Source organism: Cavia porcellus, unplaced genomic scaffold (genome assembly GCF_034190915.1).
Source record: "Cavia porcellus strain 051 isolate PalLab524CR breed Dunkin Hartley unplaced genomic scaffold, mCavPor4.1 scaffold_21, whole genome shotgun sequence".
NCBI lineage: Eukaryota > Metazoa > Chordata > Mammalia > Rodentia > Caviidae > Cavia > Cavia porcellus.
This window is the reverse complement of record NW_026947504.1, coordinates 19,279,728-19,856,443: the sequence shown is the minus strand read 5'-3', so window position 1 is coordinate 19,856,443 and position 576,716 is coordinate 19,279,728. Positions and strand designations below refer to the sequence as shown.

The window sequence follows — 576,716 nt, the reverse complement described above, 5'->3', positions numbered from 1 at the left end:
GGGATTTGGTAAGAATGCGATCATTGGCAACCTTCATTAGATCAGGCTTGTTGAACTGAAGAAGGCAGAAAGTGTGTTGTAGTGAGTAAATTTTTTGAAGAAGTATTTTTTTTTCTATATGAAGTAGAAAAATGGGTTGATGCGTATAAGAGAAGAAATGAGTTAATTTTATTAACTTCTCACTTAAAAACAAAAACAAAAAAAAGGGTCTCTATGAGAAAGATCCAGTAGCAGGAAATTGTCAGTGTAGGAGAGGCATCAACATAATTCTGAATAGAAGCCCCAAGGGATGAAGGCTTCAGACTTCAGGTGGAGCCTGTGATAAGAACAAGCATAGAAATGCTAAATGCTGTTCCTAATTTCACTTAAAGAATGAGAAATAAAACTGCACATACCAAGGGAGATGGGCTTATCTGCAACATGGCCTCTCAGGCTCATTTGCAGTAGGGTTGACAACAACATTGTGACAAAAAATTTCAACAGGGTCACAACTAAACCTAGAGAAATGAAAGCCAGACAAAGTGTGGTAGGTGAAAGTATCATTCCACTGTCTAAGGCTGTATAATTTCAAGATCATAAGATAAATTTTAGAGACCATGAGAATTCAGAGTTTGGGAAAGAGTATATAAATTTCCCTTCCAGGAGTTTGTGTATTGAAAAATGAACCAGATTTAGTCTTGCACAGAAACATTCTGACAAGATACACGGTAATTCTGAAGTTCAAAATATAATGAATCACAAACATCTTTCTATCCTCAAACGATGGTCATGGAGAAGTGAATGTACTAAAATAGAAATGTCTCTGAAAGTATATTCTTTGGAAAGAAAATAAAACTGAGCTAGGAATACCACAGCAAACCAAAATTATGGGTGCCTTGAAATCTAAACTATTCTAAAATATGAGAACAGCAGATATTTAAAATAGTATACAAATTATATGTAACAAAAAGAAAATGTAGTTAGACAAATAACTCATTCCTTGTCATATTTCACAGTGACTTATCTACATGTTTTTACCCACATTCTCTGCTTGCTATTTTCAATAGAATAAATGTCCCTGTTCGGTCCCTTGGATTTCATTCTTTTCCTCCTTCAGTTGTCCTCTCTTCCAATGCACCAAGACCCTGCCCTTTCCTTCTGGCTAATCCTCACGAACATTGAAATGGAATCTAATACTTCTCGAGTTTCCTGCCTTTAAGACACTCTTTTAAACCCAAATCCTTCTAATCTAAAGAATTGGTTGACTCAGTTCTCATTAGCAATTGGCTCATTAAATTCAATAAGATAGGGCTTGCATTCCGTCTATTCCACTGGATCTGCTCTTATCAAAGTTACCTTTATGCTCATAGTTTCCATTATACTTGGCATTTTAGTAGCATTTAATACAATCTCTTCTTTTTTCCTGTAGTTTGGACCTAAATTTTATGTTTTTGTAGGGCTAACGTTATTGGGACAATTTAATTTGTCTCAATTTAATACTAAGATGTTTTTCTTACATCCCATTATTGCAGTGCCCAACATTTTTCCTGCCTCAATGAATGTCAGTCCTTATGAATCACATTTCTACTTTCATCTCTTTTATTCAACCTTAACTCTGTCATTGGCCCTATTTTCCACTAGCTAGTATCTTCCTTTTGGGAATTTCACCAGTTCTTACATTTACCATATCTTCATTGTGTGGGAGGTCTTTATATATTGAATCTTCTACGAGATTGCACTCTAATATATGCAACTATCACCTACTTTTGATGCCTAAAAAGCATCACAAACTTGATGCAGTCAAAATGAAACTCACTATTTTCAATCACATGTTTCTTTCCAATCACTAATGACACCAGGGGATTGCCCAATAGTTAAGCTAGAAGTCAATGTGAATTTCTGCCTTTTCCTGATCTACAACATCTAATTTATACAAAGGTTTTTCTTGCAATTGTCTTTATTAAAATGGTGCATTCATTTATCCCTTCCATTTATAGTACTAATTTTCTGGAGCAGGATTCTTTAACTTTGGCACAACTGATATTTTGGATGAAATCATTTTTCATTCTTGAGTTTTTAGCACTATCCCTGGCCTTAAATAGTACATACCAGAAGCCCTCTGGTTCCTAATTATGACCACGCAAAATGTTTCCAAGCAATGCAAATATCCTTATATCAAAGGTTACCCCAGGCCAAGAGCCCCTACCCTACAATGATACGCCATCTAGTCTTACCTGTAAAAATTGACCAAGTCAATCTCCTTTCTATTTTGACCTCTAAAGAATAGCAAGACACATCTTTTAAAATGATAAATTAGGCTATGTTGTTTTATTGATTAAATCATCTCATTCAGAGTAACACTAAATTTTTAGATACCTTTAAAAGTCTTATTGGATATGGCTGTACTCATCTCATTGGTCATACCTCATGCAATTCAGTGTTTCAGTACAACTACAGCATTCCTTAACCACATTGTGCTTGTTATTAAGACCGTCTATTTGTTCTTCCCTCTCTGGAGAGCTTTTTCTTACCACTTCAATCTTGGTTTGAAATGTTCCCTTCTGAAGAAAGTAAATTATAGATCATCTGTTTAAACAATCCGGAAACCTTTATCTCTCTCATCTGGGGTCTGTGATATTTTTTTGCTTAGGTTTATCATTAACTTCAGTTATCTCATTTATTTGTTTTTATGTCTACCCAACCCAGGTGACTGTAAACTCCTTAAAAGAAAGAAGATTACCCTTTTAGTTCACCATAGAATCTTTAGCTTGCATATTTATTGATTGGGTAAATAGGTGAAAAACTTCAAGTATTTCTTTTTCATATCAATGAAAGTTTGAATAACATGATAGGTGATAGTCACAGCTGAACAGACAAAAAATCAAGAGTAAGAGCTTCAAATGTCATAATAACATAACAATAAATATCCTTGCAATGATTTTTGCTATATAATCTTTACTAGATATTTAATAAGGTCTTTCCTGGTTCTAAAATGTACTTGGCAGCTTTTTAATCACTTGAGTACACTGTACTGCATCTATATATAAAATTCCATCTTAACACTTTCTTTTCTTTGAAGAATGTTGTCAGAATTCCCCATGGAGAAGGATGAGCAAGCTGCTTCTATATTTGATTTTCTTTTGTGTCTCATTACAGCTTCAGAAAATACAAATGGAGTCAACAATCTTGTTTGGAGTTTGGTGGGTAAATCTAGTAATCCTTTAATAACAGATATCCCAGGATTAATTTACAATGTAGACAAAAAAGTCACTTACAATAGTTGGCTAAATATAACTTTGATTTTTTGATGTTGCTAGTTTGAAGACATATTCTATATAACAACTCTTCAACAAATATTGGCAGTGTCAGTTTTCCAGAGGTTGTGACAAGCAGTGAAAAAAATGAACATATCTCTGTGTTTGTAATATGCACCAATGATGAAATATCTAAGAAAAATGAAACAAGAAATAGATATAGATTGTAATTATAATATTTGGTATTTTAGGTAATGCCCAGTTAAGGAACATTTGATTTGAGGAATGGATTTGAACATACAACTAAATTATATGAGTAAGTAAAAAAGTTTTGCAGCTATCTTGGAGAAGAGTATTTTCAGGCAGAAAGAATGACAGGTGCTAAAGACATGGAAGAAGAAGGCTCATGGATCCTTGAATACCAAGTGACTAAAAATTAGGATCAGAAACATACAAATTGGATTGAACTTTTAGGGTAAAAATTTATGCACATTAAAATTCACAGATCTTAGTTTAATACTCTTATTTCGTATGAATTCACTGTGTGTGAAGATATAGATAACTACTTAGAAGAAAACAAGAGATGTTATGGTAGCCACTGTAGATATGTTGTCTTGCTTTGGAATCTGGGTCACTTACATTGTTTTCTTCTGAGCTGCTTTGTTCTGTTTAGTCATGTTTAGTTTTACCCTCTTTAAAATAAATTAAAAAATCCACAGATCTTAAGTATACAACTGTAATGTATAATATTTCTATCACAAAAACTCTCATTAACCTCTTCCAAGCATTTTAGCCACCCCATAGATGACAATTTTTTGTGCTTTTCATCATCAGTTTGCTTTTGTCTGTCTAGATCCTTATATAAATGAAATCTTACAATACTTATTACTTTGTGCCTTACATTTTTTGATGTATCCATGTGGTTGTATATGTAAGATATTCATTCTTTTGTATTTCTACTAATTACTTCACTAGCTGGATGTATTATTGTGTATGATATTAGAGTTATTTTCAGTTTCCAAATACTGCCAATTTATATGCATGTGTATTTATATGTAAGTCTTTTTGTGGGCATGTATCCAATTTTGTTTTTTTCAGTTCGTAGGATTGAGATTTTATTAAAACAATAGATGATATTTAACCATCTAAGTGTTATCATATCAATTTGTCCAAAATGATTATGTCATTTTATATACCCACTATACTTTATAAAATGTTAGTTCCATATTGTCATTGTCTTTTATTTTAGAAGCCATGGCAACACTTAGGTAAGGTTTTTTTTGTAGACCTAATTTGCATTTCCCTGACTGGTACAGATGTTAGGCACTTTCTCAGGTGCTTGTTGAACATTTTTGTGTCTTTTATAATGTGTCTGTTTGAGTCTTTCATCCTATTTTAGTTGCATTGTTTGTCTTATTATTGATTAATAGTATGGTTTATATACCCTAGTTGTCTTTCTGGTGATACAGTGTTGCTTATGTGGTGGTTTTTCTTGGTAAGCACCACCACACAGTATAAAAATGGTTTTACTTGGTGCTTGTTCTCATGTATATGTTTACATCTCTATTTCAGGTTACATTTGTTACAATTTATTAATCTTTTCCCTGTCAAATTTGTTTCTGTGCATGAATTTGGATATTCCTGAGCTTAGTTCAGACAACTTTCTCTCCACACAAAAGAATTTGTCAGGTTAATGCAAAAAGAGAGGACTAGCTCACCTATTTTTGTCTTTTCCAGTATTATACCAACGTACTGAACCAGTCCATTTGTGAGCCAAGCTCACACATTTTGCCATCGACGGCTGGTAAAGTATTCCCACATTAACTTGAAAGAGAGGCACTGGTCACAGACCACATGTTTTGTCCTGTGTTTTGGTGCCTGATGCCAGATGGACCACTTTGGTCTTCCTACTGAATTTTTCCGAGCTGGACTGACTTTATTATCTTGGTAGGTGTGACAGAAATCAGCCCTGGAGGGCTGCTGCCATCTACACAGTCACTTAACGACTACCAAAATGCTATAAATTTTCTTTTTCTAAAGATGACAGGGACATGTTCTTGGATGTCTGCACTGTAACTCTTCGATGAGTATTTGCCATAAATCTAACGGCATCTTTCTGTATCACTGATTTTCTCACAGGATATGTCAAATGATAAAGTCCACTAGCTGTTAGGTCTACAGCAAAGCTCTATGTGTTTCTCTGGGTCCCACTTAAAGTAACAGCATTTTATGACTCGCAGAGTGGCTCACGGCATTATTCTCATTTGTGGTATATACTCCCTCTATGATCCAAACTGCTGTTGGAAATACTGTGCTTTCTTGTTCATGGTGTGAAGCGCAAAAATTGTGACTGTAAAAAGTCACAATTTGTCCTATACTTTGGAAGAAATGTTTCAGAATGCTTTCTGACACTGGCCTCTAAAATTATACTGATACTTTGGTTCTATGAAATTTCTTTGAGATTATCTTTTCTCTCTGAGGCACTTGTGTCTTACCAAGGACTTCCATGAATAGTCACTTCTTGTTCATCTTGTCTAGTTAGAATGCTGTTGACACAGTGGGCAAGTGTGATATTATGCAGGATGTCTAGATAGTTTATGTTTTTTCAAGAAAGACAGTTAACATAGGCTCTGGGTAAAAGTGTATATTTATGGCTGTTTAGAAGCAGCCCTAGAAGTGCTTTATTTAGACTATCTGACAAGTGCCTTACAAGGATGTTAAAGCCCTTGGTTCTTGATGGAGTGTCTCCTAAATGATAAACTTTTGTTCCACATCTTTGATCATACACATTCAGAATCCATTACCATAAGTAATCTTTCAGCTTCTGCTGGTATGTTCTGATTAGATTGTAGAGTTTCTTTGTGATACAGTCCCTTTCCTTATTTATTATGCCCAGCGTATCTATGGACAGGTCTTGTGGTCAATTAACCCTATCCATGCATAGGTACCAGGAAAGATGGCAGGTAAAGATTAAGAGGGGGCTAATATCTTTCTGGGGAAAAACATCTATATTGTTTTTAAGAAATGAGGAAATGCCAGTCACTAACTCTAAAGAAGGTTTCATAGTCTGATTCTCAATCGAGGTCCAGAGTATGGAGGAGCAAATATGCATTCTTGAAGAGTTCACCCTTCTTTAGAAATCTGCTGCTCTTATTAGTAAAGCCTAATCATGCTTCTCAGCTTTCTCATCTTCTCGCTGAAAGAAGTGACTCCTGCTGTTGCAAAAAAAACAAAAACAAACAAACAAACAAAAAAAAGCCCTCTAATTTCCAAGCTTAGCTTTTAATTACCAATTGTCTTTTTCTAAAATGCAAGTCAAGCCCCTTAATTGTCACTCAATTCCCTTCCCTCTTTCTCTCTTTCTTCTTCGCACACCTTCCTTCTTCTCTTTGTCTTTGTTGTTCACCTGAGGTACTGGAGATTGAATTGAGGTCTTTCATCCCAAGGTACGTTTCCCAATATTTCTTATTTTGAGACAGAGGCTAAGAACCTAATTTGCCTAGGTTTGGCTCAGACTTGTGGTTCTTCTGCCTTGACCTTCCAGAGTGCTGGGATTATATTATTACCAAGCCTGACCACTTTTCTCCTTATAATTCATACTTCACCCACATTTTGCTGTGTTGGATACAGCTACAACATCCCTGCCCACTAATATAAATCCCAGGTTACTGTGTTAGCACTTGCTAAGGCCATTTGTGCACCACAGGTATTGGTAGTGAGGTAAGTATTCTTTATCCTTAGTGGGTGATCTCACTCTGAAATCCCATCCCCTGGGCTTTTGTGTGTGTCATTCATGACACCAACATCACAGGATTGTTCTCCTGGAAAGCAGATTCTGAGCTAAGAATTAGCATGCTGAGCCATGTGTGGGCTGCTGTTGGAATGGTAATGGCCAGACCCCAGTCCCTTCCAGCGCATGGGCTGATAAACAAGAAATACCAACCAACCCTTTCCTTTCCCAACACACCATAAGTGTCTAGCTTATTTGGAGAAACACAGGCTGTGATGATAGCTACCACAGTGAAATGCAATTGGATGCCTGTGGTGCTTTAGTGTTACACTACAATAACACTGCAGTTCTAGGGCCAGTGGTCTGATCACAGGTTTAGAGGATGTCACTATACAGTGTGTCATCTAGGGGGGATCTCCTGAGGGATGTAGCCATTGTTGATTCTCCGTAGTCTTGTTTTGGAAACCCTACATCACTTTCATTGTTTTATTGGGTTGGGTTTTATCTTTTTTGTTTTGTTTGATTATGTTAAACCCAATGGAAGGAGCAGCTATTTCGAGGATAACAGGATATATTATGATAGCAATTTTGGATTTACCATTGGCTTGATTTGAAATCCTTTATTGTATTCTTCGTTTTGTTTTTATTGTTTCTATTTTATTCTGTTCTGTTTGATTTTTGCTATGTCTGAAGGTATCTGCAGCTACTTTGAAGACAACAAAAGGCATTATTGTTGATTTTGTAATGTTTTAAAGTCCTGTATCTCTTACACAGGTTTGTTTTGATTGGTTTTATTGTTTTATCCTTTATAAAATAATTTTTTTTAAAAATTAAAAAAGAATATGCATGATAAACATTTCATGAGAAGTGCTATTTTTTTTTTTTTTTTTGCCATTATGTCTTTAAATACTCCCGCTGTGCTCTGTCTTTCTTTTCCCTCTTGAACTCCAATCAAACATAGGTTAGATTTTTTGGGAGTCTTATAAGTTATTAAGTCTGGCTTCATATTTTCACTCTGTTCTTCACATTACACAATTTCCCTTACTCTGTTTACAATTTCACACATTGTTTTTCTGCAACTTGTGTGGTCCTGTCTTAAGATATATTTGGTTATTGTTGTCATTTCTGTTATGTAGATATTCTGTCTGCTGTCTCATGAACATCCTTTTCTTTAATTTTTTAAACTATATGTACAATAAATTCTTTTAAAATTCTGTTGTCTTAATTTTAACATGTGGATTTCCTGAGGTTTGTTCTATAAAGTACAGAATTTGGATGAGAGCTGTGACACAGTCTAAAATTATGCTTTTAAAGTGCCACTTTGTAATATGGTAAATTGCAGAAGTCAATGTAGATGGAGTAAATGAAGGAAACAGGGGTACAAAAGTCATAGTGGACACCATTTATGACAAGTAGTCATCAAATGAAGGTCTCAGTTGCAGCGCTGGTGTGGATGACAGGAATTGGTCTTGCTCATAAGACTGGAGGTGGGACAGAAGAAGGAGAAAATTAACATAAAGTTTTGGATATCTTTCTCAGTGCTTAAAATGAGATTGCCATTGGCTTAAAAGTTAACAGCAGAGATTTTTCACGAAAGAAGTAAAACTTCAAGTTTCATTTGGTCATGTTGAATGTGAGATATGAACTATCCAAGAAAAGACACTGAAAAAACAATTAAGTCTGGAGCTCAGAGCTGAGATCAATATAAAAGATACCTAGATGCTATTTAAAGCCAGGGGTTCTGAGGACTGTTGTTGCACTTAAGTATTTACAAGTTCAGCGAATGAGGAAAACATATGGAGTGAGTGTGGAAATTATAGAAAGAAAAATATGATACAGTAATATCCAAGAGATGAAATAGAGATTGTGGCTCAGAGTAAAAGAAATGATCAGTTTGGCAGAAGTCCTTGTTCACAAGAAAGAGTCAGAATTGAGTCTTTATTTTGCAAATCCACTGAGATTTTTGGATTTGTTTTTGCAGTATATTACCATACTAATCTATAGTGTATAATCTAATTTCTTGAATTGCTTGGAATTTAAATTCTACAAGCAAGTACTTAAATTTTAATTAGCAAACTCCAGTCTTCTCTGAGTTCATTTTGAGCATTTTATCCATTAAAAAGAATTTATTAACCAAGATAGTTTTATTTCATTTGATATTGGAATAACTCCTGCACAGCTTCCCTCCTAAAACATTTACAAAAATTCCTCCAATTACTACTGTAACAGACTCTGAAGAAGTCTAGTTTGTAAGTAAAATGAATACTACTGTTCCTGAGACATTGTTGGCTTTCAGTAAATATTAACGTGCCCATTGAATATCTATTTTATTAGTGCAACATTAATAAAGAGATTGCACCACTAGGCAGCCAATCTCAAGTAGCATAGTTGATATGAAATGATTCCTTACTGCAAGTCAAAAATTTATGCATTAAAAATAAAAATCTAAGTGGAAGTATGTTGGTTGAAGTCCACTATAGAAGATTGTAGAGATGCAAATGTAGTTGTTGAGTTCTTAAACCCGAGTTAATCTCTAATCTACAATGTTATATTCTAGAAGGCTGCGGTTGGGTGAACGTTTTTATTACTGAGAGCCAACAATGTCTCAGGCAGTGTGTCACTGTACTACTAGAAAAGTTCCCTTTTGTAATCAGTCAGTCTCCAGTTGGCACCCTTGTTTTATTAGCACACATTAGCTCATGTGCACATTTACTTATCTTTGTAATACAGTAATATTTGCGAAACTATCAGTTCAGGCAATAGTTACAAATGGTATCTCTCAAAGGTTGATGAGAATCTGGATATTTCTGCTACCTTAGGTACAAATGAGACCAGAGGAAGGATGGTTTCAGCATTATTTTCAACGCAGTGTGGTTCTTCACTGACCCCCACCCCAATACTTTGGACTGTCAGGACTGTGAAGGAGTTGGTCACACAACACCTAGTGAGGTCAGAGATCAGCGATGCGCTGCAACATCTTATAAATGCACCTGAAAGCCCCATCAAAGAACTATCAGTTCTGAAAGTCAACAGCTAGTTGACTACTTTATAATCAGACTTTATATGTATACTCATGAGCCTACTCTAGGACCCGAAGCTAAACAAAACTTTGTTCAAGTCTGCTTTTTAAAACCCAGTTAGACTGCCTCATACAGTAATGTGCGTCACAGGGTGGTTTTCTTTTGTGGCATCACTTACACTCACTACAGAACCGATATTCTCTGTTTGAAAAGAAGTTCAGAGTTTTTGCTCTTGAGCCTTCTTAGATTGTGCATTTCCCTAGCCTGCTTGCAGAAATCAGCCTGAGTCCAAGTGAGACCAAGACCTCAGGTCTTTATCGGGGATACCCACTGAGGCCTGTCCCGGGTCCCCCAGGGCGCTGCAGGCCCCCTCTCCTCCCTCAGCTGTGCTCCGCGCCTGGCGACGTGAAGCCCCGGTGCAGGCCTACGGGGATGCAGGACCCCGGCCGACCCGGCACCGTCCAAGTTCCCCGGAGGCGGCAGGCCCGGGAGCGGAGCGACACGGAGCCCGCGGGCAGGGACCGCGCGGGCGGGCCGTCGGGAACCAGGCGCGAGCGGCCGGACTGGCGGCGCAGGCGCGCTCCCCTCCGCGCGGCCCGCCCCGCGGGGTCCGCCTCCGCCGGGGCGGGGAGAGCCCGCCCGCCGCTCCTCCGCCTCCGCCCTCCGCCCCGAGCCGGCGGCCGCCTCAGACGCGCGGGAACATGGCGGCGGCGGAGCCCTCGGCCGCGGCGCTGCCGGGCGGCGTGGGCGCGGGCTCGGGGGCGCCGTCGGGCGCGGTGCCGGTGCTCTTCTGCTTCTCCGTGTTCGCGCGGCCCTCGTCGGTGCCGCACGGCGCGGGCTACGAGCTGCTCATCCAGAAGTTCCTCAGCCTGTACGGCGACCAGATCGACCGGCACCGCAAATTCGTCGTGCAGCTCTTCGCCGAGGAGTGGGGCCAGTACGTGGACCTGCCCAAGGGCTTCGCGGTGAGCGAGCGCTGCAAGGTGCGCCTGGTGCCGCTGCAGATCCAGGTGGGTGCCGCCGGCCCGCGCCGCTCCTCAGGTGCCCGCGCCCGGCCGTCCGGGGCGCCCGCCGCCCGCCGCCGTCTCCGCGGGGCGTGGCCCCCGCTGCCTGTCCGCGTCGCTGTGCAGCGTGACGGCGGCTCCGTGAGTGCCGAGAACCGGGGACGCGAGCTGGCCCGCTTCGCAGGTCTGGGTCTCCGGAGCGAAGGTCTCGGGGACGGACCGTTTCCGTGTCCTCCTCGCAGCTGCCCGCGCCTGCTGGTGGTCGCCTGCCGGCCGCCTACCCTGAGACAGCCGCTTGATCCAGAGCCGCAGTATGCTGTTAAATACCCAGCTAACGCCAGCGCATGAATTCTTAGTCTTTAGGCTGAGAAAGTTATATCCTTAAGGATGATTATCTTGCTGTTTTTAAAAGACATACTCCAGGACTATACAGGTCAATCTCTACTCCTCCTTTTCAGATCAGAGAATTCACTGATGGATTTCTGTTTTTGAAAAGTAACAATCTAAAGTATGATTTAGGTATTACACCATTCACGATTGTTTTTTCATAAACTGAAAAACTACTTTTTTTTTGGAAAGCAAAACGGAAATATGGAATTAGGGATTCGGAGGGATTTTAATATTCAATTTCCTGGGGATTATTCCTTAGTTATTTTCACCTGTAGTCAGCAACTGAAACCACCAGGTGTTTGTGCCCAAACACCAGGCCAGAGGCTTCCAAAGCAGGCACTTTGACCTAGATAAAGTTCTTACGATTAGAAGAGAAAGTCTGAAATTCGTGTCCACCCCTCAGAGTCTTGAAATAACATGATCTGATACCCTAGAATTTGTCTGGCTGCCCAGATGGAGAACCTTGGTTCTTGGGTGTTTAAGATTCTTCATTTTTATGTCAAGAGTTCGGACTAATTCGTCCCTTTCACCCTCATTGTCAGTCTGTTCAGGTTATGGTTGCTTAAACCTCCAAGATGTTGGATGTATTTTTGACATATCCATCTGTAAAGGTGATAATCCAAGTATTGAAGAGGCCTGCGGTTAAACTGAGAATGTGGAATTCTTTGTGAAACATCCCGTTATCCTTGGCAAGGAGGATAGATTTCTCAGGGAAGACGAAGTTACACTAAACCAGTCCATACTGTGGCATTTTTATTATTTTGAAAATGTCAAGGCCTCAGTGTAGCCTGACAGCTTTTAAATTAAATATTCTGGAAAAGAATAATGTAACTGAATCTGCCCAAGGTTCCCATACTTACTCAAAAAGGCACTATGTGAGTCAGGTCACTTGTGGCTTTGTGTAGAGTCATGTTTTGTAATGATGTATAACAAAAATAATTAGAAAAATAGCATTACCCTGTTTTATCTGTTACTGATTGTAACTTTTATTACTAGTCTTGAAGAATTCTAACACATCAGTTGTGTGTATATTTTTAGAGTACTTCAAATACTTTTACATTATTTTGATAATTGTAATAGTTTGATTTCTTCAGCCAGGTGCACCTCCTGGCATTGAAGTAGGTGATAGGAAGGAAGATTATATTTAGATACATATATCATATGTCATGTATATCATTTTAAATTTTATTAGTACATGTTTTCAGTACATAATGATTATGTTTATTGTGGGGAGAGAGAAAAGACACTTTTTGTGGTTACTATACTGTATTTTAGGGAACTCATCTGGATTATTCTGGTGACATAGACATTTTATGGCTAGAGACTGGAGTTCATTGCACAAACATATCAGTGGTGTCTCTAAGTGTGTGGCCCGGGGGATGCAAACTTGGATTCAAATCTTCCTTAGGTAGTATCTAACTCATTTTGTAGAAGAGCTGAATGCACAAAATGGGAGGTTACAGGATTGCTTAAGTTTATGTGGCTATGTTCAGTAGCACTTCATTACAGTACAGAGGTTCTCAACACCTGCGCAGCACAGATTCCTGTTTTGTTTAAGGAGATGCTGAGCAGTCTGGAAAACAGGCCACCAACCTGAGCTTTTGTTTGTTCATCCGTCTTGATTCTGCTCATTGGTGTTTGAAATAAATGCCTGTCATATATAGGCTTGGGGTGGCCCACCCATGACTACTGGGTGGGGAGTCTCCTTCTCTAAGGCAGGGGCAGAAAGCTTTGTGTGGTCTCTTGTGTAAATAGTATGAGTTATTACTTCTCCCAGTGAAGGCCCTGGAGCTCCTGGGGCTGACTCACATATTCCAGAAAGTATTCTGAATTTACAGGGGGCTTCTCTTGTCTTTATGCTTGTTGTGTAACCTTGTGACACAGTGGTTTCTTTTACCACTGTGCCCCTGTGGTAGGCTGTGGTTATGTGGGGACTATTCTTTAAAACCTCTATGGGCAGGACCAAGCCATGGTCACTTTTTAGTGTCTCCTTTCTTAAATATTCTATCAAAGTGACTGAGTTTCTGGTGACAGCTCAGTAGCTCATGTTTTGTTAATGATTTATCTTTCTGCATCTTTGTCAAATGCTTGGAGTTTGATGAGTTTAGAGACACAGGGAAAATGTGAAGAACAAAATTCCAGAGTAGGGATTTATGTTATGATTTGCACCTTTTGATTTTTCAGAAAGTATTTTCCAGATTTTAATGAATGGAAATATTTAACCCTGAAAATTCATTTAAATTAGATTTCATTCTGCCTAGTGGATCATTGTTTTTAGATTCGTTCAAGGAGAATGGAGCCCAAGTAGAAGACAGGAGGCTTCAGACATTGTAAGAAGGACTCCAGTGAGGAGGTTATGCTTCTGTGCATTGGTGGGAAGACTTCGCAGCTTTGTGTGAACAGGAGATAAGGGCTTCCCTGAGAAGGTTATTGCCACCTGTTCCTGAGATGGCTCATTGAATCCATCATTCATGTTCTTGGCTTTTTTTGGCTTTGGTTTTTGTGTTTGTTTCCATCATTCATGTTCTTGGGCTTTTTTTTTTTTTTTTCTTTGTTTGTACTCTAAAACAAAGTGTAAATCAGCATAAGCATTTTATAGGTAGAAAAAAACAGTATTTATGGTGGGCAAGGAGGAAGGGGAGGGTTTGGAAAGGAGAGGGAAAGCCATCTGCTCTGCCTTTGGCTCACTAGTTTGAAGAAGGAATGTTTTGATTATAGAACTCTTGCAGGAGGAGCCTAGCAGAAAGCACAGGTAGAAAAGCTGATGCTCAGAAGTTACAGTGCAGAGACAGGAAAGAGGTCTTCTTGGGGCACAGAAGTGCTGTCAGGGCTTTGAGAGAGACACCTGGATCCTGAGGCTGTCCTGTGGTATCCAGCCCACTGGTGTGATGCATGGGTGTTTGTGGTGGGTGTCATTTGAAAGAGTGAATTTTGGGGAAGAATGCCCAAAACAGTATATACTTTTTCTTCTTATGAATATCTTAAGTTTATCTATAAATAAACTGTCTTTGAGAGTGGGAAGTGTCACTTGATTTGGATTTTTTTCATTTAGTTAGCCAAGGGGAATTATAATGTAGATGTAAATGTCACCATGTTCCTTGCTCCTACCCTGTTCACCTTTACCCCAGCTGGAGGCACAGACCTGAAAACACTTCAGTCCTCAGCTCCAAGGTGGATGCAGATAGCTAGCTTTCCTTTAGAAGTCAGAAAGCTCATGCTTAAGTTAGAGATGTTATGCTGGTGATATCAATGTTCACAGTAGGTGAACATGCTGTTTTGAAGCCTACAAGGCCACGTATCTGTTTTGCCAGATTCAAATCATGCAGTGATAAATCTTTGAGAATATCTGGAAATCCAGCTTGTAAATCACTTTCTTAATTGTGTAGACTGTTAGCATAAATTATGCAGTATTTCTAAACATATATGTGTATACAGCTTTAAATAATACTATAGGGACCTAGATAGTAAATATTTAATATCAGCAAAGAGTATGTTTTTAAGCATTTATTTAGCTGTAGAGTGTAGTATCTCATTAGATATCATAACAGCTTGATGCATTTATTGATTTCTTACACGAAACCCATTCAACCCTTGACAAACCACTGTGAGGTAGAGAATATTTTTCTTGCAGTGTTGTAGATAATGAAACTGCTCAGAGATGTTAATGATTTATCTAAGTAACGTAATAGAAGTGAAATTGAAATTTGGACTCAGATTCTAGTACCTTGCACAGGTCTGTGCTGTGCAGAGAATCCTTATGGCCTGGAGAAACAGTGCTGATTTAAATGTGTTGACTTTGGAGCAAGGTCTTCTTGTTGTTGTGGTAATCAGATTTGAAACCTCTGGGAATAAAGTACTGATACATTGGTTTTTCCATGAAACTCTACTCAAGCACCTCATGCTGATTTTGTGTCTTTAATAGATTACTGTTTTTTAAAAATCATGTTTAAAAGTTCAGACTTGAATCATTAAGCATGTACAGACTAGTCACTATAACAATTTGTTAGGGGGCTATAATAGTGTATGACAAACTGAATGGTATAAACAACAAACTTGCCCACCGTTCTAGGGGATGGAGTGAGTCTAAGATCAGAGCATCAGCAGTGTGGTTCTCAGGTGAGGAGGGATCTGTTATGGTTTCTCTTAGCTTCAGGACGTTTGCTGGCAGTCTGTGTGTTCCTTCTCTTCCAGAGTCCTTGCCCCAGTCTCTGCCTGCATAGTCCCAGGGCATTCTTGGTGTGTGAGTGAGTAGCTGTCACGGTGCATTCCCTTGTGATAAGAACACTAGTCCTACTGGATTAGGTAAATCCACCGTATTTCGGTATGACTTTTATCTGAACTAATGATGCCCTATAATGAAGCTATTTCCAACTAAGGTAGTTTTTCTGAGTTTCTGGAGGTGAGGACTTCAGCATTAGCATTTTGGAAGATATGGTGCAACATATGGTACCATGCATCACTCTTGGAGGGACTAGACCTGGTGCATAGTGTATTACTGCACTAGGCCAGATGCCTTACAGCATCTGTCCTAAGGATCCACGAGGACTGAGCAAGGCTGAGGCAGATACCTTGATGGTGTAGCAGTCACTGTTGGAAAGTGGTCAAAGTAAGTACGGTGGTAAAGAAGGGTAAATACTGTTGTGATAATAGTGATGTGAGGTTTGGGTATGAAACGTCTGTTGAATAGGAAATCAGAGATCAGATTCCATCTATGACAGTTCTTAAGAAAGTAGACAAATCCTAGCACTTGGGAGGCTGAAACAGGAGGATCACTGCAAGTTTGAGGACCTTCTGTGCTACATAATGAGTTCAGGGCCAGTCTGAACTGGACAGCAAGATTATCCTTAAATTCAGTCTCTTGAATCTTTGGTTGAAGAAACTATTGGCTCTGATTATCTTTTTATATTTAAATTTGTCTTTATATTTTAGCCATTTACATGTTGTTTTTGTATGTGTGGGAATATATGTTATATATATAAAATGAAGGTATATATGCATTTTTTATATCTGATTTCTTTCCTTGAATGTGCATGGATTTGCAGTTTCTACACTTTTACTTGTGACAGTAGATGTTTGAATCCATTTTATTTTACTATGGCAGGATTAATTATCCTATAACTGCAATATGTGAATGTTTGACTGCTGGTAATATTTTTAGTTAACTGAAAAATGTGTTTTGAAGAGAATTCATGAATCAAAAGTAAGCAATCTATGAATTACACAGTGATATTATTGTAACAATAGCACGATAGAATTCATATGAATTTATGGCTGGGGGCAGAGAGGAATGGTTGGAATTTTTTGTGTTTTTTTGGTAGCCAGAAAATCTTTCTGGTTTGTAAACTATAGAGACTTATTTATGTGGTAACACTTTTTCTCCAATGACTATGTCATAGGATGGCTGTTATTTTTATTTTAAATAAGCTGTTTATTTTAGAATACTTCTAGATTTGTAGTAAAGTGGTAATAATACAGAGTTTTTGTGTTCCTGTCTATACATTCCTCCATCGTCAGCATCTTATGTGTTGTAATACATTTGTGATTTTGTAGTTGTAATACATTTGTGATTTAAACACCACTCTTAATTTGGATATCACCAGCTTTTCCCTAATGTCCTTTTCTGTTTCAGGATCCAGGCTGGCATATTAGTTATATTTAATTCTCTTGTCTCTTTTGGCTTCTATAGGCTGTGACACTTCCTTTGACTTTGCATTGTTTTTAATGACCTCAACTGTTTTGAGGATGCTGGTCAGGTGTTTTAGTAGAATGTCCTTCAGTTTTGGTCTCTGTTGATCCTCTCACAAGCAGATTGTGGGATATTTGAAAGGGAGTTTGTGAAGGTCATTCTCATCATATCCTACTAAGGGTGCATTTTATCAGCATGACATCGGTAATTACATTAATCATGATCACCCAGCTGAAGTGTGCTTGTCAGCTTTCTCCTGTGTTTCAGGTGGAATTATTCTCCTTCCTTTCTGCCTTGCTCTTAAGGTGATTACTAAAATGCAGCTGTATTTAAGGGAATGTGAGAGTATCTACGTAAAACAGGATGTTTTTGATTCACAAAATTATAATTGGTCATATTTGCATAAAGCCTTGCCTTGCCACTGTATTCTTAATGGATTCCGTCTTTGTTTACTGAGAACTCAGACTGGAAAGGTTTTGTAAGAGGTGAAGACTTAAGGACTATGTTCTCTGACCTCTTCAAACTGGATGTAATATTCTGTGATGTGCATTTGGTGTGGTCACTTGTGTGGAACAGGTAATTTCACACCTAAAATGAGGGATAGAGAAGTGCCGAGTAACAGAAACCATTTGAGATCACAACTCTCTATTTAGGAATTTTGGCGAAGGTAGGGTTACTCCTTTACATTTGCCAAATTAAAAATATTTGGGCCCTTTTATATTGCAGCCCTTCTGAAATACTCATAATGAATGAATGTGCTAAAATAGTGTGTTCCTAACCAGCAACTTCCTTAACCAGAGGCCGGGGCTTTGAAACTGGGTTCAATCAGCTTTACTTATATTTGGAATCTTTGCTTTGCCAGCTGTTATTTCTTAGTGCTGTCAGTTTTCCTGCCTTTAGCACTTCCCTTTCTGATTTGATGTCTGTAACCTTCTGGGAGTTTAAAATCCAGAACCACCCACTTGTTAGCTGTGTATTCAGCATCAGGCTATATAGCCTGAGATGGATCTGAGAGTTGTTTTTTGTTCCAAGCAAGTGTAAGCAATAAAAATACTAGAGAATTACCACTAACCCATTTATGTTACTTCCCAGGGCTTTTATTTTGCATACTTGCTGGAAGCAGAATGGTAGGATTGGCTATTTTATTTCTTCAATTTCAAACAGGCTTATTGCAAGCAATCTGCTTGATCTGCTGGGCTGTAATTGCATTGGGGATGACTAGGAACCCACCGTTCAGGTTTATAAAAATGTTGATTTGGATCTTTTTGAGCGGAGATTTAATGTTTCTTGGGAATTTAAAGTGCAGAGCCATAAGTAGTGATTGTTTTTTTTTTTTTTTTTTTTTTTTTAAACAGGAACATAAAAACACAAAAATTGGCCTTGTTGACAGTGCTTCCACATACACATCATACTCACTGCCTTTGAAAACAACCAGAATGGAAATATCATTCTTGCATTAAAAAATGAAACAATAAATCAGCTAGAATTAGAATAGGTATTTAAAGATACTTGGCTGTTTATTTTAATCATTATTAATAAAGCCGAAAACCCATATGCACAGTATTAGAATGGTCACAGCACATCATGAATTTTTCTTTATAGTAGATGCAGTTAATCTGTACACATACTAAAGATCGGTGTCAGCAGGAGATTAAAATGCCAGAGTCCACAGACCAGGCCTTAGAAACACTAAGGGACACACCAACTAGAACAGCCTAGCACTACAGGTGAAAGATGTGTTTTAATGGTTCATTTAATTCATGTAGGAATTTTTCCATAAGGGAGAGACACTAAAGCTAATCCAGGACTGTGCTGGTGGTAAAGTCCCCCCACCATGCAATTGGGACCAAACTGTGCCGGGAAGTAACTAGTAATTGTTGTGGTTAGTTTTAGGGGATGCAAATCAAGGTCATTAGGAGGCAGTTTTATGTGTGGTGTCTAGTGAGAACCTTATTAGTTCATTCAGGAACAGAACACATTCTTTGCAGAACTTTCTGTAATTTGCAAGATAGAAAGTAAAGCACAATGAACGTCTTAAGAATCTAGGGAGATTAAATTCTTGTATTTAACATAGGTCTTTGCTTTTTTGCTAGGTCCTTTTCGGGCCCCAATAGTTAGAGTAGACTCACTGCAGCAACAAGTGTGCACCTTGGAAATCTAATACCGAATCTTTGTCGTAATTCATTGATTTTCCTTGCATAAGAATGCAGATGTCAAATGTGGGTTTGTTCCTCTACATCATTTTGTTTTCTCTTCTAAACTCAAAATTATTTCTGAGACAAGCTTTATATGTCTATCTTGACAGCAGGAATTTTACTTCTAAGCAACACTATCAACAAATTTAAGTTATATTGAAAACTTTTCTGGTTATAAAAGTAATAAAAATATATTTTTAAATAACATTCAGCTCATGGGTTCAGCATTTGGAAAATACTAGAAAAGTATCAGGTATCAATAATAGCTTAAATTATAAACCTATTTGTTAACATTTTTATATATTTTCTTTTCAAATTTTTAAATTATTAAGATGTCATTGAACATCATTCTCTGTAAAATTTACAGTGAGCATTTCTCTTTAGATGGAACAATTTCTTTGCAAACAATATAGATACATTTTTAATTAGTTGAGCAATATTTTACAATGTCATTGAGTTTAAATTTATTAAACCATTTCTGTATTGTTAGTATTTAGTTGGTTACTAACTTTTACTATTAAATACAATTCAGAGAACATCTTTGTGGGTAATTTTTTTTTACAATTCATACAACTTTTTTTAGATAATTATTTTAGAAATTTATGTACTGGTTAAAAACAATACGAGCATTTTCATTCCTTTTTTACCTCTTCTGGAAATGAATGTCATTGTATTACTAGCACTAAATCATTTCTTTTTCTTTTTCCCTCAGCTCACTACCCTGGGAAATCTTACACCATCAAGCACTGTGTTTTTCTGCTGTGATATGCAGGAGAGGTTCAGACCAGCGATCAAATACTTTGGGGATATTATAAGTGTGGGGCAGAGACTGGTACGTTTATCTATTTATTCCAATTTGCTGAAACATGATATATATTCATCTCTACTCTCATATGTATGCTGCTGATTCTTTACTATTTTTTTCAGTTGCAAGGGGCCCGCATTTTAGGAATTCCAGTTATCGTAACAGAACAGTACCCTAAAGGTCTTGGAAGCACTGTTCAAGAAATTGATTTAACAGGTGTAAAACTGGTACTTCCAAAGAGCAAGTTTTCTATGGTATTACCAGAAGTAGAAGCAGCATTGGCAGAGATTCCTGGAGTCAGGAGTGTTGTGTTATTTGGAGTAGAAGTAAGTATTTATTGTTATGCTTTGAACACAATATTACTTGTGGAAATTTTGGTGTTTTCAGAATGCTATGTTGTTTATAGAATGCAATGTAGTAGTAATCATAGTAGAAAATAGACACTATTGATTAAGTGTTCACTATTTTTGTGACGCTGTTCTGTATACTTTGTTGCTATTGGCTCATTATATTCACAACAATCCTATGAGCTCAGTACTCTTAATACCTCCATATTATGGATGTGACAACTAAAATACAAAGGTAGTATACAACTTGCCCAAGTTAGGACAGGTAGGAAAGGACAAGGCTGGACCTGACTGATTTTTAGAGTATGATTTTTAATCTTGTGAAGTCATTTAATTATTTGTAAACCATTTTCACCAAAGGCATTATTTTTATTTTCTGTGTTGCAGGATTTAATTTTACCTGTACTTTGTGAAAACCTTAAGAGGCCTTGGAGTTGTTTTTTAGATGTGAATCATGTAGATTACATTTTAAAAGAAAAAATACTCATAAGTTCTGTTTTTTGGGGGACTGGAAATTGAACTCAGGACCTCGCATTTGCCATGCGGCCATTGTGCCTCTGAGCTATATCCATGGCCACTCTTAGATTCTTAATGATGATTGCAGTTGTTTTGTTCCTACCTTTTAAACCAGTAATAAACTAAAAATTTAAAAATAATGAACAGAGCTATTATGAAAATGAAATCAGGATAATTTAATTTTATATGGTTATGAGCTTTTGATAGTAGGCGTTATAGCAGTAGTTTTTAATTGTGAAAAGATGTGCTCTTACTAAGCAATATACATTAAATATTTATATTATTTTGGTTCAATAATGATACTATAGAAGAAGGCTGTTTGTATAAATGTCATACCAAATGCTATTACTGACCTCTGCATAGTTTTCTTCTTCATAATTAGACCTGATACATTAAGTTCTCGTTGAACTGTCCTTTCTTGCTAATGTTAATGCTAATACTAAGTTTTATGAAGTATCAGTTGATAATTTTCCAAAGCTCTTTTGTCATGAGAGAATATAGTTGACATGCCATTATTAAAATCTGCTTTGGTTGGTTGTATAATTTAGGTAGTATTGAACTGTGGTTTTACTCTAGTTTCTGCTTGTGTGTTGTCACAAGTTAGTATTTACAGAGATGGGATCTGTATAAAATAGTTACAGGGATGTACACTAAAGTATCCACAATTCCAGATTTTTGCAGATGAATAATTGCAAGCCTGAGATACCAATAGATGTTCAAGATGATGTAACTATTTAAAGGCAAAATTGGATGTGGAGTAACATTGTTATAATGCTCTTTTTGCTTTATCCTATTTTTTTGCGCATTTATAAAATACTGTTTTTGCCATGTTTTTACATCCTTTTTTTGTCTTTGTCATAAATTATTTTGACATAAACGGTGGCCTACCTTTGCTACCTGATGTCTTGTAACGATTCAGTCTTCCTACTTCTTTCTCACTCCACAGTGTTGAACCCTTTTTATGGATACAGAAACAAACCTGAATCAGGTGGTCCCATAACTAAGGGGCAGTAGTCATCTCTAAGAAGGTCATTCAGAGCATACAGATAAAAATGTTTTAAAAATTCTCACAGAACTCTAAGAACATATTTAAAGGTCCCCAGTATGAGAAACATAGATAGAATAAAATTGTTGATTTTATAAATAAATAAACCAAAGCCAGGGATGCTGATTTAAGTACAGGCAGCCGAGCTAATTAGAGGCAAAATAGTTGTGGGCCGAAGTCACTAGATGTAATCTCTGCTTTATCATATTGCTGTATATTTATTGGGTACTTTCAGTTGACCGTTTATTTATGAATGCATTTTTACTTTCCCATTAGACTCATGTATGCATCCAGCAAACTGCACTGGAGCTGGTTGGTCGAGGAATTGAGGTTCATATTGTTGCTGATGCCACCTCATCAAGAAGCATGATGGACAGGATGTTTGCTCTTGAGGTAACTGTCCTGCTGGACTCCAAACAATTAGGAGTATTTTTAATTATAATGACAGATTGCTCTCTTAAATTTAAGCTTGGTCTGACAATATCAGACTCATTAGTTTCTGGAGACTTACTGTGTGCCTGCCCACCTTTCAGTTCTTAGCACATATCATGCATTTTGTTTTCTCCTTTGAGGTAGGTTTTTAAAAGATTTTCTCAGGCAGTCTAACCTGAAACGTTTAGAGATTTGCAAAGTGGAAACTCACTTGGGTTTAACTCAGTTCAGCCAAAGCTAGGTTAGAATGGATTTACAACTGGTTCAACCTGATGATAGATTTCATCAGACTTGAATGTTGGAATTAGGAAATGTGTGCCTCCCTGTGTGTGCCATTTACCTACAGTGTTTCATCACTCTTCAGCACTAGAGAGGCATGATATTCCAGGCAGTCAGGAAATCACTGATTATTAGCATTACCTAATGGTAATATTAATGTATGCATTATCGTCAAAACTTTCATAATCTTGGGAAACTTTTACTCAAAAATGTCATGTCTCTTTCATATGTATTTCTGATCCAGTAATAATTTTAGAGTCATATTCATGTGGATTTATATTTATATGCATGTGGATCCAATTGCAGAATTAAATATTTTTACTAAGAAAGAAGTATAGTGGAGTTTTGTTTTGTGGTCCTCCAGTGTTCTCTGCCCAAACTAGCATATGAACTGTTTTCCCTATAGGATTGCTGAATCATTCCTGTAGCCTGAAGTGATCTCCAGGTACTAAGGTAGAGCAGATGAGGAAAGGCAAGATCAGGAAATCCATTCAGTAAAGGCATGGGGAAGGGCTGATGGCTTTAACTGATCATTCCAGTTTGGAGCCCTGCTGGCCTACCCTTTCTCTGTAATTTCCTGAGGTAGTAAGTTTTATATTGAGATAACAAGTGGAAACTAGTTTATTTTCTCAAACTATTTCCAAGACCTTGGGGGCTGTTGGATTTGCTGATATCATTACTAAGTGTGGCTTCTTTCAGTGTCACCAGGGATCTGTAAGCCTTTCTAATGGCCATGAGGTAATCAGCTTTCACTTTTCAAATTTGCTTAATAACCTCAGTTTGCATACCTCACTGTGGGACCCTCTTGCCTCACGGAGCTGCTCTTTTTATTTGTGAATAGCCTTTATTTTGATACAGAGGGCCAGACCTTGCAGCACCACTAAAGAAGTAAACAGCTGAGGACAAAGAAGTAGCTCTCTCCTGCCTACAAAGACATCACAAGGACTTGATTCCTGCCTTAGGCTTCTTAGTCCTATCTTTGTTGTGACATTTATCACAGGAAGTTTTGACTGTTAGCAGTTCCATCTGCCCACAAGACTCACACTAAAAACATAGTCCACTAATTACCATCCATAGCTCACTTTTTGACAGGCCATCTGGTGGGAGTCTAGGAGTCCAAACAATGGGGTGTAGCAAGTCTGTGAATGCAGGAGTGGTGGGGGTTCATGCACATGTGTCCTTGAACAAACTACATGATGTACCTCAGAGTTCTCATTAGTGAAGTAGAAATAATAATGGCAACTACATCACAGGATTGTTTGGAGGATTAAATGAGATAAAGTGTTCCTGGCAGTCTGTAGAGTTATGTGACACAGTATATACTAAAATGCTGGCTGCTGCTTTTTAAAATACTAGTGTTACTTGTTACTGTCTTACTGTTTTTTGTTTTGTTTGTGTTGGTACTGGGAATGGAACTCGGGGCCTTGTGCTTGCCAGGCAGGTGCTGTGCCACTGATCTACATCCCTGGGCTTTGGTGTTGCTTTAGTGAGGTTAGTCTCCCCTAAAATATAAACATATTACATCTAAGACCCAGAAGGGACCAGTCCTGAGCCGTGCTGAGAAAGGAGGGAGAGAATCCCTTGTCAGGATGACTGGGAAGAGCTTGCTTGGGTTAAAGTACTGACTTTGAAAGGCAGAAATGAGAATTAGAATTAGAGATCAGGTCAAGTGGTGACAGAAACACTTGCCAGACTAAATATTTCCTTTCAGTCTTGTCTTCATAATGAAAGTAGTATTGTTTTAATTTACCCTAAGTACTTTGGAGAACTGTGAAATGTTATTCTTTTCTTTTTTTCTATAACTAGGAAGGCTAAAACAGCAATGTGGATAGCTCTCCTTCTTTATTCCTTCAGAATGTCACTATTTAAGATAATTCCTGACACTATCCGTATTACCAATGATTATACTCATAAGGCTTATAGTTAGCAAGTATCAAGGTCTGTAGCATAGGTATTATTCAGTAATTGTGTCAGACATTGTTTCTTTCAATTAGTGATTGTACAGTAACTGCAGAATAAGATCTGATAAAGCCCACTCTTAAACTTGATGTACTTATGAGTAGTTTTTGATGTTGCTCAGAAACTTAATTCCCCTCCCCATCTCATGGCTTTGTGTTCTTGTGTTTTTAGGTATATCATTCAGAAACTTTTCCTTTGACCTAGTGGGCTGGTTTTGCAGGTAAAAGAGAGATTTTCTGGACCCTAATGCACGTGGACCCCTGTACGTTAAACAACCAGAGCTTTAATTATTTCCTCTTTTACCACCCAGAGAGAAAGTGGGCTTGGGTCCAGTATTGTCAGATGGAGGGCAGGAACATGCCAAAAATACTCCTGCTGCTTAGGTGCCCTCTCAGGTTGGGGCAGGGCAGGCACTAGGCCAGTGTCTACCAGCCTGACGTAAACACTTTGTATTTTGGTGTACCATACCTTGTCTAAACAGAGGTTCTTGGCTAGACTGTTGTTTTAAAAGCCCATTCATATTGACTACATTCACTTTTGAAGCTAAGTACTGTTACATAGGTGACCATCTTCCCAAATGATTCTCTGTGATGTGAGTGTCCTACGCTGCCCATGCTATCATCACCAGACTGTCAGCGTCACTGAGGATTGTGCGTGGGAAGGGCCGGGCTCTGGTTGATAGGATGGTAGAAAAAGTTGCTCATTACAGACAGTCTTTTTTCTGAGTCAACAGAATTCTTCCTTAGGCCTGAGTAGTTTCTCTTTGTGCCTCATTCAAGGCCTTGAAAGATGAGAGGGAACTGACATTGGTTGGCATATGAGGTATGTAAAGTACTCCATAGATATCGAATGCCTGTGACTCAGCCTCAGACTGAATCATCAAGAGTTCCTTGGTAACACCAGTAGGGAAGGTGGTTGAAGCTGGGTAAGAGTTGGGCTGAAAAGGAGCAGACTTTCAGGGCTCTCTGCAGCAGTAGACTGCACTTGTGTCTCTGCTTTTCTGTCTGAAGCAAGCACAGGCTGTTTTGATGTTTGAGCTAACGATAAACTGACAAGGGCAAAGGAGTACGAGATAGGACTTTCCAGAAGTCTTAAGAAAATTCATGCTGGAGTTTGACCTTAGGAAGGGCACTAACACTCCTATTCCTTTTCTTGCAAGTCCTGGTCAGCTGCTCTGCCCCCTTTTCTGTTTTCATTTCTTGCAAGTCCTGGTCAGCTGCTCTGTCCCCTTTTCTGTACTGCTGTTGAGGGCCACGCTTGCTTTCTAAGAGCCTTCTGGCCTTTACTCCCTTCTGCCTTAAGGAGGGGTCGCATGAAGGAGAGGTGGGGTCTGCGGATGCAGAAGCATCTGGAGGAAGGTTTGCTTCCTCCACAGGGGTGCTCAGCTGTTCAGATGCTTGCTCCTTTGTGAGGAGAGACTCCTTTGGGTCTGTCTCCGATTTGCCTGGGAATTGTCTCTACTGCCACTTACATGTTTCTTGCAGTGGATGCTTGGGGTGAATGTTTCGCCAGAGATTCCAAGAAAGATTCAGAGAATGAGTCTTCGCTGTGAAATTCATTTCTCTGCTTCTTCCTCCCCTCCCTCTTTTCCTTTTTGATTTTTTGTTTTGCTGTCCTCCATCCCTGTGCTCCCCTTTTCCTCCTTTTTCTTCTCCCTGTTCCCTTCCATAAGATTCCGTAAGTTACTCTGATTCTGCTGGAGCAGTTTGGCAAGGACACTTTTTGCCTGTAAGGAAAACTACACAACTTCAAATACGATGCTCTTGTTTAGTGACTCTAAAGAGTCTGTGATGGCAGTAGAGATGACGGTGCTGGGGTGCATTCTTAAACCTCAGCAGAGAGGCTTCTCTTCTCTTGCCAATCATTTTTAGCCAAAGATGCTCTTATTTATGGAAAGAACTCTCATCTTATATGTCAGATTTCAAGGACAGAAAAAATAAAGGATCTTCATTTTATTGGTGGTAGTCATTTTAATACAATTAAATTTTTTCTTTCTATGAAATTGAATAATTACTTTTCTTTTTTTTTTTAGTTCTGGGGATTGAATCCAGGGCTTCACAACATGCCTTTCTTTTATTCTAATCCATGAGAATAGTTGCAGTGAGTTTGTGGTATGGCTGGTATGGTATGGTCACTAATACTGAGAATAGTTGCAGTGAGTTTGTGGTATGGCTGGTTTCAGAGTCTCTCCCCATCCCTGCAACTGATGGCATGACTCTGGACCATGTTTGTGGTAGCAGACACTAATTATTGTGCCACAGCACACTTTTTTTTTTTTTTTTGTACCAGGAATTGAACTCACAACCTCGTGCTTGCCAGGCAGGCACTTGTACTGCTGAGCTAAATCCCTGGCCCCCACACACTTTTGCTGCTGTGAAATCGTTCATTCTCATGCTCACTTCTTGATTGCCTTTGTTTGTCTTTTCTTTTAAAGCGCCTCGCTCGAACTGGGATCATAGTTACCACGAGCGAAGCTGTTCTGCTACAGCTGGTGGCTGACAAAGACCATCCAAAATTCAAGGAAATTCAGAATCTAATCAAGGCGAGTGCTCCAGAGTCAGGTCTGCTCTCCAAAGTATAGGACACATGAAAGGCTGGTGTCCTACCTACCATCAGAGTGACAGAACTGTATGCCCACACAAATTCTTATCTCTACTAGAATAAAAATGTCAAGTCAAAAATGGCTCCTTTTTTTACAGCTCTTAGTAACACTTAATGAGCTAGATCATTTGGGTACCAGCATTTAGTTACTAATGTCCAAGGCTTCAGGTGCTGCTTACTTCTGTTTTCCTGATGTGTTCTTATTTATTAAAAATTAAAACAGTGGAGGTGCCTGTTTTGTCTGTATGGTACACACTGAGCAGAAGGGGTCCTAAACTGTGTGCCCCGATAATGGTTTGCTGTTTTGTTATGTAAGATGTGTTATTTTAATGGATTCAGTGCTTTACAGGTTGATGCAGTAGGATTATTATGGGTGAATTTAAACAGAGGACTGCACTTACGTTATCTACTTGTCTTATAGTGTTGTTGACTTTACTTATTGAGTGAGTTTTATTGATCTAACCTGACCAAATTATGTGGAATAATTATGTGTCCTTCTAGTTTGAGCTGATTTTCTTACGCTGGTCCACTAATTCTCAGTTAATGTTTTCTTTTTTTAGCCGAATCTCTTCCCTAGAGAGACTCATTGAATCCTTGCTTATTTTAACTTTGTAAACAGACAGAATGATTTGCAGTGCCACATAATTGGTAGAGGGTCATTTTAACATCATTAAAATAGGACGTTAGCTGAATATCTTTACAGCCATTGTGAGTACATTTCTAGTATGCACAGATTTAGCAAAAAAGGTAAAACCTAAATAAAATATAGTTTTAAAATGTTAATATTGTTTCATATTTTGTTCACCTAATGTCAAAATATTATAAAGCAAAAGGCATCTGTAATGATTTAGTAGTACTAACATTGTGATTATTATTATTACCTTTCAATAAATTTATTTTCATTAAATACTTGGGATGTTTTGAAACTACGTTTCTTTTTAATAGTCTGTGAAATGTGGAAACATTGTCTTTTCTATTAAAGTAATTAAAAAGCTGCTTATGTGAATGAAATTATTTTGTCCCCCACAAGATGGCTCTATGAGTATTTTTCTAGAGAGTCTAATATTAATTCAAAAGTAATAAAATTTTGACATTTATAATATTTCAACTCATGGGAATTTTCAAAGAAAAATTATTTGCAGATGGATTTTACTGAAGGCCCTATATTAAGAGCAGAACTGTGTGTGTGTGTGTGTGTGTGTGTGTGTGTGTGTGTGTGTGTGTGTTTCTTGGTCAGTATTAACAGCTACAACTTAGTGTTCTTATTGTTGTGTTTAAATATTTTTTGCAGATATTTGTGAATAAAAAAAGAAAGATTTCTTATTTTAAAATAGTTTTTAATAAATTTAATGTAGAGTTTCTCAAACTTTAATGTTGGTTCACATTATCTGGGGATCTTGTTAAAATGCTTATTTTTGTATTTTTTTTATGTTTCAAAAAAAAAAAAAAAAGGCACTCGCCACCAGTTTGGCTCAGGAGGAACCGCACTTGGAGCAGCAGGGCACTCAGGCCTTCATGTCTCAATGAAGTATCACAACAGTGCAGCCTCGTCACCGCTGAAATTGTTTCCTTGATGCTGAGTTAGTTTCCTTTGGCTGCCATAGTAAATTACCACAAACTTCATGTCTTACAACAACAGACTGTACTAGCTTACAGTTCTATAGCTTAGCAATCACACATGGGTCTCACTGGGCTGAAATCAAGCCTCGTATTGGAAAGCAAGGCTGTGTTCTTTTCGGAGCCTGTGGGGAAATTTTCTTTCTTTTTGTACCATACTTCTGGATTTCACATATTTTGGCTTGTGCAGTTCTTTTCCTTCATCATGTAGGGCAACAGAAGTAGGTCTGCTCCTTTGTTTGTCCTGTTTGACTCAGTTCTCCCCTTTACTTTTCTCACTCTCAGTGATTTAAGGTTCACTGAGGAGCAGTTTATTCCATCTGCAAATGTGATTCCCTTTGGCCATGTTACATACAGAGTCCAGGGAGCAGGAGGTGTAGGTATCTGTGTGTAGGCTGTGTGATTCAGTGTTTTATTTCATTCATCCCATTCCTATTCCCATCTTTTTCTAGGTTATAAATTCCTTGAAGGCAGGGCCTATGGATTACCTATGCTTACCTGGAAATACTTTGTGCCTACTCAGTTTTAAGCATCATCTTCTATGCCGGGATTAAAACAATGCCCCTGAAAATTTAGAATGTGATACAAAATCGGACATATCATAAACTTGCAGTAATGTTCCTGAACATTAATATATTAAAAGTTAAAAATAACTTAAGAACTCTGTTTTTTTTTTTTTTAATTTGGTAGATCATGCCAAGGTGGTAAGACTTTCTTATTATAGGAAAATAGAATTTATTTTAATAGCATCTATAACTTTTAGGATAGTGACATTTTTAATTGAATTTGAGAACATAAGCAAAGGAGTGAGTCCAGTGTGTGTAATTACAAGGGAGATTACGGAAAGAACCATAAGGCTTCAGTTACTGAAATGTTAATACATCTGTAGAAACTCAATCTGAAATTAATTGGTAACTTACTCCAGATAACCTCTTACATTCTCTAAGATACCACATTTCCCTACTTAAAGGGAATGTTTTCCCCTTTTAAAAATTGATATTTGGATAAAATGAGTTTAGAACTCAGTAGAATTATGAATATCATACAGTCAAAGGTGGTTTTTGGTTCTAAAATTTCAGTCGCGTTTTATTTTACAGATACAGCTAATGACGTTCTGAGAGATCAGTGGCTTCCAAAGTCACACAGCCACCTGAAATCATCTCTGTCCTATGTTTTTTTAAATGGCTAGTGCTAAAAATTATGAGAAGGAAAAATACAAATGTGCAGAAAAGGATGCAGTTTACATTTTGTATAACATTAGGCTGTTGATGAGCAAAGCTGTTATGATATGATCATGGCTTTTCCTGACATATCTTCAATCTAGTCTTATTCTTGCATTGTTTTCTCTAAAGCATGTTTTCCTCCCTGGGGGAATGACAGATGATACGCAAGTAGTCATCATGTTTTCTCAACTGCTAATCAATTTTCCCACATCATTAAATTGATTACTGTTCCCTTGATCTACAAAGATTTTTATAGAATGTTTATATATTAAGGTATTACTGTTACTGTTTAAACTTTAATTTAAAATTGACCAGCTGATTTTAGTGAACCATATAAATTTCTTAGATATGATTGTGATGAATTTAAACCCAAATTATAAATAAAGACTAAAATGAAAGAATAATAGAAAGTCGGGAGGTAGATCTTTCTCAAATGGGAAAGGGGGTCAGGAGATGGAGAAGGGAGGGGATGAGAAAGGATTTAAGATGTGTTACGTACATGTACCAACTCCACGCAAGGAATTATTTATGCACCAATAAAAATACTATGCAAATGGAGCTGATTCTCTAGTATTCTTATGTCCATGTTGCTTTTTATTACCTTTTAACCAATTCCTTAGTTTTATTTTCTGTCCCTGAATTGCAGATCATAACTTGCCAAGAATACTTACTTTTGAACACACCAGAGCTTGAATTTGCTGAGAATAGATCTTAAGTTTTCTTACTACTAACAAAAGTAATTATGTGAGAGGATGGGTGTATTAATTAGCTCTGTGGTGATAATTATTTCACAATATATTTACAATATATTGAATATATTCAATTTTCATTATATCTTAAAGCTGGAGAAAGGATTCCATTTATATGCTTATTTTATGACTTGGAGTGTGTAAATAAATTAGTTACTATTATTGAGTAGATTATAGCCTGATTGGCTTGCTATATGAAACTATTGAAATGGCCTGCCGGGTTCCCACAGCCCCGCAATATGCACACCTGCTCTTACGGAATTAAGCATTGATCTTGGTTCCTGGATACAGCAATAAGAAGTTTTCACTGACATAATTCAAGTCTCAAAGGAATGGGGAAACTGTAGTCCTGAGCTTTTAAAAGGGATTGGGCTTTTCCTAGAGAAGTATAAGAGGATTGTACGTGTGGGGGATGTTGCAGACTTTGGAGATGGAGAGTCTATGAATGATATCACCCTCTATGAATGATATCACCTCTCTGACAACAGCTAGGGAGGAAATGAACTTGTGCCTACCCTGGTAACTACTTAGTAAGCAACCTGAAGAAGCTTAGAAACAGATTCTTGCTCAGAGCCTTCAGGTATCACCAAAGTCCGGCTGATAACCTTGATTTCCACCTCATAGGACCTAAACAGAGAATCAAATGCATCTTGGACTTACAACCCAACAAACTGAGGTAATAAGTTTGTGTTTTAAACAGTTAACTCTTTTAAATTTGCTAGTAGAATGCTAGCATGTGATATGTTTCTTGGCTTCTTAAAAAATGTGGTGGGCATTTCACTTGGAGAGAGCTGCCTTTTTAAAAAAAAATTTTGAGAGCTATTTATTAAGTGTGGATTTTTTTTTCTTTTGGTTGTTGCAGAAAATAGTCAATTTAGACCAGACCTGTCATCCAAAGCTTTATTTCTTAATATAATTATTCATTGCACAGTATATTTTACGGCTCAACTGTAAAAGTCAGCTGGGTTCAGAGAGGTTCATTGTTCTCACAGCTGCTTGGTAAATCATCCTCCCACTTCAATGCAAATGCAAGAAATGAGAGGTGATGGGTCCCCGAACCAGTACTTTATACATAAGCTTTCATTGTTGGTGTATCGAATACATTTAGCTTTGAGCTGGAGCTCTGGAAAACGCAAATTGTGCTTTTACGATACTGTCTTTGGAAGCCCTCAATAAAAATATGAAGTACTTTATAAATCTACATATTTCCAAAAAATGGAGATCCTAGAAAGAATACCTGAAACACATAAAGAAAAGCAAATATAAATTTGTTAGTCACTATTGAAATTTTAGCATCTCTTTGGTTGTCTTATTAATATAAAAAAATAAGTGCTTTATCTTTTTGTAGACTTCAACAAAACTTGGGTAGCCTGTGTATTATAGTGTCAGTATTGGAAACAGCAATTTATTCCTGCAGGTAGATGTTGGCTTCAATAAAATATGTTATAACAGATGCATGCATGTATGTGTGTGTATGTATGTGTTTGTGTGTACATACAGAAATTCTCTTGTGTTCAAATAAAATTTTAAAAAGTTGCGGTTGATAAACAGAATTGGGAAGAAGACAAGAAAAATGGGAGAGTTCATGTCATCTTGGACAAGAAACCTGTAGTTATTTGATGGGCTATGTAACTAAAAGCCCGAAGGTGACACACTTGGCTTTGTTCTTAGTAGCTTTACATGGGGAAAAATATTCAAGATAAAGAAATTAAGTCTAAGGTCCATTATAGTTCTACTTTCTATGTATCAAAATACTAAATGCAATAAAATTAATGTTAATTTTTTTACTGAGATTTTAATTAGATATTTACTGTATGATGGGTACCTTATTGTTTTGTATCTCAGTAATCCTCACATGCCTATAATAGCACTAAGAACCAGAGTAACTTGCCTAAGGTCTTCCAGTTGGTTGGAAGTAGGGTGAAATTTTTACTCCAACTTTTAACCAGAAATTTAATATCCCTCCAAGCATAACAGATGGCACATACACATCCCTTACTTTTTTTAATATGTTTTTGCTTTAGCATACTAGTAGCCAATAATTGTGTGACTCTCAGTACTTTTCTCTGAGGGATACAGGAGCAATGTCTTTACCCACTTGGTACAACAAAAGGCAAGGTGTGCATGTGTGCAAAAATAACCCAGGATTTAAACTCACATTATCCTCTATGGAACAGTTGCTGTTTACCTGAGCACGAAAGAGGGCCCAGCAGACCCACACCACCCCAGGTTTGTTAAAGGTTTTTTTTTTTTTTTTTTCCCTCCCCTGGTGGAAGTAACCAAATTAAGTACAATGGCACATGAAAAACAGATTTGCAAGTTTTGGAGGAGGTCAAAAGTGCATCACTTGATTACTCATGCATGGATGATGATGCTCCATTACAGTAAAATATATACTCATAACAGAAGAGTGTTGTGGATGGATGATGATGATGATAACAATGATTTTGATGTTCCCCATGTTAGTCAAAGTTCCTGTGACAGTTAAATGAATCAACAATCAACTTACACAGACAGGGGACTCAGACTTCCTTGATTCAGATGGTCAAGAGAACAATAATGTGAGTATATATTTGACTAGGTGAAATGTTGCAGAATGGCCATGCAACCAAATGGATTGTTTCAGTGTTAGAATCAGGTCTGAAAATATGGTTAAGATTTTGGCAGAGAAAGATATTTGAAAGATAGCCAGAACTGCCATTCAGTGTTGGCAATTGTAACAGAAGAAATGGTACAAGATGCTATGAAATATACAAAGGCTGAAGTGTAAGTAAAATGTTCTGTATACACTGATAGCCGTATTCAAAAATGTGTTTATTAGGACACCACACTAGCTGAACTGAAAGCATCCATAGGTCTGTTGTACTTAGCAGGGATTTCTCATGGTGATCATGGGAATGTAAAGGACTTAGGGATAATTGATGGGTCAAAATATAGCATAAAAATGTATGCCCTTTTAGATCCAAAGACATACTTTCAATTTATGCATTTGTTCTGGAACTGTCAGCCTTTAGGTGCCTATTCATATAGTAATAAATCAAATGATGTTGTGAACAGACTTGCTCCCCTCTCCCAAACTAATCATAATGTGACATCTAACAATTGATTTACCATTTTCTGATTGGTGTTGCATTTGCTAACAGAGCATAAATTGACAAGCACAAGAACTATACAGAGGAACAAAGCAGAAATTCCAAATGAAATGTTCCAATTTCAAACCAGTTGTATAGTGCAATCTGTGGATTTCAGCAAGACTTACTTTGGCCTTGTATATGGCAAAGAAAAGCAAATTGGTACTGCTGATGTCAACATTGCACCATGATGGGAATATTGATAGGGAAACCTTGGTAAAGTAGAAGCCTGAGAAGGAAACCTCCCAAAAGCAAAGCCAAAGTTCATGTCAATGAGTTACATATCAAAAAATGATCTCACTCAAAACACAAAGCATTGTCCAGTGGTTGTGAATCATGGATACTAAATGTGTAGCATAGTTTGATAGTTTACAAAGAAAATGACAAGTGCAAAAGTACCACGGAGAAATTTTCTTAGAAATTTGGGACTGGAACTCATAAAAAAAAAAAAAAAAAAAAAAAAAAAAATCATTCACAGTAAAGGAAAAACTTCACCAAAAAATGAGAATTGTAGGAGCCAGTTTATGAGATTTGTACCAGACTGGGGATCAAACAAGGATGAAAAAGAGATGCAGAATTGAGTTAAGGTATGGGGAAGCAGGAGGCTCTTGTCTTCCTTTAACAAGGAGCCTTGAGCATTTGGCTTACCTTGCTTTTATTCAGTCAGACACGGCAACAAGCAATTAGACTAACGCAAGATTTATCTGCATCCTATCATCCACAATATATGTCCTGATAAACAATCAGATCTCAGCTATGCTGACTTTTCCCTAGAGCCTGCGACATGTCCTCATGCTTTCACACTGCCTTTGTCTTTAGCACTCACAGAGGAGGCCAATTAAACACAAACCTCCCTATGTGGTCTCCCACACTGGTGAGGTGACAGGTGAACAGGCAGCTGCAGCATCTCAGACCTACCACAACAACAGGAAAAACAGAAAGATGTCAATTGTGCTCTACAAGAAAGGACAGGAAAAAAAAAAACCTATATAAGGAATCCTTGTATAGGGGACATGCAATTTTCATGTGTGAAGACTGCGTTGGGTATAAAAATTGAAGCAAAGATTATTTTTGTTGTAGAGTTCTATTGGTGTTTTCATTGCAATTCATGTAGGTTTTTACTTCTGATATTTCTTAAGTTTTGTAAGCAGCTAAAAAATGATGTAAAAATGTGCATGTTTATTGTAAATACTCATGGTACATTTGACATTTTATCAACAACTTATGACCCTGCTAAGTGCACATTGTATAACACAGAGGAATAAAAGTAGAAGAGGAAGACAAACGGGAAGAAGAGAGTGACAAGCATGGCCTGCCACACAGGAAAAGAAAACTAAGCCCATGTGTAAGAGAGACATGTGCATAGGACATGCAGGTGTCCTGTGCGAAGACTGCCTTGGGTGTGACAGTAGAAGCAAAGATCCTTTCTGTAGTAGAGTTGTTTTTGTAGAGTATCACTGGCATTTTCAATGTAGTTCATATAGGAATTTATTTCTGATGTTGTCTTATAAGTTTTGTAAGTAAGTAGTGTACAACTGGTATGAAATGTTGATGCTTATTCTAAACATGCAATACATACTCAGAATATTTTTGGGGGTACTGGAGATTGAATTCACAACTTCATGCTTGCTAGTGTATTCAGAATTTAACACTATTTTATTGATATTTTATGTTCCCGTTAACTACACATTGCATAGTACAATAAGAACCTTCTGACAAAACAGCAAGACTAGCTATATGTCAAGTATATTCTACAAAAAGGCCAGTAAAGCAAAAGACATGCGTCAGTGTAAGTGACACATATGTAATGGGATGTGCTATTGTAGTGGGTAAAGACTGCCTTAGGTGTGATAATTGAAGTAAAGATTATTTTTTGTACTATTGGGTGTTTTTATTATAGTTCATATAGGACTTTGTTTCTGTTATTCTTTTTCAGACTCTGTACACCAAAAACCAGTTAAAGTTAAACATTTGAGGTTTTTAAACAAATATTATTAAAAATGAAATACTTTATTTTTGTGATTTTTTTCCTGTCAAGCACCCATTGTTTAATGTAATAAAAAATTATACAATTAAAATTAATATTTCATAAATAGAAATACTCTAAATAATAAATGTGTGTGTTACACTTGCATGGTCATGCGGTGAAATGACAAAAAGTGGGTCCAAGGGCTTAAGAAATGTACCAGCAAAGTGAAAATGCCATCCGCCAAAAATTGTTATTCAGATTTAGTACAGTTAATCAAAATATCATTGGCATACCTCACAGAACTAGAAAAAAATCCTGAAATTCATTTGGAACCAGAAGGACCTAGAAGAGCAAAAACAATTCTTAGCAACAAAGGCAAGGCAGTGGGTATCACAATTACTGACTTGAAATTATACTACAAAGGTACTGTGATAAAAACAGCAGGATACTGGCAAAAACAAAACAAACAAAAAAACAACAAGGATCAATGGGATAGAGGAGAAGATGCAGAAACAACTCTAAACATACTTAGTCACTTAGTCACCTTATCTTTGACAAAGAGGCCAAACACGTTCACTGGAAGATAGATAGCCTCTTCAGTAAGCAGTGCTAGGAAAACTGGCTTTCCACATCCTGAATACTCAAATTAGACTCACATATCTCACCATGCAGTAAACTAAAATCAAAAGGATAAAAGATGTAAATATTAAAACAAATCTGCTGGAGGAGACAATAAGCAAAGACATTTGTATAGGCAAAGTCTTTATGAACAAAACCACAATTACTGGTCCTTCAAGTGATGCAAATTAAAACAACATTGAGATTCTATCCCACTCCTAAAAGGTTGATTATTGTTGATAAATCAAAGAGTAACATGCTGGAGGGGCTGTAGAGAAAAAGGAACCCTTTTCCACCTTTGGTGGGAGTGTAGATTGGTGCAATCATTGTGGAAATCAATGTGGATATTTATCAAAAACTAGAATTTGATGTCCCACTTGACTCAGTTATTCCCTTTATGGGTATCTGGCTGGGAGAATTAAAAACATCATATCACAACCATATATGCATACACACTTTATAGTAGTACAGTTTGTAATAACTAAATCTTGGGAACAACACAAACATCCATCAGTTGAGGAATGGATTTGGAAAAGATGTGGATTTTTTTATATAATGGAGCACTATTCAGTCATGAAGGAAAAACCTGGGACATTTCTAGATAAATGAATGGATTTCAAGATGACTTTTAAATGAAATAAATTTGACATACATTTAAATATCACATTGTCTCCCTGGTGTAAGAATCTGAAAGAATCTGAAATAAGGGCCAAAGTACACAAGAGATATTGTGAACTTGGAAGAAATTGTTTAAAAGGAAAAAGGAACTTAGGAAGGGAATAGGAAAAGGAAGGAAGAAAAAAGGAAAAAAATGATTAAAAGGATAAAATGGAAGGAAATAAAGTTTGTAAATAGGAAGGAAAAAGGTATAGAAAGGGGAAGGAACTGGGGAAAAAGGAGTATCAAAATATATATGGGTATGATTTCCTGTGTGAATATGATCTATCTATATCTGTCTGTCTGTCTGTCTGTCTGTCTGTCTGTCTGTCTATCTGTCTGTCTGTCTATCTATCTATCTATCTAATTTATCTAAATTGTACCAAAAAACTTAAAGATAAAAAGTGTCCCTGTCCACATTGAAGAGGACCATTTCCCTGTCGACATCCTGTACAGCAAGCACGTTGCCAGGCACGACAAAAACCTAGAATGAACCAGGATGCAGGAAGCGCATGTGACTATTCAAAAGCTTTTTAATCCCGAGTGTTTTCCTGGTATAGTCAGACACCCTCTTTGATATGTTCTGAATAGCTTAATGCTTTTCATGACAATTTTTTACATTAAATCATTTCTTTAGAAAACTTGGTTAGAAATCATTTGCACTAAATGCAACTTCCTTTTTTAAAAAAAAATATTTTCCTCTAAGTCTATTAAATTGATTTAAACTTCCATTTTAAAATGCAATTTTGGGGCTAGGGATTTAGCTCCATGGCTTAAGTGCCTGCCTGGCAAGCATGAGATTATGAGTTTGATCTCTGGTGCAAAAAAAAAAAAAAGGCAATTTTCTGAGCCAGAGACACTTTTTTCACCTTCCCCAACATTTGTATTCATATCTTTTGGTGATAAATGGAATCTTATTTTATCCATGGTGAATGCTCATTGACTTTAACAAATTACTTCCTGCATATTTCATCTTTATAATTCTTTACTTATCTAAAACTAAAAATCTTTAACTCCTCTGAATTTGTAAGTATATTAGCTTTAAAGTGGGTGAAATATAAATTCTTCCGTGACCTCTATGATTATAACCAAAATTATCATAAGAATTTATTCAAATTACAACAGTGGTCTGGGGTTTGGCGCAGTGTAAGTGCCTTTCTGGCAAGTGCGAAGTTGTGTTTAATCTCCAATACAAAATACTAATAAATAAATAAAAATAAGTTAAAATTACAAGTAATGGAAACCTATCCTGTAGCTCTTCTCTTCTGATGCTGAATGAGTTCATGTAATCTGAGTAGTTAATAATCAAATTAGTTGCCAAATAATATGCTCAACATGAATTTTAAGCTAACAGACAGTGTCAGGTCTAGGATTTGATTTTAATCTTCTAACAAGCTAAAAAGCCTATTACTGTTTCATAGATCCTGGCAGTAAGCCTCAAATTCCTGGATCCGAAACAAAAGATTATTACTGTTTTGCAAGCAGCATAAGCATCAGCACTTTGTACTAATTTCCTTTGCCCTGCATCCCACAAGGATGGTGGAGTAGATACACACTATGTGTGTCAGGTTTACACTGAGATTTTTTAGTAAATAGCAAGTCTGGTGTTTACTCAAACGGAATTGTCATCTCATTTCTCATAATTACCAACATGGTGAACTATTCTGTAAAATGCCTAGGTATGTTCATAATCTTAAAGTTTTGGCATAGCCAGCTAGACAAGCAGCAGCACAGACACCTCAGGGCCCTGTCTCCCATAGACAGGTACACATACTGTAGTGCAGAGAGCAGCAGGGATTTGGGCCAATTAGCACAAACACTGATTGTCCAGAAGTATTAAATGGATTCTTTGGAGAGAAAATGACTCATGATTGTTCAATCAAAGGTACCCTTTATAATTTAAACAGGAGTATATTTCAGGTAATACAAACACGAATGTAAATGCATTACAAGGGAATGCAACCTTATTTCCAGTGATTTTGATAGTGATAAACAAAAATCCAATGATTAAAAAAGGCAAAATGTTATGAAAAATTTTTAAGTTGCCACTTTTTTGGAAGGGATGGATTGAGGCACATAGTTATTTTGGCTGCATAGTTTGAGACTTTTTTGTATGAGTTAATGAAAAGTTTATTGGTTTTTTGAAGCATAGTATATAGATTTTTGTTTTGTTGAAATAATTTCTGCAAAAATATAAATTTACAAAAAATATAAATTTGCTAAATTTTCTGCTTAGGTCTCTTTTTTCTGGTTGACACAGCTCAAAATAAATATAGAATATCTTAACATTTGAAAATGTACACTAAAAGGCCTAATAAAGAAATAAATGGAAAATACTTGGAAAGTGTTAAATGATTTCAATCTACACTCTACTGTAAAATTGCAAAGCATAGTTAGCAGGCAGACAAGCCTGCTATCACTGTTGATAATTAAGATTTGGTTCTACACACATATACTTTGTTTCGAGGGGTTTATTTTTATAAACATGATCCAACAACACAAGATGTATGCTCACTAATAGTCCAATGCCATGGGTTGTGAATGATGTTAACATAAAAGAAATACAGTGTAAACAAATCTTAGCTCTCAAGAATTCTTGGGAATTACTATCTTTGAACCTCTTTATTTATTCTGTCTGTAGGGATTCGTACATCACATACAAAATAAAAGCCCCTGTACTACGGACAGCCTGAAGAAAAGAATTACTGGTTCTGAGGGTCTTAGTCTCATGACAGAGATGAAGCAAAGACCACATACAGTAGTCAGGCAGACATGAGGTACTAGCTGTAACTGGGGAGTGACAAGTGACAAGCTCTTTCCAATAGGGTTAAAGCTCTGTTAGCTTTTCATTACTGTAATGATACCTTAGATTATCAGTTTTAAAAGAGAAAACATTTACTTTGGCTCAGAGTTTTAGAGGTTTCAGGCCACACACAGACACTGGCGCAAACGTTCTGGGCCTGTGGTAAGGCAGTGCCTCCTGGTGGGAGCGTGTGATGGAGCAAATACTTCATGATCAGAATGACAGAGGGGAAAGTGGAGGGAGGGAAAGGAGAGGAAGAGAGAGTTCTCACTGACCACATTTCCCTAATGACCCCAGACTCCCGCTGGGCCTCCCTTTAAAACTTCCACACCTCCCAGTGGTGCCCTGCTAATGAACAAGCCTGTGACTACCGTGACTTTAGGGAACACTGCAGATCCATGCTACTGCAGGCTTTTAAAGGCCAACATTTTAAAATTTGTGTAGTTTGGTTCATTAGTTGAATGTATAAAATATATAGGAAATTTTATTACAAGTTTATAGTCTGTTGAAAAAGCCCAGCTCCCAAGCCTATGTGAGAGGCATAATATGTGTAATAACAGTTGCTAGAAACTTAGCAGTGCTTCATTATAAACCAGGCCCTTTGGTAAGTGTTTTCTCCATATTAGTCTCCTAATCTATCAAATAGTCCCAGGATACCCTCACACATTCTGGTCCAGTACCCGGAATATACTGGATTGAAGTCGCAATTTATGGACTCTTCAGGCTTTACTGCTGGCTCTGTGGTGGTGAATATTCCTGAATGTCATTTGTGAAGGACAACTTCTTAATGTAAAGTCTAAAACTTTGGTTGAGGATAATTGTTTATGCGCAGATACTTTTGATTAATGGCAGCTATGCTGGGGAGCTGCCAGGTGATCCTCAGTCAAAGTGCAGTAGGTGTTATGACCCAGAGCTCTCAAACTCAGTTGCCCACAGGGCAAAAAAGTAGTATAAATAAATGGAATAAAACAGGTAGTGCCAGGTACAGGACAAAGTTCACAAATCTGAAAAACGAGGCTCTGGTCAGCTCTGTTCACTACCACAGCAAAATGCAGAACCAAAGCAAATCTAGAAAAAGTAAAAACCCTTACTTCTGAGTGTTGGTCTTAGGCCATGAGCCCTGTGTATGGACTGATCCATCAGCTGCAATGCTCCTGTTCTAACTTTTTCTCATTTGCAGTTAGTCAGTTAGTTTTTTCAGTATCTAAGGCAGTGGCTCAAGTTTTGCTGCCTGTTAAAATCACCTAAAATCTATTACCCAGACCAGGCCCTGTAACAATGAAGCCAGAATCTCTGTGCATAGGGCCCAGATATTGTTTTTTTTTAGCTTGCTGGTTATATCTATTCCCTCACCCCAGTACTACTGAGAAAAAAAAATCTGTCCTTTAACAGAAGCAGCCCAGGTGAGTCCTATTCAGCTTATAGCTTGGGGAACATTGCCTAAGGATTTTCATGTGACCTGAGAGCCTCACATTCAAACCTTAGGACTGTGACCCTTAACCAGTCCCATACCTTAGACTCACTATGGAGTTTAAAGATGTGTTCACAACTAAACCTGACACAGGACATTCTGATTTAATTGATTTGCTTTTCATGTGCAGATAATTTTTTAGCTGGCATTTTCTGGAGTTAATGTGTAAAAGAACGGCCACAAAGTGACACTAGTATACCACCAGGATTGAGTAACAACTTTTTACCTCAGTTCAGTTTTCCTCACTCTGTAATTATATGAATTTATCTCCACCTAATAAATGTTTTGACTGTGGAGTCCTCTGATCACCACTTATGATTTGAGAAAAATCTCACGATTTGGGAGAATTTCGCTTGTTGCCAAAATTACCTTAGAGATTTTTTTTCTTGATTGTTCTAATGAACTATTCAGCTAGCACTGTTGAAGATGACTTCAGAGTTAAGCTGCTGTTTTTAAAACTGGCTATGCTTCTCTCTAGTTTTCATGCTCTCTGCACAAAAAATCATCTGGAAAGTTTTTCAAAACACAGGTTAAGATGCCCAAATGCCTATATTTACTACATTGTCAGAGATAGAGAGATAATTCTGATAAGGTAGAGGATACAGCCATAACTCCAGTCTTCTAAAAATGGACCAATAGTATGCTACAGGCATAATATGCTACATGGCTGAGTCAACAAGGTATCTTCCCCAAGGGATCGTACAGGCCACTAGATAAATCAAATTATATAAATTGGTCTTATAAACTGCAGTTTGTTCATCTGTGATTACACTCGTGTACTGCAGGGAGTGCACTATTACATTCTCAGCGCTGTGCTGGTTTTCAATACTTTGAAGCTGATCTGATAGGGCAGAGCTTTTCTGTGTCAGACACACAAGCTCAGGTATCACATTGTTTCTCTTACATATGATCAAACATATAACTGAAGAGAAAAAAAATAGATAATATAAGGCAGGGAGATAGAGCTTTTGCAAATAGAGAGAGGGTCAAGAGATGGGGGAGTATTCAGATGTATTATCTACATGTACCAACTCCCTGTGATAAAGTAACCATTTTGCATTGCAAACACGTACTAATAAAAATTTTAAAAGTTACTAAGCAAAACTAAATCATGCATCTCAAGTACCTTCACTTCTCTTCAACTTCTAGACAAATAATGGCAGGTTATTTTTTAATGTTGCATGCTTTTCTATAACACAAATGAGACAAAAAATTAATTACCTTGCCTTTGAAAATGAGGTGCCTTACAATCAAGAATCAGATGTATTCCTTCTCCAATAAGCCAAATGATTTTAACTTTTGTGAAGTTTAACCTCGTGGATTTTTAAATTCTCATTCTTTTTACTGGACCACAACGAACTTCACTTTTTCAGCGCTGTGAAGCGTGCTGGAAAGCTAACTCATGTGCATGAGCCTGAAGGCAGACATACCTGAAGGTTCATTCTAAGGTTCTTTGGTCAAAGTGGCCAGCAAGTCATATGTATTACTCAGATTTACAGATCCATTCATCTGTGTCATGCTAACACAGTTCTCAACCCTTTCCATCTTGAAAGAAGTGTAAAATGATAACATCTCTAGGGTACATTGGAAAAATTAGATGAAGCTATTCCAGGAAAGGAAGCACTCTTCAATTTTGGATACCCAGACACCCAACTTCTCAGAACTCTTGGTCTGGAACCCCCCACCCCCCACATGCTGCTCCTTCTGGGAATATTTTAGGAATAATTTTAGGAATACTGCATTATCATTTGTTCAGTTTTTACATTTCAGAAATCATGTAAGATCTTTGTTATTAACTATTTTAATTGTATCTATGGGATGCAGTAGGAAATTTGACACTGAATTTGTTTCATTATTATTTTCTTGAAACATTTTCATTGGCAGAGTCTTCAGTCTTCACGCTTGTTGAGTTTACATCCCAGGTTTTCTTTTATAAAGATGGATTAGATAACAGAAATTATTTGGAGAAAATGAGAATACCAGATTTCCAGTCACAGCATAATTTCCAATAGTCTGTTTGGAAAATGTATTAATAATGGATTCTTATGTCTGTTTTCCTCCTGATTTTCTCTTTTTTTTTTATTGCTTGTAGAAAGGCATATATCTTTCATGTTCCTTGTATAAAGCTTAGGTGGGGAGATATATTGTGAAATCATGAATGCTTAGTTGGAAATTTAAGAAATTTTCCAGCAAAATGTAACTTATAAAGTCACCTCATCCAATTTCCTTTGCAGACAAGATACAGAGGTACAGACTTCACCTTCTCAGTTTGTGGTCTTTTCAGTTTGCTTCGGTGTCTGGTCGACCAGGCATCCTCAAAGCTTTTCAGATTCTTCTAAAAATTTTAGGGTGACATTGTTTAATAACTGATGCTGTCAGGCCTGTCAGCTCAAATATAAAAAAGCTAGACCAATGCAGAAAAATGAGAACTCGTTTCTTGTCATTTATAAAAATTCACATTTATTAATCAGCCAAATAAGTATTTTTAAATTAATATGCCTTCTATTTTTAGCTAACAAGAACAATGTGCTACTAGATACAAAAACTGTAGGAGATTTTGAACTATTCATTCTGTATGACTGCATACATTTAATGAACATTTATATATAGCGTCTATTCTGTACTGTGGATACATACAGCGAAGTCTGAATAAAGAATGCGCAGTGTAAGGGGGGGAGGCACCAAAAACACATGAGCAAGCAGTGAAATTCCATTTCTCTGCTGAAAGTTTTGTTATCACACCTCACAGCGGGTATTTAGTCATGCCCTCAATTTTCCTGTATTATAAATAACTAGTCAGAATCTGAGAAAAATGATTGCTTAGAGCTAACTTTTTTCTTTCTTTCATGCTCCCCCCCATTAATTCTCTCAACTTCAATTTTTCATGTTTTCAACATGACAGATGAATTCTTGTGTTGCAAATAATAAGCAAAGTTCTTACCTTAGGGCATTCTTTAGGGAAATTCTAATACAGTCATAAATTCAAGACTAAAAGTTACATGGGGCTGGGGATTTAGCTCAGCGGGATAAGCATCTTCTGGTAAGTGTAAGGTCGTGAGTTCGATCCCACTACCAAAAAATAAAACAAATAAAATGCAACTCTGTTTTGTTATGTCACATTTGGTTCTATTCTCTTAAAAAAAAAAAAGGTAGTAAGAACTGTGAGAGTAATAAAACCCAAAATGTGTAAATGTTATTATAAAAAAGAGAGGAAAAGAAAGTGCTCTAAAGGATACAACTGCATGTATATTTAAGCGTATAAGATAGATAACCATATTACTGAGTTTTTGTTGGATCACCAAACAGAACTGTTTGCAGTCTCACTGTTTGAATGTCCACTTTGTATGCTTTAATTTTGTAACTTGAACAACTGTTTCTAAGATGACAATATGTAATCTATTAACTAGTGATTTCCTACTGTTTATTTTTTTGACATTCTGTATTACTTGGACCCTTTTTCTGTTTTTTCTCTTTCTCCTTAAATAAAATAAATAAGATTAAAAGTTATAAATTTTGCAAATAACCAATGATACCATATGTAATACAACTTTGTTTTGTAGTCAAAAACATTTAGTGAAATGAAAGTGAATTAATTTTTTAGTTCTAACATGTTAGAATATTTTTAAATGGAGTTAAAGACCATGGCTATAGGAAAAACTACAAAAATTAATTTTTTAATAAAATAAAGATTAAAATTATTTTTTTCTCATCTGAATACTTACATAGATCTGTTTCAGATTATTAAGAACAAAGACAAATCCTCTATGTACAATTTAGGAGTAGTATTTAGAGAGAAGCCTGTATATTTCCTTTATATACAAACTAGTTCATATTCATTAATTTATCTAAATATTACAGTCAAAAAGGTTATTATTTCATTTTTTCTTCTTTTTATTTGGAAAAATATTGTGTACTTTGGTGGCATAACATGTTCTTTTGACATATTAATATTGTGGAATGGTTAAATTAAGATAACCGATGTAGGTGTTATTGCGCATATTTGCCTGGAGAGAACATTAAACTTCACTCTTAGCAATTTTTAAGAGTATAAAGTATTATTATTTACTATAGTCATCACACCATTCAATGGAACACTTGAGTTTTTCACCCTGTTTAACTGTATCCACTTGCCCCAATTTCCCATATCCCCACCTGCCAATCATCCCAAGAGTTGCAATCAGCATTGTACTCTTTACTACTATGAGTTTGATTCTTTTGTATTTCACACATAAGTGAGAACACACAGCATTTGTCTTCCTGTACCTTATTTCACTTAATATAATTGTTTCTCAGGTATCTTCATATTATCCCAAATGACAGGCTTTTCTGATATTTTTGGTGTGTGTGTGTGTGTGTGTATGTATCCCTGTGTATCATATTTTCTTCATTCATTTATTAATTGGTGAATACTTAAAGTTGATACCATATCTTGGCTGTTGAGTAGTGCTGTTATAAATGTGAGGTGCAGATAGTCCTTCAAAGCACTGATTTCATTTCTTTTGGATATATATATATATATATATATATACATATATATATATATATATATACACACACAGTAGTGTGATTTCTGGATCATATACTAGTTTTAATTTTAATGTTTTGAGCAAATTCTATACTGTTTCCACAATGGTTGAATTAGTTACGTGCTAGTGTCAAGAGGTCCCTTTTTACTACTCTTAAGTGTATTATAAACACTTCTTACCTCTAATATTTTTTTATATTCTAACAGGTATAAGATGGTATTGCATTGTGGCTTGCCTCCTAATTAGTGATGCTGACCAATTTTCATACAGTTGTTGGCAACTGTATGTCTTCTTTTCAAAAACGCCAATTCAGGTTGTTTCTTGCTGTTGAGTTTTTCGGGTTTCCTGTGTATGTTGGACATATGCTTTGTCAGACGGGCATTTGGCAGATATTTTCTCCCACTCTGTCAGTGTCTTCCTTGTATTGACTGTTTCCCTTTCTTTTCAGAAGATTTTCAGTCGGATGTGGTCTGCTTTGTCTGTTTTCGCTTTTGTTCCCTATACTTTGGAAGTTTTATCCCAAAACATCATTTTCCAGACCAGAGTTACAGAGATTTTTTTTTTTTTGTAGTTTTAAAGTTTCAGGTCTTGTATTTGAGCTTTTACTAATTTTGAGTTTATTTGTGTACAATAGTGAAAATGAGGGCTGACTACCACTCTTCTATGAGTGAATGTCCATTTTCACAACACGATTTATTGAAAAGGCTACTTCTTTTTCACTATACTAATTAGACCTGGTTGCTAGGTCATTTTAAAAGCAAAAAGGATCCTTTTTTGTTAGCGTTCCTTAGAAACAGATGACAACTGAATTCAGTTACATTCTTACAATAGTCGATTTTACTGTCTCTCTTAAAATGAATACAGGAGTAAGCTGATAAATTCAAAGATGAACAACTTTTACTTATAGCTATTAAAATCTCTCAAGATGCCACACTCAAGTTAATTGAGCAAATAAACTGGACATACACTTACACTTCATTCAGATTTGAGAGTAGGTTGAGAATATCAACCAGCAAGGTAGGTATTAAAAAGGTAGCTACTAAAACTAAACAATTATCATTTTTAAGTTTATCCAATCTTAAGAGAATGATATACTGAATCATTAGAAAGTTAAGAGACAAAGTAGGAAACATATTCAAAATATTCACACTTACAACTTGTATTTCTTACATGAAATATACCAGCCCACCCAATCATCAGTTATATTTGATTGACGGTTAATTTCTCATAAAAACTCTTTCAGAATTTTAAGCATCTGTTCACAATTTATTTAATATCATAAGTCAAATCATCAGATATCCCAAGATAAGGACAGTGTCAACAAAGAGAACTTTAATTTAAACAAATGATGTCATATAATACGTATAGATACACATTTCTGTACTTTCAGCTGACCTCACAGTTTAAAAAAAAACTCTAAGAAAAACAAGAACTGGTCATAAAACATAATCCTACAAGGAATAAATGCTTGTAATTTTAAAGACAAACATCAAGTGGGGACAGTTCTGTAGCATTTAACTTAAAACAACACATCCTTTTTATGTAAAGATGTGATTTCATTTTCCTTGAAGATATGCACAGTAGTGGAGTGGCTGTATCACGTAGTAATTCTACTTTTAGGCTTCTGAGAGCCCTCCATAATGGATTTATTAATTTACATTTACATTTACATTAGCAGTGTATTCTGCTTGTTAACGCTCACTAGATGATTTGATTGCGTGTTTTCTTCCACTGAGTAGGGTGGTCTATTTGCTCTGTTAACTTTTCTTTGCGCAGAAGTTTCTTGGTTTCGCTTCTCTTGCTCATGCCTTTGAGTATCTTAGTGATTCTTCTAATAGATTTATAGATACAGTTCTTACATTTTGGTGTTTGGTCTGTTTTGAGTTGAGTTTTATACGGTAAAAAGAATTCTAGTCTCATTTTCCTGCATATGTTTTTCTAGAATTATTTATTGAAGCAGCAATTATTTCTTCAGTGTATATTCTTGGAATCTTTGTGAAAAATCAGTTTGTGAGTATATAATTTAATTTCCCTTTGTTCTGTACTCTCCAGTTTATTGTATTAGGTTATATGTTGGATTTTATACCAATGCTGCAATGTGTTGGTAATACACATAATTTTAATATCAGTGGTATATTTTATAATCATGTTGTGATAACCCCAAATTTGTTTTCTTTTGCTTAGGTTTGCTATTCAGGGTCTTGTATGCTTCTATATGAATTTTACGATTTTTTTTTCTCCCTGAAGAATATCATTGACATTTTGTTAGAGACTGCACTGATATGAACTACTTAAAAGTTGCTTAATATAAGCATTTTAATAATAAGTATTTCAATCCATAAACATAGGTTGTCTTTGTTTTTTTGTGTCCTATCAATTTTCTTTAGTTTGGGTTTATAATTTTTATTCATCCTTGGTTATATTTATTTCTAAATATTTTATTGTAGATGTTGTGACTAAGTTACTATTTTTATTTATTTTTAGTGGGCTTATTATCAGCATACAAAATGCTATGAATTTTTATATATTAATCCCTGACCCCATGCTGGGAACTGAGCCATCAACTTTGTGATGTACTACTGAGTTATGTTACTAGATGCTTTTTAAAATGTGGAGACAGAGTCTTGCTAAATCGCACAAACAAGAGTTTGAAATGACAGTCCAGTCAGCCTCAGCTTCCCAAGCAGCTGAGATTACAGGCTTAATCCATTATACCCAGTTATGTGTTGATTTTTTTTCTTTTTTTTTTGACTGGGAATCAAACTCAGGACCTTGTGCCTGTCAGGCAGGCACTAATATCACTGACCTATATCCCTGGCCTACATGTTGATTTTTGTATGGTTTCAATTTTCTTAATTTATTTATCATTTCTGAGTATTTTTTCTCATAGAGTCTAGGTTTTACTGTGTATAAACTCAAGTCCTCTACAAACAAGACAATTTGATTTTTTTTTTTACAACTCAGATACCTTTTATTTCTTTCTCTTGACTAATTGCTTTACATTCAATAATGTGTTGAATATCAGTGACAAAAGTGGACATCTTGGTCTTGCTCCTCAAATTACAGGAAATATTTTTGGCATTTCCCCATTCACTATGATGTAAGCTGGGCTGTGTATTTGCCATATGTAGCATTTATTATGTTGAGTTATGTTCATTTTATACCTTAGTTATTGAGGGTTTGTAATCACTTGGACTAATGTTTTTCTGCATCTATTAAGGTTATCATATAGTTTCTTTTTTCTGTAGATAAGATATATTTAATGACTTGCGTACATTAAACTATCCTTGAAACTCTAGGATAAATCCTACTTGATCATGGAGTATAGAGAATGATCAAAAGTATGGTTATTGCTAACCTTAAAAATTAGAACAGGGCACGTAGAACACATTATTCTGTCTTTTTTGCCACTTTCTGAAATATTTGTTTTTTAAATTTTATTTTTAAAGAGGGTAAAATTAAACATAACAAAAAGAACAAAGCAGATCGTAAGGTAACAATGTAACAGACACAGATTTTAAGAGTGATTGCTCTAGATTTGTGAGGTATGCTAGTGGCATTTTGATTGGAATTGCATTAAATCTGCATAACAATTTTGGGAGAGTGGCCACTTTCACAATGTTTGTTCTTCCTATCCATGAACAAGGGATGTCTTTCCATATTCTGAGGTCCTCTTCAATTTTTTTCAGGGTATTATAATTTTCCCTGAATAGATGTTTTGCTTCTTTTGTTAGATTAATCCCTAATTATTTTATCTTGTTAGATGATATTGTAAAGGGTGTGGCTTCTCTTATTTCTCTCTCAGCGGTTTTGTTATTAGTGTAAAGGAATACTATTGATTTTTGAGTGTTTACTTTGTATCCAGCTACATTACTGTATTTATAATACCTAGGAGTCTTTCAATGGAGTTTTGGGAGTCTTCTATGTAGAGTATCGTGTCATCTGCAAATAATGATAATTTAACTTCTTCTTTTACTATCTTACTCTTTTTATTTCTTTCTCTTGTCTAATTGCCCTGGTTAGTATTTCCAGTACTACATTTAATGCAAATGCTGATAATGGATATCCCTGTCTTGTGCCTGATTTTGGTTTAAAGGCTTTCAGGTTTTGGCCATTTACTATCATGCTGACTGTTGGTTTGTCATATATATATATATATATATATATATATATATATATATATATTATCATATTGAGGTAAAAACCATCTATTTCTTTCTTTGTAAGTTTTTTTTATCATGAATAAGTTTTGGACCTTATCAAAAACATTTTCTACATCTATAGAAATGATTGTGTAGTTCTTACTTTTGGCTCTATTGGCATGGTGGATTATATTTATTGATTTGTGTATTTTGAACCATCCCTGAATTCCTGGGATGAATCCCACTTGGTCATGGTGTATAATTTTCTTCATGATTTGCTGCATTCTATTTGCCAAATTTTTTTGAGAATTTTTGTGTGTATGTTCATTAGGGAGATTGCCTGGTAGTTCTCTTTTTTGGTTGGGTCTTTCTCAGGTTTTGGTATTAGAGTAAAGTTTGCTTCCAGGAATGAGTTAGGGAGAATTGTTTGCCTTTCAATTTCATTGAAGAGTTTTAGGATTGTCAGCATTAAATCTTCTTTGAACTTCTTGTAGAATTCCCAGTGAGTCCATTTGGATCTGGGCTTTTCATTATTATTAGGGATTGTTACATTTTGAATTTCAGTAATTAAAATTGGGTTATCGAGCAGTTTTACATCTTGTTTACCCAGGTTAGTACTTTATATGTTCCTAGTAATCTATCCATTTCTTCTGTGTTACCAAACCTATGATTGTAGAGGTTTTCAAAATAGGTATTGATGATCTTCTGTATTTCTATAGGGTCTGTAGTGATTTCACACTTTTCATTCCTTATTGCATGAAACTGAATTTTTCCTTTCCTTTTTTAAAGTAAGGTTGGCTAGGGATTTATCAATTTTATTTATTCATTCAATGAACAAACTCTTTGATTGATTCATTGATTCTTTGGATTGTTTTCTTAGTCTATATTGCATTGATTTCTGCTCTGCCCTTTATATTTTCCTCTCTTCTTTTGGCTTTGGGCTTGGCTTGCTCTTCTTTTTTTAGATGTTTGAGGTGCAGCATCAGCTTGTTTATTTGTGTTAATTCTGTTTTCCTGATGTGGGAGTTCACCACAATATATGTTTCTCTGAGGAGTGCTTTCATTGCTTCCCACAGCTTCTGGTAAGATGTATTTGTATTTTTGTTTGGCTGAAAATATTGTTTAATTTCATCGGTGATCCACTGTTTGCTTGAGTGTATTATTCAATTTATATGTATTTGTGTGGTTTTTGCAATTTCTTTTGTCATTAATTTCTAGTTTCATGGTGCTATGATCTGACAACTTTCATGGGATAATTTCAGTTCTTTTGCAGTTATTTAAGCATGTTCTGTGGCTACTATATGGTCTATTGTAGAGAACATTCCGTGTGCTGAGAAGAATGCATATCCTGATGTTGTTGGATGGAACACTCAGTATACATCTACTAAGTCCATTTGTTCACAGGTGCGATTGTGTTCTGTTATTTCTTTGCTGATTTTCTATCTAGTTGATGTGTTCCTTTGTATCAATGGTATGTTAAGGTCTGTTATAATTGTGTTATTGCTCATTTGATATTTTATTTCTGTTATTATTTGTTTTGTATAGCTGAATGCTCCCAAATTTGGTGCATATTTATTTAAGATTTTTATCTCTTCTTCTTGAATTTTTTCCCTAGCTAATATGTAGTGGCCTTTTTATCTCTTGGATTATTCTTGGTTTGAAATTCATTGTCTGCAAACAGATTAGCTACCCCGACTTTTTTGGGGGGCGATTGTGTTGCATGGAGTAATTTTTTCTATCCTTTGACTTTCAGTCTATGAGCTTCTTTTTGGGTTAAATGGGTTTCTTGTACACAGCATATGGTTGGATGTTGTTTCTTGATCCTATGTGCAAGTCTGTTTCTTTTAATTGGTGAATTGAGGCCATTTACATTTATGGTTATAACTGATGTATATTGGTTTACTTCTGATATGTTATCTTTCCGCTGCTGATTCTTTACTCCTCCACTCTGTTTAATTGTTTATCTTGCTTAGTGTTTTTTTTTTTTTTTTTTTTTTTTTTTTACCTAAGGTCATCTGGAATGCCTTTCTGTATTGTTTGCATGGTTGTTTTGGTGGTCATGAAGTTCTTCAGCTATTCTTTGTCACGGAAGTATCTTATTTCTGTATCTATTTTGAAGGACAGTTTTTCAGGGTACATTAGTCATTTTCCTTTAGGAAGTCATTTTCCTTTAGGATCTGAAATATTTCACCCAATGTTTCTTGACTTCATTGTTTATGTTGAGAAATTCTGTGATTCTGATAGGCTTTCCTATATAGGTGATGTATTAGTCAGGGTTTTACTAGAGAGAACAGATATAACACGAGATATACTGATATAAAAGAAGCAAGATTGGCTTACAATGGTCAGCCACAGAGTCCAATGAGGAAGCATGCTGGGGGTGTCTACACATTGGAGGTTGCAGGATTCAACCCAAGGTCTGGAGTTCACCCTAGTGTCTTGTGCAAGTCCACATCAGCAGGCTGATGGTTCTGTGGCAGAAGCCTGAAGGCTCTACAGTGAAAGGCTGAAGAGTCTTGTGCCTGAAGAGTCTACACCGGAAGCCAGGAGACAAGCTCCAAACCAAAGGCAAAGACTGGAGCTTCTTCCAAGAATGGAAAGCATTCATCCTTCTTCCTTCCCTTTTATACCTCCAGGTGATGAGCCACCCTAGGGTAGGTCTTCTTCTACATCCTTGGGTGTAGAGTTACTAAACCCAATTAGTTAAGCTTCTAAATGTCTCAAGTTGATACAATCAATCAACCACTATAGGTGATTTGTCTTTTCTCTCTTACAGCTTTTAATATTCTGTTCTTATGTCAGGGTCTTGATTATAATACGTCTGGATATAGTTTTATTTTGGTTATGGTTATTTGGAGTTCTATAGGCTTCACTGATCATCACGTCAGTTTGCATTCTCAGATTTGGGAAATTTTCAGCTATTACTTCTGTAAATAGCCTCTTGATATCATTTGTGTTGTCAGCTTCCTTTTTGTTTATACCTATCAATCTTATTTTGTTTTTATTTGCATCATCTTGCAGTTGTTGGATTGTTATTTCCTGGTTCCTTGTTATTTTTAAAAGATCTTTCCTTTCCTGTTCACTAGCTCAATCTTGTCTACGAGACCTTAAAGTCTATCTTCACTTTTGTTGAGGCAGTTCTGCCAACTTTTGATGGAATTTTTGATTTCCTGCATATCTTTTTGAATCTGCTTCGTGCAATCTGTTTGTTTCTTACATTGTTCAGAGTTTGTATATTTTTGCATTATTCCTCTAATTTTTAAACTATATCTTCTTTAGATGTGTTCAGCATTTCTTTCATTACATTTATTATTTCCTCTTTTACCTGGGAGACTATTTCTGATGTTAGTTCTTTTATAGCTTCTGAGTTGTTCTTCAGTTGTTATCATTTCAGTAATTTTAGGTGTATGGCCTATATTTTCTTCTATGTCCATGTCTCCTAGGCTTGCTTGGGATGGGCTGGAAGTTTGAGATTGCCTGTTTTTTTTTTTTTTGTCATTTTTCTATATTTTCAGGTTTCTAGTGATGTTTCAATGCTTTCCCTGTGTGCTTGGAATCACCACTTTTGTCTCGTGGGGAAGACCACAGGCAATTGCTAGCCACTTGGAGTTTGCTGGGCATGGGTGAGTTAGGCCTGTGGGGACTTCTGTGTGTCTTCTTATGATTTGAGACATAGGGTATGGTCTTCCCACCTGGGAGTGGTGTTCCAAGGCTTCCTTATGTTCTGGGACTCAACCTGCACATGCTCTGGGACTGGGACTGAATTCAGGCCTCTGCCTGCTGCTTGGAGTTTGCTGGGAATGGCCCAGTTAGACCTGCTTCAACATTCCATACATCCTCTGGTGATTTCAGATGTAGGGCATGTTCTTACTGCCTGGGAGAAAGGTTCCAAGGCTTCCCTGCGTGCTGGGTTTCCACCCAAGCATGCTTAGGGCCCAGGGCTGAATTCAGGCCCCTGTCAGGTCTTCTGAAACATTTCTGAAAGTTCTTTTTTGTGAATGTCTTTAGTTGTGGTATTATGGCTGCCCCAAGGTCCTAAATTGCCTTAAGAGTTCTGTCTTTAATGGTCATTTTTACTCAGGGGAAGTGCCAAAACTCACACAGTGCCAGACTGGGTGAGTGAGGTAGATAGGACATAGTGTGATATTTTTACAGGACTGCCTTTCTGTTGTGTGGTGTTTGGCTGTAGTGTTTACTGTATTTTTGATCACGGTGGAGATATTCAGGAAGTGTTTAGCAAAGATGGTGGATAGATAAGAGCAGAATACAGAGGCTCCCTGAGACAGACAACTCAAGATACTGAGAAAACATTGTGGGGAGGCCCAGAGAGAGGGAGATGGATCCTCTCAACCCAGGAAGAAACTAAAGGGTAAAAAAAAAAAAAAAAAAAAAACCATCAAACATGCTTTCCAGGGCCACTATTGGAACAGCTAAGATTTAGTGCTTTCACTGCAGTGCCTGAACTCGCACAGCCACAACTCATTGAGAAGCCCAAATTCCTGCTGCTTGGACTCCCTGGAGCTGCAGTTGCACTGAAGTGCAGTCACACTAAAGTCAGAGGTCAGTGAGCCCAATGGAGAATGGAACCAGCAAGGGACCTGTGTTGACCTGTGGTGAGTGCTGGGAATAAGACCTTTCCACAGGAAAGGGGTGACCAACTGGATGACATTTTGGAATTGGGCAGGACTGGAAGGAACAGGAAAGCAGTGACTTCAGTCACTTGTTCCTTTCCCAGATGAGATTGGTAGGGTATGCTTGCCCTGGGTCATGCCCCTGAGACCCAATAAGTTGTTCCAAACCAATTTTCTATACGTGGTGCACACTAACACAGTGAAGGCCTCAGCAGGCTGACTGACCCAGAGGGGAGGGGTCAGCATACACTGCCCCTGTATGCACCTCCATAGCACACTGGAGTGGGCAGAAATACCTAGCCAGCGTGCTTCTATAAACCTGTGTGGAAGAAACCAAAAACATGACAAAAGGAAGAAAAAAGAAAAAGTCCCCAACCCCCACACCTGAGAACATTGATCCAGGAGAGGTAAATATAAAAGAGACTGAGAGCAGCAAACATGCAATATCAGACAAGGCATCAGTGGACATAAAGAGATATCTTCAGGACCTCATAGACGAGCTCAAAAGTGAAATATTTAACCAAATAAGGCAAGATATAAGTAGATTAATAAAAGAAATGCTAAGCACCTCTCAAGAAGACACAGACAGAAGAATGGAAGAATGCAAAAAAAGGAGAGAAACATTTGATGAAGAGTATAAAGAAAACATAAAATACATGAAGCAGGCTCAAATAGATTACCAGGAAATAAAAAACTCCATTGAAAGCTGGCAAAACTGCTGGAAAGAAACTAAATACAGACTATCAAAACTTAAAGACAGGTTTGCAGTGTGTGATCATGAAAGGAAAAAATTTCTTAAAAATAAGGAAACAGGCAGTAACAATACAAAGGCTAGAAGACGATAAGAGGATCTATAACTTAAGAATAAAGAATGAATGAAGAAGCAGGGGTACAAACAAAGGAACTACACGGGTTATTCACAGAAACAATTAAGGAAAACTTTCCAAGCATAAGAAAAGGAAATGATATTCAGATGTGTGACGCACACAGAACTCCAGCCACCTACAAGCAAAACAAAGTCACACCCAGACATATAATAATCAAGAGCTCAGAAGTACAACAAAAGAACAGAATATTAAAGGCCATCAGAGAAAAGAAACAGATCACCTATAAAAGAAAACCCATCAAAATCACTGCAGATTTCTCAACACAGGTCATCAAATCAAGAAGAGCTTGGAGCAAAGTATTCCAAGCCCTGAAAGAAAATAACCTCCAGCCCAGATTGATGTACCCTAAAAAACTGTCTCTAGAAATTAATGGAGAAACAAGATGCTTCCAAGAGGAACTGGGGGAATTTGTAACCACCAATCCAACCCTACAGAAAATACTGAAGGACATTCTGGAGAGAGAGAGAGAGCGAGAGAGAGAGAGAGAGAGAGAGAGAGAGAGAGAGAGAGAGAAAGAGAGAGAGAGAAAGTACCAGGATTTCAGAAACAGTGGCAGAGAGGCTTCAGTGAATGCAGCAGAAGGTGGAATGAGGGAGAAAACCTGACAACTAATGGCAGTTAAAGAGCACGACAGAAATGAGGCAGAGAAGGTTGGCTATAATCTCTAATATAGATGGCCTTGATACACTAAAAGAAAAAAAAAGAAGAAAAGAGAGAAACACAGGCACAGTAAATCAGGAGGTAGGGTCCACTGAAACGCCCTTTATAGGAAAAATATTAACCTGAAAAAGGGTTTACAGACTGAAAATCAGATATGAGAAAACAATGCTCTATGTGACATGGATCCAGAGAGTTATAGGGGCAACTCAACCAACACCTGCAGATAGGTTGGAAAGCAGGCTTTGATAGGTAAAGGAAAATAACTAGAGATCAAGTCCAGGAGGGAGAAAGTTCAGAACCACTTAGGTAAATAGTAGGTTGCCCCACACAATCTAAAACCTGAGGGAGGTGGTGAGACCCAAAAATGCACAGTACACACTGAGGGAGTGAAAGGAACAGTCTTAAAAAGAAGGCAGAGGATATTGTTAATAGTGTACCAAGATTTAAAACACACATTACTTACACCACTCTGCTTAGATAGATTATATTCTGTCCCAGTTTGTGTACTTGTACTAGATCTGAGGGCACAGACAGCTATCCCAAAAGTAACAGGATACAGTACAGTAATCATCTTTAGTATCCTATTAACTTAATCTGTAGCCCCGAATAATTTATACTGCTTTATATGACTGATCTTAGTTAAATCTGGTTGATTACGGTTTGATATCAACAGATTTTATTCAAAACTGTTATGATAGTATCAAGTCTGAGAGTATAGGCAACTACACTGAAGATGACAACATTCACTACAATACCCATTCTGGTTTGATTATTACCTGTTTTTGAAGTTTTACAGTATCTACAAAGTTTTGTTTTTATTAATATTGTTATATACTGCTATTATACTGAAATTATACTATGTCTGAGGATATAAATAATTCTATTGAAGATAACACGAGACAACACAGTAACCATTGTAGAACACTTTGTACAGTTGTTTTATGTGACTTTTTTATTTCATGTGTTTATAGGAATATGTTTTGTTTTGTCTTGCTTTATTTTGTTTCTCCCTCTAATATAGAAAGGATAGAAATACATGTTGAGACTCATGCATGTGTAGAACCTATAAACAGTTTACGAGAACTGATCTTATACTGCTTGATGTAATGAACAAATACTTTGAAGAAAAAGAGACACTACAGTACCCAGTGCTGACTCCGTAGTGTCATGATGTGAAATCCAGTAATACTATTATTCTTTGTTCAGAGTGATTTTAGCCTGTTTTAGTTTGTTTAATCTTAACGTAAATGAAGATATAGATAACTGCATGTATGTTTAAGTGTATAGAGTTGATACCATTTTATTACGTTTTTGTGGATAGTTTAACAGAACTGTTTGCAGTCTTGCTGTTTGAGTCTCCATTTTGTATGCTTCTCTTTTGTAATGTGAACAACTATTTGTAAGAGGACAATATGTAATCATCAACGAGTGATTTCTTACTGTTTTTTTTTTGAAAGTATGCATTGTTTCTACCTTTTTTCTGTTTTGTTTAGTCTTTCTTTAAATAAAAATTTTTAAAAAGGCATTCAGGAAAAAGGATTCTGGAAAAGGATTTCCAGAACTATAATAGAAATTGGAAAGTATGATGACATTAGTATGTTCATAGTTGAGGGGGATAATTCAAAGAGGATTGAAAGCCATGTGTTTCATTGTAATCAATTTAAAAAAAAATAAACATTCACAGTGTATTTTGATTGGAAACAGAATTAGTTTGATGTACTGTTGGATTTAGTTTGCTAGTTTGTCTGTCTGATTTGTTGTTTTTTAAGATTTTCTGCACCTATGTCCATCAGGGATACTAGCCTCTAGAATTTTTTTTTTGTCATTATTGTGTTCTTGTCTGATATAACAATAATGCTGCCTTCACAGAATCAATTTTATAGTTTCTTCCTTTCTAGTTTCTTCGAATAACTTAAAAAGAATTAGTATCAGTTCTTAAATCTTTTTTCCTGAATTCAACAGTGAAGCCATTGGGTCCTGGATTTTGCTTTGGTGAACAAATTAGTTATGGCTTCAATCTTGTTATTCATTATTGGCCTGTTTTGATTTTTCTGTTTCTTCTTGATTCAATCTTGGTAGCTTGTATGTGGTCAGGTATTTTGTATTTTAAGTTTTCCCATTTTCAGAGTATAATTTATATTAACTTTTTATGAGAGTTGCTGAACTAATCCTTTTATCATGATATACTGAACTCCTTTATCTGCTTTGTAAATTACGATTCCATACCTTGTGTAGCTTTTCTGTAAGTCAGATGTCAGGATTTGTAGGTTTGAGTTTGATCTGAACAGAACATGAAGAATTCAGATATGGTTTTTGGGGTTGATAGGGCCCCTTCCCTCTTGCTTCCTTTAGCTGGTCCATAATCATTCATTTTCTAATCATAATGTACTTTATCTAACTTTGCCATTTACTTAAATTTAGAACACTCTTTCCTTTTCTGTCTCAAGCACTTCTTGAAGAACTCTACAAAACTGACATGGACCTCTGAGGTTTAATTATTTTTATTATTTCCTTCTCTGCATGTCTGCACAAAAAGGCCTAAACTACCTTTTTGTTTTCTTGGGGTTTCATTTAGTCACCCTGCCTATATTGAGCAGCAAAGTTTATGTTCCTCAGCCTTCTGCCAGCTGTCTTCATGAGAGTCGCCTCTGTACTTAACGCTTTTGTCATTTTTAATGTCTATTACTTTTAAACTGGTAACAGTGAGAAGAAATAATGTTGTTAAAGGTATATGCTGTGTTTTTGGACACTTACGTGTTAAACCTGAACGATCATTGCTAATAAGAATCACCTGGAAAGTTTAATTTTATGAAGCAGAATTTGGTCTGAGGACAGGCTAAACCTGTGTTTGTTTATCAAGTTTTCTCAAATGATTCATGTTGCAGTGACCAGGTTTTAAAAAACACTAAATGTAAGTACTTTTTGATGCTGGAACTTAAATTTTGCTAGGATTTGGAAAGTTAAAATCCTGTTCTCAAACTGATGTCCAAAGAAGCTTTTCCTCTTCCCTTGCTTTCAGATGCATGTTACAGTTCTGTAGCAGGTTTCTAAGCTCTGTGCACCATGATGTACTGAGCTTTTCTTGCAGGTCTGTTTACAGAGCTTTGGAATCCTTTTGAATTCTCCTTTCTTTCCTGTCTAATTCAGACAGAGTGGAAATGACTGGGGCATCTCTAGCAGCTGTTTTCTTTGCAGCTCTTTCAGTGTAGTCTTTGTTTCTCAAAAGTGAGCAGCTTCTTCTCAAGGAGAAACTATTTCAGGCTGTAAACAGATTTCAGACACCTTGCTTGACAAATATTAAATGATGCTTTATGCCTAAAAGTATCTTCAAACTGCGAACAGCATGGCAAAACATACTTTTTGTTTCCCAAGTAGCCAAACAAATTTTCCTTACACTCAGTATCACATTGAAAATATAAAAATTAAAAATTCTCATAGAATTTAGGGATCCCTAAATAAGACTGTAATTCCCTATGGATCCTGAGATGCAAGTATGAAGTACATTTTAAGTACACTTAAATGATGATATCACAAACATCTTTATGATAGAACCCCGGATAAAACCACAATATTTTTTTTACACTGTCTTCTACTTCCTGATTCTGCTCTATCAAGGAAAGTATCCATTCCTATGTTCTGTTGGCCAGGTCCTATGGGAGCTCTCTTCTGCTTGCAATCTGTTCTCAAGCCTATTTGTCTTACCTTCTAACAACAGCTTATAATCAGAAGTGGGTGCTTTACTGTTTACTGGGAGCTTTTCATTTTGGGAATGGAAGAGATTGCTCTGTTAAAAAGGGATGTCAGATATTATTAAGAGCTCACAAAACATTTGTGAGAGATCGATGGTTCTACTATTTTTCCTGTGAAAATAAAACTGACTTTTAACATTGCTTTCTTAACATTTTGGTGATTATTGAAAGTTATAAAAAATCCTGATCATAAGCATTAAAACTGGTCTCTAAATATATGTTATATTTATTTTTGCTCTACACATTCTCAAAGCACACTAACCACATGAATGAGATTTACGTGAGTAGGTAATATATGTATATTCTCATATTTCTTATAGATTGCTATAAAATTGGAGATTACTTCCAAATAATCAGTTTTACATGAACTAAATAGTTAAAGACTTTGTATAGGTTTTATCACTGGCAGCATAGGTCAGTGAAGATGTGTCACATTGAAAAATGTGCCATAATAAAAGAGCACTAGCTGTACTGGTTGATGAGACACCAGAGATTTACTCTATAAATCCATCAGAGATCGGTGCCCTCCAGTGTTCCCAGTGAGTTTTACTCCTTGACTAGCTTTGCTTTTGTTTTATTCTGAAGGTTTCTTTTGGTAAGGGACCAAGAATGCAGATAATTTAAGTTTTAGAAATAAATGTTTTAAATTCAGAGTTTAACATATTTCTTGGAATATAATAACCTGCCTGGGTATCTGTTGATTCATTGAACAAGTGTTAGGTATCAACTAGCTAGGTACAATAACCAAATCAAAAGTACATTGGACTAAATCTTCCTACTAACAGGTTATCTAAGACCACTACAGTCATTTAACCCAGCGTCACACTTATCAAATAATAAATTTGCCCAACTTACAATTATTCAGCCAGAACACTTCCAAGTTGATTGATGAATATATATTACTGATATATCCCCTTTGTGTAGATATAGAATCTGAGGCACAAGGTGATCAGATAACTTCTCACGAGTGATTAGGAAAAAATTATGTCATTAAGTTTCATCTCAGCTCTTAATTGAATGTGTTGTTTTTATGATAGTAATGATATTTTAGTGTGAAATACAGCACTAATACTTTTCAACCCACATTGTATCTCATAGATAACTCTAGGTGCATAGAATTTAATAAGATCTTCACTTAACAGACGTTAATATTGAGGGACATATGCTTTGTAGGATGTTAGCACTTTCTTCTTTGCTCTTTATGGGGTCATCTCATATTGAATGAGGAATGCTTCTAGACTTGTAACCTAGACCATTGCTATATTGGGAAATGTTTGCATTTCCCTTATAATTTTTTGAAAATAAGATTAACTTCCATCTGGTTTTGAAATTTGGAGAGAATTGTTTAGTAAAAACTATCTAAACAAATATATATATATATATACATATATATGTATATATAAATAAATATATATATATGTAAATATAATTCCTAGCAGTTAAGAATATTATCATTTTGGAAATTTTAAATTCTGACGTTTTAAAGTTGATGAGTAAAACCATGAATCACTGTTTGTGGATGAACAGTTGAATGGTTGACACCATATTTAGAAAGTATAGATTACTTGAAAGTATGAAAAGGAAAAAAAATCCAAAATATAGAGAAAATTTGGCTGTCCAAAGCATTCAGATTAGTCAGCTCTTAAAGTGAGGCTAATTCTTTGAGGGAATATTTTTTTCTCCTCCTCCCAAAGATACCATGAGAATGCAGGTCTTAGTGGGGAAATAAAAGTCTAAAAGTAGTTAGATAACTCAAGAAGGGCATCCATTGCATACACCCTTTAAAATATTAAAGATGAGACAGACTTGAAATTGTTTTATAACAATGTGTAGTAATTTAGTTTACATGACAAGTAGTGTTTTTTGTATTTTGATGCTCACACACATGCATGAAACGAGACTACACTTTGACTTTCATGATGAAGTATATTCCACTAAATCCTAACTAAAGAAAGGGAGAGTATTGGGTCAATTCCTCTCATTTTTTCTACTAGGGAAATAAAGGTTCAGGGAGGTGAGGTGGCTTGTCTCATACAAATGTCACTTCAGCATCAGCTCTGGGTCTCTGGCTCCTCTTATGGGCTTCTATACTACTAAAATAAACTATACTTTTTCTTAAGGTAATCAGGAAACAAAGTACACATGTCTGGAATGATTTCACAATGGACAGGGGCAAGATGGACAAAACTGAATTTTTTGCCAAAGATCACATAAGTACAATCAACTGGGATGTAGATGTCATTTATTGCTTTTAGAGGTGAGCTCTAAGAGAAACCCCCAAAATGGTATTTTCAAACTAAATGGTTAGTTATCCAGCTTTAAAAACAGCAAGTGTGACATAGTATTTTAGGACAAATTTAGGAAAAGTGTACAAAAATATTTTTCTGGATTTTAAATGGCACAAAATAGGCTTACAGAAATTTGGGACAGATTTTGGTGGTTCATTTACACAAGGAAGTAGAGTACAGAAGGCAAAAAGGAATTTTTATGATGCTAAGAATAGTTTTTCTGATAATCTGCTGCAATGTTTGATCACACACAAATTGTGAGGATTTTTAAACCTGTAATGTCATGGGTTAACATTTAAAACTATTTGATTCATTAAGTCAGGTTATATTTGACTCAAGCATTCTTTTAATCATATGTGTGTGTGTGTGTGTGTGTGTGTGTGTGTGTGTGCGCGCGCGCACAAGTCCATGCAAAGCAGGAATCACAGTCTCATACTAAACTGCGTTTTCAGCACCGTTCTGTCAGTCTTATGCTTTAAGATCACTTGTGTTTCCCTCATGTCTTTAAGTCACGTACATGAACTATACTGATAATTTTTTGATCTCTGCTGAAACCTTTTCATGTCCTTCTTTTCTGTCTCTAATCATTCTCAGGTTGTCACTTACAATGTATTTGCTTATTTATTCCATAGGTATTTATTGCATGGCTACTACCTAGGAAGCATCGTATTTTATGCAGGAAGTACAAAAGTAAACCAAGTAATTCCTGGTGTCAGTTCAAAATTCAAATGAATGAATATACATGAGGTTGTTGCTGTGACTACTTGACCATGTGGTTTAGAAGTCTTTTGAATTGACTTGTGGGAGAAGTTTGAAAAGATTTAGGGATATCAGCTAGAAGAACTCTAGAATGTTGTAAGGCAAATTTGATGGGGGATTTTGGTTAGAGCTCAGGCTATAGCACTAGAAGTGCATATGGCAAAGCTCAGGAGGCTTCAGTTGGGAAGAGGGACTCTGCTGGCAGTTATACTACAGCTTATGTGCCTTATGCTCCAGCGAAAGAAAATGTCTGCATTTCTCTTGTACCCTGAGGCTGTGGAAAACCATGATTAAGGGTGGTAGACTAATCAATCAAACAGAGGAAATTTTAATGCAGTTCAAATTTGAAAATGTAGCATGGGTACTACTGGCAACTTTTAGCCATATCTACCCTGTGAAATAGAACCAAAAAGCAGAGTTGAATAATTTGATTTTTTCACCTGGTGATCAGAAAGTCTGTAAAGTTGGGGCCCAGGAGAGATTGGCTGCTGAAAGGTTAGCATTAAAAGGAACCGAAGTACTGTGTTTTAGGAAGGATCCATTGACATAGCTCAAAAATAATCCATACCTCACCCATCCTAGGGTGCAAAGCTGTAAGTTTTCATTTGAGAAGATAGCCTCAGGGTAACCTGCTTAAGAAGAACTGCTTGGGTAATTTGCCCTCTAGGATTCTATTCACTGTTCTTGGTTATCGAGGTTCTTGGAAATCTCTGCAGCCATGATACAAGGAAGCTCAACTACTGTTTAAACTAGAGGCACACCTTGGCATCAGACATGTGGTGCTGGTTTTATTGGCATGCAAAATACAAATATGAGATCAGGGAATCTTCTACCCATATTTCAGTGGAAGGCCTAGCAAGGTATGCACATGCCCCTGAAAGAACAGTGTGTGAAGCTGTGAGAGTGAAACCAACAGAGAAATACCAACCCCAGGCCCTTGAAAGAGCCAGGAACATGGACTGTCTGTGGAAAGCTGCTGGCCAGGCGTGAAGTTCCTCCAAGGGAGAAGCCATATGGGCTGCCACCTGCAATGTCGTACTGGTGGGGCCATTTGGAGTTCATATCTTATTTTCATAACTTACCCCAGGAGCTGGACACAGAATACAGGACCTTACATTTTCCCTGCTGTTTTGATACCATTCTGTTCAACCCCTATTACTCATTTTTGTAATGGAAACATTACCCTGAGCATTGTATGGTGACAGTGTTTAACAATTTCTTTTTTTTTCACAGTATCTCACAGCTAAGAGTTTGCCTAGAATCTCAGAGAAAATTTGGATTTGGACTTGTCAGCAATGTTCAAAGTGTTAAGATTTGACAACTCTTGGAGATGGAATAAATGCATTTTATGTAAAGTTATACGTATTACCTTTTTGGAGTCCTGGGGTAGAAGGCTGTGATATCTGGAATGTCCCCCAAAGCTTCACACACTCAGAGGTGGGCTTTGTAGATGACTGCATTTTGGGGATATAACTGACTTGATTGGGAGGTGGGGCCTGAACAGAGACTTCAGGCATAATCCAAAGGATGTTTCTCCCTGGAGACTCTTATCTTCTCTTGTTTTTGGATACCACAAAATCAGCAGCCTTCTTTCACCAGTCTCTTCCATCTTGTAATTGCTACCTTGGAGGCAGCAAACTATAGAATGAAAATGGTAGCTTCTCTAGATTTTGGATGTCCGGTATTATGTTTCAGTCAGGAGAAAGGGAATATGACAGCCTCTAAAAGATAAAAGACTTTTTTGCTTAATTTATTATATCACAATATAAGTTATTTGCAAATATTATAGAAAATTAATACAAATATATAAGATAGATAGCTTTACATTTGTGTTGGTGACAATATTGCTTCTATGCTTGATCTATGAATTGAGCCTAAATGTAGAAAAGTAATACAAACATTCATATTATTCTATATATACATATATGCACGCATGTACATATATATGGCAAAATTTAATTGTCTTACGATGTGTATATACTAAACATCCAAGTCAAATGAATTATTTTCCTAAAATAATTGTTAAAAGATTAGGGTTCTACAATTTGTTTTAGGTTTAGTTTTTAGTAAATAATTTTTAAAGTATCATCTGGTTTTTGTTATCTTTTAGAAAATAAATCTCTTCTAAGATTTATTAAACTTCTAAACCTGATACAGCATTTAATTATTTCTATTTATAGACTAAAGGCATTCACTCTTTATTTGAAATCAAATTGTTAGAATGCACTGATTGTGATTCTAATTTCTAATCACTGTTTGTGATTCTAATTTGTAATTCTAATTAGAATTTTGTGATTCTAATTCTATTTGAATTCTAGGCCCAATGAGCAGCCACCAGTTTTTGGATGCAAAATATCCTATGATCTCTCTGGGAGGATTGTTACCATTTTTAAACGGTTCTTGTTTCTGAAGTATATGTTTAACAAATCACTTTTATTTGTTTATCTTACTTTTTTCTTTGCCTGTAGGTGTCTTTGAATGACTAGTAATCAAAGGTTACTTGTTCATATTTCAGAATTTTAAAACGAGTTGTTTAAGCCAGGCAGTCAGTATGGATTTCTGGTGTTGTGTAAGTACCTTTCCTTATAGGACCCTCCTGAGTGCAAAGCCTATCTGAGAATTCTCTCTCTGGGTAAGCCTTGTTGATTGACAAGTATTCTTTTGGGTCAGAGACAGACTGCTATGTTGTAAATGAGATGTTTTCTCAAATCCATAGTGAGGGTTAATTCTGGATATCCACACCCATACAAGAAATATAGTTCTCTCTAGACACCTTTTCAAAGGTTTTCAGGAGCATGTGTTACATGATGGGAAGAGGGAAGTAAGGTGTGTGGTGTGTTGTATACGAGTGTATTAGTTCTTTAGACAGACATTAAATGCGTCTATTTTATTCCATTCATTACTGTACTCTATGCCTACATACTCTGTCCTTAGATCATTCTGGGGTTCTAATGGGGAGTCTTATTTTCACCTCTGTTTAGCTTCCCTTACTTTTTCATCAGCAGATTTACATACATTTTTCAGACTCCTAGAAAATTGTTAAAATCTCCAGTTTCTTTACATACAATTCTCTCAGTTATTATCAATTTATTCAGATATTATCTAATTAATGAGGAAAAGAATCAAGAGCATTTTGCTGTTTTAAGCTGGTATCAGGGTGCTACTTTTGAGTAATAACTTTCCACTGCCAATCCTAGGCTAGCTTTTTAGCATTCTGCCTCTATAATTCTTTTTCTGTTAAACTCACCTGTGATCAATGGTCTTAAACACCTGTATTCTTATTGTTAGCATTAACAGAACTGGATTCTTGGTTTCAACTTTGGCACTGAGATGTGATGCACTGCTGAGGAGAGGTTACTTAAAATTTGTGCTTGAGCCAGCGACAATCAAGATTACTACTATTGTCTACTTTATGGAGTAATTGGAGAGCAATATCATGAATTTTGACTGCCATAGCAGTTTTAAAAGTCTTCTGATGTTAAAATAACTCTCTCCTTCATAAAAACCCTAAGCAGACACAGAAGAATGCCAGCAGGCAGAGGTAAAAGAGGACCTTCCAATGTTCCATCAACACATCTTGAAAATTCTTCATCATTCTCACTGGCAAGTGATTCCTGACCAACATCCAGGAGGCTAGCCTAATGGCCAGCAAGGAAGAAAAGCTTTAATATAGCTTTCTAAAACTTGCCTTTTGGTATAATTTCATCCTCATTGTTGATTTCACTGTGATTTTGTTTTCATTATTCTATTGACTAAATGAGAACCTGATGAATAACTGCATAATCAGATCTTCATGAAGCAGAGGGATGAATATTCTGGGCTCTCTCAGGCCATTGGGATATATTTTTTTCCTTCCATTTGGTTGACAGAAGAAAGGAGACTCTAACTTGCTGCTGTATTTTTACATATATGACACATACAGAGAAAAATAAAAGATTTGTATTACAAATATCTCAGATTTTTATTAGTGATTTTCTTTAAATGTTTATGGACAAATGATTAAAGAAAAGGTACAAACTTTAAATGTTCCTTTATGTGCTTCCAAGGCTTGGATTAAATGAATGAGTCATTTCCATCTAGGCCTGCATTCTGTCTCTGGAAAGGACACCAAAGGATTATTGTGGGAGGGCTTGGTTATTTCTCTTTCTATTCATCTCAGGAAATTAAAGAGCCAAAACACGCTGACTCTTAATATTCCATGAAGATACCAGCAAGATATGTATATTTAAATTTTTCATATTTAAAATTTTTCAGCATGAATTTAAGAAAAGACTAAGTTTTATATGTCATTTATTTTTTATTAAATAGTTCTCTTTTTAAGCAGTGCACAAAGCACACACTGGTGCTCTGTAAGTGGAAATTTCTTTTCCTTCTGCTGGTCTTCTTCATGATTGAATATCTCAGTACATTAGAAAGCCCTGATCATCAATTTGTTTCCACACAGATTTTTTAATTGGGTGAAAGCTAATTTTTATTTGTTCTCATTTTTCTAATTGGTCATCTATTCATTGGTTGTGCTTTGTATGATTTTCTTTATCAGACTTACTATACAGTAGTCATATCGGTTTCAAACTAAAGCTGAACATATTTTTGAAATCACAATAAGATGATTCACTCTGGATTTTTTCCTAGCACATTTTCTGAGCAATGCCAAGCATAATGGGACTTTTGTGTCCACTGTGGTTTTTTGGATTTAGGCATCAGGAAACATGACCTTTAGCCCACTGTCCTGGATCCTGACTGATAATGGTTCAGTGGTTGAATTCCCTTCCCTTTAAATATGTATTACTATTCTGGTCTTCCCCAGAATGCTTACGTCCCTATGAACTTTGGTGTATTTCTTTTCTTGCCTTCATCAACTTGATATTTCAGGGTCCAAAAGTGTTTATGATGCTACCTGCAGCCTGAACATCCCAGACACTGATGCCAAGGTGGCACCACTCCCTGCTGCTTCCCCGTGTGTTCTCTTAACACTGTGCTTTTACGTTTTTATTTTATTTTTTAAAATTTACCCTTGCACCAGTTATTCACAACAAAAATACCAGCTATTCTGCTCTTTGAATTTATAAGAGCCATTATGGATTGAGTGTTTTTGCTGAATTTGGAGAACACATTACCACCCATGCCTCCCCACATGACCTTGCTCCATAAAGTTCTGTTCACCTGATTTAATAAATCACAGTATGTCTTGGTAGGTTATGTTTACCAAAACTGTGTGAATTATTCATTTGTGAATGAGAAGATAGGCCTAAAAACTGATGAGAGTAGAAGTAGAAAATCCCCTACCCGTGTTAATTAGGGAAGAAAGTGCTCACCACTTATTTTGTTATGACTCAGGCAAATCTAGGAACCGTGGATTGCCACACTTACATCTCCTGACATGAGGCAAAGAAGAAAGACTTGTTGTCTTTTATCTGGATGATCTGTGTCCTCATAAACCTCATCTATTCATTCTGATCCCCTGGAATATACTTACACAAAATCAAAGCATACCTAATTTAAATTTGAATGCTGTAACTGCATTGTAAGTCTACTTTCAGAAGTTTAATGTTTAACCAGGATTATTTATCTATGTATCTTTTGAATTTTGTCTTTATGCAAAGCATTTTAAGTTTAGAAAGAGTAGTGCACACACTTTTGGAATGAAGTATTCTACCACAATTGCTATGTTTCACAATGATCTAAGTAATACTCTTAGGCCAAAAGAGCCATAAGTACCTCATGTGGTTTTATAAACAGTGCTTTAGTGTTGAATATTGTTAGACCTTATATTTTACACATGCATTAATTGGCATTTGGTTTACTTTGCACAAGATAAATACAATCCAGCTTTTAAAAGTGAACTTGAGTATGCTGACTGAGATCTCTCTCTCTCTCTCTCTCTCTCTCTCTCTCTCCTTTCATTTTCTTTTAGCCTTCTTTCGGGTCTTGATGTGTAGTTCAAGCTGGCCTGGAACTCACTATGTAAGCCTGGCTGATCTCAACTTTGTGGCAATGCTCTTGCTTTAGCCTTCCAAGTGCTGGGTTACAGGGATGCACCATTATGCCTGGCTTGATTGAAAACTTCTTCAGGTAAGGCTACATAAACAACAAATTTTATTTAATCAGTATGTATTTAATGTCTGCTTTGAGCAAAGCCTTATGGTGGCTGAGTTATAATGATAATTATTTTCTTTGATCTTAACCTGTTTAATCTGTAGTAGAACAGAAAAATTCTACAGAGCTGTACATTTCCCTAGAAGCAGTGAAACAGGTGCTGGTATTGCAGTGGTAGGCTCCTTAAATGCAGAGTCTGGACTTGAACTAGACTTGGGTCCCTTGTTAAAAGCAGCCATCTTCGGCTTGGGAAAGTCACATTTGTCTTGCATTCTGTCACCAAACCTACTTCTATTCTTGTTTCTATCTTTAGTTTCTTGCCTTGTACAATTAATAATAAAAAACTAATTTTATACCTCAGAAATTCTTTGTTAAACTGGACACAAGATGTGGAAGATAAGATGGATCTTAAAAGTTCTGCACTTTGAGCCAAGCCAATGAATGCTAACTTAGCTAGTCCACCAAGAGCACATCATAATACTTTTTAAAGACTTGTTGAAATAAACATGGAAGTAATTAAATTAAAATCCGTTATTTTGGGAAACAGTTTAGATTTCTAATGAGTGCACAAGTTGAGCTCACATCCATTTGCTGTGAAGTGAAAATGAGATGATGAACATGGGCAAGTTCTTGTGAACAAAATCTTGGTGGTGATGATCTTTTGCTGAAGGTGCAAAAGAAGATAAAACCAATTAAATAAGTTTGAAGACGTTATACCATTTTTGCTTAGCTGTCAACCTGATTGGCTTGGGAACTATACAGAAGGATTGGAAGGGTATGGGTGTGTCTGAGTGGGTCACTGAGTTTGTGATTTGGAATCTGTATCTGATCTCTCTGTTTTCTTGCTCTGGTTCTCAACTGGAATGAACTAAGCATTTTTGTTCTGCCATGCTCTACCCCCATGATGTTTCTGCCTGGGAAGCAGCGGGCCATGGAACAAATACACTGAAACCATGAGACAAATTAAACCGGACCTCAATTAAATTGTTGGGAATCAAGTGTTGTGTCACAGAGATAGGAAATCTGACTAAGATACCAAGGGTGGGAAATCCCAGCACAGGAAAAAGAAGGAGGCCAAATGTTTATGTGGTTATTTGTGATGTTACATTTCTAGCCTTTGTGTAATATGTCTTACCTGTATCATAACTTTTACTGCTTCAAATGTTTCCATTATTGAATGTCAAAGCATTTTAATGAGATTTTATGGACAGGAGTTAATGTTTTTATGTTTGCTCAAACTTTAAAAAAACCTCATTGGTACTGAAGCTACTCTGAAGCCATCTGGCTACTTTGGACTTGGAAAGCTATGAAGGCTGATGTCGGATTTATCTGCCCTTCGCGAACACATGGACATCTGATGATCAGATGCCTTCTGTATATCATTACCATCAGAGTAGTCACTTAGAGTCATAAGACATCAACAAAATAAACTCTCTCTTACAAAGAAGAAAAAAACCCAGATTGTGGCACAAATCTTTGTGTTCAGTGAACTGAGGTAAACCAGTAATATAAATGAAGTAATTATCATGTATATTAAAATATTTTTGAAACAATGAAATGTGTAATTTGGGGAACCATCTGAGTCCCTACTTCTTATTTGTCCATCTTCCATTCTGTTTCCCATTTGCATATATGCATATATGTATATTTTGAGTTTTTCATGTGATATTTAAGCTTGGGTGTCTGACTTATTTCACTTAATACTACGTTCTCATGTTGTATCCATTTACTTACGAGTTCCTTGTTTGTCTTTCTTTATGAAAGAGTAGAACTACATCGTGTATAAATACCACATTTTCCTTATCCATTCATCTGTTAATGGGCATACATACTGTTTTCAAGATCTAGCTATTAAAAATTGTGCTACTGTAAACATGGGTATGCATATATCCCTGTAATATTAAATTTTAACTCTTTGGGGAAAATACCTAAAGAAGGATAGCTGGGTCAAATAGAATTTATGTTTATAATTTTTTGAGAACTCACCACACTGATTTCCATAGTGGTTGTTCAAGTTTAGATTTCCATTAACAATGTAGAAGAGTTCGTTTTTACCCAGATCTTCACCATCATTTGTTAGTATTAGATTTTTAAAATAATAGCCATTTTTTTCTGGTAAGGTGACATCTCAAAGTGGCTTTCATTTGTATTTTTCCAATGGCTAGGGATGTCGACTGGTTTTCAATGTAATTATTAAACATTTGTACTTTTTTATTTTAAAGAGGAGAAAACAAAATAAAACAAAACAATTCAAGAAAAATAAGAAACAAAAGAGAAAAATAAACAATAACAAAAAACCCAAAACAGTAACAGCCCAATCCTTTATCTATGTGCCATTTGCAGACTACAGGGGAGAGAACAAGGATTTGCTAAGAAGCAAGCCCTCTCTGTGAACCAGTGCCACTCATGGGCTACCACTGGCAAGGTGACAGCCATGCCCCAGCCCCTTCTGGCACATGGATGGGCAAAGAAGAAGAGCCATAAGCCCCCACCTGTAAGCGATCTGCTGATCTGGAGAAACACAGGCTGCAATGGTAGCTATTGAGGTGAAGTGCAATGTGATGCTTGTGGTGTTTTGGTGTTTCACTGACCTTGTAGGGCCAGTGGTCTTTCTATTCAGAGTATAACAGTACACAAAATGACATTTAGGGAGTTCTCCTTCTGAAGGTGGTTGGCATTATAATTCTCTGTTATCTCATTTTGGGAGTCCTGTATCATTTTCATTGTTTTGTTGGGTTAGGTTTCATTTTGTTTGATTTTGTTATATCCGTTGGCATGAGCAGCTATTTCAAAGATAGTAAGATATATTATGGTAGCTATTTTGGATTTACTATTGTCTTGATTTGAAGTCTTTTATCACATTCATTGTTTTATTTTTATTGGCTCTGTTCTATTTTTACTATGCCAGGAGGTACCTGCAGCTATTTTGAAGCAAGAGGCATTATGGTAATTATTGTTGATTTTATATTGTTTTGAAGTCCTTTACCACCTACACTAATTTGTTTTCATTGGTTGTATTGCTTTATTTTCCTTGGTTTTAGCCTCTTAAAATGAAAAAAAAAATATTGTACTGCTGTAAACATGGTGCACATATATCACCGTGGTATGATGTTTTCAGTTCTTCAGGAAATATACCCAGGACTGATAGCTGGGTCACATGGAATCCACAATTACAGATTTTTGAGGAAGTTCCACGCTGCTTTCCACAGTGGTCGCACCCGTCTAAACTCCTAACCACAGTGCAGAAGAGTTTCTTTTTTCCCACTACCGCCTCCTCAACATTTCTTATTGGTTGTTTTCTCGGTCTTGATCATTCTTTCTGGTGTGAGATGAAATCTCAGCAGTCCTTTAACCTATATTTCTCTAATGACCGATAATACTGAACATTTTTCATGTATTTATTTGCCATTTGCATTTCTTCAGCTGAGAACTGTGTATTCATCTCAGATGCCCAATATTTGATCGGGTCTTTGAATTCTGGGGCCCTGATTTTTTAACTCACTGTATTTTCTACATAGAAGTCTTTTTTCTGAGGTATAGTTGACTAAGATTTTTTCCCAATTTGTGGGTTGTCTTTTCACTCTGTTGGAGATTTCTTTTGACAAGCAAAAGGTTTAATAAGATGAGATATCAGTTATTGATTCTGGGAACAATTTCCCACGCAGTTTGATTTTTGTTCATTAATTCTGTGCCTACCCATATATCTTAATGGTTTCTACTTACTTTGTCTTCTAGAAGATTTAGTATTTCTGTTTTAATATTTAGATCTTTGATCCATTTTGACTTTAGTGCATGGGCCTAGTTTTAGCTTTTCACATATGTAAACCTAGTTTTTGCAGCACCACTTATTAAAGAAGCATTCTTCCACTGAACATGTTTGGCCCCTTTGTCAAAAATAAGGTGACCAAATTTGTTTGTAGTTGTGGTTGTATCATTCAATCTATTCCTTTGATCGTCAGGTCTGTTTTTATTCCAGGACCATGCTGATTTTATTACAGTAGCTTTGTAGTATAACTTCAGGTCAGAAATTATGATGCCTCTTGCCTTACCTTTGTTGCTTTTGCTTTTCTACATCTCTTCTGGTTCCAGATGAATTGTGTAGATGATTTCTCTAGATCTGTAAGGTATACTAATGGTGTATTGATTAAATCTGTATAATAGTATTGTGAGGACAATTTTTGCAGTGTTTATTTTTCCTACCCACTAACAAGGTGTCTTTCCATTTTCTGAGATCTCCTTTAATTTCCTTTTTAACAGTCCTGTAATATTCCATGTATAGATCTATTCCTTTGTTAGATTGATTCCTAAATGTCTCATTTTTTAGGTTGCTATTGTGAAGTGTTTGGTTTCTCTTATTTCTTTCCCAGTGAGCTTATTGTTTGTATATAGGAATGCTATTGATTTTTGAGTGTTGACTTTATATATCCAGCTACATTACTGAATTTGGTTATTACATCTAGAAGTCTTTCAATGGAGTTTTGGGTGTTTTCTGAGTAGACTATCATGTCATCTACAAATAGTAATAACTTAACTTCTTCCTTTCCTAGCATTAATTCTTTTATTTCTTTCTCTTGTCTAATTGCTCCAGCTAATATTTCCAGCACTATATTGAATAAAAGTGGTGACAGTGGAAGCTTTATTTTTTTCCTGATTTTAGGTTGAAAGCTTTCAGTTTTTGTACATTTAACAAGATGTTGGCTGTTGGTTTGCAATAGATGGATTTTATCATATTGAGGTAAAGACCATCTTTTCCAGTATTGCATAGGATTCTTATCATGAATGAGTGTTGGACTTTAACAAAAGTTTTTCTGTATGTATTGAGATGATAATGTGATTCTTCTCTTTGACTCTATTGATATGGCATATTATGTTTATTGATTTGCATATATTGAACCATCCCTTTATTCCTGGGATGAATTCCACTTGGTTGTGGTGTATAATCTTCTTGATGATTTGCTGCAATCTTTTTGCCAGTATTTGATTGAAGATTTTTGCATCTATGTTCATTAGGAAGATTGGCTGTAGTTTTCTCTCTGGTTGAGATTTCCTTTGATGATGGTATTAGGGTAATACGTGCTTCCAGGAAGGAGTTAGGGAGAATTGCTTCCCTTTCAATTTGACTGAAGAGTTTGAGGAGTGCTGGCATTAAGTCCCCCTTGAATTTCTTGAGGAATTCAGCTGTGACTCCATGAGGATCTGCACTTTTCTTTGTTGGTAAGATTATAACTGCATTTTCAATTTCATTAACTGAAACTGGGTTATTTACCAGTTTTCCATATTCTTATTCCAGCTCTGATAATTCATATGTTTGTAATAATCTGTCCATTTTTTCTGTACTATCAAATCTATGAGCATAAAAGATTTTGAAGTAGGTATTGATGATTTTCTGTATTTCCACAGGGTCTGTAGTGATTTCACTTTTTTCATTCCTTATTGCATGAATTTGAGTTTTTTTCCTTCTTTTAGTAAGGTTGGCTAGTGGTTTATCTGTTTTATTTATTCTTTCAAAGAACCAACTCTTTGATTTGTTAACTCTTTGTATTGTTCTTTTAGTCTCAATTGTTCTAATTTCTGTTCTGATTTTTATAATTTTCTTCCTTTTTTGGCTTTGAGCTTGACTTTATCTTCTTTTTCTAGATGTTTGAAGTTTAGCAGCAGGTTATTTATTTGTGTTCATTTTGTTTCACATTTGTGGTTATTCACTGTAGTAAATTTCCCCTGAGGACTGCTTTCATTGCATCCCACAGATTCTGGTAAGTTGTCTTTGCATTTTTATTTGTGTATAGATATTATTTAACTTCTTCTTCAATTTCCTCTGTGACCCATTTTTCAGAGTGTATTATTTAATTTCAATGTGTTTATGGAGTTTTTGTCGTTTCTTTGGTCATTAACTTTTAGTTTCGTAGCACTTTGATCAGACAATATACATGGAATAATTTCAATTCTTTTGCATTTACTTAAGTATGTTCCATTGTCTAGTGTATGGTCTATTTTAGAGAATGTCTGTGTGAAAGTGAAAAGAATGTATATTCTGATGTTATTGGGTGGAACACTCTATACACATGTACTAAGTCCATTTGTTCACAAATTTGGCTCAATTCTACTATTTCATTGCAGGTTTTGGTCTAGTGAACCTGACTCTTTGTGTCAATGGAGTGTTAAAGTCTTCCATTATAATTGAGTTATTGATTATTTGATTTTTCAGTTTTATTAATATTCATTTTATATAGCTGCATACTCCCATTTTTGATGCATATATATTTAAGATTATTATCTTTCTCTTGAAATTTTCTCCTGACCAATATGTAATGATCTTCTTTATCTCTTTTTTCATCATTCTTGAAGTTATATTGTCTTTAAAATGAATAGTTACCCCTGCTTTGAGTTCCTGTTGCATGAAGTATTGTTTTCCATCCTTTGACTTTCAGCCTATGAGTTTCCTTTTGGTTTAGATGGGTTTTTTGTAGACCTCATATGGTTGGATGTTGTTTCTTGATCTATTCTGCCAGTCTGTTTCTTTTAATTGGCAAGTTGAGGCCATTTACATTAATGGTTATAGGTGATATGTATTGGCTTATTTTGTTATGTTATCTTTCTGCTGTTGATTCTTTACCTTTCCCTTTGTTTATTTGTTTTCCTTGCTTGGTTTTTTTTTTTCTATTGGTATTCTTGAAGTCATGATTATTTTCGTGTCTGTCTAGAATATTTTTCAGTATACTTTGCAGGATTGATTTGGTGGTCATGAAGTTCTTCAGCGATTCTTTGTTGTGGGAGTATCTTACTTTGCATCAATTTTGAAGGAAAGTTTTGCAGGGTACATCAATCTGGGTTGGAAGCCATTTTCCTTTAGCATCTGAAATGCTTCACTCCATGGTCTTCTTGACTTGATTGTTTGCATTGAGAAGTCTACTGCAATTCTAATGGGCTTTCCTTTATGAATCTGTTTCATGCATTCTAATTCTTTCTTGTATTTTTCATTCAAGGTTTCCATCATTTTGCAGTGCTCTATTTTTTTAAGCTATGTCTTCTTTAGATGTGTTCAGCATTTCTTTCATGACATTTATCATTTCTTGTTTTACCTAGGAAATTATTTCTGATTTGATTTCCTTTACAGCTTCATGAAGTTGTTTCTTTACATCAGTTCCTATCATTTCAGAAGTTTCAAGTGTGTGAATTACACTTTCTTATTCTTTATGTCTTCCAGGCTGGCTGTTTGAGATTGCATTTTATTCTTTCATTTTGTCATTTTCCTGTATTTCCATATGGCAACCCAATGGAAAGTGTCAGTTGTTTCCTGGGTTGAGAGTGGTTGTCTGTATTGGAGGGGTTTCCAAAGCTGAGTGGCAGGCCTTATCAGTTCATGAGTGGCATTTGGAGACTCACTGAATAGATGGAGTATGCTGGGAAGACCTTCAGCATGCCCCACATGGCATGCCAAGGCTCCCTGCCTGGTTGGTGTCATTCCCAGGAAGGGAAGGGCCCTACCTGGTCCTGAGTGGTCATAAAGTCTGCAAATCTAGATGGAGTACACTGTGCAGGCCTTCAGCTCATGCCACATGACACTTCATGCTTTGCAACTGTGTGGGGTCACTAGGCAGGGCCCCACAAGTACCCAAGTGGCACACAAGGCTCCATGGCTGCATGAGATTTCTGAGCAGGACCCTCCCAGATCCCAAGCAGTGCACTAAGGCTCCCCAGCTGCATGGAGTTGCTGAGCACATCCCTTCCAGGTTTTGCGTGGGCACCATGGCTGCCCAGCTAGGTGGAGTATACTGTGCAGACCTTGAGCTCAAGCTATGCATTGCACTGAAGCTATCTGGCTGCTTTAGGCTAAGAGGAACATTTGTACATCTTCTGAGAAGTATGTATTTGATTTCGGTACCCGTTTTTATTGTTTTTTATTTTGGAGAGCCTTTTTTTTTTTTTTTTTTTTTTTTTTTTACTTCCTTATGTATTCTAGATGCAAGTCCTCTGACCAAGGAAGAACTGGAATAATTCTTTTTCCATTTTGTAGGTTGTCTCTTTAGTATTTTGGTTGTGTCTTTTGATGTGCAGAATATTTTTTTTTAATTTTAAGAGGACAAAATTAAACAACAAAACAGAACAAAGCAGATCAGAAGAAAACAAGATAAGTGACACAGATTACAAAGCAAGACAAAGGAAATCTATAGTGGCTACAATAATATTTCTTGTTTTCTTCTATATATTTGTCCATATCTTCACATACAATGAATTCACACAAAGCAAAATAGTATTAACCTGGTAAGAACAGAGTAATGAAGGTATTACAGGCCTTCAAAACCAGACAATAGGAAAATCAACAATGACTGCCACAATGTTCCTTGTTCTCTTCAAAATAGCTGTCCATACCTTCATGTATGTTGAAATTAAACAATACAAAACAGATTGAAACCACTCTGAACAAAGAATAGAAGCATTACTGGATTTCACAGCATGATGATATGGAATCATCAATGGATACCATAATGTCTCTTTTTCTTCACAGTGGCTGTTCATTTCATCATGTGCAACACAATCAATTCTCATGAACTGTTTAGGAGAAGTTTTACACAGATATAAACCTCTACATGTATATCTATCCTCTCTATATTAGATGGAAAAACAAAACAAAACACATTACTAGAAAAACAGGAAACAAAAAACAAATAAATAACAATAACAAAGAGCCCGAAACAATGATGATATAGGCCTTCAAAACAAGCGGGTAGGAACATAACTAAGGTTGTTATTTTACATAATACCCTTTAAGAGTTCCTTGGATCACCAGACACAATCATGCAAAATTGTTCCAATCCTATGAATGTTAACTGTTTTGTTCCAAAAATTATAGAATTTGTGGCAGAATCGTCTTAGCTATCCTAAGTGTGTTTATGTAAATTTAAATATATTTTCTTTTCTCTTTCTTTTTCTTTGTCCTTCTTTTCCCTGAGATATTATTTTTATCTCCTTTGAGTCGATTCTTATCCTTTCACAGTATTTATTGAAGATTTTTTATCTTATGTACTCTTACCAATTCTGTCTTGGTTACTTTTTACTCATCACTGAGACAAAATACCTGAAGCCCAGAGTTGGGAAAGGAAAGGTTTATTTCTTACAGTTTTTGGAGGTTTCAGTCCATATTCAGTTGGCTCCAAGGCAGAATGGCATGGCTGGGCACAGTTCGTGGTGGCTGCAAACAGCAAGGCAAAAACTGGCAAGAGAGAGTGAGACACACCTTCTTCCTGCCATTACATAACATCCTGGCTCCGTCCATAGGCCAGTGTAGCACTCACACTTTCAATCCAAAGCCCAGACAATGAACCAATCACAAATGCATAATGCAAATGCATGTGACCTGGGGGCCACTGACATAAATCATGACAGTTTCTCACATTAGGAAGACATTATGATGTTTACACATGTAAGTTTGATTTATTTCACTTATGAGTATGGTCTCAAGTTGCATCCATTTTCTTATAAATATCTCAATGTGATCATTCTTTATAGCTGAGTAGTATTCCATTGTATAAAAATATCACAACTTTTGATCCATTCCTCAGTTGATGAGTGCTTAGGTTCTTTACAAGGTCTGGCTATCACAAATTGTGCTGCTATAAACATGGGTACACATATATCACTGTAATAAGATATTTCCAGTTCTTCTGGGAATATGCTCAGAAGTGGAATAGCTTGATCAAATGGAACTTCTAATCCCAGCTTTTTGAGGAACCTCCAGACTGACCTCCACAATGGCTGCACCAGTCTACATTCCCACCAACAGTGCAGAAGAGTTCCTTTTTCCCCACAGCCTCTCCAGCATTTGTTGTTGGTAGTTTTTTTGATCCCGGCCATTCTTTCTGGAGTGATGCGGAATCTCATTGTGGTTTTAATTTGCATTTCTCTAATGACTAGTAATGATGAACACTTTTTCATGTATTTATTTGACATTTGTATTTTTTCCTCAATAATTGTGTATGTATCTCTGATGCTCATTTTGGGTTTGGTCTTTCAATTTATGGGGTCTTTTAAAAAATTCTTTATATGTTCTAGACAGAAATGCTTTGTTTGAGGCACAGTTGACTAAGATTTTTTTCAAAATTCATGGGTTTCCTTTTTATTCAGTTGGAGATTTCTTTCAACATACAAAAACTTTTAATAAGATGTGATCCCAGTTATTGATTCTGGGAAGTATTTTGCATGTGGTTTGATTTTTGTTCATGAATTCTCTATCTAGCCTTATGTTCAAGATCTCTACCTACTTTGTCTTCCAGCAGATTTAGTGTTTCTATTTTAATATTTAGATCTTTAATTAATTTTGGCTTTAGTTTAGTACATGGTGATAGGCATGGGTCTAGTTTTAGTTTTTGGCATATGGAGAGCCAATTTTTCCAGCATCAATTATTGAAGGGACTATCTTTCTTTCAGTGAATGTATTTGACCCCTTTATCAAAGATAAGGCAACTTAGGAGTAGTTGCAGTTATATCTTCTAATCTATTCCATTGATCTTCAGATGTGTTTTCATTCCAGTACCATGCTGATTTTATGACAGTAGCTTTGTAGTGTAGCTTCAGGTCAGGGATTGTGATGCTTCCTGCTTTGTGTTTGTTGCTCAGAACTGCCTTTGCTATTCTAGGTCTTTTCTGGTTCCAGATGAATTTTACGAATGATTTCTCTAGATCTGTGAGGTACGCTAATGGTATTTTCATTGGAATTGCATTAAATCTGTATAACAATTTTGGAAGAATGGTCATTTTCACAATATTTGTCCTTTCAATTCATGAACAAGGAATGTCTTTCCATTTTCTGTGGTCCTCTTTGATTTCTTTTTTCAGGGTTTTAGAATTTTCCCTGAATAGATCTTCACTTCTTTTGTTAGATTGATTCCTAAGTATTTCATTTTTTTTGGATGCTATTGTGAAGTGTGTGCCTTAGTGTATGTCTCTCTCAGTGAGTTTGCTGTTAGTGTATAGTAATGCTACTGATTTTTGAGTGTTGACTTGTATCCAGCTACATTACTAAATTTAGTTATTATACCTAGAAGTCTTTCAGTGGAGTTTTGGGGTCGTCTTTTTAGAGTATCATGTCACCTGCAAATTATGATAATTTAACTTCTTTTTTTCTATTCTTATTCCTTATTCCTTTTATTCCTCTCTCTTGTCTAATTGCTCTGGCTAGTAGTTCCAGCACTATTTTGAATAGGAGTGGTCATAATGGACATCTTTACCTTGTTCCTAATTTTAGAGGAAAGGCTTTCAGTTTTTGCCCATTTAATATGATGCTGGCTGTTGGCTTGTCATAGATGGCTTTTATCATACTGAGGTAAAGACCATCTATTCCAAATTTCTGTAACATTCTTATCATGAATGAGTATTAGATCTTATCAAAATCTCTTTCTGCATCTGTAGAAATGATCATGTGATTCTTATTTTAGCTCTATTGATATGGTGGATTACACTTAATGATTTGCATATGTTGAAACAACCCTGCATTCCTGGGATGAATCCCAATTGGTTGTGGTGTATAATTTTCTTGATGATTTGCTGCATTCTGTTTGCCAATATTTTATTGAGAATGTTTGCATCTATGTTTATTAGGGAGATTGTCCTGTACTCTGGTTTTGGTATTAGAGTAATACTTGTTTCAGGAATAAGTTAGGAAAAATTTCTTCCTTTTGAATTTCATTAAAGAGTTTGAGGAGTGTTTGAGAGTATTGAGGAGTGTTAAGTCTTCTTTGAATTTCTTGTAGAATTTTGCAGTGAATCCTTCTGGACATGGACTTTTCTTTGTTGATAAGTTTTAAATACATTTTCAATTTCATTAATTGAAATTAGGTTATTCAGCAGTTTTACATTTCTTTGACCAAGCTTTGGTAAGTCATATGTTTCTAGGAATCTGTCCAATTCTTTTGTGTTATCAAGCCTATGGGAGTAGAAGTTTTCATTCCAAATAGGTAATTTCATCCTTTTCATTGCTTATTGCATGAATGTGAGGTTTTTTTTTCTTTTTAAAATAAGGTTGGTTATGGGCTTATCCATTTTATTTATTCTTTCAAAGAATCAACACTTTGTTTTATTAATTCTTTGGATTATTTTCTTAGTCTCTCTTGCATTGATTTCTTCTCTGGTCTTTGTAATTTCCTCCCTTCTTTTGGCTTTGGGATTGATCTTCCCTTCTTTTTCTGGATGTTTGAGCTGTAGCATCAGGTTGTTTGTGTTTGTTCTATTTTCCTGATATGGGAATTCACTGCAATGCATTTTCCTCTGAGGATTGCTTTCATTGCATCCCACAGGTTCTGGTAAGTTGTTTTGTATGTTCATTTGCTTGTAGATATTGTTTAATTTCTTCTTTAATTTCACCTATGACCCACTGATTGCTCACAAATGTATTATTCAATTTCCATGCGTTTGTGTGGTTTTTGCAATTTCTTTTATCATTAATTTCTAGTTTTATGACACTATGATCTGATAACATGCTTGGGATAATTTCAGTTCCTTTGCGTTTACTTAAGCGTGTTCTGTGGGCTAGTATATGGTCTATTTTAGTGAACATTCCATATGCTGAGAAGAATGTATATTCTCATATTTTTGTGTAGAACACTTTTTGTATATGTCTATCAAGTCCATTTGTTCACAGGCGTGATTGAGTTCTGTTATTTCTTTGCTGATTTTTCTGTCTAGTTAATCTGTCCCTTTGTGTCAATGGTATATATTAAGGTTTCCTGTTATAATTGTGTTATTGCTCATTTGATTTTTAATTTCTGTTAATATTTGTTTTGTATAGCTGATTACTTTTCAATTTGGTGCATAGATATTTAAAATTGTAATGTCTTTCTCTTGAAGTTTTACCCTAACTAAGTAGTGACTTTATCTCTTTTGATAATTTTTGGTTTGAAGTTTGCATTGTTTGCAAAATGAATAGCTACCCCTGCTTTTTGGGAGGTTCCTCTTTCATGAAATATTGTTTTCCACACTTTAACTTTCAGTCCATGAGTTTCCTTCTGGGTTAGATGGATTTCCTATGTATAGCATACGGTTGATGTTGATTTATGATCCATTCTGCCAGGTTGTTTCTTTTAACTGGTGAATTGAAGCCATTTAAATTAAATTATAACTGACATATGTTGGTTTATTTTTGACATGTTATCTTTATACTGTTGTTTCTTAACCTTTCCAGTCTGTTTAATTGTTTGAATTGCTTAGTGTTTTTTTCCTATGTCTATCTAGAATTTCTTTCATATTCTTTGCAGTGTTGGTTTGGTGGTCATGAAGTTTTTCAGCTGTTCTTTGTTATGGAAGTATCTTATTTCTGCATCCGTTTTGAAGGACAGTTTTTCAGGATACATCACTCTGGGTTGGAAGTTGTTTTCCTTTAAGATCTGAAATACTTCATTCCATGGTCTTCTTGACTTCATTTTTTGTGTTGAGAAGAGTGCTGTGATTCTGATAGACTTTCCGTAATAGGTGATCTGTCTTTTCTCTTTAACAGTGTCTAATAGTCTGTTCTTATGTTGGCTGTTCTTATGTTCTTATGTTGGGGTGTTGATTATTGTATGTCTAGATATAGTTTTATTTTGGTTATGGTTATTTTGAATTCTATATGCTTCACTGAACTCAGTGTCACTTTGCATTCTCATGTTTGGGAAATTTTCAGCTATTACTTCTGTAAATAGCCTCTTGATATCATTCGTGTTGTCATCTTCCTTTTCATTTATACCTATCAATCTTATTTTGTTTTTGTTTGCATCATCTTGCAGTTGTTGAATTGTTATTTCCTGGTTCCTTGTTATTTTTAAAAGATGTTTCCTTTCCTGCTCACTAGCTGAAATCTTGGCTTCTAGGTCTTAAAGTCTACCTTCACTTTTGTTGAGGCAGATCTGCCAACTTTTGATGGAGTTTTTGATTCCCTGTATATCTCTTTGAATCTGTTTCATGCATTCTGTTTGTTTCTTTTTTAAAATTTTATTTAAAGAAAGACTAAAAAAAACTAGGAAACAGGTAGAAATAGTATATACTTTCAAGGAAAAAAAATAAACAGTAAGAAGTCACTAGTTGATGGTTACAGATTGTCCTCCTACATATAGTTAGTCAAGATACTAAAATGAAGCATATAAAGTGAGGATTCAAACAGTGAGACTGCAAACAGTTCTGTTCAACTATCCAACAAAGACTTAGTAATATGGTTATCAGTCCTATACACTTAAACATACATGCAGTTATCCAGATCTTCATGTTGAGATATCCATATCTTTATGTTGAGATTAAACAAACCAATGCAGGCTAAAAGTCACTCTGAACAAAGAGTAATAGTATTGCTGGGTTTCACATTATGACACTCCAGGATCAGCACTGGGTACTCTAGTGTCTCTTTTTCTTCAAAGTATCTGTTCATTTCATCGTGTGTCATAAGATCAGTTCTCATAAACTGTTTATAGATTCTACATATGCATGAGTCTTAACATGTATTTCTGTCCTTTCTATATTAGAGGGAGAAACAAAACAAAGCAAGACAAAACAAAACTTATTCCTATAAACACATGAAACTTAAAAGACATATAAGACCTTTGTATGAAGAATTCTACCATAGTTCCTGTGTTGTCTCTTGTTATCTTCAATAGAATTGACTATATGCTCAGACATAGTATAATTGAATACATTAGTACATAAGAGTATTAACAAACACATAACTTTTTATACACTATAAAACTTCAAAAACAGGAAGTTATCAAACCAGAATGTGTAATGTAGAGTCTTGTCATCTTCAGTGTAGTTGCCTATACTCTCAAACTTGATACTATCAATCATATCAGTTTTGAATAAAATCTGTGGATACTATCAGCAATCAAACAAACCAGATTTAACTAAGATCAGTCATGATAAAACAATATAAGTCATACCGGGCTCCAGATTAAGATAATAGGAAATTAAAGATAATTACTGTGCTGTATCCTGATGTTTTTGGGATTGCTGTCTGTGCCTTCAAATCTAATGCAAGTAGACCATCTGGAACAGAATAAAATCTATAAAAAGAGAATAAAATCTATCTAAGATAGGAGTGGGAGTAATGTGGGTTTTAGATCCTGATACACTATTAACAATATCTTCTGCCATCTTTTTTAAGATTCTCCCTCCCCTTTCACTTCCCCAGGGTACACTGTGCATTTTTGGGTCTGACCAAGACCCTTGGTTTTAAATTGGGAGGGTGGCAACCTGCTATTTATCTAAGTGATTCCAAACCTTTGATCTCCTGGACTTGATCTCCAATTGTATTCCTTTATCTGTCTTTCTTTTAAAGCCTGTCTTTCCAACCTATCCGCAAATACTGGTCTAGTTGCCCCAATTACTCTCTGGTTCTCTGTCACATAGACATTGTTTTCTCATATTTGATATTCAGTCCATGTACTCTTTTTCATGTTAATTATATTCCCTATAAATAGCGTCTTGTTGGACCCTGACTCCTGATCTACTCCATGTGTGGTTCTTTTTTTTAAATTTAGTGTATCAAAGCCATCTAGATTAGAGTTTATAAACAATCTTCTCTGCCTCATTTCTGTTATGCTCTTATTTTGCCATCAGTTGTCTGCTTACCTTCTTCATTTTGTTTTCTGCTCCATTCACCGAGGCCTCTCTGCCACTGTTCCTGGAATCCCAGGGCTTTTCTCTCTCTCTAGAATGCCCTGAAGTATTCTCTGTAGATTGGATTGGTGGTTACAAATTGCCAAGTTCCTCTTTGTCTTGGAAGCATCTTGTTTCTCCATTAATTTCTAGAGACAGTTTAACAGCATATATCAATCTGAGTTGGAGGTTATTTTCTTTCAGGGCTTATAAGATTTCACTCCAGGCTCTTCTTGACTTGATGGTTGTGTCAAGAAGTCTGCCATTATTCTGATGGGCCTTCCTTTATAGGTGATCTGTTTCTTGTCTGTAACAACTTTTAATATTCTGTTCTTACATTGAATTTCTAGAATCTTGATTATTATATGCCTGGGTATAGCTCTGTTTCGGTTGTAGGTGGCTGGAGTTCTGAACGCCTCACATATCAGAATACTATTTCCTTTTCCTATGTTTGGGAAGTTTTCCTTAATTATTTCTGTGAATAGCCTTTGTAGTTCCTTTGTTTGTACCCCAGCTTCTTCATTCACATTCTTTAGTCTCAAGTTATAGATCCTCTTGTTATCTTCTAGCCTTTATATTGTTACTGCATGTTTCCTTGTTATTTTTAAAAAGTTTTCCCTTTCATAACCCCACATTACAAAATTGCCCTCTGGTTTGGGCATCCTTATTTTCTTTCAAGCAGATTTGCCATCTTTCAGTAGAGTTTTTAATTTCCTGGTGATCTCTTTGAATCTGCTTCATGTATTCTATGTTTTTTTTATATTCTTCACCAAATGGTTCTCTCCTTTGTTTGAGTTCCTCCCTTCTTCCATCTTTGTCTGCTTGAGAGGTGCTTAGCATATCTTTTATTAATCTTCTTATATCTTGCATTACTTGGCTAAATATTTCACTTTTGAACTTGTCTATGAGGCCTGAAGATATCTCTTTATGTCCACTGGTGCCATGTCTGATACTGCATCTTTGCTGTTCTCATTCTCCTTTGTATTTACCTGTCCTGGAACAATGTTCTCAGGTTTGGGACATGGGGACTTTTTGTTGTTGTTTCCTCTTCCCATCTTTTTTGTTTCTTCCAGGAGGCCCCAGTTTCTTTCTTTGTTGGTTACAATTCTTCTGCAGCATGCTGGCTAGATGACCCTTCACACTGCAGTGTGCTAGTGAGTTGCATACAGCACCAGTGTATACTGGTCTCTCCCCTTTGGATCAGTCAAGCTGCTTTGGCCTGCACTGTATTACTGTGTACCACCTGCCTTCTAGGTCAGTCAAACTTCTTAGTCTTCACTGTGTTAGTGTGCGCTACCACCATAGGGAATTTATTTCAGATAACGTATTGGGTCTCAGCCAGGTTGTGTGAACCAGGCCTACCTCACTCCACCAATCCTGTTTGGGAAGGGAACCACTGACTGAAGTCACTGCTGCCCCTTGTACTTGCTAGTCCTCCCTGGTCCCAGAATGTCATATGCCGGATGCCCCCCTTCTGCGCAGTGGCTCCACTCCTGTCACTCACCACAGGTTGATGCAGGCTCCCTGCCAGCTCAGCTCTCCATTCAGTTGGCTGACCCCTGACCTTAGTGTGACACAGCCTCCAGTGAGTTGAAGTGGTGGGACCTGGAACGGCTCAGCAAGTCGCCTGCTGCAATGGGAGCACTGAACCTTTAGCTGTTCCAATAATAGCACTGGGACTGTATGTTTGTTTGGTTCTTCTCACCTTAGTTTCTTCTTGGGATGAGAGAATTCATCTCCCTCGTTCGGGGCTCCCCATGCTGTATTATGTTGAATTCTAAGTTGACTATGTCAGGGAGCCTCTGTAACCAGCTGTTATCTTTTGCTCCCTTCTTCTTCTTTTTGTTTCTTATACTGTTCATTTAAGTTTTCCATCTTTTTGCATTGTTCCTCTAATTTTTAAACTATGTCTTCTTTAGATGTGCTCATCATTTCTTTCATTACTTTTATCATTTCTTCTTTTACTTGGGAAATTTTTTCTGATCTGAGTTTTTTTGTAGCTTCCTGGAGTTGTTTCTTTACATTAGTTGCTATCATTTCAGTAGTTTCAGGTGTATGGCTTACATTTTCTTCTATGACAGTGTCTCCTAAGCTTGCTTGGTATGGGCTGGAGGTTTGAGATTGCATTTTGCTCTTTCATTTTGTCATTTTCCTATATTCTCTTAGGGCAGCTAATGGCAAGGGCTCAGTTGTTTCTTAGGTTGAGAATATCTATCCCTATTGCCAGGAATTTTCCTAGTTGACTGGAGGTTCAACACACTTACCAGGTGGCTCCCAGTCATTTGGGATCACCAGGTGGACCCTTATGAGTCTCAGAGTGACATGCCAAAGCTTTCTCATAAGATGGAAATCATTGCTCACACTTACATCCTCTGGTGATATGAGATGCTGCACAGGGTCTTACTGGGCTTGGAGCGATGCACCCAAGTTTCTCTGTGGAGTGGAAGTCACTGTGCAAACTTTTGGCTCAGGAGGAGGAATGCAGGCACCTGTGGGCCACTTGGGGTTCACTCTTGGCAGGGCCCAAATAGGCCCAGAGGGACTTCCAGTGCATCCTCCGGTGATGTGAGACAGTGAGTGGTGCCTTACTGGGTTCAGAGTAATGCATCAAAGCTTCCCTGTGGGCTGGAAATTGCTGTGTGCACTTTTGGCTTGTGAGGCAGAATGCAGGCAGATGCAGACCACTGTGTAGAAGCTTATAAGCTTATATGATTTTATTTATTGATTGTGTGTGTGTGTATGTGTGTGTGTGTGTGATTGTTTTATTCAAAAGTCTTTGCCAATGCCTATGTCTTCAAGAGTTGTACCTACTTTATGTTCCCGCAGATTGTTTCAACAGTTAAATACTTGATCTATTTTTATTTTAATTTAGTGCACAGTGAGCTAAATGGGTGTAGACTCAACCCTCTACATCTGAATATCCAATTTTCTCAGCACTACTTATTAGACTATCTTTTCTTCAATATATGTTTTGTCAAAATCAAATAGCTGTATGTCCCTGGGTTTTTTTTCTCACTTTTTCTATTGTGTTTCATTGCTCCAGCTGCCTGTTTTTTGTGCCAGTACCATGGTGTTTTAATCACTATAGCTTTATACATAGCAGGATTGTGGTGGATTATTATGCCACATGTTTTGCTTTTGTTACCACAATTGCTTTTGTTTTTCTGGGTCCCTTTTTGTTGCACATAAATTTTAGGAATGTTTTCTCTAGATATGTAAGAAATACCACTGGTATTTATGTTGGGATTGTTTGAAATCTTCATGTCATTTTTGGGAATATAGCAATTTTGATTATATTCATTCTATCTAGGAACAAGAAATATTTTTCAATTTTCTGATGTCTTCCTTAATTTCCTTTTTACAAGAGACATAATTTTCATTGTAGAGGTCTTTTACTTCCTCATGTAGTTTAATTTATAGTTTTTTATGCTACCACTAACGGTATTTTTCTACTTCCTTTTTAAGAAGTTTATTGTCACTGTACAGGAATGTCATAGAGCTCTTTGTTTATTTCACATCTTGCCACATTGCTGAATTTGATTATTGATTCTGGAAGTCTTTTGATGGAGTTTTTTTTTTTTTTTTTTTTTTTTTTTTTTTTTTTTTTTTTTTGCAGGGTAATTTTATAAGTAAAGGATACTTTCATCTGCAAACAGTGATATTCTATCTTCATCCTTTCTTTTGTGTGTTAGTTTTATTTTTTCTCTTATCTGATTGCTCTGAATAATGTTTTAAATACCATGTTGAACAGAAGTGGTGACAATGGACATCTTTGTCTTGCTCTGGATTTCAGAGAGAAAATTCAGTTTTCCCTATTTAATATGTGTTGGTATTATGTTAGCCATAAATGACTTTAACAGATTGTTAAGATCTTTTTATGCCTATTTTCTTCAGGTTTTTTTTAAAGATTACTGATGGATGTTATCAAAGGTGTTTTCTGTATCCACTAAGATGATCAGATGACTTTTGTCCTTGCTTCTGGGTAAGTGATGAATTGCATTTATTGATTTGCATATGTTAAGCCATCTTTGCATCTCTGAGATGAAGCCTACTTGGTCATGTTTTGTGATCTTTTTGATTATTTGTACCATTCTGTTTGACAGTACCTTGTTAAGGATTTTTGTATTAATGTGCTCTTGAGAAATTGACCTGTAGTTCTCTTTTTGGTTGGATCCTTTTCTGGTTTAAGAATCAACTTCTGAGAACGATTTTGGAAGTATTCCTTCCTTCTAAAGTTCATGAAAGAGTTTGTTGTATTAATGTGCACTTGAGAAATTGACCTGTAGTTCTCTTTTTGGTTCGATCTTTTTCTGGTTTAAGAATTAACTTCTGGGAATGATTTTGGAAGCATTCTTTCCTTTTACAGTTCGTGAAAGAGTTTGAGTTAGTCCCTGACGTTCTTGTAGAATTTGATCTTGAATCCATTAGGTCCTGGTCTTTTCGTAGTGAGTAGTATTTTGATTACTGCTTAAATTTTATTGCCTGTTAGTGTATTGTTCAAGATTTTTAAGTCTTCTTTGCTTGGGTCTGATATTTCCTATGTACCTAGGAATCTCTCCTTTTCTCCTGAGTTTTCTAATGTTTTGGCATATATGTTTGTGAAATAATAACTAATAATTTTTGGGATTTTATGGTGCTGTTTGTGATTTTGCTCTTCTTATTTCCAGTCACACTGATCTGTGCTTTTCTTATCAGTAAGATTGTCAGCCAAATATTTGAGAGAAGCCTTATATAAGTCTTTGGAGGATTTTCTCCGTCTAAACCTACCTTTTTTCTACTTCACTTCAAAAAACAGTAGATACCATTATCTTTTTCTTAGGTTATTTCACTTTCCATAATTCAGTGAAATTAGCTAATTACCTATGTTATCCTTTTCTATAATGTCATAGAAATGCCTGCAAGCAAGACGTTCTGATGGTTTTATTTCTTAATTTATCTTCCTTTTCTGGGAAAAAATAATACTATTTTTGTATAATATCTAACATCAATTGTTTCTTGTGTTTTACTGGCTTTCTAGGTCTGAAAAATTAGGAGTTACTGTCACATTCACTGAAAAAAGAATTTTTCATGTTAGTTTTTATAATTTTCATTTATCAGCTTGTTCTCTATTTATTTTTCATTAAAACCACCATTTCTTTTAATTATCTAAAAATACATTTTTTCAGTTTTTTGAGCATATTCATAACAAACAAGTTTGTTTATAAACTTACCCTGGCATTTCAGGATTGTTTTCCATTGATTGTTTTCTGTATATATAACAATATCTTTTAATGAATAACATTTTTCACATTTAGTACTTATTGTCAAAATGTAACATACACTCTGGATTTTTTTCTCCTTTAACATACACTGAGTTATTTCTTGTGCAATTGAGGTTCTGTTCAGAAAGTCCTTGACTATCATATGAGTTTTGTCTTCCAGTAGGATTTTTTGTTTTAATATTTAATTCTTTAATACATTTTAATATTATGTTAGCATGTGGTGAGTGATACAGATACAGATTCAGTCTTCTGAAAGTGAATAACCAGTTTTTCCAGCACCATTTGGCAAGGAGGTTATCTTTCCTTCAGTGTATGCTTTTGGTCCTTTTTTCAAAGATCAAATAGCTGAATGCTCCTGAGGTTGTTTCTGTACCCTGTATTTATTTCATTGATTCATATGTCTGCTTTTAAGTATTATGCTGTTTCTATCATTATAGAACTGTAACGTAACTTGTAATTTTACATTGTGATGCTGCTTGTTTTGCTATATTGCCCAGAATTGCTCTTGCTATTTTAGGTCTCTTGTGATTCTATATGAATTTTAAGGTTGTTTTCTGTATTTCAATGAGGAATGCTATTCAATGAGGAATGTTGCTATTTTGATTGAGATTGCATTAATTTATATTTCAGTTTTGGAAGTATGGTGATTTTGCCAATATTGGTCCTGTCTATTCAAATGAAGTGGATGTCTTCCTATCTTCTGATATCAGTTTTTTTTAAATTTCTTTTTTCAGAGAAATGTATTTTTGTCACAGACATCTTTTGTTTCCTTGGTTAAGTAAATTACTAGGTATTTAATTTTTCTTGAATCTATTGAAAATGGTATTGTTTTCTTAGTTTTCCCCTGCAGGGTACATTATTGGTGTATAGAAGTACTATTAATATTTGTGTTGTGTAACCTGCTACAGTGTTGAATTTGGTTGTTAGTTCTTTTTTTCTTTGGGATGGAATTTTTTGCATCATTGATGTAGAGGATAGTGTCTTCTGCAAATAATGATAATTTGACTCCTTTTTTCCCTGTACATTAGGTACCCTTTGTATTTCTTTCTCTTGTTTTGTTACTAACATTTTGAGAACTATATTAAACAAGAGTGGCAATAGTGAATATGCTTGTTTTGTTTCTCATTTTAGAGGGCAAGTTTTCAATTTTTCGTCATTTAATATGATGTTAGTCAGTGGTTTGTCATAATGGCTTTTATCAGACTGAGATAAGTTCTTTCTCTACCTGTTTTGTTCAGTTTTTAAAAATTATGAATGGCTTTTGAATTTTGTCAAAGGCTTTTTCTCTGTATGGTGATCATAGTGCATTGAAACTAAAAATCAATCACAACAGAAACCACAGAAATTTCACAAGCATCTGGAAGTGAAATAACATAATCCTGAGCACTTAATGGTTCACAGAAGAAATCCAAGAAGAATTTAAACAATGTCTAGACTTAAAGACAATGTTGGTAAAACATACCAGTACCTTTGGGATACAATAAAAGCAGCACCAAAAGGGAAGGCTATTTCTGTGAATGCTCACATTGGAAAACTTAATGATTCATCTCAAGATCCTGAAGAATAAGAATAGTCCATGCCAAAAATCTAATACGGGAAAAGAAATACTGAAAATCAGGTTGAAAATTAACAAAATTGAATTTAAATTAATACAAGGAACCAATGAGTCCAAAAATTGGTTCTTTGAAAGAATAACAAAATAGAAAATTCTTTTGTCAAATTTAGCAAAAGAAGGGAAGAAAAAACAAAAATCAAGGCAATTAGAAACAAAAAGGCAAAATCACAAGGGATACCACCAAAATCCAGAATATCACTAGTAACTACTGTAATAACTGTGCTCCAACAGATTGGAGAATCTGAATAAATGGATGAATTCTTAGATATATATGAACTACCAAAATTGAACCAAGAAAACTTTGAAACTCTGAAAAATTTAATAAAAGGCTATAAAATTGAAGCAGTAATAAAAATTCTATCAGCTAAAAAACTCCAAGGACTTGATGGATTCTCTGTTGCACTCTATCACCTTTGGGTAGGCCATCACAGCAATAGTCCTAAAACTCCTTAATAAAATTAAAAGGGAAGGAGTACTTCCTAATTCCTGGATGCTAGTGTTACTCTGATTTCAAACTAAACAAGGAACCAACTGAAAAAGAAAACTACAGGCATATCTTTTGATAAATATAAATGTAAAACTCCTCAACAGGATACTAGCAAACAGAATGCAGCAATCATTAAAAGGATCATACACCATGATCAAGTAGGCTTTATCCCAGAGATCCAAGATTTGTGCAATATAAGCAAGTCGATAAATGTAATATACTACATAAAAAGTGACATCCAAAAATTCCTGAAATAGGTGATGATTCAATCTTTATGAAATTCACAGCTTTGATGATGATTTGCATGATATCCACATTTCAAGCTTTTATGCATGAATTCACTTGATGTATAATACAGTAATGTTTTTTCAGACATGAATTGATAACAGCGATCTCATTGTTTTAAGTTCTTTTTTTCCAACCATCACTGAGGCACCATCAATAGCCGTATCTAACACACTGACAAACATTAAATTGCTTTAATGTAATTTTTACTGCTTTACAGAAATCAAGAGGTTCAGTTGTGTCTTTCAATGGTATTAAAGAAGTGGTTTCTTAAGTGATATTGTTTTCGTTATCACTACCTCTATAAAAGATGACCAATTAAACCATTATCTATAACATTACTTTCATTTATTACCAAAACATACTATTTAAAATTAAAGAAGCAGGAAAATATATGGAGAAGTGTTTACTTTCCAAATATTTATTTGTATATTTTCCTATGTCTTCAATTCACCTGCCCGCAGTATGGTGAGACAGACTGATTTTGGAAAGATCTGCTTTTGTTTATGAGGACAGATTGTATCTTTCACATTTTCCATGCTTTGCTTGCCTAATAAACTTACCATCAGTAAATGGTTTTGATTTTTCTGCAATTGCATTTTCTACCACATAACTAGCATTTATAGGAGTTTGAGTTACATCTTTAAAAGAGTTTTTACTTGAGATCGTAGCTTTATTATTTTGTCTTTGTGAAACATTTCTAATAAGTTTACAATATGTTTTTATATATAATGTCTTCTCAAATTGAACTCTCTGAAAACTAACCTCATTTTCCTACAAATTAAACACGACATTATTTGTCACCACAACATTTTATTCATTTGTGTGTTTCTCACTGAACAATTCCTTTATCTATAATTTTTCTTTTTTGGTGTTCTGTTTACTTTTGCAGTGATAGTGAAGTCATTCATTAATACTAATAAATATGCAACCCTTTTTTTCTAGTATTAGTGATAGTGTGTGTATAATTATAACGCTATCAAGAGCAAATAAGGCTCCTATTTTGATAGATTTTGTACTTCCTATATCAAAACTGCTAAATCTATGTTAACAATTATATTGTAACACATTGAATTACTTTATGAGATAATAGAAGTTGGAAATAAAAAATTAAAAAGGAAAATTTCTATGTCTGTAGTAATAAAATGAAGTATTTGTCTTCAGAGGTATGCACACATGTAGGTGATTGGCCATTGACATGATATACTCACTGAGTCACACAAGTATGTGTACTGTCTTAAGCTCACAAATTTCAATTTGGCTTCATACGAGAGAGAGTTAGAATTGCACCACCCCACCCCAGCATACACATAGCGTTCCTCTGTCACTTATGCAGTCTATGCTCAAGCACTGAATAATGAAGTCATGAAAAATACTATTAAAAGTCGCACTATAATGTTAAAGGTTTAAAGACGTTTATTGTGGTGAGAGGAGGGGAGCACATTGCTAGCTGTGCAGGGTTCTCAAACAGACTTCAGGCCATGAGTTGGTGCTCTTTGGCCACAGTAAGAGCCTGTACAACCGGTAGGCCTTAATTTAATGGTGCTTTATTTGTTCTCTTAGAAAGAACCTCTTTTTATTTCCAGAATGTCTTCTAAATTTGGCTTTCATTTTTTTTTTTCTGAAATGTGTATGAGGTTTAGGACTTCCCTGAAGTTCATTTAAGATTTAGTTCTAGAGTTCTACATAAATTTTGCAATTGGTCGATCATAAAACCAAAGATGGAAAAGTGCTCTTGAAGTTAATACTCAACCAGTAGATATTTTAGATTCCTATTTATTTGTAGTCATAGTACATCATATGAAAAGTTTAGTTAAAAAATCAATTTTCTGACTCAACCTTGCAGTGAACAGATACGCAGATCAAACTCTATTCCTTCTTTATATATACTAATAATGTTACTATATTGAGGTTAACTAGTTACAATTTCCTCAGCAATATGTTGGATATAATCAGATACTAAACTACTTTTGACAGATAGCTAGTGAGGGTCCCTTTTAGGAACCCTGCCTTTAATATCATTGAATTGTATTGTATCCTCTTCATCTTCACTACCACTCCCTCTGTCCAGGGTTTTATAATTATTTGCTGCATGTACTGTCACTGGTCTTCTAGCTTCTGATCCAGAAACTCAATATTTCATTCTTCCATTGCAGCTACATAGAATGTGAAAGCGTTTTAAAAATGCAAATCTCATCATGTGGAGTATTAAATTCTATTCTCTGTTAATTATGTGATAATTATTTACAGATGCAGAAGTGAAGAAGAGAAGAAAAAGAATTATCTTTGAAGTAAAAATAAAAATCTGAACAGATTGCGTATTCACTTTTTTCTGAACCATCCAGTCCTGCGTTTGCAGACAACTCTTTACAAGCATTTCATGTTCCTTGACATAGTAAATTTTTCCACATTTCCTATTCCACTTCATACCATCTTGGGCCAATTTTGTTTTCTCAAATTTTTGCATATTGCATTTGTTCTTTTCCAATTAACATTTTCCCGGATATTTTATCTGGCTTTGTACTTTCTTTTATCTGGGACACTGTTTTTGGAATTATTCTTCTTTTCTAATTGCATCCAAGTAACTCTCTGAATGCATCTTTCTACTACAGACAGGATAGTTTTCTAGAACTAGGTTCCCTCATAGTCCAAAACTACAAAATTATTTTTCTGTATAATATGGTAGAAAGCAAAAAGAAATTAAAACACAACCAACTAGATTATGGGACATATTTTTCCCTTTAACCTTCAACATTTCTTAGGTGAATATTTATGGTTCAGTCAACATGAGAAGTTTGCCGGCTTTGTTTTCCATAACAAAGAAGCAAGACTGTTTCTGTTTCTAGAGTATTTACTGTCTTGGAGGACACGGACCCACACTAGTGAGAGAAGTTCTGTGATTAGGACATATAGAGTAACATTAAAGATCCCAGTGGAAACATCCACCTCAGTCCACCAGAGGAAGTCTCTTGGATGAATATCGGAAGAGTAAGTAGGGAGTGACAAGAAAGGAGTTGGGGTGGTGTGGGGAAATGTGTTCAGGAAATCAAATGGATCCTTAAGGATCTAGGAGGAAGGGACTCTACACCATTCTCATGGACTGGAGCTGTGGAGAGGACCAGCAGGGAAGCTAAGTGGTCTACTCCCTACTGGGCCTTTTGAGTCAAATGGAAGAGTTTGGATTTTATCCTAATTCCAAAACTCTAATGTGCATTCAGATGAACTGAAAATCTCTCTACAATGCAGATGAGAGTCTAAATCAAAAGGCTTGGAATGGAACTTGGCATACTGTATTTCTGATAAGCTGGATGTCGCTGACACTGCACATGCAGGCGCAATTGTTTAGGTAGCATGCGCTCATCTCCACTGGCTTTGATTTCTAAGTAGACAGATTTCTAGTAGATTACACATGGTTGCCACTGGGGATAGGGCAAGGCAGGAGAATTTTTTTTGGTTAGAAAAATGTCCAATTTATCTCTTCTTGGGAAGTTACCAGTTCTGACTGTGTTATTCTATTATAGCTCACATTCTATCTACATTCGAAGTTATCTGTGAATAAATACAATAGTTTCCAATAGTATGACCTGTGAAAGGATGAGGAGGAAACTTTTAATGATAGAAGAAAACATGCCTGTGCATAAAATTCTTTCAATATTAACTGGCCAAGTCAAGTCTTGTTCAGTTCCTTCAGACCCAAGTAACCCATTCCTGTCCGATCTGCCCATTTACCACCTTGGAGGTATAGCTTGCTATGTAAAACTAGGTGCTGGGAAGCCAGAGATCAAAGGATGAGGGGTAGATTCACAAGACTCTGTTCTTATGTCCTTTATTTTACTGACAGCAGGTGATTTCTCTCACCGAGAGAGTCTCATATGCTGCGTTGGCAGCACAGTTTTATAAGTTAATGACGGGATACAGAGCAAGTCTGTAAGGCAACTAATGGCTTCATTTCCTTTTCTGCAGGTCAGCTTGTTCTCAACTACTCTCTATTCCCCTCTGACAGTGCTCATTTACATGCCCAATAATTTCCAAGTAAAGATAATATTTCTTTGATTTTTCTCCTAATAATTGTGGGGAAATGGACTGCAACATCTGGAGGTTGTTAACTACTGGAATTACAGCCAACAGTCCTTAGAGTTCCTTCTGGTTGTTATTTTTTCTGCTCTGACTAGGTGAGACTCAAAATGGGCAAAGCATTTTGACAAAATATCTACCTTAAAGGCACTTTTAATTCTTACTTGCCTGATTTTCTCCTTTATTGTCAATGGGAAAAGGCACGTTTTTCTTTTCATTAACTTATAAAACTATGGAAATTCAGTTATCATTTAGGACTTTGTCTTCCATCAATCAATTTTATGACAACTCAAAAAAATTAATTCTGTTTGGGAAGAAGTGTTTCCACAGAGGGAGGTTCTTAGATGATAACAGCTCACTACATTTCAGTGAATTCCCTTGTGTTTCTCTCCTGAAGACGTGGGTTGTCAAGGAGTTCCTTTACTTGATCTAATGGACAAACCTGGCATGTTTAAAACAAAACCCCTTGTGCTCACTTGGGCAGCACACAGAGTAAGACAAAAACCCCAGAAATCTACATTTTTAAGTTATCTTTCTACCAGTACAATTTTTATGTTTCATATACATTTGAGTATTATTGACATATAGTATGGGCAGGCATTAAATTTGCTATCATAGGGTATATTTAAAAATTAGTAAAATTAAGCACATTCTAGAATGTACACAAAGATCTCAAGATCAGAAATAATTGTCTATACACTTAACCATTGCAAGACTCATTGGCTGCTTAATTAAGATGTGCCTAGGAAGATGTAAGAGAGACAACAAGAACAATTGGAAAATATAGTAGGTGAATATAGTTATAATGATAAGTTTAACTAATTATTCATTTACTTATTTGTTTTTTGTTGTTGCTGTTGCTATATTAGCACGTTATTATGTGAATTATTGGAAAACTTACCAGCAGGTGGTAGCACTGTTTTGCAAATATACCTTCGTATCATAAAGGAAGCCACTGAGATTGAGTTATTGTCCACGAAAACTGTAACTTCCAAAGTCAGAACATTGGATTGGAATAAAGATTTACTCCTGTTCTCAAATGCATTGCATGTATGCCCCATCATTTTGGAGAATTGTTTAATCTCATAGTACTTAAACATTACTGTAAGTAAAACTGGGATAATAATTTCCTCAGCTTGTAATCATTAGAAGGTACAAAGAAAAAAATGGTTGTGGGAACAGTTTTAGGAAGGGTGGAGTGCTATGTTAAGTGTAAACTATCATTGTCAGCTCTCTTTTTGTTTATTTCTTGTTACCCAGACATACATTTCAAGATATGCTCCCATTAAGAACCATGGTGATCAACCTCTTGGACCTTAAAAGAATGCCACTGGTAAATGCCAAATGGTTTCCCAATGCCTGTGTCTTTACTTTTTGATCAGTGTTTAATTGTTTCCTTCCATTCCCTGTGAGATGCCCAAACTCCATATTTGATAAATCTGATGAAAAGTAGTTCCAGGCCTGAATTATTTTTTTATAGGGCCTTGTGCAACCTGTTATGATTTTAGGCTTTGGAGTCAAAATGACCTGGGAGAAAAGAATACCACTCAGAATAGCTAATTTGATTTTTTTGGTTCTTGATCAATCTATGTTTTAGGATTGTTATAATGTAAAGGTCAGTGCATAGTAAATGCTTAAGTAGGGAAAAGAAAAAAAGTTTCTTTAGGTATAGAAGAAATATAGAAAAGGCAGTTGTTTTAAGGCATTAAATGTTGGACTCTGAAGATTGATCAATGATAGCAGTGTTATGGTTTAATTCTGCAATATCCCCTTAAAGACTTATATATTGAAGGACTGATCTCCAGTGCAGTAATGTTCATAGGTGGGGCTTTGGGGGAAATAATTGGACCATAAAAGCTCTGAATATATCAAAATCCATTGGTTGATTCATAATTTAATGACATTATTGAAAGGTGACAAAAACATTTGGATGTGGGGTCCAGTGGAAGTAGATCACTGGGGGGGGGGCGGCCCTTGGAAGGCTACATTTTCCCCCATCCCTTTTCTTATTTGCTGTCTTTGTTTCTTGACTTCCATAAGGAGAGCAACTTGCTTTACCATCCCCTCCCAACCACGATCTATGCCTCACCATAGTACCAGAAACAACAGAGCTGAGGAACCATGGACTGAAGCCACTGAAACTGTGAGCCAAAATAAATCCTTCCTCTATAAAGTTGATTTATGTCAGTCATTTTATCAGAGCAGTAGAAAGCTGAACAGTAGGAACACAAGGATGAGATGAGATGCATACAGAAGGAAATCTTATTGCAAAGACTTTTAAAAAAGTTGTTATAGTAGTCATGTGGATGTATTTTAGAACAGAGAATGGAGACATGAAAAGGAAAGTCATTTCAAGAATACAGACACCAGATGATGTAAGCTTAGGTTTGGATAAGAAGTTTGGAAAGATTTGATTAGAGGCTGGATATCAAAGAAGAGAGAAAGGATTAAAAAGTTATTCCAATGGCATGAACCAGGAGGACAAAGGAGATAGTAGCATTTTTGGCAAAAAATAAGATATTTTTATGTGTCTGAGGAAGCAAATATGTTTATCCTTATGGAAAAGCTCTACCAAAAAGATAAAAAGCACCAAGCAGAAGGGTCCAAGATCAAGGCAGGTATTTTTATTGGGAATAATCCACTGCCTTTCAAAGTATTCATTAAAACCAGATGCTACCAGGGGATGAAGGTCGGGGAAATTAGGAAAAAGAACTCATATAAATACACCCCAGGAAATGATATCTTTGGGGCCAGTAGAACAGTTGAGATCGTGATAAATGTACAAGTTTCACAGCAAGCCAAATGCAATTTATGTGAAATTGAATGAACAACTTCCTCTTTCTCTGCCTGGTTTTTACCAGGTCCTTGAAGTCCCATCCTCCTTTATCAAAGGTTGGGGAGTTCAATTGAATGTTATTTCCTGATGCTAACATATAACTCATTTAGCATCTGAGTGAGACATATGCAGTAGTGTCAAAAGCAGGTACCTCAAAGTCTATTAAATCAGGCATGCCGTACAAAGAGGATAGACTGTCTCTCCAGAACAAGTTGATCAACAATATAAAATGCAAAATTATGGAACAATAAAATCTTTCATAGAACCTCTCAGGAGACTTTTGAGATCCTAGTTGCACAAATAAGTTAGGCAACAAGTTTTGACACTGGAACAGTGTGCCATACTTATCTGCGTTAGGTGCTAACCATATTATGTTGATACCTTTTCAAATGCAGTTAAATGCTAAAGTCTTTAAAAACAATAAAAACTTTATTTTTAAAATAGCATCATTGTATCCTGGTTAGTGTTTACTTATTACCAAATTTTCCAAGTATATTCATCACAGTGAATACTCAGAATCATAATTAGATGACTCCAAAAGTTTCCTTATGTCTCTGTCATCAGTCTTCTCTGCTTACTTCTGGCCCATGATAACTGCTCTTTTGTTTTCTATCACTATAGTTATAATGGGTAGAGTCTTCTGCAAATACTTTAATTTCTTCTCCTTCATTGTAGGAGTTCTTCATCTCTTTTATCCTATTGTTCTATCTAGAACAATATTGAATGAAAGTTATGAAAAGAGAATGTGTGTTTGTGTTTCTTTATATATTAAAGAAAAATTTTCAGCTTCTTTTCCATTCAGTATCATGTCAGCTCTTGACTAACACTGAAATACAGTTCTTGTTTTATCTTAGATTCTATTCACATGGATGTTATTATTTCACACTGTTCAATTTCTGTCTATTTGTATCTTCATATTTGTAGTGAGTTTCGTGTAGGTAACATATGTGAGTCCTTATTTTTATAGCCACCATGTCATTCTGCCTTATCATTAAAGGTTTTAATCTATACTTAATATAAATATTGACAGGTAAGATGTTAATGCCATTTTGTTTCTTGTTTTCTAATTTTTGTAGTATTTTTAATGTCAAATTATGGTCTTTTTAAGGTCAAGTGCTTTTCCTCTAGTAGTGTGTTTTGATTCTTCTCTCTCTCTCTCTCTCTCTCTCTCTCTCTCTCTCTCTCTCTCTCTCCCTCTCTGTGTAACTACTACAGATTTTTTCCTTTGTAGTTACCATATGGTTTACAAAGCTGAGCCAAACTTCTTGTGATTATAGTAAGCTATTTTGAAATGATACCAGTTAAACATTGATTGTAAAGATAGCAGGAAACAAAGAAACTGATGATAAAATATGTTTCCATTTGTATTTACAATTTGGAGCATTCTAAATTTCTCTATATAGCTACTTTGATCAGATTTATAGATCTTCTTTTCAAATGTAGTAAATCTTTAAAATTATATAAAACAGTTAAGTATGTTACCTTTTCATTTTCATTCAGATAAAAATACTGTCTGATTTCTCTTTTGATCTTTAGACACTATGCATCTCTGATGTATGGATTATTTAGAAATATAACATACTCTACAGTTTTCAAATTATATTACTCATCAAAAATTCTCCCACTTTAGGTAAAATTAAAAGATTTTCACCACTACAATCTCCTTTGACGCCCACTTACTAAGAGATTCCTGACACCCGTTTGTGATAAATCTTGACTCTTACCCCAATTCTCTTCATTCTGTTTCTATGAAGTTGCTTTTTCTGGATTTTTCATTTCATTGTAAGATCCTGAGGAGTATCATTCATTATTACTTTGAGCCATAAAATCTGCCTGTGAAATGAAAATTGTGTACAGTCCACATTTTCATAGAGAAACAACTCAAAAGATAATATGAAAATATCAGAAGTAACTCCAAAGAAAAATAAGATAAATGTGTCACTAAGATTAAGACGCTCATGTTCCATGTTAAAAATCCAACAACATGATACATAAAAGGGAATAACAAGAGAAAGAAAAATAACTGAAAACTGGACTGACCCTCAGTTTTTCCTTGGTAGTGGTAGGTGAACCTGACCTGGCTTCACGTAGTCTACGATGTTCTTAGATCAAATGTTATAGTTTCACAAGCTATCTAGTATTAGGGGGTCTCTCTCTTACACAGTGTAGCAAGACTTCTCTGTAGACATGTTCCTAAATAGATTTCTAAAAAGTGCCCTGGTATACCCTTCTCAGAGTTAGTATGAGAGACCAGTAATGGCTCAAAACCACAGGTTATCTTTGTTCTAGTTTCACAGATGAATTATTAAGATGCAATCAGAGACTGTCTTCTCATGAGATAATTAAGTCAGACAAGGACTATTTCCTTGAACCATCTCCTGAATAACCATACATAAGAACAAATTTCTAACATTTTGTTATTGAGACACTTCAAGTTTTCTAACAGTACTCTCACTCCTGCAAAAAGTTATTAAATCCAACTTTGTTCTACTATTGTTGAGTTCCTTATGTCATTGGCTGACAGGTGTTAATACTTGCAATGGAAATATAATTGGTAAAGATATATCAGTTACCATAACTGGTAAAGACATGCCAGTTAAATATTAAAATGCTAGTGTTATTGTAAAAATTTTGACTCCTGAAGAAACACTATTTTTTCAATATAGAAAAATAACAAAGTTTAAAATCTGTATTAAAGATTTAAATCTTACTAATCTATAGGTCCCCAAAATATAGTCTTAAAATATAGTCTGGAATACTCTTGCTTCAGATTAGCAGTTAGACTTTCTGGTGGAGACCACTGCAGGGAATCTGTGTCAGATCTCTGAAAAATGTACTCAGCAGTGCCATAATACTGTGAAAATAGCTTTAGACACTACAACAAATGGGCATAGCCTTAATCAAGACAATTTTATTTACAGAGACCAAAATTGGAATTTTGATGTGTTATAAAAATTCTTTGAATAGTTTTTAACAGTTGGAAATATGAAAACCAGATGGAGGAACTGTACCCATGTGTGACGTTCACCCCCAACCAACTATGCACCTGTGGATTTCACCCCCCAAACTCTAAGTCTACTGTTTTGTTTCCTTTTAGCACCCAGTAATGGAGACACCAAGTAACCAGACTGAGAGTAGACAAGGACAAGGTCCATGCCCCAGGAGAGAATGTAAACCTTGGAGACTCAGTAGGTTCAGAGAGCAATAACAGATCTGGCCCATAGCACTATTCCCAAGAAGAAACCGTGGCTACTGCAAACTATAGAAACAGTGCAGAGTTTTGCTCGGAAAGTGATTCTCTCATGACAAGGTAGAGTTGGAGAAGAAACCCAGCGCAGTGCCTGCCATGTTGCCAGTCAGTGTCTCACTGGGTTTCCTCTTGGGAAGGAGTTAAGACTGAGCCACAGAACAGCTCCACTTAGGGCTTTCAGTGTTACACTTCCCGAATGACTACATGAGAGACAGGTAAGACAGGATGTGGGCTGGAAATTGAACCCTGAGAGTTTAAGCTCTGGTCAGGAAGGACAGAAGCCCTGCCATCCACGAGAAGAAGCTAGGTCCAGAAAATGTAATTTTCAGAGGAGGTTGAATCTGAAAGCATTGGCATTAAGTCCAATGGTCTGCTTGAACTCCTGCCCCACAGCCCACACTGAACAGAGACCAGAGGGCTCATTGCTTTTTCTACCTACCAATATGAATATGGACATGCTTTGGCTTGAATATTTGCCACAGTACAGGGCCTACAAACACAGGGGCCCCACCTCACAGTCCCACATGCGATATAGCTAGGCGGATAAAATTGTAACTTGTTGTTTTCCAGGACTGCAGACCCTGGAAAGAAATCACTCATTCAAAAACAAGTCTTTTTTTTTTTTTTTTTTCCTTTTTAAAGATTCATTTATTTTTTTCTTTCCTTCATGGATTTTGAGTTGGTTTTTTTTTTCTCTTCTCTTATTTTTAATTGTTTTCCCTTCTTATTTTTCTTTATTTTAGTCTCTATTTTTTCTTTTTTCTTTTATGCATATGTTCTTTTCTATTAATTGTTATCCAATGATATTAATTCTCACTTTACTCTCATCATCCATCAGTTAGTATTTCAGATTTCATTTTTCTCATTCTTCAGTTCCCAACTCCATCTTAACTTGTATAAACATTATACTTTATAAAGATCTAGATAGTTAACTCTATTATTTTTGTTCGACACTTCTATCAATTAATAGACATAAAGTTGTTTAGTATTTACTTTTTTTTTTTTCACCAGGAATAGAACTCAGGACCTTGTGCTTGCGAGGAAGGCACCATGCTGTTGAGTTATGCCCCTGGAACCAGTAAGTATTTTCTGTAGGTCAATATTGCTTTGGCTTAGTGCTCACATTATAATTATAAATCTTTCTTTTATGCTTAAGTGTAGTACATTAGTGATCCTTAAGGCATCAAAAATCCAGTTGGTTTTTGATGTTATTATTATTGCTGACTTTTTAACTATAATTAAGATGACATGGCATCCGCCTCCCCATGTGTCTGGAGAACTGTGGATATCTCAGCAAGCAAGGGAGCATCGCAGGTTCCAGAGGCCCCGCGGCCTGCGGTAAGTGCTCAGTGCACTCTGCCCAAAGCCCAGACTGTTTGGGACCCTCCAGGCTTCCGGGTGCAGTGAAGTGGATAAGTGGGTTGGAGGCATCTACATCTGCCTCCCCTTTCCAGCTGCGCTTGGAGAACTGTGGAGCTTCCAACAAGCAGGTGGGGGCACAGTGTCCCTGAAGCCCAGCTTATCTGGAACTATGGAGTTCTAAACAGGCAGAAGAGGGCCATTGGTTCTACAGGCCCAGTGGCTTGGGGTAACAGGGTGCCAGAGTCTCAGGAGCTGCAAACATAGAAGGGGATTTCCAACAGACGCTGAGGAAGCTTTCAAATAACACTTGAAACAAAGAAATATAGGAAAACAACAAAACTAAAGACCAAAATACAACTTCTAACCTCTAGCCCATCTCAAGAAACCCTAGGAGGAATGTATATAGAAGAAAATATATGCCATTCACCTCAAATATCGGACAAAATAGCTACTGAAATTAACAGGCAACTCCAGGAAGCTTTAAAGAAATTCAAACTCGAAATAATCTCCCAGGTAAAAGAAGAAATGATAAAAGAAATGAAAGAGATTCTGAATATATCTAAAGAAAACACAGTTAAAAAATTAGAGGAACTAAACAAAAAGAATCTCTAAATGAGCAATATAAGAAACAAACAGAATACATAATGCAGATGCACAGAGATATACAGGAAATAAAAAACTCCACTGAAAGTTGTAAAAACCGCCTCAATGAAAGTGAAGATAGAATTTCAGAGCTTGAAGACAGGATTGCAGCTAGTGAACAGGAAAGGAAAGATCTTTTAAAAATAAGAAGGAATCAGGAAACAACAATTCAACAATTGCAAGATGATGCAAAAAAATAACATAAGAATGATAGGGATTAATGAAAGAGAAGGAGACAACATAAAGGACGTCAAGAGGATATTTAGAGAAGTAATAGCTGAAAATTTCCAAGCATGACATCAGAAACCGACATCAGGATCAGCGAAGCATATAGAACACCAAATAGTCATAACCAAAATAAAACTACACCCAGACATATAATAATCACCATCCCAGAAATCCAACACAAGAATAGATTATTAAAAGATGTCAGAGAGAAAAGACAGATCACTTATAAAGGAAAACCTATCAGAATCACAGCAGACTTCTCAGCACAAACAATAAAGTCAAGAAGAGTGTCTTAGTTACTTTATGCTTGTCGCTGAGACAAAATACCTGATGCCCAAGTTGGGAAAGGAAAAGTTTATTTCTTACAGTTTTTGGAGGTTTCAGTCCACACTCAGTTGGCTCCAAGACAGGCAGGCATGGCTGGGCTGCAGTTCATGGTGGCCACCAACAGCAAACTCGAACCAGCAAAGAGAAAAACACACCTTTTTCCTGCCATTACATAACATCCTGGCTCCACCCCTATGTGGGTGGAGCACTGACACAATCAACCCAAGCACTAGACAATGAACCAATAACAAATGCACAATTCAAACTCATGAGGGCTGGGGGACACAGACATAAACCATGACAAAGCATGGAGTGAAGTATTCCAGATCCTAAAGCAAAATGATTTCCAACCTAGACTGATGTATCCTGCAAAACTATCATTCAAAATTGATGGTGAAATATGATACTTCCATGACAAAGAACAGCTGAAGAACTTCATGAACACCAAACCAACCCTGCAAAAAATATTGAAAGACAGTTTAGATACACAAAGGAAAAAACCACTAAGCAAAGCAGATAATTAAACAGAACAGAAAGATAAAGATGCAACAGCAGAGAGATAACATGTCAACAATAAAACAGCATTTAACAGTAAGAACCATTAATGTAAATGGTCTCAATGCACCAATCAAAAGAAACAGAGTAGCAGAATGGATCAAGAAACAAAATCCAACCATATGCTGTTTACAGGAAACCCATCTAACCCCGAAGGATGAAAGTCAAAGGATGGAAAACAATACTTCATGCAGCAGGAATCCAAATAAAAGCAGGAGTAGCCATTCTGTTTGCAGACAATGTGAACTTTAAATCAACAATGACCATAAAGAACAAAGAAGGTCACTACATACTCGTTAGGGGAAAACTCCAAGAGGAAGAGATAACTATCTTAAATATATATGCACCAAACTCCAGAGCACCCAGTTATATAAAACAACTATTAACAGAAATGAAAACTCAAATTATCAGTAACACAATTGTAACAGGAGAACTTAATACGCCATTGACACCAAGGGACAGATCAACCAGACAGAAAATGAGCAAAGAAATAACAGAACTGAATCACACCTGCGAACAAATGGATTTGATAGACATAGACAGAATGTTCCACCCAACAACATCAGAATACACATTCTTCTCAGCAGTACATGGATCATTCTCTAAAATAGACCATATATTAGCTCAGAGAACATATTTAAACAAATGCAAAAGAGTTGAAATCATCCCTTGCATGTTATCGGATCATAGCGCACTGAAATTAGAAATTAATGATAAAAGATACTGCAAAAATCCCACACACACACATGGAAACTGAGTAACACACTCTTGAGTAGTCAGTGGGTCACAGAAGAAATTAAACAATACCTAAAAGAAAATGAAAATGCAGATACAACTTACCGGAATTTGTGGTTTGCAATGAAAGCCATCCTCAGAGGAAAATTTATTGCACTGAGTTCCCATATCGGGAAAACAGATTGAATACAAATAAATAACTTGATGCTACACCTCAAACAGCTAGAAAAAGAAGAGCAAGTCAAGCCTAAAGCCAAAAGAAGAGAGGAAATTATAAAAATCAGAGCAGAAATCAATGCAATAGAGACTAAGAAAACAATCCAAAGAATCAACGAATCAAAGAGTTGGTTCTTTGAAAGAATAAATAAAATTGATAAGCCCCTAGCCAACCTTGTTAAAAAAAGAGAAGAAAAAGCTCAAATTCATGCAATAAGAAATGAAAAAGGTGAAATCACTTCAGACCCAATAGAAATACAGAAGATCATCAACACCTATTTTGATAGGTGTTGATAACACAGAAGAAATAGACAGATTCTTAGAAACATATGAAGTACCAAAGCTAGATTAAGAGGATGTAAAACTGTTGAATAACCCAATCTCTGTTAATGAAATTGAAAATATAATTAAGTCCTTACCTACAAAGAAGAGCCCAGGCCCAGATGGATTCACTGCAGAATTCTACAAGAAATACAAAGAAGACCTAATGCTGACACTCCTCAAACTATTCAATGAAATTGAAAGGGAAGCAATCCTTCCTAAGTAATTTCTGGAAGCAAATATTACTCTAGTACCAAAACCTGAGAAAGACCTAACTAAAAAAGAGAACTATAGACCGATCTCCCTAATGAACACAGATGCAAAAATCCTCAATAAAATATTGGCAAATAGGATGCAGCAAATCATCAAGAAGATTATACACCATGACCACGTGGGATTCATCCCAGAAATGCAAGGATAGTTCAACATACATAAATCAATCAATGTAATCCACCATAACAATAAAGCCAAAAGTAAGAATCACATGATCATTTCTATAGATGCAGAAAAAGCCTTCGATAAGGTCCAACATTCATTCATGATAAGAACTTTACAGAAAGTTGGAATAGATGATCTTTACCTCAAAATAATAAAGGCCATTTATGACAAACCAACAGCCAGCATCATACTAAATGGCCAAAAATCGAAAGCATTTACTTTAAAATCAGGCACAACACAGGATGTCCTTTATCACTACTCCTATTTAATATAGTACTGGAAGTACTAGCCAGAGCAATTAGGCAAGAGAGAAATAAAAGGGGTATAGATAGGAAAAGGAGAAATTAAATTATCATTGTTTGCAGATGACATGATACTCTGTCTAGAAGACCCCCTAAACTCCATTGAAAGACTCTTAGATACAATAAATAAATTCAGTAATGTGGCTGGATACAAAATCAATACTCAGAAATCAATAGCATTCCTACACACGAACAACAAAATCACAGAGAGGGAAATAAGAGAAACTACACTCTTCACATTAGCAAGCAAAAAAATGAAATATTTAGGAATTACTCTTACGAAAGAAGTGAAAGACCTATACAAGGAAAATTATAATACACTGAAAAAGAAATAGAAGATGATCTCAGAAAATGGAAAGACATCCCTTGCTCATGGATAAGAAGAACAAACATTGTGAAAATGGCCATTCTCCCAAAACTGTTATACAGATTCAATGCAATCCCAATAAAAATATCATCAACATACCTTACAGATCTAGAGAAATCACTCCTAAAATTCATCTGGAACCAGAAGAGACCTAGAATAGCAAAGGAAATTCTAAGCAAAAAAGTCAAGGCAGGAGGCATCACAATCCCTGACTTGAAGTTATACTACAAAGCAACAGTAGTAAAATCAACATGGTATGGGAATCAAAACAGAGCCGAAGATCTATGGAGTAGATTAGAATACAACTACAAACACACTCAACCAACTTATCTTTGATAAAGGAGCCAAGCAGGTTCACTGGAAGAACGACAATCTCTTTAATAAATGGTGCTGGAAAAACTGGCTGTCCATTTGCTGAAAACTAAAGCTAGACCCATGTCTATCACCATGTACTAAACTAAAATCTAAATGGGTCAAAGATCTGAATATTAAAACAGAAACACTAAATCTATTGGAAGACAAATTGGGTAGAAACCTTGAAGACATAGGAGTAGGTAGAGAATTCATGAACAGGACTCAAACCGCATGGGAAATACTTCCCAGAATCAATAACTGGGACCACTTCTTATTAAAAAGTTTCTGCATGTCAAAAGAAATCTCCAGCATAGTGAAAAGAAAACCCACAAACTGGGAAAAAATTTTAGTGAACTCTCTCTCAGACAAGGGACTCTTGTCTAAAACATTTAAAGAATTAAAAAAACTCAGATCCCCAAAATTCAAAGATCCAGTCCAAAACTGGGCATCTGAGATGAATATGCACTTCTCAGATGAAGAAATACAAATGTCAAATAAATACATAAAAAAATGTTCATCATCATTGGTCATTAGAGAAATGCAAATTAAAACCACACTGAGATACCATCTCACTCCTGAAAGAATGGCCAGCATCAAGAAAACCAACAACAACAAATGCTGGAGAGGCTGTGGGGAAAAAGGAACTCTCCTACACTGTTGGTGGGAGTATAGACTGGTACAACCTTTGTGGAGGTCAGTCTGGATATTTCTCAAAATGCTGGGATTGGAAGTTCCATTTATTCCAGCTATTCCACTTCTAGGCATATTCCCAGAAGAACTGAAAGCATAATACCACAGTGATATATGTGCACCTATGTTTATAGCAGCACAATTTGTAATCTCCAGATCTTGGAAACAACCCAAATGTCCATCAACTGAGGAATGGATAAAAAAGTTGTGGTATTTCTATACAATGGAGTATTACTCAGCTACAAAGAAGGATCACATTGAGATATTTATCAATAAATGGGCGCAGCTTGAGACTGTACTCATAAGTGAAATAAATCAATCTCGCATGTGTGAATACTGAATAGTTTCCCTAATGTAAGTAATGATTCAAACATATAAAAATATGTGGTAATCATGATTCCCCATTAATGTGGCCTTGAAGCCTTATAAAGTTTTCACTTATTAATTGGAAAGGCTTTATTCTGGGCTTCTTGATATGGAAATATTTGAAGTTATAGTATATGAAATTTTATACAAATATTTCAAGGAAAAAGACACTATGGTAACTACTATTAAGTCGGGTTACTTGGTGGTGAAGCACTAGGTTGCTGAAACAGTCATGCTTTGACCTGCATTGTTATATTGTTATGTCCTCTTTTTATCTCAATCTCTCCCTTATTCATTAAAAAAATTATTTAGTTAATTTTTATGGTTTTTTTAATTAAGGGGAAAAATTTAAAAAATTGGCAGGATATATAATAGTAACTTTTTTTGATTTCTTATTAACTTGTTTTGGAGTCTTGTAATACTCCCACGATCTTGTTTTGACTGATTAGACTCTGTTCCATTCTGTATGATCGTATCAAGTTTGGGGTATAGGCAACTACTTTGAAGGCAATAAGATTCACTAAGATGCGCATTCTGGTTTGACTATTGTCTCCTTTGGAAGTCCTGTAATGTTTACAATGCTTAAGTTTTATTGGTCTTGTTCTCTACTGTTTTGTTCAACTTTATAATACCTAATGAGATAGACAATTCTTTTTAAGGAAACAAGAGGCATTATGGTAACCATTGTTGATAACCTTGTACTCTGTTTTTACATCATGTGCTATGTCTATCTGTGGTTTTGACTGACAGCTTTGTTTTGCCATATTTGACTTTATTCTCTCCCCCCCCCAAAAAAGTAATAAGAACTAAGGAACAATAAAACCCAAAATGTGTAAATTGTGTTGTAAAAAAGAGAAGGAAAAAAAGTGCTCTAAATGATACAACAGCAAGTGTGTTTAGGCGTTTTAAATGGCTGATCATATTAATGTTTTTGGTTGAATCATTGAACACAACTGTTTGCAGTCTCACTGTTTGAATGTCCACTTTGTATGCTTTGATACTGTGACTTGAGCAGTTATCTCTAGGATGATAATATGTAATCTATTAACTGGTGATTTCTTACTGTTTTTTTTTTTTTTTTTGTAGTTCTGTATTACTTGTACCCTTACACTGCTTTGCTTTGTTTTGTTTTTTTCTCTTTTTCCTTTTAAATAAAATTTTTAAAAAATGACATAGTTGTTGCTACTGTTTGGTTTTGACTCTATGTTACTACCTTGATTACCTTGATGTTTTTTAACAATATAGTGGTCCATTTCCAAAGAACTAGGTACAGAGTCATATAAACTGCACACTCCCCTCCCCATGGATGCAGGTAGTGGTATTCTGCCACAGACGCAAAGGATTATAGTTAACCATCCTCTGAGTGCATCACTGAACAGGATACAAAAATTAAGCAGATCTACATATTATCAACAAAGTCTTCCACTGTAATCAACCCCCAACTCTCAGAACAAGAAACAAACAAACAAATAGAAACATGAGAAGACAGGCAACACAGTGCCTCTAAAAGCTCCCAACTCCCCCAAAGCTGACCCATGGGGGATCAAAACCACACAGCTAGTTATTCAGATGGAAAAAGAAGATTAAAAAACCAGCAGGTCAACAAGGTGCTTAAATAAGATGTAACTAAATAGTGGACCTAGTTAGTGAGCAAAATATTCAATGAGTCTACAGAAGGCCCTAAGAAAAAACTAGCTGAGCTAAACAAAATGATACAAAACATGAATGTTGAGGGTAAAAAGAATTAGAGTACATGAAAATGTTCCAGCAGAAATTTAGTAGATAAAAAATTGTATTGAAAGTAGATATAGCAGAACAGACCAGCCTAAGGACAGAGTATCAGAACTAAACAGGGTACTGCTTGTGAACAAATATTGAGAGACATCTTAAAAAGCTACAAAAGAACATGAAAAGTGGGTCCGATAGTTGCTAGATGATATGAAGAAAACTAAGATAATTTGGAATTAGAGAAAAATAATCAGTGGACAGCACATGTTTTAAAAATTGGCCTGAAGAAATCACAGTAGAAAACTTTTCAAATACAAAAAAAAAATGTGTTGTGATTGTTTACTAAGTGTGTATTGAGTAAAAACCCACAACTAAATCAGATCAGCATAGTTTTGGATATGGTTGAAGGTATTTGCTGAAGGCAGAAGACCCACCCTGGGAATGAGTGACAGCAACCAACAAGATTGCCACCTGTTTGGAATAATCATGAAACCAGGAAGGAAGTCTCGCTTCTGTTTCTGTGGAGGAGCTCGAGTCTTTATCTTCATCTTGGATGTCACCTTGGATGTCATCTTTCAGTGCAGCCTCTTCAGCCTTTAGCAGACTCTTCAGCCTTTCATCACAGACACTTGCTTCCTGTTACAGACCTGCACAGGATACTACAGTGAGCTCCAGGCCTTCGCCAGGATCCATGAGACCTCCAGCATGCACAGACAGCCCTATTTTTCCCCACAGCTGACTCTGGTTGGCCATTGTAAGCCCATATTATAAATTCTTATGTATTTATCTGTTTCTCTATGAAGCACTGACTAGTACAGATTTTGGTACCAAGGATAACTTGAAAGAAATAAAATCATAAAGCTGAAATTCTTTAATGGCTTTAGTGGCTCCTGGAGTTGGTTTTCTAATTTGATGAGACCTAAAGATGCAATGGTTGCTCTGGACATTCTGGGGAATACTAATAATCCTTGGCATGAACTGCTTAAAGTAGTCTGCGTTGCAGATCCATTTGATTATCCTAATTCACCACTTGTGAGATGTAAGGAATTTAGTGACTCCAAATATGATACTTTTTAATATTTTTGGCAGATCAGGAAATATAATGATGCTGGCTGAATACTCTTTACATCTCTGGACAAATTAGTGAAGGAAAATAATGAGTTTAAATCATTCCTGAGAGATCTTCCAATGGTGAGTATAAATTAATAAAGGAAAAAAAGGAGCTCAAAGATTCAAATTCCCAACTCCAGACAAACACAAAGAATTTAAACTTTCTAAGTACATCCTGAAAGAGAATCTCCTCTACTTTAGCTACAGGGCTAAGACTTGAGGAATTCAAACACAGGCCTTTAAAATTCAACTGACTGAAATACAGTGTTAAATTTAGTGCTTAGTCTCAAAGAACACCTGAAGTAAACATGAGGGCACTGATGGGAAAATAATGAGATACTATACACTGAGATGGAGATGTTTGGGATGATCCTGATGAGGTTGGAGATACCAAGTTACTAGACTCTAATGAGATTATGTTGCCAGAGGAAGAGGTTTTCCCATTTACAGTGGTGGAGGCATCCTCTCCTCCACTCCCTGTGGTGTTGGCCTGTCCTGGTATACCTGAAGAAACATGTCTGGCACTGATTAATCATGACAACACTGACATTCCTTGGGACTCATATCACCACCGACTTTTGCCTCTAGATCCATATATCGAGGCTCAAACTGCAAAAGGCTCCTCAGGATAAAGGTGCATAGTGTGACCCATGAGGAGATCTGCTATTCTCCTAAAATGCTTGGGTTTTCTGACTCCTGGAAAATTAGTAAATGAGAAAAGGCAATACACTGTCACTACTCTTGTTCAACACAGTACTTGAAGGTTAGCCAGAGAAATTAGAGAAGATAAATAAACTGAAGGGATAAGTTTAGGAAGGAAAGGAATCAGATTATCACTGTGGCTCTTGCAGAACACATGGTTCTCTACTAGATACCTGGCCAAGATCTCCAACTGCTGGCATGAGGGTACAGTGAAGGATGAAGAAAAAACAAAAACAAATTTAGTAGTCATAAAAGGGGCGGCTGGGATGCCTCAGTTTGGAAAGAGACAATGACACTCCAAGCTAGCCACCTTTTATTAAGGGCACATGGTAATCATAGGGAACATTAGTTGACTTAGAGGTAGCAGTGATCTTGTGCTGACATAATCTTTCCTGGAGTGTCACAGCATCAAGGACCATTAAGGTCTCCAGTAAGGCCTTTATTCCCTAGTTTCAATGTTAAAACTGTGATCCCCAACCGTCCTCTACATATAACATCCAAAAAATTCCACCAAAAGTCCCATAGAATTAAAAACTAAATTTATAAATTTTTCAGGATATAAAATCAACACAGCCTTCCTCTACACCAACAATCAACTCTCTGATAAAGAAATTAGGAAACCAAGAACATACAATAGCACCAACAACAATTAAACACTTACAAATTAGTCTAACCAAGGAAATGAATGACTTCTACAATGGAAACTACAGTACTCTAAATTAGGAGGTCATAGAAGACATCAGCAAATGGAAGATATCCCCTGTTCTTAGATAGGCAGAAACAATATTGCCAAGTGGCCAAAAATGATATACAGATGTAATGCAATCCCAATCAAAATATCAACAGCATTCCTCACAGTACTATATATTTAAAAAGCCTATGTTAAAATTATATGAAAACACAACAGACCCAGAATAGCAAAAGCAATCCTAGCAAAGCAAAAGTGATGAAAGAGGCTCCCTGAATCTAGATTTCAAATAGCAAAACTATGTTGATAAAAGCAACATGATACTGGAACAAAAATATGTAAACGAATGGAGTACAATGGAAGACAAAAAGACACCCAAGTACATTGTCATGTAACCTTCTTTTGTTTTTTTCTGTTCTTTTTTTTTTTAGGGGGAAGTGGTTTGAGATAGGATCTCCCTATGTAGTTCAGGCTGATTTTGAACTCATGGCAATCCTACTCAGCCTCCCAAGTGCTAGGATTATAAGACATCTAATCTTTGACAAAGAAATCAAAAGTATACAGTGGAGGAAAAATATCCTATTTACCCAATGATCTTGGGAAAACTGGGTATATGCACTCAGAATATTGAATGTATACCTGTATTTACCAACAATTCACCAAATAGAAATCAAAATGGATCAAAAACATACATATTGAATATGTTGTATAGTAGAAGATAAAATAGGTAAAACTTTTGAAGATACACGCATATGGAAATACTTTTTGGGCTCAGCTCCAAGTGGCACAAGGACTAGCATTAAAAGTCATCAGTTGAAATTATATCCAGTTGCTGGCATGGTGGCACATGCCTCTAATCCCAGGACTAGGGAGGCAGGACAATCACTGAGTTTGAGGCCAATCTGGGCAACAGAGTGAGTTCAAGGCCAATATAGTTCACAAAAAATATAAAGTCTGCTTAGCAAGGGAAGGAAGATTGAAGAGTCCACCTAAAGAGTTAAAAAAAAAGTTTGCTAGCTCTTCCTCTGATAGATCAATCTAGAATTTACAAATAATTTTTAAAAATTGGACTCCTCAAAGTTACAGACACAATCAAAATAAAATTAGTAGATGTTTCTCAGAAGAAGTACAAGCAGATAATAAACACATGAGAAAATGCTCAACATTTCTGACCACTAGCAGGTACAGGAAGAGGGGGATGCCAGTCTTACTCCATAAAGAATGGCTACCATTGTGAAATCGAATGCTGCTGAGGCTGTGGAAGAAGTGGAACCCTACTACACTGTCAGTGAGAGTATAAACCAACATGAACACTATGGAAATCAGCATGGGGATTCCTCTAAAAATGTAAACTAGAAATTTCATCCAAGTTAATCCTTTTCAGGCTATCTTCAAGAAAGGTTTAAGTACTACATAGCACAATGATACTTGCACACTGATGTTTATAACAGTACAACTCAGAATGGTTGAATCTTTGAAATGGCCTAGATGTCCTTTATAACACATAAATGCATAAAGAAAAGCTCCACGGACTAGGAAGATCTTGGATTGATAGGTAGCAGGGTAGAGAGCCTCTCTGAGAAAAACAACTCAGGTGCTAGAATTTAACACCATGGAGGAGACCAGATGATAGGAGAGGGATTCTCACAATCCAGGAAGAAACTGAGGAAAAAGAAAAGAAAGAAAAGAAACAAAGGAAGGAAGGAAAAAATGTGGATAAAAGGTTGGATCTAGATGCACTCTCACTGGAGCCAGTCCTGCACTGTGCTTGGTGTGCCTTGGAGTCAGATGACTCATAGTTGCACTGAAGTCCCAGTAGCACCGAGATTGGGGGTTGGTGAGCCCAGGGCCCTTGGCAGGAGGAAGCAGCACAAAGCAGAGCATAACCAACATGCAGGGCTGCATTAACCTGTGGTGAGTGCTAGGAATTGGGCCGTGCAGAGGGGGTGACCAGCTGGATGACATATTGGAGTTGGGCAAAAAGGGCCTGAACCTAGAACCAGAGTGGCATCAGTCAGTTACCCCTGGCCCAAAGAGGACTGGTGGGATCTTCTTGGAGTGGGTCATGCTCCTGGTCAGGACCCAATAGCTAGGGATGAAACTGTCCTGAACCTGTGATGTCTGCATGGCACAGACTAATGTGCTGAAGCTACTCACTGGTTGACTGACTGAGAGGAGAGGGGCCAGTCCACATTGTCCCTGAGTGCACCTCACAGATCAATAGGAAACTGGAAAGAGAAGCAATCCCCTAGCCAGCATGCTTCAGAAAAACTGTAAGCAATACAGAAAGGCCCTGAGACCTCTACCATACACCTGTCTGAAAGAAACCAGAAACATGACAAGAGAAAGAAACAAGAGAAAGCCTCCAGCCACTGACCCAGGGAAAATAAGTCCAGGAGGGGTAAATACAGAAAAGGACAGCAAATGTGCAATATCGGACATAGCATCAGTGGACATAAAGAAATACTTTTGGGACCTCATAGACGAACTTAAAACTGAAATTCTAATTCAAGTGAGGTAAGATATAAAAAGATTAATAAAAGGCATGGTAAGTACTTCTCAAGAATACACAGATGGAAGAATGGAGGAACCCAGAAAAAGAAGAGAAACCTTTGATGAAGAATATAAATAAAATCTAGAATACATGAAACAGATCCAAAGAGATTACCAGAAAATTAAAAACTCCATTGAAAGCTGGCAAAATCCCTTGACAGATACTAAAGTTAGACTTTCAAAGCTTGAAGATAGATTTGCAATGTGTGATCATGAAAGGAAAGATCTCTTAAAAATAACAAGATACCAGAAGGTAACAATACAAAGGTTAGAAGATGACAAGAGTATCTATAACTTCAGAATGAAAAACATGAGCAAAAAAGCAAAAGTAAACACAAGTGAAATATAAAGGCTACTCACAGAAATGATTAAGGAAAACTTCCCAAGCATAGCAAAAGGAAATGATATCCAGATAAATGAGGCATATAGAACTCCAGCCAGCTACAACCAAAACAGATCTACACCCATAATTATAATAATCAAAATCTCAGAAATTCATCACAAGAACAGAGTATCAAAAGCTGTCAGAGAAAAGAAACAGATCACTTATGCAGAAAACCCATAAAAATCATGACAGACTTCTCAACACAAACTATCAAATCAAGAAGAGCTTGGAGTGAAGTATTCCAAGCCCTGAAAAAAAATAACCTCCAACCCAAATTGATGTACCCTGAAAAACTGTCTCTCAAAACTAATGGAGAAACAAGATGTTTCCATGACAAAGAGGAACTGTGAGAGTTTGTGACCACCAATCCAACACTACAAAAAATACTGAAGAGAGAGAGAAAAAAAAATCATCAGGATTCCAGCAGCAGTGGCAGAGGGACCTCAATGAACAGGGAAGGAGAAAAGTAGACAACCAACAGCAGAAAAATAGCATAGCAGAGATGAGGCAGAGAAGACTGGCTATAATCTCTAATATATATGGTCTTGATACACTAACCAAAAGAAATTCAGGCAGGGTAGATCAAGAGATAGGGACCATTGAAATGCTCTGAAAAGGAAATATAATCTACATGAAAGAGGGTTAATGAACCGAAAGTTAAAGGTAAGAAAACAATGCTGTATGCCACAGGGAACCAGGGAGAAATAGGTACAACTCGTCTAGCAACTGCTGATAGGTTAGAAAGTCATGACACTTTTGTGCAGTGGAGAGCTACTCATCTTTATAGTTTCCTTATGGAAGGAAAACCTTGAGGCTTTAGTAGGTAAAGGAATACCGCTCAAGATCAAGCTCAGGGGTAAAAAGGTTCAGAACCACTTAAGTAGATAATGGGGTGCCCCCTAAACAAAAAACTAAAGCAGTTAGTGGGACCCAAAGTGTACAAATCACCCTAAGAAGTGAAAGGGGAGAATTGTCTAAAAAGTAAGGCAGAGATATTGTTAATAGTGTATCAGGATTTAAAAGCCACATTAGTCTTAAGGCTCTGTTTAGTTTGATTTTATTCTGTTCCCATCTGTCTACTCATACTAGATCTGAGCGCATAGATAGCTATTCCAAAAATAGCAGGATATACTATGATAACTATCCTTAATTTCCTATTAACTTAACCCAAAGCCTTGTATTACTTACACTGTCTTACTATGATTGATCTTATTTGAATCTGTTTTGGTAGATCGCTGTTTTGTCTTGACTGATTTTATTTGATTTTGGTATGCTTGATAGTATCAAGTCTGAGAGCAGAGGCAACTACTCTGAAGATGACAAGATGCAATAGGAAACCCATTCTGGTTTGACAATTAGCTGCTTTTGAAATTGTATAATGTCTCCAATGTTTTGTTTTTATTAATATTGCTATGTTCAATTTTATTATGCCTGATGATATAGACAATTATATTGAGAATAACAAGAGACATCATAGTAACTACTGTAGATTACCTAGTATTGTGATTTTTAAATTTTTTTTTGTTTTGAAGAGATTAAGTTAAAAGAGGACATAACAAAGCAGATCCAAATAGAACAATTTAAGCAGCACAGTATTTCACCACAAGACAGCCTGATATATCGGTAGCTATCATAATATCTCTTTCCTTGAAATAGTTGTGCATACTTTCATACACAATAGTATCAAACATAACAAAATAATAAATCATTAAAGAGAATGAAAGTATTACAGGGCATTCAGAACCAAATAACAGAAAATGAACAATGATTATTCTACTTTCTCATCCATAAAAATTTGTTTATACTACCACAAATAATAAAATCCAATAAGATACAACATGATAGAACCAATGGAAACAGAACAAAAGTATGGTAGGACTTCAAAACAAGATGATATCAGCACTGGCTATTATAATGTCTTGTTTTCTTCAAAATGGCTGTTAATACCATCACAGATAATAAAATCAAACAACCCAGGATAAAACCATTCCAATGAATGAATGGAAACATTATAAGGCTTCAAAGCACTGTAATGAGGAATCATGATTACCATAAACTTTTATGTACTCTTACCATTTCTTACACTAGGGAGACTACATGGTATTTATACATGTGAGTTTGATTTATTTCGCTTATGAGTATGGTCTCAAGTTGCATTCATTTATTTATAAATAGCTCAGTGTGATCATTCTTTATAGCTGAGTAGAAATCCATTGTATAAAAATACCACAACTTTTTTTATCCATTCCTCAGTTGTTGGAAACTTAGGTTGTTTCCAAGAGCCCTGTGATTTTATGTCTTTTTTGTTTCATGTTTTTCTAGGAATTTGTGTTGTCTTGTTTTTATTTGTTTTTCCCTGTAATACAGAAAGGATACGTATACATGTAGAGATTCACACATGTGTAGAACTTCTAAACAGTTTACAAGAATAGGTTCTATAAGGTATGATGTAATGAACAGTTAATTTGAAGAAAATGAGACACTAAGATATCCAGTGCTAATTCAATAGCACCATGATATAAAATCTAGCAATACTATTATTCTCTGTCCAAAGTATTAGTCTGTTTTCTTTTGTTTAATTTCAATGTACGTAAAATTATGGACAGCTATTTTGAAGAGAACGAGAAACATTATGGCAGCCATTATTGGCTTCCCTATTGTCTAGTCTTGAAGACTTAAAATGCCATGTTGAATTTTTCTTTTAATTCTTTATATGTTTTAGATAAAAGTGATTTGAGGGACAGTTCCCTAAGATTTTTTTCCCAGTTTGTGGGTTTTCTTTTCACTATGCTGGAGATTTCTTTTGACATGCAGAAACTTTTTAATAAGAGGTGATCCCAGTTGTTGATTCTGGGAAGTATTTCTGGTGCGGTTTAAGTCCTGTTCATGAATTCCCTACCTATCCCTATGTCTTCAAGGTTTTTACCAAATTTGTCTTCCAATAGATTTAGTGTTTCTGTTTTAATATTCATATCTTTGATCCATTTAGATTTTAATTTAGTACATGGTGATAAGCATGGGTCTAGTTTTAGTTTTCAGCATGTAGAGAGCCAATTTTTCCAAAACCATTTATTAAAGAGACTATCCTTCTTCCAGTGAACATGTTTGGCCCCTTTTTCAAAAATAAGGTGGTTGAGTGTGTTTGTAGTTGTGGTTGTATTTTCTAATCTATTCCATTGATCTTTGGCTCTATTTTTATTCCAGTATCATGTTGATTTTACTACAGGTGCTTTGTAGTATAATTTCAAGTTAGAGATTGTGATGCCTCCTGCCTTTCCTTTGCTGCTTAGAAATATCTGCTATTCTAGGTCTCTCTGGTTCCAGATGAATTTTAGGAGTGATGTCTCTAGGTCAATGAGGATATTGATGGTATTTTTATTGGGATTGCATTGAATTTGTACAACAGTTTTGGGAGAATGGCCATTTTCACAGTATTTATTTTTCCTGTCCATAAGCATGGGATGTCTTTCCATTTTCTGAGATCCTCTTCAATTTCTTTTTTCAGTTTATTATAATTTTCCTTATATAGGTCTTTCACTTCTTTCATGAGAATAACTCCTAAATATTTCATTGTTTGGGTTGCTAGTGTGAAGTGTGTGACTTCTCTTATTTCTCTCTGTGATTTTGTTGTTAGTGTATAGGAATGCTATTGATTTTTGAGTATTGATTTTTTGTAGCCAGCTACATTGCTGAATTTATTTATTATATCTAGGAGTCTTTCAATGGAGTTTTGGGGACTTAAAATGCTTTCATCATCCTGTTCTGATCAGTTTAGTACTATTTTGTTCAATATGAATTCACTGTATGTAAAGATATGGGCAACTAGTTGGAAGAAAACAAGAGACAAGATGATAGACAGTGAAGATCTGCAGTGATCTTGCTTTGAAATCCATGTTTCTTATATTGTTTTCTTATGATCTGTTTTGTTCTTTTTGATTATGTTTAATTTTACCCTCTTTAAATTAAAAAAAGAAAATATCATATTTATACAACATAAATTAGTACTATGACATAAACATAACCATGAGTCATTGTTAGGAAAATGGAAAGCACATTGAGATCATAATATTAAGTGAAAGAAGTCAGACACGTATGTCCCACATGGTTTCTCTTGTAAGTGAATGCTAAGCAACAAATAAAGAGAAAAATAAAAGACAGATAATAGGAAGTAGGGATACAGTTCTTTTCCAAATGGAAAGGTGATCAAAACGGAAGAAGGAGAGAGGAAAGGAAGAATAGGAGATGAAAAAATAATTGAGACATGTTACGGGCATGTACCAACAGCCCACCAAGAGTGGATCTATTTGTCAGGCCAACATGTACTAATGAATAGTAAAAATCTCACAGAAGTACAAGCAGAAATTTTAGACACATTTTTAGTTTACAAATTTCACAAAAATAGGTGACAACCTGAATTTGAACTGTGTGTCTCGTTTGTGGCATCTTCTCCCGATAATAAATGGCTCATTCTCTCACACGTTCTGAAATGCCACTGGCTTAGTAACAACCCTCTTAAATATCATTTAATGAGTACTTTTTCATAACAATTTCTTTGTTTTCTGTTCTTCCATAATATCATAATTCTAAGAAAGAACTGAGAAAAGCAGAGATGGGAATTTGTGTACATTTGTGATTTTGGAGCCCTGAGCTGAGATTTTGTGTACCTACGTACACAGATGTAGGAATAGTTATGTATATATATATAGTCTGCAGAGAAATAGACAGTGGTACCTCAGCTTGCAAACTTAATTTGATTTGAGGAAAGACGGTGGTATTTGTATTTGTGCTTGTGTTGTGTGGGGAAGATGGCTGTACTGTCTCCCTCAATACAAAGTTTGCGGATGGAAGCAAAATTTAGCAGATTTGTGAGCTGCATTGTTTGCAAATAGAAGCATTTGTGAACTAGAAAATATATTTTAAAAATAATTTTAAAGAGATAAATAGCTATAACTATGCATCTGAAACTGTACATCTACAAGAATATAGGCTAAATACACTTTTGAAAATCTTCAACGAAGTGAATCTCATTTATAGCATGGTTTGTATGAGAATAAATCCAAGTGTTAGACTGTTTGTATTCAAGGAACTATTTAAAATACAGCCCCTCCCTAAATTGCCTGTGGTCTTCTTTCTCAGAGAACAAGATTTGGCTACGAGAAAAACATTTTCTCCTACTTGGAGCTTAGTGTATTTATTGAGCCAACTAACTAATAAAAGAGAGAACAGGGAAACCTGAGTTTTAAGATGGCGAAGAGAATGATACCTGGTCACCTTCAGACACAGGACTGTAATGAATTTGAAGATTGTACCATTTATATTTTCTTTTATCCTTACTTCCACTAAGGCAATTCCTTGTTCCTTTTATGGAGTACTTGACCAGGCTCAGCAGAATGATCCCACACAAGGCAGCTGACTGAAGTTTCACAGGCAATCCATCCCCTCCTTTTTTCTACTTCTGAGGTATGATTTTTCCCTGCTAACTGCCAGTTCCTGAGGCCTGGGAAAGTGTTCCGTGTCAGTACATGTCTGTGGTCCCTAGAAATGTGTTATATTTGGGTAACACATTTCTCTAACTCTAGCTCATACATAGTAGCTCTGTTTAATATATATGTGAATGTGAAGATAAATTTCCATTTTTATAGGTGTTTCTCATTAATCAGCAAACACAGACCATTTTCTAATTTTTTAACATTATTTTCAATTCCTTGTAATGTTTCTTTCTGATATTAAAGTGGTAAATAAATACTTGTATTTTAGAAAAACAGTGTTCTTATCATGTCAGTTGCTTTTAGAAAAATATTAAAATGATAAAAATACATAAATTATTCTTGTTGGGTTGCATCCTATTGGCACAGATAATACAATAAAGAGCTGGTCATTTAAGAGGACAGAGATATCCACTCACCTCCAGGCTTGCACTGTCTTTGTGGCTTTGGATCTACTTGGAAATAGTTGTAGCTTTTTGTTGATTTTCAGTCTCTGTCCATCAACGGTCTGCACATTAAGTGAAAGGCATTGTTACCAGGTGGCTCAGTGGTATCCCTTCACATACGCTTTCTCTTTTGGCAAGTGAATAAAATGAAGTTGTAGATTTGGAAATTTTGCCCAGTCCTCATATTTATATAGGTGCTCATACTCAAAAGAAACTTTTTAAAGCTAATTCTGTTCCTTTCTTCCTATATAAAATCTAAAGTCACCTCTCCTATATGACCATGTCTTTCAGTCAGCCCCATGCCAGCCTCCACTGTCTTTAAACATGATCTCTCTCCCCAGCTCATTCATTGTTGAAATGGGCTGCTCTTCCTCAAGGGCACTCCAAGTAGCTTCCCCTTAAATGTCCAAGTTAAAAACCTCACTCACAGCGGGCTGTATAAAGAGTTGGTTTAAGCAAAAGTGCATCATAGGAGAGTTCTTGAGTTACAGCAAGGCAAGGGGTCTTTCACTTATTTATTTTCTTTCTTTGAAAAGCACTTACAGAAACAAAATAGTTATTTTAAAATTGCCTAAAAATTCAAGGAGAAAAACAAACCTGAATGCAGGAGGTGGGAAGAAGAATTGTCGCCTCTCCACAAACATTTCTGTCTTAACATTCAATATATGTTAGCTTATGCAGCCATAGAGATTTATGCATGTGAATAAGTAAATGCCTTATGATAGGGAAATTATTCTGGAAAACAAGCATTCTCATAATTTAAAAAGGGAGTCAGAAACTTTAAATTCAGAGTCAGAGATTTACGGATTCTTCCACCTTTGAAGATGGAGGGGCCAGCGCAAGCGAAGGATGCAAGTGAGCTCTGAAATTAAAAATTCTAAGAAAAGAGATTTTCTTCAGAGAAACCAGAAAGAAATGCAGCTCTGCTGATATCTTAATTTTATCTCAATAAGACCTGTGCTATAGTGTCTCATTAGCGTGAGAAGCTGAAAAAAACAACACATGCATGTGTGTATGCATATAAAAAACAGCTGACAATTATAAAAACAGATCTGTGCTAGACTTCCGATATTTAGAAATGTAGAATAATAAATTTGTGCCTTATAAGCCACTGAGTTTATGGTAATCTGTTACAGCAACAATTTAGGATTTACTAGTAAGACATGATCACGGTGTAAATATTTTAATTCTACCAATGGCATAAGAGGTACTTGCCACATAACATCGTATGTGCCTGCATTATGTTGTGGCATGAATATATATGTGAGTGCAGATGTTAGTATGTGTGTCAGACATTATAATATTAGTAAAATCTCTGTTTTGAGATATCTCATATGACAATGACTTATCTTGTTGTCATACTGTCTTCTAGCCAGCAAAAATAAATAAAACACTGTAATGTAGAATTCTGCTGCCTGGCTTCAAAGGTCTAAACCAGGTATCTTATTAAATTCTGCTAGAAGCAACTGTTGCAATGTGTTGCAATCCACACTTCCTATGTGGATCAAATTCAGAAACAGTTTATGTAATTTCATGGCCCAAAATTTACTTCTGTAGCTTTTACTCTGCAAGGGTTAACTAACAGCATAAAAATTAAGAAGCTCGGTAATTGTAAAGCTTAATTTTCTAAAGTTTTTTTTTATCATCGAATTCTGACCATTGAATTACTATTTAATTAAAACTTATATAATCTGCTACAAAAATGTATATGTTAGTCAACCCAAGACTGTTATTTATGCTTTCCTTGTTTTCTTTTGTTGTCTTTTCAAGTCATTGATTAGTAAAACATTACTAAAATTTGTATTCGGTAATATTGGGGAATGACAATTTTCTAAGATTTTGGTAGCTATTGAATGCTTTGTGAAATGTAATACTGCTGAGATAACTGTAATATCACCATTAAGTTAATGGCATAATACTGATAATGATAGGACTTAATAGTTTAATTATTATTTATAGTTGTTTTTAGAAATAACTTCTTGTCTTTAAAATGACATTTGTTCATTTTACAATTTATGAAAGAGTAAAAAAAGAGCCAACAAGTTATTTCAAATACGTCTGTTGTGTGTACTTACCTATATACACATATAATATTACATATACATGTTACATATGTATACACATACTTACACATATATGTATATATACATGTATACATATACACATATACATATAATATAGGTAGAAATATAAAATAGAAAAATAAGAGTGGGATTATACATGATATGTTTAATTTTTTATTTTTAACATATATAGTAGTATACATTTGAGGTATATAAGGCTTATATTCATTTTAGGAAGCAGGTACATGTACTTACCATATTTTAATTTTATTTCTTTCCTTTCTCTTCCCTTCTCTCTTATATCTCCAAATCCCATTTGAAAAAGCTTCCTGATTCCTGTTGTGCAACTTTTGTTTGTTTTATTTATGCAAATAATGTTAATTTTGACTTGTTTCTTTCCTAAACTTATCCCTTCTATTTCCTTCTCTTGTATGACTGCTCTGGCTAATGTTTTCCGTACTATATTGAACAGAAATGTTTGCAACTGACAGTGGTCTCAAAATATTTTGTATTACACTCCCCCACTTCTTGTGTGGATGCAGGAAGATTCTTAAAGGAAGAACTTTACAGCTTTTCCTTGGCATATCTGAATCACCATGATCATTACTCTTTCCCGGTGGGGCCACTACTGGTTGAAATCAGAGTTCCTTGGCTACAACATTGTGGACCTGATTGCTGAATCTGCAGGTATTATATTCAGTGTTAGTAAACTGGAAGGAGGCTCAGTTCTCATCCTGAGCAGGAAGCAGTGGCACAGGGGGAGAGTTCAGAATGCAACTCAGAGTGCAATATAAAACTCATGCATGGATTGTTTTTAAACTTTTCATCTAATATTTTCAGACTTCAGATCACCATGGGTAACTGGAACCATGGAGAATGAAACTGCAGGTTGTGCAGGGTTCTACTGTGCATGCTCACGTTAGAAATTATACAAAGGTGTGAAAGGGAATTCTTTTCCTATGCATCTACCATTTAGGAATTCCTCTGTTTGAATGTTGTTTCCTTTCATCCTATTTTATTAGACTTTATACTTAAAATTACAGCGAATGTATAATTTTATAACCTGGGCTCTTTTTTTCCTCTCTTAAAAATGCATAATAAATAGATAGTGAGTTATGATACAGAATTTTCCACTTTGGACATTTACTAGTTTGGGCAAACTGACTGACTTTTCTAAAGACAGTCTATCTTTAAAAGTGGAGTAGTAATTTCTACCCCCTAAGATAGAATCTAGGTTAGAAATCTGAAGACAAAGTGACATCATGCATGTAAAGTGCTTAATATATTACTGGCACGGCAATTGAGCAGTTATTGTCTCCGTAAGTATTTTCCCAAGTGAATCTTCAAAAACATACATTTTAATGTTCTCACTACTAAACACTGAATGTTTTGAGTATTTTGTTACTATAACTAATAGCTTATATAAAACATCAACTTGTTTAAAATTTTATCTTCATCTTGTTCTTTTGACTTGTAGTTACACATCAGATATTTTGAACATTATTGTTAAGGTTTTTTTTTGGTGGGGGGGTTGCTTTGTTTTTGTCTTTGTCTTTGGCCATAGTTGGGATTGAACTCAGGGCTTTTTCACTGAGGTATATCCCTTTTCCCTCTTTTTTACCCTTTTCTTTTTTTTCCTCTGAGGCAGTGATTTTGCTAAGCTGGCTTTGCTTGGTTCAAACTTTCAATCCTGCTGATTCAGACTTCTAAAGTGCTGATAGACTTCCACATCTTAAAGTTTTCAATAAGGTATTACTCTATTATCATTAGCAAGAAAATACAGTATATATTTACAACTCTTCTTTTTCTAAAGCCAATTATTTTCTAGATTTTTGGGTCATCATGTATCTTTTTTCTTTTTTCTTAATTTATCTGACTGATATCAGCTACTCTAATAACTACTCCCTTGTGACTGATTTTTTGATTTCTAGGAGCTCTGGCTTATTCTTTGTATTATATTTCCATGTGATTCATAAGAGGTATATTTGATCTTTTATCAAAAATTGTACAAGGGGAAATATCTATGCTAAGTCACTTTCAACCTGTTAAACTGTGGTTTGGGGGCACATGTTTAAAAACTTATTTTTGGAAAGTATTGAATGCTTTTTGAAAATCTTTAATATGTATATGTGTATATATATATATATATTATATATATATATACTTCATATATTTCTCATATATGTACATGTGCATATATATTTTTTTGCAGTGCCAAAACAGTCTGTTAATTTTTGTTCCAGTAACAACCACTTCAGCATTTCAATTATGGCTTAAATATAATTAGCTATTTATTCATAGTTTTCATGTATGATATTTAGTGCAGCAATACAGTGTTTAAGAAAACTTCACAGTCTTTTGCAGGATAATGTCTACAATACTTGTAAGTGAAATCCAATGTCAAAACATCAAAGAAAAGTTGCTTAGATATCTTTGCTTCACTTCTAGGTAAAACAGATCAGCTCAGGAGGTGTAGTTATCGTAGGAGTACATTGATACATAGGAACTAATTAGTTGTTTAGTAAGGATAAATTTTATAGCAGCTTATATGAGCTACGTCAGAAGAATGGAAATTATTAATAGGCGTAGACATTGTCTTCCCAAAGCTTTTAGTCCGTAAGTGCGAGGTTGGACAACATACAAAGAATGAGAAAGAAGGTTATTAGATAGTATGTGAGGTATCTAGGGAGAAGTCCTAATGAACTTGCATAGTATGATGGGTCCAAGTTACAAAGGCAAAAACTTTTCCGTAAAATATGACATTCTGAGCTTGCACATTTTTAGAGAATTATTTACTGATAAGATCACAAATAGAAACCTTGGTATTTTCATTAGTTGATATTAGATTTGAGTTTTGATCTTTTAGGAATAATTTCTTCTCACAGATGCTATCTACTGAATAAAAATTTCAGTGATTGAGAGAAACGTGGGAAGAGGGGAGACAGAATGAAATAATACGGGTGGTAGAACACGACCTACATATCATAGCAGAGTGATGTGTTTTGGAATCTGTGCAGGTATTTGTTCCAGGAAACACCCTTTTAGGAAACAAGATTAAAATCAATCAGATCATGCATGCAGTTAGAAAACAAACTTAAGCTTAGAATTTGGAAAAGACTGACAATTTAATGATAGGAAAGAATGTGACTTTTTCCTACAGAAAAGTCAGTAGAAGCCAAAAAAAAAAAAAAATCAAAGTGACAATGTTTTGGCATTTTATTCATTTTCAACAAAATAAGAGTCTCAGCAAGTTTCAAGTCATGAATGATGAGAATGGGGATGAGCATTTGCATAAACTGCTCCAGAACTTTTGCAGCAAAACACTAAGTGTGGTCAAGTTTTGTGCTTCATTTTTGGCATATTCACATTTTACACTACAGTATGGCCCCACTTTCCACAGTTTCAGTTTTCTGAGATCAAACACGACCTGAGAATATTAAATGGTAGAGTTCAGAAATAAATAACTTAGGCATTCTAAAGTGAGGGTGCCATTCTGAGTGTGTAATGAAATAGCTTGCCATCCCACTCTGTCTTGCTCAAGATGTGAATCTTGCTTGCTGATCATATTTATGCTGTATATATTCCCCACCCCTCGTTCAATGATAATGAGTTTAAGAACATTTTTCTTATAATATTATGTCATACGTACAGAGTGACAACTTCTTTCTTTTCAATTTACATGCATTTGTGTATTTCTTTTCCATTTCTCTTAGTAGGATTCCCAGAACTGTTTATTGGTGAAGAGAGTTGACATCTTTGTCTTGCCTTGTATGTTAAAGGAAAGGACTTAAGTATTTCCCCATTGAGGGTTATGTTAGCTCTGGGTTTTTCATATATCATGTTTATTGGATTGACATACATTCATTTGATAGGTAACTTGTTGAAAGCCTTTAACATGAAAAGATTTATTTTTGAAACGCTTTTTCTGCATTCATTTTAATGATCAGATCTCTTTCGTCCTTCATTCAAATAATGCTGTGCATTGCATTTATTGATTTGTGTGTGCTGAACCATGTTTGTATCTTTTATATGATCAGGGTGAGTCATCTATTTAACATGGTACTGAATTTCATTTGCTAATATTTTATGGGGAATTTTCACATCTGTGTTTATCAGGGATATTGGACTGTGGTTTAATAGTGCCCTTGTCTGACTTTGGAATCAGGGCAATGCTGTCCTTAAAAATAAGTTTGGAATTATTCTTTCCTATTCATTTTTTAGAGCATTTCGAGAAAATCTGTTTTTAATTCTTTAAATGTTTTTTAGAATGCAGCAGTGTAACCAGCAGGTTTAGAGATTTTCTTTGATGAGAGACTTAGCTACTTAATCAATTGCCTTCCTCATTATCAATGTTTTCAGGCTTCCTACTTCTGCATAATTAAATGCTGGAAAGTTTTATATGTCAAGAAACGCATTCATTTTTTTCTATGCTATTACATTTGTTGGTATATTTTTGAAATTTATTTTACTGTTCTGAAAATTTATTAACACTAAAGTTTATTGATATATAAGGATATACTACAGTCATTTTGTTAATTTTTCTCATTGTTTTAATGATTTATTGTTTTCAACAGAATCTTTGCACTGTCTCTTTTAAAATTTATGTATTTATTCATTCATTTTGAGGCAGTGTCTCCTTAAGTGGCCAAGACAGGGCCTTCTGCAGCCTTCCAGAGTTCTTCTCTTTGTGTCTTCCTTCATAGTTAAGTGATTTTCTTTAGCAGTATATTTTTATACTTTGCTTTTCACTTGTCATGTAAGTAGTATACTTTTGCTTCATCATTATCATGAGGCTTACAACAGTACATTATAGTTAAAGAAGGTTATTATGAATGGATAAAAGCTTACTTTAGAGCACACATATGCAAACACTTTACCTCCACTCCCCATTTGAATTTTTAAATGCATAGACTTAACAAATTATTGTAAAAATTATTTTAGTGCTTTTGATTTTTTAAAGATATAAATGATTCACACACAATTCAGTACTAGTGTATTCTGAATTTGTCTGTATACCTATTTTACTTCTGAATTGAAAGGTTCAGATACTTTTACATTATTTTTCAAGCATTCTATTCTTGTAACTTAAAGAAATCTCTTTACTATTTCTTATAAAACAGGTCTGATTTAGCTCTTGGAGCTTTTGTATATCTAGAACAATCTTTACCTATGGTTCATTCCTGAAAGAGAACTTTACTTATGCCATTCTTGATTCGAAGTTCTTTGTTTATCTGTTTGAACATGTTGTAGTACTCTCCAGGATTATAATATTTCTGCTAAGAAATCCAGTGGTAACATATTCAAAGTCCCTTGTATGTGATTTGCTTTTTTTTTTTCTGGTTGTTTCTTTTGGAATCTTCTCTTTACCTTTAACTTTTAACAGTTGAATACAATTTTTTCTGTAGTAATCTTATTTGGATTGAATCTGTCTGGAGGGGTTTCACCTCCTTGTATCTGGATATTTACATAATTTTCGATTTGAAAAGTTTTTCTGATATTACTTCTTTCTATCTTTTTATCTTTTTGTCCTTTGACACATTTATGATTTGATCTTTTGATGCTCTCGTATATATTTCATTAGCTATTTTTTGTTTTGTTTTGTTTGGCTTATTTTTTCTTTGAGTTTACAGATTTTTATTCTGCTTGCTTAATCCTGCTGTTGATTTTCTTTTTGGGATTTTTATTTTATCACCTCTATTTTCAGAACCAAAGTTTTGAAACTGCTATTTCTTTACTCTCTCTACTAAATATCAAATATGGTCATTTATTGCTTTTCCCTCATTGTTTAACCATTTCGCAGTATTTTCTTGAAATTTGATGAAATTCCATAGAACAATTACGTACAACTCTTTTTTCAGACAATTCACGAATCCCCTACTTTTTTTTATTGTTACTCACTGGCCCTTTATTCTGTCTCTTTGGTGATTATGATGTTTCACTGATTGTCTTTCACATTCTTGCAAAGTTTTTGTGTTTCTATACTTGAGACAATACGCATTTATTCTAGTTTTCACAGACTGACTTTATCTGAAAAGTGTGTCATCAGTCACACCTTCTCAAGATTCTGAAAGTGCTTTCTGGTATTGTTACAAAGCCTCACGCCTTGTCCTAGTTTATGTTGGTGGTCCCCAAGCCTCATGAGTTTGCATTGTGCATTTGTGATTGGTTCATTGTCTAGCTCTTAGACTGATGGTGTCAGTGCTACACCCACCTAAAGGTAGAGCCAGCATACAATGTAATGCCTGAAAGAAGGCATGTTTCTCTCTCTTCCTGGTTTCCACCTTGCTGTTTGCAGCTGCCATGAACTGCAGCCCCGCCATGCCACCCTGCCTTGGAGCCAACTGAGTATGGACTGAAACCTCCAAAAACTGTATGAAATAAACCTTTCCTTTCTCAACTTTGAGCATCAGATATTTTGTCTCAGTGCCGAGTAAAAATTAACTAACACAGAACTTAAAGGTTAACATGACACTGGGTTGTGCTTGAAGTTTAGGGTTACTGAAAGTGGTACAGTGCTTAGGAAAGCCGGAACCGGAAGGCCATTGAGGCCTGCCTGCTATTTATGTCCATCTGGATTCTTGGGTTATCAGATTCAATCCAGTTGTGATGCAAAGAGACAGTTCATTTTGTAGGCCTGAAACTGGAGATTTTGGGGATCCTGCTGTCATTATAATGATTTTTCCCCTCACTTTGTGGGATCTGGCCTGGAGTCTATGGCTGTGAGTGCATGTCTAATGATGGGTTACTGTGGCATGCTTGGTGTTTGATTCCAATGCAAAGTCTTGTACTAAATTTACTCTCTCCCCTGTACGCAAATGGACTTTCTCTCCTTACTGTGCTGCCTGGGGCGAGGGAAAAGATGACTTAGTAACATGAAATTGTCTTTTTTCCCTTCTTCAATGCATCTTTTCTTATTGTGCTACAAGCTGGCACTGTGACATCTCATCTGGCTTCCTTATCTCTTGTGAGGGCATCTTTTCAGGTGGATAATTTTTAAAATTGATGCTTCCACATGAGGTCTCTGGATGCAGAGTTCTTTTCCACCGTTGTGCTTTACTCCCTACTCTTTTTGGATTTTAAATTCCTGAGCTAGATAAACATGTTAGTATATGCTTTGTAATTTCTCCAAGCTCTAGTAATCTCTTAACTTTCATCATTTTATTTGTTAAAATTATACTATATATCTTCATGATATATTTTATGTATGTTTTACTCATGGGAAATGAGGGTGGGGTTGGAGCTGTGAAAATCTGGATAAAGAAACTAGGGAAATAAAGGACAGAACCACTGACATGCTTAACACCTTCACTCTTTTGAGAATGGTCAGTCAAATTTTTAGACAAAGTGAGTAGAATGTGTATAAGTAGTAAACAGCAGATATAAAAAGTGAAAAAAATATTGTGGTTTTCTTTCTGATAAGCAAAAAGAAGAATAAACACTTTGGGTATGCCTTAGACATTGTGCTAAAGTTCTTTAAATCCTTAAGAAAATAACAAAAAAGATTTTTAAAAAAATCCTTTTAAACATTTTGAAAGGTAGATGTTTTCAACTCAGTAGTTGTGAGAGGGAAAACCAAAGTTTAGCAAAGGTAATGTAACAGGGAGAATCTGAACCAAATTTAAAAGTGACCCGTAAAATTACCAAGCCAAAATTGCTCCCACTCTAGTACGTCACACAGATTTGATTCACTGACACAGTACAGTACCTTACTGAGAGGAACATCAACATATTTGAAAAGCTGGGTGATAGCTTTTGTCTGCAATATGGGATCAACTCCAGGGGATTCATAGGCTTCCTTGGATAAAGAGAATGATGATCTTCAAAAGTTGCAGAAGCCAGATGGTGATACTTAGCTGCCTCTGCAAAGCTCTGCATAATTGTTTTAAGATGTTTTCATCCACTGACATCTGAAGATGACTAATAGGTCTTGGTATTCAAATGGTGAGAGAGATAAATGACTAATTTGGGTGTGATTTCACTTGTATGAAAATACATGTATTATCAAAAGTTGGCAAGCAGACGGCTGATGTCAGGCTTTGCAATGGAAAACTCACAGTTCCTTCAGTTTCAAGATCAAAGCCACTTCACTGACCCAGAACCCATGGATTGAAGACCCCTTTGAGAAAATATTGGACACTGTAAATACATATAATAGGCATTTCTCTGATCCATTTGCAAGGAAATGTATAACCAATTACCACATTAACTGCTGGATTAAGTTGAACATCCACACTGAAGATTCTTGGATATTATTTGTGATACTGTGTGTTGCCAGGAAATCTGAAATATCACCTTGGTTTTCCTGTAAGAGAGAAAGCTATAGAGATGTTAAATGGAGTTTTGGCAAGTTATTTCCACAGTGGTTCCAGCAGGCATCAGGGTTTCAGTTTCAATGTGTAGATAGGGATATAGGGATTTTCTCTGTCTCTCTCTGTCTCTCTCTGTGTCTCTCTCTCTGTATCTCTCTGTCTCTCTCTCTTTCTCTCTCTCTGTCACTCTCTCTGTCTCCCTCTGTCTCTCTTTCTTTCTCTATCTCTCTCTGTCTCTCTCTCTTTCTCTTTCTCTCTGTCACTCACTCTCTGTCTCCCTCTGTCTCTCTTTCTCTCTCTCTGGCTCTCTTTGCCTCTCTCAATACTCTAAAGAATATCAGGGGAGTTAACTATCTTGATGGTATCTTGTTAACTGAACCCGGTGAGAAGATGGAAAATACAGCCACATTATAAAGATACTAGAAAATCACACAGGATAAGTAATAAACATCATAAAAAATTGTCAGATCAGTGAAATCTGTGGCAAAGCAGTTTGGTCTTGCTATTTATGAATAACAAAATGACAGAAGGTACTGCATTTTGAAATATGTAACATGTGACACTTAATGAGTATGTTAAAAGATGACCAATATAGAATAGTCCCAGATTAAAGAGACAGTTTGTTACTGTTTTATATCCTAGCAAATCTGCTGGTGCTAGAGGTTTCCATGGTGTTAGGTGATACTTTGTGATATCTATGGATAGAGAAAATTGATTACTAAACAGTAAAATAAAGTGAAGCCCATTATGAGTGGTTGCCTCAGGTTACTGTAAATGCGTTGGAGCAGGGTATTTTTGCTTCTTTTAAATCAACATTTTTTAGTCAAAATAATAAGTACGCAAACTGTTTTATAAACTTTATAAAGAAAAATATTCTACTGTGAGTTGGTGCCATGCGCAGGCTAACTCGGGGAGAGCCTGACACCAGCCCTCTGCTATGAGTTGGTGCTGTTGGTGGGCTGCAGGGGAGGAGAGCAAGAAATCAACAAGAAGCTAAGACTTCCTGTGAGTCAGTGCTATGTGTGGGCTGCCTGGAAAAGAACCAGAAGCCAGCCCTTTCTGGCATGTGAGCAGGGAGACGAGATGAGACAATGTTCCTCCCTTCCTTCCTTCTAAAAGTGACCAACTGATCTGGAGAAACACAGGCTGTGATGATAGCTAATGAGGTAAAATATAACTTAAAGCTTGTAGTGTTTAGCATTTCACTGACTTTGCAGGCCTAAGGCTGGTAGTTTGATCATTTATTTAGAGAATAACAATATTCAATGTAGTATATCTCCTTCTGAAGAGGGTGGCTATTGTTAAATCTTCTATTATCTTGTTTTGAAATTTCTGTATAATTCTTATTATTTTGTCTGAGATGCCAGGGATTTAGCTCAGTGGCTCAAGTGCTTGCCTGGTAAACATGAGGTCATGAGTTTGATCCTTGGTACAAAAAAAAAAATACCACTTGTTATTTTGTTTGGTTGGGCTTTATTCTGTTTTATCTTGTTTGATTTTGTTGTATCTGATGGCATGGGCAGCTATTTCAAAGATAAGATATATTGTGGTCATGATATTGGATTTACTATTATCTTGTTTTGTTTTTATTGGTTTTATTCTGTGTATTCTGTTTGATTTTATTACATCTGAAGATATGGGGAGCTATTTTGAAGACAATAAGAGGCAATATGGTAACTGTTTTTGATTTCCTATTACTTTGTTTTGAAATCCTATGTCACTTATACTGTCTTATTTTGGTTAGCTTTATTCTGTCTTATTTTGCTTGATTTTATTCTCTCAAAAATAAAATTAAAAAAGAAAATATTTTCAACTCTGAGTTGTTTGCATTTGTATTTAACTGAATTTATTTACTTATTTATTTCATGTTTGTCTGTTTTTAGCTGAATTTATATAAATTACCTGTATACCCTACTACCTTTGGATAGTATCTGAGACTTTTATTTTTAAATTATTTTTATTTTAAAGAGTTTAAAACAAAACAGAACAAAGCAGATCAGACGTAACCAATATAAGTGACACAGATTTCAAAGCAAGACAACAGGAAATCTACAGTGACTACCATAATGTCTCCTGTTTTCTTCTAAATAGTTGTCCATATCTTCATACACAATGAATTCATACAAAACCAAATAGTATAAAACTGATCAGAACACAGTAATGAAGGCATTCCAGGCCTTCAAAATGAGACAATAAGAAAATCAACAATGGCTATTGTAATGTCTCTTGTTCTCGTCAAAATAGCTGTCCATACCTTCATGTATGTTGAAATTAAACAATACAGAACAGATTAAAACCACTCTGAACAAAGAATAAAAATGTTACTAGATTTCAAAGTATGATGATACAGAATCAGCAACAGGTACCATAATTTCTGTTTTTTCTTCAAAGTAGCTGATCATTTCATCACACATAATATAATTGATTCTTGTAAACTCTTAGGAAAAGTTCTAGGCATCTGAGACTTTTCTTTGAAGTAAAAATTTAGTTCTTAATGCCTTTCTCATAGTATTCTAGATACAAGTGTATCATAACCTACAGTTAAGTTAGTACAGTACTCTATCTTTACATATTTATGGAAATATTGTTCTCTGTAGATTAAAGAAATGTGCTACACCTAAATGTCATTAGTTTTACAACTTCTAAATAATATTTTAATGACTGCATTCTTCATGTTTAGTACTTCCTTTTTTCCCCAAATACTCTCACAGTACTCAGTCATTTATCTAACTGCAGGAACACCTTTTTAAAATATCAGTTTTAATTTCTGTCTAGTATGATTCACTCTTAAAACATTCCTACATCTTCCTGCTCCAAACTCCTCCTGTTGGTTTCCTTTTGTCACAGGCAGCTGAGTTAGTTAGAAATACTATAGGCCTGGAGACAGGGCTGGGTTCCTGAAGGAGCCAGTATAGAAGCCCAGATACCTTTCAACTATGGGGGAGGCAGGTACCTCCCGCTGTGGGCCAAGTCTCAAGGCAAAAGACCAAACAAATACAACCATATCCTAAGGACTTATATCCTAAATAGTTCCCTATCACCCTGAGGAAGTCAGGAGTCACCCTCTCAACCCCCTAGGAAAGTATCACTGTTCTCTAAGAATGCCTTAGGGAAGTATCACTGGTCTCTAAGAATGCTCCCTTTCTACTGACTCGCTTCCCCATTTGTCCCTAATGTAACCAATTTTATCTGAACTATTAATCTTATTGGCTAACCATAGTTCTGTCCCACCTTATGTCTATCTGCCTTGTGAGTTCCCAGTTTTCTCCACTTTAAACCCATCTCACCCCAAGATTTTACTATATAAAAGTCCCTAGAAAAGACATAGTCTTAGCAACCCTCTGAGGACCCCTTCTGCTCTCTCAGAAAGAAGCTTTCTCTCAAAAAATATATTCTACTCTTAACCTCCATTGTTCCTAAAGTTCGTTCTTCAACTTTAGAGAGCATAGTCTCAGACCAGACATAAGTAGGTCGAAAGTTTCATTCCCCTATATCACTTTTATCCTGGGATTCTTTTCTTTCTTATTTTTCAGGACATGGTATAAGATCATAACTAATTTTTAATAATTTAAATATGTAACTTTGAAAACCAAAGAGATGGAACGGATTTGTATAATTTGTAGATCTATGATTTCCTTTCTTTTGGTTCTACCTCTTTTATTTAAAAACATTTCCTGGCAAATGTTGTACCCTAACCAAAGAGCACTGCCATCCTGTTCTGTACTCGCCATTGCCCTAGTTACCTGCCCTAATTACCCTGTTAACTCCCTTAGCAAAACAACTGTTTCCTGTAACTGACCACCCTGGAGCAACTGATCACCACGTTGTGATTTAACCAAAATACTGCCATACTGTTCTGAAGGCATCATCGCTCTGGTAACCTGTTTGTTGTGTTAACCTTTGTTCCCCTCTTTGAGGAATGCTTGTTCCCAGAAATAGATGACAGAAAGCAACCAACACCCTGTTTTAACCCTTGCCCCCATAACAAAAGACAGATGTTCCTGGAATTAGCTGACCACAAGCTTCAAATTCCCATAAAGGAGGAACTTGCTGACCACCAACTGTGAAACTTCCCATAAAAACTCTGTCCTCAAGCAAAAAGGGAACAAAGGTCTTGTTCCCTTCCCACCCCTTACTTTGCTGTTTTTTCCTTTATAAGCCTGACAAAAATCTAGCCCAGTTACACAGCTTTGCAAACTCCATTGCACTATGTTGCTGGGTACCAGCTTAAATAGAGTGCTTCTTTTCCTTTAAAGATGTCTTGACACATTTTTTGGACAACATCTTGGGGTCTTGTTTTGGAGGTACAACAGTAAATATTTTAAGAAAGAGTTCCCAGAAGATAATGGTTTTGAATCTTTGCATCATTGAAAAATATAATTCTGTTTCTTTCGTGAGTGAGAATTTGGATGTATGTAGTGTTTTGGGCTTTGAACTCTGCATTGTTTCTAACATCCAGTGTTTGATTCTCATTCCTCTTCATGGATGTCTATCTCCTTTTCTTCAGCTCTGAGAGATTTAGAGATCTTTATCACTTATATGATGTAATTGCATATTTTTCAATGCAAGGTACTTTGTAGTTATTCAAAATTTTGGAGCTCAGGCTTTTATTTCAGATAAAAATTTTATGTTTCTTTAGAGTTTGTGGGGGAAGCTTTTTAGTTTCATCTTTTCCTCTTTGTGCATGGACCTACTGATTCAAATGGTCATCTATCTACTGGTCCAGAAGAAATTATTCTATGTAAGAAAGTATAAAGCCCACGTGCAAGAACAAGCAGTGATTAGAGATTGGCAGTGAGTCCTGGCTACTGGGGGACTTTCCAGGTGCCACTTACTCCTTTACTTGTAGAGCTGCATGTATTTAGGTTTTATAAAAAGTCTACATTCTGATTGAGCTAATTTAGTTCAGATTTTTGTCATAAATCTAAATTGAGTCTCTAATGCCAGAGTGTACTGTTTTTGAAATGTAAAGCAGTATTCACTGATTTGAGCTGTTTGGTGCCCAGCAATGTATGATTGGATGAAACTTCTTTTTCTTAAATATTTTATATTATTGGTTTTTTTATTAGTACATTTTTGTGGTACATTTCTTGTGGGAAATGAATACATGTACACAATACATCTTAAGTTCTGTTTCCCTCTGCTTTCCCTTCTCTGTCTCCCACTCCCACCCATCTCTTCATCCTTTTATTTCTTTCCTTTTCTGGTTCATGTTTGTAGTACACAACATTTGTGGGAGACAACCTGAACGACTCCCCTTGAATGCAGAAAAATTGCTGCAACTTTGATTATATTGAGACATTTCCTTATACTGATATGTGGAGAACTGACTATGGTATTTCTTTCTCTTCAGTTGGCTCTAAGCATGTGCAAATAAGGCTAGCTGAGGTAGTCTCTAAAGTCATCAGACAGTCTTCTGTTTCCTTGCATAGTGCTCTATCTAAAATATATAAGCACAAGGAGATAGTAGAACCAGTTGGCTCCAGGAATGTCAACTGGGTATGGAACTCTAGGTAAGGAGGCTATGACTCCTCAGGTCACAAAAGTTTACATATCAGAAACTGAAGAAACAGCCTCCAAAAAGAATTCAGTTGCTACCTTAATTGAATTACGCAAATTGATCCTTCTGCATATCCTTATCTTGCATTTTGAAGAGATGCTTTTCTGACTACCTGGCTAGCCAACTCAAGTTACTCACATAATTCCTGCCATCCTCACTGTCACTCATCCTAAAAGCACCCCCTTCTTCCTAGGATAATAAATACTGGGAGAGACCTAGGATCAGGGCCTTTGTCCACACATCCTCATGGGGATTGGATTTAGGACTCTTTGGCTGCCCTTAACTTGGAATATGTCTTGCTGGGATTCTAATATCTCAATGGGATTACAAATATAAATTTTGGATTGTGACGAAGACTGGAAAAGGGATTACAATGCTTGGAGGACTGTACTCAATATTTGGGTACAATAACATTTACATTCCTTATCAGAGCTGGTATATGTGCACAACACATCCTGACCCCTTTCTTCATCCCCTAACTTTTCCTTTTCCCCACTCTCTCCATCTCTCCTTTGATCTATACGAGAAACACATTTAAGCCTCTCTCAAATAAAACCCTCACAGACTGAAAACCGAAGGATGGAAATAATATTCTGTGTAGTGGGAAGCTGATTAAGCTTCTTTGGTTCTTTCCTTTCTGATTGTATTATGTGTACAACTGACACATAACTGTCAGTTTGATTGGATCAGAGGGTGCACAGATATTTACTTACATGATCATTCTAGGTCTATCTGTGGTGACACCTCTGTGCAGAATCAGCAGACTTAGTAAATTGTCTTCCCCAGTGCAGTGACGGTCACCCCTTTTCGTTGGGGCTGTAAGGAGGATGTAAAAGAGGATGCAAGGAGATAGTCACCTTATTTTTTTTTTAACCTTCCTGTCCATCTGCTTGTGCTGGAATGCATCACTGTTTTCTTGACCTTTGACTGAAATGTACACTATTAGCTCCTGTGCTTCTCAGACTTACCTGGTTCATTAACAGTGTTCCTGCATCTCCTGCCTGAAAGAGACAGATCATGGGACCTCTCGGACTCTTACTGTTCTAAACCAATTTTTAGATTAAATCTCCATGTGTGTTATGGCTATAAATGTATGCATGTGTATCTACTGGCTTTGATTCTCTGAGGAGCCTGATTAATACACCAACCATGCCATGATAATGATTGAGAAGCTGTTCTTTGCCCAATGAGTGAGCAAGACCTTCAAGAAAAGAACAGGCCATAACTTTAAAGCAGATTTGTGGGTATTTATTTCATAACAAAACAGTGAGATCTATATTTTCAGAGCTTTTAAAGATAAGATACAGATATTTGGACATGTTTTTTATATTCCTACCCAAAGACTAAAAAGTAGATTTAATCAGAATTCTTCTAAATGTAAAGATTCATGCACATGCTTGAAAAAAAGCTTATGATAAATATATTGTTAAACTTTTACTAAATGAAATATGAAACAAAAATGTGCAAGTGTTGAAATTACTGTATGAACTCCCATATTGAATTATGATTTTATATTTTTATAGTCCTTTGCTAGTTTAAACAACAAATGCCTTCATTGTGTATATGATACTAAGAGTTAAGCTTCAGAATTACATTTGTTAACCAGTAAATTATTTAGTTAAATGATGGACGTATTAGAAAAAGTCAACAGTTCTTTAGATGATTAATTTGCTAAATTTTTTCAGATTTCCAACATTTATTATACAAGAAAATTCCATAAGCTACTGTTGCCAGAGGTGAAGTAGCATAGTGGGGTATGGTGTATTTTAATAGCTCCTTGAAGAAATAATGCTTGAAAATTTCAGACAAGAAAAATACCAAGTATTTCCAGATTGGCATCACTATGAATGGAGATATCATTTAGGGATTATCCACAACTCAAATAACAGCAAGTCCCTTTGTTTTATGATTGACAAAATCTTAAAACCCATGTGAATCATGATTAGTCTGTTCCAAAAGCAGAGGAGATGGGGAGCGACCAAGAAGAAAAATTACTCTTGTGAATATTTTAAATCTTTTTCAGCATGTGCACTATTGAGTCTAAAATAAACATTTCAAGTTTCATTTTTCATACTTAGACTTTAGTGGCACAGCATTGATCATTTAATGTCATAGTTTTTCTGCAACATCAGTTGAGGAGGGATTTAGTTCAGGAATGTGCTGAGCTAGCAGAGTTGGTAGGCATAATGAATGGTGTGAAACATACCTTCACTGTATGCTTTCCATCTGTGGCGTGTTTTTGGAAAGGAAGGTGACTGGTTATCAGGGCCAAGTGAATACAAAACGTTTTAAGACATTGTGTGAATAGAGAAAAACCTTTAAGTCAGAGAATGAATTAGATTATATTAGAATGCAGTTAGTGTGTTTTAATGTCATTTGTAGGAACATTTAACCTTGGCCAAGGCAGTAAGAACATAAATTCTACCTTCCTTTCTCTAGGTTTCCATAAATTTTGGTGCCTTATTAAATTCATTCAGATTTGAAAAGCAGATTTCATATCTTCATGACGGGTGGAAATTTTATCAGTATCTTAAAATATAGCGTGGAAAAATCTTTGATGTGTATTTCTCTGATATAATGATTCTTTTTTTTTGATGATTTCTTTCATGAAAAAAAAACCACTCTGACAATCTTAAACTTATTTTGTACTGTCCCTTTCTAGGGTTTCTTTTTCCTTTGTTGATTATTGAAATAATTAAATAATTTTTTCAAGTTTTTCCATACTGTCAGTTTGAAAACTTTACATTTTGCCTCTCTTCTGTCTTAAACTATCTCAAGATCTAATCAGCTTTTACAGTTCCCATTCGCACAATACAAGGAGATTAAAAAGGTGCTGCTTTCATTCATTACATATTCAAGAGTTCAGTTTATATAATTGTTTTGTTTTTAAAAATTCTATGAGATATCAACAGTATTATTTTTATCAACATTTTCTAGTTTTTAATTTTCATGAAATATAATTTATATATTGTTATTTATGATTACTGAAATTTACATTGCAAGTATTTTTTTTCCTAGTCTGGTAGTCACTTTATTTTCTTACAGTGACTTTTTTTTTTTCAAATATGGCAAAACAAAGCTGTCAGTCAAAACCAAGGATAGACATAGCACATGATGTAAAACAGAGTACAAGGTTATTAACAATGTCTCTTGTTTCCTTAAAAAGAATTGTCTATCTCATTAGATAGTATAAAGTTGAACAAAACAGTAGAGTCTTACAGTGACTTTTAAAGAAAAAAAAATTACTCATGATTCATGCTTTCTGTATCTTATATTTTTAAAAAGGCAAGTTTTCAAAAATCTTTTTTCTGTGTTTTCCTTTAGCTTTATGTATAAGTTTATGCTAAATAGATGATACACATAATGATAATTGTTTAGTAAGATGTGAGCTAAGTGTTAAGATTTGTTATTTTTTCTTGAGGAAGATATCCAGTTATTTATTGAAATATTTTCCCAAGCACATTGAATTATGTTGAACACAGAATAGAAAATAAATTATATATGCAGACACATTTCTAAATTTATTTTGTTTAATTATTCTTTATAGCTGTTCTTATACAAACAATTTTATATATTATAGTAATATTATAGACATTGACATTAAATAAGACTTACAAATTCGTTCTTTTAAAACTTTGTTTAGGAGGGGCTGGAGGTTTAGCTCAGCGGCATAAGTGCCTGCCTTGCAAGCAGGCAGTCCTGAATTCGATCCCCGGTACCGATAAAAAGGAAAAAGACGAAAAAAAAAAAAAAACCAAAAAACAACTTTGTTTAGGCTATTTTGCATTTTTAATTTAAGAATCAACATTTTATATTAATAAACCTAATGGAACTTTGGGATTTTTTTCTAAATTTATTGATCAAATAGAAGCAAAATTGCAATTAGCAATAGTCAAGCTTCTAAGCTAAACATGTTATACTTCTCAAATTATTTAGTTTGTCCTTCCGATCTCCATAATGCATATGAATTATATTGCGTGTCTTGAATACTACTTTGTTAAATTTACCTCATATATCTTATATAGTTTTAGTAATATAAAAGTGGACATTTCAAAATTTTAATGAATGTATTTTAACTTTATATTTAGGTCTATTTTGTACACGATGTGAGGTAAGGTTCAAAATCTGTATAAATGTACGCTCATTTACTGGGATTTCTAGGGATATCATGTTCCTATATTTTCATCCCCTCAGCACTGCCGTGAGTAATGTAGTTACATATTAAGTCGAAATCAAGTAATACTTGTGTTCTAATGTTATCTTTTTAGTATTATTTTTTATATTATAGTTTCTTTGACTTTCCTATCAATTTTGTACTAACCTTGTCAATATTTAAAAAAATCCCTCAGATTTTGATTGATATGTTTTGAATCTAAATCAAGAAGAATAAATATTTTACCAATAATGTTTTCTAATAAATATGGTGCATCTCTTCTTTTGATTTTATCTTCATGTATGTGTATATAATCAATTTATGTCTAAGTATTGATGTGTTTTGAAATAGTAATATCATTTGATATTGAAATAGTAATATCATTTTCAACTTTAAGCATTTCACGATTGGTATTTAGTACCTTATTCATTCACTTAGCTATTTGTTCTTGTATCCTTAAACTGCTAAACTCGATTATTACTACCAATAACATTTCTATACATATTTTGAGATTTTCTACCTAGTCAATCGCATAATCTGTGAAGAGATAGTTTTGAGTTTTGCTTTCCTAAACTCTAACCCTAAACTCTATGCTTTTGCTTTTCCCTGCAAAGCAGTGACTTTGAAGGAAAAACATGAAAGAGAACATCCTTGCTTATGTGTCACATTATGTGAAAAAGCGTTTACTCTTTCACCAGTCAGCATGCTGACTATAAACCTTTTGTAGCTGTTCTTTATCATGTTAAGGACGTTTCCTTCTGTATTAGTTGATTTATGCAATGAAAGATATTGAACATGAAAAATGTTTTCTGCGTCTTTGAGACAAACATGTAATTTTTCTTCTTTACTTTGATGATATAATGAATTCCACTGACTGAATTTGGTGTGCCAAATCAGACCTAATCCCAGGAAACACCCCACTTGATAATACAATGCTACATTTTGTGTTTGAGTGGGTTAGATTTGCTAATATTTTGTGTTAGGATCTACTGAGTTCAAGTGCTCTTAACAGATATTCTTTTACTGTGTCCATTGCTTTTTATATTTAAAATTTTTGAAAATGTTTCTAATTCCTTAAAGAGCTTAATGATTGAAATAATTTATCAGCAAAAAACTCTGGATCTTAATGTTTCTCTGGAAGTATTTTGACTATAAATTATATTTCTTTGATTGATATGCAGCTACTTGGAGAATTTATTTCTTCTTAAGTAAACATTAAAATCCTGAACTTTTAAAATATTTTGTTATATGCTTAAATTTATAGGCAAACGTATAAACAATATTGTCATCTTTTTAATTTCTTAGAAGCTACAAAAGATACCTCATCTCATATTTCTGGTATTAATATTCTCTCTCCTCTCTGTCTCTCTGTCTTCCTAGTTACTTTTCTTCTAATTCTCTCTTGTATCTATCAAGAAGTTTATCAATTTTAATGATGTCTGTTGAAATTTTTATTGGCTCCTTCTAGTATTATTTGATAATGATTTTCTCTTATTCTACTTGCTCTGAACTTAATTTTCTAGGCTCATAAGATCAAAGTTAAAATCATCTGAGAGCTTTTTCTTTTCAAATATAAACGTTTAATATCATCAATTTTAAACAGTTTAACTGGATCATATAAAATTGGCAATTTCATTTTCCTGTAATTGAAAGTGGTTTCTAATTTTGTTACTCTCTTTTTGAAATTTGACTTAGTAAATTTCTAGTTGTATATAATTTAATGGCATTATATCCTTTTGTTTTTCCTTTTTCTTTTTTTAGACCAGGGATCAAACTGAGGACCGTGCACTTGCCAGGCAGGTGCTTACGCTGCTGAGCTAAATTCCCAGCCCCCTGGCATTATAATCATTAAACACAAATTCTGTGAGAAGTGATCAAAACACATGGTGAATATGTAGTTTAAGCTACATATTACAGTAAAAGGGAATTGCTATTAATTTCTCTCCAAATTTCTCTAACTTTAAACATGTTTACTCATTTTTCTTGTCACTTTCTGAAGCAGCTCTGAAGATCTTTCGTGTCTTTAGTTGTATCATCATGGCTGTCTTGATACCTAGAAACCATTCAAATTGTTTAGCTTTCACGTTGATTTTGACTTTGGGGAAGACCCAAAATTTGTATGATATCAGAGCTGGTGAATAAGTTGAATGAAGATATACCATAACATTGTTACAAGACTGCCTTTCCATTGGAAGACACTCTTAGCAGAAAAACAACTTTGGGGATGTCTTAGAAATAATGAAGATTAAACTTTCATCTCACACTCTTTAGAGGCATGTGCACATACAAGATATGCACTGTATTGTTGTTTGGTGGATTGTTCATATCACGGGTTTCCAGCCTGTGGGTGATTGACAGATATTTGTCTGTGGCAAATAGGAATGTTGGGCAAGTAGACAGACAAGCAATTGATGCTTCATCTGTATTTACAGCTGCTCCCCTTCACTGGCATTACTGTCTGAGCCCCACCTCCTGTCACATCAGCCTGGTATTAGGTTTTCATAGGAGCTCATACCCTACACTGTGTATAGAAAGGATGTAAGCCGAACACTTTGAATCACACGCACTCCTCTCTCCACTCGGTGGAAAGATTGTCTTCCACAACACGAATGGCTGGTGCCAAAAAGGTTGGACCACCAATTTAAGTGTCATCATATCAGTCTGTGTAATCCATACTTTAAGGAAACAGAGATTAAATTTGGCTCATGGTGTCAGAATATTCCATATTGAGTGGCTCCAAGGTGGAAAAATCATGGCAGGAAGGGAATGTAATTTGTTTAATCCGTGTGATCTGGAAGTAGAGCAGAGGAACAGCTTCAGAAAAGAAAGGGACCAGGGAACATACACAGTACCCAACACCATTCCTCTACAATGCACCTAGGCAGACATAAAAAATGTTCCTTGCCAATATTCTAGGTGTTTCTTAATTAAATCAAATTAACATCAAGTTGAACAGTCATAGTCACATAGTGAATGTGGTTAATAGCATTTTACTGGATTTTTGTGTACATAGCTAGTTGCTCTTGGTGATTAGTGAGGCAGGAATGTTAAATTTCCTAGTATAATTGTAGATCTTTCTATTTCTGTTTTTAGGTCTATTAGATTTTTCTTCACGTATTTTGAAAGTGTTAGTTTTGTGGATGGAGTTTTAGGTTTCTATGACTTTCGATAGATAAACATTTTATCACTATATATTTCTGTGAGTTCCTTGAATTCCTTAGTATTTATTCCAAAGTTTACTTCTCTTATAAAAATATTACCAGTTCACGTTTGTTCTGGTTAATATTTACACCATATTTTTTACATACAAGCTTTGCAATTATTGATGTGTTTGAAAGACATCATCTTTCTTGGTGATTTCTATTTGTTTTGCCATTTCTCTTCTTTTTCTCTGCCTAAGTTTTATTAGTCGAGCTTTTGTTTCTACATTATCACCACAATTCTTATTTATACATCTTCTCTACTCTATAAAGTGAGTTTCAGAGAATTTGCAATATACATCTTTAAGTACAACATTCATTCATTCATTTATTTACTTATTTTCTATCTAATTTACGCAGAAATTTCTCAGGGAGAATTTATCAATGGCTCTAATTTTCTTTTTCTCAATAGACAAAATGGATATGAACAAAAATAACCTGAAGATATTACTGTCTTCATTATGCAACAAAAGGTAAAGGTTTCAATTGTATTACTCCGCCCTTTCTCCTACCCATCCAAATGTTTACATCTCTTAATAGCCAGTGTTATGTTACATGTGCATGTGTGGAAATCTCAGAATGCCCTTCTTTGGAGGTTTAGCATTTTTTTTTAAGCTGGCTTAGTCTGTGCAAGATAGTCTGTCTGATTCTTGTCTTAATTCTGCTTTCCCTAGGAATACAGAGGATACTTGCCCTTTTAGGATTGTTAGTTTGTAGGGTTGGCCCTTGTTATACTTGTTAGAGAAAGGTCAGTGAGTTTTAGGAATATTCACCATGATTACAAGAGCACTACTGGCCCAGAAAACCACAATCTAATTTTGAATAATATAAAACTTGGCGATGGCATATTTCAAAATATCCTGACATCTTCTGTATTTGATTTCCTCATTGCTAATTTGAATGCCCTTTACCTCCTTCTCTTTCCCAATTTGTCTGAGTGGTTATTGTCATGCTCCCTCAGTGCTGTGACAAAATATTGAACTCCTGTAATTGAAAGGAAAAAGAGGTTTAATTTAACTTACAGATTTTAGAAAGTTCAGTCTGTAGCCGGCTGGATCCAAGGCAGGAAGGAGATGGTGAAAAGCTGCTGCTGATGTCCTGTCATGTCAGTCAGGAAGCAGGCGGAGGGCAGAGAAGCAGGGTCTTCTCAAGAACTACCAGCATGCTCAGCTGTGGATTCCTGAGTGTATTAAATAACTGACGAATGCCGTGCCCCAGGATCAAATCACTTTCTAAAAGCCCATCTCTAGACGCATGAATATTTTGGGGACATTTTAGATCTAAACCATAGCAAATATGTTGAGGAAAAATGGCGGAACTGTTTCTCTTCTTCAGTCCAAATTTTGGAGAGAAAGCACCCAGCTTTTCATCATTTTGTATGTTAGCAGCTGGCTTTTTATAAACAGCCTTTATTATGCTTAACTACTTCTTCTATACCAAATCGTTCACCATGTTTACCGTGAAGGAATGTTGAATTTTGCCAATTTTTTGGTGATGATCATAAGATTATGGTCCTTCATTGTGATGATGTAGTGTATCATATTTACTGATTCAGGTATACTGAGCTACCCTTGTTTTTCTCCAGTGAATTCCATTTGGTCATGGTGACTAATCTTTTTAATATGCTGCTAGTATTTTGTTGAGGATTTTTGCAGCTGTGTTCACCAAGTATTTTGATTTATAGTTTTCTGTGAGTGCTCTGAAAACATCAATTTCATAGAATGTGTTTGAAAGGATTAGTCTTCTATTTTTCGAGTAATTGGAAGATAATTGGATTACTTCTCCTTTAAATGTTTGTTATAACTCAGTGGTAAAGTCATCTGATTCTGAGCTTTTCCCCATCTCCCTGATAGGAGATTGTGTATTACTGATTCAATTCTTTCACTTGCTATTGGTTGGTTTGAGTATTTGTTATATGCCTTAATTTTGCAGTCTTGCTGGACTATGTGTCCAGAAATTTCTCCATTTCTTCTAAGTTATTAAATTTGTTGGTGTTAACTTATTCATTGTAATCTCTAATGATTTTTTTATTCTGTGGGATCAGTTGTATCACTTTTTATCCCTGAGTTTAATTCTCTTTTTTATGAGTTTATCTACTTTATTGATTTTCCCTTTAAGAACCAGCTTTTTGTTTTGTTGATCATTTATATTTTAAAATTTCCATTTCATTCATGTCTTATCTTTTTCCTTCTGTTACTTTTGGGTTTGAATTGTTTTTGTGTCATTTTTTTTTTTTGTTTTCTTTTTTTTGTGTGTGTGTGGGGGTACCAGGGATGGAACTCACCACGTGACATTTGCCAAGCAGGCATTGGTGCCACTGAACTACACTCCTGGCCCTATTTTTGTTTCTTGAGATACTTCAAAATTTTATTTGAGATCTTTGCTTTTTTTTTTTTTTTTTAACAAACTTCCCTCTTAGGTTTCCCCTGTATCTCATGTTGAGTTCCTGTTTTCGTTTCAAGAATTAGAAAAACATTTTCATTGTTTCCTTGTTCTACTCATTGCTCAACAGTGTTATTTAATTTTAATGTATTTGCATATTTTCAATGCTTTCTAAATTGTCTTTGTTACAGAAACTAAAGTTTTTTGATTATGAAGATCCTTGACATACTTTTAATTTTTTTTCTTTTTTGGTCCCGGGGATTGAACTCACGACCTTGTGCTTGCCAGGCAGGCATTTGTGCCACTGAGCTAAGTCCCCCAACACATGATTTTAATTTTAAAAACTCTTTTGAGACTTGGTTTTGGTGTAGTTTATGGCGTATGTGGAAGAATGCTCCATGTGCTGATGAGGAAGATGAGTGGTCATCAGTCATTATATGAAATACTCTCTCAATGTCTATTAGGTCTATTTGGTCTATTCTATGATGAAATTAACTCTGCTTTTTTATTTGTTGATTTTCTGTCAAAATAATCTGTTGATTAGCAGAGTAGGATATGAAAGCTTCAATTATTATTGTACTAGAGTTTATCTGTTCTTTTAAGTCTAATGATAATTCTTCTTTTATATTTTTGTTACCTCCAATATTGGGAGGGAGAGAGAGAGAGAGAGAGAGAGAGAGAGAGAGAGACAGAGAGAGAGAGAGAGAGAGAGAGAGAGAATTGCAGTTAGCCCAATACTCAATAACAAAACTGGAATTCCCTTACATGTTATAAATATATATTTCTCAGTATGGCGTTATTATTGTAGTATTTTTTTTTTGTGCAGAATCCTTACATTTTCCTGTGATCAAATATATCACTTTTCTCTTTATGGAATGTGAATTTTCTCATATATATATAAGAAATATCTATATTCATATATATAATTCACATATATATTCATATATATATATAATTGTTATTTCCTCTTATTAAATTGACCAAAAAGTTTTAAAACTTAAAAAGTTGAAACAAAATTACCATCATCTGTAATGTGACACTATTCCTAAAAACCTCAAATTCGATGGAAAAATTTTATAAGCAAAAAATTGAGAATAATCTGTCTGGTTACCTAATCAATATTTTCTGATCTGTTAATTATAACCAAGTAGATTGTAAAATAGTTAAAATCATTTTAAAAAATTTCACTTAGAATAAAACAGTTTTATTCTGTGATTGATGTAAATAAAAGTCGCTCTACCAAAACAGACATTGTAAAATAATTTTACACATATGTAGAAATTTAATATATAGTGAAGGTCATATTAAAATTTAATACATACCGGTGATGGTAACTTTGAAAAACTCTCAAACTGCCTCAGATGTTCTACTGATCACACAGCATAGGCGTACACCTTGACTTCTGTCCGATCACAAATTTAAAAGTTCAAAAACAACAAAAGACTGCTACTTGAAAAATATGCTCAATATAATAATATCAGAATAGGAAAGAACTGGATGAGAAAATTCACATTTCATAAAGAGAAAAGTGATATATTTGATCACATGAGAATGTAAGGATTCTGCACAATAAAAATACTAAAATAACAATTGCCTCCCGAGAAATACATTTATAACACGTAAGGAAATTCGTGTCTTTATTTAGAGTACTGGGCTAACTGCATTTCCCATCTTCCCCATGTTCTCATCTATGGGCGCCCTGGGACACTGTTAGCAATGGCGTCACTGTAGGAAGCAGGCTGTGAATGGCCTGGGATGGGTGAGCAATCGCTCCTTTTGCAGAATTTCTGCAGCTGCAACCTAGAGCAAGTGGGGCTTGTTAGCCTCCCGTTCCATCAGGGTCTGTTTTTAAAGCAGTCTTCCATAGCGCGTCTCTTCGCTGCACAGGGAGGGAGCACACCCGCGGGAAGAGCAGCAGGAGTCCAGGCCAGGTGGATTCCCAGGAGTCACATGCAGCATTGCAGAAACCTGGTTTGCGTTCTTTCCTGCGTACATGCACAAGGGTGAAATGTGGCCAAAAAACAAACCAAAACAAACCCAAAAAAGGTTTTATATAAATTTGAAGGATTGGTTCAATATGTCCAAATTAAAACTGTAGGTAATAAGAAACCACTGTTTCTTAATTGTCTGGGATTTACTAGGCTTCTAAATCCCAATTGTACAATTAAAGAAATTCAAAGGCTCTTAAGTGTATGAAAAATAGGTGTTAATGTCATTCATGATTTTCAAAATGATAATTTAAACCAAAATTCTCATGCTATTTCACCCATTAGATTCTTAGATTTGCAAAGATGGAATGTGGGTGGGCGCACTTGTAACAAAACAGTCCAACTTTGGTGATGGATTTAACGCTTTGAACTTCTTTAAAGGACTGTTTCGTGCTGTCTACCCACACAAACATGTTTTGATCAGCGATTCAGTATCTGTAAATCTACCCTATTGATTTGTTCAGACACATATACACATATTTTCATACAAAGAATTTCTATATTATTTTCATACCAAAGAGCAAAAACAAAGTCAGTCATGTGAATTTATTAACTAGTTAAATAAGTGATAGGATATCCAACCAATATAATGTTATATAGTCTTTAAAAGGAAGGCAGATATTTTATGTGCTAAAGAGAAATGTTTCAAATATAGTTTCAGTAAAAGTTGACCAGATCTAAAATAGTTACTGTGCGCATATGTGTGTGTAAATACATTTTAAAAATTATGTTTTTCATTCATTTAGTGACTTATTTTTAGCCACAATGCTAAAGAAAGGACCAAAGGTCTTGAGACATTCACTCAGGTCAGTAGCCTCATGCACCTTTCGTTCTGTACACATAGTGGCCTGTATCTGTGTAGTTAACCTGAGATCTAACTATTTGCCTTAAACCTGTTTACTGTCTCTTAGTCTCTTGGTAGGTGAAGAGGAGTCCTGTTCCGTCCACATAGGCCCTTGGACCTGTTTTGTCTAACTCAGGCAAAGTTGACTGCAATTCTGTATTTTCCTAACGTTTTATATGTAATTCATGGATCTTTCTGTTGAAAGATAAGTTCTATTTTTCTCACTCTCTTTTGCTGTATGAGTTGCTTTCTCAAATTGCTTCTTGGAAATGCGTCAAAGGGTTCCACCCTCTAGAATGAATATCTCTACTTTTTGTTCTACCTGTGCTGTCAAACATGCTACTGTCAGAGATTACAGAGAACGGTAATATTGTCACTCTGACTAAAATGTCTCCTTTATTATGGTAATTGTTGGGGCAAGTATTATTAGTTTTGCACATGCCTGACTAGAATGATTTATGAGTGAAATATTTAATTTTTGGAGCACTTGACATTTTTGACCTCTCATCCATCAACTCTTTGGAATTACTTTGGTTGGTAAATTGAAATACAGTTTAATTCCCCTGCAAATATTTCCAGTTTTCTTTTGTCACAGGAAAGTACTGTTCTGAGTTTGCCCCGGAGAGTTATCTGAGAAGTAAACAGATCATTTTCAGAAGCAAGTGTGAGCAGGGCAGCATCAGAAGTGTGTGAAGAACAATATTCCTCTATAAGTGCTCTGTTCTCATTATATTTTTACAAAATAACTTTTTATTTCTTGTGTATATTTTACTTGTGGTCTTGATGGCAGTTTTGCCAAAACCTTCTAGAATTATCTTCCCTAGAAGAGAAATAAATTTGTATGAAAAAATACAATTTCAAACATTGCTGCTGTCATAAATACATCATTAATATACATGGATATAGGATAATAAATTCCCATAAATCTCATAAGTTGTTTTGCTTTCTTTTCAGTAAGGTAATCAAAAGCATTTCAAAATTTCTGTTTACAATGAAAATAAACAGTGTAAATACATCTACAAATATACATTTAAACGTACATTTTTCTTTTTACATAAAGCTGTTGATGAACATATAGACATCTTCTAAGATATAGCTATTATGAATTGTGTTGCTATAAATATAGTTACAGATGTATCACTGTTAGATGATGTTTTCGACGCATTAGGGAAGATGCCTAAAAGGGAACAGGAGAGTCACATGAATATTCTATTTTTAGTTTTTGGGGAATCTCCATATTGATATTCATACTGATTGTACTAGTTTTTATTTTCACCATCGATTTGGCTCGGTTCCTTTTTACCAAGCAGCCTTGCCAGCATTTGTTTTAATCTGATTTCTTGAGGGATAGACAATCTTTCTGGAGTGAGGGGGAATCTCAATATTGTTTTAATTTGTATTTTTTGATGGCCAGCCATGCTGAACAATTTTCAAATATTTATTGGTCATTCATACTTTTTCTTCTGAGAAATTTCTATCCATTTTAATCCCCAATTTTTTGGTTAGGTCTTTTATTTTTGGGAAATCTAACTATTTTGGGATCCATTATATATTGTACATTTTAGTCCTCTGTCAAAAAATGGCTGGCAAAAGGTTTTTCCATTTTGTGGGCAGTCTCATCCTATGTGAGCTTGTTTCTGCTATTCAGAAGTTTTTAATTTGATATGATCCCATTTGCTGATCTTGATGTTATTTTTGTGCCAGTGGGGTTCTGTTTAGAAGTTCTTGCCTATGCCTATGTCTTCAAGAGTTGTAATTACTTTTGTCTTCCAGCAGATTGTTTCCATTTGGACACTCTTAATTACTATTATCTTGCAACAGATTGTTTCTATTTCAATACTTTCTCCTTGCTTGAACAAATACCCAACATCCATACGTTAGAGGTAGGAAGTGTTTTGGCTCTCAGTTTGTAGAGCTTTTAGTTCCTAGACAGCTGGATCCAAGTTGAACTCTTCATGCCAAGTCAGGCAGAAAGCAGAGAGGAGTCAAGGGTTAAGGGGTATATTTCAGGTCAAAGATCAGATAGCTGAATATGCCTGGGGTTATTGCTTCCTGCTCTATTCTCTTCCATCAATAAGTATGCCCGTTTTGGTACTAGTACCATACTGTTTATATCACTAAAGCTTTGTAATATAATTTGAAGTCTGGGATTGTGATGCCTCCTGTTTTGCCCTAGTTACCCAGAATTGCATATACTATCCTGAGTCTCTTCTGTATATATTCTTACTGAAAGATAATCCTGTCTATATCATTAAGATTAAGTCTAATCACATCTCTAATGTTTGAACCAGTATTCCCTTTATAATTATTTCTCCTTTTCCTCTTAGTCTTTGAGAAATATATCCTAATGACAGTAAGTGACATAGTGCAGTCACTCTGGGATATATTTGCTGTGTGCCTCCTGTGTCCCAGTCACTATTCAATGTATTTGTTGTACTGCAAAAAATGAGCGAAAGACTCTGCCTCCAGGAATCTTTCAGTCTAAAATTATTAATCATAGTGTTCTACATACACAAGATTTAAGATTTTCCTCTTAATGAAATAAACAATAAGCTATCTTTAAAAATAAACTCCTAAAATATCACTGTTAAACATTTCTTTAATGTTTTACCCCATTATCTCTTACATGTAGTTCTTAGAAAATATCTTCCTAACTCTAAATGTAAAATTAACATATTCTAAAACAGGAGCGTTGATAGTTCATGACTTCTATAGAAAATTCTTAACCTGGGAAGCGTATTAAAATATATTTTGTGATGTAGTACATCTGAGTGAGGCTGCAGATTTTTTTGTATTCTTAGCAAGGCCCCAGGTAATGCTGATGCTCCAGAATCACAAACCATTCTGAGCACTGAGTGTCTATACAACATCACAAGGTGCAGGCATGCGCTAGGGTTCCCGTGACTCTTTAAGCTCTCTTTAAGCTTGATCATTAATGTTCTTCTTTGAAGTAAAAATTATCAAGCATTACTCACTCAGACCTGTACTAAGTACTTGTAGTGTGCCTGCTGCATAGCAAGGGTCAGTTTTTAAAAATCTCTAACTTAAGGATTATGTCCAGTTATTTCAACATTTTACACATTTAAAGTATAGCAATTAGGAAATTAGATAGCACAGTAGTCAAGGGAATAGAATTTAGAATCAGAAAACCCCTTATTATTGATGTGGCGTTAAGGAGGCCAGTTAATTTCTAAACCTTCTCTTTATCTGTAAAATGAGTATGACTAATCACTTTAAAATGATGTCTTTATGAAGATTAAATAAGATGATGCATCTTTCAGTGAGATGATGCATCTTTCTCTTTCTTCCCTTGATCTCTCTTCTGGCCCATACTATATATTTGAGAAATATTAGTTCTCTCATTACAGTAGTGTATTATGGCTGTAGAAAATTAAAAATATAGGGACAACTTTTATCCTACCCCTGGACAAGATATAATCTGCTTTGGAGATAAGATTTTTATGCCAAAAACTAAATGAACTTGGAAATATTGGGGAAAAAAGATTGGTAAGGAAGAACAAATAATGTGGAGCTTATATCTCAGGAAGAAGGGACTAATTTCATTTTGAGATCTTGATAGTTCAGTATGCACCAACCTGCATTCTACATATAATTCATTTAGTCCTCACCAAAAGCCGTTTGCCTGTAGCTAGAAAGAAGTCGAGCTAGATGTCAAATTCATCCTGACTTCAGAGCCCACCTGTTAATCACTGTATACCCTTCCGATATAAAAAGAAATACATATGCGAGTATTCACAGAACTGGGTCTTAGTACCAGATAGATGAACAACAAAATGGGAAAAGGTGATGACTGGAAAAAGACAATTGTCACAGTTTTTATCTAGACATGTCCCCAGGGCCTAATATGCTAATAAAAGGGGCTTCTTTGGGGGAGAAATTTAGATCATGGGCATTACTCATGGATGAACAATGAGTGGGTTAGCTCACTGTTTGGTTTAGAGGACATGTGCTCTTGGGAGAGGCAGACTGGCTGGAGGAGGTGGGTCACTGGGGGCATGGTCTGGGAAAATGTATCCTTCTCTTTCTTCCTCTGATCTGTTTCTTGCTACCATGTTATGAGGTTCCTCCTCTGCCATATATTTTGGCGGTGCTTCTTAGCCTTGAAGCCAGCTGACTATGGATTGAAACCTCTACAAATGGTTAGCCAAAATAAACCTCTCATTCTTTGGCATGTGAGTGTTGGGTATTTTGTCCCAGAGAGAAGTAACTAAGACAACCATAAAAGCTCTGATAACAGTTTCCCTAAGGACATGAACTATCCTCTGCCATATCTTAGAGAGATAACATTCATGAATCAGAACATAATGTCTAAGTCATGCTTTCCAGGAAAATATTATTTATTCATATTATATTTGGGGACAGAATATTTCCATTATCTAGTCTTCCAATATTACCATGGTTATTGCTTTCATTTTCCAAAGGAGAAAAATTAAATTTCTAACTCTATCCTTTTCTTGGTCTTAATTCCCAAGTTTAAATAATTTACAATAGAATTTTTAACATGACCACTAGATTAGCCTTATTTCTTTAAGCAGAGTCTTGTCTTTCTTGTACTTCTCTTTCCCTTCTTCTTTGTTTTCCATTGATTACAAAACGTGTTGATTCTATCACAGAAAACCTCTTGCATCTGGTAGGGGTGACGTACTCTGTACCTCGCATTTTAGGGCTTTCAGAAGATTCAGCTTCTGATTCCATCATACGTCCTCTTTAGGTGCCTTATTGGTCATCAAACATACTTTTTCCTTCACTGTTGATTGTGCCTACTCAGATTGAAATTTAACTTCATACCCTTTTCTTTATTTTCAAAACCCAAGTTAAATGAATCAGGAGAAGGAAGAAATATAGCTTAATTATTTTCCCCTTATGAGATCCAAGAAAAGCAAAAATCATCTTTTATCATGTCTGAAGTACTTTTCATGATTCTGTATCATTCTCATAAAAAGAAAAGAGAACACATAATATACTAAATCATGATTAACCAAAAGAACCAAAGTTTGGGCTCCCACCAAAATTAAATAAGCAGACTTTGCCTTATCTTTTCCACTGAGAGATTAAACACTCAGGCCAGAATACATGGCAAGCCATCTATGTAGGACTCTGAAAAGTAAATGAGGCCTCAAAACCAATTTGAAATTAAACCGCATGCTTTAAAAAAAAAAAGTAACTAGATTTCAACTATTCTTTAAAATGTTTATGTGCAACATGTCAACTTAAATGTTGTACATACCAACAGAGTAGCATGTAATATTTTAGTCCATCCATGTATACAGTGTACAAGGTGAGATCATTATATGTGGATAATGATTAAATCAAAATAAATATTTTGCAATAAAACCACGTTGCTATTAATCCTCCTCAGAATACGTGCTTTTATTTCTAAGATGCCTATCCCATCATGCTTGTCACTTTCTGAAGCAATTCTGGAAGTTCTCTTTCTTATTTTTATAAGATATGATCAAAAAATATGGTGAATGTTGCTGCCAAGTGCCATAATGATGGGAAGGCAAACTCAGAAAAACTATGGCATATCCTCAAACTCCTCATATACTCACTAGGCCTGGCACCTTGTGGCTTCTGAGCATTCCTCAAAGTGAGAAAGACCATATCTATGCTGGGCATGACAGTGTACCTCTGTAATTCTAGCACTCAGGAGGCTGAGGCAGGAGGATCACCTCAAGTCTGAAGTCAGTTTGAGCTACATAGGGAGTTCAAGGCCATCCTGGACTATGTAGCAAGACCCTGCCTCAAACAAAATAAGACAACACAACCACGAAAGATAAGCAGATTGAAGAATTCAAGCCATCAGAAATAACCGTAGCGACATGACTAAAGACACTCATGAAAGAGGACTTCTAGAGCTTTTCAGAAAGTGACAGGGGTGATAGGGAAAGTGTTCAAATCTAGGGAGGCTATTTTAAGGGTGATAAATGACAGCATGCCTTGTACTGTCATAATATACTTTTGAAACTTAAAATATTCTTAACTTACTCTTACCTCAATAAGTTTAAGTTCAACTTATCTTTTTCTTCAAATATTTATCATTTATTTATGGTAAAATCTTTCCAAATCATTTTCTCTAGGCTTTTGAAACAGAGTATTACTACATATCCTCAACATACTGAACAACAGCAAAAGCTGACCGCCTGCTGCTCTCCCCTCTCCATGGTTCAAGGTGCTCCAACATGCCTTTCTCAGCCCCTATAAGATCAACATTTTAGGTCTCCTCTATGAGTGAGATCATATGGTAATTGATTTTATTTGCCTGGGTTATTTCATTAAACATTTATATCCAGTTCTATCCATGTTGTCAAAACAACAGGATTTTGTCACTTTTATGAGTAAATGAATTTTCTATCCAGTTGTGTACAGTGAACCAGATTTCCTTTATCAATTTATCAGATGGTAGATACTGAGGTTGTTTTTTCTTCCTTGGCTATTACAATCTGTGTTGTAATAAATACGGACATGCAGATATTGCTTCAATATTCTAGTTTCATTTTCTTTGGTTATACACCAAAAAGTGATACTCCTGGTTTCTATTGGACTTCCATGTTTAATATTTTGAGACTCTTCAATAACATTTTCATAATAGGTATACAAATATATAATGTGCAATGATTTCTTCTTCTCTACATTTTTGGTAGTCCTTACATAATATACTTGTAAATAATACATGATCAAAGAAACAACATTAACAGACACTTTACAGTATATTGGACCAAATAAATATAAAAGTTATAAAAATTTGTGGATGCAAGGAGAGCAGTGCTCTGAAGGGAATTTATAACACTGGATGCATAATTTTATAAAATCTAAAATCAGCAACCTAAGCTTTTGCATAAGGAAACTAGAAAAATGAGAAAACATCAAATCCAAAGTAAACAAAAGAAAGAAAATAAAAACTGGAACCGAGAAAAATCACACAAATAAAAACAGCTTCTTCAAGATATCAATACAAAACTAAGTATCACACAAACTACATAGGAAAAAATGAAAGAGACATATATATATATATATATATATATATATACTAATGTATATAATACGTATGTATATAAATATTAAAAATGAGAGAAAGTACATTTTTAAAGATCCAGTAATTATTAGAGTAACAAAGGTATGTTGTGAATACTTATTTGTTCTCAAATCTGAATACTTGATGAAATCAACCAATAGCCTGCAAGACACAATCTATCCTAAATCATACAAGAAATGGACAATCTGTATAAAACTCACCCTGTATTTACCAGAAAAACCAAATCAATAATAATCTTTCAAAATCCAGAATATCTGGCATAGGTAATATTCACTAGTGACTTATGTCAAACATTTATTAAAGAAATTATAGACATTAAAAAATAATCAACCTGACTCGATGCACAAGTCTGGGTCTGTATTTGAAAATGAATTAAGAGAATTCAGCGCATCAACAAGCTGAAGAATGACATTTCATATAAATAGATACAGGACATTTTGTCAAAATCTGTTTATGATTAAAAATTCTCAGTAAAAAATATTCCAAAACGTAATAACATAGCTAAAGGTGAAAAACTTAAAACTTTTTTTCCTACTGGGAACAGGAACAAAGAAAAGATATTCTGTCTCACTCTCTGGATTCAGTACCACACTGCTAGTCCTAAAAGATTCCATGAGGCAAGCAAAGGAAATAAAATATATACTGGCTGGAAAGGAAGAAAGAAAACTTGGCTTTGTTTGCAAATGATGTGATCATCTATAAAGATAATGTGAAATAATCATCAAGTACAACAAAATCTCTTAATGATTATAAAAAGCTTTCTGGTTACAAAGCTCACTATAAAATTTACTCCCTTTCCTATATATCAGCAATGAATAAGAAGAATTTGAAGTTAAAAACATTACCATTTCTAGGAATGAAATATCTAGGGATAAATCAAACAAAATACATTAAAGTGCTGTATAAAAAACTACAAAACTCTGATGAAAAACATCAAAGCACTAAATAAACTGCGGCATAGTTTATATTCATAGAAAGAAAAACTCACTATTGTAATAATATTAGTTCTTCCCAAAGTGACCTATAGATCAGCACAGTTCCTATCAAAATTTCTGATAAATTATTTATGGATTATTGCATTCTGACTCTAAAGTTTATATGGTGAAGCAAAATACCCAGAATAGATGATCCTACATCAAAAAAAAAAAAAAAAAAAAAAAAAAGAGAGAAACAGAGCTGATATAGTAATAATACCCAATTTAGAATTTACTATAAGACTACAATAGCTTACTCTTAAGAAACATTCATAATTTTACTACATTAAAAGTGAAAATGAGCAGTAAAGCACAGACATAAAAGTGAAAAAATATATTGAAAAATGTGAATAAATTTGAATTCAAATTTCTCTTGTAGAAACATTTTCAAGTACGGATGAAGAAAATTTAAGGACTGTGTTAAACCTCATTTTTGAATTAAATGTACGTGTAAATTTTGCTTTTTAGTATTCTTTATATGGAATGTGAAATTAAGGAGATAAACTTTTAAAAATAAAAAATAATGAGAACACTAGGCCTTTGTATTACATCCATGCAAATTAATGATAAGTAATAAATAGCAGCAGACTTAGCTCACCAAGTTGTTTTAAAGATGATTTATGTCAGAAACAAAATTCTCAATGCTATTTAAAGAATTTCATTTTATAAAAAGATGTCAACCTTCTGATTACTTTAAAGTCCATTTCAGCAAAGTGTCAAAACATAAACCAAAGAGTGTAAAAGTGTATTCTCATTTCTTTTAAAAATGTATAAATGAAACAAAGTTTTTAATAACATGATAATAATAAATGCATTTTAGAAAACAATTTAAAGAATAATATGCTGTCAAAATGCAGCTCACTTTAAAAATGCTAGCTATTCCTATATAAGAACATAAATTAATATATGCGACTTATTGAAAAAGGGAGGATAAAATATTTTATTGTCACATTAATGACCTGTAGAGAAATTTGATTAGGCATTTCACAGTTCCATACAAGAAATATTAAATAGAAATATTTATTCTTTGACCTTTATAATTATATAGAAACTACCAAAATTAACAAAGCAAATATTGAACAAAAATATTTCGTATTATGATTAAGAATAGAACAAAGATGATCACTAACACTATCATTACTCAAATTTACTTTTAGAGCATATTCTACACCTAGGAAAATGTCAAAGTGCATAAAATTGAAAGAAATAAATATTTTCACTTATTAGCAGGTGACTGCATAGTTGAACAGTTTAGTAGAATAATTTGACCACTGGTATATAAATACAAAGAAAGTTCAGTAAGATATTTTATAAAATTGATTTCAAACTTCAACGTGTGTCTTTTATTTTTATTTTTATTTATTTATTTTTTTTGGTCTTTTTCATTTTTATCGGTACTGGGGGTCGAACTCACGACTGCCTGCTTGCAAGGCAGGTGCTTATGCTGCTGAGCTAAATCTCCAGCCCCTAACGTGTGTGTTTTAGACATACAGGTTTAGAGATAAAATGATACAATTTACAACTAAACATTAAAGTGCAAATACAGCTAATATGAATTGTGCGGAATTTGTGGAAACAATAACATGAAGTCTTAACGACAATACAATACTGTTGGATTAATGGAAAGACCATGTATCAGGGTATGAGCAGAGACTAGCCCAGTCTGTCCTAATATGCCAGCCCTTGATGATGTTATTTTTATTGCTTTATTTCGCTGCCTCTAATTTCTACTTATTTAAATGTTACCTCTCCTTTTAGCAAATTGTTACTGGCAAGTTTTAAAGGTGAGGCCTTCAAATGAATTTGTGAATTTTGTTGACTAAATACTCTGCATGAAAGCTAATTAGAGACTTAGTCAACCACTCTATCTAACTGTGGAACACACTATAAGCATGTTTTGCTGTTCCAAGGTATTTAGAGAAACCTCAACTGTGAGGAACCAAGATACAAATAAATTAAAAGTTAAATGAAAGAAATACGAAAGAGACAGAAAAGTCTTTTTGCAAGCGAGAAGACGACCAATAGATGGGGGAGGAGGAAGGAGAGGAGAGTTAAGACGTATTGTGCAATGCAATCATTATGTACATTGAAGTAAAAATGAAAAGCCTAAAGACAGTGAGGTGAAATTTAGCCAATCCGTTGGGAGACAGGAGGACTCATGAGTGATGTGAGAATGTATTTAATAAACAAGTGGAGACAATAGGAAGCAAAACCACTATTTTAGCATGTGCATTTATTTCTTGTTTGAAGGATTGTATTTTCAGCTTAAAGTAAATGTTGTTGGATACAAATGTGACATTTATAATATTCTTATTTATCAAATTTTCATGCTTTGGGGGAATTCAGCGTAACTCCTTTAAAAGTAGTTTTGTTGACCTTTTTACTTCGTATTAATTATGAATAAACCTCTACATTTCTTTCAGAATTTTATTTTTGAGGAATATTTCCTTGGCTAAGATTTGCTTTCTTATCTGTAAGAATCTGTGATGAACTATAAACCGAATAACACATTCTTTTTAATGAAAATTACTAATATTTGTTAAGTACTTATGATATGTCTGTCATTCAAGCATTGTATTAAATGTTGAATATATAAATGTAGATGTATGTGTGTATTACACCTGCATGTGTATTCTCTGTATAGACATATTGATAGATGTGAAGGGCAGGGAATTTTATTGAATTGTATATGCTATCTGATATCATTTATTTAACAGCTAAGCAATATGAATAGAGGGTTTTATAACCTGGGTAACAAACATATTAAACCACAGAACTAGAAGGAGGGTTATAAGTTAGCCAATTTAATGACAAACATAAAGATTTAGTCACAATACATAGTTTCTACATGTTACAGATGTATGTTTCTGTTAAGTATTTTTATTACAGTACAATGTAGTTATATTTACCTACCATTACATTACCAAATATAAATGTGAATATACCTGTATACTTTAAATTGTCATACTAATGATATATGGATAAGATGCTTTTCTTTTTTTAATTTTTCTAATGTAACTGGCATAATTTCTGAGGCAAGGGAAAAATTCCATTTAGAGCTTCCTTTCTTTTATGTGGAATACCTTAAAATACTTAAAATACAATACTTAATGCAGATAAGCTTCATAAATTTTATAACGCATTTTTATGGGCACAAAGGAAAAAACAAAAGAGTGTGAGAACACTGGGTTTTTGTGGATTCCACCGAGCAAGAGGACAGCGGAAGGGGAACATCTTTGCGTACATCTGTCTCTAACGTGCTGCATCTGGCTGTCTCACAGACTCATTCTAATGTTGTATATTTATACCTCTGGCATGTGAGATTGGCTCATTAGCTTGGTTTCTCAGTGATCTAACCTATCTACATTATCCAAAGCTTTCTAGATTTTGCATAAGCTACTAAATTACCATTCATAACTCTCAGAAGCATCAAAAAAGTTTAAAATTACTATATATTAAGAATAACTTGCTCCCAAACTGACTTATAGTGGTTAATTTTTAAAAAATACTAAAAAAGAAATAATTCATGAAGATGGAGTTAGGTAAATTGAAATTAAGTTCAGTGAAATAAAGCAACAGATGTACATCTAATCAAACATGAGAATAAGTTGTATATGTATAGACCGCTAAATAAAAATTTAACAGTACATTGCCTAGGGATTCATATTTGGAACACCTATAACAATGGAATGTGATCTTTCAAATTCTTGTTTCTTGAAATTTTCAAGGGTAACATATATGAATTTAATGCAAAAATTTAAAAAAAATCAGTCTTCAAAATAACTGGGTTAAAAATCGAGAGTGGACATTTATATGCATATAGCATTCTCCAAAAGGCAAAACTACCAAAAACTTCCTAACTGTCATGAAAACTTTTGCACCTAAAATACCTTTAAAATTCATAAGGCAAAATATGATTAGAATTTCAAGCAGAATTAGAGAAATTATCAATCTTTGCTGGAAATACAATGCATTTATTTTAGAAAAGAAACAGAGTAGACAATAAAATAAATATGGAGCCAAAGCTTAGGACAACAAAGTTTAAAAGTTTAATTCAAAGTCAAATCCTAAAGCTGAAAAATGTGTTTATCAGAAGAAGACATACTCTACCAAATTTAGAAAACTACTGAAAAAGATATTTTTAGCCGGAATAATAAAAAAGAAAGAATTCATGAACATAAAACTGAGTGCCTTGGAATGAGCAATGAATCAGGGAAATTTAAAGAAAATTCCTCAACACTGGATAAAGAATGCATAAAGAAAATATGTTTTTTATATAAAATGGAATACCACTCTGCTACAAAGAAGGATAAAGCTGAGCATTTTTAGGTAAATAAATGTACCTTGAGACCATATTTTAGATGAATTAAATCAGACATGCATACTTAAAAATTGCATTGTTTTTGTGTGAGAAACTTAAAAGATAAAAAAGGACTAAAATGGATGATAGATATTAAGAAGTAGGTAGAAAGTGTTCAGACGAGAAGGAGAAAAAGGCAGGGAGGAAGGAAAAGGGGAGAAAGGAATGTAAAAGGAAAAAGTGGGAACAAAGCTTTTTTAAACAAGAAGAGGACAAGGGGTTGAAAGAAGGATAGAGGAACGGGAAAGAAAAGATGAATCAAAATATATTACGTATTATGTATTCTCTATGATGGGTATGATCATTATGTATATCAAAAGTGTACCAATAAAATTAATTTTTAAAAATTAAACAACACTGAGAGGAAGTTACTCATTGTCTGATTAAAAATTTATGATATCTAATGTTAAGTATAAGGAATCAAATACTTGCAAACACTATTAGGAACTTATAAATTTTCTTACCAAACATTTTTTATTTTGGTACTGGGGATCAAACTCATGACCTAGTGCTTGCCAGGCAGGCACTTAGGACGCTGAGCAAAATTTCTGGCCTCTACTAAACATTTTGCCACATTCATATTTTTAAAACTTTATCCTCTGTAAATTGTCAAACCTTTGTAAAAAAATTTGATATCCAGAATATTTATTGCAACTTTATGTAAATGTAAAAATATATAACTAAAACATGCTGATTGGGAGATTACTTAAAACAGTAGTGTCATAGTGAAAGGATAATGACATAGAACTTCAGGAACTGGCATGAAAAATGCTTGGTATTGAATGCCAGGTGAATACAATGAGATTAATACAAAAGGCACTGAATTTATGACTAAATAAAACTTCTGTCTACATACGTAAGTCTGTATACAACATACAGCCATATACATATCGGTGCCCATAATGTAAAAAGATGAAGGGATATTTTTTGCTTCAGAGTTTTATGTTGAGAGGGAAATGGTAATATCATGAGAATAAAAAAAGGAATTTTACTGGCATTTAATGTAAAACCTATATGTTCCTTTAATTTTATAAGAATATCTAAATTCTGTTTTAAGAAAAAGACTTGTACCAAGCACAGTGAACACAGCATTGAGTCATCCAATAATCCCTCCTTTTAAACTTTGCCCTTTAAAAATTCTTTATCTTATTAAAGGAGGTTTTATAAGTACAGATATTCTACAAATGTGCAGGAGAAAAGAGAACATCTGGTTCCTCTTATTTTTGGAAAATAGTTGCATCATTTTCTTAATCATTTAGTTATCTGCTTTCCAGAAGATTTGACTGGGACTTATCATGCTGTGTTAACATGATCCTTAATGTCTTCAGAAGTCTTTAACTTGCCATATATTCAGAAACGTCTTATAATTAATAAAGAGTAGCAACAAAATTAGACAGCAACAAGAAAACCTTGGAAATTCTTTGTCACACAGAATATGTCTTTTGAAATATCTCCATGTTTGTCAATGTGGCTATGTTTTTTATCTTTCTCTTCCTAAAATTTTATTTGTTAGAAGACATTTGTAGGTTTTCACCTGAACTCTCTAAGTGAAATTTGAAACTCTATTTGCATGATTTATATACACTATTTTACATACATTTCATAGGAGTTATTTTTTTCCTGAATAAGGGAAGTTAAACGACAACAAAATAAATTTTTTCAATGCAAATATTTTTCTTTGAATAATGAATAATAGAGTGCATTACATAGGGTAACATACAGTTAAAGATGTTTTTAAAAGGTCTTACATCTATTCATTAAAAATGTGCTAATAACTTCCACTTGTAGTTACAATGGAGTAGTTTGCTACAGATCAACAAATACATACATGCATACACACATTTATACATATTCTACATATATATGCTAGTTGGGTTTTAAACTAAAGCATAGTTGGCAACAAGAACTTGAAAGACCTGTATCTCAAAATGATTATAATCAAAGAGAACTACTTCGCTTTTAACCACTTATGTCAATTGGATATGCAAGGTAAGAGATCACAAATAAATTCCTGGCCGAGAGGCAGAAAAAGCAGGAGGAGAGCCTCAGGCAGTCTTACGGACTGGAGAGATGACACATGAGGTTCACATCTGCCAAAGCCCACAAGGCTTGAGGGCCAACATCTTGGAAAGAAATGTGGAACAGAAAAGAATGCTCTCTAGTTTTGGCTTCTCCCTCAGGGAAGAGGCCAAATTTTTAAACTACACAATAAAAGGCTTAGATATTAAGCAGAAAGCCCATGAGAAACAAAAGGGATATTTTTAATGTTTTTACTCAGTGCTAAGGATGGAAAATCTAGGATTTAGAAGCAAACTTAAAGTTTTCCTTTTTGCTAATGCAGTACACTCTTCCCCGGAAATCCTGACCAGCAGTATCCTAGAATCAGAGGAACAGAGCTGCTGATCCATTAAAACCCAAACACAGTCAACGCAATCTATGATTGAATTTAGTTGATCTCCCATGATCCCATTAATTATTGAAGGTTAAGTAAACTGTCTTCCAAGGAAATAACATTAGAGCCACTACATTTTGTTACAATCAAAAATACCTGAAATACCTGAAGAATAGACCAAGAAAATATAAAAAAGAGAAAACAACAAATCAAATGAGCCAATTTAGCTTTTTATCAAATACAATAGAATAAGGAAACATCTGTCAGTTCAAGCCCCGTTCCATCCCTTCTTCCCCCCGCCAAAAAAAAAAAATCAGCTATAAACTGTAGATGAAATAACTTTAAAATTCTTTGAAAAGACCGAAGACAGACTAATGTTTGAAACTCATGAGTGACTTTAGACAAATAGAAAGAAAAAAATAATAATGAATTTCTAATTTTTGTAGCTTTTAGTCCAGGGACTGTTCTAGTTTGTACCAATGGAATGACTAAAATTTCTGTAGAAAACTAATAGTATGTTATCTAAAAAACCAGAGAACAGGACGTGGGAATGCCAAAAAAGAAGGAAAGATCAAAAACCGGTGTGCAAATTTTGCCCAAATGTGTCTGATACCTGACGGCACAGGCAAGGCTCAAAAAACCCAGTCAAAAATGAGAGGATGGTTGCTACATAAATCAAATCAACTTCGTTGCCTTGTAAAGCAAAATTTGTCTATATGGAAGAATAATCTTCTAAGTATAAATAAAATAGTATTCAAAATAAAATGAAAAATTACTGAAACTACAAGAAATAATACAATGTAAAGAGAAAAGCAAATCAACAGACAGAATTTCAGATGATCCACGTCAATCTGTATATGTAACAATTTTATTTCCATATAGTAGCAAGAAATATAAAATTCAAATCCTTGAGGATACAATGTTATTTTAAAATCATGCATTTAACAAGAAATTTAAATAAATGAAAGGACAGTCTCTAGTCTGAGACTTCCACAATATTTCTTAGAGAAAGCCTAAAAGATAAGTATAAGTGAGATACAGCCTGCCCATGTAGTAGAAGCCTGGATATTGTAAAATGTTGATTCTGACTAGACAGAAGTATATATTCAGTGACATTAAACTGGAACAGCAATGTTTTTGAGTGGATGTTACAATTTACAAACAGTTTCTAAAACTGATGTCAAGCCTGTACAACGAAATTAATTTGGTACTTGAAGAAGGAGGAAGATTATGAAGAAGAAAAGAAACAACCACAATTAAGCCAGAGGTCTTAATGTCAAGAATTAGTCTAAGGATATAATAATAAAATGGATAGCTGGTCTCACAAGAAAGAAATATACAATATGGGACTTCATAGGGAACAGGTGGGTGGAACAGGAAACAGAAACATGGTGCCCAAGATGTGGGCCTGGATGAGGAATGAGGAAATGAATTGTGGGCATCTGTTAACAAGTCAGGAGGCCATTTTTATGGGACAGTTTGGAAAAATAAATAGAATAAAAGAAGCTTTTCTCCTTTACTGTGACTTCTGGAAATTTTAACAGACCATTTATAAAAGGATGTAAAAATATAAAACAGGCAAATAGCATATCACATGATTATTTAAAATCATCTTAACCTAGTAGACCTCCAAGAGTTCCCAAAACGTGCTTTGAAAAAAATGCTGTAAGGATCACCTGAAAAAGAAGGTCAAACAAATGGAAGTTGACTTTATTTAATTTAACAATAGAAATACATTATTCTCACTAGGAAAATAAGATTTTATTATACATAAAGGTTTTTTTTGTTTATATTCATATTGATGTAGGGGAAAAAAACTCCCAACCTACTATATGTCCAGTACTAATTTGTGCTCTCTAAAATCAAAGAATGAAGTTTAGGAACAATGGAGGTTAAGAGCAGAATATATTCATTTAGAGAAAGAAAGCTTCTGTGTGAGAGAGAGACAGAAGGGGTCATGAGTGGGTTGCCAAAGACTGTCTTTTCTAGGGACTTTTATAGAGTAAAAGCAGAAAGTGAAGCAGTTCTAAGGTGGAGAAAACATGGGAACTCACGAGGTGAGCATGAGTTGATTGAGAACTATGGCCAACCAATGAGATTAATTGCTCGGGTAAAACTGATTAATTCAGGGACAAATGGGGAAGCGAGTCACATAGCAAGGAAACAAGCATAAAGAGCAGTGACTCTTTCAGTAGGGAGTTGAGTTAGTGACTCCCGGCTTCCTCAGGGTGCTAGAGACCTATTTAGAATATCAATCCCCGATATTTATCCTTAGGAAGTATGGGGGTGCATTTATCTTTGGTGTTGATGTCTGGTCACAGGGAAGGTGTCTGTCTCCCCAACAATGCAACATATCTGAACTTCTGCACTGGCTCTTTTGAGGGCCCAGCCTTGCCTGACTGCCTATAATTTTTTTTATCTAACTCAGTTGCTTGTAACAATATGATGAAATGTATGCATGAATACAGTAAGAAAAATAGTAGCATGCTATTTGGAAAAAAAAAAAAAAAACAAAATTCATGTCTTTACCTTACAGACGTGGTGATACATGGAGCAGAAGAGACTTTAGCTGTGAAAACCCACAGCTGACTTGCTAAACTTTCCTAGTAAAGTATTTTAAGAAAAAGTATTTTCTACTCAGGAATTCAGTTTGAGAGAATGAGCTACAAGGCTTGAGAAGGAACCAGATCCCTCTAAAAGTAAAGCAAAAGAATTTTGTGAAGAAAGAGTGGAGATTTGCATTAAAGAATTAAGCAAGGAATCTACTTCTGTTTAGAGCCACAATGAGAAAAACAAAAGGTACTAAGGAGGAATTTCCCACTAGAAGTTCTTTTACTAAAGGTTAACTTTTATGTTTTAAGCTACCTGTAGAGTTAGATTTTGCATAGTTTTAAAATAACCTTTTACACATGTTGCAGAACTTTCTAGATATTTCCAATCTTTCAATCAAAAGAAAGTTTTAATATACAAAGGCCAAAATTTGGGTTGAAAATGAAAAAGTCCCATCTTTACATTTCTTCTCCTGAACTGAGGTGGGGGTGGGCACAAGCAACCTTGGGACAAGGGGAGAGGACACCCCCCTCAGTGTAAACTCTGTCTAACGTGTTCAGTGGGCAGCTAGGACTGGGTGGCTTGGACCTACGCACAGAGCTATCCAAGGGCTCTCTAGAATGTTGGTCCATGAGCGCATGGAGAGCCCTCTGGGGTTTAAAGTTTATTTCATTTGTATTTTCCTTGAAATGTAGCTTCCTTGTGCTTTCTTGAGTCAACTGTTTTCAAAGGGCTGTATCTTGAGACTATAATTTTAAGAGAAATAAATTAAACACACAAACTTAAGTGCAGCATGGTTTCTCTTATGTGAGAAACCCAAAATATAAATAAAGAGCAAAATAAAAGACTGATAATAGGAAGCAGAGTGATCTTTCCTAAAAATAGAAGGAGATCAGGAGATGGAGAGAGTGGTGAGTTAGGATGTGAAAAGGAGAGAGGATTGTAGCTCAGCAGTTTAAGCACCTGCCTACCAAGCATAAGGTCATGCCTTCTATCCCTGGTACCAAAAAAGAAAAAAAAAAAAAAGATTTAAAGTGTGTTATCTACATGCACCAACTCCCCACGAGTAATGTAAACATTATACAGTGCAAACACATACCCAAAATTGGAAGGTGGTCAAGACATGGTGGAGGGAAGGAAAAAGGGACGAAAAAAGAAATTAAGACTTATTTTGTGCTTGCCCCAATTGCTTTCAGGAATATAAGCATTGGATACTACAAACATGAGCTAATAAGAAATAATAAAGAAACTTTTAAAAAGTAACTTACTTTGACTCATCTTTGCAGTTACAAACCATTGTCAAAATTTGACCTTCAATTTATTGCATATCTGTGACACGGTATTTTAATTAAATCCATGAAAATATAGTCAGAGAGATGTAGCAGTTGCTAGAAAAGAAAGAAACAGCTCATGGAATAGAGAAAAATTCAGAAAATAATTTGATCACTACTCTCTGGCCAAGTACATGTGATAGAAATAAAAAGATAGAAGTTATATAAATTATGCTGTGTGATTACAGTTCTGGACAGACAAAAGATCTGAATGGTTACACTGATGTAGCAGATATATGTTACTTCCTGACAAAGGGTGTTATTTAGCAGGAATTAAATTTCTTATAATTAAGTGGTTATATACTATAGATCATATATAAAAGTGTATTTGTATCTTTATATTAATTACATTAAATTAATTGCATCATATGTATGTGATGAAATTAATGTAATTAAATATTAGCATATGTATTTCTTTACTAGGGCTAAATAGTACCCTTTGTCAGGAAATAAAATACCTATACTACATCAGGTAGCCATTCAGGTCTTGTCTGTCCAAAATTGTAATGGTAAGTCCAGCTCCATCTGGAACAGGTAATATGTCCATGTCTGTCTAATGGATTTAGTGATAACAATATTTTGTAGAAGATATTTACATTTTTCTAAAGATAGAGGGTTCTTTACATACACCAATAAGATGGTTCATTGGCTTGCTGTTTTAGGAGGCATAAAATTTACCCATTCTCCTGTGTTGGAATTTTAAATTGCTTTCCATATTACTGTTAAACTCTTTTTCACAGACATTATTTCATAAAGCCTTTTATTTCTGCTATGAGATGATATAGGGCTAACTGGTAAAAGATTTTTCTTCCCAGTATTGCATTTCAAGAGGTATGCACAGCAATGGACTCTTAATATCCTTAATACTTAGTAGTTTAATGAGGCAAGACCATTCAAGACTTCAAATCCTTTTTGAACTGATACACAGTCAAAATGAAAATAATCAAGGACACATAGGTGTCAGTAAAATAACACATAATGAAACCATTATTATATAATAGCATATTCATTTTCCAATATTAATATTCTTCAAATCACAGCACTTAGTGATGACATTCACTATAACTTCTATTTTGAAAATGTCACAGTAATTTCTAAAGATCCCTCGCTGTACATTGAGAGCAAAAATAAGTAAGAGCACAAAGAAACAAAAAATAAATAAGCAGAGCAACTATAAATAGTATTAATAACAAAATTTTAATGCGTTATTAAAATAATAAAATGCAAAGTATACTAAGATAATATCCTGTCAATGAAATATATTAAGATAGTATCCTGTAAACTGGGATAAATCCTGGATTTGTTTTACTACTTTGGAGATGATATATGTGTACATATAGGTAATCTCTTTCTTATTCTCCCAACAAGACTTGTATGTATTCTGGGAATTTAGCTCAGCAGCATAAGCCTGCCTGGAAAATGCGAGGTTATAAGTTTGATCCCTGGTACAAAAAAAGAAAAAAAAATAAAGAATTGTATGTACACTCACTAGTTCCTAAATTTCACATAAATTTCCTTCTTTTTTAGGGTCTCAGATGGCAGAAAGACCGCATTAATTATCTTAATTCCTTACTTTCTCTGTACTCTGTCCTGTAAATCACTAGCTTCTCTCAAAGAGATATAGTTCACTGTCTTCTAAATCTTGGTTTCCTCTTACCTTTCTTTTGAGAAATAAAGTAAAAATCATAGTGCTGTGGGTCCCAAAACTAGCCCTATGTGACATCATTTGTTTTCCTATGACTCTCCTTTTGTACTTTGTCACCAAGACCATTACAGCTTGATTGAGCTACCTGGGGGAAAATGTATTGAGCAAACCCAAGTATTTTCTGTCACAGCAAGACAGCCCAAATGAAATCAGTGAATAAGACTGATCTCCATTAGATGAGAGAGTCTATCTTTCTATAGATTATTTGATCTTGTTATAGATGTCACCTACAGGTATTAGCTATTTGGAATTTTATGTTTACATTGTTGGATCATGTTTCATTAATGTTAAATACACTTTTAAATGTCAGCATATTCTCTGTTGAGTACAAGCCTATCTATCAGGCAAATCTCTCATGTATTTACATATTATCTAGGCTCTTTAAGTTTGGTTTGCTGATTCCTTTGAAATTTACATTATATTTTCTTAATGTAAATTCTTAATTTCTTCTAGTAAATATATTAGTTTTCACCTTATACATTTCAAATATGTTATATTAAGGACATAGTTTCATGACTGCTACTATTATTGACAGCTTAAACACAATCGTATCTCAGTGCAGGTTCAGTTGTGGACCACCACAGGAAAGTGAGTATCACAAGGCAAGTAACACACATTTCGGTTTCTCAGTGCATATAAGAGTTATATTTAAAACTTACAGGCCCATCATATGGAAATAACTCCGTCTCTAGCACTAAAAATAAAAAAATATATACTAACAATATACTGTATTTTATAAAATATGGCAGAATAATATAAAATATAATTTTAAAACAGTGTAGGTTGTTAGAATGTAAACTAGTACAACCAATATGGAAGTCAGTATTAAAAATAAAAATTCCATTTGCACCAGCTACATCTCTTTGGATATTTTCCTAAAAGAGTTGAAGATATTCTATAATGACGCATGCATACCCATGCTTATAGCAGCACAATTCATAATAGGTGAACTGTGTAAATAATCTATCTATCCATCAACTAATGCATGGATAAAAATAATAATCATACATATAGAGATAGATAGATATAGATATATATATTTCAACTATAAAGGAGGATACATTTGACTCACTGGCAAGAAAATACATGGGTGTTAAACCATGTTAAGTGACATAGAAGGTTAAATATTATACAGTTTCTTTATATGAGAACCCAAACTATAAATAAATTAAAGAGTAGAATAAAAGAGAGATGGTAAGAAACAAGGAATCAGAGTTTGGAGATAAGAATTGGTATCCAGGGAAAGGAGGAGAGGGAAAAATAGGGAGAGGGAAAGGGATAAAAAACATGAAAATATGTATGTATATATACTGCAATTTGTGTACAACAAACATATACCAAAAAAAAGCAAGCTGCATACCTCAATTTAGAAACATGCTTTTGAAAGTCTTTTAATTTTTAAATTTACTTCTTACTGGTTATACATAAACATAAAAATTATGTTGAATTAATGAGGTCTCATGTTGTTACAAAAAAGTATGCAGTGTATAATGTTTAAATCAGGATAAAAACATCTTCAGGAACATTTGCCTTTTACTTTTGTCCATTTTTATTAAATTTATTGATAAAATTTATATATATATAACAAAAACATTTATTATAGGGAATTTGTAACTGTGCATGATAATATATCTTGATTCTTCTTTTTTCCCATTTCCCCCCATTCAACTCCTCTTCTTCTACTTATTTATAAGGCTTTGTTTCCATTTTATCCTTCATTTCTCATTTTTATTTTCCTTTCCTTTCTCCCACTCCCTCCTCTTCTTGTGGGTTTTAAAAACAAGCAGCACATCATTTTATCAGTATCCAAAAGCTTTATTAAAGCACATCATAACTATGTCTTTGTCTCTAACCATAATTTAGTATTCATTGATTTTTTTCCACTTTGCTCTTCTCAGTCTCTGGTGATCGCCATCATTCTAATCACAACTATGAAGTTAACAATTTTAGATTTTATGTGCAGTAATATTTATCTTTCTGTGCCTGGATATTTCACTTACTATAAGAATTCCAAAGTCCATTGATGTTGCCACAAATTTCATTCAAATTTCATTCATGCCATGGCATTTCATTCATTGTATGGCTGGAAAGCATTGCATTGTGAATACAGTATGACCAACATTTTCTTTACCCATTCATCAGTTGCTGGGTGCATAGGTTACTCGTATTTCTTATCTGCAGTGAATAACGTTATAACTAAGATGGGCTTGAAGATATCACTTTGAGAGGCTGCTTCAAAATATATGTACATATATCAATAAAACTTCTTTCAAAAAGGGAAAAGGATATAGGAAGGGATAAAGAGAAAAGGCAAAAAATACAAGTCAGTTATACCATTAACTGATTCACAAAGTTTGTGTGATCCTTCATGTCATTGACAAGGGAGGTTTGTGCTAATATTTATTGGAGAAATTGTAATGCCCATATCTTATACTCTGAATAACTCCTTTAAAGATAACAATATGCAGTGTATTAGCTATTGTTATTCTCCTATTATTTTGTTGTGAAATTTTGTTCTATTTTTATTCATAAAATAAAAAATTAAAAATTCTTTCAAAACTGGACTCAGTTCTCTCAAATCATTCCAGCACATTATCAATTTATTTTTTGTAATACTTTAAATATCATGTCATTTAAGTAAGGGTCATAGCATCTTCTTCAAGTAGATCTTATCTCAAGAAACTATTTGACCCTCTATAAGATACAGCTCCTCAGGGACTTCTAGGAAGTTGGTGACAGAGAATGAATCTTTTTAAGATTTAGTGGCCAGACACTGGAGTATAGTAACAAGAGGAAGAAAAGAAGGAGGTAAGTGAATCCCCAGGCCTAAAAATGATTTGAAGCAAATATCTCACAGGGAGAAACTCTGAAGAACAAGGTAATGTCTGAGTGTAGTGGAACATGTCTGTAAGCCCAGCACTCAGTAAGATGAGGCAGTAGGATTGCTCAGAGTTTGAGTCAGGTAATAAATATCTCCTTGAGCTCAAACTCAATGCATGGGGCAACTCAAATCTGCAGACACAGAGTGACTGCTGGCTACCCCAGAGGCCTCTACAGAGAGCCTCACCAGTACAAGGGTTCAGTGGACACAGAGGACCAAAATGGCTAATGAGTGGTATGGGTTCAGAAGTGCTGTGAGACAGGGTGTTGGCCAGAAACCATTTTGGAGAGGGCCAGTTTAGCCTGGGACTCAGAATCACTGCTATCTCCATCGAGTGGCCCCGGCTGAGTCTAGTATGTGTGTTGCTATGATTTGTTTTTATTTCTTCCTTCTTTCTTTGACTCCTGTCTTCTGTACCAGTCTCGCAAAGTTTGTGTGATCCTTCATGTCCTCCAGCCTTGGTTCTAATCTCATCCTCATCTTCTATTTCTTTATTTTTCACCCTAAGTCATTTAAATTTTCCATCTGAGGGTAAAATTGTTATATTGAGGGCTTATTTACTGTGTATGATTTTTAAATATATTGTTAAATAATCACAAATCCAGTTCATATGGTTAAACATGGCATATTAATAGCTGTCTCAGTTTGTCATTTTCTAGGCTGTGTTTGATGCTTTTGTTGTTGCTGATTGTACCACTTTAGCCAAAGCGACTAAATGGTTCTAATAAGCCATTCTTCCTGGTATTCCAAGATTGAGATTGCAAGGGGCTGGAGATTTAGCTCAGCAGAATAAGTGCCTGCCTTGCAAGCAGGCAGTCATGAGTTCGATTGCTGGTACTGATAAAAAAAAAAAAAAAAAAAGATTAAGATTGCATAAGGTTCATAGAAAATACTGTTGGCCAGTGCCAAAGAACCAGGGGCTGGGCTAGGCAGGCAGCAACTTCTCATTTCCAAGAAATTGAAGAAATAAGATTTCCCAATAGACCCAAAACCCAAAATCTACCTGTCCTGGAAAATATCTCCAAGAAGTAGTCATTTCCTACAGGTTCTAAATACTAGCAATAAAATGACTCACCATAGGCAATTTACAAACATCAACCCTGGAATTAAACTAAACAACAACAACAAAAGAAAATGAGAAGACCCTTAAACAAGATGCATCCCAGATGTCTAACTCACCAAAGGCAAACCCAGGGGGCAATGAGGTAGGACAATCCAAAAGACACCCACCTGGCCTCTCATAAGTATAAAGAAACCATACAATATTTAATCTTCTATGTCACTTAACATTATGGTTTAACACCCATGCAATTTTTTTTGCCAGTGAGTCAAATTTATCCTCCTTTACAGATGAAATATCTATCTATCCATATATATATGATTATTATTTTTATCCATTCATCAGTTGATGGATATCTAGGCTATTTATATACTTCACCTATTGTGTAATAGCACAAGTAACAAGGTAAATGAACAAGGATCCAGGAAAAGATCAAATCAGAAATCATTTTTCAGATAACTACAGAGATGGTGATCATAATGAAAGACATGCCTAGTGACTGTAGCAGTAGGCACAGATAAAAAAATAGAGGAGCTTAAAAAAATGATGGAATTCGTGAAGGCCCAACATAGGAAAGAAATGGAATTTATAAAACAGGTTCAGATATTCAGGAGATTAAATTTTCATTGACTATGTACAGCAGGATGAGGCAATGTAAGGACAGAATCTCAGATATGGAAGACAGCATTGTGTTTAGTGATCATTAGAAGAAAGATTTCATAAAGGGATCATGAGAAATGAGTCCAGCAGCTGCTAGATGATGTAAAGAATAGTAATATGAAATTGACCAGAGTCAATTTAAAAAATAAGAGATAGCACAAATGACATTTAAAAAAATAACACATTCACAGATGTCATGGCAGAAAACTTCCCTGGTTCAAAAAAAAAAAAAAAAAAAAAAGAATTTGACATACAGATAAATGAGACAATAATATGGAACTCCAATTTGCGATGATCAAAAAAGCTACATCAAGACATATAATAGTCAAGATTCCAGAACTTCAACAAAGCAATAGAATATCAAAAGCTGTTAGAGAAAAAGAAGTATATCACCTATACAGGAAAGCCAATCAGAAAAACAACAGACTTCTCAATACAAACTCTCAAGGCAAGAAATGTTGGAGTGCAGTGCATCAAACTGTAAGAGAGTAACCTCTAACCCAGACTGATGTACAACATAAAACTATCTTTCAAAATTGATGGAAAATAAGATACTTCCATGACATAGAACACCCGAGGAAATTCATTAACACCAAATCAACACTGCACAATGTTCTGAAGGACATTCTAGAGACAGAAAACAGGGATTACAGCCCAAATGGAATGAATCCATTAGGCAAGGCACACAAGTAAACAGAGCAGAATTAAAAAGGAGTCAGCAATGGGAAAATAATGTGACAATGATAAATCAGTGTCAGTTATAATCATCAATGTTAATGATTTCAGTTTATCAATTAAAAAGAAATGAACTGACAGAACAGATCAAGCAGCAAAATATGCTGCTTTCAAGAAACACATTGAGCTCAAAAAGAAATTCATTAACTGAAAGTCAAAGGATGAAAAACAACACTCCATGTGACAGTATAGATTTGAAGTCAAGATTGATTAAGAGAGACAAATAAGGTCACAACATCCTTCTAAAGGGAATAGCCAAGAGGAAGAGAAACAATTGTAAATATATATGCTACAAATACCAATCGACCTAAATATATAAAATGGACATGAAAAATCAAATAAGCACTAAGACTGCTGTATTGGTAGATGTCAATACTACACTGTCACAAATAGGTCAAAGAGACAGAAATTGACAATGTGATGTTAAAACTGAACCATACTTTTGAACAAATAAATTTAAGTTATCTACAGGGTTCTACACTACAACATCAGAATACACATTATTCTCAGATACACATGGAATATTTTCTAGAGCAGACCACATAATAGCTCATAGAGCATACTTAAGTAAATGCAAAGGAACTGAAATCATCCCATGCAGATTACCAGACCATGATGCAACAAAATTGGAAAACAATGGCGAAAAAACCATAAGAACTTTGTAAATACATGGAAATTCAATAATATCTTCCTGAACAACAGTGGGTCACATATAATATTAAAGAAAAAATTAGATAGTTTCTACTATTAAATGATAATTTCAGTACAGCATACTGGAACTCATGGGACACAATGAAAGCAGTCCTATGAGGGAAACTGACAGCAGTGAACACTCATATCAGGAAAAGAGAGTGAGCGCAAATAAACAACTTTATTTTTTTTACAGATAGAAAAATACGAGACAGAACAAAGCCCATCAAGATGGTGCAGTGAAACTGGTGCAGAACTTCAGAGCAGGATACCAGGATAACAATAATAGGTAGCATGGTATATCTTGTTATCATCAAAATATTTGTCCATTCAGTCAGGTGCAGAAAAATCAAACCAAAAACAAAACACTATAAAAACTATCAAAATAGAATATTGAACAGAGCAAAACAATCAGAACAAAGCAAAACAGTGAAAACAATATTTGCCCTCAAAGACCAGAAAATCCCCCATATTTGCATAATGCATCCTCCCAAGAGATGCTCAGACCTTTGGTCCCAGGTCAGCCAAACAATGCAAGCATTTAGTTGCATTATATACCTTAGTTGCTATCAATTCTGGCTGACCTCAAAACTATCCAGTTGTAAACTGGGGTCAAGGGGTGGGAGACCACACTGGACATTTGATTCTCAGCCCTCACCAGAGGGTTTGTGAGAGATGCTGACTTGTTCTCTCCCTGGTGCTCCTGCAGCTCACTCATGCTGCAACACTTACTTTTGAAACTCACGTTTCTAGGAAAAAGAAGAGCACGTTAAGCCTACAGTTCATATGAGGACGGAAATTACAAAGATCAGAGCAGAGATCAATGTAATGGAGACTAAAACAAAAACAAAGAACTCCTGAATTGAAGAATTGGTTCTTTGAAAGATTAAATAAGATAGACAAACCCTCAGATAATCGTATCAAAAACAAGGAGAGACTAAAATCCTTTCACTTAGGAATGAAAAGGATGAAATCATGCAGAAATCCAAAAAATCATCCATACTTACTTCAAAGACTTGCAATCTAATGAAGTAGAAGAAATGGACAGATTCCTAGACATGAATTGCCAAAGCTGAATCAAGAAGATATAAAAATTCTAAATAAACCAACATCAATCAATGAAATTGAAGATGTAACTAAAACCTTACCAACAAATAAAAGCCCAGGCCCTGATGAATTCAATGCTGAAGTCTACAAGAAATTTAGAGAAGACCTAGCACCACTACTTCTCAAATTTTTGAATGAAAATGAAAAGGAAGGACTATTCTCAATTTCATTCCTGAAATCAAGCAATACCTTGATATTAAAACCAGAGAAAGACACAACTGACAAAGAGTTTCACAGGCCAGTCTTCCTAATGAATAGAACATAAGATATAAAATACGAAGGGAAATGAATAGTTACAAAGATAGCAGAAGTAATGCAAAGAGTTGTATGATCCCTCATACCAGAGTAATTGACAAATTAGATGCAGGAGATATTTTTGTAGGTAGCTATGCAGTGCCAAAATTGACACGAAGAAAACTCAAATAGATCAAAGAGTGTGAAAGCTTTACACTGTTCATGGAAAGCCTTTCCAAGATAAGCCCAGTCACATGTGATCTTACAGTTCAATTTTAGTGAAATTTGTACTGATACATAACACTTTTTAAAGGTGTTGCTGAATGTAAAGATTGATGAGATACTCTAGTGTATCTGAAACCTAAACTCAATGAATCACAAAAATGATACCATAATTCATTTCAGATATAATCAAGGAAATAAAATGCTATGCAAAATGCAGTTCATTTTCAATAACTAACACACCATAGACAAAGGTTGAGTGGAGTTAAAGATATTACAAAATCATAAATTTTATCAATGTTACCATACTAACAAAGTAGTCACACAATGCTTATATATATATATATATATATATATATATATATAATTATTTCTATGAATTTTGCATTCAGAGGTTTATTAAAGCAACTGCTTAGTATGTTACTGTACTATAAATTGCATTCATTGCTTTTCTAGAGTCAAAACATCTCAATCTTTCCTAGAAAAAAGTTCCAATTTGGCTATATAAACCGTAAATATACCACAACATCCAGTGTCCTTACATTTTATTTGTATTTTTTCCATCTGTGCTTCTTAATAAGACAAGCTCATAACATTATACTCCTTTATTGTCTCATACAGTTTGGGTATCAAAAATACAGGAGCGTCATTCATTCATTTCTTAATTGTATATTCCATAGAAGAGGTATATTACTAGTTATGAATTTTTGACTAGCAAAAAATGCCCAAATTTATATGGCCATGCTGGTATATATTGACTAAGTATTAAAACTGCTATAAAGAACATTTCTAGCACAGAAATATATATATTTCTCCTGTATAATTCATTTTCTTAATAAAAATATACATTTTTCCATAACACATTTCTTTTTTAAGAAGAAGAATGAATAAAATGGTACTGATAGCAGAATCCAAGTTAGTCAAATTTGAGGTACTGAAAAAAATAGCATACAGATTCTTACAAGTTTCCCCTACTCTCTGGGTAGTCACTGTAGTCTGTAGATATGCTATGGAACTGATTAATTTATGAACATTCTTACTTTATCACACACACCCCCAGAAACTATTCTATTTCTCTGCTCTTTTCAGAGTACAATTCGTTGCATAAATTTTCATGGCAATTATTTCCAATTCTCTTCATATGCTTTATCTTGACTTTTTCACATTTACTAATTCTTCAGAAATTCTGTGATGAAGATCAGCATGGCTGGTGTTTCATTTTCTTCCTGTGTAGCAGAATTTCACATAATCATTTTGAAAATTTATTTTTCTTTAAAATTTGTGGGACACTTTGCTGATTCTCTTTAGACTTGCTATTGCAGGTAATTTTCAGGGTCATATGTTGATTTTTCCTCTTCTTGAAATGTAAGCCTCAGGTGACTTTAGGATCTCTCGGAATTTGTAAACACTTTCTTATATACTCACTTGCTGAACTTACCCACAACAACCTTAAGTTTCCCAATTTTATTCTACGTCAAAACTTTCTTGTGAACTAATGATCATGTCTACTTGGATGTTAAATAAGCATTTTAAATGTGATATCCACAAAACTGAAATTTCAGCCACACCATGCATTACTGACATCTTTGATGAGTAGGTTCCACTGGTAATCTTTCCTACAAAAGTAACATGACCTTTCCAGTTGATCATATCATGAATATTTTAAGACATTTTTGGAAGAGATAACTACCCCCTGTTATCAGTCTTATTTTTATAGAATATTCTCTACTTACATTTTGAGTGATTATTTGTCTTTCAAGCTCAAAACCACATTTCATTTATGTGCAGCCATGTGACTAGGCTTTCTCCAATGAACTATGAATAAAAGTGAAGTATGCCACTTCAACTCACACTCTTAAAATTGTTTTGTCTCTATGTTTTCTCTGCCCTTTCTCAAGTTGAAGATTGGCTTCAGTTCTTGAGAGCTTCCTAATATTTCTGATCTATTTGTATGGATGCCCTCCTCCCAGGCTGACCCTTGGGCGACCTCATTGAATGGTACATACCAACACTCTCGATTATTTGCTTCATTTATGCTGTTCTATTTTTTGTCTCATGGTGACATAAGTTTAGTTACCTTCCAACTAATACCTCATACTTGGCTCATCTCTTTCCAGGCCTTTTTGGCTTTGCCTATGTAATATATCTAGAATAGTCCTTCCCAACCAGAGTTGATATTTTTTCCTCTACAGAGACATTTGGAAATGTTTGGAGACATTTTTTGTTGTCCCAAATGAGAGAAAAGGTGATTACTATTGCCATCTGATTAGTAAAGATTAAGACTGCTGCTAAATACTGTATCGTCCAGATAGAACTTTCCACAATAAAACTATCCCAAGGCATAGATAGTGCCAAGGCTGAATACCCTGCTCTAGAATTTAATCACATTTCAGCAACTTTTACTACCTCGCACAGCCACCTGCTCTCATCTGAACTGTTGCTCTCTATCATCCTGCCCTGATTTACTATTCCTATTATTGCCTCCTTACAATCTGCATTTTCCACAACTGCCAGGGATCCCTAACAAATCATCTGTCCTCTCAAAAATCATCTAATGGGCTGGGGAGTTCTTGCCTTGCATGCACAAGCCCCTAGTTAGATCCCCAGCACCACACACACACACACACACACACGCACACACACACACACGCACACACACACACACACACAAATCATCTAATAGGCTCTCATTCAGAATAAAAGCTCAAGGATAGACAGTCCTTAAAACCATTCTGTCTTTTAAGATCCAGTTCCTTCACCCTACATTTCACTGCATCTCAAATATATTACCTCCTCAGACTTTAAGAGAATCTTCAGATGCATTCTTTCGAGATTTTACCCTAGCTAATTTATTTCCCTCTAGACTAGTCTTACTACAGAAATCTTACTGCGTTTAGATCAATGAAAAATATTATTTTAAACTTTTTAAATTAAAATTTATTGGTACAATTAGGTATATGTAATCACCACATTCATTTGAAGCATTTGCATCTGTAAATGACATAATTTATTCCTTCTTTTTTCCACAGTTCTTATCCTCTTTCTTCAAACTCCCTTTCAAATCACAAAGCTTGGTTTTCCTTTTGTCATTTTTTCTCATTTTTTCCTTCCTTATCCTCCTCTCTATTTTTTCCTTTTGAACAATTTCTTCCTATTTTACAATAGCTACTGTATGTTTATATTCATATTTACATTTTGAGTTTCTCACATCAGAGAAATGTTGTGATATTTACATGTGTATCTAATTTAGTTCACTTATGGTTATGGTCTCAAGGTGCATCCATTTAGATATAAATGTCTCAGTTTTATCTTTCTTTATGGCTGAGTAATACTCAATTATATAAAAATATCTTTTCTACCCATTCATTGATTGATGGCCATCTAGGTTGTTTCTATGATCTACTATTACAAATTGTGGGTGCACATATATCTCGATGGTGTGATATTTTTAATTCTTCTAGGAAGATACCCAGAAGGGAACTAGCTGGGTAAAATGGGACCACTAATTTAACTAATATTTTGAGGAATCTCCACACTGATTTCCTCAGGAGTTGTACCAGTCTACACTCCCACCAATAGTGGAGAAGGGTTCCTTTTTCCCAACAGCTTCTCCAACATTTGTTATTAGTTGTTTTCTTGATAAAAGCCCTTTTGTATGAAAATTTTCTTGAGTGTGGTATTTAAAGTTTAGTCCTATTTATTTCATATAATACACTTACTTCATCCTTCTGAACTGATTTTTCCACAGTATTTATCACCTCCTGCCACAGTACATATTTTACAATATTATTGCAGATTTTCTATTCCCTAGAACTCAAAATTTATTTCCATAAAGAAAATATTTTTTAGTTTTGATCACTGATATAGTCTCAGGCCTTAGAATGTTACTAGGTACATAGTACGTACTCAGTAAATAAATATTTAGGTAATGATTGAATGCATGAACTAACCAGGAACATGATTTTGGGTGTCTTATTGTCATACACTGAGTAGTTTGGCATCTGCTCAGAGATGCACCTCATGCACTCCTTCTCCTAGGGGTTGACAAATTGCACTCTACTGTTTAGACTTTTTTTCTGGCTTACAGGGTTTCAATTTTAGTTTTGGTTCTAAAATAGAGCTTTTAAATGTTAAGGATTTTTAGGATAGACTTTCCTTCCAACTTTATTATAGGCTCACACTGGGTTTATGATGTTTCCCTTCAGCTCCCTGAGGCTGTGTGATCTAAGGCTTTCTGTGTGTAACCTGCAGAATGTTTCTTTCCCCTTAAGACCACCCAGGTCCTGCGGTGGCTTTTTATGCTTTCATGCCATGCCCACCATAAGCATCGTCAATTTTGTGCATACACTGCTTGGACACTTCAGTAGACAAAAAGAGGTCTTTTAGGAGGAAAAAGTGCTAAACATTTGGTCATTTATACTTTTTCTAACCATTTTTCTTCCTATTCAGCCCCTCTAGTATGCCCCACATTACATGAAAAAAAAAAATCACCAGAAATACTCGACAAACTATATCATCTCACAGTGTTTCAACAAGATTGTTTTGGCATTGTATATTTTATTTGGCTTCCAGATGATTTTAAAGGTACACTTAAAATAATTGGACAAATACAAATTTTAGTTTGTGGCTTTTCCCTTTCAAAGGTATGAAACGGTCCGTATAAATCAATAAAATAAGAGGTTTTATGACAATCTAGTATTGCCCACCTTACAAATGCCCAATGTAGAAGGCGTCTATTTGACTACCTTAATGCAGGAACATTCAGTAAAGAGTGACATCCTCTGTATCCTAAGGATTTTATCTTCTTTACTATTAAAATAACATAAGTGTATGTTTTGTGGTGATACTGTCAAGAAATTATGAGAATACATTTAAAAACAGAAATATTAGCATGTTTTCAAAGACATATTGTCAATGAAAGTCAACTAAAAACTTTCAAATATCAGGATTTGCTGAAATAAATATTTATGTTTGGTCTATATACTTGGTGCAGATTTATATAGAAAAGCAAATTAGAATCTATGTATAATTTAAGAAACATTTGGCTCAAATTACTTGGGATCAATCTAATGTTGTAGCTTTTATTCCAAAGTATGTGCTTTTGGATTTTATGAAGTAATTTTATAGTTTTGATGTAACAAAAAAAGACTTTGCTTTAAATGACATGATTAAAAAGACTTTGTGATCTGCTATTCATCACTCTGCAACTGCTGGCTTTTTATTTGTTTTTGACATTGTAAGAAACATGATACTCTTCTATTGTTTAGTGAAAAGAGCCACTCTTGATTTCTTTTGCCTTTGAGTGAAATTCAGAATCTATGAGAACTTAAACAAATAAGAGGTAGAAATAAGTATCAAAAAATATGTTGTCATAAATAAAAAGAATCTCCAAGATAATCACTGGTGTCTATATTTCTTGTCTGTTTTAGGAACAAGGTTAGCTAGGATTAAGAAAAATAAATTTCAGTTTTGCAAAGGGAGTGATTTAATACTTCCTAGAGAAAGATGTAAATTTTTTATGGCTCATTTGCTATAGGTTCATTAAAAAGTATTTACTATGTAAAAATTATTTTAGCTTTTCATTTATTACCCTGCAAAAATTTAATTTTTTGTCCTCTTTTTCCTAATGAATATCTGGTTAGTCATTGCAATTTATTTCTAAATTGTGTTAACATTGGGTGCTTTGTAAAGAAAAAGAGCAGGTTTCTTAATTTTGCTGTGACTATTTTGCTTTCAGCACTCAGTTTGCTAATATTTAAATATTGTAAAAATCATGTTTGGTTTTTTGTGAACTTTAGTATATTCGTATTTGTGGGAATATACTTATTAATGGAAAAATCTCTAGCTGCTCTCCCAAAATGCTCTATGATTTAGGAGAAAGGTTGTTGTCTCAGCTGTAATTTGTGATAGAAGAATCTCATTAATTATTGTCTAGGACAAGGAGAAGGAGAGTTGGAGCAAGAGAACTTTTCAGAAACACTATTTCATTCTGAAGTGAGCAACCTTCAAAATCTAAGTAGGGCTATGGAAATGTGAACATTTGTGTGATTCATTATTAAAATGATATGAACTGTGTTATTGAAATACAGTAATGTGCTTGCATTTTCTGCTATTTTTTGAATGTGTGCCTTCTTTTATTCAGTCAAAGACATCCACTGCTTTAAGAGCATTTGTATTTTTTGCCATAAAGCAAACACAGAGTCAGGCTCAAATTTTGATTTCCCAAATGATCTTTGAATCATAGCTATTAACTATTCTTGAAAACAAATTTTTATTGTGAAGAAAAGGAATTTCTAAACTCAAATATATTTGTATTAAATAAAAATCCCTTGAGGAATCTGAGAACACGGCTTAAAAATAAATCAGAGTCTAGTGAAAACAGAAGATTATTTCATAGGAAAAGTCTACCTTAGAGAAGAATAAAATAAAGGAGCTAGAAAAATTTAGAGAAGTAGATGACATGCACAAGTATTGTGAAAGAATCTCAGGAAGACTCTAAGAACAGGCAACGACACTGCACAAGGAGACGAGTCAAAATAGGAAGAAGAAGTCTTGTAAGGCTTATTTTCTGCTTGTCTCTTGGGCAACTGAGTCTCAGCTCTTCTGGGAATGCTTAGAGTTCGTGTACAGTGTCTTTCACCCTGACTGAGAGCAGCAGGGAGCTGGCACAGTGATCCATCTACTCCCATTTGTACTGGTTGAAGGTTTTTGCTGGGGCCAGGTCACTGGCCCTCCCGCAGGCTGAGTAACATCTGTTAGCCCTCACGTATCTTCAGACCATCACCAGCAGTCAAGGGAGGCCAGAGTAAGAGGCTCACAAGTTCAAGTTCAGTCTAAGCAACTCAGCAAGACTCTGTCTCAAACAAAAACAGATATATTATATACATGAATAATAAAAAAGGAAAGAAAAAATGCTATAGATGTAGCTCAATATGGGGGTCCTGGATTTAATCCAACCCATCTCTCCCCAACCCTATTAAAAATTTGAAAATGTGTATGTATGAGAAAGAGGCATTTTAAATTAGCCTGGTGAAAACTGGAGAGTGGCATACCAAGGGGACGGTTGAGACTAAAAACAATGAAAGGAAGAGTGTTGAGTGCCCAAGATAACAAAGAAAAAATCAGCAGACTAGATGTGCCCGGTTAGAGAAGCCTGTTCCAAAATGAGGACAAAGAGACTGCTAGGGAACAGTTATATCAGGCTTCGCTGACGTGTTTAAGATTTAGGTTATATCTAACGTGCAACACAAAGGTACTGTAGGATTTCCAGCAGGAAAAGTTACTCAATTTTAAGATTACTCTGGCTGTGTTATGGTTAATAAGTTACAAATAAAGGAAAAAGTATGAATAAGGGGAAAAGGAGCAAAAGTGGGTATTTCACAGTCCAGTATGTGGATGATTGAATTTGAATTAGAGTCAAGATTGGGAAAAGTGGATAATTTTAAATATACTTTGCAAAAAAGATGGTTATATTTTTAATGAAGTCAATAGTAATGAGTGTAATTTTATGATTGTATGAATGGAATAATAGACATGTCACTTATTTGAATAGAAAAGATTGTGAAGATAAAAAAGGTGTTGGGGGAAAGATCTAGAAATTAGATTTACAGAACTCAAACCTGGAATGTCTCTGAAACGTGAGAGAAAGTTTGGTAGTGAGACATAATACTTTGCTAGAGAAAGTAACTTGAGACGTTAGCGAGCATTTTCTACAAAGCTTTACGGGATGTCAGGAACTACTATTCATTCCCTGATACAGTGAATTCACAAGAGAAAAAGAGTCCGAAGATTTTATACACAATACCAAAAATAAAAAGACAATTTCACATTTACATTCTTTATTTAGTAGATAGAAAGCTCACTGCGTTAGAATGTTTTTCCAGAACTTGATGCCTTGAAATTAGTCTGGGCTTTGTAGAGCAAGAGTAATTATGATTACACTGTTTGCAAGTTTTGATTTAGCACTTAGTTTACTCAAGGGAAATTGAGCATTGCTTCATCACAGAGCTGGTACAATGTACACGTCTCCCTTTCCCATTTGGCAGCCACTCATGGTCTCTTCTCCTTCCTCCCGCAGGGCTGATTCTGCCTTCACTCTCGTCCTGCTGGTCACCATGCCTTACCACAAAGAAAATTCTAGCAGTGGACACCATGCTCAAAACCACTTCTCTGTACAGAGAAAAGATAGGAAGAATTTATACAAAAAAGTAACTTTTTTTGACTCATTGTTTTTCACTTATATTTAAATTCTATATTATAAATATTTAACTGACTTTAAGCATGTTTATGATTCATCTGTCCACGGGTAATCGTGGGAAGAGAAAACAAACAGACAAACTTCCCGTCTATTTCTTAACATTTGGCAAGTCACTCTACATCTGAGTGTTTGTTTCCTGATTTAGCAAATTAGGAATATTTGCCTAACATGAAGAAACAAATTCCACTTTGAAGAAATCTAAAATCATATCAGTTTTTTAAAAAGTAATACTGTATTAAGTAGAAATCTGTGGATCAATTATAAGAGAGTATATTTGTATCTAGCACCTACCGTGTAACCCGGTCCAGATTTGGCTCATAATAAATAGAGTACATATGGAAAGAATGGTGATAGAAAACTAAAATCAGTAATATAATCATTTTATGCTTTAATAAAAGCAGGATTACTCATATAAAGTATTTGCATATATGCTATATATGCTCTATAGTATGTGTGTGTACATGTACACTTTATGCTTGGAGATACTAGGAAAAATCAAATAAAAAATAACAAATGATTGATTTAAGTTGTGCTTAAAAAGACTTAAGGAAAGCTACTGCAATGCTATTTTTACTCTATTTTTGTCTCTGTCTCTTAGGACAGCAGCGAACGGTAAATAAAAGAAACTGATTATCTCAGGGCATCTTTACTGCAGGTGTCCGCTCTGAAGTAAAGCTATGAATGTGATTATCCTGTCTTTACGATTTTGTTTTATTTTGTTTTAATTTTTGTTGGCTTGGTCGCACAGTTCCCCCATGTGGCCCGTTTAATTTAGAATTCAAACATAAGAGCTTTCTGATGGTGTTTTAATGAACAAAGATGGAACCGAACACAGATGAAAGCAAAAAAAGACCTAAAACAGAAAACTTCAAAGCACATTCTATAAAAAGATTGCAACCCGGCAACTGTATCATAGACAGGGAATTGATTTTTGGTTAAACTGGAACGTGAAAGACATCACAAGAGTCAGTATTTTTATCTTCTCAGAAGTCTATGCCTTCTGGCTCCTGTGTGTCTATTAACTGGTAATTCTAATCTTTGAAAGTCCATTTTATCCCCCTTTTAAGGAAGATTTCTGTGATCTGTAGCCAAGGAGGGCTGGAAAGAACTCAAGGTTGTTAGCACGTTTATCATGAGGTACCTTGAGCTGGAGGACAGATTGTAGACTGATTTCATTCTTAGGAGGATGGGAAGGGGTGGAGCAGAGGACGGAATGAGAGAGAAAAGAGAGCTGGCTGCTTCACGAAGCTGTTTTCTCTTTAGGAAACAAAGCAGTCTTGTACTTCATATAAAGAGATCACAAAATACCAATGGTCAGGTAAACTGAGTGACATTGGCTTTTTGTTTTGTTTCTCAGTGTCATTCGTGCCAACTCAGAAAGCTGTTTCTGTACATTATAACAGAGATGAACAGAAACAGAACTGAGGGACTGGGAATTAAGGAAGTCACCCACTTAACAATATATATTTGGTTAGATCCATACCTTTAATGCATAATCAGATATATATATATATATATATATATATATATATATATATGAATATACACAGAGAGATATTTACAGAGTTAGACATGTAATTAGAATTTGTATCAAAAGCAAAAGCAAGCCTTTGATGTGTTCTGAGGACTTGGACTGTGAACTGAAAATGTAGTTAAGGACTTGCTAATATAAAATACCGGTTCATAATTCTAATTAGAGGTGTATAAAAAAGCTCATGCTTTCTGCATTAATATTGGTTTGAAAAATATAAAATCAAAACCAAAAGGGGAATTGCTGTTGGTGGCATACCATGGAAATAATATTTACTTTAATAATCATAAACTTTGATGTTTGTAAATTTTTGAGTTGTAGATTAAGAATAAATTGTACTAGAATGATTGCTTCTCTCCTTACTGAAGATTTGCGTTTTTAGGAGGTTTATAGTAGGAGTTCGGTGCAGTTATATTGATTGCTGGGAAGTCAAGGCTGTGCTGCTTTTGCTACCCACGCCCTAGAACAGACAATAGCTAATGCATGTGATCTGCTATCAAATAATAAAATCAGAAGCCACTAGCAGAAAAAAAAATGAAGAGCCTTTTCATTTTGCATATGGTGACCAAAATATACAGAAGTATTGTTAATCCTTTGGCGCTGCCTTGCTATCTAAGACCTGGTTTCTTTCCACCTGTGTTATCTAGGGACTGACTACTTCAGGGGATCCAAGACGGCATTCAGCAGCTCCCCGTGCCATTCACTTCTGCACATTAACAGAAGGATGAATATCAGCTTTTCAGCATTCGCAGCAAGCCCTTGGCATACTTTCTACTGGGTTGGCTTACGTTACATGCTCAACCTTAATCCACTCACTAGTGATATGAATTTTACTGATAGTCTTAGATAAGGTTACAAAGTAGGGTAAAGTCAGCTTCCTGTGAATCTCTAAAAAGAAACTGGAGATTGCTAGGACGAAAATGAAAGAAGTAAAAAATGCCAGAAGCAAAGCAGTATTTGCTATAAATAACTCTGGCATAACTATTATTATTTAGGATTTTGCTATGTAAACAGTGCCTTCAGTACATTTTGATGCAGGGAGTACTATTTTATCAATTAGAGAGAGGAGGAAATCTTGATAAGGCCTCCTAAAAAGCTGTATAATTTTTGGAGAAAGGAAATATGTGACAATTTGGAGATGAGAATAAAAATTATATTTTGAAAGTCATTTTAGTAGTGACTTTCAATTGCTACATCCACATAAATGTCATTAAATATATGAATGCAAAGACAACGATGACAACAATTCGTAGGCTGACAATTAAAAAAGCAGAATTTAAATTTTCTGTTAGAAAAATCTGTTTTGGCTTATTTTTGATCAAAGTGAAGCAGAAACCATGTTTTTCAAATCAACACAAGTTAGAAGTATTTATGATACCACTTAACTGGCCAAAGTTAAAATTGTATAAGCTACAACAATGAGAGAATAATGAATATTACAAAAATATTGGAAAATACCAAAATGAGAAAGTTTCTGCTAGCTGTCAACATGTATATTCACCATACTAAAGCTGAGAGAAATCACTTATACTTACAGAATGAGTTCTCTTGATGGTAAAAGCTCTATTAGTTAAACTTCTAAATACTTAGAGACCACTAGCCAAGGCGCACGTACTCACTTGAAAAGACTTCACACTGATATCATATTAAAAAGTAATGCTTTACTTATTTAGATCAAGAACTGTTTTCTCTTCATACGCAAGAAACTTTCCATATCAAACTTACATTATTTTTTAAAAAACTGTAAATCAAAATTACTGAACTTTGTGTGAAGTTGAATGGAAGAAATACAAACTTAGATTCTTATATAAAATTTTCATAAAAAAAGTAAAACCATCACATAGCCAGTCATAGTTATGTTGTTACTATATTAAGTGTCTGTTAGATTAGTCCCCAAAGTGATTTCACATAAGTGTGTGTGTGTGTGTGTGTGTGTGTGTGTGTGCTCTATTAACAGTCTTTTGGCCATGACGAACAATTAAAATATATTTTGCAGCCCCTGTGCTAGACTTCTCATAAAGATAGTTATTCCTGTGACACATTTTATAAATAAGGAAGTGAAGCTCATAAATGTAACAGTGTTTTGCAATAAAGTGATAATGAAAGGCTGGAACTCAGAGTATGATTTTAGGGCAGTGTGTTCCCTCTTCCCACTCTTCTTCCATTTTTTTTCCCTTCTCCCTCCTCCTAAGCACCTCGCTTTACCCCAAAACTTTTGAACACATACACAATTAAAATTACTTTATAGTAAACATTTGCATAGCACTTGTTAACACTGTACTGTATTTGCCTCATGTCTGTGTATATATCTGTGTATGTTTACAAAACACTTGAATTTGGGGCCTCATGATTTCATCCCACTATACTCCATTAAGCATTTCCTAAGCCTAGAATTCCCTTACACGCCTTTAATGCCATTAGCCACAGGGAAAAAAAATCAGTAATTACACAATATTATGTGTTATTCAGCCCACACTCAAATCCTCACTCTTTCCCTGTAAGTGAATTTTATGCCTAGCTTGATCAAACCAGGATCGCATTACAGTTAATGGCTTGCATCTAGCTATTATTGGAAAATGTACTTAAGCTAGTACACAGAACTGTCATGGGGCTTTCTCAGAGTGTTTTTAAGAGAATTCACAGAGGTGCACTTCTAACATATCTCAGAATACAGACCTCTACTGTAATAAAACATGTCTAGATACTAGCCACGATTGAAGTAGTTCCTAGTTTATTCAAAACTTTAGGCAAAGTAATTGATCTCTCAAAGATATATTTTTCATTTCTACAAGTAGTTATTTTAATATTAACTACTTGTGGGTAGCTGTGATAATTGAAGGGTGTACCATAGGCATAGTGCTTGGTAGAATGGCTCAGGACGTGTAGATATAGAAGAGCCTTTGAATAAAGTATGAGGATCTGAGAGGAAAACTTTAAAGCCAACATTTGGCAAGCTTAATTTTCATAAATAAGCAACTAAGATGGAACTACAAGAAAATTGCTTCAAATGCGAGGAAAAAAAATAAGAGAAAAACAATCCTTTAAATTCTCAATATGATGACCCAGAGGAATTAAGGCAACTCCGAGAATCAGGCTTAGCAAAGTATCTTTATTAGCATTTTATTAAGCAGGAGCATTTCTCCATCATCTAAATAGCAACCAAAAGAGGCATCTTTTTAACCTGTAAAAAAAGGAGAATCTTATGGTAAATGGATCACAATAGCAAGTTCAAGCGAAGCCTGTAAAACGTATGAATCATGTGGCTACATCGACATAAGAGTTTAATTTGTCTTCTTTTACTGTTGAATATTTGTAACATGTAAGCCAACACTGTGAGCAGTAAACCTGATAATCATGTGAATATTTTGCAAACATTTAAAAACATATATAGATAGTTTGATTTGTCAATGAAAATAAAACTGATATATACCTGATCTGTAGAAAATAGTTTTTTTTTTCTTTTTAAATTAAAAGTCCATAGTCAAACCACTATTTTAGCTATCCACAAAATAAGCTCAATTGATTATTCTGTAACCAAATTTTAATTGATACTTTAGGTTGGAAACAAATTCAAAAGTTAGTTCCTATGAAGATATAAACAAAACATATGATAGTCGAATATAATCTTCATAGCTATATTGGCTCCATTAAAAAGAATCACCTAGTATGATAAGCTTCTAAAACTCTTTCACCTAAAATAAAACATAACCCAACACTGAAATATTTCAAATGTATAATTTGCAAACATAAAACTACTAAATAGCAAACTTTTCCGGATTAATGTGAGTGTTGTTCAAGCACCACAGTTAACTGTTTTTGGAGACCCCACTCTGTCACCAGACTTGTTACATCTAGATCTGTCATAGACACTAGCAAGCTTTTTCCCCAGACTGTGCCAGGACTCCAAAGTTCTTTTTCTCCTACTCACTGTTCTTGCCAAGTCAAGGGAGGATTTCACAATGAAGGCTGTACAAGACACATTTTTCTATTTCATCAGCAATAAATGAATAACTTAATTAATTAATATACCTATCATGGTGATGAGGCAGAGGTGCTACAAATCAGGAAGGGGACCAAATGAGTGTAACTACACAGCTAGCGCACTTATAATTTACATTGGAGATGTGGGTCTTCTAAAACTTTGTTACACAGAATCTGTATAAAATTATGTTTTCGTTTATTTATGCTTGAAACGTTATACATCCTTAACAAAAGGCAGAGTGGTATTTGCTGTCATTGTTATTACTGTTTTTACCCATTAAAGTACACTCTTCAGAATTTTGGTCATATTTCACTAATCTATAGCTATAAATTTATATGTGTCTACAATAAGACCAGCCCAGAATAAATAGTTAGGAACGAATTCCTGCTCAATAAAATATAAAGAGTAGCCCAGAAATATGAAAATATCTTCCTTTTATATTTTAAAACTTCGAAGATTTTGAGGGACAAATAATGTGTGGCCTGTATCTAGATGTCTCTCCAAAGCCTCATGCGGTCATAGACGGGAATTTTTGGAGGTAGCTCAATGTGGGGTGTGTGGTGCTCACATCAAGGATGCAATACTTGTGCGAAGGGTATGAGTGCTACCTGTTCTTGGGGTGCTTAAAATATTAAGGACAGAAAGAGGGTCCTCTCTTGTGTCTCGTCACCTGTTGCTTGCTGCTGTGCCTTCTTACTGCCATGAACCATTTCTCCTCTGCCGTGCCCCCTGCCTTGGAGCCGGTCAGCTGTGCATGGAAACCTCTGCACGCTGAGATAAAGAAACCATTGCTCCTTTAACTTTGGGTGTCACCTATTTTGCTTCAGCAATGAGAAAAATAGCTAAGAAACATGATAACAATTGTAAAATAATAGATTACAAAATAACCAGAAAATAAGACAAGAAATTACAGATCCTTAAAAGGAATATATATTTAGTTAAAATTCAAAAGTGAAAAATGTTCTATTACTGGTCACAAATAATTTGTGAATTTGAAGACATATTTAACAGGAAACTGGAAAACTGAACAGAAGGAAAGTTAAAAGAACAATTTAAACCTAGATGCCAGACTGAAAGTCTCCAAACATTTGGAATAGAAGTTCTAAAAGTAGGGAAGTATTTAGACACAGGAATGTTTAAAAAAATGTACAGAATAAATCGCACTTTAATCTTGAATGAAGTCAAAGTTAGAAATCTGTAGGGTAACCCTCAAAATAGATTTTTAAGTATTTTGCTGTTTTTGATATTTCTTTGATAATATGCTCTTATAATTGAATAAATTACTGAAAATTGATTGAATTTGATTTGATTTAAGATTTTTCAGAATTACGTCTTACATGAAATTTTGATGAGTTTTAATGTTTTTACTTCACAGGTTATAAAAAGTAGGCATTTTTGTGTTTTATAATTAGAAATTTTAATTTATTTAGAAATGACAGGTAACCTGTTTTTAGCATGATGCTTGGAAATACACAGAGTGAAATGACCAAATCGAATTACCCCACACAGTTATTGTTTCTGTGATATGAACATTTAGGATGAATAACTTATGGTTAAATGTAATCCTCATGCCTTGAAATAAATCTCATAAATTTATTCTTCCTCTAGAAGTGAGATCTGTCATAATTCGATTGACACACCCTGTTCTCCTTCCTTCTGCTCTGCTGATGACCACACTCCTCCCTAGTTTTATTAAATGAACTTTTGAGGATTCTTCTCTAAGTGAGAACATTTTGTGTTTTGCTGTCTGTGCCTGGCTTATTTCACATCACAGTGTGTTCCTCAGGCTCATCCATGTTCACACAAATAGCAGTATTTTAGCCTTCTCTTGTTAAGGGATGAAGCCTATCTGTCGTATAAGCAATCGTGTTTTCTTGTTCACTGATGGTCACTTTGGTTGACTCCCTGTCTTGGCTATTACAAATAGTACTGTAATAAACATAGGAATGCAGATAGCTCTTTAGTATTATATTGCTTTTTTTAGAATATACAGGAGATAATGGAACAATACATTAAATCTTTAAATTGTTAAAAATTTATTACTGGAAAAGACATGCTGCCAAGAAAGATGGGGTAAGTTATTAGAAGCAAGGGGGAGTGTTTTAAGGTGGATTAATAGCAGTATGTCTTTCTTCTGCATGTAGATATTTAGTCTTCATATCTCTATTGAAAAGACCATTCTTTCTTCTTTGTAAGTATAGATACCATTGTAAAAACTCAGATGGCTTGAAGGGTATAGACTTGCTTCTGGGCACTCTACTCTGTCCAGTTGGTCTGTGTCTGTTTTTGAGCCAATACTATGTTGTTTTGCTGCAGGAGCTCGGAACTGTATTTTTGAAATCAGGCAGTGTCAATCCTTCACCATTGTGTTGTGTGCTCTAACACTGCTGTGGTATTTTAATCTCCTGTGGTTACAAAAGCATTTAAGGATGTTTTTCGACTTCTGTGAGGACTATTATTGGCATTTGGATAATCATTACATTGCATCTGTAGATCTGTTTGGATAATATGAACATGTTCATATCCCTGCAAAAAATTACCACAGAGAATCTACATTTATTTGTGTTCTCTTTAGCTTCTTTCACCAGTGTTTTATGGCTTTTATTCAGTCTTAAACTTCCCTGGTTAATTTTATGTTTAAACATTTTAATTTTGGTTGCTGTTATAAAATTAATTATAGATTTCTTTTTCAGGTAGTCAGGTATTAGTGGAAATAAGTGCTTCCTACTCTGCAATTTTACTAAATTATCTGTTCGTATTAGTGTCCTTTTTGGTAGAATCTGCAGGGTTTTTTTAATATGTAATATTGTATCATCTGCAAATAGGAACAATGTAATTTTCTTTCCAGTGGAGGTATCTTTCCTTTCTCCTTTCTAATTGCTTTTAGGAGAACACATACAGTACTCTGCTGGATAGAAGTGATGAGAATGGGCCTTGTTTTCCTGTTCTTTGTGTTAGAAGAAAAGCTTTTAACTTTTGTCCTCTGAATGTGATTTTAGATCTGGCACTTATTGTGTTGAGGTACATAATTTCTATGCCTAACTTTTGAGGTTATTTTCATAAAAAGATTTGTTGAGGTTGTTTCCATAAAAAGATTTTGAATTTTGTCAAATTTTGCTGTATATGTTTTCTTTCTTTTGTTAATGTGTTGTATCACATTGTAATTTCTGGTGAACTATCCTTTCATCTCATGGAGAAATGTCACTAGGTCATAGTTAATAATCTTTTAATATGCTATTGAGTTTAACTTGCAAAAATTTTGTTGAGAATTTTACATGCATTTTCATCAAGAATACAAATTGTATTTTGGAGTTTGGGTCCTACCTGCCATTGAGGATGGCTGTGATTCTTTTGCGGGGAGCTCTGGTCTTTACCTTGAGTGTTACTTCTTGGCTCCAGTACAGATCTCTCAGCCTGCTGGCACAGATCCTCATCACACTGGCGCAGATGTTCTAGCTTCCACCACTAATCTTTGGGCCTTCCCAGTGCAGATCCTTGCATGAGACATTGCTGTGGCCTCCAGTTGGACTTTTGGAGGACATGGGCTCTAGAACTTCAGCTGCACTTGTGCAGGACACTTCCATGGAATCCAGGCCCGCAGTTAGATTCTTTGGGCCTTTAGTTTGTGGACAGATAATTCTCACTCTTCGCATTTAGCATTTTGGGTAAATATTACAAACAATTGTATAAATTATGTGTCCTGTATTAAATCTTTTCCTTTGTGAAGCCTGACAAAACACTGGGCAATTGTGACCCTCTGGAGGAGTTTGGACACATTCCATCCTCTCTTGGCAGAGTTTGAGAAAAACTTGTGTTCATTCATTTTAAATGTCTGGTAGTATCTGCAAGTGCAGCCATCAGATCCTGAACTTGACTTTGATAAAAGAATCTTTATCAGTCTTCTTACTTATTTTTGGTTTTCTCAGATTTTCTAGGCCTTCATAATTCAAACTGATAAGTCATATGTCTATGCATTTGTATTTCTTCTTGGCTAGACAGTAAAGAATTTCTATACTAGTACCTTATAATTACTTGTATGTATGTTGTATCGCTTCTGTATTTCAAAGGTTTGATACCATTATCTCTTGGAATACACTTTTACCCTTTTATCTCTCCTTACTCTTTTGAACTCCAGTGCCTCAAAGTTTCCATTTGTAATGTTTTCTCATAAATTCTACAAGTTTTGCTTTTTTTCTCCCCTGTGTATTTTTGAGTAACTGATCTTTAAATTCACAAATCTGATCTTTGAATTCACAGACTCTCTTGCTTGATCAATTCTGAATTGATGCTTTCTGTTGATGTCTTTTCTATTGTGTTTGTTGCATTTGCAATGCTAAAATGTTTGCATTGTATTGTTTCCACTCAAATTTTTTAATCTCATAATGTATTATCTTCTCATTTTACAGAATTATGTCTTTTATTTTTTGAAAGGTTAAAATTTCCTTTAATTAGCCATAGAGTTAGAAATTTGAGACATGAACTTAAAGTCTGTATGGAAGACACACATTCCCCTCTTTTCTGTCTATCCCCCCGTCCTCCCTTCCTTTCTCAGTCCTCCCTTAATTCCTCCATTCCTTATTTCCTACCCATAGTCTTCAGGATGCTCAGCCAACGTTCTGCCACTATGTTAAATCCTCAGCAGTGCACGCTGAACTTTACAAGAAACCAATTAACTTGCACAGTTTTACAGTTTGGGATTGTGCCAGGGGGTATAAATCTTCATTAAAAACTGATATTGCCAGACTTAAAATTGTTATGGGCATATACCACATTTTGTGCATTTTTTGCTTATAATTTTCATTAACTTGATAATTAATTCTGAGAATCTTCACATACTTATTTTCTATTTATAGATTTTCTTAAAATGTCTAATCAAATATTTGGTTTATTTTTTCTTACTACTGAGTAATTAGCTCTTTGTACCTTTATCTACTTCATCCTCTGTGGGATATGCTTTGTAAGCATTATGGTCATTCCTTATACAGCACCTTTTGAGGAGCAAAATGTTCTATCAACACATCAAATTTGTTACTATTTTTCTTTTAAAGATTGTGCTTTTCATGTTTTTTCTGGGGAAAGTTTAACTCCTAATCATAGAGATTGCTCTAGTTTTCTTCTGGATTATATATAGCCTTTTTTCATACAAGTAAACCTATTATTATGCATTATAGGTTAATTTTTTATACAATGTCAATTGCAGGCTTAATTTTGGGCGACAATATTCAATTTTTTCCAGCAATATTTGTTGAAATGAGTATCATTTGTCCCATTAATTTGCCTTAGAAATTTTGTCAAAAATCAAATGCACAGATCTATTTCTAAACTCTGTTTTGTTATGAATGATGTCTACACCAAAATTTTTTATTAAAGTAGCTTTATAGCCATACAACAAATGTATTAAAGTAAGTCTCTCAACATTAATTTTTCAGAAATTTTTGGCTTCTAGATTCTTTGTATTAGCATAGAAATTTTAGATACAGCCGGGCAATTGTAACAAAATCTGCTAGAATTGTGCTAAACATGTACACTTGTATCTTTTTAGAATCTTTCAGAATCTTGATTTCTCTTCTTTATTTTGATTAATTTTATTGGTACCCTTTGATATACATAATAATTACATTTATCATAAGAAATTTGTACCTGTACATAATATATCTTGATTCTTCTTTTCCTGCAATCCCCTCCCTTATAGTCAATCCCTGTTTCTCTCCTTATGTACAAAAGTTTGTTTCCATTTTTCTTCTATTTTTTTCTTTCCTTTCTCCCTCCATACTTGTTCTCCTTCCCATTTGAACATTTTCTTTATACTAATAATACATCAAAAATAGAAGCGTGATTGCAGGGTTAGCAGTAGTACTTTCTCTCCTGTGTTGTTTCAAGGTGTGGAAGACTTTACTTACAAGCACATAAGCACACGTGTCCGCAGACATTGTTATAGCACATTTGCCCTCACTTACTGTTTTCCTGTTGCTGAAGTCTGTCCAATGTCTGTTTCAGGTTGTTTGGCCCGCCTTTTTATCCAGAATGCAGCATACATGAATAACATTCTTCTATGTTTACTTAAAAGTAAATGAAACATAAGACTGTCACTAGCAGAGACTTAAAAGTTCTAAGAATGTACTCCTAAAAACTAAGAAATATGAGTAATGCAAAATACTTTTTCTATATGAAATTGTAGTTTAGAAGAGAAAAAAATTTTAGATTAAAAATTACTAGATTATAGAAACTGTTAGGTCTGGGAGAAGGGGAAAGAGAGGAGAAGTCCGTGGGAGGAATGGAGCGGAGTGGACGGCCGTAAAAGTAGTGGTCAGCGGTGGCTTTATTCCGGGAATGCGGGGAGGGGGCCCCCGTCGCCGACCCTGGGCATCTCTGTACCCGGGGCCAGTGGTGTCTCCGGGAACACGGGGAGTGGAGACTGGCGTGCTGGAGTCTGGCGAGCTCTCTCTCTCTGGCAAACTCTCTCTGGCGAACTCTCTCTGGCGAACTCTCCCGGACACGTGGCGTGGGGGATCTAAATAGCTTAAGCTTAGGGCAGTGCCCCAAAGGCCATTAGGGATGTATAGATATCTCATTGGCGCACAGGTCCTTAAGGATGGGGATATAGAATTACAATCAAGTCCATAGGGGGCAGGGTGGGGGAGGAGTTTAGCTGCAGCCTTTTCTGGTTACAGTGTTTCATCTGGGCCGGCAACTCTTTCAGAAACACTATACCAAGAAATTTAGTAGTAATTCTAAATTAATTTTAGATCATTTGTTTAGCTAGCTTTTCATACAAATTTTTAAAAATACCTCAGAGTAGCAATCTAAAATTTGCAAATTAACTGAACAAGTTAAGTGTATCAATACTCCATAGTATTAGAATGCAATATTGTACATTTCTTAAATTACCTCTTAGTTATAACAACTTTTTGGTGGAGTATTTAGCTTTTTTAAAATAAAGTCTTCTTGAAGTGTAAATAATTTGATGTTTTTTCTCCTTACGATGTTCTTTCTTTTGCCTAATAGCTCTTACTAAGACTTCTAGTAACACATTAGACAAGAATAGTAAAGACAACAGCTTTGTCTTTTACCAGATCATGGAGGAAATTCAGAAAGTGCAGTATGATAAGGGCTGTGTGCTTTTCCATATATCTTTTTGAGATATGCTTCTTTTGTACCTAGTTTGTTGAGTGATCTTGAATCTTATTGAATACATTTTTTGCATCTATTAACGTCATAGTTGTTCTTCTGTAGATTTGTTATATCCTTTGATTTGCGTACATCCATTGATTTGAATATATTTGTGAAGACATTTGTAACAAATTTGTACTTTGTTAAAATAACCTTTGCATCCTTTGTATGAATTCCATTTACTCATGATACATGATCTTCACAGACACTGTTGAATTCAGCTTACTAGTATTTTCTTGACAAATTTAGCGTTTATGCTCACCCAGGATATTGGACTATGGATTTGTTGTTAGTGTTGGTGCTTTATCCTTGCCTGGTATTGGTAATGCAAAAAATGTGTACAATCTGAAATCTGAAATGGAAGAAAGTATGACAAATTTCTTTTACAAGACCAGCATTTCAGATTTCTAGGCTATTTTACAAAGGATTAGAATTTATTCTTTTTGTTAATTTCTAGTCAAAATTCAGAGGTAAAGCCATATAGATATTGGACTTATCTTTGATAAGAGATTTAATTACTGGTCCAGTACTTTTTAATTCAGTTTTATGGTATACTTTTGATATACATAATGATCATATTCATCCTAGGGGATGGGTACCTATACATAATAAATTTTTTTCTTTTTCTTCATTTTCTTGTGCTCCCTTCAATCCCTCTTCCCTCCTTCTTTGCAAAGCTTGGTTCCTTTTTAACCTCTATTCTCTTTTTTACTTTTTTCCTCCTTCCCTTCCAATTTCTCCATTCCTTGTTGCCTTTGACATTTGAACATTTTCTTCCTACTAGCTAATATCTATCTTCCATTGTGATCTTTACTTACCCTTTTAGTTCCTCACTCAAGAGAAATAATGAGGTATGTAAATATCTGTGTCCAATTTATTTCACTTAAAAGTATGGTCCCAAGGTTCATCCATTTACTGCAAAATACCTCAGTTTTATCCTTCTTTATGGCAGAATAGTACTCCATTGTGTATAAAAACCAAATTTTTTAAATCTAGTGATTCCCTGATGGGCACCTGGGCTGTTTCAAAGGTTATAATATTATTAATTGTTTTGATTTCTGGTTTTCTTCCTTATATCCTGAGAAATTGACTGTCAATAATCATTTATGCAATTTTTTAGAATTTTGTGTTCCACGTAAATGTTCAGGGCGGCTTCACATGATTCATTGTATTCTGTGGTCTCAATTGTAATGTCTGCTTTTTCATATCTGGTTTTATCCTTTTTGGTTTTTATTGGTTGCTCTAGTTAAAAATTCATCAATTTGGTTTATCTTTTTGAAAAGAACTTTGTTTCACTGATCTTTTATAATTTTTAACCTTTGATTTCATTTCTTCTTTCTGGTTTTGTGCTTTCTTCCTCGTACTAATTGTGCATTGTTTTATTCTTGCTTTCCTAAACCCTTGAGCTTCATTGTTGTATCATATGGATTCTTTTTTAATCCATTCATTTACTGTTATAAACTTCACTTTTCACTCCACATTTGCTGAATCCAACAGATTTTAGTATGTTTTCTTATCATTTTTGATTGTTTCAAGGAGGTTTTGGATTTCTTTTGCAATTATGCCTTGCTAATTCAGGAGCATATTGTGCAATTTCTATGTATTTGTATAGTTTATATTATTCTTATGGATTTCCAGTTTTATTCTATTGTAGTGTGAGATGATGACACACATTTAATTAATTTTTAAATTTTAAAGCTTAATTAGTAGACTAACATAATCTGTCCTAGAGAATGGTCCATGTACACATGAGAAAATGGACATCTGAGATGTTGAAAGAAATGTTCTGTTCTGTTAGATTCATCTGCTCCATAATATGGCTCATCTGTGGCTCTGCTGTTGGAGCTGTTGGCTTTCCACCTCAGTGGTCTGTCCATGGATGAGAGTAGTGTGCCTTCTGCTGCATAGAAGTCTAACTTCATGTCAAGTAATATTTGCTTTATATATTTGACCAGTTCACTGTGTGCCTATAATGACAGTTGTTACATCTTCTTGTTGAGTTAGTACTTCTGTCAATAAATGATTTCTTGATCTATTTCTACAGTATTTGGCTCAAATTGTGTTTCTTTTTTATGGGTGTAGCTGCTCCTGCTTAGAGTGGATGCCCATTTGCATGGCGTATCTTTTTCCAGTCCTTTTCCTTGTGAAAATCTTTACTAATAAAATAAATCCCTTGTAAAAGGTATGTATGTGATCATTTTGGGGGATCTATTTGGTCAATCTATGTTTTTGATTGGTGAGTTTAATCCATTTACATTCAGGTGACTATTAATATCTATGCACATATTACCATTGTGCTGTTTTCTGATTATTTTAAATGTAACTTGTTCCTTTTTACTCTTCCCCTTATAGTATGTGTTTCATTCACTTCAGTTCTGATCTTTGTGATTTCTTTGCTTCTACTTTTTTGGGGTTTGGTTTGTTCTAGTTTTTCCATTATTTGACATTCAACATCAGGTTATATATTTGAGATTTTTTTCTGATGTAAGCTCACAGGTATAGATTTCCCTTTTCAAGATGCTTTCATGTGCCCATAGAATTAGACATGTAATTCCACTATGTTTACATCTAAAAATTTTTAAACCACCTCCTAACTTTTTGAATGATGCAGTGATTATTCAGAAATGTATTACTAAATCTCTATGTGGTTGTGTATCTTTGTGATTTGTTTTGCTGTTGCTTTCTGGTTTCAGTTCATTGGACCTGGCAGAAGAGACAAGATTATTTCTTTAAAAAATAGATCTATTTAATTTTATACCCTAAAATGTGGTCCTTTTTTTTAAGTTCCATGAGCTGCTAAAATAAATGTGCAGTTTTCTATTGTTGGATGTTACCTCCTATCATATTTGTTAAGTGCATTCGATTTATAGATATTTCTCATTTAATGACCTACTACTGAATGACTGTTTGAACTTAATGACTGAAGTGTACTTATAAGACTTTCAAACCATTTTTTGTACGATTCTGTGTATCTTATTTATAAAGCCTCAGTGTCTTTTTTTGTGCACTATACCTTATTTATATAGTACAGGAATTTTTGCTGATTGTACTGTAGAGTACCATACTATAGTTTTATGTTCCTTTATATTTTATAGTACAGCATGTAAGAATTACACAAATAAAAGTAGACATCAAGTTAGTTTCCTTTGACTATTTCTTTGCTTTGAACATTGTAATTTATAGATGGTACAAAAATTCTTCATTAAGTAAACAATTTGACCTACTCATAAGATCAGAACTTGGCTGTTGAACAAGAATATAGTATTTTTTCCTTACTTCTTTTAATATTCATTTGTTTATCCGAGCACATGCCAATTCTACTACGATATGTAACAGGCATGTATCTAGACATGCCTTTGTATTCTAAATGCCCCTGGTAACTAGACATTCAACCGTTTCTCAAATATAAGAAATAATTTCTGCTATAATTTCAGTGAATAAGTGTTCTATGTCATTGGTTTTTTCACCACCTTGAAATCAATTAGTTTTAAGTCAATTGAAAAATAGGTATCTAAAATGAGTAGACACTTCTAAGATGAAGTAGGAAAATAAATAAATACATGAAAAATCAAATAGCACTAAGAAACAGTCATTAAAATAAACAACAGAACAAAACAAGGTAAAATAATACCGATGGAAAAGAAAGAAAGAAACACACAGAAAGGTAAACAAAAACCCCGAGGCAAATATTCCTCTTGTGAGGTCCTTGTAATTATAATGACTATTATTTTCCCAGGACTCCTACTGCTGTGCATCAGCCTCTCTCCAAGTAGACAAAACCACCTAGAGCAGCCTGTAGTTTGAACGCTGCCCCTTCGTGATCACACATATCGTCAGATAAAAAGTCGTCAGACTCACCTCCAGGATCTCAGTACTTTTGTACCTGGACATGAGGGCCCAGGAAGGATATGCATTGCTTTCCATGCCTCTTAGGCCTCTGTTCTGGAAATTGGAAGCCTGTGCTCTGGGAGCCGTGCACTGCTACATAGACTGTGGAAGTCTCTTAGCAGTTTATGGCCGCCGCACTGAGATGAGAAGCCCATTCAGCTTTCCACCAGTCCCCGCAGGGGCGCTCTCAGTTCCCGAAGCCCCTCTCCCTGCCACACTTCACATGGCTGCGCTCTTCCGTCACAGTGTGCAGACTTCCCTCTTTGATGGGGGCATCACTTCCCTCCAGCTGGGTTTTATGTTGCTTGGTAACAAACATCCCATATCATTTCAGGCCCCAAATCTAGTTTCCTGGGGCCCAGACACTGGTTGTTTCCTCCCTTGTGATTCTCGTTATCCTAGGTAACAGTCATTTATTTATTTATTTAAAAAGATAAGGACTCACTACTCCTAGAGATTTTCGTCCCAACTGTTCTGAAAGCCTTAATGTTACAACACAAGAATGATTTTTAAAAAAGGATAAAAGATGCCTCTAAAGTTCACAACTCTCAAATATCCTTAGGTCCAAGCCCATTCTTAAGGAACACACCTTTTTCTTCCCTAGAGAGAAGTGGGTGCTATGCGGAGGTTTTTGATCTCCCACATAGCCTGTCTAGGTGAAGGAAACTTCATAAGATTGCTCTCCATCACGACACTGAATGAATCCACTGGGAAACGCTGAGAATTTCCCTTCCCACGCCCAGTCACTGGGCATAACTCAGGTCATCCTGTGCGGGCTGTGTCTCTGTCCAGTAGCAGAGTCTGCATTCTCAGGAGTATGATGAGATTTTCCTCTAACTCTACTGAAAGGGAAATTGTGTTCAGTGTTGGCATCCACTGCTGTCAATCCACATTATTATTCTATATGTCAGTATTTCTGGGGCTCACCTTGGCAGTGCCTTACCCAGGTTACATTTCCGCAATTTCCTATTGTCCCCATCTTCCCCTTGTAGCCGTGTAACTAGTGAATCGGATGAATATTCCAGAGTGTCTTAGGTGTTGCTTGTGTACAGTCTACCAGGAGAGGTCTCTCCTTCAACTTTCCCTTTATACTTTACTGCCTTCATGTTTTGAAAATCAAATTTAGTCTCAGTTGCTTTTTTCTATTTTCAATTAAACCATTATTCTGCATATGCAAAAATGTAAGTCCATATCATACTATGCTTTTTAATAAAATGCATACCTTTTTAAATGAAAGATGGCCTAAAATATACCTGATAAACATTCCATCCAAAATTTTATAGTATTCTCAGTTATTGCTTCATCCATAGGAAAAGTGAGGTCCAGAGGCAAATGTGTACTCCCTGCAGGTCAGGACCAATGGATGCCACTTGTAACATCAGCTATTTTCTCTAAGAAGTTTTACACATCTTTATTTTCTTTGGATATTCTGCACGTGTTTCACCACATTCACAGTTTTATGATATGATAAATGAGTGTCTAATAATTTATTGTACAGAATGCTCCATAGCTTGAGCACCCCCCATCTCCATAGTTGCCACTTCTAAGGTCAAAAGGGGGCATTTATTTTTTATCCCAATCTCCTTCTAAGCCAGTAACTGGTTTTATGTTGAGTGACTTCATGGCCCACTTTCTTCCTTGGAAATCCTATAAAATTTCCATAACTGCATTGTTTGCATAGGTATACAATCTTAATTTTTTAATCCTCCAGGACACATTTGTCTGATCGTATGGTAAGACAGTTGATTATTTGCTGTGAGTCTATGAAAATGAAAGCTATTTTCCCAGGAAAACAATATAATTCTTCTTGTCCTGCTAGGTACATTGACCTCATTTCTGTCCATTCTACAACTTGAACATGAATTAACAACTAAGGTTGCTCTCAAATGCAAGAAATAATATGTTTCCAAACTGAGCTGCACCTCTGAATTTGGAAAATTCCATGACATAATTGGGAGGTTCACTTTAGTTTAGGAGATGAAACTGGGTTTAAGAGCTCCTCATTCGGGGATTGTATAATTAGTACCCAAAGGTGGAGAGCAGTGTGCTCATGAATACCTTGATCTTACCTTGCTTGAACCTCCACATACATATCCAAGCCACACCCAAAGCGTATTATCATTCATATCATTTTAATTTAATCAATGAGCTCTACTGAGTGGTTTCGGCCCAGTAGAATATATTTCTGACATTATTCATAATATAACGGGTATTTCAGTACTCAGAGTTATTTACAGTTCTCCAGTGAAGGGAGATCTCTCCATCAGAGCCCAGAAATTGGCTATCACTTTTCCTCAGTGGGATATCTTTAGCTACAGTGTCAGGTATTTTGCAAGTCATATATTACAGAAGTCCCTACAGGGAGACAGAGTTAATTCTTTTTCCAGAGACTTCAAGTTGCAATGAGTTGACAAAGCAGACACTGGCTGCCCTTCACGAATTATTGTCACAAAAATTAAGAATGTTTTTAGTATCAGTAATGGAAAACATGGAATGTAAGTAGCAGGAAGAGCTATGTTTTTAAATTATCGTTCAAGTAAGTAAGGAAACATCTATGAAATTTACAACATGGTGTGAAAATGTGACTTTATGAACACATTTACAAGATAGTGTTACAATTCAATCATTAATAAACACCTTTTGATATATATTTGATCTTTCATTAAAACAAGTATGTTTTTACCTGATATAAGACAAGTAACAACCATCTTTCATACAAGAAAGGTTTCTCACCATCCGTCCATTGTGGAAAAATACAGAAGTCTCAATATTCATTTTATCTTTCTCCAGGGATCTTTACTTCCATCTATAATTTAGTCTCTGTCTCATCAAAAGATTCACTAATGCAAGCAAACAATTACATTAATCATTACTATTTTACTATAAAATAATTAAAAAGGAAGAAAAATCTGGCTATTACATATTATATATGTGTGTGTGATATTAGTGTATATCGGTAGTAGATTAAGCTCAGAGATTATTCACTAGGAAAAGTCATCATATTTCCCTTCCTAAATTTTTTCTTTAATAGAAAAAAAAACCCTCATAAATTTTGGAAATTTCAATACTAGTATCAAATTTAACACAATTTTAAAATAATGTAATACTTGATAAGGACTTAATTTTCTCTAAATAAGTAGTTTGTATCCTTTCTAAAATAATCTTCCTATGGCTCTATCATTTGGGCATTGTAATGTCTTTATTATTAAATCTTGATAATGATTTTTTCACCAGCAGCAAATCTCAGCTTCTAGCATCATAAAAAATATTTTAAAACATTAAAATTGTGTATAAATGATCGTTGTATGAAATAATATGAGTATTTTTTTCAAATCTTATTAACAATCTTTCAAAAATTCAGTCTTTAAGGAAATTACTATTGTTATTCATGATAGCTACAGCAGGCTGTGAAGGAGATATTTTAAAAATATTTGTGTTCTGACCACAGATTTTGGAGGAAGTCCACACTTTCTTTTTAAAACTCTAGGAATGCCTGTATGAGAATTTTTTAAAAAAAATATGGTCATCTGGGAAAAATCAGCCCTGGCCCTACACAGAAGAGGGAGAAGTGAAACTAGGTCACTTGACTAATAGCTTTAAGGGTAACCTGTATTATTTTCTCCTTTTTTTATAGCAAGAAGCAATAAGAAATAACAACTGAAAAAGTGCTTAATAAATAAAACAAGTGAAATCTATTTATTTAGCTCTTAAAGTTAATACAAACATGGACTAAACTGTTACCACTCTTTTTCTATTTTTTAATCTAGTATGCACAGTACAATTTGAGATGGAAACAGTACAAATCTGTTAAAGTGATTGGACTCCTGTAATGTCATCAACACAGTGTATGATAGATTGTTTAGTGATTTCCGCAGGTGGGTCATGCTGTATCATTAATCACTTAGGTGGATGGTTTTACGTTTCAAATTTAATACCAACATGTACATATTTCTTCTGGGTGTGGTGGTGCATCCCTGCAATCACAACTGAGGCGAAAACATTGTAGGTTCAAGGACAGCCTTACAACTTAGTGAGAAATTATCTGAAAATAAAAAAAAATTGCATACATATACAAATAAACAGAAATGGCCGGGGATGTATTACCACCAGAACAAAACCTCAAACTTATCTTTCTTCTGAAATCATTTCAACAGTTTAGCTAAATTTCTCACTCCATTTGGTAAACATATACTCTGTAGAGAGGCACAGAAAAACAATTAGTATAAAAGGAAAACATTTAATTAAAATCATCATTCTATCTAGTGTGCTCTTAGGAAGATATTTTAACAATGAATTTCTAGAAAAGACAAAAGAATACAACAGCAATATTTGCATCCAAAGAATTTTGTTTAAAAATTTATACTATTGTCAGTTTGTAAAATGAGACTTAAAAGTACCTATGCCTAAACTCTGAGAAGCTTTCTGTTTAAAACAAAATAATTCTCTTAAATCCAACTATTATTTATTGGAAACAATCTTTTCCTTTTCTCTTTGGCTTCGTTCTTAATACCCTGAGTCTTCTCAGAGAGAATGTAAGTCACATGTTAGCAAATAGTCTCAGGAGGGACAATTTCTAGCCATTGTAATCGACAAATTTATTTCAAAACATCCACACCTGCTGATTTGTTATATTTAAACACTTTCACTACAGATCACTCATATTTTATATATTTTTATTTAAGGGAAATCAAGTAATAAGTAGATCAGAAACAAGGCATATCAAATGTTTTACTCAAATCCTGTGTCATTAATGACTAAAGAACATGATTTTCACTTATTTTAACAGTAACAATGTAAGTTCTAACTATACACAAGAACTATGGTTCTCATACATCTTTAAAAAGCTGACTATGAAGAGAAACTCTGGTTGCATCTAAATTTAATGTCAAATATTTTCAAGTTTAGAGTAGCTGCGAACTACTACTCTGTGGACTGCTGCAGAGGAGCAAAGCCTGAATCCAAGGGACTTGCTTCTTCCGGCCTTGCAGGCAGCGATGATGACAGTGAAGTTGACAAAATTTAAAGAGGAAAAAGCAATTTGCTCCAGAAAATCCTGTAAAGAAGCAAAAGACTGAGTCGAGGGCTGGGTGGTGATCTAAGCAGGGCAGCTGCAGCAGGGATGATAACACGCCACCCAACTTCCCTTCACAGGGTGCCGTACCCTACAGTTTTCACTGTCACCCAGTGGTGCCGTGGGCTGAGGACCAGCCCTTGCTCCTGACGGAGTAGGGGTCTATACGTAAAGTTTCTGAACCGTGAAAGCTAAGGTGCTTCCATACCACCTCTAGTCAATGAGGTTGTAGGCTCAATAATAAAGTGTAGACTAAACTAAAGAGCAAACACTAGAGAGACATGTTTAAAGAATGGAAAGAAAAACATGTAGCACCGACATTAGGCTGTGCATTCCAGTAGAATACATTAGTTCATAGAATTAGATCAACTGAGCTTCTGAGTAATTGTCACTCGAACAACCTATCCTGTAAACGAACAGTGAGCTAAACTGGCGGGTTCAGAAATGTCACAATAAATAATCTAAAATGCTTAATTTTAACAGGAAATCATAAGACATTTACATGTTTATATATATATATATATATATATATATATATATGCACATAGGTTTATAGATAAACTAGAGGAAACTATACATAAAGTTTTTAGAAAAATGCCTCATCAAATATTATTAATAAAGATAGAATTTAATATGCTTAAAAGAAATGGAAATTTTTAAAAGAGAAATAGAAACTTCACTGGACAGAGTCAGTATATACACATTTTAAAAGAATTTATTGGTGACTTTTCTAATGGCTGTAATTCTTTCAACTAAATCACTTAAAGATAGTTATAGAACTCTGGACACAATTGTTCAAAACTTTACAATTAAATTTTTAAAAATAGTATTTGTATAGCATGCTATTTAAATTTCTAATATTTTATATATTTTCATTCTTAAATGTTTATGTTCATATTAGCTACTTAAAAACATGCAAAGATTGAAGAATTTATTTGCAATTAATTAGAATCTGTTTTTAGAAAGAATTAAACATTTTTCTCAAAATATTTTCAAGAAGGTAGATAAATATAATTGCATTGTTTATGAAACATTGAAAATCTGTCTTAAAATCACTTTTATATAACATTATAATAATATACACACTAAATTCTGTTGTATTTTAGTTATTGAATACTATGCATCGGAGTAGAAAAAGTTCTCAAATTAATAACCCAAACCTACACTACAAGAAACTCAAAAGAGACAGAGACAGAAAATGATATCAAGTAAAGCAGAAATAATAAAAATTATAATGGATATGAATTAAATAAGAAAAAGTAAAAGTAAAATAAGATTAAATAAAGACAAAGTTGGTCTTTTAAGAAAACATCAATGAAATTAGCAAGTTTTCAGAAAGCCATACCAAGCAAAGAAGGGATAGCCAAGCATGGTGGCTCACGCTTGTAATCCCAGCACTCAGGAGGCTGAAGCAGGAGAATCATTGCAAGTTTGAGACCAGCTTGGTCTACAAAGTGAGCTCAATGCCATCCCGAACTGCATATTGGGACCCTGTCTCAAAAACACACACATAAAAACCGAAAACATAAACAAAGAAAGAAAAAAGAATAAAAAGAAGCAATATTATTAATCACAAGAATAAGAGAAAACACTTTACTATTGAGCCTACTGAAATTCAATGATTATTGTATGCCAATAAGTTAGACACTTGAATAAAATATTCCAATTTCTAGAAAGTCATATGTTATCAGCAATGACTCAAGACAAAAAAATTCAAATAGAAAAAAAAAAAAGAATGAATTTGAAAATTAAAAATCCTCATAAGGAAAAGCCAAGATTCAGATGCCTTCACTGGCCAGATCTTTCAGAACATGCAGAGAGAAAATGCCTAAACAGATAAAGTGTGTCTGTGAGGCATGACTTGGAGAAGAAGTATGCATAATTATGATCATCTCCAATATGATCTAGGGTTGGAACAGAGAACAGGACTCACATTGGACAGGAAGAGCTGAGAAGCTGGTGCAGGTTACTGATACAGTGAGCTCTGCAAAGCTGCAAAGTTTCCAGGCAGTAGGAAGTGCAGGCCCAGGAGAGGAGGATGCGCACTTAGTTTTGTGTACACTGAGTACGAAGTTTTCTGGGACAATTAAGGGGAAAAAAATAATGCAATGTAGTGTCAGCAGTGTCCACTGTCATGCCCTGAACAGAGACATTGCATTGGGGCTGGAGATTCAGCTCAGCGGCATAAGCACCTGCCTTGCAAGCAGGCGGTCGTGAATTCAATCCCTGGTACCGATTAAAAAAAAAAAAAAAAAAAAAAAAAAAACCAGAGATATTGCATTTTATGAATGATCTAAGAAGGAAAAGAGAAGTGAGAAGCATTCTCATTGCATGGGCTTCTTTTCTTTTCCAGAGCCCTTTCTCCAGACTTACCCTTACCTCTCACTAAGAGGGTCCGGGTCATATCCCTACTACAACTACTGCCCATAGGGCCAAGGTAACTGGCCTGAACTCTGCAGCTAGATAACTGTTGTCCAAGTAAAAGCAGGATTCCATTGGCAAGAAAAAAGGGCAGTTCTGTGAACAAAAAAAGAAAACAGAGAAGAAAATAAAAAGAATAACTTTAGTGTACTTTCATTCAGATCAAAAGGAATATATTCAACTTCCTGTGTTCTGGTAGCAATAAAACACGAAAAGCCACAGTACCGGCACTTAAAGAGCTCACAGCCTTTTCATGCATTTGGATCAGCAAAACAATCAGAGTTTATTATGACTAAAGTATTAGTAAAGTAATAATGGCATGGTGATTGATTGTAATGAGGAAAGCATAATATAATTGCAAGGAAAAAAACTACTAATTATTTAATTCAGCTGTATGTCAGCTTAAAAGTATATGTTGAGTTCATTCATTGAGTAAAAAAAAGTTATAACACAGACATGATATCTGGCTGCCTAAGACAATTGATAGCTTAACTGTTAGCTATCATGACACAATATCTTTCATCAGGTATTAATGCATATGATTAACAGCAATTAATTGAAAAATCTTGGCCTCTGCAAAACCATATAACTGACCCTCTCTTTCAATTGAAGCATAGACATTCTCTTTTATATTCTTTTTATATACAAGTATTTTAAATATAATTATTTTTTGGATAAGATAATTGGAATTAATCTTACTGGACTTTGGTCACATGGAGTGAAGCTGTCCGTCAAATGTCTCATTGCTTTTACATTTCCACTAGAATACTTAATAAAGATAGTTTTTCAGTGAGAGAAGGTTTCATTATTATAGGTGAAGGAAAAAATAAAATAATCTTGAAAATTTCTGCATTAAAAAAATTCCCATTTAAGGGCTATTTTCAAAAACTAGCATTATATTAATTGGGGAAGCTGTTTGTAATGCCAGTTACATCAAGACTGCATGTTTATTCTTAGTGTATAATATTTGCCACACTTTCAAATTTCCGTGAAAAAGTTCTTCAGCAGAAGAAAGGTTGAAATCTAGTTAGAAGTGGGTTGATCAGAGGAATTTATTTAAGGAAGATTAGCCATCCACACAGAAAACAAAGAGCAAATTTTTAATTCCTTCTTAGTTTAAGAAGGAATTTCGAGCAGGCTTGTCAGACAACTGAGAGAAGCAAAGGGAAATGTAATCTGAATCACTTTCTCTTCTTTCTGGAGGCGTTCAAAAGATATGTGTGTTCTAGGGCAAGAGACTTAGGCAGCGATTCAAGCAAGGAAGCAGAAACATTAACTATTACGCTTTGATCTGATCTCAAAATTTTAAAATATTTCTTTGTATTAAAAACTTTCAAGTAGCATCACTGAAATTTTTCTGTTTTGCAAGCGACTATATTCAATGTTATATTATATTATGCTACTGTGCGTTAGCATGCATGCATAAAGGTATATTGGAAGGTAGAGCTTATTAATTTTCTATGTTTGCGGTTTTATGTAATTTTTTCAAAAATTCATACATTTTATGTTAAAATATAACATTTAACTTGCAATTTTCAAATAATTTTGTAATAGCTCAGTTACATAGTAATAAAGTAATATAAATAGCCTTTTAGAAAGACTAACTAGGAACTGTCATGCAAGATTCATTGACAGAAGCATCTTTTCCTTGGAAAGAAATAATACTTGGTTACATTTGAATAAAAATATAGTAATTGTAAAAACTTCCATGAAGTTACCTACTACAGAAATAAAATCTATAAAATTTTGAGGAAATAGGGCAGCGAGTATGTTGTCAGTGATTTTAATAAAATGATTAAAAAATAACAGTATTCAAATAAAAGAAACATTTTATTCATTGTTGTAGAAATTGAATTAGCATAGCTAGCACAGAAAACAGTACATAAATCCCTTAAGAGTCTAAAAATAGAACCCTCATGTAATCCTGTAATTCTATTTAGGGAAATATTTAACGGCAACATTATTCACAAGAGCAAGAAATGGAAACCACACACATATCCACTGAAGATGATTGTGTGATGAAAAGGTACAAGCTCACAGTTTCAGATTAGGAGAAAAAGTTTTGAGACATACTGCACAGCACGGTGATTATCCTCAATAGTAATGTATCACACATTACAAAATAACTGAGTAAATTTTAAATGCCTTACAGTGAATAAAGTGGTAGCAATGTTACATTTAATAATTATATATTTTTTCCATAAAGCTATATACTTATGTATCAATAAAAATAACTTAAATGATAAAACTGAAAACCCGTTACGGAAGAAAAAGAGAAACACCATTCATTTAGTTAAAATATGAAGATATAATCCACTAGATAATGTTCTCAATTTTGTTTTAGAGTTTTGATTTGGCAGGGCCTTATTCATACTGGTCAAAGATTTTTACAATTGATGCACAGTAAATCCCCATCCATTTCCTTTCATCATTTCATGCAGGACTGAGTTGCCAAAGGTGGTCTTAAGTTTGAGGTGCTCCTACTTTAGCCTCCTGAGTAACGGATTAAAGCATGCACCACCACATCCAGTGACAATGTTAAGTGAGGCAGAAACTACACATTACACTATAAAGAAAAAGGAAGTGCCAACTTGATCTTTCTTAAAAGTATCAAGTACAAATATTTTCATTGGTGAACTGAATCGAACTTCTAAGAAACAGAGAGAACTACTCTTTGGAAAGTAGAGAGAAAGAAAATCAAAAAGAATTCAATTTTCCCAAATTAATCTACTAATGTAATCTGATTCTAACAAAAATTCTCATGTTTATAGAGCTGCCCCAGGACCCATTAAAACTTGGCAGAAGTAACACAAAACAGGGAAATCCACAGTGTAGCCTCATTTACCAATAAAAATGAAAACTCTCTAAACTGTGTCAAAAATATAGAATCTCAGGCATGTGAAAAAAATAATTCTCTGAAAACAATTATATAAATTTAAAATGTAAAGAAGTCTCAATATCAGGAAAATTATTCATAAAATCACAATAAGTCATATTTCAATTATTTAAATTACTGAAATAGCTTTGCACAGGCAAAATCAACTACCCCAGATAAAGCATTTCAGGAAACAAAAATAAGAAAAATTCCTATTTCCATTTATAAATATGTGGTGGCATAAAATTTTTATATGAAATATAAATACAGAAAATACATATTTGTAGACACAATATCACTTCTCTCTATGTGTGGTATAAAGATAAATTCTGATTTTCATTTTCAGCAAAGTCAGAAAACAAAAATAAAGTGCCCTATCACTAATTTTATCTTGTTTTGTATTATGAGGTATGCAATTAAAATTTATCTTAGTCATACAATTTTCCTAGTCAATGCATTTGGCGGGAAAAGGAGACCTCATAACATGGATAGTCAGGGGGAAAAAAGGCCATCGTAATTGCTAAAGGTGTTTATTTTGCAAAGATGTAATTTGAAAAAATAATGACTCTGGGATATGAAGATAGACTGCATAGTACTTGGGAAATCTTTCCTTAGAGGCATGTTTATCTCACCTGCATCTGCAGGTTGGGTGAGGCCATAATTGTCACCGAGTGGCACTGCTGTCAGTATCCTGATCATACAGGTAGGGTCAGCATAGTCAGTGTAAATAGTGGTGGCAAACAGTGGCATGTGTGCTGCGGGGATCGTTTGTATCACTGAAAGCTCGAAAGTTATCCATCACTGGTGTAGAATAATCAGTGCTTCTTTAATAGGTGATTGTCAGATTGATTATGTAAAGAGCTACCATATTTCAAAGCTGTGGTTGCATACACCAGGTCCCATTATTTCTCCCAGCCCTCATGTTTTCCCAGAATGAAACTTGGAGTACCAATGATGTGAAAAGGGGAGGAGACACTAAAACACCCAATTTTCATGGATACCATTTTTTCAACATATATATATATATATATATATATATGTTATATATATATAACACATATATGTATATATTTGTTCTCTTACTCAAAAGAGATAACACAAGAACACACTTACTTTATCTAGCTCAGAATCCAACATTTCTTGGTATGGCATACTCTTAGACTTAACATTATTATAGGTTCTTTTGGTACTGAGATTTTAAAACTCAAAGACGAGTCATCTGCTCCTCCTCTCCCACTACAATGTATATCTGTATATGCATGTTCCAGTGAGTATGGTAAACAGAAGTCAATAGAATAAAACCCTTATTCAGAAAAGGAAAGCATTAGAAACACACAGCACTCTCTGATACCTATCAAACAAACTCTACCTGGCAGAAACTATGGACTGCTTGTCTTTCAAGGAGTAAATTTGCCATACAGATCTTAGCTTTTTAGCACAGTAGGAATTTCCTTCTTTTTTAAATCCCTGGTTTTGTTCTGTTCATAAGATCTTTCTTGAACCTGAAATGTTCACTAAAAACTACACCTTCTTTTGAGCTTCTTGTCTTTTAATGCTCTCTTGTGCATGCTTCAGAATGTGGGGTTTTCTTTATGGGCCAGACTGTAGCATGAATTGTCAGACAAGATCAAGGATTTTTTGCAATATGATTCTTTCAAATCAAAACCAAAAATCTGGCAGCTTCCTATATATTTTTAGTCAGCTTCATATGAAATAAACCATGGCCAGCATCTAACATGGTCAGAAATGTAAGAGCTTCATTGAAATATAATTCACTGTAATTCATCCATTTGAAGTATACAATGTGTTTTAGCATATTTACAGTTATGCAAATATATATATATATATATATATATATATATATATATATACCTTCTGTGACCCAAAAGACATAGGATATTGTTCATGGAAAGTTCACAGAATAATACAACTAATGGACAATATGGAGTTAGTATATCATTCAACAAAGGATTGTTCAAAACAATACTTGACAGATTGTATTTGTCTCATGGACAATGATTTTCTCATCCCAGATACATACACTCTAGCCTTTGTCTAAGTGGTGGTGCTTTGTGCAGTTTCTTAATGGTAGTAGCTATAAGTTTTAGACGGGTAACATTCAGAGGCTCAGAGGTGACGCGACCTGCTCTTCCATAAGAAGAGCAAAGATAATAAGTATCTAGGTGCATTTGGAGGTAACTGTGAGAGAACACTGAAAATCAGCAAAAGAAAGGGGGAACCTTGTAAGACTCAGAGAGATGGAAAAATGGCATCTAAAGAGAAACAAAATTGCTTCTTTGCCTGGGGAACAGGGTCTGGCTTCCTGTCTGAAGAGTGAGGCAGGCAGAGGCAGAGAACCCCGCCCCAGCCCAGGAACTCTTTTCTTTGCCTGGGGGCCAGTCTCCGGCTCCCTGTTGGGAAGAGTTGGTCCAGCAGAGGCACAGTACTTTTCTTCACCTGGGGGCCAGGATCCAGCTTCCTGTTGGGTGGAGTGGGTCCAGAGGAGGCAAGGAGCCCCATCCCAGCCTGGCGGAGCTCTCTTCTTCGCCTGAGACCAGGCCCGGACTTCCTGTCGAGATCACTGAGTAAGGAAGAGGCAGGGAATTCCATTCCAGCCTGGCTGATCTCTCTCATTCTCTTGGAATAACACCTGAAGCTCGAAAATATAGGAAAATGACAAAACGAAAGACCAAAATGCAGTCTCAAACATCCAGCCCATCCCAAGAAAGCCTAGGAGCCATGGACATAGAAAAAAATACATGCCACATAACTGAAATACCTGAAATAATAGTAGCTGAAATAAAGAAGCAACTCTGGGAAGCCTTAAAGGAATTCAAACTAGAAATAATCTCTCAGGTAAAAGAAGAAATGGTAAAAGAAATGAAGGAGATGCTGAACATATCTAAAGAAGACCCAGTTAAAAAATTGGAGGAGGGCCTGGGGATTTCGCTCAGTGGCATAAGCGCCTGCCTTGCAAGCAAGCAGTCCTGAGTTCGAGCCCCGGTACTGGTAAAAAGGAAAAAGCCAAAAAAAAAAAAAAAAAAATTGGAGGAGATAAACAAAAAGATAGAATCCTTGAACAACATAAGAAACAAACAGAATATGTAAAGCAGATACAAAGAGATATACAGGAAATCAAAAACTTCATCAAAAGCTGTAAAAACTGCCTCAATGAATGTAAAGATAGAATTTCATACCTCGAAGACAAGATTGCAGCCAGTGAACAGGAAAGGAAAGACCTTGTAAAAATAACAAGCAATCAGGAAATAACAATTCAACACCTGAAAGATGACGCAAAAAGGAACAACAAAAGGTTAACAGGCATAATTGAGAAAGAAGGGAACAACATAAAGGATGTCAAGAGGATATTTAGAGAAGTAATAGCTGAAAATTTCACAAACATGAGATTGGAAACTGATATCAAGATCAATGAAGGATATAGAACTCCAAATAGCTATAACCAAAATAAAACTACACCCAGACACATAATAATGGCCATCCAAGAAATTGAACAAAAGGACAGAATATTAAAACTGTAAGGGAGAAAAGAAAGATCACCTATAAAGGAAAACCTATCGGAATCATAGCAGACTTCTCAGCACAAACAATAAAGTCAAGAAGAGCATGGAGTAAAGTATTTCACATCCTAAAGGAAAATGATTTCCAACCTAGGCTGATGTACCATGTAAAACTGTCCTTCAAAATTGATGGAGAAATAAGATACTTCCATGACAAAGAACAGCTGAAAAACTACATGATCACCAAGCCAACCCTGCAAAGAATAATGAAAGACAGCCTAGATACATTTAGGGAAAAAAAAAAACACTAAACAAAGCAGACAATTAAACAGAACTGAAAGATAAAGATGCAACAGCAGAAAGATAACATGTCAACAATAAACCAATATATAACAGTTATAGCCATGAATGTAAATGGTCTCAATGCACCAATTAAAAGAAACAGACTGGCAGAATGGATCAAGAAACAAAATCCAACAATTTTTTGTCTACAAGAAACCCATCTAACCCAAAAGGATACCCCTAGACTGAAAGTCAAAGGATGGAAAACAATACTCCATGCAACAGGAACCAAAAAAAAAAAAAAACAAAAAAAAGTGGGGGTGGCTATTCTGTTTGCAGGCAATGTGAACATCAAGCCAATAATAATCAGAAGAAATAATGAAGGTCACTACATACTGGTTAGGGGAAAACTCCAAGAGGAAGAGATAACTATCTTGAATATATATGCACCAAATTCCAGAGCACCCAGTTATATAAAGCAAGTACTAACAGAAATGAAAAACCAAGTTAATAGTGACACAATTCTAACAGGAGATCTTAACACACCATTGACACCAATGGACAGATCAACCAGACAGAAAATCAGCAAAGAAATAAAAGAACTGAATCGCACCTGTGAACAAATAGGCTTAATAGACATATACAGGGTAGATCCACCCAACAACAACAGAATATACATTCTTCTCAGCAGTGCATGGATCGTTTTCTAAAACTGACCATATTCACATAACATATTCACAAAACATATCTAAATAAATGCAAGTTGAAATCATTCCTTGCATGCTTTCGGACCATAGCGCTATGAAATTAGAAATTAATGATAAAAGATACTACAAAATTCCCACAAACACATGGAAACTGAATAACACATTCTTGAGTAATCAGTGGGTCACAGAAGAAATTAAACACTACCTACAAGAAAAGGAAAACACAAATACAACTTACCGGAATCTGTGGGATGCAATGAAAGCCATCCTCAGAGGAAAATTTATTGCACTGAGTTGCCACATCAGGAAAACAGAACTAATACAAATAAATAACCTGATGCTACACCTCAAACAGCCAGAAAAAGAAGAGCAAGTCAAGCCCAAAGCCAAAAGAAGAAAGGAAATTATAAAAATCAGAGCAAAAATCAGTGCAATAGAGACTAAGAAAACAATCCGAAGAATGAATCAAAGAGCTGGTTCTTTGAAAGAATAAATAAAATTGATAAGCCCCTAGCCAACTTTATTTAAAAAAGGGAAGAAAAAGCTCAAATTCATGCAATAAGGAATGAAAGAGGAGAAATCACTGCAGACCCTATAGAAATACAGAAAATCATCAACACCTATTTCAAAAACCTCTACTCTCGAAGGTTTGATAACACAGAGGAAATGGACAGATACCTAGAAGAATACCAAGTACCAAAGCTAAGGTCATGAAGATGTAAAACTACTGAATAACCCCATTTCTATTAATGAAAGTGAAAATGTAATTAAATCCTTACCTACAAAGAAGAGCCCAGGCCCAGATGGATTCACTGCAGAATTCTACAAGAAATACAAAGAAGACCTAATGCCGACACTCCTCAGAGTCTTCAATGAAATTGAAAGGGAAGCAATCCTTCCTAAATCGTTCCTAGAAGGAAATGTTATGCTAGTACCAAAACCTGAAAAGGACCCAACTGAAAAAGAGAATTACAGACCAATCTACCTAATGAACACAGATACAAAAATCCTCAATAAAATATTGGCAAATAGGATGCAGCAAATCATCAAGAAGATCATACACCATGACCAAGTGGGATTCATCCCAGTCATGCAGGGATGGTTCAATATACGTAAATAAATAAATGTAATACACCGTATCAATAGAGCCAAAAGTAAGAACCACATGATCATTTCTATAGATGCAGAAAAAGCTTTAGACGAGGTCCAAAATTCATTCATGATAAGAACCTTGCAGAAAATTGGAATAGATGGTCTGTACCTCAGTATAATAAAGGCTGTCTATGACAAACCAACAGCCAATATCATACTAAATGGCCGAAAATTGAAGGCCTTTACTTTAAAATAAGGCACAAGACAAGGTTGTCCCTTATCACCGCACCTATTTAATATAGTGCTGGAAATACTAGCCAGAGCAATTAGACAAGAGAGAGAAATAAAAGGTGTAAAGATATGAAAAGAAGAAGTTAAGCTATCATTATTTGCAGATGACATGATACTCTATATAGAAGATCCCCAAAACTCCATTGAAAGACTGCTAGATATAATAAATAAATTCAGTAATGTAGCTGGACATAAAATCAATACTCAAAAATCAATAGCATTCCTATACACTAACAACAAATTCACACAGAGAGAAATAAGAGAAGCTACACCCTTCACACTAGCAACCAAAAAAATGAAATATCAAGGAATTACTCTCGCAAAACAAATGAAAAACCTGTACAAGGAAAATTATAATACACTGAAAAATGAAATTGAAGATGATCTCAGAAAATGGAAAGACATCCCTTGCTCATGGATAGGAAGAATAAATATTGTGAAAATGGCCATTCTCCCAAAACTGTTATACAGATTCAATGCAATACCGATAAAAATACCATCAATATACTTCATAGAACTCAACAAATCACTCCTAAAATTCATGTGGAGCGAGAAGAGACCTAGAATAGCAAGGAGAGTTCTAAGCAGCAAAGGAAAGGCAGGAGGTATCACAATCCTTGACTTGAAGTTATACTACAAAGCAACAGTAGTAAAATCAACATGGTACTGGAACCAAAACAGAGCTAAAGATCAGTGGAATAGATTAGAAGATACAACCACAACTACAAACACACTCAACCAGCTTATCTTCAATAAAGGTGACAAACATGTTCACTGGGAGAACGACAGTTTCTTTAATAAATGGTGCTGGAAAAACTGGCTCTCCATATGCCAAAAACTAAAACTAGACCCACGCCTATCACCATGTACTAAATTAAAATCTAAATGGATCAAAGATCTGAATATTAAGAAACACTAAATCTATTGGAAGACAAATTGGGTAAAAACCTTGAAGATATATGAGTAGGTAGAGAATTCATGAACAGGACTCAAATCGCACGGGATATACTTCCCAGAATCAACAACTGGGATCACCTCTTACTAAAAAGTTTCTGCACATCAAAAGAAATCTACAGCACAGTGAAAAGAAAACCCACAAACTGGGAAAAAATCTTAGTGAGCTGCCCCTCAGACAAAGGACTTCTGTCTAAAACATATAAAGAATTTAAAAAAATCAGACCCCCAAAATTCAAAGACGCAATCCAAAAGTGGGCATCTGAGATGAATAAACAATTTTCTGATGAAGAAATTCAAATGGCAAATAAATATATGAAAAATGTTCATCATCATTAGCCATTAGAGATATGCAAATTAAAACCACACTGAGATTTCATCTCACTCCTGAAAGAATGGCCAGGATCAAGAAAACCAACAACAACAAATACTGGAGAAGCTGTGGGGAAAAAGGTACTCTCCTTCACTGTTGGTGGGAGTGTAGACTAGTGCAATCATTGTGGAGGTCAGTCTGGAGACTTCTCAGAAAACTGGGACTGAAAGCCCCATTTGACCCAGCTATACCACTTCTAGGCATATTTCCAGAAAAACTGAAAGCATCATACCACAGTGATATATGTGCACCCATGTTTATAGCAGCACAATTTGTAATAGCCAGATCTTGGAAACAACCTAAGTGTCCATCAACTGAAGAATGGATAAAAAAGTTGTATTTTTATACAATGGAGTACTACTCAGCTATAAATAATGATCACATTGAGTCATTTATAAATAAATGGACGCAGCTTGAGACCGTACTCACAATCAAACTCACATGTATAAATATCAAATAGTTCCCCTAGTGTAAGAAATGATAAGAATACATAAAAGTATGTGGTAATCATGATTCCCAATCGTATTGGTTTGAAGGCATATAATGTTTTCACTTATTAACCACAATGGTTTTAACCTGGGTTGTTCGATTTTAGTATCTATGATAGTACAAATAGCTATTTTGAAGAGAACAACACAACATACAAGCTAGTGCTGATTTAATATCATCTTGTTTTGAAATCCCATCAAGCTGTGGTACATCTGTTTCCACTGGTTTTAACATTTCACTATATGCTATAGTATAAACAAAATTCTTTATAGGCAAAGAGATAATAGAGAAAACATTGTTCGTTTTCTATTAGCTGGTTCTAAATACCCTGTAATCCTTGCATTCTCTTGAATGGCTTCACACTGTCTTGATATGCTTGATGTTATAGCATATGAAGTTACACTCAAATAATTCGAGGAAAGAGGCACTATGGCAACTACTATTATGTTAGATTATCTGGTGGTGAAACACAATGATGCTTGAATGGTTTGGTTCTGCCCTGCGTTGTTCTGTTACAATGTCCTCTCTTATCTCAATATCCCCCCCTTTTTAAAAATTAATTTATTTTCTCTCACTTTTTAATTAAGGGAAAACTAAAGATAGTGGGACATATTATAGTAACTTTTTTGTTGTCCTATTAACCTGATTTGAACCCCAGTATTGCTCTCCCCATCTTGTTCTTTCTGATTATTCTATATTCTATTTTGTTTGATAGTATCAAGTTTGAGCATATAGGCAACCACTTTGAAGGCAATAAGATATACTATGATGCCCATTATGGTTTGACTATTATCCTTTTTTTTTTTTTTTGAAGTCCTGTAAGGTCTCCAGTGTAGGTTTTATTGGTCTTGTTCTGTACTGTTTTGATCAATTCTATTATACCTGATGATATAGGCAACTCAATTTAAAAATAGCTAGAGGCACAATGGTAACCACTTTTGATCACCTGGTATTCTATTTTTGCATCATGTGCTATGCCCACCCTTCTGTTCTAATTGACTCTGTTTTGCTTAGTCACATTTGGTTTTATTCTCTTCAAAAGAAAGTAATAAGAACCGTGGGAGTAATAAAACTCAAAAAGTCTAATTGTTATTGTAAAAAAGAGAGGAAAGGAAGGTGGACTAAGGGATATAACCACAGGTATGTTCGAGTGTGTAGGATGGAAAACCATATTACTGAGCTTTTGTTGGATCATTGAACAGAACTGTCTCCAATTTCACTGTATGAATGTCCACTTTATATGCTTTAATTTTGTAATTTGGACAACTGTTCCTGGGAAGGTAATATGTAACCTATTACCTGGTGATTTCTTACTGTATATTTTTTTTCTTGAAATACTGTATTATTTGTACCCTTTTACTGCTTTGCTTTTTAAGTCCTTTCTTTTTTCTCTTTAAATAAAAAAAAGAGAGAGAAACAAAATTCCCCACCATCTGCATTCCCACAGTTGATGTTAACTCCTCTTTGTCAGGTGAAGGATGAAAAAGAGGATTTTCAAAAAGTATCAGCATGGATGCTGGAAATCCAAGATATAGGACAATTCCACACTCCTAAAAAGCTTACAGCCCAGTCAGATAAGTAATCTGAAATATGTGTGGTAGCTTTGCTTGGCAAGTGGGTTTCATATCCTCCCCCAGCAAACACCAAGAGTGCTGTAGCCAATGAAAATTGAGCTAGTATCAGACTGGTTTATGAGACAGAAACTTCAGAACGTTCCTCCTGTTTGGGGGTTGGAGGTATCTGCCTCATAAATCCAAGTGAACCCAGCAGAGGACCTATGACTTTAGCCTACTGAGTATCCTGCATGGGAAGGGTTGGGTGCTGAGGCATGGAAAGGATCAGAGAATGTCACCCTAGAGAACAGGGAGAGCAGGGCTCTTCTCTTGTGAGACCCAGAGCCTAACAATCCAAATGCAGACTCGTGTCAGTGTCATGACTGAAGGCAGATACCCACTTGGTTCTCACTACCCCTCTTCCCTACGGTCAGCTACCGTCAGGGTAAGGAGGTAACACAGGCACTCTTGGCGATTCTGGAACTACAAAGAGAAGCAGAGAAAGTCTTTAGGAACTTCGGGTATGTTGCGGTATCAAAGGATACATGTTACAGCTGGAGGAAAGTCCAAGATCCAGCCATTGTTCTGCCACGTGGACACCCAGGCCAAAGAGGACCATGAAGAACAGTGTTTAGCACTAGCCAAATTCCACTCTTGAACATGCACTGCACTAGCAGAGAACATTACAGTTCCTCCTACCACCCATCTATAAAGCTACTAAGTTGATAAACCCTTGCATCTTGCATCATCATGCTCAGCTGTCCCAAGTGTACAACAGTGTGTGTTGTGGTTTCTGTCATAGCCTCTCCCTCTGTACCACTGACTGGCTAGAGGACAAGGGTTGCAGACCCTTCATCATTGCTGGAGCGGTCAGTGCTGGAGTCTTTGACAGTAGCAGAATCTAGCATCAATAGCACTTGAAGAAACCATGTGTGCTCAATAGGACTCACCTCTTCTCACATTTAGTGAGTAGCCACACAGTACACTATCTATCACCACTACACTGCCCCACACTTGCCTGAGTCACTAAAGTGTCCTCCTGCTTGCATAGCCCACAGAGATAGTGTGTCTCCCCAACCTAGCCACAGTATGGCTTTTGTCTGAACTCAAAGAAAAGAAGCAATAGGTGCCCACATGAACATGAAGCCAACATTGAATAGAAAACTGGCACCAGAAGCCAAGTCTCCAAGAAAAGTGTATTAAGAATGCTAATGCAGGCCAGTAATATAGCTCAGCATAAGAAGCACCCCTCCCAGGCAAGCACAAGGTTCTGATTTCAATCCCCAGTACCAAAAAACAAAAACAAAAACAAACAAAACTGAGCCATAAAAATGGCAGAGATCAGAGATCATTCATCTACCAGATGAAGCACAAAACTATATACCTATATGGAAAATAACATGATTTCTCCAAAAGAACATAACAACTTTCTAGCAACAGATTCTAAAGGAATGAATATAGATGAAACACCTGACAAAGAATCTAAAAGAATGATTATTTCAAAATCTAAATGATATCCAGAGAATGCAGATGGACAGTTAAAGACAATGCAGAATATGGATGATAAATCAGAAAAAAGATTTTGAAAAAATGCTGAACAGAATCTGTGAATGGTGGGCTCAGTAAGCTATATAGAAAAAGTAGTTGAAGCCTGGAATGATGGTATACACCTGTAATCCTAGCACTTGGAGACAGAGCCAAGAGGATTGCTATGAGTCTGAGGCCAGCCTGGGGTACACAGTGAGTTCAAGGCCAACCTGAACTACACAGTGAGACTCTGTTTCAAAAAAAATTTCAGGTGAAGACCTCATGAATTGGCTAAAGAAAAAAATCTGAATTTAAAGATGACTTCTGAAATATCCCAGTAAGACAAGAAGGAAAAGAAATGAGAAAAAAAATGTACATAAACAGGAAAAGAAAAACAGAAATAGTAAACTACAGGAAAACATGAGAAGATTTGAAGAGATTTTTGAATACTCTTTGGACACCATTAAAAAATAAATATTGAAAAATTTGATGTAGAAATTGTATTCAACAAAATGATATTAGAAAATGAAATTATGGGAAGGCATGGAGAGATTGGTGTACCTTGACAGAGTTTACCAGAAAGTATCTCCACCATGACACATTATGGTCTGTCAAAAGTAATCGCCAAAGAGAAATTCCTAAAATCTGCAAAATAAAAGTGACAGGTCACATTGAAGGGCATCCCCATTGGACTAGCAGCAGATGCGCTAGCAGAAATCCTATAAGCAAAGAGGAAACGGAATGATGTGTTCCACATCTTGAAAGAAAAATGACAGCTTACCAAAAATACTATTCCCAGGAAAGCTATCCTTCAGAAATGAAAGAAAAATAAAGTCCTTCCAAGAGAAGCAACGTTTGAGGGAATTCGGGAATTCGTAACTGCTAGACCAACCTTACAAAGACTGCTTACACTCAAAAAAAAAAAAAAAAAAAGATAAGTATCATAGTGGGAGCATATCCACTAATAGAGAATACATACAAAATAGAAAAATAAAAAGCAAACATTATTAATAGAGTAAGTTATTAAATCACAAAGATGAACAGTGAGAGAGAAAGATAAAGAGTATTCCAAACAACTTCAAGAAAAACAACAAAACGACAGAAGTAAGTCCTTACCTAGAAATAATAATGTTGAATATAAATGGATTAAATTTACCAGTTAAAAGATAGTGTATAAAAAAACATGGTATCCAAATTTATGCTGCTTGAAGGACAATCTCTTGAATAGTAAAAATACACAGAAATTGAAAAAAAGAGGATCGAAAGTGGTGTTCCAAGCAAATGGAAACCTAAAATTAGCAAATGGAGTAGTTATTCTTATGTCTGGCAAAATAGAGTTTTTTTATTTAAAAAAGAGAAAAATCAGAAAAGAAAAACAAAAAGCAAAAGGCACAAACAGCAATAGCAAACTCAAAATAATAACACTATACGTTTTCAAAACAGAATGAAAGAAATTGAACAGTGGTTGTTGTATTGCATATTGTTCTCTTTTTTTCAAAGAAAGGAAAGAGCATTAAAGAAAACAGAAAAAAAAGTAAAACAATCCTGAGTACAAAAAATTATCATCATAGAATCGCTAGTTGATACATTACTCATTGTCATCTTAAAAACTAGTTTCCAAAGTCACAAAATCAAAGCATAAATAGTAGCTAGACACTCAGACATTGACAGTGCAAATCCTTCTGTTTAATGTTCAAACAGAAGGTCAGTAATATGGTCATCTATCTTATGCACTATACATACCATTTTACTCTTTAGAGCACTTTCCTTCCCTTTTGATTTCACAATATCTATTATACTTTTTGGATCCCATTATTCTGTCAATTTTTATTATTTTTACACTAGAGAAATAATGTGATATTTACTCATGTGAGTCTTCTTTATTTCACTAATCAAGATATTTTCAAGTTGCCTCCATTTATTTATAAAGTCCTCAAGATCATCGCTTTTTATAGCTGGGTAGTAGTCCATTGTATAAAAATACTACATTTTTTCATCCACTGTGCAGCGGATGGCATTTTGGTTGTTTCAAAGATTTAGCTATCACAAATTGTGCTGCTATGAACATGGGTGCTCATACATCTCTGTGAGATGACATTTTCAATTTTTCTGGGAAAATACCCAAGAGGGGAATAACTGATTTGGAATGGAACTTCCAATCCTAGTTTTTTGAGGAATCTCCATACTGCTTTCCACAGTGGTTGCACCAGTCTACACTCCCATCAACAGAGGAGAAGTGTTCCTTTTTCCCGCATCCTCACTGACATTTGTTATCAGTTGATTTCTTGATGGCAGCCATTCTATCTGGGCTGAGATGAAATCTCAACGCTGTTTTAATTTGCATTTCTCTAATGACCAGTGAGGTGAACATTCCTCCATGTATTTATTTGACAGTTGTATATCTTCATCTGAGAAGTGTGTATTTGTCTCAGATGCCCATTTTTGGAGAGGGTCTTTGAATTTGGAGGGCTTGATGTTTTTCAGTTCTTTATATGCTCTGGATATAAGTCCTTTCTGAGGGATTGTTGGCTAAAATTCTTTCCCAACATGTGGGTTTTCTTTTCATTTTGTTGATGATTTCTTTTGAAGTGCAAAAAATTTTAGTAATATGAGATCTCAGTTGTTGATACTTTGAAGTATTTCCTGTACGGTTTGTGTTTTATTCATGAATTCTCTTCTTACCCCTATGTCTCCAAGGTTTTTACCTACTTTGTCTTCCAGTAGTTTAGTGTTTCTGTTAGATCCTTGATCCATGTTTAGATCCTTGATCCATTTTGACTTTAGTTTAATGTATGGTGATAGGCATGAGTCTAGTTTCAGTCTTCAGCATGTGGAAAGCCAATTTTTCCAACACCATTTATTAAAGTGGCTATCTTTTTTCCAGTGAACACATATAGCCCTTTGTCAAATATAAGGTGGCTGAGTGTCTTTGTATTAGTATTTGCAACTTCTAGGCTGTTTCATTGATTCTCAGGTCTATTTCTTTGCCAGTGCCATACTGATTTTATTACTGTGGCTTTGTAGTATAGTTTCAAGTCAGAAATTGAGATGCCTCCTGTCTTCCTTTGTTGCCCAAAATTGGCTTTGCTATTCCAGGTTTCTTCTGTTTCCAGATGAATTTTAGGAATATTATTTCTAGATCTGTAAGGTATGTTGATTGTATTTTGACTGGGATTGCACTGAATCTATATAATAGTTTTGGGAGTATGGCCATTTTAAAAAAAATTTTTTATTTAAGGAGAAAAAAAAACAGAAAATGTGTACAAGTTATAACAAATTTCAAAAAAAAATAGGAAATCACTAGTTAATAGATTACATGTTGTCATCTTAGAAATAGTTGTTCAAGTTACAAAATTAAAGCACTTCAGTGGACATTCAAACAGTGAGACTGCAAACAGTTCTGTTCATTGATCCAAAAAAACCCTCAGTAATATGGTTATCTATCTTATTATGCTTAAATATCCATGCAGTTATATCCTTTAGAGCACTTTCTTTTCCTCTATTTTTTACAAGGACAATTACACATTTTGGGTTTTATTACTCCCACAGTTCTTATTACTTTTTTTTGAAGAGAATAAAACCAAATGTGCCATAACAAAACAGAATCAGTCAAATCAAAAGGATAGACATAGTACATAATGTAAAAACAGAATACAAGGTGATCACCAGTGGTTACCATAATGGCTCTTGCTATATTAAAAAAAATTGCCTATATCATCAGTTATGATAAAATTGAACAAAACAGTAAAAAACAAAACTAATAAAACCAAAACATTGGAGACATTGCAGGACTTTAAAAGAAGATAATAGTTAAACCAGAATAGGCTTTATAGTGAATCTTATTGTCTTCACAGTTGTTGCCTATACTCCCAAACTTGGTACTATCAAGCAAAACAGAATAGAGGAAAATCAGTCAAAACAAGATGGTGAGAGCAATACAGGGTTTTAAATCAAGTTAATAGGAAATCAAAGTTGGTTACTATAACATATCCTGCTATTTTTATTTGTTTTTTTCTTAAATAAAAAAATAAAAAATAAATAATAAATAATAAAAAAGGAGATTGAGATAAAAGAGGACATAACAACAAAACAGCATAGGCCAGAACATAACCATTTAAACAAAATAGTGTTTTATCACTACATATCCCGACATAAAAGTAGTTACCATAGTGTCTCTTTCCTTGAAATCTTTGAATATAACTTTGTATACTAGCATCAAACATATCAAGACAATGTGCAACCATTCAAGAAAATGACAGTATTACAGGGTATTTAGAACCAACTAACAGAAAATGAACAATGGTTTCTGTATAATTTCTTGTCTATAAAAGTTTTTGTTTATATTATCACATATAATAAAATCCAATAAGATACAATATGTTAAGACTGGTAGAGACAGAAGAACAAAAGCTTGATGGGACTTCAAAACAAGATGATATTAAACCGCACTAGCTATTATTATGTCTTATTTTCCCCAAAATAGCTGTTCACACCATCCAACCTTCTCTGCCTCATTTCTGTTCAGCTCTTTTTCTGTCATTAGTTCTCAGTTTGTCTTCATTTCACTTTCTGCTCCATTCATTGTGGCCTCTCTGCCACTGTTTCTGGAATCTTGGTATTTTTCTCTTTTAGAATGTCCTGCAGTATTCTCTGTAGAGTTGAATTGGTGGTTGCAAATTCCCCTGTTCCTCTTTATCCTGGAAGCACCATGTTTCTCCATTAATTTCTAGGGACAGTTGTTGCAGGATATATCAATCTTGGCTTGAGGTTATTGTCTTTCAAAGCTTAAATTATTTCAGCCCATGCTCTTTGTGATTTGATGGTTTGTGCTGAGAAGTCTGCTGTAATTCTGATGGGTGTTCCCTTGTAAGTGATCTGTTTCTTGTCTCTGACACCTTTAGTATTCTGTTCTTATATTGGATTTCTGGAATTTTATATGCCTGGGTGTAGTTCTGTTTGGGTTGTAGGTGGCTGGGGTCCTGTATGCCTCATACATCTGAGTATCTTTACCTTTTCCCATTTTAGGGAAGTTCTCCTTGATTATTCTGTGAATAGTCTTTGCAGTTCATTTGTTTGTATCCCTGCTTCTTCCTTTACATTCTTAATTCTTAAGTTATAGATCCTCTTATCATCTTCAACCTTTGTATTGTTACTGCTTGTTTCCTTGTTATTTTAAAGAAGTTTTTCCTTTCATGCTCCCACATTACAAATCTGTCCTCCAGTTCAGATAATCTATCCTTAGTTTCTTTCAAGCTGTTATGCCAGCTTTCAATAGAGTTTTTAGTTTCCTGGTTCCTCTTTGAACCTACATTTTCTCTATTTTCTCCATCAAACAATTCTCTCCTTTTTTTTTTCTGTTCTTCCATTCCACCATCTGTTTTTTCTTGAGAGGTGCTTAGCGTTTCTTTAACTATTCTACTTATATCTTGCTTTACTTGGTTAAATACTTCATTTTTGAACTCATCTATGAGGTCCTGGAGATATCACTTTATGTCTATTGGTGCCATGTCTGATATTGCATGTTTTCTGTCCTCATTCTCCTTTGCATTTACCTTTCCTGGATCAGTGTTCTCAGGATTGGGGACTGAGGACCCTTTATTGTTGCTCCCTCTTCCCATACTTTTTGTTCCTTCCATACAAGCGTATTTAGGAGGCCCAGTTTCTTTCTTTGTCAGTTACAGTTTATTTGAATTGCACCAGCTAGGTGTTCCTGACCACTGCAGTGTATTAGGGAGACAAAGACCTGGGAAGCCTATGCTGGGCCCACGCCTCCAGGTCAGTCAACCTGCTGAAGGCTTCACTGCATTAGAGTGCACTGCCAGGCTCAGGGATCTGATTTGTGCTGGCCTACTGGGTCTTAGTCTGTGGCGTCACCCAGATCAAGTGCTCCCCACCAATCCCACTTGAGAGGGGAATGTGTGACTGAAGTCACTACAGCATCCTGTTCTGACTAGTCTATCCATTCCCAGAATGTCCTCTGTTGGAGCCTCCTACTCTATGGAAGGGTCCCTGTTCCTCTCACTCACTGCAGGTTTATGCAGGGCTCCCTACCAGCTCTGCTCTCAATTCAGTTCGCCGATTCCTACTCTCAGAGCTTTCATGTCTCTATCCCTGCCATGCTGATTCAGATGTAGCAGTGGTAGCAGGAAATTCAAGCTGCAGTTTCCAGAGGCACAGGTTCTAGCTTCAGCACTGAGACTTTAGCTGTTCCATTCATAGCACCGGGATTGCATTTCCAGTTGGTTTCTCTCAGCTTAGTTCATTCCTTGGTTGGCATGGTATATCTCTCCCTGCTTACATCTCCCCACACCACACCATTCCTGGAATCTAAGCTGGCTATCTCAAAGAGCCTCTGTAGCTGCTGTTATCTATCCACCATGTTTCCCAGAAGTAGCAATTTGGTTTTAAAAGGGAAAATCTAAGTTAATCTCAGAGCAGTCAGTTCCTGGAGGCAGGCCCTAGGTCCAAATGCCACAGCCCTGCTACATGCCACATAAATGCCTGTGTCACCAGGACAAGATCCTGGGGGATCCTGACCCAGGATGGGCTTGATCACTGTACCCTCTGCCATCTAGAGGGTCAAGCTTGCAGAATCAGAGGCTCAGAAGCATCAGAAAGAATGCAGGGCTCTGCACTGTAGCATCTCTGCCAAGGGGCCCTAAGGGTGGTAGTCCTGCTCTTCTATGCCCATGTTTTCTCATCCCCATGTAATTTTGCTGAACATATCAGGTGCTTCCAGAGTTTTCCTGTAATATTGACATAATTTTCTTTAGCTATTTGGTGTTTCTAATTATTTCCTTAGGATATACATCAAGTGCTCCTGGGTTGTACTGAAGCAAATACTCAAATTCAGTGAATGCTCAACCCTCACCAGTCATGGTCAGGGGTGAGGAGAGGCCTGCCTGACCCTGGAACTGCTGTATCCCGGATTTCCAGATTCCAAGATTTCTACTAATGAAAACTGTAGATGCCATGCCATTAGCAGTTTCCCATAGAGTTTCAATCACAGGTGAGACAAGATAAAATATTGAAATTTGTGGTGAGGATTTCATACTTCTCATAAGATGTTGGATAGCAAGCAGCACCAAATCAATTTCTCCAAGATTTACAATCCAGCCAGATGGTCAGCCACAGAGTCTGATGAGGAAGCCTGCAGAGGATGTCTACACACTGGAGGCCAAAGGATTCAATCCAAGATCTGGAGTTCACCCTAGTGTCTTGTGCAAGTCCACACCAGCAGCTGATGGTTCTGTGACAGAAGGCCAAAAGCTCTACCATGAAAGACTGAAGAGTCTATGCCAGAAAGCTGAAGAGTCTACTCTGGAAGCTGAGCATGGCCATTTTCACAGTGTTGGTTCCAACCAAGAGCAAGGAACATCCTTCCATTTTCTAATATCCTCTTCAACCTCCTTTTTTAGCATAGCATAATTTTCACAATATAGATCTTTTACATTCTTGGTTAGGTTGATTCCTAAGTAGCTGATATTTTTGGATGCTGTGTGAAAGGTGATATTTCCAATTTCTCTCTCAGTGAATTTTTTGTTTGTGTTCAGCAATGATATTGATTTTTGAGTGTTGACTTTGTATCCACCTATACTACTGAATTTGTTTATTACCTCTAGTAGTCTTTTAAATGAGTTTTTGGGGTCTTCTACATAGAGTATCATGTTATCTGCAAATAATGATAATTTAACTTCCTTTCCTATTTTTATCCCTTTTATTTATCCCACTTTCTGATTGCTCTGGCTAATATTTCTAGAACTGTATTGAATAAGAGTGGTGCTAGTGGACATCCTTGTTTTGTTCCTGATTTTAGGGTGAAAGCTTTCCGTTTTTGTCCATTTAGTATAATGTTAGCTTTTGGATTGTTATAAATGGTCTTTATAAGATTGAGGTACATACTGTCTATTCTGAGTTTCTGTAGGGTTTTTATCATGAACATGTGTTGGACTTTATCAAAAGCTTTTTCTGTGTCTATTGATATGATTTTTATTGTGGCTCTGTTGGTGGTGTATTACATTTATTGTTTTGCATATGTTGAACCATCCCTGCATTCCTGGGATAAATCCCACTTGGTCATGGTGTATAATCGTCTTGATGGTTTGCTGCATTCTAATCTGGCAAAATAGACTTCAAGAAAGAAGCATAAGTAAACACAAAGAATGTCACTGTATAATGTCATTACTAATTTAACAAGAATATATGCTAATTGTCAATTACTGGAACCTCAAATTGGAGCTCTGAGTTCTATGAAACATCCATTACTAACCCAAAATGGGGCCACAGATTCCAATACAATATTAGTTGGAGATTTCAACATTCATACTTTCATCTATGGTCAATTTGTCTGAACATAGCAGTAATAAAAAATCATAGTTATACTATGGATCAAATGAACTTAACAGATTTGCAGAATATTCCACTCAATAACTGCAGAGCATAAGTTATTTTCATTAGTGTATGAAACTTTCTCTAGAGTAGACCATATATTAAGCAATAAGACAAGTTTAGAAAAATTGAAATCATATTCTGTATTTCTCCTTAACACAGTGGAATAAAATTAGATGTGAAAAATGGAAATTTTAGAAATTTTCCAAATAATTAGAGACTAAACAACACTCTTTGGAACAAACATATCTACCAAGGATTTAGGTTGGTTGGATACCATAAATCCTTTGCAAGAACAGCTTGGTTGATGTATCAGTGACAGTACTGCTTCTCTCATACCCTTTAAATTCTTTTTTTTAGCGGGGGTGGGGGGGATACAAGGAATGAAACCCAGAATCTTGCTTCTGCCAGGCTGGTGCTTGTGCCTCTGAGTTAAATCCCAGTTCTTCTGTTCAGTAGATTACCTTTATGATAGTTACTTCCTTTGTACCTTCAAGGCTATCTAGACTTTCCTTAACTTTTACAATATTTTAAATTCTTTTCAAATTGGGAATTTGCATTGTTTTCAAAGTGTCTCCTTGTTCTGACACTTAGGTGCATATTTTCAGTCTGTTTTGAAATGAACTTTCTTTCCTTAGCCAGTTAACAAATTCTAATGAAGGCAATGAGCTTTGTTATTTGGTACTTTTTGTCCTTCATTATGGGATTACATCCTGAAGTAAAATAAAATCTGTATTAAAATAGCCAGAATAGTTTTTTTTTCCTACCCTAAGCATGAGCCATCAGCAAGTAAAGTCAATCCTGAATTGTCTCAGTGAGTTCTTAGTAAGGTACAAGGGATGGACTTATAAGGCAGATACTAAAATATTTTTGCTTATTTCTTTGTTTTTTCTTCCAACAGAAGTAGAGTTGATTCTTTCGTTAGAAATTGTGATAGTATAAGTAGGATTTTTGGCCAATAAGGAGTCTACGACCTTGCAGAGATTCTAAGGTTATGTCTGATTTATCCACAAAGTAAAAGTCTTGGTCCAAATTAACTGTGACTAGATTATGAACAGGAAAGACTTCTTGAATTTAAAACAAAAACCAACAACAACAACAAAAAAACATTTTCTTAGGATCTCTTTAACTGGCAATTCTGTCTTACAATAAATGTCTCCTGATTAAGATATTTGGGATGGCATCACAGAAAAGAAATGCATTTTAAGTTACAAAACAATAAATATTTAATAAGCAGTGAATCTTTTAGTCTCTTGGAAGTCAGTACATTATAGTTGAATGCTCCCAATATACTAATGATAGGGTTTAAAAATCACAGACTCCTGAAATGTAAAACTATAGATATCTTTTAAAAATATATAGATATATCCTCTCTATATGTAAGAACTACCCTGAGAATTTTGAACCAGAAATGATATATTTTATTTCACCCCAAAACAATTTTATAGAATGCTTTGATGGTGGGAGAAAGTGGCTTATACAGAATTAAAACCCTGACAAATATTTAATGAAAGCTGAATCCTACAGGATAAATGATTTTCAGTTGAAATTATTGTTCTAAAATAAGACTATTCCTGTAACTCCTTAATTTAAAATGGTCTTCCATTTTTGCACTTTTACTGAATAATTTCCAAGCACATAATATGAATTACATAGCCACTATAGTTCAGTAATATAGTCAAGTATTTATCTGATGGAATTATACACCAATCACATACGGAGATTCCTGTGAAGTCATGACCATGCAACATCTACCATACCTGTTGCCACTAAAGACTATTAGCACTTCAAGAATACTTACCATAATGAAATAATCTCAGGCAAATTCAGCTACCTGTTCTTTGAAAATAAGGGTCAAAAATATAGGCTGGAGGAAAGGTAGTCACTAACAAATGGTGCTAGGAAAACTGGCTTGTCACATGCAGAAGATTTAATCTAGACACAGACCTCTCACCAAGTACTAAATTAAAACCAAAATGTATCAACAGTGTGAATGTTAAAAGAGTTTAATCTACTGGAAGAGAAAATAGATAAAACTGTTGAAGATATAATAGGGAAAGACTTTCTGGACATAACCTCAACTGCATAAGAAATAACATCAAGAATCAACACATTGGATCATACTAAATTAAAAAGATTCTGGACAGCAAAGGAAACAAACAACACAGTGAAGATACAACCTGCAGTATGGGAAAAAATTTTTGTTAGCTATATCTGGAACACATAATTAAGATATTGAATGCATAATTAACTTAAGGCTTCCCTAAAATAAAAGACCCACCAAAAAACCAAGCATATGATTTAAGTAGATACTTCTTAGGAAAAGTGTAAATGGCCAACACGTACATGGAAAAACATTCAACATCTCTAGCCATTAGAGAAATGTAAAATTTCACCTTATAGCAGAAAGAATGGCTACTACAAAAAGTCAATAGCAAAGAAGGTTGGAAAAACGAAGTCTTCTACATTGTTGGTGTGACTACAAACTAGTACAACTGTGGAAAGCATTATGGAGGTCCCCACCAAAAAATCCTAAAACTAGCCATTCCATTTGACTCAGATAGTCTCTTTTAGATATCTTCCAAAAAGGGTTAAAGACATCATATTACAGTGACACATATACACCCATGTGTATAAGAGTATAATTCAAAATGTCTAAATCTTGGATGGGGCCTATATGCTCATCAATAGAAAAAGAGATAAAATATGACATTTAGACACAGTGGACTAACACTGTGCCATAAAGAAAGATTATTTTTAAGAAAATAGTTGTACCTTGAGGTCATAATGTTAAATGAAATAAGGCACACGTGCTTACATACTGCATAGCTCCTCTCATATGAGAAACCCAAAATAAAAACAAAAAACAAAATAAAAGATATATAATAGGAAATAAAGGAATGATTTTTTTTCAAATAGGAAGGGAACCAAGAAGTAAGAGAAGTACGAGGGATTTAGCTCGGCAGCATAAGCAAGAAGTCTAATACAATTTCTAGCATTCATTTCCCTTAAAGATAAATGGATATTTGTGTTTCCTCTTTCTTTTCCACAATCAGAATAAAAAACAGGAGCAGAAGCATGACATTATCTACATCTACTAATATACAAATGGATCTATGAGAGAAAAAGAAAGAGATTAAACACTCCATGTATTTTCTATATACTATTCAAACACTAACAGATCTTGGTAATAACAATTGTTATAAAATATTATCTTCCAAGTTTGAAATGGATCCAATCAAAGAAATAAAGGAATCCTTAAAGAAAGCCTTTCTCTTGGGATTGATGCTGGAAAGTGTCAAAGCAATGAGCGAAGTAAAATTGTGCCCCACCCCCAGGCTGACGTGTTCCAGATTAGCTCTGTCATGGTTTAATTATGATGGATGATGATCGGGCCTCATCTTTGACTGTTTTCTCTGATTTTCTTTTTCTGACAGTTCTGTCTTAAACCCAATGTGAAATGAAGCATAAGAAAATCTGCCATTTTAACTCACTTTTTTAAAAAGAAGTCAGCCAAAATCATAAATCAGCTTATATTTATTTAGCTTTAAAAAGGAAAACAATGACATTTGAAATTAATCAAGTTTAAAAACAACACTTGAGCCTTTCAGATTTATGTTTAATTAGAAGCCATCATTCCCTCATAGTGACTAAGAAGCTTTAGATGTGAAAGCAGACAAAACTCAAACCTTTGGGGAGCAAGCCCAAGCACAGAAGTACGGGATGTGGGGTGAAGGCCAGCCAACACACACATGCACATAAAACTCCATATACACAAAAATGTTGGGCAGAAAGGTACTTAGTGCTCCAAATATAGACAGTGTACTTATTGTCAAAATATGGCCTTATGTTATTTGCATTTTCTTATATTTTCCAATATAATGAACACAAGTGTCTTTTGAAATAAGAAGATATGATTGTTAATTGTATGATTAAAATGATATGCATGGCACTTTTAGATTTCCAATTCTTCTTAAAATAATTTCAACCTATTGTTTTTATGCTCAGTGGACAAAAACAATTATCTTATTTTGGAAAATAGAAGATGATAAAAAGGTGATATGTTATTCTGAGCTTACATTAATAAAGATCTCACATTCTCTCTCTCTTTCTCTCCCTTTCTTTATCTCTCTCTCATGATACTATGTCCACTCTCTTCTACAGCTTAGAACAATGTTGCTCAAATTCAGTACAAAAATGAATCCTTTAAAGACCTTTCCAGATTATACTTTTGACTTAACAGGGCAGGCAGGCCTGTGAATCTCCATTTGTTTATTCATTTTTTATTTTAAAAAGAACAAAACAAAAACAAGCAAACAACAAAAAAATTCAAACAATAGCAATCTAGGATTTCAACCATAATGTTTTAAAAGCTCTGTTTTAATTCATCACTGCTGAATGTAATTTCCAGGCCTCAGGAAACACACTTCAAATAGAACCCCCATGGTCCCATTCACCCCTCAGTCTTCAATTCACACTTACTATTATGTTTTGTACTATAAGATTTTTTCTCCTTTTCAAATTCTCCAAAATAAACCATATATTATCTCATAAAACATCCTTAAGTAAATGCAAAGGTACTGAAATTATCCCATGCATAATATCTGACCATAGTGCACTGAAATTGGAAATTAATGGCAAAAGAAATGGCAAAACCTTCATAAATACATGGAAATTCCATAATAATATTCTGAACAAGCAGTAAGCTACATGTGACATTAAAGAAAAAATAAAGCAATACCTACAATTCAACAAAAATGCAGAAACAGGATACTATAATCTGTGGAATGCAATGAAGGTGGTCTTAAGAGGGAACTATATAGCAATAAATTGTCATATCAAGGAAACAGAACAAGCACAAATAAACAACCTAATGCTTCATCTCAAGCTTCTAAAGAAAAAAAAAGCAAGTTAAACCCAAATCTCAAAGAAGAGAGGAAATTGTAAAGATTAGAGCAGAAATCAATGCAATTGAAACTAAAAAAAAAAAAAAAAAAAAAAAAAAAAAAAAAAAAAAAAAGAATTAATGAATCAAAAGGCTGGTTTTTTTGAGAGAATAAAGAAAATTGACAAACCTCTAGCTAACCTTATCAAGAAAAAGAAAGAAAAACCCCAAATCCACACCATAAGGACTGAAAAGAGGGAAATTACTACAGATCCCATGGAAATTCAAAAGATCATGTATACCTACTTTGAAAATCTCTACTCACATAGAGTGGAAAACACAGAGGAAATGGACAGATTTCTAGAAACATATGAACTACCAAAGCTCAACCAAGAAGATATATCAATTTTGAATAACCTAATGCCAGCTATTGAAATTGAAAATGTAATTAAAAACTTACCAAAAAAGAAAAGCCCAGGTCCTGATGAACTCATGGTTGTGTTCTACAAGAAATTCAGAGAAGATTTGATGCCAATACCCCTTAAAATCTTCAATGAAATTGAAAAGGAAGCAATCCTCCCTAAATCACTCCTGGAGACATTGGGTATTACCCTAATACCAAAACCAGAGAAAGACCTAACCAAACAGGAGAACAGTAGGCCAGTCTCACTAATGAACATTGATTCAAAGATTCTCAATAAAATACTGGCAAATTATCAAGAAGATTATTGATCACGACCAAGTGGGATTCATTTCAGGAATGCAGGAATGGTTAATCATATGCAAATAAATATAATACATACAGAGCCAAAACTAAAACCAAATAGTCATTTCAATATATGCAGAAAAAGCTTTTGATAAAGTCCAACACATGTTCATGATATAAACCCTACAGAAACTTGGAATACACAGTGTCTACCTCAATTTGTAAAGGCCATTTATGACAAACCAACAGTCAACATTATACTAAATGGACAAACACTGAAAGCTTTCACTCTAAAATCAGGAACAAGACAAAGATATCCACTATCACCACTCCTATTCAATATAGTTCTGGAAGTACTAGCCAGGGCAATCAGACAAGAGAGAGAAATAAAAGGAATAAAGATAGGAAAGGAAGAAGTTAAATTATCACTATTACAGATGACATGATACTCTATATAGAAGACCCAAAAAACTCCATTAAAAGACTATTAGAGGTAATAATCAAATTCAGCAGTGTAGCTGGATACAAAGTCAACACTCAAAAATAAATAGCATTCCTGTACACAAACAAAAATATCACCAAGAGAGTAATTATCTCTTGAAAGGAATATCGCCTTTCAAAATTGCATCTAAAATAATGGAATACTTAGGAATCAACCTAACTAAGAGTATAAAAGACCTATATGCTGGAAATTACTCTATACTAAAAAAAGGAGATTGAAGAGAATATTAGAAAATGGAATATTCTTTGCTCTTGCTAGGAAGAACCAAAATTGTGAAAATGGCCATACTCCCAAAACTGTTATACAGATTTCATGTAATCATAATCAAAACACCATTAACATACCTTACAGATCTAGAGAAAACACTCCTAAAATTCATTTGGAAACAGAAGAAAACTAGAATAACAAAGACAATTCTGGGCAACAAATGCAAGACAGGAGGCATCCCAATTCCTGTTTTGAAACTATACTACAAAGCCATGGTGATAAAACCAGCATGGTACTGGCAAAGAAATAGACCTGAAGATCAATGGAATAGACTAGAAGATACAAACAGAACTACAAAGACACTTAGCCACCTGATAGTTGACAATGGGCCTAAACATGTTCACTGGAAGAAGGATAGCCTCTTTAATAAATGATGTTGGAAAAATTGGCTCTCCACACGCCGAAGACTGAAACTAGACACATGCCTATCACCATGCACAAAACTGAAGTCTAAATGGATCAAAGATCTAAATGGATTGAAAATCTAAATACAAATATCTGGAAATCCTAAATCTATTGGATGATAAGGTAGGTAGAAGTCTTGGAGACATAGGGGTAGGCAGAGAATTCATAAACCCAAAGCAAACTGCACAGGAAACACTTCAAAGAATCAACAACTGGAGTATCATTTTATGGAAAAGTATCTGCGCTTCAAAAGAAATCACCAGCAGAGTGAAAAGAAAACCCACAGTATGGGAAAGAATTGTAGCATCAACCCCTCAAACAAAGGACTTATATCCAGAATACATAAAGCATTGAAAAATACAAGCCCCCCCCCAATTCAAAGACCTGCTCCAAAAATGAGCATCTGAGATGAACACACAGTTCTCAGATGCAGATACACAAATGGCAAATAAATACATGAAGAAATGTTCACCATCACTGGTCATTCGAGAAATGCAAATTAAAACAGCATTGGGATTTTATCTCACTCTGTAAAGAATGGCTGCCATCAACAAATCAACTGATAACAAATGTTGGCAAGGCTGTGGGAAAAAAGGAACACTCCTGCACTGTTTTTGGGAGTATAGACTGGTACAGCAACTATGGGAATCAGTATGGAGATCTCTCAGAAGACTAGGATTGGAAGTTCCATTCAATCTAGCTATTCCCCTACTGGGTATTTTCCCATAAAAACTGAAACGGTCATATTATGGTGATATATCTGTATCCACGTTCATAGAAGTACAATTTATAATTGCTAAATCTTAGAAACAACCAAAATGCCTATCAACTACAGAGTGGATGAAAAAGATGTGGTACTTTTATACAATGGAATATTACTCAGCTATAAAAAGGATGATCTTGAGGCCTTCATAGATAAATGGAGACAACTTAGGCTATCCTCATTAGTAAAATAAATAAGAATCATATTTATAAATATCTCATTGTGTCTCTAGTGTAAAAAATTAAAAGAAATGTAGAAGTAATAAAACCCAAAAAGTGTAATTGCTATTGTGAAAAGGAGAAGAAAAGAAAGTGCTCTAAAGGATCATAACTGCATGTATGTTTACGTGCATAGGATTGATAATCACATTACTAAGTTTTTGTTGGATTGCTGAACTGAACTGTTTGCAGTCTCACTGTTTGAATGTCTATTTTTATGCTTTAATTTTGTAACTTGAACAACTATTTCTAAGAGGACAATATGTAATTTACTAACTAGTGATTTCTTACTGCTTATCTTTTTTGAAATCCTGTATTATTTCTACCGTTTTTACTGTTTTGCTTTTTTTCTTTAAATAAAATTTTAAAAAAAGAATTTGTTTCTAAAAAAAAAAAATATGAGGAGGGAGACACACATTGCTCCTTCTCCTTTCATGCAAAGTGCCCAACTCAATAAAATAATAAATTAGAAATACAACTCACTTCCTGGAAAAAGACAATGGTGTGCAAACTTGATTACTTTGACTTAGATATTGTTTTTTTTTCTTTAACCCTCCTCTAAGAATATGCACACATGTTAAGATATATGTCTTATAATACCTACATAACTTAATTAAGAATTAAGATTTGTTATGTACATGCACCAATTCTCATATACTGAAAAGTATCCTAATAATTTTTTTTAAATTACAAAAAAGATTTTTCTCCTTTATAAACTGCTGTACATAATTAGTGGTTTATTTATAGTTCATTTATAGTTTTCCAATATACCTCTTATTTACAAGTATCTCTAGGGTTGTCCCTTATTTTCTTTTACTTGATATGATGATATGCTTGTAAAAAATAATTATTCAAATGTATTATAGATTTTGTTTGTTGGACTTTTCTATTTTCATTTTGGTGTGCATCATAATTTTCTACATAACAAAAATAAAATTCATTTAAAATAAGTTTTTATATGATCTATTATCATTTTTATTCAAACATTTTCAGTTGCCCATTTTTTTTCCAGCTTTCCAAATGTTCAAAGAACAGAAACAAAACAGTATAGATTTAATTTGCTGCTAATATACATTAAGGACTATTGCATACATTTTTTCCCTATGCAAGCAAAAAGCAATTTCTATGTAATCATTTTTGAAAGGTTTTGGCCCAGACAGGACACTGTAGCCAGGAAAGCCACAACCGGAAGCAGGAAGCCCCATCTTGCCCTGCCCCTAGGAAGTTACCTGTGACGCCATCTTCCCGCCCCTGGGAATTTACATATGGCGCCAAACCTAGGACCAATGGGCTACCTGTGTATCCGTAATACCCGCCTTAGGTTCCACCCCAAACCGAGGTTATTTACAGGCCCCCACGCCACGTGTCCGACGGAGAGATCACCGGACGCCAGCGGTGTGGGTGCCGGTCATCTCTCTCCATGTTCTCAGAATAAAGGCCGCTTTTTATTTTATATTTCTCATCTTTTGTTAATATTTTTCATCTTTTGGAAATAACTCTATCAATTTTAGTATCATACTTACGTTATATTTCCTTACAATTATTCATCTTGGGATTTCAATTAATTAATTAATTAAATTGATTAATAATTTCAATTAATTAATATCTGTTACCAGAATCTGTTTCCTCAAGACTTGTTTAAAAATGATTCCAAAAGAGTTGTAGAAACTGAGTAGTTTCTTTGGAAAGAAATGTACTTTTTTGTTACCACTATCATAGAGAGAAGCATTTTTATAGATTGTGTTAAATTGGTACCTATCACAGCCCGAGTAAAAAGTTTCACATCCATATTTAAGCAATAAACACAAGCCAACTTTAACTTGACCTTGAGTAAAGATCTTAGAAAATCTCCAGTTTCAAGAGAGTCTGAAGATGTCTTTAAAGTGAGTAATGAAGAAAGTTGCATGAGGTTCACAAAGTACTTTTCATGACCTCTGATTTCTGTTAGAAGGATGTTTACACATTTATTCATTCAGGGAGCTTTTCAGGGGGATGCTTTTCTTTTGTTTGTATAAATCCAGGGACTCACAAATACTAGGCAAGAGCTCCATCCCTTGAGCTGTGTTCCCAGCCCTGATGAACGTGTATTAAGTTGTCACTATCTTTCAGATACTTTGCAAATTGTTAAAGGTACACAAGAACTCAAAAAATATACATCCTGGCTTGCTAGAGATTGTATAGGTATGGTGAAAATTCCTTAATCAAATGATTTTATTAATTCACATAGAATTACCTCTCTGAAAGGTGTTTTGAAGGAAATAATCACTGGTTTTGGGAATCAATTGATTTTGGGAATCAAATGATTTTGTCTGAAAGTACAGAAAAGTTTCTTGGATGACATTATCTTCTGGAAGCTAAGCAAAAAACTTGGGAACAGAGGAATAATGCCACAAAGATAAATGACTAACACTGTGTAATGGAGGATGATAATATTTCAAATAAATAAAGTTCAGTCAAGGTGAATGGAATTAAGAGAAGTGTAATATATTACTGAAGGTGTCCACTATTAGGGAAGTTAGGTCATTAACAAGCAGTGGGAAATTTGGAGAAGGTAATTAGCATCATATGAAGTCACTTATTTACGTATAAATCAAGATGACTGACTACATCCAACAATTAATTAGAAAATATTACAGTGAAAAATTGCATTCAAAGTTGAGGAAGAAAAAAATTCAATTCCCACAGTTCACAGGTATTTTTATACACTAGTATTATTTTTATTCTTTAATTCAAAAAAGAAATTTGCATAACCTCTTGTTTATAGGATAAAATTTTCAAATGTTACTATTCCTTTTTAGAGAGTTGTATCTAAGAAAAAAGTATTTGTTTAATTTGGCAATTCCACACTTTATGAATCTGTGTGCACAAAAGCATAGAAGATCACTGTGCGGGTAAACCAAGGTATCTTTAGTAAAAATTAATAAAACATGTATGAAGTTTCCCCAAAACTATTATCTTGCAGAGACTTTTTGTTCTAAAGTCATTTTACCCCTGAAAAACAAAGGAGTGTACTTTCTAGTGTAATAGCTTCCAATGAGTTCTGAGCAAAGTTTTGCATATTTGTGAATAGATTTGGTTAGGGACTCTGAATTCCAAGGTTCTTGGGATTTTTTTGGTCACTGAAATAGTGTGCAAGATATAAGACTTATATACTTATTGCATCCATCTCTTTACTACTATTTTGTTGTGTTGAAGAGCCTGATCATTCAAAAAGAAGCTTAGTTACCCACCATTAGAGAGGTTTTAGAAAGAACTGTACTCTGGGTCCTGAAGGGCAAGTTTTAAACCTAAGGAATTTTGTCCTTTCTCTTAAATGTGTTTGCTTCATTAGTTTTCAGGAGAAAGTGCCCTAAGGAAGACAGAGAACAGAAAGACTTGAAAACCTCTAACGTTCTTCTTAAAGACTTCCTTTTCATAGAATCGTTCATCAATTTCAACAGTAACAGAAAGTAATGGAAACGTGACCCGAATGAGCAGCTGAAAGTTAACTAGTAATTTAAAACTCCATTGAAGTTATTCATCAGATAGGGGGACGGCTTGACCCACTTGTTATAAATATTTAAATGTTCTGACTATTTTTATCACAATAAAAGCATGTTTTCCTAAAGCAACAGTGGTGATTATAATGTGAATCACATGTTAAAGAACTTAGTCTTCAATAGGTAGAAGATTCCTGACAGGAACTTGTAATAATGAATTTAAGCGAATCTATTCACAAATATGCAAAACTTTGCTCAGAACTCATTGGAAGCTATTACACTAGAAAGTACACTCCTTTGTTTTTCAGGGATAAAATGACTTTAGAACAAAAAAGTCTCTGCAAGATAATTTTTTAAGGGATTCTCAACTATGTGCTGTTCGCTCTCAGCACTGACTTTGCTTCCAGCTTTCTAATTATGCCTGTATGTCCTTTACTCCTGCATTATATACCTGCTCATATTCATCTTCTTCCAACCTGCGAACTACCCGTGCTCTGTGCCTTATAGAACTTCTAAATAGGAGAAAAATCCATTGCTTCAAAATTGAATATAGGAATCTTTTAAAATACAATCAGATTAAGAATCAACGTATCTCCAGAAAAATCATACACAATTAAGTGTTTACTCTATAAATATTATGAAGTTACTTAGCATTTTGGACTTTTTAAAATAACTAGACTGATACTCAGTAACTATGGAGTTATCACAAAATATAGCTTGTGATTTTGCTAAGAAAAATCTATTTTTCAATGGCTTTGCTAGAGCTTTATGACTCTAATGGAGCAAGGATGGTGGAACGTAAATAGAAAGCAATCATGATGCCAGGCGTGGTGGCTGTAATTACAACACTTTGGAGGAGGATCACAAGGCAGGAGGATCGACCCAAGTTCAAGGCCAGCCTGAATGACATAGCGAGATTCTGTCTCACAAAACAGCAAAAAAAGAAGTGATGATATATAGTATCTTAGCCATAGGTTGAAGATTGTTATGTCAAATGTTCTCATACAAATCTTATACACTGATTATCCATAAAATAAAATGAAGACAAAATAGTAAACATCCTGTATGCTACACTGGGAAAGAGTTGTTTCAAACTGATTTGTAACAAACAAACACATTTAGAGCCATCATCAGTGATACTTTTTTAATTGGGAAGGTGGTATTCTGGAACATAAACAAACTGAGAACCTTCTACACACAAAAGATATCCATGAGGAACAGAGTTTTCCTAGAGAGGCCTGAATAGTAGTGATATAGCTGCTTACTACAAAAATTGAGAAGGGTCAGCACAGAAAACAAAATATAAAATTTTTTGAAATGGAAAATGGCCAGACACAGAAGCAAAATGCAGTCTCTGACCTACAGTCCACTCAGAACAAGTCCAGGAGACACTGAAGGAGAAAAATATCAGACATACACCTGAAACTTCTGAACTCTAACATCCAAAATAAAGAAACAAATTCTTGAGGCTATGGGGGAAATTAGATCAGAAATAGTCTCTCAGTTCAATAAAGAAATGAAAACCATAAGAAAGGAATTTTTCAGCAAATCTAGAATAGAGACAGATTGTTTAAAAAGTAGATCATAGAAAAATTACAGAAACCTTCACTGAACAATATGGGAAAGAAATAAGATGCATGAAATAGATTCCATGAGATATCAAGGCAATTAAAAATTACACTAACACTGACAAAACTGCTTGAACAAAACTGAAGATAGACTTTTAGACTATAAAGACAGGATCATGGTTAGTGATCATGAAAGGAAAGATCTCATAAAAATTATATGAGATCAGGAAATTTAACAGCAGCAAGATGATCCTACCTTCCCAGTTAAGTTAGAGTGGAATGTTGGTGTCTGTTTGGCTGAGTCTGCAGTCTTTGGGTGTTGGGTTGTGGGGAGTTTACTATCCCAGAACTTCTCCCTATTGCTACAGAATGAACAACAGTCTGGCTATAACAGATATGACATGCTAACTAGTTAAAGTAGCATAATTAGTAATAGCATCAAGTGTAGCTTAGAAATTGACAAGCCATGGTAACTGTTAATTTTATATCTTAAATCATAGGAGCAAAAACTACAGTTAAATAAAGAAAATGATCATAAATTAGAAGATTGTATGCAAAGTGTTTCCTTTGGTAGAGTGCTTTTACCCTGTGGTGGGGAAATTTTAAAATGATACTGTGTAAAACAAAAATAGCTGAAAGGAAAGTAGAAGAAAGGGTAGAGGACCAAAGATGGTGGCATTTCCCTGGTGGTGGCCTGGTCCCACTGACACAGCGGGCGCCAGCCACCTGCACTCTTCCCAGGCCAGATGCTAGGTCCTGCAATGTAGCGGGGAGGAGTCAGTCACCTGGATTCCAACATCTGGGCCAGTTGCCAGGTCCTGGATTCTTTCTAATAAAACTTTTTTGGCCTTCTTTTCCAGTAATTATATGGCTATGTTTTTCAGATAAGACATATTTAAAACATATCATGGCCAGGAATATGGCTTAGCAGTACAGCACCTGCCTGGAAAGCTCAAGGTCCTGAGTTCAATTCCAAGGACCAAAATTCAAACAAACAAACAAAAATGCATATTAGTAAAACTTGGATGATTCTTAAACATGGGAATAAAGTAAAATAAATTGCAATTATTGAATCACAATTTTAAACAAATATTGACATTTCAGATAATTATCACCTAAAATACATAGGTATGTGTATGTCCACATGCTTGTATATGTGGATATATATACATACAAAAGTTTGTATAGATGAGTATATACTGTGCTCTGAGTTTATTTATAACACATGGAAGAGAAACTAGGTTTTTTGATGGGTTTTAGGTAATGAGTCCTTGTCATGTAGAACTTTTTCTCTTTTTAAAGGCCAAATGCTCATTACCTTCTTTTGTCCACATTTTTAAAAAAAACAGTGATAAAAGTCAACTTAAATATGTCTCTAAGTAAATATTAAATTTATTTTATAGTCAAGCTGATATTTCTATAAAATAAATTAATTCCAAATGATAAAATAATTGAATAAAAAGCAAAGATTTGTATAATGTGGAAAACAACATCTTTCCTGATTTTTGTTGTATTTCTAAGTTGAAGGCTTAGGTACTTAGGATTTTCAACCACTGTACCAGCAGTACCCTAACCTACTGCTATAACCCATTGTCACTCAAGTTTCAATTTTTATAATCTAACCTTTCATATCCAGGTTATCACAAAGTGTCCTTTGAGTCAGCTTATGGAAATGGGTATTTTGTGCTCTGCAGAGCATTGTCTGAGCTCACGATATTTATCACAGGCCTTTTCATATCATTATCATTTATATACCTCCACCCTCCACATTGCTCTTGGGGTCTCCAGTGTTCCTTTCCCTATTGTTAAGGTTCTATCCTTCTACCATCCAAAGTGAGGGCAGTCTGATTTCAGTTGCTGTATTATCTCCTTTCCAAATATCACCAACCCACATGTAGATCTCTTGTCAAGAGGGTACAGGACCAAGAGGAACAAAGCATTCTTACAAAAACCCTCAGAGAGCCCATATTAGCTCATTTTTCCAAAGAGGTAAGCCATAATTAACAGCTTGGTAAACTGCTCTCAACTAAGTGATTACTAACCATGCAATAGAGGATGGTATCTATCCAACAAGGCCGTTTAGAGAATCAAATCGGACGTAATTGGAGTGTTTCGGATGGGCTGCCATGCAGCAATTGTACCAATCAGGCTGAGTCTAGGATTGCTATTAAATGATACAAAGCATTGTATTTGAGAAGAAGCAGGTCTGAAGCCTGAATCTTCCAAGTCTAAATAATCCTCTACTGCTTCCTTTTCATTACCTACGAACCTACCAAAAGTAGCGAACTCTTCCATAAGAACAGTTGCATTAAATGACCAAACTGCTTTATGCCCAGTAGAAAGTGAGAAATGCAGAATCAGAAGTCTTTCTATTTTTCTTGCATGTTTAAAGGGCCTATTTTAATCCTCAGGATACCCATGAATGGTGGAGAATAATGGGAAATTTAGCTCATAGCTTGGCTTCCAGGCTGCTCCTGAACTGCCTTGGCAGTAAATCATGTGTCATTTTAAGACTTCAGAATGCCCAAGAAAGCCAAAAATATGACAAAAAAATTAGTTTCCAGGGTCTCAATAGCATGCCTGCTGTTAGACAGGGACAGTCGTGCTGTCACATGGTATCAACACCAAAACAGAGTCAACAGTGGTGAGATCAGGGAAACATTCACCCAGAAAACTTCTACAAAATCCTGGGTTTCTTTGCCCATATTGGCTGTGAATTTACCTTTTCTCCTGGGGTACCTCGGTATCTCTATTGATACTTCATTATATTCGATCATAATTCATTTAATTATCATTTTTCATATTGTCACGGTGCAATGATGTGATTTGATGTTTTAAACCAGTTTGTCTTGTAAGAATTTTAGGGAGGGAGAAAAATCCTACATATCTGGGCAATTATACTACTGGCAAATCATAACAAGTGTGTAGTTATTTTTCTAGTGAGGTTGAGTATGATAAAGTATATAATCTTTGCTGATTTATCTGCTTACTGCAAGTAACAATATCAGTATCAAAATTATATATTAAACATTTTGTGAAACAATTTTCATATAATTTCACTCATCTTCTAAAAAAACTTGAAAGATGTGAGATCTACTTTTACTAATGAAAATATGTGTTTTATCCACTGCTCTGCATTCTCAAAGCAGCAAAACTGACAAGAAACTGGAGTCTTTGATCTTGAAATCTGGTGCCTGTCCAGAGCTGTCATTAAGGCTTTCCTCTAAGAAGGAAAGAATGACTAAGATCTTCTGTTCCCATGTGCAGATCTTGCTATGTAACTTGTAAATGTTCACACAAAAAATTTGGAGACGTTTGATACTTAATTACAAGATTGGGTCAACTAATATAATGCACTGGACCCTGAAATTCTCATTAGATACTTTGGATGTTGGAGATTATTGTGTGCATCCATGGATGCAGAAGGTTGATTTGTCCCAGACTGTCACCTCCCCAAACCTGCCCCCAATTACCTGGATGATGTATTAGTGGAACAGACAATGCTACTAAAGACTTCTTTCATCTGAGTATAAAGACGAAAACAAACCAGTAAATTCTGCCTGCATTGTTCCATAGCTCTTTGTTTTATCTTCCAAAGGTTTGATGTTTGATAATGAATAAATTAGGATAAAATATGAATGCAGCCTCTGTAAGAACCCAGCGGGAAACATTGGCTGTTGAGCCAGATCTCAATCAGCAAAAGAAAGAGGTTCATTTGGCATCAAGAACAGGCCTGGGAAGTCTGCTTATTTACAGGAAAATCCAAGATGAGAAAGGAAATGTGTGTGCAGGGTGTTTATGTGTGTGTGCGGGAAATAATAAATGCACTTAGACAAGTTTCGGTTTTGGGGAAACACCACAAGTTGTGTATATACCACTTTAAACGATTGTCTTCTATTTATTCTTTTAAAATATTTACTAAGTAATTCATTATTTCTATATTATTGGTTAAATCAGTGTTTTGAATGCTCATTTTACCATTTCAAGGCTGAATCTTTGGAAACTCTTATACAGCTGTAAAACGCCCACATTGCTGGCATAAATGTTGCTCATCCTTATAGAGACAACTTGAAAAATAAAGGAAAACAAAAGATTACATCAAAACTGGCTTTCTATGGATTTATATGTGTAGTTTCAGAACTCAGTGTTAACACTGATGTTCTTTTATTGTCAAATTTATGTCTGCTTCTCTCTTCCTGGCCCCCACGTGTGCTTCCTTCCTTACAAGTTGCCACATCTCCTTATTCTGAGGACAATGCGGCAAGGGACTGAACAGCTCGAGCTAACGCCGGCACCTGTGATGAGGAGCATGGGTACCTAAGCGGCGTGGGTCTCATGCTGTTGTGAGTCTCACCACATCTGGCCTGTCAAGAGAGCTGTCACATGAAGCTAACAGCTGCCAGCTTTTGCCCCATCAGTCAGCTTGAGGACAAATGCTGGCCTTTTTCTGAAGTCCTCACCTCCCCAGGACATGATGAGAAGAGAGATGGGGGCTTTCCTACATCTTCAGCTCTAAATATAAAGGAAGGCTGAACTGCCCTGGAGGGAAAGTGTTTTCCTGGCACTTTCCCTCTGCTAACGTGCATCTCGGCCAATCCCAACTCAGATTCTGGGCCTCTGTGAGATGAGTCTTGAGAAAAGTTTATCAAACAGATGGACAGCCCCTGCCTTCTGTCTGTGTGCCTGCTGTCTATTCCTTTTCTGGGCTGGTTTAAACTCTTAAAATTGCAGAGCACAAAACCCAGTTTCTACAGAAAGTCCAGCTGTTATCTTGAGAGAGATTTAGTGGGGCAAAGGTATTTTTCCAAATCATCTATCACAAGGGAGAGTTTCATGCAATACCTGAGTATAACAAAAAGTACACATCTCAGTACCTTGCACCTTGAGGCTGCCCTTTTAGTCTTGCAGTACTGAAGAACGGGGTGCTAAGTCTCTTTTTCAAAAATGTAATCTGGAAACAAACAAACAAACAAACAAAAACCGTGATCTGACAAATGGCCTGAGTCCATGTAGGATCAACTCATTCCTAACTAGGGAAAATACATGTAACAGGTTCATCATCTTGTAAGATTGTTGAAATCATAGTTTTTCTTATTTTTTAATTTATTTTTTAAATCATGTTATCTCTTTCTCAATATCTTTCTAATAAAGGAGGGTAGAGAAATGAGAAAAAGTAAGTTATTTTGTATACAGGTGCAAATTTCCTGTGTTGCATGTGATCATTATGTATACCTAAAATGTACAGATAAGCTTAACTTGAAATATGTGAAGGTAAGTCAGTTAATTTCTGCAACAGACCAACTGAATGATATTATGGAAAAGAAATTGAAGTTTTCTATTCCTTTGAAAGAAATTTTAGGCTTATGAATTCAGCTTTTTTAAGGAGTACAAGGTATTATACAAGATATTCAGCTATGATACATGTATATGAATTCAGATGTATTAAATTAATTTTCTATTTTTATTTAACTATAATTGACATTCATTATATTCACTTAGAGTTTTTCTTAGGCTTCTTTCTTTTCATTTATTTCATATTTATGAATATCAAAGCTGAGATTTTTATTTGTTAATTAGAAACACAAACTTCTGGTGTTAGGATGGTCTGGGACAAGCTTGTGTAATTGGTTAAGTTCTTACATTACTACTGCATAAAAAATGACTTTCAATCTGTAAAGCTAGAGGAGGAGAGAAAGGAAAAGAAGGGGGAGGAAATAGAGAAGAACACATGTAGAAGTGTGTTTTGGTAATGAATGACCAGTTGCAGTTCTTGTTAATTTCACTAGGTGGCATGTAGCTGATTTGAACAAATTTGAAATTACAAAGGATTCAAGAAAGTTATGATTTTTTTAAAAAGCAGCTGTGTCTTGGAGTTGTCTGAATTTATTTCTTTGTCTTATTTGGGTAGCTCAATACTCAGACACCTGATTCTTGTATTAAGAATCAAATTCTATAATGTATGGAAGTGTTAGTATCTGGTGCATAGTTAGTATTCAATATGTATTAATTTATTTTATGTGATCATTTTAAAAATCATGCTTTTTGTTGTTTATATTGCTATTTAATGCTCAATATTATTATTAAGGAAGGTCAAGAATTTCTAGCATTTTAAAATATTTCCAAAGGATTTATAAAGTTGTTAAAATATAAAAATATAACACTATATGGAACTGGGGATATAGTTCAATGGCACAGCTCCTGCAGGTCATGAGTTCAATCCCTGGTATGGGGTATATATATATATATATATATATATATATATATATGACTTTATAAATATATATAACTATAGAAAGCAATTTTTTTTAGATTTCCTGTAATCATTTATAAACTTCTGACAAATGTTTTATGAATAATTGTCACTGTAGAAATTCCACAAAGGATTTGTAAATATGCCTACCAAGTTCCCCCAACAGGCATTGAATTCATTTCAAAAACCTACAAATACAATCATATATAGTATCCTCACAGCCTTACACATGTTTTTGTGATCGGCAGCATATTTCCTTTATATTTAAAATTTAATGGATTACCAAAATGCACTACTAAATATAAAAGAGCTTCATTGCTTACTATAAATTCACACTTTCTTCCTTTATGAAATACATGGCTTATATAAAAGAAAGCTTTCTAATGAGCATGACTTTAATAAAGTAGTTTCTAGTACATTAGAAAAGAGAGGTGAATGGGATAGTACAGTAACATTTTAGGGAGTTGATGGCATATGCATAGCCTGACAATGCAAAACATAACCAGTGAGTAAAAGTATATATCATTCACTTTTACTTTTTAAAAAAGTTCTGAAAATAATGACAAACAACTAGGTCCAAAATTGCTCTTGTATTATTTCATATAATGTATATTATTTCATATCTTCTTTTAATGTATGTTATTTTGCTCTAATAAGCCATCTAGGTATACAAGAAGCTGAGCATGCATTGAAGATGACTCCTTAGAAGAAATCTGTTTCACTTTTAAAAATTATGCAATATAGACAGAGTGTAACAGAAATGAAAAACAACCTTGCATCTTTGGGGAAAGAAAACATTAATTCACTGTTTATTTTGTGGCAATATTATTTAAATCCTGACAATAACACCACAAAAATCCCCTATTGCATATTATCTGTAAGCTTTCCCAAAATCCCTCATCTAACAAAAAGAATCAGATAGCAGTTAATGAATGATCATGTTTTTCCTGTGACAAATGCTTCTCATTTACAGATTTGTTGGGTGATCAATTAGAAATTCAATAAATTTTTATAAAACATATTTCTAGTATTTGTTGATCAAAGCTTTAACAGAATAAATAAATTAGATGTTTTGCTCATAAGTTATATAATCATAAGGGATGTGTTTGATAACAAATTTAAAATGAGTAGAGGATTAGAATTTTGAAGAGGCAAAATAATACTTGAACAATGAAAGAATAATTTAAAATGTTGATAGTGCTTCTCCCCCTAGTAGATCAGATAATTTGAACAAAAACTCTTACACAGAAATTAGAAAACCTGGGAGAAATGATCATGTATACTGAAAACACTAAACACTGAAAAGATAGTCTTGGGTTTAATGCCACTCAAGTAAGCTGTGTGGTTGCCATTTCCTGAAAGTATTTGCTTTTTCTGAACTAGGGATTCCAGAAGCCCAGAAGAGAAGTAGATACGTTTACTGTATAACATAAATATGGACAGGGAAATTAGAGCTGACCAAACTTCAAAAGGGGAGGAATTGGAGAGTTGACTCAGTTACTTTGGGCATACAAAGGCCATCCTAGGTAATAGCTCTGTTTATACATAGTTCTGTTGTGTCTTAAATGTGGAGCATCCTCCAAGCCCTTGCATTTAGGTCTTAATCTGCAATGCAGCAATGTTCAGATGTGGGTCCTACAGGAGTGACTGGATCATGAGTGTGGTAAATTTATCTATGGATTAATTTATTAATCAGTCTGTACCTGAATGTGCTATTAGGTGGTAAGGGCCCACTTATAACATGTAAGTCACTGAGGGTGTGGCTTTGATGTGCATACTTTTTATTAGATTATTTCTTCTGCTTTTTTTACTTCCTCTCTCCCTGCTGCCTGCCTGCCTTGGGAAGGGCAGTTTCCTTCATTATCCCTTCCACCATGACAGCCCTGGTTTAGAATCGGCTGCTGACCATGAACGGAAACCTCTGAAACCGTGAGCAACAACAATAACAAAAGCAAAAACATTTCCTATTCTCAATTGGAAACATCAAGTATTTGGTCCCAACCGCAGAATGGTGCCTTACACCAGGTCCTGCCAGAGACAGCAGCTCACAGTCAGCAAATCTCAGTCCTTCAAGCAGTACTGAGGCCAGCTCACATTTCTAGTCTTCTACACAGCTAGCAAAAGAAAAAATAAAACAAAAAAACTTTACAAGATAGCATGTTTTCTTCCACATTGTCTCTCTAAAAATGTTCAAACAACATATTCAAATATTTCAAACATAGGAACAGATAACACAGCATAGCTAAAAATGAGCAGGAACAATATAGCATAGAAACAGACCTACAAAGGCTCTATTTACAACAAATTTTGATACAATTCTACTAATTATATATGAAGTGCTCAAAGCAGGATTAAAATTTTCAGAGAAAAGTTACAAACAGAAAATAAGCAAATAAGCAAAAAAAGCTAAAGAGTAAATAATTAAAATAACTATAATGAAGGATTCACTGGATTAAGTGCAAACTAAAAATAATGAATTTTGTTAATACACAGACACAAGTGTAAAGAAGAAAAAAATAAGAACTATGGCGAGCACAGGAGGGATGTTCAGCATAAATATATTTATATCCCTAAAACGTATTTGAAGAGATAATGGACAGAAGCTTTGCAAAACTGATGAAAGTTATGGTACCATTTTTTTAAAGCAAATAAGATAACAACCAATGTAAAATATAAGAGAAAAGCTATATGTAATAGTATCAGTAACTTCTAGAAACTAAAACAAGAAAGAAAATTTTAAAGCAACCAGAAGGTAAAAACCATACTTTGGGCAGAGGCCCCGTCCTTTGTCTGGAGGAGGAAGGGTCCCGGGTTCCGGGGGCACCTCGGCCCGTACCCAGCAGCGCCTGGCCGTCGGTGAGCGGAGGAGGAGCTGCGCGGACCCGGAGCCGCCTGCAGAGGCCCCGTCCTTTGTCTGGAGGAGGAGGGGTCCCGGGTTCCTGGGGCACCTCGGCCCGTACCCAGCCGCGCCTGGCCTTCGGTGAGCGGAGGAGGAGCTGCGTGGACCCGGAGCCGCCTGCAGAGGCCCCGTCCTTTGTCTGGAGGAGGAGGGGTCCCGGGTTCCTGGGGCACCTCGGCCCGTACCCAGCCGCGCCTGGCCGTCGGTGTGCGGAGGAGGAGCTGCGCGGACCCGGAGCCGCCTGCAGAGGCCCCTTCCTTTGTCTGGAGGAGGAGGGGTCCCGGGTTCCTGGGGCACCTCGGCCCGTACCCAGCAGCGCCTGGCCGTCGGTGTGCGGAGGAGGAGCTGCGCGGACCCGGAGCCGCCTGCAGAGGCCCCGTCCTTTGTCTGGAGGAGGAGGGGTCCCGGGTTCCTGGGGCACCTCGGCCCGTACCCAGCCGCGCCTGGCCGTCGGTGTGCGGAGGAGGAGCTGCGCGGACCCGGAGCCGCCTGCAGAGGCCCCTTCCTTTGTCTGGAGGAGGAGGGGTCCCGGGTTCCTGAGGCACCTCGGCCTGAGCCCAGCCGCGCATAGCCATCTGCGTGCAGAGGAGGAGCGGGGTAGATCCGGAGTGCCCGCAGGAGGCCCTTCCTTTGTCTGGAGGTTTGTGGATATCTCTGCCAGCAGGGAGGGATCACAGGCTCCTGAGGCACTGCGGTCTGTGGTGAGTACCCTAACCCGGCTGCGATCCAAGAGCTGTGGATCTACCAAGGGGCAGGTGGGTGCACAGTGTCCCTGAGGCCCAGCTTGTCTGGAACCGCGGAGTTCTGATCAAGCAGAGAAGGGCCATTGGTTCTGCAGGCCCAATGGCCTGGGGTAGAGGGGTGCCAGAGTCTCAGTAGCTGCAAACATAGAAGGGGATTTTCAACAGATCCTGAGGAGGCTTTCAAATAACACTTGAAACACAGAAATATAGGAAAATGACAAAACGAAAGACCAAATTACAACCTCAAACCTCCAGCCCAACTCAGGAAACCCTAGGAGAAGTGTATTTAGAAGAAAATATATCCCATCCTCCTCATATATTAGACACAATAGCTACTGAAGTTGACAAGCAACTCCAGGAAGCTTTAAAGAAATTCAAACTCGAAATAATTTCTCAGATAAAAGAAGAAATGATAAAAGAAATGAAAGAGATTCTAAATATATCTAAAGAAAACACAGATAAAAAATTGGAGGAATTAAACAAAAAGATAGAATCCCTAGACGAGCAATATAAGAAACAAACAGAATACATAATGCAGATGCACAGAGATATACAGGAAATAAAAAACTCCACTGAAAGTTGTAAAAACCGCCTTAATGAAAGTGAAGACAGAATTTCAGACCTTGAAGACAGGATTGCAGCAAGTGAACAGGAAAGGAAAGATCTTTTAAAAATAACAAGGAATCAGGAAATAACAATTCAACAACTGCAAGATGATGCAAAGAAGAATAACATAAGAATGATAGGGATTAATGAAAAAGAAGGAGACAACATAAAGGATATCAAGAGGATATTTAGAGAAGCAATAGCTGAAAACTTCCCAAGCATGAGATCAGAAACTGACATCAGGATCAGTGAAGCATATAGAACTCCAAATAGTCATAACCAAAATAAAACTACACCCAGACATATAATAATCACCATCCCAGAAATCCAACACAAGAATAGATTATTAAAAGCTGTCAGAGAGAAAAGACAGATCACTTATAAAGGAAAACCTATCAGAATCACAGCAGACTTCTCAGCACAAACAATAAAGTCAAGAAGAGCATGGAGTGAAGTATTCCAGATCCTAAAGCAAAATGATTTCCAACCTAGACTGATATATCCTGCAACACTATCATTTAAAATAGATGGTGAAATACGAAACTTCCATGACAAAGAACAGCTGAAGAACTTCATGAACACCAAACCAACCCTGCAAAAAATATTGAAAGACAGTTTAGATACACAAAGGAAAAAACCACTAAGCAAAGCAAATAATTAAACAGAACAGAAAGATAAAGATGCAACAGCAGAGAGATAAGAATCCTACAATTAAACAACATTTAACAGTAATAACCATTAATGTAAATGGTCTCAATGCACCAATCAAAAGAAACAGACTAGCAGAATGGATCAAGAAACAAAATCCAACCATATGCTGTTTACAGGAAACCCATCTAACCCAGAAGGATACTCACAGACTGAAAGTCAAAGGATGGAAAACAATTCTTCATGCAGCAGGAATCCAAAAAAAGGCAGGAGTAGCCATTCTGTTTGCAGACAACGTGAACTTTAAACCAACAATGACCATAAAGGACAAAGAAGGTCACTACATACTCGTAAGGGGAAAACTCCAAGAGGAAGAGATAACTATCTTAAATATATACGCACCAAACTCCAGAGCGCCCAGTTATATAAAACAATTATTAACAGAAATGAAAACTCAAATTATCAGTAACACAATTGTAACGGGAGACCTTAATACGCCATTGACACCAAGGGACAGATCGACCAGACAGAAAATGAGTAAAGAAATAACAGAACTGAATCATACCTGTGAACAAATGGGTTTGATAGACATATACAGAATGTTCCACCCAACAACATCAGAATACACATTCTTCTCAGCAGTACATGGATCATTTTCTAAAATAGACCATATATTAGCTCATAAAACATATTTAAACAAGTGCAAAAGAGCTGAAATCATCCCTTGCATGTTATCGGATCACAGCGCTCTGAAATTAGAAATTAATGATAAAAGATACCGCAAAAATCCCACAAACACATGGAAACTGAATAACACACTCTTGAGTAATCAGTGGGTCACAGAAGAAATTAAAGAAGAAATCAAACAATACCTAAAAGAAAATGAAAATGCAGATACAACTTACCGGAATCTGTGGGATACAATGAAAGCCGTTCTGAGAGGAAAATTTATTGCACTGAGTTCCCACATCAGGAAAACAGAACGAATACAAATAAATAACTTGATGCTACACCTCAAACAGCTAGAAAAGGAAGAGCAAGTCAAGCCCAAAGCCAAAAGAAGAGAGGAAATTATAAAAATCAGAGCAGAAATCAATGCAATAGAGACTAAGAAAACAATCCAAAGGATCAACAAATCAAAGAGTTGGTTCTTTGAAAGAATAAATAAAATCGATAAGCCCCTAGCCAACCTTATTAAAAAAAGGGAAGAAAAAGCTCAAATTCATGCAATAAGAAATGAAAAAGGAGAAGTCACTACAGACCCAATAGAAATACAGAAGATCATCAACACCTATTTTGAAAACCTCTACTCTCAAAAGTTTGATAACACAGAAGAAATAGACAGTTTCTTAGAAGCATATGAAGTGCCAAAGCTAGATCAAGAGGATGTAAAACTGTTGAATAACCCAATCTCGGTTACTGAAATTGAAAATGTAATTAAGTCCTTACCCACCAAGAAGAGCCCAGGCCCAGATGGATTCACTGCAGAATTCTACAAGAAATACAAAGAAGACCTAATGCCGACACTCCTCAAACTATTCAATGAAATTGAAAGGGAAGCAATCCTGCCTAAGTCATTCCTGGAAGCAAATATCACTCTAGTACCAAAACCTGAGAAAGACCCAACTAAAAAAGAGAACTATAGACCGATCTCCCTAATGAACACAGATGCAAAAATCCTCAATAAAATATTGGCAAATAGGATCCAGCAAATCATCAAGAAGATTATACACCATGACCAAGTGGGATTCATCCCAGGAATGCAAGGATGGTTCAACATACGCAAATCAATAAATGTAATTCACCATATCAATAAAGCCAAAAATAAGAATCACATGATCATTTCTATAGATGCAGAAAAAGCCTTCGATAAGGTCCAACATTTATTCATGATAAAAACTCTACAGAAAATTGGAATAGATGGTCTTTACCTCAATATAATAAAGGCCATTTATGACAAACCAACAGCCAGCATCATACTAAATGGCCAAAAATTGAAAGCCTTTACTTTAAAATCAGGCACAAGACAAGGATGTCCTTTATCACCACTCCTATTTAATATAGTACTGGAAGTACTAGCCAGAGCAATTAGGCAAGAAAGAGAAATAAAAGGGGTAAAGATAGGAAAAGAAGAAGTTAAGTTGTCATTGTTTGCAGATGACATGATACTCTACATAGAAGACCCCCTAAGCTCCATTGAAAGACTCTTAGATACAATAAATAAATTCAGTAATGTGGCTGGATACAAAATCAATACTCAGAAATCAATAGCATTCCTATACACAAACAACAAAACCACAGAGAGGGAAATAAGGGAAACTGGTCTATTCACATTAGCAAGCAAAAAAATGAAATATTTAGGAATTACTCTTACAAAAGAAGTGAAAGACTTATACAGTGAAAACTATATTACACTGAAAAAGGAAATTGAAGATGATCTCAGAAAATGGAAAGACATCCCTTGCTCATGGATAGGAAGAACAAACATTGTGAAGATGGCCATTCTCCCAAAACTCTTATACAGATTCAATGCAATCCCAATAGAAATACCATCAACATACCTTATAGATCTAGAGAAATCACTCCTAAATTTCATCTGGAACCAGAAGAGACCTAGAATCGCAAAAGCAATTCTAAGCAGCAAAGACAAAGCAGGAGGCATCACAATCCCTGACTTGAAATTATACTACAAAGCAACAGTAGTAAAATCAACATGGTATTGGAATCAAAACAGAGCTGAAGATCAATGGAATAGATTAGAAGATACAACCACAACTACAAACACACTCAACCACCTTATCTTCGATAAAGGAGCCAAGCAGGTTCACTGGAAGAACGACAGTCTCTTTAATAAATGGTGCTGGAAAAACTGGCTCTCCATTTGCCGAAAACTAAAGCTAGACCCATGTCTATCACCATGTACTAAATTAAAATCTAAATGGGTCAAAGATCTGAATATTAAAACAGAAACGCTAAATCTATTGGAAGACAAATTGGGTAGAAACCTTGGAGGCATAGGAGTAGGTAGAGAATTCATGAATAGGACTCAAACTGCACGGGAAATACTTCCCAGAATCAATAACTGGGACCTCTTCTTATTAAAAAGTTTTTGCATGTCAAAAGAAATCTCCAGCATAGTGAAAAGAAAACCCACAAACTGGGAAAAGATTTTAGTGAACTCTCTCTCAGACAAGGGCCTCTTGTCTAAAACATATAAAGAATTAAAAAAACTCAGACCTTCAAAATTCAAAGATCCAATCCAAAAATGGGCATCTGAGATGAATACGCAATTCTCAGATGAAGAAATGCAAATGGCAAATAAATACATGAAAAAATGCTCATCATCATTGGCCATTAGAGAAATGCAAATTAAAACCACACTGAGATACCATCTCACTCCTGAAAGAATGGCCAGGATCAAGAAAACCAACAACAACAAATGCTGGAGAGGCTGTGGGGAAAAAGGAACTCTCCTGCACTGTTGGTGGGAGTGTAAACTGGTACAGCCTTTGTGGAGATCTGTCTGGAGGTTTCTCAAAAAGTTGGGATTGGAAATCCCATTTATTCCAGCTATTCCACTTCTAGGCATATTCCCAGAAGAACTGAAAGCATCATACCACAGTGATATATGTGCACCTATGTTTATAGCAGCACAATTTGTAATCGCCAGATCTTGGAAACAACCCAAGTGTCCATCAACTGAGGAATGGATAAAAAAGTTGTGGTATTTCTATACAATGGAGTATTATTCAGCTATAAAGAAGGATTGCATTGAGATATTTATCAATAAATGGGCGCAGCTTGAGACCATACTCATAAGTGAAATAAATCAATCTCGCATGTATGAATACCGAATAGTTTCCCTAATGTAAGTAATGATTCAAATATATAAAAATATGTGATAATCATGATTCCCCATTATGTGGCCTTGAAGCCTTATAAAATTTTCACTTATTAATTAGAAAGGCTTTACTCTGGGCTTTTTGATATGGAAATATTTGAAGCTATAGTATATGAAGTTTTATCCAAATATTTTAAGGAAAAAGACAGACACTATGGTAACTACTATTCTTTAAAAAAAATTATTTAGCTATTTCTTATGTTTATTTTAATTAAGGGAAAAACTTAAAAAATTAGGATATATAGTAGTAACTCTTTTTGATCTCCTATTAACTTGTTTTGAAGTCCTGTAATACTCCCAAGATCTTGTTTTGACTGATTAGACTCTGTTCCATTCTGTGCGACAGTAGCAAGTTTGAAGGTATAGGCAACTAATTTGAAGGCAATAAGATTCACAAAGATGCCCATTCTGGTTTGACTATTGTCTCCTTTGGAAGTCCTGCAATGTTCACAATGCCTAAGTTTTATTGGTCTTGTTCTCCACTGTTTTGTCCAACTTTATAATATCTAATGAGATAGACAATTCCTTTTAAGGAAACAAGAGACAATGTTGATAACCATTGTTGATGACCTTGTACTCTGTTCTACATCATGTGCTATGTCTATCCTTGGTTTGGACTTACAGCTTTGTTTTGCCATATTTGACTTTATTATCTCCCCCCCAAGAGAGTAATGAGAACTGAGGAGTAATAAAATCCAAAATGTGTAAATTTTGTTATAAAAAAGAGAGGGAGGGAAAAAAAAAAAAAGAGCTCTAACGGATATAACAACAAGTGTGTTTAGGGATGTTAAATAGCTGACTATATTAATGTTTTTGGATCATTGAACACAGCTGTTTGCAGTCTCTCCGTTTGAATGTCTACTTTGTATTCTTTGATACTGTGATTTGAGCAACTATTTCCAAGATGATATTATGTAATCTATTAACAGGTGATTTCTTACTGTTATGTTTATTTTTTTTTTTTTGTAGTTCTGTATTATGTGTAACCTTACACTGCTTTGTCTTGTTTTGTGTTTTTCTCTTTTTCCTCTTAAATAAAAAAAAAAACAAAACAAGAAAAAAAAAAAAAAAAAAACCATACTTTGTGAATTATATTCTAATATGCGACAGTTAAATTAAAGCCTGAATTCTCTATAACTGCAATGGAAAACAGAAAGACAGCTCAGTAACATTCCCAAGTGCTGAAAAAAATAACTGCCAACCAAACTTCCGTAGATAGCAAAAATGCCCTTCAAAAATTAAAATGAGACAAAATTTAGACAAATTCTGAAAGAATTATCTCTAGCAGAACCTACTATTGAAGAAAGAAATACCTCTTCAGAAGAAATATATATGATCTCAAGTGGAAGATCAGATATTTGAGATGGATAGAAATAAAAATAGGTTCCTTTGTCTGAAGGACTGAATACTTCTGCAAGCAGGGAGGGATCGCAGGTTCCTGAGGCACCTCAGCCTGTGGTGAGTGCCCAGCACAGTCTGCCCAAATCTCAGACTGTTCCGGACCCCCCAGGCTTCTGGGTGCAGTGAAGTGGAGCAGTGGGTTAGAGGCCACTACAGCCGCTTCCCCATCCCTCCCGGCTACACTTGGAAGTCTGCTGAGCTCCTGACGGATGGGCGGGCCTACACTAACCCCTGAGCCCAGCCACGCCTAGCCATCTGCCTGCAGAGGAGGAGCTGGGTGGATCTGGAGTGCCTGCAGAAGTCCCTTCCTTTGCCTAGAGGACTGTGGATATCTCTGCAAGCAGGGAGGGATCACAGGCTCCTGAGGCACTGCGGCCAGTGGTGAGCACCCTAACCTGGCTGCAATTGAAGAGCTGTGGATCTTCCAAGGGGCAGATGGGTGCACAGTGTCCCTGAGGCCCAGCTTGTGTGGAACTGCGGAGTTCTGAGCAGGCAGAGGAGGGCCACTGGTTCTGTAGGCCCAATGGCTTGGGGTAGTGCGGTGTCAGAGTCTCAGTAGCTCCAAACATAGAAGGGGATTTTCAACAGATCCTGAGGAAGCTTTCAAATAACACTTGAAACACAGAAATATAGGAAAATGACAAAACGAAAGACCAAATTACAACCTCAAACCTCCAGCCCATCTCAGGAAACGCTAGGAGCAATGTATATAGAAGAAAATATATCCCATCCACCTCATATATCGGACATAATAGCTACTGAAGTTGACAAACAACTCCAGGAAGCTTTAAAGAAATTCAAACTTGAAATAATCTCCCAGATAAAAGAAGAAATGATAAAAGAAATGAAAGAGATTCTAAATATATCTAAAGAAAACACAGATAAAAAATTGGAGGAACTAAACAAAAAGATAGAATCCCTAGACGAGCAATATAAGAAACAAACAGAATACATAATGCAGATGCACAGAGATATACAGGAAATAAAAAACTCCACTGAAAGTTGTAAAAACCGCCTTAATGAAAGTGAAGATAGAATTTCAGACCTTGAAGACATGATTGCAGCTAGTGAACAGGAAAGGAAAGATCTTTTGAAAATAACAAGGAATCAGGAAACAACAATTCAACAACTGCAAGACGATGCAAAGAAGAATAACATAAGAATGATAGGGATTAATGAAAGAGAGGGAGACAACATGAAGGATGTCAAGAGGATATTTAGAGAAGTAGTAGCTGAAAATTTCCCAAGCATTAGATCAGAAACTGACATCAAGATCAGTGAAGCATATAGAACTCCAAACAGTCATAACCAAAATAAAACTACACCCAGACATATAATAATCACCATCCCAGAAATCCAACATAAGAATAGATTATTAAAAGCTGTCAGAGAGAAAAGACAGATCACTTATAAAGGAAAACCTATCAGAATCACAGCAGACTTCTCAGCACAAACGATAAAGTCAAGAAGAGCATGGAGTGAAATATTCCAGGTCCTAAATCAAAATGATTTCCAACCAAGACTGATATATCCTGCAAAACTATCATTCAAAATAGATGGTGCAATACGATACTTCCATGACAAAGAACAGCTGAAGAACTTCATGAACACCAAACTGACCCTGCAAAAAATATTGAAAGACAGTTTAGATACACAAAGGAAAAAACCACTAAGCAAAGCAAATAATTAAACAGAACAGAAAGATAAAGATGCAACAGCAGAGAGATAACATTCCTACAATTAACCAGCATTTAACAGTAATAACCATTAATGTAAATGGTCTCAATGCACCAATCAAAAGAAACAGACTAGCAGAATGGATCAAGAAACAAAATCCAACCATATGCTGTTTACAGGAAACCCATCTAAGCCAGAAGGATACTCACAGACTGAAAGTCAAAGGATGGAAAACAATTCTTCATGCAGCAGGAATCCAAAAAAAGGCAGGAGTAGCCATTCTGTTTGCAGACAATGTGAACTTTAAACCAACAATGACCATAAAGGACAAAGAAGGTCACTACATACTCCTAAGGGGAAAACTCCAAGAGGAAGAGATAACTATCTTAAATATATACGCACCAAACACCAGAGCACCAAGTTATATAAAACAATTATTAACAGAAATGAAAACTCAAATTATCAGTAACACAATTGTAACAGGAGACCTTAATACGCCATTGACACCAAGGGACAGATCAACCAGACAGAAAATGAGCAAAGAAATAACAGAACTGAATCATACCTGTGAACAAATGGGTTTGATAGACATATACAGAATGTTCCACCCAACAACATCAGAATACACATTCTTCTCAGCAGTACATGGATCATTTTCTAAAATAGACCATATATTAGCTCACAGAACATATTTAAACAAGTGCAAAAGAGCTGAAATCATCCCTTGCATGTTATCGGATCATAGTGCTCTGAAATTAGAAATCAATGATAAAAGATACTGCAAAAATCCCACAAACACATGGAAACTGAATAACACACTCTTGAGTAATCAGTGGGTCACAGAAGAAATTAAAGAAGAAATCAAACAATACCTAAAAGAAAATGAAAATACAGATACAACTTACCGGAACCTGTGGGGTGCAATGAAAGCCGTCCTGAGAGGAAAATTTATTGCACTGAGTTCCCACATCAGGAAAACAGAACGAATACAAATAAATAACTTGATGCTACACCTCAAACAGCTAGAAAAAGAAGAGCAAGTCAAGCCCAAAGCCAAAAGAAGAGAGGAAATTATAAAAATCAGAGCAGAAATCAATGCAATAGAGACTAAGAAAACAATCCAAAGAATCAACAAATCAAAGAGTTGGTTCTTTGAAAGAATAAATAAAATTGATAAGCCCCTAGCCAACCTTATTAAAAAAAGGGAAGAAAAAGCTCAAATTCATGCAATAAGAAATGAAAAAGGAGAAATCACTACAGACCCAATAGAAATACAGAAGATCATCAACACCTATTTCGAAAACCTCTACTCTCAAAAGTTTGATAACACAGAAGAAATAGACAGATTCTTAGAAGCATATGAAGTGCCAAAGCTAGATCAAGAGGATGTAAAACTGTTGAATAACCCAATCTCTGTTACTGAAATTGAAAATGTAATTAAGTCCTTACCCACCAAGAAGAGCCCAGGCCCAGATGGATTCACTGCAGAATTCTACAAGAAATACAAAGAAGACCTAATGCCGACACTCCTCAAACTATTCAATGAAATTGAAAGGGAAGCAATTCTTCCTAAGTCATTCCTGGAAGCAAATATTACTCTAGTACCAAAACCTGAGAAAGACCCAACTAAAAAAGAGAACTATAGACCAATCTCCCTAATAAACACAGATGCAAAAATCCTCAATAAAATATTGGCAAATAGGATCCAGCAAATCATCAAGAAGATTATACACCATGACCAAGTGGGATTCATCCCAGGAATGCAAGGATGGTTCAACATACACAAATCAATAAATGTAATTCACCATATCAATAAAGCCAAAAATAAGAATCACATGATCATTTCTATAGATGCAGAAAAAGCCTTCGATAAGGTCCAACATTTATTCATGATAAAAACTCTACAGAAAATTGGAATAGATGGTCTTTACCTCAATATGATAAAGGCCATTTATGACAAGCTAACAGCCAGCATCATACTAAATGGCCAAAAATTGAAAGCCTTTACTTTAAAATCAGGCACAAGACAAGGATGTCCTTTATCACCACTCCTATTTAATATAGTACTGGAAGTACTAGCCAGAGCAATTAGGCAAGAAAGAGAAATAAAAGGGGTAAAGATAGGAAAAGAAGAAGTTAAGATGTCATTGTTTGCAGACGACATGATACTCTACATACAAGACCCCCTAAGCTCCATTGAAAGACTCTTAGATACAATAAATAAATTCAGTAATGTGGCTGGATACAAAATCAATACTCAGAAATCAATAGCATTCCTATACTCAAACAACAAAATCACAGAGAGGGAAATAAGAGAAACTGGATTATTCACATTAGCAAGCAAAAAAATGAAATGTTTAGGAATTACTCTTACGAAAGAAGTGAAAGACTTATACAGTGAAAACTATAATACACTGAAAAAGGAAATTGAAGATGATCTCAGAAAATGGAAAGACATCCCTTGCTCATGGATAGGAAGAACAAACATTGTGAAGATGGCCATTCTCCCAAAACTCTTATACAGATTCAATGCAATCCCAATAGAAATACCATCAACATATCTTATAGATCTAGAGAAATCACTCCTAAATTTCATCTGGAACCAGAAGAGACCTAGAATCGCAAAGGCAATTCTAAGCAGCAAAGGCAAAGCGGGAGGCATCACAATCCCTGACTTGAAATTATACTACAAAGCAACAGTAGTAAAATCAACATGGTATTGGAATCAAAACAGAGCCAAAGATCAATGGAATAGATTAGAAGATACAACCACAATTACAAACACACTCAACCACCTTATCTTTGATAAAGGAGCCAACCAGGTTCACTGGAAGAATGACAGTCTCTTTAATAAATGGTGCTGGAAAAACTGGCTCTCCATTTGCCGAAAACTAAAGCTAGACCCATGTCTTTCACCATGCACTAAATTAAAATCTAAATGGGTCAAAGATCTGAATATTAAAACAGAAACACTAAATCTATTGGAAGACAAAATAGGTAGAAACCTTGGAGACATAGGAGTAGGTAAAGAATTCATGAACAGGACTCAAACCGCACGGAAAATACTTCCCAGAATCAATAACTAGGACCACTTCTTATTAAAAAGTTTCTGCATGTCAAAAGAAATCTCCAGCATAGTGAAAAGAAAACCCACAAACTGGGAAAAGATTTTAGTGAACTCTCTCTCAGACAAGGGCCTCTTGTCTAAAACATACAAAGAATTAAAGAAACTCAGACCTCCAAAATTCAAAGATCCAATCCAAAAATGGGCATCTGAGATGAATATGCAATTCTCAGATGAAGAAATGCAAATGGCAAATAAATACATGAAAAAATGCTCATCATCATTGGTCATTAGAGAAATGCAAATTAAAACCACACTGAGATACCATCTCACTCCTGAAAGAATGGCCAGGATCAAGAAAGCCGACAACAAATGCTGGAGAGGCTGTGGGGAAAAAGGAACTCTCCTGCACTGTTGGTGGGAGTGTAGACTGGTACAGCCTTTGTGGATATCTGTCTGGAGATTTCTCAAAAAGTTGGGACTGGAAATCCCATTTATTTCAGCTATTCCACTTCTAGGCATATTCCCAGAAGAACTGAAAGCATCATACCACAGTGATATATGTGCACCTATGTTTATAGCAGCACAATTTGTAATCGCCAGATCATGGAAACAACCCAAGTGCCCATCAACTGAGGAATGGATAAAAAAGTTGTGGTATTTCTATACAATGGAGTATTATTCAGCTATAAAGAAGGATCACATTGAGATATTTATCAATAAATGGGCACAGCTTGAGACCATACTCATAAGTGAAATAAATCAATCTCGCATGTGTGAATACCGAATAGTTTCCCTAATGTAAGTAATGATTCAAATATATAAAAATATGTGGTAATCATGATTCCCCATTAGGTGGCCTTGAAGCCTTATAAAGTTTTCACTCATTAATTAGAAAGGCTTTATTCTGGGCTTCTTGATATGAAAATATTTGAAGCTAGAGTATATGAAGTTTTACCCAAATATTTCAAGGAAAAAGACACTATGGTAACTACTATTAAGTCAGGTTATAAGGTGGTGAAGTACTAGGTTATTGAAACAGTCATGCTGTGACCTCTATTGTTATATTGTTATGTCCTGTTTTATCTCAATCTCCCCCTTATTGTTTCAAAAAAATTGTTTAGTTATTTCTTTTGTTTGTCTTAATTAAAGAAAAAATTCAAAAAAATTAGGATATATAAATAGTAACTCTTTTCGATTTCCTATTAACTTGTTTTGAAGTCCTGTAGTACTCCCACGATCTTGTTTTGACTGATTAGACTCTGTTCCATTCTATATGATAGTATCAAGTTTGAAGACATAGGCAACTACTTTGAAGACAATAAGATTCACTAAGATACCCATTCTGGTTTGACTATTGTCTTCTTTGGAAGTCCTGTAATGTTTACAATGCCTAAGTTTTATTGGTCTTGTTCTCTACTGTTTTGTCCAACTTTATAATATCTAATAAGATAGACAATTCTTTTTAAGGAAACAAGGGACAACGTTGATAACCATTGTTGATAAACTTGTACTCTGTTCTACACCATGTGCTATGTCTATCCTTGGTATTGACTGACAGCTTTGTTTTGCCATATTTGACTGTATTCTTCCCCCCCCCAAAGAAAGTAATAAGCACTAAGGAGTAATAAAATCCAAGATGTGTAAATTTTGTTGTAAAAAAGAGAGGGAAAAAAAAAAAAGAAAAAGAGCTCTAACGGATATAATAGCAAGTGTGTTTGGGGGTGTTAAATAGCTGACTTTATCAATGTTTTTGGAACATTGAACACAGCTGTTTGCAGTCTCCCTGTTTGAATGTCCACCTTGTGTTCTTTGATACTGTGATTTGAGGAACTATTTTCAAGAAAATAGTGTGTAATTTACCAGCAGGTAATTTCTTACTGTTATGGTTTTTTGTTTTGTTTTGTAGTTCTGTATTGCGTGTACCCTTACGCCGCTTTGGTTTGTTTTGTGTTTTTCTCTTTTTCCTCTTAAATAAAAAAAAAAAAAGTTGTGGTATTTCTATACAATGGAGTATTATTCAGCTATAAAGAAGGATCACATTGAGATATTTATCAATAAATGGGCGCAGCTTGAGACCATACTCATAAGTGAAATAAATCAATCTCACATGTATGAATACCGAATAGTTTCCCTAATGTAAGTAATGATTCAAATATATGAAAATATGTGGCAATCATGATTCCCCATTATGTGGCCTTGAAGCCTTATAAAATTTTCACTTATTAATTAGAAAGGCTTTATTCTGGGCTTCTTGATATGGAAATATTTGAAGCTATAGTATATGAAGTTTTATCCAAATATCTCAAGGAAAAAGACAGACACTATGGTAACTATTATTCTTTAAAAAAATTATTTAGTTATTTCTTATGTTTATTTTAATTAAGTGAAAAATTAAAAAAATTAGGATATATAATAGTAACTCTTTTCGATTTCCGATTAACTTGTTTTGAAGTCCTGTAATACTCCCACGATCTTGTTTTGACTGATTAGACTCTGTTCCATTCTGTGGGATAGTATCAAGTCTGAGGGTATAGGCAACTACTTTGAAGGCAATAAGATTCACTAAGATGCCCATTCAGGTTTGACTATTGTCTCCTTTGGAAGTCCTGTAATGTTTACAAGGTCTAAGTTTTATTGGTCTTGTTCTCTACTGTTTTGTCCAACTTTATAATATATAATGAGATAGACAAATCTTTTTAAGGAAACAAGAGACAACGTTGATAACTATTGTTTATAACCATGTACTCTGTTCTACATCATGTGCTAAGTCTATCCTTGGTTTTGACTGACAGCTTTGTTCTGCCATATTTGACTTTATTCTCCCCCCCCAAAAGTAACAAGAACTAAGGAGTAATAAAATCTAAAATGTGTAAATTTTGTTGTAAGAAGAGAGGAAGGGAAAAAAAAAGAGCTCTAACGGATATAACAGCAAGTGTGTATAGGGGTGTTGAATAGCTGACTATATTAATGTTTTTGGATCATTGAACACAGCTGTTTGTAGTCTCTCTGTTTGAATGTCTACTTTGTATTCTTTGATACTGTGATTTGAGCAACTATTTCCAAGATGATAATATGTAATCTATTAACAGGTGATTTCTTACTGTTATGTTTTTTTTTGTAGTTCTGTATTATATGTAACCTTACACTGCTTTGTTTTGTTTTGTGTTTTTCTCTTTTTCCTCTTAAATAAAAAAAAAAGAAATAAAAATGGGTTAAAGGAAAGAAAATCTAAACTTGAATGTATAAATTATAAAACCATATGGATGATCTATTTTTTACATTAACTTATATATAATTCAATATAATCCATTGACTATAGAACCCAGTTTCAAAAAGTTTTTGGTTGCATACATACTGATCACGAACAGAATTTTTCTTGTATTGAGTTTCTAAGTAATATAATATAACTATTTATGTAATTTATATTTTATTAGTTGTTATAAGTAACCTAATGTAGATATGATTTAAACTAGGAAAGAGAGGATTTGTATAGGTCATTTAGAAAATTCTGTTTTAGAAAAAGAACTTGAAGATTTGTGAAATTTGTTGCCTATAAGAATCATAGGACTAATTTCCTGTGGAGACCTAGGGCATGACTGTCTTCTAAGAAACTGTCTGACAAAGGAAGAAAGATAAATGATGTTAAGAAACTACTATGTATTGATAAATTAAACCATTGTTTTATTTCTTTCCCTTCACACCCGAAACAATTCATTCCAAAGTTATTAGAGAGGACATACCTTGATCTAGAGTGAATATCAAAGCCAAGCAAGATGAGAAGACATTAATTTAGAAATCCAAATTGGTGTACCACTGCATGAGAAATTGAGGAGGATATTATCATGTGGCAGAGACAAATCTTAAGATGTCAGAAACCAAGTAGATTAGGGAGCGTATCTGTTTAGGCAGGTTAACAACATGGGGGCTCAGAGTCAATTCTAGCGAGGTGAAAAGAAACACCAAAGTGTGGCTGGGCCAGTCAGACAACAGTGGAAACCACCCAAGTAAGATAATTTAGTGCAGGGAAGAGTATTACGTCAAATGAGGGGGGAGCAAGTCCATGGAAGATCTACATATAAAAAGATTAATTAAATAAATAACTATATGAAGGATAATAGAAATCACACTTCTCAGTGTGGAAGTTGATTACAAATACAAAATAGAAGTACACTAAAATCAAACAGTAAGTTAGAACTTGAGGTATCAGTGAAGGAGCTTCTGGTTTTTGACATATTAGTGGGTAAAGAAATATAGGTTTGTAAATTTGTACAAACATATTTCCTAGTTCTATCCCTCAAGATCCCAGATACAGTAACACTCCACAGGAGAGGCCATGCTAACACCATGATCTCTGTTTCTAAATACCATTCCTCAGTAACAAAACTACTGTTCTTTGAAAAAAAAAATAGTTGAATTCAGAATTGGAGCATGAAAAGTATAAGAAGATCCAGAAAATTCTAATGCTACCAGAGAGTAAGAAAGTGTCCAAACTGTGTGTAGACATGTGAACAAATCTGAAGGTACTTTCCTTGCATATTTGAAGGACTTTATAAACAGTGAGACAAATAATTCATAGATAAATCCTTAAATGAATCTTTAAACCATGAGTCAGTGCTGGCATAAATAAATGTAAATGTAATAAATGTAAATGTAATAAATATAAAACTAAATGAGAAATATGTTGCTCACATCATCTCTAAAGTACTCACATAGTTTCCGGAAAGCATTTCTTTATTTTGAAGTGGAGAAATCTGCGAGATGTGAACATCATCATCCACAGAACAAATAAAAGCTTTACGCCACCTGAAAGACAACACTACAAAAATCCCAGTATTACTTCTGTGATGCTCCTTTTAAACTTGTATAACTTATATTGAATCCTAAGAAAACAGGAAAACCAAAGTTGAGAAACATTCTGAAAAATAACTATCTCCAAATCTTCAGAAGTATCAGAGCTATACAGGTCAAGGATTGACAAAGAAACATTTTTAGGCAGGCATGAGGTCATGAGTTCAATCCCTGGTACAAAAAAAAAAAAAAAAAAAAAAAAAAAATATATATATATATATATATATATATATATATATATATAAATTCCAATGTATAGGTCAGAAATACAGGCAAAAAGGAATTGCCTAAGGTTTCAAATAAAAGTTACAAAAAGAACAAACTAAAATCTTATGACAGAGGAAGAAAACTAACACAAAAGTTAGACACACACACACCACACACCACTTTAAAGTCAACCAGCAGCCCAGCCAAAAGATTATTTTTTTTTTTTAAGGCAAATAAAATAAAGCTCTATTGGGCCTGGGGATTTAGCTCAGCGGTATAAGCGCCTGCCTTACAAGCATGTGGCGATGAGTTTGATCCCTGGTACCAATAAATAAATAAATAAATAAATAAATAAATAAATAAATAAAATAAAGTTCTATGGAGAGTTATTCAGGCATAAATAATAAAATAAAAATAATGACTTAACAAAAGAACCCACAAAAAGTGAAGACATATTATGAAAGCCTTCCTAACAATACATTCAAACATTATATGAATGAGAACCTTCATTTTCCTGTAATCCTGTCATTCTCTTAAATGGTTTTACATTGTCTTGATATGTTTGATGTTACAGTATATGAAGTTATAGTCAAAGATTTCAAGGAAAGAGACACTATGGTAACTACTTTTATGTTGGGATATCTGGTTAGTGAAACATTATTTTGCTTAAATTGTTAAGTTTTGACCTGTGCTGTTATGTCCTGTTTTATCTCAATCTGCTTTTTTTTATTATTTACTTTTTTTATTTTTATCTTTTTAATTAAGGGAAAATTAAAAAAAAGCAGGATATATTATAGTAACCCACTTTGATTTCCTATTAACTTGATTTAAAACCCTGTATTGCTCTCACCATCTTGTTTTGACTGATTTCCCTCTGTTCTGTTTTGCTTGATAGCACCAAGTTAGAGAGTATAGGCAACAACTGTGAAGACAATACGATTCATTATGATGCCCATTCTGGTTTGATTACTATCTTCTTTTGAAGTCCTGTAATGTCTCCAATGTTTTGGTTTTATTGGTTTTGTTCTTTACTGTTTTGTTCAATTTTATTATAACTGATGATATAGGCAATTGCTTTTAAGATAGCAAGAGGCATTATGGTAACCATTGTTGATCACCTTGTATTCTGCTTTTACATTATCTATTATGTCCATCCTTTTGATTTGACTGACTCTGTTTTGTTATGTCACATTTGGATTTATTCTCTTCAAAAAAAAAGTAATAAGAACTGTGGGAGTAATAAAACCCAAAATGTGTTATTGTGTAAGAGAGGAAAATAAAGTGCTCTAAAGGATATAACTGCATGTATATTTAAGTGTATAAGATAGATAACCATATTTCTGAGTTTTGTTGGATCATTGAACAGAACTGTTTGCAGTCTCACTGTTTGAATGTCCACTTTATATGCTTTAATTTTGTAACCTGAACAACTATTTCTAAGATGAAATCTATTAACTAGTGATTTCCTATTGTTATTTTTTTCTGAAATTCTGTATAACTTGTACCCCTTTTCTGCTTTTTTCTTTTTTCTCCTTAAATAAAATTTTTAAAAAAGAAGAAAAAAAAATAAAATAAAATATAACCTTTAATAATTATCAGAAAAAGAAGTATAAATAGGAATAATCTCTTGACTGTTTATCCAAAATGTAGAGAATCTGATAGGAAACACTTAGGATCCATCTAGCTTCCTCTGAAATTCACTTTGGTGCTCAGAGACACTGGACTCACCTGAGGATGTAGCTCAGTGGCACAGCACCTACCCGGCAAGCATGAGGTCATGAGTTTGATCCCCAGTATCAATAAAAAAAAGACAATAGAATCACAATAAGAATTTATATACCAGAATGAGAAGTGTCACTAGAATTTGATGTAAATGTGATAACATATCTTGATATATACACATGTTGTAATAAAGTAACTCATAGAGTTTATGATAATAAAGATTCTGTTTATTCTACTTATAAACAAGGAATAAGACATATTCCTTACCTATAAAAATCATGGTTGCCCTTACAATCTAATATATAAAAGAATGTAGAAATCGACTTTTAAGTACGTGTTTAAATGCCTCTACACTAATATCAACTTCAAAAGCACTCTTATTTTTGAAACACGTGCCACGCATCACTAATAGCAATGCTTCTAATGACAGCTTACTCTTTCTTCCAAGCAGCCAGCCATCTGTGGTTTTATGAGGTATGTTTATTTTGTGACACTGTCCTGAAAACCTTGAGTTCAAGGATCTTTATGATACGAATGACAAAGAAGTAAGGATGAATTCTCAATGCTTTCTTCCTTATAGATATGTTTAATGGATGCTTGAAATGATGTCTGGCTATCTGTTTTGGTTTTAAAATATCCTGAATTTAAAAGCATTCTGGGAGTAAATTTATTGCACTTGTCTCACTACGTTAACTGAGAGTCATTTTTAAAAAGGAAATTTAAAACAAAGAAATGATGGCAAAATCACACTGTTCTGCCCACCGGAGGGGACAGATGCATTGCTGTATAACCAAGACTCTGTTTCCTGAATGGATCTGTCAACCTAGAGGTGGTAGCCTAAGGCAGTTAATCTCAGTTGTCCTTTTGATCACATTCAGAGACTCTTGGGGAGGGGACTGGATTGGTAGGGCACTGACAGTGGCCTCAGAGTTGGACGGGTTCTCTGGAGGTAGGGCCCAGTCAGCAGAAGTGGACTGTGGTGGCCTCGGGGAGTATATCTGGTCCCAGGCCCTTTCTCTGTGGCTCTCCAACCTTCTCTGGCTTCCCAGCCACCATGAGTTGAGCAGTTTACCTCTGCCACGATCATTGTATTTTTGGCCTAGAGACAGCTAGCCATGTGCTGAAGTCTCTGAAATCAAACGTCAAAATAAATGCCTCATACTTTTTTGTTGGCCTGTTTGTTTTTTGAGTTGTGTATCTCAGGTTGTCTTTCCTAGGACCACAAAGCTGAATAACCCCCCATCATTTCTAAAGAATACTTTCTTTGTCCATACGGCATCACTATGCAAAGCACTGGTGACTGAGTCTAAACTTTGAAGTGTGTGTGTCTGCATGATGTAGATTATCCAAGGAGCGTAAACATTTCCTATTCCAAGTGTTTCCTGGGACTGTCCAGCTGACCTCCCTCCCTCTGCTGGGCATTCCTAGCCATGGACGTGCTCCCTCCGCCTACTTTCTTACGTTCTGCCCACTTGAGACATTGCTCAGTTTTTATATGCTGTGACGTTCCACTCGGCATATTTACAGACACGGTGTAATGCAAATATAGGACGGATATTTACATTTTTGAAAAAGAAACATTGCCATTAATCTGCTTCAAATTACTTCCCCCCACATACATACTTCAAATAGAATTATCCCATAGTGCTGACCTCTTAACTGAAACTTCTCAGGAAGAGTCTTTTTATGCCATCTAAATATTCCTGAGTAGGAAGCGTGAATGAAACTGTTGGTTTTGAGTGATTTAAATGTCAATATAAATGTTGAATCTCTCATGGAAACATGAGGCAATGTTTGATGATAAAATGTATATTGTATTTTAAACAGTATATGACTCTTAGGAAAAGTCTGAGAACAATAAGTAGGCATTTCTGTTTGCTCATTGAAATGACACTTGAGAAAATTACTGTTTCGTTGCTTAATTTCCTCTTGAAACTCACACATTTCCAAGGAAAGAGTGAGTGAGCCTGCTCCAGGTAACAGCCTTCTATAACTTCCGTATTGTCACTAGTGGATAATTTCATCTCATATCCCTAGAAAAAAAAATTTTAAGGAATATAGGAATATTTCATTTGCTCATGGGAGAATTGTCTTTATGGTATTCAAATGCCATAAAACTTAGATTTTCCCCCCTGACTAGGTAGCTCAGTAGAGAATAGCTATAATCTTTCAAGTGTGAGATTTTATTTTTAATTTGTCATGTGCTACGGATTTTTTTACTTCTCCACAGCAGAGCAGATGGAATCCATGGATTTTATTATACTTCCATGAAATTATTTAAAAAATCAAACTTCTTTAAAATTACTACAAAATAAATTGTTTTAAGAAACCCAAATCTGTGTTCACTTTACTTTTTTGAAGTTTATTGGTACATTTTAGATATACGTAATGACCGCATTCATCATAGAGGATTTGTATCTGTGCATGATATAAGATTCTTTTTCCCCAGTCCCCTCACCACTGTTCAACCCTTCTTCATCTCCTTCTTTACCGAAGGTTTGTTTCCTTTCTTAACTGCTTTTCTCATCATGTTTTTCTTTCCCCTTCCATCCTTTTCCCCTCACCTCTCCTTGATTTCCCTTCCCATCTGAACATTTTTTTTTTTTTTGGTATTTCACAATATCTACTGTACATTTTGGTCCTAACTTACTCTTTTCTTTCCTTACACCAGAAAAGCAATGCAATATTTACACATGTGTCCAATTTATTTCATTTGAGTATGGCCTCAGGATGTATCCATTTAGCTAAAAATGTCTCAAGTTTATTCTGCTTTATGGCAGAGTAATATGGCTCCATTGTCCCCAGCTATTCTTCTTGGTGTACCCAGCTTTCTTCCAGAAAGAATTAAAAACATCCTAGCACAGTGAAACATGCACATCCCTCTTTATAGCGACACAATTTGTAATAGCTAAAACTTGAAAACAGCCCAAGTGCCCATCTATTGATAAATGGATAAAGAAGGTTTTTTTAGACAATGGTGTAGTTTATATGATAAAATAAATCTTGCCTCTTACTTTTAGTATTAGGGTAGATTTTGTTGGAATTTGCTTTTGAAGTCACTCTCTAAAATCACCCTTTCCACGTTCTTATTTGTTGTCACATTTAAGAAAGGACACTTAGCTTTTCCATTTACAATCAGTGTGAGCTTGTAAGAGTTTAGGACGCACCAGGAAAGGCCAGCTGAACTGAATATTGATTAAGTGATAACTTCAAAGAAGATGTCCCTGATTGGTCAGCGTCTGTAAGACACAGAAGCCAAGGGTTATATCCTCAATGACTCATATCCTTTGTGACGTACAACAGATTTGTACAAGGAACTCTACATTATGTCCTCCATTTCTTGGTAGGATCACTATTTTTAGAATTTAAGCAATTTCTCAGATATGGTAGCATCATATCCTACAACATAATTTTTTCATATGATATTGTTGGCATTTTGAAACATATACTTTTAAGACTTTTATCATTCAGCATTTTTTAAAAAATCAAACTATATGTAATATTTTTTATTATTACATAGTCCGAGTGATTTATATAATGTTATTTACTTTGACAAGGTTTATTAGATGTTCCTGGGTCAGAGCAACAGCAAAGACTGATTTTCCAAGACTTCTTTTCACCCTGTGTGGCCCTCTGTTACTGCAAATCCTGCTGGTGAATATAATTCTCAGTCTTTTCATTATGGACTCAAGTTAGTGGATAAATTTATGTCCTAAATCCTTTCTGTCATTCTTTGAAAATATGACACCAAAACAATCACAGTCATGTTTCAGTAATTGAGAATTAATGTGATCCAAGGTCAGTGGCATAATATAAACTATCTCATATCAATGAAAGTGCTATCTTTGGAACTAAATTATCTCTGCTTAAAAAAAAGACCAAAACTCAAGAGCACATATTCCACTGAACATAGTAAGCTACAGACAAGAAAGAAATGTATTTCATTCAAAAATCCAAATTTCTTAAATAGATTCTTGCTGTGTGTCTTATGAGCTGGCTATATACATATGCAATATAGTCTGAATACAAATTAAATTCATTCAAAAAATCTTAGTGGATGCCAAGACTGTTTTTAAACACAGCCTGCTAATATTCAATTTCTGCATTTATTAAAAGATCTTTACTTTCAGAAAGAAAGATTTGTCAAATATTTTTGAAAGGATTACTGTTATAAACATAGATGTACATGTATCACTGTGATATGATGTTTTTATTTCTTCTGGGAAGATACCCTAAATGATAGAAACAATCCAAATGCCAATCAACCGAGGAATGGATAAAAATATATGGTGTTTTTGTACAATGAAGTACTAACGCAGCCATAAAGAGGATAAACTGGAGCCTTTGATAGTTAAATGGATGCAACTTGTAAGGGAAATAAATGAGAATCACGTGTGTAAATCTCATATTATCTCCCTGGTGTGAGACACTGAAAAGGTAAATAAAGTCTGAATGTGCAATAGATATTGTGAAATGGGAAGAAATTTTTCAAAAAGAAAAAGGAACTAGGGTTGGGGAAAGGGAAAAGAAGGAAAGTTATTAAATGCAAGATAGTTATATACTAGTTTCTCTTAGTTCATTGAAAAGAAGTTTAGGTTACTGTCATTTGGAGAATGTTTTACGTACATATCTTGCACTGTGAATAATTACTTTGAAGATGACAATACACAATGCATTAACTATTGTTATTTTCCTATTATTTTGTTTTGAAATTTTGCTTTACTTTTTTTCCATAAAATATAAAAGAAGTATTAACGATAGTTAATAGGGATTAGTTCTTCTCATTTTAATTTATATTTCCAAACCCCAGTCAAACTATACAGACTAAACAACTATTCTTTTAGATGAGTCTATAAATCAAGCACAGTAAATATTTTTTAGTAGTTAGCTTTAATAAGAATACTGTATACTACATTCAGAGGACCCAAAAATGAGTTCATAGTCAAACATATGAAAAGTCTAACTTCACTGATCAACCTCCTCAGAAGGAGGTTAATCTAACATTAGTATTATAACCAAACTAAAATCAAACGAAAAGTTGCTAAGAATTTAACCACATAAATTCACACAAAGACTCAAATGTAACAGTCCATATTTCCTTTCTTTACTTCCCTTTGGGGAAAAGGTTCAGATTCAGTTAACATATTAAGTGTCAGCTTTAGTTTGCCCTCTTTCCCCCAGTAATCTCATTTAATTTTTAAATGTCAGTAAACAAATACAAAATCTTTCTTCATGACACGAATAAGAGGATTTGTTAAGATTTTGAAGCCATCGATTGCCTGGTTTGGGCTACACAAAATCTGAGTATATATTCTTTCATAGATTTTGTTCTCAGAATGGTTTTGGCCTGGTTAGTACAGTTGCCACATTTCCTGAAACGAAGTGAATTTGTTTCACATCTGTTCTGTGTCCACAGTACTTTACATTATCTTGATATAATGGACATTTGTTTTGGTTACTCTCAGCCTAGAGCCCTAACGTCTACTTAGCGTGGCTTCACGTTTATCCTAGATGTTTCTGTGATTTCTCAAGGGCCAGTGAAAAAAGGCTTGCATGATATTAACAGTGCTGCTTCTACTGTGATCTTTATCAGGATACTTCTGAGTCTTCAACACTTTCGTGTTCTCACGGCTGGGATTTATAGCCATCTTTTAAACTGTGTCACTGGAATACTTTTCTTCAGTCTTTACCTCAAAGACTTTAGAAGAATCTGAGGATGAGGAAGGCAGCAGCTAATTTATACGGTTGAAAAGCCTGTCATGCTAAGATTGCTCCACGGCAGTGCTGTTTGGGCATTTCAAAACAAAGCGAACTGCTGCACACCCCCCACCCCTCAGTGTTTCAAGGATTTAGCTCCTTGTTTGCTATCCCTCACTCCTGATTCATTTTATTACCCCACACATTATTTATTACAGTAGAAAGATTAATACTAACATTGTGTATCTTAAAGGAAACTTTGATCACCACTTGCCAGTTCCATTTTTTCCTTGTCTCATCTGTAATCAAATTCCTTGAAGAATGTATTAGTAAACGCTGCATCTGTATTCTCACTATCCATTCAAACTTCATCCCAATTTGACTTTTGGTTCTAGTCGATCTTATTGAACAACAGAAACTGTCTTTGTTAGTGGCCTCCACTTGCATGATCTTATTAAAGACCTTTACTCCAGTTTTTCGCATTTGTAGCAGCACTTGATATATGGCAGTGTTTTTCCTCAAAATATTCTGCTGTACAGGTGCTGTACACCTGTATAGCTCTTGCTTCTGTTCCTTCCTGGCATCTATTTGTTTACCTGCTCTGTAAAACTTGGAAGTCAGTGTCACATCCTATGATAGTTTTCTCTGGATTATGCTCTTAGTTACTTTATCTATTTGAAGACCTGTAGTATCATCTGTATGATTAAAGACACTTTTTCACCCAAAAGAGAAATACTGTTCAGAAATTTAGAAAGTTAGGATGAGAAAAGGTCATTTAGGACCATTTTATTTGATCCCATTTTGGAAAAAATCAATAAAGCAGTATTATTCTAGCTTGTTTTACTAATAAGTGAATATCCTCATTTAATCATGTATTATAAATCTCTGAGTTATCGTCATTCTCAAATTTCTCAATATTTACTGAGTTACTGAGTACACTATTAATATTCCACAGAACAGTGTTTGGTTATGCAGAATTACATAGAATGCTATAGGACACATGACATTTTATCTATGATACAGAATATACCTATTAGAAACCTAAGAAATTCGTACATAAACTAGATGTCAGGATAGAAAATACCCTACGTGCTAAAAGATAAATATGTAACAATTGGTACTATATTTAGAGAAATAAATCATAAACACCACCTAGAGAAATCTAAGAGACTAGATGTAGTTTACCTTTTAACCCCAAGACTATCAACTGAATAATTCAGAGGAACTTCATTATAATTCTGCCATATAGTTCTCAAATATGATTAACTTTTGGTCTTAAGAATTCTACTTAAAAGGGCTGGGCATTTAGCTCAGTGGCCAGAGTGCCTGCCTGGCAAGTGCGAGGTTGTGAGTTTGATCCCCGGCACACAAAAAAAGGCAAAATTGTACTTAAGACAGTTTTCCTAGAGAAATAATTAAATTTACATCCACAACTTTATTGAGAAAATCATGTCATAACAAAATTCCAGCTACATATTTGTGTAGTACTAGACAAGTAAAGCAATTTGATATATTATAAGATACTGATGGCATTTTGAAAAGAAGTTTGTATTCACATATCCTAGTTATGTAAAATTAAACTTTATATTATAAAAATAAAATCTGTAAATACAAAACATAGATATACCTGGACGGTGGATTTTTGATGATATTCTATGTTTTTCTAAAATAAAATATTTTCATTATATATTACATTAGTAATCAGAATGTTTAAGCACAAATATAAAAGACTCAGAAAACCCTTAGATATGTTTTAATTTAAGAAAATTGGTGGAAGTGTTGCCTCCAAGTCAGACACAGCTGTTAACAGCTACAGATAGATATCTTTGACCTAGCAGTTTTAATCAATTTCTTTAATATATGCAATGATGTATCTTGTAGATTCTTAAAGTGTAAGTTAAGCCCAGTACTTTTGCTTTATTTCACACCCACGTGCAAACATGATCACAGTGATCATTAGAGTAATGATTGTAAATGTGAAAATATTACATTGTTAACAGTCATTGTATTTTATTATATGAGATTCTTAATGAAAGATCTGCTGGCTCTTAGCTTTGCTGATGATTACTGACACCATCACAGACATTTGAACATTTATACATCGAGCTTAGTGACAGAGCTTAGTTCTAATAACAGCCTGGGAGAATATTGCTCATATTACCCTAACAAGGCAATAACATTAGATTTGTGGGGTAATTCTCCAAATGGTGCCCTGTCAACCAGTTGCACAGTTAGGAACCAAACCTCATCTGTGTAATTTCAAAGTCCGTAGTGCTATTTGTTTCTCAGCTATGATAGACAGATTGGTTCAGATTTGCAGATGATTCAACTCAAGGCTTCCTTCTCAATATGTTAGTTATTCATTTTCTTTTGTCTCCATGTTTATTTTTGTTCCATGAAGAATGATTAAAAAGTTATGCTATTAGTAGCTTTAAAAAATGCCCAAAGCCATCAGTACCAGCTAATATATGATTAAAGTGTTTATAACAAATGTAAATCAAGTTAAACATAGCTTGGAATTTTAAATTTACCTAAGTTTGAATTTGTAAGCAGGTCAAATGTGACTCTTATTGCAAAACTTCCCTGGAAACTCCTTAATTCTCATAGTATTTAAAGTGAACTTAGTGATTTGCCACTTAATATGTCTATGCAATGGAAAAGTAAGATGTCTTACAGGTACAAATGAAGAGTTACTAGAATGAGGGAAAGTCATAGTTGGACATTAAGAGTGATCATCTTAATGCTGACATTGTGATTCTCTGAGGCCTATAAAATGATTTGGTTGTTTAAATTGCAGACAGAAAAATTGTCTTGAGAAATTGTATTGGTCTTTGTCAGTAACTTCTATTTTGTTATCAGAACCAAGGAATAGATGGAGATACAGTGTTTTGGCAACTGAGTTTTACTTCTTAACAGTGGAAAACTGAGAAATATATTCCAAAGCAGTTAAATAACTTGTTCACATTTTCATATCCAGTAAGGCTAGATTTGTCTACAAGAAGAGCAATAGTCTTTTCACTAAAATTCAAAGTTATAAATTTACACATGGATACTGATTTGTGTGATGTATAAGTAGTGATTCTTTGTATAAATTATTTGTTAGTGCTAGGAAATTATCCTAACTTGACAAATTAAGATTTTACAGCCAGTTAGATGATGTCAAACCAGTATAATGTAAAACTTCTACACTCACTGCTACAACCAAACCACCTCAATTATGAGTCAGGAACGCTAACACAAATATTCTTATTTTTTTTTGATTCATACATCCTATAGAATTTACAAGTAAAAGTAATTTTTATTGTGGGATTGTCTGTTCTATTTTCATGAAATTAGCTGAGCCTGAGAAATGATGGCAAGATATGAACATGGCCTGATGTATGTATATTTGAAACCAAAAGAATGAGAATATTAAAGAGTGCTTCAAGTTATCTAATTAGAGAAGCAGAGATGACTTTGTTTTAAGAATCTGATGAAAAACAGAATACAAAAGTGTAACCATCTGTATGCCTATGGTTGGTAAAGAGTCCCTCAGTCAAACAAAGCTAAGGCACACACCATGAAGATGTTATGAGGCAACTGATTTCCTGAAAACTTGTCTTTCAGAAGTAGTCCCTGTTTACAATATTCCTCTGCACACTAAATTATTGCTCTGGCACACTCAAATATGGACAAAGAGTCTGTTGTTTTTAGAAATTCCCTTCCCCCTTCACGTTATTTGATGCCCATGGCTACAAGTGATATAAAGATGTCTGGGCGTTGAAGCAAAGAAATAGCATGAGGCTGCTAGACTGTTTGCACTCACACTCTCGGGTGGGAAGCTAGTAAACTCTGGGTTTTGCAGTTTCATGCAGATGAGAACTTTTGTTATGCTCGTTTTTCCAAAGTCCTTCTCCCACAACCAAATCCAGCTCTTGCTGTTAGGTAAAGATGTGAACTTCTCTGACTTCTGAGGCCAGTGTTTGGCTCGAATCTCATGAGTGGATTTTAAATAGAGTTACTTTTTGTTGAATGTAAAGTAGAGCTGTGGAACATCATGTTAATACTGGAGGTGTTGGGACTCAAATAAGAAACAAAGGCTTGAAAGTACTCAAGTAGCATAAAAGGATACTTGAGGGAAGTTGTGTAAAGATAAGGAAATGAACCATCTCTTTCATTCCCGTTGGTGAGTGCTAATTCCTTTCAGCAAGCAGTAACATACATGCCCTATCCCTTGAATCTGAGCTGCCTTTGTGATTTATTTTGATCAATAGGATATGCCAAAAGGGATGTTATAGAACTTTTGAGCACAGAGTTTAAAATATTTGTAAATTCTTTCCTTCCTTTCTTGAAAACCCTTTGTCACTTGAAGAAATCAATTTCTGCAAAGGGGAACTTGACTCAGATGGTCCCATCACTGCCACCATCTCAAGTGAGGCTACAGACACAGGAATCTGACCATAGATGTGGGAGTGCAACCATCTTGGAACTCCTAGAAGCTTCTGTATAGAGAAACAACTTCTGGCTGAGCTCAGTCAAACCTCAAAATCATGAAAAGTGATAAATTATGGTTGCTTCCAGCTGCCAAAGAGTAGGGATAGTTTGTTTACAATGATTGCTAAGTGAAATAGATTCCTACTACATGTGGCACAGCAGATTAACTTCAACCCTATCAGTCTCAGCAAGAATCAGGTGATGTCACACCTCTGGAGAACACCTTATCTCAACTTGTTCTGAGGCCCCACCCTCCCTTGATTCTCTACTAATATTGTTTCTTTTATATCTCCATTTGTTGAGCCCTTTTCTCACCCCACCATTAAATGTGGATGGCTTAAAAGTCTGATTATTATTTCTTTTCCTTTTTATGTTATAACTCTCTCCTATAATCCATGCCTTCCTCAATCATCTATTTTTTACAACTCCCAAAAAAATTATTTCTTACAAAACATTATTTCTCTCCAAAATTTCTTAATCAATATTCCTATCTCATCATTTAGAATTCTATCTTGTCATTTAGAATTTTATCTTCAGTTGTGCAATGGAAAATAATCTAAATGTCTAAGTGTTTCAAATTTGTTCTTAAAATAAGCTCCTAGCTTACACCAAAATATTGCATATTCTTCATTACAAAGAAAATAATTTTTAAAATAGTTATTCAGCTACTTCTTTACTTTATCCATAGCCACTCTGCATATCTAGGAGTGAACCTCTATTGCCTCTTCCACAGTTATCCGATCACTGTGCTTTTCATAATTCTAACTGGTACATGTTTGTCAGATATATCTTTTCTTTTTGTCCTATTTAATCTAAGGCTTTAAATATTTATCGCCTGAAATAAGTTAAACATCTCATAAATATTTGCTTTACTGCTTACTTCAGTTAATAAGATTTTTATAAAATAAAAAAAATATATATATATATAATCATGAAAATCTTGCATAACATCACTAAGTGGTTCCAGTAGACTATAGCAGAACTTCCCATCCAGTGTACTGGACAGAATAAAGCTGTACATGCCAGTGAGTCTGTAAATCATCAATATCCTGCTCTCCATGAGGAAGAGCATATATACAACACATATGTGTACACGTTTGTGTATTCTGCAACAACTATCACAAGTATAGCTTTGTTACCAATATATGCCTGTAGTTTACATTCCTTGTATAAAATTGATACATGTACATAACATATCTTAATTTCCCTTTTCATTCCCTTTCCTTTCCCTCCCTTCCTCCTCCTGCCATTTCTTTTTTTATTTTTAATATTAAAGAGAAAAAAACCAAACAAAATAAAACAGAATAAAGCCAATCAAAACAAAACAATGAAAACAATACAGGACTTCAAAACAAGATAATAGGAAATCAACAATGGCTATCATAATGCCTTTTTTGTTTATGTTTTAATGCATCTTTTTATCTTCACAATAGCTACCCAATACCATCAGACAATAAAATCAACAAAACATAGCAGAATAAAACCTATCCAAGCAAAACAATGAAAGTGATACAGGACTTCAAAGCAAGATAACAGGGAATCCACCATGGCTACCATAATATAGCTTGTTATCTTCAAAATAACTGCCCATAGCTTCAAATGAAATAAAATCCAACAAAATAAAATGATGAAAATGATATAGAACTTCAAAACAAGATAATAGTAAATTAGCAATAGCTGTCACCTTCCCTTTTTAGATGTTTTCTCAACTTTCACTTTTACAATATCTATTGTACATTTTGAATTCCATCAACTCCTTCAGATTTTTACACTAGGGTGACAACATCATGTTCATGCATTTAGTCCAAATCATTTCACTCATGAGGATGATCTCAAGTTGCATCCATTTACTTACAAGAACCTCAAGATTATCCTTCATTGTAGCTGAGTAGCTTTCCATTGTATGAACATGCCATATCTTTCTTATCCATTCTGTGGTGATGGGTAAGTTAACCCTGCTTTTTTCTGGGTCCCCATCACATTGTCTTCTCTCCTCTAACCATCAGTCCATGAATTTCTTTTCAAGTCAGATGTGCTTCTTGTCTACAACAAATTGATGGATCATGTTTCTCAATTTACTCTACCCATGTTTATTTTTACTGGTGAATTGAGGTCAACTACATTAATGGCTACAGCCAATATGCACTAGCTCATCTCCGCCATGCTATCCTCCTGCCACCTTTCCCTCCATTCAAGTTGCCTTTCCCACTTGGTGATTCACTGCTGGTGCTGTTTCTGAAACTGCAGTCATCATTCTCTCTAGAATATCTTTCAACATTCTTTGTGACGTTGGTTTAGTGGTCATGAATTTCATCAGTGGTTCTTTGTCTTGGAAGTATCTTACTTCTCCATTAATATTGAAAGATAGTTTTGATGGTGCATCAATGTGGGTTGGAGATTGTTTTCTTTCCAGACTTGAAGCACGTCAAGCTCTTTTTTGAGTTGCTGGTTTGTTAAGAAATCTGCTGTGATTTTGATTGGTTTTCCCTTATGGGTTATCTGTTTCTATTCTCTAACCCTATTTCGGGGAATCCCTACCAGCTGAGAGGAGGTGTCACCTAAAGTCACTCTACAAGACAGTGTGGAGTCAGGACATTGCACTCTTCCTGTAGGAAAGAACCTACTTGGTGGCCAGACTGTTCTTCTTCCACCTCAAGACAATTTCTACATTTCCATCATGTAAGAGCAACAAGTGTGAACAGGTACCATGCTTCATGGAGTGCAGAAGCAAGATGGAAGGAGTGGCACTGCCTCAGCAAAGTGGCTCTGACTGAAGCCTGAGTAAGTCCTGCAATGCCCATCCCTCCTCCATCTCTTGATCCCTTGCCCTTTAAGAAAGAGCAATCTTCCTACTTCCTATTATCTATGCTTTCTTATAATTTGGGTGTCTTATTTAAGAGAAACCATCCAAGGTTTAAACTTCTGTGCCTGCTTTATTTTACTTAACATTATGGTCTCAATGTAGACCCATTCTCCTACAAATAACTGAAGTTTATCTTAGTTTATGTCCATCATTATCTTTTCCTTTTATCATTGGTTAAGAGATCATAGTTTTAAAAAATACAGAATTATTGGATTGTTAGGGCTGCTGGAAGGCTGGAAAGTAAAAGTTGCCATTAGAATGCAGTATTCTGCGCTGTCCTGAGCAAGCTGACCTCCATTGGCCTCGTCTAGTGGTAAAAAAAACTCAGAGTGTGTCACTTTCATCAGGGTTAGTAAGATAGCACTGGAGAATAACAGAGAGCAACCTGTCAGCACTTTCCTCAGTAAAGGATCAACACGCTTTTTTAAGATCAAAAGTACTTCAAAAGCTTCTCCTTCAGTGAATTTGGCAAGATATTTCATTATATGCTTTCTTGGAAACTGTAAAGTAACGAGACAAGCCAGTGATTACAAAATCGGTACGAAATTTAGTGATACTAGAGTCCCATGAAACAAGAAGAATTTGTATGCTTCTGATTAGCATGTCCTTAACACATGCAGCTTCAGAGGATCAGCTAGCAGCATTATCACCACTGCTGAAAAAGGAGATAAACACCCACAGCAATCAACTGCAGAGCTTTTGTGACCTTCTAAGCATTGCTAAAAATACACTTCGGTTTTAAAAGCAAAGTTGTAAAGATTGAGACCTTTCTACATTTTCCTCTCTCAAGGAACTTTGAATCTTATTGTGGAATGTGTCCTGTGATAGAAAGTGCACTACATCCCTCACTTCTGAGTCTCTTTGGCACAACATAAAAACAAAGAAGACTGATAACAAAGGTCTGAAATGAAGCCAGTCTTTAATCACCATAGCCACACTACTCTCAAATCTACTCTGATGGGTTGGGCAAAAGCTGCCCAAAGAGCTTAGCACACCAAGGTCCTGCATGTGAATGGGCGTCCTTGTCAGAGGGCAAAGGCATCTTAGTGAAAAGTGTTTATAAAATCTGCGCTCTGTTCACACTGAAGCCATATAGTCACAGAAAATGTAGTTTGGAATGACTGCCTTTTGTTCGTGTGTGAATTGTTAAAGTTGTGAAGTATTAATAATAATACATTTGTTAAATACCTGCTCTAGTCCATGCTGATTGTCACTAATTTTGTGATACAGTTTAATTAATTATGCCAAATGAAGAAATTTTTTAACCGGTTGAATATTTTTGTTATTTCTGAACTTTTTAGAAATTTTTTTTATTTGATATCTGTATTTATAAGTAAATCCAGAAATTTATTGAGGATGGAGGTACAGAGCAAAGTTTTAATGTAAACATGCATCATTGTTCGTGTTATAGCATTAAATAAAGGGATGCTTTATGCATTGACCATTAACCTTCCACAAGTTTATCATCTTGTGGTATCAGGAAAAATTGACAACAGCATTTAAGTACAAGAGATTAGTCAAAAAAGTGCAACTCATAGATGGATGGATGATATATAGATACTTGAAATACTTGGACATCAATATTCATGCTTAAAAATAATCAGATATTCACTGAGATGCCAAAAAGTATGACGTTCTTTAGTTTTTTTCTACTTATACTGTTTACTGATATAATGTTGTTCATCTCTTTTGAGGATCAAATACTATTGACCACAGACCAAGAAATATGCTAAACCCTTTTGGTATTCATGAAATAAGACAGTTTTCCTGCAACCAATAAACTACAGTTTAGTTCAAGAAGACAAGGCTGGGATACAGCTCCCCAGCAAAATGCCTGCCTGGCATGTGTGAGGTTGAGCTCTATCCCTAGTACCAAAACAAAAAAACAAAAGCAAAAACAAAAACAAAAACAAAAAAAAAAAAAAAAAGAAAGAAAAGAAAAGAAAGACAGTAAAAACCTGTGAATAAAAAGTAACCACACAGATAAGTATGACCATTATTGACTGTAAAATTTGTTATAAAGAAAATACAGTGTGATGTAGGAAGAAAAATGAGGTGATTACTGGCAACCAAATAATCTCTTAGTGGAGTTTTCGAATAGCTGCCGCATTCACAGAAATCATATATTAGACTTTCTAAAGGGAGGAGAGTGTAATAAAGGTTTTGCTGACTGATATTACAGGTACTATGAAAAAAGAAAAGAGTGTTAATAAGTAATAATCTTTCCTTAAATTTTTAGTATTTGCCAGAAATTTTTATTTCTTTATGGATAATCACTAAATAAGTTTTGTTTCTATTTCAGAAAACTGAACATCTCTTTCTGCCACGATGAATACTATAGTATTGCAACTGCAAACCTTTGAACCACTGGGATTTCTAGGAACATTAAAAAAAGCTATCTGATAGAATTGAAAGAGCCACATGCCCCTGTGCAATCCTAGAGCTCCTGTCTAGAATGTCCTGCCACAGGTCATTCTTTGCAGTCTTTAAAATGGGAATGTTGTAAATAAACATCTTCTTTTCCTCTATGTTTTAGAGGTTAAAACAAGTTGTGCATAGGAGGCATATCTATCTGGATATAGACAGATATAGATATTTTATGTCATATAATAAAGCATATAACATATTATATAATTGTGCTATTTTAAATATAATAAATAACAATACAGTGCATCTTATCAATTGACATGCACTATGTTTGACTGACGGTGTTCTCGTTCAAGTATTTCCCTTTAGTGAGGACATGATGGCCCAGAGAGACAAAGGAAGAAAAGCAGCAATATTAGTATTAGGATAATAAATATTTTAGACAGATATTCAAACCATCGTGCCAGGCTGGGTAGCATACATCTATAATCCTTGCATTCAGTAGGCTGATGCGGGAGGATTGCAACTTGGAAGTCAGACTTGGCTACATACTAAGATCTTATCTCAAACAAAACAAAATAATAATTCAACCATTTTCTTCTTTTCTTTTAATGTGGAAAAAAAAAAGGCTGGAGATTTAGCTCAGTGGCATAAATACCTGCCTGGCAAGTGCAAGGTTGTGAGTTTGATCCCTAGTCAAAAAGCAGAGAGAGAGAGAGAGAGAGAGAGAGAGAGAGAGAGAGAGAGAAAGAGAACAAAAACAATAATAAAAACAATGGTACAAAAGTTTGTTCTTGACCCAGATTAGAAGATTATATGTTTTTCTAGTGTCCATAAAAATATCTCAGCTAATCTCTTTGGTGTGTTCTTCCGAGGTCCTTTTGAACTCTATTCCTCCAATAGGAATAATAATAACATTGAACCATTAAACTCTCACTAAAACAGGGAGAGTTGTACTGTCTACATTGCATTTTATATTTTATATGTGCTATTTAAGTCACAACAGATTTAATCAAGTCACAAGAAGTTTCCCAGTGTTTATTCTCCTTGTGAAAATGTTCTTTAACAAATAGCAAACTGAAATAAGAGATACAACTGTAATGTTCTTTTAAAATTCTCTTAATCTGGCTACCCCCAAAAATTAAAACATATCTTTACACAAACACTTGTACATTAATGGTCATAGCAGAATTCTTCACAGTCATCAGAGTGTTTATAACACAAATATTCACCGAAGGATGTGTGAAAATAGTCATTAAGTTGTACTATACGTGGTATGCTAACGAGAAAAAAAGAACAAGAAACAGAGAAAAAGAAAGACAAAGATGATAATGTCAAAATAATGATACTTTTATTAGCAGTTTCAAAAAGGGTAGGATTATTTTATCTCTTAAAGAATCCATCTCTCATCATGGAGTAGGAAATCAACAGTGGTCAGTTAAATAGAATGTAAGTTTACAGCCTAAAAGCAATTTATTTAGCATGTTAAATACCAAAGTTATCTAGTAATGTAAACCAAAAGCCTTTTGCAATAACATATTTCCTATGAGGAAATAAAAGGGAGGGATGAGAGGGAAACACAAACTTTGACATTTGGCTACATTTATAATCTTGACACATTTGGTAAACATTTTGATAATATTGCCTTCAAGTTTAAACAAATGGCAAGGATATGTTCAAAACTTGGATTTCTTAAATTAAACTTTATCATGATGTCTAATCAATTGCATCCTTAATTTACATATCATGTTCCAAGAAGAAACACTTGATTAATGCAGGAAACAATAATAGTTCCAGTTAACAGAATTATAAAATTTGAAGTTTAAATAGAGAGCAATAAAGGATAATTAAGCTGGTAATGTTTAGCACATGAGTATATATTTTATTTGTCATTTTCTTTATCCTCCTGCTTGACAAATATTATACAAATGCTTTTCTAAAATAAGAATTTAACTGAAGTAAACACTTTCTATTATTTCAGTTGCATTTATTAAGGTATATCCTTATACGTGTATCAGGATAGCACTGTTTTAAATACAAGAGTTTAAAATTATCATCACTGCTGTTTCAAAACCCTTATTCAGTGGAAAATATAACATATAATAGATAATGGTTTGAAACTATCTTTATTTCACACCATAATGAAAGTATCTCACGATCTCTAAGAAAGTATCTAGAAAGGACAGATGGGTGATTATCCTTTTATAGAATCTTGTCAGATGCCTTTTAAGGAGAGAGCAATTAGCCTAACCTTGGATGTACAGTAATGTTGAATGAGAATCTATGGACCATGGGTAGGTAACAAGAAAAAATTATGATGTATTATGTGTATGTGCAAACTTCCCACAATAAATGTAACCAGAATATAAACATGCATGAATAAAAAAAGCAGAGCACATTCTTAAAACAGCCACAAAAAATATTCATTTGCACAGGACTCTAGTTTTCCACGATTTAAGTTTTTTTTCTTAGAAACCATAGCTTAGCAAGCAAAATGACCATATAATTTATTGCCACACCACTCTGTTCTCACAGACAATTTCTCAAGATTATCATCAGTAGACTTAGTGATGGTAGCTTGATTCATCTTGATGCATACATTAACCTGAAAAATACATGCAATCCTTATGTCAAATAATATTCCTTGGTGCCTTTTAAATATAGATGCGATCATTCTTTGTGATATTGCAGTAACACTCTGCAAGTAATCTAAAATTGATAGAATTCTTACTATGAAATTATTCAGGTTATTGTGCAAGCATATCTTGAAAAAATTAAGTACATTTCAAAGCAGGATACAGCTATTCAACCAGGAGTGTTAATCACTGGGCTATGTCACATGCCAACACAGAAAAACCTCACTAAGTGTCATGAAAAATTTCAGAGTCAGAGAAATTGTGGCACAGCCTAGATTTTTAAGATCTAAAATAACTCTTCCTCAGTGTCAGTGCCTGCCTGGCAAGCTCAAGGTTGTGAGTTCAATTCCCAGTACCAAAAACAACAACAAAACCGTCTACCAATTATCTCTTCTGAATAAATAACCTACTGATGCTTGTTTCATTAATTTCTATCAGATACTTTTGCTGCCTCTGATGGTTTGTATCTTCATCTTTTTCATCTTTTCCTGTTACCATACTTTCCTGCTAATTATCTCTGTTCTTTTTGGCTTGTGCTTATGCATTGATTCTGTCCACGTCTCTTGTTCACTGCTATTTCATTGTCTTTTTTTCCTTTTTCTTTCTATTACTATTACAAACAAATTACCTCTAGTGCTTTATTCATAATTCAAATAACCAATGAAGTATCTAATACACAGATTTTCTAGACTTGAATTTTTTTGGACACAGTCTTACTATGTAGATCAAACTGGCCTTGAACTCACTGTGTAGCCCAGGCTGGCTTTGAAATTGTGACAATTTTCCTGCCTTAGCCTCTCAAGTTCTGGGATTACAAGTGTATACCATCATGTCTGGCTTGATCAGCAGGTAATTTCTAAAGTAATCATACTGAACCAGAGCGATGGCTTCCTTTAACACTGTCATGGCAATTTACACAAAAGGAAACCATGAAGCCTGATGAAATGTCCACTTACTTAACAATATACTGAATTTAGTTGTAAGCATAAATACACCTGCAATTTGTAAAACATGCATGGAAAGTTTCCACATTTTAAGTGTATAAATATCTAGTAAGCAAATAAATCATAGGATATATTAAGCAAATATAAGTATATAATAGCATATTAGTGTTAAACATAGAAAATAAATCTCAGGATATATAATATATATGGATATGAAATACTATTTGAATACTGAGAAAGCCATCAATACACAGGAAGCATATGATGCCCTCGGGATTCATGAGTACTTAATTTGGTGATTAATTGCTGGTGCATTGCTGACACTAACTCTGGCCTCAGTATCTCTCCTACTCAAGAAATACAAATAAAATCTGTCTGTCCCACAGGCTAACTGCTAACCTACAGCTCTGAGCAAGGATGCTTCTCCTTGTGTCTGTCTAGTAAAGCTTTGTGTGATTGACCGGGGCATCTTTCTGTCTGGGGCCCCTCTTGCTCCACCCTTGTGGTTACCAGAAATCACACCATGCAGAAAGGCACGAGAGACAGAGGAAGGATGTGTGAAGATAACTCACCACCGGATTCAGGTGATGTGGGCCTTTCGGCTTACATGCACACTCTGTTTATTAAGTTGCTCTGAAGCTTTCCTTTGGCTTTCACTGTGTTTTAAATGTGATTGTAAAAGTTTCATTTGGCCCATGAGTCTTTCTGTGCTGTGACCTCTGAGATCACTGTTTGTAATTCTGGACTTGTAGGCTACCATTGCATCAACATAATGTCCCACATGACATTGGAATTGTCTAGGACTCATAAATAAAACATGTTTGGCTTAAGTTTATTGCTTAGTATTAACTAAATGAAGTATAATGGAAGAAATAAAATAATAGTATAAAGACAGGAGAGCCTTAGAAAGATGGAAATGTGATGTTTACCTTTTAATATCCTTCTGTGTGCGTTTTCTACTGTAACCTGCAGTTGTACTAGGATTGTAATTGGTATGTGAATTACTGTGTATGATTTTCATACACTTTATCTTAGTTTTCTATTAATATTATAACACATCACCGTACCTTCAGTGGCTTATAAAATGTAAGTGCATTTTTTTTAGAATCCAGCTATGTTGTCCAAAATCCAGGTATTATCAGGACTGTGATGCATCCTGGAAGCTCACGTGGGAATTTATTACTTCATGTTTTCGAACTCCAAGTAACTGGCTTCCTGCATTTTTCCCAGCCTGCAATGTCAATGTGCCTGAACTTTTTTCCTTTGTTACATTTCCCTTAGCCAGAAATGGTTCTCTGCCTTTATGAAGCCAAAAAACTATACTGTATCCGTCCTCATAATCCAAGATAATTTATCGACCTCTGTGTCTGTTTACTTTGACTACTTCTGCTGTGGAAAGCAGAATATGACATGTCTTCCCAGCAGACTGCAGGCAAGAGAAGGCTCTGGGGATTTAAATTGTTTAAATTGTTTTAGCTGCTAGAGTTCTATTTTTTTAAGGCTAGCAACATAATTCTAGATGATAGGCTAAAATATTTCCAGTCTAGATCATATTAGATCTAGATTGAAATGAACAAATATCACTAAAACTAGATCAAAATTTCATTAAAAAGCAAATGTGCTTAAAAAATTGTTACAACTTTGAATGCTTTTCCTAGTATTAGATAATCTATAGAACAATATCCTTTCCATCAACTTTGCATATACAGTGAAAAACAATCATTCTATAAAGTTCAATAAGTGTTTCTAAGTTTTTCTTAGTATCACAAGTAGGGCATTTCTAATGTTTCCTCCTATTTAGTTACAAATTCAAGAAGAGCTGGATTTAGAAATATTCTACTGGTGCCATTGCTTTTACATTGGCATTAGGAAGATAAAACAGGTAGAAAAATAAAAATATGAATTTCCAATGCAAATACCTGTTTTGTATTATTCTAACTTGTGTAAGATAAATTGGACTAGATACCGTTTACTTCACATTAAAAAGGCATAAAACTGTATTTCCAGTTCCTCTGATATCAAACCACTATTATATTAATTGATCTGGTATCTTTAAACACCAATGAAAAATGTAAAATATGTTGTAAAATATGTATTTTCCCAGTTTCTGACTTGAATCTAACTTTTATCCACAATGGAAAAAGACACTTTTTATACTTAGTGCAGACACTTCTGAACTTCATTAATAAATAGGTATAAGTTCAATTTAAAATTAATATATTAAAAACCATGTTGGTATGTTCTCCTGTTAAGCAGTAATATCTGAACTTCCTGACCTTAATTATGTGAGCATGTTATATATGCTTCATTCAAGATCACAACACTGCCATGAAGAAACCACTATTACCACTGTCTTTAAAAGTAGATGGAGAAATTCCCTTGCCATAGCATCACTTGCAGAGCCATTTCTGGTAGGTGGTGGGGGATTTGTGCCAGGCAGTGTGACTCCAGAACCAAACTTTGAATTCCTAAAATCTAAAGAAAGGAGAAAAATACTTCACAGAATCAAAAGATTTATGTCTCTACTGCTGCTTTTTTCATCTTCCATCAGCTGCCTTAATTCATACTGACAGCTGTCACATACTAGGTAGCCTAGATAATTTCCATACTTTAATTATTTCCAGCTACACACAACTAAGTTTACCGGGAAAGATGAAATGTAAATTCACATCATTTGGCCTTTTTCTGCACTTCTATGGTCTACCTATATATACTAAACTTTCAAGCCAAATTCTCGGGTGGGCTCCAGTGGGCTGTGGAAGGGATCTGTGTCATTTGTCAGTTTTCTTTGGAGACGAGTTTATAAGCCTGGGAATCAAGCATTTTCACGAACACAGAAATCAAATGAAAACAATTGTGAAAGACTTTTAGAAACAAATTTATATTTGAACTTCACAATGAAAAAGGCTGCAGCAGATAAAAGAAAGTCAATTAAAAATGGTACACTTGGGGCTGGGGATTTAGCTCAGCGGCATAAATACGTGCCTGCCTTACAAGCAGGCAGTTGTGAGTTCAATTCCTGATACCGTTAAAAAAAAAAAAAAAAAAAAAAAGAATGGTACACTTCTGATTAAGCAAGTTTTGAAGTATATACAAATTTCTTTGAAGACATGAATGAGAGAAAAGTAGGGAAGAAACTATTTTCAGTCTTTTTTTTTTTTTTTTTCTCTGTGCATTTGTGCTGGGGATTGATCTCAAGGCCTTGCTAGGCATTGACTATACCACTGAGCAGATTTACATACAGACTTGTTTTTTACTTACGTCTGTAATTTCAGTTTTATAATGAGTATGCTAGTTGGCTGTAAACAAACTCAGTAGTGTCTTAAAATGAATTCAAGCATGGAATGAGATATGGAAGAGTTGATAGAACTTTTCTTATACTAATTGATATAGAGACTTTTAATAAATAAAGACCTTTAATATTCCAATTCTTAGTTCTCATAACTACATGTGGCAGATAAAATTAATAACTTCATTTCAGAAATAAGGAAAATGAGTGGTAGGAGATTTAGGTCACTTGTTGGAGGACACAATTTTAAAAGTGGCAGTATCTAAAGTTTAGATAGTCTACTGTTAATCAGTGCTACGTTTCAAAGACTATTATCTAGAATATGCATTGCCATAGACTTTTACCAGGAAGATGACCTGATGAATTATAGAAAAGCCACTTGGTGAGTTAGTGAACACTGAGCAATGGACTTTAATGATTTGTGATAAGTCAGAATGTTCCCACATCAAAATGGTACAAATTGCCAAAGAAATACAAAAGATCATAAAGACAATGAACAATTTTATGTCAAAAAACTTGTATAACTTGGGCTGAGGATTTAGCTCAGAGGTTCAAGTGCTTGCCTGGTAAGCACAAGGTCGTAAGTTTGATCTCTAGTACCAAAAACAAAACAAAACAAAAATTTATATAGCCAAGAAGAAATAAATAAATTCCTAGAAAGATACAATCTGCCAGGACTGATTCAGGAAATATAAGATTTGAATAAACCAGTAACAAGTAAGTAACAAGTAACAGTAAAGGAAAATTTCCCAATAAGGGAAATCTTAGGACCAGCAGCTTCACAATGAAATTCAATCAATCATTTAAAGACAAATAATACCAGTAATTCTCAAATTCCTCTAAAAAACTGAAGACTTGCATTTCCAAAACTAATTTATAAGACTAGTATTAAAATAATACTAAAACTAGATAAAGGAACTACAAGGAAATTATAAACCAATATTCCAGATGAACATAGATGCAAAACCTTCAACAAAATACTAACAAGGTGAGTTTATAACATATAAAAAGAATTATTTACCACAATCAAATAATATTTATCTCATAATGCAAGGATAAACATATGAAAATCAATTAATATGATAGACCATTAAAATCCTAATGAAAGAAAAATACATTCTTCATAGATGCAAAACAAAAAACATTCTACAAAGTTGAAATCCTTTTAGTATGTAATCTCTTAACAATAGGACAGAAGGCATATGCCTCAACATATTAAAAACTATATACATACAAAAATTCCAAAAAAATAGTTTTTCTTTAACATTAGAAATAAGTTAAGGATGTTTGCCTGAATTTTATTCACCTAGTATTAGAGTTCTTTCTAGAGTAATTAAACAAGTAAAACAAAACAAAAAATCTCAATATTAGAAGAAAACATTAGTGAAATTCTTTGTGTACTGATGACATAATTTTTATACCAAAACCTTAAAAACTCCAACAAATAAATGTTAGGACAAATAAATTTAGTGTTGAAAATCATGAGACAGAAGTATTTCTTTATGCTAACTATCAGAAAAACATTGGAGACCCTTTCCATGGCACCATTTATTGGGGACCACTGCAGCACACTGTGGGGAAAAAAGCAAGAGACACAGGTGGTGCAGCAGGGATTCGGGGTGACCAGTTGTTCACAGGGAACAAAAAGCCACGAAGTACACAGACCTTGGTGGTTATTCACTACAACCGAGTCAAGGACAATGAGTGAATGTCGGGGGTTCTGGGAACAGTAGCGGTGACTAAGGTGGGCCAGTGAGAGAACAGAACAAAGCACTCTTGCAAGGACAAGGACAGGTAGGGAGGCAGGGAGGAAACGTGTTCCTCAGGTGACTTATCACCTCCTGCAGGTCCTGTCTTGTTCTGTGAGTGCCACAGCAGTCACTGGCCCTCGGGCTCTCAACAGTGGCCAGAAAAGAATGGAAGGTTTCCATATCCCAATCTGACCCAAAGGGGAGCTCAGGACAAGCATGGACCTCCCCTAGACTCAATTATGATTTGTGATTCCAAGCAGAAAAATATATTCCATTTGCAATAGCGCCATAAAAATGAAATGTTGTCAGGCATAGTGCTACATGCTTGTAATCCCAAAAATAGAGAGACTGAGGCAGGACAATTTCATGAATTCAGGGCCAGCCCGGACTACGCAGGGAGAATCAAACAGACAAACCAACAAACAGAAATACTTAAATGAAAATTTAACCAAGGAGGTAAAATATCTCTATGTTGAAAATTATAAAATGTTGATGAAAGAATTTGTGGACAACAGAGTAGAAAAGTAACCCATGCTTATGGATCGAAAGAGTATTATTAGAATGTTCATTTTACCTAAAACAATAGGTTCAACGAATGTCCTACCAAAATTCTAGTCTCATTTTTCACAAAAATAGAAAAAAAAATCTTAAAATTCATATTGAACTGCAAAATGTCTCCAAATAACAAAAACCATCTTGCCCAAGAAGGACAATGCCACAGCTTTATGTTACCAGAATTCACAACCTATTGCAAAGCTATAGGAATCACATGAGCATGATACTATTTTGCCATTGTGCCAAAGGAATCAAAAACATCATTCCACAGCAATTAATATATGCACAACCATATTCGTAGCAGCACAATTTATAGTATCCAAATCTTGGAAACAGTTCAGATGCTCATCAACAGATGAATGGATAAGGACAATGTGCTTTTTATATAGAATGGAATACCACACTGCCATAAAAAGGATAAACTTGAGACATTTTTAGGTAAATGGAGCACCTTGAGACCTTACTTATAAGTGAATTAAATTAGACATGTATGTTTAAATATCACATTGCTTCACTTGTGTGAGAAACCAAAAGCATAAATTACTACCGAGTGGATGATAGGTACAGGAAAGTAGAAGAAAATGCTCAAATGGTGAGGAGAACAAGGGAGGCAGGTGGGGCAGGGGAGAAAAAGGAAAAAGACAATAGGAGGAAGAAATAGAAATAAAGGTTTTGTAAATGAGGAGGGGTGGAGGGTTTGAAGAGTAGGGAAGGGAATGGGGAAAAAAGAATTAAGCTATGTTAAGTCAGGTACAAATTTCCTGTGACGAATATGATCAAAATGTATGACAGATATGTACTAATAAAAATAAAGTAAAAAAAAATAGATTCATTGACCAGTGACCCAGGAAGACCTCAGTATATACTAACATTTGTGGCTGATTTATCTTTAAGAGGAAGACTACAGAATGGAGGAAGGACATAGTAAGTGTTTTGGTAAAAACTGGACACACATGCAAAAGATGGAAGCTATATCCTAATGTCTACAAAAATGTCTACAAAAAACTCTAATACTAGGTGGATAAAATTCAGACAATGAATAATGTCTACAAAAAAACTATATCCTAATATCTACAAAAAAATGGTTTAAACCAAAGAGTTATACTGTAAAATCAGCAGAACATAAGGAAAATGCTCCAAGACACTGGTCTTGGCAAAGATTTCTTGAATATGACCTCAAAAGTACAGTCGAGAAGAACAAAACAGATAACTGAGATTTCATCAAATTAAAAGTATCTGCACACCAGAGGAAACACTAAATTACAGCCTAGGGAAAGGGAGAATATATTTACAAATCATACATCACTTGTTTTTGGTACCAGGAATCGGACTTGTGATCTTGTGCTTGGCAGGTAGACATTTACACCATTAATCTATAATCCTGGCTATAAATCAATCATCTCATAAGAAGTTAACATCCAAAATATATAAGGAACTCCAACTAAATAGCAAAAACCGAACAAACAAAAGAACAATCACAAAAACAATAATAAAAAACCCTCAGTTCTTAAAAATAAGCAAAAGATCTAAACAGATACTTCTCCAAAGAAGGGACATTACTGGTGAAAAATGCTCATCATTAATCATCAGGAAAATACATACTAAAATCATAATGAGATATGGCTTCAAAACTTTTTGGTAATACCAAAAAGATGAAGCAAAAATGACTTTTTGGGGCTGAGGATTTAGCTCAGTGGCATAAGCACCTGCCTGGCAAGGGTGAGGCTGTGTGTTCGATCCCTGGTACCACACACACACACACACACACGCACACACACACACACACACACACACACACACACACACAAAAAAAAAAAAACATTAAAAAAATGACTTTATGCAGCGTTTAGAGCAAATACTAAGGAATTTTTCAGAACTCTAAAGGAATTATTATTTGAACTAGTAATCCCACTATTAGTAATCCCACATCCGAAGCAATTAAACAAGCAGTATACTGGAGAGACACTTGAACTTCCACGTTTCTTAAAGTATTACCCATAATAGCCAAGGGACCGAAGCCAACCAGATACTCATCATCAGATGAATGGATGCAAAAAAGGTGGTTGACATGCAATGGAGTATTATCCTGCCTTTAAAAATAGGGAAATGTTGACACTCACAGCATGTGTGACACTGGAGGATGTGATGTTATGTGAAAAAAGGCACAGAATGACAAATACCACATGATCAGAATTACATATGGAGTTAAAACAAAAAAATCAAACAGAAACAAAATAGAATTGTGATCCCAAAGGCTAGTCCACAAGAAAACACAAAATGACACAGGAAGAGAAGCAAAGCTTTCTACATACAATATTTTTTCAGAACTTTGAAAATTAAATTCCCTTGTTATTTATAGCATCTTATTTATATTTTTACTAACATGAAAACTCAGTGCTTTTCATTTACCTTAGCTCTTTTGGGTTACTCAAATAATAAAACTAAATAAAACAAAACAATTGGAAAGTTATCTCCTGGCTCATTTTTGGTTTTTCACCTCTGTGTGTGCGTTCATCATCTATAAATGAGTCCTAACTGATTTTATCACCTTGTGTTACAATAATTAACTTAATTTTGGCATCAAGTTCCAAATTTTCAGGAGGCAAATTGGAGGTAAAAGACAGGAAAAGGGTTTTGTACATGAAACTGAGAATACTATGTACTCTAGAAATTTCTGTGAATCATGCAAGTATGCCATCTTTCAGGCAGCAACAATTTTTTATTTCAGCTTAGGCTAAACTTTCCAGGGAATTCCGTTAAAGTAAGTTGTTCTTTGGGAACACAGCCCTCTCTGTGATACAAAACAGCCTCCAGCAATTTACCAAATTACTTTCTCATTAAGTTGTGTTTTTAAAAGTATAAGCGATCAGTTTAAGTGTTTCCACTCAGCATTATGCACATAAGGCAAGATCAAGAAAAACTTGAATGACAATTCAATTAGTGTTCTGTTGAACAGCACTATTAAAAAATAATAATCATACAGATTCTAACCTTAGGTACTGCTGTGAATAATGCTATTTGTTGAGTGCTGACAGTGAACAGGCACAGCCCCTGCCCTGGGGGCTTATTACAGAACTAGACAGCTGAGGAAGTTTGCATTAACTGTATCACTGTGAGGCTTTCGGGTTTATATGCATCCATAAATTTTTCTTCCTCTTCTCTTCATTTCCTCCCCATTTAATCTTGTAGCGAAACTTTATATAAAAGAAGCCCATTACTGTAATTTTTTAGACTTCTTCCAACCAGTTGACTTTAAATAATTTGCACACTCATTTATAAGTTCTGTAATATAGTTCAGAGATAACGCTCAAAGTCTGTGACAGATTTTCAGGCAGAATTTGAAGTCAAATACATAAATATTTGTAATACAGTAAATTATTTTAATTACCAAATTACTCTGCCTTTATTTTCCAAGGGGCGCTACCAGAAAGAAGGCCTTGTATTTACACATCATTTGCTCACAGCTGTTTGATGTCTTTGTTTCGCCTAAAAAGTTTTCTGCATTGTACTTGAGCCTTTAGAAGTAGGTTTTGCTCTAAAGCAAATCCTACTTAAGAAACTTTTATAAAATGAGTTTTTGAGGTAACATCAAGCACACGTATATATTTATTTTTTATTTTTTAAGTGAGTCTTTTATTTAAGCATGTAAATGCAATGTAGAATTACATGAACATTTGGGAATTACAAGTTTAATGCGATATAAATTACTATTTAGGTCAACAGAAAACACATAGTTGCTTTCATGGAAGGGACAACATTTCAGAGCAATTTAAAACAAAAACCAAGACTTAGCACATATAAATATGCTTCTGAGATGGAAAATCAGTTTACAATCTATTTTCAATTTTTATGAGTTTGTTTATCCTGAGATAACATTTAAAAGGCTTTTCAGAAACAGGAAAGCATAAGTTTCTGGTTCTAATTTAAATAGTCATATGATATTTGACCTTAATGTAGTAAGAGGTATTCCAGCCAGGGTAGTTTTTTCTATGGATCAAGTGTATTTTTGTTAAATTGTAAAAATTTAAAACAAATGTCTCCCAAGTTGAAAAAAAAAAACCTCAAGGGCATCATCAGTCATAGGCTTAAAACACATGCCCAAATAATTAACAGCTAAGTCATAGTAGAAAAAAAAGGCAAGACTTTTTCCTGAACAATTTGTGGTATTCTTGAAAGTCCTCTTTCAGAAGGGAATTGTTTTAGAATGACTGATTTTCTCTTTCCACTTTCACTACATAACTATTAACAAGTCAGTTATGCACAGAAGTGAAGCACCTTTAAAATTTCTTTAGTAGGCTTTTTTAATTAAAGAAAATTAAATGCATAGTAGAAAACATTGTTTTAAGTCTTATTCTAATTGCCTTTATTCTGCACAACATACATTTATATTTCTTTCAAGAAGTTGTTGTATACACGTACAAATACATGTCAGAAAAATATTACATGTTACATTATAACTTCTCTAAAATTTTGTAATGTAGCATATATCTTTCCCCATATTGACAGAGAAAATATCTATGTAAATTTAAAGTGGTTGAGAACTTTCCAAGGTAAGATTAACCATAAATTATCTAATCTTGTTCCTAATGATGTAAACTTAGAGTCACTATAAAATATGGTGCAATAAACATCCATATATAATATCCTTAGGTGCGTGGATTTCTCTGTCTTCAATATGCATTGCATGGGATTCCAGAATCTACAATGTGGATTCTGCGTCATTTTAAATTTTGTTAAAGACAGCCACTTCAATTTCCAAAGAGGATTTAGTACACACTTAACAGGAGAATATGATACTTCCATTTCTTGCATCCTTCTTTCATTGTTTCTACTTGTGGTGGGTGAAAAAAATTCAAATAGAATCTTTTCTGCCATAAGATACATTATTGTTCCTGATGGTCAAGTTGAACAGGTTTTCTTAAATTTTCCAATTATATTTTTTCTTCCCTCAATTAATTAATTCTTTTATCCACTTTTATTTGTGACTGTTGGTCTTCTTTCAAAATTAAGATATAGGAGACCTTAAAGAGGGTAAGATTAAACATATCAAAACAGAACAAAACAGTTCATAAAGAAACAATTTAAAGAAATACAGATTTCAAAGCAAGTCCACTGGAGATCTTCACTGTCTATCTTATTGTCTCTAGTTTTCTTCCAAATAGTTGTCCCCATCTTCACACACATTGAATACATAAAAAAGCAAGTGTGTAGGACTGATAACCATATTACTAAGTTTTTGTTGGATCGTTGTACAGAACTGTTGGCAGTGTCACTATTTGACTATCACTTTATTTTCTTTAATTTTGTAACCTGAACAACTATTTCTAAAATGGCAATATGTAACTTATCAACTAGTGATTTCTTATTGTTTATTTTTCTGTAATTCTGTATTATTTCTACCTTTTTTTTCTCCTTTTTTGCTTCTTTCTCTTTAAATTAAAAAAAAGATATAGGAAACCTTTCTGTATTAAGAATGTTGACCCTCTGTTCTACTTTTTTACTTTTTAATATTATACTCTATATTTTATGTTTTCTGAATGAAAGCTAATGTTTTTCCTTTTCTTACTTCTAGCCTTTTTTTATCGAACCAAAAGCATTCCCAACCAAAATTTAGTCCAATACTCCTTATAGTATGAACACATTTTTGTTGCAGAGATAGTAAAGATTCAGCCCCAGAAGAGCCTGGGTAAACCTTCTCAAAGAGGAAGGCAAGTTTCTGAATCACTGTCACATGTGTCACTACTGCATTTTGATCACACTGTCGTGATCAAGGATGAACCTATGGAGGGAGGCTGGTGGTGTACTCAGCAGTGCTGTCTGTCTGACTGCGAATGTGCACCATTTGCACAGAGTGGGGCTTTGCGAGCATTCACACAGAATACAAGTGTTTTGTCTTCTGGGTTCAAGAAAGTCGTGTGTGTGTGATTTTTATACAGACTTCTTTCTCACCAACCCTATCATCAGGTTTCTTACTGACTCCTTACAATCTTAGCAGACCGGTAGTTGACCACTGTTCATTAATCGCTATGGAAATTTACTTTATGTTACCCCACCCAATTGTCCTTCAGAGGCTCCAAAAGGAATCCGTAACATTGCATCAATCGACTTGTGTTTGGTTGGTGTCAGAAAATTTCACAGAAAATCGTAAAAGCCAGGGCTGAATTTACTCCTCCTTAGTCAGCGTATCAGAGATAACTTTCTATAAGGAATAAGGTTTGAGGAAGAAACTTCAGATGACCCTAAGGATATACTATTTTGAGAGAACACTTTAAGAATAGGGTCCTTAAAACTCACTTACATCTAGCCCTCTATGTATAAATTATGTTTGAGGAGAAGGTGCTTCTGGATATGCTTAGCTAAAATTTCTTCTCCTTCCTTTTCACTTTTTCTCCTTCCTTCCATTTTTAACGTTTTCCTGTCTTCTTCAGGACGTATGCTGTGTATGCCTTGGGCTAACAGCCAATGCTTACTAAGTAACTCTTAAAATACCAGTTATGATCCCAGAATCTGAGAAATAGTGGTGAGCCAGACAGGGCAGTCCTGTCTTTGGTGTTCAGGCTCTACAATGCAATGCCATCACTGGCAGCTCTGTTTACTTGGTCCCCTGCTACTCCATAGCTAGGTTTGCATACTCACTTGGGGCCTAGAAAAAAAAGAGCTATTTCTTTAAAGTAGGCAGTAACGTTCCCAAATGTTAAGACCTTTGTTTCAGTTCTTTGATCATGCCTTGCCCCATCTAAGGCTGAGACAACACACACAGGCCTCAGGCTTCTCCTAAACCCTTGGGCCTCCTGCACCACGCAGTGGTAGCCTCATCTACACTTCAACGTGTGCAGTTGGAGTAATGGGTTGCTTTGAGTTGTACCCAAACCATACCAATCTTTGAATTCTCCAATAAATGGAAAGGATCCCTTGTATGAAAATAAATAAAATGGAAAGGAAAAGCTAACTCAAATGAAGTACATGTTTTCTCCAAAACTGGTACAGATTGAGCCATGAGGTACAATAAATTATGTTTTTACTTTGAAGGTAAGATCTTGACTTACCCTAAATCACTGCACTCTAAGAAATTTTGCTGGAGTGTCAGGCCTTTAACTCTTCACTGTCTCAATCACGATGTTCATTGCTGGACAAAATGACAGACACCCCAACTTTAAAAAGAAGTTCATGTTTGCTTACAGTTACAGAAGCTTCAGTCTGTGGTTTCCAGGTTCAAGCACAAAAGCACCATGGTAGAAGAGTCCGGCAGTGGGCCAGGGAGCTGGGGTGGGGGGAGCTGGGGAGGAACCCTGTCCCTCTTTCCATCAGACCCCTCCTCCTCATAGGAGGTCAGGTATAACTTCCCACTACCCCATCACTTCCCTAAAACCCCACTGTTGAATGCTCTAGTTTTTGAGGGACTTCTCCATCCTGACCATAACATTACTCTTTGATATTTACACTGCCCTTCATATTCCACATATTCTAGCACTGTCATTATGAACTTAATGAACAAGCACTATATTTACCCCTTGAGAGGATATCTTCCATGTTCCTGTGGATTGAGTTGTGACAGGCATTAAGCAGTAAATATTATTGAGAGGAAATTTGTACTTTGATCTATTTCTAAAAATCAAAGAATGAATTTTAGGAACAACAAGCGTAAAGAGCAGAATACATTTCTTAAGAGAAAGAAAGCTTCTGACCCGTTTCCACTTCTGTACATTACAGAGAAAAATTACCAACTCTGTAGCTGTCTATTAATTGTCGGACATTCCACTAATTTTCTAGCTAAAAAGATTACATCTAGAAGCATTTAACACTCATCACACAACACTTCATTACTACTCTGCAGGGACCACGTATCATCTACTCAAGCAAATAGGAATTTGAAAAATGTCACCACTACATGCTGTCATGTCCCCAGTAATGCAGATTATTTTGGCTTGGTAAGAAGGTTCTAGTGACTTTCATTTGATATTCCATCACCACACTGTTACCTTTGTGTAGAAATATCTAGCAGTTTTGCTGTATCTGTTTTTGGTACTCATTCAACAAGTAAGGCAAAAGCATACCATTGTTTCCACCAAAACCCATTGCTGGTTTCCCCTTGATAAAATTTTGCTATCAGATCTTATCAGGGGTTACACACTTTCCTTTAATTAAGAGACTCTGAACTGTGTACAGAGTTAGGTTTGGGAACTTGCCACTTAAGTGGTGATCCCCTATTACATAGGTCATCATCAGAAGACAGTATTTTTACACATTTGATTGTTCTGTGTTCTTTTTAATAGTGTTTAAAATTAGATAAAATATGATCTAGAAACCTACTCAGCCATTTCACTATCAGCAATCATATGACATTGGCAATCACAAAACGCTCTATGTTTCAGACCATTTTGCTGATTTTCCTAATAAGCAGAGTTCTCTTTTCCTCTGAGGTTAAGTACTGCTGTTGTCTTGGCTTTTACTTACCTCATTGGAATTAGGGAGACCATGGACAGCATCCCTCATCAGCCTCTGCAGCCTTTAAGAATTGTCAATAATTTCCATTGTTTGTTTTGGTTCTGTTTGTTTGAGTCGAAGTCTCACCATATAGCTCATGCTGGCCTTGAACTGGCTGCAATCCTCCTTTAGCTTCTAGAGTAGTGGGACTACGGGCATGTGTCTCTATGCCCAACTACTAATGTATTTTTAAGATACGATGCTGCTGCTGGAGATTTAGCTCAGCAGTGTAAGCACCTGCCTGGAAGCATGAAGTTGTGAGTTTGATCCTCGGTACCCCTCCCCTGAAAAACACACACACACACACACACACACACACACACACACACACACACATACACACACACACGAAAAAGTTAAAAAAGAAAATATGATGATGTTCTTCTCATCAATTTGTTTCTCAAAGCCTAGGAGAAAGGAGCTGCTTATAGGCCTCCTAGAGGTCCATGAATTTCACATGATCAATCCCTCTAGCATTCCCATCTCCTATCTTTTGATAGATTTTCTTTTTTCTTTACCAATACACCAAGGAAGTTCTGGACTGAAAAGAGCATGAAAATTCTGTACTCCAATCATAACATTGACTTTCAGTACATGCCCTGAGCTGGGAAGTTTAGAATGTAATGTTTTTGGCTTTGTGTAGGAGTGTTAGAAACAAGGAAACCTTAACTTCTGTATGGCAAGTGTACGGTCACAGAAATATTCTGTTTTCAGTGCATGTCATTCCAGATGCCATAGACAATAATTTAAGAAAATATTTGTTGTTATTTGTCATAGGTTGACTGAGTCCCATCAACGAATATTAACAGAATTTTGATTACCAACCATGCACAAGTCACTAATTTTTTCTAAGTTTCCTTGGACTGGAAGCTGCTCCCTGAAAACAGTTTAGGTTATGGTTCTTAACCTGCAACCACACAAGGGAATTCTGGCTTACCTTAACAGAAAAGAATTTAATGAAATGTTGTCAATATGTAGCCTAAATAACTGACAAAAAGGCTAAAGACCAAGTTCTGAAAAGTAGAAACCACTGGAAGGCATCCTTACAGCCAGGATCCTACCATAGACAGCTGGTTTAGATGCTCCTGCAGCTGACCCAGCCTTCTGAATGACTCTTGAAGTCACAGCCCACTCCCATGGGAGGAATTCTGAAGTGTGCCTGTTCTTGTGTGCCGCTTGTTCTGGATCTGCAGGCTGTGGATGTTCTGTTAGGTAAGCATAGGTACTGAGCCTGCACAGTGGTGGACAACGAGAATGCACACCTGGATTTTTGTGTATTTTAGAGAACGTCAGTGTTTCACCTCCCCACCCCAGCTCACCAAGATTCTCAACTGTGTGGTCTCTGTAACACTGACAGAAGGTCAGTAAATCCTCAGCAAAGCTAATGTTCACAGCATCTCATTGATTTGACATTCTGTTTTCCTTTTAATGCTAATGATTGCCTTCAACTGTGTTTTGCTAATGAGTGCTTTTTGTCTTAGAATAATTCTAAAAACTATTATTTCACTTCTCTCTCTCTCTCTCTCTCTCACACACACACACACACACACACACACACACACACACACACACACGGTATAGGGAAAAGAAACTCCCAACCTACTTCATGTCTGGTATGAGTTACGGCTCTCTAAAAATCAAAGAATGAATTTTAGGAACAACAAGGGTGAAGAGCAGAGTATATTTATTGAGAGAAAGAAAGCTTCCGACCCGAGTGAGTTGCCAAAGATGCTATCTTTTCTAGGGACTTCTACAGACCAAAGTGAAGCAGGTCTTAGGTGAGTAAAACATGGGCACTCAAAAGGTGGGCATGAGGAGGGACAGAACTATGGTCAACCAATCGGATTAATTGCTCACATAAAATTGGTTAATCAGGGACAAATGGGGAAGTAAGTTACTTAGCAACCAGGCATGCATACAGAGCAGTGGCTATTCCAGTAGGAGTTTGGGTTATTGACTCTTGGCTTCCTCAAGGTGATAGAGACCTATTTAGCATATCAATCCCCAATGATCAACCTTAGGAAGTATATGGGTGCATTTGTTTAATCTTTGGTCTTGAGGTCAGGCCCTCAGCAGAAGTGTCTATTTCCCCCATAGCTTGCAAGATAACTGGTCTTCTGCACTGGCTCCTTCAGGGCCCAGCCCTGTCTGACTGCCCACAACATCTCTATCCAACTCAGCTACCTGTAAAACACACACACACACACACACACACACACACACACACACACACACAGAATACTAAGAATAAAAAAATCCACAAAACTATAAACATACATATAAACATGTATCTTAGTCTCATCTGAATCATTCTCCCAAATCTGGAAGGATGATGACCTGCATATGGATGATGCTAACTTTGGTTTCATTTGTTCAATTATCCAGTAACATTTACTGAATATTTAGCAGGCTAGGGCATTGGGTCTAAGATCTAATAAAGTAAGTCCCTGACTTATGAATGAGTTCTTTCTGAGACAATTGTTTGTAGATTGGATTTGTTCCTTACCTGACCGAATGAGTCTTACAGAGTACACCTGTGAAAATTCACAGCTGAAACAAATGCTCATACATCAGGGACTTACTTGCACTGCAAATGGTGCTAGATTGACACACACTAGATGGGAGAAAGGATACAATATTACACATTCAAAACAAAAAAAAACTTTTAAGAGTTGTGCCAGAATAGTGGTTTTCAGTCTTGAGGGTAACATCCTTTCAGTAATGATCACTGATTACAGTGGGATGCTCCTTAAAAGAATGCAAGTTCAAGCTAGGAGCACTTGGTTTTCAAGCAATAGTTCTTAATTTTGGAACTGTAGTCCCAAAATGTCTGCGTAAATGACAAGAAAATTCCACTAGCAAAAAAATTACTATGTATAAGATTTAACTGAAATGTGAAAAACCCTGAAGTATGGTTTTAGGTTGTATATGAAGATGAGAAACTTTATTATAACATACTCTCCTGTTTTGAAGACTGAAAAATACTCATTTTTAGATTTTAATGTCAGCCTTTGTTGCTTTTCAGTTAATCTTAAAATACAGGAAGAGAATCAATTTCTTTATTGAATTTTATATGTAGTCTAAGAATTTTATGCCACACACAGAAATAAAACACAAGTCTCACATGCTCCCTGATCCCCACAAATGACATAGAATTTAAAATTTTGTATGGGTGAAATTCTGAAAGAACATAAAATCCTTCATAATAATCTGTGATCATTAATCTTTTGAAAAACTGTTCATCATCATTTTCTTAAAAAGTTCAATGAAATTTAAAACTTAGCTTTCACAGTCTATTTTCATTCTTTTTCCTTTTTCCTTTCTTTGTGTTATTTTCTTCTAAGAAAATAACTCTTTGCACTATAGGGATTTGAAAAAAATAGCTTTCTTCTTAATAATCACGTATTAGACTCAGGCACTGCAGCAGGATACTTAGGCGTCCTTTCGAAAGTAAGGGAGAAAGGGGGGGGGTATACATTCATGTTTTCATTTTATTTGTCACATACTATTATGCTGACATTTGTTAATATGTTTTTGTTTCACAGTAATCTGGAAAGCACAAATCACGCAATGATTTCCCCCCCCCCCTAGGGAACAGAATTTTATGGTGGTAGGAGTGGTTTGAGCTGGTTGGATACTAAATTGAAAGTTACAAATAAACACCAGACGTGCGAAGACTGTGACTAGAGACACTAGGAGCTCTGCTGGCATAGAGGAGTAAGAGCTGGTGCTTATTGTACATCAGGAAGGGAACAAGAAAGGCAGGTGAAAAGTAAGAGTTCCGTTAAGGTGCACATGTGAGCTGACACGATCCAAACTATTGCTTGTATAGTCTTGAGCCAGGAGAAACCACAGTGACTGTCAAAGATTAGAGAAGTCTAAAAAGGAAGAGATGCATGGAGAGGGACTGAATATAGGGGGCACTTGGGCTGCAGGGGGTCTTTATGTTTTGTTACACAGTTTTCAATTTTGCCCTAAAAGCACTAGAAAGTGATTGAAGGACTTTAACCAAGATATTATTATTTTCATGTTAAATGAGTCCTCTGAGCCAGGCGTGATGTTTCACCCCTATAATCTCAGCACTTGGGAGGCTGAGGCAGGATTGTTGTGGCTTTGAGGCCAGCCTGGGCTATACAGTGAGTTCAAGTTCAGCCTGAATTCTACAGCAAAACTGTCTCCATAAGACAAAAGGAAAAAAAAAGAGTTGATTTTCTGGCTAGAGTGAAATGGCTGGAGAGAAAGTAGAAGCAGAAGACAGATTCCTTGGGTGTTACAGAGTTACTGGGGTGTTATTACTGCAAGATGTGATAGAGGAAGTGAACGGACTTAGAAGCTGAAAAAAAAAATCATGATTTGGTGGCAGTGAATGTAGGGGTTAAAAAGACAAATGAGTCAAGGATGCCTTCCCAGGCTCGTAGTCTGGGCACTTGGGTGCTGATAATGAACCTTACTGACCCACAGAATCTTTGGGATGGGCTCATCACTTATAACTGATAACAGGCAAGGGATGTGTCTCAGTGACAGAGAGCCTGACTGGTAAGCCTGAGGTCTTGGGTTTGATTCCCAGTACAAACAAACAAACCCAAGTAATAGCAGATATCAAAGCACTGGGAGTAGCACATTCTTCATGTGGATTTATTGAGATATAATTAAACAGATATCATAAATTTCAGTACTTTAAATGTACAATTTGAATGAGATTTGAAGAACATAATCATCTAACCAGTACCGCAATCCAGACACAGAACATTTCTATCATCCAAGATTGTTCCCTCATACTGTTTTGCCCTCTGTGGCCCTGATTTCTTTCTTCTGGTTTTTTTTTAGGATGGTTGTTTATTTGTTTTTTGTCTTGCCTTTTTGTATAAATGAAAGCTTCTTTTATGTAGAATACTGATTTTGAGAGCTATCCGTGTTATTGCATAAATCAGTTGTTTGTTTCCTTCTGTTGCTGAGTTATGTCCTACTACAAGAATATACTACCAAACTGTTGCATTATTAATCAGTTAATGAGCGTATAGTTTGTTTCCACTTTTGTCTTTTAAAGAAATAAACTACAACAGAAATTTGGGCACAAGTCTTCTGCATATAAGCATATTGACCGTTCTTGGGTAAATATCCAGGAAATGGTTATTAAGTTATGTAGTAATGTATACTTTAGAAACATACAAAAAGGAACAAACTGTTTTCCAATGTGACTCTATCATCTTGCATTCACATGAGCAATGCATGAGAATTTCAATTGTTCTACATCCTAGCAAACATTTGGTATTATAGGCATTATTTTTACTTTTATCTCTTTAATAGGTACTGTCTATCTGTGCATTTCCTAGTTAATAGTGATATTGAATGTTCATATACAAAAATACGTATCTTGATTCATCCTAGTTATAAAGATAAGTCAAAATGAATCATAGAGCTAAAAGTAATAGTATCATATTTAAGTTTTCTAGAGGAGAATGTAGAAGAAAAAGATTTTATCTTGCTTTGGGAGCAATTTCTTAAATATAAAATAAAAAAGATAAACTACAAAGCATCAATTAACAAGCAGGGGTTTAACAAAAGTAAAAATTTTGCTCTTTAAAAGATGCTTAGTAACTAAAAACACCGCTCCACAGTTTGCAGGATGTGAAGGAGGTGAATACGTTGCTCCTTTAGTTTCTCATATCTACAAAGAAAAGGCTCTGAACTTGAGGAGTTCCCTTCATGTAGTGCAGTGAGAACGTTCATGCAAACGTAGAAGCAGCTTAGATGGTGCGGTTCTGGATTCTGAGCTGTTATTTTAATAGGATGAAAGTTTTGAGGGCCTTGGGACAGGATGAGTATAATTTGTATATGGAAGGAATATAAATAATTTATGACTGAGGATAATCAATGATGATTTTAAAGATACATCCACAAATTCTTGTTTTGTTGAGACAGGGTTTTGCTACTATGTTCCTGTTTCAGCCTCCCAAGTGCTGGGATTACAGGCCTGTGCCACCACATCCATCTCACAAATTCTTTAATACGTCTCTAAATGTAAACTGGACCTAGTGACTTCCTTACAAGGAAGAGGACAGGGTGGCAGTGATGGTGTGAAATACAGAAGGACCCTGGCTTCTCTCTCTGTGTTCTCTCAGATCACTTGCAGCAGAGGCACACATTAGTGAGCACCCTTACAGAGATTCTTGCAGCAAGCTGCTGAGCTTCCATCCAAAAGCCATTAAAGTTTGGAAATTTCTACCGCCAGTTAAATTTCTGAAACTGTAAAATTGGCCAACAGGTTGACCATGCTTCGTTAGGGATCTTTTCGTGGCTTACCTCTAGGTATATTCAAAAGCCTCATGTGGTCATAGTGGGGCTTTTTCAGAGGCGGATGAATGTAGAGTGTATGATGTTGGAATGAAGGGTGTGTAATGACTAAATTAGTCCACTGATTGAGCTGGCATAGTTCTGGGTAGGATCATGGATGCCCCGCCTGGGCTGTGAATGTTACCTGTCCTAAGGGCATGTAGCCTGGACAGGATGTGAGGGACAGAAAAGGCTTTTTGTTTATCTCGTGTCTTGCTTTGGGGCCTTCTGCCTGCCATGAACTGTTTCTCCTTTGTGATGCCCTTTGCCATGCCACCCTGCTGCCCAGCTAGCCATCTTCACACTGAAATTTCTTCAAACCGTGAGCCAAATAAACTTTTCTTTCTTTAAATTGTGTGTCAGATATTGTGTATCAGCAATGCGAAAAATAACTAACATAGACCCTGAGCCAGAAATTCCCAGTTTAGCCAGTCTTGTATTCTGTCCTTCACAAACTGTGTGAGGTGATAAATGTTTGTTGCTTGAAATAGCTAAGAGTGTAGGAATAGGTTGTATGCGCTCTGCTGGCCATGTGGTGAGCTCCTCTCTGGGACTCCAGTTTGTAAATTTTTGCTACCATGTGCTACTCTCTCAATTCACTCAGGTCTGGAACTGCCTTCAGGTATCAACTGGGGAAGTTTTTGTGATCATTTCATTTGTTTTTCTTCTCTTATGGGTCACAAATCTAGGTTTTTTTTTTTTTTTTTTTTTTTTTTTTTTTTTTTTTAAGGCGTAAAAGCATTTAAGATTAATTTCAAGTTGGGAGCGGCTTGGTGTCAATCAGTGAGAAGAATAAGAAAGACTGACAGGCATGAAGCCAGCTTTATAAATAGAGCAACGTGGTTATAAAATGCCACATGCAAGCACCTTGTGCATAAGAACAGTTGGTTCCACTTACTTGGATGCTTCATTATTTACCTCTGCTCTTTCTCTGAGACTGCAAAAGCAGTTCTTGGTTATGCCACTTCGCATCTGGCGACTTATGTGGTGACCTAATCTAACCAGCACGCTGTCCCCATCCGCTCTGGTCTTTCAAGGTTGGTCACAAGCCTGCTCCAGGCCTGCTTCTTCTCTTCCATTTTATCACATATGATTTCTCAGTTTCCATTAGGCAAGCACTTTCCTTCAAAACCATCCCTTGTCGATGCATTTTTAGCTGATATTCTTATTTGTACATCTAAGGCTTTGGTGAGTAGAGCACAAAGTTTCTCAGATGTCATTCCTCACGCAGGCTCGTTCCTCTGTAAGCCAAATAAATCCCATTGCTTGTAGCTGATCTGTGTGGAGCTAGCACTGTAACTCAGGGTCAAGGAATTGGAATTGGAATAAAATATCAAAAATCAATTGCCCTCAGTTTGTAAAGCATTGTGGAGAATTTCTGGAGAATTTCCATGCTTGTTCAGTGCATCCTGCAATTAGGTGGGGTGATGTGCAAAAGATACACAAAGGAAACCATTTCTAGTTTTCAAAATATTGGTACCCAACTAGTTGAAATAGGTAGTTTTGTTAATTCAACCCAGATGATTTATAAAGTCTTTGAAAATATATAAATAAATTATAACATCATTTCTAAAGAAAGAAAGAGAAGAGCTGTCTGAGACTTAGGTAAATCTTTCTTAACAATAAACATTAACCTCTTCTTTTGTTTTTTCATCGGAACCAGGGATCAAACTCACGACCACCTGCTTATAAGGCAGTGCTTATGCCGCTGAGCTAAATCCCCAGCCCCTTGAAAATTAACTTCTTGAAAGACCCTTGATAGAGATTGCATATGAGGGGAGATGAGGGAAAAAAGTGGCAATCTGTGCTTGGAAACATTTTTAAATTAACTGTATAGATCATTTAGTTTTAACAAATCACAAATGTATTCCAGTAAATGTACAATCTAATACAGATTTCTTACTCTCACATCTTTGTTGTTAAAAATATCTGTGCAAAAAAATGGACACTGTGTCACATGCGTATAATCCCAGCTACTCAGGAGACTGAGGAAGAATATCAAATTTGAGGCCAAGCTGGGAAACTTTGAGATTTTGAGAAACATATCTGTGTGTGTGTGTGTGTGTGTGTGTGTGTGTGTGTGTGTGTGTGTATGAAATTGAAGACATTTTAGAAGAGGTGTTTTATTGAAACTAGCTTTCAATCTTAATAGTTTGATATACTTCTTTAAAATAAAGAACCTTTGATTTTTTTTTTAATTTAGTTTTAAGCCTATGCAATTGAGTCCCCCAGGGTTTGGGGAGAGGGGAGCCCTGTAGGTTCCCTAACCTGGATACTTCTAGGTTCCTCCAGTTTTAGAGATACTTACAAGGCAAGATTTGCAGGCAGAACAGTCTTGAACAACTCACCTAGCTTGACTTAGTTCTTAACCTCTGGACAATTCAAAGGAAGTACTCCCGGACACGGCTTATTCAGAAATGGGTTTCCTTTGAAATAAGATCATCAGCCTCCCCTAGAGGGATAACAGTCACCCTTGACACCAGGAACAGAAGGTAAAACAACAAAGGACTTGGAGAATCAACCTCAGTCTTGAAATTTTTAACTGACTTTTTGTGAAATTTCATTCCTAGCTGTCTGGCCCAGGGCTGGAAAAACAAAGGACAGGTAAGTTAGCGCTATCATCCTCCTATCTGATGAGAAAATCTGGATGTCTGAAGGAGAAATGTGGAGTGCCTGCAAAGGAGGAGGGATCTGTGGTGTCGAGTGGCCCCCAGGGAGGACAGAAATAGCACAAATATATGTTTTTTTAATGTGTGAAATAAAGCACAAAGAACACAATCTCACCTGGCCTCAAAGCTTTAAAATACAGCATTTCACGTTGATCGCCTTGATCTTCTTCTAAAGAAGAGGGGGCGGGGGAGAAACTGATACCATTGATGAATGGGGCGCAGAAGTGATAAGGCGGGACAGGGGGCCTGTGAGACTGCAGGATGTGCACCGTCCTGCCCGGGAACCTTTGAAGTACTCTCCGTGACGAATCACATTATCTCCACGCTGACACAGCCCAGAGAGACAAAGATGGGAAGACAAATCAAAGGTCCCCAGTAAACGAGCCTGCAATTCTGAGCTCAAGTCTGCACTGAGTTTTGCTTTGTGTGCTGGACGGATGGTGTAGAAATAAAGAAAAAAAAAAAAAAAAAAAAAAAAAAGGCGCTGGCACAAAAGAGAGCCAGGGGGAGCGCAGCTACCTGAGCACGCCCGGGGGTGGGGCGGAGGGCCGAAGGTGGGGATGCAAATGGAGCCTTTTGGAATGGCCAATCAGGAGTCAGGTGAGAGGATTTGGGTCCCCAGCCATCCCGGCCCAGAGAGTGAGCACATGTGCTGTGCTCTGGGACCTTTGTCCCGCAACGTCACGCTTGGCTGAACTCCTGCGTGCATTCTGCGTGTCTGCTCCTCAGGATTCTTCCCTTCCACACCCCGCGCCGTGCAGCGCGTCCTGCTGACCCCGCCTCACCCCGGCGGTCCTTCGGTCCGAGCTCCAGCTCTCAGCGCTGCGTCCCGGGAGCGTGCGGAGCTTGGCACGCGCGGGCTGGGGCCGGGCGGGCGCCGCCTCCTCCTCGCGTGCGTCGCGCGGTGCAGCCAGAGCCTGGCGCGGACTCCGTGGCGCTCCCGCCCGGCCGGTCCGGTCCCGGGGCGGCACTGCGCGCCCTGCGCCTGCGGCTCCCTCTCTGCTGAGTGCGGGTCTGTACTGCTGGGCCCCGGCGCCAGCCCGCTCGGTCTCAGGAGCTCCTGCAACGTGGAGAACACAGAAGATAGATCCATCACCTAACTCGCCAGGGAGCCGGGCGCTGCGGGGCTGCCGCACTGCCTCCTCGCTCCTCCCCAACCCCCGCCGGGGCTCTGGAGGCCTCTGGGACTCTCTCGCCCGACCCTCCAGACCCCTACCCACGACAGACAAAGAGCCTGGGCAAGTTCGCCGCCCGTCCCGAGCGCTCCAGGAGCGGCTGTGCCCGCGGCGGATCGCAGTGGGGGCGCGCGCGGGGCCAGGAGCCACGGCCGCCAAGCGCGGTCTGGGGAGAGCCCGAGATGCGCCTGCTTCGAGCCTGCTGCTGTCTTCTCTACCGGTTGGGGCTCCTCTCCCTCGGGATCGGTTCAGGTAAGTGCTTCAGTGACTTTCCTGCTTCCTGTCTAGCTTCCCCAGTGGACACTGGGAACGCGCCGGTAGGCAGGGCCGGTGCAATGGGTGCACGGCGAGTGGACTCCGGGGATGGCAACCAAAGCTTTCTCGCGGGCGTGGGGCTCCAGCCCTGAGGCGAAACGCTCATCTCCCGGCTGCATTGCAACTGTGCAATGATCCGTTTTTCCCTATAGTAGTGCTGTTTGTAAAGGTATGTTTCAGCATCTGGAAGAAAAGTGGGGGTTACATTCTGGGTGTACGCTTTGCAAATCACTTGTGTTGGAGTCTTTGCACCAGTTTTCATCAACTAAGTGCAGTCACCAAAATTGAGGCCCGCTCCCTCTCCCACTCACACGTTATGTACTTTGGGGTCTGTAATCTGATCGCCAGACTTGAGTGTTTGCAAGCGTTTGAGGAGCTAGGCGGGTGGTCTGCATCGCGTTCCAGTGAGCCCCAGAGTCTCTGTGGATCGGGACCCTGGGAATGCTGATGCTACTGCAACCGCGGCACTTTAAGCCCCGCACTTCTCTGCCCCGCCTGCAGGACTGCAGTTCGCCCCCGACAGCGAGGAGTGGGAAGTCGTGTTTCCTGCACTCTGGCGCCGGGAGCCGGTGGACGCAGCCGGCGGCAGCGGGAGCAGCGCAGACCCCGGCTGGGCGCGCGGCGGAGGTGCCCGGGCGCAGGCTGCCAGCAGCTCCCGCGAGGTGCGCTCGGTGGCCCCGGCGCCGCTGGCCGAGCCCGCGGAGGGGCAGGCCGAGCCCCGGTTCCGGCCTCCGCCGCCGCCGGGGGGTGAGGAGGACGAGGAGCTCGAGTCGCAGGAGCTGCCGCGGGGATCCGGCGGCGCGGCCGTCCTGTCCCCGGGCGCCCCGGCCTCGTGGCAGCCGCCCCCATCCCCGCCCCCGGCCCAGCGAGGCGAGCCGGACAGCGACGAGGTGCTGCTGAGGGTCCCCGCCTTCTCCCGGGACCTGTACCTGCTGCTCCGGAGGGACGGCCGCTTCCTGGCATCGCGCTTCGCCGTGGAACAGTGGCCACAGCCGGGCCCCGGCCCCACGCGGACGGCGTCCGCCCCGCACCCGCCCGCGCCCCCCGACGCCGCCTGCTTTTACACCGGGGCGGTGCTGCGGCACCCCGGCTCGCTGGCCTCTTTCAGCACCTGTGGAGGTGGCCTGGTAAGCGTCTTCCTTTGCTATCTCCAGCCTTCCCTGCTGCTCCCCTCCTGCCAGGCTCCTGTGCATGCACCGACCCTGCCCCTTCAGCGTCTTCTTTCTGAGTTTAACCTCGCTCTGCCCTACCCGGGTGCCCCCCTCGGTGGCCCGCATTGAGACATGGACAGGCCAGACTAGGCGTGAAAGTCTCATTAGGTGTATAGATTGGAGACTTCTGGGTGACTCTCCCTGCCTTTGATACTATGTGAAATTGTATCTCCTTGTTACTTCTTGTCAATCGTGCACCTTCCTTCTGTTCTCTTGTGTTTCTAAAATAAACCCATCACGTGATATGGTTCAGCATATTGAAAGGAACCAGTCTGCGTCCTCCTGTATCTCTTCCCCATTCAAAGGTCCTCATCTGTTCTCTGGGCTTGTTTTTCTGGTCCCGCTGCAAAGTTGTGAGAACACTTGGAAATTGCACTCTGACAGCTGTCTAGAATTTGAACACATCCGCAGGCGTGCTAGACACCTGTTGCCTGATCCTGTCCAAGGCAAGAGTGGATGGAGACCGTGTCCAGGGAGAGATCCGCGCTGTTGTTGAGGACGTGGCACTGGAATCCACTTAGTATTCAAAGACTCAGAGCTCTGTGACCTGACATTTTGTTTTCTGAGGTTTACTTTTTATTTGACAGCACTTCATGTACACGAGTACCAAGTAGCCTTGCTAAGAGGCCTGGGTGGGGGGATTTGGACAGTAAAAAAGCCACTTGCTCTGTTAATGTAAACTGCTCAGTTTCTTAGTTTCTTTCTTTCTTCTTTCTCTCTCTCTCTCTCTCTCTCTCTCTCTCTCTCTCTTTTTCTTTCTTTCTGTTGTTTTTTACCTGGGTGGAGCAAAGCTTTGGAATAATTATTGCTTTCCATAAGTTAGCCGCTGAGTTTGGGCGAGGGGATAAAATACATAAAAATCACCTTTTGTACAAGTTAGTGGAATTAAGTAAATTAAATAAATCAAACTGAAAATTTTTACCTATGCCTCTCTAAAATCCAGTAGTCAAATGAAGTAAACTGCTGGGCAGGGCTGTTGATAAAGGTGAATATACAAATATGAATATTTTAGGTGTCAGTGAAAAAAAATGGCACGGAACAATTACATGAAAATCTTTTAAAAATCTTTTAAAAAGGAAAATAATTTATTTATTTAGTTTTCTGTGTATGTGTGTAACTGATGCTTGGAGAAAATATTTTGTAGTGATTTCATTGTCCACTAGCTTTTGGCTAGAGATTAAATAATTATGTATAGAAAGTTCCTGGTGTGGTAGTAGCCATAGATGATGAAACATTTCACTGTGTTGAAATGTGGGCTTTTGGTTAGATTTTCTCGATGAGCTGTGTCTTCTTATTATCCTTAAGGAAGCAAAGTTAGAATTACGAGTAGATTTCTCATGGACTGAATGGGAGTTTGCCACATCTCCTGGTTTATCATGTTGGATTCCTTCTCACTTTTCCTTTTAGCCTCTTATGTATATTTCTGAACTTGGAAATCTTTGTTATTTTGGAAAACTGACATTGCCAGCAATGCAGTATAGCAGTCAGATTGTGGGCAAAAATGTTAGGCAAACAACCTAGAAGGGTGGGTTTGTTATCCAGGTTCTGCTGTCCCAACCCCCTTCCCTTTTGAGCCAATGCATTAAAAAACAGAGAGTACAATTTGTTATCTAAGCTGTGGCATTTAGACACACATTCCCTACCTTGCTTATAAGTAAAATGAATTAAATGATTGAATTTAAAATTGGGTGTTATAAGTAGGATCCTGTTAAACACATTTTAAGTTCTGTATTAGATACTAGAATGTCCTGCCTTTAGGAGCTCACAGGTGAGAAGGGCTGGATATCCAAGTGGATGTCACACAGGAGTCATGAAACAGTGACATGCCCTCCTGGTGAATCAACTATTTTGCTTGGTGATACAACAGTAGAAGGCGTCTAACTGAGAGCTGCAGCATGAGGAGACTTTATCCAGGCAAAAGTAAAAGAAAGGAGGAGGAGGAGATGGCTGAAGAGTCAGGTAGAGGGAAGGCGCCCAATGGAGATGTGAGGGTTTGGATCTTGGTAAGAAAACAAACAGAATATCGACACTGAAAAATCCTTCTATGATTAGGTCAAGGATGTGCTGAGAATAGGCCAATGGCGAGAGTGCCACAGTGGGCTGTTATGCCACTGGAAGCTCTTAAGGTTTGCCATCACTGTGGAGCTAGGCCTGCAGGAGCCTCTTGTGACAGTGGAGAGGTGGTGTCAAACAGTGAGAGTTTATCAGCCTATGTTCATGCTGCCCTACATTGTTAGAATTCTGTGATCCTGTTATTCTAGTGGAAAACCTTAAAATATTTTTATAGATGAGATGAAATATTTATGAATACAAATGGCTTTAATTTAGAAAAATATTTTTCTTAAAGTTTTGTGTTTTCCAGTTGCTCAGTAAAGACACCACTACATGTACCATTCTTTCTCTCTCTCTAAGACTAGTTTTGCCTAGGACTTAATGTTTTAGCTTAAATTATACTTTTGTATCTAGCAACTAGTCTATATGCTCTTTCCTGTGGCAAGTTTTGAACAAGCCTATTTGGGGCACCTTTTACTTTAGACAAGTCGTAGTGTCAAGAACCAATTTGAGATCAGGTACCAGAGCAGTGATGAAGGAAGAAATGCATGATGGGATAGGATGCAAAGGCCTCTCTCTATAAGAGGAAATAGATCCTCGGTATCCAGTGGCAGACATTTATAAGGTTGGTTGTTATTCTCCGGATATTAATTAATATTTTATCAAAAGTGCCAGAATAAAGACTTTTTTGATGTGTACTATCTCATCAAGTACTTAATTTTTCTTGATCTTATATTTATAAAATATACAAATCATACTTTCCTATCTAGCAAGTCTTTGAAGTGCTATTTCCCTATTCTCACTTTTACTGAATGATAATCTTATTCAAGCTATATAGTAGATTGGATAGGCACATGAATATCATGACAGTAAGCAATTAAGCATATATTGAACAATTCTTATGACAAAGGCATTTTGCAGATACAGAAAATACAGAGAGCTGTAGATGAAGAAGCTGTGGTATGTTTCAAGGAGCTCTCCGTCCAATGTTCCAGTCACAAATGTAAACAGGAATGCAATAGACTGAGGTATGTGCAAATAGACATGCTCAGAGAGTAATAATTTGCTCTTTCTTTTGCATTTTCAACATGTTGTAAAAGGTCCAGCTTCTGGTGGACACTAAGTGAAATCACTGACTGATAATAACATCTAAAATATTTTATTACATTTTAAATGATAGTCTTTGAATGAATAAAATACATAAAAGTAACATTTCGAAACAGTGGAGCAATTATGTTTTCTGACAACACACAATGCTCTTTTTAAAAAAAAAATTGCATCTAAGCACTGAACTGAATTTAACAGATACTTTGCCTATGGCTGGCTACTTAGATTATTTTTGCAAGATGATGATTAATGGCTGTTAAGTCTTTTACTACTTACTTAAATGAAGATATAGAATATATATAGAATATATATTGATATAGAATCTGGAGCTTTGTATATTTTCTTTCTTTTTTTTTTTTTAACTTTATCAAAGTAAGCTGTGCTGTGGCGAGTTTTGAATAAGCCCATTTTAGGTTGCTTCACGTTAGACAGAACCAGTGAGAGAGGTATCAGGGCAGCAGTGAAGGAAGAAATGCATGACAAGAACAAATGGAATTGACATTTGAATGAAAAGGCAAAGATTACAGATTGGTCTCCTGCATTAACCTTCTTCCCAAAGCCATGTTTTAGAACACGCAGAAAAGATATGCTTAAAAAATGAATATTTGCATTTTTAAGTGAATGTCATTAGTATATCAAAGAGTATATCATGAAAGATTGGAAAAGTTTGGCTTCCATTAATGAAAACATGTAGACTTCAGAAAACATGCATGAACTGCCAGAAGGAGCTGTTTGCATTCAAGGAGGGAGAGTAGGAGATGCAGAAGGGAACCTGGAGAATGGCAGGTTGATTATGCCAGCCATTGGAGGCCACGTGTGTGTCCTTGGGCAAGAGAAGAAAAGGTAAAGACACAGCTTTCCTGGGCATGTTGGTGATACTCGGAGCATAGAAAGCACCCACTCTTTAGAAGACGAACTACTGTTTCTGTCTGTACCCATTAGAAGGGTCTGCCATCTCCAAATAACTGGAATAGAAGTTGTCAGGTGTGATAGTCAAAGATTGGTGAGCAGGAAGAAAAAAAGACGAGACAGCTCCCAAGAAAATGATACTTCTAGGATGTGAACTATATAAAAGAGCTATCAGTTACTGCCTAACTGATACAAGAGGCAACAAGATCAATAGAATAAATAGAATAATGGAACTGTACTTCTCAGAGAAATAAGAACAGATATATATTCGTGGAAAAATACATTTAAAAAATTGGGAAAATTGCTCCGCATAAAAAATGATGGGATACAATGGTGCTGAAATTGTATGGACACTAGAAAAAGCTAAATTCAGTGTACAAACTGATAGGTAAATTTGTGACCTGGAAGATCAAACCCAGAAATAATTTCAGAGCATCATACAAAAACAAATTGATACAATATAGGAAAGAACAGTTGTCAGCCAAGAGTCATGGGTCTAGATTTAACATTTTTATAATAGTCATTTTAAAAAAATCAGTTAAAGTTTCTGAATTGCATTCATTTGCATGGGACTCACCTGCCGCACTTTGGATATAATGCCATAGATGACATTTTTGTTTTATTTTTTGTTTCTTGAGACAGGATCTTACTCTGTAATACAGGCTGCCCTTGAAATCATTATGTAGCTCATGCTGGCCTCAAACTCATGGCAGTCCTCTTGCCTTAGCCATCAGGGTCCTGGGGTCAGAGGTGTAGGCTACCATGTCCAGTTTAGACTACTCTTTTGAACGTAGGTCAGATATATGTTGTTCCAGTTGAGCCTTTCTCAGCATACACCAGCATCACTTTCCAATAATTGTTTATATTTGGAAAGCACAAGAGTTTGTGTGTACAACCCTGGAATTTTAAGATCTTCAATCCTTTTATAGTTTTCTCATCTCAAATACGATTAGAGCAATTTCATTTTGTCATTTGCCTTGTTTCCCCTAAACTCTCACAGAAACAAAGAAGTACTTTGGACTTGTACATCACCACCCTTAAAATTTAATGTTCAATTAAATTGTGTAATTGCAAAGTGCTGTGCCTGCATGTATTTAAATGTTTGGGTGTTTGCCCAGAGACTGTGGGAGTCGCTGTATATCTCTAGTCCAAGGAAGAGCCCACTCGAGGTAGACCTCAATCACCCATCTACCAGCTGGAGTACAGAGTGGTGTTTAATTCAGTGATTTCATATAACCCATGTTGGTTAGAAAGAGATGGGGACATTTATTTTTTCCTGTCTCAGAATCAGTTTATCAGGGACAAAAAAACCCTTCAGAACAAGGGACCAGCCACCAATCTCATGTAAATGTATAAGTAAAAAGTGATCCAAAATGTTAACATATTAGGAAGTTAAAGAGAAAATCCTGCAAGTTTAATGGGGGGAGATTATCTGTATTGGGATGTCAGCTGACCTTAAAAGATTGAATCTATAATAGAATGCCAGAGCATCAAGTGTCTTAAGAGTTTGGAAAAATGGTTTTGAATCTTGGACTATGTACCCACTGAAACTACCATTCACATGTGAGGTCAAATTAAAATTATTTTCAAAATTATAAGGACTCAAATTTGACAATACAGAACTATCAAAAGGATGCAATGAAATATCTTCATCTAGTATATGTTCTCTAATTATTGCTTAACATTCTTTCTAGAGACATAGACTATCCAAGTCTAGCATGTGAATTGATTTGAAAGTGGCTGATGCATAAACACATAAATATGTATAAATAAGTGTCTGACTTTAAATATCTACACTACACACTATATATATATATATATATATATATATATATATACACATGCATTTGTAAGGAATCATAAAAAGGTTCTTTTTCTCAACGATTATTTTTCCTCAAAATTTTTTAAAAATCTGATGTCAAGTATGTGCCATAGCATACTTAATCAGTTTGATGTTGATGGGTAGTTAATTGGTTCCAGGATCTTCCTCTAGCTAGTGCTATAGCTAGATAGGACTTTCTGCTTTAGTAATGCTTATTTGTGTTAAAGAACATGTGTGGTGGTAATGTGTGGAGACATGTCCGCTCATGGATAGGATGTTACTTTGTGCTTTCAGACTAGCAGACGATGTGAGGTGTTTATGATTACAAGAGTCTGTATGAGTGTTTTTAAAACTTAATTTGTGAAATCTAAGAAAAAAATGCTATCTGAAGGTAGTTTTTTGTTGTTATTATTGATGAGATTATGTGTCTTTTTGATTGCTTTTTATTCTAATTTTCTTTCTGGTAGATCTTCTCTTCATATCTTTTACTCATTTTTCTATTACATTTTTGGCCTTCATTTCTAATTCCAGAGCTGTTTATATGAATACTTTAAAAGGCAAATATTAAGTACAAGCTAAAACATGCGAATATAGAAAATCTATGAAGTGTGTAAAACAAATCTGTAGTTTTGCCATCTAGAAGTCAACTTTGTGAAATTTTTAAATATTTATTATAAACAGGTAATGAAAATATATGAACTATAATTTTATAAAAACTTGGTAGTAAGATGGGATAAGCGAATTTTTAAAACTCATTTTTGGTCCAAAAATGGGTACAAATTAAATGAATTGAGAATATCTGAAGGACATAGTTAGGGAACACTTAAACTTATACACTGTAGGAAAGCAAATTAGGAGAGGTTTTCTTTTGTTATGTTATGTTATGTTATGTTATGTTTTTTTGACACAAGTTCTCACTATGTAATTTAGGCTGGCTTTGAACTCACTATGTAGCCCAGGCTGGCCTCCATCTCACAGTGATCCTCCTGCCTCAGCCTCTCAAGTGATTGGATTACAGGCCTGCACCACCACACTCAGCTAGGACAGCCGTTGGAGAGTATCTACTGCACTTTTAAATGTACTTATCATTCTTTGCCCCAATTCTATTACTAGGAATTGACTTTAGAGAAATCTAAAGATTTATGTAATAAAGTTACTCGCTGTAGCGTTAAGAATACTAAATATTCTTCAGGGGTGCTGTTGAAGTATCCACACATTGTTCTAATGACTCAGGGAGGCCTAGGGTATAGTACAGTGGCACAGTGGCTGCCTGGTAAGTGTGAGGTCCTGAGTTTGATTCCCAGTACCCAAAAAAATAAATAAAAATAAAAAATAAAGGCTCAGGGAAGAAAATAGAAGCAATATTTCTTGCTTTAAGGCGTTTACAATTTTGAGGAAACCATGGTTTTGCTCAACTTTTTGAACTTCATGCTCATTGTTCATTATTTTTTGGTTCAGTTAGTGCTTGATATCTCTGTGACAAAATAAGGGGTCTTTAATTGTCCTTATCTTTGGAGCATTCTGTCATTTTCCAATTCAAAGTTTAGAAGAGCATGGCTAGTCCAGTGATACATAGGGGGACTTTCTGCATTTAGATTGGAACAATATATAGCTAACTCTAGTCTTATTTAAGAAAATGATGCAGTGGATTCAAATGAACAGAATAATTCTGCTGATAGAATGTATATTCTATTTTCAAATTAAATGATAATAAATGGATATTCACATTGATCTGCATTTTAGTTGCTTGCGAGAATTGAGGTGTAGACCAGTTTTGTAAGAGGAAGTTTTGTTTATTAGTACATAAATAATTGTTTACTTATTTGAAGTTTATTTGCTGAATCAAAAACAAAGTATACTTTAAAAATAAGAAAATACTTATGACAATATGACAGTATTTTTTATGCAACACTGATGCAGCATATTTATGTTGAACTTGTGTACAATCGAATGTTACCATGTAGCTGCAATTCCATTTTTACCCCAGGTAGTGTTTATATCTTTGTATTTGTTAAACAAATGATCGGTAGAGTTTCAAGTTCCTCATGGGGAGCGTGTTAGGTGAAGAAGTAATCCTGACACATTTTGGGGTGACTGGAGAGCCAGGAGTTCTTCTTGGATTATGACTTGAAGGCTTTCTGAAAAGAAGTGCTAAGGTTCCCTTAGCCATGTGCGGGACATAATTCGATATGGAATGTGTGCCGAGTGTAGCTCTACTGAGTACATCATCCTGTCTCCATCTCATCTTTATTCCGATGCCAGGCCCCAGACTGAGAGAATGAGAAAGTGGGGGGAGCTCAGCCATGCTGGTGTTACCCACATAGTGTTAAAGGATGATTACATGTCAGTATTAGGAAAGAGCTTGGGAATGAGATAGTGTAGGACTTTTCTTTTTCTAGCAAAAGGAACTTGATTTCATTTCATGATTAATGCATGTACATAGTTGCAACACCCTGAGAATATTTAGATTTCGACTGAGACGATCAGAGAATAACGCTGATGAACCAGGTCCATTTTATGGTATTGAAGTTCTCTACCATTTTGCCATTCCAAGCAGAAGGGGGAAGGGTAGGAGAAAGGGAAGGGGGAGGGGAGAGGATGGGAAGAGAGAGTATTCAATGATTCTTTTGCTTCGTAAGCATAAGGGACAAGCATAAGGATGGTTTTGCCCCACTTTTGTTTAGTTCCCTTGCTTCTACATGGCTTCAACTGCTTGTGCAGGGAACACACGCCATAGTCCTTTGGCCAGGCATCCAGGAGCCCATTTTCTTAAATTGTGTTGTATAGACACCAATACAAAATCATGAAGATATACAGCAAGTACAAGTGGAGAGGTAGAGGTGGTTGAGTGTTTTGCACAAATTTCCTAACCCTGAACAATACTTTCTGTTGTTTCTTGTGGATTCTAACTACTTTTGTGGATTTAATTTGTATTTCACTCGTAACTATGGTGAACATCTTTTCATATTCCAGAATATATCCATCGATATGTTATCTTTGTTAACATGTCTGTCGATCCCATTTTTTAAAATACTTTTTAAATTTTTTCCCTACTCCTCACTTTTATGAGAGCTTTCTATACTCTGGACATACATTTTGTGTCATATATATAATTTGCTGATTTATTTTCCTGTTCTACGGATGCCTTCATTTTCTTAATGCTTTAGGGCTGTATAAAATATTGGTAAAATCTAGTTTTTTATTTTTTACTTTTATAAGATACTACTTTTGTGTCCATGTAGAAATATTGTGTGACTCAAAGTTACAAGGACTTTCTCCTGTTTGTGTGAGAGTTTTCTTAATTTTAGCTTTTACATTTAAGTTCATGGCTCATTGGTCTTTGTGAATGATGTGAGGTAAAGATCTACATTCACGTGCCCTTGTCTCTCTCCAGCTGTCCAGTAACTTCACTTGTCTCTCAACATCATTTTTGAAGACACTGTACTTTCCTCATGTTGTATGTTGTGTAATTCTGGCAGAAACGAGTTGACAACAAATATAAGAATTTATTTTTGCATTAACAATGCTGTTCTTTTGAATTATATTTTCATCCTTATGTCAGTTTCATACTCCATTGATTTACGTAGCTTTATAATGTTTTGAATTAGGGAAACTTAAATCACTTAACTTTGGTTTTCTTTTTGCAAAATTGTTTTGGCTAATTTAGATCCTTTTATTTTTATATTTCTGTACAAAGTTTTAGATCAGATTGCCAATATCCACAAAGAACCTGCTGGGATTTGATAAAGATGGTGCTTAATTTGAAATTCAGTTTTGGAAGAGTTTCCATCTCAAACAATGAAAAAACTCTGACTCTGTTTCTTTCCCTTTCTGTCTGTCTCTGTTTCTCTCTCTGTCTCTCTGTCTCTCTGTCTCTCTCTCTCTCTCTCTCTCTCTCTCTCTCTCTGTCTCTCTCTCTCTCTCTGCTAAACAAATTATCATAGAAATCATTAAGGGATATTTTTGAACACCCAGTTGATTACTAAGGCACTAAATTAAGCTGATGTTATATTTATAATGGTCAATTTTAAACCATTGACATGATTTAAATTTCACAAAGGATTTATGAGGATAAGTCAGCCTAGACATTCATTGGAGGAATACTGTTAGGTTATTCTAAGATAAAATGTCCGGCAATCAGGATTTGAACATGAGCCCAGGTACCAGACTCTCTTTGATTTGTCCTACCAATGTGAAAAAGTTCAAAAATTTTGTAGGGTTAAAGTTAATAAGCAAATAGATAAATATAGTCTAAATATAGTTTTACAGCCCTTTTCAGGAATTGGATTTCGTTCACAAGAATTCATAGTCTCTACATGTAAGACTGCATGAAAATTATTTGTGTATTCAGTCAAACAGAACCAAGGACACCTTCATGGTACCTTATGTAAAAAGTATAATCCGTGTGCTTTGATATTTTGAATATTGAGAGGTATCTTAATTATGATCAAGGAAAAAGGAAACGAAGGCCCTTAGACAGTCAATCTAAAGGATCAATTTAAAAAGCTAGTAAAGGTTAGACGTACTCTTTGTTCAATGGTTCCCCTACCCATTCGTAACTTCACATGCTGAGATTTTAGTTACCTCCTTTCAACCTACGTCCAAAAATATTAAATGAAAAATTATAGAAATAATTAGTAAGTGTTGCATTTTTCAACTTTCTTAGTAGTACAATTGAATCTTTCACAGTTGTGTTCTCTGACCCCAAAGGTGAGAGCCAGCATCTCTTTGTTGAGCATCACTGTCTGCATGTGCTTCTCAGCCTGGCAGTCACTGGGTCTCTATGTAAAGCATCAGGTCAGCTGTCACTGGATCACAGGCCTTGTGTTCAGGTTACTCTGACTTTACTTAATAATGTCCCCAAACATAAGTGTCATGTTTGGCAATTTCATCACAGTATAGTGCTATAGTTTTAATATTTTACTATTTATTGTCATTAATCTTTTACTATGAATAGTATGTATATTAAACTTTACTGTATTTTTAGGAAAAATAGGATGAATAAGTTGAGTGTTATTCAAGTTTTCAGGCAACTTCTGAAGGGTTTGGAATGTGATTCTTGTAGGTAATATGGGACTGTGTAGTTAATTATAATAAATTCTTTATTTTAGTGGCTCTCAAATGTTACGCTATAGCACTGACATCTTGAAATTGATGAAATTTGAAATGAATACAAATGGTGGAATTTATTCCATTTTAAGAAGTAAACATTTGTGAAGGAGATAATACAATTGTTATGGAAAAAAGGCTCCATAATGAAAGAGTCATATCTAAATCTTTAGTGTTGAGCAATAATTCATGAAAAGCATTATAGTTTTTCAATGTATTTGAATTTCCTATGGTGATTAGGGGTCAATATGAAGTCACATTTTTATCCTGTAAGTCATACAGTCAGTGTATAATTTAAAGGACCACATGCACCCAAGAATTCGATCATGAGAGGTGATCTGGAGTATTCCAGAAGACAGACAAGACAAATACAAATACCTCTTGAAAGTCATATTTGGGCTGGTAAATGATAGGCTAAAGAAATAGATGTCATTATTATTATTATTATTGCTGGGGATCAAACTCACAACTTTTTGTTTGTTAGGCAGGCACTTATGCCACTGAGCTAAATGTCATTGTTAATTTAATTTTCTGAGTTTATTTTGTATTATTTTGATAGCTTCTTCTATTGATTAAGTCCCAAGAGTTTACATAGTTTGTGTGAACTGACCCAACCTTCCTACGAAGGAGGCAGAGCCATAAAAGGGGTTAATGGATGGAAAGGTAAAAAATAAATCCAATGACACATACTTGGAGTACTTTATAGTTAAAAGTATAGAAATCCTGTGTTTCATTCAAAATGCGTTGGAATAACATGCCTTAGAGACAGCCTATCACTGCACACTAATGTGCTTGAAAAAGTTTCCAAAGCATTTGCCTGGAGTTAGCTCAGTTGTAGTATTTAGTAAGTGTTGTAATAACTTGGCTGCTCTGGCCTTTGGCTCTGGAGGCTCCACAAGTGCACAGTGTCAAGTCTTTGAGTCTTTGGTCACGTGGTCTTACATGTTCAAGTTCTGAACCTATTAATAACTCACCACAGGCTTGTAAGAGAATACATCAGACTATATTGGAACTTGCACAATCAACTATCTACTTAATCCTTCTCTCATTTCTTTCCATTACACCTTCCTCGAGAAGCTACACATTCAGTCCTGTGCTTTTGCTTGTATGTTCATTTTCTTGTTGCTCTGAATTGGAGTTCAGTAACTTCAATTGGGTGGTTGAAAAGTACTTATGAATCAGTTGTGTTCCCTGCATTTTTAAACAATGTTTTTATAGTAACCTTATGAGGAAGATGTTAATGTATCAATTTTATTGAACAGATATTTGATTGTTTCCCAACGTTTCCAAGGAAGCAAGCATGGGAGTCAAATCTCGATCTGCTCAATTTCAACTCTGTTCTTTATTTATACGAGTGATTTGAATACTGGTTGCATGAACTAAACTACAAAACATAGCAGTTTTTTCCAAAACTACCATGTTTTAGGTCTTAAGTTAAAAAGTAGCGGAGTAGAGTATGAGAAGGAAGTAACTGCATTATTTTCACCCTTTTTTTTTTGTTTAGTATTCAGGATCGAACTCGAGACCTCACACTTACCAGGTGAGCACTTGAGCCGCTGAGCTAAATCCCCGGCCTCTTCACCCTAACTTGTGATGTGATCAGCTTGTATCTTTCATAAATTATAATGTTTATTTAATACTTAAGCAAGTGCCAAGTGGAATAAAGTTTAAACTTCTACTTTTAGCCATAAAGGAATTATAGCTGAAAGTCAGTTAGCAGATTATATCTATATATCTATATATGTATATCTATCTATGTATGTACACACACTTAGAGTGTCATTTATGTAATGTATTATGCATCTACATATTTTCCTTATATATAGTGTACCTACATAAATACATATTCATAATTTCTATTTAAACACAAATGCATATTTTTATTACTAATATTTAAATAATTAATATTACGTATTTAGTCTGATATGCATATATATTATATATGTATGTTTGTCTGTATATCTTAGTGATTTTCTGCCATTGAATAAAATGTGGAATATAGTAGTAATATTTGAAATGAAAGAAACAAATGAGTAATCTGCATATGTCCTAGGTCACAGTTTGAGATAGGTTCTAGGCTGTTGCATTGAGCGGGGTAAAAAAGAATGCCAACTCCACGTACACATTATTTTTATATTGCATAAAGTACATATTCCATTTTAATACCTTATTCTGGTCTGCATAGTAAATTTTAGTAAATTTCAAGCAATAAAATTATACAATGTAAATTTTCTATCGCCAGCTAAAGTAAATTAAAATCAGTGATTGGAAGAAATTTAGGAAATCCAATATTGTGAAATAAAGATACTAAACATCTAGAAAACATGTACCAAAGAAAACAACTGCAAAGCAAGTTAGGAAACAATAGGAATGGAATGAAAATGAAGCATAATATTATAACACGTAAAAAGCAACTAATGAGGCAATACAGGAAAATATATAGTACTAAATATGAGGGAAATGGGAAGATCTCACGTCAATATCCTAAGTTTGAAGACATTAGGACAAAAGATTACATGAAATGAAACCAATCAGGAGGGAGAAATAAAAGTCAATGTCAATGAAAGAACAGAACAATAATAAAATCAAATAAAATTTAATGCTTTGAAAAAATTCAAAATAATTGTATAAGATCATATTCACAGATGTCCAGCACAGAATGGAGACAGATAAAAAAGACTTGAAAGGGATTACAAAGGATTATGGTCAAAAGCTATAAGCATAGTTCTGTTTTGAGCATGGTGCTTCAGGGTAGGGGCTGATGCAAGTTACAGTGAAGCTGTTACCTTCCTTAACCTACATAATGCATTTAGATAATTCACTCTCAGGTTGTCTTTGCTTCTTTCAGGCATATTTTATACAATTTTTAGCCACAAAGCATTGCCTATTTATTGTAAAATAGTGGAGCAACATAGAGATGAATATAACTATAAAAAGAATCCACCAACTCAAGACCCTCTCTGAGCAATTTGATACGTATTCATCAAGAGCATTCCTAACGACTTATACACACCATACACAAATGTGGCGCAGGTGTTTTTCTTGGAGCCCCACATTCCTCTGCCCGTGCGTTCTAAATACTTGACTTAAGATTTCTGCATAAGTTTGGGATAAGCAAAAAAAGAGAGTGAACTTCCGTTCTGAGCTCCTCCTTTTGCATCTGCACATAGTTGCCTTTGTTTGCTGTGTCAGTGGCACAGAACGTTTACCTGCCTTGTTGCCTTCTCAAACTACCTATTCACACCATAATTTCAGGGATGCTGGGAGTTTTGATGAAGACTTAGGGTATTGTGGGATGTAGGTATATTAATGGACTTCAGCCTTCCGTTATTCATTATCTTCCCTGCTTTCTTCACTATCAATCCCTGCCCTTTCAAGGATCACTTAGTCATGCAGAACTGTTTGCCTTTCCACATGTCTTGGACAACAAACTTTCCACATCGAGGCATCAAAGTATACTGAAAATTAAAGGACCTTCCAAGCCTTCCAACTAACCAGAGTCCTGTTTCAGGAAACCAATTTGAGTTACTACTCTCACCTTGTGCTATTCTATGTGTAGTGTAGAAGTGACTTTATGGGGGAATTTGGATCTATTGAATCTATTTTTCTCCAAATAAAGAGAACCTCCAGAAAGATGTCTTAACTACCAAATTAGTTCTCTAAAATTCGATTATGAAAACTCAAACTATTTATAATTGAATTATGTAAATTAATTATCCAAATAATGATCTAAAAGAGTGTACCACTGTATCATACATTATTTGCAAAATTGCAGTATTTTATGCATGCATTTCTATCACCACACAACTTGTAATGGCCAAGAACTATTGGGTTCATGTGCTTCAATGACGTTCCCTGACTTCACTTTCACTGGTCTTTTTCAATTCCCCCCACTGTCTGCTAGCTATTAACATCTTATTTGCATTTCTGGAAACTAAATCATAAACATATGCTGCCTTCTATGTCTTCAATTAATTTTGTATTTAGATTTTGCTAAGTGAATACTTACTAAAAAAGCTACCTTCTCATGGTAATTCCATTTTTGTGATATTATTGCTGTGTAAAGTCGTATGTCATATAAGTGACATTATCAGTGTTGTCTTCTGTAACTTAATGGTAACTTTTAGGAGATTTTTATAAATTTGGATACTAATTTTTATTGGCGAGTTGTATTATTTAATTTTCATTTATTACATTAAAATATCTTCTCTAACTCTGTGGGTTAGAGATCACTTCATCCCATTCATAAACATCTACTTTTCACAGTTGTGTAGGAATCCATCGTATGAGAACACAGTCATTCTTGTAGACTGCAAACATGAGTTGGTGGCTAAGAGCAAGGAAATCTGCCTCTTATTAACTTTGTTTCTTTGAATAAAATATTTAATCTCTCTGAGACCCTTTCTTCATATGTGAACTGGAAGACCATAGTTGTAGCTGAGATTAGAGAAATAATACAGCCGATTTTTCTAGAGCAGGATTTCTCAACTTCAGTAGTACATATTAGCTGGATTAACTGTTGTACAGTGTTGTCTTATGCATTGTAGGACAGATAATAGGATCGCTGACCTTTATGTACTTGTATCAGACAAAATACATTTCTAGATGTTGCCAAGGTATTCTCAGACTTTCCCTTTGGACCCCCAGCGCACTGTCTCTCAGAGGGCACAGTCACACTCAGTTGAGAACCACTGTTCTGGAGTATAGTATGGTATACCGTGTCAGTACTGCCACATGAATCTGGAATAGGTACAGCAGCACTCTCCAAGGAACTCTTCAGACAGATTACATTATGGGCAGCTCTGGTTACAGTTGTGCTACTATGAGGAAAGATTCCCATATTGCTAGGTTTGTAGGCTGGAACCATTTTTACACTAAAAAATAACAATAATTCCCTAACCTACAACTGCATACACAGAATTTGGCATACCTCTATAAAACGTTTCTGGAAATATTTGCCTCCCTTTTGAGGCAAGAGGGGGGAAAGGGCTGTCATAATTAAAAATTTGGTACATTCTATCTATTCCTCTTCCAAATATACATTAGTTTACAGTCTAACTATACCTGAAAATGGCCTCTTCCTCCTGTCTCTATCCATAGCGAATATTAGCATGCTTTTTAGATTTAACATCATTCATGATTTTTTTTTACATAACTTGCATTGTTTTTTGCACTCTATGCTCATAATTGTTTATTTTCCTATTAATTGTTCAGTCATTTAATGGTATATCTAGATCTCAATTACAAAACTGTGAGTACAAAGAAAAACATATATTAATACATCTAATGCATGGATTTCATAAATGTTAACATTTTACCATTTTCCTTAAGAGCATTATTTATTTATTTTTTGGTACCAAGGATTAAACTCATAACCTCGTGCTTGCTAGGCAGGTGCTTATACTGCTGAGCTAAATTCCTGGCCCTTCAGCACTCATTTTAAATTTTATTTATCATGGAAAATCCTTGTTGTATTTCTCTTTGGCCAACTTCTTTCATAAATACCCAGATGTAACCGCTATTCTTAAATATATATTTTCATCCATATTTTTGTAATTTTACTATATGTGTGCATCTATAATTTTATATATATATATATATATATATATATATGGCATTGCTTTATGTTCTTAAAATTGTCATAACTGGAATACTGTAAAAATCATTTGAGAACTTGCTTTTTTAAAATATAAGTTTTATGTTTTGAGTTACATTCAAGTTGATGCATGCATCTTTTTTTTTTTTTTTGTATTTTTGTATTTTTACTGGTACCAGGGATCGAACTCACAATCACACGCTTGCAAGGCAAGCGCTTATGCTGCTGAACTAAATCCCCAGCCCCTCAATGCCTGCATCTTTAGTTCGCAATCTAAACTGCAGTATTCATTTAATTGCTTTAATACAGCAACTTCCTTACCCATTACTCCATCGATGGATCTTTTTTTCCCCTTATTGTTCGGAATTATAGGCAATGTAGTAATGATTGCCACTTTGTAAGTCTCGTGAATATAAGAATTCCTCTTAAGTATATATTTATTAGTCAGATCGTGGTTTGTGAAGATACACAGCATCATGTTTATATTATTGATTTATTTTGATGGCAATTATAGTATTTCATCCAATCATGCATTTTGGCACATTCACATCAACTGTCTCCTGATATTGTCAAGTTGTATTTTAGTGTTTACTCATCTTTGCATTATAAGTAAATATAGTAGGGAGAAAATCAGAAATAAAGAGAAAAAGTAATGCAAACAAAAAGTAATGCAAAAAAAAGTAATGCAATCAAATCGTGTGACCTAACTGACATAGAATCCTTTATATCTAGTACACATGGACAATCATCAAGTTAGGTCATATTCTGCAACACTGAACTAGTCTCAACTAGTTTCAAATTTAAGTAACAGAAAACACTAATATGTTCCTCAGTAACATAAAGTTTAAAGGAATATTGACAAACTCCAAACATCACCTTACATTTGGAAATTCCAGACCACTGAATATCACGTGTGTCAAAGAAGACATTTGAAAATACTTGTACTAAATAAAAGAAAAATAGAGAAAACGTGAGATGCTCCTAAAGAAACGCTGTGGGGAAACGTATTGCTTAAATGTTTACGCTAGGAAGGAACATAGGTGCGGCCTACATTTTATTTTACTTGTTGATTTTTTTGAGACAGGGTTTCAGTATGTCGTGCAAACTGGCCTTGAACTCATGGTGATCCTCTTGCCTCAGCCTTCCAAGTGCTGGCATTACAGGTGAATGCCAACTGGCCCTGCTCTAAATTTTAAAAACTAGAGAAAAGTAAACTAAATATATGAGTAAAATACATGAAAGACCAAAATCAATGCAAATTAAAACAAAGTAAAAACAAAGGAGTAAAGTAAATTTTCTGAAGCAAATAATAAAACATACATTTCTAGATAGCCTGATCAATGTAAAAGTACACATTATTAACAAAAGGGAGACATCATGACAGTCTTTGAAATTAAAATAATAATAATAATGAGACAATGAAACCAGTTTATGTCAATAAAATTTATTGTCCCTGTGCTTTTTTGTGAAGTCCATCTCCTTGCTAATGCATCTTATGGTGGACACAGCTTGAGCGGAAATGGTTTCTAAGATTAATTGGTACAAATGAAACAGTAAATTGGAGGTAGCCAAAACAGTAATTTTCTTCTAGATACATAAATTATGTGGTCATTTCTCTTACTTGCTAAAGAATTTAAAGGTATTTTTGCTGTAAAAGAAAGCTGGAAACTGCCATAATGTAGAGAAGTTTGAAAAAGTACCATAAGTCATTTTTTCAATATATTGTGCTCTTTACTGTATAAATATCAGTGGTTTTCAACATACAGTTACAACTGTCACATGTTAAGCTAAATAAAGTAATTTTAAATCAATAAAAAAGTTTTAAATAAAGTAGTATTTTAAAACTGTAGGAGCTTAATAAAAGTATTTTTGTGAATTTATGTCCCTTGAGAACTATTTTTAAATGTAAGAAATGTGTGTTTTATAAGTATATCTTATTTGTAAAATTAGGACAAATCTGACTCTCCATCTTATATAGTGTATTACTCCATTTGTAAACGGTGAAATTTCTATTGATGGATTGTTATGTATATAAGCATATTACATATATACATATGCAAATGGTTTAGAAGTTTTGTATTTTTTCCACTACTTTTTGAGTGTCCAATAAGCATATTTAGTCTGTTTTCTTGATGCGAGTATACTGAACTCCAAATAGTCACATTTTTTGACCCACATTTCTATTGAAATAATTAATCACAGTTTGTCTATAGAAGAGGCTTGTGGCATTACTAATTTTGAGTCTCATTCAGTAAAACATGTGTCTTCAATTCTGAATCAATTTACTCTGGCACATAATGAATTAGTGTGAACTGCCATTCATATGTGTTTTTTTAGTGGTTGAATTAAATCTGAATTAATTCATACCCATATAAGGAGTTGAAGTCTGCATGTGGCATAAATTGAATAAATAATAAGTTACAGAAAATTTGCAAGGCAGTGCTGTAGCTGTGTGGTGTGTGGTAGGAATTTAGGCCTCTGGTTTTACTTATTTTCTGTTAGAGACCTTGGAAACAGTTCTAGTAAAGGAAATATAGTGAACGTTGATGTTGAAATTAAAACCTTAATTGTACATAAGTAAGCTGGGTTTTGTGAGATAGAACACAACAATAGTTTGCTTTCTACAGAGATTTAATGTTATGCAAAGTCATTTCATATATATAATTTCACTTAATGAACAGAAAACTTATTTGTATGATAGGAAAGAATTGTTTTAGCTTCACTCTTAATGTTGGTTTGGTTGTCAGGAAGCTTTACAGAGATACTCAGGCTTGTCCTTACCTGCCAAACATTGGTCCAGCTCTTGAAGCTGGAAACCAACTGAATTTGCAGTGGACGTTCCTTTAAGTTGATGAGTGAGTGGTGTTAAAAGGAAATTAATCTGAAATACAGAATGCTTTGAAAGCTACAAGCCTTCAATGACGTGTCAAGGTCAGTGTTAAAACGGGGCCTATTTAGCTATATTTTATAGTGTTCGCGCACTACCCAAGCTAGTATAAAATAATTCTGAAGTTGTGATCAAAGGCCAAATTTTTGAAAACTCGTTGAGTAAATGTAATTTACATACTTAATTAAGATAATTTGTGTCTATTCTTATTTTAAATCTTACTATCTAGGGAAAAACATGCCATAGCAGGAGAGAAAGCAGTGTCGACTGAAATAAATGGTTATTTAGAACTCTTCTTCTTCTTCTTCTTTTTCTTCTTCTTCTTCTTCTTCTTCTTCTTCTTCTTCTTCTTCTTCTTCTTCTTCTTCTTCTTTTTCTTCTTCTTCTTCTTTTTCTTTTTCCTCTTCTTCTTCTTCTTCTTCTTCTTCTTCTTCTTCTTCTTCTTCTTCTTCTTCTTCTTCTTCTTCTTCTTCTTTTCCTTCTTCTTCTTCTTCTTTTCCTCCTTCTCCTCCTCTTCCTCCTTTTCCTCCTCCTCCTCCATCTCCTCCTCCTCCTCCTCCTTCTTCTTTCTCCCCTTCCCCTTCCCCTTCTTCTCTTTCTTTTTCTATTTCTTTTTTCCTGTCTATCTGAGACAGGGCTTTGCTCTGCAGTTGAGGCTGGCCTTGAACTCACTTTGTAGCCCAGGCTGATCTTGAACTCATGGAGATCCTCCTGCTTCAACCTCCCAAGTGAGTGCTGAGATTACAGCCATGCACCACCACTGCTGGTGAAATTCTGTTTTCTGTACCACTCCTTATATTGATCTCCCTGGTTTGGAGCATGTTAGTCTTCAAGATCCTGTTGGTAGCCAAGGTGATCTCATCTTGGGCACATGGTGGTATATTCAGTGAAGCTATTATGAAGAAGCTCATGTTCAAAGCCTGCTGATCCTTGACAGCTTCAATTTTCAAATGAACTGCAGTCATTTAACCTTTCTTTTCTTGATACAGAGTCCTCATATATATTTTAACTTTTGTGAAAATCTGACTCTGATCAGTGCCTCTTAGTTTTTTCATAAATGAGCAATTCCATTATATTTCATGAAATTCTCCCCACTTTTTCTTTTCTTTTCTTTCTTTCTTTTTTTTTTTTTTTCCTGGGAATGATGTCTTTAGTTCTACAAAGGCTTTGGGAGTGTCCACCTTCTGTATCTATGGCTTTGGCACTGTTCAGGGGGAAAGCAGACTTTGTTGCATATTTAATAGTTAATGAAAACATTTACAAATTAAACTCAAATTAAGCATAACAGTTCTTTGTATTCTTACACTATGAGAAAAATAAGTTATCAGTGAGGATATCTTACCTAAAGTCACATACTTAAATGGTCAGACAAATGCTTGAGTGTGTTCTTCCAGTGTGAAAATTTTTGTCTGTTCTTTAAATCTTAAAGATTCTTTTGATTAAATTGATTTGAATGAAATGACCAATATATGGATTTTTCCCTACAATAAAAAGTAATTCTATATGTTACAATCTGAAAACAAAACAAAATATACTTTATTTAGGCAAAGCACATTTCACATATAGTTAAAATTGAATTTTTAAAAAAGTTTATCAGTAAGTTTGAAGGTAGAAAAAATTAATCACTAATGATTTTTTTTTTTTTTTTTGAGACAGGGTCTCACTGTGTAGTCCAGGCTGGTTTTGGACTCACTATGTATCCGAATCTGGCCTCAAACTCACAGCAATCCTCCCTTCTCAGCCTCTAGAGTGCTAGAACTATAGGCATGAGCCACCACACCCAGCTTATTAGTCATTCATGATTGAAAATGAAATGCTAAGCCTACTTTTGGGATATCGTGCTTCAACAGCCAGAGTGTGTGGGTTTGAATGCAAACTCCCAGAAGTATTTGATAATTTACTTAACCTCTTATAGTGCCTTGATTTTTTCTCGTAAGAGTCCGTGAGATACTTAGAGCAGTGTCTGCTGTCATTGTGAGTGCTATAACTGTATTTGTTAAATAAAATGAAGATAAAAAATAGAAGTATATTTTCTTTTAGTCAATGCATTAACTAATTAGTACCAATGTATTAAATAACTAATACCAATTAAGAAGTATTTGTGAAATTAATCTAATAAATTCAAAATACTAAATTAGGTTAATATAAATAATAATGTACTCATGTGCAATTTGTACATTAATTTGTTTAAACAAATCTGACAAGAAGTTGAGATCTAATTACCCCTGTTTTCCAGAAAGCATTTGTTGGTCAATTGAGAAGTTGAATGAAGTTTTCTCACTACTGTTTATTCCCAGATTTTCTGTCAATTTTTTAGTGCTAAAATGCCAGGTAGGAATGGATCTTTCAAAAGACTATGACAGATACCCTATTCAAATACCACTAGGGACTTTCTATGGCCCAGTGACCAAAGTGACTATAAAATGTATACACAACGGAGTTTATGGATTGATCTGATTATTGTCCTATGCCCTCCGTTTCCTGCCCAGCCTTTAAAAGCTTTAAAACAGTATGCAGGAGAGAGAGAGAGAGAGAGAGAAAGAGAGAGAGAGAGAGAGAGCAGAGAGAGCCTACTAGGTACTCTGCAAAGTACAGGGTAAGCATAAATTCATTATACTGTAATGAAAGCAAATGAAGTGAATTCCTACTCTTTTCTAGGGCTAAATTAAATCAAAGGATGGAAAAATAAAATGAACATAATTAATTTTTAGTTCATAAAGTACAAAAGTAATACTGGTTAAATAAAATTGGCTTCTAGTGAGGTAAGAGTGTGAAGTCACTCCTAATTCTGCAGATAAACTCATATTTGTTGGTGAAGAGGTATCTTGTTATCTTAGGTTACTTAGAGAACTTGCAGAGTAAACACTGAACTGTTTTTAGTTACCCTTTAAAAATACTTGATAACACTTCGTTAAGTCACTACAAACATAGCTCACTTAGACTGTTTTCAGTTCTTTTTTAATCTTGAGATATAATTTGTACTACTAAACTGCTCTTTGTCTCATGCACTTGTGCAAATATTTCTTTTTCTGAATCATCAAATGTACCCATTTTAAGATACCTTGTAAATTTCTGCTCAACGTATTTGTACCAATTATTCTGTCACCAACGTTGTCAGAGTATTGTTACTCCATTAACTCCAATTAATTGTCTAAGTTAAAATTGTTTTTAAGTAAATGGTTGCAAAATGTCATTCTGTTATTGCTTCCATTTTAATTTCACTTATTTATTTATTCATTTAATTTATTTATTTTGGTACTGGGGATCGAATTCACTACCTTGTGCTTGTCGGGCAGGTGCTTATGCCACTGAACTAAATCCCCAGCCCCGAATTTCCTTTATTATTGATCAGTTTTCTTTAGCGTTTTCAGCCATTAGGGCTTTTGTATTGTGAATTTCTTTTGTAATTTGGAATTCTTCTACTATATTACCTTTACATCTCATGCATATTTATATTTAAGATATGTTATGTATATATATAGCAAATATTTTTGAATTTGTCCAGTATGTTTATAAATATTTTATCTTAAAAAATTAGCACTTTTATATTTAAATGTAGACAAATTTGATAACTATATGATTGATTCATTTTGGTGTTTTCTTTAAGAAGATCTTCTCTCTAAAGTCATCACCAAATTTATCCTCTTTTAATGCTTTTGTATAATTAAGCCACAATGAAAAGAAAGTTGTAGAATGTTACATAAAAATTACATTGCTAATGTTTCTAAAATCTTTCAATTCTATGTATTATGAGTACTTACATGTACATGCATAAAAATTTAAAAATAACTGGGAGAAATAAGATCAAATGGATAATAATGATTAATTTTAGAGATGACTAAAAGTTTTAAAGATTAAGGGTGGCTCAAAGAGACCTTTAAACATTCTGATAATGTGAAAACCACTTTGACAGAAAGGGCTTGAGTATTGCCTGTACTGTATAGCAATGTGGGTAAGCATGTTTGCATATATACATATATGTGATAAATGCCTTAGTTAAAAAATCTATGACAATAAAAATCAAATTGTCATTGAGCTTTATCAAAAGACTTCAGCTCTCTGAAGAAACCTATTCTATTGTTCTTCCCTTTCCTGAAGCAGGTCTGGGAGTCCTCTTCTGTGAGTGCTTTTATGAGGTGTGATGAAAAAATATAGGGAATACTGCTGCTGAGTGCCATCCAAGGAAAGGCAGCCTTGTAAAAACATTGCAGTGTGTTTTCATCCGCCTTGTTTATTGGAGCTGGCACCATGTGACTTCCGGCTCATGTCCAAAGGTGAAATGATCATGGGAGGTAAATGTTTTGCATTGATGCATGGCACTGAGGCAGAGCTGGAGAGCAAATGACTCCGAAAAATGACTTCCAGAGCTGCTTCAAAAAACGGAAAAGAAGGATGGGCTAAGTGTGTTGAGATGAAGATATTTTGAGGGGAACTAATGACATTGTATCTTCAGCTATAATAAATATTTCTAATTGAACATTCACTATAGGTTTTGATCCTGCTCATCTATTTATATATTTTGAGTAGAGTGTAATGACATAACAATTTGAAAAATAGAGCAACTCTGTCATATTTTTAATACATGTATCATTGATAGAATTTTGCGATATAGTGTTGACTATTTTCCTATGGTTGAGTTGTGTTGTATTTCAAATCAAAGAATAAAAGCTTTTTCAATGTAAAGTAATTTAACATCACATACATTACGTTTAACATTTTCCAACTTACAGCTTGTTTGTGTATTTACAAACATTTTTTTCAGCCTATACTATCATTTATTTCTCCTAAATATGCTATTATTCTGCTTATTTTCTGAATGGAAAATTTGCAGATGTCCTCCAATTATTTATAATTTTGATAAATTAATATTATATTATGGGATTATTTTGTGGTAACTTTTAAGAAGACCTTCCCATCTCTAAATTTAAAGTGAAATTGCTTCTACAAATTTTTTGTTTAGCAATTTTATCTTACTGAATGTAATAAAATAAAGGAAGGAGGTCTCATTCTGAATGTGTCCAATGAATGAATTACCAGAACTACTGTTTCAGGCTGAAAAGATGTAACTGACGTGACTTTCTATAGGGTTTCCCAGAGGGCACTAATTTTTGAGGCCACCAATGAAGTCTGAAGGCACCAGGGTCACTTTATTTTTATCAGCTCTGTATTATAATTTTATAAGCTTTTGTTTTATTACTATTTGAAGCAATGAAATTGTGCCTGATTGTTGAAATTTGCATTTAATTACTGTCCAAGAATTATTCCAAACCTATTTTTCTAGCTGTTTTCCTCCTTTGCAAATTGTACGTATCTTTTGCTTATTTAGCTGTTAATGTCTTAATGATAATCTCTTTATAAAGTTGATACAGTATCATATTTATACCAGTTTTTTCTCAATCATTTTGTATTTTTATTTTAACTTCAACTTAGTTTTTCTTTACAGTCCTGAATAACTTTTCTTATAAGGAGGTGCTTTGTAGTTATATTTTTAAAGTAATCATTCAAAGTAAGAATATTTAGGTAGAATTTCATCTATTTAAATAAAGATATAATGTCAAACAAAAGAGTTTTCTAGCTAGTCACATGGTACTGTTTAGTGATTTTAATTAAATTTTTATGAATATGATTGCAATTTAGCTTATAAATGCTAAAACTAAATTGTAGGTAGTTATTAATTTATTGAATTTATTGGTGGGATAGATATCAAGAAGGCTTATGGCTTCATATAACCAGATAAAATTTACAAGAATAAAAGAGAAATCTATCATATCAATAAAACTTTGGATGGAAATAAAATGACTTAATGCTTATTCTTCATTACAGCCAAGAATGAAATCAGAAGCCACAAGCAAGCATTATCTATTTCACCAAAAATCACATCTCTGTTACTTCTTTCTTTGTTCTTGATGGATTGCTTTCAAATATTTTATTTTCCCTTTAAACCACAAAGATTAATCAATATCCATTGAAATTCAAGTTTCAAAAGCTATATATACATATGTCTGATGAGTTTTGAAATCTGACATTTTCACTATTTTCTGTTGAAATTTGGGTCACATTTAGCATTGGTGAAAGTGAGTAGTTATATCTGCTCTTTTTGTTTGAATTTAAAAATGTGCTCTTATCTCACAATAGTTATTTAAAAAGCTATATTACAAGAAGTAGAGGCTGTGGAGCTGATAGAGAAAAATAATCTTATGGGGATACTGATTTTTTTTTTTTATCTTATTCTAACAGCAGCAACATCAGAAATACCAAAGTATAGTTCCCTTCCATCCTGATTTGTATTATTGTCACTTGCCATTCAGGATACCACCCCTCTCTTTCTGTCTCTTCGTAAAAAAGTCCTATTGATAGCTTCTCTCCTCTGTTTCGGGCACCCTTTTATGTCGTAGTGCTTGGACATGGATCTTCTTTGTCTACATCACTTGGTGATCTTAGCCAATCTTATCACTCGTAGCCAAATGTGTTATCCAGACCTCTGTTTTGAACTCTAGACTTATGTATCTAGTCACTTGCGTAGCACTTTATGTTGAAGTCTAACGGATATTTGTATCAAACTCATGTTCCAAACTAAACTGATCTCCTTCTGATGCCCCCATGCATGCTATTCTTTCCTCTTTGTTTACTATATCCTTGACAGCCAGTTAGCTAGTTCCATGTGACATGGACCAAAAGAATACTGTAGTTCTTGCATTGTGAATTCTTTTTTGTTGAACTTCAGAACCAAACATTACTTGACTCTGTTCCACCTTCAAAATTTATAATGAATCTGACAAATTCCACTACTGGCAATTTCATCTGACCCTGAATTGCTCATAATTCCTTATTTGAATGATTGAGATAGCCTTTTCCCAGCTGTAATCTCCCCTGAATATACTCACTACAGTGAACCTTTTGCAATAAGTCTACAAATGTTCATTCCTACATTTGTGAGGACAAGAGAGATGCACCAGAGATAAAAACAAAAGTATAAGGATACATGATACCTTACTTTTGAGGGATAAGGGAAGAGGATTGATTATGAGAAGTTGCATATGATCTGTTTCAACCAAACGAGTACATTATTATATTTTTAAAAAGAAACTTACAAAAATACACTGTAAGTATTTTGTGGAGAACTTTGTTGTCTGGTCATTTCTGAAGATCAGAAGTGTTTCTGAATAAAGAATGTCAAAAGTTAAGAATGAAAATGTTTTTCATCTTGTTATTTCAGGGAGCCTGGATTAAGTTTGTAAAGTGATGCTTTTTTTAGTCTCTTACTTCAGCTTTTTTGCATGCTGATAGCAAGTTTCACTCAACATTTGCTGCCATGCTTTAAGTCAAGTTTCACGCCCAAGAAATATGTTTATAAAGTAGAGAACATCCCAGTAAAATGATAGCAATGGAAACAAAACCAACTTCTGATTAGAAATAGTTTAAGTGACAGAGTTGTGTCACATTCTTGAGTTTTGAATTTTACGGTGCGAACCTTGATTTCAGGGTATAAGGCGGTAATAATAAAGTGCATTGAACCTTTTATAAAAATCTTTCTGAGAGTTACAGTTGTTCAGTTCTCAACTGGATTGCCTCAGGATTGTTACTACTTCACTGATGATTGCAATGTACAACTAGGATTTTAGAAGCTCATCCATGATGCTGATGAATTATAGCTTTTGTAGGTGGAATTTGGAACAGTATCTGACCCTAAGTTTTTGTTTTGTTTGATATTCCAATTTTAATAAATCTCTTAAAACTTTATGCACACACAAAATATTCCTGATGTGGTCAGCTCCATGCAATGTTTGAGTTTCAAGGATTTTCTATGTTATTAGCATTGTAGGCACATAATCTTCTAAGGCAGGCTCTAATAATCAGTCTGAGATTACAACAAGCTCTTTTAGTTTCTGTCCTCACTAATGGATCACATGTGAAAGAAAGTTTGGAAGAAAAAATGTCCATGCATGTTCTTTAAGTTTTTTTTTTGTTATATATACATTTGCATTTTGGGATCTCTCCATGAAGAAACAAAACATAAAAATGAGTTTGTTTAGAATGAGGTGTATTGCACATTTTACAGAAGAAAGCACTTGACAGTTTCTTGGATATTATTTGATGTCATTCAGAATGGGGATAGAGGTTTGCCCAAGGAACTTAGAGAGGACTCAGTGCATACAATGAATAAATTCTTAAAATATTTTGAAGATATGTGAGAATATTATTTTCTTTCACGTGATTCTCTGTTTTGTATCCTGCTTATTTCCTGCACCTGGGGCATGAACGGAGGCATCGTATTCACTCAGTAAATATTGCTGAGTAAATAAACTATTGTGTTCATTTGACCTTTCACTGAATCCTGAGAATAAGTTGCAGCAGATTTTCCATGTCTTTGAGTACCAAAGTTATGGTCTTTGAATAGTTTGCTCCACTAATCTTGTTTCCATGGTGAACTGAATTTGCATCGGTTCTCTAGGGGTATGTAGGAGGTTGGCAGCATCTCTGTCAATTGTGAGGTCACCAGTAAGACCTGGCAATGATGAGTGCTTCCCCCAAGTGCAGCTGTGCTGCTTTCTCAGTGGTCTCATTCAGTTCCACTTAAAGCACATAACTGGGCTGGAATTATATGAGATAAGTGCCACAAGAGCTCATCACCATGGTAAATAGCTCTGAAAAATCACTGAGTGACTAACCCTCTAAACACTAGGTGTACAACTGAATATGTACCAATGTATTACATGCTAGGGTGGGTGGGAAGTTGGAGTCATCTTTTTTATATAAGAAAGAATATGGGTCAAGCAAAGTGACTTAATAAATTTGAATTCTCCTCCTGACACAACAATATGGAACATGTACAGTTTCCTCATTTGCAACAAAAGAAAGTCACATTGTTATGACTTAGGAGAATCTTGATTGATGAAGCCATGGAAATGTTTCTCTGCTCAGTTTTTGCTGTTGAATTTAACAACAGCCTGAGCACATGTGTTTGATCATCTTGCACAGCGCTCCTAAATATTTTAACTTGAGCAATGGAGGTTAGACAGGGGTAATAACTTAGTCTGAGCGAACTGAGAAACATATCCTTGTCTTTTTAAGAAGCTACTTCTATAAATGGTTTTCTTTTTTCTTCGTTTTATTTTTTAAATCAAATGTACAACGTTTTTTCTGTTATCCACACCAGCTCTTCCTCCTCAGTCTGTTTTGCTGGTCTAATTTTCAGTATTAGTCTAAGGATTTAGTTTTAGGCTCTCTTTTTGTTTCTTTATCCTCTGGGAATAGCATGATTTCTTCTTATGGACTGAAATTTTGTCTTCATTTGGCAGCTCACAGTAACATGTCTCTAGCTTAAACTTCCCCACTAAGCTCTATGCTCCATGTATCTACTTGGTTCATCTACTTAGATGAAATTTCATAGATACATCACACTATTAAGTCCCTTCAGAAATGGATTTCTTACCCCCCCCCCCATCTGTCTCAGCCCTACAACTGACTTTTATATCCCAATTACAATCGTTCGTCTCCCCTCCTTGAAATCCAAGGTCGAAACTCTGGAATCATCTCTAATTGTCGCCTCCTGTTGCCTTACCATCATACCACTAACAAATTTGAGTGGTGGCCCCTGCTTTGGGCGATAGTCCAGTGTCAACGCAAATAGTTTTACATTTTCCTGGATCCTTAATCAAGCCATCTTGTGTTGCTTCTTAGTGTGGCCATCAAGGTCTTCCCCCTGGACTATTGGGGCTCGTCTTCCTAATTTTACCCTTTTGCCTCTCTAGTCTGTTTTCCAAAAAAGAACAAAAGTGATTTTCTTCCAAACTTACATTATTTATTTTAATTATGATCAGTTACTTCTTTTAAACTTCGAGTGTACTCTAAGTGTCTCACCACAGCTTTAAGAAGCTGCTTGAATCACACCATCTCTTCTGAAGATTGTCCTCCCCATAGACGTTACACTAATCCTGCAATCACCCATTACTTTGATCACTGCAACTTCCCCTAGACAAGTCTTGCGTCTTGCTATCTCAAAATTTCTTTAAAAGTGCAATCTAAGTCATGGATTTTATACATCTACATGTGCCATATATATAAATTTTAAAGTGAATACTTACTCAGAAGAATTATAATGCAAAAGGTATATTCTGCCATTTTTCCTGAATCAATTCTATTTCCTTTGGTACTTCCTCCCTATATTGGTGTTAAAACTGTGTCACTTATTTATTTCACATTTAAAAGCATGTTTTGTGTGAAATATACATGGGACACAAATATATTATTATAAATAAACTATAATTCTAAGTTGTTAATGTTTTTGAACATGAAGAGGATTATGTTGAGCTCCTCCCATGTACCTTCTAGAGTCCTAGTCTTGGTGTGTGACATTCAGCAAATTGAGGCACTGTCTTCCCCACTCATATGTTTTTATGTGTATATATAAGACTGACCGCATTCATACTGTAGGTCCTGCCTCAAATGCCAGCTCCTTGGAAAAGATTTGTTGGGCACACTTATGTAGCCGCACAGTTTTTGCTCTATTTCTTTGAAAACTTTTGTTTGTAATTTGTAATTGCTTATGTATATTCCCATGAAGACATGATTTCTTTTCTGTGTATGCCACAACTGTATCAGGTCCATGAAGACCGGGATTATATTTGTGTTCACCTTTGAATACTCAGTGCCTGTCACACTGCTATATGGTTGGTATCAACTGTACATTTACAATGAATATTAACTATCCACATGTGTAGTGGATCATAGCTTTTAGCTAAACTTGTTGGTAGGCTAGGAAAGAGATTAAAAGTGAATTTGACCCTATTGTTAGCATGTTTTTGTCACATATAGACACAATTAGACAAAGATTAAGAGTTGTAATAAGAGATTGTAGCAAAATAAATGGATAAAATATATGAAAAATCAGTTGCTTTTTTGATATAAAAAACTAACTGGAAGATAAAAGGAGAAATGACATACTAATCATAATAACCATAATACCTACCAATCATTTTGGAGAATTTAAAGTAGGGAGAGGACTAGTTTTCTGTTTTACCACTTCCTTTTCATTTCTTAGAGCCCAAAGAACAACTATTATTGTATGTGTGATAATGCTTATGCATAACAGAGTTCAGAAGGAACATTTTTGTAACTTTTTAAATTCATATTTCTGTCATGTATCAAAAGAAAAATAGATAAGCATGACAGTTATAAGAGAAACAGTAGTCCCATAAAGACTATGAGGAAGAGAGAATCAGTAAGATAGGAGAGCGAGACACACCACAGGCGTTAACTCTGTCCCTGTGTGTTACACAAATGGAATATGATTGTGTGAAAAGAATATAACATGAAGCACCCTGCAGCAAAATCTGAAACCACCGTCAAGGAAAGATAGACGTCTTAGAAACCAAAGAGGACTTTCTCAGAGTTTATTTTTAAATTCAAATCGAGTAAGCGGTGATGCTGTGGAATGCCCCAGATTATTTTCTGATGCTCATTTCCCTCCGTGTCACTGTCTTCCAGTTGCACTGACCTTGCTTTTCCTCACACACACACACCACATGTGTTTCATCTCAGAATCTTTCTCTCCTGGCTACAGTGCTGTCCCCCTGCAAGCTGACCTGACCACTCACGAATCAAGTGCTGGTCCCTTCTCAGATATCCCCTATTCTACAGGCCATTTGTGCATACCTTTCTGACTCCTTCATGGGTTTTGGCACTTTCTGAATTAATGTTATGCATATATAACTTTTCATTGAATAAATAGGACTCAGGGGATATAGTAAAATTTTCCCTAGTTTCACTGTGGCGTTGTCTATTTTTAGGTTTTAAGAAGGCCTGTGGTAAATTTAGTTACAAAAAGTCTCTGCTAATTAAAATAGTCATTGCCTAATCATCACACCTTCCACATTCGTGTACAGTTAGAATTTCTCTGCCACATGCCTTCCACATTCAGGCTTTCTTAGCCTGAGCCCCATGCAGTGGAAGGGGGGAATGAGGTCAGACCCTTGGCATTTCCCCACCTAGAGTTTCCTCACTGCTACACAGTGCACGGGGGCTCTCTGGCTGTGTTGGAACAGAGGTGTAAGTGATGCCAGGAGGGGTCAGAAGCTCCGATGGTGATGGCAGTGTGACAGGTTAGCATTTTCCAGGTGCTTAGAATGGATGTTCCAGTCTAGAGAACACTGCAAGGTCCAGGGTGAGTCTTCCCTTCATAAGTAGTCTAATTTCTGAGTATCTCCTATATCTTTAGAAAAAGGGAATTCATACTTGGTGCTTGTCACTTTCAGCTCCTACGTTGATGCTTAGATATCTGTTGGATCATTCCAGAATATAGCTTAATAGTTTTTCTTCTATTGTGAAATAGAACGATAGAATTCAGGGCATAGATAATATTACAAAGTTCAATAAATAGTTATTAAAGATTTAATAGGTCTTTCACCCAGGTAAGTTGGTGATTGATCCATTGTTTTCCCCCCTGACACAAACTGATGATGGCCCTTTCCAGCCCTGGTCACATCTATGTTCTAAGCTCTCAGTTGTATATAATTTATACTTATAAGCATTCAATGAATATAGAGATCAGTATTTGAATAGCTGTTAAATTATTATATGGAGGGTAAAATATTCCTTGACAAGACAAGGATTATGAAGACAGTTTAATGCTATTAAGAAATAGAATGTGTTCTTATATAGGAAAAAAGTAGAATATGAAATTTGAACATATGAGTGCATGTGAACACACACATGCCCACACACAATGATGCTACTACGTATGTCCACATAAGTGTATATGCATGTGTGTATATGTTGACTGACTGGAAAGAGATGTATGCATTTATATGTGAACTATTCTTTATGTGTGTTGGGTTTGGAAATGCTTATTTCTGTTTTTAAGTATATTTTAAAAATGCTCCACTATTTACAAACTTCTAGTTTTATTCAGAAAATGTTTCTTAAAAAAAAAAGACAATAAATTAAAAGACAAGAGGAAAGAAGGGCAAACTAAAACTATAAGATAATTTCCCAAGTCTCTAGTTAGAGAGTTGCAGGGAATCTATCACTGAAGCAGACCTGGGCATGAACACTCAGTCCACTTAGTAAGCCAGAGGGTCTTCGACAGCTAAGAAGTCTGATCACATAAAACAGTCAGCTAAAAAATAAAGTTTATAACCTTCAATGAAGTACTTTTGTTTCCTGTTTTTGTGAGAGATACAGCCTCATCTTGCCATTGATATCAAACTTTAGATATCTACCATCTGTGAGGTGTTGGTGCTTAATGTCCAAAACTTTAGTGCAAAAGTTTTTGAAGATGAGGATTATTTGAAATAGCAGTTATATGGCAAGCTTAGTTTTTTTTTTTTCAGATAGCCTCTCAAAAACAATGTACACTTGAAGCCAGAGAGTTTTCAGTTTAAATACTTCATCAGCAATTACTAATTTGTAATCTTGGCATAAATGAATATTTCTGTAACTCATTTTGCAACTATAAAACTGAAATTTTAGTATTTGTGTTGCAGACTAAGATTAGGTGAAACTATGCATATGGAACACCTAACACAGATGCACATTTATTTTCATATACTAGTTTTCTTAAAATTAAAAGTTTGCTTGCAAAGGAAATAGTTAAGGTCTATGTGCTATTTAGTCTAATTATCTAGAAAAAGGACCATCTATAAGCAGAGGTATGCACTTAACAGGGGAAGTGCTAGCCTGGAAAGGATGATATAGCAGAAGTAAGTTAGTGGAAGAGAGAGACAGAGTCCATCTTGACAGGAAACTGCACTTTGGGGGATTTGGGAGACCATCACTGTATAAGGAGTTATCTAACCACTGAGAGATAGATGCAGAGCACACTTACTGTCTGAGGACCAGCCTTGGATTGATGAGTATACCCTGCTTAAGGGCACAGAAACAGCTGCTGGAGAAGCCAAGAATTAGAATAATAAAAATCTGAGGAAAGTGACCAATGGTCAAATAGAGTGGAGAAAGAAAATAAAGAAATAAAGAAAATAAATGTGGAATAGTCTCATAGCAATTCCCAAAGTTGGGCTTAGAGTGAGAAGTAGAATGTAGGCAGAATTTTAAATAAAATATAGATAGCAAACGGATACCTCATACCAAAAATTAACTTGGAAATTAGGATACTTAGATTCTAGCAGTGACATTAACATTAACTCTCTGTGTGAATCTGGACAAGCCTGCAGTATTTGTAAAGCTTGCTTTTCTTGATTTTAAAACTCCAGTAACGCCCAGAGGATCTCTAAATTTCTCTCTATCAACGTTAGTTTTATGATTCTCTTTGAAGCCCTTTGGCTAGGAAATAAAAATAGCATAATGTTAAGAGTCTGGCTGTGTGACAGTTTTTCCTAAAAATCACCCTTGGGCATTATAAAGCAGGCAATCTTGGAAAAGCCTGTTGGAAGAAATGAAATTCTAATTTTCTCCCAGATGAGTTCATAAGTGGAGTGAATAGCATTCTAGAGTGATGAATTGATGTTTTCTTTTATCTCAAAGAAGAACACCACATTGTATTAAAAGCAACATTCCTTGAGCACCTGTTCTGTATCAGGCATTACATATTGAAGGCGTGAAGATGAGAATTAGGTCAGATGTTCCTCTCCAGTAGCACATGGTCTCATCAGGAGGACTGACCACAGTGGACTTCGTGCAGTAGACTGCGTAGAAATGGATAGGGAAAGCAATACTTTGAAGAGGCAACAGGCTCTGCTTACATTTGAAGAACTGGTAGCTCTTCCCAGACACAATGACTTTCTGGAAAGAACACAGAATATGTACAGTGTGCCAAGATGTAATCAGATAGCGGAGTGTTCTTTTTAAATACATTAAAATATAGTGTTTGTTTGCACCATTGAAGTTTGCTCCTAGGGTTATGTCAGAAGTTTAAGTGGGAAAAGTGGGAACAGCAGTTTACTTATTACACTTACACATCTTCATTTGAGGTTTTAAATTTGTCTTCCTGGGCACACAGTGAAAATTGGAAAGTTTGAGGGGGGATAGGTATTTTAGAATGATAAGAAAATAAGATAGATACAGTGTCAAATATATTTCATGCAGATTTACATGTGCTTATAAAATATACAAGTGCATAAAATTATTTCTAGCTACAGTAATAATGAAATAGTATTTTGTTTACTAAATCAGAGAACAAACGTGAAATTTTAATTATACCAAGCTCTATGTTATGTTTACATTTCAAATGATAATGCTTCATTTACTGAGATGCACACCATAACATAAACTTACCAGGAAATAGTTTTAAAGATAAAGACAAATTTAAACAAAACTACAGATCTTGTGGTGCATCAGATATTTGTCCAGCGCTAGATCCTTTCGGCAACTTCTGTTAGCACAAATAAACACAGCTGTGCTCATTCTGGTATCAGACTAAGTCTCTGATATACCATACAGAGACAATAAATTGATTATTCTGAGAGATTCAAGACTGACTTCTCCCACCAAGAATACGGTCAGTTGATTTTTTCCGGTCATGTCAGTTTATCTTACTTTTGTGGTATATTTTCCTTTCTTTGCTCAAACCAGGCATCCTTTTGGATTGTCACCTCAGCCTTGCATGCTTGTCCTAACTTGTGATGTCCTGTCTCAAGAGGCACATTCTTGCCACCTAAATCCTGTTTTCCCTCAAAATGTTTCTCATGTCCTGGAATCATTATGGTCTGTTTCTATCCTCATGTTCTTTAAAATTTGTGACATTTATTTCTGTGATATACTGTGTTTTAAAATTAATTGGCTAATTATTTTAATTGCAAAATACAGAGACCTATGTGCACAGCATATTGTACATAGACACATGGAAGACAGTTAACATATGCAATAATTTTTATTATGAGAATGCTTAAAATCCATTCCCTTTGCAATTTGCAAGTAAACAACACATTGTTATTGATTACAGTCACCATGTTATCTAATGAATGTCTTGAAGTAATTCTTCCTGTGTATGCCACTGATTTTTTTTTTTTTCTCTTGGTCTTTTTGAGGCATGGTCTTTCTATATAGCTCACACTGGACTTGAGCTCATTTTGTAACCCAGGCTGGTCTTGAACTCACAACCGTGTTCCTGTCTTAGCCTCCTAAGTGCTAAGATTACAAGTGTGCACCACCATGCCCAGCCTACATTTTATTATCTTTTAACCAACATCTTTCCTGGCACCTCACACTGACCAATGTTATTCTCTGCTTCTAAGAGTTCAAATTTTATAGATTACGCATGTGACTTTATAAGGTGTTTGTAGTCTCTGACTTCAAATTGTCTTCATTATTCATCACTGATGGACAATTAGAGACACTACGGTAACTACTATTAAGTCGGGTTATCTTGTGGTGAAGCACTAGGTTGTTGAAACTGTCATGCTTTGATCTGTATTGTTATGTTGTTATGTTCTCTTTTATCTCATCTCCCCCTTGTTCATAAAAAAATTATTTATTTATTTTTATTATTATTTTTTTAATTAAGGGAAAAATAAAAAAAGCAGGATATATTATAGTAACTTTTTGATTTCCTATTAACTTGATTTGAAGCCCTGTATTACTCCCACTATCTTATTTTGACTGGTTAGACTCTGTTCCATTCTGTTTGATAGTATCAAGTTTGAGGGTATAGGCAACTACTTTGAAGGCAATAACATTCACTACGATGCCCATTCTGGTTTGACTATTATCTTCTTTTGAAGTCCTGTAATGTTTCCAATGTTTAGGTTTTATTGGTCTTGTTCTGTACTGTTTTGTTCAATTTTATTATACCTAATCACATAGACAATTCTTTTTAAGGAAGCAAGAGGCATTATGGTAACCACTGTTGATAACCTTGTATTCTGTTTTTACATCATGTGCTATGTCTATCCTTTGTTTTGACTGACTGCTTTGTTTTGTCATATTTGGTTTTATTCTCTTCCAAAAAAAAATAATAAGAACTACGGGAGTAATAAAACCCAAAATGTGTAAATTTGTTGTAAAAAAGAGAGAAAAAAAATGTGCTCTAAAGGATACAACTGCAAGTGTGTTAAGATAGATGACCATATTACTGAGTTTTTGTTGGATCATTGAACACAACTGTCTGCAGTCTCACTGTTTGAATGTCCACTTTGTATGCTTTAATCCTGTAACTTGAACAACTATTTCTAAGATGAGAATATGTAATCTATTAACTAGTGATTTCTTACCCTTTTTTTTGTAATTCTGTATTACTTGTATCCTTATACTGTTTTTTTTTTCCCTTTAAATAAAAAAAGCACAGAGGCTCACAAATGGAAATAAAATATCAAACTAGGTAAGAAAGAAATGGCTAGTAACTTTTCATATAAATAATGCTGTATTGCAAAATACTGAAATTCTTACTATGTTGTGAAATCAAACAACAAATGGTAAAGCAATACATGCTATCATTTGAGAAAATGCACATGATAATGGAAATGGAGAAGGAAATAACTCCTGACTTCATTACCATTTATCCTCATAAAATGTTTCAAAATACATAAAATTATTCTGAAAAAATATTCTGAAAAAATTGTTGGAAAACACTTAGTTTGCCGTTATTACAGATACTGTATTATGTCATTTAATTCATATGATCTTTTCTTCTAAAACTAAAACAAATGCTACCTAATTGTGGATTGTAGATTGCAGGGACCTTGAGAGGTTCATATGGATTCATGTTCTACATCGCTTGTTAAATCATCATGTAGATAAAACTATCTATTTTATTAAAAGAAAAAAATGAGCCCTTTGTGGAAATACTGAAAACCTCAGTATTTTCTGAAATTCTAGTTTAATCCAAGTCAGCGTCTTAAATGATACAGATGGAAGCTGGGCCACTGTTTTGTGCCCCAAAGTGCTGTTCTGGGCCAGGAAAGGTACTTTGTGACAGTTAGTGCTCAGTGTGCCTCAGAAAGGAAGGCGTCTGGTGCATAGCAGCCAGACAGTAGACAGGTATTCATGAGTCACCATTTATACTTAATCCACTTTTAATGGCCTTCTTGTTTTACAAATGTTTGTAGATAAAATTCTAAGACAATAGCGATGTTACATCATGAAGTTTCTTACTTCATAGAGTACTTAGTGTGCTAATAGGAATGTAGTTTATATTCAAACTTGGATCCTTATATTTAGTATGGTTATTTTGATTGTTAGAATAAAAATAATGATGAATGTTTATTATCAGAACCCATGTTAATGGTATTACATGTGTTTTAAAAATACCCTCCAAAAACCCTCTGGAAACTTTTGTGTAAGTTTGATGTAAATTTCTCATAGCTATATAGTCTAATAAGTCTAATCCAAATAGTCTAAGGCCAGAATCTATTCTTGGAATCATTAAATTTTATATGATATAGTGCAATTAAATTTTAAATGGTTTCTTCATATAAATTTAACTATGTTTATAATCTGTTGAAAGACATTTTGGATCACAAATTTACGAATTTGGTAAACTCCACATGATTGCTAATATGTTCTAACTGAGCATCATAGTTTGAACATTATCCACAGTTAAATAGTTTTAAGTACTGAGTAAATCTCAAGAGTTTACTAGAACATAACATAAAAATACTGTGTATATTTTCACAATCTAAATTAATGACATATAATTGAACACTGCCTCTCAATTTTACATCTTTAATGTTTATTACTTAATATATTTTTTGTTTAATATTCTTATTGTTTCATCAAATTAAGGCCCAGGGAAACATTCCTAGATTTTATGTAATCACTTTAAAATTTAGGCTAGTAAAACATGAATGGAAAATAAAGAGGTCATTGGAAGTTGTATTAAAATTATAGAAAAATAGTTGGCCCAAACATAAATATGACTAATATTTTTAAAGGATCTTTAGATTATGCTTCTTTAATATTTACTCCTACCGTCAAATGTGACATGTGTGCGTTTTTGGGAGTGCACGTGCATGTGTGTGTGTGAGAAAAAAACAGACAGGAAAGAGGAAAGGCACGGGGAGAGGGCAGAAGGGATGAATTAAAGTGATACAATTGCTTATTTTAGTTCTTGAATTTTGATTATTGCTTATTCTGGTTCTTGAAACTTTTGTTGGAGATATAAATAGCCCAAGTAAATGAAATTCATTAGGTTTTAAAAATTCACGTAGGGTTAATTCATTGCAGAATAAATTTAGGTTCATGTTGACCATCACTTGGTGTTTCTGTATAGACAAATAATATGCTCTGAAATGAAAACAAAATTTAAATTTGAAGACAGTAGCCTGTAAAGAAGCAAATGGGGACAAATTTAGAATCATGCCTTTACTCAACAAATATTTGCTGACTGTTGCATATGGTGGGCTCTGTGCTAGCTGCTAGAAATTATTATTAGGTATTAATTATTATTAACTCATATAGCTATTTCTTCACAAATATCTTCTAAAGTGATACCATTCAAATGGATTCTATACCTATTATATAGTGGTCAATTTAAGAGATCATTTCATATTATGATCTTCCACATTAAATTTTTCTTAGTCATATTCATTTATAGTTCTAAAAAGGGAGGAAATAAATAATTAGTCTTAGCTTCTGTGTATTGCAAGGATAGCTTGTTGCAAGTTTTTTTAATGATCATAACCATGTCTTACAGTTTTAACTCTCTCCATGATTTTGAATGACAAAAACATGTCTCCTTTTTGTAAGAAATGCTTCATTTTTTCTTTAATTTATGCTGCAAAGGTTTTAAAAATAATTAGAAGACTCTAAGAATATTTTATATGTAAATTTCAACGCTATGTTGCCTTCACTTGGCTTGTTATATTACATGAATCACTTCACCAAATCATGATTGTCAAAAACTTGGACTGTGTGGTACATGTAATTAAAAACCGTGTGGCTCTTTCTGTACATGCTGTACATGTAAGTGACCCCATGGGCCTCCCAAAGTGAGCCTTTAACATTCCAGCTTTTTACTGTGCATCTGTTGCTGGCATCTAGCCTCCCGCCCGCATGAGCTAAGACTAACTAAGAGAATCTTATGCTAGTGCAGTATACTTCCTAAAGCTGCAGCAGTGGAAGAGGAAAACAGTTACATTACTAGTGTGATTGCTCAAACAGTTCCCTTGGAGGATTGTGTGTCCGTATGTTAAACAGAATGTTTGATTCAGAGATCTTAAAAGTAACATTTTCGGTAGTAGTTCTGATATTTCTTTTGTGTTGTCTATTCCAGATGGGGTTTATACAGCTGAATGAAGACCTCATATTTATTGAACCACTCAATGATACAGTGGCCATAACAGGTCACCCACACCGAGTATACAGGCAGAAGAGATCTGTGGAGGAAAAAGCCACGGAGAAGTCAGCTCTTCGCAGTCTTTACTGTGGTATCATCTCAGGTAATTCTTCCTCCTGGACGAACTTGGTTAAAGGTGCAGGGTGAGATGAATCCTGCAAAACCTGCTCCCTCCTCGCCCCTTCTCCTCCCCATTTTGTTGCTCTCCCTCTGTCTTTCTGAGTCTCCCTTTCTTAGGTCAGCTAGCTTTATTGGCAAGGTATCTCATTTAGGAGTAGCAGTTACATATTTCCATTTTAGAATTATCTTTTGGTTTCCTGTGAAACACTATATTTTAATATCAGAAAATGGAAAATCATAAGAACTACCATGTAGCATGCCCCTTAGCTGTCTTGAATTGTGACATGGTCCCTTGTGGGGTAGTCTTCAATTCACTGGAATAGAAATGACACGGGGAGAATTCCACATCTTCTGAAATTGAATACTATGAGCTCATAGCCTTATTTTAGTCCACCTCAAAGAGAACATCACCGATATCTTTATTTTGAGTAGAAACATCTTTTAAAAAAAAAACTCATCTAAGCATCATCTTGAAATTTAAAATTAACACCAGAATAGGAAGACAAATAATGATTTATACTTTTTAAATTTTATTTTCAGTAGGTGAATCTCATAAATCTGGAACTTTTCAGAGGTTCATTTTTAACCAGGAAGTCCTCTTTCTTTTTTGACTGAGAGTCCTTCAGAGCAGTACGTAAAGATAACTGATTTGTGTGCTTTCTTATCCCTTTCATTCAGAAATCAGTGGCATTTGTATGAATGCTAACGATTTTTTTGAACTGAGGATATAGTTCAGTGGTATGGTGCCTACTTGGCAAGCATGAGGTTGTGATTTTGATTCTTGGTACCAAAACAAATAAACAAAAACAAAAACAAAAATAGAAGATGATTTTTTACACATATGTAGAACCTTAAAGTTTAAACAAATGTTCAGGGAACAAGTTGTAAGTTTCCCTAGGGAAATGATTAGTTTTTTTGTTTGTTGGTGGGTTTTTTTGGTACTGGGGATCAAACTCATGACCTCACACCTGCCAGGCAGGTGCTTAAGACACTGAGCTAAACCCCCAGGCAATATTTTGATATCTAACCTAGACAACTCAGTATTTGTTTCCAATATGAAGAAGTATGAATTTACTAAAGGATTTTGTTGTAATGATTTTAAATTTTAGCTTGCAGATTTGAAATTAGGTGTTTATATAGAGCCAAGATAATAATTCTAAAATTAACTATGGCCTTGTAGCTAGGTTAGGTGAACTGTGACAATATCATTTTGCAGAGATAGTAAATGTTTACATTATCAATTGTGAGGGTATTGATTTCAGAAAATATTGTAATATGTGTCTGTTTAGAAGGTAAGTACCTGAAAATAATCTGCGAATTGTATTTTCTTTTGTGGAAAGTCATGATATCAGTCAGTCTAAAAATTAGGTCACAAGTAGTTAAGTGAATCTGTCTCCTTTCATAATATTCAATGTATACAATCAAAGAAATGCAAAACACTTTCTGCTCCTCATTGTTAGAACTTTAGAAGCAAAAGAGATAGCAAACGCTGATAAAAAGTTACAGCAAATGAGAGAGAAAGCAGTAAGGAAGCAAGCCAAGCTTTTGTATAGTGAGACTGTAAAACTAACAGCAACGACTTGGACTTATTCCAGTTAGGCGCTTGATTTGTGTGAGTTATACCCAAAATCTGCACTCTGTGCCCTGTGAGTCACAGTACGTTCCAGCTGTTCTAATCACTCATGTGCACTTGTGACACCAAGAGCCGAGCTCATCTGCCCTTATGCAGAGAGCAAATTCTTTCAGAAAATTCTCAGTTAACTTCGTGGTTCATATTTGGAGGTAATGTTCTTAATGTTATAACATATATCAGAAATAAGGACATACTTTATGCATGACTATTACATAATCATGTTGACCTACCTGGATCGAGCATTTGCAAGCAAAGACTACTGCTATCACAATTCAGTGATTTACTGAACTTCATAGTTTCAGATTATGGGGTCAGCATACAATTGACCTCATAATACATATTTTAAGGTTAGCAAATCATGACATGAAATATTCACTTAATTTGTACCAATGTATTCGATTGCTGCTTTTCTCATGTAACTTTAGGCCTATGTATTAGTATACTAACAATATGACAAATTTTGTGATAGTGCTACCATTTTAAAATGGAATTATGACTTCAACTTGGCTTCTTACTATTCCTTTTCTTTATTCTAATTCTTTAAATAGGTTATGCATATATATATTTTATATCTATCTATCTATCTATCTACCTATGTATCTATCTATCTATCTATCTATATATATTACATGAATATATTTTTCCCTGTGGGGACCTTCCTACTTTAGGATGTCTTTTCTTTTTTAATCAGTACTGGGAATTGAACTCAGGGCTGCACATTTGCATGGCAGGCGCTTATGCCGCTGAGCTAAATCCCCAGCCCCTAGGATGTCTTTGTTGTATTTCTTTATTCAGAGATAACACAGAAGACAAGAAGGCTCAAGAACTGAAAGTTACAGGCTTTGGGTTTAGGCTCACTAGCTAGGTAATCTTGTGCACTTCGCTTATACTGATAAACCTTAGCTTTCTTTTTGATATACACATAAGGCATAAAGATCATATTCATTATAATAATTTTGTAACTGTACATGATATGTTTTGATTCCTGTTTTTCCCAATTTCTTCTCCTCTCGTCTTTTCAACCCCTCCGCTCCTCTCTATTTACAAAGCTTTGACTCCATTTTATTTTTTAAATCATTTTTTCTTTTCTGCTTCCTTTTCCTTCTCTCTTTCCCTCCCTAATTTCTCTTTCCTTTTGAAAAATGTCTTCCTATTTCACAATACCTATTGTATGCTTTGATTCTTAATTATTCTTTCAGTTTTTCACACCATCCCTGGTGTAAACAGTTGCTGTTTACACATGTGTGTCTGATTTATTTCATTTAACAGTATGGTCTCAAGGTGTATACATTTACCTAGAAATGTCTCAAGTTTATTCTTGATGGCTGAGTAGTACTGCATTGTGTTAAAAATCACATCTTTCTTATCCATTCCCTGGTTGATGGGCATTTGGATGTTTCTTTGCAACATAAACACGACCAAACGGATAAAATGCTTATTCTCAAGAAGTAAACTGCTAAATCAGAAATCATACCACAGAGTGATAACTACAATTATAGACTCAGGACACAAGGTCCCTGAAAGTAGAGACCTGAGCATTGAGAATGAAACAAAATTTTAAGGTAGAATGAGAAAAAGGAATGGAGTATGTAAGTGAAGACGATGGACTTGTGTTTCATTCTGCCGGTTTTCAGGTCTGTGTGCTACCACGTGCTAACTGTAATCTTGGGAAACTTACGTTTTCCTCTCAAAAGCCCATTTACTACATTCAAATGGAGATAAGTGACCTCTGAAGCTCAAGGCTGTCTTTAGGAGTAAATGTGAGTGTATGTGAAAATGAAAAATGTATGCAATGTTTTTTAGCATAAGTTGTTAAGATGTTAATGAAGCAAAAGCCTGTCAGGCGCAGAACCAAATGTAGAGAAGCATAAGAAAGGGAGAGAGCGTCAGCCAGGGGAGCTGAAGCCGTGTTCCAATTCGATAAGATACAGCCCTGGAAAAGTAGCCATGCACTGGATCATGATAGGACCTGTGTGCCCTGGAAGTGATGCCAATTTGTATTGCTTAACTTTCCAGTGTAAACTGAGAAGTATGTCTAGGACTCAATATGAAACAGCAATAGTTTGATCAAATTGCAAATCAAGGTCTGAGCGACACAGAGAAATCATCCCTAGAGCTGACCCAACAGGGACACTACTGAATTTGTTCCCACACTCAATCTATAACTGTTTTGGATATTATTGTCAGAAGAGTATTAGGGCGGACACAAACTGAATACTGGATGGTACATGTTTTAAATTTCTTCTCTAAGTATGCAGTATTAACTTGTTTTATGTATGCATGTGAATCTGAAGATTCAGAAGTTAAGAATGAGCTAAGCAGAATTGGAGACAATGAAAACATCACAAAAGCAATAAAATGAAATTATTTCAGTATGCATCATTTTCTTAACAAGAGCTAATTTATGTGGAGTTTACCATAAAGTTGAGGATCTTAGGGAACCTCGTATCTTCCAGATAGTCTGTTTAAATGTAATATGTAAGTCAAGACAAAGCTGACACTTTGGGGACAACACAACTAACATTAGCTGGAGCATGAAAAGGTGCATACTATTAAATCTCTCTTACCTGTGAGCTACCACTCTTGAGATAGTTTCGAAGCCCCTCCCTTTAGAAGCTCTCCCCTTTGGTCCCTGTTTTGGATCTCCTTTTATTTTTCTTACATCTCTGTCTCTGCCATGCGTGTGTCTTTTTCATATTTATGTCCTCTACATGTAGATTCCTCTTAGGACATTCATCTAATTTTTCTCCTTTTCTTTTCATATATTTCTCCAGGTTGCTATGACTCAAATCTATGTGTTCACCCTTATACTGTTTAGTTCTGAAACCTGTCTTCATTTCAAACACTCTCTTGACTCCAGTTATGTAACAATTGCTATTCAGATGTCTGTCAAGCATCTCAGATTTAATCAATCTGAAGCTGACCCTACTAAAAAAACGATGTTTGTTTTGATAATCTTAAAGTCTGCGTTACTTATAGGAAAGTGCTTGATTGTAATGTGTCAACCACTTTTGAGGTTCTGATGATTACAAATTAGTAGATATATGCTACCTCCTTTTTGTAGTTGAAGTGAATTTACTTTCTCATTATTAGAAAGCTGGTAGGACATGGTGGTGCATGTCTGTAATCCCAACACACAGAGACTGAAGCTGGAGGACTGTGAATTCCAGGCCTGCCTGAACCACAAAGTGAATTCAAAGAACTGTGGCAACACCTTGTCTTAAACAAAAAAGACAAAAAGAAAAGAAAAAAAAAGTAACTCAAATCATTTAAATAAATATCATTTATGGTGAATTGTGACACTTTTTTTTTTTTTTTATTGGTGCTGGGGATCAAACTCATGTCATGACGTTACACTTGCCAGACAGCTGCTGATACCAATGAACTAAATCCCCAGCCTTGTGACATTTTTTAAGTAGCAGAGATAAAAGCATCATATCTCCAACTTTACTGCATGCCTTTTACCAAACAGTCTTACAGGCTCAGCAGATAAACTAGTTGGAGAGATTGAAAACTCCACTCTAGGCAGAGTGGGTTCCTTTACGTATAGTGGGTAGGAAAGCTACTTTGATAAGCAAAAGCTAAAAGCACCTGGAATAAATGTGATAAAGGTCAAGGGAATAACTAGCCCAAAGGTCTTATCATGACAGTAGCAATACTGATAGAATAGAGTGAGCAACGTATAGACGACCAGAAAAAGGCATGGGAGAGATGTTGCGAGATAGATTATTTTATCTGTTTCTGAGTTGATTTAAAGTTGGACAGCTATAAAATATTATATGAAAACCTGTTGCTTTGAGACAATTTGAAATTCTTGATTTAACATAGATATAATTATTAAAATAATTGACAAATCACCTGGCAACATTTATGATACAATATTTAGAATACTTTAGAAATATATTACAGAATATGAGAGCCAGTCTTAGGACTCATAGTTCTTACCTTGTGGCATTGATTGAACCAGAGAAACACTCTGTCCCACATTTATGGGAGCCTTCTAGTATGTGATGAAGACAACCAAGCAGTGGACATGCACGAGAAACATGCAGTAAGGAATGCACAGCACACATGTAACTCCGAAGGGCAACGGGAGCCATCTTTATTACGGTACAGGCCAAGACGCTACAATAGAGAACAGCAGTTTAAAGTGGATAGACACTTACCTATCTAGGTATATTCTCAACTGTTAAAGTTCACAAGTATGCAAGTGAGTCTAGAGAAATTGGTTCCTCTGAGCTGGGGCATCTTCCAGTGGCTATAATTCTTCCTACCTTCTTGTTTGACATATACCCAATGTGGTACCTCCTGCAGTGTCCACCTGAGCTCACCACATCTTGTCTTGATTTTAGCCCATTAAATAAAGCAGAAGGAGAAAGCAGGGGACACTTTTCTTTTAAAGAGTGGCCCAGAATAAATACTAATTCTGAATGTATTCCGTTTTTCGATGTTTACTTACATAATCACATTCATTGAACTACAGCAATCACATTCATTGAATTACAGCAATGGGTTGGGTGGCCACAAACTTTTCTAAGAAGACAAAAAGGAAGGAACTGGGGAATGACATTCCTACCTCTAAAGAAAAGAAGAGGAAAATGAATTGAAGAGGCAGTTAATTATCTCTGTTCCAGAAACCTCCCTAAAATCTAAGGGTGAATAAGTGACGGAGAAATTAGTAAACAAAATGCCTACATAGAAAAAAAGTCTCACTTTCTGGCCACTGGTTGCATTCATACTAATCTCATCTGTTTAATGGGAGTTGACGCTGGTGAGATGCTATCAGTTTGCATTTTCAGTACATAGGTTCTTTGTAGTAGTTAAAGGTTCTCATTTTCTTTCTAGGCTAGTGACAAATGCATCTGGAAAGGTGCCAGTAAAAATAAGGAAAGTGCTAATGCAATTTGAGACTGGATCTGTGTCACATATTTATGCATAGTTACGTGTTCTTTATGATCGACTTGTTAGGTATTGATCCTGCCAACATGCATTTCTTCCTATCTGTGGGAATATTCCCTTTAAATATTTACCATATATTTATATTCTAAGATGCCGACATATATATGATAGAATTGATAGCACAAATAGAAAAAAACTACAGTTAGAAAAATAACACAATTAAATTTTAAATTTAATTGACTTCAGGATTCTAGCAAAACTAATTTCTACCTTTTTGTTTCTTCAAGATTTTTGGTGCTAGCTTCTGGTACCGTACCTGGATCTATAAATTTTACTTATAAACACAGTAATTTGGCTTCAGATGACTAGATAGTTTTTGTTTGCATTGCTTTGCTATGTATTTATAACGTGTATTTTCTAAAAAAAAAGAAATGTTTGCTTTTATTATCAAAACTTCACACGCCTAATGGCCTCTAGTGTGTGCTATTTAGACAAAGCTTGGTTTACTAAATAGATTCTCAGTCTGTGTTATTGCTAGAAAAATTGCAGAAGAGTAATTCTGCAGATAACTGAGAAAGGGAAAGCTTTCAGCAGTGGTGCTGGAAACCATTCCATATTAGATCTCAGAGATGACCTGCCTGAGCCCTGAAGTCAGTATTAGTAAAGAATTATATAAGTGTTGATCAGTAAATACAGAAAGTTTGGAAAAGGAAATAATGGCAATTTTGATATGTTAAAACAATTTGTGTAAATACCAACGAGAGGAATCTTCGATCAATGTTTTAATGATGAATTGCGGTGATGATTGTACAAGTGTAGAAATTTATTAAAACTGATTCAATTGTGCACTGAAATAGTATATTATGATATGTGACTCTTCAAAAAAGTTGTCAAAATCATAGAGTTTTACATACTTTATTGAAGCACCTCATGCATACAGGAAGTTGTAAAGCGATTTGTCTAACTGCTAAATTATCTTGAAATGAACAAATTCATGAGCCATCGTAGAAATCAAAATACAGGGGGCATAAGCACCACAGTATCCTCCTTGTGCACATCCTTAAGCATTGATTACTTCTATCTTGAAGGAGTCACTATTCTGATTTCTAACACCACATTTTGTAATTGGCTTTTGTTCAAAGTACTTGTATGGCTCATCCATATTTTTGCACATTGCTGCAGTTGGTTACTTTTTGTTACTATGTAGCATTCCATTATATTTCATTGTATAAAAAGGCCAAAATTCATTTTTCCATTTTACTATTCGCGGGTAATCAAATTATTCAGAATACCGGTTCTCTGGCTGGGTATTGTGGCACATGTTTGTAATCCTAGGGTCACAAAGATCACACACTTGAAGATAGCCTGGTCAATTTAGTGTGTCCTTGTCTCAAAAGAGGGCTAGCAGTGTATTTCACTGGCAGAGCACTTGCCTAGCAAGTGTGAGGCCCTAGGTACAGTCTCCAGGATGACTGAAAAATTAGTGCTTCTGTGAATTACTTATATATGTAGCTAGTAGGAATTTGTGTTGAGTATGTATTTTAGATCTTTAATCACTAGATATGCAAATGTTCAATGCTAGTAGAATCTGTCAGCTAGGTTTTTTGTGTTTCTTTTTTTTGTTTTGCAGTTCTGGGGATCGAACTCATGACATTGTGCTTGCCAGGCAGTCACTTATGCCACTGAGCTAAATCTCTAGCCCTGGTTTTTCATATGTTTATTACAATTTAAACTCCTAGCATTTATGTGTATAAGAAATTTAGTTGTCCTTGCTTTCATGTAGGTACTGGACAGAGTCAGCTTCTTTCATTTTAGTCATTGAAGAGATTTTAATTTATTTAATTTATAGTGGTTTTAATTTCCCTGAAGACGACTGTAATTGAGCATTTTCTCATATACTAGTAGGCCATGTAGATATCTTTTGGTGAGATATGTCTGTTATCTGCCACTGACTTAGAATAGTTGTTTTTTCTTTTATTTCGGAAAAGTACTGAATGTATATTCTCCTTGGTGGTGCACTTTTCATTCTCACAGTAGCATGCACGGTATTTTAAAGTAAGTTGCTTAATTTTTATGTAATTATATTTATGTTGTGCTAGTGGTAGCCACTTTATTTGGCTGTTAGAGAAATCTTTATCACCCAGAGGTACAACTTTCCTATACTCTCTGTGGGAGGTGGAGCCCAAGTCCGTGGTATTCCAGACACAGTGATTCAGGAGTCTGGGGCATCTGCCTGACCTCGGGATGTGTGAGGCAGTCCCTTCAGGTGCTTCTAGTAAGTAGCCCTGTATTTTGTCAATTGTGACAAAAAGAAAATCATAATATCTTTATTTATCAATTTATTTTGGTTTATATAGAGCTCTGGGATAGATCGTTCACTTAGATGATATAATAACCAAGCTATCAGCTATTCTAGGAAGCAGGGCGTATTATTAATTCTACTTGAGGAAACTGAGGCTGACTGGGTGATGTCAGCTTCCTAAAAGAAAGAAACAATAAATGGTGGAAGCCCTGTCTGTCTAATATAATTAAGCTCATAGTACAACACCAAGTGCCTTTCGTGTTCCATCTGTGCAGAAATTTACTAAATTTTGCCCCTTGATATGAATTTGTTACTAACCTATCTAACATGAAGGTTCATTTAGAAGCTCATTTTTCTGTTACAGATAAAGGAAGACCTAAGTCTAAAAAAATAACAGAAACTGGAAGAGGGAAACGATATTCATACAAATTACCTCAAGAATACAACATAGAGACTGTAGTGGTTGCAGATCCAGCAATGGTTTCCTATCATGGAGCAGATGCAGCCAGGAGGTTCATTCTAACCATCTTAAATATGGTAGGCAAACTTTAAAGTGCGCTTGGAATTTTTTCAAGAAAACTCTAAGGAAGAAATGTGTGAGTATTTATAATGAAGTTCTTTAAAAATTAACTCACTACTATTCTTTTTATTTATTAACAGCAGTACAAATGCTGATTTGGTATCTTTAGATGTACCAAACTGATCTGTCTCCTGAGAAATAGCAGAATAATGATTCCTATGTTTTAATAAAAAAAGTAATTCATTGTTAGTTTTGATGTGGCGAAACTTGCTGTTACTTTATGCTATATTTTCCTTATTTAAAAAAGAGGATCTGTTAATATTAGCAGAAATTTTATATTTGCTTATGTGGATTTTTGTAACACAAACGCTATATATTATTTATGAAATGGTATAAAATTGGATGTTGGTATTTCCTAAGTTCTTTATATGAGTATGTAAAATTATATGTCAGATGTGATTCTGGCTGATTAGTCAAAGTTAACAACTACTAGATAAAACTTTAACTAGCTGAATCATAGGTAGCTTAATTTCTTGACAAATTCTAGATTACAGAAATGTAGTACACATTTAGTATCTAGGAATGCTTACTAGTAAATTAATTCTTAGATAGCCATATAATCTTTTGGGTAGGCCTTCTTCAAGGAAGAAAAAGAAAATGATAATTAGGAAAGAATAAACAGAAATAAAAAAAAACAAAACCATGTATCCATTTATAATTCTCATTATCATAGAAAATAAGGTAAGAACCATTGAATCAATATATACATTTGTTATTTTTATTATCATTTGTTTTATCATTGGACAGAGTTTTCACACTTTAACATTTCTGTCCATATTTAGTTGCATCGTGACTATTCTGCTACTATTTCTTATAAGGTAGACAAAGAACTTTGGTCTCATCTACATAGTTATGCCTCAGTAAACCTGGGTTAGATGTGCCAGTTTTAAATTCTGTAATACAAATGGAATAATTACTATTCTTTTAAAAACAAGGTACTACCTTAAAAAATCATCTTGCTTTCCAGCTTTTAAAAATAAGATTTCTCAATTAAAGTGAGACTTTCCCATATTTAACCTTTAAAAAATTTAAGATATTTTTCAGTTTTACTTTAGGATTTCTATTTTTATTTGTTTTTAGGTTTTTAACCTTTTCCAACACAAGAGTCTTGGTGTGCAGGTCAATCTTCGTGTGATAAAGCTAATTCTGCTCCATGAAACTCCAGTAAGAATGTCTTGAGTTTTTATTCATTAAGTGGATGAGAAATTGTGTTTAAGAACTTTAAAGTGAAGGGAAAGTTAGACACAAACTTTTATTGACGTAAAATCCAGAAATACCCACTGAGTCACTTAAAGTGTACATAAAACTGACTTAGTTTTGGTTAATACCTCAATTTCATTCAAAAAAAGGAATGTTCGTAGTTTCCAAGGCTCCTGAAAACAAACCTTAAGCTTCCAAAGTGTAATTTTAAAGTCATTTCATATAACACATTTATTCTATCGCTTTAACATGTGCTTTTAAAGTGTTTTCTTATCTGTAATTCATTCTAGATGGAAAATAGTCTGTGGTATCATTTTGACAAACACCTTTACTGGTGTTTCAGGAAGCCTTTTTTCTTAAATTGCAGAAATAATGAATTATTCACATCTGAAAATTTCAGTTTTTGAATATTCTGTTGCACCTTTTATTTTTTTAGAGTAGTATTCAACAGATTTTGTAATATTGTACCTTCATAAAATTTTAAGATTTTTAGGTCAGGCTAAATTAAGCATAAATGCCTTCCAGGTTCTAATTAACATTATGGTTAGAAGTCTGCTTTAGTAATTCAGGAAGTTCCTTCAGTTTTTAGCTTTTGTGTATGTAGGAGCAATCTGCCTTGAAGGAAAATGTCTTCTGTTGCAGGCAGATTTGTATATTGGGCACCATGGAGAGAAAATGCTAGAAAGCTTTTGTAAGTGGCAACATGAAGAATTTGGCAAAAAGAATGACATACACTTAGAGATGTCCACAAGCTGGGGAGAAGACACGACGCCAGTGGATGCAGCTATACTTATAACAAGGTAAATTTTCCACGGCCAGCTAAATACCATTCCTGATTCAATGGCTGTGCTGTCAATCCCATGAACCCCTTGATATTATGCTTTCACTCCAAATTTCATGTTCCCCAAAATTTTGGCTTAATGATTTTAGTTATTTCCTTTATTGTAGAAAAACTGATTTCTGATTCACAAAATGTTGGATAGAAAATTGACAAACAATTTGGTTAATTAAAAAATTCACACTCAAAATTTTAACATACAAAGCCATTGATAATGAGGAATGAGAAAAGCTGTGTTGATTTTGGTGGAGCTTCAAAATCATAAAGCCACACTGTATGTTTTCCGGGCATCACCATGTAAAATAAATTAGTAAGTTAAATTTATCAATTTTCTGGATCCATCTGAAAAATAGTTTCAATTCAATCAGTAGTTAATTTTTAGCTTCATTGTGAATTTACTACTCACAGATATTTCTAATGCAATAGGAAAATATATAAATCGATGAAATAAATAATAGCAATATAAACTGTAAGTACCGTGTACTAGTATTATCCATGAATTTGTCTTGCTTGGAATGAATAACAAATAATAATTCATTTTCACCAACAACTTAATTTTAGTCGTTAAACATGTGTTTCATATCACAGAATTCATAATAATATACTTAACATTATTTTTAGAAATCTATTTAATTCATGGTAGTTTCTTATTAATCATATGAAAACTATTCTAATTATAAATAATTCATAAAAAATCTCCATACAACCATACATATAGGTGCAATTAAGTAGAACTGATACTTGACTTTTGCAATAAACAGCTACAAAGCTACAAAACTACAAAACAACTACGAGACAGTCATTCCAAAATAAAACAAGAGACTTCTGTCCCTGAATGAAAGAAAATGTATAGGTTAGCCCAATAGTTACTGTAACTTTGGCTACCGGGTCAATTTCTTGCTTGGAATTATCAGCAAGTAGGACCACAGTGATCTGTCCTTCTGAGGATACCAGAGGTAAGATTCAAATGCATGAGATGCCACAAATCACAAGTGCAGGTCACCTTTGAGAATTTGGCAAGTTTGAATATGCACAGAGACTGTCTTAGATCTATCCAAGTGTTGCTTAACTTTAGATTTGGAAAACATGGTATGAATTAATAATGGAAATCACAAGAGTGGAGTAGTGGTGTGAGAATATTGATGTGAGCTGAGTTTTTAGAGGACCCCAAAATGAAGTGATTAGGAATGACCTGTACGTTTAATTGCATGATCTTACCAAATCAATCTGTCACTGACAATTTCTTAAAGGAAACTGTACCATAGAGAAGATGCATGTTCTTAAGACATATTTAACAATGTTACCAGCAAAATAATTTAAATAAACAGAATGTGAAGAGTTAACAGAAGTTTGTAAAATTAGATAAAGGAATTAAATTTTGATTACTTCTTAAATAATTTGAAATGAATGCATATCTTTACTTATAACCCTTTAAAAAGATTATTGTCTACCTTTTTTATAAAAATAACTAAATTAGTTTCTTCTTTAAAAAGTATTTTTAAAGAAGTCTATTACTGTGACATTGATTTCATTCTTTGTATCTAAAGCTATTTTTCTATTAAAAACTGAAAAAAAATCAAGTATCCCTTTATTTATTAAACTTTTTATGTGATAAACTCTTAAAATCAGAATTCTTTTGGGGGGAGAAGTTTTTATTTTATTTGATTCAGATATTTAAATAACAAAGCAAAACAAACATATTTTTTACCCTATAAACTCTTTCTTGATTTCATTTCCATCTTTTTTTCTTTAGAAATACTTATCTGGTTTATTATCTCCATGACTGTTTTTATGTTTTCCTTATATATATAGATGCACATAAAATTTATAATACTGCACTTTGGCTGTGATACGAATAACCAAATCCTTCTGCAACTTAGTTCAACGTTAGGCTTTTGAGCTCTGGTGCTAAAGAGTTATGTTGGTCCGCCTGTTTAACTGTTGTATAGTAGTGATCCACTGAATGAATGATACTACCATTTATTGCACAACAGTAGAACATTTAAGTTGTTTCCAGTCTCTTTCTCTCATAAGCTATGCTCTTGTGACTCTCCTTATACATGATCTTTGATACACATTAACTAGTTATTTTTCATTATAATCTACTTTATTATTAGCCTTTCCTAGCCATGCAATACAGGTATTATTTAAAGAAAAAGTTCATAAAACAGAGTAATATGACATATTGCATACATTTAAAAAGTTGTAAAATATAATATAGTTAATAATTGATATTCACCTATTCACTTAGGAGGCAGAACATTATTCTTAGAATTGAAGTTTTTTTACATATTTTAAAAGTAATATTTTATCACAAAAACTTATTCCAAACATTCTTTTGTCCTTCAGTAGTGTTCTCTAGGAAATACTGTAAGTTAATTCTTTTTTCCCAAGCTTATTCTCCTGTTCAAAATTTAAAAATTAATTTTAAAAATACTCTCATAATATAAAAATATTTTCACGATAAAACTTAAAAACTTTTGTATTAACAATTACCTTTTATCCAACTCTTCAATTCAAAGGTAACTCATGTTGACTTAATATGTATACAAAGTTTGTATATATGTAATGTTTAGTATTTTTCATTTGTAAATATGCCATCAAAGTCTTTACATGGCCTTCACTGTAGCAAACAGAATAACATTCCCTTGAATGCATCCATGTCCTAATCCTCAGAACCTGTGAATGCATCACCATTCATGGAAAACTGGTTGTGAAGATGTGATTAAATTAAGCATCTTGAGTTGTGAGATTATCTAGGGTCATCAGAGGGAGTTGAAAGTGATGTTTCAAAGTCCTAAACATGGAGCAAGAATACAAAACTACAGTGTCAGTAAGGCAGTCTGGCACATGATACATAGCTGGCTGTGAAGCTAAAGAAGAGGCCACAGTTGAAAAATACAGAGAATGTGTAGAAACTACAAGAAAATGGGCTATACACCAGAGCATCTAAGAGGACAGGAAACTTTTTTTGTTAGCAGGAATTGAACTCACAACTTTGCACTTGCCAGGCAGACGCTTGTACCACTGAGCTATATCCACGGCCCCTGAATTTTTTTTTTTTATCTGATCAAGTGTGCGCTCGTTTGTCACAGCAGCAAGTAGGAAACAGATAATAAGCATATAGATCTACAAATGGAGGAAGAAACAGAGATAGTATATATTACATAAAACTATCCTAATTGATTTTGTGTGTGGGGGGGTTGTTCTGTTCTGTTTTGTTTTTTGATACCGGGAATCAAACTCATGACCTGACACTTACTGGGCAAGTGCGTGAACCACTGAGCTAAATCCCTGGCCCTGTCCTAATTGGTTGAATTACTTTTTTACTTATAGAACTTTCTGCTTTGTTGTTACATGATATTTTTATCTGTAACTATAAATATGTGCTAATATTTACCTAAGTTTTAAAAAAGACTTGCCCTGTCTCGGGATATACATATACCAAACACTGATAGGTACCGACCAAATTCTTCCTTATAGGAAAAAGTTTATATGGAGGATCACTTTTTTCTCTGTATCTCTGCTTCTACTGACACAGCAGTGAAAATCAGTCCATTGAGTGAAATATTTTATTTCTAACTGACCTAGTAGCATTTACTAAGGCCGTCTACATAACTGTCTTGTGTAGTTGTGATTTAAATTTTCATTTTGGCTCATAATGACTCTGTGCCTATGAAGTGTGCATCATAGTTTCATTATGCGAGTTTATGGAAATGATACTGTTAGATTTTGGCAATGGAGAAGACCAATAAATTTTGCTTAAGTTCTGATATATATTGAAATAAAAGAAGTGTGGACTTTAATTTCCAGAATGAAGATGTATCTGAGAATAAGACTCACTGCAGACTTTAATAGTGCCCTGGGATATACCCATAAATGATTCATTGAAATATAGTTCTGCGATTTGTATTAAATCAAGATATTCTGCCATTTCTCTATTTTATTAAATTTTCTGTCAAACTTGCCAGTCATATTCATTCGAAAGTAGCTTTTGGAAATGTTGTACATAAACTGAAACATTTTCATAACATGAAAGGCAAATCCATCATTAATAAAATTCATTTTTAAATTACACTATTTTCAAAGACAGACATATCTTCTCTGATTTCAGAGTGAAATGTAAAAATTACACTAAACAGCAAATTGTTAGGAAAACATATTTTATGGTTTTGTTACTGTGAACCCATAAGCATTGGGTCAGCTTTAAACTACTTATTTTATTGTATTACACAGAAAGAAACTGACAAATATATTATCTCAGATAGGTTTGGATTTAATAGAACAGTATGCATTGTGGCTGAGACTAAAATTAATCCTTGAGCCATATTTTTTCTAGTAGTGTGTCCACACAGTATACCTTTAATAATTATCTAAGGTATGCATTCGCTAAAACCTGCATCTGGTCTGAGTTCAGCCTGGCAAATAAGCGTAAAAGCATGGAACCCATAGAAATTAATACTTTTCTCATTCCATTTTTCACAAGCTCATTGCAAAGCTAAAGACCAGGCCACCATTACAGTCACACTAACTAAGGACACTTTCCTCATAACTGTGTCTGTCTCCCAGCCATCCCCCAACACAAAAAAATCTTTGCACATTTTGAAATTATGGATATATTATTTTGGTCCTCTAGGAAGAAATAAAGAACTGGAGATTAGAAAGAATTATAGTCTCATCTGAGTTTTATTAATGCGACTGGTGACTTATTCTTTAATTTAGCAAGAGGTTCTTCCAATGCTTGGGTAAAAGAACTTGTGCAATTTTTATGTTTTGTAAACAATATGCTTCATGCATTTGTTTGCTAAGTGAACAGAAATTGTCTGTGTGAAGTACCTAAGTGCCCTTGACAGTAAGCAGTACATTAGTTATAGTTTTATCATGTTGTTTAGTTACAGATGAAGTCCCTTGGTTCACATAATAAAAATGAAATAATCACGATGCAGGCTCATGCATCATGATATGATGTGTTATATATTTAGCAAGATACATAGTCTCTTTTTCCTTACATCTGAATATATTTTATACTCAGTGATTCTTGGCCCTAAGGTAAGGATTTGATTTTGTGTTTCCCTTTGATTTGCTGCATTGCCATATTATTTAGTATCTTTTGGGTGTTTCTTTCTCCATTTGTTTGTTGGCGAAGAAGATTGTCATTATTTAATACAAGTCCTAAATCTTTCTCACTGATTCCAGGGACCTTACTGCGTTACCAAGGTGACAATGTCATCACTTTCTGAGTCTTTAAAGACTGCCTTGTGTCCTTTGCTGTATTCAGTGCATTGCCTTGAAGAAACAGTGAATGCTACCACATCTAATTGCACAACTTACTCACTGCAATGTGTAGAGGAAACAACTTACGTGGTTGTGTAGCCATTGTATCCCGAGAGTACATGGTGCCCAACCTGGCCTATGGCATGGTGTCACAAGGAAAAATTTGATTCCTATTCCCTAAGCAGACAAAATCTAAGTGTATTTTGCCATTTATTTATCAGCAATATTCTAGAGAACCTTTTCCATTTTCCTTTACCTATAGTTATCACCGACTTTTTATACATGATGTCACCAGGGAAATACATGTTCCTGTATCATTTGGAGTTAGTCTTTAAATGCAGAAACACTATAGTTAAATTGAATTTCAGAGAAAGTAGATTTTTGTCTCATCTTGATAGGCTGGCAAGATTTCGTTTACTTTTCAGAATCAGCAATAGAGTTGAAACAGACACGATGAAAGACAGTGAAGAGGGAAACTCTGGGAATGTCTAGGAATCTTGTCCACTAAAATTAAATAATCATGGACATTATAGTAAGAATCATTCTCTTACTATAACGACCATTTTATCTCCTCTGAAAAAGTGAGTTTTAGTCTGAGGGAAAATTTTGTGATGTCAATGACCAGAGTACTATGACCAGAAAATAATGAAGTAATATATATAGAGAGAGGGTCCCCAAGAAAAAGTACTGACAGTTAGAAGTGGGCGTGTTAAAGGCTTACCTCAGTTGGGCTATCGTGGAACCGTTGAGCTGTTTAAAACCTCCTTAATTATGATTCTGCGAATAAATATTATGATTGAGAGCAGTCTTGTTCGGTCTAGATTACAAGTTTTAGTTCTGTATTTTGAATATTGAAAGAAGCTGAGTACTAGTGTACTTGGAAGAAGATTATGGGGGTCATGTAGAGTGGTTATGTTTTGGGGATAAAATTTCAATTCAGTGGTATCTCAGTTCATGAGCTTGATTCTTTGCATGATTCTGGTTGCAAACTGGGTTGGATGAGAACTGAATCAAATTCGGTGCTTCATTCTATGTTGAAGCCCACTTTGTCAGAGGAAATACAATTTGATTCAATTCTCATTCAGTATGGTTTGCAATCAGAATTGTGGAAAGAATTAAGTTTGTGAACCAAGGTACCACTGTATATCTTCTCTGATTTGTCATGTTTTCTAATTGTAGAATGTGTTTTCAGATTCTTTTTAAACAATAAAAATCATAATAAATTCATTATTGCAAGTGGACAATGATTATTTAGTTCATCAATATCTTGCTATTTATTTTTTAATTACTAATTGAGACATCACTTTGTGACACTCATTCAGTTAGAATAATAGATTTGTAAGAAATATGACATTTTAATAGAATTATATATTCTATATATTTTTTTTAAAAATTGAAGAACTAACAGCCAAGTCAGGTGTCAAATACTAATAGCTAAGCCAGGTATGATGGCAGAGACTTGTAATCCTAGCTTTCAGGAGAATGACATAGGAAGATTGCCCTGAGTTCAATGTCAGCATAGACAATATGGTGAGTTCAAGGCCATCCTGTACTCAGTCTGTGAGACCCTGGCTCAAAAAACAAAAACAAGCAAACAAACACACAAAACAGAGCTAACAGCCAACCTAAATTGTCCAAGATTGATTATCTTGTTCATAGATTAACAATAATAGGAAACAATAACATATTTGTGTAAATTAGTAAAAATGTTTTACTCTGTTCCTGTTACTTGGAAACACACAATGATTAATTAGTAGGCAAAATGTTGTACTGCTGCACTGTGTCTACTGCATTTGGGAGATGTCCATTACCTTGCAAGTTGGATGACTGGAACTGTGCAGTAGATATTTGGTCCTGCAAATTAAAGGTGTCTTTGAATTATATTATCCAGGCCAAAGGAGGTGGGAGAAGGCATGATCACTGAAATAAATCCTAGTAAGGGGTATCATGCCAGACAGCCTGAGTTCTGATGCTTGAGTCAAAAAAAATAAAGAAAGAAAGGAAGAAAGAAAGAAAGAGAGAAAAAGAAAACGAAAGAGAAAAATGGAAATAAAGTTTGTTAAATAGGGAGGAGAAGAGAGAGGTTGAAGATACAGTAGATGCATGGAAAAAAAGCTATGTTATACACAGGTAAAATTTCCTATAGTGAATGTGGTCATTACATATATCTGAAATGCACCAATAATTTTTTTCTTCAGTGTACTGGGAATCAAACTTAGGGCCTTGCGCTTGCCAGGTGTGTTGGTTACTTTTCCTTCATTGCTGAAACAACACAGCTGATGCCAAAGTTAAGGAAAGAAAGATTTATTTAGCTCACAGTTTGTGGAAGTTTCAATCCATAATCTGCTGGCTCCAAGGAAGGGTAGCTCATGGCAGAGGAGCAACAGTTCCTGGCAGGAGAAGATAGCAGAAGCAACAAGAGCAAAAGGTTTCCCTAGTGTAAGAAACTGAAAGAGCAAATATGATCCAAGAAGTCTTGTATAAGGGTAAGAAACTGCCCAAAGAGGAAAAGTAACTGGGACAGGGGAAAGGAGGAAAGATGGAGGGGAAAAGGAAAAGGACATAAATTTATATGTATATATATATATACACACACATAAGATAGCTAAGATGACTATACTACTAATTCTATTAGTTCATGGAAAAGAACAATTAATACTCATATGGTTTGATCAATTTTCCATGTCTATGTCTGGTAATCTAAGCAACCCTTTGAAGGTAACAATATGCAATATTACAATCATCATTAAATTCCTATCATCTTGTTTTGAAAACCTGTACCGTTACTGTTCCAGGTTTTTTGTTGTTTGCATGTCTCTTGCCTTTTATTTTTCTTTCATGTACCTTTTTTTCTCTTAAGTAAGTAAATAAGAAATAACTGCTTAAAAAAGGTGGAGGAGCACGAGAGAGGACTCTGTTCCTTGTACCAGCAAAGACAGATTTTCAAGAAGTAAATATTCTGTATCATTCATCATCTCAAGTCAGGGAAAAATGGTTCTCAGGCCTTCGTTTTTATGAATATGATTCTAAAAATTGGAGCACTTAGTGAAAGCATTTTCAAAACTATTCTGGGATGATGACATCTTAATGTACACCATATAAAGCAACCATAAATAAAATACAATAAATTCATAATAGAGCTACAAATTGCATAATGAGAACATCTTTGACGATAAGAAGCAAAAAAAAAAAACCACAATAATGAATAATATTTTTAAATAATATTGACAGGAATTATAAAAAGTATGCTTACATGATTAAAAACAAGAATTTCAAAATATGAGTATAGGATGTTCTTGGAGCAAATAAAGTTTGCTTTGAAACTGAAAAAATTTCAGGAGAGGAAATATGGCACTATGCTTAAAATCAATTTTGTATTTTAGATGAGAGGGCTAAGGCACAAGAATGTTAAGTAAGCTGTCCAGGGGTCACACAAATAGTAAGTGGTAAATACAAATTTCAGAGAGTATGCCTCCGAATGCAAAAACTGTCAGTGATAAGTTCTATTACATTGTGGATTACAAAATCTTAAATAATTGGTAGCAACAGTGAAGTATTCTCAGGGATTACTCTTCCAATATAGTGGAAAAATAGAGAGGAAAATTATATAATATTATTGCCTCATTTATTTAAAAATATTCATTCATATCATTCAAACTGGTATTGGTATTTAAAATTGTTTATATCTTATAAAATAGTATTTTTTAAAAGTTATATTTCTTATATTTACAACTCCTGCAATTTTTTTTTTTGTGTGTGTTATGGGAATATATCTTCCAATATATTTTCAAAATGCAAAGCCATACTCCAGCAATATGTTCTTATCTTTTGTAATTGAGCAATGAACTCTTTCAAAAATATAAAACAAGATGGGTATATATTTCTGAAATATTTCATATGAAATGGGAAATTAAGTCATATGATTCTATCAAACATATATGTACTATAGAAGTTGAATGTCATGTTTTATTAGAATTAAAGATTAGTCTTATCCGGAATTTTATCAAGTTTTGTAAGTAAAAATTATTATCGTCATGTAACACTTAACATGAGTCACATGAGAGCTACTGATTGTGCGAAAGAATTTATCTTTGGTATGATTTTCTTTTTTTGTAGGAAAGATTTCTGTGTACACAAAGATGAGCCCTGTGATACTGTTGGTAAGTGTATATGAAAGTACTCGTACTTTTAGGATATTTGGAGACCCTGAACATGTCAGTTGTTTAAATACGGAAAATTATTTGAGTGTGATAATTTTAAGAATCACCTGAGAATGTAAAAGACGTGTTTATAACTATGTTTCATCACTTGTTAGTATGTCACTTGGAATGAGATAGCTTAAAATCATATGTAAAAACATATTAGAGATAATTTTAAATGTTTTAAGATTATTACCAATTCTTTTTTTATTTTCCCAAAGATACACACATGCATCCAATAAAAGTGTATTATTAATAACTTCAGAAATATATTTAACAACACTGTGAATTATAATTCTGTAGGATGATTGATTTATATTTGAGTTATATATGCTTGAACTTCTTTGCAAAGTGTGCCAAAAGAAAGTCCATTTGATATCCCTGACTTGTGAAGATTCTTTGTGCATAAAGGAGGCATGTTTGAACTGATTATCCATGTTTGAACTGCTTATCTAAAATCTATAAAATATAATGTTACTAGTTAGCTTTCCATGGCTGGTACAAAATGCCCAGCAGTAACAATTTAAGAAGGAAAGATTTAATTCCATTCAGATTCCAAAAGGTTCAGTTTATAGTTGACGGTCTCTAAAGAAGTAACTTGGTTTCTTGTTTCCTTTGGCCCCAAATTTATAACATTTTTCTATAGTTTTGTAGATTCTGTTCTCCAAACTTTTCCAAATTCTTCTTGCAAATCTGTTCCAAAGCATGTAAAGCATGTAGTGATAGCAACGGTCCCCCTTCACCGGTACCAATTTTCCATGTTAGTCAGCTGGTGAAAAATATGCAAATCTGTTTAATTTAGCCCATAGTTTCAGAGGTTCAATACATCATCAGCTGGCTCCAAGGCAGGACCATGATGGCGAGAGGGCATGGAGAGACAACACTGCTCACTTCATGTCATACAGATGGGAGCTAGGGAACAGTCCCAGGGAGGGAAGAAACAGAGAACAAACTTTACCTATGGTTACACCTCTGTAACCCATGCAGACACACCCAGAGGTGTGTTTTACTAATCCCCTAGACAGCTCTGAAGGCAATCAAGTTGACAATACTGCTTGACTGTTACAATAACCATATAGAGAATAGAATCTATAAAACTATAGTTCTGATTTTGAGAGAATGACTATATATATGCTTATATGTTAAAATAAATGTTTATATAAACATATCTATCAAACTACACCCAAATATTTTTTTCAATTTTAATTACTGTAGCTATACAATTGATAAGGTATGCTTAAGAGTCATAGTTTCAATTTGGAATATTTATAGATTCATTTATACCTTACCTTCCAAAGTAACAATATTTTAGCCTCCTCTTTGGGGAGTTACTTGTTCTTTGTAAAATGAATAACAAAGAAAAGGAATAGAAACAAAATAAGTGGTTACAGGTAAAATAAACCATTCTACGGGTAATTCCATTCACTGAAATTCTCATCAACCTCTTCATATGTTGAAATCTTAGATACAATGTGGGAAACGGCTGCAGTAGTATAAAGCAGACAATGATGAAACCCAGGGAATACTTGATTTAGAAGACCCTGGGAGCATAGAAGGATCTGGACCCCTAAAGAAAAGCTGTAATAATTTAGAAGTGATCTTCCTAAATTAAATTCTTAACTCACTTATCTGCTTCCTGCAAGTTTGTTTTTCTTCTGTTGCCTAAATCTTCAGAAATTAAAACTTGATGCAGTTTTAATCATTAACCATGTGAACTTTTAACTGTGAAAAAAACTTCGTCTTAAAGTAGATAACTTTTCTTCTACTCAAGCAGTTATTTTAAAGAAGATTTCTTTAGCGAGAAAAAAGTAAGTGTGATAATATTTCAGCAAGTGAAAGAAATTAGGAACTCAGTACATATCTTCATGATTAGTCTAGGCTTAGTAAGGAGTTTTTTAAAGACCTCAGGTCTAAGCCATTCAATATATGGCACTGCCCTAATCCGTCAGGCTGTGTGACCTCTCTGTCTTTCTCTTTCTTTCTCTCACTCTTTTAAAAAAATTTTTTTTATTCTAAGAAGAATATAACCAAATAAAATAAAACATAGTAAAATAAATGAAAACAAAACTGTGAATGTGATACAGGATTTCAAAACAGTATAATAGGAAATCAGCAATGGCTACCAAAATACCTCTTGTTATTTCCAAAATTGCCATCAGACATAATAAAGTCAAACAAAACAGAAAAGCATAAAACTAATCAAAACAAAACATTGAATAAAAAAACAATAAAATGGAACAAAACAAAACAATGAGAACAATATTGGATTTCAAAAATAAGACAAAGAAATCCCGCATAGTTTCTATATTGCCTATTTTTTCCCTCTAAATAGATGCCCAAACTACCGGCTTTCGGTCTGCAAAATCAATCAAACAATATAAGCAGTAAGGTGTTCTTGTACTTCAGTGGCTATCAACTCAGCCTGTGTCCCTCCACACCCACCACTTACTTTCTGTGGGCCGGGTGGGGCTGGTGTTCCCCTCTCCCAGCCTGCCCGCTGGCTGGCTCATGGGAACTCTTGTTTCTCCTCTAGGGCCCTGCATGGTTGCTGCTGGCTCCTGGGAAGTGATGTGTGACCTCTTATGTTTGGTTTGACAAAGTGATGAAAGGACTGGTTAGAACTGGTTTATATATGTTACCACTGGATAAAAAGAAGGAAAAATGCTACGTTAGTCACTCTAATCATGAAGGAACCCAACACTGGGACCCATCTGCCCTCCTATCTTGCAAAATGGAGAGATGGAAAGTGCCTTTTGCCTGTGTGACATTACTGAATCATCCTAACACTTAGACTCTTTGTGTGTAAGCCAATATATCTCTTTATTTAAGGCAGTTTTTACTATCGCCCCCTCCTCACCTGTGGCCCTTAATCCTTGAACTGCTTCTCTATCATAAGATGTCCATCTCTTGTTCCTTTCTATCCATCCATTATTGTTTTCTTTCTTTGTTCTTTGCTTCACTCAAATGAGAAATGACATGCGAGTATTTAAGCTTGTGTGTCTAGTTTATTTCCATCCATTTTCTTACAAATGTCTCAAGTGTGTCATTCTTTATTGCCAAGTAGTATATCACTATTTGTGGACACCACATGTTCTTTGTGCAGTTGTCTGTTTATAGGTATTCAGACTGAATCCATGATTTAGTGACTATGAATTGTGCTGCTGTAAACATCAGTATGTATACACCACCGTAGAATAATGACTTAAGCTTCTGGGAGAAGACAAATAGCAGGGGGATAGCTGGGTCATACGGCATTTCTGATTTCAGCTCTTTGAGAACTCTCTACACTGCTTTCCACAATAGTTGTGCTATTTTATATTCTCACCAGCAGTGAAGCAGCTTTCTGTTTCACCACAGGCATGCCAGCATTTGTTATTGTTTGGTTTCTTAAAGATGACCATTTTTTCTGGGGTACAGTGAAATTTGGGGTTGTTGTGATTTTCATTTCTCTAATAACACGAGATGTTGAACAATTTTTCATATGTTTGTTGACCATTTGTGTTTCTTCCTCTGTGAAGTGTCAGTTCATTTCTCTTCCCTATTTCTTGGTTGGATCGTTAATTTAGACAGTTCAATTTTTTCCTGAGCTCTTTGCATATTCTAGATATTAGTCTTCTATCTGAGGGGTAGCTGGCAACTTATTTTTTCCATTTTTCACATTGTCTCTTTACTGACGATGATTCTTTCACTGTACAGGAGCTTGAAAGTCTGATATTATCCCATTTCTGATTCTTGCTATTTCTTGTGCACTTGTGTTTCTGTTTAGAAAAATCCTTTCTAACATCTATGTGTTCTAGTATTTTACTTTTTTTTTCTTCCCATAGGTTTAATGTTTCTGTTTTACTGTTTAGATCTTTGCTGCATTTTTTGTTTTAATTTAGTATATACTGAGAGATAAGGGTTATTTTTCATCTTTTAGAAACATAACCATTTTTTCCAACACCACTTGTTGAATGCTATTTTCCCACCAATGTATGCTTTTGACCCATTTGTCGAAAGTCAAATAGTTGAATGTGTCTAGGGAGGCTTCTGTGTCTTCAGTTCTGTTCCACTGATCCACAGCTGGTTTTGTTCTAATTCCAGCCAGTTTTTATCAGTATTACTTTATGCTACAGCTTAAAGTCAGCTATTGTTATGCTATCTGCTTTGCTCTAATTGCCCCAAATTATTTTTGCTCTTCTGGGTCTCTTCTCTTCTGGCTCCATCTGAATTTTAGGTTTGTTCTCTCTAGATCGAGTAAAGTATGATGTCATTATTTTAATCAGGACTTATTGCATCTGTGTAACAGTTTTGGCAATATGGCCATTTTGATAATATTGATTCTTCTTATCGAATAGCAGGAAACATCTTTCCATTTTCTGATGTCCTTCCTCTTCAGTCTACTTCTTCAGAGTACTATAGTTTTCTTTGTAGAGGTTTTCCACTTCCTGTATTAGATTAATTTCTATATTTCTTATTTTTGAAGCTGCTGTGAATGACATTATTTTCATAATTTTCTTCTCATTCCATTCTTTGTTGATATACACAAATGGTAATGATTTTTGCATGCCGATCTTGGATCTTGCTACTTTATTGAAATCGATTATTAACTGAGAGTATTTTTGGTGAAGTTCTTTGAGTCTTCTATGTACAGCACCATTTTATCTGTAAACAATAATTTGAGTACACCATTTCCTTTATGTATTTCTTTTTCTTCTTTAATTGCCGTGGCTAATGTTTGAAGTACTGTGTTAAACAGAAGAGGAGACAGGGAAAACCTTGTCTTGTTCTTGTTTTTATTGGGAGTGATTTAATTTTTTCCCATTTTGTCACAAATAACCTTTATCGTATTCAGGTATGTTCCTTCTATACTTGTTTTTTTCAGAGGTTTTTTTTTTTTTTTTTAAATCAAGAAGTGGTATTGGATTTTGTCAAAAGCCTTTTCTGTGTCTATTGATATGATCGTATTGTTTTGAATTTGTTCCCATTTATGTGTTGTTAGATTATTAGATTTATTGACTTTTGCATGTTGAACGAGTTTTTTCATTCTGTGATACTTGAACATGATGAATCATCTGTTGATAATGTGCTGTATTGTATTTGTTAAATTCTTGTAGATTATTTTCATCTATGTTCTTTAAGGAGGTTGGCTAGTAGGTCTCTTTTTTAGTTGCAGCTTCATTTGGTTTTGGTATCAGAGTGACACTGGCTTCCATAAATAAATTTGGGAGTAATTCATCATTTTCAGTTTCTTTTAATGTATCAGAGCCTGAACTTTTTTAGTTGATAGATTCTTTATTACTGTGGCAAATTCATTGCTAGTAATTTAGCCATTAAGCATATTTATGTCTTCTTGGGTTTTAGTAGTTTGTTTATGACTTGGAATCCATTTCTTCAAAATTTACTAATTTGTTAGACTAAAATATTTGCAACAGTTACTACCTTCTGGATTTTGGTAGTGTCTGTTGTGATTTCACCTTTTTTCCTGTTTTCTTCCTTTGGTGAGTGCGGTTAAGAGCTTATCTATTTTACTTACTCTTTAGACTCTTTGGTTAAGTATCAGTTTCACTGATTTCTGCTCTCAAGTTTTAATTTCACTCTTTAATTTGAGTTTGGAGTGGTTTGTTGCTGTTTATCAGATGTCGACATTTTTCGTAAAGATATTTATTTGTACTTAGTGTTTTCCTAATGTGAGTGTTTGATGAATTTTCCCCCTTAAAACTGCTTTTATAGTACCCCAGAGGTTTCTCTGAGTTGTTCAGTCATTGTCATTAATGCCTAGAAATTTTTTTAGTATCTTCTTTGATTTCTTCTGTTACCTGTTGGTTGTTTAAGAATGTGTCATTAATTTTCCAAGAGGTTTCGCCTTTCCTCAATTTTTTTTCTGTAATTGATTTTTTTGTTTTCATTGCTCAGTGGTCTGATAGTATGCATGCAGTAATTTCAGTTCTTTTATATTTAGTTAAGCTGGATTTGTGCAGGAGTACGTGATCTATTTTGGAAAAGTAGCATGTGTTGTTGAAAAGAATGTACTGTGTTGTAGGGAGGTGCAATACACTATAGTTAGCTATTAAATCCATATGCTCAAGGGTGTGGCTCAACCCTGATATTTCTTTAATCTTTTTTGTTGGTTTAATTGATCTTTGTGAAAGTGAGGTTTTAAAATTCCCTGCTATCATTGTGTTAGTGTTTCTTTGATCTTTTAATTTCAGTAGCTTTATTTTATGAAGATAGGTGCTCCAATGTTCATTGCGTATGTTGATCAATGTTATTTCTTCTTGTTGAATTGTTCCCTTGACTAGTGTATAGTAGTAATCTTCTTTGTCTCTTCTAATTAGTTTTAGTTTGAAGTTTACTGAATCTGATATTAGAATTGCTTTCCCTATTTGCTTAGAGGAGTTTGGGACATGAAATATTTCCCACTGTTTAATTTTTAATCTGTGAATATATTTTTGAATTCAACGAGTTTCTTGAATGGAACAGATTGTTGGATTCTGTTTTTTGATCCAGTTTGTCAATCTGTCTCTTTTAATTGGAGACTTAAGGCCATTAACATTGAAATGCATTACTTAGATGTGTTGGTTATTTACTATCCTTACCTTCTTTATTCTTTGTGAATTTTTTTATTTTTCTTTTCCTGATTATTTTTTTGTTGCTGTTTGTTCAGTGGCCTGTGTAGTTTTGCTCTGTGCTGTTAGCACGTCCATTTCATGATTTCTATCTAGAATATTCTTAAGTATTATGCAGAATAGCTTTGCTGCATAAGTTAATGTGGTTTGGAAGTTTTTCTTTTAGGTTTGCAATATTTCACTCCCAGGTCTCCTAGCCGTTAGGGTTTATGTTAAGATGTCTACTGTGATTCTAATTGATTTATCTTTATCCATGTTTTTTTCCTCCTCTGGCAGCTTTTAAAAATTCTGGTTTTTCCCCTCTGGGGAAATTTAATAAGATAATTTAGTAAGATATTTAATAAGACTATGCTTTAGCTGCTTTGTCATGATAGTTGTTTGATGTTCTGTAAGCCACACTTACTTGCATTTTAACTTCTTTTCTTAATTTGAGGAACTTTTCTTCTATGATTTCTATAAACACTAATAATTCATCTATATTATCTTCTAGTGTTTTTGCAATTCCAATTAGCTTTAGATTGCCTTATTGTCATCTGTTAGTTGCTGGATAAGCCTTCCCTCTTATTTTCTTTTTGATTGCTCTGCACACTTCATCCTAATTCACTATTTTGTGCTCTGTGTCAGATATTCTGTCTTCATATTGCTCTTTTCTGCAATTTATGAATTCCATACTCTTTTGATTTTACTTCATGTATTTTTGTCTAACACTTTTTCTCCTTTTGTGAGGATTCCATATCTTGTTGAATCTGTCATTCAAATTTTGGAATGTTTTGGTTAGCATAGCTAGATTTTACCTATTTTTCCAAAATTCGCCATAAGTATATTGAGCGAAATTGCTGTGGACTTTTGGATCATTTCCTCTTTGAAGTAATGTATTGTCTTAATCACTTTTATGAGCTTTTCATAGAGCTCTGCTTCTTGGTGTTTGTTTTCTTCTCTCTTTGTGATCCTTTGCTCTGCCTTGGGAGAGCTAGATGAACTTGATTATCTTCGGTTGCCTTGTTTCCCCTTGCATATGTATGGTTCAGGACTACAAAACTACAACAGTGAGGAGAGTTTCCAGTTAATATGGAGATTTCTGGTACAATATCACCTCCTGTGAATAATTGTCAGCTTTGGGAGCCCAGTTCAAGAATTTACTACTTCTGCTATGTCCTTTAAGTGTTTTGAACTCTGGCGAATTTCTTCTGGTTCTATCAGCCTCAGTAGATTCAATCTCACCACAATTCTATGTGATAGTCCTTGCAGTTACGCTTCTCTCCTTTATCTTTTTCCCTTGTCTTTAATGGGCATTTTGACCACTCATTATTTGCTTGTCCTGCAATACAGTACGTGAGATGGAGGGAGAAGCACAGAAGGTGATTGATGAAGAGTGTAAGACTCTAAGGCTGAGGTTTGTAGGGGGAGGGGATAGTGACAGAGGAGAAGAAAAATTTAATGTGGTGTCTGATTCTACTGGGTACTTGAATTGACTTGGAGGGTGAATAGTGTAGATTTTCAGAGGATTTTTATAGAGACAAGTGTGAGTTATGGGAGGAAGTGGGTCTACTCTGTGATTGAGGGACGCTGTATGGTTGTCAGAACCTACTGATAGGACAGTAGGCTAAGTAATATATGGGAGAACCTCAACTCAGATAAGGAGGATTGAGGGTTAATGCTAGAGAAGAAAGGTGTGACTGTGGCGAGCTGACCATGGGAAACTAAAAACTTTAGAGGAGGAGCTTGTGTATTTGGTAAAAGAATAAAGATATATGGTCATAGTATTGCTTTGGTGAAGGTGACAGAAATGGTGAAGAAGACAGAAAAGGAGCTAAGACTAGAGAGAGAATCTAAATGCTTATTAAGTTAGAGCTAATAGAAAACCAATACATAAAAGTAAAAGCCTAATAAAGACAAAAAACCATGAAAGAACTTAACATCACCCCATACTACTAAATAAATAAACTAACAACTCAAACATATAAGATATCCGATGGGAGCACAGATTAAATATTACAGTAAGACTGTGCATATGTGATTCACATGTAGATTATTAGCTAGAAAATCCAAATGCTCACATCCCAATCAGTTTTCTGAAGTTTCCACTGCAATACGAAAACTAACTCGCACTCAGGCTTCTTTCTAACAGGTTGCTTCTTTCTAGCACACTCTTGGAAACTTTGATCCAGTCCAACTTCTTGGCTTACGGATTCTTGGTGTTCCTCTCCTTTCCTAGGTGTGATGGTGGAATCAGCAGACTGATTCACTGCCATAAAAATGTCCCCTGAGTCAGGAATATTTTGATGAAGTCAAATCAGCTACAGCAGTAACAGGCTAGTAATCAGTTACAGTGATTTCTACCTGGGCAAGGTGAGAACACACCAGGAATCCCACTTTTGTGTCTCCCTTCACCCTGAAGAAAAACAAATCATAGTTAAAGTGTAAGCATCATAATAGCCCAAGTATTGACCCACAGCTAATATGTAGTAAATGTAATAGTTATGTTTCCTTGTATGGATAAAAGGGTATTCAACAGTAATTTTGCATAATCAATTATTAAAGCCCAGCGGGTTGTGGACCGGGTAATGCCAGAAGTAGGGAGAAAATTTTTAAAAGTTTAAAAAGGTCTTTTACCTTGTAATATGAAAAGGTGGAAATGGGAGAGGCACAAAGGGTTCAAATGGTGGTAGAGTATATATATATATATATATATATATATATATAAATTGGAATAAAAAGAGACAAGGGAGGTTTCTCTTTCAATAAGCTACATTGAGAGAGAGGGGCAAGAGGAACAGAAAGACACATACTCACACACTCTTCAAAGGAAAAAAAATTATGTGTGTTGTGTATGTGTGTGTGTGATGAACAGAAAGGAAAATTGTAACAAATAAATAAATGAATAAGTAAAATGATATAAAAGAAAGTTTTCTCTAGTTTTGGAACCATGGTTCTTTCCCACAGACTAGGATTAAAGAGCAGAACTTAAGCTACGAAGTGCTTCTGCTCATGCTGAAAGTCTAAGGTGGCTGTGTGCCCCCAGAATGGTGCTGAATGCAGGCATCCGCATACAGTGGGGACAGGGTGCCAGTGTGATTTCCCAATCCTGTATGACTCAGGTTGAACCTGGCCTCTGACCACATGAGCTGGGTCTGTGCTCACTAGGTCCAGCCCCTCAGCAGGCCTGCTCTCTGGCTAACTGCTGTCTCTTGCTGCTGGCCTTCCCTCCTGCACTCTTGACTTGGCAGCATGGAAGATGGCTCAGAGCCCAGGCGCTGCTCTGAGACCCAGGTTTGGATGCTAAGCCATTCCTTACCACTTTGTCCTTGCTGCTCTTGTTCTGCAGTTGTGGTGGCAGGCACTGGGCTGGGTTAATTCACCAGCTGTTTACCATGGAAGACCCACTCCACATTTTTCTTACAGGTTCCAACTGCTCTTAATTCTCAGTTCTAATGCAGTTCTCTTTTCCTTGTGGAATGTTCTATAGAGGTCTCTGGATAGTGTTCTTTGGGTCAGAAACTTCAAAGCAAAGTTCAGACATGGTTACCACATTGTGTTTGGTTAATGCATCTCTTAGGTCTCTTTCTTTGATGATAGACTCTTCATCTCTGTGTGTCTTGCTGATGTCTCTGAGTCTCTCCAGCATGGCTCCTCCTCTGTTCAGCCATGTTGGATTTCCCAGATTATTCCTTTTTGGTGGTTCTGTTCTGAACTTCTGTGATGTGACTTCTCCTTTAATCAGCCATGTTGAATTCCCTATTTCAGACATTTTCCTTGTCCAAGATCAGTGCTGTTGTTTGGCTGGCACTTCTACTGTCTTATGCAGAGGGGAAACAATGCAAAGCCAGCTCCAACTTGGCGGTGGCGGAGCTGAAGTGTGGAATCCACAGTTGTGGAGTTGGTTCAGAAACAATCTGTGTTGGGCCACAGGCCTGGACAGTCAGCGACTTATAATTGTATCATCACTCACTGCAAAGTTCTTAAATCTTGAGTGAATGAACTGTGGTGTTGTACTAAATTTCAAAAGAAATAAAGTGTAATAAATGCACAAACTATCTGATTGATAGTATTGTTAGTGAAACTCTATTATTTTCTTTGGAAGGCAGAATAGTAGTGTCTTAAAATGTATTTGTTTAATCCCTGGAACTTGAGCCTATATTAAGTTACCTAACAGAAAATGATCGAGGCAGTGAATCAACTAACTTTACATAGAGAAAAGAGCCTAGATTGGCCAGTTAGCTCAGCGTAATCACAGGGTCCTTGTATGCAGAGGAGGGAGGAACAAGAGTTTTGGTTTGGGGGAGGTCTAATAACTGAAGAAAGGTACAGAGAAATGTGACTTGAGAAGAACTCAACTCTTCATAGATAATTTTGAAAATGAAAGAAGGTCCTACAAGTGAAGATAGATGAGACACTTCTAGAACCTGAAAGCAGCAAAGTAGAACTTCCCCGGGGTCTCCAGACCAGAGTCCGGAAGCTCTGCATGCAACTAAACTGTGCTGGCGAGTTCCGAAGCAAACTCCAAGGAACAGAAAAGAATGCAGTAAGGAGACAGATAATTTTTATAGAAGCTATTGCAAAATCTGTATACTTTACAATAGAAAGTCACACCCCATTAATTAAGTGTAAAGCACAGATAAAGAGAGAAGAGTACTCCAAGTATTTAACCTGCAAGATCAGGAAATTTGGCACTATGTTGAATTTTGAGATCTAGTATAGAGCTTGACATTAGATTTTTAAAATAAATTAGTATATATATTAATAAGCATGGTGTATAAATTAGTATAATTAGTACACATATATAAACCTGGGTGCAGGGCCATGCCTAGACTCTTAGAGCATTTTGGAAGACTGTGGCAGAAGGATTCCAAGTTAAAACCCAACTTCAGCAAGTTAGCAACTTCATGAGACTCTCAAAATAAAAACAAAAGGGCTGGATTTGTAGCTCAGTATCATGGGCCACGGTTCAATTCCCAGTACTTAAAAAATAAAATAAAAGTATAACAAATTCAAACTGTGTTGGCAAACAAAATTAGTTACTGTTGATGAATTCTAACTTAGACTGTAGATCCAACAAGGTTTATAGCATTCCTTAACAATGAAAGAAATTAAACAAATGCATTAAAATCATCCCAAGAAAATATGAGGACTTGATGATTTTACAGATGATTTCTAACAGCTTCCAAAATGAATCATCCCAATAAGACAGACGATTTTAAAGAGCAGAAACAGAATGAATTTAAGCAGTATAAATTTCTAACCAAGTTTTGAGATGACCACAGAGAAAAAAAGTTGATAAACTGTTCTTACTTAGGAAACAAATGAAAAAAAGTCAAAACCAAACACTAGCAGATGTTATCTCATAATGTATTTTTTAAATAACCAGTGGGAATAAATTTTAAGTAAAATTTATTCCAGAAATGCTAGGGTAGTTCCACCATTAAAATGTAACTACTTATTCCAATTAAAGATAAAAACCATATGATCACTGAATTTGGACAAAGAAATTTCTTTCATAAAATTCAAAACACATTTATGATAAAAAACATTTGGCAAAATAGTAAAATCAGAAATTTATTAACCAGAGAAAGATATTTATAAGAATCATTTAAATACATTTTTAAATTATGAAGCATGAAAAGCATTCTTTTCTACTAAGAAACAGGGAAAAAATTCTATCATTACTAATTCTATTGAACGGCATCCTGGAAACGTTAGGTCTCAACAATAGTGAATAATGTAAATGTCTGCATAAGAAAAATGCAGAAAATATAGAATTAAATTATGAAAATTGAAAGGGAAATTTAGCAAGGTGACTCTATGTGAAATAAACAGGTAAGGCCAGTTGGGTTTTATATATCAGTAATAGGGGATTATTCAGTTAAAATTTTATTTAATAAATGAAAATAGAAATATGCTTCAGATATATCTAATGACAAACATGAAAGACATATGAAGGATATTATAGACTATAATATAGACTTCAAAAATAAAGACATAACTTGATGAAAAATGGAAATCATGTTAGTGGTCTGAAAAACTATATGCTGTATGAGGAGTTTGCTGAAGGTAGTGTTGTTCAGTAAATGACATTAACATAATAAATCTCACAGAAAAGTTGAACTCAATCTCACATTATTTGAATTTTGTAAAAAATCCATACACATAAAATGCTAATCAAATGTTTGACAAAATTCAACTATATTAATATTAAAAATTTCTGTGTATCAAGGCCAACATGAAAGTGAAAAATGAAAAAAACAAGCTTTTATCCAGGAAAGGCAGCATATTTTATGGACTTTAAAATGTTTTCAGTTGTCATAGATTTTAAGATATATCCATTACTCTATATTCGTATAGTACTGTATGAACAATAAATAGGAAGAAAGTATGATAAATTTTAATTCTAAGTTGTTATTGATTTTCTGTCACATCGTACTGTCAAAAATATTAATCTTTGAATTAGTGGTAAGTAATATTTACAACAACACAAGTCACAAAATATTATAATCTCAGTTATAAAAACAACTTCTTATATAGCTCCATAAGAACTACACAAACAGACATGCCAGATTGGGAAGAAGATCTTAACAGCCCTTTGTAAGGAGAGAATGAATCAGTATGCAAAACAAAATGTTCTCAGATTCACTGACAATAACTGAAATGAATCTTGAGGTCACAAGATTTCACTAGTGAGGCTGACATTTGATATTACCAAATATTAGAAATTTTGTTAATTTAGAGAATAATTATTTCCCTTAGGAGAGAATGTAAATTGGTATAACCAATTTGGAAAATTTTCTTTTTTTGGCAAAAACTTTCAGCAGTACTTTTTGAAACTGGCAGGCATGTAGACTGTGACCATTAAGTCTGTCTGTAGGCATATGTCTAAACTATCCTACATTCACTGAAGACATGGAAGAGGACATTAATACTCATCAACTGATAATAATTTGTCAGGATCTGATTAGTGTATGTATAAATGAACATATTTATATGTGTGTTTGTGTATGTATCTCTGAAGAAAGAAATGAAAGAACTAATACATGATAATGAATTCATATTTCTGTTAAGATTTTGATTACTTTATACTTCAATTATCAATATTTGACAAGTACATATAAACTTGTATATTTATATGCATATATTTGGATGAATGGATAAAGCTAATATATAAGGATGTATTAGAAGGTATCACCTGGGGGGAATTATTAAGATACTTTTCAGTATGTAAGAGTTGCTGCATGTACATAAAAATTCTTAATTCTTAATTAAGTTATACAGGTATTATAGGGCAAATATCTTAACCTATGTGCATATTCTTAGAGGAGGGTTAAAGAAAAAAAAACCCAGTATCTAGGTCAAAGTAGTCAAGTTTGCACACCATTATCTTTTTCCAGTAAGTGAGTTGTTTTTTTAATTTATTGTTTTATTGAGTTTGGCAGTTTGCATGAAAGGAGAGGGAGTCATGTGTGTCTTCCTCCTCGCTTTTTTATAGGAGCTTCAGTTTAGAGCCCTCACATTGAGCAGCTATGCCGGATCTGAGTTTTCTCAAATGCTCACATCCAGGGCTTCATTGCAAGCTCACAACACTGCATTTCTCTTCATTTCTCCAAGTCCATAAGAGTTCTGCCCTTATTTGTGACTTTAACTGTGCATTTGCAAGTTTTTTTTTTCTTATGTTACTCCCAATATTTTCATGCACAAGTGATTTGCGACCAGAAGTTTTGCACAACTGAAGAGATAATTCCTAGGCAGACTTTTAAAGCATATGGTCTATGTCTTTATACATGTTCTACTTAGTCACACCATACAATTTGCACCTATGTTGATTTGCAGCCTTGATTTTATAATTAATATGACATTACATGTTTTGATATTAAATAACTTTAGAAAGTTTCTCACAGATATTTAAATTTTATGCAACAAACCAAGTGATTCTTAAAATTTTTTGTTGTAACATCCTCATTTATTATTGAGAATTATTGAACCTCCCCCAAATTTTTTAAATGTTATGAATTATATTTATACATTACTATAAATATATAAATTTAGGTTCTGTGTATCAATTATTATCAGATTAAAAATTCTTTTTTTTTGTCTTTTTCCTTTTTATCGGTACCAGGGATTGAACTCATAACTGCCTGCCTGCAAGACAGGCGCTTATGCCGCTGAGCTAAATCCCCAGCCCCAGATTACAAATTCTAATGGAGACATTCTAAAAGTAATTAAATAAACAAAATTAAACTCATTAAACAGTAACATAAAGAATACACTTTCATGAATTTTATAAAAATTAAACATTATTCAAAACAAAAAAATAGTGAGAAGACATGGCGTTTTTATGTTTTTACAAATCTTATGTCCAGTCTATAGGAGAGAGTGGAATCTGCTTCTGTATCTTGTTGCTGTGTGTTATTTTGTTTGACCTATCTTGCCTTATCATAGAGAACAAGTTGTAAAATAGAGAAGTATATGGAGGTTTTTTTTTTAGAAAGCTCTTGAAAAGTCACTAAAACCCAAGCAGTGGTCTCTTAAAGATTTGTAGATGTGTGTAGACTGATGAACTTTTGTGTTCTATTGTCTTAATATCCATTGGTGTGCCTTATACTTTAAATGTTTTTTTTTAATCATTCATGTTTCTTAGGATCATTGATCTATTGAGAAATACTAGATTAGTGAGTTCTTCTAAGTGCTGACATACTGCATGATACCAGATGAGGACAGATACAAATTCTTCAACACTTAATTTTCACCTGAAAACTCAAAGGTACTGATTCGCCAAAATAAGGCCATCAATTTCTTTTGCTTCTTTTCTTTTCTTTTCTTTTCTTTTCTTTTCTTTTCTTTTCTTTTCTTTTCTTTTCTTTTCTTTTCTTCTTTTCTTTTCTTTTTTCTTTCCTTTCTCTTTCTTTCTTTCTTTCTTTCTTTCTTTCTTTCTTTCTTTCATTCTTTTTTTCTTACAGCAACAGGTTCACTTTGTTCAATTGTGAATGGCAGCCACATTCCAAGTCCGAATAACTAGCTTTTTTCTTTTTGCTTTCAAATAAAAATGATTCACAAAAATACATACTTGTAAGTAAAACAACCATGTGGCACTGTTCATTGTGATGTCATATTTTAGACAGCAGGAAAAAAAAACTATACTTGTTATACAACATATTAAAATGCATATAAACACATGCTGAGATTTTATCAAGCAAATAAATTTTACTGCTTTGTCTCGGACATTTTTAAGTGAAACTGGCATTTTCCTCTCCTACAAGGGACTGATAAACAATGAAATGACAGTGATGTTTGGTGCCACCCCCTTAATTTGGACAAGACAGTTTTCCCCATCATCATTTTGCACCACCAATAAAATGTGATACAGGTTTAACCTTGCATATATTTCTTGTAAAGGTCTTAGGAGATTTGTTGAAAAAGTTCTGTGGAATGCCAGGGTTCCACTTAAACCTCTTGAGGAATTCTGCCTTCAACTGGCAATGATTGATCTTCAGTAATAGTTAATGATCACTAGCGTGTGTGTGTGTTTGGGTGTACATATAGATATTTCTTGAGACTTTTTAAGGGCATTAAAGCGTGGAAAATTGGTAAATGCTGAAAAGCTGTAAGTGCAGATGGTAATCCCTGTGAGTTCATACCTATGAATATTTTTCCAGTACTTGCTGATGAGTAGATGGTGGATTCTTTACCACCAGATTTCTAGTTACATGACGCTCTTGCTTTCTCGGCATTATGGTTTCAAGGCATAGATGCTTTGGTATTCCTAACAAAAGTTCTCTTTATGCTTTTGAACAGGTGGGATGAGTTTAATATTCTGTATTGCTAAATATTCTGATTTTATGTACTTGAAATATCATCAAACAGATGTTTAGGCCACTCAGGAAGCAACTGCACCCTCCCAGGAGGTAAAAAAAAGAGACAAAAAAGAAAAAAGAAATGCATTAAGATCCTAACACATGTTTACATAACCCTTTTTATGTCAACACTTTACATTTGAGAATCTCCAGCCATTGCCTTTCCAAACAACAATGCATTCTTCAAACCACATTTCAGCAGAAGCAATCATTTTAGAAGAAAAGGTTAAGCCAATGCTTGCTTGCAGCCCTGAAATACTTAAAGAGTCACTGAGATCATCTCTCCAATACCTTTCTGGGTAGAATTATACTGTATGTACTGAAAAGTTAGATCAGTTTATCATGCAATATTTTCATTTTTTGATCCTTCGGGCAAGGAAGAGTGTAAGTCTAACTTCTTTCTATATGTGATACTTTCTTTGAATTTGAGAATCTGATGTTTATCAATTTTTTATATGTTCTAGATAAAAATCCTTTGTCTTAGAGACAACTGGCTATAAATGTTCACACTTTGTGAGGTGCCTTTTCACTATGTGGGGGATTTCTTTTCTTGTGCCAAAGATTTTTAATAAAGTGAGATCCCACTTGTTGATTCTTTGTAGTATTTCCCTTGCAGTTTGGGTTTTGTTCATAAAGTCTCTGCCTTCACCTAAGTCTTCGCTATTTCTACCTGTTTTCTCTTCCAGTGAATTTAGTGTTTCTGTTTTAATATTTAGATCTTTGACCCATTTTGACTTTAGTGCATCCAGTTCTTTTATTGTTCTTGCTTAGGTAGCCAAAACAGTTCCCCATTTACCTTCCTTTTAGTGTGAGCCAAGTTTTTCACTACCATTATACTGTCACAGCTTCCAAGTACAAATACACTGATGCATGTCTCTTTCATAATATGATATTTTAATATTTTTAATATTTTTTTCAAGTCTAAATACTGTATGGAAATGATCTCTCCTAAAGTACTAACGATCCTAATATGATTCCATGACCTTTTTGATCTTAGAAAAATATTGTCTACATCATTTATTTTTCTTCACGGTGATGTACTGGTGAAAATTGAAACTCGATAAGTTAGCTTTTTTCTTTTGTTAAGTATTAGTATAGTAGTTGATATAATCCATGTTATTTGTAAGCAAATGTATAAGTTCTGTTGTTATATATAGAACATTATCATTTAAATGCAGAAAATATACAAGGCCATACAAATTAAAATGCTTTTAGTGATACTCTAATGCTTTGGTTCTTTAGTACCTACATAATATCGTGCTGTTCAAAAAATTGGCTCTTTTTATTTTTTGTGGTACCGGGAATCAAACTCATGACCACACACTTGCAAGGCAGGCATTTAAGCTGCTGAGCTGAAGCACTTGAGCCACTAAGTTAAATCCCAGCCCTAAAATTGGCTGTTTGTATTGGTCACTTTCCCCCCAATTCTAGCCACTAAGTAGTTAGAAAATGCTAATAACTAGAGAATATTGAGATTATTAAGATGTTTGATTTGCATCATGAAAAAATAGAATTCCATTGGGAGTTTTCTTTAAATTACAAGATTCACATTCTTATTTGTGTCATTTTTGCAGAAAAAAAATTTAGTTTTTGTTATAGTGATAAATTGTTGAGATGACTCACTTATAGAAGGCACAAGTTTTTGGGCAGTCCAGTTTCAGAGGTTCCGTTTTGTAGAATTTTAGCTATATTACTTGGTGGGGTGGGATGGTACATCATACAGAAGAGCTTGTTCAAGCAAAACTGCTTACCTGGTACCATTTCACTCTGCCCTTCAAGAACATGCTTTCAGGGACCTAGACACATGTAAAAACTTTCACCACACCCTAATTGCACCAAACTGGGGACGAAACCTATAGCGAAGAGGCCTCTGGGAAACATTTCAGATCCCAGCAATAGGGCTCTCTGTCTGGTTTCACATAAACTAAGAACAGATTCTGCCTTACTCTTCTATTAAACCCCTTTGTAAAGGTTGAGTCAATGGCAGACCTGAGGATTATTCAAAGTAAAATTAGAAGACTGACCAGAAAGAAGATGTGAGTTTGAAGCACCACCAAATATGTTTCTTTGTCTTTGTGTTTGTGTTCCATCCTGGACTCAACATAGCTCAAATTTGGAAGTAGTCAGGAGGGATTCGTGAGAAGATTCTAGAAGAATCTCTCCAGTTCTGGGTCAAGGACCAGGAAAGCCTCAGATGCTCAAAGAAAGTAGGGGACATTCTTCTTTTAAAAACATGTTCATAATTTGTTGGCTCTATCTCCTCTCTTCTACAATCTTGTGGTAGTGTTAGGACAGCAAGAGTGATGAAGGGAAGAAACATACAAATCTGAGATAGTCCTCTTCACCGCATTATGCAAAATTGTCACATTGATGATGTTTATGATGTATACAAAAGTTCAATGTGTATAAGACAAGACAATCTAAGTAAGAGAGGAAGAAGTGGCCGTCAGGGTGCTAAGCTTTCGGTGTTTCACTTTAAATGATAAAATACAGATTCTAAGTAAAATTTAAATATTGAATACAGAATGTAAAACTTATAGCAAGAAATCACCTAAAATACACAGATAGATTACATTACAACATAATAAAGTAAAATAGAATACTGAAAAATATCCAAAAAAGATGATGAAAGATAGGGAAGGGGAACATAGCAGAGTACAGAAAACATCAAAGACAAAGTGTCAAAATATATTTTTTAACATATCAGTAACTACATTAAATTTACATAGTTTAAACATAGCAAGGAAAATAAAGAGATCCCTTCAATGGATTTACAAAACAAAGGAAATAATGCTTTGCTCCCTGAATTATATTCGCTTCAAATATAAAAGGTTAAAAGTAAAAAGATGAAAAATATATGTTATAAATGAAAGTTTTAAAAAGTTCAAATGGCTACATTTTTATCAATCTGTATAGATTTTGGAGTAAAGAAATTTAGTAAGAATTAAGAGGCATGTTACAAGCACAAGCATCAGCTAAGACAGTCATTAGTATACGCAATGAAAGATTACTAAACATTAGAAGTGTCACTAGATATTAAGAGAAATGGACCAATTTGTGAAAACTGCAAATTAACAAACCTTATACAAGATGAAACAGATAGCTTCTGTAGTCTTATAAATAATAAGGAATTTGAAATTGCCTTTCAAAATCATCTCAAAATGCTATCTTGCAGCTTAGGAGGTCTCACTGGTGAATAAAAAGAAAAACATTAAAGAAATTTTATTAGATAGAGAAGAAGTAATAGTAGTTTGACTTCTTTTGTGCAAAACAGAACAACAGGGATTCTTTTTGACTGATTTTATTAAGTTATGGCAATCCCAATATTAAAATCAAATCAAGGGTAAGAGAAAAATTTTAAAAATCATACCATTGTTTTTCATGAATATGGACACAAATACTAGCAAATTGAATTCAACAGTATAAAAGAAGAACAGAAAAGAATGAAGTGCTTTTCTAAGCTCTGAAAAATAGGACTGGCTTAGTATTTGAAAATCTACATAATTAAAATTTTGTCTAAAGAAAAATGTGATTTCATCTACTAAGAAAGAAGAAAATTATGTGACAATTTTCATCCTCCACTTATGATAAAAACTCTCAGAAACCTAGGAATAAGGGGGAACTCTTTAACTTCTTAGAGAGGTTAAAAAAAGAAAGAAATAATAGCTAAAATCATATGTAGTTATAAGAGACTGGGTCCTTTATCATGCATATTGAAATACAGCAGAGTTGTCCATTCTATGCTTCTTAAAAATTTTTCAGATATGCAAGAAAGTAACAAAAGAATTAATAATATGAAGGAACAAGCAAAATTGTCATATTTTCAAGTATGACTGTTTACATAGAAAATAGCAAGGAATGTATGAGAGTATTCCTAAAAATAATTAATGAGTTTAGCAGGCCACAGAACATATGACCAATATACAAAGATCCAATGTATTTCATATGGTAGTGTCAAAAAGGCAGAAATCAAACTTTTAAATATGCTGTGTATGTGTTTGTATATGCAGCAGGTAATCGCAAAATAATATATCCAGGTATAAATTTAATTACATATGTATACAGTCCTGTGCTGACGTCCAGAAAGTGTTGATGAAGCAATGAAACAAGACCTAAATGATTAAAGCTTGGAAGACTGACCATAGCACAGCCATTCACATCTTCCACTAGGTTGAAAAACCTTTCTGAAAAAGATTCCATCTGCCCAGTGTTTTGTCTCTTTTGATTCACATATGAATATTTTTAGCTGAGGACTTACTTACATCTGATATATTTGCAGATTTAGTGAGCTGCTTAGTTCAAATGTGTTGTTGGAATTTCAGAGTGGAGGGTGGTTGTGCTTTCCTCTTCTCACTTATTTAAATTTCTTCATAGCTCCGAATGGATTACCCTGTAGATTTCTAGGCCCTTTCTCCCCCTGCTAAATGTAGGTGTGATAGACCTCTACGGACTTCCTTAATCGGCTTTGTTCACTGCCCCACCCCTCCTCCATTAAACTCTCAGGTTTTTATTCTTGTCCCTCTTGCACAACTCATGTCCCCTTCTTTAGCAACAGTGCAGGGACGCTCAGCCTCTATATTTTGGAATAGAAATGAAAATCTGATAAGAAAATGACCTCTCCCCTGTGGTTCACAATAGAAGGGACGCTTCGTTTGCCTTACTTAATTCTTGGTTGCTGTTGTATTTCATGAGGTGCTGCAGAGAAAATAAATCAGATGCTTTATAGCTCTATTTTGGCCAGACATATTGCTGGGATAACACTTGGATACATTATTCTTAGGGATCATCCTCAATAGTGGTTAATTTAGAGAATTTCTCTTCTCCAGGTCCATTACAGTTACTTATTTTAATTATAGCATTTTGTTTTTACTGGACAGTCTTTTCTTTTAATGCAGCTGTTAAATACAATATGAATATTGATATATTTGAGAAGCAAAACCCACCTTAATGTAGAAAACTCCTTGAAACTTACTTTGTATTTTTTAGACTTATAAACATTAAAAAATGGCAGGTTTGTGTTCATCACACAATAATACAAAATCATCGGTGAAAAATAGTACACTACTTCTTTCAAGAATTGATTGTGTTTTATTTTATTTTACAGATAAAGAGAAACAAGTTAATATTTAATGGTTACTATGTTTTAGACAGGCCAGCGTGTACCTAAAATCTATTACCTAAATTAATTAACATTGATTTTATACCAGTTTTAGCATTGGAAATACTGATTATCAGAAAAGAGGACAAACTTCCCAGTGAGTGCACAACTAAACAATGAGGTTGAAATTCACCGTGTGGCATTCTATATGACAGTGTTCATTATTATTATTTTTTATGCACGTTCTTTTATAAAAAATGAGAACAACTTTATGGAAGTATAACTGATATGCCAGAAAAACTTACTGTACATATTGAATAATTTGATTTACTTGAAATAAACATCAATTCCAAAAACTTCATTCTTACGTTTTTTCCTAGTGCATTTTATTTAATGCAGAAAAATCATGAAAAATGCCTATGACTGAATTTTAGAAAGAATCAGTTTTGGGGCAACTCACTCAGGACTCCTTCTGTCTCTCTCTCAGACAGAAGCTGTCTTTCTCTCAATAAAGATTTCTACTCTTCAGTTAAAAAAAAAATAAAAGAATCAGTTTTTATGAAAAAACCTAAACACTGACATGTTGGATTTCCAGTCTTTAAGCAAATACAGGCTTAATCTAACAAATTATATAAATACCATATTAAACTTAATATTTTGAGTATTAATTCTTATTTAAATATCAGATATTTGTACTTGTACCTTTTTATAATGGCAATAATTATACTCTTTAGAAAGCTCCAATTCACAAGATTATTTCTTTCCTATAAAAAGAAACACTGATTGTACTGCGTAGAAATCAACTTGCTAAGAGAAACAGAATGATTAAAAACTATAAAAAGAATACTGTGTCAAATTGTTTTGAAGATGGGGTTGATAATTAAATGCATTCTATCAGTATCTTGCGTATATATTTAAAAAGAAGTGTATACAGCTTTTTGGTAGCGTATTTTTAATTTTAATTGTCCCTATTTAATGACTTCAGGATATGATTACATTATAACATTATAAAAATGTGTTAGCCAAAATTCCTTATTTATATGCAGTCAGAAACCTTTAAAATTCTTCTTAAACTTACTTCACAATCTTTCCTTGTGACTCACCTTCCAACGTCCTAAAGTCCTGACTGTCAGCCTACAGACAAAAATCACTAACACAACTCATTTCTTTGGTTGTGAATAAAATCATATAGAAAGTCTAAGAATTCTGACTTATTTTTTTTTAATTAACAATGCAATGAGCATACTAGTTTTCAGCTGTGTTTGTGTAGACTGTGCAGTTAATTCCCCTTCTGAATTCACAAAAGTTATTTGTATAACCCACAACGTCTCACAAGCATTGTGTTTTCAGAGTTGCCTTGAAATCCAAATTAAGAATTTGAGATGATGCACTTTATTAATGATTTATAAATGATATCTGAAAACCACAGTATTGTACATTAATGTCTAGCTTAATTTAAACTCTTTAAGGATCTGAAGGTTTATTTTCTCAAATCATCCCAGTAACCCATTTTTATTTGTAAAAGAGAACTAAGACATAAATGTGAAGTAGAATAAATCTTTACTCTTTTTATCGCCTAAAGGAAATCCTCACCCTCACTCATCCTCACCATCTGTCTTACTTTCCTCATTGCTGGGAGAAAATATTTGACGTCCAAAGTTAAAGGAGGTAAGGTTTATTTAGCTCACAGTGTGCAGAGATTTCAGTCTGAAATTGGCTGGCTCCAGTGTGACTGGCGTGCAGAGGAGAAACAGCTCAAGGTAGGCAGAAAGTAGCCAAACAATAAGGAATGACTGCAACTCTTTCTATTCCTTCTATCTCATCCAGGTTACTTAGGGAGGGTAGCACTCACATCCTTAACCCCAGCACCCTTGATCCTCACATTCCACCATGAATCAATTCTAGTGTCACAGATTCTAGATACAGTCACTTCTGAATAAATGCCCCACCCATGACTGCATGAGGCTTTGGGAGGGCTCACCTAGACAAAAGACATAACTTTTGTTGTTGTTGTTTTGGGGGCTTTTTGATGCTGGAGATTGAAACCAGGGCCTCTTGCATAAGAGATCCATCGCTGAGCTATATCCCGAGCCCCATTCTCATCATCTTAATGGAGAATGGAGATTTTGGGTAGGTCTCAGTGGTAAGGTTTAAAAAAAAACTTAAAGGAAGTATAAACACAACAGCAAAAGCAACACCAATTTTGTAATGTGATCTCTATCATGGTATCCTCCCTACTTCCCCAAAGAACAGAATTTAGAAATCAGCCCTGTTTGATTACTCTAAACCCTACTACTGTGTGGACTTCCTTTTTTGCACTATTAGTTTCCACATTTTATCTCCTTCTTCCTGCACTGTATTAGTATTTCACATAAAAACTTTCCAGAGATGTAGAATCCTGTGTATATTAACTACTCCAGTAATGCGTTAGACTTAAATAACTCTGTCACTCCTTAGGATCATAAAATGTGTCATTGACTATCATATGTTCCTTTAGAAATTTATTGAAAATGAAACATATATACAAATACATATACTTTCTTAAAGTCTACCTGTGCTTAATCTTGTCTTTGTATGCAATGACAAGCAGAAACATTGAAATAACACCCCAGATTTGGAGGTAGATTATTTTCGTCAATGAACACTGATCAGGATCATTCCCAGAATATCAGACCCTGATCTCTGGTGGTCTAAGGCTTATATGGGATAAGCAAACAGGAAGCACAGAGGCAGAGTGGCTTATCAACTGGGAATGGCTTTATATAATGAGCATCACAGTGACCAGCCATTTCTAAGAGATGGAAGCAACTGGAATTGGAACAGGAATTATTACCATGGAAACTAAGAAACTAAAGTATAGTGGGTGGGCAAAGACATTTTCTGTTACATCTCGCCCCTCTTTTAGGGCAAATCTTTGTTGGACATATTATATGTAATCTGTGACACAACCAAACCCAAACTAGAAACAGTGAAATTAGATTTTTTTCAATGATCATAGGATGGGTCTCAGCCAAGCCCAACCAGATTGTCTTATTATAGAATTTTTTTCCTAAATTGTTTTTACAAAAAGATACAATTTAAGCCTGTTTATCATTGGTCTATTCTTTTGGGGTTATGGTCTATAGATTTCAAGGCCAAAACCAAAACAAAACAACCGCCTAGCAGAAGCAAGGACTGGGTAAGCAGCCTGAAAAGGCACAGATATCAAGGCAGAACAGGTATGGAGTAATCCTGCAAACTGTGTCCCTCAGACTTCAGCCATGCATGCACTGGTCAGCATCCAGAGTGACCAGAGCAGGGATTTGAGTGTGTACTGTCTGCATTGTGAGCTGTGTGGTCCAGGTATTTTTTTCCATTGGATCTAAGACTGGGTTTCTGAAAGTTGTAGAGGTAATTAATATGTGCCTGGATTACATGTATTTGTAGGAGTACCTACCTACAGATGTAGCTAGTTCCAAGCTCTTTCTGTAGGGTTATATTTCTTGTGACCTGTATGCTGTATATCCAGGATAGACCATACCTAGGGATGATTTTCATAGCAGAACACTATAAACTTCTTCTCAGCGCAGTCAAGGACAAGTGACATAGGTACCTCAGCTGGCTGTAGGTATATGGGTGTCAGCACTGTGGCTTGAGCTTGCAGAGCATAGCTCTAGATTGGACTATGTTGAGGGAAGTTTTAGCCAAAATAGATTTGTCCAAGGTGACCACAGCATATCTAGCTTGTCAGACTCTTCCTAGAAGATCTACCTCCATGTATAAGCAGGATGTATTCAGCATCTGTCAGGAGGTTAGAACAGTTCATCTGTCAGTGCCAGACAGTCATGGTAATGGGTGAGGTCCAGCACATCATGTGGCACTTGGACAGTTAGGTCTCAGCCTCAGGTGAACTTACCAGCTTTCTTGATCAGAAGGCCAGTGGCTTTTAGAGTTGAATGCAAAGGTTGGGGAAGGAGCCCTTAGTGACTGGGTCCAAGTATTTACACAGGTAGAAAACTGGGCACTCCCAGTGTCTGACAGTCTGAGTAAGCATTATTGATTTGTAAACTCAAGGATCTAGATCCTATAGAAACCAAAGTGCCAAGAAATTTGTGGAATTTCTTTCTTGTAACTAGTTTTTGCCAGACACTGTGGCAGAAGTTTTGTGTCTTTCCAGCAGGCAGCTTGGGTGTCATTCTTGAAAACTAGTGAGGTCAGCTGGGCTTCTCGAAAGAGGGTAAATAGGTTTTAGACCCTCTAGGAGATTGAGACTAAGTCTGTTGCAAAGAAGGGCTGCCTATCAGGAGCCAACTGAAGGTATAAGAAGACATTCTTAGATCTAGGAAGGGGACCAGCAGTCTAGGCTGTGGGTGGCAGCTTATACATATGAAGGGCAGCCATGACAGCATTGGCAGCTCAGTGATCTTGAACTTGCTTTACAGATAGGAGAGGTGTATTTTACCAGTTTGACAGTCTATAGACATTGTGCAGTTTTGAGGTCTCTTTTTTCTTTTCTTTTTTTTTTTCTTTCCTTTTTTTTTTTCTTTTTGTTCATTTCAGGGGACCATAGCAGCTAGGGTGTTCCTGAAAATAGTGAGAGAGTTCTTAACCCTTTATGGCTGTTGAAGCCATAAGGTATTATGGCATATATATATATATATATATATATATATATATATACCGTATATATACCATATGAGCTGGTATTTTTGTCTCAGGATTTTCCCAGTTGAAGTGTCTTAAGGAAGCAACTCCGCCAGAGGAAGCATCCTTTAAATCTAGAACAGTCTAAATGTTGTATGCCTTGGGAACTGCAGAGTTCGAGGTGATGGTTGCATTGTTGACAGCACAGAGATCTCACTCAAGGTGATTCACAGTCTGTCAGGCTGCTGTGTGGCTGAATGGCTGTTTGTGCTTTCCATGAGATCTGGCAGTAGTAGGGGTAAGGGGTCACAGTGACATGACGTGGTTGATGACAAGGCTCAAAAGTGTCTTTTGTTCATAGCTATGGGCGGAGAGTTTTCAGAAATTCAGGATTGTGGTTATCTGTCTCAGGCTGGTGTAGGCATCATCTTCCTCTTGGGGAACTGTCAGAGTTGAAAGTTCAGGCTTAAAAGAGAGGGAGGCTGGCTGGCTTGTGCAAAGGAGGTAGTTGCTTCTAACATGAAGAAGTCTCTTCCCAGAAGCAGTATGGGAATGGCTTACACAGGAGATGTCTTCCAAGGCAGCAAGTTCATACCTGGCAAAAGGGGTGAGACCAACAGTCTAAGATGTCCTGGTGATGGTATACGGGCTCCAGCTGGCCAAGCTGAGGAAGAGAGCCTGGTCAGACCTAGTCTGAGTCTGTCAGACCAGTGAAAGGGTTGCCATCTAATCCAGGTTGAAACTTTTGAGAGTTCTTGTCTTTTATTTTTTGGAGTCCCTAGTCCTTGTAACTCCTACCCAGAGGGTATAGTCATCTATCTGACTGGATTTTCTCACAGGCTCCAGGTGCCTTTGTTTATCAGGTTTTGGGGTAATAGTACTTCATGGGTTTCTTGCCCCTCTTTTGATGTCTTTGAGGAGCACTTGACTTGGTTTTATCTTGGCAAGGTGATTTTCATAAAGGCTGTGACCACTCATTCAGCAGGGTTGACTAATTTTCCTCAGTCAAAATGTAAAACTCAGAAGGAATGACTGATAGACGTCTCAGTAGGGTGTTAGACGACAACATCTAACCAGGATAGGCACATCTGGGGAACATTTGTGGAGAAATGCAAGCAATGCCTAGCTGGAGCCTGTTCAGTTGACTAGATGTAGATGAGTTGGGAGCAAGGAGTCAAGCTATAAGTGTTGGCAGCAACTGTGGTGGCCAATAAGAGTGCTGAGGCAGTATTCTCAAAAAGAATGGGCCTCTCTCTCTCTCTCTCTTTTTATTTTGAGGTGCAACAGATGATTTGATCTCATTTTTAACTCTGTAAAAGTGCTTTGTCTTTTGATCAGGGACTATGGTTCTGACTAATTCTCATTTCTGGCTCCTTTTGTGTGTGTTGTATATGCTTGAACAATGGCACAACAGACAAAGGGTGGGACCCCCTGAGAGGAACACCATTTGAATGCCTACCTGGCTGCACCCTTGTGGGAACTTAGCTAAGGAGGGTGCAAGACCCCTGTTATGCCAGATGTAGATCACCCCTGAATTGCAGGTGAGGGGCCAAACAGCCAGCATGACCAGTGCTTCCCTGCCTTGGTTCATGGAGCAGCCTATTGCTTATGCTATCTGTTCTACTCAGTCATCAGTAGACACTCAGAGGTTAAATACTCTAATCTCCTTCCCTTGAGGGTAGCCTTAACTAATAAGAGTTGATCAAGCACTTCTTCAACTCAAAGTGAGCAGGACTGATAGACTGACCAACTGGGGTTCCTCCAGGGATCTTATGGCAGACAGGTAGGCAGACAAGCAGATAGATGGATCATGTCATCTGCCCTTGGGGGCCACTCAAGCAAGCAGCCAGGAATGTTCCACCAGATTTCCAAGGAGATTTGAGAAATCCCAAGGACATACCTTCCCATCAGGATCTTGCCCTATCCAAGGGAGTCAAAACTGACATCCAAAGAGGTCAGCATAGTTGGTCTTCCCAGTAGACATACCAGGTACAACAGCAAATACGAACACCAGAATAATACCCAGGATTTGGAGGCAGATTTATTTACATCAGCAGGCACTGATAAGAATCATTCCCATAATGTCAGGTCCTGATCTCTGGTGGTCTAGGGTCTATATGGGATAAGCAAGCAGGATGTACAGAGGCAGAATGGAAAGTCAGCTGGGGATAGGTTTATAAAATTTGTATCACAGTGACCAGTTATGCATCACAGTGACCAGTCATTTCTAAGAGACCAGCAACTGTAACTGGAGCAGGAACTATTACCTGGGCAGCTAACAAACAAGTATACTGGCCAGTGATGGGCACTTTCTTTTAGATGTATACACAGCAGAAAATATATATATACATATATACTAATTAGGCAAAAAAAAATAGCGGTTATTTTTCTATACTAAAATTTCTCTCCTGAGTCTACACTTTGTTTAATTACAAAAAATCAAAACCTAAATTTGTCAATTGTTATTATTTCCTTGTTTGAACGATGTACCTTTTATATCTTATTTTCTTGTTTAATGTTTGTTTTTAAATCTATAGACTCTCTAATCTCTCTTTTGCTCCTTCCCAAATAACTGAGAAATGGGATATGGACTAGTAATTAGGTTCTTTCACTACCTTCTGAGTCCTTTTCTACAGGACTTCTTTCACTGGAAGGCAACAGCACACTGCCAGATTTCGCTGCCAGGAACAGCGCTCAAGAGTGTTCCCTTAGCCGGGCCCCTGCGCCCTTCTTCAACTCATCTGTCCCCCACTATCTTCCCACCCTCCTGGGTCATATTGCTAAAGACACTGCTGAGTTTCAGCCTTGTTATTTATGTGTTCCCTGGTTAAACTGTCCTCCTTTCTAGCTTGCATGCCAGTCAGAGTCGAGGTAGCCTCAGAAATGATAACCGAGTCCTCACTGCTTACTCACAAGGCATTTTTGTTATATCTCTGGAGAGATATTCTGCCAACCTTGGGTTTCCCAATCCACAGTCTTTTGGAGTCCCAAAGGGCAACACCAATACTTAAACTTTCTTATCTGGATGTGAGAGAAGTCTTTAAATGACTCAAAAGGGATTACTTACATAGTAATGCCAAAGAAAAGGGCATATTGATCCATTTCAAAAGTTATTATTACTGTACTATACTATACACACATTAATCCATAAATATTTTAATATTTATCAAGTTCTTACTAAGAATTCTAGATACTGATCCACATACTGGGAATAACCAAATTGATTTCTGAATATTGTTTTGCCCTTACAGTGATTACATTTTGATGGGGAGGCACTTACTATGAGTTAAGTAAACTCAGTAAGTAAAATCAGTTAACTAAATTAATTGGTATATTTTAAAAAGTGAATATGAAAGTACAGGAAAGCCTAAGTTTTGCTGTTGGGAGAAGAGAATTTAAAATTTCAGATGTGGAGTGCAAGAAACACCCTTGCTAATAAGAGCTTAACAATGGTTAATACATTGCACATTGTTATCTTCAAAGTAGTTGGTCAGTTTACAAGATATAGGCATGGAAAATGATCAATGAAAGCACAAACTGTTCCTTTTGATGAACTAACAGAGAATTCTGGATCATTGTTTTTTCAATTTAAAATAAAATAAAAAGAAAGAAATACCTTGCTAGCAGGCATGATGGCACATGCCTGTTATCCTAGCACTCTGGGAGAGTGACAGGAGGATTACAAATTTGAACTCAGCTCAGATAAAAAGGACTGGAATTATTGCTCAGTGAGAAGGCCTTGGGTTCAATTCCCTGAACTGAAGAAAAGAAAGAAGGTAGAAGAGGATACCTTCATAAAAAAAAAAAAAAATGAATAAGTGCTGTGTTTAATAATGTTTAAAGATGATCTGTATAAAGATAACCAGGGAAAAATTCTCCAGAAAAATGAAAGCCAGTAAAAAATCTTAAAGTACAAACATGCTTGGTCGATTTGAGAAATGATCAAAAGAAGCCACTGTGTCTAGAACAGAGTAAACATGGTTATATGCTATTTCAAAGTTTATATTTGTTTCTTGACAACTTTAGTAAGTTGGGAATTTACAGACAGTTAGATGATAGAGAAAACAGATACAGATAGATAGATAGATAGATAGATAGATAGATAGATAGATAGACAGACAGACAGAGGACTTAAACAGGGCCTTTGCTCAGAGTTATATTCCCAGACCTTCTAAAATTTTTTACTTTGAAATAGGGTTTTTGCTAAGTTATTAAACTGCACAAACTAGGCTTGAACTTGTGTTCCTCCTGCCTTGGTCCTTCCCACAGTGCTACAGTTACAGATGTGCACCACCACACTCAGCTGGCAAATTGTAAAATTTGTTGATGTATTTTCCAGATTGTACCAGCATTTTTAGGAACTGTGCAAATGTTTCTCTATTTCCTTGAAAGACAGCAATGGGCTTGTTATTTGAGGTGTTGGTACTTTTTCAATGTGATCAGTAGTTGCTTATGAACTTTTCTGTTGCTTTGGTCATATCAGTAGGTATTGATCACTGTGTTTCTTTTTTCATTTGCTTCAAGAAAATTAACCTTTCTTTTTGATTGTTTCCTAGATCCATTAGTAGTTCAAAAGTAAGTTGTTTCATTTTCATGTATATATACAGTTTCCAAAGTTTTTTTAAAATTGGTTTTTGGTTATATTGCCATGTGATCAGAAAAGATACCTGTGATGGTTCAATTTTTTTAAAATCTTCATGTATTTTTATATCAGAGCCTATCTCTTTTACATTTATTAGTATTTGCTTTATCTGGGTATTCTTATTGGATGCATATATTTGGAAGTATTATTTCTTCTTGCTCAATTGATTGCCTTATTATACAATGATCTTGTGCCTCTACTGTTTTTGATTTGTCTATTTTATCTGGTATAACTAGATTGCTCCTCCTTTTTTTCGCATTCCATTTGCATGAAGATCTTATTCCTTCTCTTCCCTTTCAGTTTATGTGAATCTTTAGCAATAAAATGACTTTCTTGTAAATCAAGAAGAGTTGCATCATGTTTCTAAAATTCATTTAGTCATTTGTGACTCTTCATTGTCTAGCAGAATCTATTGCCTTTAAGGTCATTATTGATATAGCGGTTTTGTATTTGTTTTCTAGGTTTGTTGTGGTTCCTTTCTTGCTTCTCTCTTAAGTCCTTTATGGTTAAGTGATTGGTTTAAGTAGTATATTTTATTTCGTTGTTTGTTATGTTTGCTTTGTCTGTTATAGGGTTTTGTTTTGTGGGTACAATGAAAATTACAAAAAACACCTTTGTATATAATAAGGAATTTTGAAGACAACTGTTACAGTTTAGACTAAGGATCACCCCCCACTCCTAAACTCTTTATGTTCTCAAAGACAGAGCTTTTGGAAGGTGACTGAATCCTAGAGACACTATAACTGGCTTCAGGTTAGGAGGTGGGTCCTGTGGAGATGGGTGCCCAGGGCATGACCTACAAGGGTGAATCCTCCTCCCTGGCTCCTGGCTTTTTTCTCTCTGCTTCTGGGCTGCTAGAGGTGAGCAGCTTCCCTTTACACCAGACCCTTTCCACCTGTGTCCCTTTAAGCAGTGGACGTTGGGTTCTGTGTCTCTACATCAGAAAAGTAGCAGAGATGACAACTTATAATGCTTTAAAGAGAACAGAAATAAATAACAGAAAAGAATATATTCATAAGAGAACTCCACACTGCTCTCCATTCTTCCCCACATTTTGAAATTTTATATCTCATTATATATCTTCTCTAGCTCTTAAAATATGAATGGAGTTAGTGTTTTCAGTTATTTTGATTTTTAGGCTTCATAGTAATGACGTGAATGGATTAAACACTATGCTTACATTAGAATGTTCCATATTTTGAAAATCTTTCTTATAATGAATTTATGTCTTTTAGTGTTTTCTTCTTACTCATTATTATTGCTTTCTTTCAATGAAATGCTCTCTTCAGTATTTCTTGCAGAAGAGGTGTAGTGGACACATAGTCTTCAACTTGCGTTTGTCTAAGTATGTCTTCTGTCTCTTACCTTTCATTTTTAAGTGTGGCTTTGCTAGATGTAAGATTCTCAGTTGGCAGGTTTATTTTTTCTTCAATGCTCTGAAAATTTCATTCCATGCTCTCCTGGCCTATAAAATTTCTGTTGAGAAATCTGCAGTCAGTAGAACTGAGATACTCGCTGTGTGTTGTTTGTTTTCTCTTGAAACCCTAATAATCTTCTCTTTATCACTTATCTTTTAAGGTTTGTTGATAAGACGTTTGGGATAGGTTTGTTTAACTGACCAGTGCCCTTTAACTAGCCTCTTCGTAGATATTTGTGTCCATATCTAGGCTTGTAATTTTTTTCTTATTTCTTTGAATAAACTTTCTATGTCTTTGGCATTCTTAAATAAAATGTGAATAATTTTTTTTCAAATTTAATTAGTTAATTAATTCTGAATTTTTTTTAAGACAAGGTCTTGTTATGTGGTTCAGGCAGGCTTTGAATTCACTATACTATGTAGTTCAGGCTGGCCTCAAATTTGTGGTGATCCTCCACCCTCAGCTTCCCAAGTGCTGGGATTACTGGCATGTGCCACCATGCCCTTGTGCTTGGCATTCTTAAGTCCTTTTTGAACTCTAAAAAATAAAATATGTGTTCTTTAACTATTATTTCAATTCTCCTATAAGTTGTCTTCATTTTTCCTATTTTTTCTACTTCCAACTTCATATTTTTAAATGAGTTCACTAATTTTTTCTCCTTTTTAATTTGTCCTACTGTGGATATACATATATATATATATATATATATATATATATATATATATGGCCCCACTGGTATATAAACTCAGTAAAATTTTATATATATATAAAATTTTACTGAGTTTATTTTTCAGCTCAAGTATTTCTTTTTGTTTTCATCTCTCTGTTATGTTTCTTTGTCAGAATACCAAAATGTTTCTCTTAAGTTCTTTTTTAAATTTTATTGAGTTTCTTTGAAACTGCTTTTTCATTTCTCTGACAGTTCTCCATACTGATTACTGTCTGGTCGGTTTCAGGCACCCTATTTCGGTCCTTAGATGAGGTCATGGTGTTCTGAAAATTCTTGATGTTTGTTGAATCTGACATCATCTGAGCATTGTAGGATCAGATTTTTTTTTAGTTATCCTTACTTGGTTTTATATATGCCTGTCTTTCCAGAAATTCTATGCGGATCACTTACTTTCTTTCTAAGTCTATAATCATTTCCACTATTTTAGCACTGGATGGTTCTCTGGTCCTGGTTTGCCTAGAACTTCCTGCTGACCTGTGTCACTGCAGCACAAGAGGGCAATCCAAGCCCACATTCATTCCATATATACTGCTGGGTATTGTTCAGAGAGGACCAGGACTGTGCCTAGGCGGAGTACTGTGTCCCTACCAGTATCTCCATGGGTCTGAGGGTGGCCCAGATACCTCATCCATAATTAATAGCCAGTGAGTGGACTCTATAGAATTGTTTCCATCTCAGGGTGGTATCCCCAGGGTTCTGCCTCACCCTTGTTTGTTGCCAACCTTCACCATTCTTTGAAAACACAGACCACCTAGTCTACCTAATACTGGAGTAGGTCTAAGGCCCCACTGGTATGAGCTGTCTCTTACTGAGGTAATCCCATGGCCCCTGGCCACTGCAACCAGCCACAGGAGATGCTGGGTAGAACAGAAAGTCTAAAAGACTGGGGCCTCATGTCTTCTACTGATACTGGAACTTTTCAAGGAGTCTGAATGGAGATGGGAGCCATTAGAACAGGCCAGTGTCATGTTTCATCCATCCGGCATTAAGTTAAAAAGCAAATTTTTATGCTTACTATGCTTATGTGGGTCTTGCACCTCACCGTCCTGCCCATGGCTGGAGCAGTGTTAGTGAAGGCAGCTCCTTATCTCTCCAGCCTGATGATAAACTGGGTTACATCTGACGCTCTGAACTGCAAGGATCTACATAATCTCAGGACTAGAGCAAGCCTGACTCTTGTAGCTGGTGGTGATGGAGACTGAAACATGAGTTCATTCAACTGTCATGGTCACTACCTAATGCCAGGGAATTTCAAGACCCCTGTTTGTGAGCACTGGCCTAGTGACAGCTGTACTGGCACTGTTCAAGATTGGGGCACAGATGATAAAGATAACGCTCTGTCTGGCTCTTAAGTTTGGTCATTCCTATCTTGGCTGCAGGAGCCAGCACAATCTGAGAGGTGTGTCCTGCCTGGAAATGATACAGTGGAAACCTGGGACTGTCTCACCAAGACAGGATGCTCGGGCAGTAGAGAAAGTTTGTCTGCAAGCTCTGGTCGGCATGTGGAGCCTTCATGTTTCCCTGAGTGCTAGGTATTCTTTAGAGAAAGTCCCGGGCTGGCCCTCACACCCTTCTTACCAGCTGATGGAGCACTGTTCTTTCTCTGCTGCCTGACACTGGAGGAAGAGTTGTAAAGACAGCTGGTGGCCAGGTCTACAGCAGTGCTACAGGCTCAGTCTACATGTACTGGCCTGCCCATAGCAGAGAGAGGGTTTTGCCTAGCAATGTGATTCTGTGTGGCAGGTCTGCTCCTGGGTTTCGTGTCTAGCACCTGATTTAATTATCCCTTCCCTGCATCTCTCTCCCTTTTGGGCTGTTTGGAGTTGGGAGAGTGATGACTGGTGATGCTGGTATTTCTTTCCTTCCTGCTTTCTTTAATACTTACTTGTTTCATTTTCTTACACTAAAAGGAAGCACTGTGGTCTCATCTGATTAGCTGCAGTGAAGGTAGTTTGCTGACTGAATAGCTGTGCAGCCTGCAGTGTCTGTGTGGAGACCATCACCTGTGGAGCCTACTCAACCACCACCTTGTTCTACTCCTAGTAGTTGTAATATTAATCATCTCACTCTGTTTTGATGAATAGTTTCTCATTTTTCTTTCTATATTCATTTTAATGTTATTGTATTTGAAGTTTAATTCCTTATAAGCAGAATAGAAGTTTTAAAAAGTCTAATCCTATCTTTGTTGTGATTGAAATTTTCTTACTCAATGAAAATTTTGATACGAAATCCTATCTTCATATTCATTGTCTTTTTTTTTTTTTTTTGTGCTAGGGATCAAACCCACGACCTCATGTTTGCCAGGCAGGCACTTACACCATTATGCTAAATCCCTGGCCCTCATATTCTTTTTCTATTTGGCTTTGTTTCATCTCTCTCTTTTCTCCTTTCTCGCTTTTTTAATGGTTATATAATTATATAATTGTAATTATGTATTGCTTCACTATTGTTTCCATGTTTAAATATTATTCTATATCTTTTTTAATTATCTCCTGATGTTTCTAGAAATTTCAAACATTTGTACTCCATTTTATCTCCCCTCCATATTTTGTTATATGCATTTTAGTTCTCTGTAGTTTAAATTGTGAAAGATATTTATTATTTCATGTTTTCAGTATTTACTTTTTGTATCCATGTGTCTTTTCTGTTTCTATCACAGAAATTTATTTGGCTCATATGTCTGTATTTTGGGAAGTCCAAGAACATGTCCTTGCACCTTGTAGCGCAAGGGGCTTCTGGCTGAGTCACAGCGAGGCAGAGGGCAAGTGAGAGTGCAGGAGACAGAAAGCATTGGGTTAAATTTGCTCTTTAACAGGAGCCCGCTTCCACAATAACCTACCCCCACAATAACAGCTTCGAGTTTTTCATAAGGGGATCCATTCGCCCATTGATGGACAAACAGGCCACCTCCAGTATTTAGCTATTGTGAGTTGTGCAGCTGGAAAGGCAGGCATGCACATATAATTGTAATAGGACATCTTTAAGTCTTTCAGGAAGTTGCCTAGACAGGGAATAGTTGGGTAGTTTGAAATTTCTAGTTTTGTTTTGTTTGTTTTGGAGGAATCTCCATGCTGATTTCTATAGTGGTTTTACTACTTTTGGTCCCATTAACAATGTAGAAGTGTACTTGTTCCGCTACAACCTCACCAGCATTTGTTATTACTTGAGTTCTAGAAGACAGTCATTCTTTCAGGAGTGAGATGGAATCTCAGTGTTGTAGTTCATTTCTCTAGTAGCCAGAGATTATGAACATTTTTCATATATTTATTGGGTATTTGTACTTCTGAGAAATGTCCATTCATTTTAGTTGCTAATATTTTGATTGGGTATTTATTTAGGAGAATTGAATTTTTTTGAATTCTTGGACACAGATTGTTTGCAGAAACAGGAGGGTGACCAAGAGGTAGAGGGAGTGGGGAGAGAGGGGGAAAAAAGGGGTTGAGGAAAAACGAAGATGCTTTATACACAGGTAGCAGCTCCCCACAATGAGTGTAATCATTGTGTATGCAAATATGTTCTAATAAAAATAAAAATATTTTTAAAAAGGGAGGATCTTAGATGACAGACTGTTTTATCTCACTTCCCATTTCTGTCATGGTGGCATTGAATTTCAGTATAAGTTTTGGAGGGGACACTTAAACCTTAGTATCATTCAGTTACTCTCTTTGGTATTCTTGGTTTCCTCCTGCATTTTTTGCGTCACAATCTGGGATGATTTTTCTTCTTGCCAGGAGAAATTTCTTTCACATTTCTTCAACTGCAAACCTTCAATTACTTTTGTGTGTGAAAATAATGTTCGTGCAGTTCTCATTATTGAAAAGTTGTTTCACTTAGTGTAGAATTAGAGATTAACAGAAATTTTGCTATCAACTTTAAACAATGTCATTCGAAGCGAGGTGTGGTGGCACACACTTGTAATCACAGCACTCTGAGATGCTGAGGCTAAAGGGTCACAAGTTGGACCTTTCTCAAAATAAAAAAGGGAAGGGGCTAAAGCTCAGTGCAAAGGCCATGGGCTCAATCCCCAAAATAAAATAAAATAACTAATTTTATCATTTCCTGTTCCTAATACTTTGATTACATTCTTTGTAAGCTGTGTTACTTTGAAGTTCATTTTAGTGTTTATAAATTTCTCTCTTTTTGCTTTATTTTCAATGGTTTTGAGATCTATTTACTTATATTTTGAGTTTGTTTTTGTTTGATCTTGCCTATTGCTTGCTGATATTTAAAAAAGAACATACTTTTTTCTAGAACAGTGTTAAGTTGCAGAAAAGTTGAGTGTAAGGTGCATGTATTTCCCTGTATGCCCTGGCCCACAGGTTCATAGTGTTCAGTGATTTCCATTGAGTCTTTTTGTTATAATGGATAAATCTACATTGATACATCAGTATCACCCAAAAGCAACAGTTTACACTAATATTCGTTCTTAGCACTGTACCTTCTAAAGACTTAAAAAGTAGATATTAATTATATTCATTATTATAGTACTATATAAAGTTATACTGCCCCCAAACCTGAGCTTTACCTGCCCCCTTCCCAGTCCCTGGAAATCACTGATGTTTTTTCTGTTGCCCTTGGTGGATTTCTTTTCCAGAATGTCACATATTTAAAAATAATATAATAGATTAGCTTCTCTTGCTTAATAACTTATATAAGTTTCATCTATGTCTATTCATGGCTTGAAACTTCATTTAGCACTAAATAATGTTCTATTGGATAAAAGTGCCTGATTCATTTATCCATTCACCTTCCCAAATTTTGGAATTATAAATAATACTCCTGTAAATATTCATATGCAGGTTTTTATGTGAGCATAAATTTCTTTCTGCTTTGTATAAATACCAAAGAATGCAATTGCTGGTAAAGGTATGTTTAGTTTTCTAAGAAACGACACACTGTTTTCCAAAGTGGCTGTGCCTTTTGCATTCTTACCACCAGTGAAGGAGAGTTCATGTTACATTTGATTTATCAGTGTTAGGGCTCTTGACCTTAGGAAATTTTAAAACATTTTTGCATTAATATGTAATATTTTAAAAATACAGTTTGCTATTAACTCTCAAATAGAGTTAACGTTTTGTTTCCCTCTTATTATAGGATTCAAATTATAGGAATGTAAAACTGTGATCATATCTTACAAAGAATATTATTTCCTTTATAAGCATGTTATCTTTTTCCTCCTTTTGCTTGAGTTTGTATATTTAAATTCTTTTACTCTATATGTAGTTGAGTTCTTAATTTCAAATAGTGGGTTTTTCAGTTAAAAAACATCTGATTAATTCTTCAAGAACTTCTAATTATCTGATAATTTCTCATCTTCTTTTCAATTTCTTTTCTCTTTTCCTCTATTTTATTTATCACATTAGTCTCAGTTAAAATCCTGTGTGCCAAATGCAGGATTTGGACCGTTATGACAGTTTGTTGTTTGTGTAAATACATCTTGGCCTGGTGTGTCTATATATTTTGATCAGTGATTAATTATTTTTGTGTGTGTAGCAGTAATGATTCCAGATAATTACCATATAACAGAAACGATTGAAGGATGATTTGGTGATTTTTTTCCTTTCTTGATAAGTAGCTTGGGAACTGATTATACCAATTCTGTTTGGGACTGGGCTGTGTCTCAGTCCACATGAAATTGTACTCTGCCTTCCAGAAACTCTGTGTTTAAATATTCAAAATAACACTGTGCAGTTCTAGAAAATGACAATTGTCTTAAAAAGAGCACTGGTTGGCCTCTGTACCCTCCAAATTTGTTTTTCCAGCCTGTGACTCCTAAACTCTTCAGTTTTGTATGGACAGCAAAACCTGGTCCTGGATGACTCCCTCACCCCAACACACGTGTGAAAGTGCACACACACACACACACACACACACACACACACACAATTAATTTTCTCTTTTCTTCTACAGTTGTCCTCTTCTGGATCATGTTCAACTTTTTTAACTAATTGTTTTCTCCAGATACCCCCGGTGAAAAACTGTCTTTAGATATTTCCTCACCTTCGTGCATGAGTTTCTTCTAATTTTAGGATTTAAAATCTTCTAGTGTTCTTTGTTTCCATAGTTCTTGAATGCTTCCAAATCATTTCCATTTCTGTCTGCCCATTATTTTTCTCCTCAGAAATATTGGGCTGCTGTGAATTATTCTGTGTTGCATGCCATCAGCTTTGTCAAGTAATAAAGTAATAAGTGGGAGCCTCAGTTCTAACTTCCACTGTAGTTTTTTTTTCTTTGATCAATAATTTATGTAATATAATTATATAATTTATATAATTCAAAATATTCACTTATTAGGAGAAATTGGAAGAGTAGCTGCCTTTGACTTCTAATTTTGTTGCATCATAGAGACTATCACCTTCACTGTGTTATTCTTTGGATATGTGCTAACTTGTCTCATTGTTCATGTTAGGAAAGTTGTATGTGTGTTTGGTTGTGCTATGTACTGTATCTTCAAGCTGTATGATAGAAACTGTGTGTGATTGCTCATGTTTATAAATAAGAACAGAGTTTTATAAGGAGTATTTGAAAATCTATATTTTATATCCTTAAGTATATTTAACCTATCAGTTATTGAAAACAATTATTTATAATATTTTAGTCTAATTTAATTTTTGTCAATAATTTGAGATTAAATTATGATATATACATATATCAAATATTATAAAGTGAACCTGGTAATTATATCCTACTGATTAACTTTAAGGGTATTTTTATACAACATAAACAGTATTATATAAACTATAATATTTTATTAGGCGATTCTTTTCTCTTGTATTATTAACATTTTAATTGTTATTTTACATGTGTTTTTGTAGACCAACTTAAGAGGAATTATGTAAAATGCAATCCTTTAAAATGTAATTCTCTAAGCGAGTTTAATCCACTAACTTTAATTTGATTACTAGTATATTTCACTTTACGTTCTGCTTTCATTTAGTAGGCTTAAAGTTTTTATCATGATTGTTTAAAGTGAGTAGATAGTAGCAGTTCTAGTCTTTCTTATTTGCTTAATAATTGATTCCTACTCTGGAGCTGGTGTATCTGCAGACATTTCGAAGCACAGCCTTAGTAAAATCTGTGCGTGTTTGATACCCAGTTTATACATTGCTGAAGTAACTTATTTCTTCAGATTTTTTTCAAACTTTTTTTGTGTGTTTGAGAATTCTTTTTGCAAGCTTTGTTCTCCTGGAGATTGTTCCCAGGGTCTTCACTCTCAGTCCAATCCTCAATCTCCCTTTGCTTTGACTTTTTATTTTGAGATAGGGTCTCAGTAAGTCATTAAGTTGCCCAAACTGGGCTCAAATTAAATTTCTTAAAAAAGTGAAGATTTAGTCTACCATGATGCTGGAATATAAACGTTTTAACTTCTATACATATTTCTACCTTATTTGATGCTGAAGACAACTTATTTTTTTTTTTTTTTTTTTTTTTTTTTTGTACCAGGGATCGAACTCACAACCTTGCACTTGCCAGACAGGTGTTTATGCCACTGAGCTAAGTCCCTGGCCCCAGACAATATATTTTTGTTGTACTCTTGTTGTTACACGTGTTTTTCTGTATTTATAGAAGCCATATTGTTAAGAATGTTGTAAATGACTCAAACTTTTAAGAGAATCTAGAAGACCAAGTTTTAGCCTACTTTTATAACTATATTGGTTTCAAGTTCATAATATGTAATTATATTTACATGCTAAATTATTATTTTTTAAGTAAACAGGTAGACAGGTAGCTAGTAAGATAAATTATTATTTTCAAATATGCTCCAAATCCAAGTTGAATGTAATTATGCAAATAAATCTCATAGCATCTAGGTATCATCATTCTAATTAGTGAATAAAATACATTTCATTCAAAATTACATCTTTTATTTAAGATGTAATTTACATGTAGTAGTTTTGGGGTTTCACCTGTGCGCCCCTTACTGAGGATACACTGTGTGCAGTGTTGATGGACAGCTAAACTGTAAGGCTTGCACACTGCAGGCTTTGAAACCGCCACCTCTGGGAGGAGCATTTGTGCTTGTCAGTGTTTCCTTTCTCTTCCTCATGCTCATTCATATGCTCAGGATCTCCCACATCTCGTGCCCTGCTCTTCACTTGTCTAACCCCTGACAACACAGTGTTTCTCTCTCTGAAGGCCTTTTCTGCTGTGATTTTTCTGTCCTTTTTTCCCATTCTCCCATAATATTCTATGTAAGTCTTTATGCCTCGATCTCACTGTAAAATGTGTGTTTGTGTCAGCTAAACTCCTAAAGGTATCCTCAACATCACTGTTCTTTAAATACTAGTCACATATTACGATTTTTGTCCCCAGAGACCTCAAAGGTCAATAACTCATATCCTAAGATGCAGTGAGAGACTAAGTAGCTTACCTATGGTTGTAGCAGGAGTTGCCCTAGACAGCTGTGGTTCTGAACATAGGCTGGTTAGCAGATAGTTAAAAGCAACATTTCCAGGACTGCTCCAGTGATTTACTTTTTTAGGAAGTTCCAATCTGTGTAGACATGGTCCGTTTACACATTAGTTCATTATGGAGAAATGAGCTTTAGGAGCTTCTGATGTTCTTGATCATACTCGAGAGTAGTATCTTTTGTTTTCAGAAGAAAGATTCTATTGAATCCTGGTGCATGACTTGTATCAATTTAGATGAAAAGTTATAAAACTGTTTTTGTTTGCTTTATGTTTCAAGAATTCTTTATATTAAGACTGCTTTGAAATGGTCTGTATTACATCTATCTTTAACAACAGCTGTGTTAAATCCTTTCCCCCTTTAAGCCCTGGCCCTTATTAAAATAAGAAACATGTGAGTTTTTGAAAAGACCTGAAAGGCCTGGGCTTTTAAGCAGAATAATGCAAGTCATTTAAATTAGTCATGGTTACAATTAGTCTCTATAACCTTCAAGGCAGAGAAAAACTCCTTGATCTGCCAAAAGTAAGAACAAGGAAATTCAGATTTATCAGAGGCTTTGTTGAAGATTGCCTTTATACTTAAGTGAAAGAAAAATAGGAGTTGAAACATTTTTAAACCACACCCCGATTATGAGGTCCTATTAGTTACTAATAAATCTCATAGATATGGTTACCATGTTTATAAAGTTTTTAGTTTTCTCATTTTAAAACTATTAAATACACTTGTGTGAATCTGGAAGATGCCAAGAGGAAGAACATTCACCCAAAATTTTATTACCTAATATAATTTGTGTTAGAAATTATCACATATTCTGTCATTGTTTCTCTTATGAATATGCGGTGGTATGGTTTTTAAATATGTAGCTGTAGTTGAATCTGTAAATATGCAACTATTGCTTTAAAATATTTTATATTATTATATATGTACTTATATTTTATAGTATGAGATATTTTTGTTTAAATCATAATATTTGTTATTATGTTTTTTACATAACCACACAATAATCATTTTTTTTTAATAATTTGGTAGTTATAGCATTGTGCAATTCCAGAGAGCTCATTGTTCATCCTTTCCCTTCCCCTGGACCGCGGTGCTGGTACAGATAAAATCAGCACTGTACTTGTCACATTTTACTGCCTCCACGTTTCTGAGTCCAAAATTTCTTCCACCTTGGACGTTAGCATTTCCTTGGAAGCTGACGTGCACAAACATCTCTGTTCTACAGCTGTGATCGATCAGTGTTGATTCTTGGCCACATTTCCTGTGGATTTTGACCGTCTTTCTCGCTTTCCCGTTTCATTCTCCTCAGGCGCAGTATCTTGCTCACATAATCCATCTACCCAAGAGAAGTCAACAATTTGACCTCCGTCTAACTGAGCTGTACCTCTGCTCTTCCTTTCCTCTAATGACAATTCCTAACCTTGTCACAGAATTTCTCTAAAATCATGTCCATAACCCCACTTGGATCATTAGTATTAGTGCTTTTTTGGTAAAGTGTGTACATAGGTTTCCTCATCAATGGAAACCATTTACCCTACTGCTGTATTCTGGTCTCCAGATTATGGGGCTTTCCCCCCTTACTTCTTTATTCCCCATGGAATCCTATATGTTCTCTCTCTCTTTTTACTCTCAACTTTTATTCTGTGTTTCTTTCTTCAAACCTGATGTACAAAACTTCAACCCCAAATGCATCCAGTTACCCTTGACTTTACTGCACCCCGTGGACTGGATGTCACTCAACTGGGTATTTTAGTGACCCACCAAACAACATGGTCTCTATCCTCAGCTGAACCAACAATTTTTTCTGACTCATTTACATTAAGTAATACTCTAATACTTAGATCTCTTGCTGATTCCCTCTGTGGCTATTTCAGCCACTTAATTATTTTCTTAAAAACCATATCCCATTCATCTTAGACCTATGTCACCTTTTTTCTTTAGATATGCAGTGATATTGGAAAGTTAATTAAAGTTAATAAGCTATAGCAATGAAAGTATTAAGCAAATACTATATGCAAGCGTGAAGCTGTGATCATTCCTGTTTAAGTCAAAAGTAAAAATAATGACCTCAGTACCTCTCGTATGTCAGTACCGTGTTGGAAATTCTAACCAGGGCAACAAGACTAGAAATAGATAGAAGAAATAATAGAGTATAGGGAGTGGTAATGTATGTCTGTAATCCCAGAACTCTGTAAAGCTAAAACAGAAGGATCATAAATTCAAACCCAGCTGGAGCAGGGGAGCCGGAGATGTAATAATGCAGAAAACTAATTTGATCCCCAGTATTGAAATAGGAGAGAGACAGAGACAGAGACAGAGACAGAGAGACACAGAGAGTGAGAGCAAGTAGCAATACTATTTTTAAATGAGGCAAATAGGATATTTTGAGAAATGTGAAGAATGAGAGCATATTTTGAGAATGGAAGAAATGTGAGCATATTAAAGAGGTTGCCTTTGGTAGGTAGTGACCCATGAGTAAATAACTATTTCTAATCTGGACACTGCAATGGTTTTAGCTATGGTGAAAAATGAGCCAAAACATATGGGAATCTTACAGGAAACTTTGTACTAAATAAGGGCCATCGACATGCTAATTATAGCAAAACTGTAGTATTATGAGGAGACTTTTGATCTCAGGTCATTGCTTTTTATTTTCTAATGCTCAAAAAAATTTTAATACCCTACTAATAGGAGCTGCTTTTGCCTCTGAGAAGTTAAACCAAGTGTCTTGCTGAAAATTTTATCTTAAAAAATATCTCACTACCATATGACTCTCCCAGCAGATTATCTTGTCAAGTGAAATATTTTCAAAATAAACCTTTTCAGTTACACAAAGATAGAAAGTTTTTTCATTTTCTTATTTAAAATAGTATTTCATTAAATAAAATTCACAATTTTATTCATGCCAAATTTAATGTAAGTTCAAGGTTGTGATATATGTAGATAATTTTTATTTTAAGTTAATTAAATTATTGGTACACTTTAGATATACATAATGATCGCATTCATCATAGGGAATTTGTACCTGAATATCATATGTCTTGCTTCTTCTTCTTCTTCTTTTTTTTTACCATGTTCTTCTCTGTGTTCAAACCCCTCTTCTCTTCATATTTACAAAAGTTTTGGTTTATTTTTTTCCCTTTGTCTCTTGTTTATTTCTTTTCCCTTCCTTTCTTCTCCTCTCACTTTTCCCTAGTTCTCTTTCTCATTTGAATATTTTATTTCTATTTCACAATATCTGTTATACATGTGATCCTTATTTACACTTTTGTTTTCTTACACCAAGAAAAAATGTGGTGCATACACATGTCCAATTGATTTCACTTAAGAGTGTAGTCTTGGGTCTGAGGATTTAGCTCAGAGGCATAAGTGCCTGCTTGGCAAGCATGAGGTTGTGAGTTCAATCTCTGGTACTCCCCTCAAAAAAAAGTATAGGCTCAGGGTTACCTAGAAATGTCTCACGTTCATGTTTTTAATGACTGAATAGTACTCCAAAGCAAAAGCAATCACCAACAGAATAAAGAGACAACTCATAGTATGGGAAAAAAAATTTTGCCAGCTGTTCCTCAAAGGATTAATATTTAGATTATATAAAAAAATAAATTCAAGTCCTCAAATTTAAAGACCCAATCTAAATATGGCCATTTGAAATGAATATATACTTCTCAGATAAAAGGTACACGTGGCAAATAAATAGCTAGAAAAATATTTAACATCACTGATCATTCGAGAGATGCAAATTAAAACAATGCTGATTCCATCTCATTCCAGAAAGATAAATGTTATCAAGAAATCAAAGCCTGGTGGCATAAGCACCAAGTGCAAGATTGTGAATCCAATGCCTGGCACCACAAAAAAAAACCCCAAATCAACCAATAACAAACGCTGGCAGGGCTGTGTGGAGAAAGGAACCCTTCTCTACTGTTGGTGGGAGTCTAGACTGGTACAACCACTGTGAAAATCAGTGTAGCGATTCCTCAAAAAACCAGGACTAGCAGTTGCCTTTGACCCAGCTATTCCTCTTCTTGGTATCTTTCTGAAAGAATTAAAAAACATCATGCTACAGCAATATATGCACACCATTTTTATAGCAGCATGGTTTGTAATAGCTACATCTTGGAAACAGCCCAAATACCCAGCAACTGATGAACCGATTAAAAAGATATATAGATTATTTTAGGTTTCTTGTTTCATTGAAATTAAATTCTCCACAAGAAACAAAAAACATTAGCACAATCATTGGTTTTTTATTTACATTTTTTGAGTTGTGACTATCCATTTATCTTGTGTAGCAATTAAGAAGTAATATTTATGTTATATTATTTAAGTTTACACTTGGAGAATTGGATAAATAGGTAAAAATAATTTCACCTAAAACATGAAAGTGAAAGAACTTTACAGTTTATTAATTTATTGATACATATATCAATTTTCCTTTAGAATTCATTTTATAAAAGCTAGCTTTACAGCTTAATATTGATACATTTCAGTGGAAACCACTTTCATTGCCCTTCTTACTACTAATACATAGTATAATTATTTTCCATTTCAATCAGACATTTGATGATTAATGTTGGTGTGTTTTAGGTATAGCTTACTTGAATGGAATGTGTAGTGAGAAGAGAAAATGTATTATTGCTGAAGACAATGGCCTCAATCTTGCATTTACAATTGCTCATGAAATGGGTCACAAGTAAGTAAAAGTCATCATTATATTTTATATTTTAGTGTACAAATTTTTAATGTGAATTATTGAATTGCATATATGTTTTTTGAATATTTCTTTGGAGTTCAAGTTTCTTAAAGTTTGCAGAAACAGAAGAAAATGAAAAAGATTATCTACAGTGTCTTTTGAAAGTTGTAGTTATTCCTGACACATTGAAGGAAATCTTATGACATTATAGTCTAAGACAATCCTTACATGGTGTGTGATTGGTTTTGCTACACATTTTCAAACAGTGTGAACATTGTAATAACCATGCAACTATATATCTATGTATTTTTTAACATCTAAGGGAAACAGTTTACTTCAATAAAACAGCTTAGCAGCTGGAAAAATACTTATATTTGGTATTAATAAGCACATATGTACTAAAGGGTGTAATTTGCATGGTTAGGTTGTTGTACTTAAAAATATAAATGAGATGCATAATTATCACCAAAGCCTCATTACCTACATAAAAGGCACAATTCTAAGCCCTTTACATAGACTAGTACTAAAAACAAATATAATGCATATCTAAGTCTTCATATTAATCTCATGTGTGATATTAGTGACCCATTTTATAGGAAAAGTGACCCATTGTACAGGAAAGCAGTATAAAAGGTTCATTTACCTTTGCAAGGTGATTACAAAAAAAAAAGTGGTAGAGCAAAGATTTGAACTAAAAACATTGAATTCAGGTCCCTCTGTTGTGATTTTAAGATAAGGTTACGTGCCAGCCTTGGCTTTTCATTTTTCATCAATAAATTGGGGATAATACAGGACTGATTAAGAATGATACTGTGTGCTTAAATTTTAAAAATTTGTAAAACACATGATTGTTATTAATCTACCTCAAAATACCCCTCTTCTCTTAAGAACCCACTTCACCTATCATCCTTGCTACTTTCTGAAACAGTTCTGTAAGTCCACTTTCCTGAGGGTCTTTACTGCAGTGTGAAAACAGAAGAAAGACAGTTGCTGCAGTGGAGAAATATCAGGGAAAGACAGCCTGGTGAGGAGGTGATGGGCTGCCCGTATCCGCTCTGCTCACCAGATGTGACTGACACAGCACGAAATCTGGCTATTTCTCAAAGTCACAATGACCTTGAAGGATAAATGTTTTGAATCCAAGGCAGCCAGGACAGTACAGTTAAAGATGCTGAAACAGGAGGACTTCTGGAGCTGCGTTAGAAAGCAGAGAGAGAAACAGAGAGAGAGAGTGAGAGAAACAGAGAGAGAGAGAGAGAGAGAGAGAGAGAGAGACAGAGACAGAGACAGAGAGACAGAGAGAGACAGAGAGACAGAGAGACAGAGAGACAGAGACAGAGAGACAGAGAATGGGTTGTGTGTTCTAAGGGAGAGTAATGGCAATGTACCTTTACTACAATAAATTTTTGTAATTTCAATAGTCACCATAGTTTGTGATCGCACCTTTAAAGTTGTATAAAATTCATGGACATGGGCTGGAGCTATAACTCAGTGGTAGTGGGCTTATCTAATATGGGCAAGGCCCTCATTTAGATGTCTGGCACCACAAAACAAAATAAAGCCAAACCCCAAACCTGTACATATGCTTTCAGGAAGTTTACAATAACAGGAATGGAATGGGTTGGAAAGTTATACTTAATTTTGATCATGGTGTTTCCCAGTGCTAGACATAGCAGCACTACAAACGCAAGTGTTTTAATTGGTTTCAGATGGAGTACAATGTTGAACTTAGAGAGGTGATCCCTCTGGATGCCTCTTTGATCAAAGACATGTTTACAAGATCGGCTTTCAGTGCTTTCAAACTTTGGTATGGTGTTGTAGTCCTATAACAGTCTTCAGAGGCTGAGGTAGGAGGAATATCATGAGTTTGAAGCTAGCCTAGGCTACGTAGTGAGTTCAAGGACAATGTAAGTTATATAGCGAGACCCTGTTCAAAACAAAATACCAAAAGCACATAATTAGTTTTCAACCTTAAGAAGTATGAACTTAAGCTCAAAATTCAGAATTTCTTATCTGGCAATACTCCACCCACAATCCCATTTGATACCCATTCCTTAGAGCTTAGTAGGATCTTTACTCTTTCCTTGGGGGCCAGTTTTCCCCAAGTGATCATAGGTTCAACATTCTAGTATTATATATCCAACCCAAATTCTCATTATGCTCCTGCACTCCGTGGACAGTTAAGTACAGCTGAGTTGGCAGTGAAATTTGATTAGTAGAAGAAACCTTAAAAGAACAATTTATACAGAACATAATTTATTTATATAAATGTGATTAAATCATAATAATATATTACTCAATTAATTATCAAAAATTATAGATTCCAATATATCCATAACTTGCCCAATAAATTAAATATTGTCAATAATTCACTTGTAAATATTTTATCTGACAAAATCATATGTATAATGTACACTGAAATATGCATAAATTATGAACTGAGTAAAGTGAGCAAATTAGTGGATACATTACTGTACATACTTAATAGTGTTTAGTGAACAATACCTAACATTTTATTGGTGAGGACCAGGGCACGTAATATATATTGAACTACTTGGTTACTAAAGTTTGAAAATTTGTCTCAAAGGTGCAGTCTAGTTTTCTCTTGAAGCTGGGCAGTGAGGGGCATATCACTGTGAGAATAATATCACCTTTATAAACAGGAGAGAAGAAAACAGGAGGAAATTGGTTTCAATTATATCATGTTATTATCATATAATTGTAGGAAAAGGCACATTGTAGGAAGAAATGATAGAACAGAAAATATTTTAAAAGTCCATGAACTTATAACCTCTCAGTAGAGAAACTCTTCATGGACTATAAATATCTATAATATCATGTGCACACATACACACACAAGCTGAGTGCTTTTATTAGAAATCCGATTGATTAAGAGTTAGCTACCTGTGTAAGTTTCTGGTCATTTTTCCTTTTGGATTGCATTTTTTGTTATTGTTAAATTTTATAACTTAAAACTATCTACTAAAAACTAATAATAAATTATTGTATGTACTTTTACCCATAATTTTAGAATGACAGAGTGCTTCCATTCAAGCTTGTCACTTAAGAGCACTTTCATAATCATACACAACTGCTAAAAATGTCTTAAGGGTGATAATTCGAGTAATTGAAGAAAATAAAAATTCCTTCTCTTAGTATTGCAAAAGAATCTAACACAGTATCAGCAAAAATAAATATCAGTTTTTCCTTTGGGAAAATACCAACTTACATGCAATTACATAGAAATATCTGAAAGTGCATTATTTTACCAGGTAGTACATTAAGTGAGATGCCAAAAGAGTCTCTGTTAAGAAAAGTAATGGAGGACTATTATTATCCTTATAATATCATAACAGTGTGGTGTACAAAAGAAGATATAACACTTAAATAATGAAGCATAATCTAAAGCACATCAAGTGAATGTATACACTATTATTAACTTTCAGCCTCCCCAAATTAAGATAAAAATACTTTATATATATATATATATATATATATATATATATATATATATATCATGCTTGATTATTTAAGTAGTTCTTTTATTGACTGAATTGAATGTATTATTTACAGTGCTATGCTGTATCTCCTTTTGTAACTGAATGATTAATCATGTTGTCAACTAAGGCTTAATTTAAAACATGGACTACTCATAAACTATTATGAGAAACAACTGTGAATTAAATTTTCTTCAATGCATGAATTTTCAAGATACTTTATTTGAATGAACTTTGCAGTTGTTATCTTTAAAGGAATTTGTCCATTTCATGCAAATTATTTAGACATTGGCATAAAGTTTTCCTTATACTGTCTTTTAAGGTCAATATTTGTGGGGACTTTTGTGATGTTCCTTTGTTTTTTTTTTTTTTGTTTGTTTGTTTGTTTTTTTTAATTTTAAAGGGGATACAACAGCAATGAAACAAATTGAAACAGTAACAAGACAGTAGGAAATCTACAGTAGTTACTATATTGCATATTGTTGTCCTCTATATAGTTGCATAGCATTAGGTCTCCAAAGTCAACCAAACAATGCAGTTCCTCCAAATCAGCTGGTTGTTCATGGGGGTGGAGCTACGCTGAGGGGGACAGTCTGAGTGTTGTTCTTCTCTCCCCAGCCCTTGCTCTGGGAGGCTCACAGGTTGAGGCTTTCTTCCTTATTCTCCCCGATTTGTACTCTGACTCTCTAACTAAAATTTTGATAAGAAAAGTATTTTTTGGTAAAATGCATTAAGATGTATTCACAAGACACAAACAAGATTCTCATGAACTTCCTGTGATGATGTTTAAAATTTATTTTTATCAATAAAAATACATTAGGAAATTGTTCGTAAATTTCACAGAGCTTATTGAATACACATAGATATGTGCACACATCTACTTGTATTTTTATATATCTTTATGATATATGCTTTAGCATTTGTTGAAATAACATTTTACTTTGATTTCAGGCCCTACTTTGTTACATTGTGATTAAATTCCTGTTTCTTTGGGGGTTATCCACAAAACCATCCTCAGATTAACTGATTTGTTAGCAGAAAATTAAAAATTTTAGTAAAATGCTCTCATTATTGTTAGAGTTTACTACCATGAAGGGTATATACTGAAATCAACAAAGAAAAACTCAACATAGGGCTGCATCAAAGAGACATCAGGCCCCAGGTTTCAGGTGTTTTTCCTCTAATGGGGCTACATCCAGTGCTTAATTTTCCCAAAAATAATCTGTGAAAACACATGCAGAGAATTGGCAACCATGGGAGCTAACTGTAGAATTTAGTTGTGTCGGCCTGGCTGGCTCCCCATGAGTCAAAAATTGTCTTTCTATTCCCTTCAGAGGTCCAACTAGCTCTAGGTCCTGCCATAAATCACATTGCTGGCATAAACGGTCATGGTTTGTGGCTCCTGGTTAACCAAAGTCATTCTCATCAAAGATCCCTTGGCAGAATACTCCAGTAGTTTAGGGATTACTCTCCGGGACCTATGCAAAGACCAAAAATGTCTTTGAAATAGGTATGCTTGGGATTCACCTACTTTACTGAGTTAATAATTCACTGAAAAATTATACAATTCATGCTTCTGTATCTCATAGTGTATCCAATGGTTGCCAAATTCTATCTAACTAAAACAAACGCCCTCTTTTATTAGCAAGCATGTTCTAAATACCGTACATTCATATACAGGAGTACCTCAATTCACCAACTTGATTATTTCCATGATTCTGCAGCAAACTACGTAGGATGAGAGCTGAATCAAATTCGGTGTTCAGAATGAATGTTGTACTTACAAGGAAATTTGATTCAGTTCTCATTCAGTTCAGTCTGCAACCAAAATCATGGAGAAATTTGATTTTCTCCATGAGAAAATCAGAGAAATTTGATTTTCTCTTTTTGAGAGGTTAGGAATCAAAGTATAAGCCAGTGCTACAAAATTTTGAGTTACGGATTGGCTGTTATTACTGTACAGATGAGTTAATTGAAGTGATGGAGATTCCCATTTTAGTTATTTTTTCATTATTAAAGTCATTCTCTTGATCAATATAATGTTTAAATATTCATACATCTTATAGCATAATCTTGACTTTTAATGGTTTTTGTCAGATTTAGTCAAATTTTGTACTTTTTAGTTTTTCTAAGGTTTTGTAATTAACTTCCTCATTCTAACATGTAGAAAACACATTTGTTTATTCTTTCTGCCTCTCTGCCCACACCTTCCTCCATCCCTCCTTCCTTCCCTTCTTCATTCCCTCTTTTGTGTTTCTTATGAACTGCTCAATAATATTTTTACTCAAGCAGACCTTTATCGTCCTGTTACCCATTGCACTAGGACATTGTGTTTGAGCTGCAAAAATACAAAACAAAAACAAATCTAGTCTTTTAAAGTCAAGCATGAAAAGTGCTCTGTATTACATATCTCTATCCTTATATGTGCAATACATTTAGACATTATTCTGTGACACAATTTATTGCAAATATAAAATTTGTTCTTTTGAACAAATATTCAATATTTTTATGTTTTAAAGAGGATAAAACCAAAGAAAATAAAACCAAATAAAACAAACCAGTGTAAATGATACAGGACTTCAAAACAATAAAATAGTAAATCCAAAATGGCTACCATAATATATTTTGCTATCCTTGAAATAGCTTGAATAACAAAATTAAACAAAACAAAACTGAACCAAACCCAACCCAGCAAAACAATGAAAATGATACAGGACTTCAAAACAAGGTGATAGGGAATTAACCATGGTTATCATCTTCAGAAGGAGATCCCCCACAGATGCACTGCGTACCACTATCTTATGAATAGATGACCAGACCACTGGCCTTATACCTGCAAGGTCAGTGAAACACCAAATACCACAAGCATCAAATTGCATTTCACTTCAATAGCTATTGTTGCAGCCAGTGTTTCTCTGGATCAGCTGGTAAGCAACCAGCTAATCCGGAGGGGTTGGGGTTGGGGTAGGGGGTGGAGTGGAGTAGGGGTTGCTCTTCTTGTTTGCCAGCCTGTGTACAGGAAGGGGCTTGGATCTGGCTGTCCCCTGCCGGCAGAGGGCTGAGCATGGCACTTGTTTGCAGGGAGGGCTCGCCTCTTGATGAGGCCTTGTTCTGTCCCCACCAGTCCACAAATGGTGCTGATTCATGGGGAAAGGCTTGGATCTGGCCATCTCCTTGCTCACCGTGGCCAACACGTGGAGCTGGTTCTCAATAATGTGTTAGATTACATTGTTACATAAATAAATAAATAGACAAATAAGTACCGAGCATTACATATGTGTATATACGCACATATATACATATAGAAATACACATATATATGTGAGAAGAGAGAACACACCTGCTCATTCATACATGCACCATGAGTTTTCTTAGCTCTACAAACAATACAGTCCTCTGGATTCCAACTAACAATAAAATGCCTTCTTTACTATTAAATATAGCTCTACTAAAATTCAACTCCAAATGTTACTAAAATGTAATTTGTATCATAGATATTGTGAAATATATAAACTCTCAGGGAAATAATTTTAAAATACTTATTAATAACATAAGTCTGTGAACATTTTCTGACCTTGGCAAATTGGGAGACTTTGTTCTGAAGGTCGGTACTTGGCATTGGTTTAATACATCAAGAAGAAAACCTTCAGCTCCCACCTGAACAAGAAAGGCAGTGATGTTAGCTGTATTTTAGAGATGATGCTCACTAATGCTAATGTGGCTAGCAAGTCCCCGAGTGGATGTTCTAAGCCAAAAGAGCCTATTCCAAAGCCCATGATATTAATTATGATACTGTTCAGAAATGGAAAGAGTATCTCTAGCTAACACCTCAGTTAACTTCTGGGCTGGCTCTGGATTTCCTGTCCCCACATAATCTTTGCAGTCGTACTCTAGTTCATGTTTCTCTCATTCTCAGTACAGTATACTAGTCAGCACTGTAGCTGCACCCATGTTCTCTTCTGTTTCTAATGTGCTGTATTTCTTCTCACCCAAGAGACCAACGCAAACCGCCCCTTCTAAGTACCCAGAACCCTCTTCCTGCACCTTTTGGACTAATATATTCTCTTTCTCATGAGAATATGAGAAATATATGAGATGATGAGATTGAAAGTGTGAATATGAGATTAATAGCCATTTTCTAAAGGAAGCATTTTGTGTACATCAGTCCCTCTGTTAACATCTTAAAGGTGCCACTTCTTTTGTGAATGTCCATCTATTGGATGCGCACTGGGATGTGAGCCTTGAGAGGTGGTAAATCATGTGTTTTGATCATTGTTGCATTCCACATGCATTTCATGTTATTCTGTACTTATTAATAATTGAATAAGTGTGAATTAAATATGCAAATGACTTGATATGTATAGTGATTATCTTAGTAAATATTTAGTAAATAAAATATTCTGATGTGTGGAATGTCAGTGCAAATTTATTGGACAAAAGATGAAATACACATATTTGGTTATTTAGGATATGTTTGATGTTGCCTAGGCTTTTAAACATTTATCAAATAAAGGTTTATAAAATGGTATTTATATTTTCAAGTATACTCAAGTTGCCAAGGAGTAGAATTTTATTCTAGCATGTACATGTGGAAATGGCTTCTCAGTTCCTATGGTTCTTACCTCTGAAGTCTTCCTAACTTAGAAAATGAAAACTCTGCTTTCCAGTAAGTCAACCATAAAGCAGGGAATTATTCTTGAGCACACTGTGTTTCTCATAGTCCAATTTTAATTCATGAGTTGCTACCCAAATCCTCATAATACATCCAGGTTCTATAGCTTCTCACAATTCTCCTTCTGCCATTCTAGACTAAGCCACTTATCACTTATCATTGAGATTGTTACAGTAAGCTCATAAATGAAGTTTCCATTTTAGATCTTGCCTTTATAGCTTCATTGCAACTCAGAGAAATATATATATATATATATATATATATATATATATAGAGAGAGAGAGAGAGAGAGAGAGAGAGCCCTTGAAATATATGTACATATAAACCCAAATAGCTTGATTTCTTTGCTTGAGACTTTCCAAAGGCTCCCTGTCTAACTTGGTAAAATCCTAATCTTTATGAGTGTTCTGCCCCCTGCCTTGCAGTGTCTTCTACTTACTAACTGTGCTACGAGTTCATTGGTCTCTCCCTCTGCCGCAACTCAAACGTGCAAAGCAAATGCTTGCTGCAAAGCTTTTGCTTTTGTTTGTCTTCTGGATGGAAAGCTCTTCTTCATGGTCACAGTGCTGACTCCATTCTTTAATTTTCTGCCCAAGTTGCAATCTCCCTTGAGGCTTATTTATAACAAGTCGGCACGTCATAAATATAGCCACCCACCCCATTTCCCTTTGATTCTCCCTATGAAAGTTTTCAGAGTTTTGCTCTCTTTCTCCAATGGTGTAGAATGAAATCTAGTCATCTGCTAAGTTTTCTGTTGTATTTCCAACAGCTCTAACAGTAGTGTTTCTATATTTGACACATAGTATGAGCTCAGAAACATACTCCTTCAACAAATAGATAAATTTATTATCAAGTGTTTCTATATTTGACACATAGTCTGAGCTCAGAAACATACTCCTTCAACAAATAGATAAATTTATTATCTCAAAAACTATGTATTAGTTTCTGTGCTCTGAGCAGAAATTAATAAAACCATATTTTAGCTAAATAATAAGTTATTCTTAATATTTAAATAATTCTCTAAAAATATATATTACCTTCTGTGCTCTGAGCAAAAAATAAATAAAATTCTATTTATTAGTTAAATAATAAAGAGTTACATTTATCACTAAATTTATATTAGAATTTTGGATCAAATATAAGTTGAGAAAACAGTGAAATTTCCCATCCCCATTTTAAACACTCAAAAAAGGTAAGGTGAGTGTAATGATTTTATATATACAGGCAAGCCAGAAAGCCCAAAGGAGGAATTTCTATGTATTAAAAATAGGAGGACTCTAATAAATTTTTTTTAAAAAAGAGCAACAATTTATCAGACGCAGTGGCTGAATTTTAACACTGGATGGGAAATATGAGGGTTGAATGAATTCTGGGGTGTGGAGCCCACAGTTTTAGAGCCCCTTTTCCAGGCCAGCTACATGAACAGGTGGCTGGTAGAAAATGGTTTTCTTTAGGCCCTCGAGAAAAAAAAAAAAAAAAAATCTCTAGCAATTAGTCAGAAGCTAATGACTCAGCTCCCAGTCACAGAGGTAAACATTAGCCAAACTCTAGGGAGAAAGAGATGTAACTATTACCATAGTGGGGTGAGTGACTAACTGATTTATCAAGTGCAGGGAAAGATTTGAACAACATCAGAGACTGTTTTCTTGAAATGATGGGGAACCAGTAGCCAATAAAAGACTTCTCCAAAATACACTATTTTTTAAAAAATTTAATTAAATTTATTGGTACAGTTTGGATTTATACAATAGTCACGTCCATCACAGGGAATTTGTGACCATGCATAATATACCTTGATTTGTTTTTTTGGCTTTTTCTCTCCACACCTTCATCCTCTCTCCCCCTCCTTATTTACAAAGCTTTGTTTCCATCTGTTCTTCATTCCTCATTTTTCTTTTCCCTTCCACAATCCTACTTCTTTTGAGTAATTTCTTTTCTTTTTACACCATCTCTTGCACAGTTTGGTTCTTATTTATACTTTGTTTCTCACACCAAGGAGTCAGTTTGATTTTTACATGTGTATCCTATTTATTTCACTTAAGACTCAAATCCCATTCATTTATCAATAAATGTCTCAAGTTTATCCTTCTTTATGGTTGAGTAGTAATCTATTACATAAAAAGTCACATTTTTTTATCCATTCATCTATTGATGGACATGTGGTTTGTTTCCAAGATTTAGCTATTATAAACTGTGCCACTATAAGCATGGGTGCACATATATCACTTTGTTATAATGCTTTATAATTCTTTTGGGAAAATACTAAGAAGGGAACTAAGTGGGTCAAATGTAACATCTAGTCCTAGTTTTTTGAGGAATCTCCACACTGATTTCTACAGTGGTGGTACCAGTCTATACTCCCATCAACAGTAGAGAAGACCTTCCTTTTCCTTGTCAACATTTGTTATTAGTTGTTATCTTGATTATAGCCATTCTTTCCAGAGTGAGATGGAATCTTAGCATTGTTGCAATTTGCATCTCTCGAATGATCAGTGACGTTGAATGCTTTTTCACATGTTTATTTGCCATTTTTACTTCATCTGAGAAGTGAATTAATCTTAAATGCTCCTTTTTGCACTGTATCTTTGCAAAAAGAATTACTGTACTATTATATTATTTTTTCAAGACTAAGAAAATTAAAAAAACCTGTTTAGTAATTTGAAAGCATGGTTTAGAAAAACTCATAGATCAAATAAAAATATTAACCTAGAGTATTCAAATTATATAGAACCAGAATACTATTTAACAAAATTTAAGACATACAGATGAAGCAATGAATAGAGGATAAAGAGTAACTCTGAATACACATATAAAAGTTTAATATTGAATTTACTTACTTAATTTTTTTTTTTTTTTTTTTTTTTTTTTTTTGTGGCACTGAAGATCAAACTCACAACCTTGCACTTTCCAGGCAGACACTTATGCCACGGAGCTAAATCTCCAGCCCCTTGTTTATTTTTTATATTATAAAATATAACATGATATGTGAATTATAATAAAATAATAACAAAAAGTAAAAATCAGTGCAAGGGAAAAATGGTTAAATTAGTAATATAGTCAAAATAAGAGGGGCTGGGGGTTTAGCTCAGTGGCATAAGCACCTGCCTTGCAAGCAGGCGGTCGTGAGTTCGATCCCCGGTACCGATAAAAATGAAAAAGACAAAAAAAAAAAAAAAAACAAAAAAAAAAAAACAAAATAAGATCTATGAAAATGTAAATGAGTTGACAAAGACTAACCAAGGGGGGGAATAAAACATGCTTCCAATGTATTGGAAAGGAAGCAAAGAAATTCAATTCATCTTTCTAAATTTTCAAAAAGAAAATACCAATCCTGACATAGAAGAACATATTCAAACAATAAATAATGCTACTAAATTAATATTAATTTCTAGAAACAAAGAAATGCTGTCCAAATAATTATTTAATATTAATATTCAGGCAATATAAAATTGGAAAGAACAGTCACAAGGAAAGAAAGATACCATCCATTTTCATCCAAAAATGATACAAAAATTACAGAAATTTTCAAACAAAGCAAAAATGTATAAATACAAGTGATGCAAAGAGATGAAGTTACCATTATCAGAACAGCAAGTCATTTATCGTATAAAATATTTAAACCCACATTAATAGATTTAAATTAAGAACTAAGACTTTTACATTTAATATGCAAAGCCCCAGTAAAATAAATGTTTTTCATGTATTTTAACAAAAGAAATGGCCAGTATCATTACTGATGGTGAAATGAAATGAATTGTTTTTTGTTTCTAAAACATGAAAAAAAAATTAGTAATCACATAAACCTGCTTTTGTATGTACTGGAAGAACAAACACGCACAGAACAACAGAGAAATTAAAAAACAACACAGGTGAAAAATGAAAGAAACGACTTTTTAAATTTTCAAGTTAAGTAATACTTGCATAAAAATATAAAGGCAAAGTACGAAATTAATTGTTGAATTTATTATGACTATTGAATATAAGATAAATCTAAAAAATAGTTGTAATACCAAATGTACAAAATATCATGTTAAAAAGAGAACAATTTGTTATCACGATATAAAATCCAAAACATTTGAGAATAAATGCAATAAATATTAGGAATATGAACTTTTATTAATATTAATGAATTTGGACTTGTATAAAGGGCAAATTACAAGTACTATCCCAAAGATTTCAAGTCTGCTGCAAATGGTTCAAAATTTTATGGAAATTTCATTACATTGTATTTTTTTCTCATCATTTTTTTCCCTTATTGAAGGAGTATTCTACTTATGTTTTTAATTTTTTAAAACTTTATTTTAGAGAGAATAAAACCAAGCAAAATAAAATAGAATATGGCCTATCAAAATAAGACAGTGTGACACAGTATTTAAAAACAAGGTAATAGGAAATCAAAAATGATTACCATATTGCCTCTTGTTGTCTTCAGAATAGCTGTCCATACTTTCAGACATAATAAAATCAAACAAAACAGAAACAGAATAGAACCGGTAAAAACAAAACAATAAATGCATTACAGAAATTCAAAGCAAGATAATAGTAAATCCAAAATGGCTACCAAAATATATTTTGTCATCTTTGAAATAGCTGCCCATGCCATCAGATACAACAAAATCAAGCAAGATAAAACAGAATAAGACCCAACCAAACAAAACAATGAGAATGATACAGGATTTTGAAACAAGATAATAGGAGATTAACAATCACCACTACCTTCAGAAGGAGATTCCCCCATAGATGCTACATTGCATATTGTTAACCTGTGAACAGATGATCAAACTACCAGCCTTAGGCCTGGAAAGTCAGTGAAACTCTAAACACCACATGTATTAAGTTGTGTTTTGATCCATTAGCTATCATCACAGCCTATCTTTCTCTAGATCAGATGGTCACTTATGGGATGGGAAGGTAAAATGGGAGGAATGTTGGCTCTTATTTTCTCTCTGCCTGCATGCTGGGAAGGGGCAGAGGTCCAGCTCTCCTGAAGTCAGCCTGCGTGTGGTGCCGACTCACAGGAGGTCTTAGCTTCTCTTTGAATTCTTGTTCTCCTCCCCTGCAGTCCATGAATGGTGCTGATTCATAGGACAGGGCTGGCATGCAGCTCTCCCCAGCCAGCAGTGCCTGACACTGACACAGAGGAGAGCTTAGCTTCTTGTTGACTTCTCCTCCCCCGAAGTCCACGAATGCCTCCAATTCCCATTGTATGCTTAATGGAAGTTGAAAAAGTACTTGTAAAATGCATAAGTAAATGGAAAAAGCTAAAATCTTCTAGAAGAAAAGATGAAACTGGAGGCAAAGATGGAAAAGGATTAGGAAAAAATATGTGAGGATCTCACTCCAACAAAACCATGATCTAGTATGAAACTGTAGCAACTGAGGCATGTATGCAGATAACTGAAACACGGACAAACAGTCATAACCATGGCCCCAACTGCTGAAACCCCGATGCATGACTAGGATAACATGCTACAGATTGGTGGAGAAAATACTGTCTCCTCCAAAGAACGAGATAGTGTAATTTTATTTCAACATGTGTATAAATGAAATTGAACACCTTAAGGTCACATAGGAAAATCAGTTCCAGATAAGATACAGAATTAAATTTGGCAAGAAAGACTTTCAAGAGAAAATATATGACCCAATCTTCATGGCTTCAGATTGAAAGCATTTCTAAAGGAGCCCACAGAAAGAAGGTGAAGGCATGAGATCTAATAAACAGACAGAAATAATTTTTCAAAAGAATTGGTTGTGTTCAGTTTTAATTCATGTAGTATTTTCATTAATCATTTAATTTATATGTCTATATAAGCACCCTTACATATGTGCATATATGAATTCATTATTGATATACATAAATATTGTATATATTTATTATTACAATACTTCTTAATTTTAAAATGCAGCTAAAAACCACAAGAGGACAAATAAACACTATATGCTCATAAGACACAGTCTACTATAAATTCCTAGGTTGTTAACAAAACTATATAAAATTGTTTTCTTTAGAATACATAGACAATAGCAATTTGGAATTAAAAGGAAAGAAAAATGCCACTTATATTGAAGACAAAAAAATCAATACAATGTAAAATGATTAAAACAATCTCAAATAAACTTCCATATTAATATACAATAGTTTTTTTTTGTGTGTGTGTGTCTTTTTCATTTTTAGCAGTACCAGGGATCGACCACCTGCTTGCAAGGCAGGCGCTTATGCCTCTGAGCTAAATTCGCAGCCCCCAATATTCAATAGTTTAAAAAGAATAGTTTACAAACACACAGTCATAAAATATTTTAAATAAATGGAAGGGGATTTCTTGAGTTTAGATAGAAATGTATTACATAAAGACAGTTAGCTATATATGTTTAATATGAATACTAATGGAATTTTCATTTCTTTTACTATGTTAGACATCTTTATCATGAAGTTTATATGGAAAAGTCAATACTAGAAACTTTATTAAATAAACAAAATACCTGGAGGAAACATTTTATCAGATATAACATAGTTATAGTACTGGTGATTGAATAAGAAACATGTCAATGGAAGAGAGTTAAAATATTCATATGTTAACAGGAAAGTATGTGTAAGTGTATCAATAAAGCGTGCACCTACAGGCAGTGAAAGAAATTAACTGTCCAAATACTAGAACTATGACTGTCTAGACCTCACAGCAAATACACAGATAGACTCTGTACATTCAGATATTCGTTTTGTTTTTTGGCACTTTTCGTATCAGTTGACAGGTAATGTTAGTGATTCTAGGTAGGATGTTAGAAACATTTAAGCAAGAGATATGTAGTGAGCTATTCAAAACTCAGTATCAGCACAAAGAAACATAGAATGAAGCCAGATGAGTTTCAGTTATCATACATGACAAGCAATGTGGCCCTAATGTAAAGAGAGTTAAAAAATCAATACACAGAGCGACTAGAACTTCATTAGAAACATGGTAAAATATCTAACAGCATAGTTCACAGAAGTTTACCCTTTACTAATATGAAAAAAACCTTAGCATCATTTATAGGAGCACCAATTGAAACTGCAGAACGACCTTACTTTTATCTAACTAGTTGCTACACAAGCCTATTCAGGTGAAATGGCTTTCACTCCCACTTGAAGAGTCATTTGCTTCTCTTGGTGTGAAAACTTTCCCTGTCCTCTTCTCGGGTTTTTGCTTCTTTCAAATCATTCTTCAGATAAGTGTCCTATGCATTCTTTCACTTTCTTTAATGTGCTCTTAAAAGATCTATGTGATTTTATTCCTAATTGTTTCACAATTCAATGTTTGCATTACATGTATGATTATTTTATATGTACATTTGTTTCTTTGTTTCTAGGATGGTTTAACAACTCAATTTTTGCCTACTTGATTAATTCAACTGTATTATTTAAATTAAAGCAGAGAACTTATAAAAATAAAAATATTTATAAGAATTTGAATACAATCACTTTTTTTGCATTAATAATACTTGTTTTCTGAGCATTTAATGTCTAAAGGATCCACATTTTCTTCTGCTAGTTATAAAGGTGTCCTTTAAAATGGATTGTACTCTTGGGATAATACTATCAACATAAAGTTGGTGACAAAATTAATTGATGAAAATCAGTGTATCCTACAATTGTTGTAGTTTTCTTTAGCACACTTGTGATAATTTATACTTGTAACTGTATTCAAAATAATTTTAAATGCCCTTCCAGAGATCTATATTTTTTAAATTAAAAAGATTGCATTAAATATATATAATTTATTTAGTGATGGAGAATCTCATAATAATGAGACTGTTTAATAGAAATGTTTAGTTGTCTGAAATCTCTTAAATTAGGGGAAAGCAGTACTTACATCATGATAAAAACATAGAGTACTTAGTGATATGGCCAGGAATTCTTTGTTTGTTTGTTTTGTTTTCCATGCCAGGAAAAAGGACTAACATATTATTACTAAGCTTTGGGATAGAGATCTGGTTTTTCCACTGAGTTCTTTCTGATTCAGAAGATTCTTCAGAACTGAATGGACTGATGTGGCATTTCCATACATATGTGAAGCTGATTCCCTAAGGGAATAAATATTTGCAGCAATTTCTAATTGATGGATCACCAGCATACCAAGATACAGATGACTTGTGATTAATAAGCCTTGGGAATCTATGAAGTTTGCACGTATTCTCTGAAATTGTGCCTGGATAGACTTGAGGGGAGGCAGGGTAGATTATAATCTGTTGGGTCAGACATCTGCATTCCTCTTATTACCTACCACAGAAATCACTCCCAGGCCGTGGTTGATACATCTGAAACAGTTTTAATTCTTCCTCCTCTTAGCTCCTCCCATAATCATTTGCCAGATTCTATTCATTCTTCACCTGAAACAGGAATCCTTTCTAGGAATCCTTCTTTCTGCTTCTCTTCCTATTATTCTTCCAGGCTTTGATTATTACAAAACTCACCTCATCGATCATCTTGGCTTTCATACCAAATCTTTCTAAAAATTTATATCACACATTAACAAGATACTACTTCCTAAATATTGATCATGTTTCCCAGTTAAGAAATTTTGATTACTTTTCACTGCTTAAAAGAATAAACTCTGAATTCATTAGCTTTTGGTTCATCAGTTTTAGAGAATGATCACAACTTTATAACCACTTGTTTTATTTCAGTGATTACAAAATCTGTAACTACAAAAGAACAGTAATTTTTAAACATCAGATCCTTATTCTTAACTTTATTTCTTATCCCAGCTCTGCTTTCTACCAATTTATGTCTATTCTAATTTGACAAGTTAATGACCAAAATAAATATTCTTCTTTTATAAATTAAAACTGAAAATTTAACTGAAAATCTCACTTTCACTGTGGATTATGTGTCAACTTCTAATGATATATACATATATTTTCCTTCTATCTATCTCCAACTGGACAAAAATCTCTGATACAGGGTTAATATCTAATATATTTTTAAGCCACAAGAGAATTGCAGTGCATTATGCTTTATAGGTTCTTAAGTATTCGTTGCATCACTGAAGCTCCTAGTTATCTACTTTATACTGGAACACAATACTGAACACACCCAGCTTAAGGAGGAAAGGCTATTTTGATTCACGTTTGGTAGGGGTTTCAGGCCAAGGCAGGGTGGCATGGCAGAGCACTGTGGCAGGGAAGAATTGTTTATAGCTTGGCAATGAGAATCAGGGAAACAGATAAAGGGAAGAGAGAAAGAGACAGGTGTCCTCCTCTGACTAGGCTTCACCTCCCAACATCACATTTGGCTTAAACTCATCAGTGGACAAATCCATTGATGAGTGTCACACCCCATGATCCAATAGTTTCCCCAAAGTCCCAACTATGAGTACATGAGGTACAATGGGAACATTTAGATACAAATCACAACAGTGAGGAAGCCTCTTTCTATGGGCATTTATTCCAGGGAAGTCATCTTGAGCTCTAGAGTAGAAGACAATTGATTTCCAGAAGTAGGAAAAATTAATTTGGATCAAGGAATGTAATTGCCTTGAGTGGACAAAAGATGTTAAAGTTTGATAGCTGTGCAAATATAAACATGAAAAACTATTTTTCACTTTTTTGTACCTGATGGCATTTGAAATTTGTATTTATAATAAAATATATGAGAATACATTAGCTTAAGTATGTTTCAATTGTAATGAGTCTACTTTAGAGCCTGCCCAGATATTTAATGCAGGCCCTATAGTCATGGAAAATTTTAACAATAAAAAGACTATGTAATATATAATTCTGCTGATTCACACTAACTATAATCAAGATATAAAAATAATATATTCCTGTTAACAGATAAATGAATATACACAAAGTAGAATATTAGTTCTTAAAAAGAACGCTTTGCCATTTGTGATAATATAGATAAAACTTGAGGACATTACACTTAATGAAATAAGTCAGATGGTAAAAGATAAATACTGTACTTCATGACCTCACTTAAATGTAGAATCTAAAACAAATTATATGTTGAACTCATAATAACAGAGTAAAATAGTGGTTACCAAGAACTGTGGTATAAGGGCAAAGGATAGATATCTGTCAAAAGATGTAAATCTGCAGTTACAAAAAAGTACTATTAACATAGTGGACAACATGGTGACTATATTATTAATGTGATATTCTGAAAGGTTTCTAAGATAGAGGATCTCAAATGTTCTGTGCTCTTTAGTTTGATTCTAATAATTATTTTACCATGTGTATGTGTATTGAAGCATCACATTATATACCTAAATATTACAATCTGCATTTCTCAGCCATACCTCGATAATGCTGGGAAAAAAATAATATAAAAAATTCTGCTAGTTCATTAAGAGCCTGCATATGCGCCTGGAGGAAGCCAAACACACATAGACTTTGTTAATTCCTCTCAACTTAGAGGAGTAACTTAGAAGCAGTGAAGTCTGGCCATACATTATTCAGTAGTGTACATCAGTATATCGAGTATAGGAAAGAAAGCACATACTCTGAAGGAGAGTAGATAGCCAGTAAGATAGAAGTAAAAAACCAAGATAAAGGGCTTCACAATGGGAAATAAATGGAGTAAAAATGAATTACTTTAATAGAAAAAAATACTCTTCTATCCACCTCCCATGATGCTTCAAGAGCCTTACATATTCAAATATATAAATGTAGGGAGTAAGATGTTGAAAAATCAATTAGGAATAAGAGCTTTGTATGTGGGGCAGTATTAGATCAGGAAGCATAAAGTGGACCAGACATCTCAGACTGAGCTACTTTCTCCCAAATATATGTCATCAAGAAGGATTTAAGAGAGTTTTTAACTGTTGGTAGATCTGGTTAAGTTTGGCTTCCTTGTGTGCACCTGTGTGTCAAGCAACCTGCAGTGATGCTCCAAGTATGGATTATCATGTATCACATGTGTGTAAAATGATAGCATGAGATGGATACTACAGGTCCCATTTATATTTCAAGAGTTACAATGAACGTTTACAATCTAGCATCCTATAAAAGCACATAGTGGGATTTTTTGGGACAATTATAGGTCACCTATGTTGCCTCTGAAGCTTAAGTTATTATAATTTTCAAAAATGGGTTATATTTCTTAATTGATAATTTTTAAAAATTGCAAGGGTGCCCTGACACATGAATGGCATACTGGTTTCCTCATTAACTCTAGATGTTTCAAATTTCAGAGCTCTCAAGTTTATATCAGATATCGTGGCAATAATAAAGATCATTTTGATAAGAAAATTACTCTTCTAGAATTCTGTTGCTCCTTAGAATGTTCAAAATTAATTTCTTTAATAATTGATTTCATTAAAAATAATTAATTTGATTAATCCATTAAAATTGACAATGGCTATATGTAAGCTTACTGTTCCCACATTGGACTGTTTAGAATTCTTTAATGTTGCAGTTGTGTCCCTCTAACACACATTCCTTTGCAAAGGATGGACTATTACGGAGGTCAGTAAGAGGGAAAGTACAACAGAGCCATTGAACCTGGAGCTTGAATTCTTGTTCTGCCTGATTCTGTGAGAATGTACTTTTGGACAAATCAATCCATTTGTATTTATTTTCCCCCTTCCAAAAATGTGGATTACATTTTCTTTCAAATTCCATTATTAGCTTGAGCGATAATCTAATACCATAGTGCATTGGTGGGCACATACTAGAAAGTGAATTAATAATAGTAATAATAATTATTAGTAATAGTTAGTAGTAGTAGTGGAGCTATTTTATACTGTAAAAAGGAAATTTTTACATGTTTTGTTTATCTTTGGATGGATTTTATAGTTTTTAGTGTTTCCTACCCAGATTTTCATGAAGGCTCTTGCAGACCACTAACTCTAGCTTTTATATTTGATACTTTATTTAGCTTGATGTAACAAGCACTTTGTCCAAGATAATTATTATAATGAGATTTTAGCCAGGAGAGATGTGGCCGCTGTCACATACCAGATTCTCTCCAAATGTAGGTTTGGATGTCACAGTGAGTAGGTGGAAGTTGGAAAAGGGTTACTCAGTTAATAAATGCTCTTGTGAGTATTGGCTTTCTGTTTGCTTTTCTGTAATGTGTTTTGGCGAATGTGTGACCTACAGTAAGACAAGCAATCTTTTTTAACAAGTCATCTATGAACTTTTTAGGCTTATAGTTTTTTTAAGATGACAAGAGACCAAGTTATTTTCTACTTTTCTTCTATTTTGGGTTATTTAACTATTTCTATAATTCTATGTCAATTGATAAATTAGTAGATAATTCATTTATTAAAACAATGAATTGAATAGTTAGAAGATATTTAAATGGCAACTTTGCTTGCTGGATGCTTATGTTGTGGGTACTGATAATTGATAGATACTACTTAAAATTCAATAGAAATATAAAACAACTTATTATATTCTATATACTGAGTATTTTAAGGGTACAAAAGTTAAGTGTCATCAGAAACATGATAAAATTTTCCTAATTTTTTTTATAGAGGAAGAGTGGCTTCAAGTTTGAGTTGGACTTGTAAATTCCAATTAATGGGGAAAAGCATTTTGGTGGAAATGATCTATACAAAAGTTTAGGTCAGAATTAACTGTTCCAGACAAAATTAGATGGGCCTCAGTTTCAGATGATTTGAATAATGAGATAAAGAGTAGATTTTATCTATAGTTGGCTGATTCTCAGAATTTTCAGTAAATAATAGTCATCTAGATAGGGTGTTTTCTTAGGTCTTATCCATACATGGTCCCTCTTCAGTCAGTGGGAATGAGGCTCATGAATTCTTACCAGCAGCGTGCTCTGTGATCCTAGTGTGAATGTTCTGATTCTCATTTTTAGCATTTCTACTTCCAAGAAAAATTTAAAGATTTTTTTATAGAAAACTACCCTTCTCATGTTAACAGATTTATAAGAAACTGTCCATCACTAAAATGAGGTAAGCTGATGGCCAGGAGTTCAGGCAGACAGACTTTGTGACAACCTTGCAGGGGTGACAGCCGGCACCTGTGTGGCCTGACAGCAGTGGGGGTGGAATGGAAGGGATGAGCTAGGGGGCTGTAAGGGACACAGCTCACAGGATTCAGGCCTCATCTTGCTGCATGAGGCTGTGCCATGTTCTCAGCTCAGTAGATGATAAATATTTAGAAAGCCAAACCTAAGTCTTCTCCATAAGAAATTCTTAGCAAGTGTGTATGCTACTGCCAGACAAGTATGGTATATATCGCACAGTACAGTAAAAATAAATCATTCTCAGCACCTTTTTTTATAATCTATCATTTTTTACTTTGTTACTGACTTGCTTCTTGTAGCCTTTTGACACACTAACAGAAATACACATTTTGTTTTTGTACCTATTAAAATAAGTTAAATTATGTACATTAAAATGGTTTAAATATAAAAGAAATACAAATCATAAAAATATTTTATAATTAGTGATATCTTTTGACAAGAATACACAGGAGTGATTTACATCAAATTAGAAATACTCACTGAAATATATGAAATGAACTGTCATTCTGTGGAAATGCAATCCACTTCCACTTAGACACTGTGATAGTTTTTCTTTCTTTTAATAAGTTTTTCACACAATCTATGAGTTTAGTGGGAAACATTATGTCATGTACTAATGTAGTCAGCTAAGAAAGTCTCCTCTTTTAAAATATTACTATTTACAGATCAGATCCTTCCCAAATTATCCAAGAAATGTGAGTGAATTCATAAGTATTCTCTGACTCTTTAAACATCAAAGGGGTCCATCTTCAAAATCCAAATGGTTCTCCAGCTTTCCGCAGGATATCACAAAACTTCCTGGCAGGGACTTTTAAATAAGTTGAGAAGTTTTATAAGATAAAAATATTTTCTCAGTTGACTTGACAACCATGTACAATGTTAGTGGAGAGTTTATTTGCCCAAGGCTTTTTCTCAAAATGAATTTAAACTGAGATTATTAAAATGCACTTCAGTGGCACAGTGTGAAAAGAGGTGTTGCTAATGTCTTACCTCAAAAATGTTTTCCACGCAATGCATGTTACTTGATTACAGAGCTGTATATATAAAGGTGTGTTTCTAACTAAAACAGCAGAGGCATTTAAAATTATTCAGAAAATAGTGAATCATCTGTCGGGAGGGAGTTGGATCCAGAAAGAGTAACCCTGTACTGGGGTGGTGTAGAGATCTGTCTGAGAATCATACTGACATTAATGGTCTGGACACAGCCCCACCATTAATCCTAGAGCCTTCCTCATCTGTGGAATAGAAGTCCTTGTAATGGAAACAGTATGGGGGTAAGGTGAGGATGAAATGATACAAATGACTAATACAGTGACTGGCACAGATAAGTGTTCACAATTTATTGTTTTATTTCAAAGCTGTAAGGATCAGGGTCTCGCGGTGTCTCCTGGTAACTCCAGATGTATTGTTTAAAAGGAGAAGAAGAAAAAAGAAAGCCTTGTCCTAATTTAATAGCATCTCTTCTGTTACACGTTCAACAGCTTTAGGAAAATTTAACTAATGGTAAACAATGTTTGAATCACCAGATCTCTCTGTGGCTGAAGCTAATTTCTTACATGAGAATCAGGATCTCAAATGGAAAATGATCATCTGGATGAGAGGTTACAGTCTTCCCTATCTGGAAAATCATATTACACCCCTTTGGGTAACATCCGAATTACTAAATCTTGGAAACAGACCATCTTTTTCACTCAAACGGCTGTATTATTTAGAAGTTTTATGATTCCTGAAAAAATCCAGTTGTATCTCAAAAATAGTGTCACTGGTGCATAGTTTGAAACTGTAACACCATGATGGGAAAGTTAAGCTTTTTGCATCTGGCAAGTGGTCATTAATTACTGGGTCACTTATTGATGCACACTGCAGCCACAGTCACGGGGGGAGACAAGAAAGTGATTCTGGCACGCAGCGCAATGGTTAGATGCACATGAACACATCCTTGTCAGTTTGTGACTTTATCCCACAGTGTCTTTTTTTGTTTTAATTTTCATTTAATGCCTAAGCAATGTAATGTCACTATCAGTCACTACGTAAAGCAAATTCAGCAAATTAACCTTCATGGTAAATTTATCTTTCTTTGTATTTTGAGAAGTTAGAAGGGTACAATAAAATTTCTCGGACTTGCTGCCCCACTGTGAAAAAGCATTAATGAATTCCTCCGATATTTCAGGCACTTTACATCATCCTTATGAAGTCTTCAGAAGATGCGAGTCAGGAAAGTGTATTTTATAAATGAGCAGACTAAGGCTTGTTTAGATGTTTATTATTATCTGTTTTCTGTCCCTCTGAACAAAAGGGATGAAATTAAAACTCTCTTTAACTCCAACAACCATTCTATTTTCTTAACATTTCATCATTGAGCTGATTATATATTCCATGCATTTTCCTATGTTCCCTGCTTAACTTCAAAGCTTCCCTATATTCTCTCAGTTATTTTCACAATATGTGTTTACACAGACCCCGTTTGAAGATACCAGCTACAATTGGAAATCAGAATATGAATTTTTTAACATTAAAAGTGAATAGTTGTTTTCAGTAAAATATTTTTTGCTTTATTCAGAGTAGAATTTTCAGTCAAAAGTTAGCAACATAGTCAAATTGCTTAGTGATCATTCATATGCATGTCACTTACTTATGACTCATGATTCCTTCCTTCAGAAACAAACATTATCATAGCAATTTGATTTATCTTAATGAAAATGAAATTGAATAATCAATTTTTAATGTGAATAATAAGTGAATAATCAATATTTTATGTGGAATTGAAAAACATAAGCCTAAATACTATTCTAGTTGTGATTTCTCTTAGTAACCTTGATAACAATTATTTTAATGTATGTAAATATTTTTGTAAAGTATTACTTAGTAAACACAATTTTACTTCTTAGCTTCTAGATCATAACAAGACAAATGGAATATTGAACTATTCTGCCCTCATCTCAGACTTTACATATGTAAAAAAAACAAACTTGCCTTTTTCTGCTTTTTTTAGTATTAACTCCTCACTCGTGAATAATTGTTTTGATGACCTCTTGGTGAGAAGAGAGATTATATGAATTTTTCTGAAATAGAAATGTTTCTATATGATAGTACGATTCATCTTTTGAATTTAGTTTATATAGAGTATGATTGTTCTATGTAAGGTCTTAGGGTTTTGAAAAGTCCTTGTCTTCGAGAATGTGGAGAATTAACCAAAAGTAAAAATGTATGATACAATGCAGAAAACACTTTAGAAATGTTTACAGAATTGTAACGTGGAAAACAATTCTCTAATATAGGGGCTAGTGAAAAAAAAGCTTATTAGAAGTAAGCAGCATTGAATCGATGATCAGGTAGAATTTGTTCAGGCAAAAAACACAGTTTTGCCAAGATGATTGGTAGGAAATAGAAAAAAATAGAGATGTAATGTGTAAAGGTTGATTCCATGAGTTCTAGAGGCAGCCACCTCAGTTCAGATATTTTCATTTTCTAGTTTGTCCAGTTTTATGTAAGTTACTTTTCATCAGCATAATGTACATTTTTCATGTTCGTGTCACATAGAGTGAGCACAAAGTTTTAAAACCACTGTGTGGTATCGGATACATAAGAGGTACAAAATGACAATTATAGGAAAATGAAAACAAAATAACTGGAAAACGACAAGTTATTTGGTATTCCTGATGAAAAGATGCAATCAGTGACCCAGAAGGAAGGTTGGAGAGGCTGTGTAACAAAGTATAAAGCTGGAAATTGTCATGAAGGAACAAGAAAGTAGAGGAATGGAATAGTTAGATCTTATTGTCGTAGCTCACACTGTGGTAAAGCAGAAGGTGGAGAAAGAGAATACTGATAAAGATGAAAAGCACATAGTTAGACTGCCATAGTAATTACCAATGCTATATACTATCTATACTCCTCTTTAACAATGGAAATAATTAATGAATAATATTATATGTTAATAAAAACATTAACTTACAGGTGGGTAACTAAGTTTGAAATGTAATCAAAAATCTAATTTTGAAACATCTCTTTAAAACAAATCTGTTTCCATTTAAGTATTTTGACTTATTTTAATTACAATAACGAAATGTTTTAAAATAGCATTTACTAATATAGTTCTTTTTCTTTTAATTTCACACTGAATCAGCATGGGTATTAATCATGACAATGACCACCCCTCATGTGCTGATGGTCTTCATATCATGTCTGGTGAATGGATTAAAGGACAGCACCTTGGTGATGTTTCATGGTCTGCATGTAGCAAAGAAGATTTGGAAAGATTTCTCAGGTACTTACGGAGATTCTTTATTGCTACAGTGTTGTGAACGTTTTTGTATTTGTGCCTTCTCTGCCAACTAGGGAATGCAGTCTGATAAAGTGGAGAAGCCTCTGCAATGGAAAACATGGAATGTGACTGCAACCTTGGCTCTTCTGTGGACTCGTGATATGAATTGGAACTTGTTATTTAATGTATCTGCTTTTAGTTTCCATATTTTTTAAACAAAAGGATGGGCAAATGATTTGCAAGGCTGAAAATTGTTCTAACGGCAAAACGTATCTGCCATGGAATTTAAGTGTGTTGTCCGTGTTTCCCAACAGAAATAATCTCCTTACTCACCGCCTGCACATTTCTTATTATCATAAAACATCTGCTTACCAAAATTGCCAGCTTTCATTATGGTACTTCTAAACACTAAACATTTTTTTTATTATAACTGTTGATCTCGATTCTCTTCTTTTACATGTTCAACAACAGTAATACTTAGTTTCTGTCTGGTTGGAAAAAGAAGTGAGAAATATTGCTAAGGTTCTAATTTTTCCTTTTTTTTTTTTTTTTTTTTTTTCCTCTCTCTCTTTCTTTTTCTTTTTTCTGGTGCCGGGGATCGAATTCACGACTGCCTGCTTGCAAGGCAGGTACTTATGCTGCTGAGCTAAATCCTCAGCCTCTAATTTTTCCTTTTAAAACCCTTATTTTTATTTATCTCTGTGGTTATCAAAAGGACAACTGAAAGAGTATATTCTGTGCAAAGTGATTAGAGAGATGTTTGAGGCCTCTAAAAGTATAAATAAGAAGTGTAGGAACATCTAGCTTGCTAAATTCAGTACAAAGATGAACTTCATTTTTCCATGCTTTTTAAATTGGCAAGCCTATTTTTCCTATTAAATGGATATTAAAGTCTACTAAAATATAATGTCTATGACGTTACCATAACTGTGTCATGAAATATGTGCAATATATGTGCGTTCTCTTTGTCATGACAGTCTCTGGAGTATTGCATTTTGCCTATGTAATGATTTGAACACATTTTCAGTAGCTACATCAGTAGAGATTAATGAAAATGTTTCTAGAACATGCAAGATTTTGTATGGCTGTTTTCACTTGGATCAGGGCTATAATAAAATTAAATATCATTTCATAAATGGAAGTTGTATTATGTCAACTACAAAAATATTCACACTATTAATACTCAGTTGGGAATAATTTCTTTAAATCCCCAAATATAACTGCACATATTACAGTTATCTGCATGCATGGCTTTTTGGAAAGTTTTTTCTGTAAATCTAAGCTTCTACATTTTATACATGCACAAAATAATACTCACCATTTGGTTTTTAGATTAGCTGAGTTAATCCATCTGAATAGGATTTATAAATTTAAAGACTTAATTTGAATATTATTATTATTTATTAGGAATATTTTAAATACTTAAAAGTAAATGATTTTTATATGTGCGATAATTTATATAAGAACAGTTTCAATGAGTTTCTAAAAACAGTAAAAGTGTTAAATCTTTGCAGAAAAAGAGGAACTGTAAAATTGATTTTTGTTTTTCTTTGTGTTGAGGATTGAACTCACGACCTCACACTTGCCAGGCAGGCACTTATGCCACTGAGCTAAATCCCCAGGCAAAGTAAAACTCTTATAAAAAATGTTTCTTGCTTCTGCGCTAATGACAATTTTTACATTAAATTCAAAACTTTATCATACACACTTGTTACAGGTCAAAGGCAAGTAACTGCTTGCTACAGACAAACCCGCAGAGTTTCAATTCTGTGATGGTTCCCTCCAAGCTGCCAGGGATGATATACACAGCAGATGAGCAATGTCAGATTCTCTTTGGGCCTTTGGCATCCTTCTGTCAAGAGATGCAGGTAAGAATGTTGTCCTGAAGAGATATTTTAACTGTTCATCTTTATTGTTTGCAAATATTAATTGCAGGAAGGAAAGAGACTTTTAGAATTTGTGAATCAAAAGTACCCCAATCCTTAAAGTAGAACTAAGAAGAGTTTTGTCCATTTACCTTTATTCTTGGGAAGTGATGAAAGTCAGGCATAAACATAAGAAAAATGAACCTCTTGGTTGATGTGAGAATGTTATGTGCATTTACTTTCTTTTTCTTTCCCCTCCTTACTCTATGTCCCTTCCACCTCTTCCCAAACACATACATGCACACATTGTGTACTTCAATGATGAACTGGCAGTCATGCTGAGAAATGGGTCTCCCCAGTAGCTATGACCCACTTTTCACAAGTCTGTGACTGTTTCAAAGGGATTGGCTTTGTTGAAAACATTGATGTTTTGGATAAAAATAAGCAATTAAAATTCCTTAAAAAGAACAGAGCATAGGTCATTGTGGCATTTATTTATTTATTTATTTATTTTTTGCTCATAACTATGTAGTTCTTATCAAGAGTATTCATTTATTTATTATTTATTATTTTATTTACCGATCTCACATACAGTTGTGAAAGACCCTTCACAATGGGTCAATGCATGGTCAGAGTGTGTTTTCTCTAGAATCCAACCCTGTGTTTGGCACAGGGTAAGCTTTAGTGAATATTTCATTTAGAATTATAGTAAATGGATGTGTGAAGGAGTTGGAACTGTACAAAATGTCGTATGTGCAAAGGTCTGTAGTCTGCAGTACTCGTCTGGTAAGGAGAGCTCCAAAATAATTAGCATACCTATGTGACTGAGACCTCATTCTCAATGGTTGGCACATAGAGCATACATAAATCCGCATTACTCTCCAACCTTGGTGATAATTCAGATCGTAGGTAGCTTTAGGTCTGTCCCCAACACCTTTCTGATCTCAGTGCTCAGTTGGTTTACCTCCATATCTGTATTAGAAGCTCGGTCGCAGTATCTCCCTTCCTCTTCCTTTTCCTCCTCCTCCTCTGTCTCCTCATCCCCATCATCACCCTTCACCATACTTGTTTTTATCCCCATCATCCCCATTCTCCTCCCCTTCGCCTTCCTTTTCTTCCTCTTCCCTTCTTTTTTTCCTTCTGCTTCTCCTCCCCCTGTTCTCTCTTCTCCTCAACTTTATCTTCCTTCTTTTCTTCTTTAGCTGTACTGAAGATAAATCTGCATCCTTGCAAACTATAGGTAAGCACTTGAGTAACATGCTCAGGCCTTTTTTAAAACTGTACTTTGTGTTACCCATGATCTGTGTTACCCAGGCTGGCCTTGAATTTGTAACCTTCTACCACAGTCTGCTGTGTAGGTGTAATTACAAGTGTGTGCCGTAATGCCAGCAGCAATCTTTTTTCTTAAATATTGATGGATTTTTTTTTTTTATCCGCAGGATTGAATTTGTAAGCAGAATTTTTATATGCTGAAATTGACATTGTTTTGATAACAAAAAGTAAACTGTACTTACCATTTTAGGTGTATTACTTCAGAGAAAATTTCAATTTATGCAAAATTTCTGTCTATGAGAAGGCCTCCTAGAGAAAACGGCATTTGTTTAAAGAATTGCTGTTCTCAAGGGCGGGTTTGGTCTCCTCCTCTTCTCTTTTGGCCCCTTGGTTTTTATTCTGTAACAATGTAGGAGAAATACCCTTGATAAATGCCAGCATCTTAGTACTGATTGACTGAGTATATTTCTGTTTGTTATAAATTACTCAAGTCTCATGTGTCCTGCTAGAGCAGAACAAAACAGACTCTAGCAACTATTTTTAAATATTTTTTAACAAATCATCTTAATGATGTGTTATATTTAGTTAAATTTTACTCGGAGCATTCTTTAATATTTGGACTGCATATATCTGCCATTTGTTATTTATATTTGTGTTCTAATTTCATTCTTATGATGAGAATATGTCTTAGTTATTATCTAGTCCCACTTTACAGCTCAACAATTTGAGGGCTGGATAAGTCAACCAACACTTTCAAGGTCTTGACATATTAGGAAGGAGTGTTAGATGCATTTTACTGCCTTTTAATAGAACTCAGTTTTTTGCTAATCTACTGTCTGCTGTTTGGGAAAAATCTTAGATCAAATTTATGTTCAAACTGAATTCTTATTGTCTCTTATTCATATGTATCCTCAGGATTTAAAAGTATTTCCATCAATTTCTTAATTTTTCTAGACTTTTTGATTTAGATATTTTATATATAATATTCACAAACCCACCTAAACTTATTGCTTTTCATTCCTTAAAATACTTTGAGTTTTTGAAAAATGTTTTTCTATTTTCCTGCTTTAAACTGGACATTGTGAAAATAAAGTTTTCTCTCCAATTTTATATTCCTACCTCCAAATCTGGGCCAAAGGAACCAGATACACAGACAGATAGAGTCATGAAAGAAATTATTTAAAGTCAGAACTTTCCAGGCACTATACTATACTAATAATATAATTTGTCATTATGGAATTTGTCACTCTTATGGAATTTGCTACATTTTGGTCAGTAATGTGTGTGTGTGTGTGTATGTGTGTGCATATGTGGTGTCAACTGATGATGACTGTTAATGAGAAATATAAACTCAGATGGGAAGAGTCCCTAAGGGCCAGGCTCCTGAAGATGGTGCTATTTATGTGGAATGACCAGGGAAGGCCTGTCGAGAAGGTGGCATTTGCTTAGAGACCTAAAGAAAGTGAAACAGCAAGCCATGCATTTATCTTGGGAGGAATATAGCAAAAGGAAACAGCAGAGTAGCCTAGAATCTAAATTTGGTCATGTTTTAAGTTTAAAGTGTCCATTAGAGATCCAAACAAGTACATGGGCCCGGGAGAGATAACTATTTGGATGTTATCAACTAAGTGATATTGAGCACATGGTAACACTAGGAAATAAGTTAGACAGAATAGAGAAATAATTAAAGAATTAAAATCTAGATCCTTTCAATAGTTAGAGTTTGAGAAGATGAGGAGAAAGCAGCAAAGAAATTTTGAAGTAATCTATTGAAGTAGAAATATAATCAAGATAAACTAAGGTTTAGAGATTGAGAAGATACTGTTTTCAAAAACAGTGTTATCACCTGCCACCAAACATGAAGCATAATAAAGTAAGATGAACTCTGGGGATAGAACTCCTTAGTTGTTCCCAAAGGTTTGGCATATTATTATTTGAAGTTATCTGGAAATAGTTGAATATGTAATAATTATTATTTGGCATAATTTAAAAATATAAGGTGAAAGAGTTAGGTTGAAGACTAAAGAGTACTATTTGTCAAGCCACATTAATATAAACTGTTGAGGGGTTTCCTATGAAGTCATTGTGCCTGACCACCTAATATCTAAGTTCTGTACAAAGGAAAATGTCCTAGAAAGTCATCTCCATAATATCAGAAGCATTATTGCTCTCTGTTATCTCTGCATCTCTAACACTTAAAAATATCTTCACTCAATATTTTTGAATGATTCAGCAAACCAATTGAATGATGAAGTATTGATTCTACATTTTTGCCCACATAAATACTTGATTTAACACAATAACCACATGAAATCCAACCTTTAAAAGCAGATAAGTTGTTTTCATAGTTTGTATGTAATTTAATCAGGCATCCTCATGGCCATCTGACTTCCAATCAGCAATACCTAATTAGCAAGGTCCATGGAGTGCAGCCTCACTGTGGTCTTCAGTACACACTAAGAAAAAAAAAAATATGATTCTCAGTATGACAGCTTTCAGCCCATAGCATTTGAATGAGATATTTCCCTTCCCTACTTATAAACATATTTAAATGTAAGCACTAGAGATTCCAACATTGCATAATCCTGACCCAATTAACAATATGAATTTACTCTTAGGATAACAATTTGCATCTGCACAATGTTTAAAGGCACAGATGTAGAGATGCTTGTGAAACATCTTGACCCCCAGCAGTAATAGATCATTCTTCTGCATAAATTTGCAGAATTAATAGCTGACTTCTTGGATGGTCTTATTCCTTATTCCGGAGCAACTGGTGCCTTCAGGCCATCTGGCATCCTGTACCTGACCCAGCTCCAAATACATCAAGTCATTGTTACAGCTTCCTGAATATATTTGGCCTGTCTGGGAATAGAGAGATTTGAAAAAGAGGTTTACCTAGAAGCAGTAAGAAGTGGCTCTAATAAGAATGCCCTATTTTTGAGGAAGAAGGAAGGTGCTAAAGCTAAAGACCTCCAAGAAATTTAAGGTCTAACATTTATGTTTGATTTTGACATAGTGTGAGTGTTACACATATTAAAGATGCAGAAAGCTTTCTAGCATGATTGAATCAAGTGGTGGCTGAAAACTATTAACATGGCAGGTTCCCATTTTATATTTCTCTTATTCTACTTGATTCATGAAAATATGTAGAGTGTTCATCTCATCTAGCCCAACATAGAAGGTGGTGTTGAAATGAAGAATTCCAGAAGACCGAGCATATTGTTTGACATTATGTTATTACAAAAGTAACAGTATTCTGGTGTACAAGACTTCACGTGAAATAGTCTGAAGGCACATAAACATTATTTAAGACCTTAAAGAAAGGTACAGTAATGAAGATAGTTTAGTATTGGCAAACAGAGAGACGTAACTCATCAATGGAACATAATAGTCTAGTTTCACACTTTCACATATGTGTACAATTGTTTTTCAATAAAAATGACAAGGAAATTAAATGGTCAGAGGAAAGCCTGTCAGCAAATTATGTGACAACTGAACACACGTTTTTTAAAATTGCATTATATCATCCTCCAAAATTAATCATAACTGTGACATCTATACCACTGCAGAACATCAAGAAACACAAGGATAATTATTTTTCATAAGATATCATGTGCGTGAACCATAAAATAAAAAAATGAAATAAAAATATAGCTTAGAATTTATCATAATACAACAATTACCTCTTAGGAAAAGGCAAGACCCAGAATAGAAGAAAATATTTGTGATATGTATTATCTGATAAGGGACTGGCATCTATAATATAGAAATTCTTCTACATTCAATATTTAAAAAACCATGCAATTTAAAACAATGAGCAAAGTGTTTCAAAAGACAATTTAGAAAATAGCATATATCACAAGCCCCTTAAAAGATGCTTGACATTGTTACCATTACATCAAGAAATTAAAATTAAAACCATATTGAATTACTTTCAAATTCACTGAATATTTTTGCTATAATCTCAATTTTGCTTTTAAATCCATCCAGTTATTTTTTTTAACATATTGTGCTTTTCAATCTGAAATCAGTTGAGGTATCTTTTTATTAATTCCACGTTAATTTCATTTATCTCATTGGCAACATTTATAATCCCAGTTTTAAATTTTATGAAAATTGTAGTATATGTATCATCCTAAGGTTGAACATTTTCCTTCTTTAAAAAAGATAATTAATTATTTTGCTGGTTTGTTCTATTTCAAACTGTGCACTAGAAATCTTGGTGTTTACACCGAAGATCAAGAACCACCAAACTGTGACCTGAGAAGTGGTTGCCAGTTTTTATAAATAAACTTTTACTTGTAGGCAAACTATTGTTGTCCACACATATTTTATGGCTGCTTCTAAGCTACCATTATTGTGTTGAGTACTTGCAAAAGGAAACACATCAACAAACAAAAGTGTACACTATTTAACACTTTTCAAAAAAGTTTGCTGACTTTTGTTATAGAAACTCTGGATTCTATTGTATGTCTCCACATTATTTTGAGTTTTTAAAATTTTTCATATGCAATTAAAATGCGTGAGTTTCTTATTGGAAATTTTGCTTTCTGTCATGTTTCATGTTTTATTGTCACATATTTGAACTGTATTATGATTACATTTATCATGGGTAGTTGGTACACACATAACATTGCTTAAGTCCTTTTTAGATCCCTACTGTTTCCTTCTGCATCTTTGGACCCCTTCTCCTTTAGGTTTACACATGTTTGTAGTATGTGGTGGTCACAATTCTTGTGGGGACTTGGTACACGTATTAATAATATAGCCCTGTATTTTTTATTGATCTCTTTTTTCCCTCCCTTTACCCGCTCTCTATCTTTTGGTTTCTTTTCTGTATGCAAAAGATTGATTTGGCTATTTGTTTACTGTTTTTTCCTCTATTTTGTTCTTTATTTATACATTTGGCTTCTCAAATAATGGGAAATCATGCAATGGATTAAATTTGTGTGTCTGATCTACTTTACTTAACATGGTTTCAAGGTGTATCCATTTTCCTATAAATGACTCTAGTCTTCTTCTTCTTCTTCTTCTTCTTCTTCTTCTTCTTCTTCTTCTTCTTCTTCTTCTTCTCTTCTTCTTCTTCCTCTTCCTCCTCTTCCTCTTCTTTCTTCTTCTTCCTCTTCCTCTTCCTCTTCTTCTTCTTCTCTTCTTCTTCCTCTTCCTCCTCTTCCTCTTCTTTCTTCTTCTTCCTCTTCCTCTTCCTCTTCCTCCTCCTCCTCTTCCTCTTCTTCTTCTCTTCTTCTTCTTCCTCTTCCTCCTCTTCCTCTTCTTTCTTCTTCTTCTTCTTCTTCTTCTTCTTCTTCTTCTTCTTCTTCCTCTTCCTCTTCCTCCTCCTCCTCCTCCTCCCCCCCCCCTCCTCCTCCTCCTCCTCCTCCTCCTCCTCCTCCTCCTCCTCCTCCTCCTCTTCTTCTTCTTCTTCTTCTTCTTCTTCTTCTTCTTCTTCTTCTTCTTCTTCTTCTTCTTCTTCTTCTTCTTCTTTTTTAATTGGTACCAGGGATCCAACTCATGACTGTGTGCTTGCAAGGCAGGCACTTATGCCACTGAGCTAAAGTCTCAGCCCCTCATGTCTTACCTTTTTGTGGTGGAATAGTATGATATTGTATATAATAAATACCAGATTTTCTTCATCCTTGCATGGCTTGATAGGTTGCTTTCAAGATTTAGCCATTATGAATTGTGCTGCTGTATGTGTGTATCACTGTAATGAGATGTTTTTAACTCTTTGGGAAGATACTTAACCAAAATACCTGGGTCAAATGGAATTTCTAGGGTTAGTTTTTTGAAGATTCTCCATACTGACTGACTTTCGTATGGAGTTCTATCAGTTTACAAGCAGCAATGAAGAAGGGTTCTTTCTCTCTGAAAGCCTGTCCAGCTCTTGTTGTCATTTCTTGAATGTAGCCCTTTTTTCTGGAATTCAGTGAACTCTTAGTCTTCTCTGAATTTGCATCTCTCAATTGACTAGAGATGTTGGATATTTTTTCATGTGTTTATGGCTTTTTACTATTTTATCTGAGAAGTGTATATTCACATCACACATACTCATTTTTTGAGTGGTATTTAAATTTGGAATTTTTTTTTAGTTGTTTATATATTCTAGATGTTAGTCCTTTGTCTGGTGAGTAGCTGGAAGGTTGTCTCTTCACTCTGTCAGTGGTTTCCTTTGCTGTGCAGAAGCTTTTTAACTTGATATGATTCCGCTGGTTTATTCTTGGTATTATTTGTTGTGTGTGTGCATCTGGGGTTCTGTTTAAAATGGTTTTGACTGCACTGATACTTTTTCTTAAAGATTATCATTTACAAATATTTGTGGAAGGAACTGCTCAAGGTAAATATTCAGTTTTTGCTTCCTTGAAAAACTATTTAATCTTCACTCATGTATAAAATTTTAACCAACTTTAGGAGACTACATTGACAGTTTTTCTCCACTTTTCTTCTTTGAATGCATCGTGTGCCAAGATACAATCTTTATCATATTCTTAAGCTTAAAGGAAACTGTTCATTATTTCAGTAATTATTTTAATGTTTGCTGTGTTCTTTCACAAACATTCTGTAATGGGAAATAAATTTCCTTTAATGATTACCTTGCTCAGATTTTTTTTTAAGTAAAAAAAAAATCACATATTTTTGTGACTATATACAAAAGAATGTTTTATGTCTATGGATATATTTATATACTTAATGACATTAATCAAAGGCGTAATACTAAACTAACTTTATGTCCTTAGGAACAATCTCACTTGTACTGTTAATAAGTGGGATAAATCACTATTTTTGCTTTCTTTAAATATTTTACTCTGGTTTGGATATCATGAATTCTGTTTACAAATGTGCTCTATCTTCTCTCTAGAGAGTTTATGTGGATTGAGAATGCAGCTTTCTTGAGAGAGTGTTAATTTTAGATCAGGTGTAGAAAGAGTAACAATTATTTTTAACTTTGCTCATGAATGTGCTCATGAAAAGAGTTAAGCATTATTCTGTAATAAAATTACATTTGTAATAAAATTTTGAGTTATTAAAACTATATTTTGGAGGGAAGAAAATTCCATGCAAAATTTTGTTTTCCATAGAAGAAAAAGGAGTTACATGTCTAAGGATTGTTACTTACAGATACATGCATTAAGATTGTTTTATCAAGGAGCTGGGGATTTAGCTCAGTGGCATAAGTGCCTGCCTTGCAAGCAGGCAGTCATGAGTTTGATCCCCAGTACCAATAAAAAGGAAAAAGACCAAGAAAAAAAAAAAAAAAAAAAAAAAGATTGTTTTATCATAATGTGAATTACAGAACATCTTAAATAGAATTATTAGTACGAAGAGAGACATGGGTTCAGATTATCTCCGTAGATTAATGTTTTGATATAAACGTATGGATAATTAATCTTTCATTTAAATATATAATGTAGACTACTCATGTAAACATGTTAAAAACCTATTTGATAAAAATATTCCAATTTATGTAGCACGCATTTAATGACTTTTTCATTATGAGAGAATGAAAAAGGAAAATACAGTATTGTGCATTTTTGCTGTATATTCATATGCAAAGCATTTTAAGTCTTAAAGTTCTTCTTACCTGATATGTTAAGAGGCTTTGCCAAGCAAATGGAAAACTCTATGCAACTGTTGCCTGTATAACATGTAAAGAATGTTTTGTTCTAACTTAATACCTCACACTGCCCCTTAGAAGAGGTGTGGCGTTATGTAGCTCTTAATACTACACATGTTTGACACTTCACGTTTTAAAAATGAAAAAAGTCTATATCATTTCTTCAATATTTTTCTGCCCTGCTTTTGACAGTTCAGCTTGAACTCCAGACTCCAAGTTATTTTTAACACTGAGGCTGTAATTTACTTACATAAGATCTCTAGGCGTACAGAACAGAAAGTATATGAGACCTCCTCCTGAGTGATTTATTCTACCTGACTGTTATTATCTTGAAAAGCTGCCAAGTTTGCTTTTTATCCTTTCAGTGCCTCAAGTGGGAATCAATTAGAGTACTTGCTGTTTTGAATAGCAGATAATGGTATGTCAGTAATTAAGACCACCAATAGTGTTCAGGAGGCAAGTATCGTTCTAAAGGAGCTGCAGACAATTTGGTTTTTAGTTCAGAATGCAATAGCCGCTAATAAACTTGACTAAACTAATTTTTGTTACAGAAAAAACGAAGTTTTATTGAGTAGAAATAAACCACTTCTGCCTTGGTGGGAATTCACCATTTGATTCTATAATTATAAAACATTCTTGATACAAGATCTTGAAAAGTAAATTTACATCTAAGATATACAATTCTCAGGTCAGAGATGTGCTATTTTATAGGCAAGGGTATACACAAAAGCTCATCATCAGCTGTAGGCTTTTCGAAAGTTTAAAATATTGCAGAAGCACGGTATTTTGGGAGATTCTTTCAAATAATTTCCAGGATGGATTTTTCAGAAATGTATGTGCAAATAAAAACTCCACAGCTAGTGCAAACTATATCTTACATATAATAAGGTTTAGTGGTGTGAAATATTTTGAGGCAGAAAAAAATGTCTTTATTGCAAAAAAAAAAATAAGGAAGAAAAACATGGCACACTTTTAGACTGTTAAGGTTAGGAAGTTCGAGACTCTAAGACTAAATTTTAAAATAAGCATAAGAAAATAATATTCTAGGAGTTGTGGCAAATTTAATATTAGAGTTGTGTGTTAAGCAACATTTCAGTGCTGTGACCAAATATCTAAGAAAAGCATCTTGAAGAAGGAAAGAGTTATTGTAGCTCAAAGTCTCGGAGGTTCGTCCATGGTTGTCTGGCTCCATTTTTGTGGGCAGCAGTTGAAGCAGAGGGTGTAGTAGGGCAAAATTGCTCAGCACATAACAGATGACAAACAGAAAGATGGGAAGAACCGGAGAGAACTGGAACAGGGACCGTATACATCCTTTAAAGGCACCACTCACTGTCCTCTCACGGCCAGTGCAACTGCGGCCTCCTCAGTGAATTCTGCACTAACAAGGTCAGCACTGCCCTATCTGGTCACTTCTCTAGGCACTGTCTCTGAACACTGGAGATCAGGCCCCCACTACGTGAATCTTTGGGAACACCTCTCATTTAAATCATAACAAGTTGTTACAAATTGTAGCAGTCCTAGATGAAGCATTAAATGCATTCTTCTTAATGTATTTAGTAGATTTGTTTTACATTTGTTTTAAATACAACCACCAGCTTCAGTTTCCAAAGACAGCCTTTTTATTTCCCAACCTGCTGGTCAACTGCTAAGTGATTTCATTCTTCTCTGTCTTTGTAGGAAAAGCAAAGTCACTTATCAATGATAAAATTTAATTTATAAATCAGATGATAGAGTAACAATAATAAGTATAATACATTATAATTAGAGCACTATGCTTTCATAAAAGTGATGTAAAACTTAAAAGTTGTTTATTTCAGAAATTTTCCATTTTATATTTCTGAACTCTGGTTGACCACACATTATCGAAGACCTGGAAAGTGGTGTGGACGGGGAGCCCCACGTGCAGGCCTCCTCCCCGTGAGAGCGGACTCCTCACCTTTCCATGGCCATGTCTTTCACATTGCCACTGTTTCTGTCTTTGACACCTGCTTTTCTCTAGAATTCTGTCTCTCTAGGTCTCTGACTTGTCTGGGTTTCTATCTGTGTCACTCAGTTTAGATATTCTAGCTATCTGTAAATATCTCCCCTTAATTTTATATTTTTATGCTTGTTGTTACTAAAATATTAGTGCCCCTCCCACAATCCTCACCCATCCTATAGAACAGAATGTGCTTTAGGAGTGGGTCGGCAGGTGTTTGGCTATGCAGGTGTCTGGACAGGCTCTGCGTGACAAGAGCTGGGTGTATGGCTTCCAATCATCTTCCCTTTGGCATTTCCCCAGAATCCTGTTACTCCTTCTTAGCTACTTTTCCGAATGTATTTTAGTTTCCTTTCATTTTTCCCTATGAGTCTATCCCACAGATCCAGAATTCATTTATACTTAGATAAACCTGACTGGTAATCATTTACAGAAGATCCTATGGTGCTAAGGTTATATGCTATAACCATGGCATATAAGCATGACACAAAGTGCAAAGCGGATATTCTCAGGAAAAGAAGGCACTGAATTCATTCCACAATATAGATACTTCTGCTTCCAGCCTGGTTCATATCAAAGTATAGATATTACTTTAGCTTAAGATTTTCTGCTATGTCTATATAATCTTGCATAACCAATTGTGTTTTATTTAAAGAAGTTTTAATTTTATTAAATAGAATTTCTATCATTATCAATCTCATCACTATAAACAAAATGTACTGTTTCAGTTATGTGTAATATTAAAAGTACCTATGCTATCAAAATATTTCTTTAAAAATATTGGCCTAAACTCAACACTATGACTCCTTCTCCTCATTGGTTATCTTGCACATTTTCAGCATGTTATTTGTACAGGATTGTGGTGCAAGGTGGAAGGGGAGAAAGAATGCAAGACCAAACTGGACCCACCAATGGATGGAACCGACTGTGATCCTGGTAAGGTAAGTCATTTGGGGTCCAGAATTAATAAACTATTACATGCAACGTGATGCATTTGCATTTTCTCCTGCTGACTAGATAAAGACCCTTCTTTACATGCATGAAATAATTTCAGTGTATATAAAAGTATTAGTATATCATCTGTGTTTAATTTTAACTTTCCTACTTGTTACAAATTTGTAGTAGTGTTATTCATATTAAAGTGGTGTACCGGCAAGCATGAGGTTGTGAGTTTGATCCCTGATACAAAAAAACTAAATAAATTAAGTGACGTAGCTTTTACTGTTATTTTTAATAATGTTGAGGGTCAGAAAATAAACTACCTACTTCCACAAAATAGTGGATTCATATTTTTGCTATTTAAATCAGATAGAAATAAAATTAATACATATGATATCATAAATAGTAAAAGTTCTCAATGCACTTTTGAATCTTTTGAGTTCTAAAATATTTTCTCAGAAGAGCAACAAACTATTTAACTAGTCTTACTGTGCTGCATAAGGCTATAGGAATTTATTAGTGTACATTACAAGATCAAAATAAGTGCTGTTATATAAATAATTTTCCCTTGGAGAATATGAAATAGTTGGAACCCATATGCATTTATAATTATGGTTAATTTAATAAAAAGATAACTGATCAACACTTTATAAGTTTTTTTTAACTTTGACACTATGATATGGAACGGTTCTCCACTCAATGATTGTAAGATTAGAAATCTTGGTTCTGAAGAATATGGATGTTTATCACATTTGAAAATGAACAGTAACAGAAAAACTCTATGGTATATTTGAGTTTCCTTACATAGGAAAAAAAGAGTAATTCATGTAGAGTATTAGTTTTAAAGCAATTTAAAAACATCGAAATCTACTTCAGGAAAATTGTCCTGAAGAAGTATTAAATACGCACAAGTTCACACACACACACACACACACACACACACACACACACTACGACACCTCTCTCAGAATGTAATTTGCAATGTGAAACATCAAAAATATTCATACAGACAGGAATGATTATAGCATAGTTGTTTTTAAAACTTTAAAAATGTTAATATGTTGTAATGTGTGTGCATGCGTGTGTGTTAGTTGAGAATTATAAGACATGGCTCTTCAGGCATGTCAGAGAAATTGATTCTTTGTGACACCATTTGAGATTTAAGGAAAATACAGTTTGTGTGTCAATTGGAATGCATATATTTCATAGTATATATTTTTAAACATATAAGAAGTTGTTTATGGAGTTTGGTTATGGAATTTATTATAATAAATTGTTGATAGAGTTTATTGCTATAAACTCCAAACCTTCTTAGTAGGTAACATTTTAGGAGTGAGTTGAAATGATAGGAGTGAAGCATATGGAAAATACATCTTTTCTCCATATATTTCTGGGTTGTATAACATAAGCATATAATATTTTATCATGTCTATGATTAATTTAAAAAAGAAAAAGTGGACAACTTGCTTAAATTAAAAAAAAATTAAATGACTAAAAGTACTTATCATTAGATAGTGTCAATAAAAAATGCCAATCCAAGCAAAACAATGAAGGTAATACAGCACTTCAAAACAAGATAATAGAAAATCCATAATGGCTACCATAATGCTCTTGTTATCTTCAAAATAGCTGCCCATATCATCAGGCATAATAAATTCAATCAAAATAAAACCAATCAAAACAAAACAATGAAAATGATACAGGGTTCAAAAGCTTTATTTTGTTTGGTTTTATTCTTCTAAAATAAAGAAAATTTTAAAAAATTTTTTCTTCAAATGGCTCCTTGGCGGACATTTCTGTGAAATGTGAGTTGTTTACACATCGTCCCAACTATTTTCTAGTGTGCTTAACTGGAGAGTCAGTTTGTTCTATTTTCTACTTAAATTACACACAGAAGTACAACAATGTGTACATCGCAGGCAAGTCTCATGACCTTATGCTGAGTAATTTATGGCTTCTTTATACAATAGCACAGGCAGTAATTTCCATCATCCTTGAAACACAAAGGTAGGGATATGCAGAGATAATCAAATAGACAACCAGTTAGCTGTAAACATCACACAAGACATTCATCGTGTTTCATATTTCTTTAGCACCATAAAACCTCTCCATTTTTATAAATTTGGTGTCCTAAACATTTTTCACTGTTATTTTTTTTCTCATACTTTTGAGGATAATTTGTAGTCTTGAGCTTTCTAAAGTAGATTTATTCTTTTAGTAATCTAAACTGTAATTGCTCAACAAAAGTATAATGTTCTGTCTCGCTACAATTATGTTAATGATAATCTTAGAGGTTCTGTCATGCTTTGTATTTTAAAATAACTGGTGTGCCTCTCAGTTTCACAGGACACGTGGGCTTCCTCACATGTCCCTACGTTAGAGGAGCCATCGCCTAAATAGCTTCCACCACTCTGCTTTTGTGCATAGTACCAGGAATCAAAGCTGGAGATATTTTACTTTTGTAACATTCTCGTGGTATTAAGCTGTGTATATCTATCTAGTTCATCTAACACAAAATTCTGAGATTCAGAATGATTCTGAAGATAGAGCTTGATGCCCTATTTGTAGATAGCATTTTTCAAATTAAAACATGCTTTTTCTCCTTTTCTCTTTACATTTTAATTTTTGTGTAAGGTCTGTCATTTTGCAGTTTGCCATACAAATGTGAACGTGCTTACATTTATGCTTGATGAGATTAAAGAGTTGATAAATGATTTAATAAAAACCAATGAATGTATGTATGTATTATTTCTTTTTTATGTATAGTATTTATTCAGAGTAGATACTAAAAGGAAGTTAAATAAAAATTTGCTAAAACTATAGGCTGTTTTTAAAGGATTTTGTGTACTGTAGTTTAGTATAACATAGTTCAATTAGTTCAATATATAGTTCAATAATATAGTTCAGTAGTTATTTCTGTTCCTACATTGAAATTCTTGATATTGCCATCACCATGAATTATTGGAAATAAGAAGAGTACAATCTATTAGTAGTCACAATGTGTGTATGTAAAGAGCTTTTTACCTTCTTTTCTTTTTCTTTTTTCTACACTGTGTGTGTACAAGATTTGCTTTAAAAAAAATATCATTATCAGGTTACATTGACATCCTCGTGACCTTCTAATCCATGCTGTCATGAAGTTACTAGACAGCTATAGAAACAATTGGTAAGATAGAAATATCATATTTTTAGCTAATATATTGTCTCAGAAATATCAATATCATATGTTCACTTAGCAGTTTTTTGAATCAGATTGAGTTTGTAAATAAGACAAATCCTGAACTTTTTAAACAATGTGTAGTATATCTTTTGAGGCTAAAATAATGAAAATATGTGATAGAAAATGTTGCTAGCACATTTATGGAAAGTATCCTTTCGAATGCTGTTGGATATACTGCGTCATTTAAACAAAAGCATTTAATGTTGTGCAATGTTGAAGCACACTACCACCTAGGAGACACAAAATCAGGTCCCTATGAGTTAAATCTAAATTGACAGACTTTAAATATTGTGCAGTTATTCTTTAAATTTCACTGTTTGTGTAGGCACGTTGTCTTGTGTATCTGTTTCTAGGTTTATTCATCAGCCAGATGTTATCTAGCTTACATCAGGTGCACATCTAGATCCCATTCCTTCTTGGAAAACTCAGTTTGTTATGAATTTGACCCCAGCCTTTCAATGCCATCTTGGTGCTAAGTGGACAAGGAGCTTTGATATGCACCCTGGGAAAAAATAAACAGCTGTCAAGAAGGCCAAGTACCATGATCAATTGCAGTTTGACCCTTTTACACTGGGTGTTTTTCCAAAAATGAATGGCATGACATTGTTAAAGCCTTATAACCAATATATGATGTAAAACATTCATGTGATCTACTTTTTCTCCTTTTCCAATTTTTAAACTGCAATCTTGATAAATTTCTAATTCATTTAATAGAGGTTTTAGCATGCTGGTATATTAGTAGTTGGTGACATTTAATTTTTTCAAGCTTAAATTTAAAACCTCTTGTATCCAAAGAACTTTAAGTTTATATTTTGACATTATTAAAGAAAATCGACAAGGACTAATTATTTTATTGTTCAAACAAAATAGTATGATATCATCTTCCAAAATGGGAATATATTCTCAAAAGGGGAATATATTCTCAAAATAAATTTTAAGGGAAGATATTTATTCATCAATAATGACCAGAATGAACAGAATTTTTGTTACATATTTGGTTATAGTTAACTTCACTTAATTCCTTATGCTTTGCGGTTAATTCTTATTTCAACCCTTGAGAAAATAAAATCTATTAGATAAATAGGATTTTTTTCATACCTTGGAAAAAAATCAAGCTAAACTAAGAGCATCGCTGTAATTTTGTCACGATCTTATTAAGTACAGAAAGTCATTTATGGTGAGTAAAATCAAGCTGCCAATACACGAGCTAATTTTTACTTGTTTTCAAAATGATTTTTCTTACCTTTAGCATGTCTGCTGCGACCATCATTTTTTCCGATTTTCAGTAATAAAGAGAAATTATCATACTCTTGTCCACATTCCTTGATTCCAGAGAAAGTCATTCTTATTACTTTTAAGTTCTGGAAAAACAAAATAAAAATTAAAATGATAATGATTGCACTGCCTTTGATTTATTTATTTGTTTGGCATAATATCTTTCTTAGTTATTGTTCCCGGTTACAAGATGCTGCAGACTAAGATTTTCAGACTAAGTATAACGAAGTGACAGAATTTCAGTCTAATTGCTCATCTTTCAAACATCTTGACTTTCGAAAGAAAACTTATGGCAATATTAGCACATGAACTTGGTGAGAATTCTCTGAGAAAAAAAATAACAAGAGGTCTTAAGGATGGTGCTCAAATTCCATCACAGTGTCCAGGTTACCAGGAAAGGTAATACTCTGAATCACTAACATTAAAAATCAAAGCTGCTACACTTGCTGAAATACCTCCATCAACCCAGTTCTAAAAGGCTGTTTACTGTTTTTATTCTGGTAAATTATTCATGTTTTGTCCTTTAAATTATTGTTTCTCGGATTCTGTCAGTTTTTCTCTTTGTACAGCCTGAAATTCCTTCTCGATCATCTTCACCTTACCTCTGTGACAAATCCTGAATTCTCACTGTTACAAAATAAGCAACCAAGAGCTGCTCTCATGATGAGACTTAGTTCTAGAACTTGATCATTATATTCCAATGACAAAATGCAGGTGGAAACTTACTTTTGGCCTTTTTTTTCAGTCAACATATTTTGGGGTATATGTAGACCTAATTTACTTGCATGAATCCCAGTGACTGTATAGACCAGTAAATGATTTTCAGTTGTGCCCTGATTTGTTCACCTAAGACATAACTTTTGGAATAGTGGTGTAAGGCTGGAGAGTGTACCAGCAGGACCTCAGCACCTGAACATCTGGCGGGAGAGTGGACTGAGTGGAGTTCCTGTAGCCGGACCTGCAGTGCTGGGACCAGCAGTCGGGAGCGCAGATGTCCAGGGTAAACTAAGAGGGCCTGCTCTAGGGGAGGGCGTTGCTTTCTTCAGTTTTGAAGTACAAATATTTTATCAATGAACTATGTCATAAAGAATCCCTCAAATTCTACTCCACTTTGGAAAACAACAAAGCTCCTCTAACTGCCTGTTTATATAAAAACCTTCCTTTTAAGAAGAATGTAGAATCCACATCTTCTGATAATGAAAGCTACAAAATATGTTTTCTGGGTAAATAGAATGCTGCATTTCAGTAAGCAGGGAGATGCATATTTGAAAAGTTATGTGAACATTAAGGAAATCGTGAGAAGAGTAGGACATGGTAGAGCTCCAGAGAGATAAAATGTAAGAACAAAACTGATGGCAATAAAAGCTAAAACTAATCAAAACCAAAAACATGTTGAATACATACGGACAGAGATTATTACAATGTCAGCCTGTTCAGTGCCATTGCTCCTGCAGAGATTCTAGGAAATTAGAAAGTCGATTCAGTCTTGGATACTGCCAGAACAGAGCTCAATGGCACAGTTCGGTCATAAGCAGTTTTAAAGAATTTATTTAAAATCATATTTAATAATTCTAAGAACCATACTTTTATGGGAATTGCAAACTTTCTATTTTATCCTCAAAGTCTGCCCTATACATTTATAGGTTATTTTTCATGGCAAGTTGGCTTTGATTCCTCATGTAGTTTTGAAGATAAATCGATTAAACATTGAAAAATATGTTTTAAAAACTAAACATGGATTTCCTACTAGTTTCACTGAACGTACCCAATCTTTCAGACGTTGATTTTAACTTAATGTATTATATGCTACTTATAACTTTTTAAAATTTTTATAAATTAGTAATAATTTTTTTTCAAGTAAAATTGATTGCTTGTACTATCTTTTCTAGGCTAGGTTCTGAAGCAAGGGATTGTAATGGTCCCAGAAAACAATACAGAATTTGTGAGAATCCACCTTGTCCTGCAGGTTTGCCTGGATTCAGAGACTGGCAATGTCAGGCCTATAGTGTTAGAACTTCATACCCAAACCATGTACTTCAGTGGCAAGCTGTTTTGGATGAAGGTATGGCCCACAGATCAATCCTATCTTCTTTAAGTGCGCTTCTAGGTTTGCAAAATATTTTTATAATGGTGGTGTTACTACACAGATTATTTTCTAGATATTTGTAAACTTTATTTTTTCTACTTTTACTATCTTTTAATAAACACATCATTAACAAATATATATATATATATATATATATAAAGCATAATAAGTACTTACTAGAAAATTTAAAATAGTTACAACATCAAACACTGACGGAGATGAGATAAACTGAATCTTTCTGACACTCCAGTGGAAATATAAAATGATATAGCCACTAGCAGTCTCTCATATAACTAAACATACATTTAAGATACAGTGTAGAAACTATAGTCTTGAATTATGGAAAACTACTCGATTATGAAGAACTGACTACTGGTCTATGCAACAGCATGATGGATCTCAGAGAGTTATGCTGAGTGTCTACATCAGAATTGACACATATTGTACAATTCCATGAGGATAATATTTTTAATTGAGAAACACTACCGAGATACGTACCAAATTAGTTGTTGACAGAGGTTAGGATAGTGCAGGATATTAGAGAACCCTTTACATGGCCCAGTCATCAGGGATGCATGCAGTGAGTCCCCAGTCTAGTGCTTGGCAGAAAAAAAAAAAGAGAGAGAGAGAGAGAGAGAGAGAGAGAGAGAGAGAGAGAGAGAAAAAGACAAGAATTGCACAAGTTAGTTAGGACTCTGGAATGATCCATGTCCTCTGGGGATAAAAGACCCCAGCTAGCCACCACTTAAATAGCCAGTGCAGGAAGCAGGTTTGGTGCTTGTCTTGGAACATTGTAGCAGCGGTGAAAGAATGGACACATTTACCATCAGAAAGGGAACAAGGTGAGATTGCTAATCTCATTGACCAAAAGGAAGCAGGGTTTCTGCACTGCAGAACTGGCCCAGAGGTAGGCAGGGTAAGGTCAGCCTGAGACAGATACATGTCAATTTATAATTCATTGTCCCCAACAGCTGGGGGCAATGATGGGCATTACTATAAAGGGAATAGTTCAGTATCTTAATTGAGGCAATGGTTACATAAACCTACATGTGTGATAAAAAGCCACAGAACTACTGTACATGAACCCATGCCGGTTTTCTGGATTTCCTGGATTAAAATAGTTAAGAAGTGTAAACCCTGGAGAAACAGTATGAAAATTGTAGGACTTCTGTTTACTATTTTTGCCAATTCCTTTAAGCCTTTAATTATTTTAGAATAAATATTTCAGGAAAGTTATATGCTGGCTTATTAAAAATGCTAATACTTTTCAATGGTGAGTAGACTGGAGGTTTGAGTTGCAGGTGCCGAAATTGATGATGAATTTTCTAAACTATATTAGACATTGTTCAATACATCTCTAGTTCATAGTCTCCCTATTAGATTATGATTCACATCATTTCAGTAACACGCCTGTCTATAACCCAAACTCCATTGGTTCTCAATTTGAATGCTCGCCTCTGTTAAAATCCTTCCCTCTGTCAAGCCCTTGAATAATAACGGAAGGAAAGGATGGCAGGTTATTCCACTACACGATGGATTTTTAAAAGTCATCTGATGATCACCACCTTGTCTTCATGATATCAAACACTTACACTTAAATCTGTCTACAAACATTTTTATCTGTTTCTTACTATGCAACAGAATTGTAATTTCCCTTCCCAAGTTCAGTCCCTCCGTCTGTACCCAGGGTGTTATCCTGTCTTCTTCTTCCATTTTTGTTACTGATCATCTCGTCCTTTTTGGCGTCTTGAATCCCTCCTGTGTTTGACCATCCAAAGTAACTACTCCGGATTCTTCTGCTAAAACTGATGATACCTTCCCCCGGGCTGGACTTTGAGGTGTGGGCTCACACATTTGTTTCCTCACAGCCGCTATTCTCAAAGAGTTGCAAGGTTTCATTGCTCTTTCCTTACCTTCAATCTGCGTTACCCTACCACAGTCCTCTCTGTGGCCATCAACTAATCACCTTGAAGCTAGCTGAATCTAATGAACGCTCTTCTCTCCTGTCTTACTTGGCTCACAGAGCCTTCACCTGAGTGATCATGCCTTACTTCTGGAAACGCTTTTGTGCTTTGATTTCCAAGATACAAAAGCAAATTGCCCTCCTTGTGATATCTCTGGCTTGTTCTCCTGCCTATTCCAGATGTTACTGTTTTCACTCTGCATTTCTTCTGAGGTGATCTCATCTATTGCTGTGACTTCAAATATGTGACTATCTCACGAATTTATGGTTTCAGCCAGAATTTACTTTTAGCTCCAAACTTGAATACACAACTACCCTAATGCAGCTCTGCTGGGATATCTGCAAGTTCAAAACCGTATCATTCCTGTCAGTGTATGTTCTAACCTTTGTAGCATCTCCTGTTTCGGTGAAGTGAGCACTGACTTGTAATCTGCAAAACCTAGATCATGCGGGCGTGGGGACGTTGTGTAGCCTGCTGCTTTAACTTCTACAAGGCCTCCATCTTTTTTAAGTCTTTGAAATGGACAGGCCAAATCCCTTTGTTCCCCTGAGAAGCATACTCACTCCCCCCCCGCCCAGTCCTCTCCCTATTTATTTGTCTTGTTTTTCTTATTTTTCTCTCCCTACTTATTTATCTCAAAACTTTTGATTGTATTTTCTGGACACCGTTTACATCAATTACACTAGTTAAAAAAGTTACCCAGATTCTCTAAATAGTGTGTGTGCTTCTCCCACTAGGCTGTTTGTAATCTATAATAACATATTTCATTGTATCAACATTTCTTCTAATATGTACTTCTAATATAGTCTTTGGTGTATATTAAATTTCTCACGAATATTAGTTCCATAAATTTAAAAATATTGTCAATATGTTTTGATGGTAAAAATATAATCAATATAACTATTCACATGATGGAAATTATCATTTGATTATTTGAGTTAATTCTGTATCGACTTATAACTCACTGGATTTAATCCAGAATTTACTTGAGATTTATTTACACATGTGAAGTAAGAGATTGAAATATCTTTCCTCCAAATTAAAAGAAAATCAGAATTAGTGAACATCAATTTAAAATATTAAAAGTATTAGAATTTGCAAAGAAATCCTTAACTCTTATAAAGTGATGTTTAAAATCAGTAATCTGTAAGAACTTTTTACCAACAGATTAGCACTTTTAATTAAATTTATTTTGAATTTATTCATAAAACACAAAACTTTTACATATTTATAGGGTACCATGCGATGTTTAGATGTATTTATATGTTGTGTAGCAGCCAAGTTCAATGTATCTATGTCTTCTAACACCATTTCTCTGTTGAAGACTTTCAAAATCATTCCTTTTAGCTTCCTGAAATGTGCAGTGCATGACTGCTAGAAATAATCATCTTGTTATGCAGTAATGCGCCAGGGCCTTTTGCTCCCGTGGAACTGTAATCTGATGCACATTCATAAATCTTTTCCCATTCTTCTTTCTTCCCCACTCTTACTGGCCTCTGCTAACCTTTGTTCTACTTTTAACTCCTATGAGATCAACATTTTTACATTGCACATATGAATGAGATTGTGTCTGTCCATATCTGGCTTATTTCACCTAACATAATGATATCCAGTTTCATCAGTTTTGCTGCAAATAACAGGATTTCATTCTTTGTTATAGCTGAATAATATTCCATTGTGTATATGTGCACTGTTTATCCGTTTATCTTAGGTTGTTTCATTTCTTAACTTTGTGAATGGTGCTGCAGTGGACATGGGAATCTAGATGTCTCTTGGACATACTGATTTCATTTTCTGTGATTATGTACTCAGATGCAGGATTGTTGACCAGATGGCAGTTCTATTGTTAATTTTTTTGATGAACCTTATTACTATTTTCTGTAGTAAATATTCTAATTTATGTTCCTATCAACTGTATACAAGGATTCCCTTTTGTCTCCATCCTTACCCTTACCAGCCCCTGCAATCTTTAGCTATTTATGATAGCCATTTTATTAGAGTGAAGACATATCTCACCACAGCTTTAATTTACACTTAGCATTTTTAATAACTTTGGAACACATTTTTAATAACTTTATATACTTAAGTCTGTGAGTTGAAAACAATACACAATAATAACTAACCTTTGTGTGCTATAGCACTATGAAACAGAATGAAGTTTGCAGTTCTTTTAAAGGTCGTCTTAATAACATACGATGACTTAAAACACGAGTGAGCTTATCCATTATTCCTATATTTAGATGGGTTAGTGACTAGCAGAATTAAATGTAAGATATCAATGAGTTTGTGACTATGTGGAGAAAACAGATGTGTGGCCTTAAACAAAAGTGTTTTACACACTATGTGTACTGAAATTTGGCTGAAATCCATGTTTAATGCATATCTTGGAAAGGGTGCGTCTCTTAAATCAAGACAGAGCCTGCCTGCCAAGTGCTGGCATGTTACATGGATCACCACAATGTCACAGTCTCAAGGGGACACTCCAGGAAGGAACATCAGTATCAAATGTTTATATCATCTGTAAAGCTAAATTAAGCAAAGAGTATTGACAATGTGTTATAAAGGGAAAAATACGAAAATTTTGATCTGACTTCTTGTTTGGAATGTGAGTGGAATTTTCTGAGAGGCTCTTTTCAACATTACTCATATATCTGGTTTGTTCCTTGCTTCAATGAAAACTCCAGAAAAAGAATTATATATAACAGTTTTAAAGTGTTGCAATCATAGCAACTGTAAGTCCAAAGATATGACATAGTAAGCAGTCATTGACTAAACGTAACCTACTTTGAGGTGTGAGAGCACACTGAAATATTTTATTGTGGTTTATAATAGAATCTTAAAGGAAAATTTCAAAACCATGCACATTAAGGGATCTTGTTCCAACTCCTCAAAATTGTTCAGAGCAGTATTCAGAAGCCACATGTGAAAACTGCTTAAAATGTTCAATTCTGAAGACTCATTTAACTGTCTGTCTTCTCTTTGCAAACTGATCCACTGTTCCATGCCTCTGGCTGTTATTTGGTATTTATAGGATCCCATCAGCATACGTGGAACTTTACTGAAGACATAAGCGAAGATTAGTGTCAGACACTGTAAACTATTTTCCATTCTATTTATACAAGCTTAATAAACAGTACAGGGCCTGACTGTTGTAAAGCCAATAAAGTAATAATGTAGCATGGAAATTTCTCCGAAGTTTCAGATTTGGATAATCATACTACTGGTGTTAACCAAATACCGTAGCTCCTTTATAGGAAGTTTAGGAATAGAGACAACATTTTAAAAATAGTTTGCCCCTCTTGGTGCCCAAGTGGCAAATGTTGTAATGCCAAACATTCTTATTGCTCATTGAAGCATTTATGATGACTACCAGTCATTCAAGAATTCTTTACCTTAAAAAGTGGTGCTCAACACAGATGTCACATTGACTGACATATTTCTTTCTTTTCTTTCTTTTTTTTTTTTTTTCTTTTTCATTTTTACGGGTACCAGGGATCGAACTCACAACTGCCTGCTTGCAAGGCAGGCGCTTATGCCGCTGAGCTAAATCCCCAGCCCCTAATGACATATTTCTGAGTAAGTGGTAAGGGAGCCACGTTTCTAGCTGGACTCATAACCGTCCAGCACACTATGATAGATGTAATGGGAAGATATTTTATTTTTAAACATCATAGTAACAGAAAACCTGAAGAAAATTACTCATTTTAGATCTTATTTTTCCCTTTAGAAGTTGTTTTCAATTAGAAAGTATCATACAAATAGTGTATTGTAATTTCAAAGTGAGACATCAAGAAAGACTTCATAGATAAAGTAACTGTTAATCAGCATTTTAAAATAGAGTTCTTTTAGTTACTAAAATAAGCAGGAAATTATTTTAAAATTATGAGCAAAAGCTGAGTTATGCAGAACATTTTTCAGGTTGCATGTTTGGTTTGCATTTGGTAGAGGTCTTACGACAGAAACTAGTAAAAAATACTTTATGAAAATATTTTGAAACCAGATTTCTTAAGGAGGTTAATGGTCATTGGTTACCTATTTTTTCCTGCAGCTCATCAAATACCCATTACCCTTTAGTGTGAGCCAGTTCTAAAATTACATTACTCAATTAGCATTACATTGTATATCTATTTAATAACCAATATGAAAGCAAAGCTTAAAACAAAAATATTCAGGAAGTAATTTCTTTCTTTCTTTTTTTTGACCACTCTATGTAGAGAAACCATGCGCCTTGTTTTGCTCTCCTGTTGGAAAAGAGCAGCCTGTTCTTCTATCGGAAAAAGTAATGGATGGGACTTCTTGTGGCTATCAGGGATTAGATATATGTGCAAATGGCAGATGCCAGGTAAGACATTCCACAGGGAAAGCCATGTATATCGAGGGAGGACTGTGGGACTGTTCTGAAGCTTCATAGCATGGTAGAATGCCTTGGACTGAGATTCAGAAGACGTAGGTATGCTTTTGACTGTAGTCTTGACCACGTTTTACCCACTCCGAAACTCTGCTTCTTTCCTGTGTAATGAAACAGTTGGACCAGGCAATCCTTGAAGTCCACTACTAGCTCAAAAAGTCTGAGATTTTGAACTTTATGTGTGCATATTATAGGTCTAAAATTGGACCATTTTATGTCCAAACATTCCTAACTAACAATTCAAGCGCTTCACTTCTGCACTTTATGTATCTGAGTCCGGAAGCAGAAACCGAAGTGTCAGCTTTCTTTAGTTAATTATCAATGTACTTGAATCAATTAGTTTTTAAATGTATGTGTAACTTTCTTACAACAATTGAATATTTTCTTCTGTCTTTTTTCTGAAAATAATTTCCATTTCCATTCATTCATGTGTTCATCTATCTGTAGAATTTCTATTAAAGTATGAAGAACTTGTGGAAATATGTAAGTTTAGAGCTTAGCGTTTTCCTAACCACAGCTCTCCTCTCAGGTTGGCTTGCCCTGAAAGATGAGCAAGGTTATTCTGAGTGTTCTCCTGATGAGCACGTGTGTGAGAAGTGCAAAAATTCGGGCCTGGGCATTCGAACACTGACTCCATGGGGAGCTCTTACACTGGCATGGCTCTTCAGTGTTTCCGACAACTAGAGAGAGAAGCCCATCTTTTTAGACCCTGCCGTCAATGCATGTTTCAGTCCAAGGAGTCCCAGCAAGGAGATATGACCTTGAGAAGAGCAGTTTCCTTTATGCTACGTGGTTTCTCAGAAACTTTGCAGAAATGCACAAACCATAAATCCTTTAATAAGTGTGTGAAGCAGCAATGAACCCACAACGATGATTAGTAAACTGTGAATCTGGGATGAAACACAGAAACAAATAGGTATACATTAACTAACCCTTAAAGCGATGTTAATAGATCAGTGCTCATTAGCGTAATACTATGCATTCTTTCCAAGAATTGAAAGAAAATTTTTGCCTCAGAAAAATGTGTAAGTGAATATATAGACACCAAAATTTGAGAAAAATTTTAAGGAAAGGGTGAATCAATCTATGATTCAATAAGTGCAGATGGACTGGGTAAGAAGTTGGGAAACCATGCAATTTAAACACTTTTGCTACTTTACAAATCTGTATTTTGCTACCATGCTGTAAAATCTAAGGCTTTGAATCATGTAATGTTAGCAGCATAATGTCATTAGCATATGTACGTTTACAAAAATTTCCTTCATTGTTTAACAGAATAAAGTAGTAACCTAAAATGTAGTTTTTCTTCTACCAATAAAACAGTCATCATACATAATTGAATTATATATCTAATTTTCAGAACTATATATATAAATACAGCTTTTACTTTTTAGTTATATGTAAATCTGTCAAATTAGTGTATGTCTTTAAGTGAATTTATTTTTCCAAAATTATTTCCTAACCATATATGCCAAATGAAATAGACTGCATTGATATGCTTTTTATTTAAAGGTGCTGTCTAAGCCAGAGATTTTACAATTGATGGCTACACATTAAAATTATAAGGACAGAAACTGTACACAAGTGATATGTGAATCTGGTGATCATGCTTAAACTAGACTTCACTGAAATGCATTGACTTTTTAATTAAAATTCTTCATTCATTCTTTTGATATAATTAAAAATGTGCCTTTTATTCTGATAGCAATCTGGAAACTGGAAGTTTAAGGGTATTTTGTTTTGTCACAAAATGAACAACACCAAAGCTGAATATGGAATACTAAACTTAGTGAATAAAGGACATTCCAAACAGCTTTCAGTAAAGTTTTTGTGACTAAAAGAACAAGGAAGGCTTGAGCCTGTGTCATTATGCTAGCTGACCACTTCCAGCATGCCATTGGCACTGGGCCTGCCACCACTGAGATGGCACTGCCTTGTCAAAGGTGTTCATTCTCTGTGTTTGCATTTAAGTGAACATATTTGGATAAAGGTGGGCACTTAAGACCACCCTTTATTTGATTAATATCTTTCATTTTAGAAGTGTGTGCCACTTGAATATAGTATAGATGTGTATTCCTTTTTATTTAGATTTATAGAATTTGTAATCTCTTAGCTACAGGGATAGGAAACTACTGATTAATTGTGAAACATCATTCAGTCATTTGTTTTCTAGCAGGGATAGAGCAATATAGAAAGTTTTAATTCTTAAAATCACTTAAGATCTACCGTAAGGGTTTTCCTCATCTATACTGTAAGGACACATTTATTTTTAAGACTCCCAGGAGTTCATGATTTTTGCTTAGTCCTCTTCAGTATGTTTTGAGCATGTCCAGTGGTGACTGCCTCTGCGTGAGGAAGCTTTGTTTCTCTGGAATAAGGTTTGATTGGCTCTCCATTAATGCACAAGTTGGTATCCTTCAGAACTGATGTGCGCTCTGACACAAGGAATACTGTAATAGTGTTCATGTGATTTTTACTATCTCCAGATACTCATTCTGTAACTGCACTTTTTAATCTGATTGCTTTCAGAACCCCAATACCACACCAATCACAGTCAAGGACTTTGTTTTAGTTTGTATTTTACATAATATTTTAATTTTTTCTGAAATAATGAGAACTTGCCTGACATGAACTATCATCAGTTTATCTTCTGAATCAGTTTTGATTAGGAGGAATCGTGTGAGCCTACCATGCATTTTGGGTAGTATTCACATGCTGAATTTTGAGTTCTGTATATGCACAACATGACAAACCAGGGCTATGCTTTCTGAACATCAGTGGTGGAGAAAGATTATTCACTAGGAAAGAATCAATTGATTCAATCTCAATAGATTTCTAGTGACAGAGGTCATTTGAGAGAATGTAAAAATGTATTCCTAGATATTCATATTTTCTTATATCAGATGGGTGAGACAGTATTACATTTATGTGCTGCAATTGAAAGATGAGGATAATATTTATAGCTATAGTAATAATATTTATAGCTATAGTAAATAAAATATTAAATATAATTTTTTCAGTTTTCCTTGTCAAATATTTAATATTTATCATTACTTTAGTAATGAAGTCATTGAAAAATATGTGTTCTTTATTGAGTAGAATTAATTACCTAAATCATGCTGCATGTGGTAGAAATGTGATTTGTGAATTTATATAAATTTGATTTTTGTTAATATTTTCTTCCAGATTACTTTAGTATATTATTATTTTTAGCATATTCTTTAATATTTAGTATGAGAAATGTATTCTCACACTATTCTGTATTTTTGCCATTTTACAGATTATATTATTTGGCATAAGCCTGCTTTATTAGTCTGCACCAGAAAATATGCCATTTTATAGTTTTTCAATCAAATATGTCTAGTTTACAGAAATTAGTTTCATCCTAAATTTGTTACTTTAATAATGAAAAGAAATCATTTAACTTATGATGTCCTCTCATTCTTTTCTTTCAGAAAGTTGGTTGTGATGGCCTATTAGGGTCTCTTGCAAGGGAAGATCACTGTGGGGTTTGCAATGGCAATGGAAAATCATGCAAAATCATTAAAGGGGATTTTAATCACACCAGAGGCGCAGGTAATTGCCCTTTATTTTCCATAGTTAATAGCCAGTATTGTCTTTGGGGACAGAAATTACATTAATTTTGACTTAGAAATCATAGTTATGATTCTACTGAAGGTATTTGTAGTGAATTTTGAATGATATTTTCTGATGACATACAATGTACGTGATCCAAGCCAGAAATTCAAACAAGCTCATTTCCCAGTAATGAAAACATGAAGTCATCTGTTGTGCATTTAATAAGTAAGAGCAGCTAGGGGATAATCTAATTTGCATTGGCTATTGTTATCAGATTTCTAAAGACTTTATTCTTCAATGCAAAGCATATTTAACAAAAAATAATGGTTTGTAACAGCCTGAAACAACCCCCGAAAATATCAGTCCTTGGGTTGTCGATGTTCCCTTTTCCTTGTTTCAAACTTCTTAAAATTTTTCCTGAATTTCAAGGAATAATCATACTGGGAAATATAGAGAGGGAGGTTCAGGTGATGCGGATGAAATCTCCAACTTACTACTAGAGAGACTGCATTGTCTCTCTGTTTGTTCCCTGATCTATAAATAGAAATGATTAGGGGCATGAGGATGAGTTATCTATGAATGTTCTATGTATGTGAATATAAAGAGATTCATAATAAGCGATAGGGTCTACACTGAAATATGGTGACTCACAAATAAGCTTTTTATGACAAAAATTCTTTGTGCTCAGATTTCAAGTGTGTGGTGAAAAGGAATGTTTCCTATGTTTCGGTTAGTTTCTTACCTGGATATGTATCTGTTGATCTGTCATTTATGTCTCCTCATTGTCATTAGTGTGCCCATATCACACGGAACATTTTTCTCATTTTAATTTTTTTATTTAAAAAAAAAGCCCAAATGGAAGCAAAAGTTTTGTAAATAAGAATGGGAAGAATGGCTGAAGGGAGGGTAGAGGAATGGGGGGAAAAAGTTATATCATGTACATTACATGTACATTACAGAGAAATTACAGATTTCCTATAATGAATGTAATCCTGATGTAAACCTAAAATGTAACAATAAACTTGTGATTAAAAATCTCTGATAGACTAAAAAAATAGACAAAATAACATAAAAATTCAAAACTAAAATAAGTGTTAGTTCTATTGCAAAGAAAAAGACCTTTACGTTCGAATAAAAAAAGAAAACTTGAGTTCATTCTAGATAAGAGTTCTTCAGTTATAATTCAGCTATAGCCTTAAGATTGAAGGCAGCATTTTGGTTAGACCCTAGGAAAATAAAAGATAACTTAGCCTGAAAAACTTGGCAACTAAAAATAACTAAGGCCCAGGGTAAACGGGAGATAAAAATCTCAATCTTTGAAGCTATGAAAAAGGTGATAAGTCCCACATGTCAAAATCTGCCAGATCACATTTTAAAAAGACATAGTTGGTTGAAACACTTTCAGACATTCAACTAAGAAATTTAATTTTAATGAACTGTTCCTTGTGGTTATCACGAAAGAAGTGTTTACAGTGCAAACCCCAAGTAAAATCTGAAAGACTGAAAAAAATGCAAAGGTGTAAGAATTTTTGAGAGAAATTCTTTATAGTTAATGTACATGGAAATGCATACAAGTACCTTAAATACTGACTTCTTTATTTATGTGCAATAAGATTTCATTTTTCTATGGTACATAAAGAACAAAATACCATTAAAAATTTCAGTGATGATTTTATTACAACTGCAGTTATGTGGCTACTTTTTCACGCAGTTACTTAATTCAACCCCATTTGATTTTATATCTCATTAGTATTGTATTTTGTTTGTTTGTTATATTAGCAGCATTTATTTGAAAAATATCTGAGGTATCTAACGTATTAATAATATCAGAACTGATATTCCTTGACTTTCTTCCTTGCAACTCTGAAAGTTTCATGTTGGTCATAGGGAAGAAAGCAGAATTCATAAACTGGACCATAAGCTCCTACGCAGTGTTGTCCCTGAGTATCTTTCCAACTTTATTTCACACCAGGTTCCCTTTTCACTAAGTTTTAGCCACCAGGTTTCTTACGATTGCTCAGATTGTCCTGTTCCCTCAGCATCTCATGCTGGCAAATGTTCTGCCTCTTTCCTTTTCAGGTTTGCTGGGTTAATTCTGGACAGAATGCAACACAAATGTTAGTTCTCTAGTGAAATGATCTGTGAATAAATTCTGTCTCTTATAACTTCTGACCTCTTCAGAAATTCTTACCCGGGTAGCTCTGATCACACACGTAATTTTATGTTTAATTGACTACTAGATGTTTTGCTAACTTTTAATACATTGAGAAAAAATATGGCTGTTTTGCACAATATGAATACCATATTCTCAGTTGCAGCATAACATGATACATTAAAACCTTTTAATTTAGTTAATAACAAAACATTATTCAGAACTTTAAAAAAAAGCTTGCTCTTAATTCTAACATGCTCTTCATCTATTTGGGTTTTTTGCTTGCTTGCTTTTGTTTGTTTTTGGTATCAGGGGTCGAACTCATGACCTCACGTTTGCCAGGGAGGCTTTTGTGCTGCTGAGCTAAACCCGCGGCCCCACTTCATCTACTTGTGACTTTAGGGATGTTGTATTCCCTTCTCCTGAGAACATTTTATCCATATAGTTTATTAACTTCCTAGAATTTTTGAAGGCTATGCAGACTTTTTGATCCAGTTGGCCATACACACAGTATATGTTACGTGAGTAACACACATGCAGATACATGTGGGTGTTTTCAGTCCCTGTGCTCTATTTAAAGATTGCTAAATCATTTTTGTTGGAGCTAGAAAATAAATGTAAGAGCTGTTTCTTTTTTCCCTCATGCCTTTATTGTGTCTTTTATTGAAACTTTCCTAATCAAGCAATAATTTCTTAAAGGAAAGCAAATCATGTATTTGACCACATGATTATCAGTATACACAAAGAGACACTGTACATAAAATGTGTTATTCTTAGTATAAGGAAGACACTCTTTTGTATTAGAAGGATGTGCTCATAGAGATTATATTTGCTTTCTCAGTCACCACAGTCTCGTCTATTCTATTTTATGAAACAATACCAAGGGGTTGTAGTAGCAAGTTGTAGAATTAGACAGAGATCTTTAAAGCTTGGGTGCTGTGCTGAAAAGCATTTTTTCCCTTTACTTTTTTTTTTTTTTTTTTTTTTTTGTCTTTTTCCTTTTTATCGGTGCCAGGGATCGAACTCACGACTGCCTGCTTGCAAGGGAGGTGCTTATGCCGCTGAGCTAAATCCCCAGCTCCTTTCCCTTTACTTTTAAATGACAAATATTTTTATGTATATTGCTTAGCACCAAAACCACTGCAGATTTCAGAACTGAGTTTTGAAATATTTGCATAGACCTTACCAGTTGAGTATTCCTAATCTTAAAAAATGTAAAATCTGATTATATTCCTAAATCTGAAATCGTACGAGTGTGATACACATACAGATTTGGTTTTTGTTTATTTGCTTGTTTTGGGTTTTTTTTTTTTTTTTTTTTTTTTTGGAGCATTTCAAATTAGGGCTATTCAACTTTATCTAACTGAATGTTAACATTATGGTTAAACATAACACTTTTACATGGAATAACTTTTACATGGAATATCATATTGCATTTGTTGAAAATATACATTATTGCTTCATGATTATGTGACGGTGATAACTACTATTTGCATTTAAGACAGCTGATAAAGAATGAAATCTTTGGTTATGATACAGAATATCTCTGTATGTAAAACAAACTGACATAATCAAACTTACGATATTGACATCACTGAGTATATACTGCAGCCTCATTTATTTATTTATTTATTGGAAGGACTGGGTATTGAACCCAAGTGCTTCACACTGAGCTATGTCTCTTTCAATTCTTATTTTGAGACAGGGTGATACTGAGTCTTTAGGTTACCCAAACTGGACTCAAACTTTGAAATCTTCTTGCTTCAGCCCCTCAGAGCTCCAGGATTATAGATGCTCTAAATTCTAAGCTATGCAATAATCAACTTTTGCATTCATGTCTTCAAAAAATATACCATCTCAATTGGGCCAAACAATATACTGAAAAGTATTTACACATCCATTGGCCTTTTGTCTTTAGAATTTTTCTTCCTCTCTTCTTTAAAATTAGTCTTAACTCACCAGTCCTATAATACATTTTAATTGAATGGTAAAGGATTGCTTTATATATAACATATAACCTTACACTTAAATATAATTATTGCTCTAATGTACAGTGTATATCTGAGTTTACTACTAAATTCAAACAAGGATTCACAATCCTACTTTTGTTCCATCTACTCCTCTTAACTTCCTCAAATTTAATAACTTACTCAAACATTACTGAATGTGCTTGTCCCATATTAATAGTTACCCCAACTGTGAAACTCTTTGGACTATTGCTTTCCTATTTGTTCTCTGTACAGCTTTTGACACAGTTTAACAGCTGCTGTTTTTAAGAGAGCTTATCCATGACATTTTCCTATACAAAATAGGCCAGATTTCCTCCTCATGATTATTCTATTTCAGTCTTGCATTCTTATTTATTTGAGTTCTCTTTGTTGAGAACATACCAGTCACCGAAGTCAAGGCCTTGACTTTTCTTTTTGCTCATTTTTCTCCCTGGCAATTTAAATCCATGACTTACTGCTTCTACAGTGACCTCATACAAAGGTACATCAACACCCTGACCTCTCTCCAGAGTTCCAGATGTTCCACAACACTGGCTCCATCTGTTTTACTTGCATGTTGTACCACTTTGTTAAATTCAGGGTGTGTGGGGCTGGGGATTTAGCTCAGTGGCATAATCGCCTGCCTTGCAAGTGTGGAATCCTGAGTTCAATGCCCGGTACCCCCTCCAAAGAAACAAAAAACAAAAACAAAGAATCACAACCTTTTAAAAAAAGAAGTTTGAAAAAATAAACTCAGGGTGTGACACCAAGATAATTTATCTCTCAATGTCCTTGTTTCTGTAAGTGATGGCTCCATTCTCACATAAGTTAACACTGAACCACTGTGGTCAATGTTGATTTCTCCCCTTCTCAGTTACTCAGTTCTGAATTTTGGTTGCTTCACAGTGTCTTCGGGATTTTCTGCCTTAGGCTCTTGTCCTGACTTTTAGAATTAGCCTCCTGACACTGGCATCCAGAGCTATCCCCATTTTAATCTTGCACGTTGCTTTCGACCTCAAAATGAGAATCTCATTACCAATGTCCTTATCAAATTCAGTAGCTCCAAATTGATCATCTTAAACACCAGCAGCAGCACCCTCTTGTACATTCTCATTCCACAGAATTATCCAAGAGCTACCAACACCATTTGTCTCATGTTCTTCTTTAATCACTGAATTTATACTTTTTCTGTATCTATGTGCTGTCTTACTTTGTACATTCTGCAAAGACCATCCATCTACTTACTTGCCTCAACTTATGTGGATGCTTCTCTCCTCTGAATCCTAAAATATATCTTAGTAATTAAAAGTATAGAATCTTCACATAGTGTGTGGCCAGAAAAGGGAGGAAACAGCTTTAAAAACCCTACCTGATGTTAGTTAATAAGAATTAAACTGCATTGTTTTATGTTACAATTGAAATTACTTTTGCAGTTTTATGTAACCATATTTAAGTTAGATATTTATGACCTGTCTTTCCAAGTTAATTATAAATTTACTGAAGTAGAGGCCATCTTACTTTGCTTCTAACACAAATCTAGAATTAGCTCCAGTGATTCTTTAAAAGTTCAAATCATACCTCTCACAGATATATGGATGTACAAACACCGAGAAGCATATTGTTATTTAATATAATTGTAAAGCATAACCATTAAACTAAAAGTAGACATCTGCTCTCCATGTCTCTCTTGTGCACTAAATGAAATGTTGATCCTTTTCTGCTCACGCCCTCATCTTATTCCACTTTATCTTAAGATCTTATTGTACTTAAGCATTGTTCCTAACCTGTCCTGGAGAATCTCTCCTGAGAAACACCTGATGTTTTCTTATATGGAAAAGAGACAATCAGATTACTAAGTGCAGTCATACACTTACTTGTCTCCAGCTCCAGTTTCAAAATCTTTTGCTAATCGCCTCTGTGGAATGCTTAGATTTTCTTGCCTTGCATTAAACTGCTCCAGAGACTGGTCTGGGCCAGCTGTGTTCTCCCCAGCTCTGCATTTTCCAGCTTAGAGGAGTTCCCAGAGTGCAATCTGAGGTTATTTGTTGTAGCTCACAATGTACTGTGCTTCTAATTAAGCTAGCCCATTACACTTTTCCTCTCTTCATAGTTCTTAAGATGAGTAGAGTTTTTCTACATAAAACACACGTTCCCATCTGTCTTCAGGAGAAGTCAGTGTGTTTCTAAGAATTTTCTTTCCTTGAAATCATGACAGCCTTTACTTATCCATAACAATTTTTTCTTTCCATAGGCATAGAAAAAAAAAAAAAAATCCAAAGAGGGACAGCAAGTCAAGTAACAAAAGAGACTTTATAAGAATCACGGATTTATTTTCTATTTCCTTGACTCTTACAGGCTACGTAGAAGTGCTGGTGATACCCACTGGAGCAAGGAGAATCAGAGTTGTGGAGGAAAAGCCTGCACATAGCTATTTAGGTAACCCGCGTTACAGACACAGAGCCAAGCCAAGTACGAGTCCATCTTCTTGCCCTGACAGTTCTGTGAGGACAAGGAAATCAGTCTGTTTCTAGTTTCATGTTTGAACTTCCCAGGAAGCACCTCTTGTCATAACGAGGAAGAATTTCTTTCCTTCTCTCCCAGGGACTTCCCAGGAGCAAAAGCAATCTGGTTGTCTATATGTTTTGGGGGAATATAAATTGCTTCCACATGTTAGCCTATGATAAATGAAAAAAAACCTCACTGAATGATTTTGGTATGTTTTATTCTAACTATATTTCATTAGAACATTTACTTCATATCTATACACATATGTGCACAAAGATGTCTACATATTCACTGCATGTGTAAATGTTTATATGCTTATTTTTATAATGCTTATTTTAGAATTAAGATATCTTTTGCTTTAAAAAACATTCTACATAATTAAGGGACCTGACCTTGTAATGTTAAAAGATTCTCTGTCTTACTTCACTTAAAGAAAAAAAACTTTGAGTATTGCTGGTAGAAAGGATGTACTTGTTATTTAATACTTTAAGTCAACTGATAGTTTTAAAATATATTGAGAAAATATGAAGTATTAAAAGTATACTAGCTTATATATTATTTAAATCTAAGTCATGACCATGTAGTCTTGACAACCATACATATAGAGACCAAATATTATTATGTTAAGCCAGGGAATAAGTATTCTTCAAGAATTAGAGATTTTATTGATATCATCTTTATTATTTTTCTTGAGACAGTGTTTCACTTTGTTGTCCAAACTGCTCTCAAACTCACAGAAATCCTCTTGCCTCAGCTTTCTGAATGCTGGATTACAGGCATGGGTCAAATAATCATTTTGTTTTATTTTTTACAAACACTCAAATTATTGTTTCTTTAGAAAAATTATACCTTTTTAATTCTTCCTTGAATGAGTGATAGATTTCCCAAAGAAGAAATCCTTTATACATGGAAAACAATCTATCTTATTTAATTGTTTCTACTCTCTAATGTCAAAAATAATTCACTCTTGGTTAAAATGTTTTTATGACAATTTGCTTTTTAGTTGAAGAAAAAAGGTAGCAAAAGAAATTCTTTTATCCATGACATACTCATTAGTTTCCTATTACCAATATATACATTTGACAAAATTCACCTACAATGGTTTTTAAATGCTTTTTAAGTGAAATTAGATCATTTCATATATTCAAATTCAAATAACAGTACTCAATGTTCAAAAATATTGGATGTTAGATGGTCAATAAATTTATTTAATAACAGATAATTGACTATTTTATTTGAGTAGGTTTTCTTTTTTCCAAGATAGAAATATACATTTTTCAAGTGTAATTTTCCCAAATCTATAAAATTTTAGAATGTATTATGAGTTTTATTAACCAGACCTATGTGGCTGAAGTTGTAAAAGGCTTTAGCTTCATGGTACCGCCAGTTCCTCTTCCCTCAGGCTCCTCAAATCAATAACGTTGTTTTTTCTGTCTGTGTTACTGCCCTCTTCAAGGTCAGAAAGTGTTTTCCCTTGTGACAAAAGCAGTATTCACATGCTGCTTTACCTGTAATAGCATTGAAATCTGTTGACTTACCCTTATTTCATTGAACAAGTCTTTTGCCTGCTGTGACAGTTACGTAGCCGTTTTGCATGATCAGCTGGTCTCTTTTCTTGTGCTCTCAAACTTACCAAGATCTCTAGATGTTCCCGTGTGGGGCAGACTGGGAGCTTCCTCTTTGCTGTGCTCTGCTCTCCCTGGGGAAAGGCATTTAACTCTATTACTTTATATCCTCCTTGAGTGTAAATTGTCAAGTGTCTCATGAGTATTTCAGAAATAATGAGCCCAAAGTAAGAAGTTTAGCTCAAAAATGTGATTTCCATGACATACTGAACTTGTTCTTCCCTTACTTTTCTCCACCATGGTAAATGTCACTGCACTATTGTCAGGTGAGTTTGTAACAGTTATCACAAGGTTGGCTATTTAAAGCAATTGAGATAAATGGAGTCCTCATAGCTCCAGAGGCCAGAGATCCACAGTTCGTTTCAGTAGCCCCCAAACAAAAGTTTTTTCAGAGCTTACCATCCTTGGGGACTCCAGGGAACATTTATTCCTTGTTTCCTAAAGCTTCTGGTGGTTACTTGTATTTCTTTGTGGTCACAACACTTCAGTATCTGCTACCATGATGTTATCTTTTCTTGTCTTCAAATTAGCCCTTTATCCTTCTAAAAAGATACGTATGACCACATTAAGGACCTCTGGGATAATCAAGGAAAATCTTCCCACATCAAAATCTTTACTATACTATCTGCAAAGTTTTTTTTGTTTTGTTTTGTTTTGTTTTTTTTGGGGTTTTTTTTGTTTGTTTTTTTAAATAGGTAACTGTCTTCATGTGTTCACCCTGCTATAGCAAAATACCATAGACTAATAGGGCACACATACCATGTGAGAGGCCAAAATAAAGGCACTGACAGAGGACAGCAGTGAGGGCACATTACCAGATTCATAAGGTGGCATCTTTTTCTATGTCCACGTATGGAGGAAGGGGCTGTCTTTTGCATGAACAAGTTGCGTGGATTGAAACATGTATATTTCCCTTTCAATCAAGTTTCTCTTTGGGCAAAATATATATAATATAAAATTTGAAAATTAAAATTTTTAAAGTTCAGTGCTGTTAAATGCATTTACATCTCAGTAACATTTTTTGTAAAATTATAAAACTCTGTTCTTATGAGGCATTCCTCTTATGAGGAATCTTATTCCATTATTATGGAATAATCAAACTAATCTTGAAAAAGAATAATACTATAGGATTCACACTTGCTAATTCCAGAACTATCAAGTTAAAGTCATCACAACAGTGTGGCCTAAAGACAGACCTACAGACCAATGAAATAGAACAGAAAGCATAGAAACAGACCCCTCAATACATACTTATTTTAACACAGTTAAAAATGTTCTTTTCATAAAATAGTGCTAGGAAAATTGAACACCCACACACTCTGAAATAAAGCTGGATCCATACTTAACCCAGTGCACAAAGGTACTTTCAGATCCAGGGCTTTTCTTTGATTCTTTGTACTCCTTAAATTCCCTTACTATTATAAGTTTATTTAGGATTTCTAATTCTGTGATTCAGTTTTGATATATTTTGTATTTCTAGAAATTGGTTCATTTTATTAAAGTTACCCAATTTGTTGTCGTTTCTTTCTTCTTGGTACTTTCTTATAATCTTTTTCTTTTTCTGTAGCATTCTTTGTAATATTCCCACTTTTATTTCTGACTTCAATAAATTCAATATTCTCTCCCCTCTCTCTTTAAATGCAGCTAAAGGTCTGTCAATTTCATTGATATTCATTGATCTCACTCTAATCTTGATTTCTCCTCCCATCTGATAATTTGAAGGTCAGTTTATGCTTTTACTAATTTCTAAATTGTAAAGTTTGTTAATTTTAGTGTTTTTAAAGGTATATATTTCCCCCTTGTAACATTTATATGCTCCATAAGCTTCAATATGTGGAGTTTTCTGGTTCATTTGTCTTGGGATATTCTCTAATTTCTCTTTTTTTCCCTTTGATACATTAGTTATTTGATAGTGTGGTGTTCAGTATCTACAAATGGTGAATTTTCCAATTTTCTTCTGTCACTGTTTTCTGACTTCATCCCACTGTATTCGGCAAAGATATGTTGTATTATATGTGGATTTTATGATGCCAGCCTCTTCCACAGAGCCTTTGTTCAGCCAGCACTGTCCTTCATTTCCATCCAGTTGTTTATGCCACAAGTGAGAGTCCTCCTCCATCCCTCTGTTTCTTTACCATTGTGGTAGCTTATGTCAGCAAATCACGGCAGGTAATTAAAGCGGTTTCTTTCCTTCTTCATGCAGTGTAACCTCCAGCTAAGCCCCTTCTTATTATGTGGCCGTGCTTTGTTTCCTTCCCAGCACTAACCGCTCCCTGGATCCCATTATTTGTTTATGGCTTGTTATCACACAGGTATAAGGCTTATTTCGGGTGGTATATTACACATATATTCATTAATAAATCCCACCACACCTTTGTGAAGTAGGTACTTTTAAGATTCCAGTTTTTAAATCAGAGAATAAAGCAACCGAAAGTTTATGTTTCTTATATCTAAAAAACCATAATGTTGGGTTTGAATCCTTGGCTTTCGATAGCTTCTGTGTTTCCCTGCATCGAGCCAGGCTGCCACATTATTTTGTCCTTTTTAAAACCATTAACTTATGTGCAACACTTGTGATTTTTAAAGGACATGTCCCCTTTTGACATATTTTCCTCAAATTTTCCCCACATTGTATTTCTTTCCCAATTTGAATTAATGTGATAAATTTATTTATAGAATTAATTTAGGGAGTAAAACATGAAATGAGTGTTTTATTCTCTGGATACAACCTCTAGCTCTGCCAATGCTATTTTCTTGTCATAGATCTCTGCACAATATTCAGTTCAATTTCTATCTTTCTTTCAACACTAGTTAATATATTGCTTACTGTTATCTTAGAAATAATTGTTCAGGTTACAAGAGCTAGACTTAAAAAAATGATCAGACAATCAAACAATGACAGCACAAACTGTTCTTTTTGATGAACTAAAGTGAATTAGTAGTATAGCTATCTATCCTGCACACGTATACATACATACTGTTGTTATGTGGATACCTATATGCACATAGTCTTTTCCTTTCTGCCATGTCTTCTTTCCCCATCCCGATTATTCTTCCCTTTTGAGCACTTTCTTTCCCTTTCATGAGTACAGCGTCTATCTTGTTTTAAGTGTGTACTTGGAAAACAGAATGGATATATCCATTCTGCGGAAGTGCCACATGCATGTAACATATCTTGACTTTTAAATCCCTTTATACACCTCTCCTTTAGCTTCCTGCTTACGGATGAACTCCTTTTATATCTCCAAAAATCTACATTCTTGTTTTTAAGTGTCTGCTTTAAATTATAGGTCGTTGTCTTTGTGTTTAGCTATAGCCCTAAGTTAGCAGGGTCTTTAATTTATATGAAGAAATGTCATCTATGTTCCTAAACAACATAATGTTTCTTTAGATATTAAACCAACGCTGAAAATACTGTGTTGCAGTGTTTATTCAAGAGCCCACGAAGTTTCCTTATTTACTGAACTAGAGAAAATAATTATCCTAATTAACTAGTAGAAGAGAACAAGAATAGAGGCAAGTCGGCATGTTGCTTAAACTCATCAAGAGTATAAGAATGAGTGAAACCCAGTGGTTTCCAAAGATAGTAAAAAATTGAACTGATAAGACATGTTGAAAACTGGACATAAATATTGATAGAGGATAAAGATTCAAAGGTGACTTCTAAGTTACTGGCAACTTTAGTACTACTTATGCATAGAGGACAAATGGATGGCTAGTTTAGATAAAAAAATGAACCCGTAAAACCCCTAAATTTGAAGCTGAATGACTTAGCAAAAGGATATATATAAATCATACTTCCTAAGGATTCCTTTGGGTATTGAAAGGAAGTTGGGTATTGAAAGGAAATTTTCTGAAATTGCTTTAGCAAAAAGGAATGAAAACAGGAGCTTGGCAAAGTGACCATTCTTAAATTAATTGTCTACATCAAGCTGCTTTAATTCAGAGGAGATGCTGAATTACCTCCTGACACCTTTTGTATTTAGAGTATATTTTTATATGCAATTATTATCTGCTTGCTGGAAGATTATGCCATTATTGTTTTGCTTTCAAAAAGCCTAAAATTTGGACCTCATATGTTATATCTTTATAAAATAGTTATAGTTTATGTTTTTGTCACAAATCTAAAAATGACATGTGGATGAACTTCATCTTCGCCACAATTTTGCATAGAAGGTATTATATATAACCAATTAAATAAGCAAAATATAAAGAAAACACTTAATGTTTTATCTCTTATTTTTATCACTTTGAGATGCTACAACAAATTACCTGAGTGACATAAACTAACTGACTTATTAACCAGTGAACTATATTTCTCACAGTTTTTGAAAGTGGAAGTCTGAGATCAGGGTGCAGGCATGGTCAGTTTCGGATGACAGCCCTCTCTTGGACTGGAGATTACCAGCTTCTAGCTGTATCCTTAAGTGGTGGGAAAAGAGTAAAATGCTCTCCTGGGACGGTTGTGAGAAGACTAATCTCATTTATGATGAGTCTACCATCATGAGCTCATCTAATCCCAGTTACTTCCCAATGACCCCACTTCCCAAAAGCATCACATTAGTGGGGAGAATTTTAACACATGAATTTCGGAAGGGCATGAGCATTCAATCCAGAACACTTCTGAAGTGAGAAGAAATTACGAAACCGTCAGATGCCAAATGCAAAGTGAAAACAGGAAGCGAGTGTCAGGCTGGTCTGAAGCACCACTTTAGCCCTATTCCTGGAAACCAAGTTTAGATTTAGAGCAGAAAGGATTCTGGAGACAGAAAACAAACCCAAAAAGCCTTTGCAAAGTGAGAACTTGAAAAAGACCTTGGAAGGAAACAGAATGCTAAAGAGCTACATGTGTGCTCGGTGAGATGGAGAAACAGAAATGCATTTGTACTGCAAAAGATTAAAGGAAAGAAATGTTTCTCTGTTACCACTACTGTTATCATGAGGAGCAGATAGCAATTCAAATTTTTAGAAAATTTATATCTTAGAAAAAACCTACATACAGATTTGCAGCACAAATGCACAGGTAACTGTGAAATCTCGTAGTCAAGATAACATTTACTTAATATGATTACTGAGGTGACTGGCATATGAAAATACATATTTTTTTTTAAAGAATACACTTTCAAATCAAACTCAAAAAATGTCTATGAAAGTCAACAAATATAAGTTAATTGTAATGAAAAGTTTCAGGAATACAAAAGAAATAGATACAGTGAGCATAACAGAGCAAAATCATATAAGTGTATCATGTACAGGAAACATAAAAATAATGTTAATATTTAAACATGCATAAACTTTTTAAAAATGAGGAACAATGCTGTAAAACTAAATAAGCATATTTTTAAAGAACCAAAGATTTTTAGCAGTGAAATTTAAATTATTGATGCAAAACAAAATAAAGAAAATATACAGCAAGCTGGAAAAAAAGATAAAATCAATATATAAAAATGTACTCACAATTTTAATAAACACACTAGGACCCAGAATTAATTCATTTTGCTTCCTTTGTCAAATTTGTTGGCTTAATGTTGTTCATAATATTTCCTTATTACATTATAATGTCTATGAGAACAGTGTTGTACAATTTCAGCTACTTGAGAGATTGAGGAAGGAGAGTCTCCAGTTGGAGGTCAAACTAACTGGAAACTTCTGAAAAAAAATTTTTTACACTTTTTTTTTCTTTTTATTGGTACTGAGGGTCGATGCTTATGCCACTGAGCTAAATCCCCAGACTCTGAAAAATGTTTTGAAAGGCTCTAAGGCAACATCTCATGGTACAACCTGCCTAGTGCGTGCAAAGTCCTGGCTTCAATCTCCAGGACCAAAACAACTTCACAAAACAAAAACAAAACAATACAATATTCTCTCTTATATTTCTGATATTTTAAATTTTTTAAAAATCAGCCAAACTAAAGTTTTAGCAGTCATTTTAGTTCTTTAAATAACCAACTTTTGGTGTTTTTATTGCATGTATCATTAATTTATTTTTCACATCATTGACATCTGTCCTCTTTTATGTTCTTTTCTCTATTGCTTCAGTTGTAATTTGTTCCCTTTTTCTAACATAGGAAGAAACTTAGATGATTGATTTTACTTCTTTGCTCATATGAGAACTTAAAGCTATAAAATTCCATCTAAGCAATGCTTAAGTTGCATTCCACAGTGGGATTTTAGTTTGAATTATTTTCATGTTGCTACTTTGATTTTTCTGCTTGAGAATCAAAGATCCAATGGAATGTATAAATGTTAAATTTCATCAATAATCTTTATTGTTCTTTTAAGGACAGCACTGAGAAAGAAAGAAAGCAATGGTCTTAGAAAACATTTACAGTTAATGTATCCTTTAAAAATTCTATATGGACTATATATAAAATGTTTGCTTAATTTTCAGATGGTTTTAGGTTTTCAGTAGACACTTTGTTAGGAATTTCTATTTAAAATGTCTTTATAACTAAGGAACACATTTAGTGTGATTTCATATCAAAATTTTTCATAGCCCATGGTCCATATTAGTTAATGCTTCATTTATTTATACTTGAAAAATATATTCGACAATTGCTTACTGAATCTTCTCTGAATAACAGTTAGGTCTATGTAATTTAGATAACTTATATTCTCATCAATATATTTCTTATTTTATCAACTAAAGAAAGAAAAGGAATGGTATCTCCATCAAAAGTTACCGATTTTTCTTTCTTTGTTTGATTATGCCAGGTTTTGCTTCATTTATGCCTTTGATGCCTTAGCATACACTAAAGACTATTAGGTTTCCTTAGTGGACTTCATCTTACTTTAATTTTAAATTACTTGCAACATAAGTGGCATTTTAAATGTCCTTTTTTATCTCTGGAGCTATTCCTTGTTATGAAGTTCAAACTGTATGATACTACTTTTAATGAGCAAATATTTTCCATGTTTTAATATATTTGTTAGTATCAACTTCTTCTTTGAGTTGCATTGGCATGTTCCCATCTAAAACCATTTGCTTCTAGCATGAGGAATTACTTAACTGTTTTTGTGGCCCAAGTCTGATAATAATAAGTTGCTCAGATTTTGTCTCTATTGTATTTATCTTGTCTTTGGATCTAAAAAATATTTTCACTGCACGTAGAATTCTAGATGTTATTTGTGTGTTTGTCTTCTTTTTCTTTTCCATTATAAATGTGATATTTCATAGTCTTGTGGCCTGTATCTGTTCCAATGCTATTCCTAGTGAATTCTTAAGTCTTTTATCCTTGTTTGTAACATCTTTTTCTTTCCAATCAATTTAAACAATGTTTTTCCCATCATCGTGAGTTTTGTACATCTGTCTTTATTCTTTTTCTACATGCTTGCTTCATACTTTTTAAATTTGATATGTTTATAATTTTTGTTAGATTTAAAATATGCTTGAGCACCATGCCTACAAGTAATAAGTATAACCTAATTCCCTTTTCTGACATTCTGATCACACATGTGCAACTGTAGCAAGTATTTCTCGTGAGTTATAAATGATGTTTCTTTTCTCTTTTATCCTTTTTCTCCTCTAAATTTCAGATTAGCTTTGAGTGTACTAACATCTTTTACAAAGTCCAATATGCTCTTAAACTCACCTGGTGAGATTATTGTTATAGATACTTTATTTTTGTATTCTGAAAAATATAATTTGCAAATTTTTCATAGTTTCTGTTGCTCTTCGGTATTACATTTTTAAAAAATTATAGTAGGTCTTAAGGCTTGACCTGCTAATGTCATCATCTCTATTATTCTTGAATCTCATTTTATTGAGTGATTCCCCCCCCCTGATTATGATAGATCCCATTTTCTAATTTCTTTTCATTTTGGTTTTTGAAACAAAGTCTTGCTACGTAGTCGAGGCAGGCTTTGAACTTGCCACGTACCCAGCATGGCCTTGACTTTGTGACCGTCCTATGCTGGCTTCCCAAGTATTTACTTCCATTTTCACTTTTCCAGTAATTGTTGATTGGATTCCAGACATGATCAATATGGTGTTGCTGGATGACTACCTTGTTTCATTCTTCATTGTTGAATATTGCATTTCATTTTGCTGAGGAGTTATTTTTAAATAAAATGGACTTACTGAAACCTTTTTAAAGCTTTTTGAGAGTGGATCTAAAGTAACTTTAACTCTGAGACTAGTTAAGCTTTAATTCTTGTATGTGGCCTTTCTAGGTTCTTTTCTGTGTGCTCAAAAAGATCTGACCACTCCGAGTACATACAATTCTTACGTCTTCCGGTCCTATCTGAGTCTAGGTGTTGTAAAGCACAGAGGCCTATGCAGTTTTTTTGTTTCTTGGCTGACAGGAGTATCTTGCTGCTAGCTGGAGGCAGAATTTCTCCCGCAGCTTCACAAGCACACCTCTGCTTGGCTTTAGATCTTTTCTGTGTAGTTTGCTTTCTGCCGTGCCTCTTAAAACAGATGCCAGCTGTCTTGGCCAATTTGAGCTCCATTTCTTTATGTCTTCATCTCACTGAACCCTCATCCTTTGTGCTCTGCTCAGGTTCAGCCACCCAGTGAGGGGTCTGGAGAGTATTTTCAGGCTGAAAACGATGCAGTTTTAGAGATCATATCATTCGTCCTCTATTCATTAGTTGAGAATTGTTTCATATATTGCCTATTTGTCTATGATAAGAGAGCTAGGATATTTCCAGCGAATTCAGTCATGGCCAGAAGCCAACACCCTTGAAAACATGTTTTAAAAACAAAAACAAAATTAGAGAACCATCACATACCCAAACTAGTGAGTCTTAAAGTTAGTCTCCTATTAAGTTGATGTGGATTTGTATGTGTGTGAGTGTCATTTTCTGCAGGATATTGAAGACCAAAATATGAATTGAATCTAAATATCATATTTTAGCAATCCCAAGAGGATTTGTCAGGCATTTTATTGGAAATCTTTGGTGAATATTTCTTCATATTTTTGCCATGAAAATATGTTGAAATACTAGATTAAGAGGTTTTCATTGATCACTGTGTAAATCTAGGCCAAAAGGACTTCTCAGACTCTCTAATAAGTTCTAGATAAATACAACATAAATCTGTATTGTATGCAAAACATTAATTTTTATCAAAACACTTTTAGTTATCTACAGTTGATCCACATGGCAATAGTTATTTGGAAAATCTTGAGAGTCTTCTAACGATATATTTCTTCTTTGAACTAAAATTTTAAAATATTAATACTTGTATATTTTTCATAAATCTGAAAAATGCATATATGTTTAATTTTTACTTAATGTCTCAATTTTAATATTAATTGCTTAATATATAATTAAGACTTTACAAATCCCTTGGTAGAAGTTAAGATGGACAAGGTAGGTTTTAATAATTCATTAACATTTTGCTTATATTAATGGCAATACAAGCAGCAAGAATCCTTCAGTGGACTTGATATAAGATAACTAAAAAGGAATACAAGTAACTAATCAACAAATGAAAATGAAATCAACATCATTAGTGCAAAGACATCATTAAACACAATAAACTAGGCTTTTCAAACTTGAGCTCCTAGTATTTCTCCACAACCATGCTCTCTTGATACTTTTTTATTTGCCAAAACCCCATTATTTGCCCTTATGCTCCACTTTCTCATCTGGACCCCCTGGCATCCTGTGTAGTGGTTTCTTTCAGTCAAGACAATCCAGTCTTCACATATTCTGTCCGTGTGACCCTCAATGTGTCTTGCTATTACTCTATATACTGTCTTCATTCAAGCCTCCATTAGTCTCACTTTGTGTTCTAAACCATCTTCCCTGCACAAACCCATTTTTCTTGTAGCATTTTTCAAATTCTTCTATTAAGGTTCTGTGTTTTTTGCTAGGAAAATCCTCAGAGTGCCTAAAAAATCTAGACGCCCTTGCTCCCCGGCCTCCTCTCTTCACGCTCTGCTTCCTTACAGCTGACTTCATGCACGCTTCTCTTCCCAACCCAGATCAAGCAGAATGGAGTTTGAGGATGTTCCCAATTGTTCTCTCACTCAGCCTTAAATATTTTTTTCTTTGCTTCCCTTTTCCCTGTAAACTAACTCTCTCAGGAAATAATATTCCTCAGACAAGCCTTTCTTGATTCTCTTCACTATTGTCAGTGTGTCACATGTTCATTCCATATATCCATTCTTCTGTTGATGATCAGATGAATGGCTAAAAGAAAATATGTTTATTTATGCACTGTGGAGTACTATGCTGCCATAAAGATAGACTGAGTCATTTGTAGGAATACAAATACAACTTGAGATCATATTAAGAGAAATAAAGTAGACACACAGGCTTAAATATCACTTTTCCTCTATATGAGACATCCAAATTATATGGAGCAAAATAAAAGATAATAGGAAGCAGAATGATAGATATTCCTCAGCTAATGAGATCAAAAGCTGGAGAGGAGTAAAAGGGGATGAAAAGAAGAATTAAGTTGTACTAACTTCATACTTGAAATGTAAGCATTATGTACTACAAACACATACTAATGAAAATAACTTTTTAAAGATTAGTTACTTGTATAACTTGTTGCTTCTTTAATTAGGTTATAAACTCCTTGATTATAGAAAACATATCTATGTTTTTCATTTTTTAGGATTCTAGAACATTCTATTTCCTAAATTATATCTTATACTAATAAGTAGTAAGTCAATGAAGATTAATTTCTACATTACCAATAGTTCCAGTGAACTTTTCAGAAATGGTCAATCTTTATGAAAATTAATTTTAGGTTGTTTTACAGACTCTTACATGTTGAACTTTTTTGCTTCTATAATTACAAATCTGGAAATTTATTGAAGGAACATAGGAGATGTACAGCAAACTTATGTAAGCATTATCTACAATATAAAAAACTTTGAAGTACTCAAATAACCAATAAATGGAAATTAGTTTAAATAATGAATTGTGATAATTTATTAGTGTAGATTATAAAATGTTCTGTATAAGTAATATGTATTGAGCCTTCCACAAATCTTCATGTGTGTGTCCTTTAGAAAGAGAATACATTAATGTGAGAGTGCTCACACACATTAATTAAAGTTAAAATCATCTGGAAGAAAGTAGTAAGTTAAAATCATCTGGAAGAAAATTAAAATGTGTCTTTCAAATGGCAACCATGGCATCTCTCTTTCATATTATAAAGGAGGTAATTTTAAGTAAACAAAGTTATTCTGTGAAAACTTATACAAACAGTGACTGTTTATCAATAGGAAGTGACACTTAATTTTCATTCTTTTTATACCAAATTGCACATGATTGGTAGTATGTCTCCACTTTTAGAACCAATATATTATTTTTGGTAGTACTATATATAAGCTGCATTTTGATCTGTTAGCTACTAGGCTGTGTAGGTGACCGTTCCTTAATCACACACTTTTCTAGATAACTGTAGGGAGACACACAGCATGTGTTAAGAGGAGGTGCCAGCCTTTCCAACATTCCCAGAATTATTAGCTAGAGGAGATCTACGCAGATGGCTTAACACAATGATATGTCAACGCATAACTGAATAAGGGTCAAAGTATTGTACACACAGTGTGAGAAGGAGGATGATGTGGCTGGGTCGGTGTGAACATCTTCAGAAAAGGAGAGCCTGCGGCGTGTGCCATGATCGTGGATGTCTCCCAAGAGGAGATGCCTCACGTTTTATATCAGGATGTGTTGAACCATTGCTTTAGAAATAAATGGAATGCTTTTAACAAGTAATGAGAAGTAGATGCTTATGGATAATGCTGAGCTGTTAATAGCATAACTTTTGAACTTTTTCATAGCTCTCCGCGATGCTGGCAAACACTCTATTAACAGTGACTGGAAGATCGAACACTCTGGGGCGTTCAGTTTAGCTGGCACTACTGTCCATTACGTAAGACGAGGGTTATGGGAGAAGATCTCCGCCAAAGGTCCCACCACAACACCTCTGCACCTCCTGGTAAGGGGGAAAGAACTGTTAACTTTGCATTGTCATTTTTCGTGGCAAAGATGTTCCTACCGTTTGCTCTCTATTCTTGCTTTCCAAATTCAAGTTGTCATATAGGCATTCCAAATTACTTAAGCGGTGAACTTTTGGCACTATTTAAAATGTGCTTTAAACCATGATGTCTAAAGACGATCATTACTACAAGTGGAACAGGATGTGATAGGGAATTCACAGACTTAAAATAAAAATGCGTTACTAAGGAATAATATATCCATTTTTCATAGAAACATTCATTTCCTAACCAAAGTGGGTATCTATAGAAACATTGCTATAATATAGCAAATGATAATATTTTGTGTCAATATCAAATGACCTCTGACTGAGCCTATTTAAATGCCTTTGATGAATTGTAATTTTGCCTGAGAAAAAGAAATTTTTAAATGGGTCAAATAGTGCCATTGGTGACTCTGTTTTCTCATTAGCTTAATGGATTTCTCTAATGAATTATGAAAATGTGAATGTTTGGGATGACAAGATTTTTACCAGAGTAAGAGGATTAATGTGAGTCAGGAGAGAGTTTGGAGAGAATTAGAAAAATGAAAGTGTGTCTAAGCTCATCATCATGCTCAAGTGCATCATGCTCAAAGATCACCTTTGGATCTCACCTTTGATGGTCAGAAACCTGGCTACAAGTTTTGTATTCTAGCACAAAAGCAAACCTAGACTTTAGCCACTTTGGAACATCCTAAATTGTATACATCAGGCGGCTCAAACATGATTAGCTGTCATTATTTGGAGTGTGATATGACATTACTTAATGTGTTCATACAATTTAAGTTGAATATGTTCTCAGTTGGAAACATCTGTGTTGCTAGTGTAGAGGTTAGAGGTTCAAGTCACATATTGATCCATTTGTTTCTTCAACTTTAATGAAGATGCAAATTACCTGAGGTTCTTGTAAAATACACGTGCTGTTTCATTAATTGCCAGGACCTGAGATTAAGATTTTTAATAGGTTTCTACTGATGCCACTCTAGCTGATAGTGGACCACAATCTGAATTTATGAGGTTTTATGAAATTGCAATCTATGCATTTTGCCAGCATGAATAAGGAGGCAGTGTGAGTTGTGTGATTCCATTTTATTATAATTTTAATATCCACTATTCAATGAACACTGAGAATTACTGGCCAAAAGTACCTTGCATTTATTACAACATTTGATCCTCACAAGAACTCTGTCTCACACACACACACACACACACACACACACACACACACACATACACACATATATTATTACTGCTCCATTTTACAGACTGAAAAGAACCATGCATGAGGAAAGTTAAGAAATGTGCATGGTGTTGTCCAGTAAGTTATTTAGAGGAGAATAAAAATTCATCTTTGGATGCTGCCCTTCCTGAATAAAGCTTAGATTTTTATACCAAACTGAAAATTATTTTATATTCTCCTAACAATTCCTTTGGATTCAGTCATATAATTTCAGTTTGAAAAAACCACTGTGTCCTGTTACACTTAGAAAGAGAGGAAAAAAATTATTACCATCATGTGAACAATATTTAGTTTCTTCTATAACTGTGTGTCATTCAATAACATCAAGAACAAACATTTTTAATGATTGACATTTAGAAAAATACCATTAAGCTTGAGTTAATGTAAGTGTAACCTACAGTTTTGACATTTTTTTTTTTTGGTCTTTTTCTTTTTTTGTGGAACATGGCCAAGGTTCTTGTACTGAGCCTCTTCATATTTGAAAATCTTAAAAAGTAGTGTCTACGAAACTTCAGTGTTAGGATGAAGGAGATTTCTTGGTACAGAATCCTTGATCTGGCTGGTAATTACCAAGGTTTTTCCTGGAACCGCGAAGCATAATTAAAGTCAGTGAATTATGTCTAAAAGAAGGCATCTGTATGACCTGGATTTAGTCAGTAATCCAAGGGAAACTGCACTTGTAGGATACTTTTCTGTAATGACTATTACAGATTGAAAGCTGGTCCCGAGTTTTGCAAGGCGAGCCTGCCACTGCCATGCCTGCGCCCTCTGCTGCCTCGCGGTCACACTTTCCTTCCTGCAGACAATGCTGCCAAAGTCAGATGGTTTCAAAAATAGCTAATGGTTTTGTAGCCCATGTCTCTGTTTTAAATGGCAGCAGATATACAAGAACAACCTGAGTTCTATCAATGAAGAGGCAGTGTTTTAGGAAAAATAGGCTTGTTTTCACATAACTGCATAGATTGGCAAATAGCTGTTATTTAATGTTCATTCTATCAATTTAAAATAGCTATAAACAAGGTAAGGGATTTTTGAAAAAAAGTCATTAAAGTCTTTCTTTTAAATTTACTAGGCTAAAAAATAAGTAATCAACATCAAATGACGTATTTAAATCAAAATAAAAATAAGTAATCAACATCAAATGACGTATTTAAATCAAAGTATATTACTTTGATCCTCAGGTTATAAATTTTTTTCATTATTGATATGTATTTCATAAAGGCAAAACACTAGTTTCCCGTTCTACACAGTAAAATAGCTCTACTCATGTACTGAACAAAATCTTGAGAAAAAGAAGTAAAGAAAATATACTTCAACCCTTAACCCTCATATCATTTAAGGTTCTCCCATGCAATGTTAACTCTGAATTGTCTGTTATTATAGCTACCTAGATACAGCTTAAACATTGAACAAAGTTCCCTAACATTTAGCAATAATTGAAAATGTATTTATATATATATATATTTTTTTTTCTCTATTGTATTATTTTTAGTACGTGTTTACAGAACATAATGATTCCATTCATCATGAGATAGAGGTAGATAGCACATCTTATTTTTTTTTTTTTTGGTCTGCTCCCCCCCCCATTTACAAAATCTCTATTTCTATTTTTTCTTTTTTTGAATTCCCTTTTTCCTTCCTTCTCTTGTTCCCCTTCCCATTTGCACAAGATTTTCCTACTTCTTCATATCACTTCCTATTCTACTTCATGTTTTCACTTTGGATTCTCATTCAAGTGAGTAATGCAATGTTTAAACTTATTTGCTGATCTGTTTCACTTAAGATTATAGTCTGAAAGTGGATCCATTTACCTAAAAGTCCCTGAAGTCTTTATTATACAGATTCCTCCTCCAGATCTTCATGTTTGTAAAACTGATACAATTTATGTGGTTACTTGCTACGTTTTCTGAAAGTGAATTTATAAAGAAACACATTGCCATTCTTTATTTCAGTGAAAAATATCCACATAGACACAGATGTGTCTATGTATAGTCACTAAATGTTTGTAATTGTCCATTACGATTCCAAGTTTGGATCGGGTACCCATGGAGAACAAAACAGACTCAGACTTTGCCAGTGGTTGCATTCAGAGTACTCAGAGTTGAGATCTTCTCATATTCCCGTTACAGTTTATTGAACTGTTTATATATATATGTACATAACTGTACAGCTACTAACATTTAATTTTATTTTAACATACATTGATTTTCAAAGGAAAATATCTCTACTACAAATGGAAAATCAGTTGCCAAAATTTATAGTTACTGACACATGCGTGGAATAAGATTCTTATTCTACAGGTGGCTTAGAAGTTCTCATTCTTACTTTGTACCTGATTCCTGCAACCCTTCACCCTCCTCCTGTGCTATCTCAGAAGCTTCCTATGTGTCTTTTGTTTTTGTATGAGTTCAAGGAGCACAGATGACATTGTGCAATAAGTCATAGTTAATACTGAGACTCTCATGTCTGCACCTTTCCCTCAACTCCCACTGAAGTTTTCACACATGTTCCTTGCTTTGGGAAATCGCTGTCTATCAGACTGAAAGAAAATGATCAGATATCTCTAACCTCATTCAAGTGAGCATCACAGGTAAGTGTATAGCTCCAATCTTTTCAAAAGTATGGCAGTGTTAACGTTTAAGAGTGCTATCACATTTGTACTACACATTAGGGAATGTTCACTATGAAATAAGCATTTTAAAATATCAATATCTTTAGTTTTATACTTTACATTAAATGTGCCATAGTCTGAGCCCTCTTCCTTGATTGTCTCTGTATACTTTAGGTGCTTCTTTTTCAAGATCAAAATTATGGTCTTCACTATGAATACACTGTCCCGTTAGATCCGCTTCCGGAGAATCAGAGCTCTAAAGCACCCGAGCCTCTCTTCATGTGGACGCACACAGGCTGGGAGGACTGCGATGCTACGTGTGGAGGAGGTGATTTGAAAATATTTCTCTCCAAAACAGCAGCTTTGATTAACCGATGATAATTAAGACAGATCCCAAATCCTCAATCTACAGTTCCAAAAGTCATAAAGAATTTTAATGGCATATGCATTGACTAAACCCCCACACTACATTGTGGGGAAATCTGATTTAAACTGAGAAATGGCACGGTGCTGTTCCATACTTCACCTAATATGACTACTCGTTGTATTGTTTAAATATTAATGCGTTTGTGTTTAACATATCAAATTTCCTACATACCGTTGAGGCTTTAATGTAGTGTATGTGCAGTGCATTTATTCCATAAATCTTACTAGTCTTAAGATCTCGAGCTGCCACCAGAATGGTGGACATGAATTGGATGTAAGTGTGCAGCAGCTTTGACTTTGCCAGACATACAGAATGTGTAAAGATAATAACATAATGATCTTAATTATTCAGCTTGCTACTTGAAAAATGTGTCAGTATTTTCCATAAATATACAACCATCCTGAAATTGTGCTCATAGGTTTTTATTTTGATTTTTAGATTAAAGGTTAAGGAGGTAAAAGAACCAAACTACTTCAGCATTCTATAGGGGTCTAAGAAATCACTTAATCTTCATGTCACAAATGAGGCATTTGTGTCCCACAGGTTAAGGGAATTGCTGTGGCTCACAGAAGCTGTCAATAGGAAGGGAAAGACCGTGAGACTACCAGCTTCCATGTGAATACTAGTGATCCACAGCTCCTATTTCAGTTCTCATATCTGCCTAATAACATTTTGTACAGCACTATGTAAGAGATGACTTCCGAGGCTAAAAGTTTTATATATATTCAATATATAAAAATATATATGATGCATGTATGTGCTATAGTTAATATGAAATGATTTGCACAAAGAAGTGACCCACATATTTGCTTTCTGACCGAAAGAATTGTTGATTTGTGTAGCCTTCATGGTGTCACAGCAGAGGCTGGGGAAAGTGCAGAAAGTGGCATGTGAGAGAATGTTTGGGACAGAACACACAGACCACATACCAGATCTTATTACACTATGCTAAATGTGGGGACATAAGAGATAGAGAGTTTTCAAGTGGGAAGGGGACCAGGGTAGTGGGAAAGAGAGGGAGGGGAGGGAAAGGAGTACAGAAAAGAAGAATGAAGATATTTATGTATATATGCCACCTCTCCATGAGGAATGTAATTGTTATTTACTCAATCATGTACTAATAAAAAAAAACATTGAAAAATGTGAGAATATTGGATACTAAGTTACTACATAAATAATGCAGACTAAGACCATTGAATTTAAATCCATAGCAATTACATTAAAAATGTGTAGTGATTGTTTTAAAAATTTGAAACCTGAAGATCGGGGCTGGCCCTGTGAAAAGGAAGGGAATATACACCGTGAGAGGCTGTTGCTGTTTGTAAGAGGAGCAAGTATGCATCTTGCTTGTCAATGTGTGTTTTCTAAAATAGAACAGAAACGTAGTATAAAGCAAAAAAGAAAAAAAGTACTGGAACAATGTCCAGCTGGGACACGATGGGGCAGTCCGTGTAGACAGAGCTCTGGGCACCCATCACCAGTAACGGGGAAAGGCGAGTGCTAAGAGCTCAAAGTGCTGTTCTTCCAGTGGCCTGCGTCTTTCTGAGCGGGAGGGTGGGGCAGGAGTCACTGGAGCTTTGAAAAGAGAGATGCAAAGTGGCGACTTTGAGAATGAGAGCTTAAATGGAATGTGGACATTTATTTTGCTTGTGTTGTGTTAACAAATGGTTCACATGAAGGTGATGGTGGCGGATTTAGTATGACATCAGTGTTCATGACAATATGCTGCTCTCCAGCCCTGCAGAGCATGCCAGTGCTCTATTGGATGGTGTCTGAGAATTTCTGAATGTGATAAAGTCAGAGAGGAGTAAAGGGTTATCCTGAGATTCTGTATGACAAGTTGAAAATGATGAATCTAAAATTAAGTTGTATGCGGAGAGAAACAAATCCGTAAAGTGCTTAAAATATGATGAAAAGGTAATAGGATTCAAAGGCCTTGGTAAGAGTGAAGAATGTTTGAAGTAAGGTGCTGAGAGTACAAGAGGTTAATGATAAAAGTGACTTTGTGCTGCAGTTACTGTGACTATTAATAAGACCATGGAAATAATGGTCAAAACTAAAGTAACAAAAGTAAGGTTTTCAGGAAGAGTGCTAAGAATTGAGAAGAGGTGACGTGGGGAGAATCATTCATTAATCGTTTGTAGTTCTAAGAATTGTTCCAGGACGGACATTACAAAAAAAAAAAAAAAAAAAAAAAAAAAAAAAAAAAAAAACTAAATAATATAAAATCTAAAAGGAAAGAGTGGGCAGAGGGTAGGGGCTGGTTTTTAACTGTAAGAAGGGTAAAGCATTACATAGTCCAACCCAAAGCTGGAGGCAGAGACCCACTCTGCCTCTAGTTCAGAGGTCCTGGTCAGCACGAAAATGCTGGGCTCAGTGGAGATCTGCAGAGCATCCAAGGGACAGTCCCCTCAGGAGACAGCAGGAAAGTGCTGGAAACATTCAAAAGATGCAGAGGTGGGAGCAGCCTCCTTTGCCAGAGTGTGCAGAGCTTGGGGGCTTGGACCTGACCCCTGCAACACCCTGTCCTCTAGGGTGGGGCCAGTGAATGGTGAGATTATGCAGCACATGCTGTGCTCTGAGGATACGGTGTAATCACAACAAATGGATTTCAAATCGCCCCCAACCCAGAAAGAAAGGAAGGAAGGAAGGAAGGAAGGAAGGAAGGAAGAAAGAAAGAAAGAAAGAAAGAAAGAAAGAAAGAAAGAAAGAAAGAAAGAAAGAAAGAAAGAAAGAAAAGAAAAGAAAGAAAAGAAAGAAAGAAGGAAAGAAATCTCAGTCACAGGAGAGTTCAGACTCTATCCTGGGCCCGCACACTGCTACACAATTCAGTCTTTGCATCCTGTTAGCTTCTCCTGTTGACACCTAATCTACACCCAAATTCCTCTTACTCTTCTGCCCGCTCTTTACTGATGCTGCGTCTCTGTTTCTCATCCTCTGCAAAAAACACAAACCAAAGCAAATACAGTCACAATAGAAATCTACACATATGTCTGTGTACTGTAAATGTAGTCATGTTGTGTTGGCCGCTGACCCTGGTGGCAGAGGGCTGTGGAGTTGGGGGAAGTGATGGAGAGGCCTGTGGTTCACCTGATAACAATGAAAAGCAGTCACCGAAACCTGTTTATATTTTGAAAGCTGAAAAGGAAAATGTTTCCCCAGTGAATTAAATTATCCTCGATTACTTTTCTTCTGTGGTTATGATCTAATGCAAGCTGTATCAGAATTAATCAAATATATAAAATTTTCAGTATTCAGTTTAAGAAGGCAAGTTTTTAAGGGTTAAAAATGTCCCCCAAAATATGAAATATATCCTAGAATATTGTGCCAACTTCTGTTAATGAATAGACACTATAAATTCTTTTGTTTCAGAGTGAATAGAAATATCAAGTATTCTTAAACATGATTTCTTAATTATACGCATACAAAAACTTAAGTGCATAGTTATTAAAGGACTTTCCAAGATTGTGCTGACCAAGTGGATAGAGTCAGGGTTAGAATTCCTGATTCCTAAGTTCAAGTTCTTTCATCACTATCGTACAAACCTGCCTTCTTCTGTTGACAAGGAGGGAGTCCCTGTAGTTTCTTTTCACCAAACAGAGCAGGTCCCCTGGAAATACTTTGCATTTTCTTTGGATTAAAAAATGTTTTATTAGATCATTTTAAATAATAATTTGGACATGCCTTTATTTCTTATTTTAAATGTCTGATTTTATAACATACTCCCAAGGATATGTAGCTCCTGTGGAATTTGTGCTTATGTGACCTGTCTGGATTCTGTCCCAATGGGCATAGTGTATGGTCTCCAGTTATCTCTGGTTGTGTTAACAGGACCCAGATTCATGTCAGTACCAAAATATTTCTGGGCTTTTGTATATGTGTTCCTTTTCAGTTTACAAATAAAGTGCACGGGCATGATTTCAAGAATTGCATTGCTTCTAACTTCATATTGTCAATTTTAATAGCCAGAAAGAGCTTTCTGATCTTTCAGTATACTCATGATTTAAATGAGAGTACCTTCACAGTATGGAACATTGGAAGCAGATTCATGCAGATTATTTTCAGAAGCAAAGAGGAATAATAATAATAATAATGATAGCATTATTCTATTTCACAGGAATATATTTAGCAATAGAAAATGAAATGTCACTGGGCAATATAAAGTTTCAATGTTTGGCATTATTCTAATTCTGTTTTAAATTACTAGGTTCTCAGTAATATGTGGGAAAAAAATTTAAAAGTATCTATTGTCTTGCTAAATATTTTTGCTAATAATCTTTTACATAAATACTTCAAACCACGTTTTAAAATTGAGGCAAACTAATTCACTATTTGTATTACCTTGTGGGAGTTAGTAGACAAGTAAGACCTAAGCTATGAATGCTCTTTTTCTGACACTCTACTGACAGAGCTATTGAAGCTCTAGGAATGTTCTCTTTTAAAAGAAATTTAAACATATCTAACAAATATTGGTGATCCCCAGTAAATTTTCCAACAACTTAACATATGTATATACGATTATATTTTTTCTACCATACTCATCATCATAGTTCCTTCAAACCTGATGGCAATCTACAAAAAAAAAAATCTATCTCTGATATACATAAGAATATGTATATCACATACAAATAATAGCGTTTCCATGTAACTTTTAAATCTTAGTTGTATTTTCATAGGCATAATTTGTCTGAAGCTGAGAAATACATTTGTCCTGAGTCCAATGATTTTCTTCAATGAAAGTTTTAAAAAACAAGGTTGAGGACCTTCTAACTGCCAAAAACTTACGACATTCCTTGCTATAATATGGACAAAAATGTCGTAGCCATATTTACACGCCCTCATATTTTCTTAACATTACTAATGTGCTCTCTAAAATGATATAAATGATCTTATCTCTTGGTATATTAATTTTTTCAATATCTATGTGGAGGATATGGGGCAACATAACTAAGGCTAGGTACCTTGTGAAAAAATAATGCAATATAATTAATACACATTTACTCTCTGACTTTATATGTGTTCCTTGAAAACTTTTCAGATTATGTGTTTTTCATATTTCTATCTAATATTTGGAAAAATGGCATTATTTAAATTAGCCAGGCACGTTTTGTGAGAGTATTTTATAATTATTAGTGTTTCAAATTAGGTTTTAAAACTAACATTTATATTTCATAAATGTAACATTCATCTATTTAATGTAGAAATTATACTTAACATATGCTTTCTGTTGTAGTCAGGGGTCACAAGGAGAACAATTACATACCAGACATATAATTTATAGTATTATTTAAAATGGTCACTCAGGGAGTCAGATACAAAGGAAGTGCAGGATATCTGTCCACAATGCTAAAGACCTAGAAAATCCAGCCAACAGCCTGAGTCCCATAACAATAATATAAAGAGTTCAGATAAAAACCCACTGTCCCAATGACAATGACCTATGCAAGTGTATCCCACGGATCTGCGCTGGGAAGGCCCAAAGGTCAGCAGTGGAAGCTAGAAAGCCTGTGCCAGTATGGTGAAGGATCTATGCCAGCAGGCTGAGTTTTGTGTGCTAGAGCCAAGAAGTGATGCTTAAAATAAGGACCAGGGCTCCCCTGAAAAGTACCACAGCATCTTCAGTGACAGTGAGGTCCCAAGTTCCTCCAACAAGAACAGCCAGGTACATATCAGGAAGCTGGCATGACAAGTTTCTCCTGGAAATTGAACAACACACATCTTCCCATTTGGAGCCATCAAGTGGTGATCAAAGTAAAGACTAAAGCTCCCCAAAGTAAACTGCAGCCATCCTCAGCAACAAGGTCCCAAGATCCTCCAGTGATAACTGCCAAGTTCATGTCAGGAAAGCCATCATGACAGGCTCTTCCAGGAGACCCAACGGCTCCAAATAACAACACTTAAGAGAACCCACAATGCTACTCTTCCTCTCCATGTCTCCTTTTTATGCTGGCAGAGGTCCTCAGAAGGCCCATTCTTAGCACCACCTTGATTTAGTTCACCTGGTGTTTAAATTGATCACGTTACCAATCACTCCACTCATGATTTGCATAATATACATTTAATATGCATAAAGGGGTTCCTGAAATATAGAAACCAGAAGGAAGTTTACTAAAAATCCCGAGTATTTTGCATTTAGCTATCTCCGATCAGTGGGAATCATCTGGAAAGTCCACTTTGTATTTGCTGGTCATGGAAGCTTGCCTTTCCTCTGCAAGGGAGCATCAGGCTTTAGAACTCTGAGGGCGTAGCTGTTGCTTTCAAGTAGGCAGTTCCTGCATGACTTTGTAGTCAAGGGTACTGTTACCCAGTCGCGCTTCACTTACTAACCCATACCTTTGATGCTGGTAGCAACAGTAGCAGTTTTATAACGCAATTATGTGCAGGGCATACATTTTTCCGAGTCCATCCATATTAAAAGGGCACATTCTAACCTGTGGCTGTAAGTCTGTTTCAAGGCCCTCCCTACTGTTGGTCTTGAAGATGCACATTTCAGAGTGACAGGGCCCTGAGGAGATTCCCTTGCTCCCACAAAGGGAAATGTGGCCTGTCTGGTCCTCTGCTGTCTGCACTGAACTCTTATAGACTCCAGCAGAGCCCTAGGAGTTCTCAGAAAGAGAATGATTCAGACAATGTTTACTACCTCTGAAGCTCTGCTTTTTTCAGTAACATGATTTGCTATAATCTCAGATAAAATTCCTAGCTGATCCGTGTCTGTACATAGATGCCATTGTGTTCCTAGACTGGGAATTGCAGTGGGACCGTGGTCAGTGTTGTTGAGATGGAAATGAAGATCCTAAATCATACCTATTCTTTCACTTTTATCTCATGATGCCATTTTCTCTTCCCATCCCCCACTGAAGTTAAAGATATTTAAAAGTAATCAAAGTAGCTCTCATTCTGTCCTTTCTTTTCTTCTTCCTTTCCTAGCTTCCTCTTTCTGTTAATTGAGTGACACAGTGACCTCTGCAGAGCCAGCCTAGGCTTTCATGTTTGGTATGACCAGCACGAGTTGCTCTGAGCCTCCTAATTACTGCTGCATGACAGTCATAGGGGCCAAACTAATGGGCTATTCCATTGTGACCCAGAAGGCTTGCAATTTTTTCTTAATCCTTCATGACTGTCTGCCTTAAAAATTGTTGGATGATTTAATTATTTCATAGCATCAAACATAAAATATATTGTTATATAATACACATATATTTATCTTTTTATTCATAGGAAATTAACATATAAAACTTGCAGGGAAACAGAAATTAATACATATTTATTAGACTTTTTAAGTCAACAGTAAGGAAATGTGCAAGTATGCAAAATGAATGCAACATGCAAATAGCTATTTCTGTCTCCTAAAACTAGATTGTATCATAGAAAAGAAAGTAAAAAGTTGAGTTTTATGAAATATTCTGAAAGATAGTAAGAGTCTCTCATTTCTTAGAAAAAAATCACAACTATTTGAGAATAAAGACTTCTAAAATTCATGGGGTCTTTTCCAAGGCAACAAAAATAAAGATCAAAGTATATTAAAATAAGCTTGCTGCCTGTAATTCACTATGAGCACTGACAATGTACATACAACCAAATGATGCAGTGTGCGCGTATGCGTGCCTATTTAAATTCATTCTATAAGGGGAGCACCTTCCATGCAGCCTTCAACCACTCAGTGCTAAAAGGTGGCCACGATTCTTTATAATAGTTAACATCTTATAATTTATGACTCCTTTATTCCTTTGTAATGTAACACTTGCCATTTATATTTTACAGGGCAAAAACCTTAAACCTACAGATAAATTTTGTTATAAGTAGGATTATCCTCATTGATGCAACCTAATTTTTTTTAAATACCTATGAAAATTACAAGCCTGTGAACATGTGGGGAACCCATTTCACGAAGTCCTGTAACATTCCTTTATGTTTTTATTTGTTCTTTTCAGGAGAAAGGAAGACAACAGTGTCCTGCACAAAAATCATGAGCAAAAATATCAGCATTGTGGACAACAAGAAATGCAAATACTTAAGCAAGCCAGAGCCACAAATTCGAAGGTGTAATGAGCAGCCCTGTCAAACAAGGTAACCCCATTCCAGCAATCATTAGGGAACTCTTTGACCATTCCAGTGCTGTCCTTTGAAAAACAATTCTCAGAATAGTATTGAAAGCAATTTCTAAAAAGTTACAAAGGAATGTGCACCAAAACACAAACTTTTAAGTAACAAAATCAAAGAAACTAAGGCTAAGAATTGTCAACTTTGACTGTGTCCCCTGCCATGTGAAAAGAACCACTGAACAGAGGAGGGAGTAATTTAAATTATTTGGTCTCCTACCAGATAGCTCTTCAAAATCTGACTATGTGGTTGAATTTAGGTATTTATTTCTTAGTTCTCTGAAGTGTTGTGTTAGAACTAAGGCCAGTCAGGACCCTGACGCCAGGAGGGATAATGGGGTCCTTCTGTTGCCTGATTGGCTCCTCATTTCTCCCCCAGAGTTCTCAGCCCTAATTGCTCAATTCCTCCTCTCTGATGAAATTTTTCACCTGGGTCCTGGGTCCTGCAGTGAGTATTAGATACTAATATAGGTAGGCAACTTACAAATAGGAAATAAGATAACAATGCTCAGTAATTTGTAAGCAGGGCTACAAAGAAATGAGGCCATCCTACTTAGTGGAAGATGAAGCAGAGACACATGGTTGGAACCACAATATAATTTTGCGGTGGCTGGTGGCAAAGCTCCTTGGCATGGCTACTAACACAGGGCTGCTGAAATTCTGCTCGCTTTTTCATCTGAATCAACGGTGAGCTCAAGTGGGGCTCTGTGCCAGTGTCAAAGCTCCTAAAATGTTTGAAGGATGAGAAGACAGAGGTTGTGGGGCTGGACTCATTTTTCCTTTACCAGGCCCTCAGGGATTTGAGGTTTAGTGAGTTAGGCATAGTTTTGTGTTCCTAGAAACTCAGAGTAGATTCCTCCACCTTTGTAGCTCCTCAGTGGAGTTCTGGTGAATTTGCACACCTTACATGTGAGATATGCATACAATTTGTAGCATTGTGGACATATAATTAACATAATCAGCTTTATGATATTCTACCACAATGAGTAGGTATGGGAGGATGTTAAGGAAGAGCAAACAAATTTGCAGACTTTTTTGTCTTGCACTTTTCTGTCTTAAATAATACTCTTGAAATATATTATCATCTAAGCAAATATTCAGTTCTAGTTTCCCTAATCAATTTCCTCCCCCATTTCCTTATTTTTTTATTGTGAGTGCGCCCTATCTACCTTATTCTAAAATCTAGTTATTATACCCTTCCAATCTGGTTCATGCCATGTTACTGAATGTTTAAAAGATTTTAGAAAATGCTTTCTTCTTTACAGTGTTGAGTTTTCAAGGCGTGCTTTGTTGTGGGTTCAGTGAATTTTAAACATCAAAAGCTAACCATCATTCCTTTCTTTTTAGTCCTACATAACAGTCCTATACTCTCGCAAATACATAATGCAAAAGAATAAAACAATGGCATACTAAAAAGTGCAAAAAATGTGCATTAATATACTTTTAATAATGTCATATACATTGTACTTTCTGGAGTTTATATTTTTCAGTGAAACTCCTGAAGTAGGCAAGCTGGTCAAATTATTTTATAATACAGTTCAATAGCCATGTTGACTTACAAGTGTAGGTATTTTTAGATAAGATGCCAGTCCTTAAGTCATTTCCATACAGTTTTAGACAGACTTATATGCAGAAATTTTTGTCTTTCTCTTGTCAGCTAAAGAACATGAATTTTTGAGATAGCACTATTCCTAAGAATTCCCTTATTTATTTTCCTGTCTCCTTCAATTGATATTAAAATACTAAATTATTCTGAAAGATATTTATTAAAAATTTTTGGTTTTGATAATAGAACAGCAGCTTTTCCTAATATGTCAGAAATTTTCAATCAGTTGATTTGAGAACTGGAGCATATTAATCAATTTCCAATTTGGGCTTTGAAAGAGCAGAGTGTAACATATAGATCATTAATTGTGCCTTCATTGACCTCAGCTATTTTAGGTGAAAATGCTTCAATAATGACTTTGTAAAATGAAAAGTCTCAAAGGTCAGTACATGTCTGGAGGAGAAATTTTTGTAGTAGGAGACTGGAAAGATTTTGTTGTTGTTGCTATTGTTGTTAGAGAGTATTATCTTCCTTGCCTTGGAAAGAAGGACAGAACATTGTGAACCACCGATAACTGATGTCAGTGAGGTCAACTAAAAGTTTGGAAAGTAAGTAATGGACATAGACAGTTATTAAGAATCAAAACAGGAAAACCTTCCAAGACTCGTTGACAAAGAACAACCTTTATTTCTCTTTTTTTTTTCTTTTTTTCATTTTCCACCCTAAGAAAAAACATTCTAATTTTCATTCACATTTTTGAAAAAAATTCACTAAAGTATAGGTACCACCCTATGTTCACAACAGAAAAATGGACTGGCATACTAGTAAATAGGTTCATAAGAAGAAGGAGACTTAATGTTATGGAGATTGGGTCATTTCAAATTAGATAAATTCTAAAATACAGAAATACTTTGTCTTATTAGAATACATGTTGCTTCTGATTTTTTGGGCAGCTTTTAAGACATAAGAAAAGTAACTTATCATTTAAGGATCTGTGAAATAGCTCAATTTTATTTTTAAATGAGATTGTGTGAAATTACACATACTTCTCTTTTTAGATCTATTCCCAGAGTTCTGTCGTTGAAGGACAAGATACATAGGTGAATTAAATTACGATTATTTTCTGAATATTCTTATATAAAATATAAAACAGAAATTAAACTAAATTGGAAAACTAAATATTTATTGTGGGAAAAATCCACTGGAGGACACTAAAGCAAAATGATAGGTTGGCATTATACTCGATAAACCAAAAAACAAAATCTAGTCAATATTGAACTACAAATGTCATGATAGAATTTTTCTTTTATCAAAACAAGCATAAAATCATTCAGAATTACATCACTTTATTCATGAAAAAATTATTTTTAAATAATCGAGGGGCCGGAAATATAGTTCAGTAGCACAGTGCCTGCCTGGCAAGCACGAGGTTGTTTAGTTGGATCCCTGGTACAAAAAAAAAAAAAAAAAAAAAAGATTTAAATAATTGAGACTATGTGCAAAATAGAAGCCTAGTTTCATTTCAAGAACTATTTAGTGAAAAGCTATCGTATGAAAAGTGTTACTGATGCAGAATAACAAGGCGTTGGTCTATGCCCTTCAGGAATGTATATCCTACAAAGGAAGGAAGCCCAATTCCTAAGGTAGCCTTTGAGTCCCTGTGTGCCTCAGAAAGTAGCTAGTAAGCCCGGTGAGTACCACACACCTGGTGACAGAGCACAGAAGAAGGGAAGATACTACTGGTTGGAGGAAAAGACCATTCTGGAAAGAAGGGGTTAGAGCTAGTTTTCAGGAGTCCAGACAGCAGAACGTACATAAACAAATGTCAAGTCGTGAAACAGAAAGCTCTGGGGGTCGAGCAAAGGATATGGTTTATTTTTTAGACACGTAGAAGATAAAACTGGACCAATGTATGTATGCTTTAGCTATGCATTATTGTTAAATATTCTGAATGTCCATATCATCCCTAGGTTTTCCTCCATTTCTGTGACTTTGCTTTGTTCAATTTCAGTCACCCACAGTCAACTGTGCTCTAAAAATTTTCAATGGAAAATTCCCGAAATAAACCATGAACAAGTTTTAAATGGCGTACCTTTCTCAGTAGCATGATGGAATCTTGTTCCATTCTGCTTGGGACTCAATCACATTTTCATCCCACATTTTGTTCTGTAAACATTATCTGACCCATTGTCACCTTGTAGCCATCTTAGCTATCAGATGGCCTGCCTCAGTACTATATAGTGCTTGTGTTTAAGTAGCCCTTACAGAGACACCTAGTGCTGTGTTACACTGACTGCATTCACCTCACTCAATCTCATCACCTCACTTAATCTCATCTCTGTGAGATGTTGTATTATCTCACTTCACAAGAAGGAAGGTGAGTATAGTGCAATGGGAAAGGGAGGAGAAAAAAATGGGAAAGAGACAGACAAAAACACAGAGAGGGAATGGGGAGAGAAAAAAAATTCTTGAAGTAGATTTTGGTAGGTGTTTACTTTGTGGTCCTTAAGATAGAACTCATTTCTTTGAAACTGAAGTGACATATTACTACCTTGATGATTATAAAGAAGATTTTTAATTATTAAAATGGTGCAAATGCTGGCAGAGTGAACCAATGAAACTGAAAGATGCTGGAATTCTGAATATCTGTAAGATGATACTAAGTTGAATTCATATCTAAGTCTGCCTCTCCTATATCCTGTGATCACCTAGGCAGTGGAAGGCTAAGAAGCCCATTACAGCTCTCTCCGGAAGGATCATCTCCATCGTTTGGTAGATTATTAGATCTCTGTATACCTTTGCTTCCTTTTCTCTAAATGGCTGTGATAGTTGTAGCACAGAACACATAGGGCTGTTGTAAAGACTTACAATTCAAGGGGCTGGGGATTTAGCTCAGCAGCATAAACACCTGCCTTGCAAGCAGGTGGTCGTGAGTTCAATCCCCGGTACCATAAACAGAAAAAAAAGAAAAAAAAAAAAGTGTAAAAAAAAAAAAAAAAAGACTTACAATTCAAAGAATGGAAATAACTCCTGAATATTAGCAATTTTATACTTAATAGCACCTCAATATTGTACTATTATGAGCAATAAAAGTCAACCTGTAAATTCGCATGGACAGAATTTGAGATGTGCTTTGCAATTCTAATAAGAGCAAGCCCTTGACATAGGACATGGAATATGCAATGCGATAAAAAGCCAACAAGGGACCAGAGATTTGGCTCAGTGGTACAGTGTCGGCCTGGCAAGCATGAGGTCCTGAGTTCAATTCCCAGTAAAACACCACCGAAAAAAAGAGGCACAAGAAAATTATAATGTCAGTTTAAAATAATAATAAAAAGGAGTTTGTAACTTTCTGCTGACTCTGAACACGTCACATGTGTAGAAACCTTCTAACCTATTTTCAATGACCATCGCTTCACTTTTAGGTGGATGATGACTGAATGGACCACATGTTCAAGAACGTGTGGAAAGGGAATGCAGAGCAGACAGGTGGCCTGCACACAGCAGCTGAGCAATGGAACTCTAACCAGAGCCCGGGAGAGAGACTGTGCTGGACCTAAGCCGGCCTCTGCTCAGCGCTGCGAGGGCCAGGACTGCATGACCGTGTGGGAGGCGGGAGTGTGGTCTGAGGTACGGTGCACTCCGTTCCTTTACCTGTCCCTTCTCGGGCTCTTCAGCTCATACAGTCTTCTTGTGTCACATCCAGAATGTCTCTGCATGACCTGTGATATTATAAAACTAGACCATTAAATTTACTGAAATAAAAGGAACACACTCAATTCTGAAAATATAAAGAATGAAAATGTTTATTTTTCATTCTATAAATATAACAAAGAGCACATTTTATAGACATTTTGCAAGTCTGCTTTTTCATTTACATACTTGAATTTTGCATACTTGAAAACAGTTTTTAATAGGCACATATTAAAATACACATTTAACTCACTGCGTATTTCTCAACATTTAAAAGGGAAAGGAAACTTAGCAACCATTTTGTATTAGTAAAGTGTATTTATGCATCATGTGTATTATATTTTTTATGCTTAGTCACTAGTGCAAGAAGTGTAACAGCTACCCCACTTTATAAATGAAGGTAGTAGAGCTTAAAGAAATTACATGGTTGATCCCAAATTCTAGGGCTAGAATTGAGCCAGGGCTGTCTAACCTGTTATACCACATACCCTGTAGCTAAAACCTCATCATCTGTGACACACAGATACGGTTAATGCCAATCCACAGTGATTTAGTTTCTGTTATCATGATGTATATCTTCACATGATGATAACTGACATTCATTGCATGTATTTACTATTCTGAAGCATTTCCAGTGAGTGTGTGACTACATACACCCAAAGAGACGCACACTTTTAAACCTACACACATATGCAAAGACAATGCACGCACAGCAAAAGTATCCATTTATTTGATTTCAGAGTATTAAGTAGAATCTGGAAATGACAAACAGAAAATGCTCTAGTAAATTAAGTAGCTGTTCTTTTAAAAATGAGGATAAAAATGAGGCTTAGATAATCCAGTTTCTAAATATATTTTAATTAACCCAACAACCCCAAAAGCACATTAGCAGAGAGCTTGAATTCTTCTTACTCTCTGACTTTTCAGAGTTATACTTTGCTGTTTAATACATAACTTTTTCATTTCTAATTTTCCTTTTTAAAATAAATGCCACTGTTCATCAAAACGAATCAGTTCAATATAGAAGAGTCACATAAATATCAGAGAAACAAAAAGACCCCACCTCCAACTCAACCAAACATTTTTTTTTCAAACTCTTTAAAAGGAAATGGGTCAAAAATATTCTGCTCTGCAGATAGTTGGCATCAGCCAGGAAAAATAATATGTCATAATTCAGCCTGCCAGTTCCATGCTCAAATTTTCTGGAACACAACTGGTGCCTAAGACTGTAAATGTGAGCAGGGCAGTGTGCTCCTCCTCTGTGTGGCTCTGAGCAACGACACGAGAAATCAGCGTGCTTGTTCCTCTGTGACATCATTGCTGAGTGTATGCTCAGCACTTTCTGTGGGCCTACTTCAGATGCAAATATACATCAGACTGTCAAGTTTTGCCATAATTGTTCCACTCTAACTAACCATCACTGCAACCCAGTTTGATGCCCATTCCATAGAGTTATGGACACCTAACTTGAAGATAGGAATACTCTGTGGATATTTTATAATAAAGAAAATAAAACGCATATTAGATTTGTATGCAATGACTGGTGCATATATTTTATAAGTAGAATAAATGTAAATTAGATTTGTATGTCATGAAGCATACTGCACGAATACTTAAATCTGTTATCCTATCATCATCAGTTAAGCTTCAAATATTTGTGAAATTAGATAGATTATTTTTGAGCTAAATTATATTTTTAATCCTTAAACCTATTGAGAAAAATCATTTCTAGCCATATGTAACTCTTTCTGTTTCTACTAAAATTTTCTACATTTTGGTTAAAATATTTGTAACAAAGGGGACCCTGTGACAAGTTTGTATCTTTCACCTACAATTGAGAATAAAGAAAAGTACATTTTAGCAAAAATAAAATTAAGATTTTCCTTAAATATGTAGAAATTTGATACAAAGTAAATTTTGATTCTTTACATTTTGACCACTACAAATTTTTGTTGTTAAATTATCTTGGTGTTATATCACTTTCTGTAATAATGGTCTGTTGTTCCCAAAACAATTTACCTGCAATTCTTTGCCTTAGGCTCTATCTGGCCTCTGGTGCATGTGCTAACCTGGTGTTAGCCTAAAACTTAGCCCTTATTTTTTTAACCTGGCTTTTATAAGGGTCATGAACTCATAAATAATCATTAGACACCAAATGCTTCATAAAATTCATAGGCTTTCCCAATCATCAACTCTATACAAAACTTCTGGTATTATCTTTCAGTGTTCTGTCAAGTGTGGCAAAGGTGTTCGCCATCGAACTGTCAGGTGTACTAACCCAAGAAAGAAATGTGTCCTCTCCACCAGGCCCAGGGAGGCTGAGGACTGTGAGGACTACTCCAAGTGCTACGTGTGGAGGATGGGTGACTGGTCCAAGGTGAGCACCATTTTGTACATACCCCGTAATAGCTTCAATAATGTCAGCATTGCCCTGGGAACCATGACCATCGATTATGCAATTTCAAAGGGTTAGAGGGTTGGAGCTGAATAACAGATCTGTACTGTTAATGTACTTTGGTTCAAATTCTGGCTATCTATGCTATTGACCTGTATAGAATTAAATAGCTAATAAGTGCCCTTAATAAAGTACTAACAAAACTCAGACTTAAAGTTCTGGTAAGAGCTGAGCGAAAAGTCTAAACTACAGGTTTTAAGAAACACAAGTATATTACAAATGATTCCATATTTATTTCTGATGTTATATACTCATGATCACAGAACATAAAATTCTGTGGCCCAAATGAAACATAATGGGTCCTTTATCCTTATTGTATAAATGGAAAAAATGCAGCAATGCTGAGCACAGTGGAGATCATTAAAAAATAATCTGAAGAATATTGTGGGAGAAACAATCTCAGTATATAAAGCATTGTGACCATCTAGCAGTCTCAGTGTGGCCACTCATGAAGCCCTAAACACTTATAATCTAAACTATTTGTGTGATTATTCATGATTTTCCTCTTTAACAAGATTTGCACATCATGTATCTGAGGTCACAATGAACTGTACTCTCCATTACTTTCAAACTGAAAATGTACACTGGAATTCTTGGGAGATGCATTTGTAAACATTGTGAATCTACCTTTGATTCTAACGGTAAGAACCGTTCAGTCCAGTCTGTGCAGCACTTGACTGGTGAACCCCATAAAGAAAGTAAACAGTGTTCAGGCTGCAGAGGATTCTGAGTTAATCAAAGATAGTTTTGCTTATGCTCAAGATTTATGTTTTCCCTAATTCTAAAGGAAAGGAATAGAGTTGCACGATAAGGAAATATTTTGGTTTAGAAAGCAAGAGTTACAGGGACATTTGGATGGCCTCTTTTTGTGGAGAAGTAAATTGATTACACCACTGAATATTTTGCGTACTTGTTACTCTGTCAGTAAAGTAACAGAAACACACAACAGCAGTGTGTTAAGCTATTTGTATCCTAACTCGGCATTCATCACTGAAGGGATAGTAAAGGGAAAAAAGTAGAGAAATCACTGGTTAAAAAGAAAGGTAAGATTATCTGTTGCTCTTTTTCTATTGCAGCGAGTTATTTATTTTAGCTAGTGAAATTTTAGACATATTCAATAAACAATTCTGTCAAAGAAAAACTTTGAAAGCTGCTAAATGTGTATGTATATATACATTTTTTTTCAATTTTGGTGATGAACACAACCATTTTAAACCATAGGTATTTTTAATCTTCAATTAACTACAAAGCCCAAAGGATATAAGTATAAAAAACAAAAGAACACCATATTTTTTGCTATATTTGAAATGAAATGAGAAACCTATACAATGAGAAGCATACAGAACCAGAATTAGCAGTTCTTAGTTGCATGACAAACTATTACGTTTGATTAATAAAGCACACCTCTTTTGTGACCTTTAGTTAAGCCTTAAGAAAAATCAATATTAACTAGAGAGATCATGAAAATAATTAATTTTGTGTGTGTATGCTAGATTTGAAAAAAATGTATCTTTTATTCTGTCGCAATTATATAGGCAGTTCTTAAATGTCATAGGAGTAGGTTAATTTTAACTGGGTTTATTGTGTGACTGAGGGGTAATAAATGGGTGATTCCAATAGATACTAATCTTTGTTTTAAACTATTTTGTTCGCTGTTTCTTCCTCTGCTTATTTAGAAGATCCACTGTGCTGTGGTGGTTTTTTCTGTCCTGTTGCAGTTTTTCTTCACATGAATATGTCTTCTCTTTTCCTTAAAGACATTTTTCCCCCTTACTTTGAGGTCTCAGCATCTCAAATTCAAATGACAGTGTGCACAAATTAAAACCAGTGGCTCCATATGAAATTTATTGATTTCACTCTTCCTTTTAAACTTCTAAGATATCACTTTCATGTTAAAATAAAGACCATCCCAAAACAATTACAGAGAAAGGGAATATGGTTGTGATGATTAAGTTTCAGTGATTAAAGTATTCGGGGACAGAAAAAAACACATAGATGTCTTATTTTTATCAGCTGTGTGCCTGGAACGGAAATGGCTACAAGATGTCTGCATTTGTGACGGGATTTCTGTGCTCCTCTGAGAGCTATTAATCTGTCAACTTCACTCAAATTAAACTCATATTTTTAAACTACAGAAATCAATACACCTAAGAGCACTGATAATTGATCGTTGTGTTAGCTTTAATCAGGAATATTCTGCCACTATCTGCAGAATGTAGCACTGGACACCCACTTCTGTCTTGATAATATAGATGTATCTTGAGGTTCTCCCATTGTCTGAGGGTCACTGATCAGTACTGGGAAAAGAAAATGTCAGCTAAATTGAAGAAAAGCCTATAGCGTGTGCCTCAGACTATGTTCACTGCATTTGTTTGTATCAGCCTGTGTGATTACTAGAATCCATATTTTGAGTAGTTCTGTTTAAAAAAAAAGAAAGTAGAAGAATTGCTCTCAGCTGGAAAGGGATAAAAGAAGTTCCAGGTGTGGTAAAAGAGAAAACTCTGCGCTACAAAATTGTTACCACTGGTTTTTAAGTAGATGTAAGGCAACCTTGAACATTACTCATTTTTTTTTTTTCATTGAGACTAGAAGGTGGATTAGAGAAAGGGAGGAGAGAGAACGCGAGGAGGAAAGGTGGAGGGAGAAAGAGAGTCTTGCTGCTTTGCTCTGGCTTAGGTTAACTGTTGATGCAATTACGTGTCGCATTCTGACCACGTCTCTAATATGGATATGGCCTTAAGATCTTTACTGGATGAGAAAAGCTTGACCTGGCAACATAAATCTGCATTCACTCATTAGAGCTGTCCTAACTTTGGAACACTGAATTGAAAAAATAACATAGTTCTTTGGGTTAAACACGATGACATATTTTCTGCCTGAAGGTGACCTTTTGCCTTTATTTGAACTTCTACAACTTCTGGTATTCATTACTGGAGGTAAGCAGAAAAGCAAATGAAAAGTTTGCTTTATCTGCTAGATACAAAGAGTTTGGTCTTTATGAAGCTTTCACAAAGCTAACATTTCCATTTAGTACTTGGAGTGGTTTATAATAATTACAATTGCAATTATTTTAATGATAAATTAGATACTTTAGAATTGCAAATAACTACTCTTGGTTTATTCTTAAGATCATAACTCGATAATTCAAATTTATTGAGTCCTTTAAAATTCTGGAAAATATAGAGCTTTGGCCACATGTCAAATTATGACATTATTAATAGGTACTTGGACTAGAGATTATGAGTCTATTGTGATGATGTAATGCTGGTGGCACAGTAAATCATTGGATGATTTGCTTGTGTGGCTAGTTGGATGTATCTTTTTTTAGAAGAGGTAGATATAAAGCTTGGGATACAATGAGTCATTTACAGCTTTTCCTGCAAAATGAAAACACAACCATTTTCAGCATGTTCACTTGCATAGAAGAGGAATGAAATAGATGAAGAATCTAAGAACTAAGGTAATTCTTGTTAATGAATAAGGGCAATATATTAAATACCGGTACATTCTTTCTAACCATAAAAATTGCAATTAAATGAGAATTCTACTTATTTTGAAGTCATACTCCCAGTAAAGATTTTGTAAATTTCAAAATGGTGTTTTATACTTCGTTTGGATCTTCTCCTGAAAAATATATTGAATGTTTAATAATTTATTTCTTTTTTTTTTTTTTTTTATTTAAGAGGAAAAAGAGAAAAACACAAAACAAACCAAAGCGGCGTAAGGGTACACGCAATACAGAACTACAAAACAAAACAAAACAAAACGAAACAAAAAACCATAACAGTAAGAAATTACCTGCTAGTAGATTACACACTATTTTCTTGAAAATAGTTCCTCAAATCACAGTATCAAAGAACACAAGGTGGACATTCAAACAGGGAGACTGCAAACAGCTGTGTTCAATGTTCCAAAAACATTGATAAAGTCAGCTATTTAACACCCCCAAACACACTTGCTGTTATATCCGTTAGAGCTCTTTTTCTTTTTTTTTTTTCCCTCTCTTTTTTACAACAAAATTTACACATCTTGGATTTTATTACTCCTTAGTGCTTATTACTTTCTTTGGGGGGGGGGGGAGAATACAGTCAAATATGGCAAAACAAAGCTGTCAGTCAATACCAAGGATAGACATAGCACATGGTGTAGAACAGAGTACAAGTTTATCAACAATGGTTATCAACGTTGTCCCTTGTTTCCTTAAAAAGAATTGTCTATCTTATTAGATATTATAAAGTTGGACAAAACAGTAGAGAACAAGACCAATAAAACTTAGGCATTGTAAACATTACAGGACTTCCAAAGAAGACAATAGTCAAACCAGAATGGGTATCTTAGTGTATCTTATTGTCATCAAAGTAGTTGCCTATGTCTTCAAACTTGATACTATCATATAGAATGGAACAGAGTCTAATCAGTCAAAACAAGATCGTGGGAGTACTACAGGACTTCAAAACAAGTTAATAGGAAATCGAAAAGAGTTACTATTTATATATCCTAATTTTTTTGAATTTTTTCTTTAATTAAGACAAACATAAGAAATGACTAAATAATTTTTTTTGAAACAATAAGGGGGAGATTGAGATAAAACAGGACATAACAATATAACAATAGAGGTCACAGCATGACTGTTTCAATAACCTAGTACTTCACCACTATATAACCTGATTTAATAGTAGTTACCATAGTGTCTTTTTCCTTGAAATATTTGGGTAAAACTTCATATACTCTAGCTTCAAATATTTTCATATCAAGAAGCCCAGAATAAAGCCTTTCTAATTAATGAGTGAAAACTTTATAAGGCTTCAAGGCCACCTAATGGGGAATCATGATTACCACATATTTTTATATATTTGAATCATTACTTATATTAGGGAAACTATTCGGTATTCACACATGCGAGATTGATTTATTTCACTTATGAGTATGGTCTCAAGCTGCGCCCATTTATTGATAAATATCTCAATGTGATCCTTCTTTATAGCTGAATAATACTCCATTGTATAGAAATACCACAACTTTTTTATCCATTCCTCAGTTGATGGGCACTTGGGTTGTTTCCAAGATCTGGCGATTACAAATTGTGCTGCTATAAACATAGGTGCACATATATCACTGTGGTATGATGCTTTCAGTTCTTCTGGAAATATGCCTAGAAGTGGAATAGCTGGAATAAATGGGATTTCCAGTCCCAACTTTTTGAGAAATCTCCAGACAGATCTCCACAAAGGCTGTACCAGTCTACACTCCCACCAGCAGTGCAGGAGAGTTCCTTTTTCCCCACAGCCTCTCCAGCATTTGTTGTCGGTTTTCTTGATCCTGGCCATTCTTTCAGGAGTGAGATGGTATCTCAGTGTGGTTTTAATTTGCATTTCTCTAATGACCAATGATGATGAGCATTTTTTCATGTATTTATTTGCCATTTGCATTTCTTCATCTGAGAATTGCATATTCATCTCAGATGCCCATTTTTGGATTGGATCTTTGAATTTCGGAGGTCTGAGTTTCTTTAATTCTTTATATGTTTTAGACAAGAGGCCCTTGTCTGAGAGAGAGTTCATTAAAATCTTTTCCCAGTTTGTGGGTTTTCTTTTCACTATGCTGGAGATTTCTTTTGATATGCAGAAACTTTTTAATAAGAAGTGGTCCCAGTTATTGATTCTGGGAAGTATTTCCCGTGCGGTTTGAGTCCTGTTCATGAATTCTTTACCTACTCCTATGTCTCCAAGGTTTCTACCTAATTTGTCTTCCAATAGATTTAGTGTTTCTGTTTTAATATTCAGATCCTTGACCCATTTAGATTTTAATTTAGTACATGGTGATAGACATGGGTCTAGCTTTAGTTTTCGGCAAATGGAGAGCCAGTTTTTCCAGCACCATTTATTAAAGAGACTGTCGTTCTTCCAGTGAACCTGCTTGGCTCCTTTATCAAAAATAAGGTGGTTGAGTGTGTTCGTAGTTGTGGTTGTATCTTCTAATCTATTCCACTGATCTTCAGCTCTGTTTTGATTCCAATACCATGTTGATTTTACTACTGTTGCTTTGTAGTATAACTTCAAGTCAGGGATTGTGATGCCTCCTGCTTTGTCTTTGCTGCTTAGAATTGCCTTTGCGATTCTAGGTCTCTTCTGGTTCCAGATGAAATTTAGGAGTGATTTCTCTAGATCTATAAGGTATGTTGATGGTATTTCTATTGGGATTGCATTGAATCTGTATAACAGTTTTGGGAGAATGGCCATTTTCACAATGTTTGTTCTTCCTATCCATGAGCAAGGGATGTCTTTCCATTTTCTGAGATCATCTTCAATTTCCTTTTTCAGTGTAATATAATTTTCACTGTATAAGTCTTTCACTTCTTTCGTAAGAGTAATTCCTAAATATTTCATTTTTTTGCTTGCTAATGTGAATAGTCCAGTTTCTCTTATTTCCCTCTCTGTAATTTTGTTGTTCGTGTATAGGAATGCTATTGATTTCTGAGTATTGATTTTGTATCCAGCCACATTACTGAATTTATTTATTGTATCTAAGAGTATTTCAATGGAGTTTAGGGGGTCTTCTATGTAGAGTATCATGTCATCTGCAAACAATGATAATTTAACTTCTTCTTTTCCTATCTTTACCCCTTTTATTTCTCTTTCTTGCCTAATTGCTCTGGCTAGTACTTCCAGTACTATATTAAATAGGAGTGGTGATAAAGGACATTCTTGTCTTGTACCCGATTTTAAAGTAAAGGCTTTCAATTTTTGGCCATTTAGTATGATGCTGGCTGTTGGTTTGTCATAAATGGCCTTTATTATATTGAGGTAAAGACCATTTATTCCAATTTTCTGTAAAGTTCTTATCATGAATAAGTGTTGGACCTTATCGAAGGCTTTTTCTGCATCTATAGAAATGATCATGTGATTCTTATTTTTGGCTTTATTGATATGGTGGATTACATTTATTGATTTGCGTATGTTGAACCATCCTTGCATTCCTGGGATGAATCCCACCTGGTCATGGTGTATAATCTTCTTGATGATTTGCTGGATCCTATTTGCCAATATTTTATTGAGGATTTTTGCATCTGTGTTCATTACGGAGATCGGTCTATAGTTCTCTTTTATAGTTGGGTCTTTCTCAGGTTTTGGTACTAGAGTAATATTTGCTTCCAGGAATGACTTAGGAAGGATTGCTTCCCTTTGAATTTCATTGAATAGTTTGAGGAGTGTCGGCATTAGGTCTTCTTTATATTTCTTGTAGAATTCTGCAGTGAATCCATCTGGGCCTGGGCTCTTCTTGGTGGGCAAGGACCCAATTACATTCTCAATTTCATTAGCAGAGATTGGGTTATTCAACAGTTTTATATCCTCTTGATCTAGCTTTGGTACTTCATATGCTTCTAAGAATCTGTCTATTTCTTCTGTGTTATCAAACTTTTGAGAGTAGAGGTTTTCGAAATAGGTATTGATGATCCTCTGTATTTCTATTGGGTCTGTAGTGATTTCTCCTTTTTCATTTCTTATTGCATGAATTTGAGCTTTTTCTTTCCTTTTTTTAATAAGGTTGGCTAGGGGCTTATTGATTTTATTTATTCTTTCAAAGAACCAACTCTTTGATTCGTTGATTCTTTGGATTGTTTTCTTAGTCTCTATTGCATTGATTTCTGCTCTGATTTTTATAATTTCCTCTCTTCTTTTGGCTTTGGGCTTGACTTGCTCTTCTTTTTCTAGCTGTTTGAGGTGTAGCATAAAGTTATTTATTTGTATTCGTTCTGTTTTCCTGATGTGGGAACTCAGTGCAATAAATTTTCCTCTCAGAACGGCTTTCATTGCATCCCACAGATTCCGGTAAGTTGTATCTGCATTTTCATTTTCTTTTAGGTATTGTTTAATTTCTTCTTTAATTTCTTCTGTGACTCACTGATTACTCAAGAGTGTGTTATTTAGTTTCCATGTGTTTGCGGAATTTTTGCAGTATCCTTTGTCATTAATTTCTAATTTCAGAGCGCTATGATCCCATAATATGCAAGGGATGATTTCAACTCTTTTGCATTTGCTTAAATATGTTCTGTGAGCTAATATATGGTCTATTTTAGAAAATGATCCATGTACTGCTGAGAAGAATGTGTATTCTGATGTTGTTGGGTGGAACATTCTGTATATGTCTATCAAACCCATTTGTTCACAGGTGTGATTCAGTTCTGTTATTTCTTTGCTCATTTTCTGTCTGGTTGATCTGTCCCTTGGTGTCAGTGGTGTATTAAGGTCTCCTGTTACAATTGTGTTACTGATAATTTGAGTTTTCATTTCTGTTAATAATTGTTTTATATAACTGGGTGCTCTGGAGTTTGGTGCGTATATATTTAAGATAGTTATCTCTTCCTCTTGGAGTTTTCCCCTTACGAGTATGTAGTGACCTTCTTTGTCCTTTATGGTCATTGTTGGTTTAAAGTTCACGTTGTCTGCAAACAGAATGGCTACTCCTGCCTTTTTTTGGATTCCTGCTGCATGAAGAATTGTTTTCCATCCTTTGACTTTCAGTCTGTGAGTATCTTTCTGGGTTAGATGGGTTTCCTGTAAACAGCATATGGTTGGATTTTGTTTCTTGATCCATTCTGCTAGTCTGTTTCTTTTGATTGGTGCATTGAGACCATTTACATTAATGGTTATTACTGTTAAATGCTGGTTAATTGTAGGAACGTTATCTCTCTGCTGTTGCATCTTTATCTTTCGGTTCTGTTTAATTATTTGCTTTGCTTAGTGGTTTTTTCCTTTGTGTATCTAAACTGTCTTTCAATATTTTTTGCAGGGTTGGTTTGGTGTTCATGAAGTTCTTCAGCTGTTCTTTGTCATGGAAGTATCGTATTGCACCATCTATTTTGAATGATAGTTTTGCAGGATATATCAGTCTTGGTTGGAAATCATTTTGCTTTAGGATCTGGAATACTTCACTCCATGCTCTTCTTGACTTTATCGTTTGTGCTGAGAAGTCTGCTGTGATTCTGATAGGTTTTCCTTTATAAGTGATTTGTCTTTTCTCTCTGACAGCTTTTAATAATCTATTCTTGTGTTGGATTTCTGGGATGGTGACTATTATATGTCTGGGTGTAGTTTTATTTTGGTTATGACTGTTTGGAGTTCTATATGCTTCACTGATCCTGATGTCAGTTTCTGATCTCATGCTTGGGAAATTTTCAGCTATTACTTCTCTAAATATCCTCCTGATATCCTTCATGTTGTCTCCCTCTCTTTCATTAATCCCTATCATTCTTATGTTATTCTTCTTTGCATCGTCTTGCAGTTGTTGAATTGTTGTTTCCTGGTTCCTTGTTATTTTCAAAAGATCTTTCCTTTCCTGTTCACTAGCTGCAATCCTGTCTTCAAGGTCTGAAATTCTATCTTCACTTTCATTAAGGCGGTTTTTACAACTTTCAGTGGAGTTTTTTATTTCCTGTATATCTCTGTGCATCTGCATTATGTATTCTGTTTGTTTCTTATATTGCTCGTCTAGGGATTCTATCTTTTTGTTTAGTTCCTCCAATTTTTTACCTGTGTTTTCTTTAGATATATTTAGAATCTCTTTCATTTCTTTTATCATTTCCTTTTTTATCTGGGAGATTATTTCGAGTTTGAATTTCTTTAAAGCTTCCTGGAGTTGCTTGTCAATTTCAGTGGCTATTGTGTCCGATATATGAGGTGGATGGGATATATTTTCTTCTATATACATCGCTCCTAGGGTTTCTTGAGATGGGCTGGAGGTTTGAGGTTGTAATTTGGTCTTTCGTTTTGTCATTTTCCTATATTTCTGTGTTTCAAGTGTTATTTGAAAGCTTCCTCAGGATCTGTTGAAAATCCCCTTCTATGTTTGGAGCTACTGGGACTCTGGCGCCGCGCTACTCCAAGCCATTAGGCCTACAGAACCAGTGGCCCTCCTCTGCCAGCTCAGAACTCCACAGTTCGAGACAAGCTGGGCCTCAGGGACACTGTGCGCCCACCTGCCCCTTGGAAGCTCCACAGTTCTTCAATCGCAGCCGGGTTAGGGTACTCACCACAGGCCGCAGTGCTTCAGGAACCTGTGGACCCTCCCTGGTTGCAGAGATATCCACAGTCCTCCAGACACGCAGAGAGGCCGGTGAGGGCACCCCAGATCTGCCCAGCTCCTCCTCTGCAGACCTATGGCCAGGCGCGGCAGCTAAACAGGCTGGGCTAGGCTGGTAGTGTGGGCCAGCCCACCTATCGGGAGCTCAGCAGGTCTCCAAATGAAGCCGGGAATGGGGAGGCTGATGTGGAAGCCTCAAACCCACCTCTCCCCTTCACTGCACCTGGAAGCCTGAGGGAACTCCAGCAGACTGGGCGCAGATATCCAGAGTCCTCCAGACACGCAGAGAGGCCAGTGAGGGCACCCCAGATCTGCCCAGCTCCTCCTCTGCAGACCTATGGCCAGGCGCGGCAGCTAAACAGGCTGGGCTAGGCTGGTAGTGTGGGCCAGCCCACCTATCGGGAGCTCAGCAGGTCTCCAAATGAAGCCGGGAATGGGGAGGCTGATGTGGAAGCCTCAAACCCACCTCTCTCCTTCACTGCACCTGGAAGCCTGAGGGAACTCCAGCAGTCTGGGCGCAGAAATCCAGAGTCCTCCAGACACGCAGAGAGGCCAGTGAGGGCACCCCAGATCTGCCCAGCTCCTCCTCTGCAGACCTATGGCCAGGCGCAGCAGCTAAACAGAATAATTTATTTCAATAATTATGAACCATTCGCATGTAGCTGAGTTTTTCTAGTAAAAATAATTTGCTTTCTACAAATACTATTGATGTTATAAAAATTTACTTTATATATTATACTTGATATAGTTTATATTGAACTCTTAAATAACTGGCAAAATAAGTGTTTCTATTTCCAAGTACTTAGCATTCAATTTAAAAAGAAACATAAATAAAATTTGTAAATTAATCAAGTGAAATAACTCTTTAAGTATGCTTTACATAATTGCTGCTTTGCTCTGGCTTAGGTTAACTGTTGATGCAATTACGTGTCGCATTCTGACCATGTCTCTAATATGGATATGGCCTTAAGATCTTTACTGGATGAGAAAAGCTTGGCCTGGCAACATAAATCTGCATTCACTCATTTAAGCTGTCCTAACTTTGGAACACTGAATTGAAAAAATAACATAGTTCTTTGGGTTAAACATGTAATTATGATCTTTAAGTGTCCTTACTTTAAATAATTATTAAATTAGGACAATCCAGACAAGTGCAAAATCAAAGAACCAATAGTTTCACAAAATATTACTTACTGAATATCTAAAACAAGTCTAGAAAGGTATGTAGATTTATCTTCCTAGCATTTTGATCCTTATCTTTATGCAGATTAGACAGAGGATAATATTAAGTGGCATAATTTGTGTCATTTCACATATCTCTGAAAATAAACTTTGTTTCATTTTTGTTACAGTGAATTCTACAGAGACAATGTATGTGGTTTTGAAATTTTCCATTAATTGATTGGCTTTAAAATATAGGTTCATAGAGACCGTGAGCTTGACTTTTCATGTTTTTTTATGTAGAATCTTGTCACTACTTAAATAGTAGTGATTATGAGATATCACACATATCATTCTTAAGAATAATTACAAGAGATATTTTTTCCCACTGAAGGAAGATTCAGTGAACCTGAAGGAAACTCAAGAAACAAACCTTGATCTGGTGCAATCAAGAATATTCTGAACTAAATGAGTAGATAACACTTCTGCGTGCATGTGTGTGCACGCGCGTACTTATGAGCACTGGTGATTGAAACAGGGCCTCACACGTGGTACGCACATGCTCTACCCCAAGCTACATTCCTGGTCCCAGAAAACATCACCTTTTCAAATATCACTTCTGCAGCCTGGAACTTTTTGCACTAATTCGAAGGATTAAAAAACATTAGATCCAAACGTTCCAAAGAGATTTTGGCTGCCTGTTGGTCAGGCTAGAATCTTTCCATTATGGAGTCCCACATGTCTGAACTGACCCAGTGTAGGCATATGCCAAACCCCAGGTAAAAGCAGCTTGTAAGTCATCAAAATGAGTATATATAGCTTCTTAGTTTTAATACAACTAAATAGAAAGAGTTGCTACAGTTTAGAGAGAAACTAAATGACTCAAAATGATTTCCCATGCAAATTTAAGAAAGTACTTAGTAGCAATCCCAAATAATTAAATAATCAAATTAAATTTCTTCATAGAATGGAAAAATAGGGAATATTAGAAGTTTCTGTAAAGTTAAAATGAACAGAACTGGGCTGGTGAGGAGGAAATGAGAAAGAGGAGATGTTACAGTGTTGAGGATTCCCAGGTTGGTGTCCTAGTCCGAGCAATTTGACAACATGAGTCAGGAAACGCTGCAGGTACGAGGAATGCTGTTGTCCAAGAAAAATAAGCACATCCTCTTTCCTGTGCTACTATTCATATTCTTTAGCATTCTTTTGTACTTGATAAATTCAATAAAGGAGACAAAAATTGTTTCTCTTCGTTTTTTGACCAAAGTTCACTTTTTCAGGGGATACTGCAGATTTGGTCTTTAACACAATTAACTATAGATAACCTCACATGAAATTACTTAAATTGCAAAGACCAGCTATATAGTTTTTTTTTTTTTTTTCTAGCCAGAGAAGATTTGTGGATTGAAACCAAATTGAAAGTATTTGTAACCTGGAACCAACTTTGTATTGTGTTAGCATTCAAATATTTTTCTGATTATAACTATAACTATTGATATTTGGAGAAGATAATTGATTATAATTATTATAATATAAATAATCATGTAAGATGAGAAAACTGAGCTTCTATTCTATAAACAGATACAAAACTATCACACTGAAAGCTTTTTCGCTGTCAGATGAGTTAATTTAACAAATCAAGAATTGTGGACTGAGTTTTAAACATTTGGACACCATCTAGATTTGTTTAAACAAATTGTAAACAAGTTATACAATATCTGCATTAACTAGTTATTATACATTGTGATATATTAATATGCATATATTACTTTAGTTTTAAAAATCATTTGCAGATAAATACATGATAGTGAGAAAATTCCTCCAAGTCCTACTATTAAGTAGTAAATTACCTAGACTTGAATTACATAGTATCAAGAGTACACAAATGACCTTTACATAGCTTTTAAAAAATTTTTCCTGCAATGACATACAAAGAACAATTTTTTTGACTCTATAGGAGGAAAGGGACTTTGATTCTTCTAATTTTACTGCATTTATGTGTTAATTCTAATTGTGCAAGCTTAATAGTTTCTATTTGAAATTTTAAGTACTTTTTAATCCCTTATATCCTTTCAGTTTCTAATATTGAGAATGATGTCATGAACATACGTATGGAGACGTCAGACTACTGCAGGATTTTTAAGGAGGGGTAGTCATTTGGGGCTGTAAGAGATGAGACAGCTCAGTGTATGAAATTAGACAGCTCTGATTTGACTTATTGATCTTTTGTTCAAATAAGCCAATGAATCCAAATGAAATAGTTCATACAAAGTTCTTAACATTGAGTCTTACACACAGTAACCACATAAATGCTATTTCTGTTACAGTATCAGGCCTGAAGAACAAAATGGTTGAGTTTAAGAAGATTTGTAAGGTTAAAATGAGCATAACGGGGTTTGATTAGGGAGAGATGAAGAGACAGATGCAAAGTGTTGAAGGCTCCATGGTTAGTTTTGTGGCCTGAACAATATGAGCAAACAGGGGACAGGAAACCCTCCAGGAAAATTAAGTTTGAAGGAGTGGACTGAATCTGCTTTGGACTCTGTTTCATGTGCTCATAAAAGAGTTAAAAATTGGTATCTTGTAGACAGATCAAGAAGAGTTATGACATGGAAATATTAAGTGTGAAATCCTCAGTAAATAGATATTTAAATTTTCAGAGCCCAAGTGTGGCTGGACCGGAAGTGCAGCTTGAGTAGCAATGCATTCTGGGAAATTCCCACTGGAAAGGGCATCTGAGAGACTCAGCTGCTGCACAGGGAGCTGAGAGCAGTTATTCAGAGGAAAATCATCAGAAATGGGAAAGACAGGCAAGACGGTGCAGTGAGAAGAAAGGGATTTGAAGAGACCTCGTGTCTGGTCTCAACTCAGTCTTCACCAGCAAGAGTCCTAGTGGAATCCCCACTGCTGCTCAGATTATCTGTTCAAAACAAAATTCTTTATTTTATTTCCTGAAATTATATCACACTCCCAATTTTTTAAAATAAAAAATTCAGTGTTATCACACTAGCCACCGAGGCCAGAGTCACCCATGGCACTTACTGTTGTGTCGTATGCAAATAGGGCATTGCGTCTTTCTTCCAATACCATAGCATGGTTCCTTCTGAATTTTTCACAAGGATTAGAGTGACAAGTTTCCTCCTTTTTTAGAGCTACCCCTTTCTAAAAGAAAACGTCTTTATTTCTGTTGCCTAGATGTTTACAGAGAATTCCTACTGACCACATCTCCCACTCCCAGACACACTCTGGCATTCAGAGCCTCCCATTAATCCAACTTAAGCTACTTGTTCAAATCGGTGTCATCACTTGCAAGTCAAATGTTTCTGCTAAGCTCAGCCTGAGGAATTTTTAACTCAGACATTCCTGTGTCTTTGTAGTTTTCCTTGCCTAGAACATACTTCTTTCAGCACTCCAAGTCCTGAAGTATCATCTTAAATGCCTAAACAATCAAAGGGATTACTAAATAAATGTAGCCTCACAACTCCTTGGAAAAATGAACTGTGTTCTTTTTCTCAATTATATATGTATTGTTTCACATTACTGCTGTTTTCTTAGAATAAATGAACTTTACAAATCTTAGTAAATAAAAAGAATATAGTACTCTTTTAAAAAACACTGAAATTTAACAATTATTTTATTGCTTTATACCATTAGCAAAAATATTAAATAGTAAACATACTGCATTGGAACTCTATGTAATGTTTCTGCATATTATAAAAAGTTTTCATTACTTTACTGTACAATATGATTTTGTTTTTGATTTGAGATATTTTTACCATATTTAGTTAGACTTTGCTCCAATGATTTTAGTAGTGACAGCTCTGGAATTTTAGCAGCTGTCTTTTCATCATCTATTGCTTAAACAAATTATACTTGTTGATATAATCCATTATTTTTTAGAAATGCAAAAATTGAATCTTTTGGGGGGCAAAAGAATATTTAATGATTAAATGACAAGGTTTTTTTAAATCTGGTAAACAAAAAAATGTGTGTTAGACGTAAGCTTTCTGTTATTTTTTTTCTATGGCACGGTTTATGGATTTTTCTGGCTCTAGTTCTATGACAACTAACATATTTCATACATTTTAATGACAAAAATATCAGAAACTAACATAGCTTGCAGGAAAGCTAATCAATATAATTTTAAATAGCCACATGATTGCCTTTATCTTTTTCTATCTAGTAGCTCAAATACTCTCCAGTATACTTTTAAAAGTAAATCTACATTTATGTGAACATTATGTATTTAAGCAAAAATAAAAAGAAAAGAAAAAGCTTCCAGGGTTTAATTTTTAGGTAGCAAGCAAACTTATTTCATTTTGCTTTCAATTCATTTGGAGGAAGGATCCATCATCAAGTTAGATTGTTAATACTGAAACTATAGGGGAAATGCAATAAGCATCAATGGAATTTAATTCACCTACGGATTTTCTTTTTGAATCAACAAGTGTGTACATAGTTTAGTACTTGGAACAAGTAAAAGATATCTATATGATACTGTCATATTTTCAGTTCGGGCTTTATTAAAGCAAAACAAAATTTTTAAAAACATACATTTCTTTTACTTGGCCATAAAAGGCTATGATCCATTTTGATGTAGGATTGTTAGTCTACGCTTGGGGAGTATTTTATTTGAAAAGCAAATTTAATTGCTAGCATTCCAAAAAGATCTGAGAAGTCTTACTTGCAATGACTGTACTAAAATAGAAATGTCTTTATCTTTATACTCTTTTTATTGTAAGAGTGAGTGTTTTGTGGGCTAAATCCTGGCAGAATCATGAATCTAAAACTTTGCTTATTAATTGCTTGTAATTGTCTTCCTTTCTGCCACGTTTGTACTGATCAATGTACTGTTTGGCATAATAAATATTTTGGTTATTCTGACAATCATTCCAAAACATACTCAGCTCTCTATAAATCATGAGTAAGCTGATTTTACCGCACGTATTTCTTTCATTTATTGTAATTATATTCTTAAAGAAACCAGATGAGTTAAAACTGGAAAACAAACCCCCCAAAATTAATTACACACACACACACACACACACACACACCACACAGAAAATACCTTAAAATGTCTGACCACTAAGAACGGTTTCAAATCAAAGGATCCATGTGTTAAATAAGGAAGATGAGCTATTTTACAAAGATGGTGAAACACTGACCCCAAAAAATATCAAATCTTAAAAATATCAAATCTTTTTGTTCTTTAGCATTGCTCACGTTCACTTTGTTAAAGAGTTGAAAGACAGAATGCCAAACACATACATAAATGACTAGGAATGCTGTGCTAATAATTTCCAGTGGAAATCATCATTTAGTTGCCTTGTGAGATGCACTCTCTTCCCTGTGAATGATCCTTCCTACTTATTAAGCTATGTTGGAATAATCCAATTATTAACAAAAGTAAGTTACAGGAGGAGAGTCAGTGCTGTTCACCTAGGTGCTGATTGTTCCTTGTCATCATTACAGATGAGAGATAGTGAGTCCTATGAGATTGGCTGTCACATTAGTTGAGGAAAAAAATCTTTGGGCTCTACCAGTGACAGTTTTCCTTCAATTTAGGAATTCCTACTTCATTTTGATGCCAGCTGGAAATGAATAAAGCATTACAGAATCTTCTTTAGCTGTTGGGGAATATATATTCTCTCCAAAATATATATCTTTGGCATGGTCTAGAACTAAGGGGTCTTGGGTAATCGCTGTGCTGATCAAGGGTGGGAATTATTATTTTTAATTGCTAAATACATTGCAGTGTGTTTTTTTCCTTCTTAAGGAATTAAGAAATAGGCCCATGTTAGTTTAGATAAAGTTTTATAATCTAATAAGGTTTTAAATACATATTTTACAGTGACTTTTTACTACGAGGTTTTCTGCCTGTTTGGAAAAGTCCTATGGTAATGTTTTATATTATTTATGACTTCAAGAATTTTACAATTTCTTTAGAATTATATTTAGCATGCACAGATTAGTAGTTTCCTATGCTCTCAAACTGGTTGATTATATAACCTAAATCTACAAATTTATACCATAATTTCACATATGGTGTAAAATTTAATTTAATTAATCTAAAATATTTAGGCTGACAAGTATCTTACTAGCACAAAAATAATGTTTATGCTTTTCTAAAGTCCAGAATTAAAACATTTAACCAATAGTTATAAAATTTTGCATTTTACCATAGAATCGCAATACCTCACATATGACACTTCTGTTTTAGACATGTTCAAATTACATACTTCTTCAGATTGTAAATTAATAGACAAATATATTTTCTATAATCATGGTTCTTAGGTAAGACTATTCAGTTATTCAATAAATATGACATTAAGATGATATGACTCAAATCTCAAATAGCCAGTTCAATAACATTTTAATGTTATTCAAACATTAAAATGTTTGTTGCTTTTTCTTGCTGATCTATTTCAGACCAAGAATCAGTCAGAGCACCTACTATTCACTTTAATTTTAGACAAGATTATATTTTATTTAATTCTTCTTTTCACATTCACTTTGAGAAACATTAAGAAATCTTTATTTTTACATCATAATAATTTTAAGACTCAGTGTCACAATTTAAGAATAGTGTTCTATACAAGTTAAATACACAAATATAGTCTAATTGTTGGCTTCTTACAACAAGAGTGTAAAGCATTAACACACAAAAACTGTAGATCTAGTGGATTTCAGAATCCAGACTGGGCAAAATACAAACAAATGAATCAGAGATTCTTGCAGGAAAGGAATATTTCTACTCTAAAGTGGAGAGGTATTTTCAAATATCCCATTTTTCAAAAGGTTCCCAAATAAAATTGTGTTCTCTAGAAGTACATAGGCAATGTTGTTTGGTTAATGTGACAGAGACATAATAATGATTGGATTATATAAGGAACCAGTACAGAAACTTGTACGTGGTTCATGCATTTTCAATGAATGAGAGTTATAAAAGTAGATTCAAGTTGTACTATGTACATAGCTTGAAGAACCTACTGAAATCATGGGATGTTATTGTCTTATCTAATTTGGGTACCGTGTAAATTTGTAGATGATTGTTTATGGATGCTTGTGTAGCTCCTTTTTTACTTTAAAATGGAAAAAAGAATTAAAATGATGGTACAGAATTTCAAAACAAAATAGGAGATTAACAATGGTTAATATATTCAATATTGTTATCTTCAAAGTACTTCTTCATATTGCAAGATAGGGGCATAAAACATGATCACACAATGAAAGTATAAATCATTCCTTTTGATGAATTAGTGGTATATATATATATATATATATACAGACACACACACACACACGATAGCATCTTTTCTTTGAGTTAAACGTGCTTGCATCCTTTGATGCATTTGGGAGTTTGTTTGCCATCATTCACTGGTTTTTAGTGGACACCTCCTAAGCATAGTGATATTCAGAGAAAATATGGGGAAAATTCATGTAGATTATTTTTAAAATATGTGCATTCTTAGGAAATATACAAGTATATTTGAAAAGGGCATTTTCTTACAAAATAATGAAAAGAGAACAGAATACATTCATAACTTTATCTAGTACTTGATTCATCAAACATTTATGCTATCTACTCATGTCATAATTTAGGACTAGTCATTTCTAATGTGTAAAATGCATCTAACTAGACCTGAATAAAATTCATTTCTTCAGGTTGCAGTTATTCAGTAGTATATGGTCAATGCTTCAGAACATGCTGACACTATGATACCAATGACTTTCAACGTACATGGCCTTCCTTGAACTCCTCGAAGTTGTTTACGTATTTTTAAGCTATCAAACTAAGTTCTTAATAATACAGTATTTTTTTTACTAATACCACAAATAGTGTTATATAAAGATGCTCAATTTTTTACTGTAGTTTGCTTTTCCACAGTATTTCACTAATCATTTACCTTTTTAAATGGAAGAAAGAGTAACACAATTTGCTTTAACCAAGAGATGGACATCATAGCTACTCAGTTTATTTCACTCCTTATGATAAAGTTACAGTTAAAAATTTGCTAGAATTTTTTAATGTATCTTTTTTTATTTTCTATAAGTTTTGGATTCACTTTACTTGCATAAATTTCCTAACTCATCCTGGCATCTTAACCTGTGGGGTAAACCCTTTCCTCTCAATGGTTTCACCTACTTTGGTAAAAATAACTTCCTAAATGTTTACATTGATATGTATTGCTAGACCATTTTTGATCATTTTCAGAAAAATCTGTTAAGTAAAAATCTACTTCATATTTCTACAAACATCGATATTGTTGATTCTTCCTCAAATAAATCCCTTCCTGTTAGTTTATTGTCACAAAATCTTTTTAGGCAAAATCAAACCATGCAGTTCTTATTTAGTAATCAGAAGAACTGATGGAAGTAGACATTTAAATAATGAACATTGTTACTTAGTTTAATAATGTATACCTTCCTTTAAAAGAAGGTAAATTTTTCTTGGGACCAAGTTGATTGATTTGCCATTTGTATTTATGATTCTCATTTTCCAAACTATTTTTCTAATCATTTTTAGTTATGTAAATTACTGAACAAATTTCTCTCATCTTGTTTACTGTTGGACATGCAAGACATACTGTAGATACACTGCAATATAGTCTTAGAAATTATCACTAACATCCTAAGACAAGAAGATATTTTAATCCTTATTAGCGAAATCTATGCTGAAATTGTCTTAGTATTCACATAAGATTAAGTACAGGAAAAATCATAATTTTCTTAAATAGAAATGAACATCACTAAATCATTGAAGCATTTTATTTTCAAAACCTTTAGGACTTATTTTTTGATGGTATAGAGTGACTACTAAGATCACTTTTGTGTGTGTGTGCACGTTGGTATTGCTGTCAAAAAATCTGCTTTACTCAAAAATTATTGTGAGCAATTTTCGGAACTATTTAAATCTCTTCTAAAGATTACTGCTCCTTTTAACTCTAATAAAACTGAGATATCATAATCGTGCTGCCTTGGAGAATGAAAGAGTCTTCACTGATAGAATTGATTTATGAGGTACTTTGCTTCAAAGGTCCATCAGAGTAATATTAAACTACCTAGGAAACATTTTTTTTCAGACAATTTAAGGCTCTCTTTTTAAAACACACTAGTCAATATGTTATCCTTGTAAAAGAAATATCATGGCTTACTGTCTGGTACACCCTGTGTTTCTTTAATAGGCGGTGGTAAATTGTTATTGGCATTTCATCATTTCGGCTTTTAGTGGGTGCTTACAGTTTTACCTTGCTTCAAATAGTTTTAAATTTACCCAACATGTGTGAAGATGAGACTTAAAAGTAATTAAAAAGGGCCAGGGATACAGCTCAGTGGCACAGTGTCTGTCTGGCAAGTGTGAGGTCCTGAGTTCAATTCCCGGTAGCCACTAAATAAATAAATAAATATAATAAAATTTATTAGAAAACAACTGAGAAAGGAGATGGAAGTAAAAAGAAGGCAGATTTTGAAAATATCCAAGCTCTAAAAAAACTTTGATTTCATATTCTCTCCATGCTTTCATACTGCTTATTAAATAATTTGAGTATTGTAGCCTACAGTGTATGGATAACACATATACAATGTACACAGTAGAAAGAACTTAACCCACACAAGTATAAGTGAAAAGCATTTAGTGTGAACATAATATGTAAAATCAAAAGGACTGTATATAAAATCCTCCTTCTTACGGGACGTGCCTTGGTCACCTTTATAAATCCTTCCCTGATCATACCAGTTGAGTTGCAGAACCTCTTGATCCAAACATTGCCCTTCTCTTTACCCATTTTAGTTTTTTCCATTAGGAAGGGAACTTTCAGAAGTCATACTGCCTGCTCCTTCTGATCACAAATCAGGAAAGAGTCGCTTTTTAGTACAACTAATTATTTACATATTAAACAATTGGATGAAATTGTCCATCCCCACAGCAATTAGTAATCTGATTCTAAATCTATTATATGTCATTGTGTTTGTTCACAAATTTTTACTAAGACTTGAGATTCAGAGTGCTAGTATAAACAATCTCTGCTGTCTTTTCTTTTTTTTTTCTGGTACCGGGTCTCAAACTCAGAACTTCACACCTGCCAGGCAGGCACTGTGCCACTGACCTGTATCCTTGGCCCATTTTTTATTTTCTGCAGAAGACTCTGAACTTAGTGGTAATCAATAAATATTAGAAAACTTGATAAATGATGGAGTATTCAGAGACATTGCCACAGATTACAGTTTTGAGGAATTTTTTATTATAAATTATGTCTCATCACTGTTAGGTGGCACATTGAATAAGATTAGCCTTCGCTCTTATTTCTAAACTACAATATAATATAGAATAATTAATTATTTGGAGGTTTTTACTTCAACAGAAATTAGACCAAAATCTGTGGCTATGATGCGTGGCCTTACTTACCACAAAGGAAAAATAAGCCCCAGGTATATTACTTGCTAGATGTAGTATTAAAAGTCAGGTATACTAATTTTGAGGCCAAAATTATTTTGACTGTTTAGTAAAAAAATGTTGGTTTTAAATCATACTGATGTCATTTGATAAAACAATGAATTATATATGCCCAGTTATCAACCCAGGAAAATTATGATCATTCTTGAGTTTGTTTTCTGCAATAAAATAAGAATTCATTTAGCAGACATCTTGCAATTTTATTATTTCCATTTCAAATATCAGTTTATTTTTCACATACTTGTAATAGAAGTTTTACAGAATTATATTTTATGAAAAAACGATTAGTACTACTGGTAAGATCTTGATTTTTATTATTGAAACATTAGAAAAATTATGCATTAAAGCTACTATAAAATTTAATTTAATAATGACACTTTTTCTATCAGTGTCAAAAGCAGTAATGATACTGTTGTAGTAAAACCAATTACTAAACTTTCATTATTTCTTCAATAATACAGTTATTTTCAGGTTATGCCCAAATAATTATGAATCTTAATTATACAAGGACTGTAACAACATGTTTTCTTTTGTTTTCCAATTTTTCATGAAAGGAACTATTCAGCCATTATCTGTTAATATCATATAATTCTGAATTATCATATGTCTTCTTATTTCATTCTTGATATTCTGAAAACAATGATACATTACTTCTGTTTGCATATCCTTGGATTTAACTATGGAGAATTAAATGCAATAATCAAGACCAGGCTATGACTGACTGTTGGGTTACTTTGAAATATTGAGGACATTTTTTATCTTATCAGATTAAATTCATCTTTTTTTTCTTTTAAAACAGGGTTTCACTATGTAGTCCAGGCTGGCCTTGAACTCACTGCAGTCTTCTTGCCTCAGCCTTCCGAATGCTGAGATTACAGACATATACCACAACACCTGGCAGATTCATCTATTTAAAACTCTTAGTTTAGTTTAGTTTGCATTTCTTGAAAAAACAGTTCTAAGATGCATGATGTCTTTGTTTAGATAACTATGCTCATGTCATAAAGTGCTACTAACATGGAGGTTTCTAAGACCAGATGAAATGGTCAGTTCTCATAGAAGGTCAATAATTCATCAGATACAAAAAGAATATTATGCAGAAATATTTAAAAATTAAAACTTTGAAGATCACTTAACCAGGCATGATGGCAAATGCTTATAATCCCAGCTATTTATAGAAAGAAGGGGAGGGACACGTGAGACCAGCAGGTTGAGACTAGCTTGGAAAACATACCAAAAACTCCCTCAAAAACACCGAAACAAAACAAAGCAGATCAGTAATCTGCTGATTCATGTTAATGTTAATAATGTCAGAATAAAATTCCATTATTTTATGGTTAGTTTTTGTTTTTTTTTTTTTTTTTTTTTTTAGTGAATGTGACAGGTAGACAGGCTTAGTCCTAGTTACCATCTAACTGAGCAGAAAACTAGATGCATCAAAAGGTAATATTTAAAGATAACAAGCTATACAAATTAGTTATTAAAAGCAGTGCACATACTTTGATCAGTAATTTCCACATTCAGGCTGTATTGCATAATCAACGGTTTTGTTTGCTTGTTTTAAGTCAGACTACTAGATCCCATATGATATCACTGACTTAGAAATGCTATGCATTTATGTATGCAATAAATATATGTGTGTGTATCCAGTTTTTTTTAAAAAAAAAATCTCTCCTGAGTTGTAGTCTCAATGTGTGAGTAAACAGTAAATATTACATAAATGTGCATAGGTAGTTGGGATGATACAGATGTTTTCATGAAGGAAATGAAATTGAGATTGTGCTTTTAAAAGAAGCAAGGCATTTTATAATGAATAATATGAGCACAACTGTAGAACTGGGAAAAGAAATTGCATTGGCTTGATTAGTCTATAATAAAACATATGGTTTTTAATAAGAAAGTAGACCTGGGTGTGTGGTAGTGGACACCTGTAATCCAGCACTTGAGAGGCAGAGACAGAAAGAGCACTGAAAGTTCAAGGCCAGCCTAGACCACATAGAGAGACTCAGAAAGAGCAAATAATAGTAGTAATGAAGTGGATAAATGATAGTCCAAAGACGCTGGTGTACCGAGTTTTATCTTACAAGTCCTGGTGAACCAATGATTTTTGTATGAGGAGAGAGTCTATATGTAAACAAATTTTAATTGTTACATGCCAAATTAATATGCGGTTCACTAGAAGACAGGGAATTAAAGACAATTTAAGTAATATAGACTTGGTGTGAAGGAAATAAGATTTTGTACAAATCCTTAGGGAAATGAAGACAAGAAGAGATAAGCCTGTTAGTTCTCACAAAAGAGGAAATATACCGTAGAGAATGTGATCTTTATAAGTATTTATATAGAGACAATTATAAACACTAGAAATCTCAATAGTCTGTATATTTAAAAGACGGTTATTGGAAAGAATTTAGCAATTTTCACTTAGAATATCATGTACTAAGATTTTATTTGAGTAAAAAGAACTAATGAGCATCTTTAACAAAATTTTAATTTTATTTTCTTAAATTAGCATCACTTTGTGTCACAAATTAAAAATAATGTTATACATGTGTTCAAGAATGTTCTCTGTAAAAAAGTATTATGTAACAAATATGCTTCTTACCAAAACAAATATCCTTGAATTGAATATAAACTATACTTAACTGAAGAGCAAGGAATCCACTACAAGTGCATTTTACTAGAGAAACCCAAGTTTTGAATATTTTTATCAGCATAACATGAATGTCATGTACTCTTCCAAGAAAGAGGAATTATCTTAACAATATATCAAGTTAATAAATATATCAAGTTGATAAATGTGCATGTTGCTACCTATTTTAAGCCCAGAACAATTAAAAGGGCCAACCAGATATGAGAGACATAAACAAAGATTAAGCTCCACAGTTTGAATATGTGTCTAACATAAAGAATAATAAATCAATTGTTTGGTACAAACCAGGAACGTGACCCTGGAGAACTGCCTGACAAAAAGCAGGGTGGTATCATTCATTCCTTCAAGTCACATGCTCAACTTTCATTTCCCTTCCTGAGCCTCTAGTGTCCTTCAGCTCCCACCCCTCAAGTTCTGCTCTAGGCCAGCTGGAGATTCTCAAAGGAATTGTTGATGCCCAAGCTAAGAGCATCGGTGTTAATCTTTCTGATTGTTTAACATCAACTCCGTATGGTGTTGCTCATGTTTGAGAAATATACAGAGAAGACGGCTCACAGCCTAAGAAAGGAAAACAGCAGAAGAAATCTTAACAAACTTTCTTTCTCTCTTAGTGCTCAATTACCTGTGGCAAAGGAATGCAGTCCCGCGTTATCCAGTGCATGCATAAGATCACAGGAAGACACGGAAATGAATGTTTTTCATCAGAAAAACCTGCAGCGTACAGGCCATGTCACCTTCAGCCTTGCAATGAGAAGATTAATGTAAATACAATAACATCACCCAGACTGGGTAAGCCGACCAACACGTAGGTAGTTTTAGTAAGAGAAATGCCTGCGACTTTTCCTATTTTGCATATAACTTTAAAATCTGAGAGGTATGCTAGTTACGTAGCTCTATCTGGATCTGTTTAAATATGGTTCAGTCTAAATGGCCTTGTGGGTAAAACAAAGTCCTAAACTATTTGATTCCTGAAGATGTTCACTAAGAACCAGGTCCTGGAAATACAATCTTGGGCACATGACACTGGAAGTCGTAAAGGATTAGAGAATGGAACAAAGTTTTAATTTCAGAGCAGACCCATGACAGAATGGACAGTGAGGTTGTAGTATATCTCCATGGTTAATAGATTTCCATGTGATCCTGGAAACAAATTATCTTTTGGAGAGTCATGAAATTTTAAAAAGAACTTTCGTGAAGAATGGGTGTATAAATCCATACCATTGAACAAAAAGTATTTTGATGATCATCTTGGAAGACTGAATAATATATTTTCAGATACTACTGGTATTTTGATACTTATGTAGTTTTATGCCATGAAATACTTTCACATTTATGCTCAATTCATGTTATTTGATCTGAACTACCACCAAGTATGTATTTTATATAGATATAGCCAGTACATATTTAATAAATACTAATGAATGAACGAGGCTTTCTTTCTGTGACAATTAGTGGCTTTTAACAGCACTCCTACCTGCTGCTAGTGGGCTAATTTATGCTTCACATCTTTAGTTTTAAGTTTTATAATCTACAGGAGACCAATTTTAATCATACAGAATAATATTACCAAAAAACAAGATTTATCATATGTACTTTTTGAAGCATAAGATTCAGTGAAATGGAAAAGTTTGACTCTTCATGGAAATATAAAAATGCTCTTTTCCAAGCCAAATAATTAACATTTCTAAGAAATAATCATTGCACATAGAATAAGACTAATTAAAACAAAATTTAGCAATCCTAAAGCAGATGCGCCCAAACCATGTATTCAGTGACTGCATAATCCTTTTCTCTAGTAATTACTGTAAGTCCAACTATCATTTGTCAGAAAATAATGGATTGAGAGAAGAATTTAGAATTTCATCCAGGGATATTGCTCAGTGGCACAGCACATCCCTGGCAAGCATAAGGTCCTGAGTTCAATTCCCAGGACCAAACAAATAAATAAATAATTTCACTAAAATTGCATTTTCAGTCTTTATTATTTCTTTAAGGTATACCCAAATCGTGGAAGTAAAATGGTTGAAAAATCTCAGATTTTATTTTTTTTTTCATTTTTATCGGTACCAGGGATCGAACTCACGACTGCCTGCTTGCAAGGCAGGCGCTTATGCCGCTGAGCTAAATCCCCAGACCCAAAATCTCAGATTTTTAAAAGTAAAATACTGAGCTGAATAATAGTAAAAGTAAGAAACGCAGCAAGACTGACTCAACATACATGACAGAATACACTGTTCCTTCTGAAACATCAGGGTCAAATCCGCAAGATAATTTTCTATATCAGAGTGTCATTTTGAACACTGTATAGCTGTAAATTTCAATCATTTGTGATGAACAACTTTGATTTTTACACACTTGCTGTGCAAAAACCCAGGAATGTGAAATAAGTGTGAGCATATTTTTATTTTTCCATTTCTTTGTAATTTCACTCAGCAGTACTAATAAATTTGCATTTTTATGAAGGTGGTTATATTGAATACATTTTTTTCTTTTTTAATCTTCTCTAACAAAATACAAAAGGAGATTAACTGAAGGATATTGAAGTTTAGCAATATCACACATTGAATCCGAGGTACCTAATTTTAGTAATGTTCAGTATTGCTGAAAAGTTCAAGCCAAGATCTCCTCTGAGAGTTAGGAGAAACCCTTACCTGTGGTCCTCTGTAAAAATCAAAAGAAAGTTAAGTGCTGCCAGCAGAATGACACAGGGTGGGGAGAGGGGACAATGGGAGGACACCAACCAATGAAATTAGAGGAAGGCAAACCTGCCATTCAGTGTCCAGCACCTAGGACAAGTTTTGATGAAATGTGAACTCCAAACAGCCTAGGTGGCTGTGGCCCTGAAATATTGCTGTTGATTGCAGATTTCATACCTTTTCTTTTGGATTGGCTTTACTCATTCCTGTGGCTTTCTTGCAGTGTTCTATGTTCCGGCTTCTTCATTTTTCTGAGGTCTCCACTATAGTTTCAGCTTTACTCACAATTTCTATCACAGTTCCACTATATTCATTTCACTTCACTTCACTCAGACACTGTTCCCTTAGGGGCATACTACCTGGCCTCCCAAGCCTTCTTCTGAAATCTGGATGGAAGCCTTCCTGACCCCACAACTTTTGCATTCTGCATGCCTATGAAACCAACACCTTGTAGATGATACCAAAGTATCATCTTGTTTTTGTTTTTCTTTTTTTTTTTTTTCATTTTTATCAGTACCAGGGATCAAACTCACAACTGCCTGCTTGCAAGGCAGGCACTTATGCCGCTGAGCTAAATCCCCAGCTCTTGATACCAAAGTCTTTCACCAACTGCAGCAGTATCCAGCCCTTGAATCATGGCTGGCTGGCTTCTGAATGCCTATATGTCTGAGGACTATAAATTGGTTATTGTGAAATCAGTACCATGAGTTGCATTTTCCTTCTCCAACAGGATATCCTGTGGCACTTTTCTTAATGACAACTCTTTTACTTTGCAACTTTGTGTCTACGGGAAAGGTAGACTAGAAAGAAGAATACTGATTACTGTGATGCCTTTAAGCTATATTTTCAATTGTCCTATGACAAAGTACTTCTTAATATTAATCATTTTAGCAAACACGTTCTCCTCTATTTCGTCTTTTCTGAAAGTTGCTTTGTGCCAAAGCTGAAAACTTTTGACACGGACTTTTTCCCCCCTTTTTCTCATAGTATATTACACTAAAACCAACAAGGAATAACCATGTCACAGCACGAACATTGGACTGCCTTTTAATTTTTCTTCTTGATTAATTAGTCTGCTGTGCTAAGTCTCAGTCTCCCACAAAGTTTCAGAACATGAAGAAAAATGTAGACACATTTTCTACCAAAGCACAACACACATTTGTTGGAACCCAACTGCCAGTGACCTTATTTCCAATGAAACTTTAGTTTAGTTTATCAGCATTTAGTTTAAGTTTAGTTTATCAGCATTTTGGTGTTTTGAGCTCTGACTAGAATCTCCTTTAAGCTTGGCTTAAGGCATTCTAAAATTTCTCTAGCTGGCATCTCTTAAACCTTTCGAAATACCTCTCACAAACCAGTTCCAAAGGTTTCTGAACCACTTGGTCAGATAATAAGTCACAGCAATGACCCAATTCTCTGCTACCAAAACCCTGTCTTATTACTTTCTTACCACTTGCATAAAATATCTGACACCTATAATTTAAAGTAGGAGAAGTTTATTTTGGTACAGATTGCAGAGTTTTTAGTCCATAGTTAGTTGATTCCACGGTAGAATGGCTTGGCAAAAGGATGTAGCAGAGGGGAAGCTGTTTATCTCCTGGCTTTGGGAAAGCATTCAGTCAACAGAGGAGCAGAGAAGAGAAATATGACCTTCTAGGTTATGTCCCTAGTGTCTCACCTTTCCAACCAGGATCCATTTCCCAAGAGCAAGTCAACTAAAATGCCCCTATAATTCAATTAACTTCCAAAGGTACCACTATTTGTGCATGCATTTTAGGAGAACATTTAGCTGTACACAATAACAATAAGTAAAGATATTGCTTATTTACTGTACTCCTGGGTTTCTGTATATGTATATGATTTTTTTGTTCTTATATTCCAGGAGGTTATATAAATGAATCAAAATAAGTGCACAAAATACCAACATTTGAATCACTAAAATCTTGTTTCTGCTAATGACAGCTCTGATATCCGTAGGTATTTTAAATCTATGTGCTCTGTTTTACAGCTGCTCTGACTTTCAAATGCCTGGGAGATCAGTGGCCAGTATACTGTCGAGTGATACGTGAGAAGAATCTGTGTCAGGACATGCGGTGGTATCAGCGTTGCTGTGAGACCTGCAGGGACTTCTATGCTCAAAAGCTACAGCGAAAGAGCTGACCTCTGGCCTGCTGGCTCACAGCTCTTTGTGTTACAGTATTTATAAACACACACACTAGCGTGATTTTCAGACCAAATATTATCAGATTACATATAATTTAATCAAATTAATTTATTTTTTGCCTGTCAAACATCCCATGTGGTGTTTTGGTTATACAGACATTTTGATCTATGCTATAAGGCTTCATAAATAATTTTATATGAATGAATAAGTTGGTTCTAATAACCTAATTACAATAAAAAGGAACAAAAAGCGATCATTAGACTTTTTTTTTTGGTTTAAGTTAGGGCTGTCTCTAAGGTGCTACTTTCTCTCCACCAATACCATTGAGTTATCCAGTATATATACTACCTTAGCATTATAGTTTAGTTACACATGGAGGAATATTTTGGGTTTTTGTTATTTTGTTTTTTGGTGTCCTGCTGCAGAATTAGCCCATTTTCTGTAATCTGCAGGAGATGTGTAAACATAACAAACCTCATAGTGTTGAACAGAATTTTAGAGAATGTATTATGAATTTGATTAAGATTTAGGGACATCCGTGGAAAAATTCTACTGTAATTTTAACCTTGTTTTTATAATGAAAAAGTCAAACAGAGACTTTGATCATGTTCATGAACCTGTACTTGAACACAAGTATTGTAACAATGAAACACTGTAATGATTTACACTGAATCACCATGGCACTGTTGATATAGTGTAGAGAAACTGTTATAGAAATGGTAACATCCTACAAAAATGTGTATTATGTTAACATGTTGTCATTAGATTTTAGTACTTTAAATATTTTGAACAAAGAAAACATTGCTCCATCATCCATATTTTGTATCTGTTTAGCAGATTTATGAAACAGTATAGTACATAGATTGCAAATTATGAAATTTACTAAATACTTTTAAGCCTTTTTCCTAGGTATAGGGAAGCACAAAGGGGGATGATATTGTGGTAGTTTCATTGTATTACTTTCCTTTTAAAATTAAAAAGTTTTACAATTCTGTGAAATGTTCGAAAGCCAACTTAAATTTTTTTTCCTGTGAGAAGATATTGTATGTGATTCACATGATTTCTTAGACTTTTTTTTTTCAATAAAATATGTGAAACTTCCTTTCGGGAGCTGCTTCTTTAGAGGTCTCTCACATTTCCCTGGGTTGGCAAGAAAAGACACTGTCTGCTTTTGTTCCACATTATCTTCTAAAGAATGTTTGTATAGTGAACCATCATGCAAAATAATGTTTCTCTGAAACAAAGGCAAAGGTGCTTAGTTCTTATTAAAAAATTTTCAGGTTTCTCTTTTATAATTCACTGCATGTACAGATATCACCTGACTGTTTTCATTGTACCCGGTATAAAATGTGCTCAGAGAACCAGTACAAAAAAATACAGATTCTCTGAGCACTGAGATTGCTGTAATAAAGTCCTTTGTCTGTAACCCAGGAGCCTTGGGTCTTTTGTTCTAAAAACATAACAGGGAAACTTAATAATTTGAATGTGTAGTAAAATCTTAGCGTTTTCACAGTGTTTGACACTTTACTCAGTAATGGCTTAACCATTTTAATTTATTAATTTGGAGTAATTTTGTTTTTAAATTATTCATTCATATATAAATCTTTTAATTACAGTGATATAAGATTAGCCTATATCCCCACATCTAGTGAAAAATGGTGAGTGAATAGGAGTAAAAACATAAATGAAATAATAAGAGGAGACGTTCCCAATTCGATCCCTTGGCTTTTGAATCTATGAATTTCAGTAGAAATAGCACCGCACATTGGTCAATGATTCAGGAAATACACATCTTACATTTAAAATGTTACCTCGGACCACCCAGTGCATTCCAGAACTAAGTCTGTTTTTAAACATCATCACATCACTCTATTAATCTGCTTCAGGCTAATTGAGAGGATGGTGAGAGATTCACAAGAGCACCACCCACTGCCACATTTTGTTTGCTATTAAATTCTCCGGATGGAAATAACATTATGTGGAATACTAAGAGTAAATGAGATAATTGTTAAGTAATGCTTTTGACAAAAGCATTGCATGTTGAAAAGGCAAATCCACACTTATAGTGACTGTGTCTGTGAAAACAAGCCACTGGCTCTTTTATGATGGAACCTTGCCTAATGTAGTCAACCTACAAGCAAGGTGAGCTAAAACCACTTTCCTAAGAGTACTGCTAAATTAAAAGTATATTTTGTCTCTTATCATTAGTTTGAATCCTCAGCTAGGTTGACCTTGGTGAATGGAAGGCCATGTTGAAGACTCCATGGATAATTTCCATCCCCCACAGCACTTTGTTTGTGCATGAGCCCATTGGTCAGAAATATAGGTGACTGGTGTGAGAGAATGACGAGCACCTATAGGTCTCATCATTTTATCCGTCTAATAATTGCTGTCCTTATGTCCTGAGGGTGCTATTGGTGAGCAGTTAAATGAAGTATAAGTATGTAACTTACTCAAGAAGGTCAGTCTACGTACTCCTTACCTGTAGCTTCCTTGTCCATGATTTGTAAATTATGGTGCTTACAAGTCCTTGCCAAAACAGCCAACCTATTATCCATAGCCAAAGAATTACTGTATTTCATTATCTCCAACCATTTTTTTTCAGACAAAGTGAATAACCTGATGCACAGTCTTTCTAATTGAAATAATTTTCCTTACTACTCTCATGTAAGGCCATCTCCATCTGTGGAGCTGTAGATCTACAGCTTTCTGCTCCTCATGGTGCTAGTCTATTGTGAAAAATGATTAGCAGCCTGGGCCCAGATGTTTTCTATTCCAGTCAATTGTTTACAAGAAATGTTCTGTGAGACCTGAGGTGTGGGTTGAGCCAGAGGAGACAATGCAGCAGTAGGAGGTTTAGAAGTGAGAGACAGTTCCTCATGGAATTTATGTTTGCCTTCAAAATGTGCCCGAGACTGATCTTGTACCCTTGATGATTAGGGTATTGTTCTGCTCTTTGCATGGTTATATCACACATCACTCAATTTATAATGACCTAGCCCATATTTCATGGAATTGGGAGATCAAGGATGAAACAATAAGCGTTCAGAAAGATTGAGTAGCAAGCAAAGTATTTATTTGTAGAGAAATGTCAACCTTTGCTCTGATATCCCGTATATCTCACTATGACTTACCAGTGTGAGCCTGTCAGAGCTCCATAGTGGACCATTATGCACCACTAATTTTTCCAAGTGCTACCTTACCTGCTGTGCCATCCAGCCCAAATAATAGTTGCATCATTTGCAGGTGTGACCTCAGACTCTCCTCTTGTTCTGTGCTCTGCACAGAAGTAGAAGTGTTGGGAGTATTCCTTCATCAATTTTAGAAAACAGAATTTTCAAACGAAGCATACATTTGAGTTAGCAGTCCAGTTGGACCGTATGCTTCGTCCTTAGGATTGACAAGAGTTACAATCTTGTCCTTCCTTTATCTTAGAAGGCAGATTTCAGTATGTCACAGAATCCTAGAAATTTTACCAAAGTGTGATGTTTCTAAGTCTTTAGTAATTTAATTCGTACTCATTGGCACACATGAACCTTATTAGGGAGTCTAGGGAATGTTATTAGCTCTTGCTTCCTATTCAGCAGGTCCAACCAACATGACGTCATCCATGTAATAGAGCACTACAATCTCCAATGCAGTGTAGCAGAGATCACGGATTTTGTGAATTAGAGAACTGATATGACCTTAAGGTCAGATACAAAAGTAATTTCTAGATTAAATGGCCATTGATAATTTTTTACTAAGGTGTGGATTTAAAATTGTTCTGTCATCCACCTTGTATAGATTCTTTTGCTCTGGTAATATATCTAGAAGCTCAGTCAAAGTTGGAGCCACCATTTGATTGTGGTTAACCAAATAACTTTCCAAAATTCATCTACTCTTCAGGACAGAAAAAAAAAAAAAAATTACCACACTTGCATCCTTCTGGTCCTTGATGGTAGAACACATTCTAAAATTCTTGCAGTAATGCAGTATTGATTCATCTTCTAAGTTCAGGAATCAGACAGTTTGAGGTCCTTCACTGCCATTATAACTGCAATAGACTCAATTCCACAATCACGAGGAGACTGAGTGGGGCGGGTGGTAGTTCTGTCAGTGTCAGACTATGTATGTGGCAAATATACCTTGTAGAACCAGGACAACGTCTGTGAGTAGGTGTATTCAGAGATTCTTGGGGCCACTATGAGACAGATTTATGTCACAACTTGGTGAAATTATCTGACTTCAGTAATCTCTTCCCCTGACTATGATGCTACAATGACATTTTGATGTTTTCACAAATTCTTATCAGTTCAGTGTCAGTAACTGTATAAACACCAAAAAGACTGATTAGTTGCTTCTCACTGAAACACAGTTTTCTTGCATGAAAATTCCTTCTGGAGAAATCCGGAAGATAGATTGACAGGATGAATTTTGAATGGTGTATACTGATCCCACCCCAAAGAGAACTGGCCTCACTTTTATTCAATGATGTGTGGGTCTGTGAAGTAGCTCTCTATGGAAACTGAACAAGAGTGCACAGTTCTCTGGGTGGTGATTTGTCTTCACCAAGCACAAAGATATAATGCTACTACAGATCAAGCAAGGCTTTAGTATAATACTCCTATATTTCAATTCAGGGGATTCCTTAATCAATCAGCCAATGCTAAAAACTTTTGCAGGTAAACCATTCCTGTCATAGTCCATTTGCAACAAAACACACTTTGAAGTTCATAAACAGAAATGTATCACAGTTCTAGAAGTTCAAATCAGGAGATTTGGGATCTATTTTTCAGAGGCAGTGCCTTCTAAATGTGTCTTCATGAGATGGCAAGCACAAGGAAATCCCTAAAAAGATGTAAGGATGCTAATCCTCTGTCTTTGTGACATAATCACCTCCTAAAATCTCCATCTCTTACTATGGTAACGTGTATTAAGCTCCACCTTATGACACTTAACATTTAGACTACAGCAATTCCCTTTACCATTTTGATTCTCTTGTCCTTTGTCTGTGTGCCAATTATAAACATATGGCCTCTGTAGTTAAATTCTGACATTGAGTTCCTACACATTAAAGTTGCATTATCCTCACGAGATTCAAGAGGCTCAGTTTCATAGCAGTATTTTCCAATATCATTCCAATATCAATAGAGTTCTCTAAAGATTCCTATACATACATTGTCTTCATATACATTGTGTTCAACAATGTATTATTTAGAGCCTTGGTGAAGGGTCGCTAACAGATAATTATGTGAGCACATCTATTACATTAAAAATATTTCTAAATGTTCTTATGCCTTCCTGTATAATGCATTAGAGCTAGGAAGGTCTGGCATCTCAACTTTGTACAGCATAGGACACCATTTGTTCTAGTTTTCTATCATGTTAAAATTATATACCAGCACATGGAATCCAGAATTTCTGGATTCAGTCTCCCCAGTACACTAGTATCAAAACTTTCAGGCTAATCCCAACATTTTTTTCTACCTTAATCTAACACCCTTAAGGAACACCCCTATTCAGTCAATATGAATTAGTAAAATCTTGTAATTATTTGGCATGTATGATAACACCTCACAAATCACAATTTTTACTTGTTATTCTTGGATATTCTGGTACTGAGTCCAGATACAGATTTAGAAAATATAACAATTGACCAGGGTGTGCTTGGCAATTATAAACATATGGCCTCTTAGTTAAATTCTGACATTGAGTTCCTACACATTAAAGTTGCATTATCCTCACGAGATTCTTAGCAGGATTAATAGTGGTTAATTAATAACTCAGGAATCTTAGCAGTGATTAATAGTGGTTAATTAAGATAGTCATGGAAGGTTTCTAGTTTTAAACCTGCCCTGGACGTGTGAATTTCAATTCATTATCTTATTAGTTTCTTTTTATTAGTTTTTCAACATTTGGAAGCAACTAATTCATCCCATAGTCATTTGCCTATTTGATTCAATAAATTATAATGCAACAGATACTCAGTAATTCTGTGTCTTACCTTCTACAGGAATTGTACTTCAAGTGACTATATGAGAGAATTTAAGTAACAATATAGTCATATCATTCCATGGATGACTAAGGTTTGAATTCTGTAAATCTAGTTATGTCAGTAAACAAATTTCCAATTCCATTTTTAAACTTCTATTCCATGGAAACACTTTCACTACTGATAATTACAGCTCAATGAGTAGAGCTGTGTTAGTGATTGTGTTCATTGTAGGACGTTAGTGCGTGTGCATGACACATCTTAATTCTGTCCCCAACCCCTCCCTCCATCTCTTGGGTCATTTTAATTTGCAAAAGATTTATCTCCACAAATCTATTTCATTTTTTTGATGAATTTTTACTCCAGATCACAAACAGAAGAAGGTGACAGAGAATATAGCTGGCTTTTAAAGTACAGATAACCAAGATGCCTTTAACATTTGGAGTATTTTTAGATTACTTTATAGCAGACACTTGAAATCTACTTTTACGTGCTCTTAAAGTAACTGTAAATAGTTTTAGTACTTACTATATGCTTAACTTTCTGTTAATCGCTTTACCTAACAAATCTCTCAAAAATTTTGTTGTTATAGCCTGTATCCAGATGCCCTCCCACCAAGCCTTACATGTTCATCTCATTAAGTGGGGCTTTTCTGAGAGAGCTGGATCTACAGTGTGTGAAAGTGACATGAATTAAAGGTTTAATAACTGAATTAGCCTGCTGATTGGTTTAGCATAGTTTTAGACGTGGGTAATGGGAAGCTCTCCCTGGGCATGGGTAACATCACCCAAAAGACTTGTAATTTGGATGAAACAAAAGGGAAAGGGAGATTTGCCATGTGCTGCCACCTGCTCCTGCTTCGCTGTCCCTAAAATATTTTTTCCCGGCAATGCCCCACTGACATGGTGTTCCACCTTGGAACCAGCTGACTATGGACTGAAAGCACTATAAACTGTAAGCTGAAATAAACCTTTCCTATTCTAACTTGGGGTGATTGGGTATTTGTGTCAGCAAAGCAACCAGAAACTGTATAGGATACTGTTAATTAATGTTTTCAGTTTTAACCAAAAAAACTCTGAGGCTTACAGAAATACAACAACTTGCCCAATAAAAAATTTAGTTGTAAGAAATAGTGTGACACTGACTCAAAGTTCTGTGTTCTCAGTCACTCTGGTTGCCTCCCTTTTTCAGTTTTGAAAATATTTCAAAATAGATACTTAAAGATTTATAAAGTTTAATAGCAGATTTTCTTTGTAGCCAAAGTGATTCAAATGATTTTCAAACTCAGAGTGCAATGAAACTCCACTGTACATCTGGACACTGTATGGGGTTTTCAACTGGAAATATTTTCAGATATTTCAGTTGATTTTTGGTACAATTTTGAAAGGAGAGGAAGCTAGGAAGGATTAGTATGTAGAGTTTTCAAATAGTGAAATGTATATTTAATTCTGTATTTTCAATTCCCCTGGTATAAAAAGCAATAACTTAGAGTAAAAAACAAATCTAGGGGAAAATGATATTTTTATAAAAATTTATCATAAAGAAAGAGTAAATTGTTACCTGCATGGTTAGCATTCAGAAGTCTAATATATCTTTAGTAACTATTAAACAAAACTAGCAGAAACAAAGCAGATCTTATAACTTTTCAATATGAGTTTATGCATTATAAACTACCAAAACAACTATAGAGCATGTCACTTTTTTTCACTGATCATGGGTGAAACAGAAATTTTTTAAAAATGTTTATCTCAAAGGAGAATAAAACCAAGCAAAATAAAACAGAATAAAGCCAGTCAAAACAAACCAGTGTAAGTGACACAGGTGATTTCACAAAGCAATAGGAAATCAACAATGGTTACCATAATGCCTCTTCTTGTCTTCAAAATAGCTGCAGATACCTTCAGCCATAGAAAAAATCAGACAAAACAGAACAGAATAAAGCCAATAAAAACATAATACTGAATGCAATAACAGCCTTCAAAACAAAATGGCTACCATAATATATATTATCTTTGAAATGGCTGCCCACTCCATCAGATACAATAAAATCAAACAAAACAAAACAATAAAATACACTCCCCCCCCCCAAAAAAAAAACCTATGAAAATGATACAAGACTTCAAAACAAGATAATAGGGAACTGACAATGGCTACCATCTTCAAAAGGAGATTCCCCCAGAGATGCTGCATTGCGTGTTGTTATCCTCTGAATAGACGATCAAACTACCGGCTTTAGACCTGCAAAGTCTGTGGAACACTAAACACGTCAAGCACTCAGTAGCTATCATCACAGCTTGTGTTTCTCTGGATCAGCTGATCATGGCGTGGGGAGTGGGGTTATTCTTGTTTCCCAGTCCACGTTTCAGAAGACCCTGGCATCTGGCTTTCCCCACCGTGGCCCACTCATGGTGCTGATTTATAAGAAGGGCTTGCTTCTTGGTTACTTCTTGTGCTCTTCCCCTGCAGTCTGTGAATAGCACTGACTCATGGGAAAAGGCTGGCCTCTGGATATCCCTGCAGTAGCCCACACATGGCACTGATTTATTGAAACAGAAAATTAAAAGACAGAGCATGCAATCGTTTTTAAAAATTAAATTGAATTAGATTATCAATTCTATTAGTAGTTGATTTTAAGAGACAGGGAGACAAAAGAAGTCCTTATCTGTTGAACAAAGGATTTCATTGAGATCTTCAGACATAACTCATATAAAAGGGGCCATAAAGTAAGATGGATGTTTTGTAAAGTACCATCTAATATAGAGGTTCATAAAAGTACAGAATAGATTGTCCAACAAAAGACAGCAAGATAAAGTTCTAAATAAATAGCTCTGAAGTCTCAAAGGAGGAAAATATTTAATATCTAGCATGACAATTGTGTACCATTTTTATGAAGGTGGGTATCAGTGATGGACCATGAGAGATGATTAGAAGGTGGTCAGCAGAGAGGGGAACGGATGTCTCCAGTCATGAGAAGAGATGCAGGTTTCCTGAGATGATGGTGTGGGCAGCAGGAGATGAAGAAGGGACAGCATCTGAGTCCCTGATTGCAGTCTGTTGTAGTCCGGGGCTGTACACAGAGAACAACTAGGATTAGGACATGGAGTTAATAATATTTTTATAATAGTCACTGGGAGTTAACACAGGAAAATGCAAGAAATCTATCCGCAACACCAAAGACATAGATTATTTAGTCAAGAGCCTAAACCCCACGGCAATGTCCCACATGAGTCCAGATAAAAATCCAGAGCTCAGGACAATGCCTCCACGAGTCCAACTGGAGGCCCAGTGCCAAAAGAAGGACTCACGCCAATCTCTTTTACGGATCCGTGACTGGAAGACCCAAGGGTCAGCGGTGGAAGCCAGAAAGTCTATGCCAGCAGGATGAAGGAGCTCTGCTAGTGGGATGAGGGTTCTACGCTGGAGCCGAGAAGTCACTCTCACAACAAAGAGCAGGGCTGTCCTGAAAGGCACAACAGCTTTCCTCAGTGACCCGGAGGCCCCCAGCTCCTCCAACGACAAGCACAGTCGGGTACTTGCCAGGAAGCAGCGTGACAAAGCTCATCCTGGAGACCAAGCAGCACATGTCTTCCCCTCCAGAGCCAGGAAGCAATGCTCAATGTGAGGACCAAAGCTTCTCCAGGAGAACCAACAGCTCAGACAGCAACTCACAGGAGAACCCACAATGTCTCCTTAACACCTCAACCCTCCTCACCTCTTTTCTTCTCCACCTATTTATCCTGGCAACCCTCCTTAGATGGAGCATCATCTCTCAATGCATGCTGAGGGAATCCAGCTGGCGTTAAGTTGACCATCAGTTCTCAAACCATAACACAGTCACAGAGGTTACCTTCAAAGTTAGTAGTGAAAAAAATGAGAACAATTTTCACAGCGATGATAAAAGGACAATGGAAGAAGAGTCTGAGATTAAATCTGTGAATGGAAAGATGAACACATATGTGTAATTATCACATTGTTTCTCTGATGTGAGAACCCAAAAGTGTAAATAAGGATCAGAATGTATACAAGGTTTTATGAAATAGGAAGAAAATGGCCTTTAGTTGGGAAAGAGAAGCAGGAAAAGCAGATGAGGGAAGGAAGGAAAAAGCAAAAATGGAAAAGAAAGAAAAATGAAAGCAAACCTCTTGTAAATAAGGAGGGAAGAAGGGGTTGAATGGAGAAAAAGACATTGGGGCAAAAAAGCGGAATTGAGATAATCCATAAGCAATGTTCCTATGGGAAAGTGATCATTGTGTATATTTGAAATGTATCAATAAACTTATATAATAAAAAACCCTCTCGGCACACAGGCACAAGAGGAGTCTAAAAGGATGCCTAAAGGAAACTGAAAGTCATGTCACCTACCTCATGCTTTGGCTAAGAAAAAGGCTTAATCAAATATATTTGGATCTAAGTTTGTGTCTCCACTTGCCAATATCACAAGCCAAAGACAAGTAAGGTTCTTCTTGAAGATGTGTGATATTCCCCAAAGAATCTTTTATAAAAAACAAGCAGTCTAAGAAATATTTGTTCATTAGATTTATCCTGGCAACAGCCAGAAAAATCCAGATAATATCAAGCACATGCACATACACATAATACACTTGATTTTGGAAACACTGGTGTTTATTGCATAAACCGTCATATTAAGTATATATTAATTTCTCCAGTAAATTTATTTGTAAAGCACCTAAAATTTGTTTAAAATATTATAAGCAATGGGAGAACTCAGGTCTAAAAGTTTCTTATGTACTACGTTAACTGTTTAAGTTTTAAAGGTATAAGTAGTACACATTTTTGTCAAAACACATCACCTTTTATCACTAGGGAGCAGAAAAGAATTCTCCAGGGTCTTGCCTGCTTCAGGGGCAGCCTGGCTGAGGGCTGCCATAGTGAAATGACACTGTTCTGAAACCTAATGCTTATACACCCTGTGTGTATCCCACTGCCTGGAAGGAAGCCTTTCTGCTGCATTAGAGGGTTTATACATAAGTAAAAAAGAGCAATCTATACCTTTTAGACACTTCCAATGTACTCATTCTTTGCTTTCTCACAAGTGAGACTTTCTCCTCTTCCTCCAGATAGAATTCTATACTTCCCTAGTGAAGCATATAGGTCATCTAAAGTAGAGGGTCTTGTGAGAACAGTGCACATCTCTCCACTGAAGTCCCCACTTGCTGGCTGGCTGTACTGTCCAAGCCACATGTGCACCTTGGATCTCTTAAGAGCAGATGGGTTCATTTATCATGGTGCATCGCCCACCATGAGCAGCCACCTTTCCCATTAACTGCAAATGTGCCAAGTGGACACCAGACATTGCAGGAGCCATACAGCTGGCAGCACAAGTTAAAGGATCTCAGAGTTGAGTGAGTCAAGGCAGTTGGCTACTAAATTCTTGTAGCCAACTCTAAAGCAACTCTCGCCATTTCTCTCGTGAGAACAAGCTGGCAACCTGAAACTGGTTGGGTTTCACATGAACTTGTGGCTCTGGGAGCTAAAGCATGAGAAGAAACAAGACACTGAGTATCGCATGTAAGGCTGCACAGGCAGGGCCAAGGCAGTGGTGTTTCCTTAGAAAAATTCAAACAGAAAAATCAATACAGGTAATTATTTCTTGTGCTCCAATTTACGAACCATAATACTGAGACTCTGGCATACTTCTTACAGACAATTGTCCCCCTTAATCCTCCATACATTATTAGTTAGTATTCTGAACAGAGAAACATTAAGTGCTACAAATATCTAATTTTGTCATCCTGTTAATTGTAATCACTGTAACCCCATCTGTCCCATTCAAGCACCCTTAGTGGTGCGTGCGTGCGTGTGTGTGTGTGTGTGTGTGTGTATGTGTGCATGTGTGTGTTTGAAGTAAGGCAGTGTGTTGCTTTGTTCTTGTGAACATTTCAAGAATGGCTCGAGCACACCTGGTTTCAGATGCCATTTGGAGCATCCTCAAGCTCATTAATAATGGAGGAGTCTGATGGGAGCAGCTCTGCAGGGCTTTGTTTCCACTGTAGAAAAAGAGAGACATGGATCTTTCTGTTTTGCCCAATAACAATCATCCTGACAAATTCCTGCAGCTTGATGTGAAGTCTCTAATGAAGAGCCCCGCCCTGCAGCAGGCTGGCCTCGTGAGATTGCTGGGCGGAAATTACCCTGCTGCACAACACTGGCAAAACCTTGTCTACTCACAGGTAAGATGTGGGGGCATATAGCTATGGGGCTGGCTTGATTATTTCTTACTGTGGAACATTTCATTATTTGTATTAAAGAAGTCGTGGAGAAGTAAGTACCAAGAGGCTGCTCGTTTTTATAATATACTTTTTTCTAATCTCTTCATAAAATGTGTGAATTCTCCAACCTGTCCGCTCTTCTCCAACCACTGGCTTCTCTGCCTGTCTTCATTTTAAATTTTTTATCACACTCATTTTTCTCCTTCCCTTCTGAATTTTCAAAGCCAATTGTTGCATTTTCAAATAAGGCGTTAGAATGAAACCTGTCCGCCTTGTCTCGGGTGCAGCATAAATACAAAGCGTCTGAAGCTTGCACTGCAAGGAGTGCAATCCCCAGAGACAGCTATGAACTCGCTTTTCTGCCTCACTTAGAGACCAGCTTCCTTCCCTCTAAACAGCGAAAACTCAGACCCAGAAACATGGAAGTCTAACGAGAGACTGGAGGAGAAAAAAGAAAGAAAAAACCAATTAGAGGAACTCTCTGAAAAGGTCATAGCTATTATTTTAGAAACATTTATTTTCCACAAGTGTCCGTGTGGACTAGATAGCCAGATCAGCCCTTCAAATCTGACATGGATCTATACAAGTGTTTCTCTTGTTCTTTCTTTGTCTCTTCTTTCTTATTGCTGACAAAAAGAGAAAAATCAGATTGTGATGACTTCCATGTGCTAGAAGAAACATAAACGCCCCCACCGTTACACAGCTAGTGAAACAGGAATAATCTTTCTTTTTAAAATGTGGAGGCTAATGGGATTAAGGGTTAGTCAATTTAGAAACGGGAAAAAGCATTTCATTTCAGAACAGATGTGACTGACCTACAAACCCCTGCAAGTCATTAAATCCTTTGGAGTGGTTCAAATTCCCTGAACAGAAATTTGTTTTCTTTCAAGAACAGTCACTACTCATGAGTCCTGGTGTAAAGTGACTCCTTTGTGGTATATTTGTGGGCTCTTTGGGACATTTGCTATGAGATCATTCAAAATCAAGTACACTCAAATGATTATGTAAGTGTTTCCCCCACCTATAAGTGTTTTAATTTATTTCCATTTTAAGGCAGGCTGTTGGGGCAACTGACTTTTTTTAAAATTTTGCATCCACACTTTTGTAACCCTCAAATACTTCTTCCTTAACTCTACACACCCGTTGTGTTTTGTGCTTTAGTTTTAAGTTAAATGGACTGCTCTTCTGCTTTTCCTTCCTTGTTCTTTGTATCACAGAACAAAAAGATTAAAAAAATTATTTCCGAAAACCTTGCTCTTCCCCATCCTCTGAAGTTTAGTCTAAAAAGACATACCCATAAATTCTTTTGGGATTAAAATGTTTGAGACTCGTGCTATTCTGTTTCCTTCATTAGGAACTTTACAGTTTAAAACTCTGTTGTCTTTTGTTCCAAGATCTGAAATGTCAATTTTAAAATAACAACTTTTTCTACAGGTTTAAAGAGTATTGAAGGGAAAAACAAGGAAATAATCCTCTGCTTTATATGTCTTTACGTATCTGCTAATAATTAATTGAAAAGTTCAAATACACTTGATTTAGTTATACTTATAGTCAGAAGATGTTTACTGAAGGACAGCTTACTACTAAAATAATGCAGGACATGGGAAGGAGAGGTGGAAATCAAGTACAAATTCATGTGATTTGGATAGGTGTGGCACAAACTGTGAGTAACAATAATCATATTCAAGATTTTACAGTGCATCAATAAATGATTCTCTCCTTGGATGCATCTTAAAATTGAGGGTGGGTATATTCATTAGATAGAAAATAATCTCAAAGAAATGAGCATCTGAATGTTTTAAATAGTTTTAATAATCCATGAAAGAAGGCAATGATGATGCCTGGTATGTTGAGGTGTTAGACACACATAAAATTGTAGCTGTTAAACAGCTCATTAATTTAAACTCTTCCTCTTATGGGGTGCATTAAACTAATGACAATAGCAAAAGGGAAACCATAAAGTCAATAATAAGATCATGAAATAAACGATTAGAAACATGGTTTCTTTTCTCAAATGCACTGACAGCCAGCGGAAGACAAATCTGTTATGGCCCTTAACCAATCCAAGCCTCAGTGTTTTCACTTGCAAAATAAGCACAATATTTACTTTAAGTCTGTTCTTAAAAGCAAGAATAAATAAAACATAAGTTAAAATATAAGGTAAAATTTAGAAGTAGTTTCCTATAAAATTCTAAGAGTATAAATAGAAGTATGTATTACTAATATCGCAAGATGTAAGAAATTATCATTTTATTGGGATATAGGAAACAGCAAATAACACAATGGTATTATTTTGTAGTTATTGTGGTTAGAGATGTTTGTGGGTATGGATGAATAGTTGTGGTGGTTAGAGAACGTAATCAACACATTTGTCATTTTTATTACCCAAGCAGTAAATTTGATACTTACATGAACTCAGTATAAACTTCAGTTATGACAAGTAAGTTTCCAGTAACATATTACCTAGTGCTTGGAATGCAGTTACTTCATGGAATGTTACAGTACTTAAACCACAAACACCACTTTCAAATTGCTGTTACTTCAGTGACTAAAACTAAAATCCAATAGAACCCAAATATCAAATTGAGTTCATAATTATATGTATTATTTTAATATCAATACATTCACATCTGATCTTTTAAAAAAAGTTTGCATATTCACATTCCTAAGATATTCTTACATCTAACACAATATTGTATAGCCTAGAAAAGTAAGTACTTAATGGGCAAATCAGTTACCAGGGACACTGTCAATTTCTGAATATTCAGCTGTTATTGGAAAAAGTAGTTATTAATTGAATTCACTATCTTTACACTCCTTTTCCTTATATCCTTTCACTAGGGAACTAAGAAACTTCATAATAAATTTCATGTAAACACAATAAAAATATTTTCCAAAGTTTAATATTTTTGGTTGTTGGAATGATTCGGGGCATGTGTCTAATGAAAGCATTTTACATTGTATTCCAAGTGTTTCTACCAAGAAAGGAGATAAGAAAACCTGATTGCTAAGCTAAAAGTTGTTCCAAACTTTGCACCCCCTGCACCCAAAGTAAGCACTCTAGCCCTGTCACATCTCCACTCACCATTATTTCTTATCTCTACTGTGTCTCCACACATATTTGTTTTAGATTTCTAACTTCAAGGATTTGCATCTTCCGAGCAATATTGCTGAGTTTTTTTTTTTTCAGCTTTTTTAAATAAACCCCTTTCAACATTGTTCAGCCTTTCCATTTATAATTGGGTCTTTTCTTTTTTTAATACTTTTTATTTTTGTTGCATTCTTTATTATCTCTTTTTGATCATTTTCTTACATTTATTATTTGGCTTTGTTTTTAATGCTTAAATTGGATACTTATTAACTATTTAGTTGTTTCATTATCCTTTTATAATACAAGTCTGTTTTCTCATAGTATTTCTTCAAAATATTATTGGAGTGCAAACTAACAATTTTATAATGAAGCATTTAAATTTTTTGGTTCTGTTACTTTAACATTTATTTTTAAGTCCACAAAATTCAGTATTTCATTTTGTCGAGTTTTTTTCCTCATTTGAAACTAAATTAACTATAATCAAAAGGGTGATCCACTGTTATAGTTTGTGTCTGGAGGCCCCCCTAACGCCTCAGGTAGTCATGGGGACAGGCCTTTTGGAGGTGGCTGAATCTAGGGTTTGTGATTGATTCATTGTATAGTGCTAGGATTGGCAGTGTGAGTGCATCACCTGCCCTAGGGTGAGTATCCTGCATAGAATATAAGGTAGGAAAAGATGTTTGCTTTCCCCTTTTGCTCTTGTTACTTTGGGCATCTTCTGCTATCCTGAACAGTGGCCTGTCTGCCATGAGCCACCCTGCTTTGGAACCAGCTGATTACAGACTGAAACCTTCACAAACTGTAAGCTAAATAAACCTTTCCTTCCTTAATGCTGGACATGAGGTGTTTTGTCTCAGTGACAAGAGAAAAGTAACTAAAGTACCCACATACAGTGGTACCTTGGTTCATGAACTTAATTTGCTCCATGATTTTGGAAAAGATAACCATGTTTATGTTTGTGTGAAATAGATGGCCATACTTGTGTTTGTCAGTTGATGCACAGTTCACAGAGAAAAACCAAATTTTGCCAAAACCTCTGTTTGTGAAACAAATTTTTTGCAAACTAAAAGCATTTGTGAACCAAAGTTTCACTGCATTGAGTTTCATGATTTGCTTTGGGATTTAACTGCTAATTTTTAAAATATTCAGTGTGTATTTCAAAATGAAGTACTTTTAGTTGTTTAATAAAACCTCCATATATGTCGGTTAATCAAACCCATTGATTTTATTGACCAAATTCTATTTATCTTTAATATTATTCCATATGCTTGATAACAATTATGTGTATGATTTTCTCCTAATTATTTCAAGCTTTGCTTTATAAATGTCAGGACTATTTTATTAAATGCATACAAATTTAAATTTATATTTTACTGATCTACTTTTATGCATTTTCTAACAACCTCTTTATATCTAACACAGTTACATAAATCTGACACTTTTTTTTTTGGCTTGGTGATTAGTTAAACTAAGTTACATTGTGGAAACAAATATATACAACTTCTTAGTGGCTTTTGCACAATAAAATGTATCTCTCCCTTTTTTTTAAGACACTTTCTTGTTTCTTTTTATCAGTACCGAGGATCGAACTCACGACCGCATGCTTGCAAGGCAGGTGCTTATGCCACTGAGCTAAATCCCCAGCCCCTGTATCTCTCCTTCATACTAGATGGATGTAGGTGGTGCAGATGTCTTAAGACACTCATTTTCAAGGGAATTTTAGTCTTCCTGAGATCAGAATTTCTACTAGGCTCATAGATGGGAAAGAGAGAGAGAGAGAGTAAACTATGGATGTTGGCAGAGTCTTGTGGTCAAGCTTGAGTTTTAGTAGTCATATGCCCCAGCCCAACAGCCCAGTGTCCATGAAGAAGAAATAGATTTTCTGAGCATCTAGGCAGGCTTTACTAGTTGTACTCAATTAAATATATATAATATTCATAAATAATGATAAATTAGATACATTATATATTATATATCATGTTTTACAGATGCATGTATATATGTACACTGTATCTATGTGTGTATATCTTTAAAATTATCTTCCCATGTGTTGAACACATTCATCATGCCCTTAAAAGAAACAAACCAAAGGTCAGTCAGTTTCTATGTTGAAGAGATTTTTCCTCATATGATACTATACACTTAAGTGAAAGAAAAATAGAGTTACAACAGTCGTTTCTTCCTTTCTGGTTGAGAAAATTGAGAAACATAGTAATCACTACTCCAACGGAAGTTTTAAATACCACTGGGAATATTTTATACAGAGCTTCTTCCTTTGAAGGTGAAGAAAATGAAGTGGGTCCAGTATCTGTCCTTCAGGAGGACTTGCTCTACAGAGTTCCTGGCTCCATCCCTGGGAAGCATCCTCTTGATCATCATTCTTTTGTGCCTGAAGTTGGAGCCTTCTTCAAAGTATCACCAGCTTCAAAGTTGTCTCCTACTCATAAATATTTGGATACCTAAGATTATTTTTTCTTCTTACATTTTAATTTTAAATAATCAAACTTTTTAAATGTAATTTGGTGATGCTTGAAATATATTTCCTTAAAAACTTCGCCAATTATTTATTAATGTAATTCCTATCTATTTAGCCTTAGTAAGTTCTATATATCATTAATCATAAAGTTTTTTTGAAGAAACAAATTTCTTTGCTTTTCTTCTTTGATTTCTCTAACTTTTGGCTTCGTAGCAACTGCCAGAGGCTGTCTGAAATAATAGTCATGAAACTATACCTCTAACAAAATCTTTGCCTTGAGTCATTTCATTCAGCTGAGAAATTTTACTGGGCTTTGTACTCATTAGTTTTTAATTTTTTAAAATAAGATTGAATTTCAATATTCAGAGTCTATAATCAAATTATTAACACTAGAAAGCATAAAATTTCCATATTTCTCTTAGCTATAATTACAGTTATTTATTTGTTAATATTTATTAGTTAGCTATTTGTTGTTTTGTTTTTCTCTATATACATATAGTCTTATATATGCCTAGAACTACACCTAAAGGGTTTACAGGAATTGATTTTATTATGTGTAATAATATGAAAAGCTGTACTGAAGAAAACTAGACATCATGGTAGCCACTGATGATTTCCTATCAGTATGTTTCAAAGTTCAATAATGCTTTTATTCTTGGTTTTGATTGGTTTTAGTCTATTTTCAGTAATTTCATTTCAATATGAGTGAAGGTATGGACAGCTATTTTGAAGAAAACAATAGACATTATGGCTACCGCCATTATTGATTTCCTAGTGTCTGGCCTTGAAAGCCCTTAAGGCTCTCACTCTCATTTGTTTTTATTGCTTTTATACTAATTTGATTTGTTTTAACTTATTGTGTGTGAAGATAGAGGCAGCTATTTCAAAGAAAACAAGAGACATCATGGCAGCCACTGTTGATTTCCTGCTGTCTTTTTCTGAAATCCTGTGTTTTTGATATTGCTTTACTCTGCTCTGCTTTGTTCTATTCTGTTTTGCTTCTTTTTGTTTTATTCTATTTAAAATAAAAAAATTCTAGATTCTTTTAACACATGCTTTCAGTCCTTCTTATAAACTGCTCGTGTCATTCCTGTATAATACTATTGTTCTAATTCTTGAAATATATGTATATAAATACTCCTGTTAAAAGTTTCTCACCTAAATATATATTATTAAATGATCTTTTTTCTCCCTGTTTCCTCCTTTTTTCTTTCCCTTTCTTTTTCTCTTCTCCCCTCTCTCCCTTCTTTCTTCCTATCTGTGCTGTGTTGGGCTGATGCTCAGGACCTCAGGAACCACATACGGTATCATGCATGCATACACTTACCTATAAGCCAAGCCCCAAATCAGATTCTTAATAAAGATTAGTATTAAATTTCTCTTGACATGTCCTATACACATGAAATAGACAGGAAATTGGCATATAAAACAAAAATAAATAATGTCATATCTAGTATAAACCACAAAGCTTTAAAGAATATGGTTTAGAAGTAGGGCTCAGATATCCTCTTAGAATATGTATGTTATTTTGTTCTTTTATACATTCATTTTTAAGTATATATATTTATGTGTGTATATATATAGTCATTGCTTGTAATTTTTTTCTTGAGCCCTTAAACTTTATTTTCTTCATTTATATAGCTTTCTTATTTAAGAAGAAACTCAAGGAATAGCCTAATATGCAAGTAACCTAACAAACCCAATTTGTCGGTGTCAGAAGAATTATCCCTCTTCAAAAATGATCAAGGATCCCTGGGCCTCGAGGAAAAAAAGTGATTCAGAATTATGCTAAGCTCAAACAATCTAAATTTCTTATCAAATTGCTCTTTAGTCAATTCAGATAGACTTACGAAACCACTCATCTTTAAGATAAATGCCCAGTCAAGAGGAGTTATTATTTTAGTGCACATTTTGGAATTATAGAATATAAATTGACTTTGAAATGACAAAGAAACTATTAATGTCTGAGAGGATCTCCAAATTGATCAAGAATGTGAAAAATGCAAGGATTAAGAAAGTTAGGGAAACCCAACACCAAAGAGAACGTGGATGGTTTCATCAGGATGATTTTTTTTTTACTTGCCAGTCATTTCAAGAGGAAAGTATATGTCATACCAGTTTACAACAGTAATATGTGTGTGTGTATATACATATATATATATATATATATATATATATATATGTGACCTATATATCCCAATAGATGCTAAAGTTACCAATGTATTGATTGTCATAGAAATGAGATGGAGGAATACAATTTTTATTGAACTTTCTCTGTTTAGGAAGGCTAACAGTATAGGAAACACATGATGAAATATTTCTGCAAATTAGAAAAAATTGCTAGTTTTTAAAGACTAAAACTGTATTATCCTAAAATTAACTAATGCTAGATTTCTCCCATTAGTGTTCTGTGATAAAGTGTTACTTTATAAGCCTTTTTGTTTTACTTTTATCTTAGTTTATGCAGTGAACAACTTTTAATTTAAAAAGTTCCTGTCTGTATGATATCTTCATGCCCTAAGGTGGGGAAGAAAGCAAGGTAAAATTCTGAAGGTTAAAGCAGATACAGAAAGGCATGAGTTGTCTAATTCCATTCATATAAAATGCCCAAGTGAGTCCAAATTAACCTATATTAATTACTTTAGACAGGGAGATAGGAAGAAATGGAAATAATGCAAGGTGGGCGGACAGTGTCCTATACCCTGTTATATTTATGTTGATTGGGAAAAATGTAGTCAGCAATACATTTATCATATACGCACGTCTCTTTATGTGTGTTATTATTGTGGTTTATTAAAAACATTTTTAGATTTGAAATCCATTATTTGAACCATCTAACAAGCAATAGACACATAGACAAATGCAATGGTAAATCAGCCCAGTGCACAAAGCTGCCTGAAATAGGAACCAGAAGAATATTTGTAAAAAGCCAAGATATAACTATAAGACATTTTTTAATCTTGAATTTGCTGAATTAATACAGCAATGTTTTCAGTCACAGAATATACAAACACAGAGAGGTAAAATGTCACTAAGTCACAGTGCAAATAAACTAGAAATCTTGACCTTGTTCAGAATCCTATCAGGCAACTTAAACAATACTCTTTTTGTACTTATAAAAGAGCATTCAAATGAATATCACAGTAGAAAACAACCACTTGCAAAAAGAGAACTCAAGTAACGGTAGGATGCTAGATCAAAGTCAACCCTTAAGTTATTTTCTTATCCATAGCCCTCACCTGTTGGAGATCTAGCCCAAATCAACAATTTTCCAGATTCATATTTCCTCTGCTGTAGTCTTTACTATCAGAAGACCCATTTGTAAGACATGGTTCGTGTCTTTGCTTCCTAACAGAGAGAAAAGAAGAGCATTACTGCTCACCGAATCAAGGGATCCAGTGGGGAGGCCTCAGTCACTGCTGATAGCCCGCCACCATCCATGTCCTCGGTTATGAAGAATAATCCACTCTATGGTGGCCTGAGTTTGGAAGACGCTATAGAAGAAAGCAAAAAAAGTCCTTCATGGACTGTTGAGGAATACGACAAGCATTCCTTGCACACAAACCTCTCAGGACATCTAAAGGTACTCAAGGCTGAGAATCACCCCTTCGACTGGTGTGGCAGCTCAGTTAAATAATCCTAAAACACGTGTTACTTAAAAGCAGGCATTTTTCACTAGATACAAACATCTCCCGATTTCAGGGCATTGGGACCCCTGGCTTAACTTCTTCCCTCCTAGTCAGTATTTTGTTGATTTGCTATAGAAACAGATAAAATGATGTGGCATAAAATATAGAATTTTGGAGAAGGTGAAAGGTTTTCATAACTGATTTGCAGGATTACATGTTTTCCCAGAGTGTGTAACCATTTATGCTTACAAACACTTAAAGATTGATTTCTTACTGTATATACTATTTTTTTAAAAAACATACATAAAGCACAAGGAAGTACTTAAGAGAATAATTTTATATCAGGCTTACCCAGTGATTTAAGATTGCAGATTGACGTTTTGGTCATTTTCCTGTGTCTCAGTAACAAAACAAAACAAAAACATTTCAACACAGGAAAAGTATGCAATGAACTCATTCACCCAGCTTAAACCCAACTTAAGTTTTTCTTTCTTTCCTTTTTCTTTTTTTTTTTTTTTCTACTTTCTTCCCCTGAAATCTGTTGCCCATGAATAAAAGACCTAGAAAAACCTGAAAAGCAGAGAGCAAAGTGCTCCATTTTCTGAAAGGACCAGATTCTTAACCAGCCTTGGCTTGCCTCCACCTGCTCCAGTCTGGGAAGCTGACATTTTCCAAGTACCCTTCATTTCAAAACATGTGTCCGTTCCAAATCTCATAGGTTCAGCACCTGAGGACATTTTTTTTCCTTTGGAATGGAACAGTTCCATGTCCTTTCAAATCCTACATATGGTTATTGAAATGCACAGACTTCAAAATATCCTATAGTTGTAGAATCTTCAATGTTTATTAAATCTAGTACTTCAAATGTATTTCCCTCTCACTAAGCCTTACTTCCAAGAGGCTTAAAAAAATAGATGCTCCTGAAAGAAACAGTTATCATGTGTTCTATTTTCTTCCTTTCCTCCTTCCCTCCTTCCCTCTTTCCCTTTTTTTCTTATTCTTTCTTTCATATTCTCCATCAAGTGGCGCAAAATCAAGACTTCTAAGTCTAGTCTTTGAAAAATAAATTGTATTGCTTTACTTCCCGCACATTCAAACATTGGCAATACATTTCTAGGGCATCTTCTCTTGTATTTGTTGTTTCTGTATGTGACAGAAACTGCATAAATAAACATCATGTCCCTGCCTTCAAAAAGTTCATCTAAATGAGCAAATTTGCAATACTATTTATGCAAAAGATATGGAAGCATGTCTATAATTGTAACGGGAAATGCTGAGGAAATTTGGAAGAGGGAAGTCATATGTGATTATAAAAAGTTTGCACTACAATGTTAATTCACATGAGCTCGGGGGCCTAGGTGAAATTTCAAAAGATCTAGAAGGTTTGCAGCGGTAGGGAGATTCTTGTGGCTTGAACAGCAAGAAGATAGAATCACTGGAAAGTGAGAGAATTTGTGCACTCAGTAGAACAGTTTTCCTAGTGCCCTAGTTTATGAATAGCTGCAGAGAAAGCCACAAAATCTACAAAAAGAGACTGTCTGAGGGTAGGTGTGACAGAGACAGTTTGACGAGTGGACACTGAGGTGTAGTTAGAAGAAATCACCCACACTGTGTTACTGTGCAGCAGACTGATAGCAGGCTACAGTCACATATTGTGTATTTCACAAAGCTGAAAGAAGCAAGAATGTGTTCTCAGCATAAAGAAATGCTGAGTGCTTGAGGAGATAGATATGCTTAACCTAATGTAAGCGTGGTTTTAGCCTTGAGTTAAGGAAATTAGTTTAATTTTCAGAAGCTAAAATTCAAGTTTGAATGTTAGACAAAGAAAACTGAAGAATAATGTTTTTAGGCTGAACGATACATTTAAGGAAGACAGAATCCAACTCTAATGAGAGCATTGTTTTACTGAAGCCAGTATCTGTCTGTTTTCCAATCCTGTCTGCTATGTTTACTTCATTCATATCAAAGGTCAGGACCCTCCTGCCTATTGGCCACACACTGACGTCTGAGGGAGGCAGTAATTAAAAGAAACTCCTGAAACCCATGACTTCTGTTGTCACTAGAATTTTGTTCTATTACTTTGACTTCTTTATTACCACTTCTATCCTTGTCTCATAATTAATAAACATATCCCCTAACATATTTTTGAAATTTTGGTGTAACTTACTACTATAAATATTCTGGATGCCTCAGTCTGTTTCTATTTTTCTAAATAGTTATGATTTTTTAAATCATAAAAGAAGAACCCTATATTTAACCACCAAAGCAAGAATTACAGAATGTAATGAGGAAAGTCACCATTATGAAGTTTTTAATGCAGAACAAAAGCATTAAACGTGTATGCAAAATGGAGTCCTCTGATTTGGATGCAAGCAAGGTGATAGATGAGAATAAGTTAGACAAGGATTTTAAAATCCTTCTGCGCATGCTATTCACATTTTATTATGACATTTGAGCATTTCTAAGACTAGGAAGTGCATGCTTTAACCACAGCAATGGAAGGAGCGTAGTAACCTTGAGGCATCCAATCACAGCTCCTCAAGAGTGTGCGCAGTCCTCTCCCACCGTATACCCATAACTCCAAAGCTACTTCAGTGACCTAGAGGCTAACAAGGACAGTGACTAGAGGGTGGGCAGTCCCTTGCAATCATCCAGATGAGAGGTGATGAGGCTTGAAATGGTGGTGTGAAAACTGCAGTTCAGCATTTCCTAGAAATTTCTGGTCTGCCTATCTAATGCCAGAAATAGATGCAGGATCTGGAGCACTGAAAAACAGCACAAAATGATAAAAGAGTAACTGTACTACTTTGTAGGAAGAGTAGAGCCTGTGGGTGCTTTTCAGGAAAGAATACGGACAGGAAGCGAATGCTCTAGCACTGAAGGGAAAATGAAGCCAACAAAATGAGACGTGAGCACCACTGCTGATGTGCATAAATGAGCTCTTTTCTTTGGGAAGTCAGACGTGCATGCAAAGCTTTAGCACGACAGAGACACTACAACACTCTATGAGGAAGACCAGTAAGTTGAGACTCATGGAACAGACCCTTGACACCTAGTGCTACTCTCCCTCCTTGAAAGTCATTCTGAATTTACTGGAAGACTCACTAAACCTGCTTATTCCTGCCATGCAGACAAAATCAAGTCTCTAAGGTTCATCTAAGGCAAGGAATTTTAATTCTATTTCGACTCACTAACCTGATTTACACACAGTATTCATGAGATGTAAGAAATACAAAATTATCTAAAAGATTACAGAATCACTGTGGTGTTTCTGACCTTCCAATGTGACTCATTTAATAAGGCATTTTTTCAGGCTTCCTAATGAATTTTGATGCAGACCTGTACATTCACTGCACAGACCTGCTGGCAGCTAAGGGCCGTAGCAGCAGCACATTGTTCTGTTTAGAGAGCGCTGGCCTTTCTGTTCCCAGCTGTGACACTTACGTCTCACCCAGGACAGTTTGAATATAAATCTGTAAGGTGTCTGATAATAATTTGTTTCCAATCTCACTTTGGATCACCGATTGATGATACCTTATTTCCTACATAATTTTCTTTCAGGAAAATCCTAATGACCTACGATTTTGGCTGGGAGACATGTACACGCCGGGTTTTGACACTTTATTGAAAAAGAAAAAGAAGCATGACAAGAGGTCAAAATTATGTCGCATGGGTTTGATTTTCCTGCTCGTTGCCTCGGTCTTCATTACCATAGTGACTCTCAGCACTTTGCTCACCTAAAGAAACTGCCACAGACAGAGCCCCCTTCAATTTTTAAAACAATTTTTATAAATATTTGCAAAAAAGTCTTCATGTAGTATGAATGTACTGTTGATTGTACAATTAAACACAATTGTTCGGTGAAATGTGTGCTTGTGATATGTCCTGCCTTGTTCTCTGAAACCTAGATATGACTTCCAGCCTGCATTTTTTTCTTTGGGAAGCAATTCTGAGGATTATGGCCACAGAAAAGTTATTAGACAAGCAAAGTTAAATATTTTTATAGAGGAAAAGAACGGCATCAGTGATTATCAGCAGTTTTGTCATAATACTCAAACCATATTCACATACCATTTGTTCCTCTCCAGCCCTTCTACCTATAGCACTAAGGGAGGCGAAGTGGATCATTTTTGGGCTAAGAACCAGGTAGACAAGCTAAAAACCTTTAGTCATGCTGTCAGTTGGTTGGATTCATTCTGCTTTATCTTCCTTTATTGCTGTTTAAGTCAGAAGGGAAAAAAATGTGTGGAAGGAAGAGTTTGTTCAATTCTGTTTTTATTTTCTCAGTATCTTTTATAATACCCCTAGTGTTCCCATTTTAGCAGAACTAATCTTGGTGTCATTGTGCAACAGTCAATGGCATTTTGATCCAATTGTGCTTACTAATTGATCCAAATTGTCTAGTGTGAGC

The 576,716-nt window shown here is 35.1% G+C and overlaps 3 protein-coding genes across 6 annotated transcripts; all 3 read left to right on the top strand.

The window, feature by feature from the left end:
* Window positions 1-10,657: 10,657 nt before the first annotated feature.
* Window positions 10,658-28,238, top strand: Isoc1 (isochorismatase domain containing 1). Its single transcript, XM_003477362.5, has 5 exons — window positions 10,658-10,993; window positions 19,971-20,090; window positions 20,186-20,389; window positions 22,248-22,364; window positions 27,076-28,238. Exons 1-5 carry the CDS (start codon window positions 10,685-10,687, stop codon window positions 27,220-27,222), a joined length of 897 nt encoding a protein of 298 aa, XP_003477410.1. The 5' UTR covers window positions 10,658-10,684; the 3' UTR covers window positions 27,223-28,238.
* A 289,346-nt stretch (window positions 28,239-317,584) lies between these two features.
* On the top strand, window positions 317,585-552,331 carry Adamts19 (ADAM metallopeptidase with thrombospondin type 1 motif 19). Of its 3 annotated transcripts, none has more exons than XM_063232408.1 (23): window positions 317,585-317,715; window positions 318,280-318,905; window positions 358,636-358,801; window positions 368,017-368,189; window positions 369,313-369,396; window positions 370,075-370,232; window positions 379,661-379,704; window positions 425,698-425,803; window positions 451,075-451,215; window positions 452,930-453,080; window positions 464,779-464,880; window positions 470,243-470,373; window positions 471,263-471,435; window positions 477,638-477,765; window positions 481,287-481,407; window positions 487,906-487,986; window positions 501,431-501,588; window positions 505,653-505,806; window positions 513,837-513,972; window positions 518,976-519,180; window positions 521,468-521,620; window positions 546,657-546,834; window positions 550,750-552,331. In XM_063232408.1, the coding sequence occupies exons 1-23, from the start codon at window positions 317,646-317,648 to the stop codon at window positions 550,899-550,901; spliced, it is 3,591 nt and encodes a 1,196-aa protein (XP_063088478.1). In that variant the 5' UTR covers window positions 317,585-317,645; the 3' UTR covers window positions 550,902-552,331. The 3 variants fall into 3 exon arrangements, with proteins under 3 accessions (XP_063088478.1, XP_063088477.1, XP_063088476.1); XM_063232407.1 differs by having other exon boundaries at window positions 487,906-488,019; XM_063232406.1 differs by lacking the exon at window positions 487,906-487,986.
* Window positions 552,332-562,867: 10,536 nt separating this feature from the next.
* On the top strand, window positions 562,868-576,171 carry Minar2 (membrane integral NOTCH2 associated receptor 2). Of its 2 annotated transcripts, none has more exons than XM_003477216.4 (3): window positions 562,868-563,070; window positions 572,032-572,259; window positions 575,867-576,171. In XM_003477216.4, the coding sequence occupies exons 1-3, from the start codon at window positions 562,906-562,908 to the stop codon at window positions 576,044-576,046; spliced, it is 573 nt and encodes a 190-aa protein (XP_003477264.1). In that variant the 5' UTR covers window positions 562,868-562,905; the 3' UTR covers window positions 576,047-576,171. The 2 variants fall into 2 exon arrangements, with proteins under 2 accessions (XP_003477264.1, XP_063088475.1); XM_063232405.1 differs by lacking the exon at window positions 562,868-563,070 and adding an exon at window positions 566,547-567,001.
* Window positions 576,172-576,716: the final 545 nt, after the last annotated feature.

Excerpts from the sequence above, each read along its gene's own strand:
- Isoc1 (XM_003477362.5), top strand. The coding sequence starts at position 10,685 with ATGGCGGCGGCGGAGCCCTCGGCCGCGGCGCTGCCGGGCGGCGTGGGC. Across the intron at positions 20,390-22,247 it reads TTGTGTTATTTGGAGTAGAA|ACTCATGTATGCATCCAGCA; the intron begins GTAAGTATTTAT and ends CTTTCCCATTAG. Across the intron at positions 22,365-27,075 it reads ACAGGATGTTTGCTCTTGAG|CGCCTCGCTCGAACTGGGAT; the intron begins GTAACTGTCCTG and ends TTTCTTTTAAAG.
- Adamts19 (XM_063232407.1), top strand. The coding sequence starts at position 317,646 with ATGCGCCTGCTTCGAGCCTGCTGCTGTCTTCTCTACCGGTTGGGGCTC. Across the intron at positions 369,397-370,074 it reads TTCTGCTCCATGAAACTCCA|GCAGATTTGTATATTGGGCA; the intron begins GTAAGAATGTCT and ends CTTCTGTTGCAG. Across the intron at positions 425,804-451,074 it reads GCTCATGAAATGGGTCACAA|CATGGGTATTAATCATGACA; the intron begins GTAAGTAAAAGT and ends ACACTGAATCAG.
- Minar2 (XM_003477216.4), top strand. The coding sequence starts at position 562,906 with ATGGATCTTTCTGTTTTGCCCAATAACAATCATCCTGACAAATTCCTG. Across the intron at positions 563,071-572,031 it reads AAAACCTTGTCTACTCACAG|AGAGAAAAGAAGAGCATTAC; the intron begins GTAAGATGTGGG and ends GCTTCCTAACAG. Across the intron at positions 572,260-575,866 it reads ACCTCTCAGGACATCTAAAG|GAAAATCCTAATGACCTACG; the intron begins GTACTCAAGGCT and ends ATTTTCTTTCAG.